Genomic DNA, 576,716 nt, shown 5'->3' on the forward strand with positions numbered 1-576,716 from the left:
ACATAGTTGAATGTGCTGACAACAAAATCACACAAAAATAATCAATGGAAATCAGGGCCCTCATTCCGAGTTGTTCGCTCGGTATTTTTCATCGCATCGCAATGAAAATCCGCTTAGTACGCATGCGCAATGTTCGCACTGCGACTGCGCCAAGTAACTTTGCTATGTAGAAAGTAATTTTACTCACGGCTTTTTCATCGCTCCGGCGATCGTAATGTGATTGACAGGAAATGGGTGTTACTGGGCGGAAACACGGCGTTTCAGGGGCGTGTGGCTGAAAACGCTACCGTTTCCGGAAAAAACGCAGGAGTGGCCGGAGAAACGGTGGGAGTGCCTGGGCGAACGCTGGGTGTGTTTGTGACGTCAAACAGGAACGACAAGCACTGAACTGATCGCACAGGCAGAGTAAGTCTGAAGCTACTCTGAAACTGCTAAGTAGTTAGTAATCGCAATATTGCGAATACATCGGTCGCAATTTTAAGAAGCTAAGATTCACTCCCAGTAAATTCGCCTTGCGACCGATCAACTCGGAATGAGGGCCCAAATTTATTATCCCATGGAGGTCTGGATTTGGAGTCACACTCAAAATTAAAGTGGAAAAACACACTACAGGCTGATCCAACTTTGATGTAATGTCCTTAAAACAAGTCAAAATGAGGCTCAGTAGTGTGTGTGGCCTCCACGTGCCTGTATGACCTCCCTACAACCCACACAAGTGGCTCAGGTAGTACAGCTCATCCAGGATGGCACATCAATGCGAGCTGTGGCAAGAAGGTTTGCTGTGTCTGTCAGCGTAGTGTCCAGAGCATGGAGGCACCACCAGGAGACAGGCCAGTACACAAGGAGACGTGGAGGAGGCCGTAGGAGGGCAACAACCCAGCAGCAGGACCGCTACCTCCGCCTTTGTGCAAGGAGGAACAGGAGGAGCACTGCCAGAGCCCTGCAAAATGACTTCCAGCAAGCCACAAATGTGCATGTGTCTACTAAAACGATCAGAAACAGACTCCATGAGGGTGGTATGAGGGCCCGATGTCCACAGGTGGGGGTTGTGCTTACTGCCCAACACCGTGCAGGACGTTTGGCATTTGCCAGAGAACACCAAGATTGGCAAATTCGCCACTGGCGCCCTGTGCTCTTCACAGATGAAAGCAGGTTCTCACTGAGCACATGTGACAGATGTGACAGTCTGGAGACGCCAAGGAGAACGTTCTGCTGCCTGCAACATCCTCCAGCATGACCGGTTTGGCAGTGGGTCAGTAATGGTGTGGGGTGGCATTTCTTTGGGGGGCCGCACAGCCCTCCATGTGCTCACCAGAGGTAGCCTGACTGCCATTAGGTACCGAGATGAGATCCTCAGACCCCTTGTGAGACCATATGCTGGTGCGGTTGGCCCTGGGTTCCTCCTAATGCAAGACAATGCTAGACCTCATGTGGCTTGAGTGTGTCAGTAGTTCCTGCAAGACGAAGGCATTGATGCTATGGATTGGCCCGCCCGTTCCCCAGACCTGAATCCAATTGAGCACATCTGGGACATCATGTCTTGCTCCATCCACCAACTCCATTGCACCACAGACTGTCCAGGAGTTGGCAGATGCTTTAGTCCAGGTCTGGGAAGAGATCCCTCAGGAGACCATCCACCACCTCATCAGGAGCATGCCCAGGCATTGTAGGGAGGTCATACAGGCACGTGGAGGCCACACACACTACTGAGCCTCATTTTGACTTGTTTTAAGGATATTACATCAAAGTTGGATCAGCCTGTAGTGTGTTTTTCCACTTTAATATTGAGTGTAACTCCAAATCCAGACCTCCATGGGTTAATAAATTTGATTTCCATTGATAATTTTTGTGTGATTTTGTTGTCAGCACATTCAACTATGTAAAGAACAAAGTATTTAATAAGAATATTTCATTCATTCAGATCTAGGATGTGTCATTTTAGTGTTCCCTTTATTTTTTTGAGCAAAGTATATATATGCTAGGTGATTCATCGCGCCCTACGGGCGCTCTTCACACCGTCGTTAGGGGCTACGCCCCTTTAACCTCTGCACGCCTTTGAACATACGCAGGGCGGTAGATAACAGAATCAGAAACGCAGGGCAGTATAGAGGGCATACAGAAATGGGTTCCGGTTGAGATAAGATAGAGAGGCGTAGGGGGAGAGAAAGGGAATGTACAGAAACGCTGTGCGATCGGTAAAGGATAGGGAGAGGCAGGGTGGTAGGGAGAGGATAAAGAGAGGGAAGGTGTTAGACAGAAAATACCGTTGCAAGGGGCTACGATCCATTATCCCCTGCACGGGCTTCAGCTGTGCTATAATTGTTATTATGTGGAGTATTACCTGTTTTTTTTTTATGGCAGTGGGTAAATATTGTAAGGGGGGAGGGCGTGCGATTGTCAAGGGGGCGTAGGCCTTTGTGAGGGCGTGCAGAGTGGCCGCAGGGCACAATGAATAACATAGTGTAGAGTGTAGTATATATTGCTAGGGTCTGCATTATGAAGTACCAGATGAGTAACAGCAATGCACTGTAGATAAGATACGAAGGTGCAGTGGCCACAGGTAGCAGAGCCGCTTATACACACAATGGCCACAGGTAGCAGAGCCGCTTATACACACAGTGGCCACAGGTAGCAGAGCCGCTTATACACACAATACCCACAGGTAGCAGAACCGCTTATACACACAATACCCACAGGTAGCAGAACCGCTTATACACACAATACCCACAGGGGCAGAGGCGCTTATACACACAGTGCCCACAGGTAGCAGAGGGGCTTATACACACAATGGGCACAGGTAGCAGAGCCACATGTACACACATTACCCACAGGTAGCAGAACCGCTTATACACACAATACCCACAGGGGGCAGAGACGCTTATACACACAGTGCCCACAGCTAGCTGAGCCGCTTATACACACAATACCCCCAGGTAGCAGAGGCGCTTATACACAGTGCCCACAGGTAGCAGAGGTGCTTATACACACAATGGGCACAGGTAGCAGAGCCACGTGTACACACAATACCCACAGGTAGCAGAGCGGCGTATACACACAATACCCACAGGTAGCAAAGCCGCTTATACACACAGTGACCACAAGTAGCAGAGCCGCTTATACACACAGTGTGCACAGGTAGCAGCGCCACTTATACACAATGGGCACAGGTAGCAGTGTTGCTTATACACATAATGGCCACAGTATTAGTGTTTCTAATTAATCCAATGTCCATTGGTAGCAACTATACTCACAAAAGTTTGGGGGGGTTTGGAAAGGGGGTGGGTTCAGTGAGGTTCCTATCCGTGGGAATCACTTGTAGCGGCTGTGGATGGTGATTTGAGGTGCTACGTGTGGTGGAGGGTTGGGTGTGGGAGGGGGTCAGAGGTGTTGTGGGTGGCGGAGGGGTGGGTGCAGGGGCACGGATGGCATAAAGGGTGCAGAGGTCCTGTGGGTGGGGGAGGTGTAGAGGGGGCGCGGATGGGGAGTGTAGTTGCTGTTGGTGGGGGAGGGGTGGGTGCGGGGGACTGTGGATGAAGGAGGGGGTATGGAGGTGATGTGTGTGTGGGAGGGGCGATGTAGGGGTGTGCGTTTGGAGGTGCAGGGGGGGTGAGCTTAGGTGATGGGTTTCAGAAGTGCTGTGGGTGGGGGAGGTGTGGGATGGCACGGATGGGGGATGTAGATGTTGTGGATGGGGGAGGGGTGGATGCGGGGGAGCTGTGGATGGGGGAGGGAGTCCGGAGGTGGTTCGGGTGGTGGTCCAGAGGTGTTGCGGGCGGGTAGGTGCTGTGGTTGTGGGAGTGGCGGGGGTGTTGCGGGTGGGGTACGTGATCTGGATGGGGTAGGTGATGTGGATGTGCGGTAGCTAGGGGAGGGGCGGGTGCGGGGATGGCACGGATGGGGGAGGGGGTCCGTGGGCGCTGTGGATGAGTGAGTGGTGGGTGTGGGGTTACTGCGGTTGTGTTGGGCCAGGTGTGCTGCTGCAGTGGGTGGGGGAGGGTGCCGGTGCAGGGATACCGCAGTTGGGGTAGGGCGGTTGGTGCAGCTGTGGCGGGCAGGGGAGGGGGTGCGGTGGTGGGGAAGGGGCGGGTGTGAGGATCCTGCGGGGGGGGGGCGGGAGGGGGTGTGGATGGGGTCTGTAGATGCTGGTGGTGGAGGGGCAGGTGCAGGAGGCTGTGGATGAAGGATGGGGTCTGGAGGTGCTGTGTGTGGGGGAGGGGCGATGTAGGGGGAGGTGGGGTTGCAGAGGGGGAGGTTGGGTGATGGTTTGTAGAAGTGCTGCGGGTGGGGGAGGTGTCTGTAGATGATGGGGGTGGGGGAGTGGTGGCTGTGGGGGTGTGGTGGTGGTCCGGATGTGCCACGGGCAGGGGAGAGGCGGGTGCGGGGATGGGGCGGATGGGGGAGGGGATCAGAGGGCGCTGTGGGTGGGAGAGGGGCTGGTGCGGGGTTAACGCAGTTGGGGAGGGCCGGCTGTGGTGGTGTTGCGGGTGGTGGAGGGGCAGGTGCGTGGGTGTTGGGGAGGGGCGGGTGCAGGGGTGCTGTGGGTGGGGGCCATTTGGCGGGGTGGTGCGGTTGGGCGGGAGGTGGGTGTGAGGGTGCCACGGTTGCGGGGGCGGGTGGTGCTGCAGGAAGGGGAGGGGTGTGGGGTGCGGGAGCAGGGGTCCTGTGCGTAGGGGAGGGGCGGGGTGCCATGGGTGGAGGGTTGGGAGCAGGGGTGATATGGGTGTGGGAGGGGTTGTGGGAGAAGCTGGTGTGGGAGTGCCGTGGGTGGGGGAGGGGGGGCTGCGGGTGGGAGTGTGGTGCCATGGGTGTGGGGACAGGTGCGGGGGGCAGGGACGGGTGCAGTAGTGCTGCGTTTGGGGTGTGGGAAGCGGCTGCGGGGGTTTCCAAGGGTTGGCGCGGGTGGGGGAGGGGGTGCGGGAGCAGGGGTGTTGCGGATGGGGGAGCGGCGGATGCAGGAGGGGCAGATGCGGTGGTGGTGCGGGTGGGGTGGAGGGGTGTAGCGGGGGAGAGGTGGGTATAGGGGTGGAGTGGCGGGGGTGCCGCGGGTAGGGGAGGGGGCAGTTTGCCGGGGTGGTGCGGTTGGGGGTGGGTGGGTGTGAGGGTGCTATGGTTGCAGGGGTGGGTGGGGGGGTGCTGCAGGTAGGGGAGGGGTGGGGGCGCGGGAGCAGGGGTGCTGTGCGTAGTGAAGGGTCGGGTTGCCATGGGTAGGTAGTTGGGAGCAGGGGTGATGTGGGTTTGGGAGGGTTGGGGGGGCTGTGGGAGAAGCTGGTGTGGGAGTGCCGTGGGTAGGGGAGGGGGGGGTTCTGGGCGTGGGGGCGTTGTGCCATGGGTGGTGGACAGGTGTGGGGGGCAGTGGTGGGTGCAATGGTGGTGCGGATGGGGGGTGGAAGGCGGCTGCGGGGGTTCCGAGGGTTGGGGGTGTGGCGTGGGTGGGGGAGGGGGTGCAGGGGTGGGTGCAGGAGGGGCAGATGCGGTGGTGGTGCGGGTGGAGTGGAGGATGCAGGGGTGTAGCGGGGGGAGAGGTGGGTATGGGGGTGGAGTGGGGGGGGTGTCACGGGTGGGGGAGGGGGCGGTTTGCCGGTGTGGTGCATTTGGGGGGTGGTGGGTTTGAGGGTGCCACGGTTGCAGGGGCAGGTGCTACAGGCAGGGGAGGGGTGGGGGTGCGGGAGCAGGGGTGCTGTGCGTAGGAGAGGGGCGGGGGTGCCATGGGTGGGGGGTTGGGAGCAGGGGTGATGTGGGTGTGGGAGGGCTGTGGGAGAAGCTGGTGTGGGAGTGCCGTGGATGGGGGAGGGGGGGTGCTGGGGGTGGAGGGACAGGTGCGGAGGGGGGGCAGGGGCTGGAGCAGTGGTGGTCCAGTTGGGTGGTGGGAGGCAGCTGCTGGGGTTCCGAGGGTTGGGGCGGTGGGGTGGGTGCAGGAGGCGTGGGTGCAGGATGGGGCAGTTGCGGTGGTGGTGCGGGTTGGGTGAAGGGTGCAGCAGGGGGGAGAGGTGGGTATGGGGGAGGGCCGGGGGGTGCTGCAGGTGTGGGAGCTACGGGTAGGGGCGTGAGTGCCGCGGGTGGGAGCGGATGTGGGGGATGCGTTGGGTGCCGCAGGGGGGGCCAGCGGGTGTTGGTGCTGTGGGTGGGGGAGGGGGCAGAGTGCCACGGGTGGTGCGGGTGTTGGTGCTGCGGGTGGGGGAGGGGGTGGAGTGCCACGGGTGGTGGGTGGATGCAGTGGGTGTCGCGGGTAGGTGGCGCGGGTGTTGGTGCTGCGGGTGGGAGTGCCGCGGGTGGGGGGCGAATGCGGTTGGTTGCCTCGGGTGTTGGTGCTACGGGTGGGGGAGGGGGCGGGAGTTCCGCGGGTGGGTGGCGCGGGTGTTTGTGCTCTGGGTGGGGGAGGGGACGGGAGTGCCGCAGGTGGTGGGTGGATGCGGCGGGTGTTTGTGCTACGGGTGGGGGCGGGAGCAGTCGCGCCACAACGTGGGTGCGGGGGGTGCGGCCCGCACCCGGGTGTTACCCTCTGAGGGGTGACACCAAAGTGCCGACTCCTGTCACAGTCCAGAAGCCAGCACTGCAGATTCAGCAGTGTCCGGGTGAAGGCCGTATGGCCCGACATACAATGTGCCGAAAACGGGGGTCGGGACGCGGAGCCACGCCCCTTCCGCGAAGCCACGCCCCCTTCAGCGAAGCCACGACCCCTTTTCACCCACGACCGCGGGTAAGTGACGGGTGGATGCCGCGGGTGGGGAGCAGATGCGGGTGGTTGCCGCGGGTGGGAGGGGGGGCGAGTTGTGGCGAAAATGGGGGTCGGGACGCGAAGCCACGCCCCCTTTTCACCCGCGACCGCGGGTAAGTGACGGGTGGATGCCGCGGGTGGAGGGCAGATGCGGGTGGTTGCCGCGGGTGGGAGGGGGGGCGAGTTGTGCCGAAAACGGGGGTCGGGACGTGAAGCCACGCCCCCGTTCGCCAAGACACGCCCCCTTTTCACCCGCGACCGCGGGTAAGTGACGGGTGGATGCCGCGGGTGGGAGAGGGAGCGAGAGCAGCTGCCAGTGCTCAGCATGTCCCCCTGAACTCTGCAGCAGCCGCTAGTCTGTGAGGCGGGTAGTGTGAGTTCCGCTCACAGTCAGCGGCTGCTCTGTCACCAGAGAGAGTGTACGGGGAGAAGGGAGACAGGGGACTGGGCGGAGATGGGGAGGGGACTGGGCGGAGAGAGGGAGGGGACTGTTCCTGGCCAGATCTGTGCCTGTGACTCCGCCCAGCGTTACGGGCACAGAGTCACAGACTTGGGCAAATATATAGGAGATAGATATATATATATATATATATATATATAAAAGCTCTTGGGGTTATTCAGGTTTGTTAGCAAACGAAAAAAAAATAGCAATTGTGCAAAACCATGTTGCACTGAAGGTGGGGCAGATGTAACATGTGCAGAGAGATTTCCTTGGTTCCTGCCGAACAAAGGAACCAGGGCTTTTATTCAAGCCTGTTTGTGGTGACGAAGCCGGATGGCTCGGTCAGACCGATTTTAAACCTAAAATCTCTGAATCTTTATTTGAAAGGGTTCAAATTCAAGATGGAGTCCCTGAGAGCGGTGATCTCCAGCTTGGAAGAAAAGGAATTTCTGGTGTCAGTGGACATCAAGGATGCTTACTTGCATGTCTCCATTTACCCGCCACATCAGGCATACCTGAGGTTTGCGGTTCAGGATTGCCACTACCAATTCCAAACTTTACCGTTCGGACTCTTCACGGCTCCGAGAATAGTCACCAAGCTGATGGCGGAGATGATGGTTCTCCTTCGCAAGCAAGGAGTCAACATAATTCCATACTTGGACGATCTCCTCATAAAAACAAGATCCAGGGACAAGCCACTCCAGAACATAGCATTATGCCTAAAGGTGCTTCAACAGCACGGTTGGATCATCATCTTTCCAAAATCCCAGTTGGAACCGACAATGTGATTATCATTTTTGGGAATGATACTGGACACCGAGGTACAGAGAGTATTTCTACCGGTGGAAAAGGCTCAGGAGATCCAGAGCATGGTCAAACAACTTTTGAGGCCAAGAACAGTATCAATTCATCAGTGCATTCGCCTGCTGGGGAAAATGGTAGCGGCTTACAAAGCGGTACACTATGGCCGATTCCATGCCAGGGTTTTCCAGTGAGACCTGCTGGACAAGTGGTCCGGGTCGCATCTCCACATGCATCAAAGGATAACCTTGTCAGCGAAAGCCAGAGTTTTGCTCCTGTGGTGGCTACAGATTTCTCACCTCCTGGATGGACGCAGGTTCGGGATTCAGGCCTGGATCCTGGTGACCACGGATGCAAGTCTCCGAGGATGGGGAGCAGTCACGGAAGGCGAAAGCTTCCAAGGAAGATGGTCAAGTCAAGAAACTTGCCTTCACATAAACATTCTTGAGTTGAGAGCTGTGTACAACAGTCTTCATCAAGCGGCACACCTTCTTCAAGGTCGTCCCATACAGATCCAGTCAGACAATGTAATGGCAGTAGCTTACATAAACCGTCAAGGTGGAACAAAAAGCAGAGCGGCAATGGCAGAGGTGACAAAAATACTCCTGTGGGCAGAAAGACATGCAAAAGCTCTGTCGGCAATTTTCATTCCGGGAGTGGACAACTGGGAAGCAGACTTCCTCAGCAGACACGATCTCCATACAGGAGAATGGGGCCTCCACTCAGAGGTCTTTGTGGAGGTAACAAGTTGTTGGAGCGTTCCTCAAGTGGACATGATGGCATCTCGTCTCAACAAGAAGCTTCCGACATATTGTTCCAGGTCGAGAGACCCACAAGCAATAGCAGTGGATGCACTGGGGACCCAGTGGGTGTTTCAGTCGGTGTATCTGTTTCCTCCACTTCCACTAATACCAAAAGTTCTCAAGATTATCAGAAGAACAAGGGTTCGAGCAATTCTCATTGCTCCAGACTGGCCAATGAGGGCTTGGTATCCAGATCTTCAGGAGTTATTACTGGAAGATCCTCAGCCTCTTTCTCTTCGTGAGGACCTGCTTCAGTAGGGGCCATTTGTTTATCAAGACTTACTGCGGCTGCGTTTGACGGCATGGCTGTTGAGCGCCAGATCCTAGCCCGTAAGGGTATTCCCAATGAAGTCATTCCCACACTTATTCTGGCCAGGAAAGGGGCAACGTCCAAACATTACCATCGTATTTGGAGAAAATATGTATCTTGGTGTGAATCCAAGAAGTCTCCTGTGGTGGAGTTTAAATTAGGACGTCTTCTCCTATTTCTACAGGTGGGTGTGGATGCTGCCTTGAGATTAGGGTCTATCAAGGTCCAAATTTCGGCCTTGTCCACTTTTTTTCAGAAACAGTTGGCTTCCCTTCCTGAGGTCCAGACGTTCGTGAAGGGGGTTCTGCGCATCCAACCTCCCTTTGTGCCTCCTGCGGCGCCATGGGATCTTAATGTGGTGGTGCAGTTCCTTAAATCGGACTGGTTTGAGCCTCTACAAGAGGTAGAGTTGAAGTTTCTCACTTGGAAAGTGATCATGCTGTTGGCCTTGGCCTCAGGCAGACGAGTGTCTGAATTAGGGGCTCTGTCACACAAGAGTCCTTATTTGATTTTTCATGAAGATAGAGCTGAACTGTGGATACGTCAGCATTTTCTTCCAAAGGTTGTGTCTTATTTCCATATCAACCAACCTGTGGTGGTGCCAGTGGCTTCTGACACCTCAGCCGTTTCAAAGTCCTTGGATGTCGTCAGAGCGTTGAGGACTTATGTTGCAAGAATGGCTCGGATAAGGAAAACACAATCTTTGTTTGTCCTCTATGACCCCAACAAGATTGGGGGTCCTGCGTCTAAGCACATTATTGCGCGCTGGATCAGAGGTACCATTCAGCATGCTTATTCCACGGCAGGATTGCCGTTACCGAGTTCGGTAAAGGCCCACTCTACAAGGAAAGTGGGTTCTTCCTGGGCTGCTGCCCGGGGTGTTTCGGCGTTGCAAATTTGCCGAGCAGCTACTTGGTCAGGGGCAAACATGTTTGCTAAGTTTTACAGGTTTGACACCTTGGCTGCTGATGACCTTCAGTTTGGTCAGTCAGTTCTGCAGGAACATTAGCACTTTCCCGCCCGTACTGGGAGCTTTGGTACATCCCCATGGTACTAAAATGGACCCCAGCATCCTCTAGGACGTAAGAGAAAATAGGATTTTAATTACCTACCGGTAAATCCTTTTCTCGTAGTCCGTAGAGGATGCTGGGCGCCCGCCCAGTGCTCATTTTTCCTGCAAATTACGTTTTGTCTTTTTACACAGGTTCTCATGTGTTAAGATGTTTTACAGCAGTTGCTGTTACGTTATGCATGCACGTTAGCATGGGTTATGTTAAAGGCCATGTTAGGCGACATGTTTTTGGTATGGTGTGAGCCAGGGCCGGCGCCACCATTAGGCAGCTTTAGGCAGCTGCCTATGGGCGCCTGCCACTGGAGGGCGGTATGATCCTGCTAAAACAACTTTTTTGTCCAAACAACTGCATCTGTTGTTTGACTAGGGGATCGGAGGAGGCGGCGGTGGTTACGGCAGACCCGCGTATGCTGCAGCGTTTGCGGGAGTGACAGGCTCGGGGGATGCCTGGGTATACTTTCTCTTGACAGAGAGAGACACTGGTGAGTGGAGGAGGCGGCGGAGTCGAGCGTGCTGCTGCGGCTGATGTGTGCGGAAGTGACGGGTTCAGGGTCTGCTTGCCTGGACGGAGACGGCGGCGGAGCAGGGCATGCTATTGCTGTGTGGGGAAGTGATGGGTTCGGGGGGGCGCAGCTTCTCTGGACGGGAGCAGAGGTACAGTGGTGGATCAGCAGCCTGAATCCTGGAGGTCAGGACACTGCGCCCTGCTGCCCTCTCCCTGCTGTGCCATATTAACTGGATGCGGAAGACCCTGTGTCACAACAAGGCTGGTAGTGGACAGAGTGCGGACAGGAGCAAAGCTGTGTTTGTATATGTGTAGGCTGTACAGTATATGTGTGTCTATGTGCAATGCATGCTGTATGTGTGTGTATATATACCTTGTGTATACTGTATGTGTGTGTACATGTTCAATGCATGCTGTATGTGTGTATATATACTGTAAATATGCATACTGTATGTGTGTGATATGCGTGTGTGTATATATGTGCAATGCATTCTGTATTCATAGGTGTGCCATGGGGGGTGCCTGGTGCGCACAGGCACCCCACACACACGCGCCTGCTGCTGCAGTATCAGAGTGCAGAATGCCGATTCCTGTGTCGTCCTCTCCCCCTGCTGCACCGCTGCACCCGGTCAGGAACGTCTTACTATGCTTAGCAGCCATGGAGATACAGAACAGCTGGCAGCATTTGAAATGTGGCACTGGCCGCGAGCCAATTGGAGGCCACAGACCAGCAGCCAATCAGGAGCGGCAGCTTCTGATTGGCTGCCAGAACGTGAGCTCGGGCGCCACATTTGAAATGCTGTCAGCGCTCATCGCTGACAAGTGCGCATACAGGGAGGTTTCAGTAGTTGTAAGTTTCCCCTGAAACTTCAGAGAGACGCGATCGCATATCCATGGTGGTCCAGAAGGGGGGCACATGTTGTGCTCCGCAGAGTATGAGGCCGAGCTGTACTGAGGAAAACAGCATATCCTCACAGCCATGCCATGCAGCTCCTTCCCTCCAGAGTACCGTACAGCAAGTGCAAGCACACATTCTTGTGTGTGATGAATTGCACGCTGCCCAAGATTCGCATACAGGCCTGCTAGATCTCGACTGCCTCACTCTACTACAGAAAAAAAAGAGTGAGAAACATGTCAAAATGAAAGTGACAGGATGAGAAAGAAAAGTAATAGGCCCTACACACTCGGCGATGTGCCGCCGAGCTGCCCGAACGCCGATACGGGCGACCCGGCGGCGGGGGGGCAGTGACAGGGGGAGTGAGGTTTCTTCACTCCCCCCGTCACCCGGCTCCGTAGACGTGCAGGCAAATATGAACGATCTCGTCCATATTGGCCTGCATGCACAGCCGACATGGCCCCAGCGATGAACGAGCGTGAGGCCGCGCATCGTTCATCGCTGGTGCCTCCACACTGCACAATATGAACGTTATCTCGTTCATTAATGAACAAGATCGTTCATATCGTGCAGTGATATCGGCATGTGTGTAGGGCCCATAACAGACAGTAAGTTAATAGTATATAGTGAGTAAAGTGGGGTTTAGAAAACAGAGGGAGTGAGACACACAGAGGTGGGAGGCTGAGAGGCACAGAGTGAAAGGGGGGCAGACTGAGAGACACAACGGTGAGAGGCACAGACTGAAGGGGGAGCAGTTGAGAGACCTAGAGTAAGTGTGGGTGTTAAGCCAAGAGGCAGATAGTGTAGGGGGCAAGCTGAGAAACAGCGAAGAGTAGGAGGCTGAGAGGCACAGAGTGAAGGGGGATGGTGAAAGATGCAGATGGGAGGTGATGGCGTGGCAGGGAGATGCAGAGCGGGATATGATGGTGTGGCTGAGAGACAGGGAGGTGATTATGGTGTGGCTGGGACAACTCAGCTGAGATGATGGTGTGCAGAGAAACAACTCGGAGGAGATGATGGTGTGCAGAGAGACAACTCGGCTGAGATGATGTGGCCGAGATGATGGTGTGGCCGAGAGACAACTCGGAGGAGATGATGGTGTGCAGAGAGATGCAGGGAGGAGATGATGATGGGGCTGTGAGATGCAGGCAGGAGATGGGGTGGCTGAGAAACTCAGAGGACAGGAGGTGACATGAGTCTGGCTGAACCTCTGTTGTATGTTGACATTGGTTCTATTCCTACACAAACAGGCATCTTCTGGACCATGTATTATCCTACATGATAGTGAATACTGACTGAAGACGCCGTCTGCCCAGGGAGAACACATTTCTTCAGAGGTTCCTTGTTGTGAGAAACCACCAAATGGGTAAGCTGCATTTGGAATGGAAAGGAATGACATTAGGTGGCACTAGACACGCCCCTCCGATGGTGCACCCCCTAATAAAATGTGCTGCGCACGCCTATGGCTGTGTGTGTGTGTGTGTGTGTTATTACTAATGAGATAGTGCCTATCTATAATATAAAACAACAGTCTGTGGTACTGTATTATACCTTATCTGTTTTTGGGGCTGGGTTCATATTAACATTTCATTTACGTAATACTGTATAAATCATAAGTTTTTCTTTTTGTGCTATGTGCCGCTTCAGGAAGATCAGAATCAGACTACACAGCTTCTATATCACACCTCACACTTCACGTGTTTATTAGAATTCACTTTCAGAAATATTGATGGAGGGGGGGGGGGGGAGCAGTGGGATGAAATTTTGCCTAGGGCGCCGAGAAACCTTGCACCGGCCCTGGTGTGAGCTGATGTGAATCTCGCCACTAGTTTAATGTAAATTCTTCTCTTGAAGTTGTCCGTCTCCTCGAGCACAGTTCCTATACTGAGGTCTGGAGGAGGGGCATAGAGGGAGGAGCCAGTTCACACTGTTGAGAAGTCTTAAAGTGCCGAAGGCTTCTGCGGAACAGTCTATACCCCATGGTACTAAAATGGACCCCAGCATCCTCTACGGACTACGAGAAGAGGATTTACCGGTAGGTAATTAAAATCCTATTTTGCTGCTCAGTACTATTATGTCTAGCAAAAAGGGCCGCAACCAGGCTGAAGCCCCTGTATTAGGATCATGCAGAGTGTGCTCAGCTGGGTTAACGGAGGAGGACATATTACATGATAATCTCTGTACTATATGTTATACACCTCCCAGTCAGTCTGCAGCTCCTGTCTCCATACAGGAGTCTCCATGGGCAGCTTTCACCTCATTGTTGGGTACCCTAGTAGAGGACCTGGCTCCCCCTATGGGCCTGCTAATGGCACTGCCTCTCCAAATGGTCCCTATGGTTAATCCGCCGTGGGCGGATAATTTGTCTAACCAGCTACAGATTTTAAACCAGAATCTGGTTAGACAGAAAGCTCCCTCTGGGTACACATGTGGTTCTAAGCAAGCTACTTCTTCCTCTCAATCCACTATCCTTTCTGATTTTTCATCTGAAGAGGAGGGGGAGCATACAGCCCAATCTGACAGAGATTCTGGTGCTGCAGCTGAGGCTCCTTTAACTGTTGATGTCCCTTCACTGATAGATGCTATTAAGCATATTCTCCAACTCAATGAGAAGGAATCTACTACTAGTGCAAAGAAAACTAATAAGTTTAAAAGACAGAAGGTGGTTAAACTGTATTACCCCATTCTGATCATTTATTGGACATCAGACGGGAACCCTGGAATACTCCAGGCAGAAAGTTTCCTGTCTCAAAAAGGGCATTAGCTCATTATGCTCTGCCTGAGGATATCTGTAATAACTGGGAAAATCCATCTCCGGTAGATTAGCATGTCACTCGCCTCATGGTATCATCCACTCTAGTGGTTACTACAGTCACTTCCCTAAGGGAACCAACTGATAAATGTATTGTAGGTTGTCTGAAGTCTATTTACTCCCTTCCAGGGGCTTCCCATAGACCTACTATAGCTGTGTCATGGGCAGCAAAGCCGTTTGAGGCTTGGGTTCAGGCACTAGAGGATGAGCTGTCCGTGCTTATATCAGAGGAAGCCAGACAATACCTGTCTCATATTAAAACAGCTTCTTATTACAATCAGGAAGCTTCAGCTGAGGCTGTTGTGTTTGCCACCAAGGCATCTGCTACATCTAATGTGGCGCGCCGTATTTTGTGATTGAGGTCATGGAAGGTGGACTTGGTTTCTAAGAAAACCTTAGAAATCCTCTTTTTTTCTGGGTATCTTCTGTTTGGGGAAGAATTAAATAAGATTGTGTCTGATTTGGTGGCTGCCAAGGTCAAGGGTACTACATTTCGCTCCTTTCGACCTCAGGGTAAAGCGAAAGGACAGTCTTTCCCTAGACAGTCTTGCAACCCTAAATCCCCCTAGACCAAGCAGCCCATGGCAACTCGTCAGCCTTCCAATAAGCCTGACAAGCCTGTAGCATGATGGGGCGGGCCTCCCCCTGGGGGACCCCAGGGAGGGAAGCCAACTTCTGCACTTAGCCAAGGTTTGGCATATGACGCTTGGGTGCTAGAAGTTGTCTCCCACGGCTACATAATTCCATTAATGGGACGTCTCCCTCAACAGTACTTTAGTACTTTACCACGGGCCTTCCATCGGACCCGGTAAGGGCGCAGACTCTGCAAACAGTGGTAAATTACCTCCTTCATACGGGAGTGATTGTGCCGCGCTCTCAGTCCCAAAGTGGCAGAAGGCTATTACTCGACCCTGTTTCTTGTTCCAAAGCCCAATGGGTCTCACTGGCCTATTCTCAACCTCAAATTATTGAACAAGTTTGTGAGGGTATCCAAGTTTCGCATGGAAACTTTGTGCTCAATAGTTCTGGCTATGGAACCTAGAGACTTGATGGTATCCCTGGATATACAAGATGCATATCTGCATATTCCTATTGCCAAGTCGCATCAGCAGTTCCTGCGGTTTGCTATTGGCAGCCTTCATTACCAATTCCAGGCTCTACCATTTGGACTGACTACAGCTCCTCATGTCTTTTCCAAGATTATGGCTGTTATGACTGCCTACCTTCGTCGGCAGGGAATATGAATTCTGCCATATCTGGATGATCTTCTGCTACTGGCGAAGTCACAGGAAGTTCTCCTCAGTCATCTCCAACTGACGGCAACCTTCCTGCAAACACACTGTTGGCTGATAAACTGGAAGAAGTCCTTTCTAGTCCCCTCACAGAGCACGATACACCTGGGCCAGAGAGATTGTTTCTACCCCCAGGCAAGGTTCTTAAGATTCAAGACAGGTTTCAGGTCATTTCATTCATCCTCCCAGGGTGTCAATACACTTGGCGATGGAAATACTTGGTCTGATGGTGTCATCCTTCGACATGATAGAGTATGCTCAATTTGATTCTCGTTGTCTACAAAGGTTGATTCTTTCCAGATGGAATGGCCTGCCTTACCGGATCAGTTTTCAGATGATCTCATTGACTCTGGAGGTTCGGTTGTCACTGACCTGGTGGCTACAGGATCAGCAGTTAAGTGTGGGTCAACCCTTCTGGATCCCCAACTGGGTCCTGCTAACTACAGATGCCAGTCTTTGAGGTTGGGTAGCGGTAACAGAGCAACATGCGTTCCTGGGTCATTGGACCAGGGATGAATCTCTGCTTCCCATTAATATACTGGAGTTGAGAGCAGTGTTCTATGCACTGTCTCTGGCTCGGCCTCTTCTGCAGAACAGGCCTGTTCAAGTACAGTCAAACAATGCCATCAGGGTGTCACTCAAAGTCACTGGGCAATGTTGGAGGTGACCAAAATTGTTTGTTGGGCGAAACGCCATCTACCAGACATATCAACAGTGTTCATTCCAGGTGTACTCAACTGGGAAGCAGACTTCATCAGTTATCAGGATGTTCACTCAGGAGGCCCTTCATCCCGAAGTATTTCAATTTCTGGTCAACAGGTGGGGCCTACCATATGTGGATCTCATGGCATCTCGAAACAATCACAAGGTTCCGGTCTTTGGATCCCGGACCAGGGACCCTCAGGTGATGTTCGTGTACGCATTGGTAGTTCCATGGAACTTTCGTGCCTTATGTGTTTCCTCCAGACTCACTCCTGACCAGAGTTGTTCGGAAGTTCAAACAAGGAGGAGAATATCTCATTCTAGTTGCTCCAGCATGGCCAAGACGTTATTGAATCTTAGATCTCCAGGGACTATCGGCAGAGCATCCCCTTCTAATTCCTCAGTGACAGGACCTCTTATGGCAAGGCCCCTGTCTTCATCTGGACCTAGCCAAACTAGTTTTGATGGCGTGGCGCTTGAAGCTTAACTCCTGAGGATTAAAGGATTCTCAGAGGCTGTCATTCAAACTATGCTGAAGGCCCGGAAACCGACATCTGCCAGAATTTATTATAGTGTAGCATGCTTACTTCACTTTGTGTGCTATTAAGAATTATGACACCTCAAAATTCAGAACTTCCACACTTCTGGCTTTTCTTCAATGAAGATTAGACTTAGAACTTTGTCTGGCCTCTCTCAAGGTACAGATATTGGCCTTGTCTGTATGGTTCCAGCGCAAGATTGCCTCCATTCCTGATGTACATACATTCCTTCACGGTGTGATACGTATTCAGCATCCCTATGTCCCTCCAGTGGCTCCATGGGATCTGCCTGTTGTATTGGAGGCTCTTCAAGAAGATCCGTTTGAACCTCTAGAATCTGTGGACCTTAAATGTCTCACGGCTGAGGTCTTGTTCCTGCAGGCTATTGCATCTGCAAGGAAGGTTTTGGATTTAAGTGCATTATCCTGTCATCCACCCTTGTTTCACCGGGATAGGAGAGTTCTTCATACTCGGCCTGGTTATCTACCTAAGGTGGTGTCATCCTTCCACCTCAATCAAGAGATTGTAGTCCCGGCCCTTATCTCTCCAGATCTGTCGGCTAAAGAACATTCTTTGGATGTTAAAACTCACACTAATTTTACTTAGAAAGAGGCAATCAGGCGCACTTATTACCAACTTTAAATAACCTGGATAAGAAAGATCTACAATGCTGCTCCCAATGAATAATCTGCAATTATTCAAACCGAACAAGAAATTACAATAATGTATACATACATGTGTACACAAAGAGCGCTAAATATTCATAATTATCTAATTTATTTAGACAATAAAAAATAGAATGACAATGCACAATTTAATAATAATAAGAAATTAAAAAATTAAAAACCATATCAAATGGACATCTCTCGTGGAAATAAACAACTCAGTTGCTGGTGTTAAAGGGTCCAGATTAGGCTATTTAGCCAATAATTACTGAGCAAGTCCAGAATCCTAGTGTATCGTTAGTGTCACCCGCAAGTAGCTTTTAACTGTTAAAAGATGTACTGTAGCAGTCCAATGCCACTTAAATTTAAGCTCACCGCTGTTGGAAGTGTTTCCAAACTCCCATCTATTGCTGTTCAGCGGTGTCCCCGTCTCCCCTGCAGGCTTACCAGTGTGCGCTGATGGACCGTGGCCGCACAGCCGGACATCTCCGGCAGTGATGTGGAGCCTGATTTGCAGACTGGGGGAGAGAGCTGGATGCAGGCAGCACGGAGCAAAGTGGTGACGGATAGATATAAGTTGATTTCCACAGAGAAATTGTAGGTTCCTTGACGCGTTTCTCCGCTATAGGTAGAGTAGCGGTTTCATCGGTCTGATGAAACCGCTACTCTGTGCGGCCACGGTTCATCAGCGCACACTGGTAAGCCTGCAGGGGAGACGGGGACACCGCTGAACAGCAATATATGGGAGTTTGGAAACACTTCCAACAGCGGTGAGCTTAAATTTAAGTGGCATTGGACTGCTACAGTACATCTTTTAACAGTTAAAAGCTACTTGCTGGTGACACTAAAAATACACTAGGATTCTGGACTTGCTCAGTAATTATTGGCTAAATAGCCTAATCTGGACCCTTTAACACCAGCAACTGAGTTGTTTATTTCCACGAGATGTCCATTTGATATGGTTTTTAATTTTTTAATTTCTTATTATTATTAAATTGTGCATTGTCATTCTATTTTTTATTGTCTAAATAAATTAGATAATTATGAATATTTAGTGCTCCCTGTGTACACATGTATGTATACATTATTGTAAATTCTTTGGATGTGGTTAGAGCTCTCCATGTCTATGTGGACTGTGCAGCCTCCATTAGACGGTCTGATGCTCTCTTTATCCTTTTCAGATTTCAGAAGAGGGCTGGCCTGCTAATAAGCAAATGCTGGCCAGATGGATTAGAATGGTGATTGCACAAGCTTATATTCGAGCTGGTCTTCCAGCTCCAGCTATGATCAATGCCCATTTTACACGCCATGGAGCGTCCACTGAAAAATTGTGCAAGGTGGCTACGAGGTCTTCAGTGAACACATTTCTTAGGTTCTATGCCTTTGATACCTCTGCCTCCCAGGATGCTTCCTTTGGATGCTGGATTCTCATGTCCGCCCAGGCTCGTCCCCTCCCTTGAGGTACTGCTTTAGGATATCCGGATGTGTCCCTGTGGAAACCCTATGTACCCTGCTGCAGAAAGTAAGAGTTATGGTAGACTTACAATTGTTAGCTCTCTTTCTGTGAAGTACATAGGGACCACAGGGCGCACACCCTGACGCACCTGGCTTTTTTGGGTTTGTATGGAACTGGCCTCTGGTTACCCTCTCCTGTCAGGAGAATGTATTCTTGTGTGCCTAACATCTTCCTTCTCTCTTGCCTGCTTCCTGTATTTTGACTGGTTAACAAAACTGAGCTCACAATGCCTTGAGGTGGTGTTATAGAGGAGGGCGCCCAATGCATCCTGGGACAGCTAAAGCTTTAACCTGTTGGTGCCCTGGATCCAGATCTATCTCTACACCCCAATGTTTCCCTGTGGACCCTATGTACTTTGCAAAAAGAGAGTTAACAATAATAAGTAGCATAACTCTTACTTTTTTAAACCATAAAATTATGTAAATAATACCTATTCAATCCTTATTCAGTATAATTTTATTAACAAATCAGCATATTTGTTATTTCAATTAAACTGAATCGGGGTGAAATAGCTAGTATCTACTTATTCTGTTAAGTGATTAAAAATGATATTATGAATCATTAAACAGTCACAGCTGACACTATACTGCAAAATAACCCCTATAATCAATTATTCATTTATGAGTATGGTCACTTCAGAAGTACAGAACACGTGACGTAGTCTATTTGCATAGTTTATTCACATATAGTGCATACTTCAAACATTAAATACAGGGTCAAAATAAGGATTGCAACAAAAGTACAACTCTCTTACAGCAAATCATTGAGAGGGATTTTATCTGACTGTAGATGACAATAACTGTCACATTATGCTAATATATAAACCACAATGCAGTAAATAGGAAGTCCTGGAGCTTTTATCAAATACTTACAGTATTATTTCTAGACTACTCCTCATTCATGTGATTAATAACTGTGTGATAAGCGAATGTGTCCAATGTGAATGTAATTACATCGCAACGCTGTTGGTCACAGTGGGGGTCATTCCGAGTTGTTCGCTCGGTAAAAATCTTCGCATCGCAGCGATTTTCCGCTTAATGCGCATGCGCAATGTCCGCATTGCGACTGCGCCAAGTAAATTTGCTATGCAGTTAGGATTTTTACTCACGGCTTTTTCATCGTTCTGGCGATCGTAATGTGATTGACAGGAAATGGGTGTTACTGGGCGGAAACAGGCCGTTTTATGGGCGTGTGGGAAAAAACGCTACCGTTTCCGGAAAAAACGCAGGAGTGGCCGGAGAAACGGGGGAGTGTCTGGGCGAACGCTGGGTGTGTTTGTGACGTCAAACCAGAAACGACAAGCACTGAACTGATCACAGATGCCGAGTAAGTCTGAAGCTACCCAGAAACTGCTACGAGGTGTGTAATCGCAATATTGCGAATACATCGTTCGCAATTTTAAGATGCTAAGATTCACTCCCAGTAGGCGGCGGCTTAGCATGAGCAAATCTGCTAAAATCCGCTTGCGACCGAACAACTCGGAATGACCCCCAGAGTCCATTGCAGAGGACTGCATGGGCCACAGAGTGGAGGCAGACAGGACTGGAAAAGCATGAGAGTAGGGTATGCAGAAGGGAAGTTAGTGGGAGGGTATGTGTGTGTGTGCGCACAGATAAATAAACGGATGGGTGTGTGAGGGCACAATAAAAAAAAATCAGAAATGAGGTGGCACAAAATAGGACATACAGTACATTAGGAGGGTTACAGAGACCGGCAGTCAGGATCCCGGCAGTCAGCATGCCGACGCTGGAACCCGGCCACCAGAATGCCGGCAGGGGGGCGAGCGCAATGAAGCCACTTGCGGGCTTGGATGCTCGCTGTGCTCACCACAGGTTCTATTCCCATTCTATGGGTGTTGTGGACACCCACGAGTGGGAAAAGCCCCTGGCCCCCTGCCGGCATTCTGGCGTCCGGGATCCCGGCGTTGGTATGCTGACCGCCGGGATCCTGACTGCTGGGGTTGTGACTACATCCCCAATAGGATATGTGTGTGTATGTGTACATGTGTAAGTGTGTGGGGGCAAGGTCTGAGAGTGAAACACCTGGGCCTGGGGAGCATATTTCTACAGTGTTATTTTGTTGGTTCATAAATAAAGCTTCTAAATATTAACTACATTACTTACAATGCTTTAATGCTCTCTCTCTCTCTGCAATTATCTACATATTAGGAAGTCAGACTGTACGTTATCTTTCTTTATATGTGTGTACATGTGCCTGCGCACAGTCTAACTTGACTTTAGGCCATAAGTGGCTAATGATAATTGTATGTAGCACAAGCCATCCTGTCACAACTGTACAGTAGAATGGCAAATGTACTCTGAGAAAGGGTACAATGTATGCTTACAGAGCAGGGCCCTTCTACTCTCTGTTTGATATCTGCTCTGGCTTAGCAACCTCATAGATTATCCTATAGTTTTTTTGTGGTATTTATAGTTCATATGGTTTGGTGTTTTGGGGGGATTGCAAGGGGAGCGTCGAGAATTAAAGTGCTTCGATATCTCAAATTAACTTTTTCTAAGACAATAGTAGATGCATACCTCCCAACTGTCCTGATTTTCACGGGACAGTCCGTTTTTTTTGGGAACTGTCTACCTGTCCCACCCGCAGGCTGCAGTGTCCTGTGGTGGCGGGGGGGAGGGGCAGTTGTGAGACTTCTGTCACTCGCTGCCCTGCTTAGCAGAGCAGTGGTGAATAGATGCCACGCGCGTCTATCCTCGAGAAACAGAGTGCCGGGCATGCCCCCTCAGTGATGGACAAGGGAGGCGTGGCTTATTATAGCAGCTTTACCACGCCCTTTTGGGGGAGCACATGCGGCTTCGCAGCACAGGAGTCCTGATTCTACAAAGATGAAAGTTGGGAGGTATGGTAGATGTAAAATAAACTATCTTAAACAAAAATTTTGGAGATTCTTACTGTGCGCAATACAAAGCAGCTAATCCGTAGATCTAAGTGATACACCATTCACTTCACACAATGCAGACAGTAAAATTCGATCAAACAGAAACAGCGCTAAGTATAAGTAAAATTATCTACTCCCCTGTTCACATAAGCGTCTGGTGATCTTCCCAGGTGAGGATTCAATTAACATAAAAGGAAAAAGACAAAATACAAAAGATAGTGTAATACTGTTAACAATATTGCACAATGTTTCAACAATAATTGGTGAATCCCTGGAATTTTTTTCCCACCATCGATCTTCACACACATATATTCTCGGGGTTACCCCCTAAATGAAGCATTCGCACTGAGGCGTGGATGGTATGAATTACAGATGTTATATTATAGTCCTATGCTGATATTCCACAATATTCTGGGGTTTCTTTAGCACCTTTCTGAAGTTATCCCACCACCTGTGCAAAACTGTTCTTGGGGTTACCCCCTATTGCAGAAAACTCACAAGAAGGGTTTATATTACAAGCCTCTCATAATGTTTCTCTCTTTAACCGAATCCACCATACAGGACAAGTGTGTCGGGGTTCCCCCCTCTACATCCAACTCACTGTGGTTCTCTTGATTTGTTTGCATATAGTGTATCTCAAACGTCTTCCTCATGAATTTCTCATCCACCTCGTCATTTAGGGAGAGCAGTCATCACCCAGTAGTATAAAAACAACGAGTTTTATTTCACAAGATATTCTCCCAAGTACACAAATTATTCGATAAAAACACTAAAAATTAACATAAAAAGGTGACCTATTTTGTCCAGTTTAGGGGAGACTTAGTTCCCTAGATGTTATATGGATCCCAAAAATGGGGAAAAAAGTCTCACCGCTTTTCCGGACAGGTACACCATGGAAAGGAGAAGTCCCACCGACGCGTTTCGATCCTATGGAGGATCTTTTTCAAGGTATGAGGGACTCCTGTACAATCACAGATATTTATACCACTACTACAATTTCTCCACCAATGGCCTTCTAGATTTAGCCAGAACCAGCATTTTTCCAATTTCCCTATAGCTAATACAGTATTCTCCTATTCTAATACATGTTCGGGGTTATCACATTTCCCACCCCCATATGGGCGTAGTTTTAACACATTCCCGCCAAAAAAAGGAAACATCCCTTTTGCCAACCATCTGATATTGCCCTCCACTTCCGGAAGTGTCCGGACGCATATGTCCGGTCACTTCCGCCAACCATCTCGGATCGGCTGTATTGCAGAGACCTCCGCCGCCGGAAGTACCCGGACGCAAGCATCCGGTCACCTCCGCCAACCAGCTCCTCCGCATCAGCCAACATGCCAACCGGACCCGGAAGTGTCTCCACATCCGGTCGCGTCACCCTCCAAACAGTCTGTGCGGTTCAGCTCTAGTTTGGCTGTAAAACCTTCTTCGTATGTCCGGAAGTGACGTCACCGGATGCGGCGAGGCGGCCATTTTCCAGAGGTCCCTCCCGATAAGACATTTTCATAACTCCTTAAACGTCCATTCCTTCCATTGTCAGTCGGGTCCTCTTCATGTGTTATTGCTTTTAATCTTCCATAGTCATAAGAGTCATTTTTGAGTGCTAAAAAAATATGCATAGAAAAAGATGTTGAACCACCATACATGAATTCCATACTTTTCACAAAAACCATTTTACTTCAAAATCGCTGTTTAACCCACCAGGGATTAAAGTCCCATATTGAAAAATCATTTTCATTTCACTCTTGGCAATTAAACTCGTGATGTTACAGTGTCTTTTGTCTTTTTTAATTTGTTTCAGACCAAAGAAGTTTTTTATATGTCCTGTATCACAATTATGATTTTGTTTAAAATGTGAGGAAAGGGAGTGGGTTTCCAACCCTCTCCTAATGTTACGGAGGTGCTCCCCTATTCTTATCTTCAGGGGTCTAGTTGTTCTCCCTATGTAGAATTTATTGCATGTGCACTCTACCGCATATATGATGTCCTTACTGGTGCATATAATAAATTCCTTTATCTTGTGTGTATTACCATTAATCACAACCTCTTCACATTTTTTTGTTGTGTTCCCTCTGATGTTTTTACACCCTATACAGGTGCCACACCTGTAGAATCCAGTTGATGTAATTTGTCCCATTTTTCTATTCTGATTCAGATGTGCACTCTGTACTAAATGGTCTTTCAAGTTAGATGCTTTTCTGTAAATATAACTTGGTTTGTTGGGGATTACAGAACCTATTATCGGGTCCCTCAACAACAATGGCCAATGTTTTCTAAGGACATTTTCAATTTCTTTATGTTGGGTATTAAAGTTTGTTATAAATGCCCAAGCGTGTCTATCATTTCTTTCTTTCTTACTTTTTTCTGTGGTGTTCAACAATTCCTTTCTATCTATTTTCCTTGTAATTTCCATACCACTCTCTATTTTATCTGAATTATATCCACATGATTCAAAAATAGATCTCATATCTGCGGCCTGTTCCTCAAATATATTTATTTCTGAACAATTTCGTCTTAAGCGCTTAAACTGTCCACCAGGGATCGACTCCAACCAATTAACATGGTGGCAGCTTCCAGATGTTATATAAGCAGAGGAATCTGTGTTCTTTCTATAGTTTCTGGTATGTATCTTATTTTCTTTAATGTATACAGTTACATCTAGGTAGTTTATCTCTGTCTGGCTTTTCTCAAACGACAAAATAATATTCTTATTATTTCCATTAAGATATTTACAAAATAAATCCAAATCTGTCGGATCCCCCTTCCAGACAAAAAAAATATCGTCAATATACCGCGACCAGGACACCAGGTTCGCTCCGAATGGGTTGTTGTTCCAAACACTCTCCTCCTCCCAACAACCCATAAATAAGTTGGCATAACTCGGAGCAAACCTGGTGCCCATGGCCGTCCCTCTCTTCTGTATAAAGAAATCGTCTTTGAAGAGGAAATAGTTATGATGGAGTATAAACTCAATACTCTTTAGGAGTAATTCCTGTAAGTTAACGCTATATTCTGTGTTCCCTAGGTGACCAGAAACTGCTTCTATTCCCTGCATATGATCAATGATCGTATACAGGGAACTAACGTCTGCACTTACTAACCAAAAATCTTCTTCCCACGTGATATCCTCCAATATATTCAGAAAAGCTACTGTGTCTTTTAAATGTGATCTGTTTCTTAAAACAAGGGGCTGTAAATAATAATCAATAAATTGGGACAAGTTTGCTGTCATAGATTCAATTCCCGAGACTATTGGACGTCCCGGGGGGTCAATTAAAGATTTATGAATTTTTGGAAGTACATACAGGACTGGTATCACTGGTTCCTCTGTGATGATAAATTTCCTTTCTATGTCACTTATAGTTCCATTTTTTTCATAAATATCAATAAGTGCCTTTAATTCTGCTAAAAAGGTGTCTGTGGGATCATTTCTCAGTTTCCTATATGTAACCCTATCGTCAAGTTGTCTGAACACCTCTTTTTCGTAGTCTGTAATGTTCATGACTACGACCCCCCCGCCTTTATCGGCGGGTTTAATGATTATCTCCTTATTTTTAGACAGATCTTTTAATGCTTCTCTTTCCTTCCAATTTAGGTTATATTTGATCTTTTTCTTTTCTATCCTTCTAATATCTTCTAAAACTTGGCTGCTAAAGGCATCTATATAGCTGCCTTTCAGATATGAGGGATTGAACGTAGACCTCGGTTTAAATGGGGTGGTGGATCCCCCCCTCCTGCTCTCCTACATCATTCTCCCCCCCTTTTGTAAGAAAAAAATTCTTTATGGCTAATTTTCTAGTGAACTTTTGGAGATCCACAAACACATCAAATGAATTACATTTAGCAGCCGGGGCATATTTTAGCCCTTTCTCCAAAAGACTCCTTTCTTGAGTTGACAAATTATGTGTACTCAAGTTGAAGATTTTCACTTTTCCTTCACTTTCCTCCACATTTTCCACATCTTGCGTCAAAGCCTCCTAAACTCCTAAACTGGACAAAATAGGTCACCTTTTTATGTTAATTTTTAGTGTTTTTATCGAATAATTTGTGTACTTGGGAGAATATCTTGTGAAATAAAACTCGTTGTTTTTATACTACTGGGTGATGACTGCTCTCCCTAAATGACGAGGTGGATGTGAAATTCATGAGGAAGACGTTTGAGATACACTATATGCAAACAAATCAAGAGAACCACAGTGAGTTGGATGTAGAGGGGGGAACCCCGACACACTTGTCCTGTATGGTGGATTCGGTTAAAGAGAGAAACATTATGAGAGGCTTGTAATATAAACCCTTCTTGTGAGTTTTCTGCAATAGGGGGTAACCCCAAGAACAGTTTTGCACAGGTGGTGGGATAACTTCAGAAAGGTGCTAAAGAAACCCCAGAATATTGTGGAATATCAGCATAGGACTATAACATCTGTAATTCATACCATCCACGCCTCAGTGCGAATGCTTCATTTAGGGGGTAACCCCGAGAATATATGTGTGTGAAGATCGATGGTGGGAAAAAAATTCCAGGGATTCACCAATTATTGTTGAAACATTGTGCAATATTGTTAACAGTATTACACTATCTTTTGTATTTTGTCTTTTTCCTTTTATGTTAATTGAATCCTCACCTGGGAAGATCACCAGACGCTTATGTGAACAGGGGAGTAGATAATTTTTCTTATACTTAGCGCTGTTTCTGTTTGATCGAATTTTACTGTCTGCATTGTGTGAAGTGAATGGTGTATCACTTAGATCTACGGATTAGCTGCTTTGTATTGCACACAGTAAGAATCTCCAAAATTTTTGTTTAAGTCTGTTTACATACACCTAGGAGACTCTATAACTGGTGCGGCAAAATGTTTACATTTAGAGAAAGTAGAAAAACTAGACTGGATTCTCTCTTCAATCCCGTGATTGAAAATATTGAGGTTACAGATGTGGATTTAGAAACCATGATGTTAAAATTGGAAAAGGATATTATGAAGGAAAGTAAAATCTGGTGGGAGATTGCATTGTTGGAAAAGTACATTGCACATCAGATGATTCCCAAGGGTTTGAAAATAGATAAGAAACCATCTTTCACATCTACCTCAGAGGGATTTAAGAGAGAATGGCAGTCAATTGTGGATAAATGTTCTAGTTCACTAATGGGACTTATTGTAGAAGAAAGAGGGCGTGAGTTAAAGAAATTAGAAGAAGAGATAGAAAAAAGTAGAGCACTCATTAGTCCTTTTGTAGAATCAGCAGAGTATAAGGAGAAAGAGAAAGATATTGAATTTAAGTTAAAACGAACAGAAAAGGCCCTGAAAGAAAAGAAATTAAAGAAATTTCAAAGGGACAAATGTTCACTTAATGAGGAAAATATCAATGAGGAAGAACACACAACACCTAAGAGAAATATACAGTGGAGGGAGAGGGACGTGAATAGGGATAATGACTATGAGGATAGAGGGAGAAGAATGTATAGACCCCAGTCTCAAAGAACCCCTCGTCAGAGATATTATAAGAGGGTAGAGCAATATATACCAGAGAAATATAGAGACAGTAGGCCCTTACGAGAGGGGAGAATGCAGGGAAATCAAGGACCTCACCAATATCCATATAGACATGATTTATACCAGATTAATAATTATCCCACTTCAATAAGAAATAGATATCAGCCTTTGGATGGTGGAAACTGGAGGACAAATAGGTACCAACCACGAGAGGAGGAAGATGGAGGATATAGACAATCTCATTTTTTAGGGCAGGACAGGAGATACCGAAGAGACAACTAAAAACAAAAAGGGGGAAAAGGGGAGGGAAAAGAAATCCCCCAAAGAAACATAAAAAGAAGAGATCTGCAATAAAAGAACATGTAGGAAATAACATTGAAAATAGGGAGGCTTTGACGCAAGATGTGGAAAATGTGGAGGAAAGTGAAGGAAAAGTTAAAATCTTCAACTTGAGTACACATAATTTGTCAACTCAAGAAAGGAGTCTTTTGGAGAAAGGGCTAAAATATGCCCCGGCTGCTAAATGTAATTCATTTGATGTGTTTGTGGATCTCCAAAAGTTCACTAGAAAATTAGCCATAAAGAAATTTTTTCTTACAAAAGGGGGGGAGAATGATGTAGGAGAGCAGGAGGGGGGATCCACCACCCCATTTAAACCGAGGTCTACGTTCAATCCCTCATATCTGAAAGGCAGCTATATAGATGCCTTTAGCAGCCAAGTTTTAGAAGATATTAGAAGGATAGAAAAGAAAAAGATCAAATATAACCTAAATTGGAAGGAAAGAGAAGCATTAAAAGATCTGTCTAAAAATAAGGAGATAATCATTAAACCCGCCGATAAAGGCGGGGGGGTCGTAGTCATGAACATTACAGACTACGAAAAAGAGGTGTTCAGACAACTTGACGATAGGGGTACATATAGGAAACTGAGAAATGATCCCACAGACACCTTTTTAGCAGAATTAAAGGCACTTATTGATATTTATGAAAAAAATGGAACTATAAGTGACATAGAAAGGAAATTTATCATCACAGAGGAACCAGTGATACCAGTCCTGTATGTACTTCCAAAAATTCATAAATCTTTAATTGACCCCCCGGGACGTCCAATAGTCTCGGGAATTGAATCTATGACAGCAAACTTGTCCCAATTTATTGATTATTATTTACAGCCCCTTGTTTTAAGAAACAGATCACATTTAAAAGACACAGTAGCTTTTCTGAATATATTGGAGGATATCACGTGGGAAGAAGATTTTTGGTTAGTAAGTGCAGACGTTAGTTCCCTGTATACGATCATTGATCATATGCAGGGAATAGAAGCAGTTTCTGGTCACCTAGGGAACACAGAATATAGCGTTAACTTACAGGAATTACTCCTAAAGTGTATTGAGTTTATACTCCATCATAACTATTTCCTCTTCAAAGACGATTTCTTTATACAGAAGAGAGGGACGGCCATGGGCACCAGGTTTGCTCCGAGTTATGCCAACTTATTTATGGGTTGTTGGGAGGAGGAGAGTGTTTGGAACAACAACCCATTCGGAGCGAACCTGGTGTCCTGGTCGCGGTATATTGACGATATTTTTTTTGTCTGGAAGGGGGATCCGACAGATTTGGATTTATTTTGTAAATATCTTAATGGAAATAATAAGAATATTATTTTGTCGTTTGAGAAAAGCCAGACAGAGATAAACTACCTAGATGTAACTGTATACATTAAAGAAAATAAGATACATACCAGAAACTATAGAAAGAACACAGATTCCTCTGCTTATATAACATCTGGAAGCTGCCACCATGTTAATTGGTTGGAGTCGATCCCTGGTGGACAGTTTAAGCGCTTAAGACGAATTTGTTCAGAAATAAATATATTTGAGGAACAGGCCGCAGATATGAGATCTATTTTTGAATCATGTGGATATAATTCAGATAAAATAGAGAGTGGTATGGAAATTACAAGGAAAATAGATAGAAAGGAATTGTTGAACACCACAGAAAAAAGTAAGAAAGAAAGAAATGATAGACACGCTTGGGCATTTATAACAAACTTTAATACCCAACATAAAGAAATTGAAAATGTCCTTAGAAAACATTGGCCATTGTTGTTGAGGGACCCGATAATAGGTTCTGTAATCCCCAACAAACCAAGTTATATTTACAGAAAAGCATCTAACTTGAAAGACCATTTAGTACAGAGTGCACATCTGAATCAGAATAGAAAAATGGGACAAATTACATCAACTGGATTCTACAGGTGTGGCACCTGTATAGGGTGTAAAAACATCAGAGGGAACACAACAAAAAAATGTGAAGAGGTTGTGATTAATGGTAATACACACAAGATAAAGGAATTTATTACATGCACCAGTAAGGACATCATATATGCGGTAGAGTGCACATGCAATAAATTCTACATAGGGAGAACAACTAGACCCCTGAAGATAAGAATAGGGGAGCACCTCCGTAACATTAGGAGAGGGTTGGAAACCCACTCCCTTTCCTCACATTTTAAACAAAATCATAATTGTGATACAGGACATATAAAAAACTTCTTTGGTCTGAAACAAATTAAAAAAGACAAAAGACACTGTAACATCACGAGTTTAATTGCCAAGAGTGAAATGAAAATGATTTTTCAATATGGGACTTTAATCCCTGGTGGGTTAAACAGCGATTTTGAAGTAAAATGGTTTTTGTGAAAAGTATGGAATTCATGTATGGTGGTTCAACATCTTTTTCTATGCATATTTTTTTAGCACTCAAAAATGACTCTTATGACTATGGAAGATTAAAAGCAATAACCAGAGCCGGCCATAGGCATAGGCAAACTAGGCAATTGCCTAGGGCATTTGATATGCCTAGGGGCATCAGCAGCTTCTGCTGATTAAAATGATATGCGGCATGCCTATATTCTGTGTGTAGCATTTCATATGCAGATACAGCCACAGTCTCACACAATACATAGGCATGCTGCATATCAATTTAATCAGCAGAAGCTGTTTGTGCATCCTAGCCACATAGCAATGCAAATAAGATGCATTTTCATTTAAAAAAGTGCCCAACGTCAGCATTGAGGCAAGATTTATGAGGACACATCTGTATCCAGGCAGAGGCAGAGGTCACAGTGTTAGTGGCAGTGTGAGTGCTGTGTGCATGTGAGTGGGTTGGTTGTGCAGTAGTGTTCAGAATATGTGTAAGGAGCATTATGTGTGTCATGTAAAAATGCATTAATAATGTGCAACATATGTGTAAGGGGCACTATGTGTGTCATTATGTGTATAAGGGCATTAATAATGTGCGGCATATATGTAACAGGGTACTACTGTATGTGTGTCATTATGTGTAAAGGGGCACTAATAATGTGCAGCAAATGTGTAGGTGGCACTATGTGTCATTATGTGTATAAGGGCATTAATAATGTGCGGCATATGTGTAAGGGACATTATGTGTAAAAGGGCATTAATAAAGGTTGTCATAATGTGTAAGGCGCATTATGTTTATAAGGACATTAATGTGTCTCATATGTGTAAGGGGCATTACTGTGTGGAATTATGTGTATAAATGCATTACTTATGTGTGGCATTATGTGTATAAGGTGCTCTACTATGTGGCGTTGCATATAGAAAGGGCACTACTGTGTCATCTAATGTGAATAAAGAGCAATAGGGTGTGGTGTAATGTGAATAAGGAGCAATTCAGTGTAATGTAATGTGAATAAGCGGCTCTACTGTGAGGAGTAACGTTTATAAGGTAAAGTGATACTACTGTGGGATGTAATATGAATTATGGAAACTATCGCATGATCAAATGTGAATAAAGTTGCAGTACTGTGTGGCGTAATTGGAATTGGGGAAACTATTGTGTGGCCATGCACCTTGCCAGCAAAAACACACCCCTTTTTGGGCTGTGCGCCAAATGTGCGAACTGTTCCTATTTAAAGTATAGGGGGTCCAAACACGAAAATAAGGACTGCTATGGGTCAGGGGTGATGGTGCTGGGAAAGAGGTGTAAGGTCAGAGGCGGAACCAGCGGTGGTGCTAGGGGGCACCAGCCAAAATCTTGCCTAGGGCATCATATTGGTTAAGGCCGGCTCTGGCAATAACACATGAAGAGGACCCGACTGACAATGGAAGGAATGGACGTTTAAGGAGTTATGAAAATGTCTTATCGGGAGGGACCTCTGGAAAATGGCCGCCTCGCCGCATCCGGTGACGTCACTTCCGGACATACGAAGAAGGTTTTACAGCCAAACTAGAGCTGAACCGCACAGACTGTTTGGAGGGTGACGCGACCGGATGTGGAGACACTTCCGGGTCCGGTTGGCATGTTGGCTGATGCGGAGGAGCTGGTTGGCGGAGGTGACCGGATGCTTGCGTCCGGGTACTTCCGGCGGCGGAGGTCTCTGCAATACAGCCGATCCGAGATGGTTGGCGGAAGTGACCGGACATATGCGTCCGGACACTTCCGGAAGTGGAGGGCAATATCAGATGGTTGGCAAAAGGGATGTTTCCTTTTTTTGGCGGGAATGTGTTAAAACTACGCCCATATGGGGGTGGGAAATGTGATAACCCCGAACATGTATTAGAATAGGAGAATACTGTATTAGCTATAGGGAAATTGGAAAAATGCTGGTTCTGGCTAAATCTAGAAGGCCATTGGTGGAGAAATTGTAGTAGTGGTATAAATATCTGTGATTGTACAGGAGTCCCTCATACCTTGAAAAAGATCCTCCATAGGATCGAAACGCGTCGGTGGGACTTCTCCTTTCCATGGTGTACCTGTCCGGAAAAGCGGTGAGACTTTTTTCCCCATTTTTGGGATCCATATAACATCTAGGGAACTAAGTCTCCCCTAAACTGGACAAAATAGGTCACCTTTTTATGTTAATTTTTAGTGTTTTTATCGAATAATTTGTGTACTTGGGAGAATATCTTGTGAAATAAAACTCGTTGTTTTTATACTACTGGGTGATGACTGCTCTCCCTAAATGACGAGGTGGATGTGAAATTCATGAGGAAGACATTTGAGATACACTATATGCAAACAAATCAAGAGAACCACAGTGAGTTGGATGTAGAGGGGGGAACCCCGACACACTTGTCCTGTATGGTGGATTCGGTTAAAGAGAGAAACATTATGAGAGGCTTGTAATATAAACCCTTCTTGTGAGTTTTCTGCAATAGGGGGTAACCCCAAGAACAGTTTTGCACAGGTGGTGGGATAACTTCAGAAAGGTGCTAAAGAAACCCCAGAATATTGTGGAATATCAGCATAGGACTATAACATCTGTAATTCATACCATCCACGCCTCAGTGCGAATGCTTCATTTAGGGGGTAACCCCGAGAATATATGTGTGTGAAGATCGATGGTGGGAAAAAAATTCCAGGGATTCACCAATTATTGTTGAAACATTGTGCAATATTGTTAACAGTATTACACTATCTTTTGTATTTTGTCTTTTTCCTTTTATGTTAATTGAATCCTCACCTGGGAAGATCACCAGACGCTTATGTGAACAGGGGAGTAGATAATTTTTCTTATACTTAGCGCTGTTTCTGTTTGATCGAATTTTACTGTCTGTAAAATAAACTATGCCTCAAACTAGCCATTTCTTGGCATCTGTGACATATGATTTACTACATGACGCTCAAGTTGCTATAATTAAAGATTTAAGTTTTACTTATGCAAACAGACTCTGGTGGCTAGTATACAATACAGACCCATTTGCAAACCCATCTATTCTTGCCAGGGCCAGACTGCCCATCTGGTACTTCTGGCAAATGCTCTGGCGCCTCCCCTCCCGTCTCCATGGAAATGGAGGCATGCCACGAGTCCACGCCCCCATGACTTGAGTCACGATCCCGTGTGCTGGACGCATGCCACTGCACCAGGCCCATCCCCATGGAAACGAGGTGGTCTCGCAAGTCCACGCCCCCTGACTCGTGGCACCCCCCCCTTCCTGACTTTAGTGGCCGCGCGTCCCTATACACGGGACAAGCACATGCCAGGGCCGAATTCGGACCCCAGTCCGTCCCTTATTTTTGCTTTTTAGCAGGCTAGAGATTTTTCTCAGTAGCATAAAATAGAAAGCGGTGGATTTTGTACAATATACTGTATAGTCAATAGGCTTGTGAGCAATACAGATCGTATTTCCTTGTGAATAGTAAGCAATACAGACGTTCCATTAGGATCAGGTTATATCTCCCTTCTATCTTTTGTACTTTCACTGCTGGCCCATATCCATTTTCCACAGTCTTTCTAGAAGTACTGTAGTTCAGGGATCTGTTGTAAGACCCATTAGTCAGTGTCTGAGTGTCTTTAGTTGTTTCATAGTAACAAGTATACAGCTTCTTGTACAGTTGACTTCTGACAGACTGCTGGAGGCTTGTGTATAAGCAGCCCAGGCGTACTAACAGGAGAGTCAGGAGATGGATATGACAGCTTCGGTTACTCCCGTTAGAAACAAAGGGGGCAGCAATGTGTCTTTAAGCTGCTGTCATCTGCTGAAATTCAGCACTGATCTGGGGGTATCTACAGTAGCTAAATTCAGGTTATAACCCCCCCCCCCCTTCCCTCGTCTATTTTACTAACAATTACAATGCCTTTTGTTTACTAGCAGATGACACATTCAGGTTTTAACTAAGAACTTGTGTATATCATATGATAAAAATATTTATAAATGTCTTATTATAATTGTTCCAGACAACACTGGAAACGTGTGGCTCTAGCTAACAGATAATTCACACTTCAGTCAGCAGTCCGGGAGTTTACTGGCACGATTTGCGGCACCGTGCTTCATCATGGACCTGCCCCTATGTCAAAATGACAAAAATTGTGCAATTGTATTGTATGGTGAGGAGGTAGACCATGGTGACCCCAGTCTCAGCACCATGACCCAATATCTGGAACTCACCACTCTGGAATCTCCCAGTCAGGGTTAGCCAAAACTTGGGACCTATGTGTTAAGGAGAGGGTTTATGTTTAGCCTTCTTTATATTGCAGTCTAAAGAAAAGCCAGCAGAAAAGCCAGTAATATGTGATTTAAAAATAAACACAACCTGTCACATCTCCCCCAAAAGTCTCATAAAATGACCACCCTACTCCTACCCTGAGATTATATGGACCAACAAACCAGAATGTATTTATAAAATCTAATCATCTACAATAGATTACTCATATTCCTAGATGTTACTCAAGGATCCCAAACAGTCTTTCTGGTATGGAGACGGAGTCACACATGCCCTGTAACATTACTACTTAAACTAATTAATTTTGTGGTGTTATTGCTTACATATATAATAATAATAATAATCCATGAAACCATGTAATACCATGTTGAAAATGGAAACTGCCTTATTAAAATAATATACAGAGTTGTATTTGGTATTTCTACAAAACAGATATGAGTGTTATACTGCGTAGTTCCATATGGTTGCACACACTTAAAAGGCTGAAATTGCCTTGATTCATCTAATCCCTATAATCTGTTATCCTGAAGTTCCTGCCAAGTGACCTTTATGTCATCTTAGTGTCACTCCAGTGGATTTAAGTCACATGATGCTACAAAGCAGACCGTGCCTTTTTTTCTCATAAGAAACTGTCATCTGTGATATTACAGTTTAAATTAAATTCCATATATCAACCTTATTTTTGCAGCTTTTAACAATTACTATAGTAGGAATTTCTATCAAATGGTAATTATTAAATCTCCTTTGTGCTAGGTTTATTTATATGCCATGTTATGTCTATAGAGACATTTTTGATCAATGCCTAAGCATTTGTTAATTATGCAGTATTCTGCAATAATTGTACCATCAATGAGCATATCTTGTTTTATGTGAGATATATCGATGATCTATTCATGATCTGGTCAGGGAGCAAAGATGCACTCTCACAGTTTATAGAAGAACACAACAGATCAGATCATTCGGTCAAATTTACATACACTATCAGTTCCGATACTGTTAATTATCTAGATGTGAAGGTGATTATCAAACGTGGAAAAATTTCCACTGAACTCTACAGTAAATTAACAGATAGGAACACATTACTGCATGCACGTAGCTTTCATCCCAGACCTTTGAAATTTGGGTTACCCTATTCACAATTTTTGCGTGCCATTAGGATTTGCAGTGATCGTGAACAAGCAGTGATCCAGATAGATGGCATGATCCTTAAATTTAAGAGTAGAGGATATGATATGGATTTGCTGTTGACGGCCAAAGATCGAGCACTGGGCTGCAGCAGGGAGTCTCTACTGCGCTCCAGGAATGTCACACCAGAATCTAATAGGATGCCCTGGGTTAATCATTATAGCACTGCTAGTGGTAGAGTGATGAACACAGCCAAAAGGTTATGGCCAATAGTTGCCACTGACCATGACCTCAATTTGGGCAACACTACCATCATGCCATGCTATACTCGTGGACGCAACATCAGGGACTGGGTCATGAAAACTGACATTACAGGCCTTCAATCCCATCAGAGTGTGCAAAGTAGCTTTATGAGTCTCAAAAAGGGATGCTTCAGGTGCCTTAACTGTGTAACATGTAGTGCATTGATGGTGGGTAAATTTTTCTCACATCCACACAGTGGGAGAAAGTATGAGATCAAACACCGAGTAACATGCACCACAAAATTTATAATTTACATGATTGTATGCCCTTGTGGTAAAAATTATATAGGTAAAACCGATCGCACCCTGAGAGAACGCATGGCCAATCATAAATTGGCTATTCGTAATGCACTCAGTACGGGGAACAGCGACCAACCTGTGGCACGGCACTTTTTGAACGCTGGCCATAGTCTGTCCTCCCTTAAATATATCATCATAGACCATGAACCAGCCAAGCTTAGAGGTGGTGATCGATCTCTACGCCTCTTACAAAAGGAAGCGCGGTGGATTCATCAATTAGGGACCCTCTCACCCAGAGGTCTTAATGAAACTCCAGGTTTACATTGCTTTCTGTAGATTGCGCTATGTATATTTTTTGATATCCATGTGGAGTTTGTATGTACTCCTCTGAAGTTTGATGCATTTTTTTGTAGTTGTTTTCGATAAGTATTGCTGTTTTCTATATATCTTCAGCCTGACTGTTATCCTAGTGAGCGTGTTGTGCAGTGTCCTGTACACAGGATACGACATGTTCCTTTGTTTTTAAATATAATGTATTTCCCGTTTTTTGCTTTTGTTTCTAGTGGTTGCTATGGGACAGGCAGGACCCGAGTGGACGTCATCAATGAGCGTCCGCCCTCTGACAGCACGCATCGGTTCACAGGTGGATCTTAGCGTGATCGGGATGAGTGCGGATGTCATCAGCGGGCGCCCTCTCGTCGGAGCCGTGCACCTGGCGTCACTCGTGGTGGGGATTCTATTTAAGGTATGTGTATTGTATTTTTGTCTTACCTGATGACGGAGTGTGAATAAAGTCTCCGAAACGTTGTACTTCTGCCTTGAGCTGTGAATTTATCTGAGTGCCGCCATACCAGGTTGTATTTTGTGGGCCTATTTGGGTTCCTTGGAGGGCACCGGAGCAGATGTAATTTTCTACTGGGAGTGCTGCCCTAACTGTGGATGTGTTAATTATGCAGTACATATAAAACACCAACAGATTATACATTATTGTACAATGACTAAGGACAAGAATAACCTACTCAGGATACTGATCCGAGGGAAAAAACAAATACAACAGTGTATAAAATATAACAGCCTGCATTTTACAATAATGCCTCATTTTTAGAGACCCTTCTCGCAGCAGTTGTTAATTTTATGCCCCATAATAGTGTCCTAGTTCATTTTCTGAACCATAGTAGAGCCTTATTTAAAGTTATGCCCCATAGTAGCGCCCTAGTTTCTTTTATGTATCGTAGCAGTGCTTCAGTTCACCCTATGTCACATTTCAGAGCTGCCAGTACACATTATGCCGCACAGTACCCCCAATTCACATTATGATATATAGTGCTCCCCATTCATATTGTGCCTCATTACAGTACCCCGGGTATATAACATTAAAATGCCCTCCAGTTCATTTTATACCACACTACAATAAGCAGGTCCAGGGGTATACCTACATATATTCCAGGCCCCAAGGAAAAAGTTTGAAAGGACCCCTACGTACCACCCAATGGCGAAAAATGTATATAACACATGTAACTTTGACAGGGAAAGTGGGCCCCTCTCAGCTCTGGGCCCCATAGCAGCTGCACCTCCTGCACCTATGGTAGCTACGCCATTGCATCTGCCAGTAATAGCGCATCCTGGAATGCGTTCATTGGATGGTAACATTGCGCCCAGATCGCATTGAAAATGCGATTTTTGATAAATGCCCCCCATAATCTGTTTTCACCTTCCTACAGAATAGGTTTAGCACTATATAATAAAGATCTAAGGACTCATTGCATTTAGGTGCATGATGACTAGAGCAAGTTAGACCATGAAAACAAGTACTGTATCTGATTTGTTCCTTCCTATAGTTTTATTATGGTTTTTGTCACTGAATTGTGATGTTAGCTACACACCATATATAAAAAAGCAATGTATGGGAACTAGCATGGCCTTAATTCTGAGAGACACATAGGTTCAAATGCTGCAAGATTCTGAATGTGAATGTATTGCAACTGGAATGCTAATATGATCGTGCGCATGCAATGTGTACAAAACATTTTTACCATATGTGAGAGCAGCAGTCATCATTATCAATGGCATTTTCACCTACCCAAGAATCAGTGAAATCTTAAAAATATGAGGGGGGAGGGGGGCGGCACTGGGGATGATCTCAGTGCCGGACTTGGATGGACACTGGGAAAGAGATTTCTACATGTGAAACAAAGTAAGCATTGACTTCAGAAGGATCTCTGGTTGACACTTACTGTTTGTATAATGCCACCATATTAAGCAACTGTACAGAGAATATTTAATCATTCACATTGGCCCCTGTCCCAGTAGCCAATTGACCTACAAGTGAATTATTGGAATCAGCAAAGAATCAGAAGCACAAACCCACACCAATATTGTGGAAACATACAAATGCCTCAAATTTGGTGCCCTGTTATGGAACCAAATGTATGGTCCCAAACCTATGAGTCAACAATACTGAACACTGTGCCACTGTGTCGCCCACTGTTTCTAGCTCTTTATTTCTCTGCTTCGTTACATTTTAATATTGCTCACAAAATATTTGTATCTTTATTGTAAGTAATTCTCCCAGGGCCGGTGCAAGGTCTTGCGGCACCCTAGGCAAATCTTTAGCCTAGCGCCTCCTAACCTGCAAATCCCCCACCACCACCACCACCACCACCTCTCAGACGGGAGATGCAGGTGCCCACTAGGTGGGCTGGGGTGAATTATACATATACAGAGAAATGGGACAACTCTCAAGGACTTTTAAAGTTTTTGTGACTTTTTTCACAATATACTGTACTTTCACTTCAAAAGTCCTTCAGTGCCATCTATTCTTTATCTACTCTATAATACTGTATATGGGATCTGGGGGGGATATTCAGTTGGGGTTGAGTACAGGATGCACTGGCCAGAATATCCCGCAGCATCTGGACCACCATAATTCCAAAATTTGAATGAAATTAATTAATCTTACCCCTTACGCTAGCCCTCCCTCCCCCCAACCTAACCCTAACTGTCATACTAACATTCAGGATGTTGGCTGTCGGGATTCTGAATGCAACATCCCATCCGCCGGGATGCCACCTACATCCCTTTAATTGTATGTGTATACATACATATATACACACAGAAATACATATATATTTCTATACTCCTTATTGTGTTTCATCCCCCCATCTGTAAGTTCATTACCAACCTGCATACAGAGACATGTTTCATTTAGTTTTTCACTAGATGAATTCAGTGGTGCCCTCCAGTGGCTGGCGCCCCTAGGCAGCCGCCTAAAGCTGCCTAATGGTAGAGCCGGCCCTGAATACTCCTAGGAGCAATATTTAATTCTGCACATGTTCACTATCACATCCACTGGATCTGAAATGCTGCATAACGCTCTCATTACCACACCACAGACAGTTTCCATTTACCTAGAAGTAATTTGATATGACATTGGCATAATAAAATTAATTTTAGATTGCGCATTAATAGTAATTGTGTAATTTAATGGTTATTATGTCCCCTTAGCTCCCCCCAGGCTGTGACAGCTGCTAAAGCAGCATCTGATTGAAAAAGAAGACTGCTACTTTGTAGCCTATATTAAACAATAGAAAGAAATCCCCTATAGACAATATGTTGTAGACATGGTTTCCAGCATCTGCAGGCTGTCACTTGGGAAACGGCTCTATTTTCCAATGCTTTGTCATTGTTCATAGTAAGTGTGGGCATAATAATACAAATACAGGTAGAAACAGACAACAGCAATATTGTTATCATTGGGGGTAATTCCAAGTTGATCGCAGCAGGAAATTTTTTAGCAGTTGGGAAAAACCATGGAGGTCATTCCGAGTTGTTCGCTCGCAAGCGGATTTTAGCAGATTTGCTCATGCTAAGCCGCCGCCTACTGGGAGTGAATCTTAGCATCTTAAAATTGCGAACGATGTATTCGCAATATTGCGATTACACACCTCGTAGCAGTTTCTGAGTAGCTCCAGACTTACTCGGCATCTGCGATCATTTCACTGCTTGTCGTTCCTGGTTTGACGTCACAAACACACCCAGCGTTCGCCCAGACACTCCTCCGTTTCTCCGGCCACTCCTGCGTTTTTTCCGGAAACGGTAGCGTTTTTTCCCACACGCCCATAAAACGGCCTATTTCCGCCCAGTAACACCCATTTCCTGTCAATCACATTACGATCGCCAGAACGATGAAAAAGCCGTGAGTAAAATTACTAAGTGCATAGCAAATTTACTTGGCGCAGTCGCAGTGCGAACATTGCGCATGCGCATTAAGCGGAAAATCGCTGCGATGCGAAGATCTTTACCGAGCGAACAACTCGGAATGAGGGCCCATGTGAACTGCAGTGGGGGCAGATATAACATGTGCAGAGAGAGTTAGATTTGGGTGGGGTGAGTTTAATCTGCAATCTAATTTGCAGTGTACAAATAAAGCAGACAGTATTTACCCTGCACAGAAACAAAATAACCCACCCAAATCTAACTCTCTCTGCAAATGTTATATCTGCCCCCCATGCAGTGCACATGGGCCCTCATTCCTAGTTGTTCGCTCGGTAAATTTCATCGCATCGCAGCGATTTTCCGCTTAGTGCGCATGCGCAATGTCCGCACTGCGACTGCGCCAAGTAAATTTGCTATGAAGATAGGATTTTTACTCACGGCTTTTTCTTCGCTCCGGCGATCGTAGTGTGATTGACAGGAAATGGGTGTTACTGGGCGGAAACAGGCCGTTTTATGGGCGTGTGGGAAAAAACGCTACCGTTTCCGGAAAAAACGCAGGAGTGGCCGGAGGAACGGAGGAGTGTCTGGGCGAACGCTGGGTGTGTTTGTGACGTCAAACCAGGAACGACAAGCACTGAACTGATCGCAGATGCCGAGTAAGTCTGAAGCTACTCTGAAACTGCTACGAGGTGTGTAATCGCAATATTGCGAATACATCGTTCGCAATTTTAAGAAGCTAAGATTCACTCCCAGTAGGCGGCGGCTTAGCGTGTGCAATACTGCTAAAATCGCCTTGCGAGCGAACAACTCGGAATGAGGGCCATGGTTTTGCCCAACTGCTAAAAAATGTCCTGCTGCGATCAACTTGGAATTACCCCCATTGTCTGATATTCAACTAAAATCATACAGTGCAAAATAGTATTTCCGGAGTAACAACAAAGCAGGTATTTTTCTGTCTATTGCGCTAATGGATGTGTTGCACAGACTGTATTTGACTCCTGAAAAAAACGTATTCAAATATACAGTAGCTATATACTGTGCAAATAGAAAAAATGAGTGCATCTGAGTAACACATGATGACAGTCCCCCTGGATCTGGGTGGGCAATAACAGTGGGAACATATATTCAAGTTAAATATTTTTGTACAGGTGTATTTTTTTACTTTTTTTTTTTTTTAAGTTCTACAAGTGCCACGGGTATGCAGGCTGTAACAGGACGATAAGCACCAACATACCCATGACACTTTAGCTATAACAGGGCATGCTGAGACCTGTAGTTCATCATCAAAACAACACTTTAAACTTATTTTCAACAATTTTATCATCCCACACACACTACTTCACGATTGTTTGGACAATATAATCAATGCATGTGCTCCCTGTCATCTATCTGACCTGGCAAGTAGTAAGATCATTTTCTCCCATTGCCGACTAAAGTTGCCAGGGAGCTGAGCATCGCCCAGATGCAAGGGCGCAGGGCCGGTGCAAGGTTTCTCAGCACCCTAGGCAAATCGTCAGCACTCCCCCCCCCCCCCCCCCCCACACACACACACACACCAAAACACTGAGCCCCTCAGGGTAAAGGTGCAGACACAGCATCTTGTAAGTTCCACAGCCACCGCCTGATAATTTAGTGGTTAGGGTATCAGGGTTTAAGTCCAACTGGATTCCGGCAGAACTTGATTATAACCCCAACCTGGGACTGTTGTTGGATGGAACTTAGGTCGCCGGATATTGCACTCAGCCGAGTGTTAACCTGGAAGACACCCTCTCACCAGAGCAGACACCCAAAACACGGCACCAAATGCCTTTTATTAATAGACTATCAGAAATGTATTTGTTTGCGACATTTAACATAAAATGTAGAGGTTTGATCTTACATTGTATACAAAAGATGTTGTGAAAAGAGCCCGTTAAAAAGGTTGCCACCTTTCTCCTACATTTCTTGGTTTCCACTAACAGGGGTTCTACAGTGAGGTACTGCTCTTTGAAGCATGTGAAAAGTGTTTTGTTCTATCTATCTATCTATCTATCTATCTATCTATCTATCTATCTATCTATCTATCTATCTATCTATCTAGTCATTTGGACCCATCCGACACTGCTACACTGGTTCCCCCAAGCCACACTGTGCAAAATGGAGACGCACAGACTATACAGCATTTTGGCCCTCATTCCGAGTTGTTCGCTCGGTATTTTTCATCGCATCGCAGTGAAAATCCGCTTAGTACGCATGCGCAATGTTCGCACTGCGACTGCGCCAAGTAACTTTACTATGAAGAAAGTAATTTTACTCACGGCTTTTTCTTCGCTCCGGCGATCATAATGTGATTGACAGGAAATGGGTGTTACTGGGCGGAAACACGGCGTTTCAGGGGCGTGTGGCTGAAAACGCTACCGTTTCCGGAAAAAACGCAGGAGTGGCCGGGGAAACGGTGGGAGTGCCTGGGCGAACGCTGGGTGTGTTTGTGACGTCAACCAGGAACGACAAGCACTGAAATGATCGCACAGGCAGAGTAAGTCTGAAGCTACTCTGAAACTGCTAAGTAGTTAGTAATCGCAATATTGCGAATACATCGGTCGCAATTTTAAGAAGCTAAGATTCACTCCCAGTAGGCGGCGGCTTAGCATGTGTAACTCTGCTAAATTCGCCTTGCGACCGATCAACTCGGAATGAGGGCCTTTATACGCACACAATAGGGTCATTTTATTTTTATTTATTTTTATTGTTGAGAGCCAATATATTTTTGGATTGTGGTGGGAAATCGGGGTACCCGGAGGAGATCCAAACAAGCACAGGGAGAATGTACAAACTCCACACAGTTAGGGCCATGGTGAGAACTGAACCCATGACCTCAGTGATGTATAGCAGTAATGCTAACCATTACATCGTCCGTGCAGTCCCCACAGTGCAAACAAATACAGTAAATCAAAGCCCATGTCTGCAGAAAATATAGGAGATGCATACGATGTTGGCATGGGTGATAAATTAACAGGTATGGCTTGCTCTCACCCCCATATTGCCTATGCCCCTTGCACATGATATACTTTGCAGCACTTTCAATGCACCTGACAGAGGTGTGCTATTATTTTTCGAAGTCAATTGCGTTGACTCGTCTCAGCGAGAATTGGAGTTTGTCCAAGGGGCTGAGAGAGTAGACTACATGAATGTGTGTAATATTTTTAACACACTGAAAACGTGCAAATTGGATAGAATGTATTGACTTCTCTACGAATGAATAGAGCCCTGTGGTTCCCGGTTATAGGGTGATGCTGTGTGACTTTGGGGCTGTGCCTCACACTTCTGTAGTGTACACTGCTCCCAGCCTCACCACACAACCACATAAAACCCCCCTGTGTGACCACAGCACCGGTGGCAGGGGCAAACTGTCGGGATAACAGTCCCACACAGCGGAGGATGTGGCTCACTCCCGGCTGCACGGAGCACACAATGGCAGGGAGAGCTGACGCTGGCTGCTGCTCAGGAGCCATGTATTGCACTGCGCAGTCTGTCAGTGTGCTACTCACCCCTTCTTCTCTGGGCTGAGCAGGATGAGGGTGAGTTACGAGGCGGGGTCACGCTCAGGACGGTACGGAGGGGGGGGGGGGTGTTTGGGATAGCAGCTAAGGCTCCCGGTGGAGGCAAACGCAAGTGTCAGAAATGACAGGGGTAGACGGGCCGACAGTGGGAGGGACGGAACAGCCGTGGGTTGGGGAAGCCCTTTCCGCCCTGGTAAAGGTGCAGCTGCCAGACTCGGGCCCCAGCAGCTCCATGGCCTCCTCGCATGGTTTGTGGTCCCGGCGCCTCCTCCTGATAATTATCAACAGAATTGGGATCCTGAACGTAAGTATACCCAGGAGGATTAGGCTTCGGGGGGAAAGTTAGGGTTATGCTGCGGGGAGGAAGGGTTAGGGTTAGGCTGCGGGGAGGGAGGGGTAGGCTGCGGGGAGGAAGGGTTAGGGTTAGGCTGCGGGGAGGAAGGGTTAGGGTTAGGCTGCGGGGAGGAAGGGTTAGGTTTAGGCTGCGGTAAGGAATAGTTAGGGTTAGGCTGAGGGGGGAGGGTTAGGGTTAGCCTGCGGGGACCGAGGGTTAGGGAGAGGGTCCGTGATCTACAGCACTACTCCCATAGGGGACCATGCTAACATAATAGTACGTGGTGTATGCCGTATCACCTACATGTGGGAGTCTGCAATCGCGTGGGGGGGTGACAACATACCCGAGTCTGCAATTGGCAGAGGCAGAAACATCCCAGAATGCAATCACGCGCGCGGAGTGTGTGTGTGTGTGTGTGTGTTGGGGGCTATGCAGACGCCATGCCCTAGTCTGCAATTGCGGGGGCCGGGGGGGCTACATGCCTGAGTCTTCAATCACGGGAAGGGGGGTGTGCAAAATGCGGCAGTCTGCAATCGGGGGTCGGCAACAAGCGGGAGTCCACAATCGCAGGGGGGGAGGGAGTGCGTGCGTCATGCCTTAGTCCGCATTCGCTAGTGGAAGGGGGGAGGGGATCTTGCCCAATTTTGCAAACATGGTGAGAGGGGTTGCGGGCATCATGCCCAAGTCTGCAATCGTGGTGGGGGGGGCTGTGTGCGGGCATCATGCCCGAGTCCGCAATTGTGGGGGGAGGGAGTGCGGGCTTCATGCCATAGTCCGCAATCGCTAGGGATGGGGGGTACAGACATCATGCCTGAGTCCACAATCACAGTCCGCAAACATGGGTAGAGGGGGTGCGGGCATCATGCCCGAGTCTGCAAACGTGTAGGGGGGGGGAGAAAAAGGGGACCGTGTCTGCAATCGCGGGTGGGGGGATGCGGGCATCATGCCCGTGCCCGCGATCGCGGGAGGAGGGTGCGGGCATCATGCCGTGTCCGCGATCGCGGGTTAGAGGGGGTGCCGGTGCGGGCATCATGCCTGATTACGCGATCACGGGAGGGGGGTGGGGGCATGATGCCCGTGTCCGCGATCGCGGGAGTGGGGTACGTGTCAAATGCCCGTGTCCGCGATCGCGGGAGGAGGGTGCGGGCATTATGCCGTGTCCGCGATCGCGGGTTAGAGGGGGTGCCGGTGCGGGCATCATGCCTGATTACGCAATCGCGGGAGGGGGTGGGGGCATGATGCCCGTGTCCGCGATCGCGGGAGGAGGGTGTGGGCATCATGCTCGTGTCCGCGATCGCGGGTTAGAGGTGCTACTGGTGCGGGCATCATGCCTGAGTACGCGATCGCGGGAGGGGGGTGGGGGCATCATGCCGTGTCCGCGGTTAGAGGAGGTGCCGAGTCCGCGGGTAAGGGGTACGGACTCCAGAGTGTTGTCATGGAGCGGGGCAGGAATATGCAAGTGAGGGGGGGGGGGGGGGGCGGACAGATTTCAGAGAGTCTGAGAGGAACTTCCAGTCAGTCAGACAGTGCTATAAAAACTATATAAAAAGAGCAGGCTTGTCACCCGATGGGTCACACAGTCACTCACGTTATACACAGTGGAGTGGCGGCTCAGCTGATAACAATTGGGCGGCCATCTCTTAAGGAAGAGGTCGGGAGGAGCTCGTAACCGAGGGAATAATAAAGAAAGCATTTTCTCATTGGCACTGCAGCGTGTGTGGTACCGCCCTCTAGTGGCCTACGCCCATAGGCAGCTGCCTAAAGCTGCCTAATGGTAGCGCCGGCCCTGCAAGGGCGTAGTTGTCATAGGTGCAGGGAGTGCAGCTGCTATGGGGCCCAGAGCTGAGAGGGGCCCACCTTCCCATGTGTTATATACATTTTTCACCATTGGGTGGTACAGTACATAGAGGCCCTTACAAACCTCTGCACTGGGGTCTACAGCATAGCTAGTTATGTCCCTGGACCTGCACATTGTAATGTGGTATAAAATGAACTGGAGTGCATTATAATGTTACAAAATATGTTCTAGGTCACTGTAATATAGCACAATATGAAGTGGAGGCACTATAGTGTGGCATAATATGAAGCGGGGGCACTGTAATGTGGCATATGAAGTGGAGGCACTATAGTGTAGCATGATATGTACTGGGGCACTGTAATATGGCATAATATGACGTGGAGGCACTATAGTGTAGCATAATATCAAAAGGGGACACTGTATATCATCATGTGAATTGGGGTTACTGGGTTGCATAATGGGGGTCATTCCGAGTTGTTCGCTCGGTAAAAATCTTCGCATCGCAGCGATTTTCCGCTTAATGCGCATGCGCAATGTCCGCACTGCGACTGCGCCAAGTAAATTTGCTATGCACTTAGTAATTTTACTCACGGCTTTTTCATCGTTCTGGCGATCGTAATGTGATTGACAGGAAATGGGTGTTACTGGGCGGAAACAGGCCGTTTTATGGGCGTGTGGGAAAAAACGCTACCGTTTCCGGAAAAAACGCAGGAGTGGCTGGAGAAACGGGGGAGTGTCTGGGCGAACGCTGGGTGTGTTTGTGACGTCAAACCAGGAACGACAAGCACTGAACTGATCGCAGATGCCGAGTAAGTCTGAAGCTACTCAGAAACTGCTACGAGGTGTGTAATCGCAATATTGCGAATACATCGTTCGCAATTTTAAGATGCTAAGATTCACTCCCAGTAGGCGGCGGCTTAGCATGAGCAAATCTGCTAAAATCCGCTTGCGAGCGAACAACTCGGAATGAGGGCCCATGTGTACTGGCAGCCCTACAATCTTGCAGCATTGGGACAGGGGCCCCTTCAATATGTTGCTATGGGGCCCACAAAGTTCTGGCTACGCCCCTGCCCAGATGACTTCCTATAAAAAAAAAATTATAATTATAAATTGGGGGTTGGCATGATTCCTTTAGGCCAGTGGTTCTCAAATACGGACCTCAAGGCACAGCAATGGTCCAGATCTGCATGAGACCAGTTTTGCAGTCGCATGCCCTTACTGTAATCAGACGAGAACACGATGAACACCCCTTTCCTCCTTTGTTCCTACTCTCTGGTTGTAAGGAGTTCTGCATTCCACATGTGTTCAGGTCTGCAATAGTGCAATTGCATGTGCTGGCTGCCTGTGATTGCAAAATCATGAACATATGCTCTGTTAGTAGTCACTAGGCACCATGTGTGTACAATGTCCTACTCAATGGTATATACTCTTACTCTCTCTCTGTACACACCATACTTGCCTACCTGACCCTCTCCATGAGGGAGAAAATGCTCTGTTCCTGGACTTTCCTGGTAATGTATGATTGCCATCACCTGTGGTGAAACACCTTTCTTATCAATTAACTAGCTCACCACAGGTGATGGCAATCATACATTACCAGGAAAGTCCAGGAACAGAGCATTTTCTCCCTCATGGAGAGGGTCAGGTAGGCAAGTATGGTACACACACACTGTATATATGCTGGTGCATGAAAACTTCATGATCACTCCCATATGAAGTGAATGACAGTGACTATCTTTTATGAATGGTCAGATATGTGACTATCTTCTATGAATGGTCAGAGCCAGACAAGCGGGGCTAGTCCGCCCCGCTTGTCTAACTCTGCCCCCCCCCCCCCTTCCCGCAAGGGTGCAAAAGCATAGCACGGCGGCGATGCTTTTGCACCCTGCGAGTAGCTCCCTGCCTGGTCACAGCAGCTGCATGTGACGTCACGCAGCCGCCACAGCTTGCCCCCGCAACTGTCCGGACCGTGCCACGCCAATTGCGTTCTAACGCTATTGGCACATTCCCTCCACCCTGTGATTGCCTCTGACTGTCAATCAGGCAGAGGCAATTGCAGCCCAGAGATGCTGTTAGCATCTCACTGGGCTCCCGGGGTGCGCATGCGCAGTGTGCCCGCTGCGCAAGCGCACTCCACAAAGGGATTCAAACTCCGATCGCAGCCGCTGCAGCGATCCAGTCTGAATTACTCCCAATGTCAATTCAGAAGAAATGGGCAAGTTTATAATGCCTGAACCAAATTGTTATGGCTAGATGACTGGGTCAGAGCATTACCGTGGGGTATTCAACGTCAGCTATGGTAAGTACAAGAGATGTGTGGGTTCGGATTTACTCTGATTTACCTGGATATCAAAATGGCATCTTATTGGCCCTCTGATCTCACGTGTTTTGGATAGCCAATAAGAAAATTCCAGATAAACCGATCTCACGTTAATTTTGCTGTAAAGAACCATGTAAATCCGAACCCACACATCTCTAGTAAGTACCTACTGACATTATTCCAAGGAGGGTAAAACCACGATCAACTGACAGGGGCCCGCATGCAGATGTGGTTGGAGGTTCTATTGCTGCTGCTTACACAAAAGTAGCAGTGATAGCTCTAATATGGTAATGCAGCAGGAGGAGTTACGTATGATGCACAATTTTTTTTCCATCATCTCTTCTTTTTTAGGCATAATAATAAGGGTTTATGGAATAGAATGTTGTTTAGAAGCTAAACTCGCCTGTCTGCTATTCATCTATTATATTGGGGATTTATATGTCAATTTTCAAATCAAATCAGGGATCTATTCTATGTAAAAGTACTGTACCAATGTTTTGTAGATATTCAATTTTGAATGGGATTTGGATTTATATTGATTGTACATTGTTTTGCATTTTGTAAATCTCCACATTGCAAAATCAATGAAAATCAAATGCAAATCGAATGCAAGATCACCAAAAGGCCAAAATTAGTTAATATATAAGCGATGGCACCGGGATGCATTGTGGATTGTGGGACAAAATCAAGCTGGTAAAGTTAGTGTGATGCTCTGGGCAATAATCCACAGGGAAACCCTGGGTCTAGTCATTAATGTGGACATTAATTTGATGCTTAGCACCTACATAAACATCATTGCAGACAATGGACCCTATTCAGATTGGATCACTATTGAGACAGAAATTGCGATTTTCTCAATCCTGCATCTGCTAAAAATCGCATGTGAAGAGCCGCCAAGAAAGGCAAAAGACACGCACCGATGCATACGCAGAAATTGAGTACTATTGATAATTGCAGGTGACCTAAGACTACTCTGAATAATGAGAATCCAGTTGCAATGGTGCCATGTTTTTAGTCGCAATCGATTGCAAGTGACGCCAGATACACCCCCCCAGAAAACGGCTATGATCCGCCTGTATTTTTCCAACCACTCCCCACAAACGCCATGTTAACACCCATGAACAGTCACTTTCTGTCAATCAAATTGCATTCACATTTCACTAAATTCCGACTGCACTTTAGCCTTAGCGCATGCGCAATGCGTTTGCAGGGCATGCGCAGTCTGCCAATAATTGCTTGATTTGCGATTTTGCAACTGTAGCTGAATAAGGTCCAATGTACAATGGGCATTATGTGTGGCACTACTACTGTGGGCGATCTGTGTGGCAATACTATTGTGGACATTATGTGTGGCACGACTTCTGTGGGTGTTATGTGTGGCACTACTATTGTAGATGTTTTGTGTAAGAGGCACTACTACTGTGGGCATTATGTGTGGCACTACTACTGTAGACGTTTTGTTTAAGGGACACTACTACTTTGGGCATTATGTGTGACACTACAACTGTTGGCATTATGTATAAGGGGCCCTACTACTGTGGGCATTATGTGTAAGGGGCACTACTACTGTGGGCATTAAGGTTAAGGGGCTCTACTACTGTGGGCATTATGTGTATGAGGGACACTACTGTGTTTATTGTGTAAGAGGCACTATCATAACGTGAATAAGGTACATTACTATGTGGTACAATGGGGTTATTCTGACCCGATCACTCGCTGCAGTTTCTCATAGCGATTGGGTCGGAACTGCGCATGCGCTGGTGCCGCAGTGCGCCGGCGCATGCCAGCCGTCATTGCCTAGCGATTGCCTCTGAGGCAGAGGCGGTCGCTGGGCGGGAGGGGGCTGGACGGCGGCATTAAGCTGCCGTTTAGGGGGCGCGGTCCGGCCAACGCAGTTGCTGCGGGCCGTGATGTCACACGCAGCCGCTGCGGCAGTGACATCACACGCAGCCGCTGCGGGCCAGGGAGCGACGAGTAGCTCCTGGCCAGCATGCTAAAGCTGCGCTGGTCTGGAGCTACTCTTGAAGTGCAAAGGCATCGCTGCTGTGCGATGCCTTTGCACTTCTGCGGGGGGGGGGGAGCACTGACATGCGGAGCGGACTAGCCCTGTGCTGGGCGTCCCCCCGCATGTCAGTGTGAATGATCGTAGCTGTGCTAAATTTAGCACAGCTATGATCAACTCAGAATGACCCCCAATATTCGGCCCACTATGTGCGGTGTGATGTGAATAAGATTGTGATACTGTGTTGCGTAATTTGAATTAGGGGTACTATTGTGTGGCCACACCCCTTCCTTGTGAGATCACACCCCTTTTTGTGGCTTGCGCTGTCCCGTTATTACGTATGGGAGGGCACAAATTTATTGTTTGTAGGGGGGCTCCGTGCACCCTACCTCTGACCCTGACTACAAGCATTGTTCAAGAATGGGTCTAAGAACCCAATAAAGAGTTCAAGGTGTGTCAGAGTCCATCAGGCCTGGGCCCAGGTAAATAGTATATGCTCCCCCCTCTCGGGCACCCGTGTCTGGAGGGGCAACAGCATAAAAAGCAAGGGGTTTCATAGATTATATTATGTAATACATGTATAAATACACACACTGTATATATGTATATATGTATGTATTTATTCATATGCTAGTAGATTACATTATTTTTTAATAACTATTAGATATAATTTCCCAAAGTCTTTGTGCTTGCTCCTTGTATTTACTACTTGAGTGTCCTGGGCACACCCATTTGTATAATGTAATTCACTATGATAGTGTTAAAGCATATCATGTAAGACAAATAATATTGACATATGGACATCATACAAATAATTTATTTTAATCAAAGTTGTCTTTGTCTCTTGTGTTTCTTTGCTTCTACTAATTGAATTCAGTGCAATAGAGGTGTGAGATTTAGTAGGTATTCTTGCACTTTAAAAGATAAAAGCCAATTAATACTGTTTATTTTTGTTAACAGTGTCAACTAAACTAAATCTCGCTTGTTTTACATTTTGTGTGTGTGTGGGAATAGTGCATGGATTTAATATGGGTGGTCATTCCGAGTTGTTCGCTCGCTGCCGATTTTCGCAGTGCAGCGATCAAGTGAAAAATGGCAAAAATGTGCACGCGCATGGTACTGTCACACAAAACTTTGTAGATTTGCGCAAGCTCGAGCGACGTTTTTTCCTTGCTCGAGTGATCGTAGTGTGATTAACAGGAAGTGGGTGTTTCTGGGCGGAAACTGGCCATTTTCTGGGAGTGTGCTAAAAAACGCAGGCGTGCCAGGTAAAAACGCAGGAGTGGCTGGAGAAACAGGGGAGTAGCTGGCCGAACGCAGGGCGTGTTTGTGACGTCAAACCAGGAACTAAACGGACTGAGGTCATCGCAGTCTAGGAGTAGGTCTGGAGCTTCTCAGAAACTGCAGGAAATTATTTAGTAGCAGTTCTGCTAATCTTTCGTTCGCTATTCTGCTAAGCTAAAATACACTCCCAGAGGGCGGCGGCCTAGCGTTTGCAATGCTGCTAAAAGCAGCTACCGAGCGAACAACTCGGAATGAGGGCCATAGATTGTACAGGTGATAGTTCTCCTTTGTCTCAAGTAGATTTGCTAATGACACTACGGGTGTGGTATATAGGGCGGGATGTACTAAGCGGAAAATGCGGTAAACTCCCTGTTTATCGTATTTTCCTGATGTACTAACCTCCGGCCGGCAGGACAGCGCTGCGGCGGGGTACGCCAGCTTTAGCTGGCGTACGTCCATAGAAGCCTATGGGCTTCTCTCCGCGGCGCTGTGTGAGGGATCCGATCGGATACCTCCCAGCATGCCCTGCGGCCGCCCCTGTCACCCCGCGCATGCGCAGACTGACTCCTGGGGCCGAATCCCGGAAGTCAGGCTGCCGCTGCGCATCGCGGAGGACAGCTCTTATCAGAAGAGCTGTCCTCCGCAATGCTGATCGCATATGTTAGTACATATGCGATCAGCATCGTGGCGATGGGCGGCGATGTACATTAGTACATCCCGCCCATAGTAACAGATAAGGGCCGTACTGACGTGGAGATTTCCCCAGAGATGTGTGCTGAGCTCTAGCACAGACCGCTCAGCACACATCTCTCCCCCTGCTCAGCACAGCCACTTATTTCACCCAGTGGTGAAATGAGCGACCTGCTAGATTGTGCCTGCATGCAGGCCAATCTAGCACCGGTGATAGCAATGCACGGGACCGTGCATCGCTGTCGCCGGCACCCCTACACAGTACACGGGCCCTCATTCCGAGTTGTTCGCTCGCAAGCTGCTTTTAGCAGCATTGCACACGCTAAGCCGCCGCCTACTGGGAGTGAATCTTAGCTTAGCAGAATTGCGAACGAAAGATTCTCAAAATTGCGAATAGAAATTTCTTAGCAGTTTCTGAGTAGCTCGACACTTACTCTGCCACTGCGATCAGTTCAGTCAGTTTCGTTCCTGGTTTGACGTCACAAACACACCCAGCGTTCGCCCAAACACTCCCCCGTTTCTCCAGCCACTCCCGCGTTTTTCCCAGAAACGGCAACGTTTTTTCACATACACCCATAAAACGGTCAGTTTCCGCCCAGAAACACCCACTTCCTGTCAATCGCACTCCGATCACCAGAACGAAGAAAATTCCTTGTAATGCCATGAGTAAAATACCTAACTGTTGAGTAAAATAACTAAGCGCATGCGCTCTGCGAACATTGCGCATGCGCAGTAAGCGACTAATCGCAAAATAGAGAAAATCGGCAACGAGCGAGCAACTCGGAATGAGGGCCACGGAGCGATGTTCAGCTAATTTCTTAGAAATCTAGTCAGACTGTTTAGAAAGTAGCTGAACATCGCTCCGTGTGTACCCCCCTATAGACAGTGTCTAGTTAGACAGTCAATAGATAGCCACCACGGGGGGAATGTTATAGGATGTGAGAATCAGAAAGTGAGAGATTTTGGGAGAGTTCTTCTATTTTTTTGGGCAAAACCAGGTTGAACAAAAACAGGAGAATTCTCCCAAAATCTCTCACATCCTGATTCTCACACCCTATTACATTCTTCCCACATGTTAGACAGTCAAAAGGTCGACAGGGTCAAAAGGTAGACAGTACAAAAGGTCGACAGGGTCAAAAGGTCGACATGAAAATGGTCGACATAAAAAAGGTAGACAACATTTTTTTATGCATTTGTGTGGTTTGTGTGGATAGTTTTGTCATCTGTGACCCCCAATTGTAGAAAGGTATCCACTCGCCATGTTTCGGGATCGGTGGCTCGCTGTGCTCACCACAAGGTTTATAGCCAACTCTATGCCGACATGGATAGAGAAGGTATGAAAACATCCAAAAACATGTACATTTTTTTTTAAACTGTCTACTTTTTTATGTCGACCATTTTCATGTCGACCTTTTGACCCTGTCGGACCTTATGTCTGTCTAACATATGGTTTCTATCTATTGACTGTCTAACTAGACATTGTCTATCTATCATCCGCATACCTGACACTACTATGAAAGGATATCCAACTCTAGCGAAAATACTACTAGTTTGTCTTTTTATGCTTAATGCAGTAACTTGACTAAAGTGAAAGTTAGGTTTCGGGAGTGAAGTCACCAGTTGTACAAAAATATTCTCTACGCTTTTAAAGAGAAAGTAATCAATACATTTTGATAATGCCTAAAAAAAATACTCTTATAATTGGGGCCCCGTAAAAACCTTTAGTTTTACACCTACACAGGAGCGGAACGAGCAGCAGACTGACTCATTATAGTATGTCTGCGGAAGACGCTGATTGAGCGATTGAAGGCGGGAAAGCGCCTTACATTATGGCCCCTACAGTGTCTGGACTACTGACAGAGTGCCGACCTGGAGGAAACTGTCTCTGCCCTCCATTTCTATCTGGAGCTCCAAGCCAGAGTTGTGCTTAAAGGATTCAACCAGCAGCCAGGAGCATCCTAATAAGGAGAGGTACGTATCTGTGTAGCACCTATGGACACTGCAAGATAAAGAGCCTTTATTATCACTATGCTGTGAGATTTCCAGCTAGAACATTCTGTGCACAGAGTTATAAAACTGCAGCGCTGTAGTCGCAAGTGAACCATCATAATCAGCATTAAAGTGATTAATATTTGCTGCTATATGGACAAATACTTGAATTTGCCTCCTGGGGAGTGGTGTTTTATATAAAAGCTCATGCTTTATAACACTTTATATGTTGTGGGTTTTTAATATGTTTTCTGTCCAGTCGACTGCGGGGTATATGATATTATTATTATTTTAATAAACTGAATTTTTTAATACCTTACAAGCACATGTGTCATTGAATTCTTTCTAATTTGTGTTTTCTTTTAAGGAGTTGAGTATTCCTCTCTCTGACACAGCTGCTAGGTAAAGGGATTTTTACAGGGTAAGCCAGGTGCTTTGTCAGTTTTCTGACTGTTTATGACTTTCTGTCTGTTTAATTTAGTGATGTGCACCTGAAATTTTTCGGGTTTTGTGTTTTGGTTTTGGGTTCGGTTCCGTGGCCGTGTTTTGGGTTCGAACGCGTTTTGGCAAAACCTCACCGAATTTTTTTTGTTGGATTCGGGTGTGTTTTGGATTCGGGTGTTTTTTTTACAAAAAACCCTAAAAAACAGCTTAAATCATAGAATTTGGGGGTCATTTTGATCCCATAGTATTATTAACCTCAATAACCATAATTTCCACTCATTTTCAGTCTATTCTGAACACCTCACAATATTATTTTTAGTCCTAAAATTTGCACCGAGGTCGCTGGATGGCTAAGCTAAGCGACACAAGTGGCCGACACAAACACCTGGCCCATCTAGGAGTGGCACTGCAGTGTCAGGCAGGATGGCACTTCAAAAAAATAGTCCCCAAACAGCACATGATGCAAAGAAAAAAAGAGGCGCACCAAGGTCGCTGTGTGACTAAGCTAAGCGACACAAGTGGCCGACACAAACACCTGGCCCATCTAGGAGTGGCACTGCAGTGTCAGACAGGATGGCACTTAAAAAAATAGTCCCCAAACAGCACATGATGCAAAGAAAAAAAGAGCTGCACCAAAGTCGTTGTGTGACTAAGCTAAGCGACCCTAGTGGCCGACACAAACACCTGGCCCATCTAGGAGTGGCACTGCAGTGTCACGCAGGATGGCCCTTCCAAAAAATACTCCCCAAACAGCACATGACGCAAAGAAAAAAAGAGGCGCAATGAGGTAGCTGTGTGACGACTAAGCTAAGCGACCCTAGTGGCCGACACAAACACCTGGCCCATCTAGGAGTGGCACTGCAGTGTCACGCAGGATGGCCCTTCCAAAAAATACTCCCCAAACAGCACATGACGCAAAGAAAAATGAAAGAAAAAAGAGGTGCAAGATGGAATTGTCCTTGGGACCTCCCACCCACCCTTATGTTGTAAAAACAGGACATGCACACTTTAACGAACCCATCATTTCAGCGACAGGGTCTGCCACACGACTGTGACTGAAATGACTGGTTGGTTTGGGCCCCCACCAAAAAAGAAGCAATCAATCTCTCCTTGCACAAACTGGCTCTACAGAGGCAAGATGTCCACCTCATCATCATCGTCTGATTCATCACCCTTTTCACTGTGTACATCCCCCTCCTCACAGATTATTCATTCGTCCCCACTGGAATCCACCATCTCAGGTCCCCGTGTACTTTCTGGAGGCAATTGCTGCTGGTGAATGTCTCCATGGAGGAATTGATTATAATTCATTTTAATGAACATCATCTTCTCCACATTTTCTGGAAGTAACCTCGTACGCCGATTGCTGACAAGGTGAGCGGCGGCACTAAACACTCTTTCGGAGTACACACTGGAGGGAGGGCAACTTAGGTAGAATAAAGCCAGTTTGTGCAAGGGCCTCCAAATTGCCTCTTTTTCCTGCCAGTATACGTACGGACTGTCTGACGTGCCTACTTGGATGCGGTCACTCATATAATCCTCCACCATTCTTTCAATGGTGAGAGAATCATATGCAGTGACAGTAGACGACATGTCAGTAATCGTTGGCAGGTCCTTCAGTCCGGACCAGATGTCAGCATCAGCAGTCGCTCCAGACTGCCCTGCATCACTGCCAGCGGGTGGGCTCGGAATTCGTAGCCTTTTCCTCGCACCCCCAGTTGCGGGAGAATGTGAAGGAGGAGATGTTGACGGGTCGCGTTCCGCTTGACTTGACAATTTTCTCACGAGCAGTTCTTTGAACCTCTGCAGACTTGTGTCTGCCGGAAAGAGAGATCCAACGTAGGTTTTAAATCTAGGATCGAGCACGGTGGCCAAAATGTAGTGCTCTGATTTCAACAGATTGACCACCCGTGAATCCTGGTTAAGCGAATGAAGATCTCCATCCACAAGTCCCACATGCCTAGCGGAATCGCTCTGTTTTAGCTCCTCCTTCAATGCCTCCAGCTTCTTCTGCAAAAGCCTGATGAGGGGAATGACCTGACTCAGGCTGGCAGTGTTTGAACTGACTTCACGTGTGGCAAGTTCAAAAGGTTGCAGAACCTTGCACAACGTTGAAATCATTCTCCACTGCGCTTGAGACAGGTGCATTCCACCTCCTTTGCCTATATCGTGGCCAGATGTATAGGCTTGAATGGCCTTTTGCTGCTCCTCCATCCTCTGAAGCATATAGAGGGTTGAATTCCACCTCGTTACCACCTCTTGCTTCAGATGATGGCAGGGCAGGTTCAGGTGTTTTTGGTGGTGCTCCAGTCTTCTGTACGCGGTGCCTGTACGCCGAAAGTGGCCCGCAATTCTTTTGGCCACCGACAGCATCTCTTGCACGCCCCTGACGTTTTTTAAATAATTCTGCACCACCAAATTCAAGGTATGTGCAAAACATGGGACGTGCTGGAATTTGCCCAGATGTAATGCACGCACAATATTGCTGGCGTTGTCCGATGCCACAAATCCCCAGGAGAGTCCAATTGGGGTAAGCCATTCTGCGATGATCTTCCTCAGTTGCCGTAAGAGGTTTTCAGCTGTGTGCGTATTCTGGAAAGCGGTGATACAAAGCGTAGCCTGCCTAGGAACGAGTTGGCATTTGCGAGATGCTGCTACTGGTGCCGCCGCTGCTGTTCTTGCAGTGGGAGGCAATACATCTACCCAGTGGGCTGTCACAGTCATGTAGTCCTGAGTCTGCCCTGCTCCACTTGTCCACATGTCCGTGGTTAAGTGGACATTGGGTACAACTGCATTTTTTAGGACACTGGTGAGTCTTTTTCTGACGTCCGTGTACATTCTCGGTATCGCCTGCCTAGAGAAGTGGAACCTAGATGGTATTTGGTAACGGGGGCACACTACCTCAAGCAATTGTCTAGTTCCCCGTGAACTAACGGCGGATACTGGACGCACGTCTAGCACCAACATAGTTGTCAAGGCCTCAGTTATCCGCTTTGCAACAGGATGACTGCTGTGATATTTCATCTTCCTCGCAAAGGACTGTTGGACAGTCAATTGCTTACTGGAAGTAGTACAAGTGGTCTTCCGACTTCCCCTCTGGGATGACGATCGACTCCCAGCAGCAACAACAGCAGCGCCAGCAGCAGTAGGCGTTACACTCAAGGATGCATCGGAGGAATCCCAGGCAGGAGAGGACTCGTCAGACTTGCCAGTGACATGGCCTGCAGGACTATTGGCTTTCCTGGGTAAGGAGGATATTGACACTGAGGGAGTTGGTGGTGTGGTTTGCGCGAGCATGGTTACAAGAGGAAGGGATTTAGTGGTCAGTGGACTGCTTCCGCTCTCGCCCAAAGTTTTTGAACTTGTCACTGACTTATTATGAATGCGCTGCAGGTGACGTATAAGGGAGGATGTTCCGAGGTGGTTAACGTCCTTACCCCTACTTATTACAGCTTGACAAAGGCAACACATGGCTTGACACCAGTTGTCCGCATTTCTGTTGAAATAATTCCACACTGAAGAGCTGATTTTTTTTGTATTTTGACCAGGCATGTCAATGGCCATATTCCTCCCACGGACAACAGGTGTCTCCCCGGGTGCCTGACTTAAACAAACCACATCACCATCAGAATCCTCCTTGTCAATTTCCTCCCCAGCGCCAGCAACACCCATATCCTCATCCTGGTGTACTTCAACACTGACATCTTCAATTTCACTATCAGGAACTGGACTGCGGGTGCTCCTTTCAACACTTGTAGGGGGCGTGCAAATGGTGGAAGGCGCAAGCTCTTCCCGTCCAGTGTTGGGAAGGTCAGGCATCGCAACCGACACAATTGGACTCTCCTTTGGGATTTGTGATTTCGAAGAACGCACAGTTCTTTGCTGTGCTTTTGCCGCAAGTCTTTTCTTTTTTCTAGCGAGAGGATGAGTGCTTCCATCCTCATGTGAAGCTGAACCACTAGCCATGAACATAGGCCAGGGCCTCAGCCGTTCCTTGCCACTCCGTGTCGTAAATGGCATATTGGCAAGTTTACGCTTCTCCTCAGACGCTTTTAATTTTGATTTTTGGGTCATTTTTTTACTGATCTTTTGTGTTTTGGATTTTACATGCTCTGTACTATGACATTGGGCATCGGCCTTGGCAGACGACGTTGATGGCATTTCATCGTCTCGGCCATGACTAGTGGCATCAGCTTCAGCACGAGGTGGAAGTGGATCTTGATCTTTCCCTATTTTTTTAACCTCCACATTTTTGTTCTCCATATTTTGCGCACAACTAAAAGCCACCACAGGTATACAATGTAGATGGGTGGATAGTATACTATTATTACTTATACTTATGGACGACGAGTGACGACACAGAGGTAGGTACAGCCGTGGCCTACCGTACTGCTGCTTATATATATAATATACTATATAACGGACCTGGTGGACACTGTCAGCAGACTGCTAAACTAGTATGAAGAAAAAAAAAAAATACCACAGGTATACAATGTAGATGGATGGATAGTATAGTATTATATTACTTATGGACGACGAGTGCACTGACGACACAGAGGTAGGTACAGCCGTGGCCTACCGTACTGCTGCTTATATATATAATATACTGTATAACGGACCTGGTGGACACTGTCAGCAGACTGCTAAACTAGTATGAAGAAAAAAAAAAACACAGGAGTGTTTTTCAGGCAGACAAACGTATACTGGACTGGTGGTCACTGTCAGCAAAACTGTGCACTGTACTCCTGCTATAACTGCTCCCCAGTCCCCACAATTAGGCAGTGTGAGCAGAGCAGTGCACTCAGCACAGATATATCATGCAGCAGTGCAGCACACTGAGTGAGCACAGATATGGTGGAGCGTTTTTTTCAGGCAGAGAAACAAAGGATTAAACTCACTGGTGTGGTATAATCAAAACCCTGCACTGTACTCCCTAACAGCTGCTCCCCGTCCCCAATCCTCCCCACAATTATAACTAACTAAGTCACTCTGTGTTCTACTATAACGGAGAGGACGCCAGCCACGTCCTCTCCCTATCAATCTCAATGCACGTGTGAAAATGGCGGCGACGCGCGGCTCCTTATATAGAATCCGAGTCTCGCGAGAATCCGACAGCGGGATGATGACGTTCGGGCGCGCTCGGGTTAACCGAGCAAGGCGGGAGGATCCGAGTCGCTCGGACCCGTGTAAAAAAAAGGTGAAGTTCGGGCGGGTCGGATCCCGAGGATCCGAACCCGCTCATCACTACTGTTTATAACTCACTGCTGATCTGCAGTGGACCGTAAAAAATATGAGATGATAGTACGGCCAGAGTTTGCCCCCCTTACCCACTGCCTGTCACTGTCACACACTGATGTGCTGCATAAACTGAACTTGGGGATGGGCAGAAAAGGGGGTCCTAAAGAATAGATGTGCACCAGCTCCAGGGGCGCTTTAAGAGTGGAGGAGGCCCGTGTGCTGCCTCCTCCGTTCAGGCTCCCTCCTCTCTGCCGGCAACGCTGGAGAGTCTGAGCACTAGAGGGCTCAGACTCTACTGCGCATGCACAGATCACTGGGAAAACGGCATTGTGGCGATTTTCACAGTGATTTCTCTACTGCGCATGTGCAGCGGCCATTTTCACGGTGATTCCACAGCGCTGCTGATGTTGGTGCAGGTATTAAAAAAAATGGGTGGTGTGTGTGCAGTAGGGGCCCCCTCTGGAATCAGGGGCCCATGTGCACCGCACACATTATAGATACGCCAGTGACCAGTTCCCACTACTTACAAGCACCCCTAGATTTTAAGGATATAAAGAAGATGCAATATTGTCAAGAAAAGAGCCATTTTGATCAAGTTAGACATATACAGTATTAACATAGGCAAATGTGTGTGGGAGGAGTGTTATTATTATTATTATTATTATTATTATTATTATTATCATCCTTTATTTATATGGCGCCACAAGGGTTCTGCAGCGCCCAATTACAGGTTATATAAACAAATAACCAAACAGGAAAACAGCAACTTACAGTTGATGACAATATAGGACAAGTACAGAGTAAATAAACATAGTTACATCAGCAGATGACACTGGAATAAGTATCAGGTGGCAGAAGACTGCTGGATTTGGTGCTGTTGAAGATTACTAAAGTAAGAAAAAGGATAAGCACATGAGGGAAGAGGGCCCTGCTCGTGAGAGGGCCCTGCTCGTGAGAACTTACATTCTAAAGGGGAGGGGTAGACAGACAGGGGTGACACAGATGGGGTACATAGAGAGTGTGGAACAGAGGGTTATTTACCGTTAGGATGAGATTTGGCTGGGTTTGGTGTAGAAGTGGGTCTTGAGAGCCCGTTTGAAGTTTTGTAGAGAGGTGGAGAGGTAGGGAATTCCAGAGAAGTGGTGCAGCACGTGAAAAATCTTGGAGGTAGGAGTGGGAGGAAGTAATCCGTAGGCAGGAGAGTCGGCGTGCATTAGCAGAGCGAAGAGGTCGGGTGGGAGTGTAAAGGGAGATAAGGTCAGAGATGTAGATGGGAGAGGAGTGGGTGAGGGCTTTGTAAGCGAGTGTGAGAAGCTTGAAATGGATTCTGGAAGGGAAGGGGAGCCAGTGAAGGTCTTGTAGGAGAGGAGAGGTGGACGTAGTGCGTTTGGTGAGGAAAATGAGCCGGGCAGCAGCATTGAGGATAGATTGGAGTGGAGAGAGGTATTTGTCAGGAATGCCAGTCAGGAAGAGATTACAGTAGTCCAGTCTGGAGATGACCAGTGAGTGGATAAGAGTCTTAGTAGCATCCTGGGTCAGAAAGGGTCTGGAAATATTTTTTAGATGAAAACGGCAGGTTTTTTGAGAGGTGATGAATGTGTGGTTTGAAGGAGAGGGAGGAGTCAAGGATTACTCAAAGACAGCGCACTTGGGGGCTAGAGGAGATAGTAGTGCCATCAATAGATAATGAGATTGTAGGAGGTGAGGTTATGCGAGAGGGAGGGAAGATGATCAGCTCGGTCTTAGACATGTTAAGTTTAAGAAAGCGCTGAGACATCCAGTTAAAGATAGCAGAGAGACAGTTGGAGATATGAGTGAGGAGAGCAGGGGAGAGGTCTACAGAGGAAAGATAAATTTGAGTGTCATCAGCATAGAGATGATATTGGAAACCAAAAGAACTAATGAGCTTACCTAGTGAGGACGTATAGAGAGAGAAGAGAAGAGGACCAAGGACAGAACCTTGGGGTACACCTACAGTTAGTGGAAGTGAGGGGGAGGTGGAGTTATAAGAGGAGACAGAGAATGAACGGTCAGAGAGGTAGGAAGACAGCCAAGAGAGGGCAGTATCACACAGACCAATTGAGCGAAGGATTTGCAGTAGGAGAGGATGGTCCACAGTGTCAAAAGCAGCAGAGAGATCAAGTAGAATAAGTGGAGAGTAGTGTCCCTTAGATTTATCAGCATGGAGGTCATTGCATACTTTTGTAAGGGCAGTTTCAGTGGAATGGAGAGGATGGAAGCCAGACTGGAATGGGTCAAGCAGTGAGTGTGATGAAAGAAAGATAGTAAGGCGGTTGTAGACAATACGCTCAAGGAGTTTGGAGGCAAAAGGGAGGAGAGAGATGGGTCAGTAGTTGGAGAGAGTGTTTGGCTGAAGGGTATGTTTTTTAAGAATAGGAGAGATGAGTGCATGCTTGAAGGCAGAGGAGACAGTGCCTGATGAGAGGGGAGATTGAGAAGGTGGGAAAGATGGGAACAGGCAGAAGGAGAGAGGTAGCGGAGGAGGTGGGAGGGGATAGGGTCAAGTGGGGAGGTGGTGAGGGGACAGGAACGAATGAGGGCCATGACTTCCTCTCCAGATGCATAGGAGAAAGATTTTAGAGTTCTCGGGAGGGATGGGGAGGGGTGGTAAGGGATGGGAGGAGGCTGGTTACTGATGGTCTGGTGTGATGTGATCTCCTGACGTATGGAGTCAATTTAGGATGTGAGGTAAGTGGCAAAGTCAAGAGCAGAGAGTGAGGAAGGGAGACGAGGTGGACAGAGGAGTGAGTTGAGAGTGGCAAAGAGGTGCTGGGGGTTGGAAGGATGGGAGGAGATGAGATTCTTGAAGTATGACTGTTTAGCAAGAGAAAGGGCAGCACTGAAGGATGAGAGCATAAGTTTGAAATGGAGGAAGTCTGCCTTAGAGCATGATTTCCTCCAGTGTCGTTCAGCAGTACGTGAGCATTTTTGCAGATATCTGGTGCATTTGGTGTGCCAGGGTTGTGGTGTTAATTTGCGAGGGTGAATAGTGGTTGGTGGAGCAACAGAGTCAAGAGCAGAAGTAAGGGATGCATTGTATATAGAAATGGCTTGTTCAGGGCATGAGACAGAGAGAGAGAAGTGAGTCAAACAGGGAGGAAAGGAATGTGGTGTCAATAGCCTTAATGTTACACTTAGTGATGTAGCCTTAGGAGGTAGAGATGGGGAAGTCGAGAGAGATAGGTTAAAGGAGAGCAGGTGGTGGTCAGAGAGGGGAAATGGGGAGTTTGAAAAATTAGAAATATCACAGCGGTGAGTGAAGACCAGATCCAGTGAGCTCCCATTCACATGGGAAGGTGAGGCGGTCCACTGGGAGAGACCAAGTGAAGAGGTGAGGTTAAGAGGAAGGGGATTGTGTGGGGATGTCAATAGGGATGTTGAAATTGCCTAGGATAATGGAGGGAATGTCAGAAGAGAGGAAGTGAGGAAGCCAGGAAAAAGTTGTCAATGAATTTGGAAGCAATGCCAGGGGGGCGGTAAATGACAGCTACTCTAAGATGGACTGGTTGGAAGATGCGTATAGCATGGATCTCAAATGTAGAGAATGTAAGGTATGGTTCTGGTAGTATGAGTTGGTAGGAGTAACTAGAAGGTAAAAGAACCCCAACACCACCCCCATGGCAACCCCCAGGTCGGGGTGTGAGTGTGAATGCAAGGCCCCCAGCAGAGAGAGCAGCAGGAGAAGTAGTGTCAGACGGCGTAATCCAAGTGTTCTGGTTGCCTGAAAATCTGTGATTTATCCAATTTGCCTGATTTTGGGAGCAATTATTCAATTGTCATTTGCTGTCCAGATTTACCAGATTTTCATTCCAAAAATCAGATCTGGCAGATGATCTGCCAAATAATTGTATAATGTACGCCCAGCTTTAGATATGTTTGATGCAGCCTAAACTATAGACCATCTATAGTGTTAATTATTAATACTGCATTTCATACATTATCCAGTGTATAAATAGACCAATGTGTACATTAGTGTTCTGGTAGTTGGAATTGTGACACTGCTTGGATCGAAATGCCGGCACCAGAATACTGTACACCGGAATCCCTATTGACCTCTGCCAGGAGTCCTCTTTGGGAGCCATGTGGTGGGGGAGGTTAGGTTTAGCATTCGGTGGGAGGGTTAGGCTACAGGAAGGGTTAGACTGTGAGGCGGTTAGGGTTAGGCACCCACCGTGAGGGTTAGGGTTAGGATGCAGGAGGGAAGATTAGGGTAGGGGGGGGGGGGGGTAATGGGGGAGGGTAAACATCCTTACCCAAGCCCTGTCGGGATTCTCTGCTTCGGGATACTACTCCCGGATATCGACACGAATACTGTTCTTCTGTCTACCGTAATGTTTCTTGATTAAAGCCACAAAATAATATACAGCATTCAGTACATGTTTCATACACATTAAGAACGTATTACCGTCACTAGGGACCCTGCTGTTCCTGACAAAAGTTATATATATATGAGATATACATATATATGTGTGTATATGTATATGTGTGTATGGGTATGGATATATATATATATATATATATATATATATACACATTTAATTTATAATGAATGCTGAGGTAAAGTTCCTCCTTCTCAGGTGCTGAGCGCTCTGTTGAAAAAAGTCGGGGTCAGCCCTGACAAGATGGTTTCAAATCCTCGAGAAATTTCCGAGTGTTTATTCTTTTCCCGCTGCGGAGAGGATAAAGTGGGTGTTACCCCCTGCTCTGCACGGGGCCCTGTCACAAAGGATCGTATGCAGGAAGCTACGTTATATTCTAGTTATGTGTCCACGTGTGCGTTAATTATACCTGCTATTGCATGTGCATGGGGGAGTAGTAGTAGTCAGAAATGGTCGGTTACCTTGTCATCCGATATAGATACCCTGGGGAGAGATGGGATACTCCTTAAGTTGGGTCATATCTAGGACACTGCTGCATACTGCCGTGCGACTACAAGGGATATAGGACTCTTGGGTTCGCGGGCCAATTCCATGGCGGTCTCGGCTAGGAGAGCGTTGTGGATTCACCAATGGAATGCTGGTGCTGACTCCGAGAAGAAATGGAGTTTTCTTTCCTATGAAGGTAAAGCCTGGTTTGGTGATGGCCTCGTTAGTTTGATCTCGGCAGATGCCGCTGGTAAGTCTACCTTCTTGCCATATGTTCCCTCACAACGGATGATGACGCATCATTGTCGGATGCAGTCATTTCGGCATAATAGATACAGATCGCCCTTTTCTTTGCAGGTAGAGGAAGGAGGAAAGGGAAGAGGTCAGCAGCCTCTTCAAGATCACAGGAGCAGACATTATCCTCTGTTCTGTCACATCCACCGCATGACGCTGGGACTCTCTTGCGGGAGCCCACACCGGTGGGACCACGTCTAAAAACTCTTCAGTCAGTCCTGGAACGGACCTGGACCTGTGGGTTTTACGAATAGTGTCCCAAGGGTGCATACTGGAGTTTCCAGACATTTCCCCTCACCAATTTTTCAAATTACCGATTCTCCTCCGGACGGGGACGTAGTATGTGACACAATACAAAGGTTGTATCAGGATCAGGTTATTGACCTGGTTTTTCCCCTGGCACAACAGGGAGAAGGTTTTTATTCAAGCCTCTTCGTGGTCCCGAAGCCAGACGGCTCGGTCAGGCCAATCCTAAATCTGAAATCCCTCATTTTCTACTTAAAGAAATTCAAATCCAAGATGGAATCTCTCAGGGCAGTGATTTCCAATCTGGAAAAAGGAGTTTTTTTTCATGGTCTCAGTAGACACAAAGAAGGCCTAATTACATTTTCCTCCGCATTAGTCTTGCCTGAAGTTTGCAATTCAGGGGTGTCATTACCAATTTCAGACGTTGCCGTTGGTCTGTCCACGGCTCCAAGGATTTTCACCAGTGTGATAGTGGTAATGATGGTTCTCCGTCGCTAGTACAGAGTCACAATTATCCCGTACTGGGACGATCCCCTGATAACGGCGAGTTCAAGAAACCAGTTGGTGCAAAACATTGCACTCTCCCTGTCAGTTCTTCAACAACAGGGTCAGCTCCTGAACTTGCCAGAATCACTGTTGGTCCCAACGACGCAGTTGTCTGTTTTGGGAATAATACTAGACACGGAACTACAAAGAGTTTTTTTCTTCCAGTGGAAAAGGCTCTGGAGATCCAGAGTCTGGTCAAACAAATTCCGAGTCCAGCAAGAGTGTCATTTCATTAATACATTCGGTTGCTGGAAAAGATGTTCGCAGCCTACGAGGCCACTCGATTTGGCAGTTTCCATGCCAGGGTGTTCCAGAGGGACCCGTTGGACAAGTGGTCCGTTTCCCACCTACACATACACCGGAGGATAATCCTGTCTTCCAAGACCGGAATCTCACTCCTGTGGTGGCTGCGCAGTTCTCACCTCCTAGAGGGGCGCAGGTTCAAGATCCAGGACTGGATCCTAGTGACCACGGATGCAAGCCTCTGTGGCTGGGGGGCAGTCACTCGGGGGGAAAACTTCCAAGGAAGATGGTCAAGTTAGGAAACTTGTCACCACATAACCGGTCTAGAATTAAGGGCTGTTTACAACGATTTTCTTCAAACGAAAAGCAGAACAGGAATGGCAAAAGCCACAAGGATTTTCCGCTGGACGGAGAAACATACAAGCGCTTTGTCAGAGATTTTCGTTCCAGGAGTGGACGACTGAGAAGCAGACCTCCTCAGCAGACGGTCTCCATCCAGGAGTGGGGAGACCTCCTTCAAGTAGTCTTCGAAGGGGTGACATGTCGTTGGGATTTCCTCAAGTAGGAATGATGGCATCTCGTCTCAACAAGAAGCTTCAGAGTTCCAGGTCAAGGGACCCTCAAACAGGAACAGTGAATACACTGGTGACACCGTGGGTGTTTTCAGTCGGTATCTGTATTCCCTACGTTTTCTCTCTTTCCAAAAGTTCTGGGTTCATACAAAGGAAATTCGTCCGAGCCTCATGGTCCCAGACTGGCCAAGGAGAGCTTGGTATCCAGAGCTCAGGAATTACTCATAGGAGATCCCTGGCCTTTTCCTTTGCGCGAGGACCTGTTGCAACAGGAGCCATGCATGTATTAGGACTTACCGCGGCTACGTTTGCCGACATGGTGGTTGAACGCCAGATCCTAGTCCGTAAGGGTATTCCCACGGAAGTAGTTCCCACACTTATTCGGACTAGAAAAGGGGTAATGTCTAAACATTACTACCGTTTTTGGAGAAAATAAGTTTCTTGGTGTGAATCCAAGAAGACTCCTACGGCAGAGTTTTCAACTATTAAAATCGGCCTTATCGGTTTTCTTTCAGAATCAATTGGACTCCTTGTCAGAAGTTCAGACTGTCGTGAAGGGAGTGTTGCACATCCAACCTCTTTTTGTGCCCCAGGGGCACCAGGGAATCTTAATGGGGTGTTGCAGTTCCTTCAATCACATGGGTTTGACCCTTTACATAAGGCGGAGTAAAATTCCTCACTTGTTCAGGGGGTCGTCAGGTTGGCCTTGGCATACGCAAGGCGAGTGTCTGAGTTAGCGGTCTGGTCTCACTAGAGACCTTATTTGATCTTCCATGAAGATAGAGCAGAGTTGGAAACTCGTCAACAATTTCTACCGAAGGTGGTTCCTTCTTTCCACATGTACCAACCTATTGGGTGCCTGTGGCTACGGATGTCTTCGCTGAATCAATGTCTCTGCATGTGGTCAGAGTTTTGAAAATGTATGTCGCCAGGACGGCTCTGTTTAGGAACACAGGCTCTGTTTGTCCGGTTTGCTCCCAGCAAGAGTTGCGCGCTGGATCTGTCATACAATTCAGCATGCTCATCTCACGGCAGGTTTGCCGTTACTGTAATAGGTGAAGGCCCATTCTGCTAGAAAGGTGGGCTTGTCCGGGGCGGTTGACCGGAGAGTTTCGGCATTGCATCTTTGCCGAGCAGCTGTTTAGCAAACAATTGGGCTAAGTTTTACAGTTTTAATACCTTGGCCGAGGTTGACCTCACGTTGGTCATTCGGTACTGCAGACTCATCCGCACTCTCCCGCCCGTTTTAGAGCTTTGGTATAACCCCATGGTTCTTGAAGTGACCCCAGCATCCTCTAGGATGTATGAGAAAATAAGATTTTAATACCTACCAGTAAATCCTTTTCTCTTAGTCCGTAGAGGATGCTGGGCGCTTGTCCCAGTGCGTACTGTATCTGCAGTTATTGGTTGTGGTTACACACAGGTTGTGTTACAATTTTTGTCAGCATATTGCTGCATATTCTTCATGCCGTTGGCTTGTGTTCTGTTGAATGCCATGTTCTGCGGCATGCTTAAGGTGTGAGCTGGTAAAATGCTGATCGTGGTTTAACAATAAATCCTTTCCTCGAAATATCCGTTTCCCTGGGCACAGTTCCTTAAACTGGAGTCTGGAGGAGGGGCATAGAGGGAGGAGCCAGGTCACACCATTTGAAAGTCTTAAAGTGCCCATGTCTCCTGTGGATCCCATCTATACCCCATGGTTCTTGAAGTGTCCCCAGCATCCTCTACGGACTAAGAGAAAAGGATTTACCGGTAGGTATTAAAATCCTATTTTTTCCCCTCAAAATTATACACACAATACCCATAATGACAGCATGAAAAAAAAGTTTTTTTAGATTTTTGCAAATTGATTAAAAATAAAAAAAGAAATCACATGTACATAGGTATTCACAGCCTTTGCCATGAAGCTCAAAATTGAGCTCAGGTACATCCTGTTTCCACTGATCATCCTTGAGATGTTCCTAGAGCTTACTTGGAGTCCACCTGCGGTAAATTCAGTTGATTGGACATGATTTGGAAAGGCACACACCTATCTATATAATGTCCCACACTTGACAGTGCCTGTCTGGGCACAAACCAAGCATGAAGTCAAAGGAATTGTCTGTAGACGTCCTAGACAGGATTGTCTCCAGGCACAAATTTGGGGAAGGGTACAGAAAAATATCTGCTGCTTTGAAGGTCCCAATGAGCACAGTGGCCTCCATCATCCATAAATGGAAGACGTTCGGAACCACCAGGACTCTTCGTAGAGCTTGCGGCAGTCTAAACTCAGCGATTGGGGGAGAAGAGCCATAGTCAGGGAGGTGACCAAGAACCCGATGGTCACTCTGTCAGAGCTACAGCATTCCTCTGTGGAGAGAGGAGAACCTTCCAGAAGGACAACCATCTCTGCAGCAATCCACCAATCAGGCATGTATGGTAGAGTGGCAATACAATAGCCACTCCTTAGTAAAAAGCACATGGCAGGCCAACTGGAGTTTGCCAAAATGCATCTGAAGGACTATCGGACCATGAAAAACAGAATTCTCTGGTCTGATGAGACAAAGATTGAACTCTTTGGCGTGAATATCAGGCGTCATGTTTGGAGGAAACCAGGCAGTGAAGCATGGTGGTGGCAGCATCATTCTATGAGGATGTTTTTCAGCGGCAGGAACTGGGAGACTAGTCAGGATAGAAGGAAAGATGAATGCAGCAATGTACAGAGACTTCCTGGATGAAAACCTGCTCCAGAGCGCTCTTGACCTCAGACTGGGGTGACGGTTCATCTTTCAGCAGGACAACGACTCTAAGCATACAGCCAAGATATCAAAGGAGTGGCTTTAGGACAACTCTGTGAATGTCCTTGAGTGGCCAAGCCAGAACCCAGATTTGTATCCGATTGAACATCTCTGGAGAGTGTCACGATCCGGGTATCTGGACGCCATTTCTTACCCATCAGATGCCTCCTAAGGCTGGCTCAGCGCTCCAGGACCGGATCCCATCTGTTATCCTCTCCTGTCTCTCTGAGACGCTGTCACAGTAACGCCTTATTACATCTGGCATGGCGTCTCCCGCGGCCTCCGCCGCCGTCCCTGAGCTTCTGCATGCAGAGTGTCAGAGTGGCGATTACGTCAGCCGCGGCCTCCGCTGTGTCCGCGTGGTTGGATGTGCACTTGTCAGCCTGGCGTCTCCTGTCTCCAGTGGCCGGCGCCGCCATTACTGTTTTCATTACCACATGGATTACAAACCAAACTTCCCTCCAAGTGTCTGCATGGGCGCAGCCATCTTGGATTCTGTCAGCTGATCATTTCCTCCAATCTGTTGTCAGTATTGTTAATCTGCATAATTGCCTAGCCAATCCCTTCCTTGCTGCAGGTATAAATACACTGTGCCTGAGCAAGGAAGACGTCAGTGCTTTAGTTGTCAAACCTAGTTCCTGTTTGTCTCTCTCCTGTGATTGTCTTCCAGGTTCCAGCTCCTGTCTCAAGACTTCCACCATAGAGACCCGCACCGGCATTCCACCTGCGGTGTAGCCTGACTCTCCAATCCATTGTGGATTCATCTGTTTCCAGCTACAACATTACCTGCTTCCAGCTCAGCTTCCAGCAGAGTACAGCTTCTCTTAAAGGGCCGGTGTCCTTTCTACACTTTACCACTCTCCACCGGTATTATTATTTCTCCGCTCTCAAGTTCTACATTTCAGTTCATATTTCATCGCTCCCAAGTTCATTTATTATTTAACTGGTTCCAGCCAGTATCCACTCCGTGCTAACAGTCTGGTTCCAGCCAGTATCCACAGCAGCCGTTTTATCTTCAGCAACCCAGCTTTTCCTGGAACACCAGCTGGCACAATCCTGGGTTATCTCCATTGCTACAGTCGGGCCTGGTAAGGACTTTCCATCTAGAAGATCATAAGAACTATCTCACACTACCAGTGCCCTGTGGCTCCTGCCATCCTGTAGTACCCAGGAACTGTATTTATTCTTTGCTGACTTTTACGTTTTCTTTTACTGCTGCTGTGTTGCGGAGTTGTCATAAATAAACATCATTGACTTTTATTCCTGGTTGTCGTGGTCACGCCTTCGGGCAATTCTTCTACATGTCTAGGGGTCTGATACAACCTGCCAGGTTCCATTACACCTCAGCCCCTACAACTGAGGCTGCCTCCCGTCAGCTCAGGCCCTCAGTTGTGACAGTCCCTACAACTGAGGCTGCCTCCCGTCAGCTCAGGCCCTCAGTTGTGACAGAGAGATCTGAAAATGGCCATGCCTGCGTTTTTCTAAGCACTCCCTGAAAACGGTCAGTTGCCACCCAGAAACGCCAACTTCATGTCAATCTTCCTGCGTTCGGCCGTGCGACTGGAATGTTCGTTACACTCTGTGCAAACCCACGATGCTCATTGTACCCGTACGACGCTCCTGCGCATTGCGGTGCATACGCATGTGCAGAAATTACGATTTTTAGCCTGATTGCTGCGTTGCGAACAATGGCAGCTAGTGATCAACTCGGAATGAACGCCATAGTCTTGACTGTCTAGCTGTACCAATCTTGTACAAGCTCTGATTAGATATTTGATGGAGCATTCACTACAAGCTCTGTAACTATGAACAGACAGTGGACTAGTGATTTAGCACACTGTCTGGGCCTGTGCCCAGATTGTGTGGCAGGTGAATATTTGTTTGTAACTTAACATTCATCCCAAGCCATTGGTTCCCCAAAGTAAACTTGCAAGAGCTCCAAGTCACACTGGACTAGCGCAGAACCACCTTCTCAGGGTACGCTGATGAATGGGTCATTATTGGCAGCTGAGCTAATTCTTGAGTGATCTCAGCCTCCATTGTAGCAGCTGCCCCAGCCACAAATTTTATTTAATTCCACCTTCGTCTCTGTCTTTTCTCTATCCAACCAAACAACAAAAATGCCAGTTGCCAATGGTTAATTTGATATTTCTGGCTGATTATATTATGTAGTAGCTACGCATACTTTTCATGTCTTTTGCTACAATTGGTATTCTGCTACATCATATATCAAACGTTTCTCCCACCTCTTAGATGGTAAGCTCCTTTTGGCATGGCCAGCCATGTGCATAATTTGTTTGCAACATGACCCCTTAATGGACAGCACTGCAAAACATGTTAGAGTTTTAAAAATAAATTATAGGAAAAATAGCTCATACCTTCCTTCCCCATACCTCCCAACTTCTGTTCATCGGCAGTAGGTACATCTGCCCGAAAAGGGGCGTGGTCCATGGAAAGGGGGTGTGGCTACATGGGGGCCCCGCAATCACAAGGCATGCCCCCGTTTTCATCACTGAGGGGCATGCCCAGCGCTCTGTGAGCTGCTGGCATGCCCCCTCTCCTTTTGTCTCCACTGACTAGATGCTGTGCGCATGCACACAGCGTCTATTCACCGCTGCTCTGCTAGGCAGAGCAGCAGTGACAGGAGCCTCCCAATTGCACCCCCCCCTCCCCCCGGGACACTGCAGCCACAAAAATCGGGACAATTGGGAGGTATGCTTCCCCCTTACAACAATCCACTACGTGTACTGCATTTGTCGACAGACACATAGCCAATTAGCAATGGAGCTTATTTCCGAATGCTACTCACTGCCGTATATATTTATCACCTGTAGATTGGCAGCCTGTCTCACAGACTCCCCCTACCTTGAGGCTTCAGCCCCCCATACAGGCTGCAACAGGCATTCAGCCAGCTATGTTGACAACCTTTCACTGCGCAGAGGTTACTTTCAAACTTCAGCAGTTACAAATGAAAAGACAAATGCCGGCACTCAGTTTTACCCATATTATACATGGTACCAGCTGCGTGACAGTATAAAAGCCATATATCATGAGTCTTCAACCTGTGACCCTCCAGCTGCTGTGGAACTGCACATCCCAGCATGCCCTGGGTGTAGTACTAGTGACCGGCGGTCTCCTGACCGCCGGTCACCTTACCGACGCCGGGATCCCGGCAGCATACCGACGCCGGGATCCCGGCGGGAAGGGGCGAGTGCAGCAAGCCCCTTGCGGGCTCGCTGCGCTCGCCACGCTGCGGGCTCGGTGGCGACCTACGGTCGCCACGGGTTCTATTCCCACTCTATGGGTGTCGTGGACACCCACGAGTGGAAATAGTCCCTGTTGGTCGGCATGCCGACCATCGGGGTAGTGAGCCGTCGGGCTCACGGAGGAGGTCATGTGACTGTCGGTCAGCTGACCGGCGGTCACATGAATACCACCCCATGCCCTGCCACTGGTTTGCTATTAAGGCATGCTAAAACTGAGCAGGGCATGCTGGGATGTGCAGTTCCACAACAGCTGGCGGGCCGCAGGTTGAAGACCCATGCCATATATGTACAAGACATAAAGACTACTGCTATCAGCGCTAACAATATAACCATACTTGCCTACTTTTGAAAAAGCATTTCAGGGAGATGTGAAAGTAACATCTATCAGTGCTGACGTGTACTGCTACTTCTGAGAGGCGTGTCATAATAATGTATGTAGACATAGGGATCATTGTGTCTTATAACCAATGCAGGGAAATGCCACTGATGTTCCCATTTGAATGTATGTATCTGATATTCCCCTCCCCCAAGAATGTAACAGCTGCACAATGGTGTTAAGGTGCAATCAGGGAGATTGCTGGACTATTCAGGAAGTCAGGGAGATTGCTTCTATTTCAGGAAGTCTCCTGCAGAATGAGGGAGAGTAGGCAAGTATGCAATATACTGAAAATATGTGTGTATCTAGCAAATAAAAGTATGGGGATTTTGTTCATATTTTGATCAAAACATTCAAACCTGTCATCAAGGGATCCCAATTCACTACAAGTCCCTACACTAACATATATGTATCACACTCTGGGTTCTCAGACCCTTTTCCCTCACCTAGCACTGCCCATTCACTGCCCAACATATCTCTGCTGGCCAGTTATCTCAGGATGTTCTGCTGCGGTCTAGGTGGTATGGGTAGCCACCATCTTGCCTGAGGTCAGCTGACACTATTCAAAACTGCAGTGTCCAATCCTGGTGCAGAGTGCCGTATATAAACCACTCCCAGGTACCTGTGCTTTGCCAGTTAAACTTGATTTCAAGTCCTCATCTGGTTCCTGTATTACAAGCAACTCTCTGTTCCTTAGCTTCCTGCTACTTTATCAGTTTGTTTACAGTCATCTTCAGACATCTCCTACTAAATTACCTGCTATTCACCATTGTGATCAGCATTTAATTAGTCAGCAGTAGGATACTTTTCCAGGCTTCCTTGCTACAGACAGCACTCATCTATCAACACCTGTGCTTTCTTCAGTCTTCTTCCAAGCCTCCTGCATGCATTTGCTCACTATGGGGGTCATTCCGAGTTTCTCGCAATGGAGCAATTAGTCGCTAATGCGCATGCGCAATGTCCGCAGTGCGACTGCGCCAAGTAAATTTGCTATGCAGTTAGGTATTTTACTCACGGCATTACAAGGTTTTTTCTTCGTTCTTGTGATCGTAATGTGATTGACAGGAAGTGGGTGTTTCTGGGCGGAAACTGGCCGTTTTATGGGTGTGTGCGAAAAAACGCTACCGTTTCTGGGAAAAACGCGGGAGTGGCTGGAGAAACGGAAGGAGTGTCTGGCCGAATGCTGGGAGTGTTTGTGACGTCAAACCAGGAACGAAACTGACTGAACTGATCGCAGTTGCAGAGGAAGTGTGGAGCTACTCAGAAACTGCTAAGAAGTGTCTATTCGCAATTTTACTAATCTTTCGTTCGCAATTTTGATAAGCTAAGATTCACTCCCAGTAGGCGGCGGCTTAGCGTGTGCAAAGCTGCTAAAAGCAGCTTGTGAGCGAACAACTCAGAATGAGGGCCAATATACTGCCTGTGTTCTGATCTGCTACAAGCTGACCCAAGTTCTACAGCTGCTATTGCAGTCACACGTCATATTGTGTTAATTGTATCTACCTTTCTTCAACATTTCCTGCATCATTATTCAGCACTGCTAACTACAGCATGCTTGCCTATGCTCCCTCATTCTGCAGGATACTCCCTGAAATAGAAGCAATCTCCCTGACTCTCTGAATAGTCCAGCGATCTCCCTGATTGCACCTTAACCCCATTGTGCAGCTGTTACATTCTTGAGGGGGGCGGAGGGGGGGGGGGGGGGAATAAATCCCTATGGATACATACATTTTTAATAAAGTTTCTCGTGGCCACTTACAGTATGTGAAACATACTTGCCTACCTGACCCTCTCCATGATGGAGAAAATGCTCTGTTCCTGGACTTTCCTGGTAATGTATGATTGCCATCACCTGTGGTGAAACACCTTTCTTATCAATTAACTAGCTCACCACAGGTGATGGCAATCATACATTACCAGGAAAGTCCAGGAACAGAGCATTTTCTCCCTCATGGAGAGGGTCAGGTAGGCAAGTATGATGTTGAAGCTCTTGTAAAGCACAATACACAAATTCTGCAAAATATAAGAATCTTCAACAAGTAGATCTTACTAACTTTGGGGCTCATTTACGTTTGGATGTGTCATTTTTATGACACGCCTCTCAGAAGTAGCAGTACACGTCCGCACTGATAGGTGTTACTTTCACATCTCCCTGAAACAGAGCCAGCCCTAACCAATATGCTGCCCTAGGCAAGATTTTGGCTGGTGCCCCCTAGCACCACCGCTGGTTCCGCCTCTGACCTTGCACCTCTTTCCCAGCTCCATCACCCCTCACCTATAGCAGTCCTTATTTTGGTGTTTGTACCCCCTATATTTTAAATAGGAACAGTTCGCACATTTGGCGCACAGCCCAAAAAGGGGTGTGTTTTTGCTGGCAAGGGGCATGGCCACATAATAGTAACCCCAATTCCAATTACGCCACACAGTACTGCAATTTTATTCACATTTGATCATGCGATAGTGTCTATAATTCATATTACACCCCACAGCAGTATCACTTTACCTTATAAACGTTACTCCTCACAGTAGAGCCCCTTATTCACATTACATCACACTGAATTGCTCCTTATTCACATTACACCACACTCTATTGCTCTTTATTCACATTAGACGACACAGTAGTGCCCTTTCTATATGCAACGCCACATAGTAGAGCACCTTATACACATAATGCCACACATTAGTAATGCATTTATACACCTAATTAAACACAGTAATGCCACTTACACATATGAGACACCTTATTAATGTCCTTATAAACATAATGCGCCTTACACATTATGACAACCTTTATTAATGCCCTTTTACACATAATGTCCTTTATACATATGCCGCACATTATTAATGCCCTTATACACATAATGACACACATAGTGCCCCTACACATTTGCTGCACATTATTAGTGCCCCTATACACATAATGACACACATACAGTAGTACCTTGTTACACATATGCCGCACATAATTAATGCCCTTATACATATATTGACACACACAGTGCCCCTTACACATATGTTGCACATTATTAATGCATTTTTACATGACACACATAATGCTCCTTACACATATTCCAAACACTACTGCACAACCAACCCACTCACATGCACACAGCACTCACACTACCACTAACACTGTGACCTCTGCCTCTGCTTGGATATAGATGTGTCCTCATAAATCTTGCCTCAATGCTAATGTCGGGCACACCTTTTTTATGAAAATGCATCTTATTTGCATTGGTATGTGGCTAGGATGCACAAGCAGCTTCTGCTGATTAAAATGATATACAGCATGCCTATATACTGTGTGAGACTGTGGCTGTATCTGCATATGACATGCTACACACAGAATATAGGCATGCCGCATATCATTTTAATCAGCAGAAGCTGCTGATGCCCCTAGGCATATCAAATGCCCTAGGCAATTGCCTAGTTTGCCTATGCCTTTGGCCGGCTCTGCCCTAAAATGCTTTTTCAAAAGTAGGCAAGTATGAACTACAGACTGACTGTTACTCTTTACAGCTCTCTGTGTGCAGTTCCCAACATTACCTGCCCCACTAACAGCAGTACCAGTGACAGATTGTCTTTCCTGTGAACTGAACTGCTGCTGCTACTATTACTAACTGATTAGCTGCTTCAACATAAACAGATATCCCTATTATCTATTTAGACTACCCATACTAAGTTCATGCAAGCAATCACTCATCTAAGGACCCTATTCAGTAAGGGTTGTAAATTTCGTTAAACAGCAGAATTTACAATCCATTTGCTCGCATGCTGGAGGCCACTCATCGCAGGGCAAAGCCGCCCAGCATACAGCCCACTACCCACCCACTGCGATCACGCTGAATTGCGATTGCATCGCAATTTCAGTATGAGCGCTGAAATTGTGGATTTCTCCTGCCAGCGCAGCCCGGCTGTGATGGCAGAAGGCCAGTCACCATCTTTACGATCGGAGTGGCTGCATGTGATGTCACGTTCGGAAGCCGCTGCCCCCACAATGCTCCATTTCGACCTTGGAAACGGAGCGTTGCAGGCCATGAACGCCTCTGCCCGCAGTAAATGTGGGCGCATGTACAAGACAGGCCCTGCACATGCACCGCGAATACAGAAATTCCGGTTGGATTGCAATTTGCGATACAACCTGAATTAAGCCCTAAAACACCAGTAATTAGCTACCATGGCAAGGGAGAATACCAGTCTTTAATTTATATTATGTTGTTCCCAATACCTCCAGTTTGTACCAGTCCTGGCTGTGGTCCCAGTCCTGTGCCCACAACTGGCATGCAGCTGTTACCATGTACAATAAGGACCTAGCGTGGGCATATTTCTTTTATGTTATGTTTCAAAATTTTGATAAGTGCTATCATGGCTGTCGTCAATCAGGGCTATATAATTAAGTACAAAGTATCAGAGGCGTCACCGGGTCTGGTGACACCTGGTGTGCACTCTGTCACCCACCCTAGCGCGCCTCCAGCGCGTGTGGCCCGAAAAGGGTGTGTGACCTAAATTAAAGGGACATGGCCTTGACAGGAATCCTGTGATGTCACTCCCAGGGCAGCCCAGCGTCCCCAGAGACCAGGGCCTGCAGTGTCGGCTCCTTCTCTATGACAAGAACTGGGTGCTGCAGGAGAATGTAACACTGCAGCACCCAGCTATGGTCAATGTGGAGAAGACGGTATTTTGATGTCGCCCCCTCCGAGGGTGACACCTGAGTGCGGGCTGCACCTCCCGCCTGACGCCAATGCACAGTATTAAGTAAGGATCTACAAGATGGCTGCAGTCACATGGTGCTGCAGCACACCAGGTTGGAGGACAGATCTCCTTGGGTACAAATGGCCATCATGTATGCAAGAGCACACTGCTTTCTAACACCCTCATTTTAACCACGCTTCAATAGGTGTTATGTCCTTTAGGACAACTGTAGGTTCTTGAGATAAACTGCTGTGGACATAGCTTCTGCCCAACACTGTCTATCTAGGCCTGCATCCTTTAGCCTACATCTTACTCTCTTTACTAGTGTACAGGATGCTCGTTCACTTACACCACTCTGCTCAGGAGTATAGGCGATGGTCAACTGATGATCTATTCCATATTTTCTTAAAAATGGTTCCACCTATCCATTAAGATATTTTCTGCCATTATCAGATCTCAGGTTTTTGAGTCTGTGATCTGTTTGATTCTCTACAAGTCTCTTGTAATCTGCAATCTTTTTTGCCACTTCAGATTTCTCTCTGATGAAGTATGTGTGGCATCCTAGTGAAGTCATCTATAAATGTCACAAAGTATCTGTACCCACTCACTGAGTTTACTTCCAGTGGACTACACACATCTGTATGTACTACCTCAAGTTGTTTTGTAGCTCTGTTTGCCGACTTGGGAAATGGATACATCTTGCTGTGACTTGTTAAGTATGACCGCGTGCACGTCTGGCAAATCCCGCAGCTCGGCACAACTAGGTGCAGCCGTGCCGGGTGTGCTTGTTTAGCGCAGATGTAGCCACAATGGCCCTCATTCCAAGTTGATCGCTCGCTAGCTACTTTTAGCAGCCGTGCAAATGCATAGTCGCCGCCCACGGGGAGTGTATTTTCGCTTTGCAGAAGTGCAAACGCCTGTGCAGCCGCGCAGCAGCAAACACATTTTGTGCAGAACAAGACCAGCCCTGTAGTTATTTATTCTATGCGATGATTGCTGCGACGAATTACATGGTAATGACATCAGATACCCGCCCAGCAAACGCCCGGCCACGCCTGTGTTTTTCCAAACACTCCCAGAAAATGGTCAGTTGCCACTCAGAAACTCCCACTTCCTGATAATCTCCTTGTGTTCGGCTGTGCGATTGGAATCATTGCTAGAACCAGTGCAAAACCCCAATGGACGTCGTACCCGTGCGACGCGCGTGTGCATTGCGGTGCATACGCATGTGCAGATTAGCCATTTTTTTCACTAATCGCTACGCAGTGAACAACGGCAGCTAGTGATCAACTCGGAATGACCCCGAATGTGCGTGGCTACATCTATACACTTCTCACACATGGATTTCACTGTATCAGTTACTGACATTGCTATAACATCTCATTTTGTAACTTCTAAACACTGTCATATCCAGAGTCATATCTAGCATTGACTGTTACTCAGTTGTCAATATTGCAAAACTGTGCTGTGTATCAAGAACATACAATTGCTGACATTTTGCGCCTGTAGCTATGACAGTCCATCTTCTGTTTCTCACAATGCACTTACCTTTAGTCAAAGGCATAGCTACTTTAAGTGCAGGGGATGTGGCTGCTATGGGGCCAGAGTTGACTCTAGGGCCCGAGCCTCCCCCTGCACCTAGTTGCTGAAAGAGCCCCGGCACAGGCAGCTTTTACCTTGAAGTGTGCTGCGGCACTGTAGCCACACCTGCTCACCTGGCCGCCAGCTCCGCCTCTCCTGAGTACTAACTAATGCTGGGAAAAGGTGTGGCTGAGTCTGCAGGGACATCCCTAGAGCCTGGACCATGGCCATGCCTCCTCCCAGCATCTATGAGGAGACACGAGACAGAGCCAGCCGGGAGAGCGGATGAGGCGGCAGTGACAAGTTTAAAAACAAATAATTCCCCAATGGTGAGTGCTGCGGGGAAGGGGATCTTTGCGTAATCCGCGCAGGGTTGCAGCAGCGGGCGGATGCATAGACTTCTGCTATGGGGCCCCCGAATGGCATAGCTATGCCCCTGCCTTTATTGAAATTAACTCTGTGACCTCTTGTTCTAGATTTATTCCATTTCTGGTACATAAAGCACTCAGGGCTGCCTCCTCTCTGCCATTGCATTTGTTGATTTGTTCACTTGCTCTGTGACCTTTCCTGTAACAATTTAACATTTGAATTTACATTTTCAGAATTTTTCACTCTTTGTATGCAGTGCAGTACTCTGAGGGTATATGGGCCCTCATTCCGAGTTGTTCGCTCGGTATTTTTCATCGCATCGCAGTGAAAATCCGCTTAGTACGCATGCGCAATGTTCGCACTGCGACTGCGCCAAGTAACTTTACTATGAAGAAAGTATTTTTACTCACGGCTTTTTCTTCGCTCCGGCGATCGTAATGTGATTGACAGGAAATGGGTGTTACTGGGCGGAAACACGGCGTTTCAGGGGCGTGTGGCTGAAAACGCTACCGTTTCCGGAAAAAACGCAGGAGTGGCCGGAGAAACGGTGGGAGTGCCTGGGCGAACGCTGGGTGTGTTTATGACGTCAACCAGGAACGACAAGCACTGAAATGATCGCACAGGCAGAGTAAGTCTGGAGCTACTCTGAAACTGCTAAGTAGTTAGTAATCGCAATATTGCGAATACATCGGTCGCAATTTTAAGAAGCTAAGATTCACTCCCAGTAGGCGGCGGCTTAGCGTGTGTAACTCTGCTAAATTCGCCTTGCGACCGATCAACTCGGAATGAGGGCCATGGTTCTGGAACTGTAATAACTTTGCTCTAACTGTGTATGTTGTTAACTTTGCCATGTTTGCCTCCAATTCCACAACTAGGAAGTCAAACTGAGGCATTCAATTCTGCAGTATTGCTGTAGCTATTTCTTCATCATCCTCTTGCACTCCAACAGATGTTAATTGGACTCATAACCTGTTGGGAATTATGTGTGTGCAGGTGTTGTTATTGCAGAGTTATGTAGGTGCACACCAGCGGATGAGTCAAGCTATGATCAGGCCAGTTACTTAACCAGTGGTGTTGGTTTATTGAAGTATAACAGGTACAGCTGTACTGACTGTTGTATAAACACTGGTACTTATGGATCAAAGGTTTGAGCGAAGTGGGGTTCTATACAGGTCACCAGATAGTGAGTGTATGCTGCTTGCAGATAGTGGTGCAGGGTTGTTGGTACAGCTTCATACTGTATCAGGTAATCACTGGGGTCACCCTGGAGCTAAGTGTGTGACTTGTTTCTCCATCAATTCTCTTCTTATACAGTAAGTATTAAGTAAGAATCTACAAGATGGCTGCAGTCACATGGTGCAGCAGCACACCAGGTTGGAAGACAGACGTCCTCAGGTCTTAGGGGGTAATTCAGATCTGATCGTGCGTAGATATGCTAAATTTAGCACATCTACGATCAGTTTCTCAGACATGCGGGGGGAAGACCTGCACAGGGCTAGTCCGCCCCGCATGTCTTGCTTTGCACCCCCCGCACGCAGCTGCTGCGGCCCGCCCCTGCAATGGTCCGGACACACTTGCCTTGTCCGGACCGCTCCCCGCTAACAGCGTTCTAACGCTGTTGACACCCCCCCTCCCGCCCCGCAACTGCCTCTGCCTGTCAATTAGGCGGAGGCGATTGCATCCCTGAGATGCCTTTAGCATCTCACTGGGCTCCCGGGGTGCGCACGCGCAGTGGAAGGCACACTCCGCAAAGGGCTTCAGACTGCAAATCGCTGCCGCTGCAGCGGTCCAGTCTGAATTAGGCCATCAGTGCCCAGCATGTATGCACAGTGGAGATAGCACTGCTTTCTGTTTGTGACAGTTTATGTTTACTCAGATGAATTTATGGACAGTTTTTGTGAATATTTAAAGCATTTTAGTACTTTAAATATGCTAAAAGATATTTCAATATGGAAGAATCCTTAGACAAATCAATGTTACGCAATTCAAATCAATGTTACACAATGTTATGTGAGGTTGGGAATGCCTGCTCTATTCCTTTGCCTGACAGATGCATTACTCAAAAAAATTGCTAACTATAGATTAGTAAGATTCCACCAGAAACATATCCACCATCACCAGGCAGTGGCAGATTTAGCGGGGGCCGATTAGGGCGAACGCCCCCCCCCCCCTACACATACCGGCGCCGGGATGGATGGCCAGGTCCTGCCACGACGATCATCTGCGGCAGCACACCCGGACGTACAGTACTTCCGCCCAGCGCCCACCACGACGATCATCTGTGGCAGCCGCAGCCAGCACTGAGTTGCTGCCTGGCTGCGGCTACCGCAGATGATCATCGCGGCGGGCGAAATTACTGTACGGCCAGGTGCACTCCACCACTCCAGACCAAGACAGGCGTTGTCATCATTGCAGGGGCTTATCTGAGAGATCATTTTAGTTATCCTCTTAGTTTTAGTGTTTTTTAAAGTATAAGTGTTTTTTCTTAGTTTAAAATCTACTTTGTAATATATTTAATGTATTTTCACAGTTATCATTAAATTAGGTTTAAGCTTTAGCCTTTCTACATTATTTGAATTAAATTTGTTCTCCTGCTTGCCCCGGCCCCCGGCGCCTTGCAAGTTGCTCTCAGACTCTCAGACGCGCCGGGATGGATGGTCAGAATGGATGGTCATTACCCAGCCCCGGTCCGGGGCAAGCAGGAGAAAAAATGTAATTCAAATAATGTATTTAATAATAAGGAATGCCTAAAAGCAGCATTACAGGTAGTAAGGCTAAAGCTTAAACTTCATTTAATGATAACTGTGAAAACACATTAAATAGATTACAAAGTAGATTTTAAACTAAGAAAAAATAGGATTTTAATTACCTACCGGTAAATCCTTTTCTTGTAGTCCATAGAGGATGCTGGGATTCCATTTACTACCATGGGGTATAGACGGGTCCCTTGGGAGCCATGGGCACTTTAACAGTTTAATAGTGTGGGCTGGCTCCTCCCTCTATGCCCCTCCTACCAGACTCAGTCTAGAAACTGTGCCCGAGGAGATGGACATACTTCGAGAGAAGGAAATACACAGATAGTGGTGAGATTCACACCAGCTCACACATAACAACGGAAAGCCAAGCTAACCAGCTTGAAACGATTCAGCAATGGCTGAACAACAGAACTTAACTAAGTAACAATGTAGTACTTAACCAAGTAACAATGCAGTACTTAACCAAGTAACAATGCAGGAAAACGAAGTGCTGGGCGGGCGCCCAGCATCCTCTACGAACTACGAGAAAAGGATTTACCGGTAGGTAATTAAAATCCTATTTTCCCTTACGTCCTAGAGGATGCTGGGATTCCATTTAGTACCATGGGGATGTACCAAAGCTCCCAGAATGGGAGGGAGAGCGCTGAGGCTCCTGCAGAACAGACTGACCAAACGTAAGGTTCTCAGAGGCCAAAGTAACGAACCTGTAGAACTTAGCAAACATGTTCGAAACCTGATCAAGTAGCTGCTCGGCAAAGTTGTAAAGCCGAGACACCCCGGGCAGGCCGCCAAGGAAGAACCCACTTTACGAGTAGAGTGGGCCTTAACAGATCTTGGAAACTGCAAGCCTGCCGTAGAATAAGCATGCTGGATAGTAAATCTGATCCAACGAGAAATCGTCTGCTTGGAAGATCATAAAGGACAACTCTTCACAGAAATCTTCAAAGACCTCAGAACATCCAAGGACTTTGAGGTAATTGAGGAGTCAGTAGCCACTGGCACCACAATAGGTTGGTTGATATGAAAAGCCAACACAGCCTTTGGAAGAAATTGCTGACGCGTCCGGAGCTCAGCTCTATCTTCATGGAAAATCAAGTAGGGGCTCTTGCAGGACAATGTCCCCAATTCTGACACACGTCTAGCAGATGCCAATGCCAACAGTGTGACCGCCTTCCAATTAAGAAACTTGACATCAACCTCCTGTAAAGGCTCGAACCAATCCAATTGCAAGAACTGCAGCACCACATTAAGATCCTAAGGTACCGTAGGAGGCACAAAGGGAGGCTGGATGTGCAGAACCACATTCAAGAATGTCTGAACCTCAGGGAGAGTAGCCAATTGTTTCTGGAAGAAAATGGACAGGGCTGAAATCTGGACTTTTATGAAGCCCAAGCACAGGCCCACATTCACACCTGCTTGCAGAAAGCTGAGAAACCGTCCTTGTTGAACTTCCACCGTTGAAAACTTCTTGGATTCACACCAAAGCACATACTTTTTCCAAATCCGATGGTAATGTTTAGACATTACTCCCTTCCTAGCCTGTATCAGGATAGGAATGACCTTTTTCAGAATGCCCTTCTGAGCTAAAATCTGGCGTTCAACCTCCATGCTGTTAAACATAGCCGTGGTAAGTCTTGATAAGCGAACGGCCCCTGTTGCAGAAGGTCCTCGCGAAGAGGAAGAGTCCTCGGATCTTCCAGCAGTAATTCCAGAAGATCCGCATACCAAACCCTTCTTGGCCAGTCCTGGAGCAATGAGGATCGCCTGAACTCTTGTTCTTTTTATTAGTTTGAGAATCCTTGGGATGAGCGGAAGTGGAGGGAACACATACATGGACTTGAACACCCACGGAGTCACCAGGGCGTCCACCGCCACTGCCTGTGGGTCTCTCGACCTGGAACAGTACCTCCGAAGCTTCTTGTTGAGGCGGGAGGCCATCATGTCTATTTGAGGTACACCCCAACGACATGTTGTTACCTCCGTGAACACCTCCGGGTGGAGGACCCATTCTCCTGGATGTAGATCATGTCTGCTGAGGAAGTCCGCTTCCCAGTTGTCCACTCCCGGAATGAAGATTGCTGACAGCGCCACTGCATGCTTTTCTGCCCAGAGGAGGATTCTTGTTACCTCTGACATTGCGTCTCTGCTCTTCGTTGCGCCCTGTTGGCTTATGTAGGACACCGTTGTTACATCGTCCGACTGAACCTGAATGGCCTGATCTTGCAGAAGATGTGCCGCTTGTAGAAGGCCGTTGTACACTGCCCTTAGTTCCAGAATGTTTATCTGAAGCATGGATTCCAGACTTGACCATTTTCCTTGGAAGTTTTCCCCTTGGATGACTGCTCCCCAATCTCTAAGACTTGCGTCCATGGTTAGAAGGATACAATTCTGAATCTAGAACCGGCAGCCCTCGAGAAGGTGAGAAGTTTGTAGCCACCAGAGGAGTGAAATTCTGGCTTTCGGCGTCAGGCGAATCCGCTGGTGCATGTGAAGATGAGATCCCGACCACTTGTCCAAGAGATACAGTTGGAAGGACCGTGCATGAAATCTTCCGTACTGTAGAGCCTCATAGGAGGCAACCATCTTCCCCAGAAGGCAAATGCACTGATGAACCGATTCTCGGGCAGGTTTCAGGACCTCCCGGACCATTGATTGTATCACCAACGCTTTCTCCACTGGTAGAAAAACCCTCTGCACTTCCATTTTGAGGCTCATCCCCAGGAAGGACAGACACCTTGTCGGCTCCAAATGTGACTTTGGAAGGTTCAGGATCCACCCATGATCCTGGAGTAGTTGAGTTGAGAGAGCAATGCTCTGTAACAGCTTCTCCCAGGAAGATGCCTTTATTAGCAGAGTAGCATGATCTCTGCCATGACCTTGGTGAACACCCTCGGTTCCGTGAAGAGGCCAAATGGCAGTGCCTGGAACTGATAGTGACAGTCCAGTAGCGCAAATCTTAGATAAGCCTGGTGAGGCGGCCAGATCGGAATGTGAAGGTACGCATCCTTGATATCCAGGGATACCAGGAATTCCCCCTCCTCCAGACCTGAGATCACCGCTTTCAGATACTCCATCTCGAATTTGAATTCCCTCAAGTAGGGGTTTAAGGATTTTAGGTTTAAAATCGGCCTTACAGAACCGTCCGGTTTCGGCACAACAAATAGGTTGGAGTAATAACCCATGTGTCACAACTGAGGGCTGAGGCTGATCTGGGGAAGCCTCAGATGTAGGGGCTGACGTGTAGGTGAACATGGGAGGTAGTATTGGGTTCCTAGACATACAGGAGCTCTAGTACCAGTTGCCCGAAGGCGTGACCATGACAACAAAGTTGTAAAAGGTAAAGTCAGTTTTATTGAACACACAGCTTAAGACACCTTAGATATGCGAAACGTCACAGGAGATGTGCAATTGTAAATTACAGTACAGTTCCCAGAAACCCAGGGTAATTAGTGGGGTGTAGTATGGTATGCCGGCGGCCGGGCTCCCGGCGACCAGCATACCGGTGCCGGAAGCCCGACTGCCGGCATACCGACAGCGTGGCGAGTGCGAATGAGCCCCTTGCGGGCTCGCCGCGCTCGCCACGCTGCGGGTACGGTGGACTATTTATTCTCCCTCCAGGGGGGTTGTGGACCCCCATGAGGGAGAAAAAGTGTCGGTATGCCGGCTGTTGGGATTCCGGCGCCGGTATACTGTGCGCCGGGATCCCGACAGCCGGCAACCTGAAGACAACCCAATTAGTGCTGTGGCTTGCAGAACAGAATATCACAGAGTCCCTGCCAGAACTGGAGATGGTAAGTCCATATGCCACAGCTAACCGCTGAGAAGAGGTATGAACTGGTACTGCCCAGCAGATGGTGCACAGAGGCTGGAGCAACACAGATGCACAGAAGTAGATGGTACTTGGTAATTGCAGAGAGTGCCGGATGAAACTGGTATGAATGGTGTGCAGAACTCACCACTGTAGATTTAGAGTCCGATGGTGAGCATCGATGGACGCTGTGGTTCAATGGTAGAATGGTCACTGATGCAGGTGATATAGGAATACCGCTGATGACATTGAAATAAACTGAAGACACTGTGGAGCACCGCTAGCAGAATACCAGCGACTCAGGAGCACTGTGGAAAGCTGGTAGGCCGTGGGAAGTACGCGGTGGAGTATGGACAGCGTTGCTGCAGAAAGGAGGAGTTGAAAACGATACCAGGACACCGCTGGAGGCTGGAAGCGAAGCAGGACCAGCGCTGGAAGCAGGAAGCCGGTGTCTGATCGTGGAGAGTAATCAGGAGTAATGCTGGAACACTGCAGAAGTCATGCTGCACCGCAGGATGGAAACAGGTGCGGGTCTCTTAGTGGAGCTGAATCACAGGAGCTGGAATACCTGGAGAAACAAGCAGTAGAATCCACAAGCAGGAGAGACATGTGTACAGGTTGATGATTATCCAGCCCAGGAGCAGGATATTTATACCAGCTGGGAAGCAGGCATTGGCTGGATAATTAGGCAGAGTTCAGAGTGCAGCGGATAGGTTGTGAAATGACATGTGATGAGGAAAAACATGGCTGCGCCCATGTTTGAATTTGGAGGGAAAGTCTGTTTGTATATTCCATGTGGTAAACAGCAGTAATGGTGGCGGCGGCCGCGGAGCGCAGGAGACGCCATTCTTTAAAACAGTGCAACTAAACTGTAAGGCTGCCATGACAGCGCTGCGGGATCACAGGGAAGAGACTTGAGGTGAAGACATACAGCACGCTGCACGCAGACAGCGCAGATGGAATCCCGTTTTGGAACGCTGGGCCAGTCTCAGGAGACACTTGGAAGGTAAATAATTGTGACACCATGCCTGTTAGGTGAGATGGAACTGGAAAAATGACATTTGTGTGTAACAATTTTTGAATGGCTTCCTGTAGGATAGCACTTTCTGTCAGCAAAGCTGGTAAGCCATACTTGAAGAATTTGTGAGGTGGGAGATCCTGAAACTCCAGTCTGTAGCCCTGGGTAACAATGTCTGTCACCCAGGGGTCTAGGCGAGAAGACGCCCAGATGTGACTGAAATCTTTTAGTCTGGCTCCCACCTGCCCGATTACCAGGCTTGGGTGGTCCACCGTGATGCTGAAGACTTGCAGGAAACAGAGCCTGGCTTCTGTTCCTGTGAACCTGTTGTTGCAGATTTTCTGTATTTCCCCCGACCGCCTCTAAAGAAAGTGGAAGTGGGTTTGGACTTTTTAACTTTCGCAGTCCGAAAGGACTGCATTGTAGACGTAGGATAAGATTTCTTAGTCGGTGGTGTTGCTGAGGGAAGGAAGGTCGACTTACCCACAGTTGACGTGGACATCTACGCATCCAATGCGTCCCCAAACAGAGCTTGACCTGTGAAGGGTAGGTTCTCCACACTTTTCTTGGATTCCGCATCCGCAGACCATTGGCGCAGCCAGAGTCCTCTGCGTGCCGAGACAGCCATGGAAGAAGCCCATGCATTAAGTAGGCCAAGGTCCTTTATGGCCTCCACCATGAAACCTGCGGAATCCTGTACGTGACGCAAAAACAATTTAATGTCACTCCTATCCATAGTATCTAATTCCTCTAGTAATGTGCCTGACCACCTTACTATGGCTTTAGAAATCCACGCACAAGCAATAATGGGCCTTAACGCCACGCCTGTAGCTGTGTATAGTGATTTGAGCGTAGTCTCAATCTTGCGGTCAGCCGGCTCTTTTAAAGCGGTTGAACCAGGGACAGATCAAACCATCTTTTTAGACAACCTAGATACGGAAGCGTCTACTATAGGTGGGTTTTCCCACTTTTTGCTGTCCTCTTCAGGGAAGGGAAAAGCAACGAGAACCCTTTTTGGGATCTGGAATTTTTTCTCCGGGTTTTCCCAGGATTTTCAAACAAGGAGTTAAACTCCTTAGAAGCAGGGAAAGTAAGGGATGATTTCTTATTGTCTGTAAAGTAAGCCTCCTCTACCTGCTCAGGTAGTTTTTCAGTAATGTGTAAAATGTCCCTAATGGCCTCAATCATTAGTTGCACCCCCTTAGAAAGTGATGCATCTCCCCCCTGCATATCCCCATCACGTCCCCTGTATCAGAGTCGGTGTCCGTGTCAAATGCAGAAAATTACCAGGTCAGCGCTTAATGCCAATGATGTACACAAAAGTATATAAAACAATTTATTAGACAAAACTAAAATACATATAACAATTAAAAATGATAAGACCACAGCATAACAATCATATAAAACTGAGGTATCTATTACCTCTGAAATAAACAATAGTATACACTAATTGTAAACAGTAGAAAGCAGTCGCAAAACCTTAATGGGAATGACCCTCAGTTTGATTTTATCCGTGTTTGAATAATTGCCCACAGTATAAGCACAGATGAATCTCACACGACCGTGCATATAGATGTCCTCAATTAATACGGGTTTAATCACAGCTGAAAAATGTTCATCAGCTTAAAGGTCCACTGGATGTATAAACGGTGCAGAAATATAAAGTTGTATAATGACTGCTACTCACAGTGTATAGGAATTGTCCTTGCTGCACCTCATGTGTTGTATAAAGCCGCTCTATATCACCCTATGCACGGGTGAGACATCTGTCAGCGGCACAATCCGTTAGCGGCACAATCCGTCAGTGGCACAATCAAGCAGGGAGCCGCTCTCCACCGTCCGGCACAATGTGGATGCACCAGTCCGCCGTTCAACACCCCCAGCACAGTTGGAATAGTGCTCGGCAGGGCAGGGTGTAAGGCGTTCCCAGTGCAGTGGAGAAAAGTAAGTGGTGCAGTCTCGTTAGAGATGAGCAATTGCCGGCAAATGCTGTGATCAGCTGCTGTGAGGACAAAACCTTGTTCTTGTGGGCAATAAGAGTATTGGCGACCCCTTCTCTCTGTACCCTCAACGCGTTTCTCCGCACCCCAGGCGGCTTCTTCAAGAGGCAGAGTGTCTGCCAGGTGGCAGCTAATCCCAGGGTGTAAACATACACAGTTCTGCTCAGCGCCATAAAAACCTTTTTTTCTTTTGTCGGTGTCCGTGTGAGCCTGCATTATTTGGGCAAGAGCACGCTTTTTATTGTATGTAACAGGTGCCTTAGATGAGTGGGAGCTGAACACTTCAAAACCTCTTCAGATTGTCTTAAAACCTGCGTTTCATTCTCATTATGATGTGACATCCTAGATGAAATCTGGGATATCATTCCCCTTATAGAATCCACCCATGGGGGTTCGGACTCAGAAGGCTGAGAAAGGACATGGCAGTCCGGAGTACATGGAATAGACTCCTCAGGAGAAGATACACACTCTGCAGCACAAGACACAGAGGGGGTCATTCCGAGTTGATCGCAGCCAGCAACTTTTTGCTGCTGGTGCGATCAACTAATCCCCGCCTATGGGGGAGTGTATTTTAACTTAGCAGGTCTGCGAACTCTTGTGCAGCCCTGCTATGCTAAAAAAAGTTTTGTGCATCTGAAAAGTAAGCGTGGATCTACTTACCCTGTGCGACGGATCCAGCGACGTTCCACCCGGCTTTGACGTTAGACATCCGCCCTCTGTTTATCTGGCCTGCGTTCGGATGACCACTCCTCGAAAACGGCCTCCAACGGTGAGTATCCACTCTGGAACGCCTCTCCGCTGTCAATCGTTTTCTGTAAAGCGATGCGTCTTTTTTTCCGCTGGGTGCTCCGTTGCCCAGCGACCCGTTCGCGCGGCAGCAAAGAACCGCTGCATGCGAACAGGTCAGTATGAACCCCAGAGTCCTTAGACATGTTAATGTGAGAAATACAGCCACACACACACACACAGGAAAATGTCAGATACAGTTTCCCCCAGAGTGCCTTCAGATAGTCACAGAGTATAAGGAGCCAGCCACACAGCGCCCCAGTAGACAGTTAATATAACAAACGGCCGGCACTGACTAACCTTAATAGGGTAAACGGTACTTATAATCACTCTCCCCCCCCCCCCCCACGTCTATAACACCCTGGTACTGCGTAAGTATGCTGGAGTTATGTGGAGGGCAGCGCTCCCTTTCAGCGTCTCCTTCTGATGATCTGCAGGGAGAAAATGGGCCTGGTGAGTGCTGGATCCGCTCTGAGGAGAAGTCTTCCCACACTTAGTTGTTTATACTGGCTTGAGGTAATTTTCTGCTTACAGCGGGATTAGCCCCTGGTAGCCTTATGTGACCACTGTAGGGTATTTGCGCTGGCCCAGGATGCCCCACACAACGTCGTACACCATGTGCCGCTGAGCCCTCCAGAGCGCAGCCTGTCAGAGCTGCGCTCCCACCCTTGTGCCGCCATTCCCACCGGCAACCCGCTTCTCGGGCCGCCGATGCTGTACTCACCACTCTTCTTTCTTCTGGCTCTGTTAGGGGGTGGCGGCCGTGCTGCAGGAGTGAGCGGTCGCCTCGTGGGCTTGCGATCAGCACCCTCAGGAGCTCAGTGTCTTGTCAGCGGAGATAGAGAACCATTAACTTCTACAGTTGGTTCCTACTTCCCCCCTAAAGGTGGGTACACACTAATAGATATATCTGCAGATCAATTGATCTGCAGATATATCTATGGACGGATCGGGCAGTGTGCTGTGCATACACACTGCCCGATCCATCGGGGACTGACGTCATGAACTGGGCGGGCGTGTACACCCGCCCGCCCAGTTCAGCTGTCAATCACCGCCGACCGCCACAGCATGTGTACGGGCGGTCGGCCGACCGCCCCGTACACACACAGCGACGCGCCAATATATTGGTAGATATATTGGCCGTCGGCTGTGCTGCGCGGCCGACGCGATACGTCTGTGAACGACGGAGTTCACAGACGTATTGGCCGTACACACTGGCCGACGGTCCCGCGATATATTGGCCGTTCAAGAGAACGGCCGATATATCGACCAGTGTGTACGGGCCTTAAGTCTCACGAAGCAGGGAGGCTGTTGCCAGCAGCCTGCCTGTACCTAACTAACTCAGAAAAATAATAAAACTAGAAAAACTTCTAAGAGCTCCCCTAGCTGTGACCGGCTCATTTTCTAAACGGAGTCTGGTAGAAGGGGCATAGAGGGAGGAGACAGCCCACACTATTAAACTCTTAAAGTGCCCATGGCTTCCAAGGGACCCTTCTATACCCCATGGTACTAATTGGAACTCCAGCATCCTCTAGGACATAAGAGAAAATACACTAAAACTAGGAGGATAACTAAATGATCTCTCAGACAAGCCCCTGCAATGATGATAACGCCTGTCTATGGTGGTCATTCCGAGTTGTTCGCTCGCTAGCTGCTTTTAGCAGCCGTGCAAACACTAAGCCGCCGCCCTCTGGGAGTGTATTTTAGCTTAGCAGAAGTGTGAACGAAAGGATCGCAGAGCGGCTACAAAATAATTTTGTGCAGTTTCAGAGTAGCTTCAGACCTACTCAGCGCTTTCGATCACTTCAGACTATTCAGTTCCTGTTTTGATGTCACAAACACGCCCTGCGTTCGGCCAGCCACCCCTACGTTTCGCCAGCCACGCCTGCGTTTTTATCTGGCACGCCTGCGTTTTTCCGCTCAATCCCTGAAAACGGTTAGTTGACACCCAGAAACGACCACTTCCTGTCAATCACTCTGCGGCCAGCAATGCGACTGAAAAGCTTTGCTAGACCTTGTGTGAAACTACATAGTTCGTTGTAATAGGACGACGCGCATGCGCATTGCGTCGCATACGCATGTGCAGAATTGCCTTTTTTTGCCTGATCGCTGCACTGCGTCCGAAATCTGCTAGCGAACAACTCGGAATGACCCCCTATGTCTGGAGTGGCGGAGTGCACAGACCAAAGAATGACGTAAATAGCGGGCAGGGGCTGTTAGTACATTTGAGCCGCCCTGGACACCATAGAAACCAACAACAGCGGTGAAGCGGAGACGCAGGGAAGGGAGGCGGAAACAGGAAGAGGGCTGGACAATAAAACTTTATTAGTACATACAAGGATGTACCAGCGTGACGTTAACAGCAGCCTGAAGGGGCGGTAACATATGATACATCCCGCCCTGAGTGTCATCATGCCTCTGCGCAATGACAAACACTGTCATGCGCAGTAGGCATTTGAGGACGTCGTTCAGAGGCAGGCTCCATTTTCACGGCAGCAGAGGAGCGAGCACGGTGATGATCCCATTCACAACCACAGAAAGAACACAATCGACTCCTTGTGCTCATGGGCTGAATTTGTAGCTTTAATAACTGTGCCCCGCCGACCTCATTCCTTCTCTGCAACTCCGCCACCTTCGCACCATGCCAACCGCAGCCTCCTTATCCATGGAACAGCAGACCACAGCATCCTCAGCACTGCCGCTGCTAAATAGGTTATCTTACCCTGCTGCCTTTCTCTTTCCCTAATCCCTACTGTATGCCCTTGCTGTCCCTCTCCCTGTCCCTATGTCCCTGCTGTCACTCTCCCGGAATTTTGTCTCATTCCATGTGGCATAATGTAAATTTCGGCTTATTCTGTGTGCTATAATGTGAATTTCGGCTCATACTGTGTGCTATAATGTGAATTTTGGCTCATTCTTTGTGCTATAGTGTGAATTTCAGCTCATTCACTTTGCTATTATGTGAAATTCGTCTCATACCGTGTGGTATAATGTGAAATTCAGCTCATTCTGCGTGCTGTAATGTGAAATTCGGCTCATACCGTGTGGTATAATGTGAATTTCAGCTCATTCTGCGTGCTATAATGTAAACTTCGTCTCATACCGTGTGCTATAATGTGAATTTCGTCTCATACCGTGTGCTATAATGTGAATTTTGGCTCATTCTGTGTGCTATAATGTGAATTTCGGCTCCTACCGTGTGCTATAATGTGAATTTCGACTCATTCTGTATGCTATAATGTGAATTTCGGCTCATACCATGTGCTATAATATGTACCATTGTTGTCCTATTACTTATGCCAGCACAGGATCTATTGAAAGAAATTAGTATTTATATAAAGCATTTTCTCCTGCTAAAATAAATGTAATTCACTTTTTTCTCTCTGAAAGTGGACTGGTAGCCCAAATCTGGGCTGCATGATTGTGCATGTGTGATCTACGAATGTGCAGATGCATGCAGGAATGACGATTTGCCAGTCTGTATCACCAGTGCGCAGGGTTCTCTCCACTAATTGGCAAAATTTTATTAGTAATGGCAACAATAGGAAATTTTAGAAGCGAACGAGAGGGGCATTTCTAAGTGGGAGGAGCTATGATTAGGGGGAGGAGTCATAATTCTTAAATCGCCTTAAAAGTTAAGTCTAGATCTGCCAATGTCACCAGGGGAAAACAAAACAGACTATAAAAGTTAACCTATACTCACCACATAAATAATACAGGGCCAGATTAAGGATTGTTGGGGCCACCAGCAATAATATTGTCAATATAATATGCTGGCCCAGTTATTAGAAAGAATACTATTAAATGCTCCCAGCACCACAAATGTATTAAACAAACTAGTGCCCCAGGTTCAGTTTATGTCACACAGAACCCCAGCCATCAAATTCCTCAGTGCTCCCATGCTGGTGATGTAGCTATGTGTGAGGCGGGCGGCTGGTCTCGGCGTCGGGGTGCAGCGGGATGGCGACAGGGTATGACCACGGAGGAGCTTGGATCCGAAAGGATCCGGGTTCCTCCAATCAGCGCCCTGGGGTTTGAAATTGGCGCCAATTGCGAGCCAATCCCGCCGCGTCATCGCTCCGCCTCCTCCCAGCATCTTATATTAGGCGCTGAGCAGCAGCGGAGTTCTGTTGCGCGCCAGAGCAGAGAAGAGCTCCAGAAGATGACGAAGGAGGAGCGGCGGCAGCAGAAGACGCGGCGGCAGAGGAAGAAGAGACGGCGGAGAAGGAAGAAGACCAAAGAAGGTAGAGGCGTACATCGGAAGAAAGAAGAGGCGTGGCCGAGAGGACCGAAGAGGCGGAGCCCAGAGCCCAGCAGCGGAGGACCGGCGGAGGGTGCTGCAGTGTGAGGGAAGCAAAAGAGCTAACGAAGCTCCCCACTGCAGCCTCTCCCACCAATCCGAGTAGGAGGCTTTGGGCCCGCACCACCTTTATTTAGTTTTTTTCCTCCCTAGACCACCGGGGTTGTCAGGCATTAGGCCTGTGGCCATAGACAGGCAATAGGCCTGAGCAGCAGTTCGGAGAAAAGGGCCATTACATTTATAAGTGTATTCTTGGCCAGGGCCGGTACTAAGGTGTTCGGCGCCCCCCTGCAAACTATAAATTTGCGCCCTCCCATACTTCACAAAAGGTCAGCGCGCACCTTCGACGTGTGTCAGGAAAAGGTGTAGTCTCGCAAGGAAGCGGCATGGTCACACAATAGTACCCCCATTTGAATTTCCGCACACTGTAGCACTATCTTATTCACATTTCACTGCACGTAGTAGTGCTGCTCATTCACATAATGCCCCCCAATAGCAGCGTCATTATACATAATACCCGCCAGTAGTAGCGTCCTTATCCGTAATGCCCGCCAGTAGTAGTGTCCTTATACGTAATGCCCCCCAGTAGTAGCGTCCTTATACGTAATGCACGCCAGTAGTAGCGTCCTTATACGTAATGCACGCCAGTAGTAGCATCCTTATCTGTATGCCCGCCAGTAGTAGCATCCTTATCTGTATGCCCGCCAGTAGTAGCATCCTTATCTGTATGCCCGCCAGTAGTAGCATCCTTATACGTAATGCCTGCCACTAGTAGCGTCCTTATCCATAATGCCCCCCAGTAGTAGCGTCCTTATCAGTAATGTCCCCAGTAGTAGCGTCCTTATCCGTAAAGCCCGCCAGTAGTAGCGTCCTTATCCGTAATGCCCGCTAGTAGTAGTGTCCTTATCCGTAATGCCCGCCAGTAGTAGCGTCCTTATACGTAATGCCCACCACTAGTAGCGTCCTTATCCGTAATGCCCCCCAGTAGTAGCGTTCTTATACGTAATGCCCACCAGTAATAGCGTCCTTATACGTAATGCCCGCCACTAGTAGCGTCCTTATCCGTAATGAACCCCAGCAGTAGTGTCCTTATACGTAATGCCCGCCAGCAGTAGCGTCCTTATCCGTAATGCCCGCCAGTAGTAGCGTCCTTATCCGTAATGCCCGCCAGTAGTAGCGTCCTTATCCGTAATGCCCCCCAGTAGTAGCGTCCTTATCCGTAATGCCCCCCAGTAGTAGCGTCCTTATCCGTAATGCCCCCCAGTAGTAGCGTCCTTATCCGTAATGCCCGCCAGTAGTAGCGTCCTTATACGTAATGCCCGCCAGTAGTAGCATCTATAATGCACGCACACATACACACCTCACACACACGTACCCCCACCACACACACACCATACACTCCCCACACACACACCTCCATCATACACACACACACACACACACACACACACACACACACACTCCGACACACACACCCACCCACCATACACTCCCCACACACACACATACACACCCCCACCATACACACACACATTTTTCTCTTACCAAGTCTGACAGGCCACCACTGTTGACGCTCCCCCTGTACAGCAGCCGACCGGTCCCATGTAGCTCCGCCCCCTCCACACCATGTAGCTCCGCCCCTCGTGGTAGGTAGCTCCACCCCCTTTCCGGGAGCCGCAGCCCGCACTGCACACAGCTCCAGCCGCTTCACAGGGAGGAGGAGGAGGCTACAAGCTGCCGGCGCCGCTGCCTGTCATGCAGTGACAGGCACAGCGGCCGGCAGCAGCAGCAGGGGACATGCGGCAGGCGCAGCAGCGGGGATGCAAGGCAGGTAGAGCGCCTCTCCTGCCTGGCATCCCTTCGCTGAGCGGGTAGCGCCGGGCCTGGTCTTGGCATTAGGCCATTACTGTTCCCCCCCATTAGGCAGGCGCTAGGCCTGGGGCTACAGTTCAGGCACTAGGCCTGTGTCACAGATAGGAGTACAAAGGGGCCACTACATTTATAATAATAATCTTAGCATTAGGCCAAGATTACTCTCCCCCCATTAGGCAGGCGCTAGGCCTGGGGCCACAGTTCAGGCACTAGGCCTGTGTCATGGATAGGAGCACAAGAGGCCAAATTGGATTTAGTAATCTTGGCATAAGGCCAAGATTACACTCCCATTGGTAGGCAGGCACTAGGCCTGTGGGCACTTACGGGCATTAGGCCTGGGCACGAGTTAGTCGCATCAGAAGGGGGGGCTAAATCTGAATTTGGGATCTTGGCATTAGGCGTGCATTAGGTCTGGCCTCAATCCAGGGCAGGGTAGGAACTTCTCCGAAACTAGGTGCATAATAGGATCCTCGCAGTTGGGAACGCATAGTACAGAGACCTTCCGGCTCGGTTCCCGCAGCGAGTGGGCTGTATGGTAGCTCGCTCGAGGCCTGTGGTTGGTCGGGTGTGTAGGGCTTGCTGGCCCGCACGTTCTGTACACTGGTTGGGATAGGAAAGGTTGTGGAGAGACGGTCCCGCTCCCACGTACCATACCATCACGTAAACCTGAAGTGGATGGATGTCCAATTCGCGCATGCGCCCGGTTTGGGTGAAGTACCGGCATTTGTTTGTCGGCCCAACGTGCAGGTCTGTCAACACACCAGCGTAATGGTAACTCACTGTCATATGTCATTACTGTGTCTCCTTCAATGTGCATGTTTTGCTAGCTGAGGACAGTTGCAGCCGTTTTTCCCAGTTATATTTGTTCAGAGTTTCATAGCAGCATAGGCCAGTTTAGTGGTTTAGCCTATTTGCTAGTTTGTAGGGAGGCTGCTGTCAATTTCTCTTCAGGAGCAGAGACCCGCAACAGGCAAGTTGACAAGTGTGGCGGTGTGAGTATACCCCTCTGTGCGTTTGTCTTGGTCTGTGTTGGGCGCCGATTTGCGAGTCCTCGCTAGGCCTAGTGAGGCTCGCTTTCACCTGGTGCGCAAGTGCCAAATAGGTGACAATTGGGTGGCTGAGGCCTTAGGACCGGTGATGACATTCACCTAATCGGTGAAGGTCGCGGCCATCCCTGTGTGTCCTCTTCCTCACCGCGGAAAGAGTTGATACTTGGTGATCAGTGTTTCTCTTCCTCTAGCCACCTGGTCGTCAAGTCGGAATCGACGCGTCCAGGTACTGGAGTGGTCACCGGTTTGACGAGATTCCGTGGTCGGAAGCTGAGGAGAATTAGCGGTAAGAAGTGAGTCACACCTGCACGGCAGCAGGCACAACACCGCACGGCGCTCCCTTACCTTTGGCGTAGTCTGCAGGATGTCGGACATGGAAAACAATGCTTCTCCGGAAACGGGGAGGAAATTAAATTTTTGACCAGCATTGACGCATACCCCTCGGTTTGATGGACGGAACATGCCGCTGGAAGAAGAGGCTTGACGGAATCATCCAGCTATATTGGGTGCCTTCCGAAATGCAGCTGCAATTGGCATTGAATACACTGGATGGAGAAGCCTGGCGGTCCGTTATCCTTGTTACAGAAGACGAGAGGAAAACATTAGATGAGGTACTCACGAACCTCGATGGTGCCAAAGGCAACACCTCATCTGCTGGGACCCTGCGTCAGCAAATGTTCAACCGATTTCAGAGAGAGGATTAGTCTATACCCCAGTTCGCAAATGCGCTTCAAGAGATGTTAGGCGAGATCTCCTGGCGCGACCCTGAAGGTCTGGGGTCACTGGATAACCCGAGCATGATGCTGAGGGATCAATTTGCGCTGGGCCTACGGAGTATCCCCATTCGACAGATCCTGTTGGATAAGATTGCCAACGACAAGAAAATGACCTTCCGTCAAGTTCAAGTAGAGGCTGTCGCTAGGGATCGCAACGCCAATTTTGGATCTTATGCCATGGCCCCACAATGGTTAATGCCGATGTCGGACCCCGTGGCCAGCAGAGAACCAAATCCCTTGGAGGCCTGTATCCAAGATCTTAAGGTGGCATTCTCCAAAGTCACTCTTGAAATGAAAGAGGAGATCTCCCAGTTGCGGGATGAGGTTCATAGACAGAGGGGCCATGGGGGGGTCAGAAGATAGGGCGCCACACAGGCTGCCAAGGGAACCACAACCAACATTGGAGGTGCTCGTCCTAGAGAAGGTAGGGGACCCCGGTGCTATCGCTGTAACCGGTTTGGACACATCGCCCAGGGGTGTACCGAGCTGAGGCAGGACTCTTCGTTAAACTAGAATACCTCGCGGTGACGGGACCACTCACGGGGGAGATGAGCGGAGGAGGTACAGTTGTAGTGGATTCAGCTGATATCGTGCGTGAGTGTCCCGTTGTGGTTGGATGTCTTGGGGGAAAAGAGCAGAAGTGCCTGTTGGATACTGGCTCGCAGGTCACCACCATGTCTGAGGCTTGTTTCCTGGAGCACTATTTCCATCTGAAGGATTCGGTGTTGGAAAGTTGGGTTACTCTTACGGCTGCCAATAATCTTCCTATTCCAGTTGTCGGAGAGGTATGGATGGAGGTCACGATCTGTGGACGAGCAGTAGGAAGGAAAGGAATCCTGGTCGTGGGAAGCTTGGGTTTGAGTCATGGGCCGGTAATTGTCGGCACGAACGTCCTACAGGACCTCAATCAGATTTTGTTCCAGGAAAGTAGTCCGCAGTATTGGAAAGAGTTGGGTGTCCAACGCCCGGTGCAACAGGCTCTGTGTTTTTCCACTCTGGACTTGGCCAGTGGGTATTGGCAAGTGGCGGTTGCCACGCAGGATCAAGAAAAGACCGCCTTCACAACTCCGATGGGGTTGTTTGAGTTTTTGCGCATGCCTTTTGGACTCACTCAATACATATGTGTGGGGTCCCCCTGGGTGTGGGGGTCCCTGGGTGACCACCACAGCCATCCTCTTAATTTGGCACTGGCGCCATAGGTAAATAGAGAATATACAGTATACTAAAGATGATGACATGCAAAAAGGGACATACCAGATGCATAGCAGCATTGTACAGTATACAACCTGGCCACATACAGAAGCAAAAGTGCAAGGAGTAAAGGACAAGGAGGCACATGTGTATAAGAGGGGAGTACAGTTGCATCAATCCTTCCTGAAAGTAACTACTGTACGTCGCCTCCTACGTTCATATTAATAGAAATGAAACGTTATGTACAGTTACAGTATGACAACTGCACGGTGTAAGCTTACTAACACAGTCATAAAGACAAAAGATATTACCCCCCCATCACTCAGTTACCATACTTGCCATCCTTAAGTAACTACGTCGTTGTCTCCACCCCCATTTTTATTTTTTTGGGGAACAAGCGCCTCCCTTTATTATAGAGGCGAACCAGAATCAGCATAAGCGGCGACTGGCTTTCAGGAGGACGGGAGCGGTGCAGGTGCTAGGTGAGGAGAGAGCAGGCTGGGGAGAGGAGGATCGCACAGGGGGGAGAGCTGGAGGAGGCACATTGCAGGCACTGCGGGGGCACAGCGCCAGTATGAGGGAATAGCGAGTACCATCTGGGACCAGAAAGGAAATAAAAGGTGTACCGCGGGCACATAGCGGGGCATACCGAGAGGAGGAGGAGAAGCCGGCTCTAGCCCCGGAGATGTCGGCAGTGAGCGGCACAGAGCCCAGCCCTGCAGCCGGGGGCCGGGTGTTCTTCCAGACCCCACTGGCGGCAGCATCAGCGCCCGCATCCCGGGAGGACTCCCCGCAGGTGATGGTGGCCGCGGCTCAGCAGCACAAACAGCAGCAGCAGAGGAGGCAGCAGCAGGGCAAAGTCACTGTGAAATACGACAGGAAGGAGCTGAGGAAGCGGCTGGTGCTGGAGGAGTGGATCGTGGAGCAGCTCAGTGAGCTCTATGGCTGCGAGGTACGGTGTGGGCACCCACAGGGGCGAGGTATGGAGGGACAGTATATGGGCACTCACAGGGGCATGCAGTAATCACTAGCCACTGTGGAGCCTCTGGCTATATGCTTTGTGGGTCTAGGGTTACACATTATATATGTGTTACTATGTGCAGTACACAAAGGTATGACAGTTGCTATATATGGATGTGTGTGTGTGTGTGTATATGTGTATATATATATATATATATATATATATATATATATATATATATATATTCTGATTCGTTCTCAGCACATACTGTTAAGTGTGTCTAGTTTATTAGCCTTTTAAATGCCACTAATCAGTGTTCATTTATAAGCACATGATGGCTGTAATTAAAGCTTCTCTTCAGAAAGACCTGTCAGTCATGTGTAATACATACAGCATGCGGTGCATCAGTGATACATACAGCTATGTGTCTATGTGGCTAATGCTGGATTCGTGTCCTTGTAGTTAGGTGCACAAGTTAATTTGGGAAATGATCTGTGTCTGTTTCCCCGGCCCTTGTAGTACATGTAAAGCATTGCGTCTGGGTCACCTTCATTTAATACCATTAGTTGTTCGCACTGTCTGGGTAAGGCTATTGTGTCTGGTTCTCTCCAAGCCTCTTTTGCATTAGATGAGATTTAGGAAGTGTTGCCTCATTCATTTGTGTGCACAACTGCATTGCATTTTAAAGCCTCATACATGGTCATGTCAATGCCATTTGTTGTAATAAGGTTTTAATGGCCGTATATCACATAAACATGGAACCAGCTGTTCCCAATAACCTATACCCACTCCTGGTTGTTACTTGTGCCTGACTATGTTGCGATAACATTGCTGTTAATGGTCACTTGTAAAATGAATTTTTCCTGTTTCTAATGGTGTCTTTTGTTATTTAACACAAGACAAACTCCAGTTGGTGTGAGGCCTATGTCCCATATGATACATGCAGGGGTAGAGGACAGTGACTTCATGTATATCTAGAAAAACTGAGGGTATAGCAGACTTGAAATTGACTGCTTCATTTCAGCAATTACAGTGTAATAAACCACATTAGGAACCTTGTTTTGCTTAATACCCGTGTATGTATATATGTGTGTGTGTGTATATATAATTTCTCCTTTTGAATTCTGTATCCCTTTCTTATATAGTCTACAGTCTGGGAGGGAGTCTGTGTTTTAACTCCTGCTTAATGAATGTCACTGACTGGCAGTTATTGAACTACAAGCGCCCAAACGGGTCTTTTTACATGCATTTCAGCTTGCTACCTCCGGGGGGGGGGGCTGAAATGAACTTGTTGCGCCTGTCGGCAGTAACATTAGAATACCGCCCACACACACAGCGTTGTGTAAATTCACAGTGGAGATGTACTAATCAGTGAAAAGAGTGTGGAAGTTGCCCAATCAACTGCTCTGTAGAATTTTATAGTATGCAAATTATAAATGTTACTTCAGTGCTAATTGGTTGTCACAATAACTTCTCCACTGGCTAACTTCTCCACTGTTTTCACTGCTTAGTACATCTTCTCCATAATCTTCTATACAGGGAGACGTGGTATGAAATGTCGACATCGTCTTGAATGTTGTCACCAACATAATGTCAACCTGTTCATTATGTTGTTACTCCTATTTTAGCCTAGCCCTAATTACATCCTAACCTAGTTTCATGTGTCTGCATTCACATTCATGTTGACATTTTTGGATGTGTCGATAGTAAATTTCAACATTATTAATAAGTCGACATTATAGTTATTGCCTGCATATTGAAGGTCAACATTCTGACTAAATCCCATTTTTGTGTAGAATCAAACACTATGCTGTTATTAAGCAGATCCAAGTAAATTTGTCAGCTCATTGATTGATGTTGATCAGTGTTTCCCATATGGTTCTCAGAACTGTGGAACTTCCTGCCTGCTCATGTCAGTATTGTGCCTCTTTATAGATGGTATTTTCCACCACAAAACTCCATCCACTGGAATACCGCCTACCTCTAGTTGTAGAAACGTGTAACCAAGTATCATAAATAATTTTAATTACATTAGCATATCCTCCAACATTGTACTCTTGAAAACAGGTACAAATTAGGAAAAGGGGCATGGCCACAGGTAAAGGCGGTGTGGCCACGCCCCCTTGCCTATACTTTCTATGGAGATTTAGGGGTATATTCAATTAGGGTCGAAAGCTGGCGTCTGTTGAAAAGACGGCAATTTTCCACTTTTTAAGGTCGAATTGTGATTCGACCTATTCATTCCCAGCAGTTTTTTTTCAACAAGTCGTGGAATTCGACTTGTCGAATAGTACGTGAATCGGCGCTATAGCTGCCGATTCACATACTTTTGAGGGAAAGTTGAATTTGGCCCCGTTTCCGACCATCTCAGTCCGACATAAAAAAAATGTCGGACTGAGATTAGGGACCTTAGTGGAGGAGAAAGGGGAGAGTCGCGGGGAGACGGGGGAGAGCCGCGGGCAGCCAGACCCCCCGGCGGGGCAGTGCTGGAGATGGGGAGAGCAGCGCCAGAGACGGGAGAGCCGCGGGCAGCCAGCCCCACCCCGGCGGGCAGTGCTGGAGACGGGGAGAGAGCAGCGCCGGAGACGGGAGAGCCGCGGGCAAACGGGGTGAGCAGCGCTGGATGATGTCACAGCCGCCGCTCACAGCAGCATCCACCCGGCTCCAGCAAGCGAGACCTCGCTTGCTGGAGCCAGGCGGACGCTGCCGTGAGTGGCGGCTGTGATGCGGGGACGGGGAGCGGAGGGACGTGAGGCAGAGAGACGGGGGAGAGCTGCGGGCAGACTGGGGAGAGCCCGCTGCTCTCCCCTGTCTAGCTCCTGCATCTCAATTCGACTTTTTTTAAAAGTCGAATTGAGATTGCATTGAATAGCCCAAGTCGGATCCATTCCAACAAATGAATGTTGGAATGGATCTGACTTCAATTGAATATACCCCTTAGTGAGTATAAAATCGGTACAGACCTTAAAAAAATGGTACTGTACCAGCCAAAAATGGTACAGTTGGAGGGTATAGATTAGTGGGTCCACTATCTAATATCTTGTCAGTGTAAAGGAAGTTGCAATGAACTTGGAATTATTAAAATGGGGGATAATATGGGGTATATTCAATTGCAGTCGAAAACTGTCGTCTGTCGAAAAGACGGCAGTTTTCGACTTTTTAAGGTCGAATCCTGATTCGACCTATTCAGAGTGCCTCGACTTGTCGAAAAATTCGACTTGTTGAAAAGCACGTGGATCGGCGGAATAGCTGCCGATCCACGCGTTGGTGTCGAAAACGGGGCCAAATCAGACAGGTTTTGGCCCGTTTTCGACCATCTCAATCCGACATCAAAATGATGTCGTAATGAGATGGACCCGGAGGAGGCGAGGGGGGGGCGCAGGGAGACGGGGGGACTGCGGGCGGGCATACAGGAGATCAGCGCTACGATCAGCGCTGCAGCTGGATGTCACTCACCCACCCGACCCCACGGCAGCTTCCACCCGGCTCCAGCACGCTGCTGGAGCCGATTGGAAGCTGCTGTGAGGTCGGGCGGGTGAGTGACATCCTGCTGCAGCGCTACTCCGTAGCGCTGATCTCCTCTGGCTGCCGTCTGCTGTCCCCCCGCGGCTCGCCCCCCCTCGCCTCCTCCGGGTCCCATCTAAAATTCGACTTGAAAAGTCGAATTTTAGATGGGATTGAATAGGGGTTGTCGGATCCATTCCGACAAATACATGTCGGAATGGATCCGACTTTAATTGAATATACCCCTAAATGTTTTATTGTAGATTATGGGGATACAGGTTGAGTATCCCTTATCCAAAACGCTTGGGACCAGAGGTATTTTGGATATGGGATTTTTCTGTATTTTGGAATAATTGCACACCATAATGAGATATCATGGTGATGGGACCTAAATCTAAGCACAGAAGGCATTTGTGTTACATATATACCTTATACACACAGCCTGAAGGTCATTTTAGACAATATTTTGTATAATTTTGTGCATTAAACAAAGTGTGTCTACATTCACACAACTCATTTATGTTTCATATACACACCATATACACAAAGCCTAGAGGTCATTTAATACAATATATTTCACCTTTGAAAAAGTCACGTGGAGCGTGACGAAACGCGTTAGGACCCGCCTCTTGAATACCTGTTCAGGTGTCTCATACGTGCTACCATCTCAGCACTCGTACTCCGGGCGGCTTTGAGATCTCCAATAGCCGCTGCCGTCACATACCACTACAGCCAGCTGATTCCCGAGCGGTGCCCGCTCTCCTCTCCGTGACACTGCTGCTGTGTGTGGGTAACGCAGGATTCCTGTCCGGGGACGCCCGGTAGACGGACCAACCCACTGGAGAGGTAATTGTTCATTTACGGACTCACTGGCCCCCTCATGTGATCCCACATTGGAACCTGTCACATCACACTTCTTCATGCATCAATACTGAGCAGTAGGAACGGCAGCTAATACCTGGTATGGATTTTGGACGTTAATACATCACACTTACAGAGGCAGTTCTGTGAAAGTCCAACATACTGCTGACACTGTGAGACACCGGACTGTGTTATCCTTAATGCAATATGTCTGTTTATCATTATTTTTACTAATTAACATTATATTTTAAATAAACCTGCTGTCTTTTTATATTGATACATTGGCTCTCTCCTTTGTTATTTGAATCCTTCTGAAATTCAGCGCAGCCAGTTCTCTTTTTCACAATATTTTTAATAACTTTGTGTATTAAACAAAGTTCGTGTACATTGAGCCATCAGAAAACAAAGGTTTCACTCTCACTCAAGAAAGTTTGTATTTCGGAATATTCCGTATTTCGGAATATTTGGATATGGGATACTCAACCTGTATTATAATTCTTTCACAATATAAAGATATACATAATCTGCCTGTGTCTTTGTACATATTAGATAATGCTCCAACTTCCAAAAAGTACAAAGTGTTATTATTTGATTTGATGAAATTGTATTTTAAAAATACATTAGAATAAGCGAGAAAATATTTTAATAGTATTTTTTGGGGTAAAATATTGCTAAAAGACTAGGTGCTGGAGGACAATCAAGTTTCCAAAGGCATGAAGCATTTGTATGTATTCTGGTTGCGGCTAAGAAAGCCGTGCCAACACGGGTCACATGACTTATTCTGAATCTTTCTATGATGTGTTGCTAATTTTTACAGCGCTCTATTGAGAGTATGTTGCATAAAGGTAGAATGCATAGTAGATAGAAGAGAAAGGACATTGCAAAGTCTTCCATCCATTTATATTGGTTTCTTCTAATGAAGTACAGTACAGGCTTACAAACTTCTAGATATGATGAGCATTTCCATAGTATAATGAAATGGCTAACGTGCAAAACAAATTATAAACATAGAGTTCACTGCCTAGAAATGTATTTTGTACAGAAATGTATAGGTACAATTTTGTCTGTACTAACAAATAAAGAAATAGAAAAGGAGGGATCCATATTAGAGCGAAATCATAAAAAAAAGAAAATGAAACGAAAGAAAATTACAGATGGCATTATATCATTCACAGATTTCTATGTACACGTTTTCATTCCATGACACGATTGTAATGGTTTACTTCTACTCAGTAAGCTATTGTTCTCTGTTATCAGTAATTTTCTGTGTCCCTCAGCACTAACAAATTGTTCCTGCTTAGATCGGTCACACACATTCGGGTAAATGTAGTAGCCTGAGAACTGCAGGGATCGTTGGGTTCTGTGCAAGTGCGCCCAAAGTTTTAAAGTAGCAATCATAAAAAAGACAAAACCAGGTTGTGTTGGTCTTTTTAATGATTTAAAACATTACGCAGACTTGCACGGAACCCGCTGACGCCTGCTGTTTGTAGGCTGACACTTGTCCCATTGTCTTTTATTCTAACAAATGCCAGAAACTTATATACAGTATACAGTGTGTGTGTGTGTATACATGTGTATGTATATTTGTTTGCTATAATAGTTTCTTGTAGTTCTGGGTTGTATTTTAGGTTCAGTGGTTCTCTAAATGTGCGTACACATGGTGAGATTCAGGCTAACCCCCGATTCTCACTATGCGACAGGGACTAAGTCTGTATCACAAGCACATAATGACTGTGCTTGCGATACTGACTTTGCAGTTTTGACTGAAGTGTCAATTTTGACTATCTCTTCTACGAGATAGTCACAGTCGACTTGCCTGCACAGTCTATCTAGGCTTGCGATGCCGACCGTGCGGGACCGTGCATCGGGATCGCAAGGTGACTTTCACCTTGCGATTTGCACTAACTTTTCTTACGATTTTGACTGTATAGTCAAAATCGTAAGAAAATATACACACCATAAGTAGAATACAGCTATCAAGGTCCCAAAGTGTTTCCTTCCCTGTGTGCCCAGTAATAATAGTTCAGGGACATGAGGTTTAATCAGTTAATAGAAGATGAAGGCTTATTTCGTGTGGACCTGAAATATGACCTCCTTGTATGAGACAGCTGGTAGGTGGGACTACTTTGATTGTGGTTTAATTAAGCTGAATAATATATTCTTGTAATGCATTCTTATATGCTATTAATCAAATTGGTGTCCTATTTTTGCAGATAATTTTGATATTGTCTAGATTTTTCATCCTTCATGAAAGCCTCTAGTTATAGACCTGCCATCTATTTTGGTGGACTATGGGGCTATTGCAGAACAGAGACAACCCTCTTATAACTCATAGCTGTACTTCTAAATGTGGGCCAGGATTGTTGAGAATAGCCCCTCTTTTAGGTTTGTGGGCATCTTTAAATTGGAAGAACTCATCATCAGTGTCTTCCTGATATAGCTGCATTAATCTCTGCCTTTTCCTTACTTGTCACTGTCTATGTCCTCACACCAGGGCTGTAAGACCACGTATGTAGGTATATAGGCCCCCCCCATGCACTTCTACCTCTGTCTATTAAAAGGACTTTTCAACCTACTGTAAAATGCAAGATGTACTATAAAAGGTCTACTAATAATGTTGAGAAATATATGGTAAATAGTGCAAATTTGGATAGGTCAATTAAAATTATTGATATTATCGTATCACATTCGCAATTCGTATGCTATTTGTGATAAATATGCCCATGAGCAGAAGTTTTTGTATAATAATAATAATATCCTTTATTTATATGGCGCCACAAGAGATCCGCAGGGCCCATTACACAGAACATAATCAAATGAGCAAACAAGAAAACAGCAACTTACAGTTCAAGACAATAAAGGACAGGTATTTCAAGAACCTCCCTTCAAACAACGTAGCTGCGCAAACAGAACCTCTGGCTCTAGTTCTTGGAAAGACTTGTAAGCTATACTGTATGTATTAAATATTCAGTGCAATCTGTTGCAGAAACTTAACAATGTTGTTAATTACAATATTCTGGAAGTCTCCATGTTTAATTATTAGATCATTGTTGACCATTGAAGATACTAAGCATACCTCATATTTGTACATGTGCTTAGTGAGATTTTATGGGATCAGCATTCCATACAGATAATTGCTGCAGTAGTTTGCAATTACACACATGTCCATGATGATAATGTATTGTTGGTCATTATTGACTGAATGCAAACAAGAATGTTTTAAAATAGTTGTCCACTTGTAAGTGGCTGTGACATTTCTGTTTATCTTATCAGTATGAACGTCTGTTTTATCATAGGGGAAAGCATTGAATTTAGAAACCACCCTACTAGTTTTTTTGCACGTGTGTATTTTTTGTCCTCGCGAACATCCACATAATAGTTTACTTAGTATTAAACCATTATGCAGCATATTTTTATCATGTTCCGTATAGAACATACAGTGATATCTACTTTTCCCAGTGGGTGCTGCTCCTTTACGTACTGGGTATGTGTGAGATATATAATGTGTGTCCATTGTTTCATACTGGTGTATCCTTAAAAACTTATGCCAGAATATAAGAGGGACATTTACCAAGCAGTGATAAGAGCGGAGAAGTGAGCCAGTGGAGAAGTGGCCCCATCAACCAATCAGCAGCTCTGTATCATTTTATAGTATGCAAATTATAGATGTTTCTTTAGTGCTGATTGGTTGCCATGGGCAACTTCTCCACTGGCTCACTTCTCCGCTCTTATCACTGCTTAGTAAATGTCCCCCTTAAGTCTTTATGTCTCCTGACAAATGCTACCAGAATCACTAGGGCGGTCTGTGCCACCATGGCAACCAATCAGCTTCCATCATTTGGGTAGTGCATTCCTCTGATACTAGGATAAAGAGTTGTAATTACAGTGACCAGACCACTCCAAGGGACTAAGGGGGACATGTACTAAGCAGTGATAAATGTAGAGAAGTGAGCCAGTGGAGAAGTTGCCCATGGCAACCAATCAGCTGCTCTGTATACTTTTACAGTATGCAAATTATAAATGTTACGTCAATGCTGATTAGTTGCCATGGACAACTTCTCCACTTGCTCACTTCTCCACTTTTATCACTACTTAGTACATCTCCCCCTAAGAGTGGGCGATTATCGAATGACTGCTTTTTTTCTTTATCGCTAGGCTAACGCAGGCTGATTGACCGGAAGCAGACGTTTCGAGGTGGTAACTGCCCGTTTTCTGCGAGCGTAAAAAACCCCCGCAGGCGTTCCCAACCGTTTTTAGGGAGGGTGTGTGACGTCAGCTCCGACACGATCAGTCTGTTTGTATTACACTGTAGGAGTAAGTCCTGGGTTATGCACAGACTGGGAAAATAATTAAATGGTGAGAGTTTTCACACGGCGTGCGCATGCATTCGCGCACTTGCATGGGGCAGGTTTTCACTCTCAATGGGCGGCTATCTGATAGCAGACCTCTGCAAAATCACAGAGGAGCAATCGCGTCTGAATTAGGCCCTAAAGTTTGTGTTACTGTTACATACAGGGCCATTGAGAGCATGAACGTGCCTGGGTACTGGGGGCTTGTACTCTTGGCTACTTTAGAGGGGTGTCCACACCCCCTCCCAAGTTAAAACATTGTGGGGGGTAATTCAGAGTTGTTAGCAAACCAGAAAGTTAGCAATTGGGCAAAACCATGCTGCACTGTAGGTGGGGCAGATGTAACGTGCGGAGATATTTAGATTTGGGTGGGGTGTGTTTAAACTGAAATCTAAATTGCAGTGTAAAAATAAAGCAGCCAGTATTTACCATGCACGGAAACAAAATAACCCACCCAAATCCAAATCTCTCTGCACTTTACATCTGCTCCACCTGTAGTGCAACATGGTTTTGCCCAACTGCTAACTCTTTTGGTTTACTAACAACTCTGAATAACCCCCTGTGTTTGGTGGCGCAAAATACGCTTAGCACAGGGATAGCTCCTGCACATGTTACAGGGAAAGAGGAGGCTGCTGCTGCTCAGTGACGACAACCTCCTGTCCTACTGAGTCTGTGGCTGCCTGCTCCTAATCGTGACAGACCTCATGATGCTGAGCCATCAGTACTGCTGTGGTTGTCTGCCTGCTCCCAGCTCCTCTCTGATGCTGCAGGAAGCCAGAGGTCAAATGGGACTTTGTTTATACAAGCCCACTCGGTATCAATTTGAGAAGGGCACAGCAGGGCCAGATTAACAATGGGGCGGATGGAGCTCCAGGCTTCCACATAAAAATAGGCCCATCATCATGGCAGCATGATGATCACTAACCACCAGCTGGCTACATGGTCAGCCATAAATCATAACTATTAAGATTGCATTTCAAATTATCGTACAAAATTATGCAATTTTTTTGCATTGGAGCTTATAATGAAGGGGTGTACACACCCAGATGGCTCTGGCCACACCCACAAAGCACTGATCACACGGTTGGTTCTATATCGGAGGGGCTGAAGGGACCTTGTGACGTATTGAGGGGAGGAGCTACGTCACCAGGGGGAGGAGCTACGGGCGAACAGGGTACCCGAAAAGTACCCTCGCGGGCTCGCTTCGCTCGCCACGCTTCGGGCACGGTGGCTCGCTCCGCTCCGCTTCGCTCACCACCTAATTACTAAAGGTAATAGTTGGTGGCGTGGATAGTAGAGGAACTATCCCGCTGGCCTAGCCCCTCCCCCTTGCGTCGTAACCCCTCCCCCTTACGGAAAAGGTCCCTTAGCCCACTTGATTCTAGCATCTACCCTGATCACACCTCCCCCATTTCTCACAATAGGCCCTTGAATATTTTCAGCCCCAGGCCCATATGGCCCTTAATCCAGCTCTGGGGGAGAGCAGGAAAGCACACTTTTCAAATTCCACATCTTGCTTTGCTGATTGGCCTGAGCCCGAGGCGTCACGAGGGGTGCGGGCAGCACCCGGTGACACCAATATGTAGACTCTTCTGCATGGCAGGGGGATCCGATCTCTAGGTCGACATGTTCTAGGTTGACAGGTAAAAAGATTGACATGAGTTTTTCAGTTTTTTTTATTTTTTTGAACCTTTTCATACTTAATGATCCACGTGGACTACAGTTGGGAACGGTAACCTTGCCCGAAACGCGAGCCATGCAAGGGGACACGGTGCACTAATTGGGGGCCCCGGTCACTCTACAAAGTAAACTACACAAATCCACCATAAAAAACTCATGTCGACCTTTTGAACTGTTGACCTAGACCATGTAGACCTAGAGACCTTGTCAACCTAGTTACTGTCGACCAGTAGTAGTCGACCAAGTTACTATCTACCGTCCATACCACACCCATGGCAGGAGCGGGGTGCTGCAGTGGGATGATATCCTGCAGCGCTCGGCTTCTGGAACTGAGAGGGGCCAGCAGTGCTGGTAGAGTCTCCGGGGACAGCCCGCACACCCCTGGAGGGAAGTAACCAGGGCTTTATTCCTGCAAGGCCACACCCCCTTTTTGAGCGAGTGCCCTTTTGGTGCACACAGGGATTCTCTCGTCTGCACTGGGTGTCAGACTGGCCTGAGCACATCCTGGAGCAGGGGAAGAGCGGAAAAGCACATTCTTCTCCCCTTGCTTTACTGATTGGCCAGCGTCTCTTGCAGGACCCATCCTTTTTTTTTTTTTCTTTTTCACCCCCGCTGTCATTGTACTTGATACAACAGGGGCCAACTTGTGACACACTAAATTATCTTCACAGTTTGAGAAGCGCTGCTCCAGGACATAACTTCTTTTAATTCTTCATTATATGAATGACATTTGTCTGTGAAATAGGACTCTTTAACATCCCCTCCACCCACCCACCACCACCAAAAAATTTTAATCAAAAATACTTTTGACCTCACCTATGAAATTTGTGTGAACCTATTTATCTAAGTTGAGATTTCAATCCTGGGTAAAGACAAATCTAACATACATACATGGAGGGTTTGGGAAACATATGTCCTGTATGACCTTGGGTGTGATTTGCTAAAGTCTAAACTTCAGTTTAGTAATCATCTCCCATGAATGTTTTTACCTCAAAATACAAATTGGTGCAGAGCTGGTTAAGTCAGGTGCCCCTCCCATTTAGGTATGTGTGTGCCCTCTAGTAGATGATTCATACCTCAGAACACCTTTTGAAAATTGTTGATGTCATATCAAGTGGATGTAGTGGTTGCTTGAGAAAGCAGTAATCTTTGTTCACTTCAGCAATGGGATCGGCATACCTCAGCAATACCCAAAAACAAAACAATTGCATTGAATTATTTCCTGTATCTTTATAGTGATGGTTCTTGTTATGCCTTGTTTTATGTGTTCCATAATTTCATTGCCTGAGTAGCTACACTCTGTACAAATGGTCTGTTTGGAATGGTTTCTGGCGGAAGTAATAGGCTGAAAATTGCTTGGTTTTAGTTAATTATTACCTATGCTTTTAAACATTAGTTGTATTTTGTAGTGACAGGTCAAGTCACAACAATGTTTAAACTTTTTTTTTTTGTCTTGCATAAAATTGTTCTACGTCTCTGGCTTAAGCACACCAGTACATTATGGGGGAAATGTAATAGGGTGTGAGAATCAGAAAGTGAGAGATTTTGGTAAAATTCCCCTGTTTTATTTTAAAGTGGCAATCATTTACATGGCAAAATCAACCTGGTTTTGCCATGTAAATGTTTGCCACTTTAAAAAAAAAACCACAGAATTTTACCAAAATCTCTCACTTTCTGATTCTCAAGGGGTGTACTCACGGAGCGATATTCTAAGCAATCTGACTAGATTGCTTAGAATATCAGCATGATCGCTCCGTGTGTAGCCCCCTCAGCGATAGCGATGCGCAGCCCCACGCATCGCTATCGCTGCTGCTAGATTGGCCTGCTGCTAGATCGCTGCTGCTAGATTGGCCTGCATGCTGGGTGAAGTGAGCGCCCCCCCCCCCCGTCTCCCCCCCCCCCCCCCCGCACGCTCAGCACAGATCGCGCTGTGCTGAGCGGCGGGAGAGATGTGTGCTGGACGGTTCGCTCAGCACACATCTCTTCCTGCATCGGCCTGTCTATATGGGCCTTCACACGCTATTACGTTTCCCCCTATATGTTTTCTGTTTTACTTAATGGATCTATGGAGGAATAACTAATTGCAGTAAATATTTATGTACTTCGTCTTTATGTGAAATTGGATTACTTACAGTGCACTGACAGGAGCTTATTCTGCATCTGGATAGCAAGTCATTTACTAGATTGTTATATTGTTGAGCAACTGGTTTTCATATATTTTAGCACCATTAGCACAATATTGATTTGGATTTGAGTTTCGGAGATCCAAAATATATACTATTTTTTTATTTTTTTTCTGAAGGAAAAGATAAACATAAAATATAGGTAGATTTGTAATATAAAATGTAAAAAAAAAACTTCAATAGCTTGCAAATATTTGTTTTGATTTCCCTGCTTTTTTCAGTGCTTTTGTTTTGTCCAATGAAAACATTTCCTTCTTTCCTAAAGCTGTTTATTACATTGATAACACATCAAAGCTATGACATCTGCCAGATGATGTATCTCAGAGGTTGCAAATGTGGCAAAGGGGGCAATTCAGAGTTGATCGCAGCAGCAAATTTGTTAGCAGATGGGCAAAACCATGTGCACTGCAGGGGGGGGGGGGGGTGGCGGCGCAGCAGATATAACATTTGCAGAGAGAGTTAGATTTGGGTGGGTTATATTGTTTCTGTGCAGGGTAAATACTGCCTTTATTTTTACACTGCAATTTATACCCCTTTTCCACTAGCTTTTTTTACCCGTGTTTTTGCATGGGGGCGCGCATCGACACAGGTTTTTAGTAGGTGGAAACGGGTCAACACGGGTTGAGTGACCCGGGAATCCTACCCGGATAGCTACCTGGGTAGAACACGGTAATGGCCCGGGTAAGTGTGCAGTGGAAACTGTCATTACCCGTGTTTTCAGACCCGAGTAATGCTCTGAGACGCTGATTGGTTCTTCTGGGGCACAGGAAGATGTCATCCCTGGGAGACACGCTGGGCACATGCAGGCACGCAGCAGCTTGCAAACAAACGCGGATGCACATCTATTGCAGATAGGTAGCCCTCTCTGCAAAGAATTGAGCCCTCCTTCTCCAGCTCAGCAGTAGGTAGCACAAGGTGAGAGGCTGCATCAAGCTGTCTGTAGCAGAAATAAGCAGCAGTAAACTGCAAACAGTCTGCGACTCCATGCTAGACACCGCTACTGCACCGGCGTCCATTGCTGCAATGCTGTGAGCAGGCCCCACCCCTCCCTTTTGGTCCTTTTGATGACATCATCTTGATGAGACAGTAAAAAGTCCATTTGTAATGACATCAATAGGCTTTTACAGAGCTTACCCGGGTTAGGTGGAAACAGATCCGACACGGGAATAACCCGTGTCGAAGTGCAGTGGAAACGGGGGGGCCGACACGGGTTGTAGCCGGGTTAAAAATCCCGGATCGGACACGGTACTCAGGTGGAAAAGGGGTATTAGATTTCAGTTTGAACACACCCCACCCAACTCTAACTATCTTTGCACATGTTATATCTGCTCCACCTGCAGTGCACATGGGTTTGCCCAACTGCTAACAAATTTGCTGCTGCGATCAACTCTGAATTACCCCCAAAGTACATTGTTCTGATAGCAGTGCAAGACACTTAATAAACAAGCTAGAAACTAGTTAATATGGGCAATTTTTCTATTCCCTAATTTTCATTAAATTTCCCATGTTAGTTAAATATTTCAATTGCTGCCTCATTGTAACTCTCTGTATCTGGTCTATAGATCTACACTAAAAAGGTCTACAATAGGTCAACCACTAATGGCATTAGGTTGACAGTTTAAAAGGTTGACAGGTTCAATAGAGTTGATATGATAATTGTTGTCACACATGTGGTCAACCCCAATTTTTTGTTTTTCTTTTAACTTTTTCATACTTTACCATTCACATGGACTACGATTGGGAATAGTAACCTGTGCTGAGTGTAACTCTAAGCATGGCGAGTGAAGCGGTACACTAAGCTGTACACTAATGGGGCTTGTTTGTGGCCGAAAAGTGGCAAAGCACCCCCCCCAAAAAATTGTCTACTTTTTTGTTGTTGACCTTTTAACTCTGTCGACATAATGTATGTTGACCATTAGTGGTCGACCTATTGCCTGTAGAACTTTTTAGTGTAGAACTAATAAGCCACACCTGTAACTCTCATATCACAATGTCTCTAGTTTCCCAGCACTGGTGCTGTGAGCTAAAGCTACACATTGAGTGTCACATGGGGGGACTGTAGTTTGCTTTGTATTTTTAAATTATCACTGTGTAACCTTATTGTTGTGCAAGGGTGCTCAAGTTGTACCATCTTACTGTTAACCCTCCATGTTGCAGTCCCTCTTATGTTAACATTAAAATGTATCCCACACCATTAAAATGTATCCCACATTTCTGCAGTGGGGTACACTGGGTTCCACAGGGATAACATCGGGGTGTAGAGTTGGATCTTGATCCAAGGCACCAACAGGCTAAAAGCTTTGACTGTTCCCAGGATGCTTAGCGCCGCCTCCTCTATAACCCTGCCTCCGTGCACAGGAGCTCAGTTTGTAAGTAGGTGCCTGCAGTGCAGGCAGCTAACAGGGAGAGCTGCGCTGAGCAGCCTTGAAAAGAGCTTTTCTATGAAGAAAGAAGACTTCAAGGGCCGCAGCTAGAGAGGCCAATCCCGGGATCGGGATCGGCGGGATCCCGGGATTTGGGCCCAAAAATGCCGGGATTTGAATCCCGGGATTGGAGCCTCCAATCCTGGGATTTCACGGGATTACAGTGCGCATGCGCAGTTTTGCCGGACAGCACTGAGCACTATAGCTCAGCGCTGCCCGGCTGTCAGCGAGGGAGTTACATCAGCTAAGGACACACGTACTGACCGCGCTGGCGGCATTTCAAACGTAGCGCCGGCCGCCAGCCAATCAGAGCTGGCAGACCGGCAGCCAATCAGGGAAGCGGCAGCAGCCGCGGCCCCTGATTGGCTGCCGGACTGCCAGTTCTGATTGGCTGGCGGCCAGCGCTACGTTTGAAATGCTGCCAGCGGGGTCAGTGTGTGTGTCCATAGCTGGTGCCCACGGCCCGCCCGTAAGTGTTTATCTTCGCTACCTACACCCACACTCTCTGCTCCTGACATCCTCCCTCTGCTCCCTACTCCCACCCTCCCTCTGCTCCCTACTCCCACTCTCCCGCTGCTCCCTACACCCACCCTCCCTTCCTGTTCCTTACATGCTCCCTACATCCACCCTGCCTTGCTGCCCTCCACATATACTTTCCCTGCTCCCTACACTGATCCCTACTGCAATCCCGGGAATCCCGGGATTGAGCATTTTTCAATCCCGAATCCAGGGATTGAAAAAATGCCCCGGGATTGGCCTCCCTAGCCGCAGCATAGGCACTTAAGAACCCACTAGACCACCAGGGCAAGGGCACAGGTTGGATATTGTACATAATCCATTTTTTTATGGCCCGTAGTACCCGGTGGTGAAGTCCAGCAAGGGGATAAGGCTCTGACCTGTAGCCCCTCCCCCAGCCCCAGGTCGCCATTTACTGTTAATGTTCCCGCTTTGGAGCTGCATCTCTCTCTCTCTCTCTCTCTCTCTCTCTCTCCCTCACTCCCTGTCAGCGTTTCGCCATTACACACACAGCTGCGCTGACCTGGGACTGCTGGGCAATGTCTCCTTTGTAAAGCCGCCTGCATCATCAGCGCTGTGCGTTTACAGGACACTTAAGTATTCTACATGTCTTTAGACCGTGTTAGTTAAGAACAAATGCAAATTGTAAGGGATATTTAGTACAAGTACCCTGTGATATACATCCAGTCTTCACTGTGCATTGATATATCTCTATACCTAATTAGGTGTACTTGAGTATTATTGTTACTAAAGTATTGCTAGTCCAGTGAAGTTTCATTGTTGTTTGTGATAATTTCTGCATTGTGCATGTGACTGTGTGTGTGCCATTAGCTGCTGTGTGATCTCCATTCCGTGTATCTCGCATATACTGCTATCCCTATATTCTGTACCCTGAGGGGGGCTAAGTGCGACAGGGTTTTCATTTAATATAGTGTTGATCACAGGATATACTCTTTTGGTATTTTCTCTGTGTATTACAGTCACCATATACCTCTTAAATCCTCCGTGTGTGCTCTGCCTGTAGTCTCACTGTCCGGGGGAGATTTTTGTTAGGTACTTTGTCTGCTTATATTGTACTGTTCCACCGTAAAGTAAAGCTTTCCTATAATTTCAGCTCAACAGGGTGAGGGTTCTGCAAGTCTCCTTTTCTCATACGTCCTAGAGGATGCTGGGGTCCACTTCATGACCATGGGATATAGACTGTACCGCAGGAGCCATAGGCACTCTTAAGACTTTTCAATGTGTGTGAACTGGCTCCTCCCTCTATGCCCCTCCTCCAGACCTCAGTTTTAGAAATGTGCCCAGGCAGACTGGATGCACTCTAAGGAGCTCTACTGAGTTTCTCTGAAAAGACTTGTTAGGTTTTTTATTTTCAGGGAGAACTGCTGGCAACAGACTCCCTGCTTCGTGGGACTGAGGGTGCAGATGTAGGAACCAACTTCCTGAAGCGTTTCATGGCTCTGCTTCTGGCTGACAGGACACCATTAGCCCCTGAAGGGTACTGAACGCTAGCCGTGTCTAGATGCTCACTCCCACATCACGCCATCACCACCCTCGCAGAGCCAGAAGTCAGAAGACAGGTGAGTAGAAGAAGACCTATCTTCTATCAAGAAAAGTGACGGCTGAGGTACAGCGCGGCTGGCGGGAGAGCAGCGCGCCATTGCTGCCCACACACACACAGGCACTGCAGGGCGCGGGGGGGGGGGGGCGCCCTTGGCAGCAAAAATACCTATAAACTGGCAAAAAGGGGACATAAGATGCCTCTGGCACAGCCCAGTATAAATATTATAAAAGATTACGAAGTGAAAAACGCGCCATTGCGGGGGCGGAGCTTCTTCCTCAGGCAGCCAGCACACTGCTTAGCGCCATTTCCTCTCTTTCCTCAGGCTGCAGAGACAACGCTGGTCCTTTCCTCCACTTCTGACTACAAGTATCAGGGTGAAAATAAGGGGGGGCACAAGCGTTTTTGGTGCATTACAAGTGTGAACTACTGTGTAAAAAGCGCTGCTTGTCTGTGGGCATTCTGTGTTCACAGGCATTAGATACTGGCGCTGGGGTTGTGAACTGGCTGCTCCTAAACTGTGTCCCTCTGACAGATTTTACTATGGGTCTGTCCCCTATAAGTCCCAGTGTGTCTGTGTGGGTGTTGTACACGTGTGTGACATGTCTGAGGCAGGGAGTTCCTCCCCAGAGGAAGCCATTTTAGAGACACACAGTTGTAATGTGGTGGTGCTGCCTACACACCAAGAGCCTGCATGGGTGAAAGAAATACGTGATAGTATGCATCATATCAATAGGAGATTAGATAAGTCTGAATCTCATGCTGAGTGCTGGAGAAAATCTGTGGAAGATGTGATTTTTCAGGGCTCTGTTCTTCCAATCGCAGGCGACCCCTCTGGGTCACATAAGAGACCATTTGCGAATATTGTGAATACATGATACCGACACGGACACTGATTCTTGTGTCGACGATAGTGACTCCAGAGAAATATATCATAAATTGGCAAAAAATATACAATATATGATTATAGCTATAAGGGAAGTTTTGGAAGTCACGGAAGCAACTCCTGTACCTCAGGAGAAGGCGTATTTCTATAAAGAAAAGAAATCCAAAGTCACTTTCCCTCCTTCCCACGAGCTAAATACTCTCTTTGAAGGGATGTGGGTGAATCCTGAAAATAAATTTTGTATTCCCAAGAGGATTCAAATAGCTTACCCTTTCCCAGCAGAGGACAGGAAAAAATGTGAGTCACCCCCTGTGTTAGACAGTGCACTGTCCAGGTTGACAAAGAAAGGAATTCTCCCTGCACCTGGTACGGCTTCGCTAAAAGAGCCGGCAGACCGAAAAACGGAAACCTACATTGAAATCCATTTATGTTGCCAATGGTACGCTGCTCGGGCCCACTATTGCCTGCGCGTGGGTGAGTCGCGCTATTGAAAAATGTTTGGAAAGTGTGTCATCAGAAATTGACACGTTTGATAAAGATGAGATACTCCTTAAGTTAGGGAATATCAAAGACGCTGCCGCATGCATGCTAGAAGCAATGAAAGATGTTCGACTCTTGAGTTCACAAGCCGCTACCATGGCAGTATCGGCTCGGCGGGCGTTGTGGATTCTCCAGTGGAACGCGGATGCAGATTCCAAAAGAAACATGGAGGCTCTCCCATATAAAGGTGAGACCTTATTTGGCGATGGACTGGATGTGTTAGTCTCAGCGGCTACCGCAGGTAAGTCGACATTTTTGCCCTCTGCGCCTGCATCGGCAAAAAAGACCTATCACCCACACATGCAGTCCTTTCGGCCCAATAAATACAAAAAAGCGAGAGGTTCCCCCTTCTTTGCTGGTAGGGGAAAGGGAAAGAAGTCCACAGCGGCTTCAAGTTCCCAGGAGCAGAAGTCTACTCCTACTTCTGCCAAATCTTCAGCATGACGCTGGGGCTCCTTTGCGGGAGGCCGCTCTGGTGGTGTTCAGCCAAAGTTGGATTCTGTCTGGCCTGGATCCCTGGGTGTTACAAATCGTATCCCAGGGATACAAGCTGGAGTTTCCAGACGTTCCCTCATGCCGATTTTTCAAATCGACCTTGCCAGCTTCTCCTCCAGACAGAGAAGCAGTAACAGCGGCAATCCAAAAATTATGTCAGGATCAGGTCATAGTCCTGGTACCTGTGTCACAACAAGGGGAGGGATTTTATTCAAGCCTTTTTGTAGTTCCGAAGCCGGACGGCTCGGTCAGACTGATCCTAAACCTGAAAAATCTGAATTTCTACTTGAAACGTTTCAAGTTCAAAATGGAATCACTGAGAGCAGTGATTTCCAGTCTAGAGGAGGGGGACTACATGGTGTCTGTAGACATAAAGGATGCTTACCTGCATGTTCCCATTTACCCTCCTCACCAGGCCTATCTGAGATTCGCGGATTGCCACTACCAATTCCAGACGTTACCTTTCGGTCTCTCCACGGCACCGAGGGTATTCACCAAGGTGATGGCGGAGATGATGGTTCTCCTGCGTCAAAAAGGAGCCAATATAATTCCTTATCTGGACGATCTCCTGATAAAAGCGAGATCCAGGGAGCAGTTGTTACAAAACATCACACTCTCCCTGTCGATACTCCAACAACACGGTTGGATCATAAATTATCCAAAGTCACAGTTTGGAACCGACGACAAGGTTGTCTTTTCTCGGGATGATCATGGACACAGAAGTTCAGAGAGTATTTCTTCCGGTGGAAAAGGCTCTGGAAATCCAGAAACTGGTAAAACAGTTATTGAAACCATCCAGGGTATCGATCCATCAGTGCATTCGGTTGTTGGGGAAGATGGTGGCGGCCTACGAGGCCATGCAGTTTGGCAGGTTCCATGCCAGAGTGTTCCAGTGGGACCTGTTGGACAAGTGGTCGGGTTCCCACCTACACATGCACCGAAAGATAATCCTGTCGACAAAAACTAGGATTTCGCTCCTGTGGTGGCTACACAGCTCTCACCTACTAGAGGGACGCAGGTTCGGGATTCAGGACTGGCTTCTGGTAACCACGGATGCAAGTCTCCAAGGCTGGGGAGCTGTCACTCAAGGAGAAAGCTTCCAAGGACGATGGTCAAGTCAGGAAGCCTGCCTCACATAAACGTGCTGGAACTGAGAGCCATTTACAACGCCCATCAACAAGCGGTACATCTTCTTCAAGATCATCCCGTGCAGATCCAGTCGGACAATGTAACAGCAGTCGCGTACATAAACAGGCAGGGCGGAACGAAAATCAGAGCGGCAATGGCAGAGGTGACGAAGATCCTCCTCTGGGCAGAAAGACATCTAAAAGCTCTGTCGGCAATATTCATTCTGGGAGTACACAACTGGGAAGCAGACTTCCTCAGCAGACACGATCTCCATCCAGGAGCGTGGGGCCTCCACCAAGAAGTCTTCACAGAGGTGACAAGTCTTTGGGGAGTTCCTCAAGTAGACATGATGGCATCTCGTCTCAACAAGAAGCTTCAGAGATACTGTTCCAGGTCGAGAGACCCTCAAGCGATAGCGGTGGATGCGCTAGTGGCCCAGTGGGTTTTCCCGTCAGTGTATGTCTTCCCTCCACTTCCGCTGATCCCAAAAGTTCTCAGGATCATAAGAAGAACAAGAGTTCAAGCAATCTTCATTGCCCCAGACTAGCCAAGGAGTGCTTGGTACTTAGATCTTCAGGAGTTGCTCATAGAAAATCCTCGGCCTCTTCCTCTTCGCGAGGACCTGCTACAGCAGGGACCGTGCGTGTATCAAGACCTACCGCGGCTACGTTTGACGGCATGGCTGTTGAGCGCCGGATCCTAGCCCGAAAGGGTATTCCCAAGGAAGTCATCCCCACTCTTATTCAAGCCAGGAAGGGAGTAACGTCGAAACATTACCACCGTATTTGGAGAAAGTATGTATCTTGGTGAGAATCCAAGAAGGCTCCTACGGAAGAGTTTCACTTGGGACGTTTTCTCCATTTTCTACAGGCTGGTGTGGAGGCGGGCCTCAGATTGGGATCAATCAAGGTCCAGATTTCGGCTTTGTCGGTGTTCTTCCAGAAACAATTGGCCTCTCTTCCAGAGGTTCAGACCTTCGTGAAAGGGGTTCTGCACATCCAGTCTCCATTTGTGCCTCCGGTGGCACCATGGGACCTTAATGTGGTGTTGCAGTTCCTCCAATCGGACTGGTTTGAGCCTCTACAAGAGATAGAGTTGAAGTTTCTCACTTGGAAAGTGGTGATGCTTTTGGCATCCGCACGGCGGGTGTCTGAATTGGGGGCCTTGTCTCACAAGAGCCCTTACCTAATCTTCCATGAAGATAGGGCAGAGTTGCGAACTCGTCAACATTTTCTTCCAAAGGTGGTTTCTTCTTTCCACATAAACCAGCCTATTGTGGTGCCAGTAGTTACTGACACGTTCACTGAGTTAAAGTCTCTAGATGTGGTTAGGGCTTTGAAAATCTATGTCGCTAGAACAGCTCGTATACGGAAAACAGAGTCGTTGTTTGTCCTGTATGCTCCCAATAAAATTGGGTGTCCTGCTTCCAAGCAGACTATTGCACGTTGGATCAGAAGAACGATTCAGCACGCTCATACTACGGCTGGATTGCCGTTACCGACGTCGGTGAAGGCCCATTCCACTAGGAAGGTGGGCTCATCCTGGGCGGCTGCCCGGGGGGTCCCGACATTGCAACTTTGCCGAGCAGCTACTTGGTCGGGGTCAAACACATTTGCAAAATTCTACAAGTTTGACACCTTGGCCGATGAAGACCTCAAGTTCGGTCAATCGGTGCTGCAGGGTCTCCCGCACTCTCCCGCCCGTACTGGAGCTTTGGTATAAACCCCATGGTCATGAAGTGGACCCCAGCATCCTCTAGGACGTATGAGAAAACAGGATTTTGATACCTACCGGTAAATCCTTTTCTCCTAGTCCGTAGAGGATGCTGGGCGCCCGTCCCAGTGCGTACTTTACCTGCGGTTTAGTTATTAGTGTTACACAAGTTGTGTTATCTTAGTTCAGTATGTTGCTGCAATTGGTTCATGCCTGTTGGCGTGTATTATGTTGAATGCCATGTTGTGCGGCATGGTTGAGGTGTGATCTGGTATGAATCTCACCACTAGTATTAAAGTAAATCCTTTCCTCGAAAATGTCCGTCTCCCTGGGCACAGTTCCTAGGTCTGGAGGAGGGGTATAGAGGGAGGAGCCAGTTCACACCCATTGAAAAGTCTTAAGAGTGCCCATGGCTCCTGCGGAACAGTCTATACCCCATGGTCATGAAGTGGACCCCAGCATCCTCTACGGACTAGGTGAAAAAGATTTACCGGCAGGTATTAAAATCCTGTTCCCCCCCCCCCCCCTGCATTTTTGATGCCTAAACAGAGCAGTATATTCTGCAACATATGTAGCCCAAGTAGGATGCAAATTCTTGATCAGGTCGTGATCGTAATAATGAATAGGGGAAAGGGAAGATTAGGAAAAACAACCAGAGCACCATTGAGAAAGTCAGTGTTCAGTATATTTAAATGTATATAAGTAGTCCACAATACATGCCGTTATAAATCTCGTATTATGAGATGAATGTGGAGGTGCACCCCTGAGAGTATTTGTATAATGACAGAGGAGAAGAAAAAGAAACTCAAGCTTTGATGGGGGGACTCTTGTAGTAGATTATAATAAGACCTAACTTTTAATTCATAGGTTTAAAAATTAGACAAACATACACAAAAAGGACAGACCTCTAAAAATACTGTTTATAGCTGGCGCAACATAAACAACAATATGGTATGTTTATGTGATAATTCACAATAAGTTTATAGCAGCCAATATATCGTTTCACCCCAATAATAGGCACGGCAAGTAATACACGGATTTGCAAGCACACTGCTCCACAGTGATCACTATGAACAATTAGATACATTCAAGGTCCACATCACATAATTAAAGAGTGTAATCGGAATGAGAGTAAAATGGCAATCTGTGTCCCATGTGCTGTTTTTTGTCCTGTATGGAATTTTAGTATGCAAATTATTACTGTAATGAATTTTGTAAGGTAACCTTATTACCGGAGGGGTGATACGGATGTGTGTTTTTATTCTTACTTGGATTGGGTCATGTTAGTGGATCACCTCATAGTTAGTCTGCAGTATATTGACAATATATGCAAAATTATTAAGCTAAGTAATCCTCCTTGTTGAGGATTTTTTAAAGGTAACCCTAATACCAGAGGGATCATTAAGGTGTGTGTTATAAATACAATCTGGTTTGGGCTGTTAGTGGAGTGTTTTTACCTGGGATGGATGTCAAATTCTAATGGTTACAAACATTCCACACCATGAATACTTTATTGTTTCTCTTGAGGAACATATGGACAATAGGGGCGCGCCAAACATCAAATAATCTGCTCTTGAAACCGTATATAATAGAGGATGGTTATTATCTTTTTTTAATAATTTTAATTTTTTTTTTGTAGGCTGCACTTTTATTTGTTCGTGAGCGCTGTATAATCACAAATTTATAATTACATTTTATGTTTCTATACCTTGTAATTAAGTTACCCAATAACAAATAAAAGGTTATCTTGCACGGTCACAGATATGATGGACACTTCTGTGTTGGGAGTTTTTTGGCCTCTTTGTCCAATGCCAAAGATTCACTAGCACTGTTAGTATTTGAGCTAATCATTTGTATGTGAAAGTGAGGGTTTCCATGGTCTTCTACAGCATTTTTGCATTTGTCTCCAGCGTCTGAGAAGAAGAGCTGCAGTAATCGTGGTCTTTCCCACTTGCGTGTTATTTTGATAGTGATTTTGTTCTGGATTGCATATTCTATTTTTGAAATGTGAAAAAAAATAAACAATATGTTCTGCGATACAATAAGTGGTCGTTGTTTAACCTACCTTTCATAGAAGACTACACATGCAGTGTGATATGGCAATAAAAACATCAGTTTGAAAAAACAGTACTAGGAATAGGAATGTTTGCTCAAAGTGAGACCTAATTGGGCATAGTTTTTGAGTAGGACATATATATGTCTTCACTAATGAGCTACACCCATATTACATTTGATTATCATTTTGATGTGAAGTTTGAATAGCTGATCATATGTATATGTATTGATATACAGCAGCATGCTGTGGGCACACCTAACAACTCAAACAGCAACAATCTGCTGTTTAGTTGTCTGAGAATAGATGTGAGTCATTTTATTGTGAATCCGCACAAATGAAAACCGTAATGTTGAAGCTATTTGCTGTAAACCAAAAGAAAAATAACAATAAAAAAAATAAAAATAAAGACCAGAGGCTATAGGCTTCTGATGGCAATTCAATGTTGCTGCTGTTGAAGTACTTACCATATCCTATATTTTTGCAGCTCAGCTAATACAGCAAACCAGCTGGGCAGCGTAAAAGGACCATGTGCAAAATATACTCTGCAGTGCTTTTCAAAGTGCACAGGAGTTAATTTCTATAGTTTATTTAAATAAACTATAGAAATTAACAACTCCTGTGCGCTGTAATATTTCTGCTGTTGTGTTTTCTGAATTAACTTTAAGGGTTGAGTAACCCCTTCATTACTGGCTGTACAGGATTTGTTTTGGGATTAAGCGCTTAATAGTTTGTGTGTGTTTATTTTTTTGCTTTTCAAAGTGGCCACATGGAATGCGTATGGCACAAATAAATATGTTTAGAACATGTCCTCCTCCAAATTTGAGCATGTGGCAGTTCAAGTTAATGTCCTGCAGTAACCTGATTGAAGACCGGGCCACAATCCCATTGATTAAACTAGAACACAGGTTCTCAAACTCGGTCCTCAGGACCCCACACGGTGCATATTTTGCAGGTCTCCTCACAGAATCACAAGTGAAATAATTAGCTCCACCTGTGGACCTTTTAATATGTGTCTGTGAGTAATTAATACACCTGTGCACTTGCTGGGTTACCTGCAAAACATGCACTGTGGGGGGTCCTGAGGACCGAGTTTGAGAACCACAGAACTAGAATATTTAGGAAAGGGTGCTGTTCAGCAGTTTTTTACATCAACCAGTTGTGCCCTTTTTTTATGGTCTTCTGCTCTTCTTTTTTGAGTGCAGCGCTATAGGTTAGATACACTTTGAAAAATATTGCACAGCAGTATTGGCGAGAACTGCATTGTTCTGATGCACAACTATGGTAAAGACTTGCATGGCTGCTGAGAGGTGACATCAGGTCTCAGAGAATGCGGGGCTGAGAGATCGGTGGGGGTGTCACAATGGAGAGATGGCTGGGGGTGACAGAATGGGGTGCTGGAGAGAGGGCGGGGGTTATAAAAATGTGGTGCTGTAGAGATGGCTCAGGATATGTTTCAAGGAGTTAGATTAAATAGAAGCTTAAAAAAAACGTAAAGGTCTTTACCACCTCCCTCCATCACATTTTGTTTCCAGTGTCATGCCCCTAACATTATATTCAAGCCTGGTTACAAGCAAATGTGGGCCATGCTCTCTGCCTGCCCCTAGAAATTCCTCTCATGCCGCTAAAACAGCTCTGACGACCCATCAAAACATGGACTCCAAAAGACCTCTGAAGGTATCCTGTGGTATATGGGGGAACCAAGACATTAGCAGTAGATTCTGTAAGTTGCAAGGTGGGGCCTCCATGACTCGGACTTGTTATGCCAGCACATCCCACCGTTCAGTGTTCAATTTGAGGCCAAATCTGAGAGGTTTTGGCAATTTCCAACAATGTTAATCGGACTTTTTAAAAAAAGTTGGATCGACATTATCGAAAACGAGACTAAAACCTGTTGGATCTGGCAGCAAATCACACAAAACACATGGATCCGCAGCTGATCCGCCGATCCACGTGTTTTTCGACAAGTCGGAAAAAACGGCAGCCCCATTGAATAGGTCGAATCATGATTTGACCTAAAGTCAGAAACTGCAGTCTTTCCGACTAGATGACAGTTCCGACTAGAATTGAATAGACCCCTTAGAGATTGTTATTGGACGCCAGTATGCTGCACCCAGTGAAATTCCAGGATTTGAGATTCTCAGGTGTTCACGCATTGCTAAATAATATTTTGTTAGTACATGGACCTACCTGTTATGGCAGTGTTAACAAACCTTTTTCAGTATGTTCACTGCTTTCTTTGTTTGACATCACATCGAAATGTAGACATTAGGAAACAAGAGGAATGCTTTCACTTGAAGTTTTTCTTGTTATTCTTCTCAGAACTGTTTGCCACCATTCCAGTTTTTAATGCCCCAGGCACTTGTGTAGTCCTGATAATAGTGCGACAGCTGTAGTTTGGTTTCTGTTTACTCGTTGTGACATTAATAATTGCTCTTATGCTCAGTCTAAAGCTAGTCACACATACACTATTTAATCGTATTTCTGTACTTTTTCATCAGTGTACAATTGAAGCGCAAGCTGCAATTGAATTTCTAGTAATTTTGTATTCATCTCTATTTTTAATTGGAATCTGCATTATCCACCTACTTCACATCTAAAAATATTTACTCCCTCCACATCCATATTACCAACTGTGACCTCTTTCTCTCTTGTATCTTGAGATTAAGTCATGTCCCTCATCCGGTGTCCCCCCCCCCCCTTTTTTTCCTTCTCTACCCTTTACCCTATCCCCCACCTGCCTCCTTCGCTACCTCTCGCCTGTTCCTATCTTGCCCACATCTTTAATCTTTCCCTCACTTCAGGTGCTGTCTCCTCTGCATTTAATCATGCCCTTATCTCCCCATTCTTAAAAAACCCACCCTTGATCCTAACACTCCCTTCAACTACTACCCTATCTCTCTCCTACCATTTGCCTCCTCACCTTTCTGTCCTTCCACTTCCTGCTTGACCCATTTCAGGCTGGCTTTCATCCACTCCACTAGTACTGCCTTCAGAAAAGTCAGTAATGACCTCCTTGCTGCCAAATCCAAGGTCCACTACCATTTGCTCATTCTTCTCAACCTCTTTGCTGTTTTTGACACTGTGGACCACTCTCTTCTGCAGATCCTTCACTCCCTTGGTCTTTTATACTGCCCTCTTGTGACTGGCCTCCTACCTCTCTGACAGCTCTTTCTCGACTTCATGACTCCATTAGTTGTACCTTAAGGTTCGCTTCCGGCACCTCTCCTATTTCCCCTCTATGCTTCCCCTCTAGGTGAGCGCATTAGATCTTTTGACCTCCAGTGTCCTCTCTATGCTGATGACACTCAAATCTACCTTACCTCACCTGACCCCCCCCTCTCTCTCTCTCTCTCTCTCTCTCTCTCTCTCTCTCTCTCTCTCTCTCTCTCTCTCTCTCTCTCTCTCTCTCTCTCTCTCTCTCTCTCTCTCTCTCTCTCTCATATTTCCAACTGTGTCTCTATTTCTTCATGGATGTTCCATAGCTTTCTTAACTGTAAAATATCAAAGACTGAGCTGGTCACCTGCCCATCCTCCCGCTTAAGCTCCCCTCCCTCTATTTTATTATCTATTGACGGCACAACCATCTCCTCTAGCTCCCAAGTTCTCTATGCTGCAGTTATCCTTGACTCCTCACTCCTCTCCTTCAAACCGCATATTCAGTACCTTTCACAGTCCTGCCGTTTCCATCTCAGAAATATTTATATTATAAGACCCTTTCTCGCCCTGAAGGCAACTAAGACCCTCGTCCGTCTCCAGATTGGACTACTGTAACCTCCTTCTATTTGGCCTTCCAGACTCATACCTCTCCTAACTCCAATATATCCTCAATGTTGCTGCCCAACTCATCTTCCTCTCCTAATGTACTAAGCCTTCATCTCTCCCGCAAGCCCTACACTGTCACCCCTTCCCCTTTTTTTAGAATTCAATTCAAGCTTCCCACACTCTCTTACAAAGCCCTCACCCAATCCTCACCAATTTACATCTCTGACTTAATCTCTGTTTACACTCCCGCATTCCCACTTCGCTCCACAGGCATCTCCCCTTTCTTGACAACTGATTACTTCCTCCCACTCCCGCCTTCAAGATTTTGCCTGTGTTGCTCCTTACTCCCTGAATTCTCTCCCTGTTAGAGACTCCACCCCTCTACAAAACTTCAATTGAGCTCTCTTGACTCGCTTTTACATCCGTGCCATCCAGCTCTTATCCTAATCCACTGCTATGTGCTCCTTCCTCTCTCTCTACACCATGGCCCTCATTCCGAGTTGATCGGTCGCAAGGCGAATTTAGCAGAGTTACACACGCTAAGCCGCCGCCTACTGGGAGTGAATCTTAGCTTCTTAAAATTGCGACCGATGTATTCGCAATAATGCGATTACTAACTACTTAGCAGTTTCAGAGTAGCTCCAGACTTACTCTGCCTGTGCGATCATTTCAGTGCTTGTCGTTCCTGGTTGACGTCACAAACACACCCAGCGTTCGCCCAGGCACTCCCACCGTTTCTCCGGCCACTCCTGCGTTTTTTCCGGAAACGGTAGCGTTTTCAGCCACACGCCCCTGAAACGCCGTGTTTCCGCCCAGTAACACCCATTTCCTGTCAATCACATTACGTTCGCCGGAGCGAGGAAAAAGCCGTGAGTAAAAATACTTTCTTCATAGTAAAGTTACTTGGCGCAGTCGCAGTGCGAACATTGCGCATGCGTACTAAGCGGATTTTCACTGCGATGCGATGAAAAATACCGAGCGAACAACTCGGAATGAGGGCCCATATGTCACCCCGGTCTGTCTTCCCCCTCTCCTTTAGAATGTAAGCTTAATAAAAGGAGTGCTTTTTTCCCTCATGTGCGTCTCATTCCCTTACTTTGCTATCACCTACTCCATACTCCCTACAACAGTACCTGACCCTTGCTTGCTGCCGACCTGCTACTTATTTGAGTATTATGATCAGTAATGCAGCGATGTTTATAACCCATGTACATGTCCTGCAATGTTTTGTACTGTAAGTCATGGTTTTCTTGTGCTCATTTGTTTATTTACTTTGTGAGGGTTGTGTAACCCTTGTGATGCGTGTATATAAAAGATAATAATTTTGATGCTTTATATAATCTACATTAGACATTTGTCTGTTTGTGTGCTGGGTTTTTTGGGATACATCTATGTATTGTCATCTCCAAAGATTGCACTCTGGAGGCGGTTCTATTGTTTTTGTATCCGATCTCCAGACACTTTTTATTTTTAGTCGGGCGATACTGAATTGATTGTGTTGACGGGTGCAAGTAACTGGGTGTCCATTGCTTTTCCCGCACCCATTGGATCAAGTCCCAAGAAGTGTATCACAATGAACTAAAAAAATGTAAGTGTTTACAAATAAGCATATTATACATTTTAGTGATACTGATGGGAAAACAACAGTTGTGATGCCGCTTGTCAAATGAGAATTGGTGGAGCATGCAGCTACCATGCCACTGCCATTCCTGACGGCAGGTAGAAGTGTGTATGGGATCATTGGAACAAAAAGGTTTACTGTGAGCACCATTGCTTACTCTGTCCAAAAATCATTCTCCATAACACACCCCCTAACTAAAATATAATTCAGAGACTTCAAGAATACATTTATTACACTTGTAGTTCTCTAAAGTAAATGTTCTCTAGTATTTACAAGCTTTCTTACCAGATTCCCCATGAACAGTTATTCTTGTCTGACTTTGTTGCCTGGAATCGTTGAGTGACATCTGCCAAAATAGAAAATCTAAAGGGGGGTACTCACGGAGCGATATTCTAAGCAATCTGACTAGATTGCTTAGAATATCAGCCTGATCGCTCCGTGAGTACCCCTTACAGCGATAGCGATGCGCAGCCCCGCGCATCGCTATCACTGCTGCTAGATTGGCCTGCATGCAGGCCAATCTAGCGGGTCGCTTGTTTCACCCGCTGGGTGAAATGAGCGGCCCCCCCGCACGCTCGGCACAGATCGCGCTGTGCTGAGTGGCGGGAGAGATGTGTGCTGAGCGGTTCGCTCAGCACACATCTCTCATGCATCGGCCCGTGGGTACTGGGCTTAAGTCATCAACTTGAATGGCAGATTCTGTTACAGTATGCAAGTTTTGATCCAAGTCTAGAAACTGCTTAGACAGGCATTTTCATTAATAAGTTCTTCACTAATTTCTATATGTATTATACTGACTCACAAGTTGGAAAGTCAACTCCTCTCCACACAATACATAAGTGGTTTTACATTTATTGTTTGGTACTTATGATGGCTTAAAATACTTGCTGCATTTGACTTCTGAGTTTTTCCTAATTTCTCTGGAACATACGTACAGGGTGATTCAAAAGTCGCAGTACACCCTTTTGTTTAAAAAACTGTGCTGGAAATGGGAAAACTGACTTAGATTCAAGATGGCCGATTTCATGATGGTGCCCATGTTCGGTACGGTTCCGGTATGAATGGTCGACCATGTTATGGTCGACAGTCATTATGTCGGCCACTATTGGTCGACATGGACACATGGTCGACACATGAAAGGTCGACACATGAAAAGGTCGACATGAGTTTTTTTACTTTTTTTGGTGTCGTTTTTTTGCGTAAAGTGACTGGGAACCCCAATTAGTGCACCGCGTCCCCTCGCATGGCTCGCTTCGCTCGCCATGTTTCGGGCATGGTGCCTTCGCTCCGCTACCGCTTCGCTCGGCACAGATTACGATCCACGTGGACTACGATTGGAACGGTAAAGTATGGAAAAGTTCCCCAAAAGAAAAAAAGTTAAACTCATGTCGCCCTTTTCATGTGTCGACCTTTCATGTGTCGACCATGTGTCCATGTCGACCATGTCAATGTCGACCAATAGTGGTCGACCTAATGACTGTCGACCATAACATGGTCGACCATGTGAACGGATACCGTTCGGTACATACCCTAAAAGATAGCCCACCTCACCCATACTTTACTGGAGGATTTAGTTTTCCCATTTCCTGCACAGTTTTTGAAACAAAAGGGTGTACTGCGACTTTTGAATCACCCTTTATATATAATCTCTTGCATGCATATTCAGTCATAGTTCTGAAGACTGCATAGTAAAATCCCATGTAAAGAATCCTTTCAAGTATGGAGTCTGATACATAAGTATTTGTATGTGTTGTATGCTGCGTATCCATGAAAAATGTGAGATTATTGATCAAGCTACTACTGCTTTATTACTTGCATGTGGCAGTATAAGTACAGGGTGTTTCAAAAAGATGGACCCGATTTTAAATCGCTATTTTCTCTGCAACAATGAATCACCCATGAATTAAAGTTTTACCACTTGAAAGGGCCGGGACTAGAGCGTTTTGGCATTGATCTGCCAATGCCAAAGAGCATTCATCGTTGGTCGCGACACTTTAAGGAAACAGGCTGTTTATTTAAGGGGAAAAGTACAGGGCGACCACGTGAGGTTTTCTGCGTAACCTGCGCAAGTCCACTCGTCGTGCCAGCCAAGAACTTGCTCATATGACTGTCTGGCATGTGTTAAGACGACCTGTATCATTAGAACAGTTACAACTGGTACAGGCTCTTCGCGCAGGTGACAAAGGAAAGCATGTAGAATTTGGCGATGCGATGTTACAGAACGTGGAAGACAACTGCTTCTTACCACTTTTGATTTTTAGTGATGAAACAACGTTTATTTAAGTGGTAAAGTTAACCCGCCACAATGTGCGCATATGGGGATTAGTGAATCCACACAAAACTGTGAAGCATGAGCGTGATTCCCCGAAAGTGAACATGTTTTGTGCCAAGGTTTATGGCCCATTCTTTTTTTTTTGAAGAAAACCATTTCGGGTGTAACCTCGAAATGTTACAGAACTGGCTCTTTCCACAACGTCATTTTTCAGCAAGATGGAGCACCACCACACTGGCACCTGCAGGTTCAACGTTTTCTGAATAACACACTGACTCAACGTTTGATAGGTCACGTGGGACCCCAAGACTTGGCACTACACTCTTGGCCCCCAAGATCTCCAGACATTACACCCTGTGACTTTTATTGTGGGGATATGACAAAGACCATGTTTTTGTGCCTTCATTAGCGAATAATCTGAATGACCTCAAAAACAAAATCACGGCAATGGTGATTTAAGGGAAAGAAGATAATCTGAGAGGCGTTTGGGACGAATTCAACGATCATCTCGATGTTGTCCGTACAGCAGGTGGAGGGTATGGTTAGTAAAATTTGATAACTCATTAAACAGTTTAACTTTTTGTGTAATTGTAACATGTTGCCATCGTGAAATGTATTGCTTTGAAATTGGGTCCATCTTATTGAAACACCCTGTATAATACTCTGACACACCCTCTATTCAGTTTCCTAAATTGATTGACTTTGGATATTGGCCTTCATTCCGAGTTGTTCGCTCGCTAGCTGCTTTTAACAGTTGTGCAAACGCTAAGCCGCAGCCCTCTGGGAGTGTATCTTAGCTTAGCAGAAGTGCAAACGAAAGGATCGCAGCGATGCTACAAAAAAAGATTTGTGCAGTTTCTGAGTAGCTCGAGACTTACTCTTAGCTAGCGATCACTTCAGACTGTTTAGTTCCTGTTTTGACGTCACAAACACGCCCTGCGTTCGGCTAGCCACGCCTACGTTTCTCCAGCCACTCCTACGTTTTTTTTCTGACACGCCTGCGTTTTTACACACACTCCCCGAAACACCCACTTCCCGTCAATCACTCTGCGGCCAGCAGTGCGATTGAAAAGCGTCGCTAGACCTTGTGTGAAACTGCAATGGCTTTTGTGAAAGTACGTCGCACGTGCGCAGTGTGCCTCATACGCATGCTGGTTTTTTTGCCTAATCGCTGCGAACGAAAGCAGCTAGCGATCAACTCGGAATGAGGGCCATTATGTAGCAGTAGAACTGGTTGCTTTCCACTTCAGAGTAAATAGTATTCTCTTTGCTGTTCTTATCACTGCAGCATTGTGTTTATAAGGAGACACTTGTACAGATTGCTGCAACAGACTTTTTAAGTCTGTCATTGATTCAGGTGTAGATTATAGCTACAAACAAAGTGATCAAGCAAATTTCTGCATTTCTCAAGGTTAAATAAATATTCATCCATTGATTCTAAAAATAGTGCTAGATTGTGTTAAAAGGTTTTGGTTTATTTACTTAGACTGTATATAGAGTGCATATACTTATCCTATTTGTTTGAGTGATCTTTATAAATGCCCAGTTCTGTTAATTTAATGTGTTCCCTGTTTTCTTTGGTCTTTTAATGAACTGAAATTTACTTTATCCTAAAAATAAAAAATAAAGTTTGTAACTTTCTCACTTTTAAATGTCAGCGGGGAAGAACAGTTAGTTAAAGCATAAATCGTATATAGCTTTATTTTATATTACTTTACTATGAAGTTTATTTTTCCCAGAAGGTTCTCCTGTGGATCATATGTTGTTTTTATGACACTGATTTATGGGGATATATATATATATATATATATATATATATATATATATATATATATATATATATATATATATATATATATATATATATATATATATATATATATATATATATAAACACCCACCCCTGTGTTTGATCATATTACACTCTCCTGGAGAAAAAAAAACAAAACAATGCTTTAATTTATGATAGTTTATTTATTTATTTCTTGCTGTGGATGATATATATATATATATATATATATCATCCACAGCAAGAAATAAATAAATAAACTATCATAAATTAAAGCATTGTTTTGTTTTTTTTTCTCCAGGAGAGTGTAATATGATCAAACACAGGGGTGGGTGTTTACAGTTGCCTGGAAACCCCTCCTGGTCAGCGCCTGAAATAATGACCACAATCACAGTAGTTTAATGTGCGTTTATATGTGTTAACCCCCCCTCCCACCCCTTCTCCCACGTAGTATGTGGTCTGCGCAGCAGCCGGCACTTATCCAAACTGTTCTCGGTTCTACTTGGCTTGACTTTGACTTGTAAGTAATTGCCCCTTTAAAAAACCAATCTGAGTTCGGCCGGCATTACATCTAGCCCTTGGTGTTAATTCTGTAATAAATATTGCAACTCTATAATTGTTGCATTTCCTTTAACTGTTGTTGCCCAGAATTCATATTTCCTTTCAGTTACCTCCTCTGCTCCAGTTTTAAGTTTATGTAGGTTGCTAGGTTACTAAACAATGCTTTGCAAATAAACAAGGGCTTAAATTTGAAATAATATGAAAAATTGGTTTGTGGCAACTTAATCTTTATATTGTAACAAGCACAATGTGAATGGTACACTAATCAGAGGTGTGGTGATCACAAGTTCAGCGTCTTACTGTATTTATCCATTCAGCTACAGAGAAAAAAAAACAAGGTGTGTGTCCAATGTTAAAGGCAACCAGAATTTGTTACATTGCAGAATGTAGTTAAATTGTGTAAGATTATAACAGAATTATGTGGTTTTAGTGATTTTTGTCAAAACATACACACTACAATAATTTCTTAAATGGTGTTTTTTTTTTTATAGTATATTTATGTTTATTATTCTTACAATTATCACAAGGTTAGATATGAGTGAGTAAGTGTGTGACTGTCCAGGAGTTGGCGGATGCTTTAGTCCAGGTCTGGGAGGAGATCCGTCAGGAGACCATCCGCCACCATCTCAGGAGCATGCCCAGGCGTTGTAGGGAGGTCATACAGGCACGTGGAGGCCACACACACTACTGAGCCTCATTTTGACTTGTTTTAAGGACATTACATCAAAGTTGGATCAGCCTGTAGTGTGTTTTTCCACTTTAATTTTGAGTGTGATTCCAAATCCAGACCTCCATGGGTTAATAAATTTGATTTCCATTGATAATTTTTGTGTGATTTTGTTGTCCGCACATTCAACTATGTAAAGAACAAAGTATTAAATAAGAATATTTCATTCAGATCTAGGATGTGTTATTTTAGTGTTCCCTTTATTTTTTTGAGCAGTGTACATTAAATAGACCAGAAATATAGATGTTCTTTTGTTGAAGTGTTTTCCATTGAATTTTCTGAACGCTACGAATATATTATGTTTTCATTTGTTTTTAATTATGTATTTTTTTATTTTTTTTACTAGAAAAGGTAATGTGTAAAAACTTGCTCAAGTATTTAAAGTAACTCCCTTGTCTTAATGCAAGTTGTGTAACTAAAGGTAGTAGTGCCTGAGGCTTGACAATCTTGTTGAGTTCATTTTTGGAATATGGAGATTTCCTCTTAACTGCTATTTATTAATGTTACAGTTTCTCCCCCACATATATTAATCCCATGTATCTGTGTAGAATTGGCTTTGGGACAAATCTTTTAATATTTTTATTTAATAATACATTTATTTTAATTATTATTTGCTACATGTCAAGACTATTTTTTTTTTTTACATCACTCCTTCAGCATGTTCCTTTTTAAATAGCCTTATCATAATTAATGAATTTAATTTTTTTTTTTTTTAATTCTAATATAGGGGTATATGCAATTCCGGGCGAATTGCGGCACTTTTTCGCCCGTTTTTAAATTCGACACAATTCGATCGTCGAATTCCGGCAGGTGGGTGCCGGAATTCGACATATTCAATAAAAAACGAATTCGACAGTCCCGCTGTCGAAAAACGGGCGATTTGACGGATTTTGATTCGATTTTTAAAAATGTTTAAAAAACGGTAAAAAACCCGAAAAAAATTTGCGTGGGGTCCCCCCTCCTAAGCATAACCAGCCTCGGGCTCTTTGAGCCGGTCCTGGTTGCCAAAATACGGGAAAAAAATGACAGGGGATCCCCCGTATTTTAACCAGCACCGGGCTCTGCGCCTGGTCCTGGTGCAAAAAATACGGGGGACAAAAAGAGTAGGGGTCCGCCGTATTTTTTGTACCAGCACTGGGCTCCACTAGCTGGACAGATAATGCCACAGCCGGGGGACACTTTTTTATACCGCTCCCTGCGGCCGTGGCATTAAATACCCAACTAGTCACCCCTGGCCGGGGTACCCTGGAGGAGTGGGGACCCCTTCAATCAAGGGGTCCCCCCCCCAGCCACCCAAGGGCCAGGGGTGAAGCCCGAGGCTGTCCCCCCCCCCCCCCCCATCCAAGGGCTGCGGATGGGGGGCTGATAGCCATGTGTAAAAATGAAAGAATATTGTTTTTTGCAGAAGAACCGGACACTGGATCAGGTGAGTATAATTTTATTTTCAGGTACCCCGGACATCGACATTGGAGACGTGGCCAGAGTCGGCGTGTCAACATAGGTAAGTATGTGTGTTGGCATGTATGGAATAAAGTTATACTTTCACGGTGTCTGTGTTCTGTTTTTATTTGGGTATTTTTTTTGCAGTAGAACTACAGGTACCAGCGGGCCCGTTTCCCCCCCGCATGCTGGTACTTGTGGTTGTCCAAGTACCGGCTTGCGGGGGAGGCTTGCTGGGACTTGTAGTTCTTCTGCAAAAAAACAATATTCGTTCATTTTCAACAAGGCTATCAGCCCCCCATCCGCAGCCCTTGGATGGGGGGGACAGCCTCGGGCTTCACCCCTGGCCCTTGGGTGGCTGGGGGAGGACCCCTTGATTGAAGGGTTCCCCACTCCTCCAGGGTACACCGGCCAGGGGTGACTAGTTGGGTATTTAATGCCACGGCCGCAGGGAGCGGTATAAAAGTGTCCCCCGGCTGTGGCATTATCTGTCCAGCTAGTGGAGCCCGGTGCTGGTACAAAAAATACGGGGGACCCCTACTCTTTTTGTCCCCCGTATTTTTTGCACCAGGCGCAGAGCCCGGTGCTGGTTGTTAAAATACGGGGGATCCCCTGTCATTTTTTTCCCCGTATTTTGGCAACCAGGACCGGCTCAAAGAGCCCGAGGCTGGTTATGCTTAGGAGGGGGGACCCCACGCATTTTTTTTTCCGATTTTTACCCCATTGCATAAAAAAAAAATTATATATATTTTTAAAAATATATAAATAATACTTGTGCCTCCTAAATAGACAAACCAATTACCTAATCCCTTCTAATATAAACAGATATGCTATTACCAATAACAAAAACACAAAAAAACTCCATGGTTTTAAATTTTTTTATTAGATTCCGCCAGCAAAGTGTGGCGGATTGAAAATGACGAATTTACTGTCTAAAAGCACTGTTGTCGAATTTACAATTAATTGAATATACTTTTGTCGAAATGCCGCATTTGTACCATTCCAGAAATGTCGAATTTGACAAATGTCGAATTTCAAAAAGTCGAATTTGGAAAGTCAGTTTTTTTGACGAAAAGTACTGAATTGCATTGTCGATTTTTTTTGGGGGGGCGAAAATGTCCAGTTTTTCGACATTTTCGGGAATTCGACCGCAATTGCATATACCCCATAGCCTTTTTATAGCCCTAAACAAATTTGTATAAATGCATCATATATGGATATAGTGATGGGTCAACCCATGGTAACTTACATTACAAAGTGACTTAGCAAGTTTATGCATAGAAAGAATGCAAAAAATAATTTTGTGAAATTTTATTTACTGAGAAAATAAAGAGAGAGGTCATGCTTTAAAAACTGTAAAGCAATTTCTATTTTTTTTTATTACCTAACAAAAACTTATTTTTGTTCCTGGTAATTCACATTTTGAAGAACAGCATTTTACTCATAACTTATAGAAGTCTAAAAAGCATTTTAATGTGTAACTAAGTTTTTGTGGTTTTATGTAAAACAACTTTAAAAAAATAAAAACATGGTAATTCACATCACATAATCACATTTAACTATCAAAGTTAGAGTAACCAGGAATTCACTACACATGGAGGATTCATTTCTCTGATTATCTTGACTTTGATATATAATATTTCTTCTTTGTTTGCAGGCCACTTCCCTAACTTTCCATGTTTCTCCATAAATTAGCCTTATATTCACCATTTATAATACTGGTTACAATTCCTGGATTAAGCTCTGTGTAATATTTTACCACCAACCAATTTTTATTTTTTATTTTATTTACTTAAAGCCTGGGGTGCGTGGCTTCATCACCCAGTGGTCTGTGCAAAAACCGTGCTGGGGGCGTAGGTACTTGGACCCTCTCCAAAAGGAGAAAGGCCCCGTTACTCCCCAAACCCTCAGAGCCAGAAGGCCTGAGGGAAAAGGGGACTTCAGGTCCCCCCTTGCCAAAGCGCAGAGGGACCCCTCAAATCCCTGACCCCCAGAGCCAAAAGGCCCCTTAGGGGGCAAGGGTCTTCAGACTTCCCTCACGGCTTGGGGTCGTCCCTTTATCCCCCAGGTTGGCCGAAGCTTCGCCCTGGGGAATGGAAAACATCCAGCCCTCCACAAAAGGAGAGGGCCTCTGCAACTAGGGCAGAGGGTGACCCATAATGGTCTCGCCTAAACCCTGACAAAAACGTGACACACACACACACACACACACACACACACACACACACACACACACACACACACGTGAAATGTAGTGCAAAAAAAAAAGTGCAATCACACGTGAAAAAATAAATAAGTAAGCCCCAGCCAGAAGCCCGGGGGAAAAGTAAAAATTATCCTTGCCCTAGCCAAAAGTCCAGGGCAAAGGAAAGTGGGTGCAGACGGAAGGTTTAAAGTGCTCAGTGCTAAAGTGCCATACTCGTACATGGTGGAACGAATCCTCAGTGCATTTTCAGGCACCCCTGTCCCTTCCAGTTCAATCCCTTCCAATTTCAGGGGCACATAACACCTCAGGCTGCTCCCAACCTCCAGCCAGACCAAGCTTCATACCCGCTCAATGCCAGGGTACAGGACCTACCCTCAGTACAAGAGTAGATACTAAACCAGGAAGTTCTCTGCTCCATGCAAGGGGCACAATCCCTCCAGAAGGGCGGCGGATACTAAACCCAGTTTTTCTCCACTCTCGCCTAGCGCCAGTCCCTCCCCAGCACATTACTCCACAAGGTTTTTCTCCATTCCACACTAGGGACATCTCACGCCACCAGTGTAAGAACAGGTTCTCCACCAAGTGTTTCCCTCGAGCAAGTCCTACACTTGATCTTAGCCTAAAGGCCGAGAAGCGATACCACCAACCAGTCATCCACCTCAAGCTCATTTTTCTGCTTTTCTATTCCAGCCTTTACTTTTTTGCATCTGATGTTGTATGCCCAATTACTTCAACATTAAGGAGTTTCAAGTGATGAACTTTGAAGGTGTGAAAAGCTGTGCAATTTCTAATCAATGAAGAAAGTTTCAATGTCTTGCTTCTTTTGAAGAATACCTTTTTCTTTTTTTTTTTTTCAATTCATGAGAGTGACTGTCACCTTGGAAGTAGACGTACTGTAATTGTTAACTCCATTGCTTTGTTTACAGCACATTTTGCACTTTTAATAAAAAATCAAACGTGGCATTTGATGGCACTACTAACTTCATCAGCAGGCCCCCTTCCCACGTGATGTTGCAAAGTACTTCCATGTTATTTTGCTGTTGTGTTTTGTGGTTACAATTTTCAAAGCCTCTGCAACATACCTGTTTTTGAATTGAGAAGCAGGACCGTCAGGACAAATTTTAATTATTTTAAGTATTTTTAGAGTGATCAAGAACATCCGATGATTACAAGTGGTAGTCATTTGTGAAAAAATTGAGTAAAAGGTCTGACACCACTTTATAAATTTCTCGCATCACTTTTGTAAAGGTTTGCTTTACAAAGAACGATTTTTCACTCTGGTTGCTTCATCAGGCGGCTTCTTTATTCTTCACAAATGTTTTACATAACATTTTGTTCCCGAAATATGGCTTCCCTGAACACTAATGCACAACAGCCCTCTCTGTCATCCTGCTTCTTGTCCGCATCGGGAGCCATGCCCACTGGTTCCCTCATACCTTTATACCTTAACCCTTTACTCAGTCACACCCAGGTAGTGCAGCTGTATGAAATACCTTTGCTGTAGTGAGGAGCAAAATTCTGCTTCATTCAGATGCATGCTGAAGGCAAGGAGGTGGTATAAAACATGCAGAATTACATCATCCTGTATACACTGCATAGTGTCTTTGAATGCTATGCGCAAATACTTGAGCAGCCAGTCATTTAATTCATTTGTATGAATTTTTTAGTACAAGTCCACTCTCACATCAGGAATAGGCATCTGGAAGGTGATTTCTGACTACTCTAATCAGTACACCGCAACTTAGGTTTGCCTATTTTGCAACCTGTGCATCAATATGTGGCTAGCGCTATAGTCAATCTTTTTTGGGTGATTAACTGTTTATAGTTCTTCTATAAATGAAACTGTAACTTGCGCCCTAGCACAACTTCTTTCTAGATACAGTAATAAACAGAAGAGCGATCTCCAAGCGCTGCTATATGAGTTTCAAATCCGTACATTTCCGTGGTCCTCAAAAAACATAATACAAGATACGTCCATTAACGGATTCCAAAACTTTCTGTAGATCTTAAATTCCGTCACCGGAAACTGACCTGTATTAATAAAGATACGTTCCCATAAAGGTTTCTTTGAAACGCCATATATCTGAATAGTGTAACATCAAACTTATAACAACATATGGCTGTGAACCGCACAGCGGTAAAATCCTCAATGTGGACGGATACATGTGGAAAAATGGGGATAAACATTCATATGAATATGAGTAGGTGTATAAGAAGGGGAAATTAAAATACTAATGTTTATCCCCATTTCCCCACATGTATCCGTCCACATTGAGGATTTTACGTCTGTGCAGTTCACAGCGGTTAAAAGGGACTTCCTTGTTGCGTTCCAACTACTGGAAGTACTTCAACAACGTGTGACGTGATACCTCCGGTTGACACGCTTGCGGTAGAGGAGAGGGTGATGTGCGGTTTCCATGGAGATGAATATAAACCGGAAATGAGCGTTGCCTAACCATCGTAGTGTGGAATCACATGATAGGTGTGATACATGGAAATTATGGACACCGCCATCCTGGAGTGGGATGCTTATTCACTGGAAAATATTATCCAACGGACCTATTGCGGACTTTGCATAAAACCCAATTAAATATATTTATGAATTTATATGGACGTATTTGAGCATGGTATTAGGTGGACAGCAGTATTGGTATACGTATATGTGTATGTTATTGTATTATAAATTTCAAAGTGTCATGTATGAGATATTTATGTTTTGAAGGTAGTGATACTCCATTGGCTGACATAGTCATGTGATAATGCCAAGAGGTATAAAAGGACCAGGGGGGTCACTTCCACAACACACCCTGAGGAAGGATTATATCCGAAACGCGTTGGCGCTATTACAGGAGGACCCCGGGCTTGACCACACCGCCGATGTTGGTACCCATGTTATGGACATTGTTCACTCTAATCCCATATTGGTTGGTAACATTCCCCCATTCCATCTGAGGGTTGCAAGTAGAAGTGGCCCCGCTAGTCTATATCAGGGTGCCTCCTGTTTGTATGTTTTTTTGACTTTTTATGTTTTTTTTATGTTTCACAGTGTTTGTGAAAAGAAATTTTATTTAAGATGGAATAAGGAATATTTTTTATAAATAACTTCTGTTCTATCGAGTACGTTGGAGCCGTCTGTTCGGGGTATAGGAGATCCACACACAAGCAAGGACCCAAAGATACCTTTCAGTGCACATAGGGCTTATTATAAAGGTAAGCTGTATTCAGATGGGCCATATGTTATAAACTTGATGTTACACTATTCAGATATATGGAGTTTCAAAGAAACCTTTATGGGAACGCATCTTTTTTAATACAGGTACGTTTCCGGTGACGGAATTTAAGATCTATAGAAAGCTTTGGAATCCGTTAATGGACGTATCATGTTTTATGTTTTTTCTTTGAGGACCACGGAAATATATGGATCTGAATCTCATATAGCAGCGCTTAGAGATCGCTCTTCTGTTTATTATTGTTTATAGTTCTTTTCTATAGGACATTCATCTGCTTTGCATTATGCTCAATTATTGTTGTCCTCTTAACTGTTTGCTTTGCATGATTAATGGTAGATATCCAAGTGAAATCAAGCTGCACATATATAATCCTGTGTCATAAAGACACATGTAATCCTGTCCAACAAAAGCTTTCGTGCCTTAACACTGAAGCTTTATCAATCTGCAACTTCTGATATGCAAAGTGTAATAGTCATTGTCTATTAATGGTCCCTAATGATTGGTGTGCTTGCTCTATTTACTTTGTATGCTGACATTGTGAACTGCTCTAGCATGGACTGGCACAATCCTATTGAAACAAACATAAGCAGTTTGGACTTAGCAACATATTTTCAGCTCTACAGACGAGTCCCCCATGAAAAGGCTTAACCTATGTTGTAAAGGAGAAACTTCCAGTCTGTTCTGAAGTAAGATTAACCAATCAGCAACCTCGTATTGATCTTTTAGATGATATGGGAACAACATTTTTGTATTTAACAGTGGGGAAAAACATGAAAAGGTCATGCATGTACACTGGAGTAAGAGATGATGGGAAACCAATAAAAATATTGCTTCCAGCATTGTGATCCGATTTGAAAAATCCTAAAATTCATACAATCCAAAATCAGACTGTATCAGACGTGAAGATCGATCTTTCCAATAGATCAATCTTCGACTCTCATCAATGCTTTTAACCACTTGCATGGCATGATCGCATCAGATGCGACCATGCTTGCAAGTGCTCTATCTGACCTGTTTGCACAGGATGCAATTAGTCAGATAAACAGTGTTAGCAGTGGCAGGAAAGGGAAACTTCCCTCCGCTGCTGCTGTCAGAGGGACCGGAAGGTCCCTCTGCCTCTCTGCACACTCCCCTACAGATTGCCGTGCTGCCGATCATTGCTGATCGGTCAGCACGGCAGGACCCCCCCCAGCGGCTGCAGACAATAGCAGGCGCTGGGGAGTGTAAAGTAACCCCCCCAAGCCCCCCTGTGTACCTAGAGGCTTTCAAAATGAAAGCTGCGATGGCCGCGATGTTCCCGATCGATGTTTGAAATAAATATTTTTTTATTTTGTTAACTAAAATAATTTTGGATAGGGTTAAAATCATGTTCTTCACCTAATTCACTCATAAAAAAACGAAACAATTTTGGAGTGGCTTTTGGGGAATAAAATCGTCAGTTAAGTGGTTAAAAGATGAAAAATGCTAAGGCTGGTATCCTATTAGGTGCGGTGACTCGCTTTTTAGCCCGATAACTCTATCGGGCTATCCTATTAGAGCCCCATTTTGCTGTGCGGTAACTCACCTGATTTCGGCTGATAAAACATGGGATCCGTGATAACATCGCAGACCCATGTGTTCGGCTCTGATAACGGGTCTCCGGGGGCTGATTATAGGGGATTTTGCTTTGCGTGCCTCAGCAGAATCCTCGATAAGTGCCGGCTTACGGGGCGAATAGGATAGCCCCGCAGAAATCCTTTAGCTGCGGCAGCTCACCGCAGCTAATAGGATATCTGTCTAATCCTTTAATTATTTGCCATACATCCACCTTGCGCGGTCGTGGGCTCTCTATAGTGTCTGTTTAAGGGGGCTATTTACCATTGCTGGGTCAGTGGGTGTGTTCTGTATTGCTGTGTGTATAGCTATATTTAGAAGTGATGCAGTTTACAGTGTGACCCCTGTTTAGCAATCGGGGGCTACTCATTGCTCCTAGGAGGTGATTTTCTCAGTTTCACTGGCAGCCTAATGCTGCAGAATTCCAGCAATATGCATGTACATGTGTAAGTGTCGGGTACAGGAGAGGGATCCTAAAGAAACAATTAGCTTCAATGGCCAACACCATCTAAGATAGCTTTAGCCATCATGGTCAAGCTCCAATAAGCTAAGCTTTTTGAAACTTGGTAAATGGATTATTTTCACATCCCTATAGAAAGCTATGGGGACTGCTTTTTGCTTAATAAAAAAGAAAAAGAAAAGGGACTGTAGCGAGTAATAATAATTGTAATATAGTGTGTTTCTCCAGCAGGACTCATTCGCTTTACAGACATAAAAAGAAAGACGGAACAAAAAAAAAAAAAAATAACACTTTCTACAAAGGATTTTGTATTACAGCAAGTAGAAAACCACACAGGGGAAAAAAGCCTGAAGAAGACATTAAGCATACTGTCAGGTTGGTGCAGCACTTTAGGTAAAAAATCCCATGGGTGTTAAATACCACCCATGAAAGGTACTAGACAAGGCAGCCATCTTGGACACACTACGCAGGATTACCCTGGGTAGAAAAGGTCGTCCTAGAGTAGATTAGTTCCAACGCTCGTAGTAGGGTCCTAACATAACAGTTGGGAGGAAAAATACATGGACCCATCTATAAGGTACCAGCTGAGGCAGCCATGTGGGAGCACTACAATGGGAGATATGCCATACAAGGACCCAAGTCACATATGGGAAAACTGACATGTATGTAATATGATATACTCTATATGAATAACATGTGGTACATCCTGGCCATGGAGGAGCCATCCGAGGTGCCCTGTGTAGGTTGCTGCTGGCAGGGTGTGCAGATAGTATAGGTATAGCATACAGTAGGGTCACAGGAAGAAAATATAAGAAAAACGCAAAACACAGTGACATAAAATGGAGTATTAAAACAATAGTTAAGTCAATATAAATGGAATTACATTTTACATTCGCAGCAGTAAAGGAGAAAAGTGGACCAGTCTCATGGTGGAGGATACTGTAAGGAGGGGTTCCGGAGTAAGTAGTTAGATAAAAGTAGTGCTTAGGAGCAGAGTTGGCAGATTGCGCTCCTTCTGTTTCCCTCCTGTTCATCTCCTGAATGTCTTCAGCTTCAATTAAAAAATTCTAATAGCTTTTTAAACTGAGCACTTCGAATCGTAAGCAGCCTAACGGTAACTATAAGTATGGTAGCCACCAAGTGTTCACACTAATTCCACCCCACCCTCAAAAGCCTTCCTCCCACAACAAGAGGGCAATAATCAAGTTAACAAATGGTAAGAGGACAGACTATCCAACACTGATTCACAGTCATTTCCTGCCTTAATTCAGAATTTAAAACTACTTATATGAAATACTGTGTAGTCCAGTGGTTCTCAAACTGTGTGAGGGTGCCGCGGGACACTTGCAGTGGTGCTTCAGATTGGGAGTCCAAGACCAATTCAAATTATTTATGGTCAATGTAATAGCTAAAACCAGCGCTGGTGGCTGTCAATCAAAATATGTGGACAAACAGATGCAAATGTTCTCCCTCACCGCACAGTTGGACTTAAGGATGACCTATAAAAACAATTTACTCAATTTAATATTTCTTCTAAATTTCTCAATAAAATTTTGACCTAGGGGTGCCATGTAAAAAAAAATATTCTGATTCTCTAGGGTGCCATGATTCAAAAAAGTTTTAGAACCACTGGTGTAGTCAATGGGTGGTATTCAGTATCTAGGCTGTTGGGATCCCGGCGCCTGAATCTCGACACCCGGCATACCGACAACTATTCTCCCTCTTGGGGGTCCACGACCCCCCTGGAGGGAGAATAAATAGAGTATTCTGGAGGGGGGGAGGTTTAGGGGAAATTTGCGGAAAAATTATTTTACAGAAAGGGTAGTGGACAAGTGGAATAGCCTCCCATCAGAGGTGGTAGAGGCTAAGACAGTAGAGCAATTTAAACATGCATGGGATAGACATAAGGATATCCTTACAAAGAAATAAGGATCAAATAAGGTTAGAGATAAAAATAATGTAAAAAAAAAAAAAGGGGCAGAATAGATGGGCCAAGTGGTTCTGATCTGCCGACAAATTCTATGTAATTCTATAAGTAGCGCGCCACCGTGGCGAGCGCAACGAGCACGCAAGGGGCTCATTTGCGCTTGCCCAGCTGTCAGTACACCATACTACACCCTAGTCAATTACCTATATGTTTCAAAGCTGGGCTGTAGAATTACAAGGCAGCAGTATCTGTTGGGTGCTGTAGTCAATTACCTGTAGATGATCAGAACTGAAGAGTCACATCACAGTCCCTTCCAAGGGGTGGTCTTCAGTTTGCCGGCTGTTGGGATCCCGGTGCACAGTATACCGGCGCCGGAATCCCAACAGCTGGCATACTGATACCTTTTTTCCTTCTTGGGGGTCCACGACCCCCTGAAGGGAAAATAGATAGCGTGGACTCGCCACCGTGCCCGCAGCATGGCATGCGCAGCGAGCCCGCAAGGGGCTCATTTGTGCTCGCCCAGCTGTCAGTATGCCGGCGGTCGGGATTCCGGTGCCGGTATGCTGACAGCCGGGAGCCCGGCCCCCAACATACCCTACTACACCCCCTTCCAAGTATGAGTATTGATAACACCTGAATAACTCCAGCTTCAATGTAAAAATTATAATAACACTTTGAGCTGAGCACTTTGAAACAGAGCAGCCTCGGCTTAAGCAGCCTGACTATCTCTGGTATCTGCTGCTTAGCCTTAGTTAAATAGCCTTGATACTTTCAAATGTGACCATTCTCTGCAAACAGCCATTTTTCTTAGGATTTATGACCATAATTAATATATAGGCACCTAAATCTTTTATGCCGAGTCTAGTTTAGAAGTCTGTAGTTAAGTAGTTATTTGAGTTGGTACTGTACTTACATGTGCATTTGGATAAATATTGAGACTGATTCAAAGGTCAGAAAGCGCATACAAGCACCTTGGCAGCCATGTTGTACTGTAGGTAGGTCACATTTGGAATGTGCAGCGAGTTGTGTACTAGTTAAATTCTAAATTGCAGTGCAGAAATAAAGCTGTACAGCTTTTGTGGGCTTTATATGAAAGCAGGCAGTATTTACCTTGCATGCAAAAATACTGTATTGCATGGCAATGTTGAAATTCATCATATATATGATAAAGTCAGGGCTGCCATCAGAAATTGCAGGGCCCGGGACTGACAAAATAGGCAGGTCCTACCCCCCATTCCACCCCCACCAAAAACCAACCAACCAACCAACCAACCATATACTGTAGATCTAAAAAACAAAAATAAATATATTTAAACAAAAATGACTGTCGCATACGGAGCAACACCATATTATGCCCCTGACACCATATTATGCCCCCACGGTTATGCACCTGTCACTATATTATGCCCACACAGTAATGCCCCTGACAACATATACCCCCACATTAATGCCCTTGTCACTATAGTATGCCACCCATAGTAATTATGCCAATGCCTGCTCATTGTGAGGGGTCCTGCTCCTTGGCGGAATTCCACCACCCCCGGACACCACTGCAGACTGTTCGCGCCTGCCTGCTTCAAGTTCAAACTATTGAAAACGTCCCTCCCAAAATGGCTGCTGCCTCAGAGGAGACAGTCTGTTAGAGATGCTGGGACAACTGTTCCCCCAGTACCCCCCTAATTTCTAAGGGTTTCGTCTGGGACTTATACTGGACTTATACTGGACGGAAACTGCATGGAAACTCCAAACAAAAGCAAATCTATCATCACAATCCACCAATACTTGGACTGCAGCTACAAATGTTTGTACACACCTATTATTCTCCAAACCTCACTTACCCAGGAAACTATACATTCACTTTCTGCAAAAACACCTGCAATACAACTTTTACTCTGACCCTGCAAATACCTGGAAAACAAATGTTTTATTGAGAAGCATATTTGATGAAGTAACACTGACTTGTGGTTTGCCAACACTGTGTAATTTTCCATCTAACATCAACAAATACTTGATTTACTGGTAATCTGTAGATATTAACATCATTTTAAATACTTGCAAATCGTATTTCTTTCTGCAAACTTCACTGCTCTCTCATACAGCCACCACTCCTCCTCCTATTCTCATTTTACTACCAGTTTACACCCCATCCACACTATGGCCAGGCTGGCAACCCCCATTACTCATTGTCTTTCTAATCCTTTATTCTGTCCCCTGTTACCACCTCTATCCCTCTCTCCCAGTCTCCTACATCTCATCCTCTCTCCTCTCCTCTGTCTGCCTCCCTACCCCTCTTCTGTTTCCCCATTGCAATTCACTTCTGCCCATTCACACCATTTATACCCCACCACTCAACCCTGCTCTCTCCCTCCTCTGCCTGTCTCCTCACCTCTCCTCCACCAGTATCAAACTGCACTCCCTCCCTGTCTTACTCATGCAGTCTCTCTTCCTAGCCAAGGCCCCAGCACCATCATCACACCCTCTTTATCCTTTCCTTCCAAATTACTCCTACCTCAACGCTACAGCAATCCTGATAATCTCATTCACATCTCTCCCACAAACTCATACCCCCTATCCTGTGCACTCTGGAATGCCAGAACTATTTGCAACAAACTGGCCCCCACTCATGACCTTTTCATTTCCAACTCCCTGCACCTCCTGGCCATTACAGAAACCTGGATTACTCCTCATGACACCACTTCTCCTGCTGCTCTCTCTGCTGGGGGCCTCACATTCTCACACACACCCCGACCCGGGGGTCGCCATGGGGGTGGTGTTGGGATCCTTTTACCCTCAAGCTACACATACCAACTTATACCTCCAGAACCTTCTCTTACATTCTCTACATTTGAGGTCCATGCAATACGCCTCTACCAACCTACTAGTCTTCGAGTTGCTGTAATTTACCGTCCACCTGGCATTTCCTCCAAATTCCTCGACAACTTTGCTTCCTGGCTACCTCACTTCCTCTCTTCAGACATTCCCTCCATTATTCTAGGTGATTTCAACATCCCTATCGATAACCCCACAAAATCACCTGCCTCTAAACTCCTTAACCTCACCTCTTCACTTGGTCTCTCCCAGTGGACCACCTCACCCTCCCATGTGAACGGGAGCTCACTGGATCTGGTTTTCACTCACCGCTGTGATATTTCTTATTTCTCCAATTCCCCTTTTCCCCTCTCTGACCACCACTTGCTCTCTTTCAACTTATCTATCTCTGCTTCCCCACCTCTCCCTCCTAAGGCTACCATCACGAAGCGTAACATTGAGGCTATTGACACCTCATCCCTATCCTCCCTGTTTGACTCCCTTCTCTCTCTCACATGCCCTGAACAAGCCACATCCCTATACAATGCATCTCTTACTTCTGCCCTTGACTCTTGCTCCGCCAACCACTATTCACCCTCGCAGATCAACACCTCAACCCTGGCACACCAAATGCACCAGATATCTACAAAAATGCTCACGTACTGCCGAGCGACAGTGGAGGAAATCACGCTCTAAAGTAGACTTCCTCCATTTCAAATTCATGCTCTCATCCTTCAGTACTGCCCTTTCCCTTGCTAAACAATCATACTTCAAAATCCTCATTTCTACCCAGTCTTCCAACCCCCGGCGCCTCTTTGCCACTGTTAACTTCCTCCTCTGCCCACCACCACCTCCTCTCCCTTCCTCATTGTCTGCTCTTGACTTTGCCACTTATTTCACATCCAAGATTGACTCCATACGTCAGGATATCACATCCCACCAGACCAGCAACCAGCCACCACCCATCCCTTGCCACCCCTCCCCTTCCCTCTTACCAACTCTGACATCTTTCTCCCATGTATCTGGCGAGGAAGTCATGGCCCTCATCCGTTCCCCCCCCCCCACAACCTCCCCGCTCGACCCTATCCCCTCCCACCTCCTCCGCTACCTCTCTCCTTCTGCCTGTTCCCATCTTGCCCACCTTCTCAATCTCTCCCTTTCATCAGGCACTGTCCCCTCTGCCTTCAAGCATGCTCTTGTCTCCCCTATTCTTAAAAAACCTACCCTTGATCCTAACACTCTCTCCAACTATCGACCCATCTCTCTCCTCCCCTTTGCCTCCAAACTTCTTGAGCGTATTGTCTATAATCGCCTCACTGCCTTTCTTTCCTCTCACTCACTGCTTGACCCATTCCAGTCTGGTTTCCGTTCTCTCCACTCCACTGAAACTGCCCTCACAAAAGTCTGCAATGACCTCCATGCAGCCAAATCTAAGGGCCACTACTCTCTGCTTATTCTTCTTGACCTCTCTGCTACTTTTGACACTGTGGACCACCCTCTCCTTCTGCAAATCCTTCACTCTCTTGGTCTGCGTGATACTGCCCTCTCCTGGCTGTCCTCCTACCTCTCTGATCGTTCCTTCTCTGTCTCCTCTCATGATGCTACCTCCCCCCCACTTCCACTAACTGTTGGTGTCCCCCAAGGCTCTGTTCTTGGTCCTCTCCTTTTCTCTCTCTATACGTCCTCCTTTAGGTGAACTCATTAGTTCTTTTAACTTCCAATACCACCTCTATGCTGATAACACTCCAAATCTACCTCTCCTCCCCTGTTCTGTCCACGGCTCTCCTCACTCGTACCTCAAACTGTCTTTCTGCTATCTCTTCCTGGATGTCTCAGCGCTTTCTTAAACTCAACATGTCTAAGACTCAGCTGATCATCTTCCCACCCTCCCGCACAGCCTCACCTCCCACAATCTCATTATCCATTGATGGCACGACTATCTCCCCTAGCCCCCAAGTACGCTGTCTTGGTGTAATCCTTGACTCCTCCCTCTCCTTCAAGCCACACATTCAGCACCTCTCACAAACCTGTCATTTTCATCTCAAAAACATTTCTAGAATCAGACCTTTTCTCACCCAGGATGCCACTAAGATCATTATTCACTCACTGATTATTTCCAGACTGGACTACTGTAATCTCCTCCTAACTGGCCTCCCTGACAATTACCTCTCTCCACTCCAATCTATCCTCAATGCTGCTGCCCGGCTTATCTTCCTCACCAAACGCACTACGTCTACCTCCCCTCTCCTACAGGCCCTCCACTGGCTTCCCTTCCCTTTCAGAATCCAATTCAAACTTCTCACACTCACTTACAAAGCTCTCACCCACTCCTCTCCCATCTACATCTCTGACCTTATCTCCCTTTACTCTCCCACCCATCCTCTTCGCTCTGCTAATGCACGCCGACTCTCCTGTCTTCTGATTACTTCCTCCCACTCCTATCTCCAAGATTTTTCACGTGCTGCTCCCTTTCTCTGGAATTCTTTACCTCTCCCCCTCACTCTCCACCTCTCTACAAAACTTCAAACGGGCTCTTAAGACCCATTTCTTTACCAAACCTAGCCAAATCTCAACCTAACCCTCTGTTCCATGCTCTCTATGTACCCCATCTGTGTCACCCCTGTCTGTCTACCCCTCCCCTTAGAATGTAAGCTCTCACGAGTAGGGCCCTCTTCCCTCATGTGCCTATACTTTTCTTACTTTATTAATCCTCAACTGCCCAGATCCCGCAGTTTTTTGGCCACCTGGAACTTATCTCTGTTTACTGGTGTAGTTATGCTTAGTTGCCCTGTACTTGTCCTATATTGTCTTCAACTGTAAGTCACTGTTTTCCTGTTTTGATTATGTGCATATGTACTCTGTAATTGGGCGCTGCGGAACCCTTGTGGCGCCATATAAATAAAGGATAATAATAATAAATAATAATGGCGGGCCTAGATGAAGTGTTGATATGTCAGATTATTAACATATAATCCCTGGTGGCCCAGCGGTCATTTACCTGCTCCTGATGGCTACAGAGGCTTCCAGGTCAGATCTTCAAACCTCCAACATGATATTACCCTATCCTTAACCCAACTCTTAGTGTTTTATCCAAACCACCTTACTGCAGCCTATCCTTTTCCTTCCCCTAAAGCAGAGGTTCTCAAACGCTGTCTTCAAGACTCTGGTGGTCTAGTGGCTTCTTACCTTTTCCCAGTGACAGCGCCAGCGTTTTCTGGGTCCAAGCAGTGCTGTTACAGTGACTTTTGGCGCTTACCTGTGATGCTGCAGTGTTCTAGTGAATATTTCTCCCCCCTAATCCTAATCCATTTTTAATTACTAAATTCTCCCCTACTGCCAAATCCTATCCCTCCCAGTGGTGTCCACGTTTCACATCGCCACATTGTGAACCTGTCAACAGTTGGAGGATGTCAACCATTATGTAGCCTTATGTATTAGCACTTATCGTGGGTCTAGGGGGCACTTATCGCGGATTCATGCGAAACATATTCCGTGATAAGTGCTGGCTTTGGGGGGAGGAGAGCGCCGCATCAGAGCTGATTTGATAGTCTCAAGCCAACCAATTAGCCGCAGTAAATTATCACAACTAATTGGATTCCCCCCTATAGGTGGTGGTTTTTTATTTAATTTTTTTCTCTCTAACGTCCTAGAGGATGCTGGGACTCCGTAAGGACCATGGGGATAGACTGGCTCCGCAGGAGACATGGGCACTTTAAGAAATACTTTGGATCTGGGTGTGCACTGGCTCCTCCCTCTATGCCCCTCCTCCAGTTTGATACTGTGCCCAGTGGAGACTGGGTGCATTTCAGGGAGCTCTCCTGAGTTTCCTGTAAAGAAAGTATTTTAGTTAGATTTTTTATGTTCAGGGAGCCTGCTGGCAACAGACTCCCTGCATCGAGGGACAGAGGAGAGAGAAACAGACGTACTTCTGTGAGTTTCAGGGCTCTGTTTCTTAGGCTACTGGACACCATTAGCTCCAGAGAGATCGGTACGCAGGTCTCACCCTCGCCGTCCGTCCCAGAGCCGCGCCGCCGTCCTCCTCGCAGAGCCGGAAGATAGGCGCCGGGTGAGTATGAGAGGAAAAGATTTCAGAGGCGGCAGAAGACAGCTTGATCTTCATAGAGGTAACGCACAGCAGTGAAGCTGTGCGCCATTGCTCCAATTCACCTCACACACATCGGTCACTGTAAGGGTGCAGGGCGCAGGGGGGGCGCCTTGGGCAGCAATATAAACCTCTCCTGTGGCAAATGTACATATATACATGTACAGCTGGGCACTGTACATGTATATAAAGAGCCCCCGCCATGTTTTTAAGAATTTTGAGCGGGACAGAAGCCCGCCGCCGAGGGGGCGGGGCTTCTCCCTCAGCACTCACCAGCGCCATTTTTCTCCACAGCACCACTGAGAGGAAGCTCCCCGGATTCTCCCCTGCTTGATACCACGGTGAGAGAGGGTTTTAAAGTAGAGGGGGGCACATAATTGGCGCATATACATACTTGAAAAGCGCTACTGGGTAAACATTCTGTGCTTTTTCCTGGGTCATATAGCGCTGGGGTGTGTGCTGGCATACTCTCTCTCTGTCTCTCCAAAGGGCCTGGTGAGGAACCGGTCTTCAGAAAAGAGCTTCCCTGTGTGTGTGGTGTGTCGGTATGCGTGTGTCGACATGTCTGAGGTTGAAGGCTCACCTAAGGAGGAGGGGGAGTGTATGAATGTAAGGTCTCCGTCGGCAGCGCCGACACCTGACTGGATGGATATGTGGAATGTTTTAAGTGCTAATGTTAATTTATTGCACAAAAGATTAGACAAAGCTGAAGCTAGGGTACAGTCAGGAAGTCAACCCATGTCTGTCCCAATGTCGCCGGGACCTTCGGGGTCTCAGAAGCGCCCACTATCCCAAATAGTAGACACAGATACCGACGCGGATTCAGACTCCAGTGTCGACTACGATGACGCTAAATTACAGCCAAAAGTGGCTAAATGTATTCGATATATGATTATTGCAATAAAAGATGTTTTGCATATCACAGAGGAACCCCCTGTCCCTGACACGAGGGTACACATGTATAAGGGAAAGAAACCTGACCTTTCCCTCCTCACATGAGCTGAACGAATTATGCGAAAAAGCGTGGGAAACTCCAGGCAAAAAACTGCAGATTCCCAAAAGGATTCTTATAGCGTATCCTTTCCCGGCAAAGGACAGGATACGGTGGGAATCCTCCCCTAGGGTGGACAAGGCTTTGACACGCTTATCAAAACAGATAGCGCTCCCATCCCAAGATACGGCTACCCTCAAGGATCCTGCAGACCGCAAGCAGGAGGTTACCTTGAAGTCCATTTACACACATTCTGGTACGTCACTCAGACCTGCAATTGCGTCGGCCTGGGTTTGTAGTGCTGTAGCAGCATGGACAGATTCCTTATCAGCGGATATTGAGACCCTTGATAAGGATACCATTTTAATAACCCTAGGGCATATAAAAGATGCTGTCTTATATATGAGGGATGCTCAAAGAGACATTAGCTTACTGGGTTCCAGAATAAACGCTATGTCTATTTCTGCTAGGAGAGTCTTATGGACCTGACAGTGGACAGGTGATGCCGACTCGAAGAGGCATAAGGAGTTTCTCTAACGTCCTAAGTGGATGCTGGGGACTCCGTAAGGACCATGGGGAATAGCGGCTCCGCAGGAGACTGGGCACAAAAGTAAAAGCTTTAGGACTACCTGGTGTGCACTGGCTCCTCCCCCTATGACCCTCCTCCAAGCCTCAGTTAGATTTTTGTGCCCGAACGAGAAGGGTGCATACTAGGTGGCTCTCCTGAGCTGCTTAGAGTAAAAGTTTAAATTAGGTTTTTTATTTTCAGTGAGTCCTGCTGGCAACAGGCTCACTGCACCGAGGGACTAAGGGGAGAAGAAGCGAACTCACCTGCGTGCAGAGTGGATTGGGCTTCTTAGGCTACTGGACATTAGCTCCAGAGGGACGATCACAGGCCCAGCCATGGATGGGTCCCAGAGCCGCGCCGCCGGCCCCCTTACAGAGCCAGAAGACAGAAGAGGTCCGGAAAATCGGCGGCAGAAGACGTCCTGTCTTCAGTAAGGTAGCGCACAGCACCGCAGCTGTGCGCCATTGCTCTCAGCACACTTCACACTCCGGTCACTGAGGGTGCAGGGCGCTGGGGGGGGCGCCCTGAGACGCAATAAAAACACCTTAGATGGCTAAAAATACATCACATATAGCTCCTGGGCTATATGGATGCATTTAACCCCTGCCAGTTTTTCCTTAAAAAAGCGGGAGAAAGGCCGCCGAGAAGGGGGCGGAGCCTATCTCCTCAGCACACAAGCGCCATTTTCCCTCACAGCTCCGTTGGAGGGAAGCTCGCTGGCTCTCCCCTGCAGTCCTGCACTACAGAAACAGGGTAAAACAAGAGAGGGGGGGCACTAATTTGGCAGATTAATAAATACAGCAGCTATATAAGGGAAAAACACTTATATAAGGTTATCCCTGTATATATATAGCGCTCTGGTGTGTGCTGGCAAACTCTCCCTCTGTCTCCCCAAAGGGCTAGTGGGGTCCTGTCCTCTATCAGAGCATTCCCTGTGTGTGTGCTGTGTGTCGGTACGTTGTGTCGACATGTATGAGGAGGAAAATGGTATGGAGGCGGAGCAATTGCCTGTAATAGTGATGTCACCCCCTAGGGAGTCGACACCTGACTGGATGGTCTTATGGAAGGAATTACGTGATAGCGTCAGCACTTTACAAAAGACTGTTGACGACATGAGACAGCCGGAAAAACAGTTAATACCTGTCCAGGCGTCCCAAACACCGTCAGGGGCTCTAAAGCGCCCGTTACCTCAGATGGTCGACACAGACCCAGACACGGACACTGACTCCAGTGTCGACGGTGAGGAAACAAACGTATTTTCCAGTAGGGCCACACGTTACATGATCACGGCAATGAAGGAGGTTTTGAACATTTCTGATAATACAAGTACCACAAAAAAGGGTATTATGTGGGGTGTGAAAAAACTACCCGTAGTTTTTCCTGAATCAGATGAATTAAATGAGGTGTGTGATGAAGCGTGGGTTTCCCCCGATAAAAAACTGCTAATTTCTAAAAAATTATTGGCATTATACCCTTTCCCGTCAGAGGTTAGGGCGCGTTGGGAAACACCCCCTAGGGTAGACAAGGCGCTCACACGCTTATCAAAACAAGTGGCGTTACCGTCTCCTGATACGGCCGCCCTCAAAGAGCCAGCTGATAGGAAGCTGGAAAATATCCTAAAAAGTATATACACACATACTGGTGTTATACTGCGACCAGCAATCGCCTCAGCCTGGATGTGCAGTGCAGGGCTGGCTTGGTCGGATTCCCTGACTGAAAATATTGATACCCTGGACAGGGACAGTATATTATTGACTATAGAGCATTTAAAGGATGCATTTCTATATATGCGAGATGCACAGAGGGATATTTGCACTCTGGCATCAAGAGTAAGTGCGATGTCCATTTCTGCCAGAAGAGGATTATGGACGCGACAGTGGTCAGGGGATGCGGATTCCAAACGGCATATGGAAGTATTGCCGTATAAAGGGGAGGAGTTATTTGGGGTTGGTCTATCGGACCTGGTGGCCACGGCAACGGCTGGGAAATCCACCTTTTTACCCCAGGTCACCTCTCAGCAGAAAAAGACACCGTCTTTTCAGGCTCAGTCCTTTCGTCCCCATAAGGGCAAGCGGGCAAAAGGCCACTCATATCTGCCCCGGGGCAGAGGAAGGGGAAAAAGACTGCAGCAGGCAGCCTCTTCCCAGGAACAGAAGCCCTCCCCCGCTTCTGCCAAGTCCTCAGCATGACGCTGGGGCCTTACAAGCGGACTCAGGTACGGTGGGGGGTCGTCTCAAGAATTTCAGCGCGCAGTGGGCTCACTCGCAAGTGGACCCCTGGATCCTGCAGGTAGTATCTCAGGGGTACAAATTGGAATTCGAGACGTCTCCCCCTCGCCGGTTCCTGAAGTCTGCTTTACCAACGTCTCCCTCCAACAGGGAGGCGGTATTGGAAGCCATTCACAAGCTGTATTCCCAGCAGGTGATAATCAAGGTACCCCTCCTACAACAGGGAAAGGGGTATTATTCCACGCTGTTTGTGGTACCGAAGCCGGACGGCTCGGTGAGACCTATTTTAAATCTGAAATCATTGAACACTTACATACAAAGGTTCAAATTCAAGATGGAGTCACTCAGAGCAGTGATAGCGAACCTGGAAGAAGGGGACTATATGGTGTCTCTGGACATCAAGGATGCTTACCTCCATGTCCCAATTTGCCCTTCTCACCAAGGGTACCTCAGGTTTGTGGTACAGAACTGTCACTATCAGTTTCAGACGCTGCCGTTTGGATTGTCCACGGCACCCCGGGTCTTTACCAAGGTAATGGCCGAAATGATGATTCTTCTTCGAAGAAAAGGCGTCTTAATTATCCCTTACTTGGACGATCTCCTGATAAGGGCAAGGTCCAGGGAACAGTTAGAGGTCGGAGTAGCACTATCTCAAGTAGTACTACGACAGCACGGGTGGATTCTAAATATTCCAAAATCGCAGCTGATTCCGACGACACGTCTGCTGTTCCTAGGGATGATTCTGGACACAGTCCAGAAAAAGGTGTTTCTCCCGGAGGAGAAAGCCAGGGAGTTATCCGAGCTAGTCAGGAACCTCCTAAAACCATGCCAAGTGTCAGTGCATCAATGCACAAGGGTCCTGGGAAAAATGGTGGCTTCTTACGAAGCGATTCCATTCGGCAGATTCCACGCAATAACTTTTCAGTGGGATCTGCTGGACAAATGGTCCGGATCGCATCTTCAGATGCATCAGCGGATAACCCTGTCTCGAAGGACAAGGGTGTCTCTCCTGTGGTGGTTGCAGAGTGCTCATCTTCTAGAGGGACGCAGATTCGGCATTCAGGACTGGGTCCTGGTGACCACGGATGCCAGCCTGAGAGGCTGGGGAGCAGTCACACAGGGAAGAAATTTCCAGGGCTTGTGGTCAAGCATGGAAACGTCATTTCACATAAATATCCTGGAACTAAGGGCCATTTACAATGCCCTAAGTCAAGCAAGGCCTCTGCTTCAGGGTCAGCCGGTGTTGATCCAGTCGGACAACATCACGGCAGTCGCCCACGTAAACAGACAGGGCGGCACAAGAAGCAGGAGGGCAATGGCAGAAGTTGCAAGGGTTCTTCGCTGGGCGGAAAAATTGTGAACCGTTGGGAAAAACCAAAGGTGGACATGATGGCGTCCCGCCTCAACAAAAAACTAGACAGATATTGCGCCAGGTCAAGGGACCCTCAGGCAATAGCTGTGGACGCTCTGGTAACACCGTGGGTGTACCAGTCAGTGTATGTGTTCCCTCCTCTGCCTCTCATACCCAAGGTACTGAGAATCATAAGAAGGAGAGGAGTAAGGACTATACTCGTGGCTCCGGATTGGCCAAGAAGGACTTGGTACCCGGAACTTCAAGAGATGCTCACGGAGGACCCGTGGCCTCTACCTCTAAGAAAGGACCTGCTCCAGCAGGGACCCTGTCTGTTTCAAGACTTACCGCGGCTGCGTTTGACGGCATGGAGGTTGAACGCCGGATCCTGAAGGAAAAAGGCATTCCGGATGAAGTCATCCCTACCCTGATAAAAGCCAGGAAGGATGTAACCGTGCAACATTATCACCATATTTGGCGTAAATATGTTGCGTGGTGTGAGGCCAGGAAGGCCCCTACAGAGGAATTTCAACTGGGTCGTTTCCTGCATTTCCTGCAAACAGGACTGTCTATGGGCCTAAAATTAGGGTCCATTAAGGTTCAAATTTCGGCCCTGTCGATTTTCTTCCAGAAAGAACTGGCTTCAGTTCCTGAAGTTCAGACGTTTGTCAAGGGGGTACTGCATATACAGCCTCCTTTTGTGCCTCCAGTGGCACTTTGGGATCTCAATGTAGTTTTGGGGTTCCTCAAATAACATTGGTTTGAACCACTCACCACTGTGGACTTAAAATATCTCACATGGAAGGTGGTAATGCTGTTAGCCCTGGCGTCAGCCAGGCGTGTCTCAGAATTGGCGGCTTTATCCTATAAAAGCCCTTACCTAATTTTTCATACGGACAGGGCAGAATTGAGGACTCGTCCTCAATTTCTCCCTAAGGTGGTTTCAGCGTTTCACTTGAACCAGCCTATTGTGGTACCTGCGGCTACTAGGGACTTGGAGGACTCCAAGTTGCTGGACGTAGTCAGGGCCCTGAAAATATATGTTTCCAGGACGGCTGGAGTCAGAAAATCTGACTCGCTGTTTATCCTGTATGCACCCAACAAGCTGGGTGCTCCTGCTTCTAAGCAGACTATTGCTCGTTGGATTTGTAGTACAATTCAGCTTGCACATTCTGTGGCAGGCCTGCCACAGCCAAAATCTGTAAAAGCCCATTCCACAAGGAAAGTGGGTTCATCTTGGGCGGCTGCCCGAGGGGTCTCGGCTTTACAACTTTGCCGAGCAGCTACTTGGTCAGGGGCAAACACGTTTGCTAAATTCTACAAATTTGATACCCTGGCTGAGGAGGACCGGGAGTTCTCTCATTCGGTGCTGCAGAGTCATCCGCACTCTCCCGCCCGTTTGGGAGCTTTGGTATAATCCCCATGGTCCTTACGGAGTCCCCAGCATCCACTTAGGACGTTAGAGAAAATAAGAATTTACTTACCGATAATTCTATTTCTCATAGTCCGTAGTGGATGCTGGGCGCCCATCCCAAGTGCGGATTGTCTGCAATACTTGTACATAGTTATTGTTACAAAAATCGGGTTATTATTGTTGTGAGCCATCTTTTCAGAGGCTCCTCTGTTATCATGCTGTTAACTGGGTTCAGATCACAGGTTGTACGGTGTGATTGGTGTGGCTGGTATGAGTCTTACCCGGAATTCAAAATCCTTCCTTATTGTGTACGCTCGTCCGGGCACAGTATCCTAACTGAGGCTTGGAGGAGGGTCATAGGGGGAGGAGCCAGTGCACACCAGGTAGTCCTAAAGCTTTTACTTTTGTGCCCAGTCTCCTGCGGAGCCGCTATTCCCCATGGTCCTTACGGAGTCCCCAGCATCCACTACGGACTATGAGAAATAGAATTATCGGTAAGTAAATTCTTATTTTTTGCCTTACAAGGGTGAGGAATTGTTTGGAGAGGGCCTCTCGGACCTTGTCTCCACAGCTACAGCAGGTAAATCGAATTTTTTGTCTTATATTCCCTCACAATCTAAGAAAGCGCCTCATTATCAAATGCAGTCCTTTCCTTCAAATAAAAGCAAAAGTGTATGTGGATCGTCCTTTCTTGCCAGAGGTAAGGGCAGAGGGAAAAAGCTGCACAACACAGCTAGTTCCCAGGAACAGAAGTCCTCCCCGGCCTCTGCAAAATCCACCGCATGACGCTGGGGCTCCTGAGGGAGTCCGCTCCAGTGGGGGCACGTCTTCGACTTTTCAGCCACATCTGGGTTCACTCACAGGTGAATCCCTGGGCAATAGAAATTGTTTCCCAGGGATACAAGCTGGAATTCGAAGAGGTGCCTCCTCGCCGGTTTTTCAAATCGGCGCTACCGACTTCTCCCCTGGAAAGGGAGATAGTGTTACATGCGATTCACAAATTGTGTCTTCAACAAGTGGTGGTTGAGGTTCCCCTGCTTCAAAGAGGGAAGGGGTACTACTCAACTCAGTTTGTGGTCCCGAAACCGGACGGTTCGGTCAGACCCATTTTCAATTTAAAATCCCTGAACCTTTACTTAAAACGGTTCAAATTCAAAATGGAATCGCTCAAAGCGGTCATCGCCAGCCTGGAAGGGGGGGATTTTATGGTATCTCTGGACATAAAGGATGCATACCTGCATGTTCCCATATATCCTCCTCATCAGGCGTACCTGAGATTTGCGGTACAGGATTGTCATTACAAATTTCAGACGTTGCCGTTTGGGCTTTCCACGGCCCCGAGAATTTTCACCAAGGTAATGGCGGAAATGATGGTGCTCCTGCGCAAGCAGGGTGTCACAATTATCCCGTACTTGGACGATCTCCTCATAAAAGCGAGATCACGGGAGAAGTTGCTGAACAGCGTATCACTTTCACTGAAGGTGTTACAGCGACACGGCTGGATTTTCAATATTCCAAAGTCCTAGCTGAATCCTACAACTCGTCTGCCCTTCTTGGGCATGATTCTGGACACCGACCAGAGAAGGGTTTTTCTTCCCATCGAAAAAGCGCAGGAACTCATGACTCTAGTCAAGAACCTGTTGAAGCCAAAACAAGTGTCAGTACATCATTGCACTCAAGTCCTGGGAAAAATGGTGGTGACGTACGAAGCCATTCCCTTCGGCAGGTTCCATGCATGGACTTTCCAATGGGACCTATTGGACAAATGGTCCGTGTCACATCTGCAAATGCATCAGCGGATCACCCTGTCCGCCAGGGCCAGGTTATCTCTCCTGTGGTGGCTGCAGAGTGCTCACCTTCTAGAGGGCCGCAGGTTCGGCATTCAGGATTGGATCCTGGTGACCCCGGACGCGAGCCTCCGAGGTTGGGGAGCAGTCACACAGGGAAGAAATTTCCAAGGCCTTTGGAGACTTGTCTTCACATCAACATCCTGGAACTAAGGGCCATATACAACGCCCTACGTCAAGCGGAGACCTTGCTTCGCGACCGACCAGTTCTGATCCAGTCAGACAACGTCACCGCAGTAGCTCATGTAAACCGCCAGGGCGGCACAAGGAGCAGAGTGGCGATGGTGGAAGCCACCAGAATTCTTCGCTGGGCGTAGAATCATGTAAGCGCACTGTCAGCAGTGTTCATTCCGGGAGTGGACAACTGGGAAGTAGACTTCCTCAGCAAACACGACCTGCATCCGGGAGAGTGGGCACTTCATCAGGAAGTCTTCGCACAGATTGCAAGTCGGTGGGGACTGCCCCAAATAGACATGATGGCGTCCCGTCTCAACAAAAAGCTACAAAGGTATTGCGCCAGGTCAAGAGATCCTCAGGCGGTAGCTGTGGACGCCCTAGTGACACCGTGGGTGTTCCAGTCGGTCTATGTATTTCCTCCTCTTCCTCTCATACCCAAGGTGTTGAGAATAATAAGACAAAGAGGAGTGAGAACAATACTCATTGTTCCGGATTGGCCACGAAGGACCTGGTATCCGGATCTGCAGGAAATGCTCACAGAAGATCCGTGGCCTCTTCCTCTAAGACAGGACCTGTTGCAACAGGGTCACTGTCTGTTCCAAGACTTACCGCGGCTGCGTTTGGCGGCATGGCGGTTGAACGCCGGATCCTAGCGGAAAAAGGTATAACGGATAAGGTCATTCCTACGCTAATAAAGGCTAGAAAGGACGTGACATCTAAACATTATCACCGAATATGGCGAAAATGTTTCTTGGTGTGAGGCCAGGAATGCTCTTACGGAAAAATTCCATCTAGGCCGTTTTCTTCACTTCCTACAAACTGGAGTGAATTTGGGCCTAAAATTAGGCTCCATTAAAGTTCAGATTTCGGCCTTATCCATTTTCTTTCAAAAGGAATTGGCCTCTCTACCTGAAGTACAGACTTTTGTGAAGGGAGTACTGCATATTCAGCCTCCTTTTGTACCTCTGGTGGCGCCTTGGGACCTTAACGTGGTGTTAAGTTTCCTTAAGTCACATTGGTTTGAACCACTTAGAACAGTGGAGTTGAAATATCTCACTTGGAAGGTGGTCATGTTGTTAGCCTTGGCTTCGGCTAGGCGAGTTTCGGAATTAGCGGCTTTATCACATAAATGCCCCTTTCTGGTTTTCCATATGGATAGAGCGGAATTGCGGACCCGTCCTCAATTCCTACCTAAGGTGGTCTCATCCTTTCATATAAACCAACCTATTGTCGTGCCTGTGGCTACACGTGACTTGGAGGATTCCGAGTCCCTTGATGTGGTCAGGGCTTTGATTATTTACGTGGCCAGAACGGCTAGGATTAGAAAAACAGAAGCACTGTTTGTCCTGTATGCAGCCAACAAGGTCGGCGGCCCTGCTTCAAAGCAGACTATTGCTCGCTGGATCTGTAACACGATTCAGCAGGCGCATTCTACGGCAGGATTGCCGTTACCAAAATCGGTTAAGGCCCATTCCACTAGGAAGGTGGGCTCGTCTTGGGCGGCTGCCCGAGGGGTCTCGGCACTACAGCTGTGCAGAGCTGCTACTTGGTCGAGGTCAAACACCTTTGCAAAGTTCTATAAGTTTGATACCCTGGCTGAGGAGGACCTCCTGTTTGCTCAATCGGTGCTGCAAAGTCATCCGCACTCTCCCGCCCGTTTGGGAGCTTTGCTATAATCCCCATGGTCCTTACGGAGTCCCAGCATCCTCTAGGACGTTAGAGAAAATAAGATTTTAAACCTACCGGTAAATCTTTTTCTCGTAGTCTGTAGAGGATGCTGGGCACCCGTCCCAAGTGCGGACTTCTTCTGCAAGACTTGTATATAGTTTTGCTTACATAAGGGTTATGTTATAGTTTTCATCCGTCTTGGACTGATACTATGTTGTTTTCATACTGTTAACTGGTTAGTATATCACAAGTTATACGGTGTGATTGGTGTGGCTGGTATGAATCTTGCCCTTGGATTAACAAAAATCCTTTCCTCGTACTGTCTGTCTCCTCTGGGCACAGTTTCTCTAACTGAGGTCTGGAGGAGGGGCATAGAGGGAGGAGCCAGTGCACACCCAGATCCAAAGTCTTTCTGAAAGTGCCCATGTCTCCTGCGGAGCCCGTCTATCCCCATGGTCCTTACGGAGTCCCAGTATCCTCTACGGACTACGAGAAAAAGTTTTACCGGTAGGTTTAAAATCCTTATTTTTTTTATTTTTTATTTTTTTTAATATAAGCATCTATCAGTAACAGTTAAAAACACAGAGATATAAATAATCCATTGTGCATCATTATATACAGTATACATAATCTAGTTTAACACTAACTACAAGCTATTTTAACACATCCCACACATGGTAAGAACGTTCTAAGATGACATTTGTTCCAGTGATCTTTTTCTGGATAGTGAGTCATCTGACCTCTGTTTTGAATGCAATTTCTTTACATATGGATGTGTGTTAATTTGGTGTCCTATTAAACATAAGTGATGAAAGTGGTGGTACCAAAAGACTGTTTTGCAAAGGAGTACAGATGTTCACAGCACTAAGGTGTGTATTTACTAAACAGATTATTTTAAAAACTCAGAATTATTTTTTTTTTTTTTTGCAGATTTTGCCTGCCACATTTAAAAGGGCTTTAATATTATTTAATGCAAAACCAGCCTGATTTTGTATTTAATAATATTGCCCTTTTAGATATGACAGACAAAATCTGCACAAAATGAGATTATTGAAAATATACTGCTTAGTAAATATACCCCTTAGTCTTCTGTCTGCACGTGTTGATGTATTGGAAATTTCATTCCTGTTAAAAGAACAGATGTGAGGCCAGTGGCAATTTCTTTTCTTTCATTAGCAATGAAAGTTGTCCTATCATGAGCCAAAGCTCAGGTGCATCCTGTTGTATAACTTTTAACGTCTTTTCTTCAACGTAAACCAAGAACTCGTCAGTTTGCCAACAGAAACATAATTGGTTGGTCATCTACTCAAGGGGGTCATTCCGAGTTGATCGCTCGCTAGCTATTTTTTGCAGTGCTGCGATCAGATAGTCGCCACCTATGGGGGAGTGTATTTTTGCTTTGCAAGTGTGCGAACGCTTGTGCAGCCGAGCGGTACAAAAAAGTTTTGTGCAGTTTCTGAGTAGGTCTGAACCTACTCAGCCACTGCAATCACTACAGCCTGTCCGTTCCCGGGATTGACGTCAGACACCCCCGCCCAGCAAACGCTTGAACACGCCTGCGTTTTTCCAACCACTCCCTGAAAATGGTCAGTTGACACCCATAAACGCCTTTTTCCAGTCAGTATTCTTGCGATCGGCTGTGCGAATGGATTCTTCGTTAAATCCATCAACCAGCACCAATCCGCTTTGTACCCGTACGACGCGCCTGCGCATTGCGTTGCTTACGCATGCATCGTTTTGCCGAGTTTTGACCTGATCGCAGCGCTGCAAAAAATAGCTAGCGTGCGATCAGGTCGGAATGACACCCAAAGTCTCTCATTCTACCTGACAATACAATTTGTGGTTTGATGATTTAACAGACTGTAGGTTGTTGGACAACTTTGTAAGAACTGATCTGTGTGTAGTTGTTTGGGCAGGGTTGCCGATTTATGTGTAAAGATACCCTCGGAAATATATTTTTGCTAGGTAAAAGCAAGTCAAAATGACTGACACCAGGTCTGGATTATGGGGGTAATTCAGACCTGATCGTAGCAGCAAATTTGTTAGCTGTTGGGCAAACCCATGTGCACTGCAGGTGTGGGATATATAACGTGCAGAGAGAGTTAAGGGCAGTACACACTAGAGGTGTGTGCTGAGTGACCTGTCACAGGCTGCGCATCATACCTCTCTCCCCCCGCTCAGCACTGCGCGATGTGTGCCGAGCAAGGGGGAGGTGGCGCTCATTTCACACACCGGGTGAAATGAGCGATGTGCTAATCTAGCACCAGCGATAGCGCTGCTAGTCAGATTGCTTAGGTTTTAAGAATCTTATCTCTCTGTGTGTACCCCCCTTTAGATTTGGGTGGGTTATATTGTTACTGTGCAGGGTAAATACTGGCTGCTTTATTTTTACACTGCAATTTAGATTTCAGTTTGAACATACCCCACCCAAATCTAACTCTCTCTGCACATGTTATATCTGGGTGGTATTCATGTGACCGGCGGTCAGGAGATCGACCGTCACATGACCTCCTCCAGCATCCCGACCCCCACTATCCCGATGGTCGGCATGCCGACCAACAGGGACTATTTCCACTCGTGGGTGTCCACGACACCCATAGAGTGGGAATAGAACCCGTGGCGACCATAGGTCGCCACCGAGCCCGCAAGGGGCTTGCTGCACTCGCCCCTCCCCGCCAGGATCCCGGCGTCGGTATGCTGCCGGGATCCCGGCGTCTGTAAGCTGACCAGCGGTCAGGAGACCGCCAGTCAGCCATACTACACCCGTTATATCTGCCCTACCTGCAGTGCACATGGTTTTGCCCAACTGTTAACAAATTTGCTGCTACGATCAGGTCTGAATTACCCCCCATATTAGGAGGGCGGTTGATACTCACGCAGGAGCTGCTGGGTTTGTGGAAATCCTGCTGCTGGGAGCTGGGGCTCGGTCATGCTGAGTCTGCGTGTGTGTCAGGGATGTGCGGTAAATGGCTCAGGAGGCACTGGCTAGTACCAGAGCCAGATTTACATGCAACATATGAGCCCAAGTGTGCATTTGGGTATTATATACAGGTGCAGCAGTATATACTGCTGGAAATTTGTTGAGTTTTGATCAGAGATGTGCAGAAAAGATACACAGGTGAGGCAGACTTTTTAAGACAGAGTTTTGACTATAAAAATGAATAGAATAATACAAAGAAGATATTTCTAATATAATCTTTGTATTTGTCATATACTTTATATAGTCAAAACTCTGGCGTGTATGTTAGTATAACAGGAAAGGGTCTGCCTCACCGCACATCATTGGGGTGTCAGTAGCGTTAACCTTTTATAAATATAGATGCTGTATATCTGTAATGTGCAGGCTATAATGATTCTGCACCATATGGGGAGGAATTCAATTGTTTGAAAAGTCTGTTGGGCGTCTGTTTTTTCATGTCTAAAAAAACATGTTTTTTAGATGCCCAAACGAACAGTCACAATTTAATTGTCATGCATTTGGGTGTCTCAAGTATGTGGTTGGGCATCTAAAGTCTGCCTATCTTTAACATGGGGTTTGCAATAAAAATTTTTTTAAACCATTATGAAAAGTTGTGTTTGGGCGTCTATTGTAGGGCATTTGGTCATGCTAGAACTTTCCACCACGGAAGAATGTGAGATTGTTTTAATTTTTTTTCTCTGGCTGGGTCCACAGGATTAGCCACAGGATAACATTGGGATATTGTCGAGCGACAGCGAAAATGGCACCAACACGGTCACGAGTTTTCTGGCCTCCCAGGATGCATTGGGGCCTTCACCATATAGTCCCGCCCACTGACTCAGATCAGTTTTTTGCTTGGTCATAGGGCTGCTGTGAGAGCAGCCTCAATCTTTTATTATTTTATTTTTATAGACTTACTATATTGTTTTTTTGAGCGACTTATCTTAACAGCGTCTTAAACGCATTCTGTAAAGAGTCACTCCAACAACTCCCCACCGGGTCGCAACAACGCTTACCTTCGGGTATCAGTGCTATCTCGACGGGCGTCTGTGTCGGATGTTCTAGCAGGTCCAGCAGACGTAACCAGGCTGTGGCCGGAGCATGGGGAGACGGTGAGTCTATGGACTTCCTCTTACTAGAGGGGTCAGGACACAGCTACACTGATTTTGGTGGAGACTACAAACAGTATGTTGATGCGCCGAACATCTAGAGTGCGACAGCGCTACGCTCCGGGGATCATAGGCGCCAGGACTAGGTAGAGGCCGCGATCCTGGGAGTTTAAGTCAGTAGGGGGATTCAGACGCTCTCCTGGCCGTCCCTCCTCCGAGTTCATGGCCAGTTCCCGCGGGTTTCTCGTTTCATGAACTAAATTACCTCACTTCCGGCTCAGACGCTACCACGAGGGTACTCGGTCGCAGCTTAGACGCTGCGGTTGTGTTCACTGGAGATAAACCCGCCCAGACCGAGTCGTAGGCCTTAGCGTCTGCATACACGTGGAAGTCGCTCAGCGTCTGTGTCCGTTGGTGAGCGTCCGTGTCCGTTATCAGTTATCAAAAGCGGCAGTGTACACCAGTAGCGTCTGAATCCACTCAGCGTCTTACGAGCGTATTTGCTTGGATATGGAAGTGTGGTGAGTCTCCCTGTATCCCGCTCTCCGGAGGCAGGGTATACAGTACTAAAAATTCTCTCTACTTCTTAGTATGCATTGTTAATTTTTAGTACCTATTGCATATGAGACCTGTATATTACTGTGTTTTCTGCATGCTATGTTGAAAAAAGAACCAGTTTAAAACAGAAGTACAATTTTCCTACTTACGTTGTTATGGAGGTTGTATTCTCATATGGCAATGTCTAATGCTTTAACATGTGACTGACTGCTAGTATGTGTGCTGACTTTTCGGTGTAATGTCAGTCCTGTTCTGACCCTCAAATCAGGTGCACTGTGGTCAGATTGATCTCACCTCTATATACTGACATATAGGGTGATTTTCAGTCACAAAATTGTGTAGTCAATAACAGATTAATACCATGTCTGTGAGCGGCAAAAGTGATGAGAATTTATCAAGCACTCCTACAGCCCTAACATGCTTATCTTGTAAGTCAGGGGTAATTGATATGAATCAATTGGTCACTTATGAGGGTTTGTGTGCAAACTGTTTCGCTTTTCAGCGAAGTAAAAAACAGGAGTTGGTTCAACCACCAACAGAGCCACCATGGAATATGTTCGCAAAGACTCTATCTTCAATAGCGGACAGGTTAACTCCGGTAGCACCACCCCAAGGGTTAGGTTACACTATGAACCCATATATGCAGCTCCCTTCCTATGGCTTGGTTCCAGTAGCCTCTACAAGCAACCAAGGGACAGGTAAAACTAAGACAGATACGTCTGTGTGGCAGACTACACAAGATGATACTTCAGATGATGATACAATAGATTCAACTCCGTATGATGATCAGTCGCAGAGTTTTAGTTCAGATGATGTAGCTGAACTTATTAATGCTGTGAAGGCTGTTCTCTCGTTGGAAGAGCCAGCCAAGACAGTGTTAAAAGCTAAAGCACCTGTATTTAAACGAACAAAATCAGTGACTGCTGAATTCCCAGCGTCAGATGAGCTGACGGAAATGATGGATGAGTCTTGGGCAGCTCCCAGTAAAAAGTATAAGATTCCTAAGAGATGGGATTCTTATTATCCATTTCCTGCTGTGGATTGTTCGAAAAGAGAAGTTCCTCCAAAAGTAGATGCACATGTTCTGCGACTTGTGCATAAATCTGCTTTACCACTGTCAGCTACCTCATTGAATGATGTCACAGACAGAAGGGTAGAGAGCCTTTTAAAAAATATTTTTTTCTCTAGTAGGAGCAGTGGTAAGACCTGCTATGGCTTCGGCCTGGGTAGCAAAGGCAATGGGCGAATGGATAGAGGAACTAGAGAATGACATCCCTTCTCCTACTAGGGAGCAAGAGGATCGTTTTTGCCGTTTAAGACAATCTGCCCAGTATTTGGAAGAAGCAGCAATTGATGTAGGTACAGTTGCTTCTAAAGCTTCAGCCTTGACAGTAGTCGCTCGTAGAGCAGTTTGGCTACGGACCTGGAAGGCAGATGCGGAGTCCAAGAAAGAATTGGAAGCATTGCCTTTTGTCGGTAATATACTATTTGGAAAACCTTTATCGGATATCCTAGAATCAGAGGCTGAATCGAAAAGGGTCAGATTTCTGGCTGCTTATAACCCTAAATCCAAGGGTTTAAAATTTCGCTCATTTCGTTGGCAAAGCAAAGCGAAAGCTAAAGAGGAGCCTAAGCAACCCCAGTTCAAAACCAGGGATAGGAAGCAGTGGGCTAGCAAAAAGCCAGCTTCCAAGCCCGAACAGAAACCATCAGCCTGAAGAGACGGGCCTCCGCCTGGAGGATTCCAGTGTTGGGGGCCGACTCCTTTTTGCACACATATGGCAACAATCAACAGCAGACTCTTGGGTGCAGAAGGTAGTATCTCAGGGGTATGGGTTCCCATTCAGGAGGCAGCCTCCTCAAAGATTTTTTTGCACCAGCCCATCTCGTATAGAGTCGAAGGCCAATGCCCTGCAAGAAGCAGTCCAAAAATTACTGCAGTCAGGTGTGATTGTCCCAGTACCTCCATCACAAGGGGGACCGGGGTTTTACTCCAATCTATTTCTAATCCAGAAGCCAAATGGGTCATATCGATCAATTCTAAATCTGAAAATGCTGAACAAATACGTATGGATCCCGAAGTTCCACATGGAGACGTTACACTTCCGTAATGTTGGCTATGGGACCGGGAGATTACATGGTATCTCTGGATGTACGGGATGCTTACCTACATGTGCCTATAGCACTGTCTCATCAGTGTTACCTCAGGTTTGCCATCCTCCAGGAACATTTCCAGTTCCAAGCTCTGCCTTTCGGGCTAGCTACAGCACCTAGGGTGTTTACCAAGATCATGGTGGTTATAGCAACTTGTCTGCGCAAACAGGGGATAAGAATATTCCCATACCTAGACGACCTGTTAATCTTAGCACAGTCGCAAGATTTACTGTTGAGCCATCTTCAACAGGCGATAGTTTGTTTACAGAGACACGGGTGGCTCATAAATTGGGAAAAGTCGTCCCTGAATACATCACAGCGGATGGTTCATTTGGGAGCCATATTGGATTCAGACCTACAGAAAGTTCTCTTACCAGAGAAAAAGATAGTCAAGGTGCAGGTCATGGCTCAGGAAGCGTTGCAAGCCCAGACAATGTCAGTCCATGCAGCCAATGCGACTGTTGGGTCTGATGGTATCAACCTTCGACATGGTGCAATATGCGCAATTCCACTCCAGACCGTTGCAGCACCTTATTCTGACCAAATGGAACGGAAATCATCAGACGATAAAGAAGCAGATGATAAAGATTCCAGTAAACATAAAAAGGTCTCTAGCGTGGTGGCTACAGACAGACCATTTAAACAAGTGGAGACCCTTTTGGATAAAAGAGTGGCAAGTCCTGACAACAGATGCCAGCCTGCAGGGCGGTACTCGGAAGCCTATGGTTCCAGGGAAAGTGGACCGCAAGGGAAAGTCGCTTGCCAATAAATCTGTTAGAAATAAGGGCCGTTTACTTGGCTCTGGTTCAGGCAAAGGACAATCTACAAGGAAGACTAGTCCAGATCAGGGTATACAGTACTAAAAATTCTCTCTACTTCTTAGTATGCATTGTTAATTTTTAGTACCTATTGCATATGAGACCTGTATATTACTGTGTTTTCTGCATGCTATGTTGAAAAAAGAACCAGTTTAAAACAGAAGTACAATTTTCCTACTTACGTTGTTATGGAGGTTGTATTCTCATATGGCAATGTCTAATGCTTTAACATGTGACTGACTGCTAGTATGTGTGCTGACTTTTCGGTGTAATGTCAGTCCTGTTCTGACCCTCAAATCAGGTGCACTGTGGTCAGATTGATCTCACCTCTATATACTGACATATAGGGTGATTTTCAGTCACAAAATTGTGTAGTCAATAACAGATTAATACCATGTCTGTGAGCGGCAAAAGTGATGAGAATTTATCAAGCACTCCTACAGCCCTAACATGCTTATCTTGTAAGTCAGGGGTAATTGATATGAATCAATTGGTCACTTATGAGGGTTTGTGTGCAAACTGTTTCGCTTTTCAGCGAAGTAAAAAACAGGAGTTGGTTCAACCACCAACAGAGCCACCATGGAATATGTTCGCAAAGACTCTATCTTCAATAGCGGACAGGTTAACTCCGGTAGCACCACCCCAAGGGTTAGGTTACACTATGAACCCATATATGCAGCTCCCTTCCTATGGCTTGGTTCCAGTAGCCTCTACAAGCAACCAAGGGACAGGTAAAACTAAGACAGATACGTCTGTGTGGCAGACTACACAAGATGATACTTCAGATGATGATACAATAGATTCAACTCCGTATGATGATCAGTCGCAGAGTTTTAGTTCAGATGATGTAGCTGAACTTATTAATGCTGTGAAGGCTGTTCTCTCGTTGGAAGAGCCAGCCAAGACAGTGTTAAAAGCTAAAGCACCTGTATTTAAACGAACAAAATCAGTGACTGCTGAATTCCCAGCGTCAGATGAGCTGACGGAAATGATGGATGAGTCTTGGGCAGCTCCCAGTAAAAAGTATAAGATTCCTAAGAGATGGGATTCTTATTATCCATTTCCTGCTGTGGATTGTTCGAAAAGAGAAGTTCCTCCAAAAGTAGATGCACATGTTCTGCGACTTGTGCATAAATCTGCTTTACCACTGTCAGCTACCTCATTGAATGATGTCACAGACAGAAGGGTAGAGAGCCTTTTAAAAAATATTTTTTTCTCTAGTAGGAGCAGTGGTAAGACCTGCTATGGCTTCGGCCTGGGTAGCAAAGGCAATGGGCGAATGGATAGAGGAACTAGAGAATGACATCCCTTCTCCTACGTATGGATCCCGAAGTTCCACATGGAGACGTTACACTTCCGTAATGTTGGCTATGGGACCGGGAGATTACATGGTATCTCTGGATGTACGGGATGCTTACCTACATGTGCCTATAGCACTGTCTCATCAGTGTTACCTCAGGTTTGCCATCCTCCAGGAACATTTCCAGTTCCAAGCTCTGCCTTTCGGGCTAGCTACAGCACCTAGGGTGTTTACCAAGATCATGGTGGTTATAGCAACTTGTCTGCGCAAACAGGGGATAAGAATATTCCCATACCTAGACGACCTGTTAATCTTAGCACAGTCGCAAGATTTACTGTTGAGCCATCACAGCGGATGGTTCATTTGGGAGCCATATTGGATTCAGACCTACAGAAAGTTCTCTTACCAGAGAAAAAGATAGTCAAGGTGCAGGTCATGGCTCAGGAAGCGTTGCAAGCCCAGACAATGTCAGTCCATGCAGCCAATGCGACTGTTGGGTCTGATGGTATCAACCTTCGACATGGTGCAATATGCGCAATTCCACTCCAGACCGTTGCAGCACCTTATTCTGACCAAATGGAACGGAAATCATCAGACGATAAAGAAGCAGATGATAAAGATTCCAGTAAACATAAAAAGGTCTCTAGCGTGGTGGCTACAGACAGACCATTTAAACAAGTGGAGACCCTTTTGGATAAAAGAGTGGCAAGTCCTGACAACAGATGCCAGCCTGCAGGGCGGTACTCGGAAGCCTATGGTTCCAGGGAAAGTGGACCGCAAGGGAAAGTCGCTTGCCAATAAATCTGTTAGAAATAAGGGCCGTTTACTTGGCTCTGGTTCAGGCAAAGGACAATCTACAAGGAAGACTAGTCCAGATCCGCTCAGACAATGCGACAGCAGTAGCATGCCTCAATCATCAAGGAGGAACTCACAGCAAGAAACTGATGGAGGAAGTAACTCCCATTCTAAAATGGGCAGAACTCCATCTCCCAGCATTGTCAGCAGTATTTGTCCTGGGTGTACTAAACTGGGAAGCAGATTTTCTCAGTCGACACACCATTCAGGAAACCGAATGGGCACTACACCCAGAAATGTTTCAGATGGGGTCTACCAGAGATGGACCTTATGGCGTCTCGTCTAAACAACAAAGTTCCAAGGTACGGATCGAGAACAAGGGACCCAGGAGCGGTCCTTGTAGACGCACTGTCAGTAGAATGGAGGTTTCAGCTGGCGTATCTGTTCCCGCCAATATCTCTGTTACCCAGAGTAGTGAGAAAGATAAAACAGGCAAAAGGAGCAATCATTCTAATAGCTCCAGCTTGGCCAAGAAGGCATTGGTACACAGATCTGTTGAGAATGTCCGTGGAAGCACCGATACTGCTCCCTCAACGTCCAGATCTGCTAATGCAGGGTCCTTGTTGTCACAGTCATCTGGATCGCCTATCTTTGACGGCGTGGCTGTTGAAACCTCTATCTTAGAGGCTAAAGGTTTTTCGAAACAAGTATTCCAAACTATGCTTAGAGCAAGAAAGCCTTCTTCGGCCCGTGTGTATCATAGAATATGGCAAGCCTATATTCATTGGTGTACTGAAAAAAATTTCAATCCGAGATCCTTTAAAGTAGCTAGGATTTTGGATTTCCTTCATGCAGGATTGGATAAAGGGTTGAAAGTTGCATCCTTGATGGTTCAAGTTTCAGCGTTAACTGTATGGTTTCAGCAGAAGATTGCTGATTTACAGGATGTACGTACATTTTTTCAAGGAGTAGTACATATTCAACCTCCATTTGTTCCTCCTGCAGCTCCCTGGGATTTGAATTTAGTTCTTAAATTTCTCCAGGGTCCTCTGTTTGAACCACTTGAGAGAGCAGATCTTAAGTGGTTAACGGTTAAAGTTCTTTTTTTACTGGCAATGGCATCAGCCAGAAGAGTGTCAGATTTAGGAGCATTATCATGTAAGTCTCCTTTCCTAAGTTTTTTTTTTTCCAGACAGAGCAGTTCTCAGAACGAGGTGGTATCAAAGTTTCACCTGAATGAAGAGATTGTAGTCCCAGCTTTTCTGGTATCGGGACTATCTGCTGGAGAAGTGTCGCTGGACGTGGTCCGGGCTTTAAGAATCTACATAGATCGTACTAGTGCCATCAGGAAAAAATTCTCCCTTCATCCTCTACGGATTCCATAGAAGAGGATGGCCTGCTAGTAAACAGACGCTGGCGAGATGGCTCCGAATGGTAATATCAGAAGCTTATTCTCATGCAGATCTCCCTATTCCGGCTAATGTCTCTGCACACTCTACACGTAAGGTAGGTCCTTCTTGGGCAGCACAACAGGGTGCTTCAGCAGAACAGATATGTAGGGCAGCCACATGGTCTTCCATAAACACATTCATTAGACATTATGCCTTGGATACTTTTGCCTCTCATGATGCAGACTTCGGGCGAAAGGTCCTCCTGTTCAATCAGGAGCGTCCCCACCACTAAAATGGCTTTGGGAATCCCAATGTTATCCTGTGGACCCAGCCAGAGAAATATACGTTATGGTAAGAACTTACCATTGATAACGTGATTTCTCTTATGTCCACAGGGATCCCACCCTGACGCATCTGATTTGAGGATCTAGACAATCACTAAAACCTCTTCTTTCTTGTATGGAAGGGTGTGCATGTATGTTCTTATCGCCTAAACAGGTCTCTGCCTGATGTTCCTGCCTAAAATCGCTGTGGAAAGAACTGATCTGACTGAGTCAGTGGGCGGGACTATATGGTGAAGGCTCCAATGCATCCTGGGAGGCCAGAAAGCTCGTGACCGTGTTGGTGCCATTTTCGCTGTCGCTCGACAAAATCCCAATGTTATTCTGTGGACACCTGTGGACATAAGAGAAATCACGTTATCAACGGTAAGTTCTTACCATAACGTACATTTCCTCTTACGTCCTAGAGGATGCTGGGGTCCACATTAGTACCATGGGGTATAGAGGGGTCCACCAGGAGCCATGGGCACTTTGAGTTTAACAGTGTAGGCTGGCTCCTCCCTCTATGCCCCTCCTACCAGACTCAGTTTAGAAAATGTGCCCGGTGGAGCCGGTCACAGCTAGGGGAGCTCCTAGAGCTTTTCTGGTTTTATTATTTTTTTAAGAGGTTAGGCACAGGGAGGCTGCTGGCAACAGTCTGCCTTCTTCGTGGGACTTAGGGGGGGGGAGTAGTGTCCAACCCTTGAGGTTAATGGCCACTATCTCCGCTGACAGGACACTGAGCTCCTGAGGGCGATGATCGCAAGCCCCCGAGGCGACCGCTCGCTCCCGCAGCATGCTGCCACCCCCTAACAGAGCCAGAAGATCGCAGTGGTGAGTAGGACATCGGTGATCCGACAAGCGGGGAGCCGATGAGAATGGCGGCATCAGGGTAGAAGCACAGCGCTGACGCTGCGCTCTGGAGGGATCAGAGGCAGACAGTGGGGTGCCCTGGGCCAACGCTATACCCTACAAACTGGTCACTAGCTTTCAGGGACTCTGTCTACTGCCAGCGTTTATTACCTCAGGCCAGTATAAAGATTTAAAAGTGCGGGAAGACGCACCATTACAAGGGGGCGGAGCTTCTCCTCAGAGCGGATCCACTACTCTTCAGCACCATTTTCTCCCTGCAGATCAAACACAGATACGCTGACAGGGAGCGCTGACCCTCCACATCACTCCAGCTATCGTGTACGGTACCATGGGGTATAGAAGGGAGGAGAGTGTTTAATTACAACATTAACTGAGTAATCTATTAAGGTTTCCCAGTCAGAGCTGGGCTCTTATTATTATTATTATTATTATTATTATAACTGCCTACTGGGCGCTGTGTGTGCTGGCTCCTAAACTCTGTGTCTCTGTGAAGGTACTTGGGGGAAACTGTGTCTGACATTTTCCTGTGTGTGTTGTATATCTCACATTACAATGTCCAGGGACTCTGTATCTTGTGCTGCAGAGTATGTATCTTCTCTAGAGGAGTCTATTCCATGTACTCAGGAATGCAATATACTGTCTCAGCCTTCTGAATCCGAACCCCAGTGGGTGGCTTCTATTAAGGGGATGATATCCCAGATTTCTTCTAGGATAGCTCATTATGAGACTGAAACACAGGTTTTAAAACAATCTGTAGAGGTTTTGTCGTATTCAACTCCCACTACCTCATCTAAATCCCCTGGTATATGTCCCCAAAAGCGTGCTCTTGCCCAAATAATGCAAGTCGACACGGATACCGACTCTGATACAGGGGACGGTGATGGAGATATACTGAGGGGGGAGGCCTTCCTTGCTAAGGGGGTGCAGCTCATGATTGAGGCTATACGGGACGTTTTACACATTACTGACACAGTTCCTGAACAGGTCAAGGAGGCTTATGTTACTGACAATAATAAAGTCTCCCTTACCTTCCCGGCGTCTAAGGAATTAAATGCATTATTTGAGAAATCCTGGGAAAACCCGGAGAAAAAATTCCAGATCCCAAAGAGGGTTCTTGTTGCCTTTCCTTTCCCTGAAGAGGATACGGAAAAGTGAAAAAAAAACCCTATATTAGATGCTTCTGTATCTAGATTGTCTAAAAAGGTGGTTTTACCTGTCCCCGGGTCTACCGCTTTGAAAGAGCCGGCAGACCGCAAGATTGAGTCTACGCTCAAATTCATATACACTGCGTCTGGAGTGGCAGTAAGGCCCACTATCGCTGGTGCATGGATTTCTAAAGCCATAGTAAAGTGATCAGGCACGTTACTAGAGGATTTAGATACTATGGACAAAAGTGACATTGAAATGTTTTTACGTCACATACAGGATTCTGCAGGTTTCATGGTGGAGGCCATGAGGGACCTTGGTGATCTGAATGCACGGACATCTTCCATGGCTGTCTTGGCACGCAGGGAACTCTGGATGCGCCAATGGTCTGCGGATGCGGAATCCAAGAAGAGTGTGGAGAACCCACCCTTCACAGGTCAGGCTCTATTTGGGGAGGCTTTGGATACGTGGATCTCCACGGCAACCGCGGGTAAGTCGACCTTCCTTCCCTCAACACTCTGACGGCAAAGGAGTCCTTTTCTACGTCTATGATGCAGTCCTTTCGGACTGCAAAGGTTAAGAAGTCCAAAGCCTCTTCCACCTTCTTCAGAAGTGGTCGGAGAAAATCCAGAAAACCTGCACTGACAGGTTCCCAGGAAAAAAGACGGCTTCTGTTTCCTCAAATTCTTCAGCATGATGGTGGACTTCCTAGCCTGGAGATTGGACAGGTGGGAGCTCGTCTGCAAAATTTCAGTCAGGTCTGGGTGTCCTCACGCCAGGACCCCTGGGTGCAAGATATTGCATCCCAGGGGTACAGACTTGGAGTTTCCCACCTCACAGATTCTTCAAATAGGGCTTAACAGCTTTGCTGACAGGAAGCTATCCTGCAGGAAGCCATTCAAAAATTGGAAAAGGCAAATGTCATTATTCCAGTTCCACCTCATCTGGTAAACAAGGGTTTTTACTCCAACCTATTCGTGGTACCGAAACTGGACGGTTCGATCAGACCAATATTGAACCTCAAATCGTTAAATCCTTATTTGAGGGAATTCAAGTTCAAGATGGAATCTCTGAGGGCGGTGATCTCCGGTCTGTAGGAGGGGGAATTCCTGGTATCACTGGATATCAAGGATGCGTACCTTCACATTCCAATTTGGCCGCCACACCAGGCGTATCTCAGATTTGCTCTGTTGGACTGTCACTATCCGTTCCAGGCACTGCCATTCGGCATATCCACGGCACCGAGGGTGTTCACCAAGGTAATGGCAGAGATGATGCAACTCCTCTGCAAGCAGGGAGTGAACATAATTCCATATCTGGATGATCTGCTGATAAGAGTCGTCCAGGGAGAAATTGTTACAGTCCATTATTCTCACAACTCGACTGCTCAGGGATCATGGGTGGATCTTGAATCTTCCAAAGTCACATTTGGAGCCAACAAGGAGATTTGTCTTTCCTAGGGATGATCCTCGACACGGAAGTGCAGAGGGTATTTCTACTGGTGGAGAAAGCGTTGGTGATACAGAAAATGGTCCGGGAGGTCTTGAAGCCGGCCCGGGTATCGGTTCATTAGTGTATTTGCCTTCTGGGGAAGATGGTGGCCTCATATGAGGCTCTGCAGTATGGAAGATTTCATGCACAGTCCTTCCAACTGAATCTCCTGGACAAGTGGTCGGGATCTCACCTACACATGCACCAGTGAATTTGTCTGTCACCGAAAGCCAGGATTTCACTCCTCTGGTGGTTGCATATGTCTCACCTTCTCGAGGGCCGCAGGTTCGGGATTCAGAGCTTGATACTTCTAACCATGGATGCAAGTCTCAGAGGCTGGGGCGCGGTCACCGAAGGGGAAAACTTCCAAGGAAGGTGGTCAAGTCTGGAATCCATCCTTCCGTAAAACATTCTGGATTTAAGGGCCGTGTACGATGGCCTTCTACAAGCGGCACATCTTCTGCAAGATCAGGCCATTCAGGTGAGTCGGATAATGTAATGACGGTGGCCTACATAAACCGACAAGGCGGAACAAAGAGCAGAGCTGCAATGGCAGAGTTATCAAAGCTCCTCCTCTCGGCAGAAAAGCACGCAATGGCACTGTCAGCAATCTTCATTCCGGGAGTGTACATCTGTGAAGCAGACTTCCTCAGCAGGCACGATCTCCATCCAGGAGAGTGGGGACTCCACCCCAAGGTGTTCGCAGAGGTGACAAGTCTTTGGGGCGTCCCTCAAATAGACATGATGGCCTCCTGCCTCAACAAGAAGCTTCGCAGGTACTGTTACAGGTCAAGAGACCCACAGGCAGTGGCGGTGGATGCACTGGTAACTCCGTTGATCTTCCAGTCGGTGTATGTGTTTCCTCCACTTTCACTCATCTGAAAGATTCTAAAACTTCTAAAAAGAACAAGAGTTCAAGTGATTCTCATTGCTCCAGACTGGCCAAGACGAGCGGATCTTCTGGAGTTACTGCTGGAAGATCCGAGGCCTCTTCCTCTTCGAGAGGACTGTCTACAACAGGGGCCGTTCGCTTATCAAGACTTGACGGCATGGAGGTTGAACGCCTGATCTTAGCTCGGAAAGGAATTCTGAACAAGGTTATTCCTACGCTGATCCAGGCTAGGAAAGGAGTAACGTCTAAACCAGTGGTTCTCAAACTCGGTCCTCAGGACCCCACACAGTGCATGTTTTGCAGGTAACCCAGCAAGTGCACAGGTGTATTAATTACTCACCGACTCATTTTAAAAGGTCCACAGGTGGAGCTAATTATTTCACTTGTGATTCTGTGAGGAGACCTGCAAAACATGCACTGTGTGGGGTCCTGAGGACCGAGTTTGAGAACCTGTGGTCTAAACATTACCATCGCGTTTGGAAAAAGTATGTGTCTTGGTATGAATCCAAGAAGTTTCCTACAGTGGAGTTTCAACTTGGGCGGTTTCTCTTCGTCCTGCAAGCAGGTGTGGATGTGGGCCTGTGTTTGGGCTCTAAAGGTCCAGATTTCAGCCTTGTCCATTTTCTTCCAGAAACAATTGGCTTCCCTCCCTGAAGTTCAGACTTTCTTGAAAGGGGTCCTGCACATCCAGCCTCCCTTTGTGCCTCCTACGGCACCTTGGGATCTTAACGTGGTGTTGCAGTTTCTGCAATCTGATTGGTTCGAGCCTCTACAAGAGGTTGAGGTCAAGTTTCTCACTTGGAAGGCGGTCACACTGTTGGCATTGGCATCTGCTAGGCGTGTGTCTGAACTGGGGGCTTTGTCTTACAGGAGCCCATACTTAATTTTCCGTAAAGATAGAGCTGAGCTCCGGATGCGTTAGCAGTTTCTTCCTAAGGTTGTTGGCTTTTCATATCAACCAACCTATTGTGCTTCCAGTGGCTACTGACTCCTCATTTACCTCAAAGTCCTTGGATGTTGTAAGGGCTTTGAAGATTTATGTGAAGAGCTGTTTTCGTCACAGAAAATCGGACTCTCTGTTTGTCTTATATGCTCCCAATAAGATTGGGTGTCCTGCTTCTAAGCAGACGATTTCTCGCTGGATCAGGTTCACGATCCAGCAAGCTTATTCTTCGGCAGGATTGCTGTGTCCTAAATCTATTAAGGCCCACTCTACTCGTAAGGTGGGTTCTTCCTGGGCGGCTGCCCGGGGTGTTTCGGCTTTACAGCTTTGCTGAGCGGCTACTTGGTCAGGGTCGAACACGTTTGCTAAGTTCTACAAGTTCGATACTTTGGCCTCTGAGAACCTCAAGTTTGGTCATTCAGTTTTGCAGGAGACTCCGTTTTCTCCCTCCCGTGCTGCGAGCTTTGGTACATCCCCATGGTACTAATGTGGACCCCAGTATCCTCTAGGACATAAGAGAAAATAGGATTTTAATTACCTACCGGTAAATACTTTTTTCGTAGTCCGTAAAGGATGATGGGCGCCCGCCCAGCGCTTCGTTCTCCTGCTATAAGTTACTTAAGTTCAGTACAGCCTTAATACTTGGTTAAGTGCTGCATTGTTACTTAAGTACTGTTGTTCTGCTGTCGCTGACTTGTTCAAGTTGGTTTGCTTGGTTTGCCTTGTTATGTGTGAGCTGGTATGAATCTCACCACTATCTATGTATTTCCTTCTCTCGAAGTATGTATTTATCCTTAGGCACATTTTCTAAACTGAGTCTGGTAGTAGGGGCATAGAGGGAGGAGCCAGCCTACACTGTTAAACTCTTAAAGTGCCCATGGCTCCTGGTGGACCTGTCTATAACCCATGGTACTAATGTGGACCCCAACATCCTCTACGGACTACGAGAAAAGGATTTACCGGTAGGTTATTAAAATCCTTTTTTTTTTTTTTTTTTTTTTTTTACAATTTTCATTTAATTTTTATTCTCCACTTCTATTTAAGTATTTTTAAATATCCCACAAGTTTTTTTTTGTTTTTTTTTTAAAGGAACACTCACTTCATTCTACTTTTAATTGCTTTAGTTGTTCTCCTCTCCAATGGCTTAAGGTGTATACCCACGGTGCAGTATTTTCTTAAGATTTTGACTATATATAGTCAAAATCGTAAGCAAAGTTAGCACATAACGCACGTGTTACGTCGGTGGGGATGCCGGAACAGGCGCTAATGACGCGCAATCAATGGGCGGAGTTAATAGACCTCCCCTCAAACAAAAAACAAACTATTAAATTTGCACCTATGTGTCCACCTTTTCTATTTTGCTCAATTTGGCACGCCTTGCATATAGCACTGCTAAGCTTTTTTCCTACTATTAGCAAGTGGATGGATTTTACTATTTTTATTTGCCATAATAGAGTATTTGTAAAGTAGCATAGTAAAGAAGCAAATTAAGAAAAATGACAAAGCATGGCTAAATCTGAGTCTTTGGCATGCCATACTGGCACGTGTGAGCTCACCTCACAGCTCCCAGACAGTCTGGGGGAGAGGTAGAGGACACCAAGGGCTCCTCCTCCCGGTCACTGCACTGCTCACACAACACAGGGTCTCGCCTCTTCTTGCCAGACTGATTCACCTTCTCCCCCTGCTGGTAAGTGGCCACACGTGTCCCTGATGCATCCACTCAACAATGCAGAGGCCAGTAATTTACGGTTGTGTCTGTTACCTTCGTGCTCAGGACCTGGAAGTGACAAAACGAGAGGGCAGGAGAGAACTTCCGCCCTTACAGCACCTAAATGTTTTCTTCGTTCTCCGTACGTCTGGGGTAAAAAAAAATTCTATGCAGCATTGGACCCTCGCGGGCTCGCTTCGTTCGCCACGCTTCGGGCTTGGTGTCTCGCTTCGCTTGCCACACTTTACTATTCCAAATAGATTGGGACATGGACCCAGAGGGTTATGGGAAAGGTCCTCTCCATGAAGAGAAACTACACGCTGCCGTAATTTACAGGTCACAAATATATTTCCTGGTTTTATTGTCAAAATAATCATTCATTGAATCTAAACCAAAATGACCATGAAATGCTACAGAATTTTTCTATATAAAGGATACTGCTCTAAAGGCACCCATCCACTAGTCTGATTTGGGCAGTTTTCTTCAGATTTCGACGCATCTGACCGTCAAATCTGAAATAAAAGTATCTCATCGGGTGGCTTTTCCGATCCGATGCGCACTCCCGTGTCCGATATGTCTGAACTACAGATCTCTGAGGCTGCCCCAACTATTTATCTGAATCTGAAGAAATCGGGTGCACATCGGAGTGTTTTTTTTACTTCAGATGTATCTGATCAGATTCATCTGAAGCGTCACTTGACTGGCATTTCCCTGGCCACTCCCACCAACCATGAGGACACGGCAGCAGCATCAGACCACAGCACAGACAAGTTGGACAAGATTCCGTTGATTCTTGGTATGTGAAGGGCACACTGTCCACCACAGGGACGTGCAGTCAGGGGAGGCAGTGCCTCCCCTGTCATTAATGAGTAAAATAATACAAAGAAGATACTTATGACACATAAGTATCTTCTTTATTATTTTACCTATCATTAATGTGTGAAAATCCGTTTGGGAGGCACCGATCGTGGTGCCTCCCGTAGTGATTGGGAAAGGTATGGGGAGCGGGGGGCGGGCGTGGGCGGGGCCTAGCAATGGGCAGGAAAAGCCCATTGAAATAACATGGGAAAGCGGCACCATTAGTGGTGCCGCTTTCCTACAGGGACGTGCTTTCAACCTATGAAAGCACGTCCCTGTAGGTGAAGCCACAGTGATTGGCCAGCGGATCCGTCACTGGATCCGCTGTCAATCACTGTGTGGGCGTCGGTACCAGCGGAGGTGCGGGCGGCGGAGGTGCGGGATGCGGCTGGCCGGGCGGCGGAGAGGCGGGCGGCGGCGGTAGCGGCGGCGGGACGCGGCATTCAGGTCCCTTGTGCAGAGTTTGGCAGCGGAAGCGGTACCCATTTAAAAAATGGCGCCTCAGCGTCATTTTTGAAATTCAAGATGGCCGCCGCAAGCCAATCATGGCTCGCCGCCTCATCGCCCCGCCCCCTCCCGCTGACTTATATAAGTCAGCGCGAGGCAGCGGCTGTCAGTCCGACGGCGGAGTAGGAGCGGAAAAGAGCTCCTGAAGACTGAAGACGCCGTGGAAGTCCTGGATGGGCGGCGGCTATGCAAAAGAGCTTAGCAGCCGCCGCCCACCAGGTGAAGACGCCGGAGCAAGACCCCAGAAGCCCTGGGGAGGTGGCGCCCCCCCAGGTGAAGACGCAGGAAGCCCTGGGAAGGCGGCGGCCATGCAAAAGAGCTTAAAGGCCGCCGCCCCCAGGTGAAGACCCAGTTTAATAAAGGATTTTTTAAGGAATGTGTCATGTTTTTTTTCCCAATATTTTCTTTACAGGTGGACTACAGGTGCCAGCGGGCCCTTTATGTCCGGGCATGCTGGCACTTGTGGTTCTCCAAGTGCCAGCATGCTGGGGCAGGCTTGCTGGGACCTGTAGGCCACCTGTAAAGAACAATATTACTATTCTTTGCAGGTGGACTACAGGTGCCAGCGGGCCCTTTATGTCCGGGCATGCTGGCACTTGTGGTTCTCCAAGTGCCAGCATGCTGGGGCAGGCTTGCTGGGATCTGTAGGCCACCTGTAAAGAACAGAACATACAATGAACCCCGCACCCACCGCCACCAGGGGTGCGGGGCATAGCACTGGGCTATCAGCCCAGTGCTGGTTGTTGCTCGGGAGGGGGGACCCCATTTAGATTTTTTGGGGGCCCCACTTTCCGAGGAATTCCAGCACCGGGCTGACTGGTTTGGGGGGTGTTTAATGGCATGGCAGGGGGACCCCACACTGAGTGTCTCCCCTGCTATGGCATTATCCCCCCTGGCAGGTTCTGCCTGGTGCTGGTTTTAGTGGTGTGGGGGGACTGCACTTTTCTCTGACGTCCTAAGTGGATGCTGGGACTCCGTAAGGACCATGGGGAATAGCGGCTCCGCAGGAGACTGGGCACAACTATAAAGAAAGCTTTAGACTACTGGTGTGCACTGGCTCCTCCCACTATGACCCTCCTCCAGACTTCAGTTAGAATCTTGTGCCCGGCTGAGCTGGATGCACACTAGGGGCTCTCCTGAGCTCCTAGAAAGAAAGTATATTTAGGTTTTTTATTTTACAGTGAGATCTGCTGGCAACAGACTCACTGCAGCGAGGGACTAAGGGGAGAAGAAGCGAACCTACCTAACTGGTGGTAGTTTGGGCTTCTTAGGCTACTGGACACCATTAGCTCCAGAGGGATCGACCGCAGGACCCGACCTTGGTGTTCGTTCCCGGAGCCGCGCCGCCGGCCCCCTTACAGAGCCAGAAGCAAGAAGTGTTCAGGAAAATCGGCGGCAGAAGACTTCTGTCTTCAACAAGGTAGCGCACAGCACTGCAGCTGTGCGCCATTGCTCCTTATACACACCTCACACTCCGGTCACTGATGGGTGCAGAGCGCTGGAGGGGGGGGGGCGCCGGCGCCCTGAGGGCAGTATAAGACACCTTGGCTGGCAAATCTACATCATATATAGTCCTAGAGGCTATATAGGTGTAAAAATACCCCTGCCAGAATTCCAGAAAAAGCGGGAGAAGTCCGCCGGAAAAGGGGCGGGGCCATCTCCCTCAGCACACTGGCGCCATTTGTCCCTCACAGCTCCGCTGGAAGGAAGCTCCCTGGCTCTCCCCTGCAGTCTACAAGCTACAGAAGGGTAAAAAAAGAGAGGGGGGGCACTAAATTTAGGTGCAGTGTGTGTATATATATATATATGTATATATATGTATATATATGTATATATATGTATATGTATGTATATGTATATATGTATGTATATATATGTATATATATATGTATATATATGTGTATATATATATATATATATATATATATATATATATATATATATATATAAAGCAGCTATAAGGGAAAACACTCATTTATAGTGGGATCCCTGTGTTATATAGCGCTCTGGTGTGTGCTGGCATACTCTCTCTCTGTCTCCCCAAAGGGCTTTGTGGGGTCCTGTCCTCTGTCAGAGCATTCCCTGTGTGTATGCGGTGTGTCGGTACGGCTGTGTCGACATGTTTGATAAGGAGGCTTATGTGGAGGCGGAGCAGATGCCTATAAATGTGATGTCACCCCCTGCGGGGTCGACACCTGAGTGGATGGTGCTGTGGAAGGAATTACGCGACAGTGTCGACTCCTTGCATAAAAGGTTTGACGACATACCAAATGTGGGACAGCCGGCTTCTCAGCCTGTGCCTGCCCAGGCGTCTCAAAAGCCATCAGGGGCTCTAAAACGCCCGCTACCTCAGATGGCAGACACAGATGTCGACACGGATACTGACTCCAGTGTCGACGACGATGAGACTAATGTAACTTCCAGTAGGGCCACGCGTTACATGATTGAGGCAATGAAAAATGTGTTGCACATTTCTGATGTTACCCCCGGTACCACAAAAAAGGGTATTATGTTTGGAGAGAAAAAACTACCAGTAGGTTTTCCTCTATCTGAGGAGTTAAATGAAGTGTGTGAAGAAGCGTGGGCTTCCCCTGATAAGAAACTGGTAATTTCTAAGAGGTTACTAATGGAGTACCCTTTCCCGCCAGAGGATAGGGCACGTTGGGAAACATCCCCTAGAGTGGATAAAGCGCTCACACGCTTGTCAAAGAAGGTGACACTACCGTCTCCGGATACGGCCGCCCTGAAGGAATCTGCTGATAGAAAGCAGGAGGCTATCCTGAAGTCTATATATACACACACAGGTGTTATACTGAGACCAGCTATTGCTTCAGCATGGATGTGCAGTTCTGCAGCTGCATGGTCAGATTCCCTGTCAGAAAATATTGATACCCTAGACAGGGACACTATATTGCTAACCGTAGAGCATATTAAAGACGCACTTTTATACATGAGGGATGCACAGAGGGATATTTGCCGGCTGGCATCTAAAATAAGTGCAATGTCCATTTCTGCCAGGAGAGGGTTATGGACTCGGCAGTGGACAGGAGATGCAGATTCTAAAAGGCACATGAAAGTTTTGCCTTATAAGGGTGAGGAGTTGTTCGGGGATGGTCTCTCGGACCTCGTTTCCACAGCAACAGCTGGGAAGTCAGCATTTTTACCACATGTCCCCTCACAACCAAAGAAAGCACCGTATTATCAGGTACAGTCCTTTCGTCCCCGAAAGAACAAGCGGGGTAGAGGCGCGTCCTTTCTGCCCAGAGGCAGAGGTAGGGGAAAAAAGCTGCAGCATACAGCCAGTTCCCAGGAGCAAAAGTCCTCCCCCGCTTCCTCTAAGTCCACAGCATGACGCTGGGGCTCCACAGGCGGAGCCAGGTACGGTGGGGGCCCGTCTCAAATATTTCAGCAATCAGTGGGCTCGCTCACGGGTGGATCCCTGGATCTTTCAAATAGTATCTCAGGGGTACAAGCTGGAATTTGAGACGTCTCCCCCCCGCCGTTTCCTCAAATCTGCCTTACCAACCACTCCCTCAGGCAGGGAGGCAGTGTTACAGGCAATTCACAAGCTGTATTCACAACAGGTGATAGTAAAGGTACCCCTACTTCAACAAGGACGGGGTTACTATTCCACAATGTTTGTGGTACCGAAACCGGACGGTTCGGTGAGACCCATTTTAAATTTGAAATCCTTGAACACATATATAAAAAAATTCAAGTTCAAGATGGAATCGCTCAGGGCGGTTATTGCAAGCCTGGACGAGGGGGATTACATGGTATCACTGGACATCAAGGATGCTTACCTGCATGTCCCCATTTACCATCCTCACCAGGAGTACCTCAGATTTGTGGTACAGGATTGTCATTACCAATTCCAGACGTTGCCGTTCGGTCTATCCACGGCTCGGAGGGTCTTTACCAAGGTAATGGCCGAAATGATGATACTCCTTCGAAAGAAGGGAGTTTTAATTATCCCGTACTTGGACGATCTCCTGATAAAGGCGAGGTCCAGGGAGCAGTTGTTGGTCGGGGTAGCACTATCTCGGGAGGTGCTACAACAGCACGGCTGGATTCTAAACATTCCAAAGTCACAGCTGGTACCTACGACACGTCTACTGTTCCTGGGGATGGTTCTGGACACAGAACAGAAAAAAGTGTTTCTCCCGGAGGAGAAGGCCAAGGAGCTGTCATCTCTAGTCAGAGGCCTCCTAAAACCAAAACAGGTGTCGGTGCATCACTGCACGCGGATCCTGGGAAAGATGGTAGCTTCCTACGAAGCAATTCCATTCGGCAGGTTTCATGCAAGAACCTTTCAGTGGGACCTGTTGGACAAGTGGTCCGGATCGCATCTTCAGATGCATCGGCTGATAACCCTGTCTCCAAGGACAAGGGTGTCTCTACTGTGGTGGCTGCAGAGTGCTCATCTTCAAGAGGGCCGCAGATTCGGCATACAGGACTGGGTCCTGGTGACCACGGATGCCAGCCTTCGAGGCTGGGGGGCAGTGACACAGGGAAGAAACTTCCAAGGACTATGGTCAAGTCAGGAGACTACCCTGCACATAAATATTCTGGAACTAAGGGCCATTTACAATGCCCTAAGTCAGGCAAAACCCCTGCTTCAAAACCAGCCAGTACTGATCCAGTCAGACAACATCACGGCGGTCGCCCATGTAAACCGACAGGGCGGCACGAGAAGCAGGACGGCAATGGCAGAAGCCACAAGGATTCTCCGATGGGCGGAAAATCACGTGTTAGCACTGTCAGCAGTGTTCATTCCGGGAGTGGACAACTGGGAAGCAGACTTCCTCAGCAGGCACGACCTCCACCCGGGAGAGTGGGGACTTCATCCAGAAGTCTTTCAAATGATTGTAAACCGTTGGGAAAGGCCACAGGTGGACATGATGGCGTCCCGCCTAAACAAAAAGCTAGAAAAGTATTGCGCCAGTTCAAGAGACCCGCAGGCGATAGCTGTGGACGCTCTAGTGACACCGTGGGTGTACCGGTCGGTTTATGTGTTCCCTCCTCTTCCTCTCATACCAAAGGTACTGAGGATACTAAGGAGAAGAGGAGTAAGAACTATACTCATTGTTCCGGATTGGCCAAGAAGAGCTTGGTACCTGGAACTTCAAGAAATGATCTCAGAGGACCCATGGCCTCTACCGCTCAGACAAGACCTGCTGCAGCAGGGGCCCTGTCTATTCCAAGACTTACCGCGGCTGCGTTTGACGGTATGGCGGTTGAACACCGGATCCTGAAGGAAAAGGGCATTCCGGAGGAAGTCATTCCTACACTGATTAAAGCTAGGAAAGAAGTAACCGCAAACCATTATCACCGCATATGGCGAAAATGTTGCGTGGTGTGAGGCCAGGAATGCCTCAACGGAGGAATTTCAGCTGGGCCGTTTCCTGCACTTCCTACGGTCAGGGGTGACTATGGGCCTTAAATTGGGTTCCATTAAGGTCCAAATTTCGGCTCTATCGATTTTCTTCCAGAGAGAACTGGCTTCACTACCTGAAGTTCAGACTTTTGTTAGGGAGTGCTGCATATTCAGCCCCCTTTTGTGCCTCCAGTGGCACCTTGGGATCTCAACGTGGTGTTGGATTTCCTAAAGTCACATTGGTTTGAGCCACTGAAAACCGTGGATTTGAAATATCTCACGTGGAAAGTGGTCATGTTGTTGGCCTTGGCTTCGGCCAGGCGTGTTTCAGAATTGGCGGCTTTGTCATGTAAAAGCCCTTATCTGATTTTCCATATGGATAGGGCAGAATTGAGGACTCGTCCCCAGTTTCTCCCTACAGTGGTATCCGCTTTTCATCTGAACCAACCAATCGTGGTGCCTGCGGCTACAAAAGACTTGGAGGCTTCCAAGTTGTTGGACGTAGTCAGGGCCCTGAAAATCTATGTTTCCAGGACAGCTGGAGTCGGAAAGACTGACTCGCTCTTTATCCTGTATGCGCCCAACAAGTTGGGTGCACCTGCTTCAAAGCAGACTATTGCTCGCTGGATCTGTAGTACGATTCAGCTTGCACATTCTGCGGCTGGACTGCCGCATCCTAAATCGGTGAAAGTCCATTCCACGAGGAAGGTGGGCTCTTCTTGGGCGGCTGCCCGAGGGGTCTCGGCTCTACAACTTTGCCGAGCAGCTACTTGGTCGGGGTCAAACACGTTTGCTAAATTCTACAAGTTTGACACCCTGGCTGAGGAGGACCTAGAGTTTGCCCATTCGGTGCTGCAGAGTCATCCGCACTCTCCCGCCCGTTTGGGAGCTTTGGTATAATCCCCATGGTCCTTACGGAGTCCCAGCATCCACTTAGGACGTCAGAGAAAATAAGAATTTACTCACCGGTAATTCTATTTCTCGTAGTCCGTAGTGGATGCTGGGCGCCCATCCCAAGTGCGGATTGTCTGCAATACTTGTATATAGTTATTGTTTAACTAAAGGGTTGTTGTTGAGCCATCTGTTGAGAGGCTCAGTTGTTATCATACTGTCAACTGGGTATTGTATCACGAGTTATACGCTGTGATTGGTGTGGCTGGTATGAGTCTTACCCGGGATTCAAAATCCTTCCTTATTGTGTCAGCTCTTCCGGGCACAGTATCCTAACTGAAGTCTGGAGGAGGGTCATAGTGGGAGGAGCCAGTGCACACCAGTAGTCTAAAGCTTTCTTTATAGTTGTGCCCAGTCTCCTGCGGAGCCGCTATTCCCCATGGTCCTTACGGAGTCCCAGCATCCACTACGGACTACGAGAAATAGAATTACCGGTGAGTAAATTCTTATTATTTTTTTTCGGGGGGGGGGGGGGGGGGTTAGCTGCAGTGCCTCCCCAGGCCCTGACCTCACCGCACGTCACTGGTCCACCAATGGTTTGTTTACAGTGTATTTTCCTACTGCCAACCAATGTTTACCCCTCCCCCCCCGGTGGCCCAGCCTTCTATATTCAAATATCACATCAGATCAATCACATGTAGCAAGTGTGCATCAGATATATCTGATGTGATCTGTCGGCACATGATCGATTGCATCGAGTGAAAATTAAAGCCAGGGTCCGATCTGATTGCCGTGAAGCTCTTAGGAGAGTTCAAGAGAAATCTGATGTGATCTGCAGTTCAGACAAGTCTGAGTAGTGGATGGCCACCTTAAGTCTTTAAGCCTAGGAGGTTTATGATCTGTACACTTCCGATCATATAAAGTATGATATTGCGTTCCGCAGCACAATTAATTAGTTTTTTTTCTCTTTTCACATGTGCAAGGTTTAATTATAGACACTTTATAGTTGGTCCATAAAATGTTTGAAGTAATACATTCTTTCATTTATGGCATCTCCAATATAATAATAATATTATTATTATTATGATCAGTTATTTATATAGCACACACATATTCCGCAGTGCTTTACAGAGAATATTTGCTCATTCACATCAGTTCCTGCCACAGTGGAGCTTACAATCTATATTCCCTACCACATGTACACACATTCATGCTAGGGTTAATTTTGTAAGGAGCCAATTAACCTACCAGTATATTTTTGGATTGTGGGAGGAAACCGGAGTACCAGGAGAAAATCCACGCAAGTACAGGGATAATATACAAACTCCACACCGGGCCATGGTGGAAATCAAACCCATAACCTCAGTGCTGTGAGGCAGTAATGCTAACCATTACACCATCTGCACTGGCCAGATTTTTATTTAATGACCTAGATGGAGCTATTTGATAAGGTCTGAAAACACGTAATTTTTTGCGCAGTAAAAATGGGTTCTAATTGGAGAGTTCCTCAAAAGATTGCGGTAAAGTCACATTTTTACTGCACGAATAATAACCGTGGGCAATTGAATTCCACCGAAGTGGCAAGCTGCTACAATGTTAACTTGCTACAGAGTCTATAACTGTTTAGTGACTTATTTTTTTGCTAATAATTTAATACCTGTACTTATTAGTCATTTTGAAATGACCTAATATGAATGTATGATTTCAACTAAGCCATCTAAAAGACAAATACAGTATAGCAAGAAAACGCTTTACCTAGGTTTATAAAATGCATTCCTTTTGTGTTTGTTAGAAATAAACACTAAGAAGGATATCCAATTACCTGCGGTCATTTATCGCGGGTAATTATGTCCCTGGGGACTATCCAGTTAGCTGTACTGCGGCTTATTTGTGTTGTTGTTTTTTTTTGTGTGAAACCAAATCCCCGAAACGCAGCCCCATTTTCATGTGAAAATGGGGCTGCGGCTGGCGAAAACACGCAGGTTTAACTGAACCTGTGTTTTCATGCGAATTTTTTTTTTTTTACGGACGATACAAATTGGATAGTCTGTAAAAAAAATAATAATTTATAAATCAGGAAAAATGGCAAAAAACAAATGTGTTTCGCACACTGTTTTTATTGTGGCTAATTGAATACCCCCCCCCCCCCCCTCAATAGTAATCAACAGCCATTTTAAAATAAGAATTTACTTACCGATAATTCTATTTCTCGGAGTCCGTAGTGGATGCTGGGGTTCCTGAAAGGACCAGGGGGATAGCGGCTCCGCAGGAGACAGGGCACAAAAAGTAAAGCTTTAGGATCAGGTGGTGTGCACTGGCTCCTCCCCCTATGACCCTCCTCCAAGCCAGTTAGGTACTGTGCCCGGACGAGCGTACACAATAAGGGAGGAATTTTGAATCCCGGGTAAGACTCATACCAGCCACACCAATCACACCGTACAACTTGTGATCTAAACCCAGTTAACAGTATGATAACAGCGGAGCCTCTGAAAAGATGGCTCACAACAATAATAACCCGATTTTTGTAACTATGTACAAGTATTGCAGATAATCCGCACTTGGGATGGGCGCCCAGCATCCACTACGGACTCCGAGAAATAGAATTATCGGTAAGTAAATTCTTATTTTCTCTATCGTCCTAGTGGATGCTGGGGTTCCTGAAAGGACCATGGGGATTATACCAAAGCTCCCAAACGGGCGGGAGAGTGCGGATGACTCTGCAGCACCGAATGAGAGAACTCCAGGTCCTCTTTTGCCAGGATATCAAATTTGTAGAATTTTACAAACGTGTTCTCCCCTGACCACGTAGCTGCTCGGCAGAGTTGTAATGCCGAGACCTCTCGGGCAGCCGCCCAAGATGAGCCCACCTTCCTTGTGGAATGGGCCTTAACCGATTTAGACTGTGGCAGGCCTGCCTCAGAATGTGCAAGTTGAATTGTGTTACAAATCCAACGAGCAATCGACTGCTTAGAAGCAGGCGCACCCAACTTGTTGGGTGCATACAGTATAAACAGCGAGTCAGATTTTCTGACTCCAGCTGTCCTGGAATATATTTTCAGGGCCCTGACAACTTCTAGCAACTTGGAGTCCTCCAAGTCCCTAGTAGGTGCAAGGCACCACAATAAGCTGGTTCAGGTGAAACACTGACACCACCTTAGGGAGAGAACTGGGGACGAGTCCGCAGCTCTGCCCTGTCCGAATGGACAAACAGATATGGGCTTTTTTGAGAAAAAACCACCAATTTGACACTCGCCTGGTCCAGGCCAGGGCCAAGAGCATGGTCACTTTTTATGTGAGATGCTGCAAATCCACATATTTGACTGGTTTTAAACCAATGTGATTTGAGAAATCCCAGAACTACGTTGAGATCCCACAGTGCCACTGGAGGCACAAAAAAGGGGTTTGTATATGCAATACTCCCTTGACAAACTTCTGGACTTCAGGAACTGAAGCCAATTCTTTCTGGAAGAAAATTTACAGGGCCGAATTTGAACCTTAATGGACCCCAATTTGAGGCCCATAGACACTCCTGTTTGCAGGAAATGCAGGAAACGACCGAGTTGAAATTTCTTTGTGGGGCCTTCCTGGCCTCACACCACGCAACAAATTTTCGCCACACGTGGTGATAATGTTGTGCGGTCACCTCCTTTCTGGCTTTGACCAGGGTAGGAATGACCTCTTCCGGAATGCCTTTTTTCCCTTAGGATCCGGCTTTCCATCGCCATGCCGACAAACGCAGCTGCGGTAAGTCTTGGAACAGACATGGTACTTGCTGAAGCAAGTCCCTTCTTAGCGGCAGAGGCCATAAGACCTCTGTAAGCATCTCTTGAAGTTCCGGGTACCAAGTCCTTCTTGGCCAATCCGGAGCCATGAGTATAGTTCTTACTCCTCTACGTCTTATAATTCTCAGCACCTTAGGTATGAGAAGCAGAGGAGGGAACACATACACCGACTGGTACACCCACGGTGTTACCAGAACGTCCACATCTATTGCCTGAGGGTCCCTTGACCTGGCGCAATACCTGTCCCGTTTTTTGTTCAGACGGGACGCCATCATGTCCACCTTTGGTATTTCCCAACGGTTTACAATCATGTGGAAAAAACTTCTCAATGAAGTTTCCACTCTCCCGGGTGGAGGTCGTGCTGAGGAAGTCTGCTTCCCAGTTTCCATTCCCGGGATGAAAAACTGCTGACAGTGTTATCACATGATTTTCCGCCCAGCGAAAAGTCCTTGCAGTTTCTGCCATTGCCCTCCTGCTTCTTGTGTCGCCCTGTCTGTTTACGTGGGCGACTGCCGTGATGTTTTTCCCACTGGATCAATACCGGCTGACCTTGAAGCAGAGGTCTTGCTAAGCTTAGAGCATTATAAATTTACCCTTAGCTCCAGTATATTTATGTGGAGAAAAGTCTCCATACTTGATCACACTCCCTGGAAATTTTTCCCTTGTGTGACTGCTCCCCAGCCTCTCAGGCTGGGCTCCGTGGTTACCAGCATCCAATCCTGAATGCCGAATCTGCGGCCCTCTAGAAGATGAGCACTCTATAACCACCACAGGAGAGACACCCTTGTCCTTGGATATTGGGTTATCCGCTGATGCATCTGAAGATGCGATCCGGACCATTTGTCCAGCAGATCCCACTGAAAAGTTCTTACGTGAAATCTGCCGAATGGAATTGCTTCGTAGGAAGCCACCATTTTTACCAGGACCCTTGTGCAATGATGCACTGTTTTTAGGAGGTTCCTGACTTGCTCGGATAACTCCCTGGCTTTCTCTTCCGGGAGAAACACCTTTTTCTGGACTGTGTCCAGAATCATCCCTAGGCACAGCAGACGTGTCGTCGGGATCAGCTGCGATTTTGGAATATTTAGAATCCACCCGTGCTGATTGTAGCAGTATCCGAGATAGTGCTACTCCGACCTCCAACTGTTCCCTGGACTATGCCCCTATCAGGAGATCGTCCAAGTAAGGGATAATTAAGACGCCTTTTCTTCGAAGAAGAATCATCAATTCGGCCATTACCTTGGTAAAGACCCCGGGGTGCCGTGGACAATCCAAACGGCAGCGTCTGAAACTGATAGTGACAGTTCTGCACCACGAACCTGAGGTACCCTTAGTGAGAAGGGCAAATTTGGGACATAGAGGTAAGCATCCCTGATGTCCCGGGACACTATATAGTCCCCTTCTTCCTGGTTCGTTATCACTGCTCTGAGTGACTTCATCTTAATTTGAACCTTTGTAAGTGTTCAAAAAAAAATTTTTTTTTTTTTTTTAGAATAAGTCTCACCTAGCCTTCTGGCTTCAGTACCACAATATAGTGTGGAATAATACCCCTTTTCTGTAGTAGGAGGGGTAATTTAATTGTCACCTGCTGGGAACACAGCTTGTGAATTTTTTCCCATACTACCTCCTTGTCGGAGGGAGACTTGGTAAAGCAGACTTCAGGAGCCTGCGAAGGGGAAACGTCTCGACATTCCCATCTGTACCCCCGGGATACTACATGTAGGATCCAGGGGTCCTGTACGGACTCAGCGCCATGCTGAGAACTTGTCAGACGCGGTGGAACGCTTCTGTTCCTGGGAATAGGCTGCCTGTTGCAGTCTTCTTCCCTTTCCTCTATCCCTGGGCAGATATGATCTTATAGGGACGAGAGGACTGAGGCTGAAAAGACGGTGTCTTTTTCAGCAGAGATGTGACTTAGGGTAAAAAACGGTGGATTTTCCAGCAGTTGCCGTGACCACCAGGTCCGATGGACCGACCCCAAACAAGTCCTCTTCCTTTATACGGCCATACTGTGCCGTTTGGAATCTGCATCACCTGACCACTGTCGTGTCCATAACATCTTCTGGCAGTTATGGACATCGCGTTTATTCATGATGCCAGAGTGCAAATATCCCTCTGTGCATCTCGCATATATAGAAATGCTCTATAGTCAATAAAATACTGTCCCTGTCAAGGGTATCAATATTTTTAGTCAGGGAATCCGACCAAGCCACCCTAGCTCTGCACATCCAGGCTGAGGCGATCGCTGGCCGCAGTATAACACCAGTATGTGTGTATATACTTTTTATTATATTTTCCAGCCTTGTCAGCTGGTCCTTGAGGACGGCCCTATCTATAGACGGTACCGCCACTTGTTTTGATAAGCGTGTGAGCGCCTTATCCACCTTAAGGGGTGTTTCCCAACGCGCCCTAACTTCTGGCGGGAAAGGGTATACCGCCCATAATTTTCTATCGGGGGGAACCCACGCATCATCACACACTTTATTTAATTTATCTGATTCAGGAAAAACTATGGTAGTTTTTTCACATCCCACATAATACCCTCTTTTGTGGTACTTGTAGTATCAGAAATACGTAACACCTCCTTTATTGCCTTTAACGTGTGGCCCTAATAAGGAATACGTTTGTTTATTCACCGTCGACACTGGATTCAGTGTCCCTGTCTGTGTCTGTGTCGACCGACTAAAGTAAACGGGCGTTTTAAAAAACCCTTGACGGTGTTTTTGAGACGTCTGGACCGTACTAATTGTTTGTCGGCCGTCTCATGTCGTCAACCGACCTTGCAGCGTGTTGACATTATCACGTAATTTCCTAAATAAGCCATCCATTCCGGTGTCGACTCCCTAGAGAGTGACATCACCATTACAGGCAATTGCTCCGCCTCCTCACCAACATCGTCCTCCTACCTGTCGACACACACGTACCGACACACAGCACACACACAGGGAATGCTCTGATAGAGGACAGGACCCACTAGCCCTTTGGAGAGACAGAGGGAGAGTTTGCCAGCACACACCAAAAACGCTATAATTATATAGGGACAACCTTATATAAGTGTTTTCCCTTATAGCATCTTAATATATATATAAGCATATCGCCAAATTAGTGCCCCCCCTCTCTGTTTTAACCCTGTTTCTGTAGTGCAGTGCAGGGGAGAGCCTGGGAGCCTTCCCTCCAGCCTTTCTGTGAGGGAAAATGGCGCTGTGTGCTGAGGAGATAGGCCCCGCCCCTTTTTCGGGCGGCCTCGTCTCCCGCTCTTAACGGATTCTGGCAGGGGTTAAATATCTCCATATAGCCTCCGGAGGCTATATGTGAGGTATTTTTAGCCAAAATAGGTATTCATTTGCCTCCCAGGGCGCCCCCCTCCCAGCGCCCTGCACCCTCAGTGACTGCCGTGTGAAGTGTGCTGAGAGGAAAATGGCGCACAGCTGCAGTGCTGTGCGCTACCTTTAGAAGACTGAGGAGTCTTCTGCCGCCGATTCTGGACCTCTTCTTACTTCAGCATCTGCAAGGGGGCCGGCGGCAAGGCTCCGGTGACCATCCAGGCTGTACCTGTGATCGTCCCTCTGGAGCTGATGTCCAGTAGCCAAGAAGCCAATCCATCCTGCACGCAGGTGAGTTCACTTCTTCTCCCCTAAGTCCCTCGTTGCAGTGATCCTGTTGCCAGCAGGACTCACTGTAAAATAAAAAACCTAAGCTAAACTTTCCTAAGCAGCTCTTTAGGAGAGCCACCTAGATTGCACCCTTCTCGGCCGGGCACAAAATCTAACTGGCTTGGAGGAGGGTCATAGGGGGAGGAGCCAGTGCACACCACCTGATCCTAAAGCTTTACTTTTTGTGCCCTGTCTCCTGCGGAGCCGCTATCCCCCTGGTCCTTTCAGGAACCCCAGCATCCACTAGGACGATAGAGAAATTAAAGAATATAGGGGTCTATTTACTAAGCCTTGGATGGAGATAAAGTGGACAGAGATAAAGTACCAGCCAATCACTCTCTAACTGCCATGTCACAGGCTGGGTTTGAAAAATGACAGTTAGGAGCTGATTGGCAGGTACTTATTCTCCATCCGCTTGATCTCCATCCAAGGCTTAGTAAATAGACCCCTTAATCAAAGTAATTGCTCGTCAAGACTCCCTTCTGTCTGTGCTATGGGGTACGCATCCTGCCCAGACTCTTCATCACATCCCCCTCCTCATTCTCCATGTGCTGGTCCTGGGGCAGAACCCTCCTCTTTAGCACTGGATGCCGTGTTGCTTGCTGGCTCCTGTCCCACTATATCACAAAGAAGTGGCCAGAGATAGACACCAATGTAGCTGGAGAGAACATCATTGTACACTCCATTGGTTGAGCCACACAAAATAATTTTACCTCCACTTCACATTAAGGCCGTTATTCAGGTTTGTTAGCAAAGCGAAAAAGCATACAACTGGGCAAAACCATATTGCACTGCAGGTGGGGCAGATGTAACATGTGCAGAGATTAGATTTAGGTGGAGTGTGTTAAAACAAATCTAAATTGCAGTGTGAAAATAAAGCTCCCAGTATTTACCCTACACATAAACAATATAACCCACCCAAATCTAACACACTCTCTGCACATGTTACATCTGCCCCACCTGCAGTGCAATATGGTTTTACCCATTAGTGAACTTTTTGCCTTGCTAACAAACCTGAATAACCCACTAAATTGAGCCTAATGACATCTTTTGGGAAAGTTCTGGATAAAGGCGACCAGGCTTTCAGTTATCTGAAGGAAAAGCTTACGAAGTAAAGCAAAGCTGAAGGCATATTTCTGCTGCGGGGTACACTGGGCTCCACAAGTCTGGACAATGGGGTGTAGAGTAGGATCTTGATCCGAGGCACCAACAGGCTCAAAGCTTTGACCTTCTTCCCAAGATGCATAGCGCCGCCTCCTATATCACCCCGCCTCCCAGCACAGGAGCTCAGTTTGTCAGTTGATGCTGCAGTAAGCAGGCACTTAACAGAGGGGCTGCTCCAAGCAGCCCTGAGAAAAGCTTTTTATGAGGTAAAAAGTGAAGACTTCAAGGGCAGCAGCGGTGGTAAACGTCTTGTGACATTCACTGCTGCAGCTCCAGCTCTCACCAGCGGCGCTGTACACTCCCGAGCCCTGGTTGCCGGGTACCTACAGCGGAGGCTCCGGTTTTCTTTATGTTAGACACACACGGCTGGGGCTCTCCAGGATCGCGTGGCCGCGCTTCGGGAGGTGGTAAGTGGGTCCCGCTCGCGATTCGGCGCAGTCAGTGGGAGGCGGGCCGCGCGCGCTGGCGGTGGACACTGTGGATACAGGCGATCCCACTAGATCACCAGGGCATGGGTGCAAGTCAGGTTTTCTCTTAAAACTGATTTTAATATCGCCCACAGTACCCGGTGGTTTTGCCAGCAAGGGGGATAAGGCTTAGACCTGAAGCCCCTCCCCCAGCCCCAGGGCGCCATTTCCAGCAAGTGTTCCCGCCCTGGAGCTGCATCTCTGTCTTTTCCTCACTCCCTGTCAGTGTCTGCGGCGCCATTACTCCTCAGCTCACTGTTCCTGGGACTGCTTGGGCAAATCCTCCTATGTAAAGCCGCCTGGTTGTCAGCGCTGTGCCTTTACATGACACTTAAGTATTCTACCTGGCTTTTTAGTCAGTGTTAGTAAGAGAGTGCATTTAGTCAGGGGTTTGTAGTACAATTAACCTGTGATATACATCCAGTTTCTTACTGTGTAGTGTTATATCTACTGTTATATAGCTGTGTAAGCTAGTCCAGTGCAGTATTATTGTCCGTAAAATAACCTCTGCATTGTACAAACTGTGACCTTCTGTGTGTGCATTTGATAGCTGAGTGTTGTCCATCTCGTGTCTTTCACTCAACTTGCTATCCCTATATTCTATAACCTGAGGGGGCTTGGTGCGTCAGGTGTTATTTAATATAGGATTTTCACAAAGATATATACTGTATTACGTATTTTTCTCTGTGATTTAGTCACCATATCTCTCCTTTATCTCTGCTGGTGCTGACTACACTGCGCAGGGGTTTACGGATATAGTGCTGCTAATAATTGTTCTGTGTTACCTCATACTGCAAGTTATATCATGTCTGCTTCTGAGGGTAACGGTTCTGGGGCGGAACATACTGCTGGTGTTGCTGAAGCCACAGGCACATACGAGGAGATTATAGCAGCTGTGGGCTCTGGTTCTGGGGGCTCCTTGCCCCCCAGTGGGACTGTGGCAACGAAGGCACATACTGACCCTCCGTGGGCCGCTTTTTCCATGCTTCTGCGTACGCTAGTTCATAAACTAACACCTCCTATGGGACCCCCAATGCCGGTACAACCGTATGTGGTCCCTGCAGCTAACCCGCCGTGGGCGGATGATTTATCTTCTCAATTAAAAAGTTGAACCAGTCCCTGACTACTAAAAAGTCTGACAACGCTCGCCTAAGTCCAAGAGCTCCTCTAAGCAGGCGCTCGTCTCCTCACAATCCACTGCTGTCACTGACATCTCGACTGATGAAGACAGCACATACACTGACCCCACAGGTTCTGACTCGGATACGGCTGATGGGTAGGGTGGTTCACATGTGGATGTTCCTGATCTTTTGGAGGGTATTAAGTTAGTTCTGCAGATTACGGATGATCCCGAGCCATCCGTTCCTCCTAAGGAACCAGATAGGTTCAATCATTAGAAGGTAATTAAACAAGTTTTACCACCTAGTGGATATACGTCAGGAACCCTGGCAAAGCCCGGGTACGAAGTTTGTGCCTCAAAAGAAGATGCTGGCTCGCTATCCCCTCGCGCCAGAGCTGTCTAAGAATTGGGAAATGCCTCCTCCAATAGACTTGCATGTGGCTAGGATGGTGGTTTCCTCAGCTCTACCTGTCACTACCGTCGCGTCTCTAAAAGAGCCTACGGATAAACATGCCGAGGGTTGTCTAAAAGCGGTTTACACCCTCACGGGTGCTACACAAAGGCCCACTATTGCAGCTACATGGTCGGCAGAGGCTATTGAAACATGGGCCTTGGAGTTAGAAGCTGAAATCTCCTCTGACCATGCTAGACCATGCTTGTCATATATTGTCACAGCTTCTCGCTATATTAAAGAGGTGGCTTCTGATGCCGGTATCCTAGCAGCCAAGGCCTCTACTACGTCGGTCCTAGCTCGCCGGATATTGTGGCTGAGATCCTAGTCTGTGGATCTGGACTCTAGAAAAACCCTGGAGGTACTTCAAGGGGGACATTCTGTTTGGGCAGGACTTAAATAAGATAGTGGCTGACTTGGCTACTGCCAAAACTGCCTGTCTGCCTAATACAGCTACTTCTGTGTCGAAGGCCAAAGGCACGTCCTTTCGCCCCTTTCGTCCTTCAGGTAAAGCAAAAGGTCAGGCGTACCATAAGCAGGCCCGCACTTCCAAACCTGGTAAGCTGAAGCCCAAAAGAGCCTGGGCTGCCCGTCAGCCAGCAGCCAAGACCGATAAGCATGACGGGGCGGGCCTCCCCCTGGGGATCCCAGGGTGGGGGGCCGGCTTCTAGGGTATACCCTGGAATGGTTGAAGACGACTTCAGATGCCTGGGTACGGGAAGTCGTCACTCGAGGTTACGCCATAGCCTTCAAAAACCGACCCCCTCATCGATTTTGCCAGTCAGACTTCCCGTCGGACCAGACAAAGGCAAACACTCTGCATTCGGTGGTACAGACCCTCCTGGATACAGGAGTCCTAGTACAGGTGCCTCTTGCTCAGCGGGGCCGGGGGGTACTATTCTCCGCTGTTTCTAGTCCCGAAACCGAATGGGTCCTCCCGGCCCATTCTCAACCTCAAGGCACTGAACAAGTTTGTGAAGGTTTCCAAGTTCCGTATGGAAACCCTTCGCTCTATAGTTCTGGCCTTGGAACCTGGGGACTACATGGTCTCCCTGGACATACAGGATGCTTACCTGCATATTCTTATAGCAGTGTCACATCAACAATACCTGAGGTTGGCAACCTCCATTACCAGTTTCGGGCGTTACCTATTTGGTTTAACAACGGCTCCGCGAGTCTTCACCAAAGTTATGGCGGTGATGATGGTGGTACTCCGCCATCAAGGGGTCAGGATACTGCCGTATCTGGACGACTTGTTAATCCTGGCAATTTCCCCAGATCTTCTCCTGCGTCATCTGGATATGACGGTCCGGTTTCTACAAGCCCACGGGTGGCTCATCAACTGAAAGAAATCCTCCCTGGACCCTGCTCAGAGCATGGTGCATCTGGGAGCGCTGTTGGACACTCACAACCAGAGGTTGTTCTTGTCTCAGGAGAAAGTCCTGAAACTTCAGGACAGGATTCGTTGCTTCCTTTCTCGTCCGCAAGTGTCGATACATTCGGCAATGCAGGTGCTGGGCCTCATGGTATCAGCATTCGACATGGTGGAGTATGCTCCATTCCATTCTCGCCCCCTCCAGAAGCTGACTCTAGCCAAGTGGGATGGCCTGCCTCACCGAATCAGGTCTCAAATGGTCTCTTTGACTCCGGAGGTCCGTCTGTCGCTGCTCTGGTGGCTCCAGGACCGACAATTGTGCAGAGGCCGTCCCTTCTGGATATCCAACTGGGTCCTGTTGACGACAGATGCCAGTCTAAGAAGTTGGGGCGCGGTGCTGGAGCAGCACTCCTTGCAGGGTCGGTGGACCAAGGAGGAATCTCTCCTCTCGATCAACATTCTGGAATTGCGGGCGGTCTTCAATGCGTTGAACCTAGCCCAGTATTTGATTCAGAACCGTCCTGTTCAAGTACAGTCGGACAACGCCACCACAGTGGCCTACATAAATCATCAAGGCGGCACTCAATGCCGTTTGGCAGTTAAGGAAGCCTCACGGATTCTACGTTGGGCAGAACGCCATCTACCGGCAGTATCAGCAATATTCATTCCTGGAGTCCTGAATTGGGAAGCGGAATTTCTCAGTCATCAGGACGTGTATGCCGGGACGTGGGGCCTCCATCCAGAAGTGTTTCAACTCCTCGTGGAAAGGTGGGGTCTTCCAGATGTGGATCTGATGGCGTCTCGACACAATGACAAGGTTCCGGTATTCGGAGCAAGGACAAGGGATCCTCAAGCAGCATTCGTGGATGCGCTGGCGGTGCCGTGGAGGTTTCGGCTGCCGTACGTGTTCCCTCCGGTGTCACTCCTGCCCAGGGTAATTCAGAAGTTCAAGCAAGAAAAAGGAAATCTGCTTCTCATAGCTCTGGCGTGGCCCAGACGGCACTGGTTCTCAGACCTGCAAGGCCTATTGTCAGAGCGTCCACTTCTACTACCACAACGCCCAGACCTCGTTCAGGGCCTCTGTGTCTACCAGGACCTAGCCCGGCTGTCTTTGACGGCGTGGCTCTTGAAGCTTCCGTCTTAAGAGCGAAGGGTTTTTCTGAAGAGGTCATTAAAACTATGTTGCGGCCCGGAAACCGACCTCTGCTCGGATTTACTATCGGGTATGGCATTCCTACTTTGTTTGGTGCGCATCGAACCATTATGACGCTTCCAAGTTTAGTACAGCCAAACTTTTGGCTTTTCTACATCAGGGCCTAGATTTAGGCCTGCGTCTGGCCTCCCTCAAGGTTCATATTTCTGCCTTGTCGGTGTGGTTTCAGAGAAAAATTGCGACTTTACCTGATGTTCATACTTTCACTCAGGGTGTGTTGCGTATCCAACCTCCCTATGTCCCGCCTGTGGCTCCTTGGGACTTGTCAGTGGTTTTGGAGGCGTTACAAGAGTCTCCATTTGAACCTCTTGGTTCAGCTGACCTTAAGTGGCTTTCCCTTAAGGTGGTGTTTCTGTTGGTTATTGCCTCTGCTAGAAGAGTGTCGGATATGGGTGCCTTGTCTTGTAGTTCCCTATATCTGATTTTTCACCGGGACCGGGCGGTTCTTAGGACTCATCCCGGATATTTGCCTAAGGTGGTTTCTTTGTTCCACCTTAATCAGGAGATTGTGGTTCCAGCTTTTGTATCTCTGCTCTTTGGGAGACAAATCAGGTCTTTGGATGTGGTACGGGCTCTCCGTATCTATGTGAAGAGAACTGCTTCTATTCGAAAGTCTGATTCTCTCTTTGTTTTGTTTGGATTTCACAAACGTGGCTGTCCTGCTCACAAGCAGACCCTGGCCAGGTGGATCAGAATGGTGATTGCGCATGCTTATGTGAAGGCTGGTCTGTCAGCTCCTGTTCACATTACGGCCCATTCTACTCGGTCTGTTGGACCTTCTTGGGCGGCCCAACGTGGTGCAACCCTTGATCAATTGTGCAAGGTGGCTACGTGGTCCTCTGGGAACACGTTCATAAGGTTTTATGCCTTCAATACTGCCGCTTCCCAGGATGCTTCCTTTGGACGTCGGGTTCTTGTGCCCGCTACAGTGCGTCCCCTCCCATAAGGAACTGCTTTAGGACATCCCCATTGTCCAGACTTGTGGAGCCCAGTGTACCCCGCAGCAGAAAACGAGTTTTATGGTAAAAACTTACTCTTGTTAAAACTTTCTGCGAGGTACACTGGGCTCCACAAGGCGCCCACCCTGACGCACTTAGCTTCTTTGGGTTGATATGGCATTAGCCGCTGACACTTCTCTTGTTGTGAGAGTGTGGTGTATGTGGCTACTAACCATTGTCGTCTCTTTTCCTGCTACTGCATTGGGCTGGTTAACTAAACTGAGCTCCTGTGCTGGGAGGCGGGGTGATATAGGAGGTGGCGTTATGCATCTTGGGAAGAAGGTCAAAGCTTTGAGCCTGTTGGTGCCTCGGATCAAGAGCCTACTCTACACCCCATTTTCCAGACTTGTGGAGCCCAGTGTACCTCGCAGAAAGAGTTTTAACAAGGGTAAGTTCTTACCATAAAACTCGTTTTGTTGGCCTCCAAATAAGAAAACTGCTTGCGGATGAAATATTTAACGCTAAATTGATTGAAATTGAGTCTGCTACTTAGTCCTTATTCAAGGCTGCTGTGCGTGGATTCTTAGGGAACAGAAAAGAGGCCAAGTACGTGTCCATCATGAATGAACTATTGGACAACTACAATAATATGGCTTGTAGAATGTCACTTTTTACATTCCCATCTAGACTTTACCCTGACAACCTGGGTAGTGTAAATCAGTGGTTCTCAACCTCGGTCCTCAAGTACCCCCAACAGTTCATGTTTTCCAGGTGACCTAGCTGGTGCCCAGGTGTATTCATTATTCACTGACACATTTTAAAAGACCCACAGATGGAGCAAATTATTTCACTTGCAGTCCTGTGAGGAGACCTGGAAATCATGAACTGTTGGGGGTACTTGAGGACCGCGGTTGAGAACCACTGGTGTAAATGATGAACAAGGGGAACAGTTTCACCAAGACGTTCTGACAGTGGAACATTGCTACCAATGGAGCTGGGACCCTGCAATTATGGGGGACTACTGCTGGACCAATTTTATTCACAATTACATTAAAGTCAATTTGGATTGTTAAGAGTTTCTGAAGTTAAGTTTCAGTAGGTTTGTTAGTTTGTTATATAATGAATACATTGAGAGTATTTAAATACTGTGGAGATTAAATGGAGTTTTCACATTCTTTTTTTTTAGATCTAGCAATTACTTCTTTATTTGTGTGTATCTAATAAATGTGACTTGATAGGGTATATCAGATTTTTCCACTGAACTTAGCATCCCTAAGTTAGGTGAAAACACATTCACATGACAGATGCAAAGAGGTCTAAAAAAAAATGTCAGTAGTGTAGTTTAAAAAAAAAAATCCCCTGTGCTCTCTGCAGACAGTACCTCCTGCTGCACACACTAAAGCTACTAGCCAGCCGCAGTGACTTTATAGGGTGGATGGAAGGTAAAATCTGTCATCCTTACTCAATGCTGCTTTAGTGACAGCTGATGGAAGACTTTGATATTCATTGGTATTATGGCTTATTTGCGTAGATAGGCAACAGCTGCTCTGGTGTTTAGAATACTCAAATTTGTCCATAAACCTGTCTGTTACATTGAATGTAAATGGCCTTTTCAGAATCATGTGGGTGCTGTAAGAGTGACATGCACTTGAAGTTTGCACAGCAATATCTTCTATTTAATTTTCAATGTTTAAAAAGAGAGAAACGGAGTCAACACTATATTGTGAATGTTAAAGAGCTGCTTTAAACCATTAATAGCACCATGATAAAGATCACATTAGTAACCTTGGCAACACATGACTTGTAAGTTACAACTATATATAACAAATACAAAGATGGTCATTCAGGTGCGGGTTTCTGTACTTTGTGCAGGACCTGTTCTACTTGTGCACGAATGGGTCTTGTGGCATTGTACGCAGGTCGGCATCAGACTGTCATTGATGGTCTGATTCTGGTTTGGGGGGGGGGGGGGGGGGAAGGTGCCGTATGCCACCTGATAGTGGATGCCTGGTCCAGTGCTGCGTCCTATGAAGCCGGTCGGATCATTACTGCTGCAGAAGAGGTCTGCATGTAATAGACGCCTCATGTTGCATCTACATACAGTGCTATCACTGCTGCTTCCAAGATGCTAATCTAACCGCACCTGAATGACCACTGGAATGTCAGTAGTGAAGACAGAAGAGGCAAATCCAATATTTCTTAACTATATATATTATTTTTTTTTCTACAAAAAATGCTCAAATTTTGTTTATTTCATGAATGAATTAGGTGAACATGTATTTAAGCGTAACCAAAATATTTGTTTAAAATTTTTATTTATTTATATATTTGTAAAAAGAATCTTGCCCCCCCCCCACCCCCCCCCAAACATTGGAACGTCGGTCGGCACCATCGGAACATCACGACCATCGTGCTTTTTCATTTTAGCCGCCAGGTGCACACTGGTAGCGATGGGGGCGGTTTCATTTATACTTCCCCAATGGCTGCTGTTGTCTACAGCCGTTCGGCAGGGGTCCTTCTGTGCTGCCCGATCAGCAGTGATCTGCAGCAAGGCAGACATTGGGGGAGTGTGTATGGAGTCTGAGAGCTGCAGCTGCGGGAAATTCCTCTTCCCTGCAGCTGCACACGCTGTGTATCTGACTGGTTGCATCCTGTGTGACCAGACCAGATAAGGCACTTGCTGGTGTGGTTGTGAGCTTAAGTATAGCGGGAGGGCTAGTGTTAGGGCCGTGGTGTGTGTGTGTGTGTGTTTAGGTGCTAACCGGGGGGAGGGGGTTGGGGTTAGGCACCACCAGAGGAAGGTTAGGTTTAGGCACTAAGGGGGGGGGGTTAGTGTTAGGGAGGGGGTTAGGTTTAGCCACCACTGGGTTTATGCACTAAGGGGGGAGGTTAGGGTTAGGGGGTAGGGGAGTTGGAATAGCATAGTTACCTTTTTCCTGTGGGAAATGAAACCATCGGGATGCCATAAGTCGGTATTGTGACCGCAGACATCCAGTCCGCCGGTAGCTGGGAACATTCCATATACGCTACAAAAGAACATCAAATCAACCATATTATAGCACACTTGGGAGAAACATCAGGAAACCTGAATTTAAAAAAAACTGAATTTACAGCATGCTTTATATGACACAATAAATCATATCACAAGTCATGCATGTTCCAAGGTCAGCCAGCTACTGTATAGTGAGATACAGACCATTATAACAGGTCCCATGAATGTATATTAGTATGCTGAGCATCTGCCTCCCACAGCCGGGTACAAGCACCAGTGTAATAGGCATCCCCTCCTGCTATGAAGCAGATTATAGGGGAGTCTCATTGAGTAAGCAGGGCACCATATGAACACAGCCAAGAGACAGTGCAGCTACTGTGTAACCCTGCTGCTGGATACAATGTACTGTATACATTGTGAAACTGATCACCACCTCATGACTGCACGATGAGCACTAGGAGGAAGGCACTCATCTCTCCTTAGGAAAGGCTGCAGAGGGCTTGATCCTTTCCAGAAAGCCATGGGCAGGCAGTGCCCTGGTTCCTGGCAGGCAGTACCCTTGTGGACAGAGCTGCTGACTGCTGTGCTGGTAGTGGTATACGGAGCAGCACTCTCACAAGGTACAGCACCTGGCAGGCAGGTCACTAGTGCTACTAGTAATGTAGCTGGAAGTGCTGAGAAGAGCCGATTATTAAAAGTAGCGTTTTGATTTGCTGGATGTTACCAGTACAGATGGTATGCCTTGTTCTCATTGGTCAGGTAACCCGTGGTATTTGTTTTGTTTTCTGGGGCAGCGGGAAACTGCATTGAACCGTGAGATTCTGCAGGACAGTAGGCAACTATGGTTTGTCCCCACCTGTAAAGCACTACTGAATATTTTTATGTTGTATAAATTATAGTAATGAGATTTTTAGGCTAATACAGGGGACAATAAAAACTGGCTAGGGGGAGGGGGCATAGATGGAAGGAACCAGATACACACTTTGAAATTTCAAAAGTGTGAAGATTCCGTGAGCCCCGTCTATATCCCACTGTATCTAGCTATCCCAGCGTCCCCTATGGTTGTAAGAGAAATTAATAAAATCTGCGAGCCAACTTTAAAAGTTTAGAAACCAGCCAATCCTCTACAACTAATGTATACAAAAGCTTGTATAAGTAAAATACATGTGTAAATATTGGCTATGAACGATGAAAATCTCTGTTGTTCATCTTTTACATGCACAATCTAAATTGGTATTCCGGTTTTAAAACAAAAAGACACTACTCTCCCTCTTTTAAAACAATGTAAAGCTGTCCGTATCATGTACAAAAGAAAATATGCATTTGCACTCCCTACTTCTTAATGAAAGATTGGGGGTGGGTGGAAAGTAAGGAGGGTGTAATGCTGCCCCTACTAATGTTTCTTTCCAGATCATGTATTTATATTTATGAGTAGAAAACTGTTTTTGTACCTGTGATGCAAAATAGCAACTCACAGAATACTGAACTTGTGGAAGATTTACAAAGCTGAAAATGTACTCTCATGTATGTGGTATCTGTCCCTGTCCTATATCTGGCCTGACATTTTGGAGATACTTAATAAGAGGGTGTCGTTCCAGTAGGGAGGTATAGGCAAAAGCAGAATGGGATTCCTGTTGCCAGTAAACCCCTTTCCCTGGCTCAGGAAGCGGCTCAAGTCATGAACACAACACAGTAGTAATAACATTTTAAGAGAGCTGTGGCCAAAACATGCAGTGTAAAAGATGGAACAGAGCTCCCGCGCATGCCCAGTGGCAGCAACTGTTCCTACCATGTCTGCTATGTGTGGATTTGTGTGCTCAATCAGAGCACCAGATCAGAGAGTAGCAGCCAGCAAGAAGAGACAGGTGCCTTTAACATGTTGTGGGAGACTGTGTGCTCAGAAAGCTCAGTTTTGACTCCTACTGGGTATATATTGTATGTATATTTATCATGGGATGGTTAACTCCTTCTTCTGGACCGCTTAAATTATTTATAATTATCTGATTATACAAAATAATTTTTTAGACTCTCTCCCCTACAGCTTATATTGTAGTCCATAGTGTTAATTATTAATACTGTATTAAATACACTGTCCGGTGCATTAGCAGACCAATGAGTACATATATGTCCAGAGCTCTTACATATATGTCCTGTGCTAGGCTCTTCTGCCATACTCCCAGACTCCTACAATTTCTCCTGTGCGCCACAGTGTAAGGGACTTTGATTGTAGAATCCGCCTACTGCCACATATATTAGCTTACTGTGACTGTAAGCCTCCCTCATGTACTGTCACACTCACAGTAAAATATAACCTTTGGGAAACCCCCCCCCCCCCCCCTAGTAATTCTGCATTTGCCCCCCCTTCCCCCATTTCCTGTTGATAAGGAATAGCCTGCTTTTGATGCACAGGCCGTGATGCAAGCACAAAAAAATAAAATAAAAATCCTAACGTCCCCTTGACAAGGATTAAAATGGCTAGCCAAATTTTACTTCTTATAAGTGTAATTGGCAACTATGCTACTGAGGCCCATACACCTAATATGCTTTGACCCAATTCCTCATTCTGTCGATGTCTGGGAATCTGAAGAAATCCAGCATGTTGAAAATCCTTGATTTACCAAGCCCAACAATAAAATTATTGGGATCGGCAAGTCTGGGATTTTTAACATGCAATTTTTCCCCAATCTGCAGACAGATCGCCGCTCATCAGTAGCTGCTGATCATCCATTTTTGATTTGAGAATCACTGCAGTGATGTATGGCCCACATAAATTAAGTTGCCTTGTTGAACTACCAAAGTTAGTTAAACCTTGGGATAATATCGACAACACTTGTGTAATAGAATTGTCATATGGTGGTTCTTTATGATATTCCATTGAAAGATTTTCTTGGTAATACTTAAAATGTTCTACAGTGCTGTTATTGGACAGAGACATTAGACCAGTTCAATGATCTAACTGATTATAGGGGTCTATTCAATTAGAGTCTGCGTTTCCGACAAGTCGGAAATACGGCTCTAATCCGACACCCCCTATTCAATTGCGGGTGTTTCCGACAGGTTTTTGATCCATTTTTGACCATGCGGATTAATCTTTTTTTTTTTTCAAGTCAAATTGGCATTGTCGGAAACGCCCGCAAATTTGACAAAAAAGTGGATCCGTGGCTATTCCGCCGATCCACGTGTTTTCCAACAAGTCAGATTTTTTGACAAGTCAAAAAATGGGTACTGGAATTGAATAGATCGAATCCAGATTCAACCTAAATAAGTCAAAATGAAGTTTTACTGACTTGATGGAAATTCTGACGCTAATTGAATAGATCCATATACTACCAGTTAATTACCTACTAAACTCCTCATAAAATGTGCATTATAAACCTAAATGTTTTCTAAAAATAATGAGATGGGACATTTATTTGTACCAAATCAATTTATTTATGGTCAATGTGATATGTAAAACCAGTGCTGGTGGCCAATAAACCATACAATACTGTACGTGGACAAATAGAAGCCCATCCCTGGCCACCACCACATAACTGACCCTAGCGATGACAGGTAAGCACAATTTACTTAATTTTATAAAATTTGCTGAATTTCTCAATAAGAAACTTTTGGCCTATAGGTGCTGCGGAAAAAATACTAATTAAGTATCCTGTGGCCAAGCATGGATATACTTAAAACCTGGGCCGTTAGTACTCCTTGAAGACCAAGTTTGGGGACACCATGATTCAAGAAAGTTTGGAAACTACTGCCATAGGGTATGTGTTACACAAGTATAGGAGTTCTGCTTTATACTGTATTTATAAATAAACAGATAACTGAAACTGATTTATCATGAGAATATGTGAAGCTATTTGTAGTCGTCATCTATTATACTTTGAATGGGTTCTGTCCCATGATTGTGTAAATGTTCACATTCTTCGTGTCATCTTTTACATTGGTGGTATTCAACAAACTGCCCTATAGGCTGCTGTGGAACTACACATCCCAACATGCCCGATCAGTTTTACTATTAGGGCATACTAAACTGTGGCAGGGCATGCTGGAATGTATAGTTCCACAGCAGCTGGAGTGCCGCATATTTTCTCCCCTGCACTACAATTTTTAGAAATTGGCCTCATTGTGTGCTGTGGTTTGTTTTTTGTTTTTTTAACCCTTAAATATCTACTTTGATATGCACCATGACTGTCCACTCAACTTGCCCTTATTCTTAAGTACTCCTGTGTAGAGACTAAACAAACACGGATCCACTTTTTTGTCAAATTTGCGGGCGTTTCCGACAATGCCAATTTGACTTGAAAAAAAAGATTAATCCGCATGGTCAAAAATGGATCAAAAACCTGTCGGAAACGCCCGCAATTGAATAGGGGGTGTTGGATTAGAGCCGTATTTCCGACTTGTCGGAAACGCTGACTCTAATTGACTATACAACAGCAGTGATCAGATGCTCTGTACACATAGGAAGCCCAGACCAGTTTGGCATGAATGTTTCCTCTGCAGTCTGCTATTTATAATGATCTCTCAGGGAACTAAATGGTCTCAATCTTACATGCTGCGTGCATTCTGTTCATTTGTAATTTTAAATACAATGCAAAGCTATGTGAACTAGTTCTTTCTGCAATGGCGTCAAGCAGTGTCCATTATTATCCTATATATACAGCATTCAGGTTCCCTCTAAGTAACAGGGCACTTTGCTGATAGTGCATACAAGTTCCATAGTTTAGGAAACATTGCAGCTGCTTTCTTCGTAAAGTATTTTTAAAGTGTGGCCATTTTTTTTCTCTCTTTCCGTTGGCTGCATGAATTACTTAATTGTCCATGGTATAATCTTCATCTTCCCTTTGTAAGATTCAAATTGCTCCAGAATATTGTTTTTGAATCCGATCTATTTTGACGTAGGCAGAAATCTCATCTATGAAATCTATCTTATTATGCCACTTTAGGATCTATTTGTCTGGAGGTTTTGAGAAGAATGAATCCGCTATTGTGCACAAGTATGCAACTATGCTCATAGGGGTTTTACTTGTGGCAAACAATGTTATGCCTGTGTTCTATGGGACCTTTTCGGAGTAGATAAAATATGCCTTTGTATAAATCTAAATGCTTGCTTAGTATACAACGTGGGCTGAGATTTTTATTCAATTATATTTAAGGGCAACATGTTTTCCCATAAGAAGCAGACACCTTTTTTACATTTTCTATTTTGCTTTCTAGGATATATAATTCTCAGCAGAGCAAACGAAATGACAACTGTAGTCATTTGAATGTATTCAAACATGATGGAAAACAAAAAGTTTAAAGTAGTTATGTTCTAAAATGGCAAGACCTTCACATATTTATTTATCAACAGTTTCTTATATAGCGCACAAAATTCCTTGCGCTTTACAATTGGAAATAACAATGATATAACAAAACTGGGTAATAACAAACAGTCATATAGGTCGGAAGGCCCTGCTTGTAAGCTTACACTCTTTAGGGAAGTAGGCATGGATACACAAGGATAGGCGTGATCTATTGAACAGTTGTCCACCAGATTGCAAAGGTCCTTGGTGGGCTGTATGATATGGTCACACAGCAATGATGTACCGGGGTCGGGAGGAAGGGGAAGTGAAAAATGAGAAGACGTGAGGATATGTGTGGACTGTGCAGAGTAGATACAATTTGATAGGAAAGTTTATGAAAGTTATGTTGGTGGTTCTGGAATTTGATACGCTTGCCTGAAGAGGTGAGTTTTCAGGGAATGTTTGAAGGTTTGGAGACAAATATGGCATTCAGGCAATAACTATGGCCAAATTATTAGTAGTATTATAGTTTTAGTATTTTATTTCTACAGTACTAACATAGTAATGCCCCTTTTACACTCGCACTCCCGGGTCACTCCCGGGATACATTCCCGGGACTGACCCCTTTCACACTGCACTGAGACCTGGGATCGACCCGGGACAGCCCCATTTACACTGATCCCGGGATATCCCTGAAAATTCATATGTATGTCATTAGAAATGGCCTTGGGCTCAGAAAAGATGACATCTTCTTTTCTGAGCCCAAGAAAGCTCCAATCCGAGGCCTTTTAACAGTCCCGGGATAGTGAATCCCGGGACGGGCCCTTTCACACTACACAGCTTCCCGGGACGGTCCCGGGACCAACCCTGGTCGAGACCAGGGTTGAAATCCCGGGATGCTCGACCCGGGAAATTGTCCCTGTACCCTTTCACACTGACAAAAATCCCGGGATGATGCGCGTTCACGTGCAAAATCCCGGGATTTTCATGCGAGTGTAAAAGGGGTATTACACAGTGATATACACTATAAGGAAAGAAAGGGCACTGGTACAAGAGACTGACTAGTATGAGGAATATACGTAACCATAAAAATAAAATCATTCACATTTTGGCGGGGTATCCAGTTAGATGCGCTAATTTTTTCAGCTGATAAAAATAGACTAATTGCCCGATAATGACCATTGTTCAAAAACCTAATTATAACTTTTTTTTTTTTTAATCCACATAAAAATGCCCCGTTTTTCGGTCGATAATACATGGGATCTGGGATAAGTATCTGGATCCATGTGTTATTGCAGAAGAAAGGGTCTTTTATCGGGGATTATGCTTTGCGTGTCTGAGGCACCTAAAGCGTAAGCCCCGATAAGTGCCGGGTATCGGTGCTAATTGGATAGCCCCTGGCAAATCCAATAGCTGCAGTAAATTTCCAAAGCTAATTGTGTACTGGTATTATCTTTAGTACATATAGAAAATATTGTCTCTAAAAATAGCAGCACAGTCTATTGTTTTCAAAAATTTTAGGAGCAAAAAATACAGCTCAGTTCAGGTTTATTAAATATTTGGTATTGAAAATCTCCACATTTTAGTGCTCTAAAGGGGTATAGTATGGTATGCCGGCAGCCGGGCTCCCGGCGGCCAGCATACCGGTACCGGAATCCCGACCGCTGGCATACTGACAGCTGGGCAAGCGCAAATGAACCCCTTGCGGACTTGCCATGCTGCACTCACCACGCTGCGGGTACCGCGCCACACTATCTATTCTCCCTCCGGGGGTGTCGTGGACCCTCAATAGGGAGAAAAGGTGTCTGTATGCTGGGTGTCGGGATCCTAACGGACTGAAAACTGAAGACCACCCCTCCAAAGGGTATACCGCTATAGCGATAATCTTTGGCCTAAATTAGTCCTTCTCAAATTACATCCTTCACATGTAGGAATTTAAGATTTTCCATGCAAGAAGTCATAGAAATATAGAATTTGGCAGATAAGAACTACTTGGCCCATCTAGTCTGCCCTAAACACATGTACATACACGCACTTAAGCCCCCTACAGATTTGACGATTTGCCGCCGAGGTTCCCAACGGCTGATACGGCCGACGGATTTCCCGGGGTGCTGGGGGGAGTGAAGTTTCTTCACTCCCTGACGTCACTTGGCCCCATAGCTTTGCCTACTAATATGGACGATATTGTCCACATTGGCTTCAAGGCATAAATGACTCTGCACCGCAGGGCCACACATTGTTCATCCTTGCTTGCCTACTTACTGAGCGATATGAACAATTTATAGTTCATTACTGAACGAGATTGTTCATATCGGCCGCACACATCGGCAAGTGTGTAGGGCCCATTACTGACTAAGGTTAATTTTGTCGGAAACCAATTAACCTACCAATATATTTTTGGATTGTGGGAGGAACCCAGAGTACTTGGTGGAAAGCCATACAAGTACGAGGAGGGTTTACAAACGCCACACAGTTAGGGCCATAGTGGGAATCAAACTCATGACCTCAGTACTGTGAGGCAATAATGCTAACCATTACACTGTCTGTACTGCCCATAATGTTCAGTTTTATTTTACCTATGAATTGAAAAAACATAAAACATGAAGTTGTATATTACTAATGTTCGATGTTGGATTTTTGCATTTGATTTGCATTCGATTTTGCTTTTGGAGATTTACTATAGAGAAAATCGAATGTAAAATCGCATATAAAATGAAATCCCACTTGAAATTGATATCTGCAAGACTTCGGTACTTTTCTTACCTCTTTCACACCGCCAATGCCGGATCCCACCCGGGAATTGGAAACTGGTCTTTCCCGGGTGGGATCCGGCATTGGACGCTGCCGTTGGCTTCCCTGACCCGGCAATATGCCGGGCAGGTTTCCATAGCGGTGGGGGGCGGGGCCGGCAGCAGGGGCGGAGGCAGCTCTGGGAGATGAGCTCATCTCCGCGCCACCTCTCCCTGTTGTAGTGATGCCACCCGGGAGCCCGTTTACGCTGCCATTGACCCGGTATTCAACCTGGGAATAACACTGCTTTAATCATGGGTTGAATTGCCGGGTCAGCTATGGCGCTTTCACACCGCACGCTGACCCGTGTCGTCCCGGCATTATGCCGAGTTGATATCTGGTTATTTATGCGGTGTGAAAGGGGTATTAAATAGACAAATATAAGATCCCCTGATTTTACTAACATTTAAATTGAAAATCAAACACAAAATGTAACTATAAATCCCCAAAATAATAGACTTGTAACAGACAGGCGATTTTTAGCTTCTAGGAAGAGAGATGCAGATGCACACTCCTAGCACTAAGAACAGAGCCGGCCCCTAACCAAAATGATGCCCTAGGCAAGATTTTGTCTGGTTCCCCATTCACTGCCGCTAGTTCCGCCTCTGACCCTGCACACTTTTCCCAGCATCCTTACCCCTCACCCACAACAGTCTTCATTTTGGGATGCGTTCGGTACACAGTCCAAAAAGGGGTGTGTTCTTGCATGGCCACACAATAGTACCCCCAATTGAAATTACTCCGCACAGTAGTGGAACTTTATTCACATTTGATCATGCAATAGTGTCCCTAATTCATGTTACATCACACAGTAGTACCACTTTACCTTATAAACGTTACTCCTCACAGTATCACACTGAATTGCTCCTTATTTACATTACACCACACCATATTGCACTTGATTCACATTAGACCACACAGTAGTGCCCTTTCTATATGTTACGCCACACAGCAGAGCACTTTATACACATAATGGCACACATTAGTAATGCATTTATACACATACCTACAGTAATGCCCCTTACACATATGACACACATTATTAATGTCCTTATAAACATAATGCACCTTACACATTATGCCAAGCTTTATTAATGCCCTTATACACAGAATGTCCCTTACACATATGCCACACATTATTAATGCCCTTATACACATGATACACATTAATGCCCCTTACACATCTGCCGAACACTACTGCACAACAAACCCAACCCCACACAGCACTCACATGGCCACTAACAATGTGGCCTCTGCTTGGATACAGATGTGTCCTCATACATCTTGCCTCAATACGCCATGCAGCAGGAGATGCCTGGCGTGAGTGAGCTGGCAGCTCTGCTACCGTCAGGTGCCTTGTTTTGATGAAAATGCATATTATTTGCATTACTATGTGGCTAGGATGCCTATATTCGGTTTGCGACTGTATCTGCATATGAAATGCTACGTTACAGTGACTTCCAGGAATATACTGTAACGTAGCATTTCGTATGCAGATACAATGGCAGTCACATACAGAATATAGGCATGCCGCATATAATTTTAATCAGCAGAAACTGCTTGTGCCCCTAGGCATACCAACTGCCATAGGAATTTGCCTAGTTTACCTATGCCTAGGGCCGGCTCTGACTAAGAACACTTATAGCAAAAATAATTTAGATAGACCCTCACAATCAACATGGAGTAGAATTGAAGTTCTTAGCACACATTTGCGCAAATATACGGGCCCATGTACCGCGACCAGGTGACTTCATCATTCCTAATACTATCATATTACATTCATTTTAGCTTCTAGACAACATTCTATTCCCTAACCACCTCTATGATGCCTGCAAAAGTAGAGATGACGGACACTGTGCCGATTGTTTTTGCAATTATGCGCCAAAATCTAATTGCAATGCCACTTGCAGCGTTTATCTTTATGCAGAGTGATTGACAGACATAGGTGGCAAATAACACAGGCATGTTGCTGTAATTTTGGGGCATGTCACTGGGTGCACCTGCAAATCTATACTCAAGCAGCATGCCTCTGATATCTCGATTCAGGATTTCTGTGCCTGTGCGATGGCTCTGCTGGGCGTCTCTGTGCTTTTCAGGGCTGCTGGTCTCCGTGACTGCTGCGGGTGGTAGAGGGGTGGTTGCGAGGGTACCGCTGGTTAGGTAGGCAGTCTGGAGCCACCATGGGTGGGGGAGGGGCAGGTGAATAACGCACCAGCCAATCATGACGGATTTGTAAAATGACAGTAAGTAACTGATTGGCTGGTGTGTTATCACCTTGCACTTATTACTGCTTTATCACTTTTTATCACTTCTCCAGGCTTAATACATCTGCCCCTGAGTCACATATCTGGGCAAATATATAAGAGATTATGTATTGCTTCCTTTTCATTCACAATATTAGTAGTGATTTCAGGCTGTGGATAGTCACTGTGTGTAGTTTACTGCAGTGAGCCTCAGATCATGACAGATTACCATCACCCTGGGCGGAATGTTCTAATGGACGTCGCCGCCTAGCTCTGTGATGCTAATCGCATATGTACATACATATGCGATTAGCATTGAGGAGGACAGCTATTCCGATAAGAGCTGTCCACCGCCATCCCCAGCGACTGCGTGACTTCCATGATTCGGTCCCGGGAGTCAGTCTGCGCATGCTGGGAGGGATCCGATCAGATCCTTTACACAGCGCTGCGGAGAGAAGCCCATAGGCTTCTATGGGGTATCGCCAGCAAAAGTTGGCAAACCCCACAGTGGAGCTGACCTGCCGACAGGGGGTTAATACATTAGGAAAATGCGGTAAGCGGGAGTTTACCGCATTTTGTGTTTAGTACATCCTGCCCCCTGACTGGTCAGTGGACAGTTAGTCACTGGAGGTTAGAACAGATTCATAGCATAAAGGGCTGTACAGACGGGGAGATGTGTGCTGGGGGAGGGGGCGCTCATTTCTCCCAGCGGTGAAATGAGCGATCTGCTAGATTGTGCCTGCATGTATGCCAGTCTAGCACCGGCAATAGCGACGCGTGGGACCGCGTCGCCGACACCCATACACACGGAGCAATGTGTTCTTAATTTCTAAGCAATCTTGTCAGATTGCTTAGAAATTAAGTGAACATCGCTCAGTGTGTACCCCCCTTATGGTAATGCCGTCTTGTAGGTTTTTCACAGTTGTTCAAAGGTGAATGGAGGAAGAGTCAACCAGATGTGGAGGTTTATCACAGTTTGTTTTGTTTTTGCATCAAATGCGTTTTTCCAGCTTAACTGCTGCTGGTTTGCTGTACATGATACAAAGAAATTACCTCCAATTACCTCAAAGTGAAGATAAAAATATCCCTGTCCATAACAAGCTTACAGTCTAATAGGTGTGTGGTACAATTGCTATACAGTATAACTTCATGGATACACAGGTACTGTGCTAGTTCCTGGCTCTAGGCAGTTGTTAATTATAGGTACAGCACTAGTTCCCAGCTCTCGGCCTTTTGGTTAAGATCAAGGCCCTCATTCCGAGTTGTTCGCTCGGTATTTTTCATCGCATCGCAGTGAAAATCCGCTTAGTACGCATGCGCAATGTTCGCACTGCGACTGCGCCAAGTAACTTTACTATGAAGAAAGTAATTTTACTCACGGCTTTTTCATCGCTCCGGCGATCGTAATGTGATTGACAGGAAATGGGTGTTACTGGGCGGAAACACGGCGTTTCAGGGGCGTGTGGCTGAAAACGCTACCGTTTCCGGAAAAAACGCAGGAGTGGCCGGGGAAACGGTGGGAGTGCCTGGGCGAACGCTGGGTGTGTTTGTGACGTCAACCAGGAACGACAAGCACTGAAATGATCGCACAGGCAGAGTAAGTCTGAAGCTACTCTGAAACTGCTAAGTAGTTAGTAATCGCAATATTGCGAATACATCGGTCGCAATTTTAAGAAGCTAAGATTCACTCCCAGTAGGCGGCGGCTTAGCGTGTGTAACTCTGCTAAATTCGCCTTGCGACCGATCAACTCGGAATGAGGGCCCAAGTGTAGTACCTGCTCGAGGGAAACACAGGGTGGAGTACCTGTTCTTACACTAGGAGCGTGAGAGGTTCCTAGATGTGGAATGGAGAAACACCTTGTGGAGTACCATGCCGGGGTGTGGCAATGCCTCTGGTCGAGAGGGGAGAAAAACTGGGCTAGTATCCACCGTCCTTCTAAGGGGATGAAATAGGGCCCCTTGCGTGGAGTGGAGAACGGCCTGGTCTAGTATCTTCTCTTGTACTGGGGGTTGACCCTGGCACAGAGTGGGTATGAAGCTGGATCTGGCTGAGAGGTCGGGAGCAGCCTGAAGCTCGAGGTGTTTTGTGCCCCTGGAACTGGAAGGGACAGGGGTGCCGGAAATGCACTGGGGTTTCGAGCCACCTTCGCACTAAGGCACTTAGTGCCTTAACACTTCAACCCTTCCTGTCTGCACCCACTTCCTTTGCCCTGGCCTTTTGGCTGGGGCAAGGATAATTTTTTAAACCCCCCCCTCCCCTCGGCCTTCTGGCTGGGGCTTATTTATTTATTTATTTATTGCCCACGCACGTGTTTTGCACTCTTGCACAACACTAGCACTTTTTTATGTTTTGTCACGGTTTTTCGTTTGGGGTTTAGATGAGACCCTTATGGGCCACCCTCTCTCCTAAGTTGCCGAGGCCCACTCCTTTTGGGGAGGGCTAGAGGCTGTTATCGGTCCCCAGGGGGAAGCTTCGGCCAACCTTGGGGATACAAGAGGGTCCCTCTGCACTTCGGCAAGGGGGGACCCACATTCCCTTTTTTCCCTCAGTAGGCCTTTTGGCTCTGAGGGTTAGGGGAGTAACGGGGCCCTTCTCCTTTCGGAGAGGGTCCAAGAACCTACGCCCCCAGCACGTTTGGTCACAGACACTGGGTGATGAAGCCACGCACCTCGGTCTTCAAAAAAAAAAAACTAGTTCCCAGCTCTGCCCCTCCCCTTATATGTGTCTGTCTTTCAGTAAAGCTTCGGGCATGTGATTCCCCCTCCCTCAGCCTCCTACCCTCCACACCCATAGCCTTATTAACTGTTGTATTATTGTATAGTTTAAATGCATAGTGCAGTGCGAGAACTATAGCGTAGGCTGGCCTGTGCTGTAGTTCTTTAACTGCACTATACCGTCTGCATCTGTACTGTGTTTTGGCTGTGCTGCAACAACGGTACTTGTGTGTCATGTGTATGTATGTTTTTTGCTTCTTTATGTCAATAAAGACTGCTTTTTCAATCAAAAAAACTAGTTCCCAGCTCTGCAAAGCTCATGCTATGAAACGTAAAGCACACAGTTTAATACTATACAAAGGCATTATGTAGTGGTACATGTATGATATATTGAGAAAAAATGCTAAAGCTTCTCTCTAATTTACAGCTTAAAATTAGTAAAAAGACATTGGGGTCTATTCATGTAACAGTGAAAAGAGTGGGGAAGTGAGCCTGTGGAGAAGTTGCCCATGGCAGCAAATCAGCTGCTCCGTACAATTGTATAGTTTGCGAATTATAAATGTTACTTCAATGCCTATTGGTTTCCATGGGCAACTTCTCCACACTTTTCACTGCTTCATAAATAGACCCCATGGCCTGCCAAAATATTTCATTTCAGAGCATTATTAATTGAGTGCTTGGATGTTTGTCTTCTTTTAAGTGTGTGGAAAAACATTTAAGCGACTACAGTGCTAGAGTGATAGCTGCTCTGTTTTGCTAATGGAATTGAATGATTTCAATATGAAACATTGGGGGTCATTCAGACCTGATCGCTCACTAGCTGTTTTTTTGCAGTCCTGCGTTCGCATAGTTGCCGCCCACCGGGGAGTGTATTTTAGCTGTGCAAGTGTGCGAACGCCTGTGCAGCCGAGCAGTATAAAAAAACTTTGCGCAGTTTCTTCGTTTTCCAGGACTTACTCAGCCACTGCGATCACATCAGCCTTTTCCGGGCCATAATTGACGTCAGACACCCGTCCTGCAAACGTTTGGACACGCCTGCGTTTTTCCAACCACTCCCTGAAAACGGTCAGTTGCCACCCACAAACACCCTCTTCCTGTCAATCTCCTTGCGATGAATGGATTCCTCACACAAACTCATCAGCAACGATCCACTTTGTACCCGTGCGATGCGCCTGCGCATTGCGGTGCATATGCATGCGCACTTCTGACCTGATCGCAGCGCTGCAAAAAAACGCTGGCGCGCGATCAGGTCTGAATTACCCCCATTATACATGCAGTGCTTTATGCATGGAGTGAGTAGCATCCGTATCACTACCCTTTAGGCTATTTTACCATTTCAGGTTTTAAAAGCTCCAATTCTGAAAGAAAGTCTGGTTGGTTGGGGTAAAATCTCCTTCATTTATATATGCATTTCCTTATGCAATTGGCCCAGTATTGCAGCATGTGGTCAAAACAATCTGTCGGACATGTTGGTTAGTGCCGGAGGTGGACATTATCATTTTGTGTGTGAGGTCATCTCCCAGGGTGTATTGGTAAGATTGAGAGGGTCCCTGGGAGGTATATAGAGTAATTGTGTAAACTGCTAAGCCTTGTGTGCTCTTTACTGCAATCATTACAGTATGGTGACTGACCACTCTATAGCAATAGGAGAGGGAGAGGATTAGGGGGTATTTATCAAAGCATGGAGAGAAAGAAAGTAGATATAGATTGAGCACAACCAATAAGCACATAACTGTCCTTTTACCAACACAGCTTATAAAATGATAGATAGAAGATTTTTGGTTGGTACTTTTATCTCTCTCCACGCTATCATAAATACCCCCTTTAGTGTACAAGCAGGAGGGACCGTAATGCTCCTTGTAGCAAACATCCATTTGATATCTGAATGGGCATAATTGAGAATAGCATTATTCAAATTGCATGTTGTAGCAACGTATATTCTACATGAAAAATTTAATTTTTAAAACTGTATCTAAGGAGGAAGGGAGACGTGATGATGGGGACCTACTCACGCCTAAAATACGATCTGCGTGGTGATTAATGTATAATAATTGTCAGGTAATATATCTTCTGGATTGAGCAACCAGGCTTGTACAAATGGTGTGTTTAGTATGTTTTGAAATGCTTATCAAAGGTTGAAAGCACAATTAACCCACAAAGAGCCCTTCCAGGGAGACACAGAGGTATTTGGAGCCAGCACACCGTGCCCTTCTTGCTAATGTCAAGCTCAGCCGAGTCGCAGACTAAAGGCACATACACACTGGGAGTTTTTGCCCAGCGTGTATGCACAGCGATGATGGCCGACATCGCTGGGCTGAAAATAGCTCAGTGTATACACACTGAGCGCTTTTCCCATCTGCCCAGCGATGTCAGCAGGGGTGAACGGCTTTCCATAGCAGGACGCTATGGAAAGCCGTCGACACTGCCGTTCATCTGCTGGTAATACCAGCAGATGAACGGTGGATGCCAGCGATGAAGCAGGAGCGCGCATCAGCCTCATCGCCGGGGCATACACACTGGGCGGTTTTGAGCTGAAAGCAGCTCAAAACACAAAAAGTGAGCTCAAAATCGGCCAGTGTCTATGGGCCTTAAGTACCCAGATTGGGACTTAGTACACTAATAATCGCTCCCCCCTGCTATGACACCCTGGTACCGCTGAGGTAATCTGGAGGCACACTGGAGGAGCTGCACGTCCCTGTCAGTCAGCGTCTGTGTCCACTGCAGAGGGACAATGGCGCTGGTGAGCTGCTGGATTCGCTCATAGTGAAGCCCCGCCCCTTCAATGGCGTGCGGTCTTACCGCTTTTTTTATACTGGCTGAGGTAATTTGTGCTTAAAATGGAGACCGAATAATTTTAAGGCTTTGTTTACCAGTGTGGGTACTGTGTACAGTATACTGAGACGCAGTTGTGTACTGAGTCTGGAGATGCAATCTGCCCCGGTTAGAAGCCGTACGTCTCCGTACCCTCATGCCGACATAATGGCCGTCGACCAGCTAACCGGGAAGCCGGCTTAGTATTTACCACTCTTCTTTCTTCTGGCTCTGTAAGGGGTGGCGGCGTGCTGCGGGAATGTATGCTCGCCATGGTGGGGCTTGCGAATATTACCCCCAGGAGCTAGTGTCCTTTCAGCATGGAATGGGACCATTAACCCTTCAAGCGGTTGGGACATCCCCCCCTAAGTCCCACGAAGCAGGCAGGCTGGTGACATCCAGTCCTGCCTGAAAATAACAAACAGAAAAATAAATGCAGAATACTCTTCAAGAGGTTCCATAAGCGTGACCGGCTCTTCCGGGCACAGTTTCCTAGACTGAGTCTGGTAGGAGGGGCATAGAGAGAGGAGCCAGCCCACACTATCAAATTCTTAAAGTGCCCATGGCTCCTAGTGGACCTGTCTATACCCCATGGTACTAAATGGAACCCCAGTATCCTCTATGGACTACGATAAAAGGAATTACCGGTAGGTAATCAAAAAATCCTATTTTTCGCCACAGTTCAAACTCTGTCCAGGTGATCTGAAGTTTGTTTTTCCCGATTTATTTTTTTCCTGAAATTGTCGTAACTTGTGTGAATCTTTTAATACTTATTATAACTATATTGTACTGGCCATGGAACCCGGAGATTATATGGTATCCCTGGATGTACAAGATGCCTATCTGCATATACCTATTGCCATATCGCATCAGCAATATCTGCGGTTTGCTATTGGCAACCTTCATTATCAATTCCAGGCTCTTCCGTTTGGACTGGCCACGGCCCCTCGGATATTCACCAAGGTTATGTCCGTGATGACGGCTCATCCTGCCGTATCTGGACGTCTTGCTAATCCTAGTGAAATCCCAAGAGGTCCTTTTCAGTCATCTACAACTGATGGTAAACTTCCTACAAGCCAACAGGTGACTCGTCAACTAGAAGAAGTCCTCTCTGGTCCCTGCTCGGAGCATGGTGCACCTGGGGGGCACTGCTGGACACACACAGCCAATGACTGTTTCTGTCTCCAGAGAAAGTCCTGAAACTTCAGGACAGGATATGATGCTTCCTCTCTCGTCCAAGAGTGTCGATGCACTCGGCGATGCAAGTACTAGGCCTCATGGTGTCGGCGTTCGACGTGGTAGAGTACGCTCCGTTTCATTCCTTCTCTCTACAGAGGTTAATCCTTTCCAAGTGGGATGGCCTGCCTCGTCGGATCAGGTCTCAAATGATCTCCTTGACTCAGGAGGTTCGTCTGTCACTGAGCTGGTGGCTACAGGACCAACAGTTGAGCAGGAGCCGTCCCTTCTGGATTCCCCACTGGGTCCTCCTGACTACGGACGCCAGTCTGAGGGGTTGGGGCGCGGTGGTTGAGCAACACTCTTTCCAGGGTTGGTGGACCAGGTAGGAATCTCTCCTCCCGATAAACATTCTGGAATTGTGGGCAGTGTTCAATGCTTTGGAGCTTCACTCCTGGGGGCCAAAGGATTCTCCGAGGCGGTTATCCAAACTATGCTAAAGGCCCGCAAACTGGCTTCTGCACAGATTTATTATAGGGTCTGGAATTCTTACTTCACCTGGTGTGCTTTTAAGAATTACGATGCTTGCAAGTTTAGTACTTCCAGACTTCTGGCTTTTTTGCAACAAGGCCTGGATTTAGGACTTCTACTGGCCTCCCTCAAGGTTCACATATCTGCCTTGTCGGTGTGGTTTCAGCGGAAAATTGTGTCTATTCCTGACGTTCATACATTCACTCAGGGTGTACTGCGGATTTAGCCTCCCTATGTCTCTCCTTTGGCTCCAAGGAATCTGTCTGTTGTCCTGAATGCCCTGGAGGAGTCTCCATTTGAACCTCTTGAGTCGGTGGACCTTAAATGGCTCACAGCCAAGGTCCTGTTTCTGCTGGCTATTTCCTCAGCTAGTAGGGTGTCGGACTTGGGCACTTTGTCCTGTCGTCCACCCTTTTAGATATTCCATCGTGACCGAGCAGTTCTGAGAACTCGCCCAGGTTACTTACCTAAAGTGGTGTCATCGTTTCACCTTAACCAAGAGATTATGGTTCCAGCCTTCATCTCTTCTGACTTGTCCTCCAAAGAGCAGTCTCTGGATGTTGTAAGGGCTCTCCGTGTTTATTTGGAGAGAACTGCCTCTATCAGGAGGTCAGATACCCTTTTTGTACTTTTTGTTTTCCACAAATGTGGCTGACCTGCGAATAAGCAAACCTTGGCCAGATGTATTAGAATGGTGATTGCACAAGCTTATGCACAGGCTGGGCTCCTGGCTCCTGCTGTTAAGGCCCATTCTACTTGGTCTGTTGGACTTTCTTGGGCGGCCCGCCATAGCGCATCCGCAGAACAATTGTGCAAGGCAGCTACGTGGTCCTCAGTGAACACGTTCATTAGGTTCTATGCCTTTGATACTTCCGCCTACTAGGATGCTTCCTTTGGACGCCGGGTTCTCATACCCGCAAAGGTGCATCCCTTCCCTTGAGGAACTGCTTTGGGACATCCCCCAATGTATTCCCTGTGGAACACAGTGTACCTCCCTGCAGAAAAGGAGATTTATGGTAAGCCTTGCCATGGTTAAATCTTTCTACGAGGTACACTGGGTTCCACAGGGAATACATCGGGGTGTAGAGATGCATACTGATCCAAAGACACCAACAGGCTAAAGCTTTCGATTGTCCCAGGATGCAATGTGGGGCCTCCTCTATATAACCCCGCCTCCAGGCACTGTGAGCTCCGTTTTAGTTAACCAGTCTAATGTAGAAGCAGGTAAAAGAGAAGGCAGATGTTAGTCACATAGAACCACGTTCTCACGACAGGAGAAGGGACCAGCGGCTTATGCAATATAAACCCAAAGAAGCTAAGTGCGTCAGGGTGGGCGCCCTGTAAGTGTACCGTAAATCTCCTTTTCTTATCACAGCATATATTGCAGCAATAATAAAATGAATTATCGAGTAGTATGAAGAAATTCTTGCATGGACAAAAGCTTTGATAAGAGTTCTTGCCTGAGCTATCACTTTTTAGTTCTGTATTTGGACCCAGCTTTACTAATTATTGGGTCCAATAGGATGTACACATGCATGGACAGAAGCTCTGATGGGAGCTGTCCTTGGGTTTATGTAAAAGTAATGCAATCCTTTCCTGATGGCATCCATACTACTGTACAAAGAAAAATGGAAAGTGGTGGGCGCAACACCATATAATCTTACATATAATGAAACGATGGACTGAAGGATTCTCTCTTAGTCCGACAGCAAGGGCTTAGTGGGTCTGAAGTGAATTCTCTCTGTATGTCTTCTCAAGGTATGGTTTTTATCTCGGTATGAAGAGACAAATCATAGAACAGACCAGTTTGACAAAAGACAACAGATTTATTCACACTAAGCACTCACAATTTGACAGTTAAAACGAGCATGTAACCACATGTGAAGTGGATGGGGCTAGCTGGCATCTGGTACTCAAAGTTACCCTCCCAAAAGGTACTGGAAACTCCGGAATCCACAGCACATCAGGAGAAAACGACAGTCCAGGTCAAACAGCTTGAGCCCTTCACAATCGAACGCCACCAGCTTAACGCGTTTCGGACCATACAAGTCCTTCCTCAGGTCCTTCTGAGGAAGGACTTGTATTGTCCGAAACGCGTTAAGCTGGTGGCGTTCGATTGTGAAGGGCTCAAGCTGTTTGACCTGGACTGTCGTTTTCTCCTGATGTGCTGTGGATTCCGGAGTTTCCAGTACCTTTTGGGAGGGTAACTTTGAGTACCAGATGCCAGCTAGCCCCATCCACTTCACATGTGGTTACATGCTCGGTTTAACTGTCAAATTGTGAGTGCTTAGTGTGAATAAATCTGTTGTCTTTTGTCAAACTTGGTCTGTTCTATGATTTGTCTCTTCATACCGAGATAAAAACCATACCTTGAGAAGACATACAGAGAGAATTCACTTCAGACCCACTAAGCCCTTGGTGTTGGACTAAGAGAGAATCCTTCAGTCCATCGTTTCATTATATGTAAGATTATATGGTGTTGCGCCCACCACTTTCCATTTTTCTATGTATATGTATATCTTGGAATTTTGGTGAAGGTTCCTGTGTCAGTGGTAGGCTGCTCCTACACCATTGGTAGCGCATTGTGATAGTTTTTTCCATTTTTACTGCAATCCATACTACTGTGCATGTGCCATCTGCTGACCAGACATGTGCAAGTGCTAAGTGCCAGGGAAGGAGCCTATGGATAATACAGTATGTGCAATATGTAGCTTATAGGCTATAATGACTGCCATGGAAATTTGAGCTTGGAAATTCATCAGGAAAGCAATCCCCATAGGTTTCTATTGGGGCGTTTTATGCGAACAATAACCAGGAATCGCAGCAGATATCTCTGATAGCTAATGTGGTCCCCTGTTGATACATTTAGGGGATACTGATTATGTATTGTTCTCATGCAAACTAATGTTTTCAAGGAATATCCCGCAAATAATAATTAATAAATGTGCAATTGTTATATTGATATTATAGCCCGTAGGCTACATTGGATAATACCATATCTGCTGCGGTCCCCTGTACAAGGGATACTTAAAATGTAAATCCTCCAAAATGGTAGTTTTGGGGGGATTTTTCACAGGAAAGCCTTACTAAATCTAGCCAATAGTCTGGCTAGTGTGGAGGGTTTTCTCTGCCCATATATGGGGCTAGATGTCATGACGCCCGAGTTCAGGGGGCCGTGCGGGATGCTGGCCGAACTGACGTTTTTTTAAAGGGGCAATCACTTACATGGCATGGTTTTTGAATTGTGATTGCCCCTTTAAAAAAAATTGTCGGAGTCCGGCCTGCATTCCGCATGCCCGCCGAACTCAGATGTCTTTACATCCGGCCCATACTGTAGTATTACAGTAGTGTAGAGAGCCCTCTATGAGTATATACACTGACTGCAAGCACTCAGTTTGATTGGATATATTGGGGCTTTGACTTCTGATCCTGTTTTGTACTAGGCACTAACACTTGTTCACCAGTGAAGACATGTATTGTCCATCAATAAATGTTTGATTTTTTTCCACACAGACACATTAGTCCAAATTGAAGTAGCTGCAGGAGCAACTTTTTGCTATTCACAATTAGAAGCCCATGTTAACATATGTTTCAGTGGGAGGAATTGCAGCTTTTAGTTTGCAGCATTACGGTACTGTAGGAGAAAAATAAACATACTTTTATGTTTACCAAAATATTAGTGCACAGTGCAGTACCTGAAAAGTAGAATAATGGGTAAATGCACGTGTGTGTAGCGGTGTTGTATGCATGGGAAATAGATTGTTGAGATGCATGGGAAAGGATGTAGTCAGGTGACTGGCGGTCAGCATACCGACGCTGGGATGCCGGCAGGGGGCACAAGGCTATTCCGACTCATGGGTGTCCACGACATCCATAGTGTGGGAATAGAACCTGTGGCGAGCCACCGAGCCTGCAAGGTGCTTGGTGTGCTCGCTCTGCTGCTGGCATCCTGGCTGGCGGGATCCTGGCGGCTGTATGCTGACCCCTGGTATCCCGACCCCAACTTGCATGGAAAATAGGTTGTTGATACGCATGGGAAATAGGTTGTTGAACTTGCAGATGGGAGTTACAAATGTTTTTTTTACCAAATTGTTTACCAACATGTATATACACATTTAAAATCACTATAGGGGGATTTTATTGTTCCCAAAATACTCTAGATTCTTTTATTTGCTGAAATACATTTTTCTGGATATCATTTTTCCATCCTTTTTAAATAAAAAGTAAATATCAACATTTTGACATGATTAAACTGCCTCTAATACTTTGCTTATGGATACCAACAGCCTTCTTTACCATTCTGCTATGATAATTGCCACTTGTTTGTGGTTCAGGATGATTTCCTCACTTTTTCATGCACTTCACTCTGATCGTGCAGTGCAGAATTAATAAGTGACATTATCATGATGCTCATAAATTGCCATTTATAATTGAATTGCATGGGTCACGCTTTGTGAAAATAACTTGCAAAGTCTGCGTCACTGTAACAGATGACATTCTACTAAGGAAGTTGCAGCTAACGAAATTTGGCCCTTTGTATCCGTCACACACTGTATTTTTGAAAATTCAGTATCTGATATTTGAAAAGAAATAATAAAACATTTTCTACTTTTGCATTTATGGTTATCTTTAAGAAATCTTTCCTCAGGGGATATCTGTTCTTGGTCATTTTCTGGCATTCAAAGATTATTTGTTCAATTGGATATAGTTTTTATGCAATCTATAGCCTCACTCCATATATTGATAGTTTTTATTCTATTTTATTTCTCTAACGTCCTAAGTGGATGCTGGGGACTCCGTAAGGACCATGGGGAATAGCGGCTCCGCAGGAGACTGGGCACATCTAAAGAAAGCTTTAGGACTAACTGGTGTGCACTGGCTCCTCCCCCTATGACCCTCCTCCAAGCCTCAGTTAGATTTCTGTGCCCGACGAGAAGGGTGCACACTAGGGGCTCTCCTGAGCTTCTTAGTGAAAGTTTTAGTTTAGGTTTGTTATTTTCAGTGAGACCTGCTGGCAACAGGCTCACTGCATCGAGGGACTAAGGGGAGAAGAAGCGAACTCACCTGCGTGCAGAGTGGATTGGGCTTCTTGGCTACTGGACATTAGCTCCAGAGGGACGATCACAGGCCCAGCCTGGATGGGTCCCGGAGCCACGCTGCCGGCCCCCTTACAGAGCCAGAAGAGCGAAGAGGTCCGGAAAAATCGGCGGCAGAAGACGTTCCTGTCTTCAATAAGGTAGCGCACAGCACTGCAGCTGTGCGCCATTGCTCTCAGCACACTTCATACTCCGGTCACTGAGGGTGCAGGGCGCTGGGGGGGGGCGCCCTGAGACGCAATAAATCATGATAAAAATACCTTACATGGCAAAAAATACATCACATATAGCTCCTGGGCTATATGGATGCATTTAACCCCTGCCAGAATATACAGAAAAACGGGTGATAGGCTCCGCCCCCTTTTCGGCGGCCTTATCTCCTCAGCACACTGGCGCCATTTTCCCTCACAGCTCAGTTGGAGGGAAGCTCCCTGGCTCTTCCCTGCAGTCACTACACTACAGAAAGGGTTAAAAAAAGAGAGTGGGGCACTATTTAGGCGCAGTATTAGAACATACAGCAGCTATAAGGGGAAAAACACTTATATAAGGTTATCCCTGTATATATATATATATATATATATATATATATATATATATATAGCGCTTTGGTGTGTGCTGGCATACTCTCCCTCTGTCTCCCCAAAGGGCTAGTGGGGTCCTGTCCTCTATCAGAGCATTCCCTGTGTGTGTGCTGTGTGTCGGTACGTTTGTGTCGACATGTATGAGGAGAAAAATGATGTGGAGACGGAGCAGAGTGTCTGTAACAGTGATGTCACCACCTAGGGGGTCGACACCTGAGTGGATGTACTGTTGAAAATTACGTGACAGTGTCAGCTCTGTATAAAAAAACAGTAGTTGACATGAGACAGCCGGCTACTCAGCTTGTGCCTGTCCAGACGTCTCATAGGCCGTCAGGGGCTCTAAAGCGCCCGTTACCTCAGATGGCAGATACAGACGTCGACACGGATACTGACTCCTGTGTCGACGGTGAAGAGACAACCGTGATTTCCAGTAGGGCCACACGTTACATGATTGAGACAATGGAAAATGTTTTATACATTTCTGATAATACGAGTACCACCAAAAAGGGGTATTATGTTCGGTGAGGGAAAAACTACCTGTAGTTTTCCTGAATCTGAGAAATAAAATGTGTGATGATGCGTGGGTTTCCCCCCGATAACGATTGATAATTTCTTAAAAAGTATTGGCTGTATACCCTTTCCCGCCAGAGGTTAGGGTGCGTTGGGAAACACCCCCTAGGGGGGATAAGGCGCTCACACGCTTGTAAGAACAAGGGCTCTACCCTCTCATGAGATGGCCGCCCTTAAGGATCCTGCTGATAGAAATCAGGAAGGTATCCAAAAATGTATTCACACACATACTGGTGTTATACTGCGACCAGCAATCGCCTCAGCCTGGAGGTGCAGTGCTGGGTTGGCATGGTCGGATTCCCTGACTGGAAATATTGATATCCTAGATAAGGATAGTATATTATTGCCTATAGAGCATTTAAAAGATGCATTTCTATATATGCAGGATGCACAGCGGAATAATTGCCAACTGGCATCAAGTATAAGTGCGTTGTCCAATTCTACCAGTAAAATGGTCAGGTGATGCGGATTCCAAATGGCATTTGGAAGTATTGCCTTTGAAAGGGGACATTTGGGGTCGGTCTTTTAGACCTGGTGGCCACGGCAACAACTGGGAAATCCACGTTTGTACCCCAGGTCGCCTCTCAAAATAAGACGCCGTATTATCAGGCGCAGTCCTTTGTTGGCAAGCGGACAAAAGGTTCCTCTTTTCTGCTCGTGACAGAGGGAGAGGAAAAAGGCTGAAGAGATTACCCAGTTCCCAGGAACAGAAATCCTTTCCCGCCTCTGCAAAGCCCTCAGTATGACGCTAGGGCCTTACAAGCTCAGGCACGGTGGGGGCCCGTTCTCAATGAATTTCAGTGCGCAGTGGGCTCACTCGCAAGTAGACCCCTGGATCCTTCAGGTAATATCTCAAGGGTACATATTGAAATTCGAGACGTCTCCCCCTCGCCGTTTCCAAAAGTCGGCTTTACCGACATCTCCCTCTGACAGGGAGGCAGTTTTGGAAGCCATTCACAAGCTGTATTCCCAGCAGGTGATAATCAAGGTACCCCTCCTGCAACAGGGAACGGGGTATTATTCCACACTATTGTGGTACCAAAGCCAGACGGCTCGGTGAGACCGATTCTAAATCTAAAATCTAAAATCTTTGAACACTTACATACAGAGGTTCAAATTCAAGATTGAGTCACTCAGAGCAGTGATTGCGAACCTGGAAGAAGGGGACTACATGATGTCTCGGGACATCAAGGATGCTTACCTTCATGTCAAAATTTACCCTTCTCACCAAGGGTACCTCAGGTTATGGTACAGAACTGTCACTATCAGTTCAGACGCTGCCGTAGGGATGGTCCACGACACCCCGGGTCTTTACCAAGGTAATGGCCGAAATTATATCCCTTCGAAGGAAGGGAATTTTAGTAATCCCTTACTTGGACGATTCCCTGATAAGGGTAAGATCCAGGGAACAGTTGGAAGTCGGTGTAGCACTATCTCAGGTAGTGTTGCGGCAGCACGATTGGATTCTCAATATTCCAAAATCGCAGCTGGTTCCGACGACTTGTCTTCTGTTTCCTAGGGATGTTCCTGGACACAGTCCAGAAAAAAGGTGTTTCTCCCGGAAGAGAAAGCCAGGGAGTTATCCGAGCTAGTCAGGAACCTCCTAAAATCGAACCAAGTCTCAGTGCATCAATGCACAAGGGTTCTGGGTAAAAATGGTGGCTTCCTACGAAGCAATCCCATTCGTTAGATTCCACGCAAGAACTTTCCAGTGGAACCTACTGGACAAATGGTCCGGGTCGCATTTTCAGATGCATCAGCGGATAACCCTGTCACCAAGGACAAGGGTATCCATCCTGTGGTGGTTGCAGAGTGCTCATCTTCTAGAGGGCCGCAGATTCGGCATTCAGGACTGGGTCCTGGTGACCACGGATGCCAGCCTGCGAGGCTGGGGAGCAGTCACACAGGGAAGGAATATCCAGGGCTTAGGGTCAAGCCTGGATACATCACTTCACATAAATATCCTGAAGCTAAGGGCCATTTACAATGCTCTAAGCTTAGCAAGACCTCTGCTTCAAGGTCAGCCGGTATTGATCCAGTCGGACAACATCATGGCAGTCACCCACGTAAACAGACAGGGTGGCACAAGAAGCAGGAGGGCAATGGCAGAAGCTGCAGGGATTCTTCGCTGGGCGGAAAATCATGTGATAGCACTGTCAACAGTATTACTCACCGGGAGTGGACAACTGGGAAGCAGACTTCCTCAGCACGACCTCCACCCGGGATAGTGGGGACTTCACCCAGAAGTCGTCCACATGATTAAAAAACTCGACAGGTATTGCGCCAGGTCAAGAGACCCTCAGGCAATAGTTGTAGACGCTCTGGTAACACCGTGGGTGTACCAGTCAGTGTATGTGTTCCCTCCTCTGCCTCTCATACCCAAGGTACTGAGATTGATAAGATGGAGAGGAGTAAGCACTATATTCGTGGCTCCGGATTGGCCAAGAAGGACTTGGTAACCGGAACTTCAAGAGATGCTCACGGAGGATCCGTGGCCTCTACCTCTAAGAAGGGACCTGCTCCAGCAAGGACCCTGTCTGTTTCAAGACTTACCGCGGCTGCGTTTAACGGCATGGTGGTTGATCGCCGGATCCTGAAGGAAAAAAGGCATTCCGGATGAAGTCATCCCTATCCTGATCAAAGCCAGGAAGGATGTAACCGCAAAAACATTATCACCGCAATTGGCGTGGTGCGAGGCCAGTAAGGCCCGACGGAGGAAATTCAACTGGGTCGATTCCTACATTTCCTGCAAACAGGAGTGTCTATGGGCCTGAAATGGGGGTCCATTAAGGTTCAAATTTCGGCCCTGTCAATTTTCTTCCAAAAAGAACTAGCTTCAGTCCCTGAAGTTCAGACGTTTGTAAAAGGGGTACTGCATATACAGCCTCCTTTTGTGCCTCCAGTGGCACTTTGGGATCTCAATGTAGTTTTGGGTTCCAAAAGTCACATTGGTTTGAACCACTTAAATCTGTGGAGTTAAAATATCTCACATGGAAAGTGGTCATGCTGTTGGCCCTGGCCTGGGCCAGGCGCGTGTCAGAATTGGCGGCTTTATCCTGAAAAAGCCCTTATCTGATTTTCCATTCGGACAGGGCGGAATTGAGGACTCGTCCTCAGTTTCTCCCTAAGGTGGTTTCAGCGTCTCACCTGAACCAACCTATTGGTGGTGCCTGCGGCTACTAGGGACTTGGAGGCCTCCAAGTTGCTAGACGTTGTCAGTGCCCTGAAAATATATGTTTCCAGGACGGCTGGAGTCAGGAAATCTGACTCGCTGTTTATCCTGTGTGCACCCAACAAGCTGGGTGCTCCTGCTTCTAAGCAGACTATTGCTCGTTGGATTTGTAGTACAATTCAGCTTGCACATTCTGTGGCAGGCCTGCCACAGCCAAAAATCTGTAAATGCCCACTCCACAAGGAAGGTGGGCTCATCTTGGGCGGCTGCCCGAGGGGTCTCGGCTTTACAACTTTGCCGAGCAGCTACTTGGTCAGGAGCAAATACGTTTGTAAAATTCTACAAAATTGATATCCTGGCTGAGGAGGACCGGGAGTTCTCTCATTTGGTGCTGCAGAGTCATCCGCACTCTCCCGCCCGTTTGGGAGCTTTGGTATAATCCCCATGGTCCTTATGGAGTCCCCAGCATCCACTTAGGACGTTAGAGAAAATAAGAATTTACTTACCGATAATTCTATTTCTCATAGTCCGTAGTGGATGCTGGGCGCCCATCCCAAGTGCGGATTGTCTGCAATACTTGTACATGGTTATTGTTACAAAAATCGGGTTATTATTGTTGTGAGCCATCTTTCAGAGGCTCCTCTGTTATCATGCTGTTAACTGGGTTCAGATCACAGGTTATACGGTGTGATTGGTGTGGCTGGTATGAGTCTTACCCGGGATTCAAAATCCTTCCTTATTGTGTACGCTCGTCCGGGCACAGTATCCTAACTGAGGCTTGGAGGAGGGTCATAGGGGGAGGAGCCAGTGCACACCAGTTAGTCCTAAAGCTTTCTTTAGATGTGCCCAGTCACCTGCGGAGCCGCTATTCCCCATGGTCCTTACGGAGTCCCCAGCATCCACTACGGACTATGAGAAATAGAATTATCGGTAAGTAAATTCTTATTTTTTTTACATTTCATTCTTAGGAAGAAGAAATGCCAGAAGTAGAAATAGACATAGATGATCTTCTAGAAGCATCAAGTGAGGAAGAACGGGTTGTGAAATTACAGGTACGAATTTGTTTACTTCTGTCTCTATCTATCTATCTATCTATCTATCTATCTATCTATCTATCTATCTATCTATCTATCTATCTATCTATCTATGTATGTATTTTTTTTATAATCTACAAATTTATTTGTTTCTTCCATCACTTATATTCTCTCTTCGTTTTCTAACATCCCCTATAATTGCATAGTTGCCAAGATAAAAAATAAACCGTTCCTTCCACTCCAAAAACCAAATGTGTGCATTAGTGATGAGTTTTTAACACTTTTTCTTGGGTGTGTGCTTTTGTACCAGTTTATAATCTGTTGTACTGGTAGAACACATTAATGAACGACAAATAGATCCTGTCATGTTCTGGACTCTTATACTGTGTTAACAGAGCCGGCCCTAGCCAGTTTAATGCCCTAGGCAAAATTTTGTCTGGTGCCCTCTAGCACTGCCGCTAGTTCTGCATCTGACCCAGCAACACTCAGGCAGCGGGGCCCACCGGGGAGGTTACCCTGTGGACCAGTTCAACCCTGCATAATGCCACACAGTAATGCCCATAATATACATATTTCCACACAGTAATGCACATTACACACATGCCTCACATTAGTAATGCCCATAATATACATAATGCCACACAGTAGTGCACCTTACACACATGCCTCACATTAGTAATGCTCATAATACACATAATGCCACACAGTAATGCACCTTACACATGTGTCCCACATTAGTAATGCCCATAATACACATAATGCCACACAGTAATGCACCTTACACATGTGTCCCACATTAGTAATGCCCATAATACACATAATGCCACACAGTAATGCACCTTACACATATGCCCCACATTAGTAATGCCCATAATACACATAATGCTACACAGTAGTGCACCTTACACACATGCCCCACAGAAGTAATGCCCATACTACACACAATTCCACACAATAATGCACCTGACGTATATGCCTCACATTAGTAATGCTAGTAGTTTTTTTTAAATAAAACTTATGACTGCATTTTGTGAGATGGGGGTGGCAGGATGGGTGGGCGCGTGCTTGCGCTCGCACCCATACAAGGTATGTGACCTCACAGGGTATGCCATCCTTTGCAAGCCTCACCCTTTATTTTCGCTTGCTTGTTGGAAACAGATAGCAGTAATGTCCAGATACTGCCACACTTGTTGGTTATACTAAAAGACCAGTATCAATCATGTAGCAACTGTCCATTCTCTTCACAGTTCAGTGTGTTTGCTGGTGTCTGTTACTCCCGGCAACTGCATGCCCTTTATTTTATACTGTGGGAGTGATATGCTCTGCCCTCCAGTCTGACATGTCCAAAAGTCACGCTGCACTGATGTTTCATGTAGAAATAGCGCAACGCAACTTACTGACTATGTTACAGTACTGGATGGCAGGGGAATTTTACGGCATGGACTAACTAGGAAATAAAGTGTGGGGAGAACACAGCCCATGTTATGTCTCTGCAAACACTTGAGGTTTGCACAGGGATAAGGGACACACGCAGGATAGCAGGGTTCCCCTCCTCCATGTGCACAAGCAGTATAGGTGATGTCAGATTTATGTGAAGCAGTCTTCAAAAATACACGTGGTATCATAAGGAGCCATCCACTAATAACCTTATATAGTCAGTGAAAATGTCACATGTCCAGGAATTGCAGTTACCAGGCTTCTTCTGTCTTCTCACAAGTCAGGGGCATTCAAGCATGTCGGAGGGAGGTTAACAAACTTTAAGGGACAGTGTGCATTCTGTTTGACAAATGTAAACAGCAGTGTATAAAAGTACTGATTGAATACATTTGGAAAGTAACAGTTAGTTTGCAGACTGTCCCTCCCAGCATGAGATACTGGAGGTGACATGCTAGGATGCCCCTAGACATGCTTGGATGCCCTAGACAAATGCCTAGCCTGCCTATAGCTAAGGCCGGCTATGTGTGTTAACATTTTAAAATACAATGATGAGAATGAGACCATAAGAAATCATTCATCCTATGTTAGTGGCTAAAGAGGGAAGCAGTTAGCTTCCCGACGAAAGGGATCCTGGTGGCCATTCTATACCGATGCCGGGATCCCTAGGTAGGACACAATCCCGGCGTCTAAGTACTGCCACCAAACGTGATGCTGCCGTCAAAGTATCTGAGAAGGTGGGGGGGGGGGGTGGTGGTGTTAGGTTTAGGCACCAAAAGGGATTAGGTTTAGGGTGCAGGCACTGGAAGGTTAGGGTTAGGGACCGGGAAAGGTGGGTTAGGGTTAGGTACACAGTAACAGAGGTTAGGCTTAGGCACCCACAAGGGAGGGTTAGAATAGGGAAAAGGTGAGGGTTAGGAAGCTGAATGGTGGGCTGTCGGGATTCTGATGGACGGGATGCCGCTGTGGGTATACTGACCGCCGGCATCCCGTCCATCTGTGACTCTTACTGAACTCGCTAAAGAGTGCATTAATAATGGATAGGTGTAAATTGCCCTATACCTTTTAATAATTAAAAGGCTTTAATATTCGTTTCGTCATAACTGAACCCATTTTTTGTAAATCTATTTGTTGGCCATGTCCATTGTATTAGCAGCACCATCTGCCTTTTGTAGTTTGCATTACTAATTACTGCCATACAGTGAATATTTGGGGTAATCCTGAGTTGATCGCAGCAGCAAGTTTGTTAGCAATTGGGCAAAACCATGTGCACTGCAGGGGCGGCAGATATAACATTTGCAGAGAGAGTTAGATTTGGGTGGGTTATTTCGTTTCTGTGCAGGGTAAATACTGGCTGCTTGTTTTTACACTGCAATTTAGATTTCAGTTTGAACACACCCCACCCAAATCTAACTCTCTGCACATGTTATATCTGCCTCCCCTGCAGTGCACATGGTTTTGCCCAACTGCTAAAAACTTTCCTGCTGCGATCAACTTGGAATTAGCCCCATTATTAAAATGTATGTACTTTTTGGTTGCGGATACCCTTTCTAACGTCTTCATAAATTAGGTAATTTATCTGGACTTAATCTGAAGATGCAGTCTCTATAGTAGCTGTACCAGAGCTACTTTGGTATTATTTATGCCTTTGCAGTAAATTGCTTTTCTCTTACATACTAGGGGATTGGGAATCCAATTTAGTACCATGGGGTACAGACTGGTCCACTTGGAGCCATGGGCACTATAGAAGTTTGATAACGTGTGCTGGTTTTACCCTCTATGCCCCTCCTACCAGACTCAGTTTAGAAAATGTGCCCGAAGGAGCCGGTCACATCTCTTGGAGCTCCTGAAGAGATTTCTGCATTTATTTTCAAAGTTTCTTTTCAGGCTGGACTGGATGGCACCAGCCTGCCTGCTGCGTGTGACCAACCCCACCCCACTAAGGGTTAATGGTCCCATTACCCGCTGACAGAATTCTAGCTCCTGAGGGAACTATTCGCAAGCCCCACCACAGCGAGCGTACATTACCGCAGCACGCCGCCACCCCTAACCTGTCAGAAGAAAGAAGAGTGGTGAGTACTAAGCCGGCGTCCCGGTTAGCAGGTTTCCGGCCTTTATGGCGGCATAAGGGTACGGAGACGCACGGCTTCTACGCGGGCAGAATGAGTCTCCAGACTTAGTACACTGTAGTGTACACAGACTAGCAATACAGGCTTAAAAGGGGACTTACTCCATTTTCTCTAACGTCCTAGTGGAAGCTGGGGACTCCGTAAGGACCATGGGTAATAGACGGGCTCCGCAGGAGACTGGGCACCCTAAGAAAGATTTAGTACTACTGGTGTGCACTGGCTCCTCCCTCTGTGCCCCTCCACCAGACCTCAGTTAGAATCTGTGCCCGGCCAGAGCTGGGTGCTTTTAGTGAGCTCTCCTGAGCTTGCTAATAAGAAAGTATTTTAGTTAGGTTTTTTATTTTCAGAGAGCTTCTGCTGGCAACAGACTCTCTGCTACGTGGGACTGAGGGGAGAGAAGCAAACCTACTAACTGCGGCTAGGTTGCGCTTCGTAGGCTACTGGACACCATTCGCTCCAGAGGGATCGAACACAGGACCTGACCTTGTCGTCCGTTCCCGGAGCCGCGCCGCCATCCCCCTCGCAGAGCCAGAAGTCAGAAGCCGGCGGGTTGAAGAAAGAAGACGTCGAAATCAGCGGCAGAAGACTCCTGTCTTCATATGAGGTAGCGCACAGCACTGCACCTGTGCGCCATTGCGCCCACACTAACCCACACACTCCGGTCACTGTAGGGTGCAGGGCGCAGGGGCGCCCTGGGCAGCAATTAGATACCTCCTGGCGAAAGCAGCATATATACAGTTGGACACTGTTATATGCATGAGCCCCCGCCATTAATTTTACACAAAATCGCGGGACAGAAGCCCGCCACTGAGGGGGCGGCGCCTTCTTCCTCAGCACTCACTAGCGCCATTTTCTCTCCATAGCTCCGCTGAGAGGAAGCTCCCCAGGCTCTCCCCTGCAGACTCACGGTAGAAAGGGTAAAAAGAGAGGGGGGGGCACATAAATTTAGCGCGTTTAATATATATACAGCAGCTACTGGGTAAACACTAAGTTACTGTGTGATTCCTGGGTCATATAGCGCTGGGGTGTGTGCTGGCATACTCTCTCTCTGTCTCTCCAAAAGGCCTTGTGGGGGTCCTGTCCTCATATAGAGCATCCCCTGTGTGTGTGGTGTGTCGGTACGCGTGTGTCGGCATGTTTGATGAAGAGGGCTATGTGGAGGCAGAGCAAGTACAGATTAATGACGTGTCTCCGCCGACGGCGCCGACACCTGATTGGATGGATATGTGGAAGGTGTTAAATGATAATGTAAACTCCTAACATAAAAGGTTGGATAAAGCTGATGCCTTGGGACAGTCGGGGTCTCAGCCCATGCCTGATCCTACAGTGCAGAGGCCGTCATGGTCTCAGAAGCGCCCACTATCCAAAATGGTTGACACAGATATCGACACGGATTCTGACTCCAGTGTCGATGACGATGATGCAAAATTGCAGCCTAAAATGGCTAAAGCCATCCGCTACATGATTATAACAATGAAGGATGTATTGCACATATCAGAGGTAAACCCTGTCCCTGACAAAAGGGTGTATATGTATGGGGAGACAAAGCAAGAGGTGACTTTTCCCCCTTCACATGAGTTAAATGAATTATGTGAAAAAGCGTGGGATTCCCCCGATAAGAAAGTGCTGATTTCCAAAAGGTTACTTATGGCGTACCCTTTCCCGCCAACGGACAGGATGCGCTGGGAATCCTCCCCTAGGGTAGATAAAGCTCTGACACGCTTATCTAAAAAGGTGGCCCTGTCGTCACAGGATACGGCCGCCCTAAAGGATCCTGCAGATAGGAAGCAGGAAAGTATCCTGAAGTCTGTTTATACACACTCAGGTACTATAATGAGGCCGGCAATTGCGTCGGCCTGGATGTGTAGTGCTGTAGCAGCATGGACAGATAATCTGTCTGAGGAAATGGATACCTTAGACAAGGATACCATTTTACTGACCCTGGGGCATATAAAAGACGCTGTCCTATATATGAGGGATGCCCAGAGGGACATTTGCTTACTGGGCTCTAGAATAAATGCAATGTCAATTTCTGCCAGAAGGGTCCTGTGGACTCGGCAATGGACAGGTGATGCCGACTCCAAAAAGCACATGGAGGTGTTACCTTACAAGGGTGAGGAATTGTTTGGGGACGGTCTCTCGGACCTAGTTTCCACAGCTACGGCTGGGAAGTCAAACTTTTTGCCATATATTCCCTCACAGCCTAAGAAAGCACCGTATTACCAAATGCAGTCCTTTCGATCACAGAGAAGCAAGAAGGTCAGAGGTGCGTCCTTTCTTGCCAGAGGCAGGGGTAGAGGAAAGAAACTGCACCATACAGCTAGTTCCCAGGAACAGAAGTCCTCCCCGGCTTCCACTAAATCCACCGCATGATGCTGGGGCTCCACAGGTGGAGCCAGGAGCGGTGGGGGCGCGTCTCCAAAATTTCAGCCACCAGTGGGTTCGCTCACAGGTGGATCCCTGGGCTATACAGATTGTGTCTCAGGGATACAAGCTGGAATTCGAAGTGATGCCCCCTCGCCGTTACCTCAAATCGGCCCTGCCAGCTTCCCCCATAGAAAGGGAAGTAGTGTTAGCGGCAATTCACAAGTTATACCTCCAGCAGGTGGTGGTGAAGGTTCCCCTCCTTCAACAAGGAAGAGGATACTATTCCACAATGTTTGTGGTACCGAAACCGGACGGTTCGATCAGACCCATATTGAATTTAAAATCCCTGAACATTTATCTGAAAAGATTCAAGTTCAAAATGGAATCGCTCAGAGCGGTCATTGCAAGCCTGGAAGAGGGGGATTTTATGGTGTCTCTGGACATCAAGGATGCTTACTTGCATGTCCCCATTTATCCACCTCATCAGGAGTACCTCAGATTTGTGTTACAGGACTGTCATTACCAATTCCAGACGTTGCCGTTTGGGCTCTCCACGGCACCGAGAATATTTACCAAGGTAATGGCAGAGTTGATGGTGCTCCTTCGAAAGCAAGGAGTCACAATTATCCCATACTTGGACGATCTCCTCATAAAGGCGAGGTCCAGAGAGCAATTGCTAATCAGCGTAGCACACTCTCAGGAAGTGTTGCAACAGCACGGCTGGATTCTGAATATTCCAAAGTCGCAGCTGATTACTACTACGCGTCTGCCTTTTCTGGGCATGATTCTGGACACGGACCAGAAGAAGGTGTTTCTCCCGGCGGAGAAGGCTCAAGAGCTCGTGACTCTAGTCAGAGACCTCTTAAAACCGAAACAGGTGACGGTGCATCGCTGCACGCGAGTCCTGGGAAAGATGGTGGCATCATACGAAGCCATTCCCTTCGGCAGGTTCCATGCGAGGATCTTTCAGTGGGATCTGTTGGACAAGTGGTCCGGATCGCATCTTCAGATACATCGGCTGATCAACCTGTCCCCGAGGGCCAGGGTGTCTCTTCTGTGGTGGCTGCAGAGTGCTCACCTTCTCGAGGGCCGCAGGTTCGGCATACAGGACTGGGTCCTGGTGACCACGGATGCGAGCCTCCGAGGATGGGGGGCAGTCACTCAAGGAAGAAACTTCCAAGGGTTGTGGACAAGTCAGGAGGCTTGTCTGCACATAAATATCCTGGAACTAAGGGCCTGAGTCAAGCGGAGCCTCTGCTTCGCAACCAACCGGTGCTGATTCAGTCAGACAACATCACCGCAGTGGCTCATGTAAACCGCCAGGGCGGCACAAGAAGCAGAGTGGCGATGGCAGAAGCCACCAGGATTCTTCGTTGGGCGGAGAATCACGTGCAAGCACTGTCAGCAGTCTTCATTCCGGGAGTGGACAACTGGGAAGCAGACTTCCTCAGCAGGCACGACCTCCACCCGGGAGAGTGGGGACTTCATCACGAAGTCTTCACTCAGATTACAAATCGATGGGAACTGCCACAGGTGGACATGATGGCGTCCCGTCTCAACAAAAAGCTACAAAGGTATTGCGCCAGGTCAAGAGACCCTCAGGCGATAGCTGTGGACGCCCTGGTAACACCGTGGGTGTTCCGGTCGGTCTGTGTTTCCTCCTATTCCTCTCATACCCAAGGTGCTGAGAATAGTAAGAAAAAGAGGAGTGAGAACAATACTCAATGGGGTAAATTTACTAAGATTCGTATTTTCCCGTTTCAGGTCAAAGTTCAATCACGAATGACATCGAAAGTGTAAAACTGCAACTTTTTGAATTGATTACGACTAATTTACTAAGCTGTCGTATTCGGGTTTTTCTTTTGTTCCGATGTCGATGTCATTCGTGGTTTTTTTTCTATTTTTACGGCAGTGATTAGCAAAACACTGCCGACTTTTTTTACAATCAATCTCGGCCGGATCTGTGTGATCCGTGCTGGGGTTTATTTATTTATTTTTTTAAATTAAACACTGTAAAATAATAAAAAAAAATGCGTGGGGTCCCCCCTCCTAAGCATAACCAGCCTCGGGCTCTTTGAGCCGATCCTGGTTGCAAAAATATGGGGAAAAAAATGACAGGGGTTCCCCCATATTTAAGCAACCAGCATCGGGCTCTGCGCCTGGTCCTGGTCCCAAAAATACGGGGGACAAAAAGAGTAGGGGTCCCCCGTATTTTTAAAACCAGCACCGGGCTCCACTAGCTGGACAGATAATGCCACAGCCGGGGGTCACTTTTATATAGTGCCCTGCGGCCGTGGCATCAAAAATCCAACTAGTCACCCCTGGCCGGGGTACCCTGGGGGAGTGGGGACCCCTTCAATCAAGGGGTCCCCCCCCCCCCAGCCACCCAAGGGCCAGGGGTGAAGCCCGAGGCTGTCCCCCACCCATCCAATGGGCTGCGGATGGGGGGGCTGATAGCCTTTGTTGTAAAAGAAAAGATATTGTTTTTAGTAGCAGTACTACAAGGCCCAGCAAGCCTCCCCCGCATGCTGGTACTTGGAGAACCACAAGTACCAGCATGCGGCGGAAAAACTGGCCCGCTGGTACCTGTAGTACTACTACTAAAAAAATACCCAAAAAAAGACAAGACACACACACCGTGAAAGTATAATTTTATTACATACATACACACATACATACATACTTACCTTAAGTTCCCACGCAGGTCGGTCCTCTTCTCCAGTAGAATCCAAGGGGTACCTGTTGAAGAAATTATACTCACGAGATCCAGGGGTCCAGGCTCCTCGGGAAATCCAGGGGTAATCCACGTACTTGAAAAAAAAAAAAAACGGTGTCCCGACCACGAACTGAAAGGGGACCCATGTTTGCACATGGGTCACCTTTCCACGAATGCCAGAAACCCACTCTGACTTCTGTCTAAGTGGGTTTCTTCAGCCAATCAGGGAGCGCCACGTTGTAGCACTCTCCTGATCAGCTGTGTGGTCCTGTCCTCACTGACAGGCAGCACACGGCAGTGTTACAATGTAGCGCCTATGCGCTACATTGTAACCAATGATGGGAACTTTCTGCTCAGCGGTGATGTCACTTTAGGTCAACCGCAGGGCAGAAAGTTCCCATCATTGGTTACAATGTAGCGCATAGGCGCTACATTGTAACACTGCCGTGTGCTGCCTGTCAGTGAGGACAGGAGCACACAGCTGATCAGGAGAGTGCTACAACGTGGCGCTCCCTGATTGGCTGAAGAAACCCACTTAGACAGAAGTCAAAGTGGGTTTCTGGCATTCGTGGAAAGGTGACCCATGTGCAAACATGGGTCCCCTTTCAGTTCGTGGTCGGGACACCGTTTTGTTATTTTTTTCAAGTACGTGGATTACCCCTGGATTTCCCGAGGAGCCTGGACCCCTGGATCTCGTGAGTATAATTTCTTCAACAGGTACCCCTTGGATTTTACTGGAGAAGAGGACCGACCTGCGTGGGAACTTAAGGTAAGTATGTATGTATGTGTGTATGTATGTAATAAAATTATACTTTCACGGTGTGTGTGTCTTGTCTTTTTTTGGGTATTTTTTTAGTAGTAGTACTACAGGTACCAGCGGGCCCGTTTTTCCGTTGCATGCTGGTACTTGTGGTTCTCCAAGTACCAGCATGCGGGGGAGGCTTGCTGGGCCTTGTAGTACTGCTACTAAAAACAATATCTTTTATTTTACAACAAAGGCTATCAGCCTCCCCATCCGCAGCCCATTGGATGGGGGGGGACAGCCTCGGGCTTCACCCTTGGCCCTTGGGTGGCTGGGGGGGGGGGACCCCTTGATTGAAGGGGTCCCCACTCCCCCAGGGTACCCCGGCCAGGAGTGACTAGTTGGATTTTTGATGCCACGGCCGCAGGGCACTATATAAAAGTGACCCCCGGCTGTGGCATTATCTGTCCAGCTAGTGGAGCCCGGTGCTGGTTTTAAAAATACGGGGGACCCCTACTCTTTTTGTCCCCCGTATTTTTGGGACCAGGACCAGGCGCAGAGCCCGATGCTGGTTGCTTAAATATGGGGGAACCCCTGTCATTTTTTCCCCCATATTTCTGCAACCAGGATCGGCTCAAAGAGCCCGAGGCTGGTTATGCTTAGGAGGGGGGACCCCACGCAATTTTTTTTGAAAAAATAAGCACTTTCCCACCCCTTCCCACTGATATACATGCACGGATCTCATGGATCCGTGCATGCCTATCCAATCACGAATAAAAAAAAAAGGTCTGTTTTTTTTTTAACACTTTTTTACGAGTTGTAATTTTTCACGGCAGTGTTTGGTTTTTTTTTGCTTTGCACTTCTTAGTAAATGACCGAGATTCATACTTAAACAGACGCGTTTTGACCGATGGTGTATTCATTCGTAATTTTTTACTTGGACTTGCAAAAAATTACGAATGCCCCCATCTCTGCCGTGATTAGTGTTTAGTAAATTACCGAGATGACACTTTGATGAAAAAACGGCATCTCGGTCAAAATCGGGAGCTTAGTAAATTTCCCCCATTGTTCCAGATTGGCCAAGAAGGACTTGGTACCCGGAACTGCAAGAAATGCTCACAGAGGACCCATGGCCTCTGCGTCTCAGACAGGAGCTGTTGCAACAGGGGCCCTGTCTGTTCCAAGACTTACCGCAGCTGCGTTTGACGGCATGGCGGTTGAACGCAGGATCCTAGCGGAAAAAGGCATTCCGGATTATGTTATTCCTACGCTGATAAAGGCTAGGAAGGACGTGACAGCAAGACACTATCACCGTATATGGCGAAAATATGTTGCCTGGTGTGAGGCCAGGAAGGCCCCTACAGAGGAATTCCAGCTGGGCCGGTTCCTGCACTTCCTACTGTCTGGAGTGACTATGGGCCTGAAGTTGGGGTCCATAAAGGTCCAGATTTCGGCCCTATCCATTTTCTTTCAAAAGGAACTGGCTTCTCTTCCTGAAGTTCAGACGTTTGTTAAGGGGGTGCTGCATATTCAGCCCCCTTTTGTGCCACCAGTGGCACCTTGGGATCTCAACGTGGTGTTGGGTTTCCTGAAATCCCACTGGTTTGAGCCACTTAAGACCATGGAGCTAAAGTATCTCACGTGGAAGGTGGTCATGTTATTGGCCTTAGCTTCGGCTAGGCGTGTCAGAATTGGCGGCTTTGTCATGTAAAAGCCCCTATCTGGTTTTCCATATGGACAGGGCAGAATTACGGACTCGTCCGCAATTTCTGCCGAAAGTGGTGTCATCTTTTCATTTGAACCAACCTATTGTGGTGCCTGCGGCTACTCGTGACTTGGAGGATTCCAAGTTGCTTGATGTAGTCAGGGCTTTGAAGATCTATGTAGCCAGGACGGCTGGAGTCAGGAAGACTGACTCGCTGTTTATCCTGTATGCATCCAACAAGCTGGGTGCTCCTGCTTCAAAGCAAACTATTGCTCGCTGGATCTGTAGCATGATTCAGCAGGCTCATTCTGCGGCTGGATTGCAGCATCCAAAATCAGTGAAAGCCCATTCCACAAGGAAAGTGGGCTCTTCTTGGGCGGCTGCCCGAGGGGTCTCGGCATTACAGCTTTGCCGAGCAGCTACTTGGTAGGGTTCAAACACATTTGCTAAGTTCTACAAGTTTGATACCCTGGCTGAGGAGGACCTTGTGTTTGCCCATTCGGTGCTGCAGAGTCATCCGCACTCTCCCGCCCGTTTGGGAGCTTTGGTATAATCCCCATGGTCCTTACGGAGTCCCCAGCATCCACTAGGACGTTAGAGAAAATAAGATTTTACTCACCGGTAAATCTATTTCTCGTAGTCCGTAGTGGATGCTGGGCGCCCGTCCCAAGTGCGGACTTCTTCTGCAATACTTGTATATAGTTATTGCTTAAATAAGGGTTATGTTATGGTTGCATCAGGTTTGTCTGATGCTCTGTTGTTGTTCATACTGTTGACTGGGTATGTTATCACAAGTTATACGGTGTGGCTGGTATGAGTCTTACCCTGGATTCCAAAATCCTTTCCTTGTAATGTCAGCTCTTCCGGGCACAGTTTCCTTAACTGAGGTCTGGAGGAGGGGCATAGAGGGAGGAGCCAGTGCACACCAGGTAGTACTAAATCTTTCTTAGAGTGCCCAGTCTCCTGCGGAGCCCGTCTATTCCCCATGGTCCTTACGGAGTCCCCAGCATCCACTACGGACTACGAGAAATAGATTTACCGGTGAGTAAAATCTTATTTTATGCACTCAGACACATAAAGCCAGTTTAAAGAAGAGCGGGAAGACCGTGCGCAATTGAAGGGGCGGGGCTTCACTATGAGCAGATCCAGCATCTTACAGGCTCCATTTCACCCTACAGCAGCTACACAGACGCTGACTACAGGGATGCGCAACTCCTCCGGAGATCCTCCAGATTACCTCAGAGGTACCATGGTGTCTTAGCAGGGGTGAGCTATATACTAGTGTACTTAGTCCCTAATCAAGGTACTTAGTCTGCGACCCGGCTAAGCTTGGCTTTAGCGATAAGGGCGCCGTGTGCTGGTTCTATCCTCTCTGTGTCTCTCGGGAAGGGCTCTTTGTGGGTTAATTTTGCATTTAACCTTTACCTGTGTGTGTGCTGTCACTGCTGCAGTATGTCAGGCAAAGAGTGTGTTTCATGTAAGGCACAGTGTTCCTCTTCTCCAGGGGGTTCACTAGTGTGTGCTCAGTGTAGTATCCCTTTTCAGGCTAGTGGGGCGGAGCCAGCATGGCTGGACTCCATTAGGGGGATGATTTCCACCATCTCCACTAAATTATCTTGTAATGAGAAAGAGACGCAATATTTAAGACAGTCTATGCATCTGACTCTGATAATGAAGGGTCAGAAATGGAGGAAGGTGAGGTGGAGGGGTGGGTACACTGTCGCAGGGTGTAGAGGCTCTCATAGATTCTATCAGAGACGTCCTAAATATCCCTGATAGGTGACAGAGGAGTGTGAGGAATCTTTCTTTATATTAAAGAAAAAATCCTCAGCCACTTTTCCCGTGTCAAAGGAACTAAATAACCTGTTTGAAGAACCGTGGGTTAATCCAGATAAGAAATTTCAAATTCCTAGGCGGTTCTTATCAACTTTTCCTTTTCCTCCTTAGAATAGGAAAAAATGGGATACATCAGTCTCCAGGCTCTCACGTAAAATAGTACTACCTGTTCCTGGTGCAGCCTCCCTAAAGGATACAGCTGATTGTAGGACTGAAACTACACTCAAATCTTTGTATACAGCTGCAGGGGTGGCCCAGAGACCCACTATAGCATGTGGGTGGATTACTCGAGCCATTGCTAAATGGTCTGGTAAATTCATTTAATTAAGGGGTTAGACACCTTACCTCAAGAGGAAATTGTTTTACTCCTGCAGCACATACAAACTCGAAAAACTTTATTGTGGAAGCCATTAAAGAGATAGGTTTGCTTAATGCACGCACTACAGCTATGGCAGTGTTGGCACGCAGGGGATTATGGCTGCGTCAGTGGACTGCTGACGTGGATTCCAAGAAAGGTGTGGAAGGCCTGCCTTTCACAGGTGAGGCCTTATTTGGCGACAAACTCGACAAGTGGATCTCACGAGCTACTGCAGGTAAGTCCATTTATCTACCTTCTGCAGCCCCTCCAGCTAGGAAGGCCTACTCAGGACCCAATTTACAGTCCGTCCGGACTGCCAAGTTTAGGGACAAGGCCAGAGGTTATTCTACTGCCGCCAGAGGTGCTAGAGGTAAACCGCGCAAACCAGCGACTGCTGGTTCACAGGAACAGAGCTCAGGCTCTGCCTCCCCAAAACTTTCCGCATGACGGTGGACCGTGGTGCCTGGGAAGTGGGAGGCTGGCTAAAAATTTTCAGTCACACCTGGACAAGATCTTACCCGGATCCCTGGGTCATATACCTTATATCCCAGGGCTACAGGCTAGAGTTCCAGGATCTTCCACCTCACAGATTCTTCAAATCAGGCTTACCAGTTTCACAAGAAGCAAGAGTAACCTTACAAGAAGCCATTCAAAAACTGTTACAGACCCAGGTCATTGTTCCAGTTCCACCTCGTCTACAAAACAAGGGATACTATTTGTGGGTCGGTAAGACCAATTCCGAATCTCAAGTCAATTACCCCATACTTACGAGTGTTCAAGTTTAAGATGGAGTCTCTGAGAGTGGTGATCTCCGGTCTGGAAGAGGGGGAATCCCTAGCGTCTCTGGATGTCAAGGATGCGTTCCTTCACATTCCGATCTGGCCACCTCATAAGTCTTATCTACGGTTTGCACTTCTGGACTATCACTACCAGTTTCAAGCCCTGCCATTTGGTCTCTCCACGGCACCGAGGGTGTTCACCAAAGTGATGCCAGAGATGATGATGTTACTGCACAGACAGGGAGTAAGCGTAATTCCTTACCTGGATGATCTTCTGATAAAGGCTGCGTCCAGGGAGTAGTTGTTGGAGAACATTGCTCTCACGACCAGACTACTCATGGATCATGGGTGGATTCTGATCTCACCAAAATCTTACCTAGAACCAACGTAGAAGCTTCATTTCTTGATAATGATACTGGACACAGAGTTTCAGAGAGTGTTCCTTTCCTTAGAAAAGGCAATGGTGATCCAGTCGATGGTTCGGGCTGTCTTGAAGCCAACCCTAATCTCAGTACATCTGTGCATCCGCCTCCTAGGGAAAATGGTGGCTTCTTACGAAGCAATTCAGTACGGAAGGTTTCATGCGAGGGCCTTCCAGCTGCATCTGTTGGACAAATGGTCCGGATCGCATCTTCACATGCATCAGAGGATTAGTCTGTCACCAAAAGCCAGGATCTCCCTCCTGTGGTGGCTACAACCTTCTCACCTAGTTGGATTCTGCTAACCACAGACGCAAGCCTCAGAGGTTGGGGTGCAGTTTCAAGGAAGATGGTCAAGTCAGGAAATCGTTCTTTCAATAAACATCCTGGAACTCAGGGCTATATACTGTACAACGCCCTTCTTCAGGCCTCATCTCTTCTTCAGAATCAGGCCATTCAAGTTCAGTCGGACAATGTGACAGCGATGTCTTACATTAACCGACAGGACGGAACCAAAAGCAGGCGTCCATGTCAGAGGTGTCAAGAATTCTCCCCTGGGCGGAAAAACACGCCGTGGCATTGTCAGCGATCTTCATTCCGGGAGTAGACAACTGGGAAGCAGACTTCCTCAGCAGACACGACCTGTACCCGGGGGAATGGGGCCTCCACCCAGAGGTGTTCCAGTGGCTGACACGTCGGTGGGGTTATCCACAGATCGACATGATGGCCTCTCGACTCAACAAGAAGCTCAAGCGATATTGTTCCAGGTCGAGGAACCCACAAGCTGTAGCAGTCAGTGCCTTGACAGCTCCGTGGGCCTACTGGCTGGTGTACTTGTTTCCTCCCATTCCTCTGATCCCAAAAATTCTCAAAAGAATAAAAAGGTAAAGAGTTCAAGCAATTCTCATTGCTCCGGACTGGCCGCAAAGGGCCTGGTATGTGGATCTTCTCGAGATACTAATCGAAGATCTGTGGTCTATGCCTCTTCAAGAGGATCTTCTGCAACAGGGCCCATTCGTCTATCAAGACTTACCACGGCTACGTTTGACGGCATGGAAGTTGAACGGCTGATTCAAGGCACGAGAGGGATTCCTGACCGGGTTATCTCAACTATGATCAAAGCCAGGAAAGGGGGTAACTTCAAAACATTACCATCGTGTCTGGAAGAAATATGTCTCTTGGTGTGAGAGCAGACAATATTCTACGGTGGAATTTCATCTGGGACTTTTCTTGCTTTTTCTGTAGTCGGGAGTTGATGTGGGCCTACACCTAGGCTCTATAAAAGTTCATATTTCAGCCTTGTCTATTTTCTTTCAGAAACAAATGGCTTCTCTCCCAGAGGTCCAGATGTTCTTGAAAGGTGTTCTTCATATCCAACCTCCCTTTGTGACTCCCATGGCACCTTGGGATCTCAATTTGGTTCTGAAATTCCTCCCAATAGGACTGGTTTGAACCGTTACAGGAGGTAGACATAAAATATCTTACGTGGAAGACCGTCACGCTATTGGCCTTGGCTTCGGCAAGACGCATATCGGAGCTGGGGGCGTTGTCTCACAAGAGTTTTTACTTGATTTTCCATGAGGACAGAGCTGAATTCGGGACTCGTCAGCAATTCCATCCGAAGGTGGTGTTGGCGTTTCATATCAACCAGCCAATTGTGGTTTCGGTTATTACTGACACCTTTGCTACTTCAAAGTCTTTGGACGTTGTAATGGCTTTGAAGGTCTGTGTAAAACGAACTGCTCGTCACAGAAAAACGGACTCGCTGTTCTTTCTTTATGATGCCAATAAAATTTGATGTCCTGCTTCAAAGCAGTCTATTGCACGCTAGATCAGGCTCACTATCCAGCATGCTTATTCCAGGGCAGGTTTGCGGATTCCAAAATCTGTACAGGCCCACTCTACTAGGTCGGTGGGTTCCTCTTGGGCAGCTTCCCCTGGGGTCTCTGCATTACAGCTCTGTCAAGCAGCTACTTGGTCAGGTTCGAACACGTTTGCCAATTTTTACAGGTTGGATACCTTGGCCTCTGAGGACCTTCTATTTGGTCAGTCAGTTTTGCAGGAACCTCAGCACTCTTCCACCCAGTTTGGGAGCTTTGGTGCTTCCCCATGGTACTAAATTGGATTCCCAGTATCCCCTAGGATGTAAGAGAAAATAGGATTTAATTAAATACGGTTAATCCTTTTCTCGTAGTCCGTAGAGGATACTGGGCGCCTGCCCAGTGCTTCGTTCTTCCTGCAAGGTTACTTGCTTAAGTACTGTTGTTTGGTTCAGCTGTTGGTGTCCCTGTTTTCAAGTTTCGTTAGCATGGCTTTCCTCTTATGTTTGTGCTGGTTCGAAATCTCACCACTATTTCCTTCTCTCAAAGGATGTCTCCTCGGGCACAGTTTCCTAGACTGAGTCTGGTAGGAGGGGTATAGAGGGAGGAGCCAGCACACATTATCAAACTTCTATAGTGCCCATGGCTCCAAGTGAACCCGTCTATACTCCATGGTACTAAATTGTATTCCCAGTATCCCCTACGGACAATGAGGTAAGGATTTACCGGTAGGTAATTAAAATCCTATTTTAGCACACCTCACTAATACCCCTTTAACACCGCAAAAATAACCCGGTATTGACCCAGTATGTTGCCGGGTCAAAACGGGTCGCTGTACAGTGTGAAATGAGCCATGGACAAATACCCGGGTCGCCTGACCCAGTAATTCAACCTAGGGATAAATAAGGTTTATTACCGGGTTAAATACCGAGTCGGGTGCAGTGCGAACGGGTTGCCGGGTCGATGCGAGATGTCATCTCCCAGCGCCGGCCCCGGATGGCAACCCGAACCGGCATATTGCCGGGTCGGGATGGCGGTGTGTAGGGTCCAATGCCGGGTCCCACTCGGGAAGGACCCGTTTCCAATTCCCTAGTGGGTCCCGGCATTGCGATGTGAAAGCGATATAACACACACATACATGAACACCGTTCATTTTTGTACCCTAAAAGCCATATGTGATAACCTATAACCCACAGGTTCTCAAACTCGGTCCTCAGGACCCCACACGGTGCATGTTTTGGAGGTCTACTCACAAAATCACAAGTTAAATAATTAATTCCACCTGTGGACCTTTTAAAATGTGTCAGTGAGTAATTAATATACCTGTGCACCTGTTGGGTTACCTGCAAAACATGCACTGTGTGGGGTCCTGAGGACTGAGTTTGAGTACCACTGCTATAACCTATGAGATGTAACAATGTTAACAACCTATCTGCAAGATAAATTAATAACTTTGTACCTCTGACACTATCTAGGATAGTAAATAAAAGCTTACTGCTGCGCATTAGCAGCAATTATGATAAAGTTGAATCTCTCTAAGCACAATTCAAAGGGTACCGTTAAATTCTTCCTCCTTTTGGCTCAGAGAGGTTATTCCAGGTTTGATGAACTTTGTTATGGGAATGTTCTGATTATGCTGTGCTCCTGTTTGTGCTGCCTATTTGTCTGCTTCATTTGTTCCACAACACACTGTAAAACTGTATTCTGTTCTTTCAGGAATCTTTAGTAGACTGCTACAAGCCAACAGAGGTAATGACTTTTTACATCTAAACTCAGATTTGTTCAGCTGTGACTTTAATGCAGATACTTTCGTACAGCACCCTTTTATGACTAGACTCATTTCCTATATGTTACATGTACCTTAAGCTGGGTACACACTGGCAGATATATCTGCAGTTCAATCGCTCTGAAGATACAGTATATCTGCAGATGGTAATTGTTCCTACACACAGAAAGATGCACCAATATATCTTAAAGATATATCTGCTGTTAGATTTATCTGCAGCTATATATGCAGATGGGGATTGTTCATACACACTGAAAGATGCACTAATATATCTGCAGATATATTGGTCATCTGCTGTGTTGCACAGCAGATGCAATGTATCTGTGAAAGGCATGTATCTGTGAAAGACGTCTTTCACAGACATATTGCTTATGGGCCCTACACACTGCGCGATAGTAATGAAAGATATGAACTATCTCTTTCATTTATGAATTAGATACCGTTCATATCTTTCAGTGTGGAGGCACCAGCGATCAACGATGCGCGGCCCCTCGCTCGTTCATCGCTGGTGCCCCGTCGCTTGTGCATGCAGGCCAATATGGACGATCTCGTCCATATTTGCCTGCCCTGCTATGGAGCCGGGTGACGGGGGGAGTGAAGAAACTTCATTCTCCCTGGCGCTGCCCGCCCGCCGCCGGGGCGGCCGTATCCGCCGTCGGGCAGCTCGGCGGCGGATCGCGCTGTGTGTAGGGCCCATTATACACACCTGCAGATCAGCAAAAGATATATTGGACAACCAACTGATTGGCCACTATATCTGCCAGTGTGTACCCAGCATTATTACACTTCTCAGATATCCTCCTTGTAGGTAAAATAATCCCATTTGTAGTGGACTGCCCAGACTGCCAGAACTGTATTGCCAACCAAATCTGTGCTCGTGGAAATGCAGGGGTGTATTAGTGTAGACGGCTTAAGGTAGCCTTGCAGATGAGATGGAATATTGCTGTGCCCCAATTCCCAAACATAATGTTGATTTGGGGGTATGGGGCTTTTTTGGTAGCATATGTTAAATATGGGGAAAAGGTAAATTGATAAATTCATTCTACCACCTAAATTATAACAATAAAATTCCAGATCATCTTCTAACATTACCAGGGATCTTAAATATGTTTGTTTTATTATAAGTTTGATTATCTTACAGAGGAAATAAGCCGCTATTGCACATGGTATACATGCATGTATATAAGCATGGAGCGGAGTGTTTATAGTTGACTTAATATGTCTGCAATGAAAGTTGCCATTATAGGAGTTTGGTGTTTCTTTAATAAGTGAAAATGACTGATGGCTAGGCAGATGCGCTGTACTGTATTGCTCTAATATCCGTGGAGTGCCGTACATGGCCATTAGATGTTCTATCAATCAACATCTAGTGTTGCAGTGTACTCTTTCCATATTTGACAATGTGGCGCTGGAGGTATGAGAACAAGGATGCCATGGTGTAAAGGAATGCATGACATATCTGGGAAAAGAGGAAAGATAGCTGAAATATGTATCTATGTGCATCTATACACACACACACACACACACACACACACACACACACACACACACACACACACACACACACACACACACACACACACACACACACACACACACACACACACTGCCAGTCAATAGTTTGGACACCTTCGCATTCAATGTTTTTTTTTATTTAAATTATTTTATATATTGTAGATTAATGCTGAGGACATCAAAACTATGAAAGATCACATATGGAATTGTGTTGTAAACAAAACATATTTTGATGTGTTTAAAAAAAATATATATTTTAGATTCCTCAAAGTAGCCCCCTTTTGCTTTGATAAAAGCTTTGCATGCTCTTGGCATTCTCTGAATCAGCTTCATGAGGTAGTCTCCTGGAATGGTTTTCCAACAGTCTTGAAGGAGTTCCCAGAGGTGCTGAGCACTTGTTGGCTGCTTTTCCTTCACTCTGTGGTCCAACTCATCCCAAACCATCTCAACTGGGCTTAGGTTGGGTGATTGTGGAGGCCAGGTCATCTGATGCAGCACTGCATCACTTTCCTTCTTGGTCAAGTAGGCATTACATAGCCTGGAGGTGTGTTTTGGGTCACTGTCTTGTTGAAAAAGAAATGATGGTCCCAGTAAGCGCAAAACAGATGGGATGGCTTGGCGCTGCAGAATGCTGTGGTAGCCATGCTGGTTAAGTGTGCCTTGAAGTTTTAATAAATCACCAACAGTGGGCCTAATTCAGACCTGTTCGCAAGCAGGCTGTTTTTTGCACTGCTGCGACCAGGTAATCGCCGCCTACAGGGGAGGGGGTAAATGCTTTTGCAGGGGTGCGATCGGCTGTGCGGAGAGCTACACAAACAAAAGTTTATGCAGTTTATGCACAGCCCAGGACTTACTCAGCCGCTGCGACGATCCGGGATGTTGCTGACATCAGGAACCCTCCCTGGAAACGGTCATCCAAGCCTGCGTTTTTCCGGACACTTCCAGAAAACTGTGAGTTGCCGCCCACGAACGACTTCTAACTGTCAATCTTCTTGTGATCGCCGATGCGATTGCTTTCTTTGTTCGATTCATCGCTGGCCGTCGCCGGCGGCCGATGCGCCCGTGCATTTGGGGGTCACACGCATGCGTATTACAGACACGATCGCACAGCTGCAAAAAATGCAGCGTGCGATTGGGTCTGAATGACCCCCAGTGTCACCAGCAAAGCACCCCCACACCATCACACCTCCTGCTCCATGCTTCACAGTGGGAACCACACATGCAGAAACCATCCGCTCACCTTCTCTGCGTCTCACATAGACACGGCGGTTGGAACCAAAAAGTTCAAATTTGGACTCATCAGACCAAAGTTCAGATTTCCACTGGTCTAATGTCCGTTCCTTGTGTGTCTTTGCCCAAACAAATCTCCTCTTCTTCTTGTTCATCCTCTGTAGCCATGAAGGCCTGATTCACGCAGTCTCCTCTGTGAAGAATTTATGTGGGCTTTAATCTGAGGTGCTGTTAAGTAGCGGTTTCTGAGGCTGGTAACTGTAATGTACTTATCCTCTGCAGCAAAGGTTACTCTTTGTTTTCCTTTTCTGGGGCAGTCCTCGTGAGAGCCAGTTTCATCATAGTGTTTGATGGTTTTTGCAACTGCACTTAAGGATACATTCAAAGTTCTTGACATTTTTTGTATTGACTTACCTTCATGTCTTAAAGTAATGATGGACTGTCGTTTCTTTTTGCTGAGTTGAGTGGTTCGTGCCATAATATGGATTACAACAGTAGTCAAATAGGGGTGTCCACTGTGTACTAACCCTACCTCTGCACAACACAACTGATTGTCTCAAACACATTAAGAAGGCATACCATTTCACAGATTGACTCTTGACAAGGCAAATCTGTTAATTCAAAACCATTCCAGGAGACTACCTCATGAAGCTGATTGAGAGAATGCCAAGAGTGTGCAAAGCTGTCATCAAAGCAAAAGGGGGCTACTTTGAGGAATCTAAAATATAAAACATATTTTGATTTGATGAACACTGTTTTGTTTACAACATAATTCCATGTGTTCTTTCATAGTTTCGATGTCTCCAGTATTAATTTACAATGTAAAAAATAAATAAAAACCATTGAATGAGAAGGTGTGTCCAGACTTTTGACTGGTACTGTGGTATGTATATGTATGTGTGCGTGAATATATATATATATATATATATATATATATATATATATATATATATATATATATTGTAACACTGTAGGGGTGCAAGGTGCCTTTTCCTGGGGAATATGGCAGCCCGCAGCAGCTGAGGAACAACACAAGTCCAGTTTCTGGTACAACCGACCCCGGCCAGTTTTATTGAAACAGAAAATAAAACAAACCCCAAAATAAAAATACCTTGCCTGTCCGGCACTAACTAAACATAAGATGTTCCTAACTGTCACTAAACAAAACACAGAGTTCTTCAGTACATACTGTATAGCTTACTTGCATCAGAAAGCGTGTCTCTCACACACAGATCCTGCAGCCTTCCCAGGCAGTCTGCTCATACTAATCAGGTTAGAAGCACTATATCACTCTTACACAGCTGAAACCCTGATTAGCCCTCTGTGAGGCCAAAGACCCGAACTGGGCCCAATGTCTAGAACTCGCCTTATCTCTCTCTCAGAGCCTTTTCCCAGCTTTTACAGCAAACTGAAAAGGTTCAGACAAAACAAAAAGCATTTTTCCTAGAAGTTAACATTTTCTAAAACATGTAAGACAAGAACCTGGGACAAATATACCTGCCCTCAAACACTATCCCAGTGTTCTTGTCACATATCCCCCTCCCCTGTTTCGACCTAGGGGCCGGAACACTTGTAGCCCCCAAACAGAAGATGCGAGACAATGCATCTGCGTTGGCCAATTGTGTTCCCGGTCTATGTTCGACAGTAAACTTAAAGTCCTGCAATGCTAGAAACCATCTAGTTACACGAGCATTCTTGCCTCTATTTACATACATCCATTTTAAAGGGGCATGGTCTGTCACTAGTCTGAATTGTCTACCCAAGAGGTAATATCTCAAGGTATCTAGTGCCCACTTAATGGCCAAAGCCTCCTTTTCCACAATGGCATACCTTTTTTCATGCTCATTGAGTTTCCTACTCAAATAAATGATAGGGTGTTCGTCCCCATCTCTGGTTTGGGACAGCACAGCACCTATCCCTACCTCTGAGGCATCTGTCTGTACCACAAATTCTTTTGAAAAATCTGGTGTTATCAACACCGGTTGTGAACACAAAGCCACTTTTAATGCTTGGAACGCCTTTTCTGCATCAGGGTTCCATTTCACCACATTTGACTGCTTCCCTTTGGTAAGGTCTGACAACGGCACCGCTGTGGTCGCAAAATTAGGAATAAACCGTCTATAGTACCCAGTAATTCCCAAAAAAGCCCTTACCTGTTTTTTATTCACTGGACGAGGCCAGTTTTGAATAGCATCAACTTTATTCAATTGGGGCCTAATCAGACCTCTGCCTATGGTGAAGCCCAAGTATTTGACCTCCTCCATTGCGAGGCAGCACTTCTTTGGGTTAGCAGTTAACCCTGCCTCTCTGATTGAGTCCAGTACTGCTTGTACTTTAACCAAATGGGACCCCCAGTCTGTACTGTGAATTACCACATCATCCAAATAGGCAGCTGCATATTTTCTATGGGGCCTCAAAATTTTATCCATCGCCCGTTGAAAGGTTGCTGGAGCCCCATGCAACCCAAAGGGTAACATCTTATACTGGTACAGCCCCTCCGGAACCGAAAAGGCTGTTTTTTCTTTGGCGCTATCAGATAAAGGTATTTGCCAGTAACCTTTGGTCAGGTCCAATGTGGTGAGAAACCTGGCTGTTCCCAGCCTTTCTACAAGCTCATCCACACGGGGCATGGGGTATGCATCAAACTTGGACACCTCATTTAACTTACGAAAGTCATTACAGAAGCGTATGCTACCGTCGGGCTTCGGGATGAGCACTATGGGACTGGACCACTCACTGTTAGACTCCTCTATGACTCCAAGTTCTAACATGGTTTTAACTTCCTTAGAAATAGCTTCTCGCTGAGCTTCAGGAATCCTATATGGCTTTAAATGAACCCTGACCCCTGGTTCTGTGACAATGTCATGTTTTATTATGGTCGTTCGGCCAGGCAGCTCTGAAAATACCTCCCTATTTTGGATGAGAAATTCTTTAACCTGATTGTTCTGATCAGCTGATAATGTCTCTGACACCTTCACTGCGGGAAGCAACCGGGGTGAAGACACCGAAGGGCAAGGCTCCGCTGACAGAGACAACCTATCTTTCCAGGGTTTGATTAAGTTAACATGGTAGATCTGTTCGGGTTTTCTCTTTCCCGGCTGGTATACTTTGTAATTAACCTCATTCACTTTTTCCCTAATCTCAAATGGACCCTGCCATTTAGCTAGGAATTTGCTTTCCACAGTGGGTACCAAAACAAGAACTCTATCTCCAGGAGCAAATTCCCGTATCTTGGCACTCCGGTTATAGACCCTCTGTTGAGCACTTTGGGCCTGTTCCATGTGCTCTCTGACAACAGGTACCACGGCTGCAATCCTATCCTGCATTTGTGTTACATGCTCAATAACGCTTCTATAAGGAGTGGGCTGTCCTTCCCACGTCTCTTTGGCAATATCCAACAGCCCTCTGGGGTGTCTACCATACAACAAATCAAATGGAGAAAACCCCGTAGAGGACTGAGGGACTTCTCTGATGGCCATTAACAAGTAGGGCAACAAACAATCCCAGTTTTTCCCATCTCTCTCAACAACCTTTTTTAACATACTTTTTAATGTTTTATTAAACCTTTCCACCAACCCGTCAGTTTGGGGATGGTAGATGGACGTCCTGAGGTGAGTGACCTTAAATAACTTGCACAATTCTTTCATGATCCTTGACATAAATGGAGTACCTTGGTCAGTCAAAATTTCTTTTGGTATTCCCACTCTACTAAATACCTGCACCAGCTCCCTAGCTATCGCCTTGGTTGTGATAGTGCGTAAAGGGACAGCCTCAGGATATCGAGTGGCATAGTCCATAATTACCAGGATATACTGATGGCCCCGAGCAGACTTTAACAAGGGCCCCACGAGATCCATGGCTATTCTGTCAAACGGGACCTCTATAATAGGCATGGGAACTAGTGGGCTCCTGAAATGGGGTCTAGGGGCATGATACTGGCATTCAGGACAGGAAGAACAATATTCAGACACTTCTTTATAAACCCCTGGCCAAAAGAACCTTTGTAAAACTCTTTCAGTGGTTTTTTCTGCCCCTAAATGTCCTGCGGTAACGTGACTATGAGCTAAATCTAGTACCGTTCTCCGATAAGGCTGGGGAACTACCAGCTGTTCCACCACATCCTCACCCCTTTTGACAATGTGGTACAAGAGCTCATTACAGATGGCCATGTGGGGATACGTAACCCTGTCACCTGGTACCACAGGTTCCCCATTAACAATCTTAACATTCTCTCTAGCCTTTATTAAGGTAGGATCCTTTAACTGTTCAGACGCAAACAGATCCTTCTTTACCTCCAGGTCAGGCACGCTTTCAGTTCTAACTACTATGTCTCTGTTCCCGGCAAGAGGGTCCTCACTGGACTCCCCATCTGTCACTTCCCCAGCCAAACTAGCAAAAGGCAAAGGGCCAGAAAGTTCCGAAGACCCACGTACATCCATAAAATCACCGGTATTATCAACTGGCTTTTCTCTATCGTCCTAGTGGATGCTGGGGTTCCTGAAAGGACCATGGGGAATAGCGGCTCCGCAGGAGACAGGGCACAAAAAGTAAAGCTTTCCGATCAGGTGGTGTGCACTGGCTCCTCCCCCTATGACCCTCCTCCAAGCCTCAGTTAGATTTTTGTGCCCGGCCGAGAAGGGTGCAATCTAGGTGGCTCTCCTAAAGAGCTGCTTAGAGAAAGTTTAGCTTAGGTTTTTTATTTTACAGTGAGTCCTGCTGGCAACAGGATCACTGCAACGAGGGACTTAGGGGAGAAGAAGTGAACTCACCTGCGTGCAGGATGGATTGGCTTCTTGGCTACTGGACATCAGCTCCAGAGGGACGATCACAGGTACAGCCTGGATGGTCACCGGAGCCTCGCCGCCGGCCCCCTTGCAGATGCTGAAACATGAAGAGGTCCAGAATCGGCGGCAGAAGACTCCTCAGTCTTCTAAAGGTAGCGCACAGCACTGCAGCTGTGCGCCATTTTCCTCTCAGCACACTTCACACGGCAGTCACTGAGGGTGCAGGGCGCTGGGAGGGGAGCGCCCTGGGAGGCAAATGAAAACCTATTTGGCTAAAAAATACCTCACATATAGCCTCCGGGGGCTATATGGAGATATTTAACCCCTGCCAGAATACACTAAAGAGCGGGAGACGAGCCCGCCGGAAAAGGGGCGGGGCCTATCTCCTCAGCACACAGCGCCATTTTCCTTACACAGCTCCGCTGGTCAGGACGGCTCCCAGGTCTCTCCCCTGCACTGCACTACAGAAACAGGGTAAAACAAGAGAGGGGGGGGCAAAATAGTGGCAAAAATTATATTATAAAAGCAGCTATACAGGGAGCACTTATTATAAGGCTATCCCTGTCATATATAGCGCTTTTGGTGTGTGCTGGCAAACTCTCCCTCTGTCTCCCCAAAGGGCTAGTGGGGTCCTGTCTTCGTTAAGAGCATTCCCTGTGTGTCTGCTGTGTGTCGGTACGTGTGTGTCGACATGTATGAGGACGATATTGGTGTGGAGGCGGAGCAATTGCCAAATATGGGGATGTCACCTCCTAGGGGGTCGACACCAGAATGGATGCCTTTATTTATGGAATTACGGGATAGTGTCAACACGCTAAAGCAGTCGTTTGACGACATGAGACGGCCGGACAATCAGTTAGTGCCTGTCCAGGCGCCTCAAACACCGTCAGGGGCTGTAAAACGCCCTTTGCCTCAGTCGGTCGACACAGACCCAGACACAGGCACTGATTCCAGTGGCGACGGTGACGAATCAACCGTATTTTCCAGTAGGGCCACACGTTATATGATTTTGGCAATGAAGGAGGCGTTACATTTAGCTGATACTACAGGTACCACTAAACAGGGTATTATGTGGGGTGTGAAAAAACTACCTATAGTTTTTCCTGAATCAGAAGAACTAAATGATGTATGTGATGAAGCGTGGGTTGCCCCCGATAAAAAGATGCTAATTTCAAAGAAGTTATTAGCTTTATACCCTTTCCCGTCAGAGGTTAGGGCGCGCTGGGAAACACCTCCTAGGGTGGACAAGGCGCTCACACGCTTATCTAAACAAGTGGCGTTACCCTCTCCTGAGACGGCCGCACTTAAAGATCCAGCAGATAGGAGGATGGAAAATATCCAAAAAAGTATATACACACATACAGGTGTTATACTACGACCAGCTATAGCGACAGCCTGGATGTGCAGTGCTGGAGTAGCTTGGTCAGAGTCCCTGATTGAAAATATTGATACCCTGGATAGGGACAATGTTTTACTGTCTTTAGAGCAAATAAAGGATGCATTTCTTTATATGCGTGATGCACAGAGGGATATCTGCACACTGGCATCACGGGTAAGTGCTATGTCCATTTCGGCCAGAAGAAGTTTATGGACGCGACAGTGGTCAGGCGATGCGGACTCAAAACGGCATATGGAAGTTTTGCCGTATAAAGGGGAGGAGTTATTTGGAGTCGGTCTATCAGATTTGGTGGCCACGGCTACAGCCGGGAAATCCACCTTTTTACCTCAAGCTACTCCCCAACAGAAAAAGACACCGACTTTTCAACCGCAGCCCTTTCGTTCCTTTAAAAACAAGAGAGCAAAGGGATATTCATATCTGCCACGAGGCAGAGGAAGGGGGAAGAGACACCAACAGGCAGCTCCTTCCCAGGAACAGAAGCCCTCCCCCGCTTCTACAAAAGCCTCAGCATGACGCTGGGGCTTCTCAAGCGGACTCGGGGGCGGTGGGCGGTCGTCTCAAGAATTTCAGCGCGCAGTGGGCTCACTCGCAGGTAGATCCCTGGATCCTGCAGATAATATCTCAGGGGTACAGGTTGGAACTAGAGACAGATCCGCCTCGCCGTTTCCTGAAGTCTGCTTTACCAACGTCCCCCTCAGAAAGGGAGACGGTTTTGGAAGCCATTCACAAGCTGTACTCTCAGCAGGTGATAGTCAAGGTACCTCTTCTACAACAGGGAAAGGGGTATTATTCCACTCTATTTGTGGTACCGAAGCCGGACGGCTCGGTAAGACCTATTCTAAATCTGAAGTCCTTGAACCTGTACATAAAGAAGTTCAAGTTCAAAATGGAGTCACTCAGAGCAGTGATAGCGAACCTGGAAGAAGGGGACTTTATGGTGTCCTTGGACATCAAGGATGCGTACCTCCACGTTCCAATTTACCCCTCACACCAGGGGTACCTCAGGTTCGTTGTACAAAACTGTCACTATCAGTTTCAGACGCTGCCGTTCGGATTGTCCACGGCACCTCGGGTCTTTACAAAGGTAATGGCCGAGATGATGATTCTTCTTCGAAGAAAAGGCGTATTAATTATCCCATACTTGGACGATCTCCTAATAAGGGCAAGGTCCAGAGAACAGCTAGAGAGGGGATTAGCACTGTCTCAAGAAGTGATAAAACAGCACGGCTGGATTCTGAATATTCCAAAATCCCAGTTAATGCCGACAACTCGTCTGCTGTTCCTAGGGATGATTCTGGACACGGTTCAGAAAAAGGTTTTTCTCCCGGAGGAAAAAGCCAAGGAGTTATCCGAGCTTGTCAGGAACCTCCTAAAACCAGGAAAGGTGTCTGTACATCAATGCACAAGAGTCCTGGGAAAAATGGTGGCTTCTTACGAAGCAATTCCATTCGGCAGATTCCATGCACGAATTTTCCAGAGGGATCTGTTGGACAAATGGTCAGGGTCGCATCTTCAGATGCACCAGCGGATAACCCTGTCTCCAAGGACAAGGGTATCTCTTCTGTGGTGGTTGCAGAGTGCTCATCTATTGGAGGGCCGCAGATTCGGCATACAGGATTGGATCCTGGTGACCACGGACGCCAGCCTGAGAGGCTGGGGAGCAGTCACACAAGGAAGAAACTTCCAGGGAGTGTGGACGAGCCTGGAAACGTCTCTTCACATAAACATTCTGGAACTAAGAGCAATCTACAATGCTCTAAGCCAGGCAGAACCTCTGCTTCAAGGAAAACCGGTGTTGATCCAGTCGGACAACATCACGGCAGTCGCCCATGTAAACAGACAGGGCGGCACAAGAAGCAGGAGTGCAATGGCAGAAGCTGCAAGGATTCTTCGCTGGGCAGAGAATCATGTGATAGCACTGTCAGCAGTGTTCATCCCGGGAGTGGACAACTGGGAAGCAGACTTCCTCAGCAGACACGACCTTCACCCGGGAGAGTGGGGACTTCATCCGGAAGTCTTCCACATGCTGGTAACCCGTTGGGAAAGACCAATGGTGGACATGATGGCGTCTCGCCTCAACAAAAAACTGGACAGGTATTGCGCCAGGTCAAGAGATCCGCAGGCAATAGCTGTGGACGCGCTGGTAACGCCTTGGGTGTACCAGTCGGTGTATGTGTTTCCTCCTCTGCCTCTCATACCAAAAGTATTGAGAATTATACGGCAAAGAGGCGTAAGAACGATACTAGTGGTTCCGGATTGGCCAAGAAGGACTTGGTACCCGGAACTTCAAGAGATGATCACGGAAGATCCGTGGCCTCTACCTCTAAGGAGGGACTTGCTTCAGCAGGGTCCCTGTCTGTTTCAAGACTTACCGCGGCTGCGTTTGACGGCATGGCGGTTGAACGCCGGATCCTAAAGGAAAAAGGCATGCCGGAAGAAGTCATTCCTACTTTGATTAAAGCAAGGAAGGAAGTAACCGTGCAACACTATCACCGCATTTGGCGAAGATATGTTGCGTGGTGCGAGGATCGGAGTGCTCTGACGGAGGAATTTCAACTGGGTCGATTCCTACATTTCCTGCAATCAGGATTGTCTATGGGTCTCAAATTGGGATCTATTAAGGTTCAAATTTCGGCCCTGTCGATTTTCTTTCAAAAAGAATTGGCTTCAGTTCCTGAAGTCCAGACTTTTGTTAAGGGAGTGCTGCATATACAGCCTCCTGTGGTGCCTCCAGTGGCACCGTGGGATCTCAATGTGGTTTTGGAATTTCTAAAATCTCATTGGTTTGAACTAGAGATGAGCGCCGGAAATTTTTCGGGTTTTGTGTTTTGGTTTTGGGTTCGGTTCCGCGGCCGTGTTTTGGGTTCGACCGCGTTTTGGCAAAACCTCACCGAATTTTTTTTGTCGGATTCGGGTGTGTTTTGGATTCGGGTGTTTTTTTAAAAAAACCCTAAAAAACAGCTTAAATCATAGAATTTGGGGGTAATTTTGATCCCAAAGTATTATTAACCTCAAAAAACATAATTTACACTCATTTTCAGCCTATTCTGAACACATCACACCTCACAATATTATTTTTAGTCCTAAAATTTGCACCGAGGTCGCTGTGTGAGTAAGATAAGCGACCCTAGTGGCCGACACAAACACCGGGCCCATCTAGGAGTGGCACTGCAGTGTCACGCAGGATGGCCCTTCCAAAAAACCCTCCCCAAACAGCACATGACGCAAAGAAAAAAAGAGGCGCAATGAGGTAGCTGACTGTGTGAGTAAGATTAGCGACCCTAGTGGCCGACACAAACACCGGGCACATCTAGGAGTGGCACTGCAGTGTCACGCAGGATGTCCCTTCCAAAAAACCCTCCCCAAACAGCACATGACGCAAAGAAAAAAAGAGGCGCAATGAGGTAGCTGTGTGAGTAAGATTAGCGACCCTAGTGGCCGACACAAACACCGGGCCCATCTAGGAGTGGCACTGCAGTGTCACGCAGGATGTCCCTTCCAAAAAACCCTCCCCAATCAGCACATGATGCAAAGAAAAAGAAAAGAAAAAAGAGGTGCAAGATGGAATTATCCTTGGGCCCTCCCACCCACCCTTATGTTGTATAAACAAAACAGGACATGCACACTTTAACCAACCCATCATTTCAGTGACAGGGTCTGCCACACGACTGTGACTGATATGACGGGTTGGTTTGGACCCCCCCCAAAAAAGAAGCAATTAATCTCTCCTTGCACAAACTGGCTCTACAGAGGCAAGATGTCCACCTCATCTTCACCCTCCGATATATCACCGTGTACATCCCCCTCCTCACAGATTATCAATTCGTCCCCACTGGAATCCACCATCTCAGCTCCCTGTGTACTTTGTGGAGGCAATTGCTGCTGGTCAATGTCTCCGCGGAGGAATTGATTATAATTCATTTTAATGAACATCATCTTCTCCACATTTTCTGGATGTAACCTCGTACGCCGATTGCTGACAAGGTGAGCGGCGGCACTAAACACTCTTTCGGAGTACACACTTGTGGGAGGGCAACTTAGGTAGAATAAAGCCAGTTTGTGCAAGGGCCTCCAAATTGCCTCTTTCTCTATCGTCCTAAGTGGATGCTGGGGTTCCTGAAAGGACCATGGGGAATAGCGGCTCCGCAGGAGACAGGGCACAAAAAAGTAAAGCTTTTACCAGATCAGGTGGTGTGCACTGGCTCCTCCCCCTATGACCCTCCTCCAGACTCCAGTTAGATTTTGTGCCCGAACGAGAAGGGTGCAATCTAGGTGGCTCTCCTAAAGAGCTGCTTAGAGAAAGTTTAGCTTAGGTTTTTTACTTTACAGTGAGTCCTGCTGGCAACAGGATCACTGCAACGAGGGACTTAGGGGAGAAGTAGTGAACTCACCTGCGTGCAGAGTGGATTTGCTGCTTGGCTACTGGACACTAGCTCCAGAGGGACGATCACAGGTACAGCCTGGATGGTCACCGGAGCCGCGCCGCCGGCCCCCTTGCAGACGCTGAAGAGAGAAGAGGTCCAAAATCGGCGGCTGAAGACTCCTGAGTCTTCATAAAGGTAGCGCACAGCACTGCAGCTGTGCGCCATTTTCCTCTCAGCACACTTCACACAACAGTCACTGAGGGTGCAGAGCGCTGGGGGGGGCGCTCTGAGAGGCAAATAAAAACCTTATTAGAGGCAAAAAATACCTCACATATAGCCCACAGAGGCTATATGGAGATATTTAACCCCTGCCTAACTTCAAAAATAGCGGGAGACGAGCCCGCCGTAAAAGGGGCGGGGCCTATCTCCTCAGCACACAGCGCCATTTTCTCTCACAGAAAAGCTGGAGAGAAGGCTCCCAGGCTCTCCCCTGCACTGCACTACAGAAACAGGGTTAAAACAGAGAGGGGGGGCACTGATTTTGGCGATATTGTATATATATAAAAGATGCTATAAGGGAGAAACACTTATATAAGGTTGTCCCTATATAATTATAGCGTTTTTGGTGTGTGCTGGCAGACTCTCCCTCTGTCTCCCCAAAGGGCTAGTGGGTCCTGTCCTCTGTCAGAGCATTCCCGGTGTGTGTGCTGTGTGTCGGTACGTGTGTGTCGACATGTATGAGGACGATGTTGGTGAGGAGGCGGAGAAATTGCCTGTAATGGTGATGTCACTCTCTAGGGAGTCGACACCGGAATGGATGGCTTATTTAGAGAATTACGTGAGAATGTCAACACGCTGCAAGGTCGGTTGACGACATGAGACGGCCGACAATCTATTAGGACCGGTCCAGGCGTCTCAGAAACACCGTCAGGGGTTTTAAAAACGCCCATTTACCTCAGTCGGTCGACACAGACACAGACACGGACACTGAATACAGTGTCGACGGTGAATAAACAAACGTATTTCTCATTAGGGCCACACGTTAAGGGCAATGAAGGAGGTGTTACGTGTTTCTGATACTACAAGTACCACAAGAAAGGGTATTATGTGGGAGTGGAAAAAACTACCTGTAGTTTTTCCTGAATCAGATAAAATAAAATGAAGTGTGTGATGATGCGTAGGGTTACCCCGATAGCAAATATTGGCGTTATACCCTTTCCCGCCAGAAATTAGGGTACGTTGGGAAACACCCCTTAGGGTGATAAGGCGCTCACACGCTTATCAAGTGGCGTTACCGTCTCCAGATACGGCCGCCCTCAAGGAGCCAGCTGATAGGAAGCTGGAAAAATATCCTAAAAAGTATATACACACATACGGTGGTTATACTGCGACCAGCGATCGCCATCAGCCTGGAGATGCAGTGCTGGGTTGGCTTGGTCGGATTCCCTGACTGAAAATATTTTATTCATGTAGAGCATTTAATAGGATGCATTCTATATATATGTATGTGAGATGCACAGAGGGATATTTGCTCTCTGGCATCAAGATAAGTGCGTTGTCCATATCTCCCAGAAGATGTCAGGGACACGACAGTGGTCAGGTGATACAGATCCCATACGGCAGATGGAAGTATTGCTGTATAAAGGGAAGGAGTTATTTGGGGGTCGGTCCATCGGACCTGGGGACCACAGCAACAGCTGGGAAATCCAACCTTTTTTACCCCAAGTTACATCTCAGCTAAAAAAGACACCGTCTTTTCAGCCTCAATCTTTCCTTTCCCATGAGGGCATGCAGGCAAAAGGCCAGTCATATCTGCCCAGACATAGAGGTAAGGGAAGTAGACTGCAGCAGGCAGCCCTTTCCCAGGAAAAGAAGCCCTCCACCGCGTCTGCCAAGCAGCCCTTTCCCAGGAAAAGAAGCCCTCCACCGCGTCTGCCAAGTCCTCAGCATGACGCTGGGGCCGTGCAAGCGGACTCAAGGTGGGGGGGTAGTCTCAAGAGTCTCAGGGCGCAGTGGGATCACTCGCAAGTTGACCCCTAGATCGTACGAGTATTATCCCAGGGGTAAAGATTGGAGAGTCGAGACATCTTCTCCTCGCAGGTTCCTGAAGTCTGCTTTACCAACGGCTCCCTCCGACAGGGAGGCAGCATTGGAAACAATTCACAAGCTGTATATCCAGCAGGTGATAATCAAAGTACCCCTCCTACGACAAGGAAAAGGGTATTATTTTTCCACACTATATTGTGGTACTGAAGCCAGACGGCTTGGTGACACATAGTCTAAATCTAAAATGTTTTGAACACTTACATAAAAGGTTCAAATCGAGATAAAGTCACTCAGAGCAGTGATAGCGAACCGGAAAAAAGGGGACTATATGGTGTCCCTGGACATCAAGGATTACCTCCATGTCCAAATTTTGTCCTTCTCATCAAGGGTACCTCTGGTTCGTGGTACAGAACTGTCAATATCAGTTTCAGACGATGCCGTTTGAATTATCCACGGCACCCCGGGCCTTTTTTACCAAGGTAATGGCCGAAAAGATGTTTCTTCAAAGAAAAAAGGCATCTAAATTATCCCTTACTTGCACGACCTAAAAAGGGCAAGTTCCAGAGAACAGTTGGAGGTCGGAAGAGCACTATCTAAAGTAGTTCTTCGACGGCACGACTGGATTCTAAATATTCCAAGAATCGCAGCTGTTTTCCGACGATACGTCTGCTGTTCCTAGGGATGATTCTGGACACGGTTCAGAAAAAGGTTTTTCTTCCCGAGGAAAAAGCCAAGGAGTTATCCGACCTGTCAGGAACCTCCTAAAACCAGGAAAGGTGTCTGTACATCAATGCACAAGAGTCCTGGGAAAAATGGTGGCTTTTTACGAAGCAATTCCATTCGGCAGATTCCATGCAAGAATTTTCCAAAGGGATCTGTTGGACAAATGGTCAGGGTCGCATCCTCAGATGCACCTGCGAATAACCCTGTCGCCAAGGACAAGGGTATATCTTCTGTGGTGGTTGCAAAAGGCTCATCTATTGGAGGGCCGCAGATTCGGCATACAGGATTTGATCCTGGTGACCACGGACGCCAGCCTGAGAGGTTGGGGAGCAGTCACACAAGGAAGAAACTTCCAGGGGGTATGGACGAACCTGGAAAAGTCTCTTCACATAAACATTCTGGTACTAAGAGCAATCTAAAATGCTCTAAGCCAGGCGGAACCACTCCTGCAAGGAAAACCGGTGTTGATTCAGTCGGACAACATCACGGCGGTCGCCCATGTAAACAGACAGGGCGGCACAAGAAGCAGGAGTGCAATGGCAGAAGCTGCCAAGATTCTTCGCTGGGCGGAGAATCACGTAATAGCACTGTCAGCAGTGTTCTTCCCGGGCGTGGACAACTGGGAAGCAGACTTCCTCAGCAGACACGATATTCACCCGGGAGAGGGGGGTCTTCATCCAGAAGTCTTCCACATGCTAATAAACTGTTGGGAAAGACCAATGGTAGACATGATGGCGTCTCGCCTCAACAAGAAACTGGACAAGTATTGCGCCAGGTCAAGAGATCCACAGGCAATAGCTGTGGACGCACTGGTAACACCTTGGGTGTACAAATCAGTATATGTGTTTCCTCCTCTGCCTCTCATACCAAAGGTATTGAAGATTATACGGTGAGGAGGAGTAAGAACAATACTAGTGGCTCCGGATTGGCCAAGAAGGACTTGGTACCCGGAACTTCAAGAGTTGGTCACGGACGACCCGTGCCCTCTACTTCTGAGAAGGGACCTGCTACAACAGGGTCCCTGTCTCTTTCAAGACTTACCGCGGCTGCGTTTGACGGCATGGCGGTTGAACGCCAGATCCTAAAAGGGAAAGGCATTCCAGAAGAAGTCATTCCTACCTTGATTAAGGCAAGGAAGGAAGTCACCGCGAAACATTATCACCGCATTTGGCGAAAATATGTCGCGTGGTGCGAGGATCGGAGTGTTCCGACGGAGGAATTTCAACTGGGTCGTTTCCTACATTTCCTACAATCAGGATTGTCTATGGGTCTCAAATTGAGATCTATTAAGGTTCAAATTTCGGCCCTGTCAATATTCTTCCAAAAAGAATTGGCCTCAGTTCCTGAGGTACAGACTTTTGTTAAAGGAGTACTGCATATACAGCCTCCTGTGGTGCCTCCGGTGGCACCGTGGGATCTAAATGTAGTTTTAGATTTCCTCAAATCCCATTGGTTTGAACCATTGAAAAAGGTGGATTTTAAATATCTCACATGGAAAGTGACTATGTTACTGGCCCTGGCTTCCGCCAGGAGAGTATCTGAATTGGCGGCTTTATCTTATAAAAGCCCTTATCTAATCTTCCATTCGGATAGGGCAGAACTGAGGACTCGTCCGCATTTTCTCCCTAAGGTGGTATCAGCGTTTCACCTGAACCAACCTATTGTGGTGCCTGCGGCCACTGGCGACTTGGAGGACTCCAAGTTGTTGGACGTTGTCAGAGCCTTAAAAATATACATTTCAAGGACGGCTGAAGTCAGAAAATCTGACTCGCTGTTGATACTATATGCACCCAACAAGTTGGGTGCCCCTGCTTCTAAGCAGACGATTGCTCGTTGGATTTGTAACACAATTCAACTTGCTCATTCTGTGGCAGGCCTGCCACAGCCTAAATCTGTTAAGGCCCATTCCACAAGGAAGGTGGGCTCATCTTGGGCGGCTGCCCGAGGGGTCTCGGCATTACAATTCTGTCGAGCAGCTACGTGGTCGGGGGAAAACACGTTTGTAAAATTCTACAAATTTGATACCCTGGCAAAAGAGGACTTGGAATTCTCTCATTCGGTGCTGCAGAGTCATCCGCACTCTCCCGCCCGTTTGGGAGCTTTGGTATAATCCCCATGGTCCTTTCAGGAACCCCAGCATCCACTTAGGACGATAGAGAAAATAAGAATTTACTTACCGATAATTCTATTTCTCGGAGTCCGTAGTGGATGCTGGGCGCCCATCCCAAGTGCGGATTATCTGCAATACTGTACATAGTTATTGTTAACAAATTCGGGTTATATTGTTAAGGAGCCATCTTTAAGAGGCTCTTTCTGTTATCATACTGTTAACTGGGTTTAGATCACAAGTTGTACGGTGTGATTGGTGTGGCTGGTATGAGTCTTACCCGGGATTCAAATTGCCTCCCTTATTGTGTACGCTCGTCCGGGCACAGTACCTAACTGGAGTCTGGAGGAGGGTCATAGGGGGAGGAGCCAGTGCACACCACCTGATCTGGTAAAAGCTTTACTTTTTTGTGCCCTGTCTCCTGCGGAGCCGCTATTCCCCATGGTCCTTTCAGGAACCCCAGCATCCACTACGGACTCCGAGAAATAGAATTATCGGTAAGTAAATTCTTATTTTTTCCTGCCAGTATAAGTACGGACTGTGTGACGTGCCTACTTGGATGCGGTCACTCATATAATCCTCCACCATTCTATCAATGTTGAGAGAATCATATGCAGTGACAGTAGACGACATGTCCGTAATCGTTGTCAGGTCCTTCAGTCCGGACCAGATGTCAGCATCAGCAGTCGCTCCAGACTGCCCTGCATCACCGCCAGCGGGTGGGCTCGGAATTCTGAGCCTTTTCCTCGCACCCCCAGTTGCGGGAGAATGTGAAGGAGGAGATGTTGACAGGTCGCGTTCCGCTTGACTTGACAATTTTGTCACCAGCAGGTCTTTCAACCCCAGCAGACCTGTGTCTGCCGGAAAGAGAGATCCAAGGTAGGCTTTAAAATAAGATTTTACTTACCGATAAATCTATTTCTCGGAGTCCGTAGTGGATGCTGGGGTTCCTGAAAGGACCATGGGGAATAGCGGCTCCGCAGGAGACAGGGCACAAAAAGTAAAGCTTTTCCGATCAGGTGGTGTGCACTGGCTCCTCCCCCTATGACCCTCCTCCAGACTCCAGTTAGGTACTGTGCCCGGACGAGCGTACACAATAAGGGAGGATTTTGAATCCCGGGTAAGACTCATACCAGCCACACCAATCACACCGTACAACTTGTGATCTAAACCCAGTTAACAGTATGATAACAGCGGAGCCTCTGAAAGATGGCTTCCTTCAACAATAACCCGAATTAGTTAACAATAACTATGTACAACTTATGCAGATAATCCGCACTTGGGATGGGCGCCCAGCATCCACTACGGACTCCGAGAAATAGATTTATCGGTAAGTAAAATCTTATTTTCTCTATCGTCCTAGTGGATGCTGGGGTTCCTGAAAGGACCATGGGGATTATACCAAAGCTCCCAAACGGGCGGGAGAGTGCGGATGACTCTGCAGCACCGAATGAGAGAACTCCAGGTCCTCCTTAGCCAGAGTATCAAATTTGTAAAATTTTACAAACGTGTTCTCCCCTGACCACGTAGCTGCTCGGCAAAGTTGTAATGCCGAGACCCCTCGGGCAGCCGCCCAAGATGAGCCCACCTTCCTTGTGGAGTGGGCCTTTACAGATTTAGGCTGTGGCAAGCCTGCCACAGAATGTGCAAGTTGGATTGTGCTACAGATCCAACGAGCAATCGTCTGTTTAGACGCAGGAGCACCCATCTTGTTGGGTGCATACAATATAAACAACGAGTCAGATTTTCTGACTCCAGCTGTCCTTGCAATATATATTTTTAATGCTCTGACAACGTCCAGTAACTTGGAGTCCTCCAAGTCACTTGTAGCCGCAGGCACTACAATAGGCTGGTTCAGATGAAATGCTGACACCACCTTAGGGAGAAAATGCGGACGAGTCCGCAGTTCTGCCCTGTCCGAATGGAAAATCAGATATGGGCTTTTGTAAGATAAAGCTGCCAATTCTGACACTCTCCTGGCAGAAGCCAGGGCTAGAAGCATGGTCACTTTCCATGTGAGATATTTCAAATCCACCTTTTTTAGTGGTTCAAACCAATGAGATTTTAGGAAGTCCAAAACCACATTTAGATCCCACGGTGCCACTGGAGGCACCACAGGAGGCTGTATATGCAGCACTCCCTTAACAAAGGTCTGGACTTCAGGGACTGAAGCCAATTCTTTTTGAAAGAAAATCGACAGGGCCGAAATTTGAACCTTAATAGATCCCAATTTGAGACCCACTGACAATCCTGATTGCAGGAAATGTAGGAATCGACCCAGTTGAAATTCCTCCGTCGGAGCACTCCGATCTTCGCACCACGCAACATATTTTCGCCAAATTCGGTGATAATGTTGCACGGTTACTTCCTTCCTTGCTTTAATCAAAGTAGGAATGACTTCTTCCGGCATGCCTCTTTCCTTTAGGATCCGGCGTTCAACCGCCATGCCGTCAAACGCAGCCGCGGTAAGTCTTGAAACAGACAGGGACCCTGCTGAAGCAAGTCCCTCCTTAGAGGTAGAGGCCACGGATCTTCCGTGATCATCTCTTGAAGTTCCGGGTACCAAGTCCTCCTTGGCCAATCCGGAACCACTAGTATCGTTCTTACGCCTCTTTGCCGTATAATTCTCAATACTTTTGGTATGAGAGGCAGAGGAGGAAACACATACACCGACTGGTACACCCAAGGCGTTACCAGCGCGTCCACAGCTATTGCCTGCGGATCTCTTGACCTGGCGCAATACCTGTCCAGTTTTTTGTTGAGGCGAGACGCCATCATGTCCACCATTGGTCTTTCCCAACGGGTTACCAGCATGTGGAAGACTTCTGGATGAAGTCCCCACTCTCCCGGGTGAAGATCGTGTCTGCTGAGGAAGTCTGCTTCCCAGTTGTCCACTCCCGGGATGAACACTGCTGACAGTGCTATCACATGATTCTCTGCCCAGCGAAGAATCCTTGCAGCTTCTGCCATTGCCCTCCTGCTTCTTGTGCCGCCCTGTCTGTTCACATGGGCGACTGCCGTGATGTTGTCCGACTGGATCAATACCGGTTTTCCCTGAAGCAGAGGTTCTGCCTGGTTTAGAGCATTGTATATTGCTCTTAGTTCCAGAATGTTTATGTGAAGAGACGTTTCCAGGCTCGTCCATACTCCCTGGAAGTTTCTTCCTTGTGTGACTGCTCCCCAGCCTCTCAGGCTGGCGTCCGTGGTCACCAGGATCCAATCCTGTATGCCGAATCTGCGGCCCTCCAATAGATGAGCACTCTGCAACCACCACAGAAGAGACACCCTTGTCCTTGGAGACAGGGTTATCCGTAGGTGCATCTGAAGATGCGACCCTGACCATTTGTCCAACAGATCCCTTTGGAAAATTCTTGCGTGGAATCTGCCGAATGGAATCGCTTCGTAAGAAGCCACCATTTTTCCCAGGACTCTTGTGCATTGATGTACAGACACCTTTCCTGGTTTTAGGAGGTTCCTGACAAGCTCGGATAACTCCTTGGCTTTTTCCTCCGGGAGAAAAACCTTTTTCTGAACCGTGTCCAGAATCATCCCTAGGAACAGCAGACGAGTTGTCGGCATTAACTGGGATTTTGGAATATTCAGAATCCACCCGTGCTGTTTTAGCACTTCTTGAGACAGTGCTAATCCCATCTCTAGCTGTTCTCTGGACCTCGCCCTTATTAGGAGATCGTCCAAGTATGGGATAATTAATACGCCTTTTCTTCGAAGAAGAATCATCATCTCGGCCATTACCTTTGTAAAGATCCGAGGTGCCGTGGACAATCCGAACGGCAGCGTCTGAAACTGATAGTGACAGTTTTGTACAACGAACCTGAGGTACCCCTGGTGTGAGGGGTAAATTGGAACGTGGAGATACGCATCCTTGATGTCCAAGGATACCATAAAGTCCCCCTCTTCCAGGTTCGCTATCACTGCTCTGAGTGACTCCATTTTGAACTTGAACTTCTTTATGTACAGGTTCAAGGACTTCAGATTTAGAATAGGCCTTACCGAGCCATCCGGCTTCGGTACCACAAAAAGAGTGGAATAATACCCCTTCCCTTGTTGCAGAAGAGGTACCTTGACTATCACCTGCTGAGAGTACAGCTTGTGAATGGCTTCCAACACCGTCTCCCTTTCGGAGGGGGACGTTGGTAAAGCAGACCTCAGGAAACGGCGAGGTGGATCTGTCTCTAATTCCAACCTGTATCCCTGAGATATTATCTGCAGGATCCAGGGATCTACTTGCGAGTGAGCCCACTGCGCGCTGTAATTTTTGAGACGACCGCCCACCGTCCCCGAGTCCGCTTGAGAAGCCCCAGCGTCATGCTGAGGCTTTTGTAGAAGCCGGGGAGGGCTTCTGATCCTGGGAAGGAGCTGCGTGTTGCTGTCTCTTCCCTCGACCTTTGCCTCGTGGCAAATATGAATAGCCCTTTGCTCTCTTATTTTTAAAGGAACGAAAGGGCTGCGGTTGAAAAGTCGGTGCCTTTTTCTGTTGGGGAGTGACTTGAGGTAGAAAGGTGGATTTCCCGGCTGTAGCCGTGGCCACCAAATCTGATAGACCGACTCCAAATAACTCCTCCCCCTTATACGGCAAAACTTCCATATGCCGTTTTGAATCCGCATCGCCTGTCCACTGTCGCGTCCATAAAGCTCTTCTGGCCGAAATGGACATAGCACTTACCCGTGATGCCAGTGTGCATATATCCCTCTGTGCATCACGCATATAAAGAAATGCATCCTTTATTTGTTCTAACGACAGTAAAATATTGTCCCTGTCCAGGGTATCAATATTTTCAATCAGGGATTCTGACCAAACTACCCCCGCACTGCCCATCCAGGCAGTTGCTACAGCTGGTCGTAGTATAACACCTGCATGTGTGTATATACTTTTTTGGATATTTTCCATCCTCCTATCTGATGGATCTTTAAGTGCGGCCGTCTCAGGAGAGGGTAACGCCACTTGTTTAGATAAGCGTGTTAGCGCCTTGTCCACCCTAGGAGGTGTTTCCCAGCGCTCCCTAACCTCTGGCGGGAAAGGGTATAATGCCAATAATTTCTTTGAAATTATCAGCTTTTTATCAGGGGCAACCCACGCTTCATTACACACGTCATTTAGTTCTTCTGATTCAGGAAAAACTATAGGTAGTTTTTTCATACCCCACATAATACCCTGTTTAGTGGTACCTGTAGTATCAGCTAAATGTAACGCCTCCTTCATTGCCAAAATCATATAACGTGTGGCCCTACTGGAAAATACGGTTGATTCGTCACCGTCACCACTGGAGTCATCGCCTGGGTCTGTGTCGACCGACTGAGGCAAAGGGCGTTTCACAGCCCCTGACGGTGTTTGAGTCGCCTGGACAGGCACTAATTGATTGTCCGGCCGTCTCATGTCGTCAAACGACTGCTTTAGCGTGTTGACACTATCCCGTAGTTCCATAAATAAAGGCATCCATTCTGGTGTCGACCCCCTAGGAGGTGACATCCCCATATTTGGCAATTGCTCCGCCTCCACACCAATATCGTCCTCATACATGTCGACACACACGTACCGACACACAGCAGACACACAGGGAATGCTCCTAATGAAGACAGGACCCACTAGCCCTTTGGGGAGACAGAGGGAGAGTTTGCCAGCACACACCAAAAGCGCTATATATATATCAGGGATAGCCTTATAATAAGTGCTCCCCTATAGCTGCTTTGTTATATAAAAATATCGCCATAAATTTGCCCCCCCTCTCTGTTTTACCCTGTTTCTGTAGTGCAGTGCAGGGGAGAGACCTGGGAGCCGTCCTGACCAGCGGAGCTGTGAGAGGAAATGGCGCCGTGTGCTGAGGAGATAGGCCCCGCCCCTTTTCCGGCGGGCTCGTCTCCCGCTATTTTGAGAAATCAGGCAGGGGTTAAATATCTCCATATAGCCTCTAGGGCTATATGTGAGGTATTTTTAGCCTTTATAGGTACTCATTTTGCCTCCCAGGGCGCCCCCCTCCCAGCGCCCTGCACCCTCAGTGACTGCTGTGCGCTACCTTTAGAAGACTGCAGGAGTCTTCAGCCGCCGATTCTGGACCTCTTCTGTCTTCAGCATCTGCAAGGGGGCCGGCGGCGCGGCTCCGGTGACCATCCAGGCTGTACCTGTGATCGTCCCTCTGGAGCTTGATGTCCAGTAGCCAAGAAGCCAATCCATCCTGCACGCAGGTGAGTTGACTCCTTCTCCCCTCAGTCCCTCGCTGCAGTGATCCTGTTGCCAGCAGGAATCACTGTAACATAAAAAACCTAGCTAAACTTTCTCTAAGCAGCTCTTTAGGAGAGCCACCTAGATTGCACCCTTCTCGGCCGGGCACAAAAATCTAACTGGAGTCTGGAGGAGGGTCATAGGGGGAGGAGCCAGTGCACACCACCTGATCGGAAAAGCTTTACTTTTTGTGCCCTGTCTCCTGCGGAGCCGCTATTCCCCATGGTCCTTTCAGGAACCCCAGCATCCACTAGGACGATAGAGAAATCTAGGATCGAGCACGGTGGCCAAAATGTAGTGCTCTGATTTCAACAGATTGACCACCCGTGAATCCTTGTTAAGCGAATTAAGGGCTGCATCCACAAGTCCCACATGCCTAGCGGAATCGCTCCGTGTTAGCTCCTTCTTCAATGCCTCCAGCTTCTTCTGCAAAAGCCTGATGAGGGGAATGACCTGACTCAGGCTGGCAGTGTCTGAACTGACTTCACGTGTGGCAAGTTCAAAGGGCATCAGAACCTTGCACAACGTTGAAATCATTCTCCACTGCACTTGAGACAGGTGCATTCCATCTCCTATATCGTGCTCAATTGTATAGGCTTGAATGGCCTTTTGCTGCTCCTCCAACCTCTGAAGCATATAGAGGGTTGAATTCCACCTCGTTACCACTTCTTGCTTCAGATGATGGCAGGGCAGGTTCAGTAGTTTTTGGTGGTGCTCCAGTCTTCTGTACGTGGTGCCTGTACGCCGAAAGTGTCCCGCAATTTTTCTGGCCACCGACAGCATCTCTTGCACGCCCCTGTCGTTTTTTAAAAAATTCTGCACCACCAAATTCAAGGTATGTGCAAAACATGGGACGTGCTGGAATTTGCCCATATTTAATGCACACACAATATTGCTGGCGTTGTCCGATGCCACAAATCCACAGGAGAGTCCAATTGGGGTAAGCCATTCCGCGATGATCTTCCTCAGTTGCCGTAAGAGGTTTTCAGCTGTGTGCGTATTCTGGAAAGCGGTGATACAAAGCGTAGCCTGCCTAGGAAAGAGTTGGCGTTTGCGAGATGCTGCTACTGGTGCCGCCGCTGCTGTTCTTGCGGCGGGAGTCCATACATCTACCCAGTGGGCTGTCACAGTCATATAGTCCTGACCCTGCCCTGCTCCACTTGTCCACATGTCCGTGGTTAAGTGGACATTGGGTACAACTGCATTTTTTAGGAGACTGGTGAGTCTTTTTCTGACGTCCGTGTACATTCTCGGTATCGCCTGCCTAGAGAAGTGGAACCTAGATGGTATTTGGTAACGGGGGCACACTGCCTCAATAAATTGTCTAGTTCCCTGTGAACTAACGGCGGATACCGGACGCACGTCTAACACCAACATAGTTGTCAAGGACTCAGTTATCCGCTTTGCAGTAGGATGACTGCTGTGATATTTCATCTTCCTCGCAAAGGACTGTTGAACAGTCAATTGCTTACTGGAAGTAGTACAAGTGGGCTTACGACTTCCCCTCTGGGATGACCATCGACTCCCAGCGGCAACAACAGCAGCGCCAGCAGCAGTAGGCGTTACACGCAAGGATGCATCGGAGGAATCCCAGGCAGGAGAGGACTCGTCAGACTTGCCAGTGACATGGCCTGCAGGACTATTGGCATTCCTGGGGAAGGAGGAAATTGACACTGAGGGAGTTGGTGGGGTGGTTTGCGTGAGCTTGGTTACAAGAGGAAGGGATTTACTGGTCAGTGGACTGCTTCCGCTGTCACCCAAAGTTTTTGAACTTGTCACTGACTTATTATGAATGCGCTGCAGGTGACGTATAAGGGAGGATGTTCCGAGGTGGTTAACGTCCTTACCCCTACTTATTACAGCTTGACAAAGGGAACACACGGCTTGACACCTGTTGTCCGCATTTCTGGTGAAATACCTCCACACCGAAGAGCTGATTTTTTTGGTATTTTCACCTGGCATGTCAACGGCCATATTCCTCCCACGGACAACAGGTGTCTCCCCGGGTGCCTGACTTAAACAAACCACCTCACCATCAGAATCCTCCTGGTCAATTTCCTCCCCAGCGCCAGCAACACCCATATCCTCCTCATCCTGGTGTACTTCAACACTGACATCTTCAATCTGACTATCAGGAACTGGACTGCGGGTGCTCCTTCCAGCACTTGCAGGGGGCATGCAAATAGTGGAAGGCGCATGCTCTTCACGTCCAGTGTTGGGAAGGTCAGGCATCGCAAACGACACAATTGGACTCTCCTTGTGGATTTGGGATTTCAAAGAACGCACAGTTCTTTGCGGTGCTTTTGCCAGCTTGAGTCTTTTCAGTTTTCTAGCGAGAGGCTGAGTGCTTCCATCCTCATGTGAAGCTGAACCACTAGCCATGAACATAGGCCAGGGCCTCAGCCGTTCCTTGCCACTCCGTGTGGTAAATGGCATATTGGCAAGCTTACGCTTCTCCTCCGACAATTTTATTTTAGGTTTTGGAGTCCTTTTTTTTCTGATATTTGGTGTTTTGGATTTGACATGCTCTGTACTATGACATTGGGCATCGGCCTTGGCAGACGACGTTGCTGGCATTTCATCGTCTCGGCCATGACTAGTGGCAGCAGCTTCAGCACGAGGTGGAAGTGGATCTTGATCTTTCCCTAATTTTGGAACCTCAACTTTTTTGTTCTCCATATTTTATAGGCAGAACTAAAAGGCACCTCAGGTAAACAATGGAGATGGATGGATTGGATACTAGTATACAATTATGGACGGACTGCCACGGTTAGGTGGTATAAAAAAACCACGGTTAGGTGGTATATATTATAATAATAATACAATTATGGATGGACGGACTGCCTGCCGACTGCCGACACAGAGGTAGCCACAGCCGTGAACTACCGCACTGTACACTGGTTGATAAAGAGATAGTAGTATACTCGTAACAACTAGTATGACACTATGACGACGGTATAAAGAATGAAAAAAAAACCACGGTTAGGTGGTATATATTATAATAATAATACAATTATGGATGGACGGACTGCCTGCCGACTGCCGACACAGAGGTAGCCACAGCCGTGAACTACCGCACTGTACACTGGTTGATAAAGAGATAGTAGTATACTCGTAACAACTAGTATGACACTATGACGACGGTATAAAGAATGAAAAAAAAACCACAGTTAGGTGGTATATATTATAATAATAATAATACAATTATGGATGGACGGACTGCCTGCCGACTGCCGACACAGAGGTAGCCACAGCCGTGAACTACCGCACTGTACACTGGTTGATAAAGAGATAGTAGTATACTCGTAACAACTAGTATGACACTATGACGGTATAAAGAATGAAAAAAAAACCACGGTTAGGTGGTATATATTATAATAATAATACAATTATGGATGGACGGACTGCCTGCCGACTGCCGACACAGAGGTAGCCACAGCCGTGAACTACCGCACTGTACACTGGTTGATAAAGAGATAGTAGTATACTCGTAACAATTAGGATGACACTATGACGGTATAAAGAATGAAAAAAAAACCACGGTTAGGTGGTAGGTATATAATAATAAATAATACAATTCTGGTCGGACGGACTGCCTGCCGTGTGCCGACACAGAGGTAGCCACAGCCGTGAACTACCGCACTGTACACTGGTTGATAAAGAGATAGTAGTATACTCGTAACAATTAGGATGACACTATGACGGTATAAAGAATGAAAAAAAAACCACGGTTAGGTGGTAGGTATATAATAATAAATAATACAATTCTGGTCGGACGGACTGCCTGCCGTGTGCCGACACAGAGGTAGCCACAGCCGTGAACTACCGCACTGTACACTGGTTGATAAAGAGATAGTAGTATACTCGTAACAATTAGGATGACACTATGACGGTATAAAGAATGAAAAAAAAACCACGGTTAGGTGGTAGGTATATAATAATAAATAATACAATTCTGGTCGGACGGACTGCCTGCCGTGTGCCGACACAGAGGTAGCCACAGCCGTGAACTACCGCACTGTACACTGGTTGATAAAGAGATAGTAGTATACTCGTAACAATTAGGATGACACTATGACGGTATAAAGAATGAAAAAAAAACCACGGTTAGGTGGTAGGTATATAATAATAAATAATACAATTCTGGTCGGACGGACTGCCTGCCGTGTGCCGACACAGAGGTAGCCACAGCCGTGAACTACCGCACTGTACACTGGTTGATAAAGAGATAGTAGTATACTCGTAACAATTAGGATGACACTATGACGGTATAAAGAATGAAAAAAAAACCACGGTTAGGTGGTAGGTATATAATAATAAATAATACAATTCTGGTCGGACGGACTGCCTGCCGTGTGCCGACACAGAGGTAGCCACAGCCGTGAACTACCGCACTGTACTGTGTCTGCTGCTAATATAGACTGGTTGATATTTAAAGAGATATTAGTAGTATACAACAATACTATACTGGTGGTCAGGCACTGGTCACCACTCCTGCAGCAAAAGTGTGCACTGTTAATTAATATAATTGTACTCCTGGCTCCTGCTAACAACCTGCAGTGCTCCCCAGTCTCCCCCACAATTAATTATAAGCTTTTAATTTATACATTGATGACTGTGCAGCACACTGGGCTGAGCTGAGTGCACACAGACTGAGTCACACTGTGTGACTGACTGTGCTGTGTATCGTTTTTTTTTTCAGGCAGAGAACGGATATAGCAGAGAGAAGTGAACGGATATATTATATTAAATAAAAGTTAACTAGCAACTGCACTGGTCACTGACTGTGGTAAACTAACTCTGTCTGCGACTCTGCACAATCTCTCTCTATCTAATCTATCTATCTCTATTCTAATGGAGAGGACGCCAGACACGTCCTCTCCCTATCAATCTCAATGCACGAGTGAAAATGGCGGCGACGCGCGGCTCCTTATATAGAATCCGAGTCTCGCGATAGAATCCGAGCCTCGCGAGAATCCGACAGCGTCATGATGACGTTCGGGCGCGCTCGGGTTAACCGAGCAAGGCGGGAAGATCCGAGTCGCTCGGACCCGTGGAAAAAAAAGTGAAGTTCGTGCGGGTTCGGATTCAAAGAAACCGAACCCGCTCATCTCTAGTTTGAACCACTAAAAAAAGGTGGATTTAAAATATCTCACATGGAAAGTGACCATGTTACTAGCCCTGGCTTCGGCCAGGAGAGTGTCAGAACTGGCAGCTTTATCTTACAAAAGCCCATATCTGATTTTCCATTCGGACAGGGCAGAACTGCGGACTCGTCCGCATTTTCTCCCTAAGGTGGTGTCAGCATTTCATCTGAACCAGCCTATTGTAGTGCCTGCGGCTACAAGTGACTTGGAGGACTCCAAGTTACTGGACGTTGTCAGAGCATTAAAAATATATATTGCAAGGACAGCTGGAGTCAGAAAATCTGACTCGTTGTTTATATTGTATGCACCCAACAAGATGGGTGCTCCTGCGTCTAAGCAGACGATTGCTCGTTGGATCTGTAGCACAATCCAACTTGCACATTCTGTGGCAGGCCTGCCACAGCCTAAATCTGTAAAGGCCCACTCCACAAGGAAGGTGGGCTCATCTTGGGCGGCTGCCCGAGGGGTCTCGGCATTACAACTTTGCCGAGCAGCTACGTGGTCAGGGGAGAACACGTTTGTAAAATTTTACAAATTTGATACTCTGGCTAAGGAGGACCTGGAGTTCTCTCATTCGGTGCTACAGAGTCATCCGCACTCTCCCGCCCGTTTGGGAGCTTTGGTATAATCCCCATGGTCCTTTCAGGAACCCCAGCATCCACTAGGACGATAGAGAAAATAAGAATTTACTTACCGATAATTCTATTTCTCGGAGTCCGTAGTGGATGCTGGGCGCCCATCCCAAGTGCGGATTATCTGCAATAATTGTACATAGTTATTGTTAACTAATTCGGGTTATTGTTTAGGAAGCCATCTTTCAGAGGCTCCTCTGTTATCATACTGTTAACTGGGTTTGATCACAAGTTGTACGGTGTGATTGGTGTGGCTGGTATGAGTCTTACCCGGGATTCAAAATTCCTCCCTTATTGTGTACGCTCGTCCGGGCACAGTACCTAACTGAGGCTTGGAGGAGGGTCATAGGGGGAGGAGCCAGTGCACACCACCTGATCGGAAAGCTTTACTTTTTGTGCCCTGTCTCCTGCGGAGCCGCTATTCCCCATGGTCCTTTCAGGAACCCCAGCATCCACTACGGACTCCGAGAAATAGAATTATCGGTAAGTAAATTCTTATTTTTACTTCTCACATCTGTTGATAACCGTGATTCCCACAGTTTCCAAAAATGAGGAAAATCCCTCCCTATTATGGCCTCATGCACCAAGGTAGGGACCAGTCCCACTTTAACCATTGCTGACCGACAACAAGTTTCTATATTCACCTCAGCAGTGGCATAATGTTGGGTATCCCCATGTATGCAAGTTACCCCAATAGGTATTTGCTGGACCTTTAAGGGGTTCACTAACCCAGCTTTCACGAGGGTAACTAAACTTCCTGAATCTAGCAAGGCCTCTACCCGGTTACCTTCTAAGAACACATCACACATTTGTTTTTCCAGCTCAGGTGAAGGTACCACAGTACAAGCTAACCTAGCAAAGAAAGACATTCTGCGACATTCAAAGGCAGCATCACATTGCATGGGTTCTTGCGTGACTGGGCAATTGGCAATAACATGACCTGGCATACCACACCTAAAACATTTAACCACACGATTATCAACCCATTTGGGCAGCATAGACCGTTCTAGCCCCATTGGCCTGTTTCCAGGGCCAGTGTTTACAGTCTCTCCAGCCTTGCGTTCTCTTAACCGCCCAGCAACGTTTTCCCACGGAACAGTCTTATCAGTCTTTACTGAAGGGCGCTGTCGAGGACCTATGGGTTGCTGGGTGGTCATCAGTAGTTCCTCTGCTGCCAAATACCTCTCTACCATGTCCACTAACTGGTCAGCAGTACCCGGGTTTCCATGGCTCACCCACTTGCGCAGGACCATGGGCAAAGATCTCAAGTAGCGGTCCATGACGACTCTTTCCACCATCTGGGGACCAGTTAATGTCTCTGGCTGCAGCCATTTTTTTGTTAGCTGAATAAGGTCGTGCATCTGGGAGCGCGGAGGCTTCTCCATGGCGTACAGCCAACGGTGCACCCGTTGCGCTCGTACTGACAGCGTGACTCCCAGGCGGGTCAGGATCTCAGTCTTTAGTTTATCATAGTCCCGAGCCTCAGCAGGGCTTAAATCAAAGTAAGCTTTTTGGGGCTCACCTGACAGGAAAGGTGCCAGCAGACTGGCCCACTGTGCTTTCGGCCAGTTCTCACGCTCGGCAGTCCTTTCAAACGTGGTCAGATAGGCCTCCACATCATCAGCCTCTGTCATTTTCTGCAGGAAGTGACTGGCTCATATAGAACTAGAGCTGGTTGGAGCACTGACGGCCACATCTCCAACCCGAGCTGCAAGTCTCTGCACCTCTTCTGTTAAGGCCTCTCTATCCTGACGCTGTTGCCTGTAAAGTTCATCAACAACTGCCTGCTGTTGTCTCTTATTTTCCTCCATTGCCACCTGCTGTAGTCTCCAATTTTCCTCCATTGCCACCTGCTGCTGTCGGTTGGCCTCCTGCTGAGCCGCTGTAGCTTGCAGCAAGGCTTTAAGCAGATCCTCCATGTCAACAGATTTTTCAGGCGGCTTTGCAGCTGCTTTCACCCAGGACATATATCAAACCCTCAGGGGTGAGTCTCAGTAACTTCACACTGGGCTGTATCTGCATAAACCACCGTTTTCTGCAGGCCTCATAAAGCTGCTGCTTTCACTTATGCGCAGAACGGCCTGCTCGCATTCTCCACCAAGTTGTAACACTGTAGGGGTGCAAGGTGCCTTTTCCTGGGGAATATGGCAGCCCGCAGCAGCTGAGGAACAACACAAGTCCAGTTTCTGGTACAACCGACCCCGGCCAGTTTTATTGAAATAGAAAATAAAACAAACCCCAAAATAAAAATACCTTGCCTGTCCGGCACTAACTAAACATAAGATGTTCCTAACTGTCACTAAACAAAACACAGAGTTCTTCAGTACATACTGTATAGCTTACTTGCATCAGAAAGCGTGTCTCTCACACACAGATCCTGCAGCCTTCCCAGGCAGTCTGCTCATACTAATCAGGTTAGAAGCACTATATCACTCTTACACAGCTGAAACCCTGATTAGCCCTCTGTGAGGCCAAAGACCCGAACTGGGCCCAATGTCTAGAACTCGCCTTATCTCTCTCTCAGAGCCTTTTCCCAGCTTTTACAGCAAACTGAAAAGGTTCAGACAAAACAAAAAGCATTTTTCCTAGAAGTTAACATTTTCTAAAACATGTAAGACAAGAACCTGGGACAAATATACCTGCCCTCAAACACTATCCCAGTGTTCTTGTCACAATATATATAGCCCGTGGGGGCCTCTGCCCCAGCCCGTGGGGGCCTCTGCCCCAGCCCGTGGGGGCCTCTGCCCCAGCCCGTGGGGGCCTCTGCCCCAGCCCGTGGGGGCCTCTGCCCCAGCCCGTGGGGGCCTCTGCCCCAGCCCGTGGGGGCCTCTGCCCCAGCCCGTGGGGGCCTCTATCCTCACCTGTGGGTGCATCTGCCCCTACCTGTGTGTGTCTTACCAGAGACCAGCCTCAAAACTTCTGGAACAAAGTCATTTGGAGTGATGAGACCAAAATTTAACTTTTTGGCCACAACCATAAACGTTACATTTGGAGAGGAATCAACAAGGCCTATGATGAAGGCTACACCATTCCTACTGTGAAACACGGAAGTGGAACGCTGATGTTTTGAGGCACTGGAAACTTGGTCAAAATTGATGGCAAGATGAATGCAGCATGTTATCAGAAAATACTGGAGGAAAATTTGCACTCATCAGCCCGGAAGCTGCACATGGGACGTACTTGGACGTTCCAACATGACAATGATCCAAAACACAAGGCCAAGTCGACCTGTCATTGGCTACAGCAGAATAAAGTGAAGGTTCTGGAGTGGCCATCTCAGTCTCCTGACCTCAGTATCATTGAGCCACTCTGGGGAGATCTCAAACGTGCAGTTCATGCAAGACAGCCCAAGAATTTTCAGGAACTGGAGGCTTTTTGCCAAGAAGAATGGGCAGCTTTACCATCTGAGAAAATAAAGAGCCTCATCCACAACTACCACAAAAGACTTCAAGCTGTCATTGATGTTAAAGGGGGAAATACACGGTATTAAGAACTGGGGTATGTAAACTTTTGATGAGGGTCATTTGGGTAGTTTCTGTTGTCATTATGATTTAAAAAGAGTAAACACAGTTGTTTGACAATAAATGGCTTCACCCAACCACTAACCAGGAGTGAAAGAAAAGCTTGTGAGTTACCAATCATATTCTCTGACAAATGGCCAGGAAATAACAAATTCTGCTAGGGTATGTAAACTTATGAGCACAACTGTAAAATAAATATATATATATATATATATATATATATATATATATATATATATTTTACATCCTAGAGGATGCTGGGGACTCCGTAAGGACCATGGGGATAGACCGGCTCCGCAGGAGACATGGGCACTTTAAGAAAGACTTTAGGTCTGGGTGTGCACTGGCTCCTCACTCTATGCCCCTCCTCCAGACCTCAGTTTGATTCTGTGCCCAGTGGAGACTGGGTGCTTTTCAGAGAGCTCTCCTGAGCTTTCTGACAAAGTATATTTGTTAGGTTTTTTATTTTCAGGGAGCCTGCTGGCAACAGACTCCCTGCATCGAGGGACTGAGGAGAGAGAAGCAGACCTACTTCTGTGAGTTTCAAGGCCCTGCTTCTTAGGCTACTGGGCACAATTAGCTCCAGAGGGAGTCAGAACACAGGTCTCACCCTGGAGTTCGTCCCGGAGCCGCGCCGCCGTCCTCCTCACAGAGCCGGAAGATAGAAGCCGGGTGAGTATAAGAAGAAAGAAGACCTCAAAGGCGGCAGAAGACTTCAGATCTTCTCTGAGGTAATGCGCAGCGGTAAAGCTGTGCGCCATTGCTCCCACACGCACACACACACAGTGGGCACTGAAGGGCGCAGGGGGGCGCCCTGGGCAGCAATAAACCTCTAGGACTGGCTATTAGAGTTATATAGGCTGCAGAGGCAGTAGATTATACAATCCCCCGCCAGTGTTAAAAAAAAAAATTAGTGGGACCGAACCCCACCGCTGAGGGGGCGGAGCTTGATCCCACAGCACTAACCAGCACCATTTTCCCCACAGCACATGCAGAGAAGCTGGCTCCCCGGGCTCTCCCCTGCTGAACACGGTCACAGAGGACCAAAAAGAGGGGGGGGGGGCACTTATAATTGGCGCAGTGAGTGTATATTGATATATATATATATATATGTGTATGTATGTATGTATGTATGTGTGTGTATATATATATATATATATATATATATATATATATATATATATATATATATAAAGCGCTGTTTATCTGGGAATTGATTTCCAGTGTCAGTTGGCGCTGGGTGTGTGCTGGCATACTCTCTCTCTATCTCTCCAAATGGCCTTATTGTGGAACTGTCTCCATATAAACATATCCCTGTGTGTGTGGGGGTGTCGGTACGCGTGTGTCGGCATGTCTGAAGCGGAAGGCTCATCTAAGGAGGAGGTGGAGCAGATGATTGTGCTGTCTCCGTCGGCAACGCCGACACCTGATTGGTTGGACATGTGGAATGTGTTAAATGCAAATGTGACTTTGTTACATAAGAGATTAGACAAAGCAGAGTCCAGGGATATTTCAGGGAGTCCATCAATGGCTTTGACGGTGTCACAGGGCCCTTCAGGGTCTTAAAAACGTCCCCTATCCCAAATAGCAGACACTTATACCGACACGGATTCTGACTCCAGTGTCGACTACGATGAAGCAAGGTTACACCCAAGGGTGGCCAATCTTTTATTGCAATAATCATTATATGATTATTGCAATAAAAGATGTTTTGCATATCACAGATGACCCATCTGTCCCTAACACGAGGGTACACATGTTTAAGGAAAAGAAACCTGAGGTAACGTTTCCCCATCTCATGAGCTTAACGCGTTATGTGAAAAGGCTTGGGAAACCCCAGACAAAAAAACTACAGATTCCCAAAAGAATTCTTATGGCGTATCCTTTCCCTGCACAGGACAGGGTACGGTGGGAATCCTCGCCCAGGGTGGACAAGGCTTTAACGCGCTTATCCAAGAAGGTGGCGCTACCGTCTCCAGACACGGCAGCCCTCAAGAATCCTGCTGATCGCAGACAGGAAACGACTCTAAAATCAATTTATACACATACGGGCGCTTTGATCAGACCGGCAATAGCATCGGCTTGGGTTTGCAGCGCAGTAGCAGCTTGGACAGATACCTTGTCCGCTCACATTGATACCCTAGATAGGGATACCATTTTATTGACCCTAGGTCACATTAAGGACGCAGTCTTATATATGAGAGACGCTCAGAGAGACGTTGGGCTGCTAGGTTCGAGGGCCAACGCCATGGCGATTTCTGCTAGGCGAGCACTGTGGACCCGCCAATGGACGGGTGATGCCGATTCAAAGAGGCATATGGAAGTTTTGCCTTACAAGGGTGAGGTTTTATTTGGGGAAGGTCTTGCGGACCTGGTTTCCACAGCTACTGCGGATAAATCTATTTTTTTGCCTTATGTTCCCCCACAGCAAAAGAAAACACCACAGTATCAGATGCAGTCCTTTCGGTCGCATAAGTCCAGAAGAGGTCGGGGCTCTTCATTCTTCGCCAGAGGTAAGGATAGAGGGAAAAGAATACCAGCTACGGCCAGTTCCCAGGAGCAGAAGTCCTCCCCGGCTTCTACTAAATCCACTGCATGACGCTGGGGCTCCACTGAGGGAGTCCGCACCGGTAAGGGCACGTCTTCGACTCCAGCCACGTCTGGGTTCAGTCGGACGTAGATCCTTGGGCGATGGAAATTGTATCCAAGGCTACAAGCTAGAATTCGAAGACGTGCCTCCTCGCCGATTCTTTAAATCGGCTTTACCAGCTTCAACCCCAGAGATGAAAATAGTTGTAGCTGCAATTCAAAAGCTGTGTCAACAGCAAGTGATTATCAAGGTTCCCCTAATACAACAGGGAAAAGGGTACTATTCAACCCTGTTTGTGGTCCCGAAACCGGATGGCTCGGTCAGACCCATTCTAAATCTAAAATCCCTGAACTTGTACTTAAAAAGGTTAAAGTTCAAGATGGAATCACTCAGGGCAGTTATCTCCAGCCTGGAAGGGGGGATTTTATGGTGTCACTAGACATAAAGGATGCATACCTTCACGTCCCCATATATCCTCCTCATCAGGCATACCTGAGATTCGCTGTACAGGACTGTCATTACCAGTTTCAGACGTTGCCGTTTGGGCTTTCCACGGCCCAGAGGGTTTTCACTAAGGTAATGGCGGAAATTATGGTGCTCCTGCGCAGGCAAAGAGTCACAATTATTCCGTACTTGGACGATCTCCTGATAAAAGCGAGATCAAAGGAACAGTTGCAGAAAAGCGTGTCGCTCTCTCTGAGAGTGCTGCAGCAGCATGGCTGGATTCTAAATCTACCAAAGTCACAGTTGGTTCCAACGACTCGGCTATCTTTCTTAGGCATGATTCTGGACACAGAACAAAAGAGGGTTTTTCTCCCGATGGAAAAAGCCCAGGAACTCCAGAACATGGTCAGAGACCTGTTAAAACCGAAAAGAGTGTCAGTCCATCAATGCACTCGAGTACTGGGGAAAATGGTGGCGACCCACGAGGCCATCCCCTTCGACAGGTTTCATGCGAGGACTTTTCAGTGGGACCTTCTGGGCAAGTGCCCCGGGTCCCATCTTCAAATACATCAGAAAATAACCCTGTCCCCCAGGGCCAGGGTGTCTCTCCTGCGGTGGCTGCAGAGTGCTCACCTTCTAGAGGGTCGCAGGTTTGGCATTTAGGACTGGGTTCTGGTGATCACGGACGCGAGCCTCCGAGGATGGGGAGCAGTCATACAAGGAAGGAATTTTCAGGGACTGTGGTCAAGCAAAGAGGCTTGCCTACACATCAACATATTGGAATTAAGGGCTATATACAACGGCCTATGACAAGCGGAGAATCTTCTTTGCGATCTACCGGTTCTGATTCAATCAGACAACGTCACAGCCGTGGCTCATGTAAACCGCCAAGGCTGGACAAGGAGTAGAGTGGCAATGGCGGAAGCCACAAGGATTCTGCGCTCGGCGGAAAATCACATAAGCGCTCTGTCAGCGGTATTCATTCCGGGAATGGACAACTGGGAAGCAGACTTCCTCAGCAGACACGATCTCCATCCAGGAGATTGGGATCTTCATCAAGAAGTTTTTGCAGAAATAACAAGTCTTTGGGGACTTCCTCAAATAGACATGATGGCGTCACGCCTCAACAAGAAACTTCGGAGGTATTGTGCTAGGTCAAGGGACCCTCAGGCAGTAGCGGTGGACGCCCTGGTGACACCATGGGTGTTTCAGTCGGTCTATGTGTTCCCTCCTCTTCCTCTCATCTCAAAAATATTGAGAATCATAAGACGAAAAAGAGTGCAGACAATACTCATTGTTCCAGATTGGCCTCGAAGGGCCTGGTATTCAGATCTTCAGGAGATGCTCATAGAAGATCCATGGCCTCTTCCTCTCAGGGAGGACCTGTTGCAGCAGGGGCCCTGCGTGTTCCAAGACTTACCGCGGTTACGTTTGACGGCATGGCGGTTTAACACCGAATCCTAGCTGGGAAAGGTATTCCGGAGGAAGTAATCCCTGCTCTAATAAAGGCTAGGAAGGAGGTGACGGCGAAACATTATCACCGTATCTGGAGGAAGTATGTATCTTGGTGTGAAGCCAAGAATGCTCCTACGGGAGATTTCCACTTGTGCCGTTTTCTCCACTTTCTACAGACAGGAGTGGATGTGGGCCTAAAGTTAGGCTCCATTAAGGTACAGATTTCGGCCCTATCTATATTCTTCCAGAAGGAATTGGCTTCTCTCCCAGATGTCCAGACTTTTGTAAAGGGAGTGCTGCACATCCAGCCTCCTTTTGTGCCCACAGTGGCACCTTGGGACCTTAACGTGGTGTTACAGTTCCTAAAATCTCACTGGTTTAAGCCTCTTCAAACAGTTGAATTAAAATTTCTCACTTGGAAGGTGGTCATGTTGTTGGCCTTGGCATCTGCAAGGCGGGTGTCCGAATTAGCGGCCTTGTCTCATAAGAGCCCCTATCTAATCTTCCATGTGAATAGAGCTGAGTTGAGGACTCGTCCTCAATTTTTGCCTAAGGTGGTGTCATCGTTTCATATGAACCAGCCTATTGTGGTGCCTGTGGCTACGGGAGATTTGGAGGATTCCAAGTCCCTTGATGTAGTCAGGGCCTTAAAAATTTACGTAGCCAGGACGGCTCGGATTAGGAAAACAGAAGCACTGTTTGTCCTGTATGCAGCCAACAAGGTTGGAGCTCCTGCTTCTAAGCAGACTATTGCTCGCTGGATCTGTAACACGATTCAGCAGGCTCATTCTACGGCTGGATTGCCGGTACAAATTCGGTAAAGGCCCATTCCACTAGGAAGGTGGGCTCTTCTTGGGCGGCTGCCCGAGGCGTCTCGGCTTTACAGCTTTGCCGAGCGGCTACTTGGTCGGGTTCAAACACTTTTGCAAAATTCTACAAGTTTGATACCCTGGCTGATGAGGACCTCATGTTTGCTCAATAGGTGCTGCACTCTCCCGCCCGTTTTGGTGCTTTGGTATAATCCCCATGGTCCTTACGGAGTCCACAGCATCCTCTAGGACGTAAGAGAAAATAAGATTTCTTTTTCATCCACTAGGGGTCACTGGAGTACTCTTGGGATATGGACGGCTTCTATAGGAACAAGGCACTGAATAGTTAAATTTAGAACTCTCCTCCCCTCCATATCCCAGAGTACCTCAGTGTTTTTTCTGTGCTCATAGCAGCAAAAAGGCTTGTGTGGAGTTATCCACACTACTTTTTATTTAGATTTTTTCTTTTTACAACATTTTCCACATCCCTTCCCCCCTTCCAATATGCGTGGGTCCAGGATAGTGGAAGCTGCTTACAAGCAGCTACTGGCGTGTCGGGCCTGGGTCTGGGACTCCAGGTCGACAACAAGAAGGTTGACACACCTTAGGCCGACGCCAATTGGTCGACACACCTTATGTCGACATGGACAAAAGGTCGACAGGAACAAGGTCGACATGGAAAATGGTCGACATGAGTTTTTATGTGGGGGGTTTTGTGTCGTTTTCTTCGTAGAGTGACCGGGAACCTCAATTAGTGCACCGCGTCTTCGCTCGCCATGCGAGGGCAAGGTGCCTTCGCTACGCTCGGCACAGATTACCGTTCCAATCGTAGTCCACGTGGATCGTTAAGTATGAAAAGGTTCCAAAAAAGAAAAAAATTGTGAAAAACTCATGTCGACCTTTTTCCATGTCGACCTTGTTCCTGTCAACCTTTTGTCCATGTCGACCTTTTGCCCATGCCGACCTAAGGTGCGTCGACCAATTGGCATCGACCTAAGGCGTGTCGACCTTTTTGTTGTCGACCTGGAGTCCGGATACCGTTGGGCCTCTCTAAAAAGAGCTCCCTCACAGCCACGTGCAGGACTACCTGCAGGAGAAGCTGGACGGAGCTTGCAGAAGAAGCCCCGTCATAGCCCTCACTACAAGGCGTCCAGGTATGTTGGGGACGGGGCGGTCAGCTCACGCTGCCGCCCCGCTGTGTGGGGACACTGTTGTCTGTAGCCGCCCGTCCCCGCTTCCAGGAACACCGCCGCTATGCGATGGCCCGCCGCCGCTACCTGGTCATCGCCGCTGTGCTGCCTCCAGCCGCTCACAGAGCCGCGCCGGCCGCATTCACCATGCATAGCCGCCGCTCCACGGCTCTATGCAGTGCGCTCCCCGGCTCCCGCTCCCTGGCTCCCTCTACCTCAGCTCCCCGGCTCCCTCTACCTCAGCTCCCCGCAGGTAATCCCCGGCTCCGTGCAATAGATAGCGGTACACACAGTACGGGGGGGGGGGGAGCACGCACACACACAAGGGGGGAGAGTGTGCCCATAGCAGCAGTAGAACGCTGCATGGATTATTAGATAGAGAGGCTATTAAGCCTTTTTTAACAGGATATTAACTGGTTATATCGGTTTGGGAAGTTATAATCTGCACTTTGTTTTATACTGTAAGCATGGGGGGGCCATTTTAACCATGCTTTCAGTTTCTTCCTGTTGTGATTCCAGACGTTCCTGTACTACATCTCTACTCCACAGAAGGCGCAAGGGTGCTAGTGGGAATTTGGGATCAGATTGCACTGCACTTGGCCAGATATATATATATATATATATATATATATATATATATATATATATATATATATATATATATATATATATATATATATATATCTCTGACGTCCTAGTGGATGCTGGGAACTCCGAAAGGACCATGGGGAATAGCAGGAGACTGGGCACAAAAGTAAAAGCTTTAGGACTAGCTGGTGTGCACTGGCTCCTCCCCCTATGACCCTCCTCCAAGCCTCAGTTAGATTTTTGTGCCCGAACGAGAAGGGTGCAATCTAGGTGGCTCTCCTGAGCTGCTTAGAGTAAAAGTTTAAATTAGGTTTTTTATTTTCAGTGAGTCCTGCTGGCAACAGGCTCACTGCATCGAGGGACTAAGGGGAGAAGAAGCGAACTCACCTGCGTGCAGAGTGGATTGGGCTTCTTAGGCTACTGGACATTAGCTCCAGAGGGACGATCACAGGCCCAGCCATGGATGGGTCCCAGAGCCGCGCCGCCGTCCCCCTTACAGAGCCAGAAGAGCAGAAGAGGTCCGGAAAATCGGCGGCAGAAGACGTCCTGTCTTCAATAAGGTAGCGCACAGCACCGCAGCTGTGCGCCATTGCTCTCAGCACACTTCACACTCCGGTCACTGAGGGTGCAGGGCGCTGGGGGGGGGGGCGCCCTGAGACGCAATACAAATACCTTAGATGGCAAAAAATACATCACATATAGCTCCTGGGCTATATGGATGCATTTAACCCCTGCCAGTTTTTCCTTAAAAAAGCGGGAGAAAGGCCGCCGAGAAGGGGCGGAGCCTATCTCCTCAGCACACTGGCGCCATTTTCCCTCACAGCTCCGTTGGAGGGAAGCTCCCTGACTCTCCCCTGCAGTCCTGCACTACAGAAACAGGGTAAAAGAGAGGGGGGGCACTAATTTGGCAGATAAATCAATACAGCAGCTATATAAGGGAAAAACACTTATATAAGGTTATCCCTGTATATATATATATATATATATATATAGCGCTCTGGTGTGTGCTGGCAAACTCTCCCTCTGTCTCCCCAAAGGGCTAGTGGGGTCCTGTCCTCTATCAGAGCATTCCCTGTGTGTGTGCTGTGTGTCGGTACGTTGTGTCGACATGTATGAGGAGGAAAATGGTATGGAGGCGGAGCAATTGCCTGTAATAGTGATGTCACCCCCTAGGGAGTCGACACCTGACTGGATGGTCTTATGGAAGGAATTACGTGATAGCGTCAGCACTTTACAAAAGACTGTTGACGACATGAGACAGCCGGCAAATCAGTTATTACCTGTACAGGCGTCTCAAACACCGTCGGGGGCTCTAAAGCGCCCGTTACCTCAGATGGTCGACACAGACACGGACACTGACTCCAGTGTCGACGGTGAGGAAACAAACGTATTTTCCAGTAGGGCCACACGTTACATGATCACTGCAATGAAGGAGGTTTTGAACATTTCGGATACTGCAAGTACCACAAAAAAGGGTATTATGTGGGGTGTGAAAAAACTACCCGTAGTTTTTCCTGAATCAGATGAATTAAATGAGGTGTGTGATGAAGCGTGGGTTTCCCCCGATAAAAAACTGCTAATTTCTAAAAAATTATTGGCATTATACCCTTTCCCGCCAGAGGTTAGGGCGCGTTGGGAAACACCCCCTAGGGTAGATAAGGCGCTCACACGCTTATCAAAACAAGTGGCGTTACCGTCTCCTGATACGGCCGCCCTCAAGGAACCAGCTGATAGGAAGCTGGAAAATATCCTTAAAAGTATATACACACATACTGGTATTATACTGCGACCAGCAATCGCCTCAGCCTGGATGTGCAGTGCTGGGGTGGCTTGGTCGGATTCCCTGACTGAAAATATTGATACCCTGGACAGGGACAGTATATTATTGACTATAGAGCATTTAAAGGATGCATTTCTATATATGCGAGATGCACAGAGGGATATTTGCACTCTGGCATCAAGAGTAAGTGCGCTGTCCATTTCTGCCAGAAGAGGGTTATGGACGCGACAGTGGTCAGGTGATGCGGATTCCAAACGGCATATGGAAGTATTGCCGTATAAAGGGGAGGAGTTATTTGGGGTCGGTCCTGGTGGCCACGGCAACGGCTGGGAAATCCACCTTTTTACCCCAGGTCACCTCTCAGCAGAAAAAGACACCGTCTTTTCAGGCTCAGTCCTTTCGTCCCCATAAGGGCAAGCGGGCAAAAGGCCACTCATATCTGCCCCGGGGCAGAGGAAGGGGAAAAAGACTGCAGCAGGCAGCCTCTTCCCAGGAACAGAAGCCCTCCCCCGCTTCTGCCAAGTCCTCAGCATGACGCTGGGGCCTTACAAGCGGACTCAGGCACGGTGGGGGCCCGTCTCAAGAATTTCAGCGCGCAGTGGGCTCACTCGCAAGTGGACCCCTGGATCCTGCAGGTAGTATCTCAGGGGTACAAATTGGAATTCGAGACGTCTCCCCCTCGCCGGTTCCTGAAGTCTGCTTTACCAACGTCTCCCTCCGACAGGGAGGCGGTATTGGAAGCCATTCACAAGCTGTATTCCCAGCAGGTGATAATCAAGGTACCCCTCCTACAACAGGGAAAGGGGTATTATTCCACGCTGTTTGTGGTACCGAAGCCGGACGGCTCGGTGAGTCCTATTTTAAATCTGAAATCCTTGAACACTTACATACAAAGGTTCAAATTCAAGATGGAGTCACTCAGAGCAGTGATAGCGAACCTTGAAGAAGGGGACTATATGGTGTCTCTGGACATCAAGGATGCTTACCTCCATGTCCCAATTTGCCCTTCTCACCAAGGGTACCTCAGGTTTGTGGTACAGAACTGTCATTATCAGTTTCAGACGCTGCCGTTTGGATTGTCCACGGCACCCCGGGTCTTTACCAAGGTAATGGCCGAAATGATGATTCTTCTTAGAAGAAAAGGCGTCTTAATTATCCCTTACTTGGACGATCTCCTGATAAGGGCAAGGTCCAGGGAACAGTTAGAGGTCGGAGTAGCACTATCTCAAGTAGTACTACGACAGCACGGGTGGATTCTAAATATTCCAAAATCGCAGCTGATTCCGACGACACGTTTGCTGTTCCTAGGGATGATTCTGGACACAGTCCAGAAAAAGGTGTTTCTCCCGGAGGAGAAAGCCAGGGAGTTATCCGAGCTAGTCAGGAACCTCCTAAAACCAGGCCAAGTGTCAGTGCATCAATGCACAAGGGTCCTGGGAAAAATGGTGGCTTCTTACGAAGCGATTCCATTCGGCAGATTCCACGCAAGAACTTTTCAGTGGGATCTGCTGGACAAATGGTCCGGATCGCATCTTCAGATGCATCAGCGGATAACCCTGTCTCGAAGGACAAGGGTGTCTCTCCTGTGGTGGTTGCAGAGTGCTCATCTTCTAGAGGGCCGCAGATTCGGCATTCAGGACTGGGTCCTGGTGACCACGGATGCCAGCCTGAGAGGCTGGGGAGCAGTCACACAGGGAAGAAATTTCCAGGGCTTGTGGTCAAGCATGGAAACGTCATTTCACATAAATATCCTGGAACTAAGGGCCATTTACAATGCCCTAAGTCAATCAAGGCCTCTGCTTCAGGGTCAGCCGGTGTTGATCCAGTCGGACAACATCACGGCAGTCGCCCACGTAAACAGACAGGGCGGCACAAGAAGCAGGAGGGCAATGACGGAAGTTGCAAGGATTCTTCGCTGGGCGGAAAATCATGTGATAGCACTGTCAGCAGTGTTCATTCCGGGAGTGGACAACTGGGAAGCAGACTTCCTCAGCAGATACGACCTCCACCCGGGGGAGTGGGGACTTCACCCAGAAGTCTTCCACATGATTGTGAACCGTTGGGGAAAACCAAAGGTGGACATGATGGCGTCCCGCCTCAACAAAAAACTAGACAGATATTGCGCCAGGTCAAGGGACCCTCAGGCAATAGCTGTGGACGCTCTGGTAACACCGTGGGTGTACCAGTCAGTGTATGTGTTCCCTCCTCTGCCTCTCATACCCAAGGTACTGAGAATCATAAGAAGGAGAGGAGTAAGATCTATACTCGTGGCTCCGGATTGGCCAAGAAGGACTTGGTACCCGGAACTTCAAGAGATGCTCACGGAGGACCCGTGGCCTCTACCTCTAAGAAAGGACCTGCTCCAGCAGGGACCCTGTCTGTTCCAAGACTTACCGCGGCTGCGTTTGACGGCATGGCGGTTGAACGCCGGATCCTGAAGGAAAAAGGCATTCCGGATGAAGTCATCCCTACCCTGATCAAAGCCAGGAAGGATGTAACTGTGCAACATTATCACCGTATTTGGCGTAAATATGTTGCGTGGTGTGAGGCCATGAAGGCCCCTACAGAGGAATTTCAACTGGGTCGTTTCCTGCATTTCCTGCAAACAGGACTGTCTATGGGCCTAAAATTAGGGTCCATTAAGGTTCAAATTTCGGCCCTGTCGATTTTCTTCCAGAAAGAACTAGCTTCAGTCCCTGAAGTTCAGACGTTTGTCAAGGGGGTACTGCATATACAGCCTCCTTTTGTGCCTCCAGTGGCACCTTGGGATCTCAATGTAGTTTTGGGGTTCCTAAAATCACATTGGTTTGAACCACTCACCACTGTGGACTTAAAATATCTCACATGGAAAGTGGTAATGCTGTTAGCCCTGGCTTCAGCCAGGCGTGTCTCAGAATTGGCGGCTTTATCCTATAAAAGCCCTTACCTAATTTTTCATACGGACAGGGCAGAATTGAGGACTCGTCCTCAATTTCTCCCTAAGGTGGTTTCAGCGTTTCACTAAAACCAGCCTATTGTGGTACCTGCGGCTACTAGGGACTTGGAGGATTCCAAGTTGCTGGACGTAGTCAGGGCCCTGAAAATATATGTTTCCAGGACGGCTGGAGTCAGAAAATCTGACTCGCTGTTTATCCTGTATGCACCCAACAAGCTGGGTGCTCCTGCTTCTAAGCAGACTATTGCTCGTTGGATTTGTAGTACAATTCAGCTTGCACATTCTGTGGCAGGCCTGCCACAGCCAAAATCTGTAAAAGCCCATTCCACAAGGAAAGTGGGCTCATCTTGGGCTTTACAACTTTGCCGAGCAGCTACTTGGTCAGGGGCAAACACGTTTGCTAAATTCTACAAATTTGATACCCTGGCTGAGGAGGACCTGGAGTTCTCTCATTCGGTGCTGCAGAGTCATCCACACTCTCCCGCCCGTTTGGGAGCTTTGGTATAATCCCCATGGTCCTTTCGGAGTTCCCAGCATCCACTAGGACGTCAGAGAAAATAAGAATTTACTTACCGATAATTCTATTTCTCATAGTCCGTAGTGGATGCTGGGCGCCAATCCCAAGTGCGGATTGTCTGCAATACTTGTACATAGTTACAAAAATCGGGTTATTGTTGTGAGCCATCTTTTCAGAGGCTCCTCTGTTATCATGCTGTTAACTGGGTTCAGATCACAGGTTGTACGGTGTGATTGGTGTGGCTGGTATGAGTCTTACCCGGGATTCAAAATCCTTCCTTATTGTGTACGCTCGTCCGGGCACAGTATCCTAACTGAGGCTTGGAGGAGGGTCATAGGGGGAGGAGCCAGTGCACACCAGCTAGTCCTAAAGCTTTTACTTTTGTGTCCAGTCTCCTGCGGAGCCGCTATTCCCCATGGTCCTTTCAGAGTCCCCAGCATCCACTACGGACTATGAGAAATAGAATTATCGGTAAGTAAATTCTTATTATATATATATATATATATATATATATATATATATATATATATAGAGAGAGAGAGACACCTTAGTACAATTTTACTGAGTCGTGCAAGTTGTCTGTTTTTGTATTTTGTGTTGTCTGTCTGTATAATGAGTAAGGCACCAGCAAAAACAAAAAAGCAGTTTCACTGCCATGTCTGTAAGAATGTGTTACCGGATGGATCTACCACATGTACAGTATGTTTTGTGGATTCAGCTACGAATACAAGTTTGACTCCGGTTACAAAGCCGGTTTCATCCCCGGACCCTCCATGGGCTATGCTAACACAGGTTATGGCTGGATTGCAATCAGAATTGGCCGCCGCTCGACAAGAGCGGGAAGCGGCAAGATCTGAGTCTAGGGTGAGAACGCTAGAACTACCGGAGGGGTCTCAGCCTTGCCAAAAGTCCAAGTCCACTTTGGGTAAAAGGGAGAAATTTAATTTGTCTTATGATTTACCAGTTTCTGCTATGTTGCATTCTGACGATTCTATGCCAGACCTCTTTGCGCAAGATGACGGTGAGGAGGGCGAAGTAGACCAGCAGTCAGATAGTGACGATTTTGACAGCCCGGGCATTGATAATCTCATCAGAGCGGTGCGTCAGTCTCTGAAGTTTACAGAACTGAGGAGCCTCTGACAAATGATGAGGTCATCTTTACTAAACGACAGAGAACTCCAATGTGTTTTCCTGTTTCGGAATCTCTTAATAAGATGTTACTTGAAACACGAAAGAATCCAGATAAACTGTTTTCTATACCTCGCAGATTTAAGTCTAGTTACCCGTTTCCAGAGTCTGTGACAGCTACATGGGAGAATCCGCCATTGGTGGATTCGTCTGTGTCTAAACTTACAAAGAAATTAACCATACCAGTACCAACTGCTACTACGCTTAAAGACCCTTCGGACCGTAAAATAGAAGCTATGCTAAAGTCCATGTATACAGCAGCAGGAGTGTTGCTTAGACCTGAGTTGGTTGGCATTTGGGTAACTAAGGCGTTAATGGTATGGATAACAGAACTCAAGTCTGCCTTAAGTGACGATCACCTTATACTTCTCGCTGATCAAATCTGGGAAGCTGCTGATTATCTATGTACAGCTTCTACTGATGTCTGTCATCCTCGCTAGTTACAGTACGACGAGCACTCTGGCTGCGGCCTTGGCAAGCGGAGGCGGAGGTCAAAAAAGGTATAGAGGCGTTACCTTACGGTGGTGAGAAGTTGTTTGGTCCTGAATTGGACAAATGGATTTCTGAGGCCACGGGAGGGAAGTCTGTTTTCTTACCATTGCCTCCAACAGTACCTAGACGGAGATACTCTGGACTTGCGTTCAAATCCTTTAGACCTCAGTCCTTTTGTGGGCGTGGCAGAGGAACAGCCATGCCTGGTAGACTAGATCGAGGACGTGGTTTCCAACAAACCAACACCAGTCGTCAGGACGCTAAGGTCACTGACAAGCCAGTGGCATGACGGGCTCCCAGCCCATCTCAGATCTCCAATTGTGGGAGCACGCCTTCAGACGTTCCAGTTGGCGTGGCTCCAGACGTCCACAGATGGGTGGATCTGCAATTTAGTGTTTAAAGGTTACAAAATAGAGTTCGAATGTCTCCCGCCACTGCGGTTTTTCAAGACAGGACTACCTGTGTCGGACGACAAGAGGGCGGTTCTGCAAATTGCCATTCAGTCTCTGCTGGATGCAGCAGTTTTGATTCCGGTCCCTGTACACCAACAAGGTCAGGGTTATTATTCCAGTCTGTTTGTGGTACCAAAGCCGGATGGCTCGGTCAGGCCAATATTGAACTTAAATGGTCTCAATCAGTACGTCACTTACTACAGATTCAAGATGGAATCTCTGCAGTCAGTAATTGCAGGTTTAGAGCCACAGGAATTCATGATTGCACTGGATCTCAAGGATGCATACTTACACATTCCGATTTGGCCACCTCATCAGAGGTTCTTGCGGTTTGCAATACGGCAGAACCATTATCAGTTTCAGGCTCTACCGTTTGGCCTCTCGTCAGCGCCTCGGGTATTCACCAAGGTGATGTCTGTGATGATAGCTCATCTCAGATCCCTGGGAGTGATAATAGTCCCGTACTTCTCGCTGATCAAATCTGGGAAGCTGCTGATTATCTATGTACAGCTTCTACTGATGTCTGTCATCCTCGCTAGTTACAGCACGACGAGCACTCTGGCTGCGGCCTTGGCAAGCGGAGGCGGAGGTCAAAAAAGGTATAGAGGCGTTACCTTGCGCTGGTGAGAAGTTGTTTGGTCCTGAATTGGACAAATGGATTTCTGAGGCCACGGGAGGGAAGTCTGTTTTCTTACCATTGCCTCCAACAGTACCTAGACGGAGATACTCTGGACTTGCGTTCAAATCCTTTAGACCTCAGTCCTTTTTGTGGGCGTGGCAGAGGAACAGCCATGCCTGGTAGACTAGATCGAGGACGTGGTTTCCAACAAACCAACACCAGTCGTCAGGACGCTAAGGTCACTGACAAGCCAGTGGCATGACGGGCTCCCAGCCCATCTCGGATCTCCACAGGAGATCATGATTGCACTGGATCTCAAGGATGCGTACTTACACATTCCGATTTGGCCACCTCATCAGAGGTTCTTGCGGTTTGCAATACGGCAGAACCATTATCAGTTTCAGGCTCTACCGTTTGGCCTCTCGTCAGCGCCTCGGGTATTCATCAAGGTGATGTCTGTGATGATAGCTCATCTCAGATCCCTGGGAGTGATAATAGTCCCGTACTTGGACGATTTGCTCATCAAGGCTCCATCTCTCCAGATGCTCCTCCAACATGCGTTGCTAACGTACAATGTACTGGTTTAGCACGGTTGGATTGTCAACTTCAAGAAATCGCATCTGATTCCGTCTCAACGACTTCAATTCCTAGGTATGATTCTCGATACGGTAAATCAAAGAATTTACCTACCAGAACAGAAAGTACAGGTCATTCGTCATCTGGTACATTTAGTTCTCAAGCCACGCACAGTCTCTGTACATTTGTGCATTCGCCTCTTAGGCACAATGGTGGCAGCTTTCGAAGCGCTTCAGTTCGGGAGATTTCACTCACGTCCTTTTCAACTGGATGTGCTCGCACAGTGGTCGGGCTCGCATCTGCAGATTCACCACAGGGTGAGGTTGTTGCCACGGGCCAGAGTGTCTCTACTCTGGTAGCTCAAAGTACACAATCTAACCGCAGGGAAATGGTTCGGCGCCTGGAATTGGATGATTCTAACGACGGACGCGAGTCTGAGGTTGGGGAGCTGTAGTTCAAAATTGTCAGCTCCAGGGTCTCTGGGCGGATCACGAAAGATTGCGGTCTATAAATGTCCTGGAACTCCGGGCAATTTACAATGCGCTACGACAAGCAGTGCACATGCTTCGGTCTCAGACTGTTCAGGTGCAGTCAGACAATGCGACGGCGGTCGCATACATCAACAAACAAGGAGGAACGAGAAGCCGCATGGCAATGCGGGAAGTAGCTCGAATCCTCAATTGGGCCGAGCATCATCAAGTGATATTGTCGGCAGTGTTTATTCCGGGAGTGGACAACTGGGAGGCGGATTATCTCAGCCGTCGGGATTTTCATCCAGGAGAATGGGCATTAAATCCAGAAGTGTTTCACATGTTGGTCCAGAGGTGGGGTTACCCTCAAGTGGACCTGATGGCATCTCGCCACAATCACCAAACGCCCCAGTATGTGTCCAGAACGCGAGATCCAAAGGCAGTGGCGGTGGATGCTCTCACCGTCGTGTGGCCGTACAGCCTCGTGTATCTGTTTCCACAGTTTCTGCTGCTCCCTCTGTTGCTAAAACGGATCAAAAGAGAGTCCGTCACAGTAATACTAGTGGCGCCTCATTGGCCTCGGAGAGCTTGGTTCTCGGGTCTCCGCGGACTACTCGCAGACGATCCTTGGCCGCTACCACTACGTACGGACCTGTTACAACAGGGTCCGTTCCTTTACCCCAATTTAGCGTGGCTGCGTTTGACGGGGTGGCTGTTGAGACCGCCCTCTTAAGAAGAGAGGGCATTTCAGAATCCGTTATACAAACCATGTTACGAGCTAGGAAGCCGGTTACGGCAACTCATTATTACAGAATTTGGCGTGTCTATATAGCTTGGTGTGAAGATCGGAAGTTTCCGACTTCATCTTTCAAGTTATCCCGTCTTTTGTTATTTCTACAGACAGGGTTAGATGGAGGACTGCGTTTATCTACACTAAAGGTGCAGATATCTGCGTTGTTAATTTACTTTCAAAGACGATTGGCTCTATTGCCGTCGGTACACACTTTTCTGCAAGGAGTCCTCAGAGTACAGCCTCTATTCATTCCACCTACAGCGCCATGGGACTTGAATTTGGTTTTAGATTTCTTACAGTCTTCATATTTTGAACCCTTACAACAAGTGGATATAAAGTTTCTCACTTGGAAAACAATTTTTCTACTAGCCTTAGCTTCGGCAAGGCGTGTTTCAGATTTGGGTGCCTTGTCATGCAAGCCACCGTATTTGGTGTTTCATGATGACAGAGCGGAACTTCGGACGAATTCCACTTTCTTACCAAAGGTAGTGTCATCATTTCGCATCAATCAGCCAATAGTAGTTCCTGTGTTGACAGGAAATTCTGGAACCTTGGATGTGGTATGCGCATTACGCGTTTATGTATCCCGAACGTCTACAGTTCGGAAGACGGATACGTTGTTTGTTCTCTATGATGCTGCCAAGATGGGTTGGCCAGCTTCTAAGCAGACTTTATCCAGATGGATTAAACTGACCATTCGACAGGCTTACCTTCATGCTAGGTTACAGCCGCCTACATCAGTAACGGCTCATTCCACACGTTCTGTGGGAACTTCGTGGGCAGCTGGTCGTGGGGCATCTACGACGCAGCTTTGCCGTGCGGCTACATGGTCATCAGTGCACACGTTTGTGCGCTTTTATAAGTTTGATACGTTTGCGGCATCAGCATCTAGCTTTGGCCGCCTAGTGTTACAGGTGCCAAACAGCTCTCCCGCCCATGGGGGAAACTTTGGTACGTCCCAAGAGTACTCCAGTGACCCCTAGTGGATGAAAAAGAAAATAGGATTTTGGTACTTACCAGGTAAATCCTTTTATTTGAATCCATGGGGGGCACTGGACGCCCACCCAGAGCAGTTTTACCTGGTTTGTGGTAAGTTCAGAGGATCTTATGGTAACACATTCTCACCAACTGGTTCAAAGTTTCAAGTTCTAGCGGTTAAAGTGCCAACTGTTTAGTTGTCAGTCACGTTATGTGTCAACTTTATTGTTGTCCGTTATGTTATATGTAATTCTCCATTGTCAACCTCTCTAAGCTCCTGTTCGGCTCAGTAAAAAACACTGAGGTACTCTGGGATATGGAGGGGAGGAGAGTTCTAAATTTAACTATTCAGTGCCTTGTTCATATGGAAGCCGTCCATATCCCAAGAGTACTCCAGTGCCCCCTATGGATTCAAAGAAAAGGATTTACCTGGTGAGTACCAAAATCCTATTTTTAAACCTACCGGTAAATCTTTTTCTCCTAGTCCGTAGAGGATGCTGGGCGCCCGTCCCAGTGTGGACAAATTTCTGCAAGGCTTGTATATAGTTGTTGCTTACATAAGGGTTATGTTACGGTTTGGATCAGTCTCTGGCTGATGCTTTTTTTTGTTCATACTGTTAACAGGTCTTGTATATTCCATGTTGTACGGTGTGGATGGTGTGGGCTGGTATGAATCTTGCCCTTAGATTAACAAAAATCGTTTCCTCGTACTGTCCGTCTCCTCTGGGCACAGTTTCTCTAACTGAGGTCTTTAGGAGAGGCATAGAGGGAGGAGCCAGTGCACACCCATCTAAAGTTCTTTAAAGTGCCCATGTCTCCTGCGGAGCCCGTCTATACCCCATGGTCCTTACGGAGTCCCCAGCATACTCTACGGACTAGGAGAAAAAGATTTACCGGTAGGTTTAAAATCTTATTTTTTTCCAGATGCAAGTCATATGTGGACCAAGTTTGGTGTAAATTGCTCCAGGCATTCCAGAGTTATGCTGGAACATATATATACATACATACAATTTTTGATTTGAACTCACACTATTAATAGATTACAACGTTTCAATGCCTTTTATTTCTCTGACGTCCTAAGTGGATGCTGGGACTCCGTAAGGACCATGGGGAATAGCGGCTCCGCAGGAGACTGGGCACAACTAAAAGAAAGCTTTAGGTCTACCTGGTGTGCACTGGCTCCTCCCTCTATGACCCTCCTCCAGACCTCAGTTAGAATCTTGTGCCCGGCTGAGCTGGATGCACACTAGGGGCTCTCCTGAGCTCCTAGAAAAGAAAGTATATTTTAGGTTTTTTTTATTTTCAGTGAGATTTGCTGGCAACAGACTCACTGCTACGAGGGACTAAGGGGAGAAGAAGCGAACCTACCTGCTTGCAGCTAGCTTGGGCTTTTTAGGCTACTGGACACCATTAGCTCCAGAGGGATCGAACACAGGGCCCGACCTCGATCGTCCGGTCCCGGAGCCGCGCCGCCGTCCCCCTTACAGAGCCAGAAGCAAGAAGATGGTCCTGAAAATCGGCGGCAGAAGACTTCGGTCTTCAACAAGGTAGCGCACAGCATTCCTCCTCATGCACACCTCACACTCCGGTCACTGATGGGTGCAGGGCGCTGGGGGGGGGGGGGGGGGGGGGGGGCGCCGCCCTGAGCAGCAATATTAACACCTTGGCTGGCAAAAAAATCACAATATATAGTCCTAGAGGCTATATATGTGAAAAATACCCCTGCCAGAGATCCATAAAAAAGCGGGAGAAGCCCGCCGAAAAAGGGGCGGGGCTATCTCCCTCAGCACACTGGCGCCATTTTTCCCTCACAGCTCCGCTGGAAGGATCGCTCCCAGGCTCTCCCCTGCAGTTTCAAGACTACAAAGGGTAAAAAAGAGAGGGGGGGGCACTAAATTTAGGCGCAGCAGTATATATATAAGCAGCTATAAGGGAAAATCACTCAGTTATAGTATTCATCCCTGTGTTATATAGCGCTCTGGTGTGTGCTGGCATACTCTCTCTCTGTCTCCCCAAAGGGCTTTGTGGGGTCCTGTCCTCTGTCAGAGCATTCCCTGTGTGTGTGCGGTGTGTCAGTACGGCTGTGTCGACATGTTTGATGAGGAGGCTTATGTGGAGGCGGAGCAGATGCCGATAAATGTGATGTCACCCCCTGCGGGGCCGACACCTGAGTGGATGGACTTGTGGAAGGAATTACGTGAAAGTGTCAACTCCTTACATAAAAAGTTTGACGACATACCAAATATGGGACAGCCGGCTTCTCAGCCTGTGCCTGCCCAGGCGTCTCAAAAGCCATCAGGGGCTCTAAAACGCCCGCTACCTCAGATGGCAGACACAGATGTCGACACGGATACTGACTCCAGTGTCGACGACGATGAGACTAATGTAACTTCCAATAGGGCCACACGTTACATGATTGAGGCAATGAAAAATGTGTTGCACATTTCTGATGTTACCCCAGGAACCACAAAAAAGGGTATTATGTTTGGAGAGAAAAAACTACCAGTAGTTTTTCCCCCATCTGAGGAATTAAATGAAGTGTGTGAAGAAGCGTGGGCTTCCCCCGATAAGAAACTGGTAATTTCTAAAAGGTTACTAATGACGTACCCTTTCCCGCCAGAGGATAGGTCACGTTGGGAAACATCCCCTAGGGTGGATAAAGCGCTCACACGCTTGTCAAAGAAGGTGGCACTACCGTCTCCGGATACGGCCGCCCCAAAGGAGCCTGCTGATAGGAAGCAGGAGGCTATCCTGAAGTCTGTATATACACACACAGGTATTATACTGAGACCAGCTATTGCTTCAGCATGGATGTGCAGTGCTGCAGCTGCGTGGTCAGATTCCCTGTCGGAAAATATTGATACCCTAGACAGGGACACTATATTGCTAACCGTAGAGCATATTAAAGACGCAGTTTTATACATGAGAGATGCACAGAGGGATATTTGCCGGCTGGCATCTAAAATAAGTGCAATGTCCATTTCTGCCAGGAGAGGGTTATGGACTCGGCAGTGGACAGGTGATGCAGATTCTAAAAGGCAGATTCTAAAAGTTTTGCCTTATAAGGGTGAGGAGTTGTTCGGGGATGGTCTCTTGGACCTTGTTTCCACAGCAACAGCTGGGAAGTCAGCATTTTTACCCCATGTTCCCTCACAGCCAAAGAAAGCACCGTATTATCAGGTACAGTCCTTTCGGCCCCATAAGGGCAAGCGGGTTAAAGGCGCGTCCTTTCTGCCCAGAGGCAGAGGTAGAGGGAAAAAGCTGCAGCATACAGCCAGTTCCCAGGAGCAAAAGTCCTCCCCCGCTTCCTCCAAGTCCGCCGCATGACGCTGGGGCTCCACAGGCGGAGCCAGGTACGGTGGGGGTCCGTCTCAAAAACTTCAGCAATCAGTGGGCTCGCTCATGGGTGGATCCCTGGATCCTTCAAGTAGTATCTCAGGGGTACAAGCTGGAATTCGAGACGTCTCCCCCCCCGCCGTTTCCTCAAATCTGCCTTGCCTACAACTCCCTCAGGCAGGGAGGCAATGCTAGAGGCAATACACAAGCTGTATTCCCAGCAGGTGATAGTCAAGGTACCCCTCCTTCAACAAGGACGGGGTTACTATTCCACAATGTTTGTGGTACCGAAACCGGACGGTTCGGTGAGGCCCATTTTAAATTTGAAATCCTTGAACACATATATAAAAAAATTCAAGTTCAAGATGGAATCGCTCAGGGCGGTTATTGCAAGCCTGGACGAGGGGGATTACATGGTATCACTGGACATCAAGGATGCTTACCTGCATGTCCCCATTTACCATCCTCACCAGGAGTACCTCAGATTTGTGGTACAGGATTGTCATTACCAATTCCAGACGTTGCCGTTTGGTCTGTCCACGGCACCGAGGGTATTTACCAAGGTAATGGCCGAAATGATGATACTCCTTCGAAAAAAGGGAGTTTTAATTATCCCGTACTTGGACGATCTCCTGATAAAGACGAGGCCCAGGGAGCAGTTGTTGGTCGGGGTAGCACTATCTCGGGAGGTGCTACAACAGCACGGTTGGATTCTAAATATTCCAAAGTCACAGCTGGTCCCTACGACACGTCTACTGTTCCTGGGGATGGTTCTGGACACAGAACAGAAAAAGGTGTTTCTCCCGGAGGAGAAGGCCAAGGAGCTATCATCTCTAGTCAGAGGCCTCCTAAAACCAAAACAGGTGTCGGTGCATCACTGCACGCGAGTCCTGGGAAAAATGGTAGCTTCCTACGAAGCAATTCCATTCGGCAGGTTCCATGCGAGAACTTTTCAGTGGGACCTGTTGGACAAGTGGTCCGGTTCGCATCTTCAGATGCATCGGCTGATAACCCTGTCTCCAAGGACCAGGGTGTCTCTGCTGTGGTGGCTGCAAAGTGCTCATCTTCTAGAGGGCCGCAGATTCGGCATACAGGACTGGGTCCTGGTGACCACGGATGCCAGCCTTCGAGGCTGGGGGGCAGTCACACAGGGAAGAAACTTCCAAGGACTATGGTCAAGTCAGGAGACTTCCCTACACATAAATATTCTGGAACTGAGGGCCATTTACAATGCCCTAAGTCAGGCAAAACCCCTGCTTCAAAACCAGCCGGTACTGATCCAATCAGACAACATCACGGCAGTCGCCCATGTAAACCGACAGGGCGGCACAAGAAGCAGGACGGCGATGGCAGAAGCCACAAGGATTCTCCGATGGGCGGAAAATCACGTGTTAGCACTGTCAGCAGTGTTCATTCCGGGAGTGGACAACTGGGAAGCAGACTTCCTCAGCAGGCACGACCTCCACCCGGGAGAGTGGGGACTTCATCCAGAAGTCTTCCAACTGATTGTAAACCGTTGGGAAAGGCCACAGGTGGACATGATGGCGTCCCGCCTAAACAAAAAGCTAGAAAGATATTGCACCAGGTCAAGAGACCCTCAGGCAATAGCTGTGGACGCTCTAGTGACACCGTGGGTGTACCGGTCGGTTTATGTGTTCCCTCCTCTTCCTCTCATACCCAAGGTACTGAGGATAATAAGGAGAAGAGGAGTAAGAACTATACTCATTGTTCCGGATTGGCCAAGAAGAGCTTGGTACCCGGAATTTCAAGAAATGATCTCAGAGGACCCATGGCCTCTGCCGCTCAGACAGGACCTGCTGCAGCAGGGGCCCTGTATTTTCCAAGACTTACCGCAGCTGCGTTTGACGGCATGGCGGTTGAACACCGGATCCTGAAAGAAAAGGGCATTCCGGAGGAAGTCATTCCTACGCTGATTAAAGCTAGGAAAGAAGTGACCGCAAACCATTATCACCGCATTTGGCGAAAATATGTTGCGTGGTGTGAGGCCAGGAAGGCCCCAACGGAGAAATTTCAGCTGGGCCGTTTTCTGCACTTCCTACAGTCAGGGGTGACTATGTGCCTAAAATTGGGTTCCATTAAGGTCCAGATTTCGGCTCTATCGATTTTCTTCCAGTGAGAACTGGCTTCACTACCTGAAGTTCAGACTTTTGTTAAGGGAGTGCTGCATATTCAGCCCCCTTTTGTGCCTCCAGTGGCACCTTGGGATCTCAACGTGGTGTTGGATTTCCTAAAGTCACATTGGTTTGAGCCACTTAAAACCGTGGAATTAAAATATCTCACGTGGAAAGTGGTCATGCTGTTGGCCTTGGCTTCGGCCAGGCGTGTGTCAGAATTGGCGGCTTTGTCATGTAAAAGCACTTATCTGATTTTCCATATGGATAGGGCAGAATTGAGGACTCGTCCCCAGTTTCTCCCTAAGGTGGTATCAGCCTTTCATTTGAACCAACCTATCGTGGTGCCTGCGGCTACTAAAGACTTGGAGGCTTCCAAGTTGTTGGACGTAGTCAGGGCCCTGAGAATTTATGTTTCCAGGACAGCTAGTGTCAGGAAAACTGACTCGTTGTTTATCCTGTATGCACCCAACAAGCTGGGTGCTCCTGCTTCAAAGCAGACTATTGCTCGCTGGATCTGTAGTACGATTCAGCTTGCACATTCTGCGGCTGGACTGCCGCATCCTAAATCAGTGAAAGCCCATTCCACGAGGAAGGTGGGCTCTTCTTGGGCAGCTGCCCGAGGGGGTCTCGGCTCTACAACTTTGCTGAGCAGCTACTTGGTCGGGGTCAAACACATTTGCTAAATTCTACAAGTTTGACACCCTGGCTGAGGAGGACCTAGAGTTTGCCCATTCGGTGCTGCAGAGTCATCTGCACTCTCCCGCCCGTTTGGGAGCTTTGGTATAATCCCCATGGTCCTTACGGAGTCCCAGCATCCACTTAGGACGTCAGAGAAAATAAGATTTTACTCACCTGTAAATCTATTTCTCGTAGTCCGTAGTGGATGCTGGGCGCCCATCCCAAGTGCGGATTGTCTGCAATGCTTGTATATAGTTATTGTTTAACTAAAGGGTTATTGTTGAGCCATCTGTTGTGAGGCTCAGTTGTTGTTCATACTGTTAACTGGGTATAGTATCACGAGTTATACGTTGTGATTGGTGTGGCTGGTATGAGTCTTACCCGGGATTCAAAATCCTTCCTTATTGTGTCAGCTCTTCCGGGCACAGTATCCTAACTGAGGTCTGGAGGAGGGTCATAGAGGGAGGAGCCAGTGCACACCAGGTAGACCTAAAGCTTTCTTTAAGTTGTGCCCAGTCTCCTGCGGAGCCGCTATTCCCCATGGTCCTCACGGAGTCCCAGCATCCACTACGGACTACGAGAAATAGATTTACCGGTGAGTAAAATCTTATTTTTTGTGGCATTTTCGTCAGGTAAACAAAAGAACACACAAACATCTTACCTTAAATAGGCATCACCCTGTGTAACACGAGGACGCCGCGGCGGGGCTACGCACCCGGCGCACTCATGATGACGTCACGGCGCTCCGACGCGAGACACCGGACCTCAAACGTGATATGCCCATCACCATAGTTACAGATAACAACAATAAACGTACAGCTCGCACTAGGTCAGGTTAGCATAAGTAATCACAATAGCGGAATACCATACATAAACAGTGCCACAGCTGATAAGAAAAATCACAGAAGAATAACATACTGTACTGACACTCATATTCATGATGCTGAAGAAGCACAATGGATCACTGATGGGTCTGCCAAATATGATCACAAGGCAAAAACTGACAAAAAATAAATAGTAACATATACAGCTAAACGAATATATAATCTGTCACATAGCAGCATACTATATAAATGAGCAGGTCACATTCGCATAGTAATGCGCCAACAGACCCAGTATTAACAAGAAATACTGATACAGTGCACATGTTTAACCACTATTAGCCAAAATGTTAATACCTGAATATTCATTAAGGCCATTAGGGGCCACTGTACCCAATCTAAAGATCCAGCGTGCCTCACATTGTAGCAGTGTGAGTCCCCTATTACCACCCCGTAAAGACTGCGGAATATGGTCTATCATTCTATATTTTAAAGTGGTAAGGTTATGGGAAGCAGCCAGAAAATGCCTTGCCACTGGCTGATCACTCTTACCAGAAGTTAAAGCAGACTTGATAGCCGAACGATGGGCGGCCATCCTATCTTTAAAGGGGCACTCCGTCTTACCTATATAAGATAGGCCACACGGGCAAATGATCTGATATACTGTAAACTTAGTCTTACAGGTGAGTCTATGCTTGATATGCATAGTCTTACCTGTTTGAGGATGGTAGAAAGTGTCACCTGGAATGAGAAAATTGAAGGTGACACAGGTACAACGTATGCAACCCAACTTGCCTCTATAGATATTAGGGGCTGGCACAGAAATGTCCGCTTTAACTAAAATGTCACGTGTATTGCGACCTCGTTTGTGGCAGGGCATCAATTGGGTATTAGTCAAATGGCAATCGGGGTCAGATTTAATCATAGGCCATAATTTTTTAGAGACTTTATTAATGGTACCACTAGCCGTGGTAAATTGAGTGACCCATGGAAGAATGTTACGTTCTTTCTTATTACTGTACTAGGTTGTAATAGTTCCATCCTATCCATATTAAGCACCTTATTTTTGGTTTGTTGCAACAAGTCAGGATCATAACCTCGTTCAAGAAATTTAGATAATAAATTATTAATCTGTATTTCAGCTTGTCTAGCATCAGACGTAATCCGTCGAACACGGATGAACTGGGAATAAGGCAGTCCTGAAATTAGAGGTCTAGGATGACAACTAGAAAAAGCCAACAGATTATTGCGATCGGTTGGTTTAGAATACAGATTGGTGGAAATAAAGCCATCTTGGATGGATATAGCAACATCCAAATAATGGATCTCGGAGAGGCTGGAACAAAAAGTGAATTTGACAGGACAATCAGTTGAGTTATGTAGTTTAATATGACCAATTAAATCATTACTATCACCCTTCCAGAAGACTAACAAGTCGTCAATATAGCGACAAAAGAAAATAATTCTATCTGCAATAGAGGCATCAGAAAAAAATACAGCCTGCTCAACTTCAAACATAAAAATATTGGCATATGAGGAGGCTACCGCCGCCCCCATAGCACAACCAATCAATTGCAGGTAGAAAGACCCATCATAAAGAAAAAAGTTATGTGTAAGAATAAATTTAAGTAATTTCAACACAAACGGTATTGCAGGACCACTATAAGACAAATGGCCATCCAAGAACCGCCCCACAGCCGCCAACCCCAAATCATGGGGTATGACGGTGTATAAGCTGGTTACATCGATGGTGAACATAGTAACATCATTATCCATCCTTGGAAGAGCCAGTATTTTAACAAGTAAGGATGTTGTGTCCAGCAAGTACCTGGGATGGTCCCTGATAAAAGGTTGTAAAACACTGTCAACATACACTGAAGCCGGTTGCGATAGACCACCCCAGGCAGCAATGATTGGTCTACCCGGGGGGTCGACCACAGACTTGTGTATTTTGGGGGTAGTGTAGAATAATGGTACCAGCGGAAAGGTAGGAAGTAAAGCTTTACACAATTGCTCCGAGATAACATCATTAGTCAGAGCTTCTTGTAAAATTGCTGCCAGTTCCGTTTTAAATAGGCCAGTCGGGTCCTGAGGAAGCAAACGGTAAGTGGAAGTATCGTCCAGATGTAGAGCCACTTGGAGTTTATACTTAGACAAGTCCTAAATAACCAGGGCACCCCCCTTGTCAGCCGTCCGGAATATAAAATCTTTATTATTAGCCAGAGTATCCAGAGCTTGCTGTTCAGTAGATGTTAGGTTATGCCGCTGCGGAGATGTTTTGGTTAGTGCAGACTGTACATCCTCATTTAACAGTCGCATAAAGGTTTTAATAGACGGATTAAAGGATTGTGGCTCGAAGGTAGATCTTGGGATGATTTTAGAAAGCTGCGGCGGACACTTTCTACCATCCTCAAACAGGTAAGACTATGCATATCAAGCATAGACTCACCTGTAAGTCTAAGTTTACAGTATATCAGATCATTTGCCCGTGTGGCCTATCTTATATAGGTAAGACGGAGTGCCCCTTTAAAGATAAGATGGCCGCCCATCGTTCGGCTATCAAGTCTGCTTTAACTTCTGGTAAGAGTGATCAGCCAGTGGCAAGGTATTTTCTGGCTGCTTCCCATAACCTTACCACTTTAAAATATAGAATGATAGACCATATTCCGCAGTCTTTACGGGGTGGTAATAGGGGACTCAAACTGCTACAATGTGAGGCACGCTGGATCTTTAGATTGGGTACAGTGGCCCCTAATGGCCTTAATGAATATTCAGGTATTAATATTTTGGCTAATAGTGGTTAAACATGTGCACTGTATCAGTATTTCTTGTTAATACTGGGTCTGTTGGCGCATTACTATGCGAATGTGACCTGCTCATTTATATAGTATGCTGCTATGTGACAGATTATATATTCGTTTAGCTGTATATGTTACTATTTATTTTTGGTCAGTTTTTGCCTTGTGATCATATTTGGCAGATCCATCAGTGATCCATTGTGCTTCTTCAGCATCATGAATATGAGTGTCAGTCCAGTATGTTATTCTTCTGTGATTTTTCTTATCAGCTGTGGCACTGTTTATGTATGGTATTCCGCTATTGTGATTACTTATGCTAACCTGACCTAGTGCGAGCTGTACGTTTATTGTTGTTATCTGTAACTATGGTGATGGGGATATCACGTTTGAGGTCCGGCGTCTCGCGTCGGAGCGCAGTGACCTCATCATGAGTGCGCCGGGCGCGTAGCCCCGCCTCGGCGTCCTCGTGTTACACAGGGTGATGCCTATTTAAGGTAAGATGTTTGAGTGTTCTTTTGTTTACCTGACGAAAATGCCACAAAAGTAAAGGGCATTGAAACGTTGTAATCTATTAATAGTGTGAGTTCAAATCATTGGAGTGCCGCACCTTCCGTTCTAGCTATATATATATATATATATATATATATATATATACATATATATATATTGTCCAAAAAGTAGGCACTCTCCAGGCTTATACAAGCTTCAACAAGGGATTTTATTTGGTACTCACAACATAGAAATGCAAGGTGTAATCACTTGCATGGCAATAAGGTAGCAGCAGCGACGTTTCGGTCCATCCGGACCATTTTCAAGCCTTACAGCAAAGTATGCCCATTTAGAATCCACAACAGCAGAGTTATTCACAGCGGAAGTGTCATACCCCATTGCTGGCTGTCTTTTATGTGCCCTGAATGCCGCCAAAATCAATCACAGGCGCGGCGTGCGTTTCAAACACCAAGTGGAACGCATCCGCGTCTAGTTCCGGTTCCGGTCACGTGATCTATGCGTCTCAACCACCGGCATGAAACGCATATTGATACCGGACTCCTACATACACGTCTCACAGTATCACGTGACCGTTTATCCATGATACCATCAGCGATACATTACTGCATCACTAGGTACATATAATAAAAGTATCTTCAAGGAAAAAATTAATAACAACACCGCCAATATACCTGAACAGTATGGCAGACATTAATAGACATCTATGGGCATTCCAGGGCTAGCCAATGACAACCAGCAAAGCTTAATATTCCATACTTTTTTTTAAAAAAACATATAAAGCACACACATACATAACATATAATTAAAAATATATGCACCCCTACGCATATGTACACCCAAAATTGGGTACTCACATACATATGTAGGTGCATACATAAAAAATGCGGTGGAGCTGTAACCAAAATTAAATATCAAATAAAAAATTGATATAGAGATATTTCACTATAGGGACGCCATTTTCACTAGCCTAAAAAAATTTTTAGATTCATTTGCTCATTCAAGCCCCTAGGAGCTAGTGTATCAAGACGGAAAATCCATTCAGATTCACGTTTGTGCAATTCCAAAATTCTATTCCCTCCCCTAATCGATGGGGGGATCCAATCAATAATACGACAACGTAGCATAGGAATCTGATGTCCCATCTCCAGCCAATGTTTTGCCACTGGTTTATCCGACTGTCCCGTCATGATTGCCTGTCTTATTGAATATCGGTGATTCGCCATTCGTTCTCTAAAACACCGTTGTGTCAAACCAACATATACTAGCCCACATGGGCATATAATCAGGTAGATCACGTGATCCATAAGGCAATGCAGCCGATGTTTGATGTATATTGGACGCCCACTATGCGGGTGGGGAAAGGAGGCACCTGGAATCAGAGATCTACATGTCGTGCAGTCAGAGCACTTGAAGCAACCTTTGCGTGCGGATTTCAACCATGTATCCCTATTAGCTTTTCCGGGATTTAGCAAGGGGCGCATAAGGAGCTGTTTCAAATTCGCACCACGGCGATATGCCATCATTGGTTGTTGTTGTAGATCCCGCCCCAGCTTGGGGTCCGAGGCCACAATCCTCCAATTTCGTCTGAAGGCTCGTTTCACACAGCCGGCTTTGTCATCGTATTTACTGCAGTATATCATCCGATTATTCATGCACTTTTCAGATGAACCAGAATGCTGTATAATATTTCTGCGTGCCTTGTAAAGACAATCTTCAATCATCTTATGGGCATACCCGCGTTCCTTGAAACGTATTTTCATTTCATTAATTTGCTGCTCTGCAAGTGTAACATCAGTATTGATCCGTAGTATTCTCATAAATTGTGAAATAGGCAAGCTTGCCTTCAGGCTCGGTGCATGGTGGCTTGTGGCATAGAGAATACTATTCCTGTCGGTCTCTTTTCGAAAAAGTGTAGTGCACAACCCACTGACATCCTTATAAACAGTGACATCAAGAAAGTCAATTTTAGCATCCTCTATCCTGGCTGAAAATTTAACAGGCGTCCCTAGACTATTTAGGGTGGTCACCATCTGCCAAAACTCATCTAGTCCACCGGACCAAAGCAAAAATATGTCATCAATGAATCTGTAATAACATTTAATATAATCACTAAATGTAGGCAATATGTGTGTGGTTTCAAAATCATGCATATAAATATTAGCATAGGCAGGTGCCAGGTTAGAACCCATCGCGGTCCCTGACACCTGCCTATAATATGCACCAGCATATAGGAAATGATTTTCCTTCAATACCAACCCTAACAGGTCCAAAATAAATTCCACTGGAGGGCCCTGATGTCCAAAGGCCACAAGTGCCTCACGTACTGCCCTAATACCATCATCATGGGGGATGATGGTATATAACGATACCACATCCAATGTAACCAGATAAATATCCTCCACATCAGACACATCTATTTGCTTTAATCTCAATAGGAAATCCCCAGTATCCCTTAAACATGCAGGAATTTTAGAAACAACTGGTTGCAAAAACTTATCAACATATCTCGCAACAGGTTGTAATACCGAGTCCTGGGCCGAGATTATAGGACGACCCGGTGGGTCCACAAGGGTCTTGTGGACCTTGGGCAAGGTATACAAGTAAGGACATTTTGGGTGATCTACTTTCAAATATTCAGCAATCTTATCATCAATCCAATAATTTTGCAGTCCATGTGAAATACATGAATCAATCTTCTTTTTCACCTTAGCCATTGGGTTAATATCACATAGACTATATACAGACTCATCTCCCAATTGTCGCCTGACCTCCTTGTCATAGGATGACCAGTTCTGTAGGACAATCGCCCCACCCTTATCTGCGGGACGTACAACCACATTTTCATTTTCTCTCAATGTCCTCAGAGCTATACGTTCACCCTTACTAAGGTTGTCAAAACCCATGGTCCTAATTCCTGTTCTTACCTCTTTCTCAACAACCCTAGAAAAGGCCTTAATGCTCGGGTTTACAGATGGGGGGTCAAATTGACTGGGTTTCTTAAAATCATCAGGGACTGTTGTCTGATTGCCATCACCAAAAAATTCCCTAAGGCGAAGTTTACGCCCAAATTTAAACTGGTCAATACAAAAATCAAAGTCATCATGTTTAACTGTAGGAATGAAGCTCAGCCCTTTTGCCAACAATGAAGTCTCATCAGGGGTCAGTTCATGATCAGATAAGTTAAAGATTAGATTCATTTCCGCTTCCTTCGTCCCCTTGTCCCTGTGCCCGCCCCGCCTTGGGTGCGGCCTCTTCCTCTTACGGAGTGAGGTTGTTCTCCATTCCCACCTTGTTTGTCTAAAAAACCACTTGGTGGGCGGGTTTCAGATTGATCAGTGTCAGAGGCTGTAGCCGAAGAGTTGGTATCAACAGGATTATAGAATCTAGATCTAAAGGTTTTTTTGTATCTCATTGTATTACTGTTAGAATTGTCACCACTAAGCCATTTATATACCTGATGATTCTTATAATCATTGTTGACAGTACTTAGCTTCTTCCTTTTAAACGTAACCAATTCATCTTTATATACATCAACCTGCTTCTGTAGTTTAGTAATCCAACTCTCAGTCTTATCATTCGTCAATGTTTGCATAGACTGTGATTCAAATTTTTTTATCTCATCACGTATTTGAGTTAATTCAGACCCTACTTGTTCAATAACAAGCAACATAAGGTCAAATGCACATTTGTTTAGCACACCACACCATTTGCTACAGAAGGTGGCAATATATATATTACAGTTGTGCTCATAAGTTTACATACCCTAGCAGAATTTGTTATTTTCTGGCCATTTGTCAGAGAATATGATTGGTAACTCACAAGCTTTTCTTTCACTCATGGTTAGTGGTTGGGTGAAGCCATTTATTGTCAAACAACTGTTTTTACTCTTTTTAAATCATAATGACAACAGAAACTACCCAAATTACCCTGATCAAAAGTTTACATACCCCAGTTCTTAATACTGTGTTTCTCTGACGTCCTAGTGGATACTGGGAACTCCGTAAGGACCATGGGGAATAGCGGCTCCGCAGGAGACTGGGCACAAATAAAGAAAGCTTTAGGTCACCTGGTGTGCACTGGCTCCTCCCACTATGACCCTCCTCCAAGCCTCTGTTATATTTTGTGCCCGGCCGAGGTTGGATGCACACTAGGGGCTCTCCTGAGCTTCTAGAAAGAACGTATAGAATTAGGTTTTTTATTTTCAGTGAGACCTGCTGGCAACAGGCTCACTGCAGCGAGGGACTAAGGGGAGAAGAAGCGAACCTGCCTGCTTGCAGCCAGCTTGGGCTTCTTAGGCTACTGGACACCATTAGCTCCAGAGGGATCGACCGCAGGCCCAGCCTTGGTGTTCGGTCCCGGAGCCGCGCCGCCGTCCCCCTTACAGAGCCAGAAGCAAGAAGAGGTCCGGAAAATCGGCGGCAGAAGACATCAGTCTTCACCAAGGTAGCGCACAGCACTGCAGCTGTGCGCCATTGCTCCTCATACACACTTCACACTCCGGTCACTGAGGGTGCAGGGCGCTTGGGGGGGGGCGCCCTGAGCAGCAATAAAAACACCTTGGCTGGCAAAAATACCACAATATATAGCCCCAGAGGCTATATATGTGGTAAATACCCCTGCCAGAATCCAGAAAAAAGCGGGAGAAAAGTCAGCGAAAAAGGGGCGGAGCTATCTCCCTCAGACACACTGGCGCCATTTTCTCTTCACAGTGCAGCTGGAAGAAAGCTCCCCAGGCTCTCCCCTGTAGTTTTCATGCTCAAAGGGTTAAAAAGAGAAGGGGGGGCACTAAATTTAGGCGCAATATTATATATACAAGCAGCTATTGGGGAAATTTCACTCAGTTATAGTGTTAATCCCCACATTATATAGCGCTCTGGTGTGTGCTGGCATACTCTCTCTCTGTCTCCCCAAAGGGCTTTGTGGGGTCCTGTCCTCAGTCAGAGCATTCCCTGTGTGTGTGCGGTGTGTCGGTACGGCTGTGTCGACATGTTTAATGAGGAGGCTTATATGGTGACGGAGCAGATGCCGATAAATGTGATGTCGCCCCCTGTGGGGCCGACACCAGAGTGGATGGTTAGGTGAAAGGTATTAACCGACAGTGTCAACTCCTTACATAAAAGGGTGGATGACGTAACAGCTGTGGGACAGCCGGCTTCTCAGTCGGCGCTTGCCCAGGCGTCTCAAAGGCCATCAGGGGCTCAAAAATGCCCGCTCACTCAGATGGCAGACACAGATGTCGACACGGAGTCTGACTCCAGTGTCGACAAGGTTGAGACATATACACAATCCACTAGGAACATCCGTGACTTGATCCCGGCAATAAAAAAAATGTGTTACACATTTCTGACATTAACCCTCTAAAAATGGGTTTTTATGTTGGGGAGAAAAAGCAGGCAGTGTTTTGTTCCCCCATCAGATGAATGAATGAAGTGTGTGAAAAGCGTGGGTTCCCCCCGATAAGAAACTGGTAATTTCTAAAAAGTTACTGATGGCGTACCCTTTCCCGCCAGAGGATAAGTTACACTGGGAGATATCCCCTAGGGTGGATAAGGCGCTCACACGGTTGTCAAAAAAGGTGGCACTGCCGTTTTATGAACGGCCACTTTGAAGGTACCTGTTGATAAAAAGCAGGAGGCTATCCTGAAGTCTGTATTTACACACTCAGGTACTAGACTGAGACCTGCAGATCGTGCTGCTGCAGCGTGGTCGGTGACCCTGTCAAACATGAGAACATATTAATGACGTCGTCTTATATATGAGGGATGCACAGAGGGATATTTTGCCGGCTGGCATCCAAAATGAATGTAATGTCCATTCTGTCAGGAGGGTATTAGAGACCTGTCACTGGACAGGTGATGCTGACTTTAAAAGGCGCATAGAGATTCTGCCTTATAAGGGTGAGGAATTATTTGGGGATGGTCTCTGGGACCTCGTATCCACAGCAACAGCTGGGAAGAAATATTTTTACCTCAGGTTTCCTCACAGACTAGGAAAGCACTGTATTATCAGGTACAGTCCTTTCGGCTTCAGAAAAGCAAGCGGATCAAAGGCGCTTCCTTTCTGTACAGAGACATGGGAAGAGGGAAAAAGCTGCACCAGTCAGCCTGTTCCCAGAATCAAAATTCTTCTCTCGCTTCCTCTGAGTCCACAGCATGACGCGGGGGCTCCACAGGTGTAGCCAGGTACGGTGGGGGGCCGTCTCAACAGTTTCAGCGATCAGTGGGCTCGCTCACAGGTGGATCCCTGTTTCATTCAAGTAGTATTTCAGGGGTACAAGCTGGAATTCGAGATGTCTCCCCCCCGCCGTTTCCTCAAATATGCCTTGCCGACAACTCCCTCAGGCAGGGAGGCTGCGCTAGAGGCAATTAATAAGCTGTATTCCCAGCAGGTAATACTCAAGGTGCCCCTACTTCAACAAGGACGGGGTTACTATTCCACACGGTTTGGGGTATCGAAACCGCATGGTTCGGTGTGACCCATTTTATATTTAAAATCCTTGAACACATACATAAAAAATTCAAGTTCAAGATGGAATCGCTCAGGGCGGTTATTGCAAGCCTGGACGAGGGGGATTACATGGGATCCCGGGACATCAAGGATGCTTACCTGCATGTCCCCATTTACCATCCTCGCCAGGAGTACCTCAGATTTGTGGTACAGGATTACCATTAGCAAGTCCAGACACTGCCGTTTGGACTGTACATGGCACCGAGGGTGTTTACCAAGGTAATGGCCGAAATGATGATCCTCATTCACAAAAATGGAGTTTTAATTATCCCGTACTTGGACAATCTCCTTATAAGGGCAAGGTCCAAGGAGCAGTTGCTAGTCGGGGTAGCACTATTTTGGAAAGTGCTACAACAGCACGGTTGGATTCTAAACAGTCCAAAGTCACAGCTGGTTCCTACGACACGTCTACTGTTCCTGGGGATGGTTCTGGACACAGAACAGAAATAAGTGTTTCTCCCGGAGGAGAAAGCCAAGGAGCTGTCATCTCTAGTCAGAGACCTCCTGAAGCCAAAACAGGTATCGGTGCATCATTGCACGCGAGTCTTGGGAAAAATGGTAGCTTCCTACGAAGCAATCCCATTCGGCAGGTTCCATGCAAGAACTTTTCAGTGGGACCTGTTGGACAAGTGGTCCGGATCACATCTTCAGATGCATCGGCTGATAACCCTGTCTTCAAGGACCAGGGTATCTCTACTGTGGTGGCTGCAGAGTGCCCATCTTCAAGAGGGCCGCAGGTTCGGCATACAGGACTAGGTCCTAGTGACCATGGATGCCAGCCTTTGAGGCTGGGGGGCAGTCACACAGGGAAGAAACTTCCAGGGACTTTGGTCTAGTCAGGTGACTTCCCTACACATAAATATTCTGGAACTGAGGGCCATTTACAATGCCCTGAGTCAGGCAAGGCCTCTGCTTCAAAACCAGCCGGTACTGATCCAATCAGACAACATCACGGCAGTCGCCCATGTAAACCAACGGGGCGGCACAAGAAGCAGGATGGCGATGGCAGAAGCCACAAGGATTCTCCGATGGGCGGAAAATCATGTGTTAGCACTGTCAGCAGTGTTCATTCCCGGAGTGGACGACTGGGAAGCAGATCTTCTCAGCAGACACGACCTCCACCCGGGAGAGTGGGGATTTCATCCAGAAGTCTTCCAAAGGATTGTACACCATTGGGAAAGGCCACAGGTGGACATGATGGCGTCCCGCCTCAACAAAAAGCTATAAAAGATATTGCGCCAGGTCAAGGGACCCTCAGGCGATAGCTGTGGACGCTCTGGTAACACCGTGGGTGTACCAGTCGGTTTTATGTGTTCCCCCCTCTGCCTCTCATACAAAAGGTACTGAGAATAATAGGAAGGCGAGGAGTAAGAACGATACTCGTGGTTCCGGATTGGCCAAGAAGAGCTTGGTACCCAGAACTTCAAGAAATTAGATCAGAGGACCCATGGCCTCTGCCGCTCAGACAGGACCTGCGGCAGCAGGGGCTCTGTCTGTTCCAAGACTTACCGCGGCTACGTTTTGACGGCATGGCGGTTGAACGCCGGATCCTAAAGGAAAAGGGCATTCCGGAGGAAGTCATTCCTACGCTGATTCAAGCCAGGAAAGATGTAACTGCAAAACATTATCACCGCATATGGCGGAAATATGTTGCTTGGTGTGAGGCCAAAAAAGGCCCCAACAGAGGAATTTCAACTAGGTCGATTTCTGCATTTCCTACAAGCAGGAGTGTCTATGGGCCTAAAATTAGGCTCCATTAAGATACAGATCTCGGCTCTGTCGATTTTCTTCCAAAAAGAACTAGCTTCAGTACCTGAAGTTCAGACATTGTAAAAGGAGTGCTGCATATTCAGCCCCCGGTTGTGCCTCCAGTGGCACCTTGGGTTCTCAACGTGGTGTTGAGTTTCTTAAAATCACATTGGTGTGAGCCACTAAAAACCGTGGATCTAAAATATCTCACGCGGAAAGTGGTCATGTTATTGGCCTTGGCTTCGGCCAGGCGTGTATCAGAATTGGCGGCTTTGTCATATAAAAGTCCTTATCTGATTTTCCATATGGATAGGGCAGAATTGAGGACTCGTCCCCAGTTTCTCCCTAAGGTGGTATCAGCTTTTCACTTGAACCAACCTATTGTAGTGCCTGCGGCTACTAGGGACTTGGAGGATTCCAAGTTACTGGACGTAGTCAGGGCCTTGAAAAAGTATGTTTCCAGGACGGCTAGAGTCAGGAGAACTGACTCGCTGTTTATCCTGTATGCACCCAACAAACTGGGTGCTCCTGCTTCTAAGCAGACTATTGCTCGCTGGATTTGTAGCACAATTCAGCTTGCGCATTCTGCGGCTGAACTACCGCAGCCAAAATCTGTAAAAGCCCATTCCACAAGGAAGGTGGGCTCATCTTGGGCAGCTGCCCGAGGGGTCTCGGCTTTCCAACTTTGCCGAGCTGCAACTTGGTCAGGGGCAAACACGTTTGCTAAATTCTACAAAATTGATACCCTGGCTGAGGAGGACCTGGAGTTCTCTCATTCGGTGCTGCAGAGTCATCCGCACTCTCCCGCCCGTTTGGGAGCTTTGGTATAATCCCCATGGTCCTTACGGAGTTCCCAGCATCCACTAGGACGTCAGAGAAAATAAGATTTTACTCACCGGTAAATCTATTTCTCGTAGTCCGTAGTGGATGCTGGGCGCCCATCCCAAGTGCGGATTGTCTGCAATACTTGTATATAGTTATTGCCTAACTAAAGGGTTATTGTTGAGCCATCTGTTGAGAGGCTCAGTTATATTCATACTGTTAACTGGGTATAGTATCACGAGTTATACGGTGTGATTGGTGTGGCTGGTATGAGTCTTACCCGGGATTCAAAATCCTTCCTTATTATGTCAGCTCGTCCGGGCACAGTGTCCTAACTGAGGCTTGGAGGAGGGTCATAGTGGGAGGAGCCAGTGCACACCAGGTGACCTAAAGCTTTCTTTATTTGTGCCCAGTCTCCTGCGGAGCCGCTATTCCCCATGGTCCTTACGGAGTTCCCAGCATCCACTACGGACTACGAGAAATAGATTTACCGGTGAGTAAAATCTTATTATTGCCCCCTTTAACATCAATGACAGCTTGAAGTCTTTTGTGGTAGTTGTGGATGAGGCTCTTTATTTTCTCAGATGGTAAAGCTGCCCATTCTTCTTGGCAAAAAGCCTCCAGTTCCTGAAAATTCTTGGGCTGTATTGCATGAACTGCACGTTTGAGATCTCCCCAGAGTGGCTCAATGATACTGAGGTCAGGAGACTGAGATGGCCACTCCAGAACTTTCACTTTATTCTGCTGTAGCCAATGACAGGTCGACTTGGCCTTGTGTTTTGGATCATTGTCATGTTTTTTCTGATAACATGCTGCATTCATCTTGCCATCAATTTTGACCAAGTTTCCAGTGCCTTTGTAGCTCACACATTCCCAAAACATCAGCGTTCCACTTCCGTGTTTCACAGTAGGAATGGTGTAGCCTTCATCATAGGCCTTGTTGACTCCTCTCCAAATGTAACGTTTATGGTTGTGGCCAAAAAGTTCAATTTTGGTCTCATCACTCCAAATGACTTTGTTCCAAAAGTTTTGAGGGTTGTCTCTGTGCTGTTTGGAGTATTGTAAGCGGGATGCTTTGTGGCATTTGCGTAGTAATGGCTTTCTTCTGGCGACTCGACCATGCAGCCCATTTTTCTTCAAATGCCTCCTTATTGTGCATCTTGAAACAACCACACCACTTTTTTTCAGAGAGTCCTGTATTTCAGCTGAAGTTATTTGTGGATTTTTCTTTGCATCCCAAACAATTTTCCTGGCAGTTGTGGTTGAAATTTTTGTTGGTCTACCTCAGGCATTCCCAACCACGGTCCTCAAGGCACACCAACAGTGCAGGTTTTAGTGATATCCAGGCTGCAGCACAGATGGTTGAATCAAAATAACTGAGTTACTAATTATGTCACCTGTGCTGAAGCCTGGATATCACTAAAACCTGCACTGTTGGTGTGCCTTGAGGACCGTGGTTGGGAATGCCTGGTCTACCTGACCGTGATTTGGTTTCCACAGAATATCTCATTTTCCACTTCTTAATTAGAGTTTGAACACTGCTGATTGGCATTCTCAATTGCTTGGATATCTGTTTATATCCCTTTCCTGTTTTATACAGTTCAATTACCTTTTCCCGCAGATCCTTTGACAATTCTTTTGCTTTCCCCAAGACACGTCAGTGCAGCACTGGATGAAAGATGCAAGGGTCTTTCAGGAGTCCAGAAACTCACTGACCTTTTATACGGGACTGGGACTCCAGGTCGACAACAAAAAGGTCAACACACCTTAGGTCGACGCCAATTGGTCGACACACCTTAGGTCGACATGGACAAAAGGTCGACAGGAACAAGGTCGACATGGAAAAGGGTCGACATTAGTTTTTTATGGGGGGGGTTTGTGTCGTTTTCTTCGTAGAGTGACCGGGAACCCCAATAAGTGCACTGCGTCCCCTCGCATGGCTCACTTCGCTCGCCATGCTTCGGGCATGGTGCCTTCGCTCCGCTTCGCTCGGCATAGATTACCGTTCCAATCGTAGTCCACATGGATCGTTAAGTATGAAAAAGTTCCAAAAAAGAAAAAAAATGTGAAAAACTCATGTTGACCTTTTTCCATGTCGACCTTGTTCCTGTCGACCTTTTGTCCATGTCGACCTAAGGTGTGTCGACCAATTGGCGTCGACCTAAGGTGTGTCGACCTTTTTGTTGTCGACCTGGAGTCCGGATACCTTTTATACACACACACTAATTACAAGCAAACCGATCACAGGTGAGGATGGTTACCTTTAGTAGCCATTCAAACCGTTTGTGTCAACTTGTGTGCATGTTATCAGGCCAAAATCTCCAGGGTATGTAAACTTTTGATCAGGGTCATTTGGGTAGTTTCAGTTGTCATGCTGATTTAAAAAGAGTAAACACAGTTGTTTGACAATAAATGGCATCACCCAACCACTAACCATGAGTGAAAGAAAAGTTTGTGAGTTATCATTCATATTCTCTGACAAATGGGCAGAAAAATCACAAATTCTGCTAGGGTATGTAAACTTATGAGCACAACTATGTATGTATGTGTGTTTGTGTGTGTGTGTGTGTGTGTGTGTGTGTGTATGTATGTGTATATATGTATGTGTGTGTGTGTATGTGTATATATATATATATATATATATATAACAGAGATTAATATTGCGCCACTTGTGATAAAAACAGATTTTGTATAAAGAATATTAGCTAAAATGACACTCCCCTATGCTGCTACTGGGGCGTCAGCTGGATCCCTCAAATATGTACAGGGATGGTGATTCCCTGAATAGAATTTATGAAAAAAAGGGGGGGGGGGGGGGGGGATGAGGGATAAATAGCGTCCACGGTGTCAGTGCAATAAGTATAAAACTGCCAATTCTATACAATAAAAGGTATTTATTAAAAGGTATTTATTAACTTGAAGAAGTCTCATCAGACGAAACGCGTTGGAACTTTCACCTACCTCATTTAAGATAAGGAAAAAACCTTAATACTTGTTTTTACTGTAGTTTTATATGATTCATCTAAGTGCTTTTAGTTCAGTTGTGTGTTTATTGTTGTCCCATTTTTATAAATGTTTCTTTTATGCTTAATTGTACGTTAATAAATACCTTTTATTGTATAGAATTGCCAATTTTATACTTATTGCACTGACACCGTGGTCGCTATATATCTCTCATCCCCCCCCTTTTATTTATATATATATATATATATATATATATATATATATATATATATAGATATATATATATAGAGAGAGAGAGGGAGGGGTGTGTGGATATATGTATATATACACAGTATATATATATATTAAAGAGAGATGTAGATATAGATAGATAGAGATATATTATCTCTATGTGTGTGCATACCTCCCAACTGTCCCGATTCTCGCGGGACAGTCCCGTTCTTTGGGGACTGTCCCGCTGTCCCACCCGCGGGCCGCAGTGTCCCACGGAGGGGGGCAGTCGGGAGGCTCCTGCACTCGCTGCTTTGCTTAGCAGAGCAGCGGTGAATAGACGCTGTGCGCATGCGCACAGCGTCTATTCAGTGCAGACAGAGGAAGAGAGGGCATGCCAGCGGCTCACAGAGCGCTGGGCATGCCCCCTCAGTGACGAAACCGGGGGGCGTGGCTCGTGATTGCAGGTATCTATTGACTGTCTAAATAGACACTGTCTATCATCCGGATACCTTATAAAACAGTGTTGTCAGCTTCTTGGATAACTGGTCAGAGAGTTCATGAGTTTCAGGAGTAAGCTTATGGAGTGTCGTTACTAATGTGGTTGGCCTCAGATTGCCCTCTCTGTTAACAATGTTGCGGTACATTCCATAATGGCATGATGCGGTATTTGCATATGTGTAGGAGTGGGATAACATGGTCCAAACTGCCATTTTAAAAAAATATATTCTGTTTCGTATACTTCAACACTGGTGCAAAACTATGCAATAACCTAAACCAATATTTATTATATAAGACACAGACCTCTTTTGTTGAATTTGTCCTTCCTGTCTTTGAAGTCAGAATTTTGATATGTCTACAGTACAGGGGTGACATTTTCAGTATGCTATTTAGGATTGTTTTTCTTTTGCACCTTATTTATCAACTAACTTGTGACTTTTTATAATCCTCGATTTGCCTCCTGGTGTGCAACAACATAGTTGTGAAACATTACACTGCATATATACAAATGTTGCAGACTTAAAGCCGAAAGTGTTAATCTGCTTGCAGCAATAGATACACTAAAAGCTGCGCTTATGGTTCCTGGAGGTAACTTGTCCTACAGAATCATTTACTCAGTCATATGGATCAAATTTAATGTATGACACATTTGCAGGAGCAAGATTCAGTTAATGAAATACATGACAATTACACTTCACCTCAATTTTTCTTGATATGCCAAAAAATTTAACTGAATTAAAACTGATAAAAATGCATAATCATAAAATAGCAAAAATTATATTCAACCAGACCTATTTTCATTTAATAACTGACATATATAAATATCTTAGAAGTTTAAAGCAATGAAGACACTCAACTCTGTAAAAATATAGCTGGGAATGTATATTAATTAGATCTCCATCGTAATGGTTGCATTGGGATTAAGCGGATACTTAAGCTGTCTAAGCATATAGATGTGTTGCTGCATAAGTAGCTATTACCCCAGATAGGGAGAGAATGTGCCAGGTGGTTATTATGACATCTGTACTGCAGTATGGCTTTAATGATATTATGCATAAACTTGGAGGGAGTTATGGAACAGACACTTCTCACTGATATTCTCCAGCAGTTTTGTAATATCACACCTCCTGGGGATGTAGTCAGAAGGTCCGCAATCAAAATGTCAACATTGGGTTATACTGCGGGGGTGGTTAGTGTTAGGCACTAGAGGGAAGGTTAATGGTAGGGATTAGGGTTGGGGATAGCGGAGAAATACCCCCGAATGCTGAGGGTTTGACCCGGAAGTTACTGTCACTTGACCACTAGGACCTACCTGTGACGATTTGTTGACATTCTAACGTCAACATTTCATCACTATCTACATGATGAATGTCTACGTATTGTACCTATGGTGGCCAATCCCGGGATTAGGATTTACGGTATCCCATGATTTGGGGCCAAAATGACCAGGATTTGAATCCCGTGATTGGAGGTTCCAATCCCAGAATTTCAGGATTGCCCTGTGCATGCACGTTTTCTTATCTGTTGGGCAGCGCTGAGCACTCTGCTCAGACACTGCCTGGTTGTGCGATGTACCGCATGACATCAGGTGATGCAGCGCAGCCCTATGCTGGCCCGCCCCGTCAGCCGCACCCGTGCAGCAGTACTCCTTCCTAATGACTGTGCCAGAGAAAGTGGGCTACGGGAGTCGGGACGGGGAGGGAGTCCTGCTGCTGCAGACCAGTGCCACAAAGGCCAGCCTAGCTCCAATGAGACAGTGCCACTGCTTGACCCTGTTGCTTCTCTTAGAGGAGAGAAAAGGAGTACTGGGTGTGTCTATTAGTTAGTTTATTCTGTGCGGGCGGTGGAGGTGTGTATATGTACATATGATTATGTATATTTTAGTTGATTATTTCTGTGTTGTGTGTGTGGGGGGGGCTGGGGCGGGGATGTTCCCCATAGCAACCAATCAGATGCTGTCTATCAGTTCTCTATTGTCTTTTAGAAAATTATAGACTGCATCTGATTGGTTGCTATGGCCAACATCACCAATTCTCTGTTTTAGAACCTTTAGTAAATTTACCAGTCAGTGAAAAATGACCTAAAGCTACTGATAAAGTGATGAAATATCTCAACCAGATTCAGACCTGCGATGGCATAGGATTATTTTAACCATCTATATACTCATTGTGAAAGCTACTGTCCTACAGTCTGTGGGGTCAATTCAATTAGCCGCAAGCGAGATGAATTGCCATTGCAAAGCTGTGGAAGCAGCGACACGTCAGCTCACCACCCTTGCTGTCCATTCTTATACTGGCCTCGCAGATTGGGAAGCGATCCTCTGGATCTCCTCATGGTTTTGGCTGCTCTTCTTTTAGGATTATATATAACATACTTTGATGATACAAAAAAAAATTGAAAATTTTGTGGCCATTTTTGTATATAATATGACTTATTTAAATGGTTATTATGGATCTTGTCACTCCCTGTTTAATGTGGTCAGATGCTTTTTGCTTCCATTCCTCACATTGGGACCTTTCCTATCACTTGCAAACTTGCCCTCACAATTGGACAGTTTATTGCTTCCCAAAGACATTGGCACAGAAATATGCTGCTGTTGATCAAATTGGCTGTAACTTCATTTATCTACTTCCACTTAAAAAACAAGAATATTTCCCATGAGCAAGAGATGAAGACTGAATAGTTCATCAGAAACTGGTTGAAGGCCCTTTCAAAAACTGCTTAAATGTGTTTCATCTTTAAGTGCTACAGATGTTGGCAGTAGGAGATCTCCATAGCCAAAGATCCTGATGCCAGTATTTGCAAATGGTTGATGTTTGTCACTGCACATGCTTCTAAGTAGGCTTAAAAGTTCTAGCAGGACTGATTGAGAAGCACATGCTCAGAAATGTATTGGGCGGTGATTGTTAAGTGGCTATTCAGACGCACAGCGATACAGTATACTGTCCGATGGGCGTGTTTTGGCAGCATTGCAGGGGTGTTGTAAAACTGGTAGTGTACTCTGATTGCTTGCATTGAATTCACATACTCTGATGGAGATTCTGCTTCTACCAGGGATCTGATGCAAGTTTCAGTGGTGCATCTGATGGTTGCCTCTAAAGACACACCAAGTGAGCATTCCAGTTCTTGCACATTCATACTCAAAGATGTACAGCAGGGAAGGGTTTATACTAGTATTAGCATAAAGTCACAGTCGTGACTGCAGCAAAAAGACACAAACATGGATGCCACTGCATCTGTCTTAGAATCAGGCCCTAATGCCATTCTGATTTACAAAGTGGAATATTTTCAGATATAAATCGATCTGTTACCCCAGTATTTCTGTACAGCTCTGGACTGAAGTATTTCCTAACTATTTACACAAAACTGAAGCCACACCCATGTTTTATTTTTTTTAACAACCGTTACTAATGGGTTCTAATATAGAAAATTTAAGCTGCTTGGATTTAAATGGCCTTTGCATCTGAAACCATCCATCAGCACAGTGCTGCAAAGCAAGGCTGAAGACATGTTACTCACACTTTGTTTGGGCAAGTTATAAACTTACCAGGCACTATCTTACTTTCCATCTTTAATGGTGAGTCCGTTGTTTTTTTAGCACCCGATCTCCCGTCTGGAGTAACAGGAAATCACGGGACAATATATAAAAAAAATAATTCCGCACACTTTGAAACAAACGAACCAGGTTTAGCAACACAAAGCGTCTACACCTGTCTGAACTAAATGGTGCACCACAAAAAGTACTGTTTGGGTGGCCAAACAGCTGACTTTTCGCACATTTCAGCTCAACAGCTCAGTAGGCTGCGAGCTGAAATGTGTATGCCACCACTATTCATGTTTGAACGGAGCAAGAATTGAATTGCTCCAACGCTCGCCATCTAGTGGCAGCTACTGGGAAAAATAATAGAATTCCTCCAATTGAATGTTAATTTCTCTATCATCCTAGTGGATACTGGGAACTATACTTTAGTTCCATTGGGTATAGATAGGGTCCGTAGGAGCCTGGCACTTTAAGAAATTATCAGTGTGTGCTGGCTGCTCCCTCATACAGACTCAGTTTAGAAAAATGTGCACAAGGGGCCAGGTGCATTCCTCTGGCGCTACAGAGTTTTCTTCAGAAATGTAATTTAGTTTATTATTTTCAGGTAGTACTGGTTGGCAACCAGTCTACCTGTGTCGTGGGACTTGGGAGGGGCCGGACCAACCTTCTTATGGTTAATGTCTCCGTAATCCCCGCTGACAGGACATTAAGCTCCTGAGGCTGTTTCACATACCATACTGTGTGTGCCCAGGCCAGCAGCGCGCCGCCACCCCCTAACAGATGCTGAAAACAGACAACCGGTGCGGTGAGTGTTTACACCGGGGTCCCGGTTAGCGGGTCTCCGGTGTAATGTGGCAGCTAAAGGGCGGTCACGGGCTGCGAGCTGCAGTGCCCGCCGTGGACCCAAACACTGGCGGTATGAAGGGGGTGAAAGTTTCCTTATTACACTGATATGTATGTGTAAAATCGTGTAGCCAGTATAAATAGAACTGTAAGGACCATGTGCCATTGAAGGGGCGGAGCTTCCCGGAGAGCAGGACCAGCGGATAAAAAGCGCCATTTCCAGCTGCTGCTGACTGAAAGGCTGTATAGCTGAGCTCCTCCACAGACCCTGCTGAACACCAATAGTAATGGTACCGGGGGTTATAGAGAAGGGGGAGCATATCAGCGGTGATTCACTGCTGCATCTACTGTTTATCTGTATTTATTATTTCCAGCTTGTCTAGATATTGTGTGCTGGTCCAATTCCTCTTGGTGTCACTCCAGTGGGGCTGTCTGAAGTGCGGGTGCTGTCTCACTGTTGTGTTGTCACTGCACTGTATTTCTCATAACTCTGTGTGTTTCTGCAATAACATGTCTGAGGAAAAAGGCTGTGTCCTTCATGTAGTACAGGTTGAGTATCCCATATCCAAATATTCCGAAATACGGAATTTTTTCAGTGAGAGTGAGATAGTGAAACCTTTGTTTTCTGATGGCTCAATGTACACAAACTTTGTTTAATATACAAAGTTATTAATAATATTGTATTAAATGACCTTCAGGCTGTGTGCATAAGGTCTATATGAAACATAAATGATTTGTGTGAATGTACACACACTTTGTTTAATGCACACAGTTATAAAAAATATTGGCTAAAATTACCTTCAGGCTGTGTGTATAAGGTGTATATGTAACATAAATGCATTCTGTGCTTAGACTTAGGTCCCATCACCATGATTGCTCATTATGGTATGCAATTATTCCAAAATCCGGAAAAATCCGATATCCAAAATACTTCTGGTCCCAAGCATTTTGGATAAGGGATACTCAACCTGTACTAAGTTTACACCCTCACCAGACGGGTCTCGTATGGGTAATCAATGTTCCATGCTCTCTCAGGGTAGTAGTATGTGGGAATCAGAATGGTTAAAATCTGTCAAAAACATAATTCATAATATAACTACAGAGTTGTCCACAGCTAGACTAGAGAGAGAGTCCCTAAAACAGTCGGTAGATAATGTTTATTAAGACTGCTGGCCTCAGACAGGCTCCTCAGCCCCCTCTGTTGGTCTCGCATAAACGCTCACTTACACAGATTCTCCAATCTGACTCTGATACTGAGTTACCAGAGCTGGATGAGGGGGAAATTGACATGGAAGGTGACAATGCTCTGTCCCTGGGTGTTGAGGCCCTGATATATTCCATTAGAGATATAATCAACGTAACGGACTATGGAGCTGAACTCGCTTTCCAGGGGGGCATGGGTCAATCCTGACAAAAAATTCAAGCCCCTTCAGCGGTTATTGAATTCCATCCCTTTTTCCTTCTGAGGACAGAAACATTTGGGAAACTACCCTAGCGGTGGTTACATCAGTGTCCAGACTGTCATGTAAATTGGTATTACCTGTACCTGGGGCTATCTCCCTCAAGGACCCTACTGACCGCAAAATTGAGACTACTCTCAAATCATATATACTGCAGTGGGCGTTGCTCAGAGACCCTCTATTGCATGCGGCTGGATTTCAAGGGCCATGGTAAAATGGTCTGATAATCTTATACAAGGCCTTGACTCTCTCCCTCTGGAGGACGTCATGACACTACTGCATCATATCCAGGATGCTGCTAACTTTATGGGTGAGACATATTAAAGAATTGGTCTCATCAATGGCAATCCAAGCTATGGTTTGCTCGGTACTCAAACCTCGCAGGATCTCGGTCCACCTTTGCATTCATCTACAGAGCAAGATGGTACGGCAGGGACCATGCCCCTCCTTTCCAATTGGATTTACTGAACAAGTGCTCAGGGTCTCACCTACACATGCACCAGCTTGTATCTATTTCGCCAAGAGCACGGATTTCCCTGTTGTGTTGGCTACAATTCTCTCACCTTGTGGAGGGACAGAGTTTTACTCCCCAGTCATGGAAGGTTGGGGGGCAGTGACCCAAGTGGCCCAATTCCAGGGGCCCATAACAGCCCCTCATGCAAAGATGTCGAAAAGGTGCAATTAGGTAGTTGTGTGACTAAGCCAAGCGACACAAACAATTCACCCATCTAGGAGTGGCACTGCAGTGGCAGACAGGAGGGCAGATATCAAAAAAGGCCCCAAACAGCACATGATGCAAAGAAGAAAAAAAAGTGCACCGAGGTTGCTGTATGACTAAGCTAAGTGACACAACCACCTGGCCCATCTAGTAGTGTCACGCAGTGGCTGAATGTAGAGAGAGTGGGCCGCAATTGTTCGGTCCACTGACAGCATCTCCAGCACGCCCCTGTCATTTTAAAAAAATTCTGCAGTTGGTGGACTAATACGGCAGTACCCCTGGACTCATACAGCAGTACCCCTGGACTCATACGGCAGTGTCAGACAGGATGGCACTTTTCAAAAACTAGGCCCCAAACAGCACCTCATGCAAAGATGAAATTGTACATCCAAATCACTGGAATTATACGTTCAAATCACTTGAATAAATAAATGGCAGTACCACTGGACATATACGGAAGTGTCAGACAGGATGGCACTTTAAAAAAAAAAAAAAAAAAGTACCCAAACAGCACATGATGATAAAAAGAAAAAAAGGTGCAAGATGTAATTGTCCTTGGGCTCTCCCACCCACCCTTATGTTGTATAAACAGGACATGCACACTTTAACAAACCAATCATTTCAGCAACAAGATCTGCCACACGACTGTGGCTGAAATGAGTGGTTTATTTGGGCCCCCCTCCCCCCCCAAAAAAAAAAATAATGAAGCAATCTTGCAGAAACTGGCTCTACAGAGGCAAGATGTTGACCTCCTCCTCATCCTCCAATTCCTCATTACTTTCACTGTGTACATCCTTCTCCTCACAGAGTATTAATGCATCCCCACTGGAGGCAATTGCTGGTAAAGGTCTTCCCGGAGGAATTTATAATTCATTTTGATGAACATCATCTTCTCCACATTTTGTGGAAGTAACCTCCTATGCCGATCGCTGACAAGGTTACCGGCTGCACTAAACACTCTTTCGGAGTACACACTGGGGGGGGGGGGGCAACTTAGGTAAAATAAAGCCACCTCTTCCCGTCCAGTGTTGGGAAGGTCAGGCATCGCAACCGCCGACACACTTGGACTCTCCTTTGGGATTTGTGATACCATCTCAGAACTCACAGTTCTTTTCTGTGCTTTTCCAGCTTAACTCTTAATTTTTTCAATGGTGACAGAATCATATGCAGTGACAGTAGACATGTCGGTAATCGTTGACAGGTCCTTCAGTCCGGACCAGATGTCAGCACTCGCTCCTGACTGCCTTGCATCACCGCCAGAGGATGGGCTAGGAAATCTTATCCTTTTCCTTGCAGCCCCAGTGGCGGAAGAAATTGAAGGAGGAGATGTTGACAAGTCACGTTCCGCTTGAGTTGACAATTTACTCACCAGCAGGTCTTTGCACCTCTGCAGACTTATGTCTGCCGGAAAGAGAGATACAACGTAGGCTTTAAACCTAGGATCGAGCACAGTGGCCAAAATGTAGTGCTCTGATTTCAACAAATTGACCACCCTTGAATCCTGGCAGAGCGAATGAAGGGCTCCAACCACAAGTCCCACATACTTTGCAGAATCACTCCGTCTTAGCTCCTCCTTCAATTTCTCCAGCTGCTTCTGAAAAAGCCTGATGAGGGGAATGACCTGACTCAAGTTGGCAGTGTCTGAACTGACTTCACGTGTAGCAAGTTCGAAGGGTTGGAGAACTTTGCACAAGACAGAAATCATTCTCCACTGCGCTTGAGTCAGGTGCATTCCCCCTCCTTTGCCTGTATCGTAGGTGGATGTATAGGCTTTAATGTCCCTTTGCTGCTCCTCCATCCTCTGAAGCATATAGAGTGTTGAATTCAACCTCGTTAACACCTCTTGCTTCAGTTGATGGCAGGGCAGGTTCAGGAGTGTTTGCTGGCGCTCCAGTCTTCGGCATGCGGTGGCAGAATGTCGAAAGTGACCTGCAATTTTTTCGGGCCACCGACAGCATCTCCTGTACACCCCCTGTCATTTTTCAAAAAAATCTGCACCACCAAATTAATTGTATGTGCAAAACATGGGACGAGCTGGAATTTGCCCAGATGTAATGCATGCACAATATTGGTGGCGTTGTCGGATATCACAAATCCTCAGGAGAGTCTAATTGTGGTAAGCCATTCTGCGATGATGTCCCTCAGTTTCCGTAAGAGGTTGTCAGCTGTGTGCCTCTTACGGAAAGCTGTGATACATAGCGTAGCCTGCCTAGGAATGGGTTGGCGTTTGCGAGATGCTGCTACTGTTGCAGCTGCTGCTGTTGCTTTGGGAGGCCATACATCTACCCAGTGGGCTGTCACAGTCATATAGTCCTTAGTCTGCCCTGTTCCATTTGTCCACATGTCCGTGGTTAAGTGGACACTGGATACAACCGCATTATGTAGGACACTGGTGACTCTTTTTCTGACGTCTGTGTACATTCTCAGTATCGCCTGCCTAGTGAAGTGGAACCTAGATGGAATTTGGTACTGGGGACACAATACCTCCATCGTCTAAATCCCACTGCACTAATGGTGGCTACTGGACGCACGTCTAACACCAACATAAGTGTCAAGTCCTCAGTTATCTGCTTTGCAACAGGATGACTGATGTCATATTTCATCTTCCTCACAAAGGACTGTTGGACAGTCAATTGCTTACTGGAAGTAGTACAAGTGGTCTTCCGACTTCCCCTCTGGTATGACGATTGACTCCCAGCAGCAACAGCGGTGGCAGCAACAGCAGGCGTACCACTCAAGGATCTTCCGGAGGAATCCCGGTTAGGAGAGGACTCCTCAGTCTTGACAGTGACATGGCCTGCAGGACTACTGACGTTCCTGACTAAGGACGAAGTTGATGTTGAGGGAGTTGGTGGTGTGGCTTGCAGGAGCTTGGGTACAGGAGGAAGAAGGGATTTAGGTGTCAGTGGACTGCTTATGCTCTTACCCAAAGTTTCACAACTTGACACTGACTTATGTTGAATGCGCTGCAGGTGACGTATAAGGGAGGATGTTCCTAGGTGGTTAACATCCTTACCCCTACTTATTACAGATTGACAGAGGCAACAGATGGCGTGACAACTGTTGTCCGGATTTGTGGAGAAATAATTCCACACCGAAGAGGTGCCTTTTTTGGTAGTTTGCCCAGGCATCACAATGGGCTTCTTCATCCGATGGACAACAGGTGTCTCCCCCGGTGCCTGACTTAAACAAACCACAAATCCCTTGATGGAGATGGCATCTGGTAATCTGGTCTTGAAAAATGCTCTGTGGTGAGCTGAAAAGTTGACCATGACCTTGTGAATATGTGCTGGTGACATTAAAGGCTCGTTTTTGTACTTTTGAAGAAGTCTGGTGAGTGCATCCTTATTTCTTGAAGATATATATATATATATATACAGTCCCGGAGATGCGGCACTCTGGTTCACTTAGCAAACAAAAAGCGGGCGTGGATTCCCAGTATGAATCAACGTTTCAATATTTATTTATATTGTCATCAGTATCCTGATGACAATTTAAATAAATATTGAAACGTTGATTCATACTGGGAATCCACGCCCGCTTTTTGTTTGCTAAGTGAACCAGAGTGCCGCATCTCCGGGACTGTATTTATATCTACATGAAGGCACCGGTGCAGGAGATATAATTTGTTGAAGGGAGTGCCAGACCGACAGGAGTTTATATATATATATATATATATATATATATATATATATATATGTGTGAACAAAGGATGAGGTAGTAAAGGCGACCGCTGGTGTCAGTCAGATGCTGAGGATAGGCAGTTGCAATAAAATTTAAAATTTATTTAAACTGTGGTGCACTAAAACAAAAATAGAGTAAAAAAGGGGAATTTTGTACAGTAAAAATAATAAGCACAGGGAGGTAAATAAAAATGCTTAAAAAATTACAATTGACATAAAAATTGGTACATGGGACATAAAAATACATCGGATTAAAAAAGTCAAAAAACAAAAATATAAAGTTCAAAAGAAAGGAGTAAGATAGTTTAACTTAGTAGTTGAGGTATAGATCAAAGCAGCACCCAACGCGTTTCGTCCTGTCTGGACTTCATCAAGGGACGAAACGCGTTGGGTGCTGCTTTGATCTATACCTCAACTACTAAGTTAAGCTATCTTACTCCTTTCTTTTGAACTTTATATTTTTGTTTTTTGACTTTTTTAATCCGATGTATTTTTATGTCCCATGTACCAATTTTTATGTCAATTGTAATTTTTTAAGCATTTTTATTTACCTCCCTGTGCTTATTATTTTTACTGTACAAAATTCCCCTTTTTTACTCTATTTTTGTTTTAGTGCACCACAGTTTAAATAAATTTTAAATTTTATTGCAACTGCCTATCCTCAGCATCTGATTGACACCAGCGGTCGCCTTTACTACCTCATCCTTTGTTCACAAGTGTTCACCACAGGCACCTATACCAGTGCCTAATTCTAGTTGAGGTAACAGGCTGACGCCCCAAATCTAGAGGGGAGTGTCTAATAGGCAGATATCTTTTAATATATATTCATATTTTTTAATGATCTCACTGTGGGGGTTCCACTACTAGTGTTGATATTTTGAATACTGCATCTGTGGCGCTGATAGCTTCCCTGGTACATATATATATATATATATATATATATATATAATTATAAAATTGCAGGTAGAAATTATCTGTGTTTGCAACCCATAGCATGTACATACCGTAACTATTTACATATCAAGGACATTAAACCAGAGGTTTAACATGCAGTGCAAAAATTATCCGTAGTCAAAATCCAACGTTTTAAATATAATTTTATATATAGTCACTGGTTCAAAACTATGAACAATTAACAGGGATATTTTGTTTATGTATTTTATAATTTAAGTCTTGCTGCTTTGATTTTAATAAGAATTTTTCTTCAAGGTCATGTATTCCAAAATATAATATACTTAAAAACACTTGTGCTATCACCTTCTCCGTCCTATTTATATGGTGGAATGTTAAGCTGGCTGAGTCACGGACTGTAATAATTCAGCTGGGAACAAAACCCTTTATGCTATCCAGCATGGTGAAACGCATCAGTTGTTTTCAGTACTGAAGTTGAAAAGGAAAATAACCACCTTTACATCCCACACACCATTGTAAGAAACTTTATAAACTTCACACTGTGATGCTTTAAAATAAAAATCCATAAAAAGCAACATTTGTTAACCTGTTTATTCAAGCACATAATATTTGAAGATGTCTGGCGTACAGTTTAAAATATTGCTTAAGTGAATTTAACAAGTGTTTAATATTGTCTGAATGAAAATCATTAACACAGTAGCTTCAACAGGGTGTGGTATGGAAGTTAGATAGTAACTAGGTCGACAGTGTCTAGGTCGACCACTATTGGTCGACAGTAACTAGGTCGACAGGTTCTTTAGGTCGACATGGTCTAGGTCAAAATGTCGACATGAGTTTTTTTTTATGGTGGTTTTGTGTCATTATCTTCGTAGTGTGACCGGGAACCCAATTAGTGCACAATGTCCCCTCGCATGGCTTGCTTCGCTCGTCATGCTTCGGGCAAGGTGCCTCGCTCAGATTACCGTTCCCAATTGTAGTCCACGTGGATTAAGTATGAAAAAGTTTGAAAAAAGAAAAAAATTGTGAGAAACTCATGTCAACCTTTTGACAAGTCGACATAGAGACCCTGTCGACCTAGTTACTGTTGACCAATAGTGGTCGACCTAATTACTGTCGACCTAGAGACCGGTTCCCCTTCAACAGATGGTAATGTTAATAACAAATTGAAAAATTACACTACTAGAAGAAAGTAGTTAATGAAGACTTAACGAATAACACAGTTGGGGGCATATATATTAATTATTGGGTTGGTCCTGATATGTATAATTAATTGTAAAATAAGAAATTAGATATTGGCCAAATGTATGAAAAGACCTTCCTGGTTCAGTGGCTCGCAATGCTGCTACACATGCGCAGTCATCAGACCACACTTGTGCAAGTGGCCATTGTCGTAGAGAGATCCTACAGATATGCAGCCAATAGGTACAATGGCCAACACTATCTCAAGATGCCGGGTCCAGGATTTGTAAATTCCATATTTTATCAGCTCTCATTGAAAATGGGGGATTGCAGAAGTTATCTGCCTGGTCCCCCATACATAAATCCACAATATCTTTTGTAATTGCGGGTAGATATTTTTGTGGGATATCCTGCAAATACTGTTTGATAAATATGCCCCTTGGTGCTGAGTGAGCCTTAGGTTTTTATCCTAAACCCACAGATGTATCTAAAAATCTTAATAGCAAATCCATACTTATGCTAAACCCACAATAGCAATTAAACTGCTGACTCTTAAATACCTTGCTTCCTCCTGCGGGTTCTCTAACCATACAGTATAATGCCTATCTGCTTGACCATTTTAGTACTGTATGTTCAGAAACCTAGAGCAAAAATAACCTTTTATCGTATAATAAAAAAGTAAGCTTTGGTATGTCCTTCCCTGAACAGGTAGTTTTGATAGGATATGGGTCGCTGGGTCGACAGTCATTAGGTTGACCACTATTGGTCGACATGTACTAGGTCGACTGGTCAAAAGGTCGACATGAGTTTCTTTTTTGGTTGTCGTTTTCTTCGTAAAGTGACGGGGAACACCAATTAGTGCACCATGTTCGCTCGCCATGCTTCGGGCAAGGTGCCTCGCTCCGCTACCGCTGCGCTTGACACAGGTTGCCGTTCCCAATTGCAGTCCACGTGGAACGTAAAGTATGAAAAAGTCCAAATATTGAAGAAAAAAAATGTGAAAAACTCATGTCAACCTTTTGAATTGTCGGCCTAATGACCCTGTCAACCTAATGCATGTCGACTAATAGTGGTCAACCTAATGACTGTCGACCTAAGTGGTGTCAACCTAATGACTGTATCCCTTTTGACAAGTGCAGTGATTTCTAAATCCAGTACATACAGTATTTCCAGGTCTCCACACAGAATCGCATATCCTACTATAATCCTACTCTACCGTATCCTGTCCATTTACCTAGTGAAATGGGTGAGGGTGTGCTTACACGTATTGCAGGTAATTTGGTCATTCAGACCCTGCCACTGGGGTGAGATGGCATTACACAGCAGGGCTATGTCGTGTTTTGCATTGCCACACCCCCATTTTCAGATGTCAGTTGGCAGTACTGGTCAATTTGCACTTACACAAATTAGCATAATATTGAGACTTGTGCTATATTATTTTTGTTCACTTAAGTTTCTATCAGACTTTTCTCTATCGTCCTAGTGGATGCTGGGGTTCCTGAAAGGACCATGGGGAATAGCGGCTCCGCAGGAGACAGGGCACAAAAAGTAAAGCTTTTCCAGATCAGGTGGTGTGCACTGGCTCCTCCCCCTATGACCCTCCTCCAGACTCCAGTTAGATTTTTGTGCCCGGCCGAGAAGGGTGCAATTCTAGGTGGCTCTCATAAAGAGCTGCTTAGAGAAAGTTTAGCTTAGGTTTTTTATTTTACAGTGATTCCTGCTGGCAACAGGATCACTGCAACGAGGGACAGAGGGGAGAAGAAGTGAACTCACCTGCGTGCAGGATGGATTGGCTTCTTGGCTACTGGACATCAGCTCCAGAGGGACGATCACAGGTACAGCCTGGATGGTCACCGGAGCCGCGCCGCCGGCCCCCTTGCAGATGCTGAAGTAAGAAGAGGTCCAGAATCGGCGGCTGAAGACTCCTGCAGTCTTCTAAAGGTAGCGCACAGCACTGCAGCTGTGCGCCATTTTCCTCTCAGCACACTTCACACGTAGTCACTGAGGGTGCAGGGCGCTGGGGGGGGGGCGCCCTGGGAGGCAAATGAAAACCTATTAAAAGGCTAAAAATACCTCACATATAGCCCCCAGAGGCTATATGGAGATATTTAACCCCTGCCTGGATTCACAAAATAGCGGGAGACGAGCCCGCCGGAAAAGGGGCGGGGCCTATCTCCTCAGCACACGGCGCCATTTCCTCTCACAGCTCCGCTGGTCAGGACGGCTCCCAGGTCTCTCCCCTGCACTGCACTACAGAAACAGGGTAAAACAGAGAGGGGGGGCAAAGTTAATGGCAATATTTTGATATCTATAAAGCAGCTATAAGGGAGCACTTATTATAAGGCTATCCCTGTCATATATAGCGCTTTTTGGTGTGTGCTGGCAGACTCTCCCTCTGTCTCCCCAAAGGGCTAGTGGGTCCTGTCTTCGTTTAGAGCATTCCCTGTGTGTCTGCTGTGTGTCGGTACGTGTGTGTCGACATGTATGAGGACGATATTGGTGTGGAGGCGGAGCAATTGCCAAATATGGGGATGTCACCTCCTAGGGGGTCGACACCAGAATGGATGCCTATATTTGTGGAATTACGGGATAGCGTCAACTCGCTTAAGCAGTCGTTTGACGACATGAGGCGGCCGGACAATCAATTAGTGCCTGTCCAGGCGCCTCAAACACCGTCACGGGCTGTAAAACGCCCTTTGCCTCAGTCAGTCGACACAGACCCAGACACAGGCACTGATTCCAGTGGTGACGGTGACGAATCAACCGTATTTTCCAGTAGGGCCACACGTTATATGATTTTGGCAATGAAGGAGGCGTTACATTTAACTGATACTACAGGTACCACTAAACAGGGTATTATGTGGGGTGTGAAAAAACTACCTATAGTTTTTCCTGAATCAGAAGAATTAAATGACGTGTGTGATGAAGCGTGGGTTGCCCCTGATAAAAAGCTGATAATTTCAAAGAAATTATTGGCATTATACCCTTTCCCGCCAGAGGTTAGGGAGCGCTGGGAAACACCTCCTAAGGTGGACAAGGCGCTAACACGCTTATCTAAACAAGTGGCGTTACCCTCTCCTGAGACGGCCGCACTTAAAGATCCATCAGATAGGAGGATGGAAAATATCCAAAAAAGTATATACACACATGCAGGTGTTATACTACGACCAGCTATAGCGACTGCCTGGATGTGCAGTGCTGGGGTAGTTTGGTCAGAGTCCCTGATTGAAAATATTGATACCCTGGACAGGGACAATATTCTACTGTCGTTAGAACAAATAAAGGATGCATTTCTTTATATGCGTGATGCACAGAGGGATATTTGCACACTGGCATCACGGGTAAGTGCTATGTCCATTTCGGCCAGAAGAGCTTTATGGACGCGACAGTGGACAGGCGATGCGGATTCAAAACGGCATATGGAAGTTTTGCCGTATAAAGGGGAGGAGTTATTTGGAGTCGGTCTATCAGATTTGGTGGCCACGGCTACAGCCGGGAAATCCACCTTTCTACCTCAAGTCACTCCCCAACAGAAAAAGGCACCGACTTTTCAACCGCAGCCCTTTCGTTCCTTTAAAAATAAGAGAGCAAAGGGCTATTCATATCTGCCACGAGGCAGAGGTCGAGGGAAGAGACAGCAACAGGCAGCTCCTTCCCAGGAACAGAAGCCCTCCCCGGCTTCTACAAAAGCCTCAGCATGACGCTGGGGCTTCTCAAGCGGACTCGGGGACGGTGGGCGGTCGTCTCAAAAATTACAGCGCGCAGTGGGCTCACTCGCAGGTAGATCCCTGGATCCTGCAGATAATATCTCAAGGGTACAGGTTGGAATTAGAGACAGATCCACCTCGCCGTTTCCTGAAGTCTGCTTTACCAACGTCCCTTTCCGAAAGGGAGACGGTTTTGGAAGCCATTCACAAGCTGTACTCTCAGCAGGTGATAGTCAAGGTACCTCTTCTACAACAAGGGAAGGGGTATTATTCCACTCTATTTGTGGTACCGAAGCCGGATGGCTCGGTAAGGCCTATTCTAAATCTGAAGTCCTTGAACCTGTACATAAAGAAGTTCAAGTTCAAGATGGAGTCACTCAGAGCAGTGATAGCGAACCTGGAAGAAGGGGACTTTATGGTATCCTTGGACATCAAGGATGCGTATCTCCACGTTCCAATTTACCCCTCACACCAGGGGTACCTCAGGTTCGTTGTACAAAACTGTCACTATCAGTTTCAGACGCTGCCGTTTGGTTTGTCCACGGCACCTCGGGTCCTTACAAAGGTAATGGCCGAGATGATGATTCTTCTTCGAAGAAAAGGCGTATTAATTATCCCATACTTGGACGATCTCCTAATAAGGGCAAGGTCCAGAGAACAGCTAGAGATGGGATTAGCACTATCTCAAGAGGTGCTAAAGCAGCACGGATGGATTCTGAATATTCCAAAATCCCAATTAATGCCGACAACTCGTCTGCTGTTCCTAGGGATGATTCTGGACACGGTTCAGAAAAAGGTTTTTCTTCCCGAGGAAAAAGCCAAGGAGTTATCCGACCTGGTCAGGAACCTCCTAAAACCAGGAAAGGTGTCTGTACATCAATGCACAAGAGTCCTGGGAAAAATGGTGGCTTCTTACGAAGCAATTCCATTCGGCAGATTCCATGCAAGAATTTTCCAAAGGGATCTGTTGGACAAATGGTCAGGGTCGCATCTTCAGATGCACCTGCGGATAACCCTGTCTCCAAGGACAAGGGTATCTCTTCTGTGGTGGTTGCAGAGGGCTCATCTATTGGAGGGCCGCAGATTCGGCATACAGGATTGGATCCTGGTGACCACGGACGCCAGCCTGAGAGGCTGGGGAGCAGTCACACAAGGAAGAAACTTCCAGGGAGTGTGGTCGAGCCTGGAAAAGTCTCTTCACATAAACATTCTGGAACTAAGAGCAATCTACAATGCTCTAAGCCAGGCGGAACCTCTGCTTCAAGGAAGACCGGTGTTGATCCAGTCGGACAACATCACGGCAGTCGCCCATGTAAACAGACAGGGCGGCACAAGAAGCAGGAGTGCAATGGCAGAAGCTGCCAGGATCCTTCGCTGGGCGGAGAATCACGTGATAGCACTGTCAGCAGTGTTCATCCCGGGCGTGGACAACTGGGAAGCAGACTTCCTCAGCAGACACGATCTTCACCCGGGAGAGTGGGGACTTCATCCAGAAGTTTTCCACATGCTAATAAACCGTTGGGAAAGACCAATGGTGGACATGATGGCGTCTCGCCTCAACAAAAAACTGGACAGGTATTGCGCCAGGTCAAGAGATCCGCAGGCAATAGCTGTGGACGCGCTGGTAACACCTTGGGTGTACCAGTCGGTGTATGTGTTTCCTCCTCTGCCTCTCATACCAAAGGTATTGAGAATCATACGGCAAAGCGGAGTAAGAACGATACTAGTGGCTCCGGATTGGCCAAGAAGGTCTTGGTACCCGGAACTTCAAGAGATGGTCACGGACGATCCGTGGCCTCTACCTCTGAGAAGGGACCTGCTTCAACAGGGTCCCTGTCTCTTTCAAGACTTACCGCGGCTGCGTTTGACGGCATGGCGGTTGAACGCCAGATCCTAAAAGGAAAAGGCATTCCAGAAGAAGTCATTCCTACCTTGATTAAGGCAAGAAAGGAAGTCACCGCGAAGCATTATCACCGCATTTGGCGGAAATATGTTGCGTGGTGCGAGGATCGGAGTGCTCCGACGGAGGAATTTCAACTGGGTCGTTTCCTACATTTCCTGCAATCAGGATTGTCTATGGGTCTCAAATTGGGATCTATTAAGGTTCAAATTTCGGCCCTGTCAATATTCTTCCAAAAAGAATTGGCCTCAGTCCCTGAGGTCCAGACTTTTGTCAAAGGAGTACTGCATATACAGCCTCCTGTGGTGCCTCCGGTGGCACCGTGGGATCTAAATGTAGTTTTAGATTTCCTCAAATCCCATTGGTTTGAACCACTAAAAAATGTGGATTTGAAATATCTCACATGGAAAGTGACTATGTTACTGGCCCTGGCTTCCGCCAGGAGAGTATCTGAACTGGCGGCTTTATCTTATAAAAGCCCTTATTTAATTTTCCATTCGGATAGGGCAGAGCTGCGGACGCGTCCGCATTTTCTCCCTAAGGTGGTATCAGCGTTTCACCTGAACCAGCCTATTGTAGTGCCTGCGGCTACAAGCGACTTGGAGGACTCCAAGTTGTTGGACGTTGTCAGAGCTTTAAAAATATACATTTCAAGGACGGCTGGAGTCAGAAAATCTGACTCGCTGTTTATACTGTATGCACCCAACAAGTTGGGTGCGCCTGCTTCTAAGCAGTCGATTGCTCGTTGGATTTGTAACGCAATTCAACTTGCACATTCTGTGGCAGGCCTGCCACAGCCTAAATCTGTTAAGGCCCATTCCACAAGGAAGGTGGGCTCATCTTGGGCGGCTGCCCGAGGGGTCTCGGCATTACAACTCTGCCGAGCAGCTACGTGGTCAGGGGAGAACACGTTTGTAAAATTCTACAAATTTGATACCCTGGCAAAAGAGGACCTGGAGTTCTCTCATTCGGTGCTGCAGAGTCATCCGCACTCTCCCGCCCGTTTGGGAGCTTTGGTATAATCCCCATGGTCCTTTCAGGAACCCCAGCATCCACTAGGACGATAGAGAAAATAAGAATTTACTTACCGATAATTCTATTTCTCGGAGTCCGTAGTGGATGCTGGGCGCCCATCCCAAGTGCGGATTATCTGCAATACTTGTACATAGTTATTGTTAACTAATTCGGGTTATTGTTTAGGGAGCCATCTTTCAGAGGCTCCTCTGTTATCATACTGTTAACTGGGTTTAGATCACAAGTTGTACGGTGTGATTGGTGTGGCTGGTATGAGTCTTACCCGGGATTCAAAATCCTCCCTTATTGTGTACGCTCGTCCGGGCACAGTACCTAACTGGAGTCTGGAGGAGGGTCATAGGGGGAGGAGCCAGTGCACACCACCTGATCTGGAAAAGCTTTACTTTTTGTGCCCTGTCTCCTGCGGAGCCGCTATTCCCCATGGTCCTTTCAGGAACCCCAGCATCCACTACGGACTCCGAGAAATAGAATTATCGGTAAGTAAATTCTTATTTTCTGCAGCGGGGTACAGTGTGTCCCACAGGGAATACATCGGGGTGTAGAGATGGATCTTGATCCAGTGGCACCAACAGGCTAAAGCTTTAGACTGTCCCAAGATGCATTGCGGGCCTCCTCTATAACCCTGCCTCCAGGCACTGTAAGCTCAGTTTTAGAGTTGGTGCCTGCATGAAGTAGGTCACTTAACAGGGGAACTGCGCTAGGCAGCCCTGAAAAAGCTTTTTAGAAGACTTCAAGGGCTGCAGCACTTCATATGCCAGTGTGACATACTGCGTTGCCGCTCCATCACCTCCCCAGCGGTGTTGCATACTCCCGCTGGCTCTGTTCCCGGGTACTTGCGGCGGAGGCGCTCTGGTTCCTAGGCACACCACCGCAGACGCTCTCCTGGATCGCGTGGCTGCTACTAAGGAAGGAGGTAAGAGGGTCCCCCAGGCAGGGCCCACCATTAAATCGCGTTCCGGTCGTGGTTTAAGGAGACTAACCGCGACGCTGTCGTGGACACTGTGACAGAGCAGGAACCCCACTATATCCACCAGGGCAGGGGAGCACTGGTCGGATAGTAAAATATCCACTTTAATAAGCTCAATGGTGGTGAGGACCAGCATAGGGGAAAAGGCGCTTGACCTGTAGCCCCTCCCCCAGCTCTGGGTGCCATCTACTGCTGGTGTTCCCACCCTGGAGCTGCCTTACACTCTCCCTCACTCCCCGACTGAGACTCTGGGTGCCATCTTCTCACAGTAGCTGCGACTGGTCTCCGGCCCTGCAGGGCAAGGTCTCCTGTGTAAATCCACCTGATTCATCAGCGCTGGTATTTTACAGACACTTTTAATATTCGACTCGTCATTTTAAGACAATGTTAGTTAAAAACAAGTGCACCTTACCAGAATATATTGTACGAGTATTCTGATATATATTTCCGGTCTCGGACTGTGCATTGTGATAGATATATATATATATATATATATATATATATATATATCCAATTGTCCACACCATGAGGCTCCAGCAGGGGCTTATGAAGCAGACCAGACCAGCACTCCTTTAACTTATGAGTTGTTTTAATGCTTTAAAAAACAATGTGCAATATGAGCATAGTTCAAGCATAATTGGCAATCCAGCAATAAAATTGTTAGTATCTCACGATTCCTCTGGGGTCCTCAGACCAAACCAGCTACAGTTCCCAACAGCTGTTTCGGACCATGCCGTCATCAGGTGAGTATCAACCATCTGCAGCCTACCAATGCTTCTTTTATATGCTAATAATCAGACTCAATTGTGTACACCTGTTATGCTAATCCCCAATCCACAATCCGTGCTCACCACCGTGATTCCGTTACCAAGGGAACCCGCCACCACCCTCACCGCCCACACCACACCCCCGTGTTTTCCTCCACCTCCCTGATCCCTCACTTACTGATTCCTTAGACTAGGCGCCGCCTGCACCGCTGTGTTACGCGTCATCGCGTGACACATCCGCGACACGCCGCGCACGTATGTGTTGCCTAGCAACACAACTGCGTCACGCGTCATCGCGACTAGTGTCCGTCAGATGACGCGCACACACGCGTTGCCCAGCAACCCGGTCAAACCAGGAAGCGTGTCCACAGTCAGGTTCCTGAGTAAGCCATCGACGGAGCATGTGTGTCAGTGTCAGGGTGTTGCCTAGCCACCACCGCACAACGTCCCCACAGTAGCTGCATCGACAGTGTATGGGATACATACATATGTAAAAATGAATATAATTAAATAGAATGCTGTGGCTGATGGCACACATCTCCTGGCCATGGGGCAAGTTAACCATATTATTTCCATAACCTAGCATTATAATAAACAACAGCCCCATCCAGCCTTAGTCTCCAAACAGATATGTCAATCAGCCACAGCATCCAATACCTATCCAATCAAAACAATATACATATAAGTACAAAATATTTACAATACAAACAAACAGTTTTGATCATGAAATTTAGACTGTGAGGTACATCACCACAGGCCTACAAAGGCTTATAAGTAGACAGTACTAATTTAAATAACGGCAAACCTGTTCCACCAGTATAAACAATCAATATTGTCACAAAAACGGTGAAAATGACAGTTCCTCATTTAGTCCATCCGGGGTTAATGTGTTCATCTGGTAGATCCATCTACATTCTTGTCTCAACAACAAGTTACCCCTATCCCCACCTCTTCTCAACGGTGGTACATGATCTAGTGGCATGAATCTGAAGTCCTTGATCAGGTGTCCACTGGCAACAAAATGTTTCGCCACTGGTGGAGTACTTGGCTCTATTTGCTGATAAGCTTTTTTTTATTGAAGACCGGTGCATTGAAATTCTTTCTTTGACCATCCGGATGGTCTTACCCACATAGAGCTTATTACATGGGCAAATGATGACATACGTCACATATCTGGTTTCGCATGTCATCCTATGTCGGAGTTGGTACTCGTCCCCCGGACTTGGATGCACAAAGCTTTTTCCTGTCCACATGAAGCTGCAGTTTGCACAGCTACCACATTTATAGGCTCCTTTTTGTGGACTTAACCAACCGGAACTTAAACCAACCCGTGGGCTGATGTCGGAGTACGTGACCCTTTCTTTCAGATTCCCACTTCTTTTGTAGCTGAACAGTGGGTATTACTACAATATCTGCTTAATACAGGGTCCGTCTGAACAATGTGCCAATGTTTAAGTATTGATTTTTTCACCAGGCCCGATGTTATAGCATAGGTACTAGCAAAGACCATCCGGTTTTCCGTGGATTTTCTCTCACGTGGTTTCAGCAGCTCCTCACGTTTCAAACTCAAGCATTTATCAATTGCTGTTTGTACTTCTCGCTGGTCATAACCGCGATCAACAAAGTTCTGCCCCATTTTTGCCAGAGCCCCAGGTACTTGTGTAATGTCAGAAGTGATTCGTGCCACTCTCACTAATTGGGAAAATGGAAGCCCCTTCTTGAGGGGTTGAGGGTGAAAACTTGTCGCTAAAAGTAACGTATATTTATCAGTTGGTTTTTTAAAAATATTCGTAGAGAAACAACCGTCCCTGATTCCCACTAGGACATCTAGGTACTCTATTTCCACAAAACTATATTTACAGGTAAATTTGATGGAACCAGGTCTGCCATAAAGATTATCAACAAAATCCAGTAGAGCCGTTTCACCACCAGTCCACAACAGGAACAGGTCATCTATGAACGTTACATAAAAAAATATAAATTTGGAAAATTTTGGATCCTGCATAATATTAAGCCGCTCAAAATCGTACATAAATAAATTTGCATATGAAGGGGCCATATTGGACCCCATAGCTGTCCCGTTTAACTGCAAATAAAATGAATTATCAAACAAAAAATAATTTTTATGCAAAATGATCTCTATCAGCAGTAACAAATAATCAATCGGTGGACCTCTATATTGTGGACTGGCGGTGACGGCACTTCTTACAGCATCTACACCTTCATTGTGTGCAATGTTGGTGTATAAACTGGTGACATCTAGTGTCACCAGCATACTCCCTATAGGAGGTGGACCACATGCCCCAAGCTTGTTAATGAAGTCCGACGTGTCTCTGATATAAAAGGGGGTATCCTGAACCACCGGCTGAAGGTGGTAATCAACAAATTGGGATAAGGGCTGTCCCAATGATCCATTAGACGATACAATGGGCCTACCCGGAGGATCCACCAAACTCTTATGTATCTTGGGTAAGATATACAAGAGGGGGATCCTCGGGTAGTCTTGGCTCAGAAACCTTGCGGTTTGTTCATCAATCCAACCATTAGTCTGTCCCAAGGAAATTATCGAATCAATCTCCCTTTTAAACTTGTCAGTCGGGTCAAAAGTGAGCTTTTTATAGCAGCTGATATCATTCAGCTGCCTAATGACTTCAGCAACATAATCACCCCTATTTAAAACAACTATACCCCCGCCCTTATCCGCAGGGCAGATGACAATGGCGGCATTGTTGCGTAGGGATTTAATAGATAAATATTCTTCTTTGCTGAGATTGGAATGTTTAATCCTAGCTCTCTGTAACAATGGTAATGTATCTCTCTTAACCAGACGCATGAACGTCTCAATAGAAGCATTTGAAGAGGGTGGGTCAAATACACTGGGAGTCTTGAATGGTATACACCTTTGCTCATTAGAAGATTTCTTACTAAAGAAATCCTTAAGTCTCAATTGCCTGTGGAATTTGTATAACTCTATTTTAAAATCAAATGGTTTCTGACTATACGTTTGTACAAAAGTTAAACCCTTGGACAGAACCTGTATTTCTGAATCAGTCAATTCATAAGATGACAGGTTAAATACCGCTATCTGCGGTTCCCTTTGGCATTCTTTTCCCCTATACTTTTTGTGTTTGACACCCCCTCTCCGTGTGTGTTTTCTACATCCTTGTCCCCGCCCCTTTGGCTGCGGGTGTACAGTTTCCCTCCTAAAAAAGTTTGTTTCTTTTGTTTACTGGATTGATCCGAATCACTTTGGCACGTGTTAGATTCAATATCTGTAAACTGCCTGGTTGGTCTCCTACGGAAAGTCTGTCCTGTATTCCATTGTCTACTAGGTTGTGACAATAACCATGGGTACACTCTAAGATCCCTATAGTCCTCTTTTACCTTTCTTTTTAAAAGCTAATAACTCAGCTCTAAATCCTGTCACCCTCTCCTCTAATTTAGCTAACCAATCGGTGTTAGTATCTGTTTGAAAACTTTCTAACCCAGATGCCTCACAAGCCCGCAATTCCTTTTCCACATTTTTCATATCACTATTGACCTGTTGTATCACTAAAAGCATTAGATCAAAGCTACATTGATTCAGGATAAGACACCACTGGCGACAAAACTCTTTACAATTACGTCCGCGAGTCGGCTGGTTTCTAATCCTAAACCCTCTGGGGATTAAATTATCTTTATGGTACTGTGATAGAGTAAACCCATGTAACTCCAACTCAACCAGCCTCTTACGTAAACGTAACAAATCATCATATATTTCCGATGGGCTATCCTGATCAAACGCTAATTGGTCTGTATTCGTGAATAGAATTTTCGACACATCCTTATCCAAAAATCTCTTTGTACCCGAGATGTCACCAGCACTAAATTACATGATCAAAATGGTCACACACTTAAAAGACTATTAGCACTCAGTCTAAAACAAACAACAGTAAATAACAAACACTGTAAAACTGTGGTGCAGTTTTGAATCCAATTGCGGAAATCAATAAACAGATGGAAAAAAACGCACTTCACCAAGTCACAGAATGTCAGGTGCCAGGTCAACTAATAGCATATCCAATTGTCTACACCATGAGGCTCCAGCAGGGGCTTATGAAGCAGACCAGACCAGCACTCCTTTAACTTAATAGTTGTTTTAATGCTTTGAAAAACAATGTGCAATATGAGCATAGTTCAAGCATAATTGGCAATCCAGCAATAAAATTTTTAGTATCTCACGATTCCTCTGGGGTCCTCAGACCAAACCAGCTACAGCTCCCAACAGCTGTTTTGGACCATGCCGTCATCAGGGGAGTATCAACCATCTGCAGCCTACCAATGCTTCTTTTATATGCTAATAATCAGACTCCATTGTGTACACCTGTTATGCTAATCCCCAATCCACAATCCGTGCTCACCACCGTGATTCCGTTGCCAAGGGAATATATATATATATATATATATATATATAGATATATATATATAGATAGATATATATAGATAGATATAGATATAGATATATCTAGCTACATATATATATGTATTATATTTACTAATCTGGTGCAGTTTTATTGTCTGACTAAAATAATTATCTGCATTGTTAATGTGACTGTGTGTGCCTGTATCTGCTGTGTGGATTTCACTTTCAGTGTATCCCAGCTATATCTATCACTGTATCCTGTACCCTCTGACTAAGTACATCAGGGTCTCGTATATAGTGCTTCACAGTATATACCGTTAAGTGTATTCTACGGTGTACTCGGTCACGTCATTACGGATTTATTCGCTGGTGTTGTGTACTGTGTACTCAGTCACTTCATAAAGGATTTATTCACTGGTGGTGTGTAATGTGTACGCAGTCACATAGTACCAGATTTATTCGCTGGTGTACGCTGTCACATACTAGGGGATTTATTCGCAGGTATTGTACTCTGTCGGGCTGTATCGTACTCATACGCTCTGCAGTTGCATTCACTCAAATGTCTAACACAAAGGGCGGGAAATCCACGGACGCTCCTATATCATGCAGCGCATGCGCAAGGGATTTGCCTGAGAGAGAAGCTTCGAAGGATGGTCTGTGTAATACGTGCTATACATCTCCCAGTCAGTCCGCAGCTCCTGTAACCAATCAGGAGCCACCTTGGGCGGCATTCTCATCTATGCTCAATACGCTTGTGACACGCCTTGCGCACCCTATGGGAACTCCTGTGCCATTGCAGCCACATATTGTCCCTGTGGTAAATCTGCCCTGGGCGGATGCTCGGTCTACCCAGATACAACAATTGAATCAATCTTTGGTTAGACAAAAACTTACCCCACGTCTCTCTGGGTTCAAGGGGTCATCTAAGTGGGCCGCTTTCTCCGTCCATTCCACTAATATCTCCAATACTTCTGATGAGGATGGGGGGTATACTGATCTGTCAGACACTGATACAGTTGCTTCTGATGAGGAACCTACAACTCAGGTTGATGTCCCTGACCTAGTGGAGGCTATTAAGCGGATTCTACAAATCGATGATGATGTAGATCCCACTACTGCATCTAAGAAACCTGATAAGTCAGAAGGTAGCTAAAGTAGTCTTGCCGCATTCTGACCATTTAGTAGACATATGTCAGGAACCCTGGTCTTCTCCAGGGAAGAAATTCTCCCTGTCTAAAAAAAATGCTAGCTCGTTATCCTCTCCCTGCTGAGGTGTAATATTTGGAAAAATTCACCACCGGTGGACTCCCATGTCACCGGTCTTGTGGTGTTATCTACTCTAACAAGAAAAACGGCTGCGCTGAATGTCAGAAATGTAATGAAGAGAGAGCCAACATGTAAAATATAAAATATCAAAATTTAATGAGAGAATAAATATAGCGTATGATAAGGACAATAAAAACAATGAAGAATGGATGAATTATGCTAAATAGCTTGTCTCAAAGTGTCAACACAATTCAAGGACTTATAACATACTGCAGCTGTAGTATATAGAGCTGAAGTCCATGTTCCGCAGCTGACAATGAATGCTGCTGGAACGGGAAAACAGTCAGGAGCGTACCCGTCTGGGAGCACTGAGCGTTGCACCAAATGTGTGACACCTGAGCAAGGTGTGTAGAGAGGCGGGTCCTAACGCGTTTCGTCACGCTCCTGACTGTTCCCGTTTCCAGCGGCCGCTGCCATTCACGCCGCCTAAGCCAGCTTACAGCATACAGCATTTCATCCCCTCTCCGCTGCACAGCACTTGTGGGCAACGCAGGACATCCGACCGGGGACGCCCGGCAAACGGACCAGCCCACCGGAGAGGTATCAATTACTGAATGTTTACTGGCCACATAAAGTCTATCTATCATTGGAGCTCAAACATTGCACCCACTGTTCATCGTTGTGCACACTCAGCAGCATTCATTGTCAGCTGCTGAACATTGACTTCAGCTCTATATACTACAGCTGCAGTATGTTATAAGTCCTTGAATTGTGTTGACACTTTGAGACAAGCTATTTAGCATAATTCATCCATTCTTCATTGTTTTTATTGTCATTATCATACGCTATATTTATTTTCTCATTAAATTTTTATATTTTACACGTTGGCTCTCTCCATTACATTTCTGACATTCAACGCAGCCGTTTTTCTTGTTATCTTTCTGCTACATTATTACACATAGTTGTCCGGCTAGCGCAGGATTTCAGAAATGTGTTTCTAGTATACACTTAATTCATGTGATTATCCTCTGCTGAGGCGCTTTTTCAGCAGTCAATTTATTTCGGTGTCATCTACTCTGCCTGTCACCACTGTCACCTCTGAAGGAACCGACAGATAAGCATTTGGAGGGATGCCTGAAGTGTATTTACTCCCTTACATGTGCTTTACATAGACCCACTATAGCAGCCTCCTGGGCCACAAAAGGAATTGAAGCATGGGCTCAGTCAATAGAGGATGAGTTGCCTCAGGATATATCTGACACTGCCAGACAATATCTGTCTCATATTACCACCGACTCCCAATATATTCAGGAGGTGTCCTCTGAGGCAGGTGTAATGGTGGCCAAGGCGTCGACTACGTCCATCTTGGCTCGCTGAATTCTGTGGTTGAGGTCATGGAAGGTGGACCTATATGCCAAAAAGACCTTGGAGGTACTTCTTTTTAAGGGAGACATCCTATTTTGGGATGATCTGAATAAGATCGTGATGACTTAGCGGCTGCTAAGATGCATTTCTTCCGAATACTGATCCTTCCTCACAGAAGGCAAAGAGTTGTCAGCATCCGGGGTCTTACCGGAATGCTGAGGGTCGCGGGGCTGGCTTCACGGGCGGCTGGGCAGCGGCGGAGGAGGGCTGCAGCGCTGGGTCCGGGGGGAAGGCAGCGGTAATGGCGGTGAGGGGGTCCGCTCGTGGTGGCGGGACGTCGCTGCAGCGGCTCCCTCTCGCTAAACCGTTGCCTAGGAGACATGGGGCAGTGTGCAGCATGATCATGGAAAAGGTCTGCATTACTGGGCGCCGCCATGTTGGAGACCAAGTTTCTGGTATAACTCTGGTTCCTGGTTCTTCCAGCCAATCTAGGGAAACTTCTTCCTATAAAAGGGGGCTGGTTTAGGACAGGAATGCCAGTGCTTCAAGTTACAACCCTGTTGTAGGTGCTTTAGCCTGTGCTCCCAGGATTCCTGCTGTATGCTGGTACTTCTAACCCTGCTTAGCCGGTTCTCAGTTGTTGCTGCAGTCCTGCCATCCCTAGCCTGCTGCGGCCTGTGGAGACGCTCCTGGAAAACCCGGTCCAGTAAGACCTTCTGGGCACGGACGACCCCGGGTCTCCTGCTTCGTCCTTCGAGCCACAGTCTGCAGATCCTTGTCTCCAGCCAAGTCCTCGAACAACCGTTCACAGTCCTCAGTTCGTTGTCCCCAGCCTTGTCTGACAAGCCACAGTCTACAGTTCTCAGTCTCCAGCCACGTCCTTGAACCACCGTCCTCAGCCCCTTACCCACAGACTCGTCTTGCAAATCTCCGCCCTCGGTTCTTTGTCTTCAGCTACGTCTACAACCATCATTCACAGTTCTGCAGTTCATTATTTACAACTTCACCTTTCAAACAACAAACCCGCAGTTCTTTGTCTACAACTACGTTCCAAGTCATCGTCCACCAGCCACAGTTCTCATCCTCCGCCCCGTCCTCAAGAACTACAACCCACAGACTCTGAGCCCTGCCTACGTCCCTCATTACCCCTTGCTACATGAGAAGGAACTATATTCAACCCCCTCGTCTTGTTCATCCCCAGTCTAATCTCTCCTTGGGCGAGTCTCAGCTGCCGGATCCTCAAACCTCGCTAAACGTGACAGTAAGCACTGCCCCAATGGATTCGACGGGTGATCAGGCCTCAGGAGGGTATTCAACCGCAGATATCTGGTCTCACTTGAGTAAGCAGGAGGCCACTCAGTCTCAAATTGTGCAGTTCATGCAGAGTATGTCCGAACGTCTCAACTCTCTCTGTGCTGCAATGACGGCTCCTCAAGTATCTACGGCTGCTCCCACATTAGCACCCCCGGCTCCGCTTCCTCCGGTACCAGTACCACTTCCACGGTTGCATTTGCTATCTCCCAGTAAGTTCGATGGGAACCCAAAGCAATGCCGCGGGTTTCTCAACCAGTACGAAATCCAGTTCGAACTACAGTCAGTCAACTTTCCATCAGCACGAACCAAGGTGGCCTATATAATTTCTTTGCTTACTGGGCAAGCATTGGAATGGGCGTCACCATTGTGGGAGAGGTCGGATCCCATCCTGTGTAACTACTCAGAGTTTGTGGCCGCCTTTCGAAGAATCTTCGACGAACCGGGCAGGATGTCTGCCGCTTCATTGGAGATCCTGCGGCAGGGCACGCGTACGTACGTACGTACGTACGTACGGTCAGTCAGTACGTGATCCAGTTTCGTACTCTCGCCTCAGAACTGAACTAGAATGAGGAGGCTCTCATCGCATCTTTCTGGAGCGGTCTCTCCGAAAATATCAAAGATGACCTCGCGACTCAGGACGTACCTGATAAGTTGGACAAGTTAATTTCCCTATTCAATAAATTAGACCTGAGATACAGAGAAAGCTGTATGGAGAGATCACGGTCTGATCGTCCCAGGCCTCGAGTCGTTCTTCCGCCAACCCCATCATCTCCAACTACCGAAGAACCCATGCAGATCAATCGTTCCCATCTCTCCAACGAAGAACGTCAGAGACGGCGACAAGGAACCTATGCCTGTACTGTGGTGCATCTGATCATTTTGTTAAATCTTGTAGCCAATGTCCGGGAAACGCCCGCTCCTAGCTTGTGCCGGAGAGGTCAAGTTAGGAGAATTCTCAGAATTACTTGTCAAGAAAGAGTCCGTCCTGTTAACTCACCTAGAACTCCCTTCCTCCTCTCTTCTCATCCCTGCACTACTTGACTCCGGAGCCGCCGAAAGCTTTATTACATCAGCTTTGGTCAAACGGTCCGGGATACAAACGGTCCGTTTGGAGCGTACCATTTCAATTACTGCTGTGGATGGAAGTCATATTCCTGAGGGGATTATCACTCTTCATACTATTCCTCTTAAGATGAAGGTCGGAGTACTTCATTCGGAATACATCTCTTTCCTAGTAATTCCTAAAGCCTCTCACGAACTGATCCTAGGACTTCCATGGTTAGTTAAACACAATCCCCACATAGATTGGCAAACCATGGATGTTCTCTCCTGGGGACGGAACTGCTTCCAGAACTGTTTTCCCTCAGTAAGACCTCTCTGTTCTTCTAGCCCTTCCAGCCTTCCTGCGGAATACCAGGCCTTCCAAGATGTTTTTAGTAAGCATTGGGCGGACACCTTGCCGCCGCATCGCACTTGGGACTGCCCCATTGATCTGGTATCAGGCAAGACTCCTCCTCGGGGACGAATCTACCCTCTCTCACTCCCTGAGACACAGGCCATGTCGGAGTATATCCGGGAGAACTTGGATAAAGGGTTCATCAGGTCTTCCACCTCTCCGGCCGTGGCAGGGTTTTTCTTCGTCAAAAAGAAGGATGGGGGTCTGCGGCCCTGTATTGACTATAGAGGTCTCAACGACATAACAATTAAGAACAGATATCCGTTGCCTCTAATTCCAGAACTGTTCGACCGTGTTAAAGGAGCTACTGTATTTACGAAGTTGGACTTACGGGGGGCCTACAATCTTATTCCTATTCGCCCAGGTGACGAATGGAAGACTGCATTTAATACCCGCGACAGCCATTACGAATACCTGGTAATGCCTTTTGGCCTATGTAACGCCCCAGCCGTCTTTCAAGAATTCGTTAATGACATCTTTAGAGACCTCCTCTATAACTGCTTGGTGGTGTATTTGGATGACATCCTCATCTTTCTAGGGATCTGAAGACCCATCGAGAACAAGTCAAATAAGTTCTAAGTCGTTTACGGAGAAATCAATTATTCTGCAAGTTAGAGAAGTGCACCTTCGAAGTACCCACAATTCAATTCCTTGGTTATAACCTCTCAGGGCAGAGGTTACAGATGGATCCTGCTAAAGTCCAGGCGATTCAGGATTGGTCGCTTCCAGCTACCCTTAAGGGAGTTCAACGCTTCCTGGGGTTCGCCAACTTCTATCGAAGATTCATTCAGAATTATTCCTCTGTCATAGCTCCCATAACAGCATTAACTAGAAGAGGGGCCGATCCGGCCAAGTGGTCTCCAGAGGCTTTAGAAGCCTTCTCGTCATTAAAGAAGGCCTTCATGACCGCAACTGTTCTTTGACAACCTGATCTCAGCCGCCCATTCCTGGTGGAGGTCGATGCCTCCACGGTAGGAGTAGGAGCAGTATTATCCCAGCTCTTTGAGGACAAGAAAGTCGATCCGTGTGCGTTCTTCTCACGAAGATTCTCCCCCGCTGAGCAGAATTACGCTATTGGGGAACAAGAGTTACTGGCAATAAAATTTAGCCTTTGAGGAGTGGAGGTACTTGTTGGAGGGAGCTCAGCATCCAATCTCGGTGACCACGGATCACAAGAGCCTCCTGTATCTGCAATCAGCTCGATGTCTAAACCCACGCCAAGCAAGATGGGCACTCTTCTTAACCCGTTTCAACTTTAAACTTAGTTACCGACCAGGCCCCCTCAACAAAAAGGCAGATGCATTATCCCGTTCCCTAAGTTCTGAAGAACCCTCTGACTGTTCAAAGGAACCATTCATCTTGGAGTCCACCTCTTTTTCAGCAACTAACACCTCTCCACTTCCTCCTTCAGGAAAAATCTTCGTTGCACCAAATCTTCGCAAGAAACTGCTTACATGGGCTCACTCCTCATCCTTCATGGATCATGCGGGTGGTCATAAAACGCTCAAATTCATTCAGCGCTCCTACTGGTGGCCTCATCTTAGGATTGATGTTCAGGAATTCGTGGCTGCCTGTCCAAAGTGTGCTCACATAAAAGTCCCAATGGTCCTCCAGCCAGGTTGCTCCATCCGTTACCTGTGCCGCAAAGACCATGGATGCATATTTCTATGGACTTTATTACTGATTTGCCTATGTCTGGCAGACGAAATACCGTATGGGTCATAGTTGACCAGTTCTCTAAGATGGCACACTTCGTTCCGCTGGCTAGTCTTCCATCAGCATCTCAGTTGGCAAAACTATTTATAGCAGAGATTTTCCGACTCCATGGTCTACCGCAGGAGATCGTGTCTGATAGAGGTCCCCAGTTTGTGGCTAAGTTTTGGAGATCCCTATGTTCTGCTCTTGGCATAAAATGTAATTTCTCCTCAGGATATCATCCCCAAACGGATGGTCAAACAGAGAGAGTGAACCAGGACCTGGAGACATTTCTACGTTTATTCATGTCCTCCTCTCAGGATGACTGGCTGGACTTTCTCCCATTCGCAGAATTCGCCCATAACAATCTCTATCACTCTGCTACAAAGTCTTCTCCATTTTTTATTAATTACGGTTATCATCCGAAAGTTCCTAAATTCCAATTTTTGCCTACGCTTGAGGTCCCTGCCGCAGAATCAGCACTTCGACAGTTTGCTAAAACCTGGAAACAAGTTCACAAGGCCTTGCTCAAGACATCCAAAAAATATAAGACCTGCGCGGATCTGAAGCGAAGAGCTGTACCAAGTCTTAAAGTGGGAGATCGGGTTTGGGTTTCCACATGTAATCTAAGATTGAAGGTTCCTACTAAAAAGTTTGCTCCCAGGTTTATTGGGCCCTACCCAATCGAGAAAGTTTTGAATCCTGTGGCTTACAAAGTGAAGTTGCCTCCGCATTTGAGAATCCCTAACGCTTTTCATATTTCTCTCAAAACCGTTGGTACTCAATCGATTCAGAGCTGCTCTCCCTAAATCACCCAAGATCCAATCACAAGCAGACGAATTTGAGATTCACAAGATCCTCGACTCCCGCAGACGATATGGTCGCCTCCAGTACCTTGTTGATTGGAAGGGATATGGACCTGAGGAAAGGTCCTGGGTAGAGGCAGATGACGTCCATGCCCCAAGACTTCTTCGGACATTTCATGCCAAATTTTCAGCTAACCCATATAGGTGTCCGGAGTCCACCCGCAAAGGGGGGTACTGTCAGCGACCGGGGTCTTACCGGAACGCTGAGGGTCGCGAGGCTGGCTTCACGGGCGGCTGGACAGTGGCGGCGGAGGGCTGCAGCGCTGGGTCCGGGGGGAAGGCAGCGATAATGGCGGTGAGGGGGCCCGCTAGTCCCTGCAGGACACCGCTGCAGCGGCTCCCTCTCGCTAAACAGTTGCCTAGGAAACCAGGGGCAGGGTGCAGCATGATCATGGAAAAGGTCTGCATTACTGGGCGCTGCCATGTTGTAGACCAAGTTTCTGGTATAATTCTTGTTCCTGGTTCTTCCAGCCAATCCAGGGAAACTTCTTCCTATAAAAGGGGGCTGGTTTAGGACAGGAACGCCAGTGCTTCAAGTTACAACTCTGTTGTAGGTGCTTTAGCCTGTGCTCCCAGGATTCCTGCTGTATTCTGGTACTTCTAACCCTGCTTAGCCGGTTCTCAGTTGTTGCTGCAGTCCTGCCGTCCCTAGCCTCCTGCTGCCTGTGGAGACGCTCCTGGAAAACCCGGTCCAGTAAGACCTTCTGGGCACGGACGACCCCGGGTCTCCTGCTTCGTCCTTCGAGCCACAGTCTGCAGATCCTTGTCTCCAGCCAAGTCCTCGAACCACCGTTCACAGTCCTCAGTTCGTTGTCCCCAGCCTTGTCTGACAAGCCACAGTCTACAGTTCTCAGTCTCCAGCCACGTCCTTGAACCACCGTCCTCAGCCCCTTACCCACAGACTCGTCTTGCAAATCTCCGCCCTCGGTTCTTTGTCTTCAGCTACGTCTACAACCATCATTCACAGTTCTGCAGTTCATTATTTACAACTTCACCTTTCAAACAACAAACCCGCAGTTCTTTGTCTACAACTACGTTCCAAGTCATCGTCCACCAGCCACAGTTCTCATCCTCCGCCCCGTCCTCAAGAACTACAACCCACAGACTCTGAACCCCGCCTACGTCCCTCATTACCCCTTGCTACATGAGAAGGAACTATATTCAACCCCCTCGTCTTGTTCATCCCCAGTCTAATCTCTCCTTGGGCGAGTCTCAGCTGCCGTATCCTCAAACCTCGCTAGACGTGACAAGAGTACCACTTTTTGTTCCTTTCGACCTCAAGGGAAAGCAAAAGGTCAGACATACCCGAGACCAGCTCGTGCTCCCAAAACCACTAAGCCCAAAACAATCCTGGGCCGCCCGTCAGCCTGCTTCCAAACAAGACAAGCCTGCTGGATGACGGGGCGGGCCTCTCCCTGGGAAATCCCAGGGTGCGAGGCCGACTTCTGGAGTTCATCCAGATCTGGTTAAAGACCACTTCAGATGCTTGGGTGCAAGAAGTCGTCTCTCACGGGTACGCAATCTCTTTCAAGAGACGTCCTCCTCGCCAGTACCAAACGAAGTTTATTACTTCAGACCCGTTGAAGGCACAAGCTCTACACCTGGTTGTGCATTCCATTCTGGATACGGGAGTGGTTGTGCTGGTAGCCCTGCCCCAGAGAAGCGGAGGATACTACTCAACCCTGTTTCTAGTCCCAAAACCCAGTGGGTCTTTCCGGCCTTTAGTCAACCTCAAATCACTGAACAAATCTGTGAGAGTGTACAAGTTCCGTAAGGAAATGCTGCGTTCGATTGTACTGGCCATGGAACCCGGAGATTATTTGGTATCCCTGGATATACAAGATGCTTATCTGCATATACCCATTGCTATATCGCATCAGCAATATCTGCGGTTTGCTATTGGCATCCTTCACTATCCGTTCTTTATGACCGTGATGATGGCTCATCTGCGTCGTCAGGGAATCAGGATCCTGCCGTATATGGACGACTTGCTGATCCTGGCGAACTCCCAAGGTGTCCTCCTCAGTCATCTGCAACTAACGGTATGCTTCCTACAAGCCCACGGGTGGCTCGTCAACTGGAAGAAGTCCTCGCTGGTCCCTGCTCTGACAAGATCAGATACTTCCTCTCTCGCCCAAGAGTGTCAATACACTCAGCGATGCAAGTACTAGGCTTCATGGTGTCGGCTTTCGACATGGTAGAGTACACTCAATTTCATTCCCGCCCTCTACAAAGGTTAATCCTTTCCAAGTGGGATAGCCTGCCTCATCGGATCAGGTCTCAGATGATGTCCTTGACTCTGGAGGTTCGCCTATCCCTGGGCTGGTGGCTACAGGACTAGCAGTTGAGCAGGAGCCGTCCTTTTTGGATCCCCAACTGGGTCCTACTGACTACAGACGCCAGTCTGAGGGGTTGGGGCGCGGTGCCTGAGCAATACTCTCTCCAGGGTCAGTGAACCGAGGAGGAATATCTTCCGATAAACATTCTAGAATTGTGGGCAGGGTTCAATGCTTTGACTCTTGCCCTGCCTCTGATACAGAACAGGCCTGTTCAAGTACAGTTAGGCAGCGCTACCACGATGGCATACATAAACCATCAAGGCGGCATTCGAAGCCGCATAGCAATGATGGTAGTGTAAAATCTTTTGTTGGGTGGAACGCCATCTGCTAGCAATATCGGCAGTGTTCATTCCGGGAGTGCTCGACTGAGAAACGGATTTCCTCAATCGTCAGGACTTACAGGCCGGAGAGTGGAGTTTTCATCAGGAAGTCTTTCCTTGTGGACAAGTGGGGTCTACCAGATGTAGACCTGATGGCATCCCGACACAATCACAAGGTTCCGGTCTTCGGATCAAGGACAGCGGATCCTCAAGCAGTGTTTGTGGACGCACTGGCAATTCCATGGAACTTTTGGCTGCCCTACGTGTTCCTTCAGTGTCACTACTGCCGAGGGTACTATGGAAGTTCAAGCAAGAAGGAGGAATACTACTTCTAGTCACTCCAGCGTGGCCCAGATGGCATTGGTTCTCAGACCTGCAGGGTCTGTCGATAGAGCGTCCTCTTCTACTTCCTCGGCCCTTGTGTCTACCCGAACCTGGCCAGACTGGCTTTGATGCTTCACTCCTGAGGACCGAAGGATTCTCAGAGGTGGTTATCCAAACTATGCTAAAGGCCCGCAAACAGGCTTCTGCACAGATTTATTATAGGGTCTGGAATTCTTACTTTACCTGGTGTGCTGCTAAGAATTACGATGCTTCCAAGTTTAGTACTTAGAGACTTCTGTTTTTTTGCAACAAGGCCTGGATTTATGACTTCGTCTGGCCTCCCTCAAGGTTCACATATCTGCCTTGTCGGTGTGGTTTCAGAGAAAAATTGCATCTATACCTGACGTTCATACATTCACTCAGGGTGTACTGCGGATTCAGCCTTCCTATGTCCCTCCTGTGGCTCCATGGGATCTGTTTGTTGTCCTGAATGCCCTGCAAGAGTCTCCATTTGAACCTCTTGAATCAGTGGACCATAAATGGCTTACAGCTGAGGTCCTGTTTCTGCTAGCTATTGCCTCTGCTAGAAGGGTGTCGGACTTAGGCACTTTGTCATGTCGTTCCCCCCTTTTTGATCTTTCATCGTGGTCAAGCAGTTCTTAGAACTCGCCCTGGTTGTTTACCTACGGTGGTGTTATCTTTTCACCTTAATCAAGAGATTGTGGTTCCAGCCTTCATCTCTGCTGAATTGTCCTCCAAAGAGCGGTCTTTGGATGTGGTATGGGCTCTCCGTATATATGTGGAGAGGATTGCCTCTATCAGGAGGTCAGATACCGTCTTTGTACTGTTTGGTTTCCACAAACGTGGCTGGCCTGCGAATAAGCAAACCTTGGCCAGATGGATTAGAATGGTGATTGCACAAGCTTATGCGCAGGCTGGACTCCCAGCTCCTGCTGCTATTAAAGCCCATTCTACTTGGTCTGTTGGACCCACCTGGACGGCCCGCCGTGGCACGTCCGCAGAACAATTGTGCAAGGCGGCAACATGGTCCTCAATGAACATGTTTATTAGGTTCTATGCTTTTGATACTTCCGCCTCCCAGGAGGCTTCCTTTGGACACCAGGTTCTCATACCTGCTAAGGTGCGTCCCCTCCCTAGAGGAACTGCTTTAGGACATCCTTGATGTATTCCCTGTGGAACACCGTGTACCCTGCTGCAGAAAAGTAGAATTATGGTAAGACTTACCATGGTTAAATCTCTTTCTGTGAGGTACACTGGGTTCCACAGGGCGCCCACCCTGACGCACTTAGCTTCCTCTGACGCACTTAGCGCAGCCCCCCTGTTAAGTGACATGCTTCATGCAGGCACCAACTCTAAAACTGAGCTCACAGTGCCTGGAGGCGGGGTTATAGAGGAGGCCCCGCAATGCATCTTGGGACAGTCTAAAGCTTTAGCCTGTTGGTGCCTCTGGATCAAGATCCATCTCTACACCCCAATGTATTCCCTGTGGAACCCAGTGTACCTCGCAAAAAGATTTAACCATGGTAATTCTACCATAAATCTCCTTTTTCACTGGTTTATGTTGCTAGTGAAGGGAACCGTGGTAGAATGGCTAGCCCACTGCGTATGTTAGATTTGGGCAAGCAGTAGCTCTACAACCATTGTTAAACAGGTCACAGCATGCTTTACCTTCTAGAAGAATTGTAGTTCCATATAATCTGTTGCAAACTCCCTGGTTGCCTAGCTCTGGTCAATGTTTAGCAACTTCATGTTAAGATGTCTATCTATATGACTACAGTACTCCATTGCCTTGCTAAGTCAATTCACGGCCATGAAAGCATTAGCGTTTCTCTAATGGATGCAATGTGTGCGGTGCACATGGACCCCTACGTCCAAGTGGGCCCACACTGTAGTCGAGCACTGCAGCGCAGCAATGAAATTGGGCTCCGTAGGCATTTTTCCGGAGACCTGCGCATATGCAGTAGACTCCGGCACAATGCCGGAGTCTGCTGCACCGTGGAGAAGAGGGGGTGCCCTCCAAGAGTCTGTGCACGGGCCCCCTCCTCTGTTAAACGCCCCTGCCTGAAAGTGAAGTGATGTAATGATAATTTAAGTTATCAAACCTTTTTATCTCCACTCACAGGCTTTACAGAAATCATGAACATAAACATAACACAAAGGTTTACTGTAGCTTTGCAGAAAATACAGAAAATCATGAGCACAATAGAGTTGAGACAGCCATTTTGGGTCATAAATACCAAGAGCAGGTAGAGTCTCTCATATCCAAAATTCTTGGGATCAGAAGCATTTCTGATTTTTCCGTATTTTGGATTATTTGCATACCGTGATGAGATATCTTGGGAATGGGACCCAAGTTTAAACATGGAAATAAATTTGTTTCACACACAAACACATACATATAGCCTGAAGGTCATTTATACAATTTTTTTTTTAGTTTTGTGCATGAAACAAAGTTTTTATACCTCGAACCATCCAAAAGCAAAGGTGTCACTATATTTCAGATGCATTCATTTTTTTTATTTATTTAAGTGTTTTGGATATGGGAGACTCAACCTGTATTATGCAGGGCCGGTTCTGTACTTTATAGCGCCCAGGGCAAAAGTTTCCTTTGGTGTGCTACCTCCCCCATATTCAAAATAGGGACAGTGCACAAAAATATAGGGACATGGGTTCATGGGGAAGGGAACGTGGCCATAAAGTACTACTATTTGCTCCTAGCAACAAAGGTACCACGGGAGGCAGTTATCTTGATCACACTACATAGGATATACTGAGTTGACTAGGAAATGCTGGTTGAAATTACACGTGATCGGATACAGATATGTATATGTCTGAACTGACATTCTTCTAATAGTTTGTTTTATCTTCCAGGAATTTATTAATCAACTTTTGTCCCGGATACGAGGAATGCGAAAATTGAGTCCCCCTCAGAAGAAGGATATATAAACTTGCCATGACCTTCATAATCTTAAAATATACACCAAGGAAATCAAGATCACAATATTTTAAGGATAAGTTCTTTCTGGAGAACAATGTTGCTGTTTTATGGAGGGTAGGGTGATATCCTCCTGTAGTTCTTTACATAATACTCAACTTGTTTATGTGGTAGTTAATAAAGTTGTTTTGTTTTTTCATGTTTGTTTTTTACAAGTTTATTTCGAGCCAATGTTAAAGTAATGCAGGTAAACCAAATGCCATCATTTTTATTTTACAATGTTTAGAGTTGGACTTGTAGACATGTGTATGGCTACGTGCATTTAAATGAACAGTACAACAATCAGAACCTCTAAACCAGAGGAGCATTTGGATTACAATAAATGTGCTCCGGTGTCTTCTCAATTTCATATAAACTCTTCTGTACATGAATTTACAGCGCTTACTATACATTTAGCCTTTATTCTGCCAGTAGTCTTAATTGCTGGTGTATAGTAATGCTTTTATCATCACACCTTTTTTTTTTTTCCTTTTAAATTAAATTTATATTCAATGTATTTGTTTTGAATGCAAATAGTGTCCTTTCAAATTCAGGTGAATAAATAAATGTTGCACCTTAAATGACATTTGGATTTATAAAACTCAAATTCTATGCAAAATAAAAAGTCATACACATCAAAATGGCATTACAAATGTAAAGATAAATAACTTTACTTTTGGACTGAATTATGAAAAAAAAAAGTTTGACAAATGTGTTTTTTGAATGACAAAACACTGAATATCCTTTTGCCTACATCTTGAAAAGGTTTAATTATTATTATTATAATTAATATTATTATTTTTAATTTTTTTTACCGTAGTAAGGGTTTTTATTTTTTGCCTCTTGGCATAGCAGTCAACTTCAGGGTATTGGTAGAGTGGCACTTTGACAGCTTGTGAGTTTCCAGCTATGGGGCCGATTCAATTGTAGCGTGTGCCACCAGCTGGCCGTCTGAAGGAATGGGCATCTATTGGAGCTATTCAATTGTTGCTGCGATAGACGCCCATTAGCCGCAGCAGTCACATTTTTTGTTCTTGCACAAACGTGTTTAAAAAGTCCATAGTTTGGGTGCCCAAACTTGGACTTTGGACGCCCATTCAGACTTTCTAGAAGGGTTTAGCTGCTTTGCACGGCTATACCTGGAGCTGACAGGTGGCTTAACTGGCAGTGGGCATCTGATCGGAGCAACAATTGAATAGCTCCGAACAATCTAATCATCCCCTAAGTGTGTTTATCATTTACTTTAGTGTATCAACACAGAAGCATTATGTTAACACAAACCTTTATCTTGCTGGAAACTGGCTAGTGGTCAAAGCGCCAGTGTTGGTACTACCCTTTACTTGGCCTTTTAGATTCTCTAATTTTATTTTATTTTCTAAAAGGGGTGGTTTACAAAGGCCAAAACCCAGTAATAGGATCACTCAATGGGGGGAGTTCAATTGTTTGAAAAGTCGGTGGGTGTCTGTTTTTTCCTGTCTATTAGATAGGAAAAAACAGACACCCAACTGACTTTTCAAACAATTGAATACCACACAATACAGTACATTTCTAAAATGTTTTTCTATAGTTTGAAATACGAATACGTATTGGAAACCAATAAATGTGTTTAGCTTTTAGCTTTCCACATTGTGCAGTTTTTGTTGCCAAAGAGACGCACCTTCCTGGGTTCTCTTTATAAGAAGCTTTTGTTTTACAGGTCATGCCTTGCTTGACGAGGTCTAAGGATATTACCAGCACTTTATTCAAGAGGTTGTATCACAAATTTTGTGACTTTCAGTTATTGTGGTTAGAACTGCTGCAATCAAAAATAAATACAAATTATCGGCGGGATATAATGCAGTCTGAGATCGCCGGATTTTTAAAGGGACAATCGCTTAAATGGCAAAACCATGCTTTGTAAGTGATTGTCCTTTTAAAAAAAACACATCAGAGATCGGTCGGCAACCCGCGCCTCCAGCGATCTGACTGCATTACAACCCGCCAAACAAACATTCTAACCACAATATATTTATTGAAGTAATCTCTGTGTATTTGTATATTTTGTGTTAAGAATTGGTGATACTACCTCTTTTAATGATCTAAAAGCACTGCATTTAAAAGCCAGCTTGTAATGCTTCTATAGGTCTGCCAATCTAAGAATGATTTTATAGCAATATTTGCACGGTTGACCCATAGTGTCACTTTTTAAATTCTTTTTATTAAATGTGTGTGAGAGAGATACAGCAGTGTGGGTGATACAATACTTTTTTTTTTTTTCCTTCACAAACCGGAATTTCACACAAATTAATGCCGATAAAGCATTACATATAAATGGTGCTCTAAACATATTTTCAGATTAGATAATGATTGAGTTTTCAGTGGCAAGCTTTTTTTTTTTTCTTTTTATATTGTATTGTTGACTGATTTTTTATTTACTAGGTATTTGCTGAAATAAACAGTGGATATATTAGTGGTATTTCCTGTGTTTGTATTTTGTCTAGAACCAAGTGCCTTTAATAAATTGTACTTTTTTGTGAACACAAGCATGAACGTATCGGAGAAATACGGATACCTTTATTTATCTACATGCATGAGAATCTAGGTGTGTGTGAAGTTGTTCATCCATTGAACTGAGTAGAGAACAAATAAATTTGCCAGCAGTGTTTATTCTAGGTGCGGTGGCAACATGGTAAATGACAGATAGTAAAAAACAAATATTGTACAAGGTGTTCTCACCAAGCAGATATAGTACTGCATGCGCAGTGGAATCAGCCATTAAACTACACCCTTGTATACAAAACATACATGTCCCTAATTTCAGGTGCCCACAATGTACCACACTTAGTAGATCCATGGACTTACCTAATGTTGCCACATCCCAGGCAATGCCCATGAATGGACCGTAATGATACAAGTCTGAGAGTGAAACTGTACAAAGGTATGCTCACTACTGGACTCGTGTAGACTTCATAGAACAAGAATATTGAATAAAATACCATGCGCCAAAATGGCTGCCCTCTGGTCTCAAAAATGGAAAGGAAGTGTCGCCTGTCACTTCAAATTAGATACAGTCATAGGAAAATCACCATTTGAGTCCATGAGCGCTCATGAAAGAAAAGGAAAAAAGAACATACATAGTGTATACCATTTTCTCATTTAGTATTTCACTATTAGGAAAATATCAAATCTCCCCTACCAGAATGATTGGTCTACCTTAAATTGGTAGACAGACACACTTTTTATAAAGCTGAGGTTTGGCCCATCAGAATTCCTCCTTATCAAGTCTCCTCATCAGCATGGTGCACCCGGAAAGAGAAATCAAACTCCAATAGTGCAACACCGTTTTATTAAAACACATAAACTTTGAAGATATAGATGGTCTCTCACCAATTGAAATGGTCCACCATACGGCAGACAAAAACAGCAAGGTTAAGGTGATAAACACAGGCGTCCCTGGAACCCGCAGTTCAAATCCAATGGTGAAGTCACAAATATTCTCCAAGGACAATCCTCCCGCCAACGCGTTTTGACACGTCCTGTGTCTTTCTCAAGGCATTGTGAGGATTACCATTTGAACCTATTTATACCCAATCCAATTCCACTTTACACAAACCTATTTCCAGACATGGATTCACTGCAAACTAATATTCCTATCCTATACATGTAACCCTCTCCATTCCTCAAGTCCACTCCTTCATTTAACACTGTTGAAGACTCCCGCTCTGTATTTCGCGTGTCCCTTCCGGAAATGCGTCACCCGGAAGTCGTCATCGCGTGACAGCGTCTTTACCGGAAGTTGTCATCCCGGCGGTTGTGATCCGCCCTCTACACCCGGATATACAGGTTAAGTATCCCTTATCTAAAATGCTTGTGACCAGAAGTATTTTGGATATCAGATTTTTCCGTATTTTAGAATAATTGCATACCATAATGAGATATCATGGCGATGGGACCTAAGTCTAAGCACAGAATGCATTTATGTTTCATATACACCTTATACACACAGCCTGAAGGTCATTTTAGCCAATATTTTTAATAACTTTGTGCATTAAACAAAGTGTGTGTACATTCACACAATTCATTTATGTTTCATATACACCTTATACACACAGCCTGAAGGTCATTTAATACAATATTTTTAATAACTTTGTGTATTAAACAAAGTTTGTGTACATTAAGCCATCAGAAAACAAGGATTTCACTATCTCACTCTCACTCAAAAAAGTCTGTATTTCGGAATATTCCGTATTTCGGAATATTTGGATATGGGATACTCAACCTGTATTATGTCCCCCGGCTTCACTCCGCTTCCCGGAAGTGTATTGTCCCACACTCCACTCGATGTTTTAGAGTGGTTGATCGGTCATAAGTTAACCCTGACGGATCCCCGTCTCCAAAGTGACTGGATCCTCGAAAGGAAGGAAGTACAAAAGGGAATTAAGAATACCATAATATTGAACATGTGCTTTCCATAAAAACAAGTCAAACAATGAATATTAATAAAATATGGATTATCATATTTATACCATAAATTATTACAAGAAATATATAAGAAAATTTAAAAAGTATAAAACCATTTTAATTTACATAAACCACTTCAACTCAAAGTCCTTATTCAATCCATTGGGAGCAAGAGTCTTACAGTTATAGATCAAAGTCATTTTGTTCCGTGCCAGTTTAGAAGCCAAGTCATTCCCTCTAACATCCCCAGTGACATGCCTCAAACCATAAAAATTCTTTATTTGGGAGACATCACATTTATGAATTTCTTTTGAGTGATGGGAGAGAGCATGTGTTTCCATGCCTTTCGTGATGTTCCTTAAATGCTCCCCCATCCTCACCTTCAAGGGTCTGCTCGTACGCCCTATGTAAAATTTACTGCATGTACATTCAATGCAGTAAATCACACTTGACGTATGGCATGTAATGAAATCTGATATATTGATCTTCCTACCATTAATCCCTACCTCTGTAATCTTCATGCCAACATTATTCTTCACTTTTTTACAACCCATACATGCTCCACATCTATAAAAACCAGTGCTTGTAATCCTCAGATTTTTTGGTGATGTGGGACATAAGCTCCGAACTAATTTAGCTTTAAGGTTCGGAGCTCGTCGAAAAATACATATAGGGTTATCAGGTAGGTCTCCTCCTATTACTGGATCTTTTTTCAAGACTTGCCAATGTTTTCTAAAAACCTTTTGTACTTTATGGTGCTGTGATGAGAAGTTAGTGGTGAAAGCCCACTTAAATTTCTCGTCTGTCTTTTTGACAGTTTTACTAAGCGATTTATCTAAAATGACTGCCCTATCCAGTTCTAAAGCTTCTTGTCGGGCATTTTTGGTTTTTTCTTTGTTATAACCACATTTATGGAATCGTTCCATCTCCTCAGCCTGTTCCTGAAAAACTTCTTTATCGGAACAGTTTTTCCTTAATCTCCTAAACTGTCCTGATGGAATGGATTCTAACCACCGATCATGATGGCAACTGTCTCTTGTGATAAAGGATCTCGAGTCTGTGGGTTTAATAAAATTCTTAGTCTTTAAAACCCCATCTTCTATATAGATAGTAAAATCTAAAAAATTCACATGTGTTTGACTTATTTCAAATGTTAAAATAATGTTCCTATCATTGTTATTTAAAAATGTACAAAAAAGGTCAAGTTGTTCCCTATCTCCATTCCAAATAAAAAATATAACATCGATATATCTCCGCCAGGTCACTAGGTTCGCCCCAAAAGGGTTGTTGGCCCAAATGGAAGTATCCTCCCATTCCCCCATAAAAATATTCACATAACTTGGGGCGAACCTAGTACCCATGGCGGTCCCCCTTTTTTGTATATAAAACTCATCCTTAAAAACAAAATAATTGTTCATTAAAATAAAGTTAATACCATCAGTAATAAAATCTCGCATGGTGGAATCCATACTAGACTGTCTTAATTTATTTTGTACAGACTCCACCCCTTGTCTATGCTCAATAATAGTATATAATGAGCTGACATCGGACGTTACCAGGAAATATCCTTCCCTCCACTCTACAGTTGGTAGGAGGTTCAAAACATCTCCTGTATCTTTCAAATGAGATTTGTTTGTTAGAACTAATGGTTGAAGATAAAAATCAATTAATAAGGACAAGTTGGCAGTAAGGGAATCCACACCGGAGACTATCGGGCGTCCCGTTGGGTTGGAGATATTTTTATGTACTTTGGGTAAAATATAAATAGTGGGTATAATGGGACACTCTATCAATAAAAATCTGGATTCCACATCCGTGATGGTCCCTTTCTTATTATAGTTGTCTATAAGGGTATGTAATTGTAAACTCATTTTCTTGGTAGGGTCACCCCTAATTTTCTTATAGGTTCCGGTGTCATTCAACTGTCGAAATACTTCTTCCTCATATTTTACCCTATCCATAAGTACTACGGCTCCGCCCTTATCGGCCGGTTTTATGACCAAATCCCTGTCTTTTGAAAGGGTTTCAAGGGCCCGCCGTTCCTTATATGTCATGTTATTCTTTATTTTAAGGGAGTCTAGTTTCTCTAGATCTCCCATTACCAGTGAACTAAAGGATTCTAAAAAACATCCTTTCAAATGAGAAGGATAAAAACTGGACTTCGGTCTAAAAGGAAGAATTTCTGACACTTCCTGTATGGTATGTTCACTACTCTTCAATTAGAAAAAAATTTTCAGTGTTAATTTTCTTATAAACTTCTGAATGTCAATAAAGGTGTTAAATTGGTCTATCCTAGTGGAAGGGGAAAATTTAAGTCCCTTTTCCAGGAGGGTACGTTCCTCCTTTAACAGGAGGTGAGAACTCAAATTAAAATTTTTTACTCTATCCTCCCAGTCTCTACACTCCTGTTGATCATTCTGTGGACATTCCTCAGATGATCTTATCATTTTCTTCCGATTTCTTTGCTTTTTCCTCCTATTTGTTACCTGAAATCGCTTTTTCCCTCCCCTTTTCCCCCTATGTGTATGCTTCATTTCCATAAGGGAGCCCTTCTCCCCCTCTCTAAAAAAGGAGATGGATTGGGGGGATACTCATTTTGCAAGGGATTGAAACGGTTGGGATGGGAGAAGTTTAATCTCCTCTCCCTAGGAGTGGGGTAATCCCATCTTTCATTCCTTCTCACATTTTCCCAATCCTGGTAACCCCACCTCCCTCTCTCATTCACACTCTCAAATCTTTTGGGGGTGTCTATTCTTCCTCTTTCCCGATATTTTCTGAAATCTTGGGAAGGAGGAATTCTTTCACCCCTCTGGTTAGCAGCGATCATCCTCTCATTTGGACGGGGTTCATCAGTACCTCTATTCCAATAATTCTGCTTTCTATTTTTAGAGGAGGGTACTTTATCTGACTTGTTTCTAGTTTCAACTGGATCGGGAGTATCCAAGCCTGCATTCTTATCACGTGCAAATTTCTTTGTTTTTCTCATGATAAGAATTTTTTCAGCCTGCAGAACTTTATTCTCAATGACTTTCTCCTTCTCCTTAAAGTCAGAGAGATCAGAGAATGGAACCACTAGTTTTTTAAACTCACGGATCTCCTCGTCCAAGTTTTTCAAGTCATTTTTCCTTTCATCTATGATCAATTGCATCAGATCCCATTTATGTTTAAAGCCCTCTGTAGATGTTGTAAAACTGGCTTGTTTGACTATTTTCAAGCCCTTTGGAATCATCTTGGAAGCTAAATATTTCTCCAAGGTGACTACCTCCCACCAGATCCTGTTTTCTTTGATGAGGGTATTTTCCAATCTGTGTAACAGATTGTCTAAATCCTCATCAGCTGGTACAATCTCATTTTCAATATTGTCAAATAGATTGTGCAGTTTTTTCAACCTCTCATCTCTGAGTTTAAACATACTGGCAGCACACAATTATTCACTAGGAGAAAATGTAACATAGAACAAGAATATTGAATAAAATACCGTGTGCCAAAATGGCTGCCCTCTGGTCTCAAAAATGGAAAGGAAGTGTCGCCTGTCACTTCAAATTAGATACAGTCATAGGAAAATCACCATTTGAGTCCATGAGCGCTCATGAAAGAAAAGGAAAAAAGAACATACATAGTGTATACCATTTTCTCATTTAGTATTTCACTATTAGGAAAATATCAAATCTCCCCTACCAGAATGATTGGTCTACCTTAAATTGGTAGACAGACACACTTTTTATAAAGCTGAGGTTTGGCCCATCAGAATTCCTCCTTATCAAGTCTCCTCATCAGCATGGTGCACCCGGAAAGAGAAATCAAACTCCAATAGTGCAACACCGTTTTATTAAAACATTAAAACACAAACTTTGAAGATATAGATGGTCTCTCACCAATTGAAATGGTCCACCATATGGCAGACAAAAACAGCAAGGTTAAGGTGATAAACACAGGCGTCCCTGGAACCCGCAGTTCAAATCCAATGGTGAAGTCACAAATATTCTCCAAGGACAATCCTCCCGCCAACGCGTTTTGACACGTCCTGTGTCTTTCTCAAGGCATTGTGAGGATTACCATTTGAACCTATTTATACCCAATCCAATTCCACTTTACACAAACCTATTTCCAGACATGGATTCACTGCAAACTAATATTCCTATCCTATACATGTAACCCTCTCCATTCCTCAAGTCCACTCCTTCATTTAACACTGTTGAAGACTCCCGCTCTGTATTTCGCGTGTCCCTTCCAGAAATGCGTCACCCGGAAGTCGTCATCGCGTGACAGCATCTTTACCGGCAGTTGTCATATGATAATCCGTATTTTTTTAATATTCATTGTTTGACTTGTTTTTATGGAAAGCACATGTTCAATATTATGGTATTCTTAATTCCCTTTTGTACTTCCTTCCTTTCGAGGATCCAGTCACTTTGGAGACGGGGATCCGTCAGGGTTAACTTATGACCGATCAACCACTCTAAAACATCGAGTGGAGTGTGGGACAATACACTTCCGGGAAGCGGAGTGAAGCCGGGGGACATAATATATCCGGGTGTAGAGGGCGGATCGCAACCGCCGGACGCCAGGGTGACAACTTCCGGTAAAGACGCTGTCACGCGATGACGACTTCCGGGTGACGCATTTCCGGAAGGGACACGCGAAATACAGAGCGGGAGTCTCCAACAGTGTTTCTCTATCGTCCTAGTGGATGCTGGGGTTCCTGAAAGGACCATGGGGAATAGCGGCTCCGCAGGAGACAGGGCACAAAAAGTAAAGCTTTTTCCGATCAGGTGGTGTGCACTGGCTCCTCCCCCTATGACCCTCCTCCAGACTCCAGTTAGATTTTTGTGCCCGGCCGAGAAGGGTGCAATCTAGGTGGCTCTCCTAAAGAGCTGCTTAGAGAAAGTTTAGCTAGGTTTTTTATTTTACAGTGATTCCTGCTGGCAACAGGATCACTGCAGCGAGGGACTGAGGGGAGAAGGAGTCAACTCACCTGCGTGCAGGATGGATTGGTTTCTTGGCTACTGGACATCAAGCTCCAGAGGGACGATCACAGGTACAGCCTGGATGGTCACCGGAGCCACGCCGCCGGCCCCCTTGCAGATGCTGAAATCAGAAGAGGTCCAGAATCGGCGGCTGAAGACTCCTGCAGTCTTCTAAAGGTAGCGCACAGCACTGCAGCTGTGCGCCATTTTCCTCTCAGCACACTTCACACGGCAGTCACTGAGGGTGCAGGGCGCTGGGAGGGGGGCGCCCTGGGAGGCAAATGAGTACCTATAAAGGCTAAAAATACCTCACATATAGCCCTAGAGGCTATATGGAGATATTTAACCCCTGCCTAATTTTTCTAAATAGCGGGAGACGAGCCCGCCGGAAAAGGGGCGGGGCCTATCTCCTCAGCACACGGCGCCATTTCCTCTCACAGCTCCGCTGGTCAGGACGGCTCCCAAGTCTCTCCCCTGCACTGCACTACAGAAACAGGGTAAAACAGAGAGGGGGGGGCACATTTATGGCGATATTTTGATATAACAAAGCAGCTATAAGGGAGCACTTATTATAAGGCTATCCCTGATATATATATAGCGCTTTTGGTGTGTGCTGGCAAACTCTCCCTCTGTCTCCCCAAAGGGCTAGTGGGTCCTGTCTTCGTTAGGAGCATTCCCTGTGTGTCTGCTGTGTGTCGGTACGTGTGTGTCGACATGTATGAGGACGATATTGGTGTGGAGGCGGAGCAATTGCCAAATATGAGGATGTCACCCCCTAGGGAGTCGACACCAGAATGGATGCCTTTATTTATGGAACTACGGGATAGTGTCAACACGCTAAAGCAGTCGTTTGACGACATGAGACGGCCGGACAATCAATTAGTGCCTGTCCAGGCGACTCAAACACCGTCAGGGGCTGTGAAACGCCCTTTGCCTCAGTCGGTCGACACAGACCCAGACACAGGCGATGACTCCAGTGGTGACGGTGACGAATCAACCGTATTTTCCAGTAGGGCCACACGTTATATGATTTTGGCAATGAAGGAGGCGTTACATTTAGCTGATACTACAGGTACCACTAAACAGGGTATTATGTGGGGTATGAAAAAACTACCTATAGTTTTTCCTGAATCAGAAGAACTAAATGACGTGTGTAATGAAGCGTGGGTTGCCCCTGATAAAAAGCTGATAATTTCAAAGAAATTATTGGCATTATACCCTTTCCCGCCAGAGGTTAGGGAGCGCTGGGAAACACCTCCTAGGGTGGACAAGGCGCTAACACGCTTATCTAAACAAGTGGCGTTACCCTCTCCTGAGACGGCCGCACTTAAAGATCCATCAGATAGGAGGATGGAAAATATCCAAAAAAGTATATACACACATGCAGGTGTTATACTACGACCAGCTGTAGCGACTGCCTGGATGGGCAGTGCGGGGGTAGTTTGGTCAGAATCCCTGATTGAAAATATTGATACCCTGGACAGGGACAATATTTTACTGTCGTTAGAACAAATAAAGGATGCATTTCTTTATATGCGTGATGCACAGAGGGATATATGCACACTGGCATCACGGGTAAGTGCTATGTCCATTTCGGCCAGAAGAGCTTTATGGACGCGACAGTGGACAGGCGATGCGGATTCAAAACGGCATATGGAAGTTTTGCCGTATAAAGGGGAGGAGTTATTTGGAGTCGGTCTATCAGATTTGGTGGCCACGGCTACAGCCGGGAAATCCACCTTTCTACCTCAAGTCACTCCCCAACAGAAAAAGGCACCGACTTTTCAACCGCAGCCCTTTCGTTCCTTTAAAAATAAGAGAGCAAAGGGCTATTCATATCTGCCACGAGGCAAAGGTCGAGGGAAGAGACAGCAACACGCAGCTCCTTCCCAGGATCAGAAGCCCTCCCCGGCTTCTACAAAAGCCTCAGCATGACGCTGGGGCTTCTCAAGCGGACTCGGGGACCGTGGGGGGTCGTCTCAAAAATTACAGCGCGCAGTGGGCTCACTCGCAAGTAGATCCCTGGATCCTGCAGATAATATCTCAGGGATACAGGTTGGAATTAGAGACAGATCCACCTCGCCGTTTCCTGAAGTCTGCTTTACCAACGTCCCCCTCCGAAAGGGAGACGGTGTTGGAAGCCATTCACAAGCTGTACTCTCAGCAGGTGATAGTCAAGGTACCTCTTCTGCAACAAGGGAAGGGGTATTATTCCACTCTTTTTGTGGTACCGAAGCCGGATGGCTCGGTAAGGCCTATTCTAAATCTGAAGTCCTTGAACCTGTACATAAAGAAGTTCAAGTTCAAAATGGAGTCACTCAGAGCAGTGATAGCGAACCTGGAAGAGGGGGACTTTATGGTATCCTTGGACATCAAGGATGCGTATCTCCACGTTCCAATTTACCCCTCACACCAGGGGTACCTCAGGTTCGTTGTACAAAACTGTCACTATCAGTTTCAGACGCTGCCGTTCGGATTGTCCACGGCACCTCGGATCTTTACAAAGGTAATGGCCGAGATGATGATTCTTCTTCGAAGAAAAGGCGTATTAATTATCCCATACTTGGACGATCTCCTAATAAGGGCGAGGTCCAGAGAACAGCTAGAGATGGGATTAGCACTGTCTCAGGAAGTGCTAAAACAGCACGGGTGGATTCTGAATATTCCAAAATCCCAGTTAATGCCGACAACTCGTCTGCTGTTCCTAGGGATGATTCTGGACACGGTTCAGAAAAAGGTTTTTCTCCCGGAGGAAAAAGCCAAGGAGTTATCCGAGCTTGTCAGGAACCTCCTAAAACCAGGAAAGGTGTCTGTACATCAATGCACAAGAGTCCTGGGAAAAATGGTGGCTTCTTACGAAGCAATTCCATTCGGCAGATTCCACGCAAGAATTTTCCAAAGGGATCTGTTGAACAAATGGTCAGGGTCGCATCTTCAGATGCACCTGCGGATAACCCTGTCTCCAAGGACAAGGGTGTCTCTTCTGTGGTGGTTGCAGAGTGCTCATCTATTGGAGGGCCGCAGATTCGGCATACAGGATTGGATCCTGGTGACCACGGACGCCAGCCTGAGAGGCTGGGGAGCAGTCACACAAGGAAGAAACTTCCAGGGAGTATGGACGAGCCTGGAAACGTCTCTTCACATAAACATTCTGGAACTAAGAGCAATATACAATGCTCTAAGCCAGGCAGAACCTCTGCTTCAGGGAAAACCGGTGTTGATCCAGTCGGACAACATCACGGCAGTCGCCCATGTGAACAGACAGGGCGGCACAAGAAGCAGGAGTGCAATGGCAGAAGCTGCAAGGATTCTTCGCTGGGCAGAGAATCATGTGATAGCACTGTCAGCAGTGTTCATCCCGGGAGTGGACAACTGGGAAGCAGACTTCCTCAGCAGACACGATCTTCACCCGGGAGAGTGGGGACTTCATCCAGAAGTCTTCCACATGCTGGTAACCCGTTGGGAAAGACCAATGGTGGACATGATGGCGTCTCGCCTCAACAAAAAACTGGACAGGTATTGCGCCAGGTCAAGAGATCCGCAGGCAATAGCTGTGGACGCGCTGGTAACGCCTTGGGTGTACCAGTCGGTGTATGTGTTTCCTCCTCTGCCTCTCATACCAAAAGTATTGAGAATTATACGGCAAAGAGGCGTAAGAACGATACTAGTGGTTCCGGATTGGCCAAGAAGGACTTGGTACCCGGAACTTCAAGAGATGATCACGGAAGATCCGTGGCCTCTACCTCTAAGGAGGGACTTGCTTCAGCAGGGTCCCTGTCTGTTTCAAGACTTACCGCGGCTGCGTTTGACGGCATGGCGGTTGAACGCCGGATCCTAAAGGAAAAAGGCATGCCGGAAGAAGTCATTCCTACTTTGATTAAAGCAAGGAAGGAAGTAACCGTGCAACATTATCACCGAATTTGGCGAAAATATGTTGCGTGGTGCGAAGATCGGAGTGCTCCGACGGAGGAATTTCAACTGGGTCGATTCCTACATTTCCTGCAATCAGGATTGTCAATGGGTCTCAAATTGGGATCTATTAAGGTTCAAATTTCGGCCCTGTCGATTTTCTTTCAAAAAGAATTGGCTTCAGTCCCTGAAGTCCAGACCTTTGTTAAGGGAGTGCTGCATATACAGCCTCCTGTGGTGCCTCCAGTGGCACCGTGGGATCTCAATGTGGTTTTGGATTTCCTAAAATCTCATTGGTTTGAACCACTAAAAAAGGTGGATTTGAAATATCTCACATGGAAAGTGACCATGCTTATAGCCCTGGCTTCTGCCAGGAGAGTGTCAGAATTGGCAGCTTTATCTTACAAAAGCCCATATCTGATTTTCCATTCGGACAGGGCAGAACTGCGGACTCGTCCGCATTTTCTCCCTAAGGTGGTGTCAGCATTTCATCTGAACCAGCCTATTGTAGTGCCTGCGGCTACAAGTGACTTGGAGGACTCCAAGTTACTGGACGTTGTCAGAGCATTAAAAATATATATTGCAAGGACAGCTGGAGTCAGAAAATCTGACTCGTTGTTTATATTGTATGCACCCAACAAGATGGGTGCTCCGGCGTCTAAGCAGACGATTGCTCGTTGGATCTGTAGCACAATCCAACTTGCACATTCTGTGGCAGGCCTGCCACAGCCTAAATCTGTAAAGGCCCACTCCACAAGGAAGGTGGGCTCATCTTGGGCGGCTGCCCGAGGGGTCTCGGCATTACAACTTTGCCGAGCAGCTACGTGGTCAGGGGAGAACACGTTTGTAAAATTTTACAAATTTGATACTCTGGCTAAGGAGGACCTGGAGTTCTCTCATTCGGTGCTGCAGAGTCATCCGCACTCTCCCGCCCGTTTGGGAGCTTTGGTATAATCCCCATGGTCCTTTCAGGAACCCCAGCATCCACTAGGACGATAGAGAAAATAAGATTTTACTTACCGATAAATCTATTTCTCGGAGTCCGTAGTGGATGCTGGGCGCCCATCCCAAGTGCGGATTATCTGCATAAATTGTACATAGTTATTGTTAACTAATTCGGGTTATTGTTGAAGGAAGCCATCTTTCAGAGGCTCCGCTGTTATCATACTGTTAACTGGGTTTAGATCACAAGTTGTACGGTGTGATTGGTGTGGCTGGTATGAGTCTTACCCGGGATTCAAAATCCTCCCTTATTGTGTACGCTCGTCCGGGCACAGTACCTAACTGGAGTCTGGAGGAGGGTCATAGGGGGAGGAGCCAGTGCACACCACCTGATCGGAAAAAGCTTTACTTTTTGTGCCCTGTCTCCTGCGGAGCCGCTATTCCCCATGGTCCTTTCAGGAACCCCAGCATCCACTACGGACTCCGAGAAATAGATTTATCGGTAAGTAAAATCTTATTTATACTGATAATTCCTTTTCTTCTAATCATTTCACATAGCAGCCACTACAGTAGTCTATTCTAGACAGGAAGAGAGGTAAGTTGTAAAATTCATATGGGGTTGTATTTAATGCAGCAACCGCTGTTCTGTAGAAACAAGCCCTTCTGTGCTTGATACAGTAAGTATACAGTAATTGCTCTCTAGACCTTGTAAATGCAGTTTGTTCTTTTCATTTACCAGCTGTGGACTAAAAGATAGTAACAAAATCACCAATATCAACCTATGGGCGGGATGCATCAAGCATCACATTTTGCTTGCGATGCATCCCACCATTCTTTGCAAGCATAACGGTTTTTATTAACAATGTATTCTTGAATAAAATCTTAAAGGACAGCTCTTGTAGTTGGAGTCCTGTATGCGTGGGCTGTAGAGCACATTGAGTGGGGTGCTGGGATGTAATAGATTGGATCCCTCTCCGTATCCAAGTCACGGAATCTATCGCATTCCAGGGCATGGTGAATATACCGTAAGCAGCCAAACTTCCAAAACCTACATTTTCGGGAGTTTATACACAGGTCTAACCTTGGTGCATGTGAAGTTACAGCAACTTTAGGTAGGTATGGTGGACTGGTTCCAGACTTACTTTCCGGTCTATTTATCATTCAATATTTGCTACAAAATCACCTGTTTTTGAGGAGAATAACCACAAATATGAAATATTGTCCGATATAAGGAAGGAGGGACCACAGCCGATGTGCATACGAATTCTTCATAGTTTCTATGGGGCTGTGAAGGTGTCAGATTTACCAAGCTTTCCATTCTGGAGTTTGGCCCCAGCAGCTAACGTCATCTGAAGATGGCATTAGTGACTGCCTATGAGCTGCATTCCGCAAAAATTCCCAGCAAATGCATGCACACAGTAGACCATGCATGCGCAGTAGCACTGTGTAGGCACAAAACAGAAGTGAAGTGACCACTAATGCAGTCACTTCAAACACATTTCAGGGAAGTGCACCTTTCTGAGCTCCTGTTCCTGGATTTGGTTTTTGATATATAAAGGTCCATATTAAATATTGCTGCGTATAGCGGCAATAACAAATTACACTTTGGTCTGGAACCCAATAATTGATACATATGCCTCCTTTATCTTCAAAGATATTTAAAAGGGTTATTTGCAACACACAGTGACTGTACTGCTCCCACACTACTGGCAGAAGTAATGTCACTACGAATTCTACCTTCAATGTCCTATGTCAGAGGCACATTATGCAATAGTTCAGTGTTTCTGCAAGTACTTTAAGTTCTAAGTTGTGGCGCCATGGAGTGACAAAGAACTTGATGAATGTACAAATGTATTTTTACTGGTAGGAAAAAATAAATAACTCTTCTGAAGCCAATTTTGTTCTTGTAAAATACATAATGCTGATAGCTGAACTTTGAGAGTAGATAAAGCAAGATCAGAGATATCTGATGCAGAGATGGACATTACAGCACAGCAACTGTGGAGTAATATGCTAATGCCACAGAAGGCTCGTTGTGTAAATGGATGCCTCCTGCAAGGTTCTCTGATCCGCTGCTGCATCCGAAAAATACAGCATTGTATCCCTCTCCGCAAACATCAGTCATCTGAGTAACCCTCAGGTTATGCCGGATAGCCAGTGTTTTCATGCTGCCGGGGCCAGTGAAGCTGCGTCCAGGATGCAACCACTAGACCTCTACATTCCCAGAAGATGGAGCCGACGTGCCCCCATTTTCTGAATTGCTGCACTTTCCCCACCCCCAAACAGCTGCAGCTTAGGGCACACTGCAACCACCATTGCAGAAACAGATCTGCACATGCGTAGTAGAAATACTGTGCATGCGCAGGTCCATTAACATTGGAGAAGAATATAAACCATTAAAAGGCAGATATATGAAATGTTAAAATAAGAGTCCAAAATTGCAAGTCTGTGTCCAAGCATGATCTCTGTTATACTCCTTTTCCTCTGCATTTAAAATTGGCATGTTACTGCGCATCAACCAAGGATTTAGGTCAATAGAAAAAGAATCCACCTGGGACAAAGGGGCATGGGTATTAATAACTAACCCACAGGGATGATGGTAATATCCTGGTGCTCGGGATCCCAACAGTCACATTGTCGACAACAGCATCCTGATGGCAAGTACTAGGTTTAGGGCTAGGTACTAGGGGCAAAGATAAGCTTAGGGTGGGTGATTAGGGTTAGGTTGCAGGAGGGGATGATCAGGGTAAGGCCGGGGGTGGGCTCCTCAGAAGTGAAGCCTTGTACTTTTGACGCTCAGTTCATGCTGTATATTTCTTAAAACCTATCACCGTACTGAAACATAGAACGCTTCTGGGTGCCTCATATAGATGTCGGATGCTGGGAGTTTTGGTTACAATAGACACCCATCATAATCTTCCTTTGTACTGATTATTCATTTTGGTCAGCAGTACCCTTTTCAGACTGAAAAGGCTAGCAAATTACCATGTGAAGCAGTTCTACCTGGTAATTTGCAGATCACATGGGTTTTTCTTCTGTGTGAAAGGGTCAACCCAGGTCGAAATTTCTGGGTCTCTGACCCTGGCAAATTCCTGTGTCGAAGTCCCGGGAATTTCAACCTGGGTTGACCCTTTCACACAGAAAAAGGACCCGTGTTTATCTGCAAATTACCGGGTAGAACTTCTTAACCCGGTAATTTTACTTTCTGTCTGAATAGGGTACTGTAGAAAAAGAAAAAAAAGTTGGTTTTCTGGTGATGCTGGCAGCAGGTGTCACTGCCACTGAGCCCTAGGGATCTACCTGCACTGTATAATGGATAATCTGGCCCAGGGTGGTTTAGGGGGGTAATTCAGATCTGATCGCAGCAGCAAATTTGTTAGCTAATGGGCAAACCATGTGCACTGCTGGGGGGGGGGGGGGCAGATATAACATGTGCAGAGAGAGTTAGATTTGGGTGGGCTATATTGTTTCTGTGCAGGGTAATCACTGCAATTTAGATTTCAGTTTGAACACACCCCACCCAAATCTATCTCTCTTTGCACATATTTAATCTGTCCCAGGCAGTGCACATGGTTTTGCCAATTAGCTAACATATTTGCTGCTGCAATCAGATCTGAATTAGGTCTTAGGTTCATTTAGGGAATCTTGTTGAATTTTGCTATGAAACATTTAATTTGTGTTCAGTGGCCATGCTGAACCCAAATGTTATATGGTGACAGTTCATCAAACTTGTTGCAAATTTCTTTAGTACTAAAATCTTACATTTTAACATTCACAGATGTAGCCATGCTCATCGTTGCTGCTGCTTTGCCATAAGACATCCTAGTCACACCATACAAATAGCGCAGGTTGGTGAGGTAAGGCATGATAAGGTGCTAGAGGATCCACAGCATGCAATACTTACATTTTTTTAATACAGTAATACTGGAGGGCGGAGTACGAAATCACTGGAAGGGCAGGCAGCCAGTGACAGTATGACATACAACTAAATGCTCCCCTGGTGCACTGTATAAAATGATTGCTACAGTACATTAAGTAGAAATGTGAACACAGAAAAAGATTTGCTTTGCATCTCCTACTCACACAGAAAAAGCACAGTTCAGAGTTCTACACAGCTGTTACAATCACCAAAAGAGGTGGGACACACAGCACTATAAAAAAAATTGCAATGAGCGCCATTACTATGTCACAGCAGGTGTCAGTCACCTGTCTCCGTGGCTCTCTTGGCATAGTGGTATCACCGATGGTTAGCATGCCCGTTACACACTGCGACTTGTGCAGTACACATTGTTCAGCAAGCACCAATTATCAATTTCTGCAGTGTGCTCACACAATGCTAACATGCTTTAAAAATTAACGCTGGGACCCAGGATCGCTGTATAAAGTGAGAACACACTGAACTAAGAATGACAACACAGAAAAACATCTGCTTGCGCTGAGCTGATTGTGCATCTCCGATGCACACAACAAGCAATACCTTATATGTATCGCTATGCTAATAGGATGCAGATGCACAAGCAGCTTCTGCTGATTAGAATGATATGTTGCATGCCTATATTGTGTGTGCGAGTGTGACTATATCTGCATACAAAATGCTATGTTACAGTGATTTCCAGGAAAACACTGTAACATAGCATTTCCTATGCAGATACATCCGCAGTCTCTCACAATGTCACTTATTATAAGCGCAACTGATTCTCTTAATTTGAAAAGTGACACTTCTATTATATAACTAAAAAGTAGCAAGCACAGTTTTTTTTTAGTATGGTATATCTGTGTTCATGTCTGAGTCTGTATACGAAGCATGACAGAACTTGTTTTGGGAAAAGTAAAAAATGTTGTGGATTATACTTTTTACACAGATATACAATACAGTTTAGTGTCATTTTCAGTGGGGCATAGACGTACGCAATCAGCTCAATGCAAAAAAACTTTCTGTGCTTATACTGGTACTGTACTTACTGTGAGTGATCATGAGTGTCCCAGCCATGTACAGAACTGTATAAGCATGGTATTATTGCATCACTGCCACTATGAAATTGGAAAGGTCTGAGAACACGGCACAAGTCACGGTGTGCAAAAACAAAATTGGATTTATAATGTCAAATAATAGTATATCATGAGTGATCATGAGTACCCCACCACAAGCAAAGCAAAATTTGCAGTGTGTAATAAAACAACTGTTATCATAGTAAGACTTATTAAACATACATTACAGTATATCCACCACAACATGATACTTTATAGTGTTTGGAGCATTTGAGATGGAAATAAAAAAGCATCCTAAATAAAAGTAGTTAAACTACAAGCATTGTTTCACTTTGCAATGGATTCTTCACACATGCGCAATGGTAGTTTTGAAAAGAGACACCAGTATTGCACCCACCAGAGACTCAATTTATTACATTGTGACTGAATACGCTGTGCTGCGACAGAGCGCAGAGAAATGTAATGCACTGCATGCCACATGGAGGGTAGATGAGGGTGGCTACATCTGTAAGTGTTATTAAAGCTGTTTTTTGTATTTTTTTTACATTGGAGTTTATGATTTATTTTCTTTCCATCATTTCACATATGCTTTGTTTCTCTTTAGTTACTTTAAAGTAGAGCTGAAATAATAACAGTGTTAATGTTGTAAAGTATAAATGCACAAGGGAAAATAATGTTTACATTTAGTTATTAAAAGGATAGTCGCAGAACACAAGTCATACACACTGTTAATGCAGTAATACACAAAGGAAAAGAGTGCGATCACAGTTGTTAATGGGAAAGTCACAGTGCTCAAGTCATAGGCACTGCTAATGCATTAATACACAGCACTCTACAGAGATCATTCTGTCTGTAATGCTCTCAAAGAGACAAGTATGTTAACTGTACTGAACCATAACTGAAGAACGTATACTGAAGATATGAAGTGTTTCTTTAATATACTGTAGCTTTTAGTCATTATGAAATAAGTGTGTGTTTAAGAACAAGAGGAGACGGTCTGTAGCACAAACTATAAAAAATAAAATAAAAAGATGGAATGTGAGTCCAGCAAGAATAGGACATCACAATAAAAATTACCCGCAAGCTAAAAATATATATATAATCGTTTATGTAAATGACCATGTCATTATTTTGCCGTTTTGGCAAACCCAGTAAATAATGTAGTAGCCAAGTATAATGTATACATAATATTATTCAATTTAAAAACAAAAACATAGCAGCACAAATAACAAGAATTATATATATATATATATATATATATATATATATATATATAGAGAGAGAGAAAGAGAGACATGTACAGTTGTGTCATAAGACACATATCAAATTGGTGAAAGGTTCCAAATTGGGAAAAGTGCTGAATTATTAAGTGCTTTTCTGCTGAATTGGAAACGAGTCCTTCCCGGGTGGAACCTGGCATTGAACCCTACACACCGCCATCCCGATCCGGCAATATGCCAGGTTGGGTTGCCATCCGGGGGCAGGGACCGAGCTGGCATCGGGGGCGGGTGTGGAGGTGGTGCTGGTAGATGACATCATCTCCATGCAGCCTCTCCCTATGCAGTGAATGGTTACCGGGTCGCATCGACCCGGGTAACCCATCCACACTGCTCCTGACTCGGTAATAACCCAGGATTAACCCTTCTTATAACCCAGATTGAATTACTGTGTCAGGCGACCCAGGATTTCTGGAGTGACCCTTTCATGCCGCACAGTGACCCGTGTCGACCTGGCAATGTACAGGGTCGGGTTTTTGTGCGATGTGAAAGGGGTATAGTGTAAGCTCTTATTTAAGAGTCTGACGTTCGACCCTATATAAATGCACCAATCTAAATATTATGTTGTTACATTAAACATAGATCATTATGTAAAGCTACTTCTACTGTGATGTCATCCCTCCAGCAAGTCTATGGGTGGCCAGCGGACCACCTGTACACATAGCCAGATGCACCTATTTATCTGCAGATACATGTCTGTGAATGATGTAGTTCACAGACATATATTGTTTGTGTACACCCATCAACCCGCTCGCAATATATTGCCTGTTCGACCGAATATATCGCCCAGTGTGTACCCAGCATAACAGTTCTTGAATGCTGCACATAATAGTAAAGTTGCAAATCTGGTGTAGTAATAGCTGTCACATTGCAATGAACAGTATTATTTACTGATATTATAACCAGAGTAATCACTCATAAAGTTTAAGACAATGAAATGTAAACTCCTTATGTGCTGTAGAATACTTTCTGGGGTGCAATGGGTTGGTGGTCAAGGAGTCAAATTATTAATAGTCAGTGTGATAGGTGAAACTAGTGCTGGTGGTTAGCCAATCATATTACGTGGACAAATATAAGCATGAGATGTAGTTATGTGACCGGCGGTCACAACACCTCCCCCTAAGTCCCGCCCCCTGAGAATCCCCACAGTCGGCATGCCGACTAGCAGGGACTATTCCCACTCGTGGGTGTCAGTGACACCCATAGAGTGGGAATAGAACCTGTGGCGACCACAGTGAGCCCGCAAGGGGCTTGTTGCGCTCGCACCCCCTGCAGGTATTCAGCTGCCAGGTTCAGGAGTCTGCCAGGTGATATACAGTATGTGCAATTTACTTAATTAAAAATTCTAAAAAATGATTAAGTAAGAAACTTTTGGCCTAGGGGTGAGGTGAATGTTCAAACTCGAGGCCGCTGTAATTTAGGAAAGTTTGGAGAACACTTCCTTATGTTTGTCTAAGACTAAAGTGAGAATTATTCTGTGTATTAAGGGCCACCCATCGCAGGACAAGGCCACCCAGCATGCTACCCGCCGCCCAATTACTGCGATCAAGCTCTATTTGTGATTGTGCCGCAATTAGAGCGTGGTCGCAGAAACTATGAAAGCTTCCTGCTGTCTGCAGCCTTGCTGCAACGGCAGGAGTCCCGCCGCCATTTTTTCGATCAGAGTGGCTGCGTGTGACGGCATACAGCCACCTCGAAAATGGCACCAACATGCCCCCGTTTCCTCGGCGCCCGCGCGTGCATGCCTCTGCCTGTCAGACAGAGGTGTTCGCAGTTAATGTGGCCAAACCGCATTAACTGCTTGTGCAGGACGGGACCTGCGAATACGCACAGTGGGCTGTTCTAGAAAAATGCGGCGTGATGCGACCTGAATTAAGTCCTAATTCTTAAATAGAAGAGGGGGGAAGTCCGAAGACAACAGTGGACGCTGATTAAAAATGTATTTAACTTAGAAATTGAGTAAATACTATTATATCAATTCTTTATATATAAAAAAGAATTTCTTTATATAATATATATATATATATATATATATCACCCTTCTAGCTGCCCACAAAGGTGGACCTGGGTGTCCACCGTGCAGAACAGAAACAAAAAGAGGGTAATGTGGGCGCTCAAAGGGGATCGTGAATCAACAGCTGCTGGTTTTGTAAGTAAAAAACTTTGTTTAATGGTAAAATAAATTTTTCTCACAAATAGACATTAAGTGGCTATAATGCCATTAGCAATATGTATGCACATTTAAATAAAAAAATACATATAATTACAAGACAGATTAATACAATGATTAAAAATAATAATGACTGTGTCACGGGCCTCAGGACTTGTAAATATTTGGGTACCCACCCTATTATGAGTTAGTTCTCTTGCATGCAAAAGCTTGTTGTTAGTTGCAATTAGGGTTAGTGCATAATATATTCAAATTGCACTTTGCGGAAAAGGAGGCTATGTACTTTTGAATAAAGCCTGTTAATACTTCACCAAGAAAGGCTGGTGGATGTAATGTTCGATGGTATGGCTGAATGTTAGACGTGCCAATCCCGCAGCTGTCTCCTATAGATAGAACTTATTTGGTTCACTCACTGTTTGAATGGCTATCCGCACTGCGGCGGTTCTCCTGAGCAATACTTGCTGTGGTGTGCTGTCTTGTAGCACTGAGCCTGGACAGGAGCTGAGACGGGGATTCGTGCATGCAGGTCCTGGAGGGCAGGGGACGCTGTGATGCCGCGATCCGCGGCTTCCGGGTTCGGGGCTTCCGGTTGCGGTCCACCTGCGTTCCACAGTCGTAACAGGTCACCTGACGCGTTTCTCCACCTCCAAAGTGGGCGGTTTCATCAGAGGTATGCCTGATGGTGATTGCAGTCTCTATTTGTACCCGCTTCTAACTCCTCATTGGTTACCAAAGTAAACGGATTAAAGTTAACCCTTTCCACATATTTTTATTCTAAACAAAACCAGCAATGTAGCGACATGCATTGATCCTATTGCTACTATATATTTTTATTATTTAATTAATCCATTGAAAAACAGTTTAAAACACGTATATACAAATTTAGTGAACGCCTGTTAGACCACAATGAGATGTTGATTAAAAATACATATTTCCATACCTATAAGATATTAATTAATAATGCATAATTCTGTACCTATTCTAGATATATGATTTAATTGAATATAACATAATCCATTACAGGGGTAAAAATAAAAAATAAAGACAAGAGCAAATATAGACATAAATGACAGAGGGCTTAAAAATAAGTATAAATAAAGCACAAATTTATCTAGGCTGAAACTGCCTCTAATACTAATTTGGTTAAGCTTTATGCAACCTATTAGATATAATTAGGACCTCTGTGATCTTCAATCATTTCAATAAGATAGAGAGAAGGAGATATTTAGCTGTGAAGCTCAATCACATAAGATAATTTGCCTATACATAGGGAGGAACCTTGTAGTGCCAATTAATTATGGAACAACTGTTTTCGGTCGGTCAAACAAACAAAGTCAAAAATAGAGAGGCATATTTAGCTAGAGAACTCTGTACATAAGGTGACCTGCCGATATATGGGGGTCAACACTCTAGGATGATTAATCCTGAGTTGATAAATATAATCATCGACTATTTTCTTAATGGTAGAGTTAAATTTGTTGGGATTATAATATGAATATATACATGGAGAGAGAGGAGATATAAGAGAACACATGAAACAAACCAGTGATGGTTAACATGGCTATAAATGGGAGCAACATGGTATTATATGATAACTACATATTGTTCAATTCAATATTTTCATTGAGGCCTAATGGTTCTAGAGTCCTCAGACGGAAGATCCAGAAGGCCTCTCTTCTGCACAACAGTGTAAACCGATCTCCACCTCTGTCGGTAATCCTAACTTGTTCTAAAGCTGTTATCCGGATGTTGGCCATGGCACCATGTTCGCACATACTTGTGTGTCTAGAAAGACTGTGAAACGGACACTTCTTAAGTATATTTCTTCTATGTTCCAGGAATAGCACTTTAAGCTTCCTTATTGTGCGTCCCACATACTGGGTGCCACAGCCACATTCAACCAAGTACACGACGTAGGTGGAGTTACAGTTCAAAAACTGTGTTATGGCGAATTCTTCGCCTGTGGTTCTGGATCTAAAGGACTTATTTTTATGTGTTATACTCTTACATGTTAAACATCTAGATGAGGCACACTTGAAGAACCCATTTGGTTTTGTTCTTAGCCAATTCGAAGAAATGGCCCCCGTGGTGTTAACATTCATACTCTGCTCACCAGCAGCTCTACTACTATTAAACATCTTTTGACCTGTGTTTGTATTCCTATTAGGTCTAAACATACTGGGTGCTAGTTTAGATTGAAGTGTATCTGATTTTTTGTATACTACTTTGATTTGATTTCCTATCTCTGATTCCAATAAAGGATCTATTTTCAATAATTGAGTATTTTTATGAATAATTTTTCTTATTTGTGTCGCATGTGTATTATATTGTGTGACAAACACACAGTTATCATTATAGGTACCCAAACTCCCGGTATTAGCTTCTTTTATATGTTTTGGGACTTTTTTCCCCTCCAGTAAAGTGGTTCTGTCTCTACGATCCACTTCATGGAGGGCGTCTCGCAAAATATGATCAGGGTAGCCTTGTTCCTGAAAGGCTACAAACAATTTTTGTGCTTGTTCTTTATAGCTTATTTCTCTAGAGCAGTTCCTTTTAAGCCTCAGGAACTGACTCTTGGGTATATTATTACGCCACGCTTTAAGATGGCTGCTACTGTACATAAGGAAGCCATTGGTATCTACAGTTTTAAAATAAGTCTCCGTGTGTATGCAGTCATCAATAGACAGGAGCGCAATATCCAAGAAATTAATGGAGTGAGGGTGAGAAATGTGAGTGAATTTTAATCCATAGTTGTTATTATTGAGGTGCGTGATAAATGTGCGAATGGTGGTGTCATCCCCATCCCAAATGAAAAATAAATAATCTATGTAGCTGCCATAGAGGACCAGGTGCGCCCCGAGGTCCACCCCCCAGATGAGCTCCTGTTCGAGCGCACCCACATAGAGGTTGGCGTAACTCGGGGCGAACCTGGTCCCCATGGCCGTACCCCGTGTTTGTATGTAGAATTGTTGTGCAAACGTGAAATAGTTATGCTCCAGTATAAACTTGATGGATGCCACCAAAAAGGTTTTGAGATGTTCAGAGACTGTTGTATCTCTGTCAAGTATATTGGAGATTGTTTCAATACCTTTATCATGTGGGATGTTTGAGTATAAAGACTCCACATCACATGTAAGGAATTGGTAGGTATTCTTCCATCTAATATTTTTAAGCATATTCAGGAATTGAGTTGTGTCCTTAATATAGGATTTTAGTTGTGTTACATAACCTTGTAGGTGAGCATCCACAAAGTGTGACAGGTTGGAAGTGAGTGACCCAATACCGGAAATTATGGGACGCCCGGGAGGTGAAGTGAGAGTTTTGTGAATTTTGGGCAAATGATAATAAACTGGAGTGATCGGGTGAAGTGGAAACAGAAATTGGTAAGTGTCCTTGGATATTGCGCCCCTGTCCAGGGCTTCATCCAGCAGCACTCCAAGTTCTTTTTGGAAGAGTGCTGTAGGATTACTAGGCAGCACTGCGTAGAAACAGGTATTTAACAATTGTCTGTTGGCCTCCTTTATGTATTCTGATGTATCCTGCAACACCACACCGCCTCCTTTATCTGCCATTTTGATAGTTATATTACTATCTGACATTAAGACTTTCAAGGCCCTCCTTTCATCAGCCCTCAAGTTGTCTTTTAGGGGGGGGTTTTCTGCAGATAAACACAATTTTCTGAAGTCTTCCATGGTGGTGTTGTAAAACCCCACTATGGATGGACCTCTGTATTGAAGGGGATAAAAATCAGACTTCTTTTTGAAAAGTCTCCTCTCTTTCTCTTTTTGCGGTTCATCTATAGAATAGAGTTTGACCGGAGTTGGGGCTTCACTTGCATTCTCCACTAGTAGATCCTCCAGGGTTTCTATTGCTTCCTTGTCTGACTCGTCTAAGATGATAGGTAACACATTTTCATTGTCCTTTTTGGTTTTTAATTTCTTAAATGCAAAGTATCGTTTTCTACTAAGATTTCTTGTGAATCTATTAAGATCCACAAATAAAGTGAATAAGTTTGGTTTTTTAGCAGGTGCATATTTTAGGCCCTTACTGAGTAGGGTTTTTTCTGAGTCCGTTAATTCTTTGGAGGACAAATTGAATATGTTTTTAGTATTTAATATTGTTTTGGATTTTTTCCTTTTCTGTTTTCCTCCCCTACATCCTCTGTATCTCTTTCTCTCCCTCTTTTTGTGTAATTCGTATTTTGTCTGTTGGGTAGATTTAGTTCGTGTGGGCTTTGTTCTAAAAAATGAGTCTGTTCTTTTTCCCGAATATTCTCCTGACCCCATAGGGGTTTTTTGGGTTTAGCTCCTCCCCTGGCTATAGAGGCAGGAGAGTACCCATCTATAGTTAAACATTCGTATTTATTTTCTAGAACCACTCCCCTTGGATCCCTTCGGGGACTCTGTCTATTTTGTGGGGTTCTGTTTTTAGTCACTTTCCACCTCCCCATTGTGCTCCTAGATCTCTCTCTCGTGTTTGTATAAAACGATCCATGTGCAGTGTTATCCCTATTAGGGTTTCTAGTCACTGATCTGTAATATTCACGTCTCCTATTGTATGTTCTGACCATGTCAGTTTCATAATCCCCTCTATCTCGTTCTAACTTCTTTGTTTTAGTCGATATTACAGATTGTTCATACTCTTCAATTTTTTTGTTTACTTTCTGATCTCTTTCTGAGTACTCTGCATTAGTTTCATAAGGTTTTAGTAATTCTTGTATATGTTCTATTTCAGTCTGAATAGTTTTAACCTTTGCACTTCTATACTGGACAAGATGCTCCATGAGTTTAAACGAGCAATTGTCCAGTATAGAGTTCCAGCTGGACAGAAATTCCGCATCATCCTTAAATGATGCTGATTTAAATAGGCGAAGCCCCCTCGGAATAGATTTGCTATCTATATACCTTTGTAGGGTTGATTGGTCCCACCAGTGACGTGTTTCTGCCATGCACAATGTTTCCAATTTATTAAACAGTTTGTGCATGTCATTATTTGCACTGGTTGGAGCATTCATTTGTTCCTTCACTGGCTCATGGGAATATTTTTGTCTCCTTTCAAGCCTCTCAGTTAAACATCTCAATGTGGTCATTTTACAAAACAAGCAGCCTCACTACCAGACCTCAATAGAGGAATAAACTGAAGAGGGGGGAAGTCCGAAGACAACAGTGGGCGCTGATTAAAAATGTATTTAACTTAGAAATTGAGTAAATACTATTATATCAATTCTTTATATATAAAAAATAATTTCTTTATATAATATATATATATATATCACCCTTCTAGCTGCCCACAAAGGTGGACCTGGGTGTCCACCGTGCAGAACAGAAACAAAAAGAGGGTAATGTGGGCACTCAAAGGGGATCGTGAATCAACAGCTGCTGGTTTTGTAAGTAAAAAACTTTGTTTAATGGTAAAATAAATTTTTCTCACAAATAGACATTAAGTGGCTATAATGCCATTAGCAATATGTATGCACATTTAAATAAAAAAATACATATAATTACAAGACAGATTAATACAATGATTAAAAATAATAATGAATGTGTCCAGGGCCTCAGGACTTGTAAATATTTGGGTACCCACCCTATTATGAGTTAGTTCTCTTGCATGCAAAAGCTTGTTGTTAGTTGCAATTAGGGTTAGTGCATAATATATTCAAATTGCACTTTGCGGAAAAGGAGGCTATGTACTTTTGAATAAAGCCTATTAATACTTCACCAAGAAAGGCTGGTGGATGTAATGTTCGATGGTATGGCTGAATGTTAGACGTGCCAATCCCGCAGCTGTCTCCTATAGATAGAACTTATTTGGTTCACTCACTGTTTGAATGGCTATCCGCACTGCGGCGGTTCTCCTGAGCAATACTTGCTGTGGTGTGCTGTCTTGTAGCACTGAGCCTGGACAGGAGCGGAGACGGGGATTCGTGCATGCAGGTCCTGGAGGGCAGGGGACGCTGTGATGCCGCGATCCGCGGCTTCCGGTTGCGGTCCACCTGCGTTCCACAGTCGTAACAGGTCACCTGACGCGTTTCTCCGCCTCCAAAGTGGGCGGTTTCATCAGAGGTATGCCTGATGGTGATTGCAGTCTCTATTTGTACCTGCTTCTAACTCCTCATTGGTTACCAAAGTAAACGGATTCAAGTTAACCCTTTCCACATATTTTTATTCTAAACAAAACCAGCAATGTAGCGACATGCATTGATCCTATTGCTACTATATATTTTTATTATTTAATTAATCCATTGAAAAACAGTTTAAAACACGTACATACAAATTTAGTGAACGCCTGTTAGACCACAATGAGATGTTGATTAAAAATACATATTTCCATACCTATAAGATATTAATTAATAATGCATAATTCTGTACCTATTCTAGATATATGATTTAATTGAATATAACATAATCCATTACAAATCAGAGCAAATATAGACATAAATGACAGAGGGCTTAAAAATAAGTATAAATAAAGCACAAATTTATCTAGGCTGAAACTGCCTCTAATACTAATTTGGTTAAGCTTTATGCAACCTATTAGATATAATTAGGACCTCTGTGATCTTCAATCATTTCAATAAGATAGAGAGAAGGAGATATTTAGCTGTGAAGCTCAATCACATAAGATAATTTGCCTATACATAGGGAGGAACCTTGTAGTGCCAATTAATTATGGACCAACTGTTTTCGGTCGGTCAAACAAACAAAGTCAAAAATAGAGAGGCATATTTAGCTAGAGAACTCTGTACATAAGGTGACCTGCCGATATATGGGGGTCAACACTCTAGGATGATTAATCCTGAGTTGATAAATATAATCATCGACTATTTTCTTAATGGTAGAGTTAAATTTGTTGGGATTATAATATGAATATATACATGGAGAGAGAGGAGATATAATAGAACACATGAAACAAACCAGTGATGGTTAACATGGCTATAAATGGGAGCAACATGGTATTATATGATAACTACATATTGTTCAATTCAATATTTTCATTGAGGCCTAATGGTTCTAGAGTCCTCAGACGGAAGATCCAGAAGGCCTCTCTTCTGCACAACAGTGTAAACCGATCTCCACCTCTGTCGGTAATCCTAACTTGTTCTAAAGCTGTTATCCGGATGTTGGCCATGGCACCATGTTCGCACATACTTGTGTGTCTATAAAGACTGTGAAACGGACACTTCTTAAGTATGTTTCTTCTATGTTCCAGGAATCGCACTTTAAGCTTCCTTATTGTGCGTCCCACATACTGGGTGCCACAGCCACATTCAACCAAGTACACGACGTAGGTGGAGTTACAGTTCAAAAACTGTGTTATGGCGAATTCTTCGCCTGTGGTTCTGGATCTAAAGGACTTATTTTTATGTGTTATACTCTTACATGTTAAACATCTAGATGAGGCACACTTGAAGAACCCATTTGGTTTTGTTCTTAGCCAATTCGAAGAAATGGCCCCCGTGGTGTTAACATTCATACTCTGCTCACCAGCAGCTCTACTACTATTAAACATCTTTTGACCTGTGTTTGTATTCCTATTAGGTCTAAACATACTGGGTGCTAGTTTAGATTGAAGTGTATCTGATTTTTTGTATACTACTTTGATTTGATTTCCTATCTCTGATTCCAATAAAGGATCTATTTTCAATAATTGAGTATTTTTATGAATAATTTTTCTTATTTGTGTCGCATGTGTATTATATTGTGTGACAAACACACAGTTATCATTATAGGTACCCAAACTCCCGGTATTAGCTTCTTTTATATGTTTTGGGACTTTTTTCCCCTCCAGTAAAGTGGTTCTGTCTCTACGATCCACTTCATGGAGGGCGTCTCGCAAAATATGATCAGGGTAGCCTTGTTCCTGAAAGGCTACAAACAATTTGTGTGCTTGTTCTTTATAGCTTATTTCTCTAGAGCAGTTCCTTTTAAGCCTCAGGAACTGACTCTTGGGTATATTATTACGCCACGCTTTAAGATGGCTGCTACTGTACATAAGGAAGCCATTGGTATCTACAGTTTTAAAATAAGTCTCCGTGTGTATGCAGTCATCAATAGACAGGAGCGCAATATCCAAGAAATTAATGGAGTGAGGGTGAGAAATGTGAGTGAATTTTAATCCATAGTTGTTATTATTGAGGTGCGTGATAAATGTGCGAATGGTGGTGTCATCCCCATCCCAAATGAAAAATAAATCATCTATGTAGCTTGCCATAGAGGACCAGGTGCGCCCCGAGGTCCGCCCCACAGATGAGCTCCTGTTCGAGCGCACCCACATAGAGGTTGGCGTAACTCGGGGCGAACCTGGTCCCCATGGCCGTACCCCGTGTTTGTATGTAGAATTGTTGTGCAAATGTGAAATAGTTATGCTCCAGTATAAACTTGATGGATGCCACCAAAAAGGTTCTGAGATGTTCAGAGACTGTTGTATCTCTGTCAAGTATATTGGAGATTGTTTCAATACCTTTATCATGTGGGATGTTTGAGTATAAAGACTCCACATCACATGTAAGGAATTGGTAGGTATTCTTCCATCTAATATTTTTAAGCATATTCAGGAATTGAGTTGTGTCCTGGAGGGCATCACAGCGTCCCCTGCCCTCCAGGACCTGCATGCACGAATCCCCGTCTCCGCTCCTGTCCAGGCTCAGTGCTACAAGACAGCACACCACAGCAAGTATTGCTCAGGAGAACCGCCGCAGTGCGGATAGCCATTCAAACAGTGAGTGAACCAAATAAGTTCTATCTATAGGAGACAGCTGCGGGATTGGCACGTCTAACATTCAGCCATACCATCGAACATTACATCCACCAGCCTTTCTTGGTGAAGTATTAACAGGCTTTATTCAAAAGTACATAGCCTCCTTTTCCGCAAAGTGCAATTTGAATATATTATGCACTAACCCTAATTGCAACTAACAACAAGCTTTTGCATGCAAGAGAACTAACTCATAATAGGGTGGGTACCCAAATATTTACAAGTCCTGAGGCCCTGGACACAGTCATTATTATTTTTAATCATTGTATTAATCTGTCTTGTAATTATATGTATTTTTTTATTTAAATGTGCATACATATTGCTAATGGCATTATAGCCACTTAATGTCTATTTGTGAGAAAAATTTATTTTACCATTAAACAAAGTTTTTTACTTACAAAACCAGCAGCTGTTGATTCACGATCCCCTTTGAGCGCCCACATTACCCTCTTTTTTTTTTTCTTCTAATTCTTAAATATTACAGATAGATGGAGGATCAACTAAACGGTGGTTTCAGAACCATAATATACAAAAATATGCTCAGGAGCAAATGCCGCAGGTCTGCTCTGGAACTTTGGTACAGTTGTATTAAGCTTGGAGAAGTGATAAGACAATCAGCTCCTAACTGTAATTTTCTCCAGCAGGGTTCACAAGTTATCCACAGGATAACATTGGGATAAGATGACGCGACAGTGAATTTGCACCAATCGGTCAAAACTTTCGGCTTCCCAGCATGCAACAGGACCATCCATATATCCCCGCCTCCTGGCTCAGACAAATCAGTTTTTTGTTTGGTGCGGCAGGAGCCAGAGCATGGTGAAAGGACTGCTGTTTTTTTAGCAGCCATAAGCATTTTTATTTAATTTTTATAGTCTTATATTTTTTTGAGCGATCTTTCTAAAAAGCGTCTTATACGTTACCTTAGACTAAATCGCTCCAATAACTCCCCGCCGGGTCACGACAATGCTCACCCAGGAGTACAGTGCGGTTTCGGTGAGCATCTGTGTCGGATGTACTAGCAAGTCCAGCAGACGTTACCAGGCTGTGGCCGGAGCACGGGGAGAAGGTAAGGCAATGGTTCTGCTTAGAGGGAGTACACAGACACAGCCGCACTGTTTTGGAAGGAGACTACCAAAAAGTCGCTGACGCGGCTGCCACCTAGGGTGCACCAGCGCTAGGCCTTAGGGATCATAGGCTCCAGGGGTAGTATGAGGCTGCGATCCCGAGTTGATGTCAGCAGTAGAGTTTCCCGCCATGAAATGATTTCCTGCTTCAGTCTGAGATGCTGTGTATCTAAGGGAACCCAGTCGCAGTATATGCGGCTGTGTGACTGGTGCGGCAGTGTTCATTTGGGAGTCTGTGTTCACTGTAGGTTCACGGGGTGAGTGTGTACACTATTAGCATCTGGATCCACTCAGCGTTCACTAACCTATTGATCGATCCTGGAAGCGGGGTGAGTCTCCCTGTATCCCACTCTACTGAGTCGGATAGTACAACACTAAGGGGCTAATTCAGACCTGATCGCTGCTGTGCGTTTTTGCGCAGCAGCCGATCAGGTCTGAACTGCGCGTGCGCCAGCGCCACAGTGCACCGGCGTATGCCAGACAACTGATGGCCGTCTCAGCCCTGCGATCGCCTCTGCCTGATTGACAGGCAGAGGTGGGCGGGCCGGCGGCGTTTGTCTGACGTTTTAGGGGCGCAGTCCAGGCAATGCAGGTGTGCCCGGACCGTGGGGGGGCAGGCCGTGGCAGCTGCGTGATGTCACACGCAGCCACTGCGACCCGAACAGCGACGAGTACCTCCCTGCCCACGCACAGGAGCTGCGCAGGTAGGGAGCTACTCTTCAAGTACAAAAGCATCGCACATACTTGTGCGACGGGGCAGGGCCTGACATGCGAGGCGAACCAGCCCTGTGCAGGGCCAGACATGCGGGGCGGATTATTCCCCCCACATGTCAGGGAAGCTGATCGTAGATGTGCTAAATTTAGCACATCTACGATCAGGTCTGAATTAGGCCCTAAGTCTCTATCTACCTTTGAGTACGAATAGTTGGATAAGTGCCTGATGCATATGAGTCTGATAACTATTGCTGTTGTTTTCTTTTGCTGTGCGACTGAATATGGTTAAATCCTTTATAAGGTAATGCAGTAATATGTTTCTCCTACATACTTGAAATTTATTTGTAGTTGATTATGTGCTCATATTGCCTATTATACTAATGTATAACCTGTGACTGATTGCTAGTGTGATTGCTGACTTTACTATAATTCTGTCAGTTCTTATGTGTATTCCTATCCTCAATGCTGGTGCAAAGCAGGGTAGGGTCGGATTGTGTGTCACTTTAACAAATTTTAAAGTGCTTACAGTAGTAACACTGTACAGGTGTGTGATTATCATGTTTAAGAGCGGCAAAGGTGAGGAAAATACATTTTCCACAGCAGCACCAACACTCATTTCATGTTTGTCTTGCGAAGCTGGGTTTTTCTATCAGGATCTGGTTCAAAAAGGATTATGTGCAAAATGTTTAGCTGTCACCGAAACCTCTTAAATAACCGAAGCAAGCACAGGTTCTAGTTGAACCTTCATGGGCTACTTTGCACAGACATTATCCAATATAGCTGAGCAGATAATGTCAGCTCCTATTCCAGGGATAGGTTACCCTTGTAACACTTACATGCAACATTCATTCTGAGGTTTATCCAACTCGGGAATTGGCAGCCTCTTAACAAAAGCAGGCTGAAAGGCTGTGGTAAGTAAATCACATAGCAAAACCGCTATTTTTGATCTTTAAGGATTCAGTAATATCAGGTATGGTTCCCAAAGACTGGCGTATAGCGGAAGTAGTGCCTATATTCAAAAAGGGAAGTAAAGCTGAACCAGGTAATTATAGACCAGTTAGTCTTACATCTATAGTGGGGAAAGTATTGGAAGGTATTCTAAGAGATAGTATTCAGAAGTTCCTTGAAGTCAATAAGGTCATTAAAAGGAATCAACATGGGTTTATGAAGGACTGATCCTGTCAAACCAACTAACTTGGCTTTTATGAAACAGTAAGCGCAAACCTAGATCAGGGTAAAGATGTGGATGTAATCTTTTTAGATTTTGCCAAAGCATTCGACACTGTACCACACATGAGACTTATCTACAAGCTACAAGAATCAGGGCTAGGAAGCACAATATGCACTTGGGTCAAAAACTGGTTAGATAATAGGGAGCAGCGCGTTGTGGCTAATGGATCTTTTTCAACTTGGACTGAAGTGCTAAGTGATGTGCCGCAAGGCTCAGTATTAGGACCGCTATTGTTCAATATTTTCATTAACGACCTAACAGAAGGTCTAGAGCAGTGTTTTTCAACCACTGTGCCGTGGCACACTAGTGTGCCCTGAGCAGTCTCCAGGTGTGCCGCCATAGAAGCAGAGCCAGGCCCGTCAGTATTTTGCCACTACGGAGGTTCTGGAACGATCAATACTGGTGGGTTTAGTGGTTGCAGAGCCAGTTCTAATTTTGGGCCCGGGCAGTGTTGGGCTCTTCTGGCTTTCTCAGATGTGGCTCAGGGGTTACCTATGGAGAAGCTGCGACATGACATCCTAGGACAGGCAACTGCACCACACATCATTATATTTGAGTGTGCCTTGGCAGTATTTAAATCTTGTTCAGTGTGCTGCGAGTTGTAAAAGGTTGAAAATCTCTGGTCTAGAGAGCATGGTGTCAATTTTTGCAGATGATACCAAATTTTGTAAAGTTATAAATGCGGAGGGGGATGCTGAGTCACTTCAGAACAACTTAGTTAAATTAGAAGCTTGGGCAGCAAAATGGAGAATGCGCTTCAATACAGACAAGTGTAAGGTAATGCACTGTGGTAACAAGAACAAAAATAACACCTACCTACTACATGGGGTAAAATTAGGGGATTCTGTACTGGAAAAGGACTTAGGTGTCCTCATAAATAGCAAACTAAGCAGTAGTACCCAAAGTAGGACTGCAGCAAAGAAGGCTAATAAGATATTAGCATAAAACGGGGAATTGATGCTAGGGACGAGAGTATTATACTCCCGTTATATAAATCACTTGTGAGGCCACACCTTGAATACTGTGTACAATTCTGGGCACCTTACTACAAAAAGGATATCCTGGAGCTAGAAAAGGTTCAAAGGCGGGCGACCAAACTAATTAAGGGTATGGAGACGCTGGAATACGAGGAAAGGCTTGCAAGACTAGGCATGTTTACACTGGAAAAGAGGAGATTAAGAGGGGACATGATCAACATTTACAAATATATAAGGGGACAATATACAGATCTTGCGCAGGACCTGTTTTTGGTTAGATCAACACAGAGAACTCGTGGACACTCGCTCAGGTTAGAGGAGAGGAGATTCCGCACAATACGGCGTAAAGGCTTTTTTACGGTAAGGACGAAACGTGTTTGGAATTCCCTGCCTGAGGGAGTTGCAATGGCCGACTCAGTCAACACCTTTAAGAATGGGTTAGATAAATTCCTAATGGATAAGGATATCCAGGGTTTCGGGGCATAGTAACGCACTATGGTTATTATAAAAAAGAGGGGTAAAATGTAACGGCAGTCATCAACTTCAGTCAAAATTTAATACAAAATAATCGTGCATTGGAGACCACAAATAGGTTGAACTCGATGGACAATTGTCTTTTTTCAACCTTCGATACTATGTTACATAGACATGGTACAACATCTTCACAGTCTACACAGGTTTTAGATGAGGACTCGTCGGAGGATGAGGACTCATTGCACTTTGGAGGAAGGTCTCAGCTCAGTGGACATACCTGAGCTAATTAGTGCCATGTAAGTCATTCTATCATTAGAAGAGGCAGCAGAGCCTGTGTTAAAAACTAAGGCAACTGTGTTTAAACGCCCCAAAACAGCTGATGGAAATTATGCAAGAGGTTTGGGTTACGTCCAGTAAAAAGTTAGAATTCCAAAAAATGAAATTCCAGTTATCCTCGTCCATCTGGGTACTGTTTAAAAAAGGAGGTGGCTTCCAAAAGTAGATTTGCATGTCATAGATTGGTGCGAAAATCTACGTTACTTCTGCTTTCAGCATAAATAAATGATGTTACGGATAGGAGAGTTGATGGTTTTCTAAAAATCATTTTTTCCTTGTCTTGGGCAATCATTAGACCAGCCATGGCTTCAGCCTGGATGTTGTAAGCAGTGGCATCCTGTGCTGATACATTGAATGGCATCTAGAGAGCAAAAATCCTATATTGCACAAATCAAACAGGCAGCGATAAGTGGCCCTGGATATGGGTACAGTTGCCACTCAGGCATCAGCTTCAGCAATAGCAGCTCACAGAGCGGGTTGGCTATGTACATGGAAAGCTGACTTAGAATCCAGGAAGGTTCTGGAGTCTTATCCTTGTTTACTGGAGATATTATTTTTGGTAAAGAATGAAACAGTATTTTGGAGTCAAAAGCAGACTCCAAGAAAGTGCAGTTTTCCTTTCACACATAAATTCAAGCCTAGTTTCCAGCTTTTCAATTCTTTCAAAATCAAGGAAAAGGTAATGGCAAACAGTCCCAATCCAACAAGTCTGGTAAGACTAAAAGTTATTGGGCTACCAGATTACTGGTTTCAAATCAGAAGATAAGCCATCAGCCTGATGGTGCGGGCCTCCACCTGGGGGAACCCAGGGTGGGAGGCTGACTTCTTCAGTTGCACAGATCTGGCAGCAGTCTACTACAGATGCCTGGGTGTAAGAAGTGGTATCTCACGGTTATGATCTACAGCCACACCACACTGGACATGCCCAATCTTATCTGATCTTGGAAGCTAAGCAGTGTTGGTCCTGGTTAGTATTTGGATGGTAAATCACCTGGAAATACCAGGTGTTGTAGGTGTTTTCAAGAAACACCCATATTAAAAGTCTGTACCAGCCCGTCTTCAATGGAAACGAAGACTAGGGGTTTGCAAGAGGCAGTTCAGGAGTTGCTTCAGTCAGGAGTGATAATTTAAGTTCCTCCTGCACAACAAGGACACGGTTTCTATTCCAACATGTTTTTAGTGCAGAAGCTAAATGGGTCATTCCGGCCCATACTCAATCTCAAAGCGCTGAACAAGTACATTTGCGTGCCCCAGGTTTAATATGGAGACTTTACATTCCATTATTTTGGCCATGGAGCAGGAGAATTTATGGTATCCCTGGAAAATATAAAAAATCCACTTAAGGATTCAGGAGTTGCTACACAGTGAAACGGTATCCATTTATGCAGTAATGCATGTGATGGGTTCGATGGTGTAGACATTTGACATGATGGAGTATACTCAGTTCCACTCGATACATCTGAAACGTCTGATCCTTTTCAAGTGGAAAGGTTTTCATCAGACAATAAAAGCGCAGATTATTGACTTCCTCTGGAATTTAGGAGGTCAATATCTTGGTGGTTACAGACATCCTACCTATCTGAACAAAGGGAGGCTCCTTTGGATATCAGATTGGGAAACTCTGACAATGGATGTCAGCCTGCAGGCCTGGGGAGAAGTGTCAGGAAGGAGTTGTTTCCAGGGGTAGTGGACCAAGGAAGAAAGTTGCCTCGCAATCAATATATTGGAACTTCGGGCCATATATATGGCATTTATTCAGGCAAAGAATATCCTTCTGATGAAACCAGTTTGAATTCGCTCGGACATTGCAATGGCAGTAGCGTACCTCAAATATCAGGGAGGAACGCGCAGCCAAAACACAATGAAGAAGGTATGCCACACTTTAAGGTGGGCAGAACTTCATTATCCAGCCTTGTCCGCAGTATTCATTCCAGGAGTCCTAAACAGGGAAGCGGATTTTCTCAGTCGACACGCCATTCATGCAAATGAATGGGCTTTACACCCCAAAGGTCTTACAAACTCTGGTAGATAATGGGAGCTACCAGAAATAGATCTCATGGCGTCCCGTCAGAACAACAAAGTTTCCGCATACGGGTCAAGAACAAAGGATCCCAGACCGACCTTTGTGGATGACTTGTCAACCTACGTCTGGCTCATGTCATTCTACCAATGGCCTTGTGATCCAGGGTGATGCGAAAAGGTAAGACAAGGTAAGGGTGCCATGATACTAATAGCTCCGACTTGGTCCAGAAGACATTGCAGATCTGCAGAGGATTTCGATGGATGCTCCATTCCTACTCCTTCAATGTCCAGATCTACTGTACCAGAGTCCTGGTTATCACAAACACCTGGATTGACTGTCTTTGACGGCGTGGCTCTTGAGACTTCCATCCTGAAGGCAAGAGGATTCTTACAACAGGTAATTCAAATTATGCTCAGAGCAAGGAAACTTTCCTCAGCTCACATTTATCACCAAATATGGCAAGCCTATGGGGGTTATTCCGAGTTGATCGCTAGCTGCCCTCTGTACAGTCCACATAAACTCACATTTTGTCTTCCAACATTGCTGGGTGATCATATCATATACAACCCATTAAGAACCTAGCAACCTGGGGAACCATTATGTAACAGGTAGCATCTATCCTTGTATATCAATGCCTATTTCCCTATAGATTGTAAGCTTGCGAGCAGGGCCGTCCTACCTCTGTCTGTCTGTCTGTCTTTGCCCAGTTTTGTTCTATAATTGTTGTTCTAATAATTGTAAAGCGCAACGGAATATGCTGCGCTATATAAGAAACTGCTAATAAATAATAATAAATAATAAATAGCTGCCGTTGTTCGCAGCGCAGCGATCAGGCTAAAAATCGGCATTTCTATGCATGCATATGCACCACAGTGCACACGCGCGACATAAGGTTACAAAGTCCTTTGTGGTTTTGCACAGGTTCTAGCGAAGTTTTCAGTTGCACTGATGGCCGCAAGAAGATTGGCAGGAAGGGAGCGTTTCTGGGTGTCAACTGACCGTTTTCAGGGAGTGTTTGCAAAAACGCAGGTGTGTCTGAAAAAAATCCAGGCGTGGCTGGGCGGGTGTATGACGTCAAATCCGGACACGAATAGGCTGAAGTGATCGCAAGCGCTGAGTAGGTTCAGAGCTACTCTGAAACTGGTTCTATAGTTTTGCTGGGGTGCGCTCCCTGGGTCACTACGGGTATTAATTCTTTATGTAGAAAGGCAAAGTTCTCCTCACTGGACATTTTATCAGCAGTACTTCCTTGTTCCGGTATGACACGGTATCCTCAAAGAAAGAATTGGTATATAGTGAAGTCCCGTAGGGTTCAAATGGATTAAAAGCAATTTCAATCACATATACAGTGTACCGTAAAAGAAATTTTTATCCGCCTGAGTGCGGCGGACCTACGTACCGGACTCAGTGGGGTGTCAGCAATGCCCACCCAATTGCGCTTGTAGTATCCCTTCCTTTAATCCTGTCGATTCCAATATTGGTTCTTCCCTAGTTCACCTTTACCTCTCCATCCAGGTGGGAGGTTTCCGTGAGTAGGAAAAAAATACCAATATAGTGAAGTATTGCTTGTGTTCAGGTGTAGGAATTATTTATTCATAAAGTGCAGGTAAATATCATTTTTTTAAAAAGTATATATAAAAACGTCTTGATCACAATAACAAATTTAAAATCCACCACAGATTAGTGGACCCACGTACCAGAGGTTGTAGGGTGTCACAGTGGCCCACCCAAACAGCGCTTGTAATGTAGCTCCCCGGGGTATATAGCAGCAATCAGCGTGTTCCCTCTGGCTCCAGCAGGTCCCTCCAATCAGTCACCAACGCGTTTCTGCCCTCTGGGGGCCTTTGTCAAGGTGTGTGCGACACACCTTGACAAAGGCCCCCAGAGGGCAGAAACGCGTTGGTGACTGATTGGAGGGACCTGCTGGAGCCAGAGGGAACACGCTGATTGCTGCTATATACCCCGGGGAGCTACATTACAAGCGCTGTTTGGGTGGGCCACTGTGACACCCTACAACCTCTGGTACGTGGGTCCACTAATCTGTGGTGGATTTTAAATTTGTTATTGTGATCAAGACGTTTTTATATATACTTTTAAAAAAAATGATATTTACCTGCACTTTATGAATAAATAATTCCTACACCTGAACACAAGCAATACTTCACTATATTGGTATTTTTTTCCTACTCACGGAAACCTCCCACCTGGATGGAGAGGTAAAGGTGAACTAGGGAAGAACCGATATTGGAATCGACAGGATTAAAGGAAGGGATACTACAAGCGCAATTGGGTGGGCATTGCTGACACCCCACTGAGTCCGGTACGTAGGTCCGCCGCACTCAGGCGGATAAAAATTTCTTTTACGGTACACTGTATATGTGATTGAAATTGCTTTTAATCCATTTGAACCCTACGGGACTTCACTATATACCAATTCTTTCTTTGAGGATACCGTGTCATACCGGAACAAGGAAGTACTGCTGATAAACTGTCCAGTGAGGAGAACTTTGCCTTTCTACATAAAGAATTAATACCCGTAGTGACCCAGGGAGCGCACCCCAGCAAAACTATAGAACTAGGATTGAACTCTTTGGGAAATTGATAACCGTCCCAGCTGGGAGATTGCAGCACCTCTGAACTGAAGCGCCATCTGTACATTTGTGTTTGTGTAATACTCTGAAACTGCACAAACTGTTTTTGCAGAGCTCTCCTGCACATGCGTTCGCACTTCTGCTAAGCTAAAATACACTCCCCAGTGGGCGGCGGCATAGCGTTTGCACGGCTGCTAAAACTAGCTTGCGAGCGATCAATTCGGAATGACCCCCTATATTCAATGGTGCAGTGATCAAAAATTTGACCTTTGGTTTTTCAGAGTTTCCAGAGCCTTAGCATTCCTTCAAGCAGGAATGCATAAGGGTTTATGAGTGGCTTCCTTGAGAGTATATGTGTCAGCATGGACTGTATGGTTCCAAAAGAAAAATGTTAACTTGCAAGATGTTAAAACTTTTTTCCAGGTTGCACGTTCAACCTCCTTTGTTCCTCCTACAGTGCCTTGGGACTTAAGTTTAGTCCTAAAGGCCCTACAAGTTGCCCCATTTGAACCACTTAAAAGAGTGGATCTTAAATGGTTGACAGCTAAAGTTCTCTTTCTACTGGCTAGTGCTTCAGTTAGAAGAGTTTCAGGTTTAGGGGCATTGTTATGCCACCCTCCATTTCTGATTTTATATCCAGATAGAGCGGTTCTCAGAACCAAATCTGGGTATCTTCCTAAGGTGGTGTCTAAATTCCACCTTAACGAAGAAATTGTAGATTCGGTCTTCCAGGGGCCGGACCTTTCTGCGGGAGATGCATCATTGGACGTGGTCCGTGCCTTAAGGATCTATGTGGATCGTTCCAATGCCATCAGAAAGACAGACACTCTCTTCGTTCTCTACGGATTTCACAAGAGAGGATGGCCTGCTTATAAGCAGACACTGGCGAAGTGGCGTCGGATGACAATTTCAGAAGCATACTCTCAAGCTGATCTCCCTGTTCCGTATAATGTCTCTGCTCACTCTACTCGTAAGGTAGGTCCATTATGGGCAGCACAACGTGATGCTTCAGCAGAATAGATATGTTAGGTAGCCACATGGTCTCCAGTAACACGTTCATTAGACATTATGCCTTTGATACCTTTGCCTCTCAGGACGCTGAATTCGGAAGAAGGATTCTCCTGTCCAATAAGGAGCATCCCCACTACTAAATTGTTTAGGGATATCCCAATCTTATCCTGTGGATTACCTGTGGACCCTGTCGGAGAAATATTCGTTATGGTAAGAACTTAACGTTAATAATGGTATTTCTCCTAAGTCCACAGGAACCACAGGGATCCCACCCTGACGCACCTGATGTAGGGATCCTTTCACTCACTAACCTCTTCCTTCTTGTACGGAAGGGTGTGCATGTCTGTTCTTCTCGCCTGATTAGGGCTCTCTATGATGCTCCTTCCTTGAGCTTTGGAAAAACAACTGACTTGCCTGAGCCAGCAGGCGGGGATATATGGACGGGCCCGTTACATGCTGGGAGGCCGAAAGCTTTGACGGATTGGTGCAAATCCGCTGTCGCGTCATCATATCCCAATGTTAAATGTAACCAGCGCTCTATCTATATGGATATTATGAGGGTGGCAGCAATACGTGATTGGGGCTAAACCCAAAGCCTCCAGAATTTAAATAGCGTTTATCAAAGTTTCACAACTGCGCCTGTGTAAGGATGTTTATAGATGTTGTGTAAAAGGACCAGAAGTGAAAAACAAACAATCTAAATAATTATGTTTATTACCTATCATAAATGTTGTAAGTTCATAGTTTGCAACAATACAAACCCTAGTGACCAAAAAAGAGTTTGGTATTACGTAGGTAAAAATGAAAAATAAAATAAAAATAGAAATAAATTGAAAAAAGAAAAAGAAAAATGCCTGGAAAGTCTGTATTGTTTGAGATTAAGAATTAAGAAATTGTTACCAGTCCAAAAGAGAAATTAATTATGTGGTGAAAATCGAGTGTGGCATCCCACCTCTTTCCCACCTCAGGTGTAGTCCTGTACTCACTTGAGTACACAGTGTAGTTGGAATTTCTGAACTGATACTGAAATTTACGGACTCTTCACTCCGTAAATTTCAGTATCAGTTCAGAAATTCCAACTACACTGTGTACTCAAGTGAGTACAGGACTACACCTGAGGTGGGAAAGAGGTGGGACGCCACACTCTATTTTCACCACATAATTAATTTCTCTTTTGGACTGGTAACAATTTCTTAATTCTTAATCTCAAACAATACAGACTTTCCAGGCATTTTTCTTTTTCTTTTTTCAATTTATTTCTATTTTGATTTTATTTTTATTTTTCATTTTTACCTACGTAATACCAAACTCTTTTTTGGTCACTAGGGTTTGTATTGTTGCAAACTATGAACTTACAACATTTATGATAGTTAATAAACATAATTATTTAGATTGTTTGTTTTTCACTTCTGGTCCTTTTACACAACATCTATAAATATCCCAATGTTATCCTGTGGATCCTGTGGACTTATGAGAAATACAGTTATTAATGGTAAGTTCTTTCCATAATAAATATTTTCAAACATAGCCTGTAACTTGACAGTTAGGAGCTGATTTGCAGCTGCATTATAACGTTCCACTTCATTACATCACCAGGCTTAATACATCTACTCCTTTGTGCTTAATTGTATCTCGTCCTAAGCTTTTATATTTGCCAAACATAATTTTAATTTATACTTGGATACTGAAAGCCATTTATGACTATGGCCCTCATTCCGAGTTGTTCACTCGCTAGCTGCTTTTAGCAGCATTGCACACGCTAGGCCACCGCCCTCTGGTAGTGTATCTTAGCATAGCAGAATTGCGAACGAAAGATTAGCAAAACTGCTACTAAATAATTCTTTGCAGTTTCTGAGTAGCTCCAGACCTACTCACAGATTGCGATCAGCTCAGACCGTTTAGTTCCTGGTTTTACGTCACAAACACGCCCTGCGTTCGGCCAGCCACTCCCCCGTTTCTCCAGACACTCCCGCGTTTTTCCCTGACACGCCTGCCGGAAAACGCTCAGTTACCACCCAGAAACGCCCCTTTCCTGTCAATCATTCACCGATCACCAGTTCGACTGAAAAGCGTAGTTCGAACACCAGCAAATCTAAGTTTTGTGTTAAATAACTTAGCGCATGCGCTGTGCTTACCATGCGCATGCGCAGTTAGCAACAAATAGCAGCATAGAGAAAATCGGCAATGAGCGAACAACTCGGAATGACCCTCATTATTGGTAAATTATTTCCTAACATATAGCTACAAAGAAGTCTGCATTAAGCAGCAGGTGTTTCACTTGTTCAATAATGCGTCATAGAAGCAGGCCTCTATTTCTCTGAAAACTGTTGAGATGTATCAAACATTTTAATGAGGGCAAGTGGAGTTGTGCATAGTAACCAGTTAGTATCTAGCTATTATTTATCAATTACATTCTATTAAATTATAGGTCAAAGCTGGTTAGTTGCTATGGGCAACTTCTCCACCTATCTTCTTTAGAAGGAAGTAATTTTGCCATGTTGATGGTGCAAAACGCCTCCTTACTGAGGTCTGAAGTATCCCATACCCACTTACAATCCCATACCTCCCAACTTTTGGGAAGAGTAAATTGGGACCTTTTTGTGCTCCTCAGGGGCATGGCCTCATAGCAAGGGGCTTGGCCTCAGGAACTGTCATTCCTACAAGTCACCCTGGGGTATGTTCAGTGCCACAGGGGATGCTGACTATGCTCCCAATCCCTCTCTGCACTGAATAGATACCACAAGCATGTGCACGCATTGATTCACTGCTTGTTCTACTAAGGTACGAGATGGAGCCTCCTAAACTCGCCCCTCTGCAGGACACTGTGGATATTAGGTAGGATGGCGTGACAATACCTCAAAAGCGGGATCACCAATAGTGGGACACTTGGGATGTATGCAGTGCTGCTATGCTGCAGAGAGGTTTTCCTCTACCAGCCTGATGCACTTGTTAATGTGTCTCAGCCAAGAAAGAGAATGTCTGAACTCAAGAGTAAGAGGACCCCAAAACAGACTGTTTTACAGCACACTGGTGCATAACAGAACCTGCATAAAAATCCTTTAAATTTTCTGAAGTAAGCTGGAATTACTAAAGGGCCGTACTGACGGGGAGATTTCCTCAGAGATGTGTGCACACACATCTCTCCCCCTGCGTGCTGAGGGAGGGGGGACAGACGCGGGGGGCGCTCATTTCACTCAGCGGTGAAATGATCGACCTGCTAGATTGTGCCTGCATGCAGGCCAATATAGCACCGGCGATAGCGACGCGCGGGACCATGCATCGCTGTCGCCGGCACCCCTACACACGGAGCGATGTTCAGCTAATTTCTAAGCAATCTAGTCAGATTGCTTAGAAATTAGCTGGACTTTGCTCCATGTGTACCCCCCTTTAGATCATGATGGAGACCATATGCTGCAGGCTGAACATCCCTCCATCCTCTGATGTGGATGTGCTGCTGGTGCATTATGTGGATGAGATCTTGTAACGGAGAGGTATGTAGCAGTGGGAGTGGGACCTCATTCCTTGGAATTCTTTCTGTTGCCGCAATCTATAAACTGTCAGGGATGGTTATACATGCAACAAGCCAGATAAGTATTAATTGCTGGGGGCCCATGTGCACCAGGCCTTACCTTCATGCATTGGGTCCACCCACTGCCTTCTGATGGTGGCACCATCTTTCCAGGGATATTTTCAGAAGATGGTCTTTGTGCAGAAGATAGCATTGACTCCAGAGTCTTTGCTGTCAACTGTGCCAGGAACATCTTGTTGAAGACTTCACCTGAAAGAAGGTGTCGCCAGTAGATTACATAGTCAGGTCTGCTCTGAGTGCAGGTTGGGTCCCATTTGATCCCTGGGTACATGTGCACTGTGCACCATGCACCCATTATATACTGTATATGTCATAGCAACAAGCCTTTCCCCAAACTGAAGAAGCTTAATTTTGCTGTAACTACAGTAGTATAGAGGTGGGCAGGGTCTAGATGGTGGCAGTCCTCGGGGAGGGGTAACACCAGACAACCTGTGGTACTAGGACAAATATGTGTAGTAAAGGTGATGTTAGAAGCGTGTGTGTGGTCTGTTTCTGTTACTTTGCTTTAGCATATAAATTTACTTGTACAGATGTGTCCCTATTCACCTAGCAATTTTACGCTATATGTATTATGTGCTTTTATCGCATTAGCAGTGCAAAACAGATTAGTTTTTCATGGAGAATTGGTGTATTTCGCACAAGTGAGTCAGAACATACATGTATGCAGGGTCGGACTGGCCCACAGGAGAACAGGGGAAACCCCCGGTGGGCCCCACCACCTGTGGGTCCTCCTCCTCTTCTAGGGATCAGGTTCCAGACTCTATCCTTCTGCACTTGCGTTATACATATGTTACATTATACTTCACAGGACTATGGTTTCTTATATATTTACTATGTAACTCTCTAATGGTTAGCCAAACCTCTGTGATGGCTGGCCACGCCCCCACTGGAGCCTTGCCGCACCCTTAAGAATGGGCCCCTACAACCAGTGGCGGATCTAGACTTAACTTTTAGGGGGGGGGGGTTTAAGAATTATGACTCCTCTCCCTAATCATAGCCCCTCCCACTTAGTAATGCCCTTCCCGTTCGCTTCTAAAATTTCCTATTGTGTCCATTACTAATAAAATGTTGCCAGTTAGTGGAGAGAACCCTGCGCACTGGTGATACAGACTGGCGAATCACCATTCCTTCCATCAGAGGTGGTAGAGGCTAAGACAGTAGGGCAATTTAAACATGCATGGGATAGACATAAGGATATTCTTACAAAGAAATAAGGATCAGATAAGGTTAGAGATAAAAATAATGTAAAAAAAAAAAAAGGGGCAGACTAGATGGGCCAAGTGGTTCTTATCTGCCGACAAATTCTGTTTCTACAACACACAGAATGAGCCGAAATTCACATTATAGCACACTGTATGAGCTGAAATTCACAATGTAGCACACAGTATGATCCGAAATTCACATTATAGCACGCAGAATGAGCCGAAATGCACATCATAGCACACAGAATGATCCGAAATGCACATCATAGCACACTGAATGATCCGAAATGCACATAGCACGCAGAATGATCCGAAATGCACATCATAGCACACAGAATGATCCGAAATGCACATCATAGCACGCAGAATGATCCGAAATGCACATCATAGCACGCAGAATGATCCGAAATGCACATCATAGCACGCAGAATGATCCTAAATGCACATTATAGCACGCAGAATGATCCTAAATGCACATTATAGCACACTGAATGATCCTAAATGCACATTATAGCACACTGAATGATCCTAAATGCACATTATAGCACGCAGAATGATCCTAAATGCACATTATAGCACACTGAATGATCCTAAATGCACATTATAGCACAATGTATGAGGCGAAATTCACACACACACACACACACACACACACACACACCTGACAGACACACACTCACACACACACCTGACAGTGAATGGAGGCCGGGTCCCGCCGCTGTATTGGGAACGGGGCGGAGAGCGGTGCAGCGCGGCGGGGGATGAGGAGAAAGAGAGAGCGTCCTGACGCGCGTACAGGGAGGAGGGGGCGTGGTAAAAACAGGCCGCTGTACGCGTGTCAGGATGCTCTCTCTCTCTCCCCTTCCCCCGCCGCGCTGCACCGCTATCCACCCCGTTCCCACCACCGCAGCGGGACCCGGCCTCCATCCCGGTGCCGGTACATGTAGGGGGGGCGTTCGCCCTAATCGCCCCCCGCTAAATCCGCCCCTGCCTACAACTGCATTCCCCCGGAGGGCCCTTCATGCCTCAGCCCGACACTGCATGTTTGTATGTGAGGTGTGGCTGTATCTATCTATCTATCTATCTATCTATCTATCTATCTATCTATCTATCTATCTATCTATCTATCTATCTATAATTTATAAAAACAAGAAAACTGCTCTTGTCATAACCTTGTCCTATTTTTCTCATATTTAAAAAATGTGCCTTTTGTTCAGAGCTTATTCCATCTGTCAGATAGGTTTACCATAGTTAAGCATATTACTGGTATTCAATGTTTTACAATATTTTAATCCTTGCTATGAAAAAACTGACTCTCCCAGCAAGAGTCACACCTGTAATTAACTTGACAATTAACAGGCGGATTTGGGATTCAAGGATTTTTTACTTGCAGAGAGGAAATCAAAGCTGTAGCTGGTTTCCATAACAACAGTGTGCAGGAGTGACAGTCAGTTATGAAAGAAATCCCTGAAGTGGCACTGCTGCCTGTCATAAGGAGATTTTTTATTTATTTAATTTCTATATGCTTCCCCAGCATTAATGTACACTTTGCACCCCAGGCTGATTTTCTAGTGGACTTAAAGGTTCAAATGCTTCCTTAAAAGCTTTATATAAATCATTAAATAGCAATGTCAGAATCACTAGAGTTAACATTAAGGGATCTGGTATTTCAAATGTGGGGGCCTGTGATTTGATATATTTTGAACTGCGTTCTTTTCCTTTTTCATTGTGTGCCAAGGCAGTCATGAAAGAAAGCCTTGTTTGGATCATAAAATAGAAAGGATCTGCTAGTTAACTCAATTTATTAAGAAATGCCATGTCTCTGTAATATGAGGTTTGCAACTGTATGGAAAAAGCCTGCAGCAATGCGTGAGTATACAGAGGCAACAAGTGCCATTGTTTAATTAAAATGAGGCAACTGTCATGTCTGTCTGATTAAATACTTCCATACAAGTGGGAGGGAAAATTATGTTATATTAGTAAAGACATGCCAATAATAAATAACGCAGGTCTACCGACTGTTAGTAATCGGTTAATGTGATGGGTGTGACTGTGAAGCTCTGTTATTGGTATTTTTGACCGCAGCAATAAGAAATTAATGTTAGCTGGAATGTAATAATATACACACGCAAATGCAGGGGCTCCGATAAGAGCTTGCCCCTGCTATGATAATGATCACTAATGCATGTCCCGCAAATACTCCTAGATAAATATGACCCTAAAAATCTGATACTAATAATACTAAAAGAATACTATTAAAGCAGAAGAATCACATACTTTGGGTAAGCTATATCAGGATTTACCCTACTTGCCCCAGTTAGATGCTGGCAAGTTTGAATCCAAATTGGTCAAAGTTCAACCAATTAGAGTAGCCCATTTAATTGTGAATCAGTCATGGCTCACTACCAGCCCAGGCACAGGCAGACACAGTGGGCCAAACCTGGTTGACAGTATCATGGCACCACCTACCCACGTTGGCTTATATTAGCCAGTCTGATGCAGCAAGTGGAAGTGCAACAGTAGAAAGGAACAGCGAAGGACGAAAATTCCTAAGAAGAAGCAACAACGTGAATGAGGGTATGGAGTGGATACATCCAATTCTCATTAAGGGAAAGATCTATTTTTAACCGCAAATAACACGCACACACAAACTTTATTTGCCTGCATAACGGCATTTCCCACACCGATGCATTGCGTGAATTAAGCAGCAGTATAACAACATTAGGTACACAGCTCCCAAGCCACTTACCGGAAAGAAGAGTATCTACTTCAATAAACACCACAACAACAACTCAAAGCTTCCAAACAACACATCTTCCCAGGCATGGCATGCCTCTGCGGACTAGCCCCACAGCCTCAACCCCAGGTGAACCTTTGCATGTCCCAGTTGCTAATTATTATTTCTCTTACGTCCTAGATGATACTGGGGTCCATTTAGTACCATGGAGTATAGACGGGTCCACGAGGAGCCATGGTCTGACTCCTCCCTCTGTGCCCCTCCTACCAGAATCAGTTTAGAAAATGTGCCCGGAGGAGCTGGTCACACTGAAGGAAGCTCCTGAAGAGTTTTCTGCATTTATTTTCTCTGTTTGTTATTTTCAGGCAGGGCTGGTTGGCACCAGCCTGTCTGCTTCGTGGGACTTACGGGGGGAACGTCCCAACCTCTTGAAGGGTTAATGGTCCCGTTCCCTGCTGACAGAACACTGAGCTCCTGAGGGAACTATTCGCAAGCCCCACCAGGGCGAGCATACATTCTTGCAGCACGCCGCCCAGGGACAGCAACAGAAATCTTGGGGCCCGGTACACTGATTTCTATGGGGCCCCCCATAACCACCGAGTCCCCCCCACACTTTTCATCCCCTCCTCCAAGCATTGCATGTACATTTAAGGTACTATAAACATAAAAACTATAGATCATGTATAAAAACTGTATTTAAGATGTATATAAATGTGTGTGTGTATATAATATATAAAAACAATGTGATGGCTCTTTAAAAGCAAATTTGGACTCCAGCCCGCATGTAATGTGGCAAACTGTCCCTGTCTTACCCTACAGACGTCTTCTCATACCCCGGAGAGATGGTTCAGCACTGCAGATCTCACTTGCATGCTTTCTGTGTGACAGTCTGACTGCCCTCAGGTAGATGTGCTCACTCCAGAGGCTCCCCTCAGTAATGAACTGAGCCCGATGGAATGCACAGGTTCCACGCTATGCGCTGGTCCGCTGTGTTGGGATCGTGCTGCAATGCAGGTGTTGGTGCAGTCACTAAGTGGCTCCCTCCGCTGTGCCTGGGTCCTGCTGCCAGACAGGTGGAAGTGCTGTAACTGCTGCGGCTTCTTTCCTCAGTTGCACCGAGCAGTACTAGCACAGATGAGGATGATGCGGCAGGGCATGGTGCTGTGTACAGTATACAGAATAACACTGTAATCTGAGTATATCAGATCACTGTAATCGTAGGGGCATAATTATTATTATTAATATTTTTTTACCAGGCAGGTTGTTGTGTGACTTGTAGTGCTGCTACATGTGGGTATAACGTGGTGCATAGTATGCACCAAGTTATACTCACATGTAGCTGCAGCACAAGTCACACAACAACCTGCCTGATAATAATAATAATTCCCCTTCCATTAATATGATCTGATATACTCAGTGCCGTCCTAATCTGTCTGTGTATTACATGATCATCTGACATGCATGCATGCATGCATGTATGCAGATGCATCCATGATATGTGCCTGCCTGCAGCCCGCCCCAAACTAAACCCAAAGCCCCAAACAAACTCCGAGTCTGTTCTGCTGGAGAGCCGAGCGCGCCTGCAGTGCACTGTGCACACACTTGGCTTACCAGTCCAGCAACACACAGGCACAGCCGTCGGCGTCGCTAATCAACCAGGCTCCGAGTGACCAGTGACCTCTATGCTGCAACAAGGTGCCAACAGTCCCGCTCCTGCTTGGCCACACGCTCCTCACACAGCAGAGACAGATAGGCGGGCAGGGAGGACTCGGAGGGGAGGGGAGGTCCAGACGCTGCATCATGTGCAACGTCATTGCACTGCACACGGGGACTGGCTGACAGCTGATCTGGGGCAGGGCTGGGGCACTGACAGGTGACCACAGGGGGGGGGGGGGGGGGCTGAACAAAAATAAGCCACTGTCTGATTCCTTTTGACTATACGGCGAACGGACCGCGCGATGCAGAAATTTATAGAATTATTTCAATCTGTGGCATGATGCTGCCACCGCTGGACCTTGGGGCCCCTCACAACGTGGGGGCCCGGGATGGATGTCCCCTTTGACCCCCCCTGTCGCCAGGCCTGACGCCGCCACCACTAACAGAGCCAGAAGAATAGGAGTGGTGAGTACTGAGCCGGCGTCCCAGCTAGCGGGGCGCCATCCATTATGGCGGCATGAGGGTACGGAGACGCACGGCTTCTACGCGGGGCGGAATGCATTTCTGGACACAGTACACAACTGCGTCCCCGTACACTGTACTCAGTACCCATACTGGCACAACAGCCTTAAAATGGTTTTCTCTCCATTTTAAGCACCAGATTCCTCAGCCAGTATAAAAAAGCGGGAAGACCACGCACCATTGAAGGGGCGGGGCTTCATTATGAGAGGATCCAGCAGCTCACCATTGCCATTTTCCCTCTACAGTGGATACAGTCCAGTGTGACTCCAGAATACCTCAGCGTATCAGGGTACTTAGTCTGCGACCCAGCTAAGCTTGGCATTAGCGATAAGGTCGCGGTGGGGGTTGGCTCCAAACAACTCTGTGTCTCCCTGTAGGCCTCTTTGTGGGTTAATTGTGCTTAACCTTTCCTGTGTGTGTGCTGTCATTTATGTCAGGCAAAGAGTGTGTCTCTTGTACCGCAGAGTGTTCCTCTTCACCAGGGTACTCACTACTGGGTACTCAGGGTTCACAGACTAGTGGGGCTGAACCGGAATGGGTTAATTCTCTTAAGGGAATGATCTCAACTCTTTCTACAAAATTTTCCCGCAATGAGAAAGAGACGCAATACTTAAAACAGACTATGGATGAGTTTATAAACAGAGACTCAGTCCCCAAAACAGCGTCTCACTCCCCTCCCATTTGTCTGCAAAAGCGATCTCTGGCCCATATCCTGCAGTCTGATTCAGATGCTCACAGGTCAGACATGGAGAAGGGGGAGGTGGACTCACAGGGGGGGATGCAGCTCTGTCAAAGGGAATAGAAGCTCTTATAGAGGCTATCAGATATGTTCTGCACATTCCTGTTAAGGTGTCAGAGGAGTGTGAGGAATCTTATTTTAATGTAAAAAAAGTCCTCAGTTACTTTTCCTGTGTCAAAGGAAATGAATACCCTGTTTGAAGAACCATGGGTCAATCTTGATAAGAAGTTTCAGATCCCTAAAAGTTTGCTCTCATATTTTCCTTTTCCTCTGGAGGATAGGAAAAAATGGGAAAATCCACTGATAGTGGACGTATCAGTCTCTAGGCTGTCACGTAAAATTGTATTGCCTCTTCCTGGTGCAGCCTCCCTAAAAGGGTATCCCTTTGGATGGTCGACCATGTTATGGTCGACAGTCATTAGGTTGACCACTATTGGTTGACATTGACATGGTCGACACCTGAAATGGTCAACATGAGTTTTTCACATTTTTTTTTGGGGGGGGGGAACATCTCCATACTTTACAATCCACGTGGACTACGATTGGGAACAGTAATCTGCCCGAAGCATGGCGAACGAAGCGAGCTATGCGAGGGGACGCAGTGCACTAATTGGGGTTCCCCGTCACTTTACGCAGAAAACGACACCAAAAAAAGTTTTAAAAACCTCATGTCGGCCTTCCCATGTGTCGACCTTTCACGCGTCGACCATTTGTCCATGTCGACCATGCCAATGTCAACCAATAGTGCTCGACCTAATGACTGTCGACCATAACATGGTCGACCATTCATACCGGAACCCCCTAAAAGACACGGCTGAGCGTAAAATTGAGACTACACTCAAATCATTGTACACACCTGATGGGGTGGCCCAAAGACCCACTATAACATGCAAACTATTAAATTCGATTAATTTACAAGGAAAATGCAATACCTAATCACAATGTGGCTCGGGCCGCTGCGGCAGCTATACGTAAACAATAAACCTCTACGATGTGTATGCACATTGCGTATACACGCCGACACGCTGTGCGCACAATGCAGCGACACGTGTGGCTAAATACACCTTATCCCCAACCAAGAATGGAATGCGACACCAGTAGTTATGTGTTATGTTGTGGTCCAACGCATCAACAATATATTTACTCAATATATTTACTCAAAAAGATACAAGTAAATAAACAACAGTAATATAGGGAAGAGCTACAACCAATGGTACATTTGTTCACCAGCGCTCCCGGATCCGGGCCTCAGTCAGTCTTAGCAAGATGACCTGCAGAGAATAGACTGAGCCTGGCCAGGAGGCCATTCTTTTATACAGTAGGTCCATAGTACAATACAAAAGGAAATGTAAGCTCTTCTTCCATAGGTCAAGGGGCAGGTCATTTACAGTACATGAGGGGTCATAGGTTGGTTTGAATAAGTGGGCGATGCTTGGTCCAGGTGTGCTTGCAGGTTTCCACCACCGGGTTCCCGCTGAATATCATAAGTACAGTATTTCCAAATATTAAAATTCTGCGCATATCTATGCACAGAAACATGCGATTAACTGCACATAACAACCAGAATATGGATCTCAAAATAGTGCACATCTGGATACTAACACTAAGTCCTAACCTTGTTCTGTCCCCTCACATTCTGTAAAGTCGCAGTAAGCGACTAATCGCAGTATAGCGAAAATCGGCATCGAGCAAACAACTCGGAATGACCCCCTATGTGTAAATTTTCCACTATATGAATTGAATACTGAATATGTCTTTGTAGTGTTTCTGTGCGAATGCGTATGCTACTGTATATACTCAGACCACGCGCCAATACGCAGGGCTCGTGAACCAGTGTACGTAGCTTGCGTGTATGCGCATGCACGGTGAAAATGCGCATGTACAGAGGCCACTCTATGTGGTGTTTGCATATGTAGTGTGTGTGTGTAATATTTTCGACTTTGACCGTCCACCCTTTGGCAGTAAACAATAATTGCCATAAATTAACAGAAGAAAATATTTCAAAACACATAATGGGTGACCTAGACACACGTATGTACTTATTTTGCAAATCAGACATTGACTATGGTCAGGGAAGACAGGGAGGAGGACGAGACATCATCTATATGCACTCGGCGGTCAAGGGACTACTGGTTGGGTGTGGGACGACATTCAACCTATAGAGTATGCTGGGGCAGTGCTATAGCCGAAGATGTCTGATTTGGACGAACATTGCATACGTACATGTTCCTATGTCATTGCACACTGATGTCCGGCTTCGGTAGAAGTTTCGCTGGGTAAAGGGAGAGAACACAAAAAGATGGTGAAAGAAACAGGCCATGAAATTCATTTACATTCCTATCACAGCACTGTCTCTATCGTCGGACCATATACCAGATCTGCAGCAGTTACAACGCACTCGCTCCTTAGACTCATCAAATTTGTATTATGCCTTTTTCGCTGCGTCAGAATTCGAATACATCTAAATATCAGGCCGACAATTATGACAACCCCCAGGATACAGAGGAGAAACTTTCCCACATTTGCAATTATACCTTGTGTCCACTCTCCTAACCCAGAAAAGTGGGTTCAACCATGAGGCCCATCCAGTCAATTCATTACCCATAGCCGCTAAAGTGAGATTGTGTGTCCTTCTAAACTCCACCTTCAACTGCAAGATCTCGTCCATCTTTTGATCAATGATCTCCGTTGGGTCCTCAGCACTGTTCGTAATATACGTGCAGCACTTCACACAATATTGAGTCACCAAAGTAACACAATACCCACCTGTCACGGCCGTGACGTAATTTAAGACCATCCTGTGTTGCACCAGTTTCTTCTTGTAGGCCTGTAGTTCCCTACCTGTATACCTGAAGGTGTCGTCATACATTTCAGTGATATTATCTATCAAGTTCACTAGCGCATGAATATACCTATAATTTAAAATTCCTCTGGCAGTATGGGTGATATCTAATGCAAGAAGAATCTGAATCCCGGTGGATTCATGAATCAAATTTGAGGCTGCGAGCTCTCTCCTGTCTATGAGGTGTCTCTTGAAAATGTTTTCATAGTGGGTGTGAGTATAAGGAGGTGGAGCGCTGCGGTGAATGTCTTTAATTTTGTCATGTGCAATGGTCATGACCTCTGGTAGTACTCGGCCTATGTAACACAACCCTTCAGAGCTCGGAGTAAGCCACTTGTACGCCTTCCTTCCACATATGAAATAAGCGTCATCTGGAAGAACATAGGGGACAAAATGCAGATAATCCTTACGAAGAAACCTGTCTCCAGTTTTTCTATCTGCTTGATACAAGTATCTGGCTGGATGATGTGCGCACAATATCCCTGTGACACTGTTCCAGCCCACATGGTTTTGATCCCATGTGTATACTTGTATCGGAAGTACCTTCCATTTGTGGCAATCCCACGTACAAGTTCAGAGTTGATGGGTTCTTTATCTGCTCTCTGTGAGAAGGTCATTGTCTGATTGTTCCAAGTCACTTCCCAATTTCCTGGTTTCCGGGAATTGTATACGTTGAAACACAGTAGTGATCTATCTATGTGGAACTGGTGGAGCTTTAGGCTAGGGGGTCCAGATATATTTAATTTTCTGTCCACCGGTCTCCCCCCCCCCCCCCCCCCTCCCATGCAATTCGAGTACCTCATTTACTGTTAATGGGTATGGCACTAATCCCGATTTACTCTGTCCTTGAATTACTTGTGAGCACACTCAGCATTCTGTTTGGTTTAAGACTGTACCCAATAATGAGTGACAGTCGCTCAAGGGATGTCCGTCAATATTGATATTATTGTTTGACAGGCATCTCTGGATGCACTCATCCTCGACTTTGTTATCGCAGTACTTACATATGCAGTATTCATCAGACAATAACCCTTCACATTGCCTCCGTGACTACCAGATCTCTTACTTATACCAGCTTTGACCAAAGTGATGGACTGATCCTGGGGTCCTACAAATTCATCCTCTCCATCAGAACCCATTCCAGATCCTTGCTTGACTTCTCGGGGCCCTCACAAAAACAAATTGTCCTGATCAAAAATAGAATCACAAAAAAAAATCCAGAATACAGTCTCTTGATGTGGATGTGTTTTCAGAGAGAAAAAAATTAAAACAACAGTACTTGATTTTGTTTTTCACCACGCTCAGGAACAGTTTCGACAGTCCTGCCTTTCAGCTTTCCCGGAACAGATTCTCTAGTGATATGAGGTTTTCTTCACCCTGCTCCTTCTCACGAGTTTTCTCCGGGTCAGCGACCTTCTTGCTGGTCAACAAAACCTGATACGGTCCTTCCCACCTGTCTATTAGGCAACCTGAGCATAGAAAATTTCGAATCATCACATAGTCCCCAGGTTCAATTTCATGACAATTACTGTTTGGTAGGTCAGGAATCGCCAGTTTCAGATTCCTTTGCTGGTTTCTCAGTTGCTGGCTCATCCTAACCAAATATTGCACAGTCATTTCATTACTGCATTTCAGATCATCCTGGGGGTCTATTATTACATGTGGCTGTCATCCAAAAATAATTTCAATGGGTGATAGGTTAAGCGGTGACCTGGGAGTGGTTCTGATGCTGTACAACACTAGTGGCAGTGCTTCCGGCCACAACAGTCCAGTTTCAGCCATCACTTTGCTTAGCTTGTTCTTAATAGTGCTGTTTATTCTCTCCACCTTCGCACTTGCCTGTGGCCGGTAGGGAGTATGTAGCTTATTATTAATGCCCATAAGTTTGCACATGACTTGAAAGACTTCACCAGTAAAATGGGTACCCCTATCACTTTCAATAATCTTAGGGATACCATAGCTACACACAAATTTTTGCACAATTTTCTTAGCGGTAAATACAGCAGTATTTGTGGCGTCAGGAATTGCCTATAACCAGTTCGAGAAGACATCAGTGCATACCAAAACATACTTAAAATTCCTACAGGGTGGTAGCTGTATGAAGTCGATTTGTATTACCTGGAAAGGTCCATCTGTAGGAGGGATATGGGATGGCTCCGTCGGTATTGTCTTACCAATATTCTTCCTCAAGCAAGTAAGACATGTCATTGCTTTCCTGCTCACCTGAGAAGAGAACACTGGTGCACTCTAGTAGTCTCTTACCAATTTGCACATACCTTCCTTGCCCAGATGAGTCAGACCATGTGCTGCCTCAGCTAGGCTTGGGAGATATGCCTTGGGGGCCACCGGCTTACCTTGTCCATCTCTCCAAAGTCCTGAGGACTCCTGACCATATCCCTTCACCTTCCAGACCGCCTTCTCCTGTAGGGAACACAAATCTTGCATTTCAAATAATTGTTGTGTGTTTACCGTATTGAATGTCATCAGTTGTGTGGTGTTAATTTGTATGGTGGTGCTTGCTGATTTAGCAGCTTCGTCTGCTCGGCTGTTAGCATGTGAAATTGGGTCTTGGTTGTAGGTGTGTGCTTTACACTTGATAACAGCCACTCTGTTGGGTTCTTGTATGGTTGTCAGAAGCCTTTTGATGTGTGACGCATGTGCCACAGGTGTGCCATCTGCCGTCATGAAATTTCTGAAGCACCACAGGGCACCAAAATCATGCACCACTCCAAAAGCATATCTAGAGTCCATTTATATAATAGCTGACTTACCCTTTGCCAAATCACATGCTCTGGTCAGTGCTACCAGCTCAGCGACTTGTGCTGAGTGAGGTAGACCAAGTGGTTCAGCTTCTATGATACCTTCGTCATCTACAACTGCGTATCTGATGCACAGGTCTCCTGAGTCTGTCTGTGACAACTACCATCAGTGTAAAAGGTAAAGTCTATGTCTTCCAGTGGGTTGTCACTAATGTCAGGTCTCGCAGTGAAGGTCTGGTTCAAGTATTCCATACAATCATGCGCATCAGTGTCTACACTAAATCGTCCTTCACCATCGTTGTCATCCTCCACCCTTTGTGCATGACAAGGCACACTCGGCAAATAAGTTGCAGGATTTAGTGTGCTAAACCTTTTTATGGTGATGTTTACAGGGGCCATCAGTGATACTTCCCACTTTGTAAACCGAGCGGATGAGACATGTCTGGTTTGGGCGGAATTTAGCAAGGCTGATACTGCATGAGGTGTATGGATTGTCAGGTCATGTCCTAACACTATGTCTTCACTTTTAATTACCAACAAAGCTATGGCTGCAACACTTCGTAGGCAAGTGGGGAGAGACTGTGCTACAGTGTCCAGCTGTGCACTGTAGTAGGGTACCGGTCTGCTGGCATCACCATGTTTCTAGGTTAGGACTCCTGCCGCGCACCCAGCATTTTCGGTACCATATAACTCAAAAGGTTTCTCATAATCTAGCATCCCCAATGCTGGTGCTTGTGACAAGCACTCTTTTAGTTTCTCAAACGCCAGTTCGTACTCCTCAGTATGAGAGACCCGTTCTGGTTTGCTCTAAGAGACCATTTCTTGCAGTGGTAGTGCCAGAATAGAGAACCCCAGAATCCAGTTCCGACAATACCCACACATTCCTAGAAAAGTGCAAATTTGTTGCTGGGTTTGCAGCAGAGTCATGTCGCGGATGGCCTGTATCCTGTCTGTGGTGAGGTGCCTTAGTCCTTGTGTCAAGCAGTGTCCCAAGTATTTAACCTTTGTCCGGCACAACTGTAACTTATCCTTAGAAACCTTGTGTCCTGTCTGGGAGAGGTGAAACAGAAGCTGTTTAGTGTCTGCCAGGGACGACTCAAATGAATCAGAGCATAACAACAAGTCATCAACATATTGTATCAGCACCAACCCATTCTCGGGTTGGATGGATTGCAAACAGTCATGTAGGGCTTGGGAGAAAATACTTGGGCTGTCAATGAAACCTTGGGGAAGGCGGGTCCAGGTGTACTGTACTCCCCTGTAGGTGAAAGCGAAAAGGTACTGACTGTCAGGGTGGAGAGGAACAGAAAAGAAAGCAGAGCAGAGGTCAATCACAGTTAAGTACTTTGAGGTAGAGGGAATTTGTATGAGGATGACAGCTGGATTGGGCACTACAGGGAATTGACTCTCGACTATTTTGTTTATCCCCCTTAAATCCTGCACTAGCCTGTAACCCCTCCCCCCACTCTTTTTCACAGGGAAGATGGGACTATTGGCTGTGCTGGACATCCTGACTAGGATGCCCTGCTGTAGCAGCCGTTCTATGACAGTGTATACTCCTAATTCCACCTCTGGTTTAAGAGGGTACTGAGGGATTTTTTGAGCTATCCTGCCATCCTTTATTTGCACTACTACTGGGGCTACATTTGTCATCAATCCAGTGTCCTGTCCATCTTTAGTCCATAAGGAACCCGGTATTCATGAGATCATTTCCTCTACCTGTGATGTACATGTGTCTAGAATGGTAAAGTGCATCATTAGCCTTTGAGGTGTGTCTAATATATCTTGTACTTCCTGGTATATCTAAAAACACACCCTCAGGGGTACAATATATGACACACCGCATTTTACATAACAAATCTCTGCCAAGTAGATTAGTCGGTGCCAATGCAGCCAACAGGAAAGAATGTTTGGTATGCAAGGGCCCTATCGTAACTTCTGTAGGTCTAGTCAAAAAGTACTGTCGCACTTTTCACGTTACTCCCATTGCCGAAACAGTTTTCCCCGTGGTCATTACTCCTGTTGGTGTGGTTAGTACAGATCTGGCTGCCCCTGTATCTACAAGAAAAGGTTGCGTGGTACCAGCTACCTTGACCATGACCTCAGGTTCGTCTCTGAGGCTACTGGTCAACCTCACTGGCTGTAAGATACAGGTGTGACCCCCTTCCTATTGTCTGTATTGTTGGTTTCCCCGGAGGGTGTTGGCAGCTATCATATGTGAGGGAATTAGCTGGGATGAATTGGAGGCCTGCCCATCCCTCCTTGGGAGAAATCTATGTGTCTCCCCTCTATGTGGCTTAAAATCCCTTCTAAATGTCCCTTGGTCCCATCTATGTGTTGGGTAGTTCTGTATACGTGGCTCGTATCTAGGGGCTTGTGGTCTGTTCAGTCTACAGTCCCTGGAGTAATGTCTCTCCCACAAGTGTAATACCTACTTACCCTCCTTCTTGGTTCTTCAAACACCTGGGGGGTAGGTTGTGTTGGTTGGACTTCCAGAGCCTGTATACTTACCGTCATCAACCTTTCCCCCTGCTGTTCTCTGTGTTTGAGGATATTTTTGTCATGTTCGATGGCAGACTCTCTCAGTGCATCTACAGTAACCCCTCTCCAGTTAGGCAAAGAAGTCTGTACCCTGACTTTCAATGCCTCTTTGAGTCCATCCATTAACACAGCAACCTCCCTGTGGTTCACATAATTCTTTATATCTTCTATCCCAGTATATTTAGCCATTTCTTGTAAGGCTCTATGAAAATATTCGGATGCCAGTTCACTTTCTTTCTGTTTGATAGTTAAAATTTTACTCCATTTTACAACTGTGGGGAAATACAATCCTAGTTGTATGTTAATTTGTCTTACGTTCTCCTGATTGTATTCATCAGTTAGGGGACCGTCTGCCTTATCTTACAATCTGCGATACATTTCTGGATGTCTATATTGGGGGGTAGGCATGCTCTTAACACTGTCTGACAATCTTTGTTGGTAGGTTCGTGGGCATTACCCAGATACTTAATACATTTCTGGCATCCAGCTAAATCTTTCCTGGGATCAGGGAATTCTGAAATGATTGACCGCAGTTCCGACCTGGACCACGGGCAATACATTGCAATATTCCTGATGGGGTTTACTCCCTGGTTATCAGTTCTTCCATTGGAAACTGCTATTACCCGGACAGGATTTAACCCAACCATTTTACTTTTGTTTGCCTCAGTGCGGGAAGCTACTGTCTCTGCATAATGAACAGTCCAATACTTACCGGTGGATATGATCTCACCCGTCCCTCCAGTGGAAGACTCCGCGACTGCTCTTACTGGTTGGGCCATGCCCACCTGAGTTTCCTGCATGGTGGCTGCCTGGGAGAGAGCTAAAATCAGTCTAGACTCGTCGTCCTCCTCCGAACTACAACCTTTGGAAGGACTTAAGACAGGGTACAATTTGCATGGGTTAGGGTTAATACAGTTTGCAAGTGTTTCCCTGTCATTCCCTGGTATTCTATTGGTTGTAGCAGCCTTCTCTCCATCGACATATGGCGGTGGTGGTGCACTCGCATTCACATTCCTGATTGGTTTGGAACTTGCTACTTGAGCAAGCTCCCTTTGCATTTCTCCCTCTTGTTGCCATATGTTCAAACAGTCGTTATGCCTGATTCTTCTATTTTCTTGTATTTTATCAGACATATCCTATTTCTAACATTTTGCAGCATCTCTGGTTCAAAACTACCAATCCTAGGAAATTATGCCCTGTCTTCAACAGTCATATGTATCCATGCATCACAAAAAGCCACTGTGTAGGGACCGTACTTCCTACTCATAATATACCGAGCGCACCCTCTTGGTCTCTGCTCCTCAGCCTGAACCCTAGCTCCAGAACGCCTCTCGCATGCCCATTTGGCTCCCATTGTGGGCTTTTTCACAACACACCAAAATGGCCCACACGAGACGACGGTGAAAAGTTCCTTACCGAGCGCTTTTCACCCACTCCTGCCTCCGCTGGCCAGTACCACGGTCCACTCCAATAGTGACCCCCGCGTACCCAGACTAGGCCCCTACCAGACCCCTCAGCACTGGAAGTATTGAAGTATTAACTGCAATAAATTAATACAACACCTTTTTCAGTGGAGGTTACAGGCCTGATCCTTTTGGGTTTCTATCCACTGGAATTTTGTTGGGTGAGAAACAACTTATCGATCACCCTGTCCAGTGAATGTCCACCAGGAAGAATTCCTGAGAGAGAGTCAGCGAAAAATACCTTCACTTTACACAAATCATGTCTGCATATGCTTTGCACAGTGCATATGATAACGCAATTGCGCGAGGTTACGCAAATGGTATCATATTGCGCTGCGTATCACACACACAGACGCATGTTCCAATCGTACGGCTTATAGATATTTGTTATCTATAAGCCCTACGATCACGGGAATCGAATTTCACAAGCTGCGCTCCACAGCCAGAGCGTAACACCAAAACCTTAAATCAATCTATCACAATCTATCACGCTCCTCCGCATGTTGTTCCTGTAAAAACACACACTATATGCCTCAATACCAATAAAAATGTAAGGTAGCCAACCTTCACGCCACCGAGCCTCTGCTAACTCAGTGCCTCACCGACGAGATCCTGCTTTGTCCTGGTTCAATCCACTCACACTTTCTTTCAACACCCCCACACTTTTAGATTTTCTGTACAGAAAAAAAAAAATATCAATCCCTTTGGTCGATAACTTGTTATAATAAGATTTACAGTAATCTGTCTAAAATCGGATAATTACTTGTTAATGTTCAACTATAATCCTTTTATCCCACCTTTAAAACTGACTTCTATTATGCAGCATATTTCCACTGTGTAAGTACGCACTCACGTTTCTCTAGTGCCACATGTGTACCTGTGCGTCGCTATATACACGTCTACATACTATTGTACTATGCCAGGTGTATACCTGCGTACGCAAGTGTGTATCGCTGCGTACCACTGCACGCAGCTTGCCACACTGTTTTAACTAACTCTAGCAATACAATAATTACAATAAAACACTATTTGTACTGTATTGTTGTAGTTAGATAAATACTTCCACGTTCCCGTTGAGCACCGGAAGTCCCCTGCCGGAAAGCTTCCGCTTCGTGCTACCCAAACCTTCAGGCAGGAACGGAGCTTCACTTATGAAATGTGAACTTCTATTATGCGATTAATACACAATACACTTTTTCCCTACACACCCTGAAAGTCACCCACGTGGATAACTTCCGTTGAGTGCTGCTCAAACTTTTGGGCCAGGACCATAAAGTTATAACAAATGACTTATCCGATTTTATGCAGATCTAAAAATTTATATTACAACCTATGGCAACAATATGAGAATATATGCAAAGTATCTGTATGCTTGTGCGCGTTTTCGTGCGAAAAAAATAACACACAATAAAATTGCTTTTCTTTGCTGTCCCACGGTTCGCACTAGCACCTCTGAGACTATACAGGACAGACGTGGTTTAACAACATTAGGGAGTATTAACACAAAATAAGATTGTTTTACTTTAGACGCGTTCTCCACCCTTTGTTGTTAGACCAAAGTCTGTTAGGCCCTGCAAGTCCACAAGTGTGAGATGAAACGGACGAGCTCCCAACTGTTAAATTTGATTAATTTACAAGGAAAATGCAATACCTAATCACACCGTGGCTCGGGCCACTGCGGCCACTATACGTAAACAATAAAACCTCTATGATGTGTATGCACATTGCGTATACACGCCGACACGCTGTGCGCACAATGCAGTGACACATGTGGCTGAATACACCTTATCCCCAACCAAGAATGGAATGCGACACCAGTAGTTATATGTTATGTTGTTGTCCAACGCATCAACAATATATTTACTCAAAAAGATACAAGTAAAGATACAACCAATAGTACATACGTTTGTTCGCCAGCTCTCCCGCATCCGGGCCTCAGTCAGTCTTAGCAAGATGACCCACAGAGAATAGACTGAGCCCAACCAGGAGGCCTTTCTTTTATACAATAGGTCCAAAGTACAATACAAAAGGAAATGTAAGCTCTTCTTCCATAGGTCAAGGGGCAGGTCATTTACAGTACATGAGGGGTCATAGGTTGGTTTGAATAAGTGGGCGATGCTTGGTACAGGTGTGCTTGCAGGTTTCCACCACCGGGTTCCAGCCGAATATCATAAGTACAGTATTTCCAGTATTTGCAAACTTTACAATTCTGCGCATATCTATGCACAGAAACATGCGATTAACTACACATAACAACCAGAATATGGATCTCAAAATACTGCACATCTGGATACCAAACACTAAGTCCTAACCTTGTTCTGTCCCCTCACATTCTGTAAAGCTAGATATCTCTATTGTTCTGCCCTTTGAGTAAATGTAACTTGCTGGCCATGTGTGTGGAGACTATGGGGTATATGCAATTGCGGTCGAATTGCCGCAAATGTCGAAAAACAAGGCATTTTCGACACAAAAAAATTCAACAATGCAATACAGTACTTTTCGACAAAAAAATGGACTTTTCAGATTCGACTTTTTAAAATTCGACAGTTGTCAAATTCGACATGTCTGCAATGATAAAAATGCGGCTTTTTGACAAAAGTATATTCAATTGAAGAATGTCGATTCGACAACAGTGCTTTTCGACAGTAATTTCGTCAATTTCATTCCGCCTCACTTTGCTGGCGGAATCTAATAAAAAAATGTAAAAACATGTTTTTTTGTGTTTTTTTTATTGCTAATAGCATATCTATTTATATTAGAAGGGATTAGGTACTTGGTTTGTCTATTAGGAGACACAACTATTATTTATATATTTTTTAAAATAATATTTTTATTTTAACTGACTAAAATAGAGAGAGCATGGTTTTCAGTGGGAAGGGGTGGGAATGGGTTAAAATCCAGGGAAAAAAATGTGTGGGGTCCCCCCTCCTAACCATAACCAGCCTCGGGCTCTTTGAGCCAGTCCTGGTTGTAAAAATACGGGGGGGAAATGGACAGGGGATCCCCCATATTTTTAGAACCAGCACCGGGCTCTGCGTCCGGTCCTGATGCAAAAAATACGGGGGACAAAAAGCGTAGGGGTCCCCCGTATTTTTTACACCAGCACCGGGCTCCACTAGCTGGAGAGATGCCACAGCCGGGGGACACTTTTATACCGGTCCCTGCGGCCGTGGCATTAAATCCCCAACTAGTCACCCCTGGCCGGGGTACCCTGGAGGAGTGGGGACCCCTTAAATAAAGGGGTCCCCCCCCTCCAGCCACCCAAGGGCCAAGTGTGAAGCCCGAGGCTGTCCCCCCCATCCATGGACTGCGGATGGGAGGCTGATAGCCTTGTGTAAAATCAAAGAATATTGTTTTTTTGCAGAAGAACTACAAGTTCCAGCAAGCCTCCCCCGAAAACTGGTACTTGGAGAACCACAAGTACCAGCATGCGGGGGGGAAATGGGCCCGCTGGTACCTGTAGTTCTACTGCAAATAAAATACCCAAATAAAAACAGGACACGCACACCGTGAAAGTAAAACTTTATTACATACATGCCGACACACACATACTTACCTATGTCCACACACCGACCTCTGTCCACTTCTCCAAGTAGAATCCGGGGTACCTGAAAATAAAATTATACTCACCTAAATCCATTGTGTCCTGTTCTTTTTTTTGTAATCCACGTACTTGGCAAAAAAACAAACCGCATACCCGAACCACGCACTGAAAGGGGTCCCATGTTTACAATGGTGGGAACTTTGCAGTCAGCGGTGAGGTTACCCGCTTGCCACACTGTCGGTATGCCGGCGGTCGGGAGCCCGACCGCCTGCATACCATACTACACCCAGGCTATCCGGTGGGAGCATAACTACAATTCTTCAGTCAGATCTGGTCAAATTCGTACCAGGATTCCTGTGTCATACATCTTATTTCCCAGGGCTACAGACTGGAGTTCCAAAGGCTCCCACCTCACAGATTCTTCTAATCAGGCTTGCCAGTTTCATAAAAGGCAAGTATAACTTTACAGCATGCCATCCAAAAACTGGTACAGACTCAGGTCATTGTTCCAGTTCCACCTCATCTACTAAACAAGGGATATTATTCCAACTTGTTCATAGTACCGAAGCCTGACTGTTCGGTAAGGCCACTTCTGTACCTCAACTCTTTGAACCCGTACTTGCGAGTGTTCAAATTGAAGGTGGAGTCTCTGATAGCGGTGATCTCAGGTCTGGAGGAGGGGGAATTCCTAGTGCCTCTGGATATCAAGAATGCGTACCTTCATATTCCGATCTGGCCGCCTCATCAGGCTTATCTCCGGTTTGCACTGCAGGACTGTCACTACCAGTTCTAGGCCCTGCCATTTGGTTTCTCCACGGCACCGAGAGTGTTCACCAAGGTGGTGGCAGAGATGATGTTTCTACTCCGCAAACAGGGATTGAACATAATTCCGTACCTGGATGATCTCCAGATAAAGACACCGTCCAGGTAGAGGTTGCTGGACAGCATTGCTCTCTCAACCTTACTCCTCCAGGATCATGGGTGGATTCTGAACCTTCCGAAATCTCACCTACAGCCAACACAGAGGCTCTCCCATTCCTGGGAATGATATTGGACACGGAGTCATGAAAGGTGTTCCTTTCATTGGAAAAGGCATTGGTAATCCAGTCGATGGTTCGGGATGTCCTGAAGCCAACCCGGGTGTCGGTGCATCTGTGCATTCTCATTCTGGGGAAAATGGTGGCCTCTTACAAGGGACTTCAATACGGATGGTTTCATGCAAGACCCTTCCAGCCCGATCTGTTGGACAAATGGTCCGGATCACATCTTCACATGGACCATAGGATCCGTCTGTAGCCAAAGGCCAGGATCTCCCTTCTGTATTGGCTACAGTTTTCTCACCTCATCGTAGGACGGAGGTTCGGAAGTCAGAACTGGATTCTGTTAACCACAGAAGCAAGCCTCAGAGGTTGGGGAGCTGTCACTCAGGGGGTGCAGTTTCAGGGAAGATGGTCAAGACACGAAAGTCATTCTTCCTCTCAACATTCTGGAGGTGGCGATAGATGCCCTGACAACTCCATGGGTTTATCAGATGTTGTACGTTTTTCCTCGACTTCCTCTGATCCCAAGAATTCTAAAACGAATAAAAAGGGAAAAGGTTCAAGCAATACTCATTGCTCCAGACTTGCCAAGAAGGGCCTAGTACACGGATCTTCTGGAGATGCTCCTTGAAGATCCGTGGACTCTACCTCTTTGCGAGGATCTTCTGCAACAGGGCCTATTCGTCTGTTAGGACTTACCACGGCTACGTTTGACTGCATGGAGGTTGAACGACTGATTCTAGCCAGGAGAGGGATCCCTAACAAGGTTATTCCGGCTATGATCCAAGCCAGGAAGGGGGTAACGTCTAAGCATTACCATCGTATTTGGAAGAAATACATCTCTTGGTGCGGGAGCAGAAATGATTCTGCGGTGGAATTTCATCTGGGACATTTCCTGCTTTTTCTGCAGGCAGGCGTGGATGTGGGCCTGCGTCTGGGCTACATAAAAGTCCAGATGTCGGCCTTGTCCATTTTCTTTCAGAAAAAATTGGCTTCTCTCCCTGAGGTCCAGACATTCTTGAAAGGTGTTCTGCACATCCAACCTCCCTTTGTGCCTCCCACAGCACCTTGGGATCTCAATGTGGTGCTGTAGTTCCTCCAATCGGACTGGTTTGAACCTTTACAGGAGGTGGATGTAAAATATCTTACATGGAAAACCGTCACACTGTTGGCCTTGACTTCAGCAAGATGTGTGTCGGAGCTGAGGGCTTTGTCTCACAAAAGTCCCTATATAATTTTCCATGAGGACAGAGCTGAACTCAGAACTCATCAGGAATTTCTTCCTAAAGTGGTGTCCGCTCTTCACATCAACCAACCTATTGTGGTTTCGGTTGTCACCGACACCTCTGCTACTTCAAAGTCTTTGGATGTTGTGAGGGCTTTGAAGGTGTATGTGAACAGAACAGCTCGTCACAGAAAGACGGACTTGCGGTTTGTACTTTATGATCCCAATAAGATTGGGTGTCCTGCTTCAGAGCTGACAATTGAACGCTGCATCAGACTTACTATCCAGCATGCTTATTCCACGGCAAGTTTGCCGTGTCCAAAATCCGTACAGGCCTACTCTACTAAGTCGGTGGGTTCTTCCTGGGCAGCTGCCCGTGATGTCTCAGCTTTGCAGCTCTGCCGAGCAGCTACTTGGTCAGGTTCGAACATGTTTGTTACGTTCTACAAGTTCAATACTTTGGCCTCTGAGGACCTTCAGTTTGACAATCAGTTCAGCAGGAACCTCAGCACTCTCCCACCCGGTTTGGGAGCTTTGGTACATCCCCATGGTACTAAATGGACGCCAGTATCCTCTAGGACGTAAGAGAAAATAGGATTTTAATTACCTACCGGTAAATTCTTTTCTCGTAGTCCGTAGAGGATACTGGGCGCCCGTCCAGTGCTTCGTTCTTCCTGCACTGTTACTTGGTTAAGTAATGTTGGTTCAGGCGTTGCTGTTCCTGTTTCAAGTTTGGTTAGCTTGGCTTTCCTCTTGTTGTGTTTGCTGGTTCGGAATCTCACCACTATCCTTATCTATCCTTCTGTCGAAGTATGTCCGTCTCCTTGGGCACAGTTTCCTAGACTGAGTCTGGTAGGAGAGGCATAGAAGGAGGAGCCAGCCCACACTATCAAATTCTTAAAGTACTAATGGCTCCTAGTGGACCCGTCTATACCCCATGGTACTAAATGGACCCCAGTATCCTCTACGGACTACGAGAAAGGATTTACCGGTAGGTAATTAAAATCTTATTTTTATTGTGCATAAATTTTTGTTATCCCATGGACTAAAAATTAAAGGCACATGCTTTGTTTGCAAACATTTGTTGCACAATAAACAATATTAATTGTTAAATCTAATAATTCATGGTTTGATGTTTTTTGGTTATGGTTGGAAATTATAAATGTTTCCCTGAAATAAAAAGGTTACATATTTTAATTGCATGAAAAAACATATATAGTTATATTTTGCAAGCGTAGACACCCATTGTAGTTTCCTCAACAATTAATCATAACCTATAAAAAAACACAAATCAAAGATATATTTACATGTGAATACATTGTTAATTACAGATTTCCTAATCTTCCTTCTATTGTCTCCTCTCAAATTCCATCATGTTGGATGGGAAGCATTGTGTGCACAGCCATTTTCAGATCTCTCCAGAGATGTTCAATCAGATTCAAGTCTGTGCTCTGGCTGGGCCACTCAAGGACATTCACAGAGTTGTCCTGAAGCCACTCCTTTGATATCTTGGCTGTGTGCTTAGGGTCGTTGTCCTGCTTTAAGATGAACCGTTGCCCCAGTCTGAAGTCAAGAGCATTCTGGAGCAGGTTTTCATCCTGGATGTCTCTGTACATTGCTGCATTTCCCTCTATCCTGACTAGTCTCCCAGTTCCTGCCGCTGAAAAGCATCCCCACAGCATGATGCTGCCACCACCATGCTTCACTGTAGGGATGATGTTGGCTTGGTGATGAGCGGTGTCTGGTTTCCTCCAAACATGACGCCTGATATTCACGCCAAAGAGTTCAATCTTTGTCTCATCAGACCAGAGAATTTTGTTTCTCATGGTCTGAGAGTCCTTCAGGTGCATTTTGGAAAATTCCAGATGTGCTCCTATGTGCTTTTTCTAAGGAGTGGCTTCCGTCTGGCCACTCTACCATACCGGCCTGATTGGTGGATTGCTGCAGAGATGGTTGTCCTTCTGGAAGGTTCTCCTCTCTCCACAGAGGAATGCTGTGGCTCTGACAGAGTGACTATTGGGTTCTTGGTCACGTCCCTGACTAGGGCCCTTCTCCCCCGATCGCTCAGTTTAGACAGCCGGCCAGCTCTAGGAAGAGTCCTGGTGGTTCCAAACGTCTTCCATTTACGGATGATGAAGGCCACAGTGCTCATTGGGACCTTCAAAGCAGCAGATATTCTTCTGTACCCTTCCCCAGATTTGTGCCTCAAGACAATCCTTTCTCGGAGGTCTACAGACAGTTCCTTTGACCTCATGCTTGGTTTGTGCTCAGACATGCACTGTCAAGTGTGGGACCTTATATACACAGGTGTTTGCCTTTCCAAATCATGTCCATTAAACTGAATTTGCCACAGGTGGACTCCAATTAAGCTGTAGGGACATCTCAAGGATGATCAGTGGAAACAGGATGTACCTGAGCTCAATTTTGAGCTTCATGGCAAAGGCTGTGAATACTTATGTACACATAGTTTTTTATTTTTAATACATTTGCAAAAATCTCAAAAAACTTTTTTCACATTGTCATTATGGGGTATTGTGTGTAGAATGTTGAAGGAAAAAATGAATTTATTCCAGTTTGAAATTAGGCTGTAACACAACAAAATGTTGAAAAAGTGAAGCACTGTGAATGCTTTCCGGATGCACTGTATGTGCTTTGTTATACTCATGCACATCAGGAGTCTGCAGAAGTGACAATGGAGTGAGTGTAAAGGGATTGTGGACTAGCCGCACTGATCTAAGTGCAATCCTGTTGAAAATGTGTCTTATAATACCCAGTTCTAATATATTTATGTGAATCAGTAGTCACCTGATAAAAGATGGGTGGTGCTCCCTGAGAGTGTAATTAAGATACAGAAAAAAACTACCAAAAGAGTATTGTACTAGACTCTCCTATGTTGGGGCACTCATATATATATGTGGACATCACCCATATTGTATTGAACAAGATTGTATAAAACTTAACTTTTATTCTATGTAATGATAAAATGGAGTGTATCCACTCCTAGGTTTTAAAAGGTGAAATATTAACAAACTTCACATACTGACATACAACAAATATTGTTAAAAATGTACAGGTTTCTGCATTTATACTGGGCCACAGCCCTAGGTAATTTAAAATAATTGCTATTGTATTAGATTGTCTGCAAGGTGATAGAGATAGGCAAGGCCTTAAGGTTTATTTCTGGGTTCTGCTGTTCCGTATCTGCTCAAGCATCCAATACGGGATGAGAGACCCCTACTCACACCAGCCAATGTAGCTAGAAGATAATATCGGGGTATGTGGGTGTGCCTGATGGTCCCTACTATTGGTTGATGATCTCGTGTCAGCGCAGCCAATGAGGGAACCTGTCGGCACTCCTGAGCCCCAATACTGAAAGTGAGAATCGAAGATTGAAAGTCACAAAGATATTGACTCATGAATATACAATGTTACCTCTGCTGTGCCTAACGATATGATATACGTTAAGTAAAAATAAAGGTGATGTGAATAGCAGATGTAGGCCAGGTAACTTTCAATAATATTTCTACTCACTTAAATGATCAAATTGTCTCCCATAGACTTGTAGTCAGAATGGCTAATGTTACATATAGTGCATGTTCGTTAAGACTTTTCATTCCAAAAGAGGAAAACCAAGAAAAAGACAGGCAAGGCCTTAAGATATTTTTTGGGGTTCTGCTTCCACGCATGTGCTAATGCATTATATACGTGGTGAGAGACCCTTAATAGTATCAGCCTTTGGAAAAATAGACAGTGCCAGGGTATATCTGTCTTGCCAATTTGTTTCTGCTTTTGGCTGATGATAATATGCCAGCGCAGCCAATCAGAGTACTAATGGCATTCCAACCCTGGTGTTGAAAACAGAAACATGAGGGAATGTTATTCAGATATTATCTGTACTCCGTTACAAAATAGTATATAACAGACGCACGCAGTGGTTGGTTATTTTATTATAAAAGCATATGTCCGTGGCTATACACAGCTAACCATCCTAGTGTGTTATAAGTATTCATGCACAGGAATGTAACACATTACACAGCTCCATTGTAAACAATATCATACTGCTGTGAGCGCAGTGGCCTTCTAACTATCAGCTATATATAGCTTGCTCTCATGTATCACTGAAACAATGCAGACTATTATACAGACATAAGGTCATCTACTTGTTGCCACACTTGTCCACCGTTCCTGTCAGGGGATTAGGTCCACAATGTCAAGTGCAACTTGATTGTGACATCACTTGTTTCATATTTGTGTAGCCAAACACACTCCTGGTAATTCATAAATGATTGTTGTGTATGCTAAATATGAAGATCCATTATATGAGTGATGCAAGAAAAACAAACAACAAAGTGGTTAATTAAGTTGGTATGAGGACATCTAACCGTTGTTATATATACCCCGTATTCTTCTCGGGAGGTTATGTCCATAACATTCATTGCAACTTAGTAAAGACGTTTCTGGTTCCACATTTGTGTAGCCACCTACATGCCCAATATGTCATAAACAAATATTGTGCGTACTACACAAGAAAAACCACAACAATATAATAAGTTTTACAGCTTAATTGTAAGTAGTCTTGCGCTGCTGTGAGCGCGGTAGCCCTCTGGTGATTCGCTGCATGTGGCTTGCTCTCATGTGCCACTGAAATAATGCAGGCAATTATACTGGCACACGGGGCATCTATTTGTGTCTACACACATCCACTACTCCTCTCAGGAGATTACATCCACGCTATAGAGTGACACTTAATTACAACATCGATTATTTCACATTTAAATGGTTAAACGCACTCTTAATGATTTATAAATAATTATTATGTATGCTGGACATAAAGATCACAGTTGACACATAGCAAATGTTATAATTTCATTATGCATCATGTCTTGCGGCTGTGAGCGCGATATCTCTCTAACTGTCAGCTACATGTAATTTGCTCTCATATGCCACTGATACAATATAGATAATTATACCGACACAGAGATCTCTAATTGTTGCTCTGCATGTCTAGTATTCTTCTCAGGAGATTGAGTCCACAGGATCAGATGCAGCTAAATCAGGGCGTCAATTGTAGTGTGTTAGTATAGCCAGCCACCTTCGTGGTGATACATATTTAGTTTCAGTGTATGCTAAACCTGAGAGTCGCAATCAGCATAATTTAAATGTGCAGCTTAATTATCAAAAGTGTAATGTAAGTATAAGCACAGAGAGCCCTCTGATTATATGCTATACGTGGTTTGTTCTCATATGCCGCTATTGGGCTACCTTGAATACAGACAACCTAAAAAATGCTAAGATGAACAGAAAAATTATTTCATGACCTGTACATTATGGGCAGCCCACTGTGCGCAATCAGCGGGTAGCCTGTGGTGCTCCTTCTCCTAACGTACGTTTCGCTGGAATGGCTTTCTCACAGGGGGAACAGCTCTCACTGATGTCTACCATGAAGCGCTTCTTATAGCGCTATCTCCGCCCTTCAAGTGACAATGGAGTCAGAAACCAGGCGAAACAGCCATAGCCACTATCCCCTGTGTAGAAAAAATAAAATAACAAAAACATTAATTATTTATACAACAGTAATAAAGGTTACTTACCCAGCACTCATCCCTCAGGCATTTGTCCAACCTCAAATTTAGCATAGAGGGATGATGTACTTAGGATATAAGCATGATTGCAGGAACCAGGATAGCCAGTTAGCACACATATAATTTTGGGGTTTGCATCACAGACAACCTGAAAATTCATGGAATAGGCATGGTGCCTACTGATGTAAAGATGTGCCTTATTCATAGATGGACTCATCCCTCTGTGTGTGCAGTCTATAGCTCCCAGGACATTAGGTATGCCTGCAAATCTATAGAAAGCTACCATTAATTCATGCCACTGTAACTCCTGGGTGGAAAAGCAGATGTTCGTACAGAATTGGTCAGTGGGATGAGGGCTGACATCACCTGGGTGAAATATCTGCTAAACATTGGCTGAGATATGCCTAAAACATTTCCAGAAATTACTGAAAGGAGCTAGTGGCAAAATAAATGTAGAGCACACAACAGCTTGTGCAGGCCTGAGACGGCACATAACCAAGTATTGATGAGATCATTCAGCATCATTACAATGTATCATCTGTATGACCTCGCCATCAGACAGTTCATTGAGGTTTAATCATGCATGGAAGAACCTCGGCATACGTTGGTTCTGCTGTACCTCAAGAAGCTGCTGCTGTTCTTCTGATTGTGCCTCATAGGTCCTTTCAGTCAGGTGGCAGTGTGCAAACCGCAGGAAAGTTCTCAGCATGGAATAGCCTTGTACTACCATATTTTCTACAACCACAGTCTACCACAGAGGTTCTCAAACTCGGTCCTCGGGGGCACACACAGTGCATGTTTTGCAGGTAACCCAGCAGGTGCACAGGTGTATTAATTACTCACTGACACATTTTAAAAGGTCCACAGGTGGGGCTAATTATTTCACTTGCGATTCTGTGAGGAGACCTGCAAAACATGCACTGTGTGGGCCCCCGAGGACCGAGTTTGAGAACCTCTGGTCTACCACATGCATCTGTCCCTTTTTATAAGCATCATGATTACATTTCATCAATAGAATGTGTTTTGGATGTTGAACTTGCCTGTCTCTGGTTAGTCTAGAATGCCGTAATTTTTTCTTCTGGTTGATTTTAACACTGACGATTAGTAAATTAGTAATTTTAGTAATTTCAGTGTAGAATCATTTATGTTTTACCCAATGGTCTACACTGGTTGAATTTTGAGTTTTGATTGATTTTCTGTTGATTTTGACTATGGTCCTGATTCACAGATGTACGTATAGACAATAATTTTGTACATCTTTGATGGTGGGTGGACTGTGCATGTGCAGAATGGATCCTGTGTGATCACATGCAGTGCCTCCTAAGCTGCAGCCTAATTGCCAGGGAAGAGCTGGCCAGCATTCTGTTTTCTGGGAGTGCCGAGGCCAAGGTCTGCGTCTTCCAATGCGGATTTCCTGGCCCTGGGTGAGAAGTCCATTGGTCATTATGAGCAAGCTTCTGTTTATGCTGCCAACATTGACCTACAGTGATCTGATGCCGAGTCTTTGGATGCAGCACTCTGATTGCAGATGCTGTCAGGAGGCGCCTTATTCCTACAGACCCCCACTGCTGCTTTAGCATTCTTGAACATAGATGCTTTGCCCAAAGATCTAGTACTGATGTGTTCTTCGTCCATCTCTGAATTAGGCCCTATGGGCCCAATTCAGGCCTGATCACTGTTGTGCGAATTCGCCCAGTGGCCGAGTATCTAATGACTGCGCATGCGTATGCACCGCAAAGGGCAGTATGGATGGTGTAATGGTTATCATTACTGCCTCACAGCACTGAGGTCATGGGTTCGATTCCCACCATGGCCCTAACTGGGTGGAGTTTGTATATTCCACCCATACTTGCGTGGGTTTCCTCCCACAAACCAAAAATATACTGGTAGGTTAATTGGCTCCCAACAAAAAAAAAAACCCTAGCATGAATGTGTGTGTGTGTACATGTGGTAAGGAATAAAGATTGTAAGCTCCACTAGGGCAGGGACTGATGTGAATGGCCAAATATTCTCTGTAAAAGCACTGCAGAATATGTGTGCGCTATATAAATAACTGGTAATAAATAATAATAAATAAAATACCCAGGCGCGTCACTATAGTGCAAAAATGTAGATCGCAAGGCACATGCCCTGCTCACCCCGCCCTAGTTACGCCTCTGTTCCGATGGTGCTGGTCGATGTTCCAATGTTTGATCAATCAATTTTTTTTTACAAATATAATATCATTTTGGATAAGTTTAAATACATGTTCTTCACCTAATGCACTCATAAAAAAACACAACAACTACAGATTGGACTACTGCAACCAGAGGCATAACTCCCAGAGGCAATGGAGATGCAAGCCGTAAACGGGCACCTGCATGTACAGCAGTGTGGTTCACAGTGGGATCCAAGTGTGACCGCTGTTCTTCCAACGGAGCTCTGCTGTGTCCCCGCTACTGCTACAGCTAATTGGCTCTGTCGGCTCTGTCCCAGGAGCCCTGCTAACATCTGCAATAGGGGACAGAATGGTTCCCGCCTGGTACCACTCAGCCTGTGCCTGCCACTGCTGATACACTGTGAGATGGGACCCCCTGGTGAACACTGATTCTGCATGCTGCAGGTGGCTGATTCTAGTGAGTCTAACCCTGACCCACTGGCCACTGTCACACAGCGTAGCTTGTGCTCTGCCAATTTACTAAGGACTCTTGTCCCCGTAGACCGGATGAGTGCGCCATCGCACACATCATCTATTTTTATTTATTAAGTTTAGGGGGCACCAAACTTCAACTTGCCTCTAGGCGACTGGGGTGACCTTAGGCCACTGACTGCAACAGATACATAGCATGTAAAATGACCAAACCAATAACTGGATTTGTATCCAATACCAAAGATACAACACACAAAACAAAAGAGAAGATAACCTGAGATACAACAGGGTTAGTAGACTACAGTCAAAACACATACAGTATACAGTATATACACATATACAGTATGTGCCAAAACTGAGCGGATGTGAATACAGGAAATACTGTACAGAGATAAATTCATTTCAGTCTACACATACTAACTCCCAACTATTGGGAAATGTACAGCGGTGCCGTAACTAGGAGTTACGCACACAGGGGAGAGAGTTAGATGCGGCCAGCGCTGACTCATGCTCACTAATGGTGCATACAGTATGCAGCAACCAGCGGGATCATCAGCGCTCTACACAGGGGTGCGGGAGGAGCGGCTGCAGTGTCTGTCAGCGCTCTAAACAGGGGAGTGGGAGGAGCGGCTGCAGCATCTGTCAACGCTCTACACAGGGGAGCGGAGGGAGCAGCATGGAGCATCCGTCAGCGGAGCACACGGGGCAATAGGTGGCGGGCGGCCAATCGGGTGTATGTGGAAGGTGCGACCACAGGCCAAATGCGTTGTGGGCAAAGCACATTATGCCCACACCTAGTTACGGTCCTGGGGACACAGGAGAAGGGGGTGTAAATGTGAGTGGCTGGGAACAGGAATTAGTGAGGGGACGCAGAAGAAAGGGGTGTAAATGTAAATGGCTGGGGACAAGTATTCGTGAGGGACATGGGAAAAGGGGGTGTAAATGTGAGTGGCTGAGGACAGGTATTAGTGAGTGTGAAAAATGTTGTGTATTGGATAGGTGTGTAAATCATTGTGAAAATCATTTACACAGCTATCCAATTCACATTTTTCACACTCATACCCATCCTCCCATCCCCTCTCCTTTCCTTCACCCTCTATCCATTCTGTTCCTTGTGCTTTTTTCTGTTCCCAACCCCCCCCCTCTAGTTTCCCCCTTCTCTGAGCTGCCCTGTATCTTATCACATGCTGCACTTTACATACCCCCTGCACTCCCTCCATCTCCCCTCTCTCCTTTCCTTCACCCTATATCCATTCTGTCCCTTCTGCTTCCTTCTGTTACCTTCACCACCACCCCCACCCCCCCTCCAGGTTTCCCCTTTCTATCTGCTGTTATGTATCTTATTTTTTATATCATTCCCATCCTCCCGCCCCGTTGAGCACAGCACAACTATAACTGCCCAGTAACTCTCCGTCCCAAGCTCTTCTACATGTGAGTGCTGGTCTGTGCGCATCGCTGAGACGCTGCGGCCGGAAAGGGGGGAGCAGGTGGGGGCGGAGAGCGCTGGTAGGCAGCTGCAGCACTGCCCAGAGAACTGTGTTATAATGTATGGTGCGCATAGGAGCGGGCGGGCGCTGCTAGCAGTGGTGGCAGGGGGGGCAGCCGTAGCAGACCTGGAGCAGGATGGGACAGCAGTGTGGCCCTGCGGGTGCTGCCGGACGGTCCTCCGCCCTCAGCGCATATGCGCTGCGTGCAAGGCACCGCCGGCACACCCCTAGTTACGGCTCTGATGTACAGTATATTGGAACTTTTGCACCCAAAAAAGTGGGTGTGGCCCCTAGGCAATGGACATGGCATCACGTAAAAATTTGTTCACATGAACTACGCTCTTAGATTTTCATCATACTGGGGCAGAGTCATGGCCGAATTAGGCCCTTGGGGGGCCAAGGGCACCCAAGACAGCTGGACCCCGCCGTCGACCACCAGCCCCCACAGTTAAACCCCCCGCGCTGCACATGCTGCTCACCTCCCGCGATCACAGGCAATGGGAGCCACGCTGCAGCAGGGGGAGAAGAGAAGACACCAAGCTGCCGGGGCAGGAGGGATCCACGCTGCCGGGGGAGGAGTGTGGCTGTACATGCGGCTTCCTCTGCCCTCCTCTCGGGCAGCACGGTCGGGGACTGAGTCCAGCAATCTCCAGCCTCTGCCGCCATCAGCATCTCTCCTGGCAGCAGCAACGGCTGGAGATTGCTTGACTCAGTCCCCGACCATGCTGCCCGAGAGGAGGGTGGAGGAAGCCGCATGCACAGCGTGGATCCCTCCTGCCCCGGCAACCTGTAGAGTGGTGCAGAGCTCCGGCCAGGGGGCCCCTTAAGACAGGGGGGCCTGGGGTAATGACCCCCGGGGCTCCCCACTTAATCTGGCTCTGGGCAAAGCCGGCCCTAGCCAATTTGATGTCCAAGGCAAAAAATTTTTATCTGGTGCACCCTAGCACCGCTGCTAGTTCTGCATCTGACCCAGCAACACTCAGGCAGTGGGGCCCACCGTGAGATTACCCTGTGGTAGGGATACCCTTCTGATGAAACCATGCAAATCTGAGCACGGAGAAATGCGTTAAGGATCCAGTAATTGCCTGCCTGGTGTCCAGACCACACACGCATTGGAGGTTGCCTCTTATTACCAGCTTGCCGTCACCTCGAGTTGCGGACTCCCTCCCCGTGGACGCCGCTGCTACCGCCGCTCCCACTCCAAACCATCAGATCACCGCATGCAGCATTGGCTGTACTCAGACCTGTAACACGGCTGTGGTAAGCTAAACTTTGGCGGTGGGGAACGGAAGGCAAAGTGCCCGCTCGGCAGGTTTAAAAGAGTATTCAGTGTGGCTATATTATCTACCTTCAGCCTAATTGGTCCTAAACAACACTGACATACCTCCCAATTAAGCAGTCCTTTCTTGGAGTTACAAAATAGCACTTTTGCGTGCTTAATTGTCCTATATTGGAGCTCCATCCGCACACTAGTCTTTATGGACGCTATAAATAACTTATGTGGTTATACAGACTTTTTATCCTGCAGTGCTTATAACAGTGTGTTATAATGTTTTTAGATTTATCTTATTGATATCCATTATATTTTATAATAAATTGTCATAGACAAATTAATTTTTACTTTGGCGCTCCCTTGTGACATTGTGTACTTTTGTTGTTTTTTTACATTATGAAAATGCTTGAGTAAACAGGAAAGTCTTGAGTCTACTTTTGAAGGATTCTATAGTTGGGGCCTCTGGCACTGTGCGGAGAAGTGAGTTCCATAGAGTCGGAGCCGCATGACTAAAAGCTCGACCCCAGATGAATTATGGGAGATTCTAGGTACTGCTAAAAGTCCTTCATCTATAGATCGCAGTAATCGAGTGGGGCAGTATGGAATCAGAAGCTGCTTCAGGTACTTTGGGTCCTGGTCATGTAGTGCTTTGAAACTCAGTAAGCCAATCTTGAAGATGATTCGCCATCTTACAGGCAGCCAGTGAAGGGAGTAGAGGATGGGTGTTATGTGGCTAGAGCGGGGCTGGTTGGTTAACAGCCTGGCAGCTGTGTTTTGCAGCAGCTGCAAGCGGTGCACTTCTTTTGTTGGGAGACGAAGGTAGAGGGCATTACAGTAGTCTAATGAAGATGATACAAATGCATGCATGACTTTTGGCAGATCATCTGAGGAAATTAAGTGCTTGATTCTGGCTATGTTCCTCAGGTGAAAGAATGAGGATTTGATTGTGGCTGAGATCTGATGTTTAAGTGTCAAGCCACCATCCAGGACAATGCCAAGATTCCGCACACGATCAGTGGTCTGTAATTCTGAATTCCTGAGTTGAAGTCCAGTTGGTTGGCTATGCTGCAGTCTTGTCCTTTGATGTTGCTGTACTATCATAAGGACCTATGTTTTATCCAGTTTCAGTCGCAACCAACTGGCACTCATCCACTCCTGGAGCTCAGTTAGACAGCCATTTAGGGTTGCTATTGGGTTATTAGTGCCCGATGCAAAGGACAAGTACAGTTGTGTATCATCTGCATAGCAGTGGTAGACCAGGCCATGGCACCTGATTATTTCACCCAGCTGACATGCTCTCAACATGCCCTGGCTAAAATCAACCTACCTATGAATGTCTATTACCACCAAGTTACTTCCACTCAGCAGCAAGTGGAGATGTCACTGATTTGCATGCGAGTCTGGGTGGCCATAGATGCATGTGCTCAGCTACGGCACATGCATGTGCTACATACCACAAGATCTGTACACAGTAAGGATATGGGTGCAACTCTGCTCCAGCCTGTGACTCTCAAGAGAAGAAGTGATGGATATACAACCTGGGAACCCTCACCATATAAAGGTATGAAAATTTTGACCAAGTCACATTTCTCTGCCATAGGCAAGAAAACCTTACTCACTATAGACATATGACCCCTGGTGCAGTGGTGTAACTACAGGGTGGCTAGAATAGCAAATATCCAGGGACCCACAAGGTGAATAGGCCCACCAAGCTCCGGTATCTGAATAGACCCAAAGCCACAGCCTGGATTTCTGGACTCTTGGGTCATTGCCTGATGCAACCACACAGACGCTACTGACTGCTAGGCTTGCCTGACCCTCTGCTGTCTGCTGCTTACCTGAGGAGTTCTTGTGGAGCTTGGTGTCCCCTGGGAGTGCCTCTGACCAACATTTTGTACAGCTTCCTCCTCATCTGCTAATTTTCTGTTTTGCTCCGTAGGTACCTACGAAGGCCCACCTTGAGAGTTTGTAGGGGCCTCTAGTTACACCAATGAGCCCACGATCGAATTTAGTAGGTACTAATACCCTTACAATTATCCAATACAACTCAATACTAACTTGTCCCTGAAGATGTCCACACTTAGTGGATAAACAGTTATACTAAAAACTAAGGGCCTTATTCAGATATATAAGGGCCTAATTCAGGTTTACATACAAATCCACTGTTTGTGGGACATGTGCGAAATGGGCATTGCGATATCGCTCGCAGCCCCTGTCAGCCGCAGCATGATTGACATGCTGCACCATTTGGAGGACAAAGTAGGAACTGCATCCGGCACAGTTCTTCATGTCGGGGACACATCGCCCCTGTGTTCAAGGCGTGACGGGTCCAGGGTCTGCATCCATGGATGCAAACTTACTGGACCTGGTGTTCCGGATCAGATGACCAGTCTGTGTAAGCTCCTGATACAGGCTAACCGGTGCCTAAAAACATTGCGACTGATTGTCGCGATGGTGATCTGAGGCTGCATCCTCAGATGCAGTGGTGGTGCATAGATTCGGGAGTAACCAGTTACATGATGAGTAATAGAATATTCTTCACAGAATTTGACCTGTATCACAAAGAGATAATCTACCTTGCTTTTTTGTGTGTGTGTGTCTCACATTTGTGGCGGTTTGGGCGAGATCCTTATCGACCACCCTCTCCACAAGTTCTCTGGGCTCTCTCCTTTTGGGGAAAGCCAAAGAATTTGTTCCCCAGTGGGAAGTTTTGGCTACTCCTTGGGAGGAAGGGGCAACCTGAGCCTTGCGGCAAGGGGGGGGGGGGGGGCCTGGCTTTGGGTGCCAGAGATTCAAGGGGCAATGAACAGCGCATCTCCAATTAGTCAGGAACCGGGATCCACTTTGGAGAGAAGCGAGCAGACAGGTATGCACACCACTCCAATACACATGCTGCACACCACTCCAATACACAGTGCATGACAGCACAGACAGCCACCAGTGTTTTCAAAAGGGTTGACTGCAGCAATATGAGACCGCCTCCACTGCTGCAGCTAGGGTTACCACCTCATCCCTTTAATTCTGGACGCATATTAATTACACAGGTTCTGTGGCTGATTAAAAACAGGTGAAATGGAGTCTTGAAGTCAGCCAGCCACAGAACCTGTGTAATTAATATGTGTCCAGAATTAAAGGGATGAGGTGGTAACCCTTGCTTCAGCCAATATTAAAGGACTTGTCTTAATTTTAGTCATACTTGCTTACTTTCCCATACCGGAAATGAGACTCACAAATATCATGTGACACTCCTTGCTGCCCGAAAAAGTAGGCAAGTCAACCAGAGCCGGCCTCCACACGCCTGCAGCTTCCTGCAGCTGCCCGTACCCCTTTGCATCCAAGCACATCCACCCACATCCACCTGCTTACCGAGGTCAGGGCGATGAAGTGCTGAATCACGTAATTGTAGACCCACACCTGCTTAACAATACCAGTAATCTAGGCACAGTGTAATGAAGGGGGGGGGGGCTGTGATGATTCAATTGTACCTCAACACCACCACACTGTCCACCTGTGCTAATGCCAATCTCCCATTGTGCAAGTTAGCAAGTGTGACTTTAGTTGGGACCCTTACTGACTGCTTTAGCATATAAAGATTAGAGCTGCTCATTTGTTCTAAGATGGACAGTTCCCAGGACAATTACACTGTTTATGAGTAGCAGCGCCGTCCAGGCAGATATTGTGACATTGCAGTTCATGGGACAATAAGATTTGTGATTTTGGTACTACCCATTGGGCCTTATTCAGAGATGGATGCAGCTGCTACGTTCACATACAACAGCCACATTCATAGGGTCTGCGCACACGCACCGGGCATAGGTGGTCATTCCGAGTTGTTTGCTCGTTGCTGTTTTTCGCAACGGAGCGATTAGGTGGAAAATGTGCATGCGTTCACTAATTTAACACAAAACTTTGGAGATTTGCACAAGCTCGAACAACGTTTTTTCATCGCTCGAGTGATCGTAGTGTGATTGACAGGAAGTGGGTGTTTCTGGGCGGAAACTGCCCGTTTTCCGGGAGTGTGCTAAAAAACGCAGGCGTGCCTGGAAAAAACGCAGGAGTGGCTGGAGAAACGGGGGAGTGGCTGGCCGAACGCAGGGCGTTTGTGACATCAAACCAGGAACTAAACGGACTGAGGTGATCGCAATCTAGGAGTAGGTCTGGACCTACTCAGAAACTGCAAGAAATTATTTATTAACAGTTTTGATAATCTTTCGTTCGCTATTCTGCTAAGCTAAAATACACTCCCAGAGGGCGGCGGCCTAGCGTTTGCAATGCTGCTAAAAGCAGCTAGCGAGCGAACAACTCGGAATGACCACCATAGTGCACATGCGTGACCCTTCATTGTCACAGCCGGTAGAATTTGTGAATCCGTTGGATGTGTGCTAGCGGTAGAAGTACATGCCTCTGCGAGGAGAAAACGAGGACGAATGTAGTTTCTTCTCATATGCTTTTATTAATAAAAAGATATATAAGAGCAAATATTTAAAGAACAAAGATGAAGAATTCCAAAAGATTATGATGCACAGTATTCATGGGCAGAGTTATTGAAAGAGTACGTATAATTAATGATTGTCTGATATAGCTAGTGAATACTGAAGAGTTTGTACGTTGGATAGTTAATTGTCGTGACTGAAGAACACTGAAGGAGTTTTGTAGAATGGATGATTATTAGACGTGGCTGAAGAGCACTGCAGAACTGCTGGGAAATCCTCTACGGATTGAACTCCAGGAGACACAGTTGTACAGCAAATGACAGCTGAGGTGAGAATTCTGTGGAGCTGAAAATCCAAGGGAAACTGAAAGGCACACAGGTGGACATGTGGGAGCGCAGAGCTAAGACACCTGTGCTGGGACAGAAACCTAAAGATCCGGTTTCAGACTGGCAAGGTCTGAAACCGGACTGCCCCCTTTTACCAGAGAGCTCAGCCTGTGATTGGCTGGAAGAGACCAGAGACCAAATCCCATTGGCATACTATGAATTGGTCTCCAACATGGCCCCCAATACTGCAGATACACTAAAGCAGAGGCTCTTGCCCAGGCAGCCTCCCTGCACAGTGCTCCAGAGCATGGGACCTTACACAGGCAACCTCCCTGCAGAGTGCTCCAGTGACAGCAGGCCGCACAGTCACGAGCTCCCTCTCAGCTGCAGCACACCAGCGGCACTCACAGACCTCCGCCGCCGCAGCGCTAGCCATCTGAGAGCCCCCAGAGACCATCACAGGAGGTGAATCCCCGGTCCATGACATTCATCATGCGATCGCACCCTGGAAGCTGATCTTCCAGTCTGTGGCGTTAGGGTCAGTCACAGAGGTGTAACTAGGGTAGGTTGAGCAGGGCACGTGCCATGGGCGCTATATGCAGATCTGACAGTGGGGGGCGCCATCAGGGCAGTGTATGCAACAAAATGTGATTTTTATTCTGCGTCCTGTTGCTCCTGTGGCCCCCGATGCCCCTGCGGGAGCTGTTGTAGGACGAACAGGTTGCTGTGCGATGCTCCGTGCGATGCTGGATGGGACAGGTGGTGCTGTCTCTTACAGCTGCCTGTTCCTTTGGTAGCAGAAGCAGACTGCTGGACGCGCCGAGCTCCCTCTCTGCGTCGGCGCTCTATCCGGCCGGCCTTAGCCATGGGAACAAGGAGGCCTTCAGGCTGGCCTATCTGGGAGTGGTCGCTGCCTTCCTCAACCCCGAGGTAGTGACAGGGAGCCACCGGGACTGGAGCCTCATTACCAGTACAGATCTGGGCCCGGGTCTGTCTAATATGTGTTTATTCCACATATACATTATGTATTGTGTATGTGTGTGCCTTGTATGTATTATGTACTGTCAGTGTGTGTAACATGTATGTATTATGAAGTGTGTGTGACATGTATGTATTTTGTGATCTCTGTGTGACATGTATGTATTATGTAGTGTGTGTGACATGTACGTATTATGTACCCTCTTTGTATGTATGTATGTGTGTGAGTGTGTGTGTATGAGTGAGACACATGTATGTATTATGTACTCTATGTGTGCGTGACATGTATGTATTATGTGCTCTCTGTGTGTGACATGTATGTATTATGTACTCTATGTGTGCGTGACATGTATGTATTATGTGCTCTCTGTGTGTGACATGTATGTATTATGTACTGTGTGTGTGTGTGTGTGTGTGTGTGTGTGTGAGAGAGAGAGAGACGTGTGTATTATGTACAGTGTGTGTGTGTGTGTGACATGTATTATGTACTGTGTGTGTGTGTGTGTGTGTGTGTGTGTGTGTGTGTGACATGTATGTATTATGTACTCTGTGTGTGTGACATGTATGTATCATGTACTGTCTGTGTCATGTATGTATCACCTACATACCCTCCAACATGACCCGCCCCACTAGGTACAAAATGCTCTGTTTCTGGCCTTCCCTCTTAATTTATTATTGCCATCACCTGTGAAGAAACAGCTTTCTTATCATTTAGCTAGTTCAACACAGGTGATGGAAATCATACATTAAGAGGGAAATCCAGAAACAGAGCATTTTGTACCTAGTGGGACGGGTCATGTTGGAGGGTCTGCACCTATAGGGTGCTGTTTTACATGCTGTACACTTTAAATCTGCAATAGTGTCCTATGGGGGCTGTTAGTGTGTATAATACACCTCTGTTACTGTACCGTATATCACACATACACACACACAGATGTAACACAGCACCACATACATATGCTGACACCTATATTTACACCGACATACACATGCTGACACCTATACGTACATTGACATGCACACTGTGACACCTATAAGTACGCTGACAATTATACTTACATCAACATACATATGCTTTCACACTGACATTCACATGTTGACGCTTGTACATACACTGATATACACACGCAGTTATAAAAACACCGACATACACACGCTGACACACTGACATACACACGCTGACTTATACATACACCAACATACACATGCTGACTTATACATACACCAGCATACACACACCGACACTTATACATACACCGACATACACACGCTGACTTATACATACACCAGCATACACACACCCACATACACACACTGACACTTATACATACATCGACATACACACGCTGACACTTATACATACACCAGCATACACACACCGACACTTATACATACACCGACATACACACGCTGACTTATACATACACCAGCATACACACACCGACATACACACACTGACACTAAAACATACACCAGCATACACACACCGACATACACACACTGACACTTATACATACACCAGCATACACACACCGACACTTATACATACACCGACAAACACACGCTGACTTATACATACACCCGCAGACACACACCGACATACACACATTGACACTTATACATACACCAGCATACACACACCGACATACACACACTGACACTTATACATACATCGACATACACACACTGACACTTATACATACACCAGCATACACACCCTGACACACTGACATACACGACATACACATGCTGACTTATACATACACCGACATACACATGCTGACTTATACATAGAAAAAATTGGTGCTGGGGATGCGCTACACCACTAACAAATGGTTAGTAAAAAATAATAAAAATGTACATGTGATTCTATATATTACTGTATATAAAAAGGGTTTAATACTCATTAGACAATTTCATAAACAGAAAGTTATAATTTATTTTTATAGAATTTAATATATAGACAGCTTTAAAAAATTCATTAATATAAAGCCTGTATTACGATACGGCTCTTAACCTTGAAAAGACATGTTTAAAACTAAAACTTAAAAAAATATACATATATAGATAGGCTGTATAGCTGATAAACCTTTTGAGCAGTCCTAGGATTTAAAGCAATGTTTTTCTATATATAGAGTCCTATTGGATCCGATACGTTGTAACAATCTTTGCTACAAAATGTTATTTTTTTATAGACAGAGTTCACTGAGTCCCTGCTGTGCACAGCTTTTGATGTTATTTATAAGCATGCATTTTGGATTGTTAAAACACTTAACTTATATCCACATTGTTTTCCCCTGGTTCCAAATCTTACAGCTTGATCCCACCGGTTTCTTATTACATCAATTAGGTTACCGTGATTGCGTTCTGCCGGGATTCAAGTGGCGCTGTTGGTTCCAATTTCGTTGGGGTCCGTGGCTGTCACAGTGGTAGTTGTGGATGGGCTCCTTTAAACGTGTAACGCGTTTCTCCGCCTTTTGCGTTACCGTCGGCGGCTTCCTCAGACACAGTCCTTAATGAGCCCAGTTCTCCTATTTAAATACCCTCTCATGATTGCGTCACCGCGCCCTCTTGCGCGTGCGTGCTCCTTCTTGCGTTCCAAGACCATTTTGCGCATGCGCACTTCTTAGTGCGTGTCAAGCCTCTGTCTCATCTGCCGTTTGTTAGTTTCTTCGTAGTTCTATATTTCTTACAACGATCCATTCGGTTATATCAGCATATACATGATATTACATCTTATTCTTTATGTTACCATATACTTCCCGTGAATTGTATATACATGGCTGTCTCTTCTTTATAAACCAACTCTAATTTCTATATAGCTTCTCACGTTAAACCCAATAATATATTAAACCCCTTTCAAAGAATATAATTCCTTCACTCCACCCTTTATTTACCTATAATCATTTAATAATTTCTTCTTTATGATATTATAGTTCTCATTATGTAGTGCTTCTGCTCATTCTATTCCAAGACATATATCAAGAGAGTAACATATGTATATATAAACACATTTATCTTGTTTTTATATTTTCATAAAATATTTCATTTATTAAAAATATTATTTTTGTTATTTATCTAGTGAGTCTTATCTTCCCCATATTTGTAAATCCTAAAAATACCTCATGCCTAAAAACACCATTGTCATTTTTTTTTGTATATATCCCCCCACCCCGTGATTTAATTAAACATTGTCGCAAGCATATCCTCCCTCCCCCTCACAGGTGTTGTCAGAATTGTTAATGACATTGGCATTGTCAATCTTTTGAGTACATCCCCCTAATACCCGCACGCAGGGGGGGTTTCCAAGTACCTAGAAACCGCCCTGCACGCTGATCCATCGTCGCAGCCTGTGATTTGTAGTTGTAATCAGAGCCGCAGAGAGACTGTGTGTGTGTATGTATGCTGTATGTATGTATCCTATGTGTGTTTATGCTGTACGTGTGTATGTACATATACTATGTGTGTGTATATGCTGTGTGTATGTATCCTATGTGTGTGTATATGCTGTGTATATGTATGCTCTGTGTGCATATGCTGTATGTGTGCATGCTATGTGTGTGTATACGCTGTATGTACAGTATGTATGCATGCTACGTGTGTGTATATGCTGTATGTATGCATGCTATGTGTGTGTAGATGTACGGAACCCCCCCCCCCCCCCCCCCAAGAAAATCCTGTGTTTGCCCCTGCCCCTTAAATGTGTTCCCCTATGTCTCCCATGTATAGTGATACCTACTAAATGTGCTAAGGGGGCTACACGTTACCATTTTTCTTAAATTATTTTTTAAAAATGTCTCACAGTAGGTTATTATAATATCATTATGGGGACAGAATTATTTGTTGTTGCTGTTAGGTCTGAAATAAAACCGCAAACGTTTTTGTTTTTTTTAACTTTCAGAGCTAATCTGGGTTGTTTTAGGTACAATAACTCTCTTCCCTGCTCGATGGAGATATACAGTGCTGCGTACACTCTGCACAATGTTCTAATGAGTGTCCACAGGTGTGCAGCCCAGTTAACAGCATATATTGTTTTGTGTGTGAGGCTATGAGTAATAAAATGATTGAGCATGGGTGTAAAGCCCATTTCTGGAGTTAAGGTTAATCACACAATGATATGAAACACAGAAGGTGGGACAATGAAATGCCAGATGGTGACTGTGAACATAAAACTTCTTCACATCTTAATGGTGTTTAACCAACACTGACATCTTACTGTACACTGGCTGGTAGCATATTATAAGCTAGAAAGAATATGACAGATAACTCATACTGTACATATCATCTAGTAAACAACAGAAATTAATCTCTAGAGGATCTACAGTATTTATCTTGAAGCCATATGGTTTACTTAATGGAAAAAATGCTTTAGAGAATTATTGTAAAATATTTACAATATAATTTAATTCTGCATAATTAAATTATCAACATAGGGTACATGCAATAAAAGACCCCAGTAAACAAATATGTTTATGTTTATGTGGTCAGTGATTTGCTATTGACAAGGATGGTATCTGCTCTACTAGCTTATACTGTCCATTATTTACACCCCAAAATGTTTAGAAGATTGGCGTAGCAAAGTTCTTTTTTTCTACCAAGAACAAGTCTAGGGGCTGATTCAATTACACACAAGGTGTTGCCATGTGTCTCTTTCTTATTTCTGCTTGCAGGTCATGGTGGCACAAACAGAAATGCATAGAGCACATGTCTCAAAGCTCCAGCAGCGTCTCAGGTGTAATTGAATTGGCCCCACAATCTCACTCTTGTTGACAGTAGCAATGAGCACAGATTATCCACTTTTGCTAATTATAGAGTCTGTGCCTAAAAGCTTTTATTGCAATTGCCTTCTCCATCCAGCTAATGTCAGCAAATTCCCTTGGTGTTCAATAAGTAATGTTATTGCATGGGGGGAGGGGAAACTTGCCTAGAAAGTCTGTGTGCAGGTAAGACTAAATGCATTTGTAAAAAGCAAAGCAATAGTCGTGTTGTAATTCTGACTGAATTTATGTGTAGTTCAATGTAGGAACTGGCCAATTGAAGGGGAATAATTTAGTAGCATGATATTTATTGTTTTATATATTACCAAAGGCAAATGCAAAGTCCCAATTTATTCTTGCAAACAATGGGCCTTATTCAGAGGGGTTGGGTACGAAACCCTGGCTTTCGGGAAGACCAACAGTGGAATCCTGATGGACAGAACCCCAAAGGATCCCAGTAAGTAATTTGCCCTTAGCCCTAACCATTGCCTCCCGCAGGCTAACCTCTCCCACCCCCGCAGCCCGACCCTGACCCCCTTCCTAGTGCCTAACCCTACCCCAAGTACTTACCGGCGAGATCTGTCAGGATTATGTCCATCAGGATTCCACTGTTGATCTTCTGAGTGTCGGAATCCTGACTGCTGGGATCCTGACTGCATCCCAAGATGTATGCACATTGATAGTTTACAGACATCTCCGATATTTTTTGATCTGCGCATGTGCAGGTTCTGCACTGAGGATGTGCAAATTTCTGTCTGCAACGGCGGTTGCAGTGCCCCCTAAGCCAAAGCCCAATTGACATGCTGCAGCCGTTTGCGGGTAAGAAATGGGTGGTGACGGTCAGCGTTCCCAAAAACAGGGGCATGTTGGCCTCATTTTCTGGGACTGGCAAGTGGCTGCAGATTTACTTGACTTAGCTACTTAGCAAAAGGGCCCCATAGACTAGAGCGATAATGCCCGATTTCAGCCCAGTTCTGGCATACGGCCCGATATATCGGCTGAAATCTGGCATTTTAGAGGTGTTCCCGAACCGATCCGATCCGCGTTCCCGTGAGCATCGGATCGGATCCTCCAGATTGAATGTGCTGCACATTCAATCTGGTCCGACCTGGGGGCATGGCTTGGGATCGCCCAGGATCGCCAAGATACATTGTATGCAAATGGGCAGAATACGATGTATCTAGGCCGATCCTGCCCCCCCCGGGAGACTGCCGGGGTGATTGCCTGCGATCAACTCTGACATGAGATCGTTGCAGTGTATGGGGCCCTTTAGGTTTACTCAGATAACTGATGCCAGGAGTGGCAGTAACAATGGTGATCCAATGAGGAGTCTTTGGATGCAGCACTCAGATCTGCGATGCCGGCAGTGGGCGTCTTTTGTCCTCAGAAGCCTCCTGCAGAATTAGCCTACTTTTGTAATACTTCTGCACCCAAAGACACAACAGTGATGCAAATAGCACCCATCTCTCTATCAGGCTCAATATATCCATATTCTGCTGCCTAATATTCACAAGGAGCGGTTTTCTATTGAATTCTTAGGTTACAGCCTCATGAATGTTACCTTTTTAAAACAATCCCACTTTACAACAAATGTAGTATCTTGCTGAAATATTGTTTACTCTAAAAATAAAATCTAAATAAATGCCACATTGAGCAGCATCACAACTGTTGTAACAGAAGGACTTTAAAAGACACAGGGGGAGAACATTCCATCAGTGAATGTGTTAGTGCAGGCAATTATTGTATATACTTTACATTATCAACAGATGGTTTTATTTCAGTTTAAAGCTTTTCTATTGTACCATCACATTTCACTAACAGTGGTGTTTTCAATGTCACCTCAGCCATGACTGCAAACCCAGCAATTCCATCAACTTATTCTTACAAAGCAGTGTAATTTTACATGTTCCAGATGAAGCTAATGTGGGATCTATGATAAAACATACTGAATTGCTTTGTTATCAAAATAACGTCCTATAGGTTTAACCTTTATTTACATTTTTTTCTACATTTTTTGGTATCCTAGGAATTCCTATAGTGTATTATCTCAAAGCTGTATGTTTCCTTTTGGTCTAGCAGGAAGTTATTGCTTCTGTAGGAATGACAGACAAAACTGGTGACCTCGGGGACTCTTAAGATATTGATTTCATTGTTAACAGCCACTTCAGCAGAGATGCCTGGTACTGAGCAATTTATTGCTTATGGGGGCAGAGCACTTCCCAACAGTAAATGATGTAGGTTGGGTGACTGTGACTTAAGGTGGCCATACACTATTAGATAAAGCTCTCCATCAGACAGAGAGACCAATTATCTGACAGGCTGAAAACATGCAGTATCCTTGCCGGAATCCAGACTATAGATCTACACTAAAAAGGTCTACAGTCTAATACCAATATGGTAGACATGCATTAGGTCGACAGGGTCAAAAGGTTGACATGTAAAAGGTAGACAGTTCAACAGGTCAACAGGGTCAAAAGTTCGATATGACAATGGTCGACTTACATATGGTAGACACAAGTTTTTTTTTTTCATTTTATTCAACTTTTTCATACTTTACCATCCACGTGGACTACGATTGGGAATAGTGACCTTGCCCGAAGCATGGCCAGCAAAGCAAGCCATGCGAGGTGACACGGTGCACTAATGGGGCTTGTTTTTGGCAGAAAAGTGACAAAACACCCCAAAAACAAAAATAGAAATTGAGTCTACCTTTTTTGTGTCAAGCATTTCCATGTCAACCTTTTGACGCTGTTGACCGTTTTTTACTCAGTAGCGGCTCTTGCCACGGGCAAGCAGGCTTTTTGCCCAGGGCGCCGCTGTCCCGAGGGCGCTGCCATTGCTGTCGTGACAATAGATGCTTCTACTGCCGGTGCCGTGTGGTGCGCCTGATGTCATCGCGCACGGCATTGTGGGACCAGACACTAGAGGTCATAATTGACCTCTAGTGTCTGTGCAGTGTGCGGCTCTCCCATAGATCTGAGGAGCAGCGGCAGAGACAGGTGCAGCTGCGGTCGGGAAGCAGGAGCAGGGCTGGTGAGTATTTTTTTATTATTATTTTTTAAGCACCGCTACTAGGGGCGCAACTACTGAGGGCACAGCAACAGGTGGCAAAACCACAGGGGCACAACTACTGAGGGCACAGCAACAAGGGCAAAACCACAGGGGCACAACTACTGAGGGCACAGCAACAGAGGGAAAAACTACAGTGGCACAACTACTGAGGGCACAGCAACAGGGGCAAAACTATAGGGGCACAACTACTGAGGGCACAGCAACAGGGGCACCACTACTGAGGGGACAGCTACAGGTGGCAAAACTACAGGGGAGCAAATCAAGTGGGGGCACAGCTACAGGGGGTACAACTACAGGGGGCATAACTGACCACGCCCCTTCCCTATGAAGCCATGCCCATATTTTTTGACGCGTGCCTACGGTGCGCACGAACCCTTTTTTACCTGTTTGGGGAGGGGGGGGGCGCCAAAGGAAACTTTCGCAACGGCCGCCACAAGGTCTAGAACCGGGCCTGTTTTGACCCTGTCAGCCTTTCCTACTGTCTACTTATTCTATGTCGACCTTTTGACCATGTTGACCTTTTGACCCTATCAACCTAATGCATGTCAACGATTAGCGGTAGACCTGCTGATTGTAGACCTTTTTAGTGTAGATCTAATAATCCACACCCATTCTTGCCATACACTGTAGATAATTGGTCTGTCTGTCTGATGGTGAGTATTGGTATTTATCAGCTGTTAGAGCCAAACACAAATTATCACATCTGTTGGGCATGCTGGAGGATTTTTCATGGCTGACAGATCAATGGTGCTTGGTTGAAACAGTTTAGCTTTTTTCACCCTGCCAGCCAACTGGTACGACTATAGGTCAGTCGTATGCAATGACCCTGGCCTTTCTGAAATCCCAGTACCTCAAGAAGGGTTAAACAAATCACCTAGGCAAATAGTGCATGAAAGACGCACCCTTTTATTATTAAGATGCACAATGGTAGGGAATAAATTCAATATCTTCCTGCCTTTGGTGGACACAGTACTTAGTAGTAAAGTCTGCAGAGACTTCAAAATTCTCTTGCGAATCAGCCTTTGACACCATCCGTCCATACTGAACCATAACAAATGCCATGCTTCCATGAAAGTAGCAGTATATGCAAACCCATGGGGTGACATCTAATAATTGTACAAATGAAATACAATACAAACACACAGTACATGGATAACTCAATATGATGCAAATAATGGTAAACACAGTTTGGATGATATGGGGATATCCAGCAGGCTAAATCCCTATCTTCAATGTCATGACACCCCCATCTCATTACACTCCTGTAAATGTGTATATAATCTTAAAAACTAATACCCCTTTCACATCGCACAAATAACCCGGTATCGACACGGCATATTGCCGTGTCTAAACGGGTCAGTGTGCGATGTGAAAGCTCCTTTGCTGAAATAGCTGGTCGCCTGACCCGGTAATTCAACCCGGTAAAAAAGAAGGGTTATTACCGGGTTGAATACCGGGTCAGGTGCAGTGTGAATGGGAGCCGTTCCGATGCGACACGGCTCCCATTCACAGCATAGGGAGAGGCGGCGCAGGAGATGAGCTCATCTCCCAGCGCCGCCTCCACCCCCGCCCCTGCTGCTGCTGCGCCCCCCGCTGCTATGACAACCGACTTGGTATATTGCCGGGTCGGAAAGCCAGCAAAGGAGCGCAAATGCCGGATCCCACCCGGTAAGGACACGTTTCTCTTACCGGGTGGGATCCGGCATTTGCGATCTGAAAGCAGCATAAGTCTCCTCACGACATTTGTAAGGCTTCCTGTTTCTCCAAGCTACACCCCTTTCTCTGCTCCATTTGCATTTGCAATGATCTCTGAACAAATACATTAGAAATATGATTGTAAGCTTTTTTCCTGAAGCTTCACTATCTCCTTGGAGCTAATTGAATGATCAGAGTTTATTAAAAGAACATCTGTGATTACTGCTGGTAATCGCTAAAATAATAATAATTGGAACCTGCGAGATATGGTTCTGTTGTTGAAAAAGTAGTACTCAAACTCCAGTCTTCCTGATCTCTAGGGAGGCTTCATGCCCTATCCCAAGATGGCTGCCAAGATCTTTGCTGAGCATGTGCAGGAGCTATCTTATCTAGAGACTGTGTGAGATTGTGTACGGAGATATAGTTATAAAAAGAAGTCTCCTACTTAGTTCCAGAGAGACTCATGATTACCTGCAATCCACAATGTTTTCCAGCATTCCTGTTTGTAGTACTAGAATTCCCACAGCTGCACACAGATGCTATCTTATGCACATGTGTAGTGCAGATTGCCATATAGCACAGAGTGAAGACAGCACAGAGTGTTTCCAGTGCAGTATGTCAGCACAGAAGCTAGCCAGTACACAGAAGCTGCATAGAACAGAGTGAGGCAGCACAGAGTGTTTCCAGTAAAGAGTAGCAGCAAAGAAGCTGTTTAGTGTACTAATTGGGATAAGGTTGGTTTATTAACCTAACTGCGCTATCGCCCCTCGGTGTCTAATGCCTGTAGTCTGGCTTGTTAAAGCCTTTTTTGTGTAATGATTGATATCTGCCAATGAAATGCAATAACCTGAACTGGTTCTGAAACCTTTACTTGATTAATTACAATGAAGTATGCATACATATACAGTGCATTAATGCATAAATCAATATCGCATAAATCAAATATATAAAGTACTGTGGTGAAAAAATTATTCAGTTCATTTGAAAGTTCCATGCACTCAGCATCTAATGCTGAGATGAATGAGATATCCAATGATCACTATCTGTGTTAGAGACCGGCGTCCCGTGCCTCTACAGTGGCTAGAAGTCTGTGTGGTCTACAGCGCTACCGTAGCAGCCGTTTTTCTCAGATGGTGAGACTCGGGCAGCGTTCAGGATGAACACAGGGGCTCCAGGCTGACGCTCTGGGCGCCTGCTTCCTCAGTTAGTCTTGTTCCAGACTTCCCCGGGAGCTTGCGTCCTGCACCTGGCTCGTCGTTGCCTGGGGCGGGAATGTGCCGGCTCGGGCTCTGCAGAACCTTTTGCCAGACACCCCCCTCACTTGCAGAGACTCACCTTTTGTTTTCCTTTGGGCGCCACCCGTCTGTCCTTTCCACTTGTGATGTCCCTTGCTTTGCTGGTTCCGTTTTTGTACACCCAGCGCCGGGGCTTCTTTGGAGTGTCAGTGTCCTTAATATCTGTTCTTCTGGGTGACTTTGTGTTTGTAACCCCAACGCGTTTCAGCTTGCTGGCCTTCCTCTGGGAGTCTGTGTGATTCACTGTTCTCTGGCATAAGTGAGGTTAAGTAGCCATCTTGTGGGTGTGAGCATTTACTGTTCATACTTAGATTGTGATTGTTTTTTCTAGATGTCAATCAATAGTTCTTCTGTGGATTGGGTATTCATACTTGGATTGTGATTGTTTTTTTCTAGATTTCAATCAATGGTTCTTCTGTTTATTAGTTATTCATACTTGGATTGTGATTGGTTTTTGTAGACGTCAATCATTGGTTCTTTCTGTGGATTGGTTATTCATACTTGGATTGTGATTGTTTTTTCTAGATGTCAATTAATGGTTCTTCTGTGGATTGGTTGTTCAGTTACTGTTTAGTGTTGCAGATTTCTTGATAAAAGTAACATTTCTTGATACAAGTAAATGACTTAAACCGTTTGCTACTAGATCTCACATTTTATACATAAATTCCCATTGTTCATGCAGTCTGTTTTGAACATTGCATGTGAATATGTAACAGCAGACTATGGGCCTAATTCAGAGTTGATCGCAGCAGCAAATTTGTTAGCAATTGGGCAAAACCATGTGCACTGCAGGGGGGGGGGGGGGGGGGCAAATATAACATGTGCAGATAGAGTTAGATTTGGGTGGGGTGTGTTCAAACTGAAATCTAAAATGCAGTGTAAAAATAAAGCAGCCAGTATTTACCCTGCAGAGAAACAAAATAACCCACCCAAATCTTACTCTCTCTGCAAATGTTATATCTACCACACCTGCAGCGCACATGGTTTTGCCCAACTGCTAACAAATTTGCTGCTGCGATCAACTCTGAATTACCCCCTATATTATGTTTTTTTAATAAGTGTGAATTGAATAAAATAGTCTAATTTTGTGCCTATTTTCTGTATAGATGTTTTGTTCCTATCAAAAAGTTGTTACCTAGTTGTTATGAATATATTTACTTGGATACTAGTGGGCTTATAGAGAGTGTTTGAACCCAGGATGTAAAGGTATTACTGTATCTTCATTTACAAATTATGGATCGTAATTCATTGCCCTGGTTGAGGCCTTTGGGTGTTAGGGTCCCCATATTGATTATCATACGCATTCCTCCCTTTTGATGGTGTGTATGTAATCCCCCCTCTCCAGTTTTTCTTAACCTCCTTCAGCCCTGTGAACTTAAGTAGTGTGGGATTTGATTCATGATATTCTTTGTAATGTAAGGAAAGTGGATGTTCTTCCAAACCTTTTTTTATATTCTGTTTTGTTCGTTTATTCTCATTTTTAGTGGTTGTATAGTCCTTCATAAGTATTGTTGCGGGCAGGGACAATCTAACATATATATGATTGTTAGGGTCTCCTGCTCTGTGCTGCCACGTCGTCATGGCAACCGGGAGACAAGTGCTAGCGGAGTAACCTGAGCGTAGCTGATACTCCGGTTCAGGTCTTTTGCTGTGCAGTGGTTACAGGCTCTGTGCACGGCAGGGGATCCGGTGCTGGTTTTTGTGCTCACAGTCTGTGAGGTCTGAGTGGGGCGTGGACAGCACCTGCTATATAAACCCTCTTCCCAGGTTAGGCAGATGCTGCTGAATCTTTGTTGGTTAGTCAGTTCCTGAAAGCTAGCTAGTACTGTGTAAACTTTGTATTTGTTTGTTGCTTACTGCAAATAGACCTTGGGATTTGGTATTACACTCTGCCAATCCAGACCTAGCAGTAAGACCGGAGTCAGTCGTTTAACCTGCTGGGGTTCTTTTGCTACTCTGTGAACCTAGCAAGTTTGCGGCTGTATTCTCAGACTTGCCTGCCAAAATCCTTTCTCACTGTGCAAGGTGTTCAGGTGTCAGTTTAGTGGCAGTAAGCTGAACCAGTGCACTGCAAGTGAGGACTAGGATTGTGGAGACTCTCCTTGTGTCTATTATTCCATCTCTGACCAAGGAGTTTACTGCCACACCCGTTGGTAACCCTTTAGGGTTTTGCTGTTGCCCTTAGCAACAGCATTTCTGGTTCTCTACGTATTAAATCACTACATCTTGCTTCTTTCCATCTGAGCATTCCTAATACTAGGGAGACACCCAGTTTCTTAGCCTTTGGGCTTCTCTGTTCACTTTGTGTTTATTTTGTTACCCTATCACCTTCTGTGTATGTAAAGTCATATTCCCCAGTCTGTCTGTGAGTTCATTTGTTTTGCATCCCTCACCGTTCAGACACCAGTACATTCCTGCTGGCACTGGTGTGCATAACATATTCAGCAGCCTAATACTCCTGTTGAAATTTTGTGGGAATATGGAGCATACCCCTCAAAATACTTTGCAACAGGTGGTCGATCAGGTGCAGGTCCTGACTCGACAATTTAATGATTTGTCCATTAAAATGCACACCTCGCAGGCCGCTGACGGAGCTCCCGCAGCAGCAGTACCTTCAGGGGTTAAGGAGCCGAAAGTAAATCTCCCGGATCGTTTTTCTGGAGATCGCTCGCAGTTCTTTTGTTTCAAGGAGAGCTGCAAGCTATATTTCCAGCGTAGGCCTCAGTCTTCTGGGTCGGAGATTCAGCGGGTGGGCATAGTGATTTCCTTGCTACAAGGAGACCCACAGGTCTGGGCATATGGGTTGCAGCCTGACTGTCTGTCGCTTAAAAGTGTTGATGCTTTTTTTTACGGCACTGGGCATGTTGTATGATGACCCTGACAAGACGGCCTCAGCCGAGGCTCAGATTTCGATCCTTAAGCAAGGGCGAAGGCCAGTTGAGGTTTATTGTACGGAGTTTCGGAGGTTGGCCCATGATACCCAGTGGAATGACCCAGCCCTGAGACACCAGTACCGAAGAGGTCTTTCTAACCAGTTAAAAGACCAACTGGTACAATATCCCTTGCCTGATAGCTTGGATCAGCTCATGCAGTTATCCATTCGGGTGGATAGACGGCTGAGAGAGCGCAGGCTTGAAAGGGAGACCGAGGTTTCCTTCTTTCCCAAGGGAACCTCAGACTCTGAGGAATTTTCCGAGGAGCCTATGCAGATTGGGGCTACCCGCCTCTCCTCACGTGAGAAGATGCGGAGGAGACAGCAGGGGTTATGTTTGTACTGTGGGAATAAAGGTCATGTGGTAGTATCATGCCCAGAAAAGCCGGAAAACTTCAGGGCCTGAGGGTGATGGGAAATATCCTGTCAGGCCAGAAGTTAGAATTTCCCAAGAAGACTTTTATCATTTCGGTGACCTTGAAGATCCTCGGTCAAACTGTCAAGACTGAGGCCTTTGTGGACAGTGGGGCCGACGGGGTTTTTATGGACCGCCAATTCGCCCTGAAACACTCTGTTCCCTTAGTACCCTTGGCATCGGAAATTGAGATTTGTGGGTTAAACGGGGAACCATTATCCCAGGGTAAAATTACCTCTTGCACTAGCCAGATTTCTTTGTTTATTGGAGCCACACACTCTGAAAAATTGTCCTTTTATGTGACTGTCTGTACTTTTGCCCCATTGGTGTTGGGGTTACCCTGGTTAAGGGCCCACAATCCTCAATTTGACTGGGTCTCTGGGGAGATTCTTAGTTGGGGTACTGATTGTTTCAGGAGTTGCTTGAGCCTTCCAGTCAGGCTTTCGCAGCTAACTTTGCCAGGATTGCCAGGATGTTATGCAGATTTTGCGGACGTGTTCTCCAAAAGAGTTGCAGAGGTACTACCTCCCCATCGCCCCTATGACTGTGCCATTGATTTGTTGCCGAATGCTAAGCTTCCCAAGAGCAGGTTGTACTCCCTGTCACGTCCTGAGACTCAGGCTATGGCAGAGTACATTCAGGAGAACTTGGCTAAGGGATTTATCAGACCTTCACAGTCTCCAGTTGGGTCGGGGTTCTTCTTCGTGGGTAAAAAGGACGGTTCGTTGCGACCTTGCATCGACTTCAGGGATTTGAACCGTATCACGATTAAAAACTCATACCCACTGCCTCTCATTTCGGTCTTGTTTGACCAGCTTCGTACTGCCACCATTTTTTCTAAGATTGACCTACGCGGTGCGTACAATCTAATCCGAATAAGAGAGGGGGATGAATGGAAGACTGCCTTTAATACCCACTCAGGGCATTATGAATATTTGGTGATGCCTTTTGGGCTCTGTAATGCCCCGGCAGTCTTCCAGGACTTCATGAACGATGTGCTCAGGGAATATTTGGATAGATTCTTAGTTGTATACTTAGATGACATCCTAATCTTCTCCCATTCCCTGGAGGAACATCGGAAGCATGTACGCTTAGTCCTCCATAAACTCAGAGACCACCGGCTTGGGGCGAAGCTGGAGAAGTGCGAATTTGAAGTTCAGCAAATCGCATTTCTAGGATATATTATCTCCCCAGAAGGTTTCCAAATGGAGGGTTCCAAGGTACAGGCAGTCCTGGATTGGGTGCAGCCCACTAGTTTGAAGGCGCTTCAGCGTTTTCTGGGCTTTGCGAATTTTTATAGACGATTTATCGCTGGATTTTCGTCTATAGTGGCGCCCTTGGTGGCACTCACTAAGAAAGGAGCGGATGTTGCTCACTGGTCTTGTGAGGCCAAAGCGGCTTTTGCCTGTCTCAAAAGGGCATTTGTCTCGGCCAAGGTGCTGCGACACCCAGATCCAGAGCGTCCTTTTGTGGTGGAGGTGGATGCCTCTGAGATGGGTATTGGGGCAGTGCTCTCTCAGATGGGGGTGTCTGATAATCGCCTTCATCCCTGTGCTTACTTTTCCCGTAAATTTTCGCCTGCCGAGATGAATTATGACGTGGGTAACCGGGAATTGTTGGCTATTAAGGATGCACTCGAGGAGTGGAGACACTGGCTTGAGGGGGCTAAGTTTGTGGTCTCAATTCTCACCGACCATAAGAATTTGGCATATTTAGAGTCAGCGAAGCGCCTCAATGCCAGACAGGCACGATGGGCTTTGTTTTTTGCTCGCTTTAATTTTTTGATAACATATCGCCCTGGGTCAAAAAACATCAAGGCTGATGCACTCTCGCTGAGTTTTGCTCCAATCCAGGAGACCACCGAGGAGCCATTGCCCATTGTGTCCCCATCATGTATTAAAGTGGGCATTACCCAGGACCTCTTGTCATTAGTCCTTAGAGCACAGGAGCAGGCTCCTCCAGACCTTCCGGTAGGTCTTTTGTTTGTGCCTCCTAGGTTAAGACAGCGAGTGTTTCTGGAATTCCATGCCACGAAGTCGGCAGGTCACCCGGGTATTGCCAGAACTCGGGAGTTGCTATCTAGGGCGGTGTGGTGGCACTCGGTGGCTAGGGATGTGGATCAGTGGGTTCGGGCATGTGACATCTGTGCCCGAAATAAGACTCCTAGAGGGGTTCCTGTTGGCCCATTACATCCACTCTCTATTCCATCTAAGCCATGGACCCACATTTCAATGGATTTTGTGGTGGACTTGCCCAAATCCTCGGGGATGACAGCCATCTGGGTTGTCGTTGACAGGTTTTCGAAGATGGCGCACTTCGTTCCATTGGTTGGGCTGCCATCGGCCAGATGCCTGTCTGAATTATTTATGCTGCATGTTGTGCGCCTCCACGGGTTGCCACTTGATGTGGTCTCTGACCGCGGATCCCAGTTTGTGGCCAAATTCTGGAGGGCATTTTGTTCCGATCTCCAGATTTCTGTCAGCTTGTCGTCAGGCTACCATCCGCAGTCTAATGGGCAGACTGAAAGGGTGAACCAGTCCTTGGAGCAGTTCCTCAGGTGTTATGTCTCCAAGTGTCAGACTGACTGGGTTGCTCATCTGTCCATGGCGGAGTTTGCCTATAACAAAGCGGCTCACTCTGCTACAGGGATCTCTCCCTTCCTTTGTGTGTATGGGCATCATCCTAAGGCCAATTCTTTTGACCCCCTGGACTCCACGCCTGGTGGTTCCTCTGTGGTTTTGGTCCTTAGAGGTATTTGGAGGAAAGTGAAGAAAGCTCTTGTGTCTGTGTCATTAGTGACCAAAAGGGTTTTTGATAAGCGGAAAAGACCCTGCAGCTTCAAATTAGGAGACTTCGTCTGGTTGTCTACCAAGAATTTGAAGTTGAGACAGCCATCTCATAAGTTAGGCCCCCGGTTCATCGGTCCTTATAAGATCACTAGGGTTATCAATCCGGTGGCATTTCAGTTAGATCTACCCCGTTCTTTGGGTATCAATAAAACATTTCATTGTTCCCTTTTAAAACGGGCGATTAGTAATCCTTCTTCCAGTGGAAGACCTTCCCCTCTTCTGATACGTGGCCAGAGGGAGTTTGTTGTTGAAAGGATTCTTGACTCCAAGATGGTTCGGGGTCGGCTGTCATTTTTGGTGCACTGGAAGGGGTATGGCCCGGAGGAGCGGTCGTGGGTGCGCAGTTGTGATCTTCATGCCCCCAGACTGTTACGCTCTTTCTTCTCGTAGTTCCCCGATAAACCCGGTGGTAGGGGTTCTTTGACCCCTCGTCAGAGGGGGGGTACTGTTAGGGTCTCCTGCTCTGTGCTGCCACGTCGTCATGGCAACCGGGAGACAAGTGCTAGCGGAGTAACCTGAGCGTAGCTGATACTCCGGTTCGGGTCTTTTGCTGTGCAGTGGTTACAGGCTCTGTGCACGGCAGGGGATCCGGTGCTGGTTTTTGTGCTCACAGTCTGTGAGGTCTGAGTGGGGCGTGGACAGCACCTGCTATATAAACCCTCTTCTCAGGTTAGGCAGATGCTGCTGAATCTTTGTTGGTTAGTCAGTTCCTGAAAGCTAGCTAGTACTGTGTAAACTTTGTATTTGTTTGTTGCTTACTGCAAATAGGCCTTGGGATTTGGTATTACACTCTGCCAATCCAGACCTAGCAGTAAGACTGGAGTCAGTCGTTTAACCTGCTGTGGTTCTTTTGCTACTCTGTGAACCTAGCAAGTTTGCGGCTGTATTCTCAGACTTGCCTGCCAAAATCCTTTCTCACTGTGCAAGGTGTTCAGGTGTCAGTTTAGTGGCAGAAAGCTGAACCAGTGCACTGCAAGTGAGGACTAGGATTGTGGAGACTCTCCTTGTGTCTATTATTCCATCTCTGACCAAGGAGTTTACTGCCACACCCGTTGGTAACCCTTTAGGGTTTGGCTGTTGCCCTTAGCAACAGCATTTCGGGTTCTCTACGTATTAAATCACTACATCTTGCTTCTTTCCATCTGAGCATTCCTAATACTAGGGAGACACCCAGTTTCTTAGCCTTTGGGCTTCTCTGTTCACTTTGTGTTTATTTTGTTACCCTATCACCTTCTGTGTATGTAAAGTCATATTCCCCAGTCTGTCTGTGAGTTCATTTGTTTTGCATCCCTCACCGTTCAGACACCAGTACATTCCTGCTGGCACTGGTGTGCATAACAATGATGCCCTTGATGTGGCATGTTATGTTGTCCTGTATTTTACATTTTGTGGAATTTGAAACAGACATTACTGCTAGGGTAGGTGTGGTGCTTCTAGCTTTTGTTGTTTTGCAGCCCATGCAGGTCCCATAGTGGTAGAAGCCCCCCTTTTTATGTGTTCCATCTATAGTAGTTTATGTTTTGTTTTTTTGGTGGTATGTGGCTGTGTACCAACTTCTTCTTAATGTCTGGTGCTTTCCGGAATACTATTTTTGGTTTTGGAGGTATGATATCTGCCAGTGTGTCATCTTGTAGTAGAATCAGCCAGTGTTTGTTTATGGTCTTTTTAATCTGATTTGCTTGTTTTGTGTATTGTTATGAAAAGGATCTCTTCTTTGTCTGTTTTCTGTTCTGTTCTCTTTTTGTATTGTAGGAAGGGAGGCCTATCACTTCCCTTAACCGTGGTATATGCTGTCTGTACCTTTTCTGAATCGTACTGTTTCTCTCTAAATTTGAACTTCGTTCTTCTCCTTGTGTCTCATAATCGCTAACTCTGGAGCAGTTCCTCCTTAGTCTTTTAAATTGGCCTACTGGGATACTGTTCAACCAGTTTGGTTGGTGGCAGCTGGAGGCTAGTATGAAGCTATTGACGTCCACTGGTTTGCTGAATGTGTTGGTATGTATTTCGTTATCTGTGATGAACATGTTTAGATCTAAAAATTCTACCTTTGTTTTACTGTATACAGTGGTGAATTCTAAGTTTTGGTTGTTGTTATTGATGTGTGATGAATCTAGTAAGTGAGTCATGATCACCCTGCCAGATGAAGAAAATGTCATCTATATATCTTGTCCAGAGGACGAGGTTTGCATCTAGTTCCCGGTCAGACCAGATGGTATCATCTTCCCTGCTCATGAACAAGTTTGCGTAACTTGGCATAAACCTCATCCCCATAGCGGTCCCAGTGACTTGAAGGTAGTATTGGTCATTGAACCATGTGTAATTGTGTGTGAGTATATACTCAATGCCCTTGATGAGGAACTCTTTCTGTTCTTTCATCATGCTCTTATCTTGTTCCAGATAATATTGTGTACTGGCTATACTGTGTGAATGGTTGATGATTGAGTATAGTGATTTAACATCACTGGTGACCAGCTTATTTCCCTATAGATTGTAAGCTTGTGAGCAGGGTCTTCTTACCACTGTCTGTCTGTTTTTGCCCAGTTTTGTTCTATTACTGTTATTCTAATTGTAAAGCGCAACGGAATATGCTGCGCTATACAGTATAAGAAACCGTTAATAAATAAATAATAAATAAATAATTAAATAAATAAGTAGTCTTCTTTCCATGTGATCAGTTGCAGTCTTTTTAAGATATCAGTAGTGTCTCTGAGGTATGCTTTTTGTTGTTGGACATATGGTTGTAGGTAAGTATCAATGTATTGTGATAGGTTTGAACTAATTGAATCTATACCCGAAATGATTCTCTACTAGGTGGTCAGATTGGATCTTTGTGTATCTTTGGCAGGTAGTAAAATACTGGTATAATTGGATGTTTGATGCATATAATAATAAGCATGTGCTTTGTGTGGTGAGTATTCCTGAGTTTAAACCTTCCTGTAGTAAAGTTTGTAGTTGGTTTTTAAATTTGTGTGTTGGATCCCCTTGTAGTCTCAGGTAGGTTGTTGAGTCTTCTAGTATTCTGTTTGTTCCTTCAGATAATCTTCTTTGCCTAGGATCACTATACCCCCCCCCCCCTTCCCCATCCCCCTTTGTCTGCTGGTTTTATGATGTTTGTGTTTTCTCTCAAATCCTTAAGTGCTCTTTGTTCAGTGTTTGTCATATTCTGCTTCCCTGATCCTCTCTGTTTATTCTCTAGTTTCATCACATCTTTCTCTACCATGCTGGTGAATGTGGCTATATGATTGCCTAAAATGTAACTCGGTTAAAATTCCGACTTTGGTTTGAGGTTCATATGTAGGCATGGATCTTCCTCTGGCGGTTTGTGTCGTGGTAATGGAGTCTTTTGGAAGAATTTCTTAAGTGTTAATTTTCGTGTAAATTTCTGTATATCCATGTATGTATCAAACGAGTTCATAGCAACTCTCTGTGCAAATGTAAGTCCCTATTCAAGTGCACTGATATGATTGTCGTCAAGCGTGACACTGCTCAAGTTAAATATTCCTTGTCCTTTCTTTTCTGTATTCCTAGATGTTAATGTTTTGCTTTATATTAGTCAGGTGCTGCTTGCTGCTGGAGAGCCGGCACCCAGGGGCCTGGAGGAGGTGCATCAGGGCTATAAGGAGCAGCCATGGGACACCCCTCAAAAGCAATAGTTACATCTGTCTCCTATGTGCCTTCACATGACTTGATGTTACACGTGTCAGCACGGAGGAAGAGCTGACTGAGACACTATATGGTACAGCCTGATAGTGGCGACTGAACCTGATTAGACCTGCAGCAGCAGCCAATGCAGTGTAAAAGGAGGAGGTCGCATACAGAGACAGCCTTCAGTTATTTGCTAGATGAATTCAGTGGTGCCCTCCAAGGGCCAGCACCCCTAGGCAGCTGCCTGAAGCTGCCTAATGGTAGAGCCGGCCCTGCCCCTGGTGTTGATTATGGTCTATCCTTAGCTCTAAAAAAGAACCTGCACATGATGGTTGTGTGATTTTCTTTGCAGGGTTCTCTCGCTCTGATTCTTCTGGTTTGCTCGTACTTTGGGCCTAATTCAGAGTTGATCGCAGCAGCAAATTTGTTAGCAGTTGGGCAAAACCATGTGCACTGCAGGGGGTGCAGATATAAAATGTGCAGAGAGAGTTAGATTTGGGTGTGGTGTGTTCAAACTGAAATGTAAATTGCAGTGTAAAAATAAAGCAGCCAGTATTTACTCTGCACCGAAACAATATAACCCACCCAAATCTCACTCTCTCTGCAAATGTTATATCTGTCACACCTGCAGTGCACATGGTTTTGCCCAACTGCTAACAAATTTGCTGCTGTGATCAACTCTGAATTACCCCCTTTGTTTTTCTCTATTAGTGTGTTGTGTGGGTTCTAGTGTAATGATTTCTGCTAATTCCAATCCAATGTCTAACCAGCCTTGTTCTAATGAGTGTCTAGCCAAGTTCTGATTGAATTCTTCTTCTATATCATTACAACAAAGGGAAGACTGCGCTCAGATAGGAAAGAACAATGATACTTTTGCCAAATTAATTAATTTAAAAAAAACAACAATTTAATAAACACTAATATATTATGCATAAAACAACATACATCATGAATTCATGTAATTTAAAAAGGGAATAGTTTACCCTGGATACTGGGTCAGTAAATGTATTAATGATGCGGTACAAGGAATTCGTTCCAAAGAGTGCCCTTCATTACGAGAGAGTCCAGTAACAAGAGTCTCTTATGTAAAGTGAGTGTCACAACTGAGGGCCTGAGCTGACGGGAGGCAGCCTCAGTTGTAGGGGCTGAGATGTACCGGAACCTGGGAGGTTGTATCAGACCCCTGGACATGTAAGTAACATGAAGAAGAACCGCCCGAAGGCGTGACCACGACAACTTGAATAAAAGTCAATGATGTTTATTTATGACAAAGCTCCATGCATCACAGTAGCAGTAAAAGAAACATAAAATCAGCAGAGAAATAATACAGTTCCTGGGTACTACAGGGGCAGGGGCCACAGAGCTCTGGTAGTATGAGACAGTTCTTATTATCTGCGAGTTGGAAAGTCCTTACCAGGCCTGACTGTAGCAATGAAGAAAGCCCAGGATCGTATCAGCTGGTGTTCCAGGGAAAGCTGGACTGCTGTAAATGAAATTGCTGCTGTGGGTTCTGGTTGGAACCAGACAGATGCTGGCTGGAACCAGTTAAATAATAAATGAGGCTTGAGAGCGATGCAATATGAATGAAATGTAGAGTTTGAGAGCGGAGAAATAATAATACCGGTGGAGAGTGGTAAACTGTAGAAAGGACACCGGCCCTTTAAGAGAAGCTGTACTCTGCTGGAAGCTGGGCTGGAAGCAGGTAATGTTGTAGCTGGAAACAGATGAATCCACAATGGATCGGAGAGTCAGGCTACACCGCAGGTGGAATGCTGGTGCGGGTCTCTATGGTGGAAGTCTTGAGACAGGAGCTGGAACCTGAAAGACAATCACAGGAGAGAGACAAACAGGAACTAGGTTTGACAACCAAAGCACTGACGCCTTCCTTGCTCAGGCACAGTGTATTTATACCTGCAGCAAGGAAGGGATTGGCTAGGCAATTATGCAGATTATCAATACTGAGAACAGATTGGTGGAAATGATCAGCTGACAGAATCCAAGATGGCTGCGCCCATGCAGACACTTGGAGGGAAGTTTGGTTTGTAATCCATGTGGTAATGAAAACAGTAATGGCGGCGCCGGCCACCGGAGACAGGAGGCGCCAAGCTGACAGGTGCACATCCAACCACGCGGACACAGCGGAGGCCGCGGCTGACGTAATCGCCACTCAGACACTCTGCATGCAGAAGCTCAGGGACGGCGGCGGAGGCCGCGGGAGACGCCATGCCAGGTGTAATATGGCGTTTACTGTGACAGCGTCTCAGAGTGACAGGAGAGGATACAGGAATGTAAACATCAGGATAACAGATGGGATCCGGTCCTGGAGCGCTGAGCCGGCCTTAGGAGGCATCTGATGGGTAAGAAATGGCGTCCAGATACCCGGATCGTGACAGCACCCCCCCCTTTAGGAGTGGCCCCAGGACACTTCTTTTGCTTTTGAGGAAACTTGGAATGGAATCTCCGGACCAAGGCAGGAGCATGGACATCAGAAGCATTGGTCCATGAACGTTCCTCAGGGCCATAACCCTTCCAGTCAATAAGATATTGTAGTTGACCGTAACGGTGACGTGAGTCCAGGATCTTGGCTACTTCATACTCAATGCCTCGTTGAGTTTGGACTTTCGGAGTTGGAGGAAGTGAGGAATGAAACCGATTCAAGATCAGCGGTTTCAACAGGGAAACATGGAATGTCCTGGGTATTTTTAAGAAGGGAGGCAACTGAAGTCTGTAAGCAACAGGATTGATGACTTGTTCAATCTTGAAAGGACCGATATAGCGAGGTGCAAACTTCATACTGGGAACTCTTAACCTCAAATTCTTCGTGGATAACCATACCCGATCACCCACCTTGAGAGCAGGAACTGCTTGACGCTTCTTATCCGCAAACTTCTTGTACCTGAACGATGCCTTGAGCAGAGCTGATCGTACGCTCTTCCAGATATTGGCAAACTGATGCAAGGTGATATCCACTGCGGGAACAGAAGTTGCTGGAAGCGGTTGGAACTCAGGGACTTTAGGGTGGAATCCAAAGTTAGTGAAGAATGGTGTTGAAGCAGATGAAGAATGATACTGGTTGTTATGACAGAACTCGGCCCAGGGAAGTAATTGAACCCAGTCATCTTGAGAGGAGGACACATAGATGCGGAGGAAGGCCTCCAAGTCCTGATTCACCCTCTCGGTTTGACCATTGGTCTGAGGATGGTAAGCCGTAGAAAACTTTAGCTTGACTTGGAGGACTTGACATAAACTTCGCCAGAATTTGGCTGTGAATTGAACTCCTCGATCTGAGATAATTTCTTCAGGAAGACCGTGGAGTCGGAAGATCTCTTGTATGAATACTTGAGCCAACTTGGAAGCTGACGGAAGACCGGTGAGAGGAATGAAGTGTGCCATCTTGGTGAACCGGTCAACTACCACCCAGATGGTATTGAACTTGTTGCACATGGGTAAATCTGTAATAAAATCCATCGACAAATGGGTCCAAGGTCGACGGGGAACAGATAGTGGAACCAGTTGCCCCGCAGGCGACTGGTGGGATACCTTATGTTGAGCACACTTTGGGCAAGATGCAATAAACTCCAAGACGTCCTTTTTCAGAGTTGGCCACCAATAGGACCTAGAGATAAACTCCAGGTTTTTTTGGATACCTGTATGTCCGGCAAAACGGGAAGCATGGGCCCAATGCATGAGCTTCTTCCTTAGCATCGGTTTCACAAAACTTTTCCCTGATGGGGGCGTAGAGTCCATCCCTACCGTGGAGAATGCCAACGGATTTATAATAGGATGCTTGTCTGAAGACTCTGACTCATTTTCTTGCTCCCATGAGCGGGAAAGGGCATCGGCCTTGCGATTCTGAGAGCCCGGACAGAACTGGAGTTTAAAGTCGAACCTGGAAAAGAAAAGTGCCCATCTGGCCTGACGAGGGTTGAGACATTGTGCGCCTTTCAGATATAAAAGGTTCTTGTGGTCTGTAAGTATGGTGATTGAATGAGAAGCTCCCTCCAACAGATACCTCCACTCTTCTAGAGCGAGCTTGATGGCTAGCAACTCCTGGTCGCCAATGGCATAGTTGCGCTCAGCTGGGGAGAACTTCCGGGAGAAGAAACTGCAAGGGTGTAAATGGCCATCTTTAGCCCTCTGAGATAACACCGCTCCTACTCCAACGGAGGAGGCATCCACCTCTAAGATGAAAGGAGAGTCGATGTCAGGCTGTTTCAGAACAGGCGCAGAGATGAACCTTTGTTTTAAAAGATGAAATGCTTGCATGGCTTCTTCAGACCACTTGGACGGGTTAGCACCCTTCTTAGTGAAAGCAGTAATAGGCGCCACAATGGTGGAAAAGTCTCGTATAAACTTTCGGTAATAGTTGGCGAACCCTAAGAACCTCTGGACCCCTTTGAGGGTTAAGGGTATCGGCCAATTTTGGATTGCTTGTAGTTTCTCAGGATCCATCTCTAGTCCGGAACCGGACACAATGTACCCTAGAAACGGAATGGACTTGACTTCAAAGACGCATTTCTCTAATTTGCAATAGAGATGATTGACACGGAGACGGGACAGAACCTCTTTAACCCAAAAACGATGTTCCTCTAAATCGTTGGCAAAAATGAGGATATCGTCTAGATAGACCACGACATGACGGTATAGAATGTCTCTGAAGATCTCATTGACAAAATGCTGGAAGACAGCTGGAGCATTGCTCAATCCGAAGGGCATGACGAGGTACTCATAATGTCCGTCACGGGTGTTAAAGGCGGTCTTCCACTCGTCACCCTCACGGATCCGGATGAGATTGTATGCACCTCTCAAGTCCAGCTTTGTAAAGATGGTAGCTCCGCTAACTCTGTCAAAGAGCTCAGTAATCAGGGGTAAAGGATAACGGTTCTTGATGGTAATGTCGTTCAAACCTCTGTAGTCGATGCACGGCCGCAGACCACCATCTTTCTTTTTTACAAAAAAGAAGCCTGCGCCGGCTGGGGAAGAAGAAGGTCGAATGAACCCCTTTGCTAGGTTCTCTTTAATGTATTCCTCCATAGAATGCGTCTCAGGCAGAGACAACGGATAAGTTCGGCCTCGAGGTGGAACCTTCCCTGGAACGAGATCAATCGGGCAGTCCCATTCTCTATGAGGAGGAAGGATATCAGCAGAAGCTTTACTGAACACATCCGTGAAATCTTGATATGGAGGAGGTGGAACATCAGACGACCTGGGGGAGGAAGAACAGACAGGCAATACTTTAAACAAACATGTCTCAGCACAGGAGGAACCCCATGCCAGGATTTGCGTAGTCGTCCAATCAATTGTAGGATTGTGAAGACGGAGCCATGGAAGGCCCAGGACCACAGGATGTGTGGCTCTTGGAATCACTAAAAAAGAAATAAGTTCGGAATGAAGAACTCCCACTCTCAGACGAACTGGTAGAGTCCTTAAAGAAATAACTGCATCAAAAATTTTGCTGCCATCCACGGCAGTTAAAGAAATGGACGAAGGAAGTCTCTCGGTGGGTAGGGACCACCGTTTAACATAGGCTTCGGTAATAAAGTTCCCTGCTGCTCCGGAATCAAGGAGGGCAATGACGTTCCGATAACGTTGAGCAACTTGAAGCGAGACTGGGAGATTACAATCTTGAGGAGATGGAGAGGAGATCATTACTCCTAGCCGGCCCTCTCCTTGGCGAGCTAGGATTTGGAGTTTCCCGGACGTTTGGGACAGGCATTAATGGTGTGAGACGGAGCTGCACAATAAAGACAGAGAGACTCGGAGAGACGTCTTCGGCGCTCAGCAGGAGTTAAACGGGAACGGCCAATTTGCATGGGCTCATCTTTAGTTGGTGACAGTTGGCGAGGAGGAGGAGCAGAAGATTTTGGAGCAGATGATCTTCCACGCTCAGTTGCTCTCTCTCTGAAACGTAAATCAACTTTCGTGCAGAGTGAGATTAGCTCATCTAACTTAGAGGGTAAGTCTCTGGTAGCTAACTCATCTTTAATACGCTCAGATAAGCCATGCCAGAATGCAGCATACAGGGCCTCGTCGTTCCATGCCAGTTCGGATGCCAGGATCTGGAACTGTATCAGATATTGTCCTACAGTACGTGACCCCTGGCGTAAACGGAGAATCTCGGATGAAGCTGAGGTTACCCGGCCTGGCTCGTCGAAGATGCGCCTGAATGTTGACACGAAGGCAGTGTAGGAAGATAGCAGGGTGTCGGACCTCTCCCATAACGGTGATGCCCAATCAAGGGCTGAGCCACTGAGAAGAGAAATAATGTAGGCAATTTTTGTACGGTCACTGGGAAAATTGCCAGGTTGTAGCTCAAACTGAATCTCACACTGGTTGAGAAATCCCCTGCAGAATCTTGGAGATCCGTCAAATTTTGCTGGCGTTGGAAGATGAAGACGTGGAGCAGAAATGGGTAAGGTGGGTGGGGTTATAGCTGGAGTCACTGTGGTTGACGCACCAGACGCGCCTGATCCACGGAGAGTTGTCTGAATCCCATCCAGCCGAGTAGAGAAATCCTGGAGACAGTGGATGATGTGGCCCTGTGCAGCCTCCTGATGTTCTAGTCGGGCTGCCAGTTCTTGCATCGGCCTGGCCGCTTGATCCTGGTCTCCGGCTGGATTCATTAGGTCAGTGCTTACTGTCACAACTGAGGGCCTGAGCTGACGGGAGGCAGCCTCAGTTGTAGGGGCTGAGATGTACCGGAACCTGGGAGGTTGTATCAGACCCCTGGACATGTAAGTAACATGAAGAAGAACCGCCCGAAGGCGTGACCACGACAACTTGAATAAAAGTCAATGATGTTTATTTATGACAAAGCTCCATGCATCACAGTAGCAGTAAAAGAAACATAAAATCAGCAGAGAAATAATACAGTTCCTGGATACTACAGGGGCAGGGGCCACAGAGCTCTGGTAGTATGAGACAGTTCTTATTATCTGCGAGTTGGAAAGTCCTTACCAGGCCTGACTGTAGCAATGAAGAAAGCCCAGGATCGTATCAGCTGGTGTTCCAGGGAAAGCTGGACTGCTGTAAATAAAATAGCTGCTGTGGGTTCTGGTTGGAACCAGACAGATGTTTGCACGGAGTGGATACTGGCTGGAACCAGTTAAATAATAAATGAGGCTTGAGAGCGATGCAATATGAATGAAATGTAGAGTTTGAGAGCGGAGAAATAATAATACCGGTGGAGAGTGGTAAACTGTAGAAAGGACACCGGCCCTTTAAGAGAAGCTGTACTCTGCTGGAAGCTGGGCTGGAAGCAGGTAATGTTGTAGCTGGAAACAGATGAATCCACAATGGATCGGAGAGTCAGGCTACACCGCAGGTGGAATGCTGGTGCGGGTCTCTATGGTGGAAGTCTTGAGACAGGAGCTGGAACCTGAAAGACAATCACAGGAGAGAGACAAACAGGAACTAGGTTTGACAACCAAAGCACTGACGCCTTCCTTGCTCAGGCACAGTGTATTTATACCTGCAGCAAGGAAGGGATTGGCTAGGCAATTATGCAGATTATCAATACTGAGAACAGATTGGTGGAAATGATCAGCTGACAGAATCCAAGATGGCTGCGCCCATGCAGACACTTGGAGGGAAGTTTGGTTTGTAATCCATGTGGTAATGAAAACAGTAATGGCGGCGCCGGCCACCGGAGACAGGAGGCGCCAAGCTGACAGGTGCACATCCAACCACGCGGACACAGCGGAGGCCGCGGCTGACGTAATCGCCACTCAGACACTCTGCATGCAGAAGCTCAGGGACGGCGGCGGAGGCCGCGGGAGACGCCATGCCAGGTGTAATATGGCATTTACTGTGACAGCGTCTCAGAGTGACAGGAGAGGATACAGGAATGTAAACATGAGGATAACAGATGGGATCCGGTCCTGGAGCGCTGAGCCAGCCTTAGGAGGCATCTGATGGGTAAGAAATGGCGTCCAGATACCCGGATCGTGACAGTGAGAGTCCAATGTGTTCTTTGCATGCACCGTTAGAGGGATAAGCAATGAATTTAGTCCCGTATGATTGATGGGTACCTCATGCAGCACGGTGTTTGGATGAAGCCTCTCTGAAACACCTCTGGTTGACTGGCAAATCGCAAGGGCTGGTTTGGATCCAAATAAAGGTTATCCTGTGTTTCGCTGCATATATCTTGCAGCTTTTTCAAAGGTATAGTGGGTTTTCTGGGTTGGGGGTTTATATACCCTAGACAAAATGGTGGCTTAATTAGCACCTGGTTGCATAGTTCCATTAATTAAATACAGTACACAATAAAACGGGATGCAGTCAGTTTACCTCCAATCAAAATCCCGACGTTCAAAATCCCGACACCAATTGACCGATGGTCAAAATCCCGACAAGGTCAAAATCCCGACACGGACAAAATACCGACATTTAAAATACCAACAAGGTCAAAATACTGACATGTAAGATGAACCAAACCCGCTCATCTCTAGAATAAACCCATCATATTATGTAAACCTTGGGTTACCTCAATACCTGTGTGAAGTATTTTTTGACTTATATTTCCAGTTTCCCTAATATTCTTCCTTTCTTATGGGTCTGAGCTATATGACTAATTTTCAATTATTATACATCTAATTTTTATTACATAAATGTATCTCCATCTATCTTTCCTCTCTTTGGCTATTTATGCCTGTCATTACAATTGATGATGCAGTCTGGTTATTCCCATGACAGCATCGCTCTTGTGCCCCTGTGTCAAGTAACTATTGACTGATATCTGTCTATTATAAATATCCCCTTAAAGATGCCAGAATATGGCTTATGCAGCCACGTCGCCATGTCAACTTAATTGTGACAAACGAGGCAGGGCCGGCCACTCCGTCTCCAGATGGATGTGTTATGCTCCAATTAGAACAGTACCGGGTGGAGCCTGTGTTGTTAGGGATGCGGTCGCGATGCTGCACGGAGCGGACATAGTGACGTCAACTGCCCCTCCCATGGGCTCATTTGCGCCCTATAGTAAGAGGATCTGTGGGCATCACCGCTGTGCCATGCTACCATGGCAACCAGCCTGGATGGGCGCGGCGCAGTGGAGAATGACCAGCAGGAGGATCCAAGTAACCCCTATTAGTGGGATTAGAAATGCCTTGCCGCACATATACTTTTTAATGTATTGGCCATTCCTGATTTCCCACATGGTAAATTAAGGCCTCTGTTTGATCATGTGACTGGCCATCACATGACACGAAGTAACCACATGATATCCTTTTCCAGCCTGTTACAGGGTTCCAGAAATTGTTGCCCAGACTACACTGGGGTAAACAAACTCAATGATTGGATGAAATACATTTTATTCATAAGTAAAACACTAATAAAATCACAAAACATCATTTTGTCTTTATTGGTTGTCCCTCTACAGCAGGCATTCCCAACCGCGGTCCTCAAGGCACACCAACAGTGCATGTTTTAGTGATATTCAGGCTTCAGCACAGATGGTTAAATCAAAATAACTGAGGTACTAATTAAGTCACCTGTGTTCAAGCCTGGATATCACTAAAACCAGGACTGTTAGTGTGCCTTGAGGACCGAGGTTGGGAATGCCTGCTCTACAGGGATAGGTCTGTCTCCTATATCTGTTCTAATTGTTTTATTGGGATCGGTATGAAATACCTCCAATCAAAATCCCGACGTTCAAAATCCCGACACCAATTGACCGATGGTCAAAATCCCGACAAGGTCAAAATCCCGACATGGACAAAATACTGACATTTAAAATACCGACAAGGTCAAAATCCCGACATGTAAAATGCCGACAGGTTAAAATACAGACATGCATTTTTTGTTGTTTTTTGTGTGTATGTCGACATAAGTCAACATGGACACCATATAAAGTGTACCACATCCCCTCGAACTTCACGTGGTTTATACAGGTCCGAGGCAGCCTCGGTTCTTCCCGCCTAACACGCAAAACCCGAACGGAGGAAAATGTTATCAACCCACTGTCGGATTCTCTCGAGATTCGTATTCCTTATAAAGAGCTGCGCATTGCTGCCATTTTCACTCGTGCATTGTCGATTGAGCGGAGAGGATGTGGCTACGTTCCCTGCCTGAAAAGCTCAATATCTGTGCTCAGTGTGCTGCATTGTGGTGACCACCAGTATATAGTAGTACAGTACAGTACAGTACAGTACAGTAGGCCATTGCTGTATCTTGCAGCTCTGTGTTAGACTCAGTTCTAGTATCCAGATCAGTGCTCAATATCTGCTGCATTGTTGTGACCAGTATATAGTAGTACAGTGCTGCATTGTGGTGACAACCAGTATATAGTAGTACAGTACAGTAGGCCATTGCTGTATTTTGCAGCTCCGTGTCAGACTCAGTTCTAGTATCCAGATCAGTGCTCAATATCTGCTGCATTGTTGTGACCAGTATATAGTAGTACAGTGCTGCATTGTGGTGATCACCAGTATACAGTAGTACAGTACAGTAGTCCATTGCTGTATCTTGCAGCTCCATGTCAGACTCAGTTCTATTCTCCTGATCAGTGCTCAATATCTGCTGCATTGTTATGACCAGTATATAGTAGTACAGTGCTGCATTGTGGTGACCACCAGTATATAGTAGTACAGTACAGTAGGCCATTGCTGTATCTTGCAGCTCCATGTCACTTCTATTCTCCTGATCAGTGCTCAATATCTGTGCTGCATTTTGGTGACCAGCAGTATATAGTAGTACAGTGCTGCATTGTGGTGACCACCAGTATATAGTAGTGCAGTACAGTAGTCCATTGCTGTATCTTGCAGCTCCATGTCAGACTCAGTTCTATTCTCCTGATCATTGCTCAATATCTGCTGCATTGTTGTGACCAGTATATAGTAGTACAGTGCTGCATTGTGGTGACCACCAGTATATAGTAGTACAGTACAGTAGGTCATTGCTGTATCTTGCAGCTCCGTGTCACTTCTATTCTCCTGATCAGTGCTCAATATATGTGCTACATTGTGGTGACCACCAGTATAAAGTAGTACAGTACTGCATTGTGGTGACCACCAGTATATAGTAGTACAGTGCTGCATTGTGGTGACCACCAGTATATAGTAGTACAGTACAGTACAGTCGTCCATTGCTGTATCTTGCAGCTCCGTGTCAGACTCAGTTCTAGTATCCTGATCATTGCTCAATATCTGCTGCATTGTTGTGACCAGTATATAGTAGTACAGTGCTGCATTGTGGTGATCACCAGTATACAGTAGTGCAGTACAGTAGTCCATTGCTGTATCTTGCAGCTCCATGTCAGACTCAGTTCTATTCTCCTGATCAGTGCTCAATATCTGCTGCATTGTTGTGACCAGTATATAGTAGTACAGTGCTGCATTGTGGTGACCACCAGTATATAGTAGTACAGTACAGTAGGCCATTGCTGTATCTTGCAGCTCCGTGTCACTTCTATTCTCCTGACCAGTGCTCAATATCTGTGCTGCATTGTGGTGACCACCAGTATATAGTAGTACAGTGCTGCATTGTGGTGACCACCAATATATAGTAGTACAGTACAGTCGTCCATTGCTGTATCTTGCAGCTCCGTGTCAGACTCAGTTCTATTCTCCTGATCAGTGCTCAATATCTGCTGCATTGTTGTGACCAGTATATAGTAGTACAGTGCTGCATTGTGGTGACCACCAGTATATAGTAGTACAGTACAGTAATCCATTGCTGTATCTTGCAGCTCCGTGTCAGACTCAGTTCTAGTATCCTGATCATTGCTCAATATCTTCTGCATTGTTGTGACCAGTATATAGTAGTACAGTGCTGCATTGTGGTGATCACCAGTATACAGTAGTACAGTACAGTAGTCCATTGCTGTATCTTGCAGCTCCATGTCAGACTCAGTTCTATTCTCCTGATCAGTGCTCAATATCTGCTGCATTGTTGTGACCAGTATATAGTAGTACAGTGCTGCATTGTGGTGACCACCAGTATATAGTAGTACAGTACAGTAGGCCATTGCTGTATCTTGCAGCTCCGTGTCACTTCTATTCTCCTGATCAGTACTCAATATCTGTGCTGCATTGTGGTGACCACCAGTATATAGTAGTACAGTACTGCATTGTGGTGACCACCAGTATATAGTAGTACAGTGCTGCATTGTGGTGACCACCAGTATATAGTAGTACAGTACAGTCGTCCATTGCTGTATCTTGCAGCTCCGTGTCAGACTCAGTTCTATTCTCCTGATCAGTGCTCAATATCTGCTGCATTGTTGTGACCAGTATATAGTAGTACAGTGCTGCATTGTGGTGACCACCAGTATATAGTAGTACAGTACAGTAATCCATTGCTGTATCTTGCAGCTCCGTGTCAGACTCAGTTCTAGTATCCTGATCATTGCTCAATATCTGCTGCATTTTTGTGACCAGTATATAGTAGTACAGTGCTGCATTGTGGTGACCTCCAGTATATAGTAGTACAGTACAGTAGGCCATTGCTATCTCTTGCTGCTCTGTGTCACTTCTATTCTCCTGATTAGTGCTCAATATCTGTGCTGCATTGTGGTGACCACCAGTATATAGTAGTACAGTACTGCATTGTGGTGACCACCAGTATATAGTAGTACAGTACAGTAGTCCATTGCTGTGTCTTGCAGCTCTGTCAGACTCAGTTCTATTCTCCTGATCAGTGCTCAATATCTGCTGCATTGTTCTGACCAGTATATAGTAGTACAGTGCTGCATTGTGGTGACCACCAGTATATAGTAGTACAGTACAGTAGTCCATTGCTGTATCTTGCAGCTCCATGCCACTTCTATTCTCCTGAACAGTGCTTAATATCTGTGCTCAGTGTCAGTGCTGCATTGTGGTGACTAAAAGTCCAGTGTCTTGTGCTGCATCTTGCTGGTGTAGGGTGCTGTGGTAGTGTCCTGTCACTGTTCATATGTCATCATCATTCCAGTCACAGTGGTATCTGGTATCTATCTAGTGGTATCTAATTCCAGACATTACTCCCATCTAATTCCAGATATATTACTGGCATATAATTCCACACATTAAAAAATGGAGAACAAAAATGTGGAGGGTAAAATAGGGAAAGATCAAGATCCACTTCCACCTAGTGCTGAAGCTGCTGCCTCTAGTCATGGCAGAGATGATGAAATGCCATCAACGTCGTCTGCCAAGGCCGATGCCCAATGTCATAGTAGAGAGCATGTAAAATCCAAAAAACAAAAGTTCAGTAAAATGACCCAAAAATCTAAATTAAAAGCATCTGAGGAGAAGCATAAACTTGCCAATATGTCATTTACGACATGGAGTGGCAAGGAACGGCTAAGGCCCTCTCCTATGTTCCTCATGACTAGTGGGTCAGCTTCACATGAGGATGGAAGCACTCATCCTCCCGCTAGAAAAATGAAAAGAGTTAAGCTGGCAAAAGCACAGCAAAGAACTGGGCATTCTTCTAAATCACAAATCCCCAAGGAGAGTCCAATTATGTTGGTTGCGATGCCTGACCTTTCCAACACTGGACGGGAAGAGGTGGCTCCTTCCACCATTTGCACGCCCCCTGCAAGTGCTGGAAGGAGCACCCACAGTCCAGTTCCTGATATTCAAATTGAAGATGTCACTGTTAAAGTACACCAGGATGAGGATATGGGTGTTGCTGGCGCTGAGGGGGAAATTGACAAGGAGGATTCTGATGGAGAGGTGGTTTGTTTAAGTCAGGCACCCGGGGAGACACCTGTTGTCCGTGGGATGAATATGGCCATTGACATGCCTGGTCAAAATACCAAAAAAAATCACCTCTTTGGTGTGTAATTATTTCAACAGAAATGCGGACAACTGGTGTCAAGCCGTGTGTGGCCTTTGTCAAGCTGTAATAAGTAGGGGTAAGGACGTTAACCACCTAGGAACATCCTCCCTTATACGTCACCTGGAGCGCATTCATCAGAAGTCATTGACAAGTTAAAAAACTTTGGGTGACAGCGGAAGCAGTCCACTGACAACTATATCCCTTCTTCCTCTTGTACCCAAGCTCCTGCAAACCACACCACCAACTCCCTCAGTGTCAATTTCCTCCTTAGACAGGAACGCCAATAGTCCTGCAGGCCATGTCACTGGCAAGTCTGACGAGTCCTCTCCTGACTGGGATTCCTCCGATGGATCCTTGAGTGCAACGCCTACTGCTGCTGGCACTGCTGTTGTTGCTGGTGGGAGTCGATCATCTGGGATAGAGGGGAAGTCGGAAGACCACTTGTACTACTTCCAGTAAGCAATTGACTGTCCAACAGTCCTTTGCGAGGAAGATGAAATATCACAGCAGTCATCCTGTTACAAAGCGGATAACTTAGGCCTTGACAGCTGTGTTGGTGTTAGACGTGTGTCCGGTATCCGCCGTTAATTCACAGGGACTTAGAAAATTTCTTGAAGTAGTGTGTCCCCGGTACCAAATACCATCTAGGTTCCACTTCTCTAGGCAGGCAATACCGAGAATGTACACAGACGTCAGAAAAAGAGTCACCAGTGTCCTAAAAAATGCAGTTGTACCCAATGTCCACTTAACCACGGACATGTGGACAAGTGGAGCAGGGCAGACTAAGGACTTTATGACTGTGGCAGCCCACTAGGTAGATGTATTGCCTCCCGCAGCAACAACAGGAGTGGTGGCACCATTAGCAGCATCTCGCAAACGCCAACTCGTTCCTAGGCAGGCTACGCTTTGTATCACCGCTTTCCATAAGAGGCACACAGCTGAAAACCTCTTACGGAAACTGAGGAACATCATCGCAGATTGGCTTACCCCAATTGGACTCTCCTGGGGATTTGTGATATCCGACAACGCCACCAATATTGTGCGTGCATTATATATGGGCAAATTCCAATACGTCCCATGTTTTGCACATACAATTGATTTGGTGGTGCAGAATTTTTTTAAAACGACAGGGGCGTGCAAGAGATGCTGTCGGTGGCCCGAAGAATTGCGGGCCACTTTCGGCATTCAGCCACTGCGTGCCGAAGACTTGAGCACCAGCAAACACTCCTGAACATTCCCCGCCATCAGCTGAAGCAAGAGGTGGTAACGAGGTGGAATTCAAGTCTCTATATGGTTCAGATGATGTAGGAGCAGCAAAGGCCATTCAAGCCTATACATCTGCCTATGATATAGGCAAAGGAGGGGGAATGCACCTGACTCAAGCACAGTGGAGAATGATTTCCACGTTGCGCAAGGTTCTGCAACCCTTTGAACTTGCACACATGAAGTCAGTTCAGACACTGCCAGCCTGAGTCAGGTCATTACCCTCATCAGGCTTTTGCAGAAGCAGCTGGAGAGATTGAAGTAGGAGCTAAAATGGAGTGATTCCGCTAGGCATGTGGGACTTGTGGATGGAGCCCTTCATTCGCTTAACCAGGATTCACGGGTGGTCAATCTGTTGAAATCAGAGCACTACATTTTGTCCACCGTGCTCAATCCTAGGTTTAAAGCCTACGTTGTATCTCTCTTTCCGGCAGACACAAGTGTGCAGATGTTCAACTTCAAAGACCTGCTGGTGAGACACTTGTCAAGTGAAGCGGAATGTGACCCGACAACAGCTCCTCCTTCATTTTCTACCGCAACTGGAGCTGCCAGGAAAAGGATCAAATATATAAAAACCACCCGCTGGTGGTGATGCAGGGCAGTCAGGAGCGAAAACTGACATCTGGTCCGGACTGAAGGACCTGCCAACGATTACTGACATGTCGTCTACTGTCACTGCATATGATTCTGTCACCATTGAAAGAATGGTGGAGGATTATATGAGTGACAGCATCCAAGCAGGCATGTCAGACAGTCCGTACGTATACTGGCAGGAAAAAGAGGCAATTTGGAGGCCCTTGCACAAACTGGCTTTATTTTACCTAAGTTGCCCCCCCTCCAGTGTGTACTCCGAAAGAGTGTTTAGTGCAGCCGGTCACCTTGTCAGCGATCGGCGTACGAGGTTACTTCCACAAAATGTGGAGAAGATGATGTTCATCAAAAATGAATTATAATCAATTCCTCCGTGGAGACATTTACCAGCAATTGCCTCCAGAAAGTACACAGGGACCTGTGATGGTGGATTCCAGTGGGGATGAATTAATACTCTGTGAGGAGGGGGATGTACACAGTCAAAGGGGTGAGGAAACGGAGGATGATGATGAGGTCGACATCTTGCCTCTGTAGAGCCAGTTTGTGCAAGGAGATATTGATTGCTTCTTTTTTGGTGGGGGCCCAAACCAACCCGTCATTTCAGCCACAGTCGTGTGGCAGACCCTGTTAGTGAATTGATGGGTTTGTTAAAGTGTGCATGTCCTGTTTATACAACATAAGGGTGGGTAGGAGGGCCCAAGGACAATTCCATCTTGCACCTCTTTTATTTATTTATCTTTGCATCATGTGATGTTTGGGGCCAATTTTTTTAAGTGCCATCCTGTCTGACACTGCAGTGCCACTCCTAGATGGGCCAGGTGTTTGTGCCGGCCACTTGGGTCGCTTAGCTTAGTCATCCAGCGACTTCGGTGCAAATTTTAGGACTAAAAATAATATTGTGAGGTGTTCAGAATAGACTGGAAATGAGTGGAAATTATGGTTATTCAGGTTAATAATACTATGGGATCAAAATTACCCCCAAATTCTATGATTTAAGCTGTTTTGAGGGGTTTTTGAAAAAAAACACCCGAATCCAAAACACACCCAAATCCGACAAAAAATTTTCAGGGAGGTTTTGCCAAAACGCGTCCGAATCCAAAACCAAAACACAAAACCCGAAAAATGTCTGGTGCACATCAATAGTTTATTCGGATGGGGCGATTGAAGCATGATCATGTATAATTTTAATAATCAGATGATCATGTTCAATTCTACTGCTTCGTTGAGACCTACTGGATAGATTGATCCCATCCTAAACATCCAGTATACTTCCTGTTGGCATAACTTTTTCGAAACGGTCACCCCCTCTGTTTGTGGGTGGAATATGTTCTATCCCTATCAATTTAAGGCTCTTAGGGTCACCACTGTGAAAATCACTAAAGTGCTGTGAAACACTATGTGAGGCCAATCTCTTCAGAATGTTCCTACGGTGTTCAAAGAACCTAATTCGAAGTTTCCTTGTGGTACGGCCTACATAGTATCCAGGGTAAACTATTCCCTTTTTAAATTACATGAATTCATGTTGTATGTTGTTTTATGCATAATATATTAGTGTTTATTACATATTTTTTTTTAAATTGATTAATTTGGCAAAAGTATCATTGTTCTTTCCTATCTGAGCGGTGCCTTCCCTTTGTTGTATCTTTGTTACAGTGGGAGTGACTTCACTCTAAACCCAGCTGCAGCTTAGTAAAGCACCTCATTCCTATAGCGCCCGAATACATTTGGGTACATCCTATTTCTGCATTCTTCTATATCGTGTATGGAAAAGGAGGTGTCGTACTCTGCTGGTCATTCCGAGTTGTTCGCTCGCAAGCTGCTTTTAGCAGCTTTGCACACGCTAAGCCGCCGCCTACTGGGAGTGAATCTTAGCATAGTAAAATTGCGAATGAAAGATTAGCAGAATTGCGAATAGACACTTCTTAGCAGTTTCTGAGTAGCTCCAGACTTACTCGGCAACTGCGATCAGTTCAGTCAGTTTCGTTCCTGGTTTGACGTCACAAACACTCCCAGCGTTCACCCAGACACTCCCCCATTTCTTCAGACACTCCCGCGTTTTCCCCAGAAACGGCAGCGTTTTTTCACACACACCCATAAAACGGACAGTTTCCGCCCAGAAACACCCACTTCTTGTCAATCACATTACGATCACCAGAACGAAGAAAAAACCTCGTAATGCCGTGAGTAAAATACCTAACTGCATAGCAAATTTACTTGGCGCAGTCGCAGTGCGAACATTGCGCATGCGCAATTAGCGGAAAATCGCTGCGATGCAAAGAAAAATACAGAGCGAACAACTCGGAATGACCACCTCTGTACTTATAGTTGAGTTGCTAGGTGTTGTAAGTGTTCTGGACTGTGTGGATTGTCTGGATTGTATTTTGTTTTTCTTCGTGGTCATCACCACAAAAAAAAAACACCACGAAGAAAAACAAAATACTGAGAGACACATTTGGTCTGTGTAAGAAACCTAAACCAACACATAGAAACACACCGAAACACAGCTCCACCTTCGGCGGGAGGAAACAAGATACAATAGACAAACCCAGAACTATTGATCTACCCAGAACCTCCACTTACAAAAAGCTCAGATTGACTTACCAACAGTACATGATCAAATTACATTCACAGAATAAAGACAGAGGACAAGCTAACACACAATCCAGAACACTTACAACACCCAGCAACTCAACTATAAGTACAGAGTATGACACCTCCTTTTCCATACACGATATAGAAAAAGAATTCAATCAGAACTTGGCTAGACACTCATTAGAACAAGACTGGTTCGACATTAGATTAGCAGAAATCATTACACAAGAACCCACACAACACACCATTAGAAAAAAACAAAGTACGAGCAAACCAGAATAATAAGAGCGAGAGAATCCTGCAAAGAAAATCACACAACCATCATGTGCAGGTTCTTTTTTAGAGCTAAGGACAGACCACAATAAACACCAGGGGTCTGTCAGAACACCAAACAAACCAAGAAGAAACTAATAGAACACGAAGAGGATGCCAGGGACGATGACAAAAAAGCAAAAGATTAACATCTAGGAATACAGAAAAGAAAGGACAAGGAATATTTAACTTGAGCAGTGTCACGCTTGACGACAATCATATCAGTGCACTTGAATAGGGACTTAAATTTGCACATAGAGTTGCTATGATCAAGTTTAAAACATACATGGATATACAGAAATTTACACGAAAATTAACACTTAAGAAATTCTTCCAAAAGACTCCATTACCATGACACAAACCGCCAGAGGAAGATCCATACCTACATATGAACCTCAAACCAAAGTCAGAATTTTACCCCAGTTACATTTTGGGCAATCATATAGCCACATTCACCAGCATGGTAGAGAAAGATGTAATGAAATTAGAGAATAAATGGAAAGGATCAGAGAATCGGAACATGACAAACACTGAACAAAGAGCACTTAAGGATTTGAGAGAAAACACAAATATCATAAAACCAGCAGACAAAGGTGGGGGAATAGTGGTCCTAGATAAAGAAGATTATCTGAAGGAAGCAAACAGAATACTAGATGACACAACAACCTACCAGAAACTACAAGGGGATCCAACAAACAATTTAAAAAAATGACTACAAACTTTACTACAGGAAGGTTTAAACTCAGGATACTCACCACACATCAAACATCCAGTTATACCAGTATTTTACTACCTGCCAAAGATACACAATGATCTGAGCAGACCACCAGGTAGATCAATCATTTTGGGTATAGATTCAATTAGTTCAAACCTATCACAATACATTGATACTTACCTACAACCATATGTCCAACAACAAAAAGCATACCTCAGAGACACTACTGATATCTTAAAAAGACTGCAACTGATAACATGGAAAGAAGACTACTGGCTGGTCACCAATGATGTTAAATCACTATACTCAATCATTGACTATTCACGCAGTATAGCGAGTACATGATATTATCTGGAACAAGATAAGAGCATGACCAAAGAACAGAAAGAGTTCATCATCAAGGGTACTGAGTATATACTCACACACAATTATACATGATTCAATGACCAATACTACCTTCAAGTCCATGGGACCGCTATTGGGACGAGGTTTGCGCCAAGTTACGTAAACCTGTTCATGAGCAGGTGGGAAGACGATACCATCTGGTCTGACTGGGAACTTGACGCAAACCTTGTCCTCTGGACAAGATATATAGATGACATTTTCTTCATCTGGCAGGGTGATCATGACTCACTTACTAGATTCATCACACATTTCAATAACAACAACCAAAGCTTAGAATTCACCACTGTATACAGTAAAACAAAGGTAGAATTTTTAGATATAAACATATTCATCACAGATAACGAAATACATACCAACACGTTCAATAAACCAGTGGATGTCAATAGCTTCATATTAGCCTCCAGCTGCCACCAACCAAACTGGTTGAACAGTATCCCAGTAGGCCAATTTAAAAGACTCAGGAGGAACTGCTCCTGAGTTAGCGATTATGAGACACAAGGAGAAGAACAATGTTTAAAATTTAGAGAGAAACAGTACGATTCAGAAAAGGTATAGACAGCATATACCACGGTTAAGTGAAGTGATAGGCCTCCCTTCCTACAATACAAAAAGAGAACAGACAAAGAAGAGAGCCTTTTCATAACACAATGTACAAAACAAGCAAATCAGATTAAAAAGATCATAAACAAACACTGTCCGATTCTACTTCAAGATGACACACTGGCAGATATCATACCTACAAAACCAAAAATAGTATTCCGGAAAGCACCAGATATTAAGAAGAAGTTAATACACAGCCACATACCACCAAAAAACAAATACAATACAAACTACTATAGATGGAACACATGAAAAGGGGGGCTTCTACCACTGTGGGACCTGCATGGGCTGCAAAACAACAAAAGCTAGAAGCACCACACCTACCCTAGCAGTAATGTCTGTTTCAAATTCCACAAAATGTAAAATACAGGACAACATAACATGCCACAGCAAGGGCATCATATATATGTTAGAATGTCCCTGCCCGCAACAATACATAGGAAGGACTATACAACCAGTAAAAAGGAGAATAAACAAACACATATGGAATATAAAAAAAGGTTTGGAAAAACATCCACTTTCCTTACATTACAAAGAATATCATGAATCAAATTCCACACTACTCAAGTTCACAGGGCTGAAGGAGGATAAGAAAAACTGGAGAGGGGGGATTACATACACACCATCAACAGGGAGGAATGCGTATAAGATAATTAATATGGGGACCCTAACACCCAAAGGCCTCAACTAGGGCAATGAATTACGATCCATAATTTGTAAATGAAGATAATACCTTTACATCCTGGGTTCAAACACTCTCTATAAGTCTACTAGTATCCAAGTAAATATATTCATAACAACTAGGTAACAACTTTTTGCTAGGAGCATTACATTTATACAGAAAATAGGCACAAAATTAGACTATTTTATTCAAGTCACACTTATTGAAAAAACATAATTTAGTCTGCTGCTACATATTCACATGTAATGTTCAAAACAGACTGCATGAACAATGGGAATTTATGTATAAAATGCAAGATCTAGTAGCAGACAATTTAAGTTATTTACTTGTATCAAGAAATGTTACTTTTATCAAGAAATCTGCAACACTAAACAGTAACTGAACAACCAATCCACAGAAGAACCAATGAGTGAAATCTAGAAAAAGACAATCACAATCCAAGTATGAATAACCAATCCACAGAAGAACTATTGATTGACATCTAGAAAAATCAATCACAATCTAAGTATGAACTACCAACAGTAAATGCTCCCACCCACAAGATGGCTACTTAACCTCACTTATACCAGAGAACAGTGAATCACACAGACTCCCAGAGGAAGGCCAGCAAGCCGAAGCATGTTGGTGATACAGACACAAAGTCACCCAGAAGAACGGATATAAAGGACACTGATACTCCTAAGAAGCCTCGGCGCCGGGTGTACAAAAAACGGAACCAGCACAGCAAGGAACATTGCAAGCGGAAAGGACAGACAGGTGGCTCCCAAAGGAGAGTCTCTGAAAGTGAGGGTGTGTGCCTGTCAAAAGGTTCTGCAGAGCCCGAGGCGGCACATTCCTGCCCCAGGCAATGACGAGCCAAGTGCAGGACGCGAGCTCCCGGGGAAGTCTGAAACAAGACCAACCAAAGCAGCAGGCACGGCACCCAGGGCCTGAACGCTGCCTGAACATTATAGTACACTGAATGAGCTGAAATTCACATTACAGTACACTGAATGAGCCGAAATTCACATTACAGCACACTGAATGAGCCGAAATTCACATTATAGCACACTGAATGAGCCGAAATTCACATAACAGCACACTGAATGAGCAGAAATTCACATTATAGCACACTGAATAAGCTAAAATTGTGACAGCAGGGACAGGGAGATAGATAGAGTGACGACAGGGAGAGAGAGTAACGACAGGGAGATAGAGTAAAGACAGGGAGAGAGAGAGTGACGACAGTGACAGCAGGGAGAGAGAGAGTGACGACAGTGACAGCAGGGAGAGAGAGTGACGACAGTGACAGCAGGGAGAGAGAGTGACAGTAGGGACAGGGACAGTAACAACAGGGAGAGAGGGTGACAGCAGGGGAACATTACCTGACTGTGGTCGGCGGAGGCACCCATGGGCAGCTGCGGTGATAAGGAGGCCTTTGGTGCAGTGACGTCCCTCTGACCACCATTTGTTGCGGGTGAGCGGCGGGCAGCTGGTGGCGGAGAGCGGCAGGTGGCTGGCAGCGGTGAGCGGTGGGTGGCTGGCGAGGGGTGTAAGTTAATACCAGACACCCGGAGGCGAAAAAGATCATATTGCCCCCCCACTCGGCCCAGTTCAGGTATACACACAAAGCCACATATACACGAATACACACACTTACATATATAAAAATACACACCCAGCCACATTTACACACAGCCACACACACACATTATACCACTTATATACACATAGCTACACATACATAGCCACATATCTACATACTCACAGTCACACACACACACACACACACACACACACACACACACACACACACACACACACACACACTGTCCCCACACTGACACTCTCATCCTTCAGTTCCATCTTCTCACCAGTTGACGGGCAGCTGTGGTGTCAGCATGGGGAGCCAGAGCCGGGTAGCTGCGCTGTGTGACTGTGTGATGGGAGCTGGCCATCCGTGGTCCGGAAGACTGAGCTGGGCAGCTGCGCTGGGAGCGGGAGCCGAGCAGCTGTGGGGTGTAATGCGGGAGCCGAGCAGCCAGGCGTGTCAAGCTGAGCATCGGCGCTGTCAGGGGAGCTGGCCAGCTGCGATGTGTGGCAGGAGCTGGCCAGCCACTGCGGCTAGCGGCGGTGGGCGGCGGGCAGCTGGCGGCTGGTGGCGGTGGGCGGCTGGCGGCGGCAGGCAGCTGGCAGCTGGGCGGCAGTGAGCTAGTACAGCGCTGAGCAGGGATGGGAGCACAATGTGCAGCAGGATGGCCACTTCCCACGCCTCCTGCTGCACTTTCATTTCCGGGTTAGTGGAAGAAGTGGCGGTATACCATACCGCTGTATACCGCCCCACTTCGACCACTGATTACACAAAAAAGGATTTAACTAGCCAGACTATAAGCATTGGACACCAAGGGGCGATAGCACACTTAGGTTAATAAACCAACCTTATCCCAATTATTTCAAAAGGGGAGTGGACATTCCCTATAATTGCAGCACACCCCATTCACATTTGCATCATAACTCAGTGCGCAGACCTTTCCATCCCTTTGCAATCAGATCATGTTTAGTGTACTTAGGCTGCATAGTTATATCTGCAATTAGCATGAATACAGGAGCTACACATATAATGGAGTTTTTCAAGCTAAAAGGTGATGAGAATTATATAATCTGGAAATGCAATTGAGGCTTGACTGATTGTGGAAGGATACATTAGATCCTGGTGCAGATCCAAGCCCAAATGATGTAGAGAGGGCAATTAGTACTACGGTTTGAGTGTGAAGCAACATCTCTCCTCTATTATACATGGGAAGATGTCAGCTAAAGACATGTGAACAGTACTGCAGGTAGTGTATCAAGAGTGAGGTCTCATGAGAAGTATACATTTAAGCTTTGTATTGTATAACAGAAAACTGAGTGAATGCAGCAGTATGAGGGATTACATAAACAAATTCATGTCAGTTTCTCAGCAACTAACGTCTGAGAACATCTACAGCAGTGTTACAGACCTTGACATTGGAGTCTTACATACAGCAAAGTTAACCACAGACACAGTCCAAGAAAGTTACTACAGTTTCAAGGGTTCCGGTATGAATGGTCGACCATGTTATGGTCGATAGTCATTAGGTTGACCACTATTGGTCGACATTGACATGGCCGACATGGACACATGGTCGACACATGAAAATGGTCAACACATGAAAGGTCGACATATGAAAAGGTCGACATGAGTTTTTTTACTTTTTTTTGGTGTCGTTTTTTGCGTAAAGTGACTGGTAACCCCAATTAGTGCACCGCATCCCCTCGCATGGCTCGCTTCGCTCGCCATGCTTCGGGCATGGTGCCTTCGCTCCGCTACCGCTTCGCTCGGCACACTTTACCGTTCCAATCGTAGTCCATGTGGATCGTAAAGTATGGAAAAGTTCCCCAAAAGAAAAAAAAGTTAAAAAACTCATGTCGACCTTTTTGTGTGTCGACCTTTCATGTGTCGACCATTTTCATGTGTCGACCATGTGTCCATGTCTACCATGTCAATGTCGACCAATAGTGGTCGACCTAATGACTGTCGACCATAACATGGTCGACCATGTGAACGGATACCGTTTCAAGAACATGTGCCCTGTGATCAAGTGCAGAGACTACTGCATTACATACAAAAAGTGAAATCTTCAGAAAATGCAAGTGCTACAATTGTGACAAGATAGGTCACAAAGCATTTAAGTACAAGGAAAAGAATGTGAAACCTGTTCAAAGTAAGAAATGCAATGAAAGAGATGAGTCAGCCCTGATTGTCACAGCTAGCAGCAGAAAATATTCCTGTTATAACTCGGCTGTAACTAGGCATTTCAAACAAATATCAGCCTATCAAAATCAAATGGATTGTCAATCAAGTAATTACAGCCACTAAAGTTGGAACAATTAAAGCTTGCTTAAAAATTGTAATAAGAACAAAAGTCACAGAGTTCCATGTTGTGCTTTACGTACCAGAGACAGGAACGGGTCTTAAGGGGGGTACTCACGGGAGAGATGTGTGCTGAGCGATCTTAACACAGACCGCTCAGCACACATCTCTCACCCCGCTCAGCACAGCGCGATGTGCTGAGCGAGGGGGAAAGCCGACGGGGGGGCGCTCACTTCACACAACGGTGAAGTGAGCGACCCGCTAGATTGAGCCTGCATGCAGGCTCAATCTAGCATCGGCGATAGCGATGCGCGGGGCCGCGCATCGCTATCGCTGGAGGGCATACACACGGCAGATCCGTGCTTAAAATCTAAGCAAGATTGCTTAGATTTTAAGCACGGATCTCTCCGTGTGTACCCCCCTTTATTGATCCTAGAACAGAATGGCCACAGAGTTCACTTCACTAAAAGGAATTGTGTTATGTAAAACAGAAAAGGGACCATCATAGCTACAGGCACAAGGTGTCAGAAATTGTACGTCCTTGATACACAGTCCTATTACGCAGTGATGAGAACTGAGACACAGTCACCAGAACTCTGGCATAGAAGATTTGGGACATTGTTCAGAAGCTATGGAAGGATGTCGGTGCCTAACCCAGAGAAACCCATATGTGGGAGCTATATTGTGGACAAACAAAGTCGTCAGCACATCTCCCAAGTCAACAAGCAGAGCTACAACTCCACACAAGATATCACATTTAAGTTTGTGTGGTCCAATGGAAGTCTGTAAGTGGACACAGATAATTTGTGACCTTTTGATATGTACTTCATCAGAGAGAAATCTGAGAGTCTTGCAGAGAATAAAACAAGTTACAGGGAGGTGGAAGAGTTCTTAACAAAATATGGAACAGAGCACCATTTGACCATTGCTTATACCCCTGAGCAGAATAGTGTAAGTGAACGAGCAAACTGTACACTAGTAGAAAGAGCAAGATGTAGGCTAAAGGATGTAGGCCTAGACAAGCAGTTTTAGGTGGAAGCCATGTCCACAGCAGTTTATTTCCAAAAATGTTCTCCTACAGTTGCCGTAAAGGATATAACAACTGTTGAAACGTGGTCAAAGAGAAAACCCAGTGTAATGCATGTCAAGGTTTTTTAGAAGTATTGCCCAGAGGCCTAATTTATGTTTGAATGTTGAATGCCGATGTTCACACAACTGAGCGACTATCGATAAACTGTACATGTGCCGCGATCGCACTGTACATGCACCAAGGTACCTTTGCGATGACGCTCACAGTGAGATTTTAAACACAGAGTGATTGACAGGAAGGTACAGGGAGTGGAGGCAAAAATGCAGGCATGCCACAGCTAGTCAAGTCTAGAGAAGTTATCTTCAAAGAAACAGTGCAAATTCAAGAAAAGTTGGAAGCTGATATGCAGAGCACGAATGTGTCACTGGACATACCATCAGTTGAAGATATAACAGTCAGAGACTTTCAGCGTGGAAGCGTGGCACGGCACCTACAGAGCATTAATGCAGGGCTGAAACTAGAATATCTGTTACCCGAGGCGGGGCAGTAATTTGGCGCCCCCCCCCCCCAAAAAAAAAAAAATATATATATATATATATATATATTTATTATCAGGGTTTCCGGTTTGCTAACCTAGTGGCACCCTCTAAATAAGTGCACCCTCTCCTCAATGCCAGAACCCCCAACTCCTAAACCCCTCTCCCCAATGCTAGCAACCCACTGGCTATGGTTGGGCAGTGGCCATGGCCCCGCCCATGGTACGAAGCCCTGCCCTATCCCCACCAAGCCCTAAGCCCCCGCCGCCCCCCTCCCTGAGTAATGACCCAGGGTACATGGGTGCTGTGGGGAGGTTACAGCCTAGTCCTACAGTCCATCCGCATATACCACTAAGGGTAGGGAGATAAGCACACTGTCATACACACAGCATGGGGCACTGCCACTATTTCACACACGCTCACTACCTCTCACCATCATCAGACTCCTGGCTGGCTGTGGTAGATACAGTCATCTTCTTCGTCCACACTTTGCAGCTCTTCTCCTTGTTGTGGTCTATTGCTACTGTCGGCAACTCACACGGAGGCACTGGCTGCCCAGCAACTCTGTCCGCTGAGTACGGCAAAGGCTGCTTATTGTGCAGCTGCAGCACCAGAGCGACGGATAACTTCCACTTCAACGCTTGACTGGAAACTCCTCTGCGCCCTGGTGACTGTGGGAGGCAGATGTCAGATGATAACTGTTGGGAGCATGCGGCTGCTTCCCTGTGCTAGTACGTGCATGTGATGGTTCAAAGTGGGGTGGGTGAGGCAGTGGCATGCGGTGAGGTCAGTGGCTGGTGTGGCACTACAGCCAAAATGTCCACCGAATCCTGCCGATGACCCCTTCCGCCAAGCCAATGCCCGCTACTGCCCCTGAGCCGATGCCCGATGCCACCGCCAATGGCTTACAAACTCGCCCACCATCAACTGACCCAGCCCTCCGCCACTAATTTGCAACTAAGTCTGATGCCGCCAATGCCCGCTGCCTGCCTGCTCATCATACTTGTGATATATTGTAAATTTTGAAAGAAAAAAAAAAAATTAGTGTTTGGGACTGGGAAGGGAGTGGGAGGAGGACATGAATGCGATTTTGTTGTCCAGGGCTTCCATTAACTTAATAGCACAGTGGATGCGGCTCTATTAAGTTAATGGAAGTCCTGGACAACAAAATAACCAGCAGTGGGTGACAGGGAGAGGGTGACGCCAGAGAGAGGGTGACAGCAGTGGCTGACAGGGAGTGGGTGATTCTGACCCTCATTTATTTTAACTAGGGTACCTAGCATGACTGCACTAGTGAATATGGCACAATTCTAGGTAAGTCCAATTATTCAGAACAATAGGTCAGAAATGGGGTGGCTCCTGGGGTACGGGGCCTCCTGGACTGCCGTTGCTGGGCGACAACAGGGCATCGCAGCATTACATTTAATTTGGCACTTTCACCGTTTGTTTATTATACATGTTACACATTTTTTTCACTTATATTAATTCACCCCATAACACCCTTTTTTTCTCACCTATCCCTTAATCCTTCTCACTACACATAATTATTCCCTGCGATGCCCTGGGGTTGCTTGGCTGTGGTTTTTTGGGGGGTCCCGTGCCCTAGGTTTGAACCCCTATAGTGTTAGGTACTGCAGCAGAGTGGAGTCCCTTGCCGCGGGGCTGCAGCTTCATGCATTGATCAATTCATAACTAAACTCCACTATTTATTATATGCTAAGCTGTATGATATCAGTAATGCTAGAGACAGTGCACCTACAACATCCCCCCTTTTCTTCTGTAGAACTACAAGTCTCAGTAGGTAGCACCTCACATTACTGGCAGCTATAGGTGTGCAGTCTAAGGCCCCTCCCTAGGGAGTGGGTGATGCCAGGGAGAGGGTGACAGGAAGAGCATGACGCCAGGGAGAGGATCACTAGGGAGTGGGTGACAGCAGTTGGTGATGCCAGGGAGAAGGTGACGGGGAGGGTGATGCCATGGAGAGGGTGACAGCAGTGGGTGATGCCATGGAGAGGGTGGCAGCAGTGGGTGATGCCAGGGAGTGGGTGACGCCAGGGAGAGGGTGACAGCAGTAGGTGACGCCGGGGAAAGGGTGGCTGTAGTGGGTGACAGGGAGAGGGTGATGCCAGGGAAAGGGTAACAGCAGTAGCAGCGGGTGAGAGTGTAAAAAAGAGAAGTAAAGGGTGATGGGAACAGACAGTGAATGACAATTATATTGGTATTTACTTACAAGGACCTGGGCTTAGAACTGCGGGGATCGCCGGTGACAGGAGCAGCCTGAACAGGAATCTGGGGTCGGGAGAGAGAGAGTGTGAGAGAAGATGGGAGAAGTGGGGGATTGTTGCACCTCTCCCCCTCTGGCCAGACTGGACTCACTGGGGTATATTTACTAAGGTCCCGATTTCATTCGAGTTGGCATTTTTTTCTAAGTGTGATCTTGGGAATTTACTAGTGATGTGCACCGGAAATTATTCGCGTTTTGTGTATTGGTTTTGGGTTCGGTTCCGCGGCTGTGTTTTGGATTCGGACGCGTTTTGGCAAAACCTCACCGAAATTTTTTTGTCGGATTCGGGTGTGTTTTGGATTTGGGTGTTTTTTTTTAAAAAAACCCTAAAAAACAGCTTAAATCATAGAATTTGGGGGTCATTTTGATACCATAGTATTATTAACCTCAATAACCATAATTTCCACTCATTTCCAGTCTATTCTGAACACCTCACAATATTATTTTTAGTCCTAAAATTTGCACCGAGGTCGCTGGATGGCTAAGCTAAGCGACACAAGTGGCCGACACAAACACCTGGCCCATCTAGGAGTGGCACTGCAGTGTCAATCAAGACAGGATGGCACTTCAAAAAAATTGTCCCCAAACAGCACATGATGCAAAGAAAAAAAGAGGCGCACCAAGGTGGCTGTGTGACTAAGCTAAGCGACACAAGTGGCCGACACAAACACCTGGCCCATCTAGGAGTGGCACTGCAGTGTCAATCAAGACAGGATGGCACTTCCAAACAATTGTCCCCTACAGCACATGATGCAAAGAAAAAAAGAGGCGCACCAAGGTGGCTGTGTGACTAAGCTAAGTGACACAAGTGGCCGACACAAACACCTGGCCCATCTAGGAGTGGCACTGCAGTGTCAATCAAGACAGGATGGCACTTCCAAAAAATAGTCCCCAAACAGCACATGATGCAAAGAAAAAAAGAGGCGCACCAAGGTCGCTGTGTGACTAAGCTAAGCGACACAAGTGGCCGACACAAACACCTGGCCCATCTAGGAGTGGCACTGCAGTGACAGGCAGGATGGCCCTTCCAAAAAATTGTCCCCAAACAGCACATGATGCAAAGAAAAAAAGAGGCGCACCAAGGTGGCTGTGTGACTAAGCTAAGTGACACAAGTGGCCGACACAAACACCTGGCCCAACTAGGAGTGGCACTGCAGTGTCAGGCAGGATGGCCCTTCAAAAAAATAGTCCCCAAACAGCACATGATGCAAAGAAAAAAAGAGGCGCACCAAGGTGGCTGTGTGACTAAGCTAAGCGACACAAGTGGCCGACACAAACACCTGGCCCATCTAGGAGTGGCACTGCAGTGTCAATCAAGACAGGATGGCGCTTCCAAAAAATTGTCCCCAAACAGCACATGATGCAAAGAAAAAAAGAGGCACACCAAGGTGGCTGTGTGACTAAGCTAAGCGACACAAGGGGCCGACACAAACACCTGGCCCATCTAGGAGTGGCACTGCAGTGTCAATCAAGACAGGATGGCACTTCCAAAAAATTGTCCCCAAACAGCACATGATGCAAAGAAAAAAAGAGGCGCACCAAGGTGGCTGTGTGACTAAGCTAAGCGACACAAGGGGCCGACACAAACACCTGGCCCATCTAGGAGTGGCACTGCAGTGTCAATCAAGACAGGATGGCACTTCCAAAAAATTGTCCCCAAACAGCACATGATGCAAAGAAAAAAAGAGGCGCACCAAGGTGGCTGTGTGACTAAGCTAAGCGACACAAGTGGCCGACACAAACACCTAGCCCATCTAGGAGTGGCACTGATAGTGTCAATCCAGACAGGATGGCACTTCCAAAAAATTGTCCCCAAACAGCACATGATGCAAAGATTAAAAGAGGCGCACGAAGGTGGCTGTGTGACTAAGCTAAGCGACACAAGTGGCTGACACAAACACCTGGCCCATCTAGGAGTGGCACTGCAGTGTCAATCAAGACAGGATGGCACTTCCAAAAAATTGTCCCCAAACATCACATGATGCAAAGAAAAAAAGAGGCGCACCAAGGTGGCTGTGTGACTAAGCTAAGCGACACAAGTGGCCGACACAAACACCTGGCCCATCTAGGAGTGGCACTGCAGTGTCAATCAAGACAGGATGGCACTTCAAAAAAATTGTCCCCAAACAGCACATGATGCAAAGAAAAAAAGAGGCGCACCAAGGTGGCTGTGTGACTAAGCTAAGCGACACAAGTGGCCGACACAAACACCTGGCCCATCTAGGAGTGGCACTGCAGTGTCAATCAAGACAGGATGGCACTTCCAAACAATTGTCCCCTACAGCACATGATGCAAAGAAAAAAAGAGGCGCACCAAGGTGGCTGTGTGACTAAGCTAAGCGACACAAGTGGCCGACACAAACACCTGGCCCATCTAGGAGTGGCACTGCAGTGTCAATCAAGACAGCATGGCACTTCCAAAAAATTGTCCCCAAACAGCACATGATGCAAAGAAAAAAAGAGGCGCACCAAGGTGGCTGTGTGACTAAGCTAAGCGACACAAGTGGCCGACACAAACACCTGGCCCATCTAGGAGTGGCACTGCAGTGTCAATCAAGACAGGATGGCACTTCCAAAAAATTGTCCCCAAACAGCACATGATGCAAAGAAAAAAAGAGGCGCAACAAGGTCGCTGTGTGACTAAGCTAAGCGACACAAGTGGACGACACAAACACCTGGCCCATCTAGGAGTGGCACTGCAGTGTCAGGCAGGATGGCCCTTCCAAAAAATTGTCCCCAAACAGCACATGATGCAAAGAAAAATGAAAGAAAAAAGAGGTGCAAGATGGAATTGTCCTTGGGCCCTCCCACCCACCCTTATGTTGTATAAACAGGACATGCACACTTTAACGAACCCATCATTTCAGCGACAGTGTCTGCCACACGACTGTGACTGAAATGACTGGTTGGTTTGGGCCCCCACCAAAAAAGAAGCAATCAGTCTCTCCTTGCACAAACTGGCTTTACAGAGGCAAGATGTCCACCTCATCATCATTCTCCGATTCCTCACCCCTTTTCACTGTGTACATCCCCCTCCTCACAGATTATTAATTCGTCCCCACTGGAATCCACCATCTCAGGTCCCCGTGTACTTTCTGGAGGCAATTGCTGCTGGTGAATGTCTCCACGGAAGAATTGATTATAATTCATTTTGATGAACATCATCTTCTCCACATTTTCTGGAAGTAACCTCGTACGCCGATTGCTGACAAGGTGAGCGGCTGCACTAAACACTCTTTCGGAGTACACACTGGAGGGAGGGCAACTTAGGTAGAATAAAGCCAGTTTGTGCAAGGGCCTCCAAATTGCCTCTTTTTCCTGCCAGTATACGTACGGACTGTCTGACGTGCCTACTTGGATGCGGTCACTCATATAATCCTCCACCATTCTTTCCATGGTGAGAGAATCATATGCAGTGACAGTAGACGACATGTCAGTAATCATTGGCAGGTCCTTCAGTCCGGACCAGATGTCAGCACTCGCTCCAGACTGACCTGCATCACCGCCAGCGGGTGGGCTAGGAATTCTTAGCCTTTTCCTCGCACCCCCAGTTGCGGGAGAATGTGAAGGAGGAGATGTTGACGGGTCACGTTCCGCTTGACTTGACAATTTTCTCACCAGCAGGTCTTTGAACCTCTGCAGACTTGTGTCTGCCAGAAAGAGAGATACAACGTAGGTTTTAAATCTAGGATCGAGCACGGTGGCCAAAATGTAGTGCTCTGATTTCAACAGATTGACCACCCGTGAATCCTGGTTAAGCAAATTAGGGGCTCCATCCACAAGTCCCACATGCCTAGCGGAATCGCTCTGTTTTAGCTCCTCCTTCAATGTCTCCAGCTTCTTCTGCAAAAGCCTGATGAGGGGAATGACCTGACTCAGGCTGGCAGTGTCTGAACTGACTTCACGTGTGGCAAGTTCAAAGGGTTGCAGAACCTTGCACAACGTTGAAATCATTCTCCACTGCGCTTGAGTCAGGTGCATTCCACCTCCTTTGCCTATATCGTGGCCAGATGTATAGGCTTGAATGGCCTTTTGCTGCTCCTCCATCCTCTGAAGCATATAGAGGGTTGAATTCCACCTCGTTACCACCTCTTGCTTCAGATGATGGCAGGGCAGGTTCAGGAATGTTTGGTGGTGCTCCAGTCTTCGGTACGCGGTGCCTGAATGCCGAAAGTGGCCCGCAATTCTTTGGGCCACCGACAGCATCTCTTGCACGCCCCAGTCGTTTTTTAAATAATTCTGCACCACCAAATTCAAGGTATGTGCAAAACATGGGACGTGATGGAATTTGCCCAGATGTAATGCGCGCACAATATTGCTGGCGTTGTCCGATGTCACAAATCCCCAGGAGAGTCCAATTGGGGTAAGCCATTCTGCGATGATCTTCCTCAGTTGCCGTAAGAGGTTTTCAGCTGTGTGGCTATTCTGGAAAGCGGTGATACAAAGCGTAGCCTGCCTAGGAACGAGTTGGCGTTTGCGAGATGCTGCTACTGGTGCCGCCGCTGCTGTTCTTGCTGCGGGAGGCAATACATCTACCCAGTGGGCTGTCACAGTCATATAGTCCTGAGTCTGCCCTGCTCCACTTGTCCACATGTCCGTGGTTAAGTGGACATTGGGTACAACTGCATTTTTTAGGACACTGGTGAGTCTTTTTCTGAGGTCTGTGTACATTTTCGGTATCGCCTGCCTAGAGAAATGGAACCTAGATGGTATTTGGTACCGGGGACACAGTACCTCAATCAAGTCTCTAGTTGGCTCTGAATTAACGATGGATACCGGAACCACGTTTCTCACCGCCCAGGCTGCCAAGGCCTCAGTTATCCGCTTTGCAGCAGGATGACTGCTGTGATATTTCATCTTCCTCGCAAAGGACTGTTGGACAGTCAATTGCTTACTGGAAGTAGTACAAGTGGTCTTCCGACTTCCCCTCTGGGATGACGATCGACTCCCAGCAGCAACAACAGCAGCGCCAGCAGCAGTAGGCGTTACACTCAAGGATGCATCGGAGGAATCCCAGGCAGGAGAGGACTCGTCAGACTTGCCAGTGACATGGCCTGCAGGACTATTGGCTTTCCTGGGTAAGGAGGAAATTGACACTGAGGGAGTTGGTGGTGTGGTTTGCAGGAGCTTGGTTACAAGAGGAAGGGATTTAGTGGTCAGTGGACTGCTTCCGCTGTCACCCAAAGTTTTTGAACTTGTCACTGACTTATGATGAATGCGCTGCAGGTGACGTATAAGGGAGGCTGTTCCGAGGTGGTTAACGTCCTTACCCCTACTTATTACAGCTTGACAAAGGCAACACACGGCTTGACACCTGTTGTCCGCATTTGTGTTGAAATAATTCCACACCGAAGAGCTGATTTTTTTTGTATTTTGACCAGGCATGTCAATGGCCATATTCCTCCCACGGACAACAGGTGTCTCCCCGGGTGCCTGACTTAAACAAACCACCTCACCATCAGAATCCTCCTTGTCAATTTCCTCCCCAGCACCAGCAACACCCATATCCTCATCCTGGTGTACTTCAACAGTGACATCTTCAATTTGACTATCAGGAACTGGACTGCGGGTGCTCCTTCCAGCACTTGCAGGGGGCGTGCAAATGGTGGAAGGCGCAAGCTCTTCCCGTCCAGTGTTGGGAAGGTCAGGCATCGCAACCGACACAATTGGACTCTCCTTGGAGATTTGTGATTTTGAAGAACGCACAGTTCTTTGCTGTGCTTTTGCCAGCTTAAGTCTTTTCTTTTTTCTAGCGAGAGGATGAGTGCTTCCATCCTCATTTGAAGCTGAACCACTAGCCATGAACATAGGCCAGGGCCTCAGCCGTTCCTTGCCACTCCGTGTCGTAAATGGCATATTGGCAAGTTTACGCTTCTCCTCAGACGCTTTTAATTTTGATTTTTGGGTCATTTTACTGAACTTTTGTGTTTTGGATTTTACATGCTCTCTACTATGACATTGGGCATCGGCCTTGGCAGACGACGTTGATGGCATTTCATCGTCTCGGCCATGACTAGTGGCAGCAGCTTCAGCACGAGGTGGAAGTGGATCTTGATCTTTCCCTTTAACCTCCACATTTTTGTTCTCCATTTTTTAATGTGTGGAATTATATGCCAGTATCAATAGCAATGGCCTACTTTACTGCGCAAAACTAAAATGCACCACAGGTATAGAATGTAGATGATAGTATACTTAATGGATGACGAGTGACGACACAGAGGTAGGTACAGCAGTGGCCTACCGTACTGCTATAAGTATATATATAGTATACTGATGGACACTGTCAGCAAACTGCAAAACTGTCTAAAATGCACCACAGGTATAGAATGCAGATGGATAGTATACTTAATGGATGACGAGTTACGACACAGAGGTAGGTACAGCAGTGGCCTACCGTACTGCTATAAGTATATATATAGTATACTGGTGGACACTGTCAGCAAACTGCAAACTGTCTAAAATGCACCACAGGTATAGAATGTAGATGGATAGTATACTTAATGGATGACGAGTGACGACACAGAGGTAGGTACAGCAGTGGCCTACCGTACTGCTATAAGTATATATATAATAAACTGGTGGACACTGTCAGCAAACTGCAAAACTGTCTAAAATGCACCACAGGTATAGAATGTAGATGGATAGTATACTTAATGGATGACGAGTGACGACACAGAGGTAGGTACAGCAGTGGCCTACCGTACTGCTATAAGTATATATATAGTATACTGGTGGACACTGTCAGCAAACTGCAAACTGTCTAAAATGCACCACAGGTATAGAATGTAGATGGATAGTATACTTAATGGATGACGAGTGACGACACAGAGGTAGGTACAGCAGTGGCCTACCGTACTGCTATAAGTATATATATAGTATACTGGTGGACACTGTCAGCAAACTGCAAACTGTCTAAAATGCACCACAGGTATAGAATGTAGATGGATAGTATACTTAATGGATGACGAGTGATGACACAGAGGTAGGTACAGCAGTGGCCTACCGTACTGCTATAAGTATATATACAATAAACTGGTGGACACTGTCAGCAAACTGCAAAACTGTCTAAAATGCACCACAGGTATAGAATGTAGATGGATAGTATACTTAATGGATGACGAGTGACGACACAGAGGTAGGTACAGCAGTGGCCTACCGTACTGCTATAAGTATATATATATAATAAACTGGTGGACACTGTCAGCAAACTGCAAAACTGTCTAAAATGCACCACAGGTATAGAATGTAGATGGATAGTATACTTAATGGATGACGAGTGACGACACAGAGGTAGGTACAGCAGTGGCCTACCGTACTGCTATAAGTATTAGTGATGTGCACCAGAAATTTTTCGGGTTTTGTGTTTTGGTTTTGGGTTCGGTTCCGCGGCCGTGTTTTGGATTCGGACGCATTTTGGCAAAACCTTACCGAAATTTTTTTGTCGGATTCGGGTGTGTTTTGGATTCGGGTGTTTTTTTCAAAAAACCCTCAAAAACAGCTTAAATCATAGAATTTGGGGGTCATTTTGATCCCATAGTATTATTAACCTCAATAACCATAATTTCCACTCATTTTCAGTCAATTCTGAACACCTCACACCTCACAATGGGGGTCATTCTGAGTTGTTCGCTCTGTAAATTTCTTCGCATCGCAGCGTTTTTCCGCTTAGTGCGCATGCGCAATGTTCGCACTGCGACTGCGCCAAGTAAATTTGCTATGCAGTTAGGAATTTTACTCACGGCTTTTTCATCGTTCTGGTGATCGTAATGTGATTGACAGGAAGTGGGTGTTTCTGGGCGGAAACTGGCCGTTTTATGGGTGTGTGTGAAAAAACGCTACCGTTTCTGGGAAAAACGCGGGAGTGGCTGGAGAAACGGAGGAGTGTCTGGGCGAACGCTGGGTGTGTTTGTGACGTCAAACCAGGAACGACAAGCACTGAACTGATCGCAGATGCCGAGTAAGTCTGGAGCTACTCAGAAACTGCTAAGAGAGGTCTATTCGCAATATTGCGAATACGTCGTTCGCAATTTTAAGAAGCTAAGATTCACTCCCAGTAGGCGGCGACTTAGCGTGAGCAAATCTGCTAAAAGCAGCTTGCGAGCGAACAACTCGGTATGAGGGCCCATATTATTTTTAGTCCTAACATTTGCCCCGAGGTCGCTGGATGGCTAAGCTAAGCGACCCAAGTGGCCGACACAAACACCTGGCCCATCTAGGAGTGGCACTGCAGTGTCAGGCAGGATGGCCCTTCCAAAAAATACTCCCCAAACAGCACATGATGCAAAGAAAAAAAGAGGCGCACCAAGGTCGCTGTGTGACTAAGCTAAGCGACCCAAGTGGCCGACACAAACACCTGGCCCATCTAGGAGTGGCACTGCAGTGTCAGGCAGGATGGCCCTCCAAAAAATACTCCCCAAACAGCACATGATGCAAAGAAAAAAAGAGGCGCACCAAGGTCGCTGTGTGACTAAGCTAAGCGACACAAGTGGCCGACACAAACACCTGGCCCATCTAGGAGTGGCACTGCAGTGTCAATCAAGACAGGATGGTCCTTCCAAAAAATACTCCCCAAACAGCACATGATGCAAAGATTAAAAGAGGCGCACGAAGGTGGCTGTGTGACTAAGCTAAGCGACACAAGTGGCTGACACAAACACCTGGCCCATCTAGGAGTGGCACTGCAGTGTCAATCAAGACAGGATGGCACTTCAAAAAAATTGTCCCCAAACAGCACATGATGCAAAGAAAAAAAGAGGCGCACCAAGGTGGCTGTGTGACTAAGCTAAGCGACACAAGTGGCCGACACAAACACCTGGCCCATCTAGGAGTGGCACTGCAGTGTCAATCAAGACAGGATGGCACTTCCAAACAATTGTCCCCTACAGCACATGATGCAAAGAAAAAAAGAGGCGCACCAAGGTGGCTGTGTGACTAAGCTAAGCGACACAAGTGGCCGACACAAACACCTGGCCCATCTAGGAGTGGCACTGCAGTGTCAATCAAGACAGCATGGCACTTCCAAAAAATTGTCCCCAAACAGCACATGATGCAAAGAAAAAAAGAGGCGCACCAAGGTGGCTGTGTGACTAAGCTAAGCGACACAAGTGGCCGACACAAACACCTGGCCCATCTAGGAGTGGCACTGCAGTGTCAGGCAGGATGGCCCTTCCAAAAAATTGTCCCCAAACAGCACATGATGCAAAGAAAAATGAAAGAAAAAAGAGGTGCAAGATGGAATTGTCCTTGGGCCCTCCCACCCACCCTTATGTTGTATAAACAGGACATGTACACTTTAACGAACCCATCATTTCAGCGACAGTGTCTGCCACACGACTGTGACTGAAATGACTGGTTGGTTTGGGCCCCCACCAAAAAAGAAGCAATCAATCTCTCCTTGCACAAACTGGCTCTACAGAGGCAAGATGTCCACCTCATCATCATTCTCCGATTCCTCACCCCTTTTCACTGTGTACATCCCCCTCCTCACAGATTATTAATTCGTCCCCACTGGAATCCACCATCTCAGGTCCCCGTGTACTTTCTGGAGGCAATTGCTGCTGGTGAATGTCTCCACGGAGGAATTGATTATAATTCATTTTGATGAACATCATCTTCTCCACATTTTCTGGAAGTAACCTCGTACGCCGATTGCTGACAAGGTGAGCGGCTGCACTAAACACTCTTTCGGAGTACACACTGGAGGGAGGGCAACTTAGGTAGAATAAAGCCAGTTTGTGCAAGGGCCTCCAAATTGCCTCTTTTTCCTGCCAGTATACGTACGGACTGTCTGACGTGCCTACTTGGATGCGGTCACTCATATAATCCTCCACCATTCTTTCCATGGTGAGAGAATCATATGCAGTGACAGTAGACGACATGTCAGTAATCATTGGCAGGTCCTTCAGTCCGGACCAGATGTCAGCACTCGCTCCAGACTGACCTGCATCACCGCCAGCGGGTGGGCTAGGAATTCTTAGCCTTTTCCTCGCACCCCCAGTTGTGGGAGAATGTGAAGGAGGAGATGTTGACGGGTCACGTTCCGCTTGACTTGACAATTTTCTCACCAGCAGGTCTTTGAACCTCTGCAGACTTGTGTCTGCCAGAAAGAGAGATACAACGTAGGTTTTAAATCTAGGATCGAGCACGGTGGCCAAAATGTAGTGCTCTGATTTCAACAGATTGACCACCCGTGAATCCTGGTTAAGCAAATTAAGGGCTCCATCCACAAGTCCCACATGCCTAGCGGAATCGCTCTGTTTTAGCTCCTCCTTCAATGTCTCCAGCTTCTTCTGCAAAAGCCTGATGAGGGGAATGACCTGACTCAGGCTGGCAGTGTCTGAACTGACTTCACGTGTGGCAAGTTCAAAGGGTTGCAGAACCTTGCACAACGTTGAAATCATTCTCCACTGCGCTTGAGTCAGGTGCATTCCACCTCCTTTGCCTATATCGTGGCCAGATGTATAGGCTTGAATGGCCTTTTGCTGCTCCTCCATCCTCTGAAGCATATAGAGGGTTGAATTCCACCTCGTTACCACCTCTTGCTTCAGATGATGGCAGGGCAGGTTCAGGAATGTTTGGTGGTGCTCCAGTCTTCGGTACGCGGTGCCTGAATGCCGAAAGTGGCCCGCAATTCTTCGGGCCACCGACAGCATCTCTTGCACGCCCCTGTCGTTTTTTAAATAATTCTGCACCACCAAATTCAAGGTATGTGCAAAACATGGGACGTGATGGAATTTGCCCAGATGTAATGCGCGCACAATATTGCTGGCGTTGTCCGATGTCACAAATCCCCAGGAGAGTCCAATTGGGGTAAGCCATTCTGCGATGATCTTCCTCAGTTGCCGTAAGAGGTTTTCAGCTGTGTGGCTATTCTGGAAAGCGGTGATACAAAGCGTAGCCTGCCTAGGAACGAGTTGGCGTTTGCGAGATGCTGCTACTGGTGCCGCCGCTGCTGTTCTTGCTGCGGGAGGCAATACATCTACCCAGTGGGCTGTCACAGTCATATAGTCCTGAGTCTGCCCTGCTCCACTTGTCCACATGTCCGTGGTTAAGTGGACATTGGGTACAACTGCATTTTTTAGGACACTGGTGAGTCTTTTTCTGAGGTCTGTGTACATTTTCGGTATCGCCTGCCTAGAGAAATGGAACCTAGATGGTATTTGGTACGGGGACACAGTACCTCAATCAAGTCTCTAGTTGGCTCTGAATTAACGATGGATACCGGAACCACGTTTCTCACCGCCCAGGCTGCCAAGGCCTCAGTTATCCGCTTTGCAGCAGGATGACTGCTGTGATATTTCATCTTCCTCGCAAAGGACTGTTGGACAGTCAATTGCTTACTGGAAGTAGTACAAGTGGTCTTCCGACTTCCCCTCTGGGATGACGATCGACTCCCAGCAGCAACAACAGCAGCGCCAGCAGCAGTAGGCGTTACACTCAAGGATGCATCGGAGGAATCCCAGGCAGGAGAGGACTCGTCAGACTTGCCAGTGACATGGCCTGCAGGACTATTGGCTTTCCTGGGTAAGGAGGAAATTGACACTGAGGGAGTTGGTGGTGTGGTTTGCAGGAGCTTGGTTACAAGAGGAAGGGATTTAGTGGTCAGTGGACTGCTTCCGCTGTCACCCAAAGTTTTTGAACTTGTCACTGACTTATGATGAATGCGCTGCAGGTGACGTATAAGGGAGGATGTTCCGAGGTGGTTAACGTCCTTACCCCTACTTATTACAGCTTGACAAAGGCAACACACGGCTTGACACCTGTTGTCCGCATTTGTGTTGAAATAATTCCACACCGAAGAGCTGATTTTTTTTGTATTTTGACCAGGCATGTCAAGGGCCATATTCCTCCCATGGACAACAGGTGTCTCCCCGGGTGCCTGACTTAAACAAACCACCTCACCATCAGAATCCTCCTTGTCAATTTCCTCCCCAGCACCAGCAACACCCATATCCTCATCCTGGTGTACTTCAACAGTGACATCTTCAATTTGACTATCAGGAACTGGACTGCGGGTGCTCCTTCCAGCACTTGCAGGGGGCGTGCAAATGGTGGAAGGCGCAAGCTCTTCCCGTCCAGTGTTGGGAAGGTCAGGCATCGCAACCGACACAATTGGACTCTCCTTGGGGATTTGTGATTTTGAAGAACGCACAGTTCTTTGCTGTGCTTTTGCGAGCTTAAGTCTTTTCTTTTTTCTAGCGAGAGGATGAGTGCTTCCATCCTCATTTGAAGCTGAACCACTAGCCATGAACATAGGCCAGGGCCTCAGCCGTTCCTTGCCACTCCGTGTCGTAAATGGCATATTGGCAAGTTTACGCTTCTCCTCAGACGCTTTTAATTTTGATTTTTGGGTCATTTTACTGAACTTTTGTGTTTTGGATTTTACATGCTCTCTACTATGACATTGGGCATCGGCCTTGGCAGACGACGTTGATGGCATTTCATCGTCTCGGCCATGACTAGTGGCAGCAGCTTCAGCACGAGGTGGAAGTGGATCTTGATCTTTCCCTTTAACCTCCACATTTTTGTTCTCCATTTTTTAATGTGTGGAATTATATGCCAGTATCAATAGCAATGGCCTACTTTACTGCGCAAAACTAAAATGCACCACAGGTATAGAATGTAGATGATAGTATACTTAATGGATGACGAGTGACGACACAGAGGTAGGTACAGCAGTAGCCTACCGTACTGCTATAAGTATATATATAGTATACTGATGGACACTGTCAGCAAACTGCAAAACTGTCTAAAATGCACCACAGGTATAGAATGCAGATGGATAGTATACTTAATGGATGACGAGTTACGACACAGAGGTAGGTACAGCAGTGGCCTACCGTACTGCTATAAGTATATATATAGTATACTGGTGGACACTGTCAGCAAACTGCAAACTGTCTAAAATGCACCACAGGTATAGAATGTAGATGGATAGTATACTTAATGGATGACGAGTGACGACACAGAGGTAGGTACAGCAGTGGCCTACCGTACTGCTATAAGTATATATATAATAAACTGGTGGACACTGTCAGCAAACTGCAAAACTGTCTAAAATGCACCACAGGTATAGAATGTAGATGGATAGTATACTTAATGGATGACGAGTGACGACACAGAGGTAGGTACAGCAGTGGCCTACCGTACTGCTATAAGTATATATATAGTATACTGGTGGACACTGTCAGCAAACTGCAAACTGTCTAAAATGCACCACAGGTATAGAATGTAGATGGATAGTATACTTAATGGATGACGAGTGACGACACAGAGGTAGGTACAGCAGTGGCCTACCGTACTGCTATAAGTATATATATAGTATACTGGTGGACACTGTCAGCAAACTGCAAACTGTCTAAAATGCACCACAGGTATAGAATGTAGATGGATAGTATACTTAATGGATGACGAGTGACGACACAGAGGTAGGTACAGCAGTGGCCTACCGTACTGCTATAAGTATATATATAATAAACTGGTGGACACTGTCAGCAAACTGCAAAACTGTCTAAAATGCACCACAGGTATAGAATGTAGATGGATAGTATACTTAATGGATGACGAGTGACGACACAGGGGTAGGTACAGCAGTGGCCTACCGTACTGCTATAAGTATATATATATAATAAACTGGTGGACACTGTCAGCAAACTGCAAAACTGTCTAAAATGCACCACAGGTATAGAATGTAGATGGATAGTATACTTAATGGATGACGAGTGATGACACAGAGGTAGGTACAGCAGTGGCCTACCGTACTGCTATAAGTATTAGTGATGTGCACCAGAAATTTTTCGGGTTTTGTGTTTTGGTTTTGGGTTCGGTTCCGCGGCCGTGTTTTGGATTCGGACGCATTTTGGCAAAACCTTACCGAAATTTTTTTGTCGGATTCGGGTGTGTTTTGGATTCGGGTGTTTTTTTCAAAAAACCCTCAAAAACAGCTTAAATCATAGAATTTGGGGGTCATTTTGATCCCATAGTATTATTAACCTCAATAACCATAATTTCCACTCATTTTCAGTCTATTCTGAACACCTCACACCTCACAATGGGGGTCATTCCGAGTTGTTCGCTCTGTAAATTTCTTCGCATCGCAGCGTTTTTCCGCTTAGTGCGCATGCACAATGTTCGCACTGCGACTGCGCCAAGTAAATTTGCTATGCAGTTAGGAATTTTACTCACGGCTTTTTCATCGTTCTGGTGATCGTAATGTGATTGACAGGAAGTGGGTGTTTCTGGGCGGAAACTGGCCGTTTTATGGGTGTGTGTGAAAAAACGCTACCGTTTCTGGGAAAAACGCGGGAGTGGCTGGAGAAACGGAGGAGTGTCTGGGCGAACGCTGGGTGTGTTTGTGACGTCAAACCAGGAACGACAAGCACTGAACTGATCGCAGATGCCGAGTAAGTCTGGAGCTACTCAGAAACTGCTAAGAGAGGTCTATTCGCAATATTGCGAATACGTCGTTCGCAATTTTAAGAAGCTAAGATTCACTCCCAGTAGGCGGCGACTTAGCGTGAGCAAATCTGCTAAAAGCAGCTTGCGAGCGAACAACTCGGAATGAGGGCCCATATTATTTTTAGTCCTAACATTTGCCCCGAGGTCGCTGGATGGCTAAGCTAAGCGACCCAAGTGGCCGACACAAACACCTGGCCCATCTAGGAGTGGCACTGCAGTGTCAGGCAGGATGGCCCTTCCAAAAAATACTCCCCAAACAGCACATGATGCAAAGAAAAAAAGAGGCGCACCAAGGTCGCTGTGTGACTAAGCTAAGCGACCCAAGTGGCCGACACAAACACCTGGCCCATCTAGGAGTGGCACTGCAGTGTCAGGCAGGATGGCCCTCCAAAAAATACTCCCCAAACAGCACATGATGCAAAGAAAAAAAGAGGCGCACCAAGGTGGCTGTGTGACTAAGCTAAGCGACACAAGTGGCCGACACAAACACCTGGCCCATCTAGGAGTGGCACTGCAGTGTCAATCAAGACAGGATGGTCCTTCCAAAAAATACTCCCGAAACAGCACATGATGCAAAGAAAAAAAGAGGCGCACCAAGGTGGCTGTGTGACTAAGCTAAGCGACACAAGTGGCTGACACAAACACCTGGCCCATCTAGGAGTGGCACTGCAGTGTCAATCAAGACAGGATGGCCCTTCCAAAAAACTACTCCCCAAACAGCACATGATGCAAAGAAAAAAAGAGGCGCACCAAGGTCGCTGTGTGACTAAGCTAAGCGACCCAAGTGGCCGACACAAACACCTGGCCCATCTAGGAGTGGCACTGCAGTGTCAATCAAGACAGGATGACCCTTCCAAAAAATTGTCCCCAAACAGCACATGATGCCAAGAAAAATGAAAGAAAAAAGAGGTGCAAGATGGAATTGTCCTTGGGCCCTCCCACCCACCCTTATGTTGTATAAACAGGACATGCACACTTTAACGAACCCATCATTTCAGCGACAGGGTCTGCCACACGACTGTGACTGAAATGACTGGTTGGTTTGGGCCCCCACCAAAAAAGAAGCAATCAATCTCTCCTTGCACAAACTGGCTCTACAGAGGCAAGATGTCCACCTCATCATCATCCTCCGATTCCTCACCCCTTTCACTGTGTACATCCCCCTCCTCACAGATTATTAATTCATCCCCACTGGAATCCACCATCTCAGGTCCCCGTGTACTTTCTGAAGGCAATTGCTGCTGGTGAATGTCTCCACGGAGGAATTGATTATAATTCATTTTGATGAACATCATCTTCTCCACATTTTCTGGAAGTAACCTCGTACGCCGATTGCTGACAAGGTGAGCGGCTGCACTAAACACTCTTTCGGAGTACACACTGGAGGGAGGGCAACTTAGGTAGAATAAAGCCAGTTTGTGCAAGGGCCTCCAAATTGCCTCTTTTTCCTGCCAGTATACGTACGGACTGTCTGACGTGCCTACTTGGATGCGGTCACTCATATAATCCTCCACCATTCTTTCAATGGTGAGAGAATCATATGCAGTGACAGTAGACGACATGTCAGTAATCGTTGGCAGGTCCTTCAGTCCGGACCAGATGTCAGCACTCGCTCCAGACTGCCCTGCATCACCGCCAGCGGGTGGGCTCGTAATTCTTAGCCTTTTCCTCGCACCCCCAGTTGCGGGAGAATTTGAAGGAGGAGATGGTGACGGGTCACGTTCCGCTTGACTTGACAATTTTCTCCCCAGCAGGTCTTTGAACCTCTGCAGACTTGTGTCTGCCGGAAAGAGAGATACAACGTAGGTTTTAAATCTAGGATCGAGCACGGTGGCCAAAATGTAGTGCTCTGATTTCAACAGATTGACCACCCGTGAATTCTGGTTAAGCGAATTAAGGGCTCCATCCACAAGTCCCACATGCCTAGCGGAATCGCTCTGTTTTAGCTCCTCCTTCAATGTCTCCAGCTTCTTCTGCAAAAGCCTGATGAGGGGAATGACCTGACTCAGGCTGGCAGTGTCTGAACTGACTTCACGTGTGGCAAGTTCAAAGGGTTGCAGAACCTTGCACAACGTTGAAATCATTCTCCACTGCGCTTGAGTCAGGTGCATTCCACCTCCTTTGCCTATATCGTGGCCAGATGTATAGGCTTGAATGGCCTTTTGCTGCTCCTCCATCCTCTGAAGCATATAGAGGGTTGAATTCCACCTCGTTACCACCTCTTGCTTCAGATGATGGCAGGGCAGGTTCAGGAATGTTTGGTGGTGCTCCAGTCTTCGGTACGCGGTGCCTGAATGCCGAAAGTGGCCCGCAATTCTTTGGGCCACCGACAGCATCTCTTGCACGCCCCAGTCGTTTTTTAAATAATTCTGCACCACCAAATTCAAGGTATGTGCAAAACATGGGACGTGATGGAATTTGCCCAGATGTAATGCGCGCACAATATTGCTGGCGTTGTCCGATGTCACAAATCCCCAGGAGAGTCCAATTGGGGTAAGCCATTCTGCGATGATCTTCCTCAGTTGCCGTAAGAGGTTTTCAGCTGTGTGGCTATTCTGGAAAGCGGTGATACAAAGCGTAGCCTGCCTAGGAACGAGTTGGCGTTTGCGAGATGCTGCTACTGGTGCCGCCGCTGCTGTTCTTGCTGCGGGAGGCAATACATCTACCCAGTGGGCTGTCACAGTCATATAGTCCTGAGTCTGCCCTGCTCCACTTGTCCACATGTCCGTGGTTAAGTGGACATTGGGTACAACTGCATTTTTTAGGACACTGGTGAGTCTTTTTCTGAGGTCTGTGTACATTTTCGGTATCGCCTGCCTAGAGAAATGGAACCTAGATGGTATTTGGTACCGGGGACACAGTACCTCAATCAAGTCTCTAGTTGGCTCTGAATTAACGATGGATACCGGAACCACGTTTCTCACCGCCCAGGCTGCCAAGGCCTCAGTTATCCGCTTTGCAGCAGGATGACTGCTGTGATATTTCATCTTCCTCGCAAAGGACTGTTGGACAGTCAATTGCTTACTGGAAGTAGTAAAAGTGGTCTTCCAACTTCCCCTCTGGGATGACGATCGACTCCCAGCAGCAACAACAGCAGCGCCAGCAGCAGTAGGCGTTACACTCAAGGATGCATCGGAGGAATCACAGGCAGGAGAGGACTCGTCAGACTTGCCAGTGACATGGCCTGCAGGACTATTGGCTTTCCTGGGTAAGGAGGAAATTGACACTGAGGGAGTTGGTGGTGTGGTTTGCAGGAGCTTGGTTACAAGAGGAAGGGATTTAGTGGTCAGTGGACTGCTTCCGCTGTCACCCAAAGTTTTTGAACTTGTCACTGACTTATAATGAATGCGCTGCAGGTGACGTATAAGGGAGGATGTTCCGAGGTGGTTAACGTCCTTACCCCTACTTATTACAGCTTGACAAAGGCAACACACGGCTTGACACCTGTTGTCCGCATTTGTGTTGAAATAATTCCACACCGAAGAGCTGATTTTTTTTGTATTTTGACCAGGCATGTCAAGGGCCATATTCCTCCCACGGACAACAGGTGTCTCCCCGGGTGCCTGACTTAAACAAACCACCTCACCATCAGAATCCTCCTTGTCAATTTCCTCCCCAGCGCCAGCAACACCCATATCCTCATCCTGGTGTACTTCTACAGTGACATCTTCAATTTGACTATCAGGAACTGGACTGCGGGTGCTCCTTCCAGTACTTGCAGGGGGGCGGTTAAATGGTGGAAGGCGCAAGCTCTTCCCGTCCAGTGTTGGGAAGGTCAGGCATCGCAACCGACACAATTGGACTCTCCTTGGAGATTTGTGATTTTGAAGAACGCACAGTTCTTTGCTGTGCTTTTGCCAGCTTAAGTCTTTTCTTTTTTCTAGCGAGAGGATGAGTGCTTCCATCCTCATTTGAAGCTGAACCACTAGCCATGAACATAGGCCAGGGCCTCAGCCGTTCCTTGCCACTCCGTGTCGTAAATGGCATATTGGCAAGTTTACGCTTCTCCTCAGACGCTTTTAACTTTGATTTTTGGGTCATTTTACTGAAATTTTGTGTTTTGGATTTTACATGCTATCTACTATGACATTGGGCATCGGCCTTGGCAGATGACGTTGATGGCATTTCATCGTCTCGGCCATGACTAGTGGCAGCAGCTTCAGCACGAGGTGGAAGTGGATCTTGATCTTTCCCTTTAACCTCCACATTTTTGTTCTCCATTTTTTAATGTGTGGAATTATATGCCAGTATCAATAGCAATGGCCTACTACTATATTTACTGCGCACAACTAAAAGGCACCACAGGTATACAATGTAGATGGATGGATACTAGTATACTTAATGGATGACGAGTGATGACACAGAGGTAGGTACACAGCAGTGGCCTACCGTACTGCTATATACAGTATACTCGACCTGGTGGACACTGTCAGCAAACTGCTAAACTAGTCTAAAAAAAAGGCACCACAGGTATACAATGTAGATGGATGGATACTAGTAAACTTTATGGATGACGAGTGACGACACAGAGGTAGGTACACAGCAGTGGCCTACCGTACTGCTTTATACAGTATACTGGAGCTGGTGGACACTGTCAGCGAACTGCTAAACTAGTCTAAAAAAAAGGCACCACAGGTATACAATGTAGATGGATGGATACTAGTATACTTAATGGATGACGAGTGATGACACAGAGGTAGGTACACAGCAGTGGCCTACCGTACTGCTATATACAGTATACTGGACCTGGTGGACACTGTCAGCAAAGACTAAACTAGTCTAAAAAAAAAGGCACCACAGGTATACAATGTAGATGGATGGATACTAGTATACTTTATGGATGACGAGTGACGACACAGAGGTAGGTACACAGCAGTGGCCTACCGTACTGCTATATACAGTATACTGGACCTGGTGGACACTGTCAGCAAACTGCTAAACTAGTCTAAAAAAAGGCACCACAGGTATACAATGTAGATGGATGGATACTAGTATACTTTATGGATGACGAGTGACGACACAGAGGTAGGTACACAGCAGTGGCCTACCGTACTGCTATATACAGTATACTGGACCTGGTGGACACTGTCAGCAAACTGCTAAACTAGTCTAAAAAAAAGGCACCACATGTATACAATGTAGATGGATGGATAGTATACTTAATGGATGACAAGTGACGACACAGAGGTAGGTACAGCAGTGGCCTACCGTACTGCTATATATAGTATACTGGACCTGCTGGACACTGTCAGCAAACTGCTAAACTAAAATGCACCACAGGTATAGGAATGTAGATGGATAGTATACCTAATGGATGACGACACAGAGGTAGATACAGCAGTGCACTCTGCACTGTACTCCTCCTATATATAATATTAATAATACTGGTGGTCCCCAGTCCCCACAATAAAGCAGCACACTGTGAGCACAGATATGGAGTGTTTTTCAGGCAGACAAACGTATACTGGTGGTCACTGTCAGCAAAACTCTGCACTGTACGCCTGCTATAGCTGCTCCCCCCCAGTCCGCACAATTAAGCAGTGTGAGCACTCAGCACAGATATATCATGCAGCACACTGAGCACAGATATGGTATGGAGTGTTTTTTTCAGGCAGAGAACGGATAAAAAAAACTAAACTCTGCACTGTACTCCTCCTAACAGCTGCTCCCCAATCCTCCCCACAATTATAGTAATAAACAAGCACAAGCAATCAAATCAACTGTCTTCTGACTTCTACTAAATGGAGAGGACGCCAGCCACGTCCACTCCCTATCATCTCCAATGCACGTGTGAAAATGGCGGCAACGCGCGGCTGCTTATAGAATCCGAATCTCGCGGGAATACGACAGCGGGATGATGACGTTCGGGTTAGCCGAGCAAGGAGGGAGGATCTGAGTCTGCTCGGACCCATGTAAAAAAGGTAAAGCTTGGGGGGGTTCGGTTTCTCGGAAACCAAACCCGCTCATCACTAATAAGTATATATATAGTATACTGGTGGACACTGTCAGCAAACTGCAAAACTGTCTAAAATGCACCACAGGTATAGAATGTAGATGGGTGGTATACTTAATGGATGACGAGTGACGACACAGAGGTAGGTACAGCAGTGGCCTACCATACTGCTATAAGTATATATATAGTATACTGGTGAACACTGTCAGCAAACTGAAAAACTGTCTAAAATGCACCACAGGTATAGAATGTAGATGGATAGCATACTTAATGGATGACGAGTGACGACACAGAGGTAGGTACAGCAGTGGCCTACCGTACTGCTATAAGTATATATATAATAAACTGGTGGACACTGTCAGCAAACTGCAAAACTGTCTAAAATGCACCACAGGTATAGAATGTAGATGGATAGTATACTTAATGGATGACGAGTGACGACACAGAGGTAGGTACAGCAGTGGCCTACCGTACTGCTATAAGTATATATATAGTATACTGGTGGACACTGTCAGCAAACTGCAAAACTGTCTAAAATGCACCACAGGTATAGAATGTAGATGGATAGCATACTTAATGGATGACGAGTGACGACACAGAGGTAGGTACAGCAGTGGCCTACCGTACTGCTATAAGTATATATATATACAGGTTGAGTATCCCTTATCCAAAATGCTTGGGACCAAAGGTATTTTGGATATCGGATTTTTCCGTATTTTGGAATAAATGCATACCATAATGAGATCTTATGATGATGGGACCTAAATCTAAGCACAGAATGCATTTATGTTACATATACACCTTATACACACAGCCTGAAGGTAATTTTAGCCAATATTTTTTATAACTTTGTGCATTAAACAAAGTGTGTGTACATTCACACATTTCATTTATGTTTCATATACACCTTATATACACAGTCTGAAGGTCATTTAATACAATATTATTAATAACTTTGTGTATTAAACAAAGTTTGTGTACATTGAGCCATCAAAAAACAAAGGTTTCACTATCTCACTCTCACTCAAAAAAGTCCGTATTTCGGAATATTCCGTATTTCGGAATATTTGGATATGGGATACTCAACCTGTAGTATACTGGTGGACACTGTCAGCAAACTGCAAAACTGTCTAAAATGCACCACAGGTATAGAATGTAGATGGATAGTATACTTAATGGATGACGAGTGACGACACAGAGGTAGGTACAGCAGTGGCCTACCGTACTGCTATAAGTATATATATAGTATACTGGTGGACACTGTCAGCAAACTGCAAAACTGTCTAAAATGCACCACAGGTATAGAATGTAGATGGATAGTATACTTAATGGATGACGAGTGACGAAACAAAGGTAGGTACAGCAGTGGCCTACCGTACTGCTATAAGTATATATATAATAAACTGGTGGACACTGTCAGCAAACTGCAAAACTGTCTAAAATGCACCACAGGTATAGAATGTAGATGGATAGTATACTTAATGGATGATGAGTGACGACATAGAGGTAGGTACAGCAGTGGCCTACCGTACTGCTATAAGTATATATATAGTATACTGGTGGACACTGTCAGCAAACTGCAAAACTGTCTAAAATGCACCACAGGTATAGAATGTAGATGGATAGTATACTTAATGGATGACGAGTGACGACACAGAGGTAGGTACAGCAGTGGCCTACCGTACGACTATATATAGTATACTGGTGGACACTGTCAGTAAACTGCAAAACTAAAATGCACCACAGGTATAGAATGTAGATGGATAGTATACTTAATGGATGACGAGTGACGACACAGAGGTAGGTACAGCAGTGGCCTACCGTACTGCTATATATAGTATACTGGTGGACACTGTCAGCAAACTGCAAAACTAAAATGCACCACAGGTATAGAATGTAGATGGATAGTATACTTAATGGATGACGACACAGAGGTAGGTACAGCAGTGCACTCTGCACTGTACTTCTCCTATATAATATTAATTATACTGGTGGTCCCCAGTCCCCACAATAAAGCAGCACACTGTGAGCACAGATATGGAGTATTTTTCAGGCAGACAACGTATACTGGTGGTCACTGTCAGCAAAACTCTGCACTGTACTCCTGCTATAGCTGCTCCCCAGTCCCCACAATTAAGCAGTGTGAGCACTCAGCACAGATATATTATGCAGCACACTGAGCACAGATATTGTATGGAGCGTTTTTTTCAGGCAGAGAACGGATAAAAACTGGTGGTCACTTATCAGCAAAACTCTGCACTGTACTCCTCCTAACAGCTGCTCCCCAATCCTCCCCACAATTAAGCAATAAACAACTAATGAATCAAGTTCTGTCTTCTACAATAAACGGAGAGGACGCCAGCCACGTCCTCTCCCTATCATCTCCAATGCACGAGTGAAAATGGCGGCGACGCGCGGCTGCTTATATAGAATCCGAATCTCGCGAGAATCCGACAGCGGGATGATGACGTTCGGGCGAGCTCGGGTTAGCCGAGCAAGGCGGGAAGGTTCTAACCTGCCTCGGACCCGTGTAAACAAGGTGAAGTTCGGGGGGGTTCGGTTTCCGAGAAACCGAACCCGCTCATCACTAGAATTTACTAAACAGAAATCTCTGCAGTGTTGAGGCTATTCGTATTGAGATACACTGCTGACCACACAAATACGAATCAATAGACCATCGGTCAAACACTGCTGTTATTTACTAGAACTCGGTAATTTACTAAGAATTTGTATTCTCAATCACTGCCGACAATAGCCAAACACTGCCGGGAAAGCATAGAATTTGTAAAAAAATGGAGCTTTCAAATAGACCTGCTTTTTGCTGGTGTGTTGTGATAGTCATGCACGGATCAGTGAGATCCATGCATGCTTATCTTTGGAAAAGGGTATGAATGGGTTAAAAAAAAAGTAAAAAAAAATGCATGAGGTCCCCCCTCCTAAGCATAACCAGCCTCGGGCTCTTTGAGCCAGTTCTGGATGTTTAAATACTGGGTAAAACATTGGACAGGGTTCCCCGTATTTAGACAACCAGCACCGGGCTCTTAGTCCGTTTCAGGTTCCAAAAATACGGGGGACAAAAGATGTAGGGGTCCACTGTATTTTTAAAACCAGCCCCGGTCTCCACTAGCCAGGGACATAATGCCACAGCCGGAGGGACACATTTATGTAGGTCCCTGCCGCCGTGGCATTACCCCCCCAACTAGTCACCTCTGGCCGGGGTTCCCTGGAGGAGTGGGGACCCCTTAAATCAAGGGGTTCCCCCTCTCCAAGCACCCAAGGGCCAGGGGTGAAGCCCGAGACTGTCCCCAGCACCCATGGGCTGTGGGTGCCGGGCTGATAGCCATAAGTGTGTAAAAAAAATAATATTGTTTTTTGTTGCGGAACTACAAGGCCCAGCAAGCCTCCCCCGCTTGCTGGTACTTGGAGAACCTCAAGTACCAGCATCTGGGGAAATAATGGGCCCGCTGGTACCTGTAGTTCTACAACAAAAATATACCCAAATAAAAACACAACACACACACACCTTGAAAGTAAAAACATTTTGAAGCACACTTACACACTCACACATACTTACCTACATCCCACGCTGAGAATCAGGTCCACTTGTCCCGTAGAATCCAATAGGGGTACCTGTAAAAATGAAAATTATACAGTACTTACAAATTTTGTTCCTGATGTTATCCGCAGTAGGGGGAAAAAGCCTGAAGTAATCCACAGGAGGGGGAAAAGGCCTGAAGTCATCCACAGGAGGGGAGGAAAGACTGAAGTCATCCACAGGAGGGGGAAAAGAGAGCGAGAGAGAGAGAGAGAGAGACTGAGACTGAGACTGACCTGGGTATGATGATTAAATAAAGAAGATACTTATGACACAGAATATGTGTCATAAGTATCTTCTTTGTATTATTTTAATAATTAATCACAGGGGAGGCACTGCCTCCCCTGACTGCACGTCCCTGTGGTGAGGGCATTTACAGCAGTGTGGGAGTCCCTGGGTGCCCTGAGCAGGAAAGACAGAGGTTGCAGGGCAAAGAGAGGTGGAATGGAGCAGTGAGAGACAGAGATTTATTATAGGGTGAGCTGCTGCAAACACGTTCCAGCGCTGGGGAACAGGGCTGGGGGCAGACATCATTTATACAGGCACAGGGGTGTGTGAGCGGCTGACCCCACCCCCGCCCCATTCATTCGTTTCTAGTTCCAGCAGACGGTAGCCCCTTAGGGCTGAGAGGAGGGAAAGGAGGCAGAGTACCCATTTCAGCAACCTGTCAGATTCTGTGCCCAGGGCACACGCCCACTTAGGGTACCCCCCCCCCCCCCTAATTGCGGCCATGATTAATGTAACACAGTGCCACTGCCTGGCCCTGAACACACACAAGTTATATAAAAAAACAATCTGTTTTTTTTCTTTTAAACAAATGACAACTTCACACTGCGACTCACAGTGCTTATATTATGTGGCACGGTCTGGCCTTGAACACACAAGTTTTACACATTTTTTTTACAAAATCTGTTTCTTTTTTAATTGACAACTTCACACTGCAACACACAGTTCTCATATTACAACGCAGTGGCACGGCCTGGCCCTGAACACAAATCTTATTTCTGTATTTTATATTTATTTTTTAACAGATGACAACTTTACACTGCAGCTTACAGGGGGGAATCCAATTGCAGGCAGGAAATAACCCCCCCCCCCCCCCCCCATCTTCAGCAGTTTCAGTTAAATGAGATGCAGTGATTTCTATAGAAATCCCTGCATCTTTTATCACGCACTTCCAGAGCAAGTGTGATTTTTCTTAAAATCACAAATTTTAGGAAAAATTACTGAGACTTGTTCCAGGACCCTGGTGTCACAACTGACAACTGAGCCCCCAGCCTTCCCCGAGGACTAAATAAGCAATTAGATGTTCCTCTGCAGCCACAGCAATGAGTATGTGAGGTATGTGGAGTGTCTGTGTAAAGTGTCTGAGTGTGTGTGTGCATGAGTAGTGTCTGTGTGTATGTAAGTGGCATAACTAACAAGTTGCAGGGGGTGCAGCAGCTATGGGGTCCGGGCTGCTTCCAGGGCCTGCTGCTCCCCTGCATCCAGTCATGAGTTGCCTCCAAGGTCTGCTGCTCCCCCCTTCACCCCCATCCACAGTGAGAATGGCCGCCGCTGATAGCAGCCCCCGCAGGCTGCAGCCATGATGTAGAGGGAGGGTGCAGGGGCCCTTTGTAGCCGGCCCCGAGTCACCAGTGCCGCAATTTGCAAATATTTAGGGGGCAGGGCCCACTCCCATCAGAGACCTCTGTTGTATTCAGGGCAGGTAATCTCCTGCTCGTTCCCCCTCCCTCTCTCTACCCCGAAATTCTCTCTCTTGCTCATCTCTCTCTCTCTCTCTCTCTCCCTGACACCCTCACTCTCTCTCACTGACACTTTCTCTCTCCCCGATACTGTCCCTCTTTCTCCCTGACACTCTCTCCACTTGACTTCCTTCCTCCCTCCCTGCCACTGTCTCTCTCTCTCTCTCTGACACTGTATGTCCCTCTCTCTCCCTGGTACTGTCCCCATCTCTATCTCTATCTCCCTGACACTGTCTCTCCTTCTCTTTGATTCTGCCCCTCTTTCTCTCTCTCTTCCACTGCTTCTCTCTCTCTGACACTATCTCGCTCTCTCTCTGACACTGTCTCTCCCTCTCGCTCACTAACACTGCCTCTCTTCCTGCCACTGTCTCCCCCCTCTCTCTGACACTGTCACTATCTCTGTGTCTCTCTCTAACACTGTCTCTCCCTTTCTCTAATACTCTCTCTCCCTGACACACTCTCTCTCTCTCACCCTGACACTGTCTCTCTCTCTTACTCTCTGACACTGTCTCCTTTCTCTCATCGCTGACACTTTCTCTCTCCCTCTTTGACACTCTGTCTCTCCCTCCTTCTCTCCTTGACACTCTCACTCTCTTTTGCTCCCCTCTATTTCTCTCTGCCTGCCTCTCTGACACTCTCCCACTCTTGCTTGCCCCCTCCCTCCCTCTCTCTCTCTTCCTCCTCCCCATTCTTTCTCTGACACCTCTCTCTCTCCCTGATGTCCCCTCTCTCCCCCTCTCATCCCTTTCTCTCTCTTTTTCACCGACTCTCTTCTCTTGCTCCTGGCTCTTTCTCTTATCCCCTCTTTTTCCATGAATCCGTCTCTCTCTCTTTCCCTGAACCCCTCTCTCTCCCTCTCTTTCTTGCTCCTCTCTCTCTCCCTGACACCTCCAGTGTCTCTCTCTTACTCCCCTCACTCTCTCTCTTGCTAACATAATGGGCATTGTAGTGACAATGGCAGGGGGAGCCCTTTCAAGATCTTTCTATATAGGACACACAATGTGTGTGACCCCCCTGTCCAGTGTCATCCCCCCCAATCTGGATAATGTGAGAACTATATCTCCCAGTAGCCCTTGTGCATCCAAACATCCCCCCTTCCTGCTCCCCGAAGCTTCCCAGCAGCACCGTCCCCAGTGTGGAGATGGAGGAAAGAGCACTGGGAGCTGTGGAGACCACCAGAGAGGTGAGTATCTTTTTTTTTCCATTCTATTGTTTTATGCGCCATGGGGTTTTCAGCACTGAAAACCCTGCAACCATTTTTATTAAATTGGATACCATGGGTATTGGGAGCGCGCATACCTGCGGTAGTCCAAAATTTGCATCGCTTACTGTGTAAGGCTCGATTGGCTCGCTCCCGCGGTCACATATGATGTTGTTTAGACGACCCTGCTGCATGGCCAACCAGACGATAATGCCAGCATCGTAACTACCTGTATGCCAGGTGTGCCTGGCACACAGCGCAGTTGCCCTGAGGATGCACGGCCAGCGGCTTGTAATGAGTCAAATTGACTCATTAGAAGCTGCCTTTCTGTGCCGTGCGCCGCGCTGGAGGAGAGCAGCAGCGCCGGAGGCAGGGCAGGAGGAGGAGGGAGGGGGACTGGAGCCGCAGCAGCGTTATGTAATTGGTAGTGGCGCCGCTGCAGCTGTCCCCTCATCCCAGCATTCACAGCGGCGGGCAGCCAATGCGGAAGGAGAGGGGACAGCTACAGCGGCGCCACTACCAATTACAGAGCGCTGCTGCGGTTCCAGTCCCCCACCCTCCTCCTCCTTCTCCGCTGCCCGGGAATGGATCTGCCTGCACGAGGAGCCTGACTGCCAGCGGGGAGAGATGGTAAGTATCTCTCTCTTTCTCTCTCTCTCTTCTGTCTGCCACAATGTGTAAAAAGGGGGACTGGCTGCCGTAATGTGTAAAAAGGGGGACGCTGTCTGCCGTAATGTGTAAAAAGGGGGACGCTGGCTGCTGTACTGTGTAAAAAGGGGGACGCTGGCTGCCGTAATGTGTAAAAAAGGGGGCGCTGTCTGACGTAATGTGTAGAAAGGGGCTCTACCTGGTGTAGTGGCGCTAATGTGCAGCGTAATTTGAATAATGGAGACTACTGTGCACCGTAGTATGAAGTGGTATTAATTTGTGGCCACGCCCCTTCCCCATGAAGCCACGCCTAAATATTGCATAGGGGGGGGGGGGGTGCGCCAATGCCGTTTCTTGCACACAGCGCTAAAATGCCTAGTTACGGCACTGGATAATGCATGCGACCTGGTCTTTGCTAATGAATGAAAGACAGAACGATATAGCATTCCGTCATTCATTAAATTGTGTAGTGTGTACGAGCAATCAAGCTCAAGGGAAATTGTCCCTTAAATCAGCACGATTGCAGGTCACTCCATAGTTTACCCAGCTTTAGTTCTTACATTACAACCTACACTTCAAGGGCCACATAGATAGCCCTCTAACTTTTAATAGGGCAGCACATTACCCTTATTTTCAGTAATAAATTAAAACATTGCATTTAATCAAAGAGAGAGACACTAATCTGTAAGAACATATTAATGAGCTATTTAAACAAGTGTTCATGCTATAACAAATAAATCTGACAATAAATCAGGAAGAAGCTGAGGGACAAAGGTGAAAAATGGAATGGCCGCATGCAGATCTAGAGCCTCCTCTTGCCCATCAAAGTCTAAAAGCTTACATCTTTATTATATAAATCTAAAGCCTAAATATAAGCTTACCCCTGCTTTACTCATCAACCTACCTTACTAATGTATTGTTATTAGTGGATTAATTAATCCTATAATTTTTGTAATTTCCCTTTAGAATAATGGTGTCCCATATGTGTAATGGTGTCCCAAATGAGGTAATAGTGTTTCTTTAACACTTCTCCAGGCTTAATACATATGCCCCACTGTGTTTCTTACAACTTTTTACAAGCTTGTGTAAAAACACAGAAAAATTATTTTACAGACATTTTTCTATACCCCAAAATGCTCAAAAGTCTTTAATTTGATGAAAAACTCTTGCTTGCTATCAGTTTTTTTTAAACCATTAATAAAAATCATCCATTTGACACTTTTTGAAAACATCCATTACTTTCCTTATGGCTACTAACAGTCTTCTATATGGTCCTGCTATCTCAGTTGCCACTTTTTTGGGAGTCCAGGATGGTTTCCCCACTATTTGATGCCAGGACACATTTTGTAGAAAAATCACGCAACCTCACTGTGAGTACTGCAAATTGGACTATCTAACTAACAAATAAACTAAATTCTAATTGAATGGACACTTAAAAATTATTTTTAAAATAATATTTATATTTTGCTAAAATATATTTTTATGGATATTAAACATGCTTACCTTCGACAATGTGATGTTATATCTAGCAGACATAGTCAGCGAATACATACCAATGCACACAAAGTCAGCTGGTCATCTGACTATTCTGTGCCAAGTACTGACCATTATTCCCAAACTGCGTGACATCACAAAAGCTATTTATGATGTAAGCCAATCACATGGTCAGTGGATCTATATCAACCTGCCTGTGTTTTATAACTATATTTACGAAATTACATATCTGTTTTAAATAGTTTAACAAACACTGTTGCTTTATATTTTATCATTCCAAAATGGATCACCATTTATCAATTAGACCAGTGGTTTCCAAACTTTTTTGAATCACGGCGCCCTAGAATATCAGAATTTTTTTCACAGCACCCCTAGGCCAAAAATGTCTTATTGAGAAATTTAGAAAGAAATATTACATTAAGTAGATCGCGTTTATATGTCATCCTTAGGGTCAGTTGTGTGGTGAGGGACAAGATTTGCTTCTGTTTGGCCACATATTTTATGACTGGCAGCCACCAGCACTGGTTTTGCCTATCATGTTGACCATGAATAATTTGAATTGGTCCTGGACCACCAACCCAGGGCACCCCTGCAAGTGTCCCGAGGCACCCCAGGGAGCCACGGCACATGGTTTGGGAACCTCTGCATTAGACCAAGACCATGAATTTATGCACATCTTTATTATAAGGGCAGCATTTAATAATTTGTTTTGGGTCTAAAAATAATTATTTATGGGGGCGTTATGTTATTATTTTATTTACAGTTTCAAATAAAGAAAAAAAACCACAAAGAGCATGGGAGCAGGCTGACACAGTTGCAAAGGAAATAAAACAGAACAAGAAGGAAAAAGTAGAACAAACCAATGTCAAGGTGCATCCCAAAACAGCACAGCAATTTTAAAACAGTGTTACATAATTAAAACAACAAAATATATGAAACTGACATAGGGGGAATTCAATTACGGGCAAGCGTGTCAATTGCCATTGCCGCAGCGTTTAAACGCCGGCTACAGCACCGCATCTGGCCGAATCCTGAATTTGCACAAAACTATGGGGGTGTAAGCAGCTTTGTGTGAGATAGGGCTGCCGTAAAGTGCAGCTTCTGCCTCACTGACTCGGTCAGGTGAAATCATTCACCTGTGATTGAATTCCCCCCTATGGTTTCAAAAACAAAAGGAAATCAAATATTGTAAATAAGAAAAAAAATGCAGAAAATACTTTCTAGGCATGGAGGAGGAGGGGGAGGGGGAGATAGTTGCCTAAAAAGGGTGACAATAAAAATGTAGAGAAATAATAAAAAAGTGAGAAGCAAACCTAAGGAGTCAGAACAGAAAGTCTGAAAGTCCACACAAAGCGCTCTGGGTTGAGAAGGGTCTGGCAAAAGTGTACCAAGGCACCACACCTGAAGAAATTGATGAGACTTGGAATTAAGGTAAGCCATAGGCATTATTTATTTATAAGTAGAGATGAGCGGGTTCGGTTTCTTTGAATCCGAACCCGCACGAACTTCACTTTTTTTTTCACGGGTCCGAGCGACTCGGATCTTCCCGCCTTGCTCGGTTAACCCGAGCGCGCCCGAACGTCATCATGACGCTGTCGGATTCTTGCGAGACTCGGATTCTATATAAGGAGCCGCGCGTCGCCGCCATTTTCACACGTGCATTGAGATTGATAGGGAGAGGACGTGGCTGGCGTCCTCTCCATTAGAATAGATTAGAAGAGAGAGAGAGAGAGAGAGATTGTGCAGACAGAGTTTACCACAGTGACCAGTGCAGTTGTTGTTAAGTTAACTTTTATTTAATATATCCGTTCTCTGCTATATCCGTTCTCTGCCTGAAAAAAACGATACACAGCAGTCACACAGTGTGACTCAGTCTGTGTGCACTCAGCTCAGCCCAGTGTGCTGCACATCAATGTATAAAAGCTTATAATAATTGTGGGGGAGACTGGGGAGCACTGCAGGTTGTTATAGCAGGAGCCAGGAGTACATAATATTATATTAATTTAAAATTAAACAGTGCACACTTTTGCTGCAGGAGTGCCACTGCCAGTGTGACTAGTGGTGACCAGTGCCTGACCACCAGTATAGTAGTATATTGTTGTATACTATCTCTTTATCAACCAGTCTATATTAGCAGCAGACACAGTACAGTGCGGTAGTTCACGGCTGTGGCTACCTCTGTGTCGGCAGTCGGCACTCGGCAGGCAGTCCGTCCATCCATAATTGTATAATTATATACCACCTAACCGTGGTATTTTTTTTTCTTTCTTTATACCGTCGTCATAGTCATACTAGTTGTTACGAGTATACTACTATCTCTTTATCAACCAGTGTACAGTGCGGTAGTTCACGGCTGTGGCTACCTCTGTGTCGGCAGTCGGCAGGCAGTCCGTCCATCCATAATTGTATTATTATAATATATACCACCTAACCGTGGTTTTTTTTTCATTCTTTATACCGTCATAGTGTCATACTAGTTGTTACGAGTATACTACTATCTCTTTATCAACCAGTGTACAGTGCGGTAGTTCACGGCTGTGGCTACCTCTGTGTCGGCACTCGGCAGGCAGTCCGTCCATCCATAATTGTATTATAATATATACCACCTAACCGTGGTTTTTTTTTCATTCTTTATACCGTCATAGTGTCATACTAGTTGTTACGAGTATACTACTATCTCTTTATCAACCAGTGTACAGTGCGGTAGTTCACGGCTGTGGCTACCTCTGTGTCGGCAGTCGGCAGGCAGTCCGTCCATCCATAATTGTATTATAATATATACCACCTAACCGTGGTTTTTTTTTCATTCTTTATACCGTCATAGTGTCATACTAGTTGTTACGAGTATACTACTATCTCTTTATCAACCAGTGTACAGTGCGGTAGTTCACGGCTGTGGCTACCTCTGTGTCGGCAGTCGGCAGGCAGTCCGTCCATCCATAATTGTATTATAATATATACCACCTAACCGTGGTTTTTTTTTCATTCTTTATACCGTCATAGTCAGTCATACTAGTTGTTACGAGTATACTACTATCTCTTTATCAACCAGTGTACAGTGCGGTAGTTCACGGCTGTGGCTACCTCTGTGTCGGAACTCGGCAGGCAGTCCGTCCATCCATAATTGTATTACAATATATACCACCTAACCGTGTTTTTTTTTTCATTCTTTATACCGTCATAGTCAGTCATACTAGTTGTTACGAGTATACTACTATCTCTTTATCAACCAGTGTACAGTGCGGTAGTTCACGGCTGTGGCTACCTCTGTGTCGGAACTCGGCAGGCAGTCCGTCCATCCATAATTGTATTACAATATATACCACCTAACCGTGGTTTTTTTTTCATTCTTTATACCGTCATAGTCAGTCATACTAGTTGTTACGAGTATACTACTATCTCTTTATCAACCAGTGTACAGTGCGGTAGTTCACGGCTGTGGCTACCTCTGTGTCGGAACTCGGCAGGCAGTCCGTCCATCCATAATTGTATTATTATAATATATACCACCTAACCGTGGTTTTTTTTTCATTCTTTATACCGTCATAGTGTCATACTAGTTGTTACGAGTATACTACTATCTCTTTATCAACCAGTGTACAGTGCGGTAGTTCACGGCTGTGGCTACCTCTGTGTCGGCAGTCGGCAGGCAGTCCGTCCATCCATAATTGTATTATAATATATACCACCTAACCGTGGTTTTTTTTTCATTCTTTATACCGTCATAGTCAGTCATACTAGTTGTTACGAGTATACTACTATCTCTTTATCAACCAGTGTACAGTGCGGTAGTTCACGGCTGTGGCTACCTCTGTGTCGGAACTCGGCAGGCAGTCCGTCCATCCATAATTGTATTACAATATATACCACCTAACCGTGGTTTTTTTTTCATTCTTTATACCGTCATAGTCAGTCATACTAGTTGTTACGAGTATACTACTATCTCTTTATCAACCAGTGTACAGTGCGGTAGTTCACGGCTGTGGCTACCTCTGTGTCGGCAGTCGGCAGGCAGTCCGTCCATCCATAATTGTATTATAATATATACCACCTAACCGTGGTTTTTTTTTCATTCTTTATACCGTCATAGTCAGTCATACTAGTTGTTACGAGTATACTACTATCTCTTTATCAACCAGTGTACAGTGCGGTAGTTCACGGCTGTGGCTACCTCTGTGTCGGAACTCGGCAGGCAGTCCGTCCATCCATAATTGTATTACAATATATACCACCTAACCGTGGTTTTTTTTTCATTCTTTATACCGTCATAGTCAGTCATACTAGTTGTTACGAGTATACTACTATCTCTTTATCAACCAGTGTACAGTGCGGTAGTTCACGGCTGTGGCTACCTCTGTGTCGGCACTCGGCAGGCAGTCCGTCCATCCATAATTGTATTACAATATATACCACCTAACCGTGGTTTTTTTATACCACCTAACCGTGGCAGTCCGTCCATAATTGTATACTAGTATCCAATCCATCCATCTCCATTGTTTACCTGAGGTGCCTTTTAGTTCTGCCTATAAAATATGGAGAACAAAAAAGTTGAGGTTCCAAAATTAGGGAAAGATCAAGATCCACTTCCACCTTGTGCTGAAGCTGCTGCCACTAGTCATGGCCGAGACGATGAAATGCCAGCAACGTCGTCTGCCAAGGCCGATGCCCAATGTCATAGTACAGAGCATGTCAAATCCAAAACACCAAATATCAGAAAAAAAAGGACTCCAAAACCTAAAATAAAATTGTCGGAGGAGAAGCGTAAACTTGCCAATATGCCATTTACCACACGGAGTGGCAAGGAACGGCTGAGGCCCTGGCCTATGTTCATGGCTAGTGGTTCAGCTTCACATGAGGATGGAAGCACTCAGCCTCTCGCTAGAAAACTGAAAAGACTCAAGCTGGCAAAAGCACCGCAAAGAACTGTGCGTTCTTTGAAATCCCAAATCCACAAGGAGAGTCCAATTGTGTCGTTTGCGATGCCTGACCTTCCCAACACTGGACGTGAAGAGCATGCGCCTTCCACTATTTGCATGCCCCCTGCAAGTGCTGGAAGGAGCACCCGCAGTCCAGTTCCTGATAGTCAGATTGAAGATGTCAGTGTTGAAGTACACCAGGATGAGGAGGATATGGGTGTTGCTGGCGCTGGGGAGGAAATTGACCAGAAGGATTCTGATGGTGAGGTGGTTTGTTTAAGTCAGGCACCCGGGGAGACACCTGTTGTCCGTGGGAGGAATATGGCCGTTGACATGCCAGGTGAAAATACCAAAAAAATCAGCTCTTCGGTGTGGAGGTATTTCACCAGAAATGCGGACAACAGGTGTCAAGCCGTGTGTTCCCTTTGTCAAGCTGTAATAAGTAGGGGTAAGGACGTTAACCACCTCGGAACATCCTCCCTTATACGTCACCTGCAGCGCATTCATAATAAGTCAGTGACAAGTTCAAAAACTTTGGGTGACAGCGGAAGCAGTCCACTGACCAGTAAATCCCTTCCTCTTGTAACCAAGCTCACGCAAACCACCCCACCAACTCCCTCAGTGTCAATTTCCTCCTTCCCCAGGAATGCCAATAGTCCTGCAGGCCATGTCACTGGCAAGTCTGACGAGTCCTCTCCTGCCTGGGATTCCTCCGATGCATCCTTGCGTGTAACGCCTACTGCTGCTGGCACTGCTGTTGTTGCCGCTGGGAGTCGATGGTCATCCCAGAGGGGAAGTCGTAAGCCCACTTGTACTACTTCCAGTAAGCAATTGACTGTTCAACAGTCCTTTGCGAGGAAGATGAAATATCACAGCAGTCATCCTACTGCAAAGCGGATAACTGAGTCCTTGACAACTATGTTGGTGTTAGACGTGCGTCCGGTATCCGCCGTTAGTTCACAGGGAACTAGACAATTTATTGAGGCAGTGTGCCCCCGTTACCAAATACCATCTAGGTTCCACTTCTCTAGGCAGGCGATACCGAGAATGTACACGGACGTCAGAAAAAGACTCACCAGTGTCCTAAAAAATGCAGTTGTACCCAATGTCCACTTAACCACGGACATGTGGACAAGTGGAGCAGGGCAGGGTCAGGACTATATGACTGTGACAGCCCACTGGGTAGATGTATGGACTCCCGCCGCAAGAACAGCAGCGGCGGCACCAGTAGCAGCATCTCGCAAACGCCAACTCTTTCCTAGGCAGGCTACGCTTTGTATCACCGCTTTCCAGAATACGAACACAGCTGAAAACCTCTTACGGCAACTGAGGAAGATCATCGCGGAATGGCTTACCCCAATTGGACTCTCCTGTGGATTTGTGGCATCGGACAACGCCAGCAATATTGTGTGTGCATTAAATATGGGCAAATTCCAGCACGTCCCATGTTTTGCACATACCTTGAATTTGGTGGTGCAGAATTTTTTAAAAAACGACAGGGGTGTGCAAGAGATGCTGTCGGTGGCCAGAAGAATTGCGGGACACTTTCGGCGTACAGGCACCACGTACAGAAGACTGGAGCACCACCAAAAACTACTGAACCTGCCCTGCCATCATCTGAAGCAAGAAGTGGTAACGAGGTGGAATTCAACCCTCTATATGCTTCAGAGGTTGGAGGAGCAGCAAAAGGCCATTCAAGCCTATACAATTGAGCACGATATAGGAGATGGAATGCACCTGTCTCAAGTGCAGTGGAGAATGATTTCAACGTTGTGCAAGGTTCTGATGCCCTTTGAACTTGCCACACGTGAAGTCAGTTCAGACACTGCCAGCCTGAGTCAGGTCATTCCCCTCATCAGGCTTTTGCAGAAGAAGCTGGAGGCATTGAAGAAGGAGCTAACACGGAGCGATTCCGCTAGGCATGTGGGACTTGTGGATGCAGCCCTTAATTCGCTTAACAAGGATTCACGGGTGGTCAATCTGTTGAAATCAGAGCACTACATTTTGGCCACCGTGCTCGATCCTAGATTTAAAGCCTACCTTGGATCTCTCTTTCCGGCAGACACAGGTCTGCTGGGGTTGAAAGACCTGCTGGTGACAAAATTGTCAAGTCAAGCGGAACGCGACCTGTCAACATCTCCTCCTTCACATTCTCCCGCAACTGGGGGTGCGAGGAAAAGGCTCAGAATTCCGAGCCCACCCGCTGGCGGTGATGCAGGGCAGTCTGGAGCGACTGCTGATGCTGACATCTGGTCCGGACTGAAGGACCTGACAACGATTACGGACATGTCGTCTACTGTCACTGCATATGATTCTCTCAACATTGATAGAATGGTGGAGGATTATATGAGTGACCGCATCCAAGTAGGCACGTCACACAGTCCGTACTTATACTGGCAGGAAAAAGAGGCAATTTGGAGGCCCTTGCACAAACTGGCTTTATTCTACCTAAGTTGCCCTCCCACAAGTGTGTACTCCGAAAGAGTGTTTAGTGCCGCCGCTCACCTTGTCAGCAATCGGCGTACGAGGTTACATCCAGAAAATGTGGAGAAGATGATGTTCATTAAAATGAATTATAATCAATTCCTCCGCGGAGACATTGACCAGCAGCAATTGCCTCCACAAAGTACACAGGGAGCTGAGATGGTGGATTCCAGTGGGGACGAATTGATAATCTGTGAGGAGGGGGATGTACACGGTGATATATCGGAGGGTGAAGATGAGGTGGACATCTTGCCTCTGTAGAGCCAGTTTGTGCAAGGAGAGATTAATTGCTTCTTTTTTGGGGGGGGTCCAAACCAACCCGTCATATCAGTCACAGTCGTGTGGCAGACCCTGTCACTGAAATGATGGGTTGGTTAAAGTGTGCATGTCCTGTTTTGTTTATACAACATAAGGGTGGGTGGGAGGGCCCAAGGATAATTCCATCTTGCACCTCTTTTTTCTTTTCTTTTTCTTTGCATCATGTGCTGATTGGGGAGGGTTTTTTGGAAGGGACATCCTGCGTGACACTGCAGTGCCACTCCTAGATGGGCCCGGTGTTTGTGTCGGCCACTAGGGTCGCTAATCTTACTCACACAGCTACCTCATTGCGCCTCTTTTTTTCTTTGCGTCATGTGCTGTTTGGGGAGGGTTTTTTGGAAGGGACATCCTGCGTGACACTGCAGTGCCACTCCTAGATGTGCCCGGTGTTTGTGTCGGCCACTAGGGTCGCTAATCTTACTCACACAGTCAGCTACCTCATTGCGCCTCTTTTTTTCTTTGCGTCATGTGCTGTTTGGGGAGGGTTTTTTGGAAGGGCCATCCTGCGTGACACTGCAGTGCCACTCCTAGATGGGCCCGGTGTTTGTGTCGGCCACTAGGGTCGCTAATCTTACTCACACAGCTACCTCATTGCGCCTCTTTTTTTCTTTGCGTCATGTGCTGTTTGGGGAGGGTTTTTTGGAAGGGACATCCTGCGTGACACTGCAGTGCCACTCCTAGATGGGCCCGGTGTTTGTGTCGGCCACTAGGGTCGCTTATCTTACTCACACAGCGACCTCGGTGCAAATTTTAGGACTAAAAATAATATTGTGAGGTGTGAGGTATTCAGAATAGACTGAAAATGAGTGTAAATTATGGTTTTTGAGGTTAATAATACTTTGGGATCAAAATGACCCCCAAATTCTATGATTTAAGCTGTTTTTTAGTGTTTTTGGAAAAAAACACCCGAATCCAAAACACACCCGAATCCGACAAAAATAATTCGGTGAGGTTTTGCCAAAACGCGTTCGAACCCAAAACACGGCCGCGGAACCGAACCCAAAACCAAAACACAAAACCCGAAAAATTTCAGGCGCTCATCTCTATTTATAAGGCGGTCATATTTATTTATGATGGGGATCATTATACTATGTTTATTAGGGATGCGGTCAAGATGCCGCCGGCCGGAATCCCGGTGGTCGAAATACCGACGCCGGAATCCTGACCGCCACAATCCCGACCGCCACAATCCCGACATATTCTCCCTCCGTGGGTGTCCACGACACCCATAGAGGGAGAATATAATAGTGTGCCGAGCGTAGCGAGGCACTGTGCCCGCAGCGCGGCGAGCGAAGCGAGCCCGCAAGGGACTGCGTTCCGCTCGCCACCCCTGTCGGGATTGTGTGGTCGGGATTCCGGCGTCGGTATTTCGACCGCCGGGATTCCGGCCGGCGGCATTTAGTACTGATCCCGTTTATTATGTCAACCATTACTACCATATAAGTAGTCATATGAGGCTTGTATGCAACCATGATAATAAAACTACTGTAATGTACAGATCAGAGCAATGTTTACTTTTTTCCTATGTGAGATCAGATATCAGAAGAAACCTCTCATTTAAAAATAAATATAAATTTGAGCTATATATTTTCATTTATACAGTATATCAAGTTGATGTTAATGCATAATAGCCTCTTAATGTTTATAGAACCAGTTATGGGGGATGAACAATCATACATGTGCTATAAAAATGTTTTGTCTATCATCCATAAGTGATACTGGGGACACTTAGTACGATGGGGTATAGATGGGGTCCAAAGGAGCCGATGCACTTTAAATTTCTTCAAACAGGGTGTGCTGGCTCCTCCCCTCTATGTCCTCCCCCACAGCTCAGTTTAGAAAAATGTGTCCTCAGGAGAGGATGCACACTCTGAAGCTCCAGAGGCTTTTTCTTCAATGTATTTTAAATGTTTATTATTTTCAGGTAGGTTGTTGGGCAATAGCCTACCTGCACTGAGGGACACTGTGGGGGGACCGACACCGGTCTTCTGGAGATGCTGCTGACAGGACAATGGTCCTGAGGGTATGTGTACCGCAGGCATTGCGCTCTCACGCACACACCCGCAGCACGCCATACACCCAGTGGCGTAACTACTGCCCCCGCATTCCTCGCGGTGGCTTGGGGGCGAGGGGCTGCGGGGGCGCCACTGACTTAGAACAGATTGACATGCGGACGAGCGTCCGCATGTCAATCTGCGGTCTACTCTCCCTCCCTGCTGTGTTGGAGGGACACGGAGCGCACATCGCGCGTCTCTCCTGTGTCCCTCCCTGGCTCTCCCCCGGCCGGTCTAAGGAAGTGCCGTTCGTGAGCTCTGATTGGCTCACGAACCGGCACTTCCTTTATTAGACCAGCGGGGGAGAGCCAGGGAGGGACACAGGAGAGACGCGCGATGTGCGCTCCGTGTCCCTCCAACACATGGGATGGGGGGGGGGGGGGGGGGGAGCAGGCACTGGGGGCATATACCTGGCACAGTGGGGGGAAGATCTGGCACTTGGGGCATATACCTGGCACTGTGGGGGGCAGATCTGGCACTGGAGGCATATACCTGCCACTGTGGGGGGAAGATCTGGCACTGGGGGCATATACCTGGCACTGTGTGGGGGGCAGATCTGGCACTGGGGGGCATATACCTGGCACTGTGGGGGGAAGATCTGGCACTGGGGGCATATACCTGGCACTGTGGGGGAATATCTGGCACTGGGGGCATATACCTGACACTGTGGGGGAATATTTGGCACTGGGGGGAGCAGGCACTGAGGGGGCACATGTGGCACTGTGGGGGAATATTTGGCACTGGGGGGAGCAGGCACTGAGGGGGCATATGTGGCACTGGGGGGGGTATATGTGGCACTGGGGGCATGTACCTGGCACTGTGGGGGAATATCTGGCACTAGGGGCATATACCTGGCACTGTGGGGGAATATCTGGCACTGGGGGCATATGTGGCACTGGGAGCATGGCCCTAGCAACAAGCACTACCCCCTAGCAACGAGCATGACACCCAGTGCATGAAACCCCTGGCAACGAGCATGACACCCTGAGCATGAAAACCCCTGGCACCGTGCATGGAACCAAGAGCATGAAACCCCTGGCAACGAGCAGGTAATTTAAAAGTAATTAGAAGCCTTACTGTAGAACTTAATGTGTAATGGGCATTACGGTGTGTGGCATAATGTATCACGGACATTGCGGTGTGTGTCATAATGTATCAGGCATTACGGTGTGTTGTATACTATATCACGGGCATTGTGGTATGTGGTATAATGTCTCAGGATCATTGTGGTGTGTGTCATACTTTGTCACAGACATTGTATGTGCTATAATGTATCAGGGGCATTGCAGTGTGTAGCATAATGTATAACGGGCATTGCGATTCCTGTCATAATGTGTCACAGGCATTACGGTGTGTGGCATAATGTGTCTGGGGCATTACAGTGTGTGCATATTGTGTCATGTGCATTATTGTGTGTGGAATAATGTCTAAGGGCCATTGCAGTATGTGGAATAATGTATACTGGGCATTACTATAAGGAGGAAAAATGACAAATAATGTAAGGGGCATGAATCAAGATTATTTTTCTTTCCTGTGGTGGCCAACATGTGGGCGTGCAGGTTGCAAAACTGGGGTATAAGGTAGTCTTTTCCTGCAATGCCACGCCCTCCACGCAAAGCCACGCCCATTCCGACAAAGCCACACACCCTCTTTGCCGGCGCGCGCATTTTTCTACCTTTGCTAGTGCCAATGGTATGGGGGGGGCGCCGAAGGATTTTTTGGCTTGGGGGAGAAAAATTTCTAGTTACGCCACTGCGTACACCCCCAGCACAGAGTCTGAAGACAGAAGAATGGTGAGTGTTACCGGGGGTCCCACTAGCAGGGTCCCCCCTGTTCTTGGTGCAGCATGGACGTGGAGCGGGCATATGGGCTCCCTCTGGGGTGATCCCATAGTCCCCCACGCAGACTGGCAGCGGTAGTGTAAATAGTTGCTGTGACCTCTTTTAACACATAATTGGGGACTTTGCTAGTATAAATATACATGTAGCTCCAGTGCCATTATAGGTGGCGGAGCTACCTCAGAAAGGGACCAGCAGCTTCCTGGTGCCATTTCCTGCACTCTCAGCACTGCAGCAGGACAGCCAGCTCCTCCAGAGGATACTCCACGGGCAGACACTGGTACAGGGGTGTAGTAAAGGGAGAGAGCCCACTGTGGGATCCTTGTATTAGGCTTCTCGTGCACTATACAACAAATTGCCTCTCTTCTAACTTCTGCATTGTTAGTTTTCAGGCTGTGTGCTGGTCCCTACTCTCTGAGACTCTCCACACAACTAGGCTAGGCAGGCTTGCTTGTACCTGTGGGGGTCATTCTGAGTTGATCGCTCACTAGCTATTTTTTGCAGCACTGCGATCAGATAGTCGCCGCCTATAGAGGAGTGTATTTTTGCTTTGCAAGTGTGCAATCGCATGTGCAGCCGAGCACTACAAAAAAGTTTTGTGCAGTTTCTGAGTAGGTCTGAACTTACTCAGCACTTGCGATCCCTTCAGCCTGTCTGGTCCCGGAATTGACGTCAGACACCGTCCCTGCAAACGCTTGGACACGCCTGCGTTTTCCCAAACACTCCCAGAAAACGGTCAGTTGAAACCCATAAATGCCTTCTTCCTGTCAATCTCCTTGCGATCGGCTGTGCGAATGGATTCTTCGTTAAATCCATCGCTCAGCAACGATCCACTTTGTACCCATACGACGCACTTGTGCATTGCAGTGCATACACCTGTGCAGTAGTGACCTGATCGCTGCGCTGCAGATTCAGAATCCACCTGTGATCCTGGAGTAGTCGTGTTGAGAGGGCAATGTTGTCTATCAACCTCTCCCTGGAAGGTGCTTTTATCAGCAGGTCATCCAGGTACGGTATTATGGGGGTAATTCTGAGTTGATCACAGCAGGAACTTTGTTAGCAGTTGGGCAAAACCATGTGCAGTGCAGGGGAGGCAGATATACCATTTGCAGAGAGGGTTAGATTTCGGTGGGTTATTTTGTTTCTGTGCAGGGTAAATACTGACTGCTTTATTTTGACACTGCAATTTAGATTGCAGATTGAACACACCACACCCAAATCTAACTCTCTTTGCACATGTTATATCTGCCTCCCCTGCAGTGCACATGGTTTTGCCCAACTGCTAACAAAATTCCTGCTGCGATCAACTCAGAATTACCCCCTATGTTCACTCCTTGCTTGTGAAGGAGAAACATCATCTCTGCCATTACCTTTGTGAACACCCTCAGTGCCGTGGATAGGCCAAATGGCAGGGCCTGGAACTGGTAGCTGTAATGCAAACCTTAGATAAGCCTGATGAGGTGGCCAAATCGGAATATGAAGGTACTGTACGCATCCTTAATATCCAGAGTCACCAGGAATTCCCCCTCCTCCAGACCTGAGATCACGGCTCTCATAGACTCCATCTTAAATTTGAACACTCGTAAATACGGGTTCAGTGACTTGAGGTTTAAAATGGGCCTTAACGAACCATCTGGTTTCGGTACCACAAATAGGTTGGAATAATAACCCTTGTTTTGCAGTTGAAGTGGAACTGTAACAATGACCTGAGTCTATACCAGTTTTTGAATTGCTGCCTGTAAAGTCATGCTTGCTTCTGGAGAAGCTGGTAAGCCTGATTTGAAGAAACTGTGAGGTGGGAGTTCCTGAACTCCAGTCTGTAGCCCTGGGCGAAAAGGTGTTTGACCCATGGATCCAGACATGATGTTGCCCATATGTGACTGAAATATCTTACTCGGGCTCCCACCTGCCTGTCTTCCAGGCAGTGTGGTCCACTGTCATGCTGAAGGCTTTGAGGAAGCAGAACCGGAGGTCTGTTCCTGTGAAACTGCAGTTGCAGGTTTTCTGGGTTTACCTCTATTGCCTTTGAAGGCTGTAGAAGAACCTTTGGATTTACTTTTAAATTTCGCTGTCCGAAAGGACTGCAGAGTTGGAGCAGAGTAGGTTTTCCTAGCTGGGGGTGCTGCGTATGGAAAGGTATGTAGACTTACCCGCCGTAGCCTTGGATATCCACGTATCCAGTTAATCTCCAAAAAGGGCTTCACCTGTGAATGGTAGGCTTTCCACGCCTTTCCTGGAATCCGCATCCGCAGTCCACTGGCATAGCCACAAGCCCCTGCGTACTAACACTGCCATGGCAGTGGTGCATGCGTTGAGCAAACCAATTTCCTTTATGGCCTCCACCATAAAATTAGCAGAGTCCTGTATATGCTGTAGGAGCAAAATTATCTCCCCCCCTGGATAGGGAATCTAACCCGTCAATTAGATTACCTGACCATTTTGCAATGGCCCTAGTGATTCATGCACAAGCAATAGTGGGTCTCTGGGCCACCCAGCAGCTGTATACAGGGATTTGAGAGTGGCCTCAGTTTTGCATCCAGCCATGTCCTTTAAGGAGGCTGCCCCATGGACGGTAAGACTATTTTACGTGACAACCTAGATACTGATGCATCAACAATCGGTGGATTTTCCCACTTTTTCCTATCATCCTGACGAAACGGGAAGGATATGAGTAACCTTTTAGGGATCTGAAACTGCTTGTTCGGATTAACACAAGTTTCTTCAAACAGAGAATTTAACTCCTTTGAAGCAGGGAAAGTAGCTGAGGATTTCTTTTTTACATTAAAATAAGATTCCTCATCCACCTCCTCCACTTTGTCAGGAATGTGCAGGACTTCACTATTAGCTTCTATCAGGGCCTGTATTCCTTGTGATAGGGCTGCATCCTCCCCACTCTAGTCCACTTCACACTCCTCCGCATCTGATACGTCATCATCAGTGTGAGCCTGCAGGATTTGGGCCAGAGTACGCTTTTGTGGACAAATGGCAGGGGTCTGAGACGCTGGCATGGCAACTGAATCTCTAGTCATCAGGTCCTCCACCGACTGTCTTAAGTATTGCGTCTCTTTCTCATTATGGGATAATGTATTAGAAAAATGTGCGATCATACCTTTAAGGGAATCCAACCATGTGGGTTCAGACCCACTAGCCATAGAATGTGTACTATCCTGGGTACACTGTAGTGAATCCCCCCAGGGAAGACAAACACTCTGCTGTGCAGAAACACACTCCCTTGACATGGTAATGTGAACGGACACACACGCTCACACACAGTAAAGGTGAATGCACAGTTAACCTACACAGAGCCCGCAGGGAGACACAGAGAAGATGGAGCCAGCCACACCGCACTCTTTATGCTAAAGCCAAGCTCAGCTGGGTCGCAAACTAAGCTCCTTAACAGGGCTTAGTATTTTAACACCGCTCCCCCCCCCCAACTATGACCCCCTGGTACCGCTGAAGAAACGTGGAGTCTTTGTGGAGGAGCTGCGCATCCCTGCAAGTCCTGTCAGTTTGAGCTGCAGAGGGAAAATGGTGCTGGTGAGCTGCTGGATCCACGCATTGTGAAATCCCACCCCCATAATGGCGCACAGTCTTCCCAGTTTTATTATACTAACTGAGGTGTCTGAGAAGCTTAACAGCGGGTTAGAACCCCTGTAAGCTGTTTGCCAGTGTAGGGTAATGTTAAAAAGCTCAGCTCGCCCCTCACAGCGGAAACACACACACATACAGCATGTTGTACTGAGCCTGGAGACGCAGCCTGCATGTCAGTGCTGCGCTCCATACCCTGATGCCGCCATTACAGCTGGCGACCCACTAACCAGGACGCCGGCCACCTACTCACCACTCTTCTTACTTCTGGCTCTGTTAGAGGTGGCGGCGTGCTGCGGGACTGTACGCTTGCCGTGGCTGGGCTTGCGAATAGGACCCTGAGGAGCTCAGTGTCCTGCCAGCGGGGAATGGGATCATTAACCCTATAGGAGGTTGGGCCATTCCCCCCTCTAAGTCCAACAAAGCAGACAGGCGGTGCCAACCATCCCTGTCTGAAAACAACAAACAGAAAATAAATGCAGAAAACTCTTCAGGAGCTTCCCTAAGTGTGACCGGCTCCTCTGGGCACATTTTCTAAACTGAGTCTGGTAGGAGGGGCATAGAGGGAGGAGACAGCGCACACTATTGATTTCTTAAAGTGCCCAAGGCTCCTAGTGGACCAGTCTATACCCCATGGTACTAATGTGGACCCCAGTATCCTCTAGGGGGGGGGGCAGCTTAGGTAAAATAAAGCCAGTTTGTGCAAAGGCCTCCAAATTGCCTCTTTTTCCTGCCAGTATACATACGGACTGTCTGACATGCCTACTTGGATGCTGTCACTCATATAATCCTCCACCATATGACAGAATTATATGCAGTGACAGTAGACATATCAGTAATCATTGACAGGTCCTTCAGTCTGGACCAGATGTCAGCTTTCGCTCCTGATTGCCCTGCATCATCGCCAGCGGGTGGGCTAGGAAATCTTATCCTTTTCCTTGCAGCCCCAGTGGCGGGAGAATTTGAAGGACGAGCTGTTGACGGGCTACGTTCCGCTTGAGTTGACAATTTACTAACCAGCAGGTCTTTGATCCTCTGCACACTTGTGTCTGCTGTAAAGAGAGATATTACGTAGGCTTTAAACCTAGGGTCGAGCACGGTGGATAAAAAGTAGTGCTCTGATTTCAACAGATTGACCACCCTTGAATACTGGCAAAGCGAATGAAGGGCTCCACCCACAAGTCCCACATACTTTGCGGAATCGCTCTGTCTTAGCTCCTCCTTCAATTTATCCAGCTGCTTCTGCAAAAGCCTGATGAGGGGAATGACCTGACTCAAGCTGGCAGTGTCTGAACTAACTTCACGTGTGGCAAGTTCGAAGGGTTGGAGTACCTTGCACAAGGCGGAAATCATTCTCCACTGCACTTGAGTCAGGTGCATTATCCCTCCTTTGCCTATATCGTAGGTGGCTGTGTAGGCTTGAATGGCCTTTTGCTGCTCCATCATCCTCTGAAGCATATAGTGTTGAATTCCACCTCGTTACCACCTCTTGATGGCGTGGCAGGTTCTGGAGTGATTGCTGGTGCTCCAGTCTTCGGCACACAGTGGCAGAATGCTGAAAGTGGCCCGCAATTTTTCAGGCCACCGACATCATCTCTTGCACACCCCTGTCATTTTTAAAAAAATTCTGCACCACCAAATTAATTGTATGTGCAAAACATGGGACATGCTGGAATTTGCCCAGATGTAATGCATGCACAATATTGGTGGCGTTGTCCGATATCACAAATTTCCAGGAGAGTCCAATTGGGGTAAGCCATTCTGCGATTATGTTCCTCAGTTTCCTTAAGAGGTTGTCAGCTGTGTGTCTCTTACGGAAAGCGGTGATACATAACGTAGCCTGCCTAGGAATGAGTTGGCGTTTGCGAGATGCTGCTACTGGTGCCGCTGCTGTTGTTGCTGCGGGAGGCCATATGTCTACCCAGTGGGCTGTCACAGTCATATAGTCCTAAGTCTGCCCTGTTCCACTTGTCCACATGTCCAAGGTTAAGTGGACAGTGGGTGCAACTGCATTTTTTAGGACACTGAGGACACTTTTTCTAACATCTCTGTACATTTGCGGTATTGCCTGCCTAGTGAAGTGGAATTTAGATGGGATTTGGTACCGGGGACACACTACCTTCATCAATTCTCTAAGTCCCACTGAACTAATGGCGGCTACCAGACACACGTCTAACACCAACATAGCTGTCAAGGCCTCAGTTATCGGCTTTGCAAAAGGATGACTGCTGTCATATTTCATCTTCCTCGCAAAGGAATGTTGGACAGTCAATTGCTTACTTGAAGTAGTACAAGTGGTCTTCCGACTTCCCCTCTGGGTTGACGATCGACTCCCAGCAGCAACAACAGCAGTGACAGCAACTGCAGCAGTAGGCGTACCTCTCAAGGATCCTCCGGAGAAATCCCGGTTAGGAGAGGACTCCTCAGTCTTGCCAGTGACATGGCCTGCAGGACTACTGATGTTCCTGACTGAGGAGGAAGTTGACATTGAGGGAGTTGGTGGTGTGGCTAGCAGGAGCTTGGGTACAAGAGGAAGAAGGGATTTAGGTGTCAGTGGACTGCTTACGCTCTTAACCAAAGTTTCACAACTTGACACTGACTTCTGATGAATGCGCAGCAGGTGACGTATAAGGGAGGATGTTCCTAGGTGGTTAACGTCCTTACCCCTACTTATTACGGATTGACAGAGGCAACACACGGCTTACACCTGTTGTCCAGATTTGTGGAGAAATAATTCCACACCAAAGAGGTGGCTTTTTTGGTATTTTGCCCAGGCATCACAATGGGCTTATTCATCCCACGGACAACAACCCGGTGCCTGATTTAAACAAACCACATCACCATCAGAATTAGCGCCAGCAACACCCATATCCTTATCCTGGTGCACTTCAACAGTGACATCTTCAATTTGAATACAGGTTGAGTTTCCCTTATCCAAAATTCAAAATCCCAAATTTTTGGTTCCCTTACTGAGATAATGACACATATACATATATATTATATTATATATCTATATAATATATTTATATATACACATAATATATAATATATATGTCATTATCTCAGTAGGGGACCCAAAAATGTGGGATTTTGAATTTTGGAAAACGGATACTCAACCTGTATCAGGAACTGGACAGTGGGTGCTTCTTCCAGTACTTGCAGAGGGCATGCAAATGGTGGAAGGAGCCACCTCTTCCCGTCCAGTGTTGGGAAGGTCAGGCATTGCAACTGCCGACACACTTGGACTCTCCTTGTGGATTTGTGGTACCATCTTAGAACGCACAGTTCTTTGTTGTGCTTTTCCCAGTTTAACTCTTATCATTTTTCTAGCGGGAGATTGAGGGCTTCCATCTTCATGTGAATCTGAACCACTAGTCATAAACACAGGCCAGGGCCTCAGCCGTTCCTTGCCACTCCATGTCGTAAATGGCATATTGGCAAGTTTACGTTTCTCCTCAGACCATTTAAATTTATTTTTTTGGGTCTTTTTACTGAACTTTGGCTCTTTGGATTTTACATGCCCACTACTATCCCATTGGGCATCGGCCTTGGCAGACGACGTTGATGGCATTTCATCATCTATGTCATAACTAGTGGCAGCAGCTTCAGCACTAGGAGGAAGTGGTTCTTAACCTTTCCCTATTTTATCCTCCAAATTTTTGTTCTCCATTATTTTTCTGGCATTATATAACACAATATGTAGCACAGGACAGTGTATCCCTACACCACACAGGGCAAACCCTGTAAAAATTATTTGGATTAAATTTTAATAATCCCTTTAAATTGAGTAAATAATATACAGCACAGGACAGTATACTGGATTTATACGGCAGTATCAATAGATTTATACGCCAGTACCACTGGAATTATATGGCAGTATCACTGGAATTATACGGCAGTACCACTGGATTTATACTGCAGTACCACTGGACTGGATTTATACAGTAGTTTCACTGGAATTATACGGCAGTATCACTGGATTTATATGGCATTACCACTGGTTTTATACGGCAGTACCACTGGAATTATATGGCAGTATCACTGGAATTATATGGCAGTACCACCAAATTTATATGGCAGTACCACTGGAATTATCTGGCGGTACCACTGGATTTATACGGCAGTACCACTGGACTGGATTTATACAGCAGTATCACTGGAATTATATGGCATTATTACTGGAATTGTATGGCAGTACTACTGGATTTATGCGGCAGTACCACTGGACTGGATTTATACGCCAGTACAACTGGAATTATAGGGCAGTATCACTGGAATTATATGGCAGTACCACTGGATTTATACAGCAGTATCACTGTTCTGGATTTATACGCCAGTACCACTGGAATTATACGGCAGTATCACTGGAATTATACGGCAGTCCCACTGGATTTATACGACATTACCATGGGACTGGATTTATACAGCAATATCACTGGAATTATATGGTAGTGTCACTGGATTTATACAGCAGTACCACTGGACTAGATTTATACGGCAGTATCACTGTAATTAAACAGCAGTATCACTGGATTTATATGGCAGCACCACTTGACTGGATTTATACTCTAGTACCACTGGAATTATTCGCCAGTACCACTGGAATTATACAACATTATCACTGAAATTATATGGCATCATCACTGGAATTATACGGCATTAAAACTGGAATTATACGGCATTAAAACTGGAATTATACAGCAGTACCACTGGATTAATATGGCAGTACCACTGGACTGGATTTATACAGCAGTATCACTGGAATTATACGGCAGTATCACTAGAATCATATGGCAGTACCACTGGACATATACAGCAGTATCACTAGACTGGACTAATACGCCAGTACCACTGGAACTGTATGGCAGTATCACTGGAATTATATGGCAGTACCACTGGACTTATACGGCAGTACCACTGGACTGTAATTATACGGCAGTGTCTCTGAAATTATACGGCAGTATCATTTGAATTATATTGCAGTACCACTGGAATGGATTTATGCGGCAGTATCACTGTAATTATACGGCATTATCACTGAAATTATATGGCAGTACCATTGGATTTATACGGCAGTATCACTTTACCGGAATTATATGGCAGTATCACTGGAATTATATGGCAGTATCACTGGAATTATACAGCAATAGCACTGGAAAAATATGGCAATACCCCTGGATTTATACGCCAGTACTACTGGAATTATATGGCAGTATCACTGGAATTATATAGCAGTACCACTGGAATTATATGGTAGTACCACTGGAATTATTCGGCTGTACCACTGGATTTATACAGCAGTACCACTGGATTTATATGCCAGTATCACTGGAATTATATGGCAGTACCACTGGATTTATTCGACATTACCACTGGACTGGATTTATGTGGCAGTATCACTGGAATTATACAACAGTTTCACTGGAATTATATGGCAGTACCACTGGAATTTTACGGCAGTGCCACTGGAATTTTACGGCAGTACCACTGGAATTATTCGGCAGTACCACTGGAATTATACGGCAGTATCACTGGAATTATACGGCAGTACCACTGAACTGGATTTATACGGCAGTATCACTGGAATTATATGGCAGTATGACTGGATTTATACGGCAGCACCACTTAACTGGATTTATACGGCAATATCACTGGAATTATACGGCAATACCACTGGATTTATATGGCAGTACCACTGGATTTATACACCTGTACTACTGGAATTATTCAGCAGTACCACTGGAATTCTTCGGTAGTACTACTGGACTTATACAGCACTACCACTGGATTTATACAGCAGTATCACTGGAATTATATGGCAGTATCACTGGAATTATATGGCATACCACTGGATTTATTTGGCAGTACCACTGGACTGGATTTATATGTCAGTATCACTGGAATTATACAGCAGTTTCATTGGAATTATATGGCAGTACAACTAAATTTATACGCCAGTATCACTGGAATTATATGGCAGTACAACTGGATTTATATGCCAGTACCACTGGAATTATATGGCAGAATCACTGGAAAAATATGGCAGTACCACTGGAGTTATTCGGCAGTACCACTGGACTGGATTTGTACTGCAGTATCACTTGAATTATATGACAGTACCACTGGATTTATTCAGCAGTACCAGTGGAGTGGATTTATACAGCAGTATAACTGGAATTATTTGGCAGTTTCACTGGAATTATACGGCAGTACAACTGAATTTATACACCAATACCATTGGAATTATATACAGTATCACTGGAATTATACAGCAGTACCACTGGACTGGATTTATACGGCAGTATCACTGTAATTATATGGTAGTATCACTGGAATTATATGGCAGTACCACTGGAGTTATACGGCAGTATCACTTGACTGAAATTATACAGCAGTATCACTGGATTTATATGGAAGTATCACTGTAATTATACGGCAGTACCACTGTAATTATACGGCAGTACCACTGGATTTATTCGCCAGTACTACTGGAATTATATGGCAGTACCACTGGAATTTTAGGTCAGTACCACTGGAATTATTTGGCAGTACCACTGGATTTATACGGCAGTATCACTGGAATTATACGACATTACCACTGCACTGGATTTATACGGCAGTATCACTGTAATTATACGGCAGTATCACTGGAATTATATGGCAGTACGACTGGATTTATACGGCAGCACCACTTAACTGGATTTATACGGCAATATCACTGGGATTATACGGCAATGCCACTGGATTTATATGGCAGTACCACTGTATTTATATGCTAGTACTACTGGAATTATTCATCAGTACCACTTGAATTCTTCGGTAGTACTACTGGACTTATACAACACTACGACTGGATTTATACAGCAGTATCACTGGAATTATATGGCAGTATCACTGGAATTATATGGCATACCACTGGATTATTCGGCAGTACAACTGGACTGGATTTATACATCAGTATCACTGGAATTATATGGCAATTTCACTGGAATTATATGGCAGTACAACTGAATTTATACGCCAGTACCACTAGAATTATATGGCAGTATCACTGGAATTATATGGCAGTACCACTAGATTTATATGGCAGTACCATTGGAATTATATGGCAGAGTCACTGGAATTATATGGCAGTACAACTGGACTGGATTTATATGGCAGTATCACTGGAATTATATGGCAGTATCACTGGAACTATATGGCAGTACCACTGGACTGTATTTATACGGCAGGATCACTGGAATTATATGTCAGTACCACTGGATTTATTCGGCAGTACCACTGGACTGGATTTATATGGCAGTATCATTGGAATTATATTCCAGTTTCACTGGAATTATATGGCAGTAAAACTGAATTGATACACCAGTACCACTGGAATTATATTGCAGTATCACTGGAATTATATGGCAGTACCACTGGAGTGGATTTATATGGCAGTATCACTGGAATTATATAGCAGAATCACTGGAATTATGCGGCAGTACCACTGAAATTATACGGCAGTACCACTGGATTTATTCGCCAGTACTACTGGAATTATATGGCAGTACCACTGGAATTTTACGGCAATACCACTGGAATTATTCGACAGTACCACTAGATTTACACGGCAGTACCACCGGAATTTTACAGCAGTATTACTGGAATTATACGGAAGTACCACTGGACTGGATTTATACGACACTATCACTGTAATTATACGGCAGTATTACTGGAATTATATGGCAGTACCACTGGATTTATACGGCAGCACCTCTTAACTGGATTTATACAGCAGTATCACTGGAATTATACGGCAGTACCACTGAATTTATATGGCAGTACCACTGGATTTATACGGCAGTACCACTGGATTTATATGCCAGTACTACTGGAATTATATGGCAGTACCACTGGAATTATTCGGCAGTACCACTGGAGTTATACAGCACTGCCACTGGATTTATATGGCAGTATCACTGGAATTATATGGCAGTATCACTGGAATTATATGGCATACCTCTGGATTTATTCAGCAGTACCACTGGACTGGATTTATATGGCAGTATCACTAGAATTATATGGCAGTTTCACTGGAATTATATGGCAGTACAACTGAAGTTATACACCAGTACCACTGGAATTATATGACAGTATAACTGGAATTATACGGCATTACCACTGGACTAGATTTATATGGCAGTATCACTGTAATTATACGGCAGTATCACTGGAATTATATGGCAGTACCACTTGACTGGATTTATACGGCAGTATCACTGGAATTATATGGCAGTATCACTGGAATTATACGGCAGTACCACTGAAATTATACGGTAGTACCACTGGATATATTCACCAGTACTACTGGAATTATATGGCAGTACCACTGGAATTATACGGCAGTACAACTGGAATTATTCAGCAGTTCCACTGGACATATACGACAGTACCACTGGAATTATACGACAGTATCACTGGAATTATATGACAGTATCACGGGAATTATATGGCAGTACCACTGGATTTATTCGGCAGTACCACTGGAATTATATGGCAGTATCACTGGAATTATATGGAAATATCACTGGATTTATATTCCTGTACCACTGGAATTATATGGCAGAATCATTGGAATTATATGGAAGTACCACTGGATTTATATTCCAGTACCACTGGAATTATATGGCAGAATCAGTGGAATTATATAGCAGTACGACTGGAGTTATTCGGCAGTACCACTGGACTAGATTTATATGGCAGTATCACTGGAATTATATGGCAGTATTACTGGATTTATACGGCAGTACCACTGGACTGGATTTATAGGCAGTATCTCTGGAATTATACGGCAGTACCACTGGACTGGATTCATAGGCAGTATGACTTGAATTATACGGCAGTACTACTGGACATATACGGCAGTACCACTGGACTGGATTTATAGGCAGTATCACTGGAATTATACGGCAGTACCACTGGTCTTTACAGCAGCACTGGACATATTGGAGCAGAGGACACCACCACTGTGACTGGACTGATGCAGCACAAGACACTACCACTGTACTGTTGCAGGACAACACAGCACCACTGCACTGGATTTATATAGCTACACTGGACATATGGCAGCAGAGGACACAACCACTGTAACTGGACTGATGCAGCATAAGACACCACACTGGACTGAGCAGCACAAGACAGCACTGGAATTGCCTCCCCACTGCCCTCCCGCACAGACACTGGGGACAGAGACACGTCCTCTCGTTACACTCTCCGGGACTGGAGTGAAAATGGCGGCAACGCGCGGCTCCTTATATATAATCCAAAACCCGCGAGAATCCGACAGCGGGATGATAATGTTTGGCCTCGTTCCGGTTTCCAAAGTCAGGCGGGAAAAGATCTGGGCTCGGGTAGTGAAGTTAGGGGGGTTCGGTTCTCAGGGAACCGAACCCGCTCATCTCTAGTTTTTAGCATTTTTTTTTTAAAATACATATCCAAAACACGAGGATGGTTTTGCAAAATCAGAACCAAAACCAAAACATGACAAATTAATCCATAGCCACACCCAAAACACAAGGGTTAGTGCACATCTCTAATACAGTAGATACAGGATTAGTAGTCCACTCAGATGCTTGTTGGTTCTTGATAGCAATGCCAATGTTACCAATTTAAGAGTAGCATGAATGAATGTGACAAGTTCATTATAGGTAGGAATGCCAAGTCTTTCCTATTGTATTGGAAACATTTTTCTTTGAATATAGTGGCCTAATCGGATTATTTCAGCAATCCATACTAGACAATGATTGGTAGCCCATGCTCCACAGCTGACTCATATGTACAGTATTTACATAACAATGTCGATGTTACATACAGTCTCCTTATTTTCATTTAAGATGGAAAGATTGTTATGAATATTCAAGTGATCTGTGTTATGTAAGAAGGTGTTCTACTATACACAGAGGTCATTGATAGCACAGCTGAAATAAAGAGTGTTATAATTAGTGCTCTTATACATTCCTGGGAACAAAGGCATTGTTATCTCTGATTAAATCCTACATACTGTACATGCATTACTTTGTAAGTGTTGATGTTTAAGAAGGCTGGGATCAGTATTATGTAAAGTGTTCTACTGTACACAGAGATTATTGATAGTACAATTGGTACCATACAATAGTTGTGTCAGTGAGTTTGAAATTCTTATGGTCTTAACCTTAATAAGTGCTTTAATCAGGCCGACGGCACAAAAAAGATTTTTTGCAGTTTCTGATGAGCTCTGGACTTACTAAGCCACTGCGATCACTTCAGTCTTTTTGGTCCCGGAGTTGACGTCACACACCTACCCTGCAAACGCTTGGACATGCCTGCGTTTTCCCAAACACTCCCAGAAAACGGTCAGTTGACACCCACAAACGCCCTCTTTCTGTCAATCACTTTGCGACCGGCTGTGCGAATGGATTCTTCATTAAATTGATCGCCCAGCCCCGATCCTCTTTGTACCCGTAAGACGTGCCTGCGCATTGCGGAGCATACCCATGCACAGTTTTGCAGAGATTTAACCTGATCGCAGCGCTGCAAAAGTTGCTAGCGACCGATCAACTAATAATGACCCCCATTGTGTCTTATAACCAATGCAGGGAAATGGCACCGATGTTCCCATTTGAATCTATGTATCTGAGATTTATTTGAATGTAACAGCTGCATAATGGGGTTAAGGTGCAATCAGGGAGATTGCTGGACTATTCAGGGAGTCAGGGAGATGGATTCACTATGGTATGCCGGCAGTCGGGCTCCCGGCGACCAGCATACCGGCGCCGGGAGCCCGACCGCCGGCTTACCAACAGTGTGGCGAGTGCAAATGAGCCCCTTGAGGGCTCGCTGTGCTCGCCACGCTACGGGCACGGTGGCGCGCTACCACGCTATTTTATTCTCCCTCCAGGGGGGTCGTGGACCCCCACGAGGGAGAATAAGTGTTGTATGCCGGCTGTCGGGATTCCGGCGCCGGTATACTGTGCGCCGGGATCCCGTCAGTCGGCATACTGAAGACCACCCAGGGAGATTGCTTCTATTTCAGGGAGTCTCCTGCAGAATGAGGGAGCATAGGCAAGTATGGTGTAGATGTGTAAGTATGCTGTGCTTATCAATGAGAAAAAAAAAACATAATTGCAGTCACTTAATTGCTTGCTCTAAAGAATCTTAGTCCACCTATACCCTGGAGCACTGAACACGGGTTTCAAGCTTGAAACCCATTCACGCTACAGGCTGGACACGGGGTATTGCCTGGAATTCTCTTCTGCCAGTGAGCCGGCTCTCCATACAGTGCTAACGCTACCTGGGCCGGATTACCTGTTCACACTGCCTGTAACCCAGGTTGCCCAGTGTCCAAACTAGGTCGCTACCCATGTTGGATCCCTGGGTCATGGAACCCATTGATATTTTTTTTTTCAGGGACCCTTTCACACAGAGCCTCCAGAGACACCATTAGCTCCAGAGGGAGTCGGAACGCAGGTCTCACCCTTGCCGTTCGTCCCAGAGCCGCGCCGCCGTACTCCGCACAGAGCCGGAAGATAGAAGCCGGGTGAGTATTAGAAGAAAGAAGACTTCAAAGGCGACAGAAGACTTAATGATCTTCACTGAGGTAACCTCAGCGCGCCATTGCTCCCACACAGATCACACACAACAGGCACTGTACGGGTGCAGGGCGCAGGGGGGGCGCCCTGGGCAGCATTATTAACCTCAAGGGACACTCACATATAAAATAGATACTGCAGAGGCAGTATATTAATAAACCCCCACCAGTATAAATAATTTGAGCGGGACTGAAGCCCGCCGCTGAGGGGGCGGGGCTTGATCCTTCCAGCACTAACCAGCGCCATTTTCTCCGCAGCATACTGCAGAAGCTGGCTCCCCGGACTCTCCCCTGCTGCACATGGTTACAGAGGGCATAAAAGAGGGAGGGGGGGTGGGGCACATGTAATTGGCGCAGTGAAGTGTATTTATTTATATATATTACAATAAAAGCGCTGTACTACTGGGATTTTATTCCAGTCCGGTGGCGCTGGGTGTGTGCTGGCATACTCTCTCTCTGTCACTCCAAAGGGCCTTATTGGGGGAACTGTCTCCATATAGGATATATCCCTGAGTGTGTGGGGGTGTTGGTACGTGTGTGTCGGCATGTCTGAAGCGGAAGGCTCATCTAAGGAGGAGGTGGAGCAGATGATTGTGGTGTCTCCGTTGGCAACGCCGACACCTGATTGGTTGGACATGTGGAATGTTTTCAATGCAAATGTAACTTTATTACATAAAAGACTGGACAAAGCAGAGTCCAGGGAATAAGCAGGGAGTCAATCCATGGCTTTAACTGTGTCACAGGGCCCTTCAGGGTCTCAAAAACGTCCCCTATCCCAAACAGCAGACACTGATACTGACACGGATTCTGACTCCAGTGTCGACTACGATGATGCAAGGTTACACCCAAGGGTGGCCCAAAGTATTCATTATATGATTATTGCAATAAAAGATGTTTTGCATGTCACAGATGACCCCTCTGTCCCTGACACGATGGTACACATGTTTAAGGAAAAGAAGCCTGAGGTAACATTTCCCCCATCTCATGAGCTGAATTGAAAAAGCTTGGGAAACTCCAGACAAAGGACTGCAGATTCCCAAAAGAATTCTTATGGCGTATCCTTTCCCTGCACAGGACAGGGTACGGTGGGAATCCTCGCCCAGGGTGGACAAGGCTTTAACGCGCTTATCCAAGAAGGTGGCGCTGCCGTCTCCAATACACATACGGGTGCTTTGCTCAGACCGGCAATAGCATTGGCTTGGGTTTGTAGCGCGGTAGCAGCTTGGACAGATACCTTGTCAGCTGATATTGATACCCTAGAGAGGGATACCAATTTGTTGACCTTAGGTCACATCAAAGACGCAGTCTTATATATGAGAGACACTCAGAGAGACGTTGGGCTACTAGGTTCAAGGGCCTACGCCATGGCGATCTCGGCTAGGCGAGCACTGTGGACCCGCCAATGGACGGGTGATGCCGACTCAAAGGGGCATATGGAAGTTTTACCTTGCAAGGGTGAGGTTGTATTTGGGGAAGGTCTCGCGGACCTGGTTTCCACAGCTACCGCGGGTAAAATTACTTTTTTGCCTTATGTTCCCCCACAGCAAAAGAAAACACCACAGTATCAGATGCAGTCCTTTCGGCCGCATAAGTCCAGAAGAGGTCGGGGCTCTTCCTTCCTCACCAGAGGTAAGGGTAGAGGGAAAAGAATGCCGGCTACGGCCTGTTCCCAGGAACAGAAGTCCTCCCGGCTTCTACTAAATCCACTGCATGACGCTGGAGTCCGCACCGGTGGGGGCACGTCTTCGACTCTTCAGCCACGCCTGGGGTCAGTCGGACGTGGATCCTTGGGCGATGGTAATAGTATCCCAAGGCTACAAGCTGGAATTCGAAGACGTGCCTCCTCGCCGATTCTTCAAATCGGCTTTACCAGCTTCTCCCCCAGAGAGAGAGATAGTTTTAGCTGCAATTCAAAAGCTGTGTCAACAGCAAGTGATTATCAAGGTTCCCCTAATACCTCAGGGACAAGGGTACTATTCAACCCTATTTGTGGTCACGAAACCAGATGGCTCGGTCAGACCCATTCTAAATTTAAAATCCCTGAACCTGTACTTAAAAAGGTTCAAGTTCAAGATGGAATTGCTCAGGGCAGTTATCTACAGCCTGGAAGGGGGGATTTTGTGGTGTCACTAGACATAAAGGATGCATACCTTCATGTACCCATATATCCTCCTCATCAGGCATACCTGAGATTTGCTGTACAGGACTGTCATTACCTGTTTCAGACATGCCGTTTGGGCTTTCCACGGCCCCGAGGGTATTCACCAAGGTAATGGTGGAAATGATGGTGCTCCTGCGCAGGCAAGGAGTCACAATTATCCCATACTTGGATGATCTCCTGATAAAAGCGAGATCAAAGGAGCAGTTGCAGAAAAGTGTGTAGCTCTCCCTGAGAGTACTACAGCAACATGGCTGGATTCTAAATCTACCAAAGTCACAGTTGGTTCCAACGACTCGGCTGTCTTTCTTAGGCATGATTCTGGACACAGAACAAAAGAGGGTTTTTCTCCCGAGGGAAAAAGCCCAGGAACTCCAGAACATGGTCAGAGACCTGTTAAAACCGAAAAGAGTGTCAGTCCATCAATACACTTGAGTACTGGGGAAAAAGGGGGCGACCTACGAGGCCGCCCCCTTCGGCAGGTTTCATGCGAGGACTTTTCAGTGGAACCTTCTGGACAAGTGGTCCGGGTACCACCTTCAAATTCATCAGAAAATAACCCTGTCCCCCAGGGCCAGGGTGTCTCTCCTGTGGTGGCTGCAGAGTGCTCACCTTCTAGAGGGTCGCAGGTTCGGCATTCAGGACTGGGTTCTGGTGACCACGGACGCAAGCCTCCGAGGATGGGGAGCAGTCACACAAGGAGGGAATTATCAGGGACTGTGGTCAAGCCAGAAGGCTTGTCTACACATCAACATACTGGAATTGAGGGCCATATACAACGGCATACGACAAGCGGAAAATATTCTTCGCGGCCTACCGGTTCTGATTCAATCAGACAACGTCACAGCCGTGGCTCATGTAAACCGCCGAGGCGGGACAAGGAGCAGAGTGGCAATGGCGGAAGCCACCAGGGTTTTGCGCTGGGCAGAAGATCACGAATGCACTCTGTCAGCAGTATTCATTCCGGGAGTGGACAACTGGGAAGCAGACTTCCTCAGCAGACACGATCTCCATCCAGGAGGTGGGGACTTCATCAAGAAGTTTTTGCAGAAATAATAAGTCTTTGTGGACTTCCTCAAATAGACATGATGGCGTCACGCCTCAACAAGAAGCTTCGGAGGTATTGTGCCAGGTCAAGGGACCCTCAGGCAGTAGTGGTGGATGGGTAGATACTGAAAAAGATCTAGATCTCCTATCCACTGCGCTCCCCAAGTTTTTAAATGTGTGAAGAAGGGAATAAACCTCTACTTATCTTATCTTAGGAGGTCGACACACGTCCCACCTTCTCCTTGTTAGGTTTTATTATGAGTATTAATGGATGATGTTAATCCAAAAAAGGTCCAACCATTCATGCAAGAGAAAGATAAAAACACAATCTAGTGTATTAACGTTATAAAAATCCCCTCCTTAGGGAATATGACATGAGTCTATGAACTTAGATCAATAACACATATGATCCATACGTATACATAAAATATAGTTGGATCATATGTGTTATTGATCGAAAAAGAGTGCAGACAATACTCATTGTTCCAGATTGGCCTCAAAGGGCCTGGTATTCAGATCTTCAGGAACTGCTCACAGAAGATCCTTGGCCTCTTCCTCTCAGGGAGGACCTGTTGCAGCAGGGACCCTGCGTATTCCAAGACTTACCGCGGTTACGTTTGACGGCATGGCAGTTGAACACCGAATCCTAGCTGGGAGGGGTATTCCGGAAGAAGTCATCCCTACTCTGATAAAGGCTAGGAAGGAGGTGACGGCGAAACATTATCACCGTATCTGGAGGAAGTATGTATCTTGGTGTGAAGCCAAGAATGCTCCTACAGAAGATTTCCATTTGGGCCGGTTTCTCCACTTTCTACAGACAGGAGTGGATATGGGCCTAAAGTTAGGCTCCATTAAGGTACAGATTTCGGCCCTATCTATATTCTTCCAGAAAGAATTGGCTTCTCTCCCAGAAGTCCAGACCTTGAAAAGGGAGGGCTACACATCCAGCCCCCTTTTGTGCCCCCAGTGGCACCATGGGACCTTAACGGGGTGTTACAGTTCCTAAAATCTCACTGGTTTGAGCCTCTTCAAACGGTTGAGTTAAAGATTCTCACTTGGAGGGTGGTCATGTTGTTGGCCTTGGCATCTGCAAGGCGGGTGTCCGAATTGGCGGCCTTGTCTCATAAGAGCCCCTATCTCATTTTCCATGTGGATAGAGCAGAGTTGAGGACTTATCCTCAATTTTTACCTAAGGTGGTGTCATTTTTTCATACGAACCAACCTATTGTGGTGCCTGTGGCTACGGGAGACTTGGAGGATTCCAAATCCCTTGAGGTAGTCAGGGCCTTAAAAATTTACGTAGCCAGGATGGCTCGGATTAGGAAATCAGAAGCTCTGTTTGTCCTGTATGAGGCCAACAAGTTTGGCGCTCCTGCTTCTAAGCAGACTATTGCTCGCTGGATCTGTAACACGATTCAGCAGGCTCATTCTACGGCTGGATTGCCGGTACAAATTCGGTAAAGGCCCATTCCACTAGGAAGGTGGGCTCTTCTTGGGCGGCTGCCCGAGGCGTCTCGGCTTTACAGCTTTGCCGAGAGGCTACTTGGTCGGGTTCAAACACTTTTGCAAAATTCTACAAGTTTGATACCCTGGCTGATGGGGACCTCATGTTTGCTCAATCGGTGCTGCAGAGTCATTCGCACTCTCCCGCCCGGTTTGGAGCTTTGGTATAATCCCCATGGTCCTTACGGAGTCCCCAGCATCCTCTAGGACGTAGGAGAAAATAAGATTTTAAACCTACCGGTAAATCTTTTTCTCCTAGTCCATAGAGGATACTGGGCGCCCGTCCCAGTGCGGACAAAATTCTGCAAGGCTTGTATATAGTTGTTGCTTACATAAGGGTTATGTTACAGTTAAGATCAGTCGTTGGCTGATACTGTTTTGTTCATACTGTTAACTGGTTACGTATATTCCAGGTTATACGGTGTGGTTGGTGTGGGCTGGTATGAATCTTGCCCTTAGATTAACAAAAATCCTTTCCTCGTACTGTCTGTCTCCTCTGGGCACATTAGCTGTTACTTAGAGAAAGAGAGCAATTCCTTGTTTTAGCATTTAGGGGAAGATGTATTAACCTGGAGAAGGCATAAGGAAGTGATAAACCAGTGATATGTGCAAGGTGATAAAGGCACCAGCCAATCAGCTCCAATATGTAAATTAACAGTTAGGATCTGATTGGCTGCTGCCTTTATCACCTTGCACATATCACTGGTTTATCACTTCCTTATGCCTTCTCCAGGTTAATACATCTGCCCCTTAGTTTGTTGAACACATGATTGTGAATGAAGGCCATTCACACGTAACATGATAAATACCATGGCTACTTAATTCCTGTGTATTAAATATATACACACATCAATGCAAACTTATTTAAAATAAGATCCAAAACATTATTAAATGCCTCCATATGAGTGGAAACCCAATTTTAATAACTATATAACAAGTACCAATAAGATTTGTAGAAAGGTAGAATTTAGCAACAACCTCTAGGCGATCAATTAATTATGAATATAGCATAATATTGTTTGGATTATCATTAGCGTGAAGTGTCACAAATGAATAAATGTGACAGAGAGGATTATGTGTCAGTGTGTATAAATAAGAATTACAGTCTACACATTATGCTCCAGGGAGCATAGTATAGGCATCTACTGAGTAGAGAACTAATGTAAGATGTTTATTGCACTATTTAGGGTAAATTTACTAAGGTGGGAGTTTTTTAGAACTGGTGATGATGCCCAAAGCAGCCAATAAGATTATATCTACTATCTTCTAGAAGCAGCTAGATGAATGTTAAGTAGAATCTGATTGGTTGCTATGAACAACATCACCAGTTCTGCAAAACTCCCACCTGAGTAAATTTACCCTATCGTGTCACTTTCTCTTTCCATATGGACCAAATGGAGACGACTTTACTGGACAGTTTCCATGATTACTGATCAAAGTTGCAGAGATAAACATTTTAATATTTAGCTCTGGTTCCAGCATATTTATTCCTTTATGTGTTCATTTTAACTTATTTTATGCATTTTCACTATACAGTACCAAATAACTTTTTTTATTTTATCCAATTGGCTAAATAATTGGTGAACCGGACCCACCTGAACTTTGCAATTCGAGTCTGGCTCGGGACTTCCCACCTTACTCGGATTTGAAATCGAGGCCGAATGTCATCATTCCGTTTTGGATTCTATAAAGGTCCCCGGTTATTGGCGCCATTTTCACTCCAAGTGTGGAGAGTGTACTGGACAGATGTGTCCGTCTCAGTACTGTGTTGTCTGATGAGGGGCGGGTGCTCTGTCTGCTGTATCTGAAAGGGGGCCTCTGTCTGCTGTATCTGAAAGGGGTGCTCTGCCTGCTGTATCTGAAAGGGTTGCTCTGCCTGCTGTATCTGAAAGAGGTGCTCTGTCTGCTGTATCTGAAAGGGGTAATCTGTGCGCCCTAGTGTAAAATTAAAATAATAAAAGCTAAAAAGAAAAAGCTTAAAAATATAATTATAAAATATATATATATATATTTTTTTTTTGTTTGTGCTGTACCCCAGTGTACTATACAATTTATTTATTTCTTTTTCCATAAGTACTGTGACACTGCCAGTCAGACCGTAGTATATTATTTTTATGTACTCATACACGTATTGTGTGACACTGTTGGTGAAGGTCAACCACAGTGTTCGATTCCTACATTATTTCTGGTGCATAATTATTGTGTGACGCTGTGGGTAAAGGTGGTACCACAGTAATATATTTTATTTCCTACCCATACACGTATTGTGCGACACTGTTGCTGAAATTAAACTGCAGTGTTCACTTACTATTCCTAGTGGGTGGGAGGGCCCAAGGACAATTTTATCTTGCACATCTTTTCTTTGCATTAGGGGGCAAATTCAGTAAGGATTGCAAAAATTACAACTTAGCATAAATTGCGAGCAAAAGCAAAATTGCGAAAGCACGCCCAAACGGAAAAACTGCAACACTAATTTAATTTAACCAAAAGAAGGTGGCCTTGTGAAATGTGCAAGTATTACGAAAACCATTCTAATAATCGCAATTTTTGTGTACATATTACAAATGTACGAAATTTTTGCATACATGTTTCTGATGTTGCATTTTTTGCTAACAACAGTGTTTTTCCCTTAAAAATTGCACAACCTACTTTCCTGCACCCAAATTAAAGAAACTACTCAACAATTGTAAATCAATTCAATCATCACTTAATTGGTCAAATGATCTTCTGGTAATTTAGCAATTATTATCTTAAAGACACCATAGTGTTTTTCTTCAAACATTGACTAATGCCCATTACTGTGTTCAAATATATTCAACTGGAGAGAGTGTGAATTCTAGCCTCTAAACCCTACACAACAGCAATTATTGGTATATGTTTTAACAAACACACTTTTTTTGGAGTCAAAATATTTTAATTCGGAAACAACAGTAACATTTTTATAAAAAAAAATAGTGGCCCTCATTCCGAGTCGTTCGCTCGGTATTTTTCATCGCATCGCAGTGAAATTCCGCTTAGTGCGCATGCGCAATATTCGCACTGCGACTGCGCCAAGTATCTTTGCTATGAAGAAAGTATTTTTACTCACGGCTTTCTCATCGCTCCGGCGAACGTAATGTGATTGACAGGAAATGGGTGTTACTGGGCGGAAACACGGCGTTTTATGGGCGTGTGGCTGAAAACGCTACCGTTTCCGGAAAAAACGCAGGAGTGGCCGGAGAAACGGGGGAGTGGTTGGGCGAACGCTGGGTGTGTTTGTGACGTCAAACCAGGAACGACAAGCACTGAACTGATCGCACAGGCAGAGTAAGTCTGGAGCTACTCTAAAACTGCTAAGTAGTTTGTGCTCGCAATATTGCGAATACATCGGTCGCAATTTTAAGATGCTAAGATACACTCCCAGTAGGCGGCGGCTTAGCGTGAGCAACTCTGCTAAATTCGCCTTGCGACCGATCAACTCGGAATGAGGGCCAGTGTTTTTTTTATTGTGGTCAAACATTACATATTATTGTTTCTTTGCTTTTATTTCCATACCTTACTTTCAGGAATTATGTGTAAATATTTGTTTCAATAAGTATACAAATGGAGCAGAATTTGCAAAACTTGAAAATAAAAAGATGACGGCAGTGACGGGGGGGGGGTGAAGTTTCTTCACTCCCCCCGTCACACGGCTCCATAGAAGTGCAGGCAAATATGGACGAGATCGTCCATATTGGCCTGCATGCACAGCCGACGGGGCACCAGCGATGAACGAGTGCGGGGCCACGCATCGTTCATCGCTTGTGCCTCCACACTCAAAGATATGAACGGTATCTCGTTCATTAATGAACGAGATCGTTCATATCTTTGAGTGATATCGCCCAGGTGTAGGGCCTATCAGTTCCAATACAGCTGAATGAAGTGATTTGTGGTCTGAGGTGTGAGCTTCTTCAGCTGGGTGTAATGAAGCAATGATTGCATCATACATGCAGTCTACAACTGAGGTCAGCTTGTGCAATTTTTAAGGTAGACCTGTAGTCACTCAGAAACTGCACATCAGAAATGTGCGATCTGGTGTAAAAATTGCGAATGCACCGCCCACCGACCATCAGCGTACGCCCACAACACGCCCCGCAACACGCCCCTGATGGTAGTTTTGCGAATCCAGCCCTTTAGTACGCCCCCTACATGCCTACTTTTCGTAGTGCATACACAGTTTTTGTTAATTCTCAGATATTGTTTTTTTTCTCAGTTTTTGCTATTTAAGTTGTAGAATTTGTGTTTTTACTCTATTTTTGCTAATTTTGCTGTTTTGCGATCCTTGCTGAATTAGGCCCTATGTGCTGTTTGGAGCATTGCTGACTGTCTACTTGTGTAGACGACAAACATTTGTATAGTTTATTAAACTGCCATCCCGTCTGCCACTGCAGTGCCATTCTGTTTCCTTGATGTGCCATGTTGGAAGTTTAAGTGCCACATGTTTGTGCCGCCCACTGCTGTCGCTTAGCCCAGTCATCCAGTTACCTCGGTGACAGGAAATGAGTGGAAATTAATGTTATTGAGGTCAATAATACTGTAGGAACAAAAATAGGACTACATTTTGTGATTTTAGCTGTTTTGGTATTTTTTAAAAATACAGATCTAAAACAAGAACCCAAAACCCAATATTTGGCCCGGCGCACATCCCTAGACATACTGTAATAACATTTTAATACAGAAAATATAATAAAATATAATAAAATGTATGTTATAATGTACATCCTTTTTCATGACTTCTTAATTAAGATTTTATCTTGTACCTACATCTTAACAATTCCTCACTCTTATTTCTTTGCACTGAGGACCCTATTCAGTAAGGATTGCAAATTTTGTGTTTTAGCAGAAAATGTAATCCTTTGACTCACATGCTTGGGGCCGCCCATAGCAGGACAAGGCCACCCCGCAAGCTGCCCTCCCCCTCGCCTCCACTGTGATCACGCACTAATTGCGATTGTGCCGCAATTAGAGCATGGTCGCAGAAATTAAGTAAACCTCCTGCTGGCGCGCTGCAATCTTTTTGATCAGAGCGGCTGCATGTGACATCACACAGCCGCCCCGATAAAGCCACGGCCGTGCCCTTGTTCGGAATCTGCTGCCCCCACAAATCTCTGTCTCCGCCTTGGAAATGGAGCGTTGCCACCCTGCGAATGCCTATGCCTGTCAATCAGACAGAGGCGTTCGCACTTATTGCAGCTCACCCGCTATAAATGCGGTCGCATGTGCATGAAAGGCCCTGCACGTGTTCCCGCGGGGTGAAACCCATAAATTACAGTTGGATCGCGATTTGCGATCCAACCTGAATTAGGCCCTGAATACATTTTTCTTTTCTTTTTTGTTTGTTTGAGTTACCTACTTATTTAATACTAGGTGATTCATCGCGCCCTACGGGCGCTCTTCACACCGTCGTATTGGGCTACGCCCCCTTACCTTCCTTTTCTAGTAAAGGTTATTGAGAAAGTGGTTGCAAATCAACTGGAAACCCGCCTGACAAACCATGACATTTATGATCCATTCCAATCAGGATTCAGGAGAAGACATAGCACTGAAATAGCACTGGTATACACCAGTTGGCTGCGACTGAACCCAGATAAAACAGAGGTCCTTATGATAGGACTGCAACCAGGGCCGTAACTAGGTGTGTGCCGATGGTGCCTTGCCCACAGCGCAAATGCACTGAAGGCACACCATCAGGCATCACACCCCCGTACGGCCATTTTCACCAGCAAGTTTTTACTGCCTCTTGTGTCCTCGGTGCTTTTGTTCCACCGGCGCTTGTGTCCCAGTCACTGAGCGCTGTGATAGACGCCATCTGGCAGCACCAGACTTCCCCCTGTCCTGCTGCCGCCATCTTCCTCCTGTCCTGCTGCCGCCGCCATCCCAGAGTCCTGCTGTGTCTGCAAGGGAGTGGGAGCGGAGGTCTTGCGCAGCCGTCATGTAAAAGCAGTCATCCCCCCACTCCGTGCTGAGTCCCGCTTGTGCCGCCGGCTGTGTTGTGCTGATGCTGTTAAGGGCTGCGGAGCTTCATCGCTGCCCCCGCTCCGGCCCTGAGTCCAGCTTGCGCAGCCGGCTGTGTGTAGCTGCCGCTGTATAGGGCACTGGAGTGACGCAGCAGCTTCCGTCCCCAAGGAGAGAGCCTGCATTCTGTGGATGCTGGATTGTAGCCATCCCGCAGGCGAGTAAAAAACACACACACACACACACACACACACACACACACACACACACACACACACACACACACACACACACTCTCACCCCCTGCCTACTTAATATGTAAAACTGGGGACTCTGTTACTGTAATGTGTATAAATGTGGACTCTGTTACTGTAATGTGTAAACATGGGGACTCTGTTACTGTAATGTGTAAAAAAGGGGGAATCTACTGCCATAATGTGTAAACAAGAGGGACTCTGCCTGCCGTAATGTGTAAAAAGGGGGACGCTGTCTACCGTAATGTGTAAAAATGGGACGCTGTCTGCCGTAATGTGTAAAAAGGGGATGCTGTCTGCCGTAATGTGTAAAAAGGGAACTCTGCCTGCCGTAATGTGTAAAAAGGGGACGCTGTCTGCCGTAATGTGTAAAAAGGGGAACGCTGTCTACCATAATGTGTAAAAGGGGGACGCTGTCTGCCGTAATGTGTAAGAAGGGGGACTGGCTGCCGTAATGTGTAAAAAGGGGGACTGGCTGCCGTAAAGTGTAAAAAGGGGGACTGGCTGCCGTAAAATGTAAAAAGGGGGACTAGCTGCCGTAAAGTGTAAAAAGGGGGACTGGCTGCCGTAAAGTGTAAAAAGGGGGACTAGCTGCCGTAATGTGTAAAAAGGGGGACTGGCTGCCGTAAAGTGTAAAAAGGGGGATGGCTATCGTAATGTGTAAAAAGGGGGACTGGCTACCGTAAAGTGTAAAAGGGGCTCTACCTGGTGTAGTGGCGCTACTGTGCAGCGTAATTTGAATAAGGGAGACTACTGTGCACCGTCGTATGAATTGGTATTATTTTGTGACCACGCCCCTTCTCCCATGAAGCCACGCCCCTATATATTTATCTTGCATGGGGGGCGCCAATGGCGTTTCTTGCACACAGCGCTAAAATGCCTAGTTACGGCACTGACTGCAATATCAAAGGACAAGACTGCAGCATAGCCAACCAACTGGACTTACACTAGGGGATTCAGAATTACAAACCACTGATCGTGTGCAGAATCTTGGCGTTGTCCTGGATGGTGGCTTGACAATTAAACATCAGATGTCAGCCACAATCAAATCCTCATTCTTTCACCTGAGGAACATAGCCAGAATCAAGCACTTAATTCCCTCAGATGATCTGCCAAAAGTCATACTGTAATGCCCTCTACCTTGGTCTCCCAGCAAAAGAATTGCACCGCTTACAGCTGGTGCAAAACACAGCTGCCAGGCTGTTAACCAACCAACCCCGATCAACACCCATCCTCTACTCCCTTCACTGGATGCCTGTAAGATGGAAAATCACCTTCAAGATTGACTTACTGAGTTTCAAAGCACTACATAGCCAGGGCCCAAGGTACCTGAAGCAGCTTCTGATCCCATACTTCCCCACTCGATTACTGAAATCTGTAGATGAAGGACTTTTAGCAGTACCTAGAATCTCCTGTTCATCTGGGGGTCGAGCTTTTAGTCATGCGGCTCCGACTCTATGGAACTCACTTCCCCGCACAGTGCAAGGGGCCCCAACTATAGAATCCTTCAAAAGTAGACTCAAGACTTTCCTGTTTACTCAAGCATTTCCATAATATCACTTTAGTATCTTCATGCTTCTGTATTTTATGAAAAGCTGTTCTGTACTTCATTATTTTATGTACTATATTATGCTATGTATCTGTTAAGCACCTTATTTATTATTATTTATTTATTAACAGTTTCTTATATAGCGCAGCATATTCCGTTGCGCTTTACAATTAGAACAACAGTAATAGAACAAAACTGGGTAAAAACAGACAGACAGAGGTAGGAAGGCCCTGCTCGCAAGCTTACAATCTATAGGGAAATAGGCATAGATACACAAGGATTGATGCTAACTATTGCATAATGGTCCACCAGATTGCTAGGTTCTTAATGGGTTGTATGATGATACCCCACAAAGTTATCCAAGTGTCAGGAGGGTGTGAGACTAAAGAAAGACAAGATATGTGATGTTATAAATACTCTACAGAGGATGTAATTAGATAGGGAAGTACTGAAGGTTATGTGGGTGGGTCTGGAATTTGATAGGCTTGTCTGAAGAGGTGAGTTTTCAGGGAACATTTAAAGGTTTGGAGACTAGAGGCGAGTCTTACTGTGCGTGGGAGGGCATTCCACAGAGTGGGTGAAGCCCGGATAAAGTCCTGTAATTTTGAGTGTGAACAAGTAATGCGTGTGGATGAGAGACGTAGATCTTGTGTCCTATTGCAGAAAGAGCACTATATAAATAAAATTATTATTATTATTATTATTATTATTATTATTATCCCTTGCACGCCCTTGTGGCTTGCAATATTTTTATTATATGGAGTATTACCTCCAATCATAATTGTGTGAGTGGTTAAATATTGCCCCTTGAATCACCTAGTAGGTGCTGTGGTTGGGGGGGAGATGCGGATGGGGGAGGGGGTCTGGGGGTGCAGCGGGTGGGAGAGGGGCGGCTGCGGTGGTGCAATGGGTGTGGGAGGGGCTGGTGCGGTGGTGGCGTGGGTGGGTGGGGGAGGGGTGTGTGTGTGGGTGCTGTGGGTGGGGTCCGGAGCCACCGCGGGTGGTGGAGGGGTGCCATGGATGGGGCCCGGAGGTACTGCGAGTGGAGGAGGGGCGGGTAATGCTTTTCCTGCTTCTCCTCCTGGAAGCAGCTAAGCTGCTGTCCTCCCTTTGGCAGTGGCTCTCCCGGAGACTCCCATAGCAGCCAAGCAGCCAGTCACCATTGTTAGCGCGGGTGTCCCAACGCGCTGCATTACAGGGAAGAAGATGCACTCAATAAACTACAGCTCCCAGCAGCCCTTAGCACCGGAATGCTTTGGTGCTATGGGCTGCTGGGAGCTGTAGTTTATTTCGTGCATCTACTTCCCTGTAATGCAGCGCGTTAAGACACCGGCACTAACAATAGTGACTGGCTGGCAGAACTGACTGACTGGCTAAATCAATGTAAAAGGTGAGAGTGCTGTGCAGTTTCAATGTCAGTGCAGGGCCGAAACTGGGGGGGGGGAGGGGGGGGGGCTAGGGGGTCACGTGCCCCGGGTGCTGTGCTCTAGGGGGCGCTAATGAGCCCAGTTCTTCTGCAGCGATCGCTTCCGCTGGCTCCCCGACAGCAAGTGACCTGCTGTACAGTGCCAGCAGCACTAGACGAGGCTCACTGCGCTTCCGGGATGCGGACGCCGGCACATCGCGTGTGTGACGTCATGACGTTGCGCGCGCACGTGACGTCACACGCATGCACCCGGCAACAGAGAGGACGGAGCCAGAGGCGGGAGTCTCGAGTCTCTGGCGGCCCCGTCTTCAGTAGAAAACCCTGCATGCGCACCAAAAAAGTAGGTTCGTGCTGCGGCTGCCTGGCACAGTATCAGCACTGGGGGCCGGGGCTAATAGGCTAAAAGCCTGGCTGGCTGGCTGCAGTAGTACACAGCCCTGATGTAGGAGGAGGGGGGAGCTTAATAAATATACACTGTGACTGCTCTGTCAAGAAATGTAAATGTTTTTGCAACCAGTATCACACATAATACATATATATATATATATATATATATTATATATATACTGTATGTGTATATATATATATGTATATATACTGTATGTGTATATATATATGTATATGCATATACATATATATATATATGTCTATTTATGTATATATATATATATATATATATATAAATGTATATATTATTTATATAAATATATATTATACACATGTAGAAATATAGATATATAAATATTTCGCCACTCAGGCAGGTCTTTTGAAGTGTTACAAGTGTATTGTCAGGTGTCACATCAAACAAGCAATGTTCCGGGGCCCGTAGCCTCTCCTTTGCCCCTTTGGGCTACGGGCCTCGTAACATTGGCTTATATGATGTGACACCTGACAATATACTATTTAGTACAGAAGGCACCTGGGCCATTGCTACTATTGTTTAGGGGTGCCGGATACCAAGGACTATATATATATATATATATATATATATATATATATATATAGCTGCAGTGTTCCCCGGCACTCACAGTATCACCAAGCAGCGGGCCCTGGTGCCCTCCTCCATAGAGTTTAGGTAGATATAGCGATCGAGGCGGCACTCATCGGACTTATAAAAGAGATAGCACACTGTACAGTACAGTACTACTGTTTTTTTATTGATTTATTTATTTAATTTATTTATTTATTTATTTTTTGGTGGTGGTGGTGGTGGTGGTGGGGGGGGGCGCGCCGAATTATTGCCTTGCCCCGTGTGACAGAAATCCTAGTTTCGGCCCTGGTCAGTGACACTGCACACCCACTGCACTGCACAGCACTGTCACCTTTTACATTGGTTCAGCATCCAGACATTTACCCTTCACGATATGACCCACTCTGTCCGTTACATTAGCCATATCAGGGCTTCCAGGCTGGCAGCCCAGGTGCTGTATTGCGGAGTCAGGGCTTCTGGGGATCTGGACGCGGCTGTGGCGGAAAGGCACTTCTGTAACATCACGCACAGAGGAGGCTCCGGGGCTCAGAGAGTGTGCGGTGCAGGGAGAGCTATGTAAGCCTTCCGCTGCGCCGCTTTCATACACATCTATACCGGTGGCCAGAGCAGCTTTTATTCCACCTGCGCCGCGGCTAGGGAGTGGGGATTGTTATTTCCGGAGGGGGCAGGTGGACTGGCAGCAGGACATAGGATGCTGGAGTAAAATTATTTTTACTTTATTTTATTTTACTTGCTGCAGATGCAGTGGCATACCCTCCAACTGTACCTTTTTGGCAGGTACAGTACCATTTTTTTATGGTCTGTACCAATTTTTGGCTCTCCAAACTTCCATTAAAAGTATAGGAAAAGGGGTGTGACCACGCCCCCTTTACCCGTGACCACGCCCCCCTTTTCGAATATGTTGCGATTTTTATGTGTACATTGTTGGAGGGTGTGTTGCTACAGATGCAGTGAGCCTATTTTGGGGTGTGGGCCAGGAGCTGCAGCTCCATCACCCCATTGTTAATCCTGCTCTGGGAACACACAGCAGCCAAAGGGCAGAGCATCCCATTGGGTGTAACCTGTGTGGGAGGGCGTTTCTCACCCAATCAGCTTTGGACTGGGTGTGATAGACCTGCTGCTAACCAAATGAGAGCTCCTAGCCACGTCCAGCGTTATACACACAGTCACATAGTCACAGATCTGGGCTATTATATAAGAGATGGGGTAAAACCACCCAGAGCCCATTTTAATTTATTTTTACATTGTCTGATTTTCTTGGGCAAGTAGCTTTAAAATGGATAAATCTTTTTGTGTGGATACACCATCAAATCAACTTGGACTCACACATACAACACAGAGACAAAGGCTCATCGTGGATGGTGGGTTTAGAATTGTATTTTGAACAAAGCATTAAATGGAAGCCAGTGATCTTAAGAAATGTATGTAGGAGAAGATTATTTAATAGCTGCAGAGATACTTTGTGCAACACTGTGTTTTAGCTACCACTCTTAGAAATATTTTTTTCAGTTCTTCCAATTTTTTCACCCAATTATAAAACACACTGTTAATAGTATTACATTCTTTTGCAATCTCCCAAGAACTGTCCATGGCTGGACAACATGGAAACAATATATCCTACCCAAATCTAACTCTCTACGCACCAGAGGCGTAACAAGGATTTTTGGAGCCCAGGGCAAGATGTAAAATGGCGCCCCCCCAAAAAAAAAAAAAAAAAACATAGCAAAAGAAGTATGTGCGCATGCCGAAGGCACGTGCGTCGAACAAATGGGCGTGACCACACTCCAGAAGGGGTGTGGCCATGCTACAGAAGGGGTGTGGCCACTGAAAATGGCCCACAGTGCCAGATACAATGCCCCACACTGCCAGTTACATTGCCCCACAGTGCCAGATACAATGCCCCACAGTGCCAGTTACATTGCCCCACAGTGCCAGATACAATGCCCCACAGTGCCAGTTACATTGCCCCCCAGTGCCAGATACAATGCCCCACAGTGCCGGATACATGCCCCACAGTGCCAGTTACATTGCCCCACAGTGCCAGATACAATGCCCCACAGTGCCAGATACATGCCCCACAGTGCAAGATACATGCCCCACAGTGCCAGTTACATAGCCCCACAGTACCAGATACAATGCCCCACAGCAGGGGCGGATCCAGAAAAAAATGACAGGGGGGGCACCATGACAGGGGATGGGGAGAATGTCTGTGGTACCAGTTGTATTTGCACGCACCTTCTTCGCGCGTGCTCACAGAAAAGAAGGGTGGACTCACTACAAGGGGCATGGCCTCACAAGATATGCCATCCCCATGAACCACACCTCTCATTATAGTCACACTGGGAGGAATATACAAAAAACAAGGCCATTCCACTTACCTGCTTGCCATGCAGTTTGTCTTTTGTCTCCTAGTCGATGACCAATCCTTCCGGATGACTGTTCCAAGTGATGGCAGCCTGGCTCCTCTCCACAGCCTGTGCATTATAGTCAGTTGTAAAAATAAAACAGAGACAGCATAGTTAAAAAGAAATGTACAGCTCAAAGCACTCCCCTTCAATAACCACAACACCCCCTCCTGCACCAGTCCCTTCAATGTCCACACCACAGCACTCTCACAGCCCCTTCAATGTCTTCAGTACAGTACTCCCCTAACCACAACGCCTTCAGTGTTCACTCCACAGCACAGCACTCTCCCACCCCACGGCACCTTCCAAGGTCAAAAAGATTTTTTTAAGGGGGTTTCCGTATAGGTATGTCTATCTATATATCTATACTGTGTGTGTGTGTGTGTGTGTGTGTGTGTGTGTGTGTGTGTGTATGTATATATATATATATATATACATACATACATACATATATATGCACATATACACACACAGGTTGAGTATCCCATATCCAATTATTCCGAAATACGGAATATTTCGAAATACAGAATTTTTTGAGTAAGAGTGAGATAGAAAAACCTTTGTTTTCTGATGGCTCAATGTACACAAACTTTGTTTAATACACATTGGTGGTCATTCAGAGTTGTTCGCTCGCTAGCCGTTTTTAGCAGCCGTGCAAACGCTATGCCGCCTCCCGTGCGATCACTAGACTATTCAGTTCCTGTTTTGACATCACAAACACGTCCTGCATTCGCCCAGCCACGCCTGCGTTTTTTCTGTCACGCCTGCGTTTTTCCGAACACTCCCTGAAACACCCAGAAACGCCCACTTCATGTCAATCACTCTGCGGCCAGCAGTGTGAAAGAAAAGCTTCGCTAGACCCTGTGTGAAACTATATAGTTCGTTGTAATAGTACATTGCGCGTGTGCATTGCGCCGCATACGGATGCGCAGAAGTGCCGTATTTTTGCCTCATCAAAAAGCAGCTAGCGATCAACTCGGAATGTACACCATAGTTATTAAAGATATTGTATTAAATAACCTTCAGGGACCCCCTACTTAGTACAGCTTCTCTGCTCACCATTCAACCCCTCCTAAGCAGCACAGCAGCCTAGCTTCCAGCTACTTCTCCCTCCCACTCCCTCCAATAGACAGTCACACACAGCTCCTCGGTTCTCCCTCCCCAGCAGCACCCGGCCTCTGTCCTCACCACCTGAGAGAGACTCCCCACCTCACTCACAAGCAGGCTTTTAACTTCCTGGGCCTTCTACCCTTACCCAGCAACACAGCATGCCGCTCACCAGACACACTGACCATAGAAAGCAGGGCTAGCCAGGCTTCTTCTTGCTTGCTGGCCCAGGCTGGGCGTCCTTGTGGTGTCTGCTCTGGCTGGGAGGAGTAGTACATTGTCCCGGACCCCGGCGGCACTTTGTTCCTCAGCGAGTGATGTCCCGGTTTCGGACCCTCAGCGGCAGTACGCAGCGGTGTGATGTCCGGACCCTCAGCGGCGGTGCGATGTCCGGACCCTGGGCGGCGGTGCGCTCTGTAACTTGGTGGGTGCTCTGTCCCGTGTTGGCGGCGGTGCGCTGTCCGTCAGCGGCGGCGCTGAGATGCTCCTGCTCGGCTCCTCTTCGCGGCTGTACTCCGAGTCCTGTCACATGTCTCCAGGGAGCCAATCACTGGCCTGGCAAGGTGGAGCAGCTGACAGGGGGGTGGGGGATACCAGTGGCTCGCCTCTGACTAACATCCAGCAGCGGCAGCAGCCTCATAAGTCATAATTGTATCGGGCGGGAGGGCAGCCATTATTTAACTGCAGTTTTAAAAACAGCTAAACGACAGGGGGGGCACGTGCCTTGGTGCCCCCCCCCTAAATCCGCCACTGCCCCACAGTGCCAGATACATGCCCCACAGTGCCAGATACATGCCCCACAATGCCAGTTACATTGCCCCACAGTGCCAGTTACATGCCCCACAGTGCCAGTTACATTGCCCCACAGTGCCATTTACATGCCCCACAGTGCCAATTACATGCCCCACAATGCCAGTTACATTGCCCCACAGTGCCAGTTACATGCCCCACAGTGCGAGTTACATGCCCCACAGTGCCAGGCCCCACTCAGTGCCAGTTACATATGCCCCATTTGGTGTCAGATACATGCCCCACTGTGCCGCCAAGCCCGCCACCACCCCCGCTCCCCCCGTCACTCACCGCTTGCTCTATGTGAGGGGAGGAGAGCGCAGCGGAGCGCCTCTCCTTCCCCTCACCGCTCCAGGTCTCTGGCGGCTGTCTGGCGCTGGTTCGCTAGCCAATCAGAGCTCGCGGACCGGCAGCCAATCAGGAGCCGGTCCGCAAGCTCTGATTGGCTAGCGCCGGAGACCGGACACAGCAGCGCTGCTGGCAGCGCTGCTGGCAGTGGCGGTGAGGGGAGGGAGAGACGCTGCGCTCTCCTCCCCTCACATTTAGGGTTGACGGGGGCGAGTGGGGCATGATGCCCTGGTCGCCGGCAGCACCCCCCTCTCTTGGGCCTGCCAAGGCACCCAGGGCACGTGCCCCAATCGCCCTACCCTAGATACGCCTCTGCTCTGCACATTACATCTGTTCCCCCCTGCAGTGCACATGGGGGGTAATTCCAAGTTGATCGCAGCAGGATTTTTTTTAGCAATTGGGCAAAACCATGTGCACTGCAGGGGAGGCAGATATAACATGTGCAGAAAGAGTTAGATTTGGGTGGGTTATTTTTTTTCTGTGCAGGGTAAATACTGGCTGCTTTATTTTTACACTGCAAATTAGACTGCAGATTGAACACACCACACCCAAATCTAACTCTCTCTGCACATGTTAAATCTGCCTCCCCTGCAGTGCACATGGTTTTGCCCAATTGCTAACAAAAATTCCTACTGCGATCAACTTGGAATTACCCCCATGGTTTTGCCCATTTGCTACTAAATTTGCTGCTGCGGTCAGGTCTGAATTAGGCCCCAGATTCCTTGGAATCCGAACTGCTCCCAACACAAGGGATCCGAGTCCACAGCCAGACTAGGATCCCACTGCAAGGCCGAACATCATCCTCCTGGCATCAGATTCTCATTCTCCCAAGACTTGAATTCTACATAAGGCGCCGTGGCTGGGACTTGGCACCATTTCCCTCAATGTATGTTGCTGTATGATGCGCTATACTCTGCAGTATTGGCTTCTGCAGTAACTATGTATAGGGGTCATGCTCCTGAATGCTGCACTATACTCTGCTGTATTGGCTGCTACAATAATTTTGCATAAGGGGCATGTTGCTGAATGCTGCACTATACTCTGCTGTATTGGATGCTACAGAAACTGTGCATAGGGTACATGTTGCGGAATGCTGTGCTATACTCTACTGCATTGGCTGGTTGTGCTATATCCTCAAGTGGCTGTGCTTAAAACGGACTATGTATAGGGGGCACACTGTATGCTGTGTATGCTGCACTATACTCTGCTGTATTGGCTGTACTGTGTTCACAAGTGGCTGTGCTGTATAATGTAACTGTGTATAGGGGGCACACTGCACGCTGCTGTATGCTGTGCTGTACTCTGCTGTAAATTGTACTGTTCGATGCACTTTACCTTAGTGCAGTTTGTTCACGTGCATGTATAAGCCCTGTGATCCACATAGTTTGAATCAAGCTGCAAGTTAAAAAGCAGAAATATATATATATAAGAGGCATTGGAATGGGGGGGGGGGGGGGGCAGCACGCTGCAGCGGCAGAGATTTTAAGTTGGAGTCACCGTGGTGATCTGGGGCT

The 576,716-nt window shown here is 46.1% G+C and overlaps 1 protein-coding gene and 1 pseudogene across 1 annotated transcript; both read left to right on the forward strand.

The window, feature by feature from the left end:
- The first annotated feature begins 99,766 nt into the window (after nt 1-99,766).
- PPP1R14C (protein phosphatase 1 regulatory inhibitor subunit 14C) lies at nt 99,767-366,115 on the forward strand. The gene is made up of 4 exons (XM_063917903.1): nt 99,767-100,308; nt 234,132-234,215; nt 252,219-252,251; nt 365,853-366,115. The coding sequence occupies exons 1-4, from the start codon at nt 100,042-100,044 to the stop codon at nt 365,925-365,927; spliced, it is 459 nt and encodes a 152-aa protein (XP_063773973.1). The 5' UTR covers nt 99,767-100,041; the 3' UTR covers nt 365,928-366,115.
- Nucleotides 366,116-403,156: 37,041 nt separating this feature from the next.
- On the forward strand, nt 403,157-403,275 carry LOC134913366 (5S ribosomal RNA; annotated as a pseudogene).
- Nucleotides 403,276-576,716: the final 173,441 nt, after the last annotated feature.

This window comes from Pseudophryne corroboree, chromosome 4 (assembly GCF_028390025.1).
Source record: "Pseudophryne corroboree isolate aPseCor3 chromosome 4, aPseCor3.hap2, whole genome shotgun sequence".
In the NCBI taxonomy this organism is placed as follows: Eukaryota; Metazoa; Chordata; class Amphibia; order Anura; family Myobatrachidae; genus Pseudophryne; species Pseudophryne corroboree.

Bases quoted from the DNA above. Each gene is read 5' to 3' on its own strand.
- PPP1R14C (XM_063917903.1), top strand. From the start codon at position 100,042: ATGTCGGCAGTGAGCGGCACAGAGCCCAGCCCTGCAGCCGGGGGCCGG. The intron at 100,309-234,131 runs GTACGGTGTGGG...TTTCATTCTTAG, and splicing joins GTGAGCTCTATGGCTGCGAG to GAAGAAGAAATGCCAGAAGT. The intron at 234,216-252,218 runs GTACGAATTTGT...CTGTTCTTTCAG, and splicing joins AACGGGTTGTGAAATTACAG to GAATCTTTAGTAGACTGCTA.